At 44.5% G+C, this 503,334-nt stretch overlaps 3 protein-coding genes and 2 long non-coding RNA genes across 27 annotated transcripts; 2 read left to right on the forward strand and 3 right to left on the reverse strand.

Annotated features, from left to right (window-relative positions):
* Positions 1-38,881: 38,881 nt before the first annotated feature.
* On the reverse strand, positions 38,882-179,521 carry LOC115333495 (vascular endothelial growth factor receptor kdr-like). Of its 3 annotated transcripts, none has more exons than XM_029996482.2 (30): positions 178,663-179,521; positions 141,336-141,432; positions 137,170-137,381; positions 123,097-123,224; positions 118,579-118,738; positions 117,040-117,176; positions 115,367-115,526; positions 114,632-114,749; positions 112,622-112,797; positions 101,120-101,270; positions 98,043-98,148; positions 89,188-89,296; positions 81,841-82,134; positions 79,527-79,673; positions 77,701-77,826; positions 77,486-77,592; positions 76,098-76,233; positions 74,644-74,748; positions 72,158-72,271; positions 69,042-69,130; positions 67,648-67,813; positions 66,999-67,096; positions 65,957-66,079; positions 65,737-65,848; positions 60,209-60,308; positions 59,515-59,620; positions 57,646-57,770; positions 57,323-57,401; positions 53,926-54,020; positions 38,882-44,580 (listed from the first exon to the last, which is right to left on the reverse strand). In XM_029996482.2, exons 1-30 carry the CDS (start codon positions 178,724-178,726, stop codon positions 44,376-44,378), a joined length of 3,945 nt encoding a protein of 1,314 aa, XP_029852342.1. In that variant the 5' UTR covers positions 178,727-179,521; the 3' UTR covers positions 38,882-44,375. The 3 variants fall into 3 exon arrangements, with proteins under 3 accessions (XP_029852342.1, XP_029852341.1, XP_029852343.1); XM_029996481.2 differs by having other exon boundaries at positions 72,158-72,274; XM_029996483.2 differs by lacking the exon at positions 74,644-74,748.
* On the forward strand, positions 155,593-254,189 carry LOC115333502. Of its 3 annotated transcripts, none has more exons than XR_003920819.1 (5): positions 155,593-155,692; positions 228,820-228,956; positions 233,778-233,906; positions 251,562-251,724; positions 253,311-254,189. It is a non-coding gene; the product is annotated as an uncharacterized LOC115333502 (long non-coding RNA). The 3 variants fall into 3 exon arrangements; XR_003920820.1 differs by lacking the exon at positions 155,593-155,692 and adding an exon at positions 179,643-179,769; XR_003920818.1 differs by lacking the exon at positions 155,593-155,692 and adding an exon at positions 212,465-212,594.
* Positions 235,067-474,493, reverse strand: ARHGEF9 (Cdc42 guanine nucleotide exchange factor 9). 16 transcript variants are annotated; one of them, XM_029996469.2, is made up of 13 exons: positions 427,248-428,229; positions 418,234-418,381; positions 415,483-415,592; positions 303,265-303,444; positions 290,196-290,387; positions 282,785-282,964; positions 280,089-280,321; positions 275,530-275,659; positions 266,745-266,876; positions 250,550-250,793; positions 249,768-249,836; positions 238,850-239,009; positions 235,067-236,420 (listed from the first exon to the last, which is right to left on the reverse strand). In XM_029996469.2, exons 1-13 carry the CDS (start codon positions 428,178-428,180, stop codon positions 236,414-236,416), a joined length of 2,718 nt encoding a protein of 905 aa, XP_029852329.2. In that variant the 5' UTR covers positions 428,181-428,229; the 3' UTR covers positions 235,067-236,413. The 16 variants fall into 16 exon arrangements, with proteins under 16 accessions (XP_029852329.2, XP_029852330.2, XP_029852328.2 ...); XM_029996470.2 differs by lacking the exon at positions 238,850-239,009 and having other exon boundaries at positions 427,248-428,230; XM_029996468.2 differs by having other exon boundaries at positions 235,067-239,009; positions 427,248-428,230.
* Positions 465,566-466,577, forward strand: LOC121232491. Its single transcript, XR_005931018.1, has 2 exons — positions 465,566-466,009; positions 466,062-466,577. It is a non-coding gene; the product is annotated as an uncharacterized LOC121232491 (long non-coding RNA).
* A 15,626-nt stretch (positions 474,494-490,119) lies between the features above and the next one.
* Positions 490,120-500,542, reverse strand: AMER1 (APC membrane recruitment protein 1). 4 transcript variants are annotated; one of them, XR_005931060.1, is made up of 3 exons: positions 499,481-499,907; positions 494,948-498,501; positions 490,120-494,853 (listed from the first exon to the last, which is right to left on the reverse strand). XR_005931060.1 is itself a non-coding variant. In XM_029997166.1 (2 exons), exon 2 carries the CDS (start codon positions 498,429-498,431, stop codon positions 495,078-495,080), a length of 3,354 nt encoding a protein of 1,117 aa, XP_029853026.1. In that variant the 5' UTR covers positions 498,432-498,501; positions 500,429-500,542; the 3' UTR covers positions 490,120-495,077. The 4 variants fall into 4 exon arrangements, 3 of the variants coding, with proteins under 3 accessions (XP_029853026.1, XP_029853027.1, XP_040975038.1); XM_029997166.1 differs by lacking the exon at positions 499,481-499,907 and adding an exon at positions 500,429-500,542 and having other exon boundaries at positions 490,120-498,501; XM_029997167.2 differs by having other exon boundaries at positions 490,120-498,501.
* Positions 500,543-503,334: the final 2,792 nt, after the last annotated feature.

Genomic DNA, 503,334 nt, shown 5'->3' on the forward strand with positions numbered 1-503,334 from the left:
ACAGTGCAACTGCTCAGAAGCAGACTAGGGGGGAAGAACTATTTCAAGATGTTCCTTTATTATTTCAGCTAATACAAATGCTGCTTAGGGGATATGAGAGAGAAAATGAAACCTTTGCAGACTGCTTTTTTTTTTTGATTTTTTTTTTTTTTCCCCTTTTTTTCCTTTTTTCTTTCTACTCTGTCCTTTTTTTTTTTCTTTTCTTTCAGGGGTGGTATAAATATTAGCAAAGAAAAAAAGGCACGTTATTTTGAACTGATCTTCATTTGACAATAACTAGCAATATCTTAAGCAAACTCTAATGCCCTTTTGGAAAAAAAACCCTTCCATTCTGTGTGATTAGAGGAGCTCAACAGTAGGACAAAGAGAGAACAGAACTGCTTTCCTTGCGCATTTGCTATATCATAGAGGAGATGGGAGCTATTTTTGCTCACTTCTGGTGATACTGTAAAGAAACAGAAGCAGAGTGGCTCTTGCAGATCCCATATTGCAACACAGTATATAGAAAATACAGCTTCTATCTCAGACCGTAGTAATCCTTAAAAGGTTTGTCAAGATAGCTATAGTCTACACCAAGCTACCAGTAGCCTACTGGAAATGCAGCTTATAAAAGACTTTTTTTTTTTTTTTTTGTATAATCTAAACCAGTGCTCAAAATAGTTCCGCTGTACTGGCAAAAAATAATTTGCTATTATATTTCAAGTCATGCTATGTTTGTGTGGAGTTTTTAGGGGGGTCACTCTCCTCACAATCAGGTAGTTCAGAAAAATTTTAAGTGTGAGTCTAAGCCTCAGAGATTCGTGTTGCAGTTCTCATTGGACTGCTGTTGGGATCAGGTCCTGATATGTAGCACCATGAGATTGGAGGGAGCACGCTAATTTTGCATTATTGCTTTGCAGTAACAGGGTGGGCAGTAAGAAATGGGTACAAGGAGATCTGGTGCCTTTCCAGGTCAGAGGAAGGCTTGTTACCTGGTTTGAGTCATGACATCTTCCAAGTCAATAATGAGGGTCATTAGAGCAGTGTTCTAGAACTAGAACTAGTGAACTAGAGTTCAGAGCAGCGCTTGGGAAAGCTCGATTTAAAGGAGTAGGTACGAAAGCCCAAGAAATCGGGTTGAGGGCTGGTGTTACCTGTAACAAATACTTGCCAAAACAAGTTTCTTAGGTTGTATTTTCACATAATGGGAATGGTCCTTTAAAAAACATCATCAGACTGTTCTAAGCTTAGTAGGATTTCAACTTCAGCTGAGCTACTTGCTTTTCTCAGCTGAGTCACCTCCATCCACATCCACCCCCTCCATTTGCTGCAACTAGAGGGCAGATGGTTGTTACTGGAATTAGCCAGGCACTATACCACCTGCTGCAAGTTTCTGCATGTTCGTTGTCTTTGCAGCCATCTTTTCACAAATGAGAGGGAGGAAGGGCTAGAGATTTCTTTCATGCTGTATCACACTATGTAGTATCTCTGAGGAATGGGGTTCCCTCCACTGGGCTCAGCAGGTGCTGTGCTTCGCTCACTGAAGAATGCACCAGAAAGCAAGCAACAATGCTAGAACAGAGCATTTTAACCCCATACTGGAACACAACAGAACAGAATTCCACAGTAGCATCAATTTAGTGGAAAATAAAAGACCACCAGGCATTGCTGTGACATCAGATCCCTTTGCAGTGTCACCTCTGTTACTACCCGGGTGGAACTGACAGTCGTGGGCAGTTTTATGGGACTCATTGCTCCCCTTGTGTGGAAGCATGGTCTCCCATTCTTGCCATTAAGTGTCAAGAGTAGCCAGCAGGGATCCTGTTTGTCATCAGAGAGACACAAGTGGCAGCAGCTAACATCTGGAAGTTTCATGCTTGGATAACACCATGTCATTTCAGTGCTCATCCTATTAGATCCACCTCTGCTAGGAAATACAGATACCTGAAGTTGTCCTGATGGGGAAATGAATGCAGCAGTTTCTCCTGGTAGACTTGGGACTGTATCACTCTGTTTTGTTCATGTTTACCAACTGTGTCTCCATAACCAAGTGGACTGGGAGTGTGTTCATTTTTAAAGAAGAACTTGTGGCTGTGGTGTGATCATTTGACTTGCAGGAGTAGTTTCTAGACACTTGTTTATAGGGCAAATTTATTAATCTAGCCTATTTTTTATGTACTGAGTAGTTGTTTGCTACTCTTTACAGCAAGTCAACTTTTCTGATCTTCACATGTTACTTATCAATTAGGTTTTATTCCTATTTTTCAAGTAGTAAAAATTTAGGCACAGAAAAGCTAATTTCCTCTTTCGGAATTTAGGAACTACAAGTCCACAAGATTTCATTGCCTGGTTACACAGCTAGATGGGAACAGTGCTAATTCTAGTTGAGGTTTCTTTGAAAGGGAAGTATTAAGATGTTGCTGTTCCTTCCCTCTCTCATTTCACCTATATGGATGGTATGTGTCTTAGCTGAAAGGGATTGCTATTTTATCAAAACATAGAGATCTATCTTTGAGCAACTGCCATCATTATTCCAAAAACATATTTGACTTTCTAACTGCGGATTGTTAAGGAATAATGTACAAAGCATGTTATGACCAGTACCCCCTGCTCCCAACCCCTGGATCGAGCTGAGAAAAATAATAATTAATCTATATTATTATCATCGTCTTCTGTTCCAGTGACTTGTTAGTTTGGCACATGCAAAAAAGAATGAAACTGATTGCCTACCATCTGAATCTCTGCAGCAATTTCTTGGTAGTAAAGTGTCTTATTCTGTACTAATGGTGTGCAGAAATGCTTGGTAACACCCTTACACTGACAGACAGCAGAAGTCACAGCTTGTATTATATATTATAGCTTTTAATATTTTATCCAGTGGCTCTTGTGTAACTGGAAGTTTTACATTTGTGGTTTGTGGCTTTGGAGTTACAATTTATATGGCTTAAGCTTGCTGTAGATTGCCGAGAAGGTTGTATCTTTTGTTGTATGGAGTAGAGATTGTGCTATACATTTATTATGTAATTATGGAGGTAATTAGCTACAAGGATTCAAGTGATATTTCTCAATTTTACCTTTGTGTTTGTCTTCCTCAGCCTTTCCACAGAGGAACCAGCTTCTTTCACAGTGCTTAGCCATTACAGTGAGAGGTTAACAAATTTGCAGTTGCAGCTCAGTTGGCAGTTTTAAGTAGGGTCCCCAGTTATTCAGGGCGGGGTTTAAGTATTTGTCTGATAAAAGTGGAATTCAAAGCTGGGACAAGTTTGGGAATCCCTGACTTCAGTGTTTTCTGCCTTAACATTAATTGATCTTTTACCTTTGATATAGCTATCATAAGCATTTCTTTTTTGTATCTTAGAGTGCTGCTCACTGCACAGGCAGATGGTAACTTTCATTCCTTTTGCCAAAGAGCTTGCAGTCTAATAGATAATGCAGCCGAAAAGTGGGAGAAAAAAAAAAGGAGAGAACAGTATTTACTGAGTATTACTTATCAGTAGAGCTAGAAGAGAAGCATCACCTAAGAGTTGGGTGGGAAGGACATCACCAGCTTGAGGGTGTACAGAGAATGTGCCAGCCCAGGGCAGAACTCGGGCCTTCAAAGCTTTCAAATTAAGTCCTCTTATATCTCCACAGAAGAATCAAAGGAAAAACAATCATTTGTTTAAGGTTAAGGATACTCAGACTTTTCAATAGAAAATCAAATATAACCAGCCTCCCTTTGGAATAAGATGGACTGCTGAGTTTCTGACCTCTTGTGGTCAGTTATGACACTGTGGTATTTTTTTATTTGAGTGGAGCTTGTTATCTTACTTAAATTTGAAGTCCTGGCCTAAATTCAAGAGTAGATAACATAGGCTTTTATTTACTTATATTCAATCTCAAGACAGAAAGTTATTCCTAAATGGTTATTGAGTGCTGTGAGGTGTTTTATGTGGCTTCCTTCCTCTGTTGCCTACCTGTGCCATAAACCTTGTAAAATACTGGTACCACTCCTATAAATGCTTATACCTAACCTTCCTTTGGATTAAAAGTTTTTTTCCACCAGGACAGTAGATAATAGCCCCACTGAGTTCTCTAAGTTTGTATGTGATGAGATGGATGTTCATCTACATGGGGAGTATTATGTTTTATTCCAAGATAGTACGGGAGCATAGTTGCAGTCATCTTTCTAGCAGAATAGATGTGGTCATGAAATATTTTCAGTTTCTAGAAAAACAAATTCTGGTCTCAACACAAGGAATCTTCTGTTTTGCACAATCTTCTGCACAGTCTGATATGTTCTTCATGTGGTCTGAACTTGGTGAACATAAGTAAGCACTGATCCCAAAGTCTTGTAATCAGGAGGAATCAATGAATCTGAAGAGTCTTTAGACTGATGCTTGCCTACATCAGGCTGTCTTGGAGTTCAGGTGAAGAGAAATAAAACTGTAGAAAGGACTGTACCTGAACATTGATTTCAAGTACAAAGTAAGTTTTTTGGGGAGATTTTATAAACATACAACTAAAACTGAAGGTCTGGCTAGGTATTTTTTAATTTTACTTTTTTGGCATAACATTATAGTTGAGATGATCTGTAACAGAGAAACAATGATTAAGCAAATTCCACTACTTATTATGATGAATATCTGCTTTTTCTCTAGAGCAAGATGCTTTCTTCTTGCATACTGAAACACCTTCCCACTTTGCATCTGTTATTCTTAACACCAGTACTGTTGATGTAAAAAAAAAATGTAAAAATAATCATAAGATTTAAAAACCCCTCAATTTTCAGACATGAAATAATTCGAAATTCATGCTTTAAAATTTTTAAATAAGTATTTGATTAAATTGATATAAAGCAGTAAAGAACATCCACGAAATGCAGTTTTTCATGCAAAATCGTTCTGATCAATTCTGAGTCTTCAGGACAAAATGAAAAGTTGTGAAGTAGATGCTTCATGTTTGTTACCTTTTGCACCATTACCCACCAAAGATCTGATGTCATTCCCCAAAATCATCTCTCATACATCTCCTCTTAGAAGGTCTGCAAGGCTCTGCAGAGAGCACAGCCAGAAACGGTGTAGTGTAGCTGCGAGGTATCTACTCAGCATGCAGATATGCTTTGACTACTCAGTGTAGAGATCTGTTCAGCTGAAATGATGGAGACAGAGATAAAGAGGATCAGGAAACAAGACCTGCAGGGTTTTTTTTCCATTTAAGCAACTGTTTTCTTAGGAGGCAATACCATTTCCCTGCATTGCTCATTGGACTTGTTTCCTATGCAGAACAGCCTCAGTATTCATCTGTTCACAGCGGTGGACAATGAGATACCTCTTGTGTTGAGCTCAGTAACTCCAGAACAGGCATTCAGTAGGAGCAGCAGAGGCAAACGCTGTACCTAGTCTTAAATTAAACCTTGATTAACTTGTTAACAGGATTATATACGGGGGACTGCACTCAGTGAACCAATGATGTCCTTTTCAATCCTGTGTCCCCAAATCATGGAGCACGTGTCACCAGTAATTGCCAAGTGCTTACAGAGGGCACAAAACTGCTTGCAAAAATAAACTTGTGACGGCACACAGATTACATAATGACAATGTCTGTGTCAGGGGCTGTAAAGACCTGTGTCACTCATGACTCTGCTGCTTCAAAGTCAGATGTCATAGCAGTGTAACAGTAGTTAGAGATGCTCTGGGAGAGAGGAAACAGGAATTGCCAAGAGCATTGTGCCTGAAGAATTCACAGTTTGTATCTTTACACAGTTTGACAAGGCCCAGACTCCCTTTTTGGGGGGATTCCCCAGTGAGTTGCCTTTCTTCTCCCTTGTGCAGTACTGAACGTGAGGACCTGACTTCCCACAGCCACTTGCCACATTCACAAGGTGTTTCATTACAAGTGTAGGAAGATGTTTCAAGGGGAGTGAGTGAATGGGGAAACTCTGGCTGTGCTGCAGCCACTTTCTGGCAGTGGAGCTGACCTAATGTGGCAGCAAGGCTGCTGAAAGGCTCCCAAGAGGAATACTGTGGTTTGAGGAACATCACAGTGGGTGTATGTCAGATTAATATCTTCAGACTGCAGGAGACATGCTGATGGCACATCATACACAGAAGAACACATTAGAAATTTTCATACCTGATTTGTTTCCCAGTACTGCAATGGTGCATAGGATCACTGTAATTGGGAATGTACAAAAGCCTCTCAGTGCATCTGTGACTTGCAGTAGATGTCATCTTCCAGGTGCAGGTATACCTCTAGGATACAGATGTATAAGCCACAAACTCAGTGCTCAGCTGTCCCAATATACTGCTTGATGGAAAAGCTTGGTTCAGACAGTGATACTTAGTTAATTTTGATACCTATGAAAGGAAATGAAGGCATTCAGGAAACAAAGGTAAAGTCCTCCAACAAAGATTGGGCCTTGTTGAGTGCATATACTTCACAGTGCTACAGAAGTGCCAGAGATTTTCCAGGACTGGCACGCTGTATTGCCTCATAATTTCAAAGCAATATGCAAATGCTAAAACTGTTAAAAAACCACTTGACTCACAGCTCCTCCTCCACTTGACATTTAAATTGAAGATCAAGATTAGGAGAAGCAAATCAGAATACCTGTATTTAAAATCAGGTGACACTCTACTGATACCACTTAGAGATGGCTGAGTAACTATCAGCTGAGTAGAGAAGTCTGACCATCAAAATCTGTTTTCAACAGGTACCTTATTAAACATTTACTTATAGTCGTATTCACAGTGGATCTATGTGACATTACTATGGGTTATGAATGTTGACTGAGTTCTGTGACAAGAGAAAGGCTTTATGTCTGTGTGGAATTCCAACAGCTTTGTGGAAGAAACTTGTTTACTACTTTCTTGGTAAAAAAACCCAACCAATGGGGGAAAAAAACCCCAAACCACAAAAAACACACACACAAAACCAGCTAACTTATGGGAACATAAAAGTACATGAGAGTACATTTTGAGTAAATTTTCTCTGTTGTAGCTAGATATTAAAGAACAGGGAGGAAATAAGTTACAGATTTTTAGAAATTAAGTTATTTTGTGTTATTCAACTTATGGCTTGCTTCATTTTGTTAGCACGTATTCGTGGAGGGAGACAGCAAATTAAAATCATAGAACAGTGACATTAGATAGATTCTGTCCTCTGAAGCACATGGACAGCCTGAGACAAGCATACAGGAACTATCATTGACTTGCTAGTGTTTTGGTTTGAACCCCTACTGATAAACAGTGCGGTAATTAAATTACAGTGGAGGCTTCTGATATTTTTACTAGTTTTTTGGTTCATTGTTCATCCTGCATAAGTGCATGTCAGCTGACAGTTATAGTGTAGACTCCTGCTGTGTTCTCCTCCACCCTGATTGTCCAATCCATCTTCCCAGCATAATTTTGTTCCACATAGTCTTCCTTTCATGCTTTTCTCTGCAGAACTGGAGTCATATTCCTTCTAAAGACTTCTGCTTCCATGTAGTTTGCCAACTCTAAGCCATCTTGTCCAACAAGTCTTTGCGCTTCTTCCAATCTGTAGCTATGCTGCTGCAGAGATGAGACAGCATACCTTGTTTCCTACTTTTTCTTGACCATTCAAAAGATAGAGCTGCTCTTTGTACACAGCACAGAAAACAGCTGCCTACTTGCTTCTGTTCTGTGTTTGGCTATAGTACACGAAGGTGGATAGTGCAGAAGTCCATGCATTCAAGTCCTTTGGTAAAACCATCTATTTCCTTTCTGCTCTTCCAAGTCTTATTGTGGTAATTCCAGTTACTAGATTGTTTGGGCATTACAGAGTTCAGAACTCATTCATGGCCTGAACCATGCTTAAACACAGAACTCTGAGGAGGTCCCACTAAAAAGAACTACAGCTTCGAAAGTCACAACTAAGATCTGAGACAAAAAGAAAGGTGTTTTATTTCAGCATGTTCAATACATTTTTAACGCAAACCCCAAATTTAATCTCTATTTTTAGCTGAAAAGCATCAGCACTGCAAAATTCATGCCACTTCTAACACCAGGTACATCTTCATTATAAGACTGAAACAGACAAATCGGGTGAAGTTTTTCTTACGGTGACTGACAGGTAGTATTTTTCAGTCAAGTCTGTACCTGCCTGCTTCCCTGAGCTGAATGTATCTGGCAGACAGACATAATTGTATGAGAAACAGCATAGCTGTTGTGGGAAGTACAGGGCAAAAATATTGCTAGATGTATCTGTGCAACACAACAAAAGCTCTGAGCTAGTTTATTTTCCAGTGTTTACTTATTCCTAGTAAAATAAGTTGCTTCAGCTTATTTTGAACTAGGCCTAGTCAAATGCTGACCCTGCCTGCAAGAAATATTTTTCTCTATTAGCTACCTGAGCATTTTGAAGCTAATCTTCATCACTAATTTATGCATCTCTACACATGATGATATATACATAATGTCATTTGGAGAAACATTTGTTAAGGCTGACAATAGTAACTACCAGATATGTTGTAGGTGGAGTTGTTTGGAGTGTTTGCCATCCTTTCCAGGGAAAATAATTTATGTACTTCTCCAGACTAAGAACTTCATCAATGACCTTCATTTAGGAACTACATAGCAAGAACAGGAATACAACAGAGAACAGAATTCCCAAAGCGCAAAATCCTGATCCATTGGCCCAGCCAGCAAATCACCTTAGCAGAGTGGGGTTTGCAGAGGTCTAGAACAGTGCTTACTCCTCTCAGTAGAAGAGTAAACAAAACCACTAGGCATTACACCGGATCATTTTAGATGTGAGGACTGAATATTTGCATGACTTTTTTTTTTATCTGCTTCCTGAGGGTATCTGATTAAATTCTATTAAATTCTGACATTTCTTCCTCTCTTCCATCCTCAGTTCTTACATTTTGTTTAACAACCTTACCACGGTCAAATCTGTGTCCATTGATCTAACACTATCCCTTGTCTGCCTCCACTTCCCTTTTAATTGCTACAGAATGTCATCATTTTTTTCCATATTAAAAAAATAAACCTTTCCTTTAGAGCAATTTACAGCCTGGTACCTGGATATTGCTTGTTTACCAGGACATTCATTTGATAACTGTTTTTCTTTTGCTTTGACAGAATGTACAATCCTGGGTAATTTTATAAGGTGGCCTGTCTGTTTCAGCAGGCATGGGCCCTGCCTCACCTCTCTTTTATCAGCTGCCTCTTGGTTGCAACTAATCAGGCAGTACAAAAGCCAACAGGCTGCTCTGATTGAGAGAGATGCCAGAAAAACTCTGAATCAAAGACTCTAGGAAACAAGTGATTACCCACAGTTGGCACTGCAGAAAGGCACAGACCTTACAAGACAGGCGAGGAGAAAAGGCTGTTTGTAATGAGGATCACTCATTTAGCTTTTTCTGTGTTTAAATAAGAAACGAAGCACTGAGGTTAAAGGACTTAAGTCAGCCTTTCCTGGGACAGAGGTTCTGGCAGCTGTATTCCTATGATGTGAAGACCTAGCCTCAAAACTATTAGCTTATTTTACACAGGCTAAACAGCCATCCATACTTTTGATTTAGTCACTAATCAACTGACACTGTACTGCTCCAATGAAACAAGCTGCTGGCCAAATAGCTGCGGAAGAGAGTTAGGACTCCTGGATGAGGGAGGAAGAAATAAGGGGCTGCAGGCATTTTTTGAACTCCTGTTTCACTCTTCAGCTTGAAATCCTCTATCATTCCTCTATAGCTGAATGAGAAATGAAGCTGAACCAAGAGAACAGTTTACAAATACAAAATGAAGGGTGTGGAGGCAAAGCTTATCTGACTCTCAAACATACCATGTAGGTAAAACGCATCCCCATGTGTGACCAAATGGTGTTAACTTGAACTAAATATAGTGCTTCAGGAGCTGGCCTGCTGTACTAGTGATGCTGAATGAACAAAGGAAAAGCTGTAATATCTCCCAGGGTTATCTAAACTGCTGTGTCTAATTTTGGCCTCCCTAGGTTTCTGGAGGTTGCTGTTAGCAAAAGGCAGTAGCACAGTGGTGGGTGGAGCAATTCCCTTCTTGGCAGGTCAGCCAGAGAGGCCTGCTACAGTGCACATCATCTCCCACCTGCGGAGCAGGTGAGAGAGCTGGATGCTATGCAGGAGGAAATTACTGCAACCTTTGCTAGAGAGGACCTTTAAATAACTTTCCCTTTTCCTGTTATGTCTTCAGTGTTTAGATGATGCAAGGACAAAGCCTACTAATCCTGAAGGGTCTTCAGGTGCCATTTGGAGATATCTCAGCAGTCTTAGCCCCAGGTGACCTTTAACTTGCACAGCGCTGTGCAGTTGCTGAGCGGTAGGAGAGAGGTGAAGTTTCAACTATTCCAAATCTGGCCCTGGAAGGCAAATGTGAAACATTGAGTCTGCGTAGCCCTAAGTTCACCTCTATGTTCTCTCATTTTCCTCCCTCCTAGTTTGTGGAGGCAGGGAAAATGGGTGGGTGGGGAAAGGCAGAATTGTTAGAGCTGAAGAGACAAGGGGGACATGGCTATAGGGGTAGGTACATACAGGTCTGTGTTGACACACTTTGAAGAGTTTATTGTATCCATTGAACTGGTTTGATGGTAAATGTGATTTTGATCTCGGAGGCTATTTCATAAAATATTAAAATTGTTTCTTACTTCCAAAAGTTTCATCATCCAGATGAACAGATTCTTCCCTATTGTTTTAAAGGGGAAGGTAAGGGCTGGCTTAGAATTGTCAAGTAAGTGGTGATTTCTGGTAGTTTAAGATCCGAAATAGTTTTAGAAGTTCATAAAATAATTTACCTTTTTTTTTTTTTTTTATGTTAAAAACTTTAAAGAATCTTACCAAGTATTACAATGTGGGACTCTGCTGGGACTGTCAGAAAGTAAAAGACTTTCTACAAAAAGAAGAATGACATAAAATAGTCTCCTTTAAAATCAGTTTAGTTTTTACATCATACATTGTGGTCAAAGACACAGGTTTTAGGTATTAAAGTTATGTTGTTAATAAATGGGATTGTAATGAGTTAGCAGATGTCTTGAATTTAAACTGATGCAGTTCATTCCATGAATAACTATTTAAAAACACATTTGCCCTTACTTGAGGGAGAGTCTCTTAGGGGACTGGAGTTGGCGCAGTAGGAAGGTAAGCACAGTTACAGTCACAGAGTTTCTTTATGTCCCAAGACAGAACAAAAATATATTTCCAAACCTCAAAAGGCATTTGTGAATCAAGTTAACGTTCAAGCAGCTCTGTCATGTTCCTTTGGTCAGTATTACTTGTAAAGCCTCTTATTTTCATGGGGCATCCCTTCATCCTATGTTTCAAAGTAAACCTTGTACTGGAGTAATAAGTGGGGCCAAACTAGAGTGACTTAAATCTCTGTTTTGGTAGAAATTACCCCTGTGTCATCTGCTTTAGTATCTCCTAGATCCTTTCTGGGTGTCTGCACTTGAGAAGATTGCTTTTGTCCTTCCATCTCTCTTTGAGACTTGAATCCAAAACTCACAGGGTGCAATTCAGAGACTTGATAAACAATCATCCTTGCTTATCAGCTTAGCAACATGAGGCACAAAGCACCCCAAAGATGTTTTGATAGCCCAGCATGACTCAGTGCATTGCTAAAGTCTCTGCTATGTCAGAGCCTCAAGCTAACCTCTGGAAAATAAACTATATCTTGGAAGGAGGTTCATTTCAGAAGCTGATAGAGTCTGGGAGCATTCCAGAATTGGTTTAGTTTGCCTCTGGGAAGGCTCCAGTACCAGTAGCTAGGGAACAATTCAGTGAGAGCAAGAGCTTGTTTCTCAAAGATTTAACTCCGTATTTGTTATGCTTGCAGGGATAAGGAAATAGTTTCTCCTGATCACTTTGAATAAATGTTTCATGAAGACATAAATGGCTAATGTAAAAGGATTTTACATGTGTAATTCAGAAACAATTCACTCTTACTGAGTCTGAAATAGTAAGCAAAAAGGCAACAAAGCCACTCTGTAGTTAAACATACTGCAAGCAATGGTGTGCCTCTTTGCACAGAAGATACTACATGTGGTTGTACTGGCCAAGCAGAAACATCCATATATTAACTTTTTGTGCCATGAGCTGGCATTGGCAAATCAAAGTTAAGTTACCTTTTAAAATTACACCATTAACATTAGACTTCTGATTTATTCTCTCCTATTCACATTCTTCAGCCTCAGGTAAATGATACCTCTCATGAATCGGGCCTCTTTCTCTCCAAGATTCCAAGTACCACACCTGCTTAGGCCAGTAATACAGAGGGAACAAAGCCGAGATAAATACACTGATAATCTATTAGTATATGAATGCTGGGGTCTTTTGAGAAGGCATTTAGGACTTAAACCTGGTAATTGTATAAGCAGGTGAAATAACCACTGTTGCTTGCTGTCTCCAAGAAGGAATTTGATCTGTAATCTGGCACCGCATCTTCTAATGGAGAGCTTAAACATATTCAGTGGGAAAGGGGACCTTTTTGATTCTTATTAATTTTACCTTATATGGCAGCATTTATTTAATTTTGAGCTATATGGTAGGGTCAGGACCCCTTTGCACTTACAAGGACAGTCACTACTCTGAAATGCTGATAAATAAAAGGACATGTGGACAGAAGGGGACACAAAACTAACAGTACAGCTAAGTGATGCTAGTCATGTCAACTAGTTTAAGTATTCTGGGAGCATGAATAGAAGTCGATACCCCAAATTTAAGTTTTTCTCCCTATTATAAGACCATTCTTTCTTTGTGGACATAACCAAGAAGTGAACAATACTTGCACCCAGTATATAATAACTGCTTTTGCACCTTGCTGAATCTGAAGTAAAAATGATCCAAAGAAAGAACTGGTAGGATGTTAAATCTGCCAGGTCACTTAAAATATACGTCTTTTTAACTGGGGAAGTAATTCACATCATTAAGGGGAGTAATAGTAAAATCCTCCAGATAAAGCAGCTTTTCTCAGGAACACATCTTGAAATAGGGAAGCTGTGGAATTGGGTGAATTATATCATTCACAAAGATCTTGTTGAACTCGGTGCCTGGAAACATTTGGGAATTAACACGAGCGACCTATTTTGATTTCACCAGAGGATGAAGTAGCTGCCTAGTCAGTCACCTTTGTACAGAAGTTGCCCTGATTAACAGGCACCACAATGGGAGCAGCTGGAACTACTGCTAAACTTATTGCATACTAGTGGAACTTCTTTTTCAATGGCAGCATTTGCATTTAAATGAGGAAGTCAGACACACGTTGAAGTGCCTCGTGGTTCCAAGTACAAAGACAGCATTAATCAATGAAAAGAGAAAACAGCAATGCCTACCCAATTCTACAGCCACGTCTGGAATATTCACCTGTAGGAGATATGCCATCTTGTTTCTTGAACTGTAACGCATAAATCCTCAAAATACAACTCAATTCCTGTAGTAGAGACCTTGCCTTCCTACTCAAGCAACAACATTTTAAGCTACCCTTCTTAATTTTGTTAATCATTAAATGACAGGAGGCCCGTTTCAGACAGAAAATCTTCAATGTCTCAAAACTTTCATGAAACTAATTTGTTCAGAGCCACAGAGAGTTTAAGCACAGGCAATCATCTTCCACTTTCACCAAAAGGCATTGGTATAGTCTGAGGTATTTTGATGAAAGAAGTGATTTCTTCTTATTTTCATCCTGCTTTGTTGAAAGAATGTAATTATTCTAATACCAGTTACAAATTGTAGAGAAAAAGTGGTCCAACAAAAAAACCCTTCAAAATATTTTTAAAGTTACTCAGTACTGAAAGATACAGTGGGTGATCTTATTTTTTCATTTTTTCCTAACCAATGAATGTAATTTGAATTCTCACAGCCAAGTTGCAATTTTTCATGAACTACCAAGGTACCAAAAAATGCTTTGTGAACTGGTTGTATGCATTTGTAAATGTATTTCTGCTTTTTACCAAAAGAGATCAGAATCAGTGTTTTCAGATTCTATCTAGCAAAGTTAACAAAAGTTCTTCTTTATGTTAACTATTTGGAGTGAGATTATATCAAGTCCTGGGAGGGCACAGCATGAAGCAGTGACAAACATGACATCCCAATTAGGGAATGGGTTGCAACATCGCTAGAAGGCAAGATTTTCCCAGTAAGGAAACTTAAAAATATGATCCAGATTATTTTTAGAAGATAAATAAGCAAGTACTGATAGGCAATCAAGTAATCAGTGACCATTTAAACTGTATGTACCAGAGCATTTCCAAGTTTAATACCTGACACGTAAGGTCTGCAGAAGCACTAGCGTCTTTTGGTCTGTTTATTCAAGTGCCTTAACCACATGGAGATCGCTTAACTTGAAACTGTCAGAAGAGTGTCAGCATCAAAGTATTAAAATGCTGGTGCCACACATGCTATACTGCCTTTGCGCATACTTAAACCCTTTGACTTCCCCCTTAGGGACAAATGATGTGTAATATAATTGCATACTTGGAGAGGAAAGGCTAACCTGTGATTTATTTAACAGTCTAGATAGTACAATGAACCCAACTGTTCTTTTACCTCTAAGAACTTGGCTCAGATATAACTCCACATCACACTAATATAAAAGTTAACTCTGAGGTGATTGTGGCAGCTTTTCTAAGTAGATTAGGGATAAACTTGACAAGCATTCCTTAGTTTGTGCTCAAGAAAGCTAAACAACAAAGCTGGAATATTTCCACCTAGACAGATTAAAGTATTTTTGAACTCTAATGGGGGGTGAAGGTGAAGGGAAGAAGGCTGAGATGGCATGTGTCCATTTCCCATGACTTAAGACACGTGCCCTTAACACTAAGTCCACATTCTCCAACAGTTTTAAAGACTCTTCTTCTAATGGCTTGTGGTACTTCATATAAATCATATCTTTGAAGAGCATCAAATCTGGGATCTGCTATGGAAGTAGAAGTAGTACACTCAATACTAAAATAGCACCTGCCATCTGGATGCTGCAGGTGTATACTACGTAAGGTTTAGATGGAAATCACAGTGTTTGGTTATATGCCAAAGTAAGAACTGTGCTCAATCAGCAGGCAGGCATGTCTGAAGGAGCACAGGCTAAAAACTAGCATTCAAATCTAAACCCAGAGGAAATCAGATAGCATTAGCTTTCATGTGTTCAATGGGGCTTCATGTAACTGATGTTCCAGAAAGGAATGGAAAAAACATTGTTTGCAGAAATAATTTAACACATCTTAGACTGCATTGGCTTGTCCCAGAGATTAAAAGAAATTTTTGCAACTTCAGTAAAGAGTCTCTCCAGCAGGTAGCTTTAACACTCTAAGTCAGGAATGGATGAGGCTACAATATACACATTGTCCTCTCTAGAGGGAGGAAGTCAATTTCGAGCCTCTGAGGCCCGTTATAGCTCAAAATTCCAGATGTCCTGTATTTATCTCAGTCAACTTCAGTTTCTCTGCTTTGCTCAAAGTCTATTTTAAAGTCATTGCATCTTTGAGGAAAAATTTCCTCTTGAGTTTCACAGAGATTAGACCCAATGAACTTCCATTAGAACAACGCTACCTGTTGCATGAGTGCATTCCCTAGGATTTTAAAATCTTGTAACTTATTACAAGGACACAAAATACAAAGAGATATCATACCTACTGCCAATGCAGGTCTCATCTAAGCTAGATGATGATGACTGGAGAAAATGCTAGAATAATAGCTGAAAGAAAGCAACAGCTGTTCTGTAAAGAGAGGCACTGATTATCAGCCATATTCTTCAGGCCATTTTAGTTTAATTACATTTCATTTTACTGGCTAACATTTTTATGAAGTAAATTTAGAGGCTTCTTTATGTTTTTTTCAAAAATCCTAGAGCTCAATTAACAGGCTTTGTCGAGACTTGGACTTCAAAGCCTGGACAGAGTAGTTTAGAAACTTAAATAAAGAAGCCCATTGTAAACTACAGAAAGATGCAGTTTCCACCTGAACTTTAAGTCAGCAGTTTAGCAGGTGTTAGGGTGTAATTTTCATTACTTTGACTATGATTGTATTAAACTGTATTAGCTTAAGTTAAGAGTGCACTTTTAAATCCTAGCCCAGAACAGGAAAATAAGATTTTATACATCAGTTTTCTGCAATTCAAAAGGCAATTTTGAAAAAAAAAAAAAACCAAAACCCAAAGCCAACAAACACCTCAAAAATTATTTATTTGTCATTTCAGATAAATTTTTGCTTTCAGCCCATTTTGGACCTCACAGTTTACAGTGGTGATGCAGTTCCAACAGCTCTCCCATCTACTTATAATTTCTCTTTGAAGCTGCAGATTTCTTTTATTTTGAACTAATGTTTTAGAATTAAGTAGTAAAAATTATTTCCTCAATTATTAGATATTGAGGTAGGTCCCCGATCACAGTGACCTGGTTTTCATGAAATATAATCGCTGTTTCAAGAGCTAGGCATTTTATAATACTTTATGACAAAAACCAGACTCCCAAACATAAAGATCTTCTGAATTAAAAAATTATTTCCTACAAGCTCAAACTTTTCCTTCCTCACTACCCCTCCGTAGGGAAGTCCTAGAGGTTAACAGAAGTTCAGGCATGAAGTTGCCTTTTAGAATTTTTTGTCTGTAATAATACAAGCACCTGCAATCTTGAAGAAGGACATTTAGTCATAGATAGAAAGGAATTATTAAAGTTACTGACCTGGGTCATGCAACATTTTGTTACACTTGGAATACTACACCCACAGGGTAGTTTTGTAGAAGAAAGGCAAAGCAAGGCCCTTGACCCTGGGGAAGCTGGGTTATTGGCTTTTCCTCCTCTTAAATTCATCTTACTGGAGCATGCTCATGAAGGAAGGGAGCTGGACTTTCTAACTGATTTAGCAAAAAATGACAAAGAACGTATTTCTAAACCTATAATTTCATTCCTGCTTGTTTTCACAAAATTTTTAAAAGAAACAGGCACAAAGCTCCTTCAGTAATTAAATGGCTGGTGTCAATTTGCCTGTGCTGTGCAGAACTGTGGGAGGAGCAGGCTATAAAGCTGCTTTCTGTACTAGGTGAGTGGAATTTCTTTGAATGAGGGCTAAGGAACAGAAAGAACAGAGCTCGAGCTTGGGCTGCTTCATATCAGGATAAAATTCTTAATTCTACCTTTTTTTTTAAATTTTATTTTTACTTTTTCTATTTAGAAATAAGGTATCTCGAATAAATCAGTACTAGCAAGGGAAGTAGAATGGATAACCTGTTAGGTTTCTTGTCTTTCTCCAATTTATCAACTTCTTTTTCTTTGCTTATTTAAAACATTTCTGTCTATCAAGCAGGGCTATCATCTGTCAGTTCTTTCTTTTGAACTGCCAGACACTAATCTCAAGTCTGGATCACACTGACTCATGAAGAGAGATAAAATTATCACCTTTGAATCACTTGGCTGAGCAGTGACCTAGTGGAATAAGAATACAACTTTAAAAGGATGCTGAAGTACCAGTTGTTAAGAAGACTACATGGGGTGATGCAAACAGCATAAGTTAAATTAAACATGCAAATCTAGCCCCAACAATTGGGCAGTAGTTGTTCTAGTGGGTACAGAACATTCCTGTGTGTTCGTTCAGGCTGAGCAAGGCACCTGGAAGCCTATTATCAAAAATGCTTCTGTCCTTTTTATTTTGCTTTTTTTTGGCCCATGTGATGCTCCTATAAACTGTACCAGTTTGCAGTACTCTGTCTGCCATCTCAAAATAACAAAGCAAGTACTGTATCTAAAGGTCAGTGCTCTGAAGCTCCCCTCCTTTTGTCTTCAAGTGAGAGCTCTGCCAGGGATGCAAAAATACTTTCACTTCACTAATTTCACCATTAGATGTCTCTGACCGATCATCATTACTCCAGCCAGTCCTGCCTTCATAGTGCAGGCAGCACTGCCTCATACCTGCATTCAGGGTCATGATGGCAGCTCTGGAGAACTTCTGGGAGGTTAGGTAGAGCTTTGGAGAGGTGACCAAGATAAAGAGGATTGCTGATTTCCTTCCCTGCTGCGCAGGTGGGAAGCAAAGGGGGAATTCAGGAAAGCAGCAAGCTTGTTTGCCAGTCCCAAATGTTACCAAAATATTATCCTAGGTGTATATAGTATTTGGTCCTCTGTTTCATAAATGCTTCTTTGCTTAATGCTAATACATGTTTGTCTACTTAGTTCCCTGAACATAAGAAGTGCTGAGTGTGATTACTTTTAAAATAGTACGCAACCACCTTTTGAGTATGAGTTTGAGATGCCTGGATTATGTTTACTGCATATAGTGATTGCCCTGAATCCAGGAAGAAGTAGAACTTGCTTATCAGGGAGAAGGAAAAAAAAAGGGTTCTGGGCAGGATTACAGATTACATTTTGCAGAGATTTGCTTTGTTATCTAGAGATGGGAGCTAATGCAGGGCTGCTTCTTCCACGCCTCATGCTTCTGGGGGAGACGTCACTGTGTTGTTGGGGGACAAGGCCTCTGGTGATTCTTGCTGTTTGCTAGTTGAAAGTTGCTGGATGGCATGCTGGATGACTGTACATGCAAAGGACTTTTGAGAAAAGGAGATATTCCCTTTAAACATGTAATTACATGAACATTTACCTCTCACTGTTGAGACTGTGGCTTGTCAAAATTACTTAAGCCCTAACAGAGTCCTGTCAGGTAAATACTGTTACTCCAGTGGCAGATTTTGGAATACAGCTTCACATCCCTGAATTGCATTCATTGTCTTCTGACTGAAACAAGTCTGGTTTAACTGTTTATATGTATGTCATGAATCTGTCTGCATTTGTTTCTGTAATGCTCTATTAGCTGTGTAGTGGTATACATATTAATAACAACCCATTGGTTACAGGTCAGCATTCATTTCAATAATGACGTCAGTTATGCTCTAGGGGGCTAACAGAGTGAGTGACAATTTTGACAAATTTTTATTCTATGAGCAAACACAGAGAACAAATTCAAATTCAACTTTTAAAATGAAAGAAAATAGGAGGAAATATCTATTAAAAAGACTTAACATAAATGCACATTCTGAGTGAATGTTGCCCTTATGGTAATGTTGCTGTTTGCCTTTGTAATCAGGACTATTTTTATATAACCCACTTCATTTTTTTTGCTCTTTGGTTTTTCAAATACTGTTTAAATTTGTATGTATGAGACCATGTACATAGCTACCTACATAGTAATGTAGAATAAAAGGTAAGAAAGATTTGCTGTGCAGAAGATAAGAGATTTGCTATTATTCATCTGTTAAAATAAGGTGATAATATAGTCCTAAAGAAGGCAAATTCATTTTATTCCATATGCCTTTGAGCCATTCACCTTGGGTAAAATGAAATAGAATGCTCTTGTGATTATAAAAATAGCAGAGAAGTAGGATTACTGTGATAGAACTTAAACTTATGCCACTGTAATTTGAACCTATTCTTTTCCTTTTTCATCTAATATTTCTAATTTACAATCCAAGTAGGCTATAAATACTTGGAATTGTTTATCAGTGAAGTCATCACCAGAATGGCCACCTCATGGAATTAGTTCCTAATGAGGTTACTAGGCCTGTGTTTATTTTGTGGGCTCTGAATAGCTGACATAAACTTAGACATTGTTATTTTGCTGTCAAGATTGTGTCTGAAGCTCATTTTCTTTTCCAAGACTTTAAATCTAATATAGTAGAGCTCCCAGAAAGTAACAGGACTGTTTTAAGTTGTAGAAATCTTCATTATGCACTTGGGAAAAATGATCTTGACCAAGTTGCCAGCCAACTGCATGCTTTATAGTAATCAGACAAATAAAATACAACACAAAAATCAAGAAGAGAAGTGGGTTTTCTCTTTTTTGATGCATTTTCATAGAGCCTTGTTCTAAATGTGCTGATTTTACCTAGAAGAATAACTTACTTCACCAGTGAGGTAAAGTCTTCTATGGATGAACAAGGTTATGCAAGAATTGTGCATTATGATTTGAAAAAAATTCACAATGACACTATTCAGCAGTTTTAGATGAGGAAGTGATGAAAGATTGTGTCTCCATATAAAATCACAAGGGAAATTTTGCAAAAGCAATGTATAATTACGCGAGTAGCAATTTTCAGTGCCATTTCTCTTTAATACATTTGATTTGTCTATGGAATTTTTTAAATGCAGTTGATCAGAACACTATTTAGGCCTAATCTGAAAGATTGTATACACTCAGCGCTCTGTTATATGACACTGGGACACTGCAGGCTAGGTGGAACATAGGAATTGCCGTGCTGTATGAGACCTCTGGGTCTCACTTTCATTAAAGTGTCTTTGACAGATCAGAACTGGACACCTCAGAAATCCTAGATGTGCAAGAAAACCTTTGAACCACAAAATTGTAATTGACCAGAGAGGTTGTTTTATCAAATCAACCACCAACTGTCTGTGATTATGTTCTAGAGATTGAATATTTAGTTATCTTTTATCTTTACTAATACAATAGTTCTTGATTCCTAAGAAAGTTTGGCCCTTGGTATTGTAAAGAGACATTTTGTTCTGCAGGCTTCTGTATGAAGCTATTACCTTTTTCTCAGAGCTAAATTTACTTTGTGCTGCTCCACTGAATTGTGGAAGAGCAAGTAAATATTGGTACTACTTCTTTTACATACTTCCTACCCTGTTCCTATCATACACCTCCTTAAACCATGCAGTGTACTTTAATAAAATGCTGGTAAAGAACCATCCTTCGGAATTTCCTGTGCTAATTTTTGGAGCATGCTGTTTCAGAAGTATTTCAGTTCCTATCAGCACTGTTATGTGCTGGGTCATACCAGATGTATGGTATCATCCCTACACCCGGGTTGAGCATTAACCAGGATTGATTCGGTCCATCATGTATTAATTTGTTTTGCAGAACATTTCCTTAGTCAGGTGTCTTTGAAGGAGGTCTTAATGACAGTGCAGGATAAGCAGAGATTTTTGCCTAACCAAAAATTCCCTTGATTGTTTTATTCTGTTTTGAGGTGTGAAAGCTCTTTGAACTTGAACTTTTTTCTCAGTAGAGCTGAATTATTGGAGAATCAAATTCACATCAACAAAAAGCCATAGATTACTTTTGTTCCAGTTTTTCCACGATCCTTTCTGCTTACCTAGGCCTTGGGTATACAAAGAGCAAAGTTAAAGGAAGTCCTCAGTATAGTGTGATTGTCAAGTAATTTATTCAAGATGGGATTACATCTCTTTCCAGATATGGGTTAATGTTCATACTGGTGTAATGCCACATCCTCCAGTGAGGTTTATATTGGTGTGAAATGAGCACCTTGTTTTCAAAGGCATGCTTTTTATACCACTTGTTGATTGGTTTTGTATCATTTTGTGTTATTGTTTCATTTAAGAAGGCAGAAAAAGGAGATACCATAAGAGATAACGTGTTCACATTTATAAAATCTTTAGACAAGCTCGAGTGAGGTCTCTAATATCAGGAAGACTATATGGCTGCTGAATAAATTAGCAGAAAAAATAGAAACCATAGTTGATTAGAATGCCTGAAACCAGGTAATATGTTGTTGGTCTTGCAAAAAGTGTTCACACTGGACAAATGGTTAGGAGAACCTAAAATGAAGGTGTGATTCCTTTTTGCTTGTGTGAGTATACTATCAAGTTGAGTTACAGTGTGATTTACAGTGATGTAAGAGGAAATCAGGTCTACACTTTTTGCAAACTTAAGACAGTCCATTAACTCTATTGTAGCTCAGTAAATTTGTTCTATTTAATGTTATTTTAAGTCAGTTTTAGAAATAGAAAAAAACTCAGGGAATCACTCTTTAATGAAGGCACTATGAGAATTTTTGGAGACTGAATTACCATACTACGTGTGCTATGTTAACAGATCACTCTCTGCAAAGCACCCACATTCCCGTTTGTGGTATATAGATTTGTTGAATGACATTTATTGACCCTTTCCTCAAAATGCTGTGTACAAGACTTTATAGATATGGCAATTTCTTTAACAGCTTCTTGTCCCCTGGAAAAAAATTAAAACTTGAAACCCATCAAGAACATGATTTGTAGTGCCGTGTAGTACAATGCAGTTACATCACGCACAATTGTGGTAGTTACTGCATCAAGTGTTCCTGGAAAGCTGCCCAAATTAATACTCAGCTTCTCGGAAGAGCTGACAAAATGGCTACTATTGTCAAATGTCTCAAGATACTGCTTTCTTTGCTGGCCTTTGGATGTGGAAAACCACTTTTAGTAGGCAAATGCCCCATGAGGAAGCCCCAGTTTCTAGAAGAGGCAAGCAAATATTGAAAGAGCAGGACTGTCTGTCTGGATTGCATACCTGTATTTTGAGAGCAAATCTGAGCTGTACACTAGAGAAATATTCCTGATATGGAACCAAGCCCTAGAAATGCCACAGAGTAGATGATATTAAAATGGCTTTGTGAAGTTGAGTCTTTTATTATGTAGATGAGACTTTCTCATCACGGTGTAGCACTTCCATTCGTATGCTTGATTTCAACAGAAGGGAAGAAGTGAGTCACAGGAACATACTGTCATTAGAGGTGGGATACATATCATCAAGGATGCATATCATCATACCCTGTGCTCTACTTCTTCCATGATCAAAAAGGTGGCCTCCAGTTTTAAGAACTGTTAGTGAAGTGACTTTTGAGGCAGCATGCTTAAGAAATTGTGTATATCTCTGTGCAGTAACAGGGAAAATGGAGTGCATAATGCTGGACTTCTGAAAATGCACTTTCAGTGTTACAGAGCGGTGGGACTGGGAACACATCTGGATTATTATATGCTTTACAGATACTTCCCAGATACTGTAGAGTGGAGCACTCACAGTTGCTCCTGAGCAAGTTATTTCTTCACAACCAGTATGTATAGATGAGGAACTCTTAGTTCTCATTTCACAATGAATGTTTTTGAAGTCACTTATTACAGGAGAACACAGGGTGCCATCTCACACCCAGCTGCTGCTACATTTAGTATCCAGCATTTTGTAGAACCAGACCTTTCAGAGAAAGGTGCAAAAAGTTGCAGAGAGAATGAAAATGTAATAAGCAACTTTTGGGAAAGTTTCTCTCATGTATTCTGACTTTGAATCCCAAGGGGTTTCTGTTTCTCCTCTAATATTGTATTTCTTTGACCCCTTCTAAATGTGGATGTTCTAATTATCCACACAAATGTTCAGTTCTCTTTTGGCTCTTACTGAATTCCTGCAGGTCACCAGCTCTGGCTCATAATTTCATGAGTCACTGCTGAATATGCACAAATGTTGGTAGTTGGGACAGTCTGACCCTTAGCTTCCAGCACGACAATGTTCCATTCACTCTTTTAAGAGATTACTTCAAAGAAACCCTTTCTATTGGATATCCCATGCAGTTTTGTCATTATTTGAAATTATAAATGTATTTACCTTTCAAAAATGGTTTGGTGAGGTAGCGGGTTTACTCTTAGAGCAATGGAAATGCAGTCCACAGAACAGGCTTGCTCAGTATAAATAGCAACAAGCGATGCATCTGTATCTCATTGTCCTGCCAGTTTTCCTTTCCCCCCAGGAGCTCCTGTAAAGCTGCAGGTGTAGCTAATGTAGAGTCATTACCTTTCACAGGATCTGTGAAAACGAGGGGTTGGCTTGAAATTACTCTTCAGACATAATCAGACTGTTCTGGAAGACTGTTCTGCTCAGGTGCGTAGTTAAAGTATTAATCTCTGTTAGCATTAATGATATTATTAGTGATGGGACAGTAAGAAGCTTATAATGTTATCTATGTCATATAGGGCTATAGATAATGTAAGCCTTGCTGAATGACCAGTTACACTCTTTCATAATTCATAGCTTCCCCCAGAAGCTTCTCACTTAATTTCAAAACATTTAAAATGCTGATTAAGAGATGCTCTTGGTTATTTAGGGGGATGGAGGTTTTTTGGACAGGTTTGGATCCTGTCCCCTGGTCAAAGGACTGTCTGACCTCAGACTGCTTAATTTCTCTTTCTTTTGTTTATGACAACCAATTCCTGGAGGCAAAGCCATTGTGTGTATTATTTTGCTGAGTAGTTTTAGGAGAGACATAACTAAGCTGATATACCAGAAGTAGCTGTATATATTCAGTATATTGCTATAAGGTTTCAGTCAAACGGATTCACTTGCTGAGCAGCAATTGAAAGTGTTTCTAACTTGTGGTCTGGTAGGTATTAGAAGTATGTGGAACAAAGGTGACAGTGAATCAGGTATTGCCCTTCAAGAGTAGTTTCAATTAAGTCTTTGAAAACAATGTATTTTTCCAGTGCTTTTCAGACTGAAGCACTCATCTCTACAAAATTCCTTATAGAAAACCAGGTAATTTGCCCTGCTCTGGAATGCAGCCTCTTCTAGAATGCAATGTGGCTTGAATTACTACATGGCAGTTGTTTGAGGACAGCAGGTGAAGAAAATGGTTTTAACTAGAAATGTAGGAGGAGGGAAGGCAAAAGGATCCCTTATGATTTGTCCCTGCAGGGGCAAAAGGAAGTTCTTTGAAGTCACTCAAAGCCTATTTGCTTGTTCGTAGATCTACAAGGCCAGGAGGGACTATTGGATCATCTAGACTGGCTGGGTGTATTACAGACCCTAGAATATGCAGGTGCAGTTGACTTGCCATGTGGAGTTAATTGGACAAGCTGGGCTTCAGACAAGAAATGGCCAGGCCCCAAGATGAGTTATGATATTTAGGTAAGGAGTGTGCAAAGCAATCGCCCAAGGCAGGTCCTGTCACTGTCGTTCCTCAACAGATTTGCTGTGCAAAGCTGAATGCCCATCTTTCTGTCTTAGTCTCAGTCAGTGACAATGAAGTTTGCTGAGAACACACTGCCATTCTGTGTAGTTGCTGTGAATATTCGTAAAAGCAAATGCCACCTGGGTATTGAAGGTTTGGTGGGGCTTTTTAATCCCCTTCTGCATTGTGATGGGAATGTAGCTGGGAGTGCTGTTTGAAATTTAGTAGAGAGCTCATTTTATTCCGCATTTTATAAGCTTATAACCTTAGCAAATCTGTAGGAGCCATTTACTGTCAGAAAGAAATAAAATTACCATTCGTAGACTTAATATTTCAAAAAAGTGCTTTTTTTGGTCCCCTTTGCTACCTTTTTATAGCTCATAAAGAATGATTTGGTTTTCCTCCTTTGTTTCTGTTGTAGTTTATGAACCAGCCAGCTAATAAAATTTCAGGAAAACCTAATTCTATTGAAAAGTTCAATTCAATTTTTTTTAATAGGAATTTTATTTGAACACACTTGTTTTAACATAGCTTCCAGCAACATGAGCAGTTTTAGGGTTTGCTGGAGAACACATTTCATTTCTCATTCAAAAGATGTGCTGGATTTTAATAATTTCCAAGGGCAGGAGTTGATACTAAAATGACATACTGCTCTTGCCTGCACAAAAGCCTCTAGGCACCCTAACAAAAGCATTGCCAGCAATAAGATTGCAAGCAAGGACATTGTGCTTTTGAGTCTTTATACTGTGGAAGTGAAGAAAAATAATGGAATTCCCTTACACCCATTCTTGCTCAGTGTACACCAGCCTTCTGAGTTTATGAATAAAAGGTATTTTTCCATTGCACAAAGACCCTTATAAAAACCAGGAATCCCCAGGCACTGACTCATGTCAACATATTCTGTCATTTTGGGTGTACTGAGAAAGTCCAGAATCCATTGCATGCTTCATGCTAGCCATTCTTGGGGATTATCTGCTGCTGGCCTCTGTGTTCAGAGTGAAGCTGCAACAGCCCTAAGGCTGTTAGCTCCCAAGTAAATCAGAAATAATAGTTTTGTCTGAATTGATGGACAATGCAAATTGTGGATTACAGCTATTTTTGCCTTCCCTTTCCCTATTCTAACTGCAGTCTTGAACTGATGAGTGCTTTTTGTCAAGTTTTTCAGAGAATGCTCAGCTGAACATTTTATAAAAATATTCTTGGTTTGATATTTATGTGCTGTGGGTGATATCCTAAGACACCTGGCAGAGGACTGCACATTTCAACAGAAGATCAGAAATGATGACATAATGAACTTAACAAAATACTGCAAAATTTCAGTCAAGTTCCTCCTATTTCCAAATGCTTAAAAGAAATTAGTAGTTTTAAGATACTTTGCACTTTTAGAATATATATTGTCCCATCTATAGACTAATTAGGGTTTTGTTCACTCTTTTATGCTAGTACAGTCTTACCTCCAGTTTCCTCTACATATCCCTCTTGGCTTTCTAGAGTAGTCTGACTGGCTGGCCAAGCTGATTGCTCAATGCTTTGATAGCAAAGTCTGCATTTTGCATAAAACTTTTTGTCATTATAGTTGATAGGTAACAGAACCTGCCTTGTCCAGTGGTTGGTGGAAAAATTAACGTATACCATGTGCTGATGTCACCAGTGATTTCTACAGCATCAGTGTAAGAAGTTCAGAGTGCCATCTTCTTAGACATTGGGGAGTTGAGATGTGCAGATTCTTTTAAGGAAAGGATATGGAAAAGGTTAATCTTTTTGGATTAACCTCTGCCTTAGGAATAAAGCACAGTCAAATGGTGCTTTCTGTAGTGTTGGGTGAAAAAAAAGAGTTCTTTGTACCCCCCACCCTCAAAAAAACTCAGAAACCCCAAAATCCTACAGGCTATCTCCCAGAATCCTGTATGGTTCTTGTGTTTGCTTTTGCACGTAAGCTGTGTCTGAGTTGATAGTGACTGTTGTTTGTGTTCGCAGTCACTGTTTGTCTGGTATCATTTGCATTGTTCCTTTCAGGGTCATAGTACTTCAGACATGTATACGAACCTGGTGTCTTGCGTTATTTTGTACAGTGCCCTATGCACATGAAGTAGGAAATGAAAATTTCTTGTTTCTCTTTTTGCATCCTGATCACCCTTTTCCATCTCAAAAATCACTGAAACTTTCAACAATCGCTACTGTATTGACTCTTGGCACAATGTCAGTGTGTTCTCACAGTTGGCTGTATCGCTTTCTGGTTACCTTGGCAGTTGTGCTAGATGCACAGACATCAGTTTGTGGGGCTTCTTGGAGGGAGACTGAAATGAACCTTAGCATTGACTGGGTTGTATCCTGGAGGATGTTGCAGCACCTTAATGCAGAATCAATGATACGCTGCTTCTCAGCTGTTTCTGCCAATGCTTTCACGTCTGGGATCAGGGACTTAAGAGCTGCCAGTGAACCACTAAACCTGCGGTATCTGCCAAGATCCTTGTTCTATGCAGTCCCACAATTTGAGCCTGAGGTTGCGCTTCCTAGGCTGCTCTGTCTACTGTGCTGTCTTGCAATCTTAAACAGTATTTAAGGCCCTTTAAATAAATCTCCCTGAAAGCTTTTGGATCAGCTCCTTCTTTGTGGTCCGTGTCGCTCATGTGTTCACAGTGCAAGATCTGAAAGTACATTCTTACTCTTGATATGTCACAGATTACTGGAAGCTCATTAAATGAGAGCCCTAAGCTTTTACTGTGCGGTATGTTTTTCTGAGCCATATTACCTGTGTTTGTACAACAGGGATACGGTGCCACACTGATCAAACTTCCAGCATCCTCGTTTAATAGTGTCAAAACTAGGAATAATTTGTTGGACGGTAAATTCCTTCTTTGGCTCTTGTATGTTGTAGATAGGGGATGAATTTTTGGCATATCTACTTATGGATATTTATGATATTCCATCTCTCCTTTTTCTTAAGACAGTGGCAATGAGAACAATGATGCTGTGTTTCCTTTTATTCCTCAAGTGTGTGGGGTTTGGTTTGTTTTTGTTGTGGTGTTTTGTTGTTTTTTTGTTTTGGGTTTTTTTAATAATACATTGAGAATTAGCCTGCCTAAATATCCCTATAGGTGCAACGGCTTACATATGTGCACCAAAATAAAACAAGCTGGTATAGGAAATCTGAATAAAACCCCTTGCTATAGGGTCAGCTGGGAGTGACAGTGCTGTGCCAGTAAACATGCTTCCTCTTCACAGGAGTGTCTCATTTCTGTTCAATTTTTCCATTTGACTAGTGAAGTAGCAGCAATAGATTCAATTCAGGCCTTGAAAGGTGTTTAGGCCTGGTTCAATCAAACCAACTGTTGAAATCACAGCTATTTCTCAGAATACCTGTTCAGCACACCCTGTTCATGCTATCAGGAAATTCTTGGAGGTGAACAAATTTACACTGAGCACCTGACCTAATGCTGCATTTCCCTGTTTGTCAACACACCCTGCGTGGTTCAGCTGCTGAGCTACGGTGTTCTGTAGTCTCGTGTTAGCAGGGTTTGTATGTCAGATCTTTACATGTCACACACAGGGAAGTGAATAAAATCCAGTGCAAAATCTGTAGCTCCTGTGTGTAGGAACAAGAAAGATATATTTGCTTGAGAATAAGTGTTTTGTGGAGAAGGTCAGTTTTATTTTGTTTCCTGGTTATTTAAGCGTTCAACAATATTTGCCTAAAAGACTAGAAGTAAAAGTTAAATGGGATGAATGTCCCATGCTACTTCGTTAGTGGAACAAGTATTAGTAGTAAAATGTCTAAAACTCCAGACATGTACTTCTTCACTATAATTAACACAAAATAATTGTAATCAGGATATTATGGTGATGGTTTAGTGGAGTTTTGAAATGTTCTTTTACATTGTAGTTGACTCTTGGATTCATCTTTGCCATGGCCTTGTTGCAAAGATCAGTCAGCAAAAAGTGTTTATAAATGACCAAAATCTGTTCAAATACTAAAAAGCAAGATAATAGATCTGAGGAAAATCTGTTTTAAGGGAGGAACTTCCAGAATGGTGGCATGTCCTGTATCAATAACATTACATAGAGAGTTGATTGAATTTACCCCAGTCTGAATTGACTTCTTTAGTTCCAACTGTAAATCCGGGAAGTAATTGTCAACATCTGTGGCAGAAGCTGTGGGGAAGAAGACTAACACAAGATCACAGGGTTCTCTAATGCCTTAAAATCTTTACATCAACACTCAAATGAGTCTAACAGAAAGGGAATTGTATTTCAGCATTTCTCATCGTTTACATCTCTGTTAGTGTAATTTCTCAGCTGTTTTAAATGAAGTGGCCCAAGCTATTGCGTGGCAGATTTTTGAGTCTGTGTTGTCAGAAAGCAGATAGTTCAACTGAAGTGTATACAGAAGGACTATCTTTCCTTTTAGATGTGTATTGAAGTGGTTGAGATGAAACCTTACACATATAAAAAAAAAAAAGCCAGCTATTCAATTCTCTTTATGGATTTTCAATCCTAAAGACTTCAAGATTTTAACATCTTTTTCTCAGAAAATTCAGCATGTATTTATTTGCCTTCTGCAAGTCTTTTTTAAAGGACTTTTTCTCTTACAGACATCAACACAACTAAAACCAAACTGTCCCATCCACAGACTCCTTCATCTAAAAAACTACAGAAGTCTTGGCAGTTTAATAAATCCATAACCAAAAACTTTTCCAGTAAAGAACTATGGTCATTTTTCTGTCTTGCGAAGAGGAGTGCCTCATCTTTACAAGTAGTGTCTACTCTGAATTGATCAAACTTGATGTTTTACTAATTTTCATAGTTTCTGCACGTTTTCTCAGCTCTGTAAGACACATGAGCCAGTGATGCTAGATTGACATGGTTTTGCAAATGTATACACATTTTTATCTGTGTGGCAAACAAAAATATTGAAACATGAAGTGTCATTATTACATTTTCAGTCTTTCTGTGAGCAAATTATGTTCACCAGTAAATGCAAATATTGAAGCTGTGTTAAAATTCCATTGACTATCTTTGCAATCCCTTTCATCCCTCATTAAAATAGAGTCCTAACAAGCATTCTTTGCAGGCATATGTGACAAACTTCTTTTAGTTGCCTGGGAAATGTTTTTCTTTCAATTTCATACTAGAAATATTTCATATGATGCTTCATGTCGCTTTTTGGGACTTAGATTTTAAAATAAAAGTACAATACGAAGGAGTTATCCTTCTATGGGAGTTTTTCTTTATCTGGAATATATCTTAAGCTCATTTCCTCATAAGTATATAACCATGCTGGAAAAAGAACACTTTCCTATACGGCTTTGTCATCACATGCCAAAAATTCTAGTTTAGAGCTTTTACTTTCTATATATAAAAATTGTTTTTGCCAACCTGATTCCAATTGACTTCTTGCAATATCATTTTCGTAACTTCATTCTGGTATGACTTCATAATGACATCTTGATGATGGTGAAAAGAATTAACCAGCTGCAAAAATGCCTGAGACTTTGCTAGAAGCCTGCTAATATCCTATTATGGCCTCAGAAAAAAAAGCGAGGCAGATGGGGACCTGGATGGGCTCTGCTATGGCTCTTTGTCCTGCTTGTCTTGCTTTGAAACTGTAGCACTACTCAAGTGTGATTTTACCTTCTGTCTCTTCAACTTGGGGCTTTTAAGACTGAAAGGTTTTTTGGTGGTTCATTGCTTTTGTGATATCCCTCAGGCATTTTAACTTCTTTGCCCACGAGAAGTGACAGTGCTTTGAAAACTTGGTTTGTACCTGTTCCAAAGGCCACCTGTGCCATGGATGGTCTGTCCTTGGTCTAGATTTTACCTAACCTCCTAAACTTTTCTGTGCCTGTTTTTTTTTGTCTTTTTGGTTTGGTTTTTTTGTTTATGTTTAATACATAATCTGTATTTACACACAGTTTACTTGCTTGAGATGTCAGAACAGATCAGGAAAGAATCTTTTAGCTATTAGTAATAACCAAAAATATGCCTGATCCTTCCAGAGCAACAGCTAAGACCTAGCCCAACTCAAATGGAGTAACTGGGAATGGTGAGGTGAGGTCTGATGTGTGGGAATATAAACACCAGCAAATAGACTCCCATGAAATCCAGCCTATTCAGTATTTCTTCCCAGATTTCAGGCTCCCATTGAAGAGTCTTCAAAAACAAAGGGATGGTCTTGACTTCATCTTGGGATTTATGCTGTCCTTTGCCAGACATTTTTCACATATTTTGACATAACTTGTACTGTGTTTACAAAATGTTTTGCAGCCTTTGTCTGCCTTTAAAGCAAATCAAGTATGCTCCCTGCATAGTCATTTGGTTTGAATTTCCTAAACTCCCAAATACATGGCAGGGAACTAGAGTAATGAAGTGGTCTAATGGTCTGCTTTGTTTTGATGTTTTTAGTCTTCCTCCAGTTGTGATCTTCGCCATATACATTAGAGAAAGTGGTAACCTCTCCAGAACGAGTAACAACGCTAGCAAGAAGATCTAGGAACTGGTTTACACACTGGCCTCAGCTTGCATTTTCCATGTTTGTGCTGGTGGTTTCAAAGACAAAAATAACTGCAGAGATAGTTTTGTATTTACTTTTTGGAGGTAGATATTTACTCAGTGGGTGCTGATCAGATACTTGCCATCAGGTGCTTGGTCTTCCATTATTTGAATTTACAAAACACAGGCAGAGATGGAGTTTAAGCTTCTTTGTTATTAAGGGTTATGCTACATAACAGGGATAGTACGTACTTTGAGGACAATAGGGTCCATCCCTATCAGAGCTTTATAAATCTCACGTAAACATTTCTTTGTTGTTTTGTCTTATTAGTGGCATGCTGTGGTGGTATAATTCAGTTTTTGGGAGAACAATATTCTACAGAAAAAAACAAAACTTAGTTATTCATTATCATGATAAGAATATTTGTGTGTTGTATGTTGTAAAACAGAAAAAATAGTAGTTACCTTGTAAAGGACAGTATAATTTTCCCTTATGTGTCTCTTGTTGCACTCAGTCTGAATTGGCAGATGCCCGAGAACACTGTCAAGTGTTTATATGTAATTTAAAAAAATAAACAACAAAATCCAATGGCAACTTGATACAGTCCATGTTAAACTGCAACATATAACGATGCACCAGCAACTACCCCTTAGTAGGGATTTCACCGACCATTGCTAAGCTTACGGAGGTGGGCATGGGAGGACTTGGACTGAGGATGAAACAGAGTCTCTAGAGAAAATTACAAGGTTCTTTATGAGCTAATGGGCTTTTTTTCTTGTTTTCTGATGTATGGCAGACTAAACACTCTCATCTTGTTAATGTTGTCTTGATATTGAATACCCTATACTGTTCTGGTTTTGTACTATGTCCCTTAAACCTCTGTTGTGCTATACATTCACATACATGCACAAGTCTACAGAATTTTCCACAGAGATCCCCACAAATTAAAAAGCTTTAGTCACCACTTGCTCATAAATGTGTTCACATGAATATGTTTTTTGGTTTGTGTTTTTTTGTTGTTCTTTTTGTTTATTTGTTTTTGTAGTTTAGTTGCTGGTCTCTTACTTTCCCACAGTCCAACAGGAACACTGCTCTGGTTCTGTTTGTGTACTCTCTTTTGACTCACTCTTACAGTACTTTCCAGTATCCTTGGCAAGCACTGAGAAATTTCTGCCATCAGTTTAAGTTGAAGGCCCTATTACTGGAAAAGGAGGACCAAAACAGAAGGAATACTCAGCTGAAGAAACAGTTGGGAGATGTTTCTGGTTTTCACTTCAGATGACATCCCTTTTTCTGTAGCACTGTTGCTGAGCACTTTGCACAGAAACAGAAAAGGAGTGAATTTTCTGAAGGGCAAATTGTGGACTATATCTGAGAGAATCAAGTGGTCTGACTATACACTAATCCAGACATCAGTGCAGCTCAGTCTGTGGTGTCAGGGGGACTTAACTAAATCCTTAATGCAAGCAAAATTTATTAGTGTCACAGTACCAAGATTCTTCTGCCTTTGCATAGATTTTCAAGCTACCGTGAGTACTTACTTTCCCTTTTCAGGTCTTTTCCCATTATATCAGATTGGAATAGAGCAGCATGAACAGGGTTTGCATACTCGTTGCATTTCTCTTTTTACTTACAGACTACTCAGCAGTTAGTATTTAAGCCTATTAAAAATATTGCTCTTTACTGAATGGGGTTACAACAGAAAAAAATAAAGATGGGCATTAGTCTTGCTTAAATAAAATACTCACTGACACCTAAATACTAACTGAAGTCTTAGGAAATAGATTGTTGTTAATTGTACCACTCTTGGGAAAATGTTAGGTGGAAGGAACTACCTAGCATGGTTTAGGGCAGTATTGCATCACATTTTTTGCTTGAAGAGCTGTGGTTTGCTCAAGTCCAGAGAAAATTTCTGGCTGTACTTTGAATAGGTAAAACTTCTTCTTGGGTACATCTGGAATCTAGTTTTCTGTCTTTATCAGCTGGGGATATTCTTTCTTACCTTGACTGAAACATATGTAGTCTGAGAGACACGGAGTAGGGAACTGCAAAATTAGTGCATCTCTGTGTTTGAGTGGAAGTTCCCTTAAGGAAGTTTGATGCAGCAATGCAGGACCAAGCACCAGTAAGAAGTGGGTACTTTACTCACAAAACAGAGAGAAGCAATGCATCATGGCCAGCTCCAAAACTGTCTTTAGCATCGTTTGAAGAAGAGCGCATATTTTCTTCTCAATTCCTAGCTTTTCCTTTCTGGAAGGAAATAATGGTACAAAGGGAAGGAATGAAGACAAAGACAACTTCGGTTTTTCTTTGCAATCTGTTGGCATGTTCCATTTATTACAGATTCCTGAAGGCATCTGGGATCTCACAAATTCAAAGATGAAAAGCAGTGTTGCATCAGCACAGACAAAAACATCATTCAGCAGTGGAGGGATGCTGAGTCAATAGGTGTCAGTGCAATGGTCTGATCCATTTATGAGTCATCATGACAATAGGAGGAATTGTTGATGTAACCTCCAGTGCAGCTTGGAGTTCAGAAACAATCCATCAGACAAGAAGTCATTTGTGATATTCAGATTTTGATCTAGCTATTTTAGTGCTTTCATGGGGTTGTAAAGTCATGTTACGCTTCTGTCTTGACATCATATCACGAGGGTGGTTTGTTGTTTGTTTCAGAAGCTTTGGGGAAAGAGAGGAAAGTAATTCTGTACATCCCACATGTTTTAGTAGACATGATTAAGGAAGCTCATTACCTTGATCCACCACATTCATGATTCTCACCCCCTTCCACCTGCTCTCCTTGCCTTACCCCTGCTTGTCTTTTTAGTTCTGCTCCGTGCTAAGATGGCTTGTGACATTCTAGCTTGGGGCATAAACAGTGGAAGACAGGATTTGAAAAATATACATGAATAAAAGGTCAAAACTCTCCCAGGAAAGAATAAAGTTCTTGGTGTTTTTTTTTTTTTCTTTTAATGCATAGTTATGAAAAGCAAATTAACCTTTGGTTTTTTGAGGAATTCACTGTGACAATGGTCCAGCTTAAAAATAAACAACTGCTACTCCAGGTGGAGTGTCCAGAGATGTCCAGGTTTATTCTGTTGGCCCTGAGGATCCCCAGGTGTGTAGTCCTAGCTTTAAAAAGTCATGCTAATATTGCTCATCCACAGCAGCCTGGAAGGGCAGAAGGCACAGGCCTACATATGGGAGTTGCGTGGCTAGGTTTTTTTAGTTCAGCGGCAAAACAAGGACTTAATTATGCTATTGGTCTCTTTATCTTATCTGCTGTCAGGTTTGAATTTTTTTTTAGCAATGTTACAGTGGAAGAGAGAAAGACAAAAGAGAAAAGCTATAAATTACAGAGTTTTCACAGTAACAACTATGAAAAAAAATTTATGGAAAATGGAGAAACACTCTTATATCTGACTTAGTCAAGGAACAGTGTTCTGTTGACAGCTGCATGGTCCTCTTTCCTCCACATGACCTGGAGGAAATAAAATTCCTGCTTCATTTGCAAAGGAGAAGACTATTGTCTTAGGTTTTTAAAAACTTTCTATAATGATTTTAGAAATTTGATTTGATTTTGGAGACTTGCCCTTCCAGAGGATTATGGCAAGAATGTGGCCCCGAAAGAAGTTCAGGGAAATGGACAGTTCACAATTAATATAGTGAACATGATTAGCTAATGACTAGTATCACTGTTTAGGTGTGATAAATGGATAAATTATGATATGAGAGAACACTGAGTCCTTTTTGTTATCTGACAAGTGAAGTAGAGTGGCATTAAGAGAAAACAAAAGGCAGAAGTGTATATATGAAGCCGTAAGATAAAATTGCCTGTAAGTTTTCATAGAGCAGCCAGCTTACACTTACTTACACAAGAAGAATGCCATTGGTTTCACTTCTGTATGTGAGATCAGTGTTGCCACATCTTTTGTTTTGATGCAGACAAAAAAAGTCATTCACTATTAGCAGATGCCATTTTACATGTGATTCCCAGAGCTCTGCTGAGGCTCAAGGTGAATCACTAACCTAACTGCTAACTAATCGCTAATATTTTGAAAGGCTAGACCTGTGTGGCATGGAGGTTTTATGCTGGTAATTTGACTGCATAGACGTTAGAGTGAAACAATGAGTCAGACTTAATCGTAGGATAATTCAGTTGGAAGGGACCTCAAGAGGTCTGTAGTCAACCCTCCTGCACAGAGCAGGGTCTGGGCCTCTCTGGGCAACCTGCTCCTCTTCTTGACTGTTGTGGAGAAAAAAGTTCCTCTCTATGTCCATATCTGCACCTCTCATTTCAATTTGTCTCTCATTTTCTCTTCCTCCTGCCATGTACCACTGTGAAGAGTCTGGCTTCTCCTTCTTGACAGCCTCATCACAGGCATGTGGGGGCTGCTGTTAGGTACCCCCAAAGCTGTCCTTTCTCCAGGTTGGACAAGCCCAGCTCCCTCAGCCTCTGCTCACAGAGCAAGTGCTCTGAGTCCTGACCATTTTGGTGGCCCTCTGCTGAACTCAGTCCAGCTCTCAGCGTCTTGCTTGTGCTGGTAGGGGATGCAGTATTCTAGACGTGGTCTAATGAGTGCTAAGTAGAGAGGGATAATCACTTCCCCTGGCTGAGCTCCCTTTAATGCAGCTCAGGATGCTGCTGGCCTTCAGTTTATGTCTACCAAGACCCACAGGGCCCTTTTGGCAGAGCTGTTCCCCCAGCCAGTCAGTCCCCAGCATGTATTACTTCAAGGGTTTAGTCCTTCCCAAGTGCAGGTTTTGTCCTTGTTGAATTTCATAACATTCCTAATGTCGGTCTTAATATTTGAAAGAGGGTTTGGTGGGTTTTTTTCTTCATTTGGATGGGTCAGATCCTACTCTGAGTGAAATCACTGAACTGAGTAAACCACCTGTGTAGCTACAGTTTGCCTTAGGAAGTATGCAAATGATAGATTTAATCCTTTAGTATCGTTACCATGGATTTAGACAAGAGCACCCAGTAGACATATATTCCTACCCTTTCTAGGGTAGGTAGAATTGTGCTTTAATCACCTGCCATTAAAGGAACACAAACAGTTGCATTTGCCTACATTGGGTTACAGGTGTTACTTATTTTTCACAGAATGTTGCAAGTTCTTATTTCAACTAAAGCTACTTCTGTACGCTCACTGGCCAGTGAAGGGCTGACAGACTAACTCCGCCTCTTTTTCTCCTCTGTGATCAACCCATACTCTGAAGAAAAATCTCTGGACCTAGAAAGTGCACAGCTTAAACCACAGAGGAAATATTTCTTCTTTACTGGGTATTATTTCTTTTCAGTGAAGAATAGGCTAGATTCAGACCCAAGGGATTCTGTGTACATCACATATTCGGACTAAGTATCATCAGTGACAAACGCATAGGAAGAATATGGGAGGCTCTCCTCATTAATTTCATTACCTTGGCATTTGGCATTTGGTATTATGTCAGCTTATATTTTGATATACCCTTCAGTCCTATCACTTCCTGGGAGCAACAGCCCTATCTTAAAGGCTACTTAAAGAAATATGGAATAGGAATATTTAGAAGCCATGTTACTCTGCCCTGGTGGTTTGTGTAGATATGGAGTAAGTATTCGTTGACTCTGCAGTGAGGAAAGGAACAGACACGTCTCACTTTGCGCATTGGTGTGGATGAGGAAAGATGAAGTGAACCGCCAGAACTATAATTTCCTGCATTCTGTTTCCTAAGTCCCTGTAGAAGGAAGTAGTTCAAACAGAATAGTTTCTCCTAAGTTTTAATGAATACTAACTCATCAGGCTGTAATAACAATTGTGACTGATCATAACTGATGTAAGTACTGTTAAAAATAATGGTTATATTTATGGCCCTTGTAGGGCTTCATCTACTTTTTATGCAGAGGAAGTTCATTACAGTACAGTCAGTAGGGGGCATTCAGTGTGCCAGTTAGGCAATAGCCAGTGATAAAATATATACTGAGATCCCATGAAAGTTGTGGGCTACTTCATAGGTTTTGAGACAAAATTATTATCTACTGCTTATGGCCCTCACTGTACAGAGTGTATAAAATTAACAGTATTTTCCACTCTTTCAAAGCCTTTGCACTTTATAAACCCTCGTAAGTTAAGCCTTATTATGGGAGGAAGGAAAAAGGACCTGACTGGAAATCAGCTGGATTCTCTTCTCCGCTTTCTAATGTGACCACCACAAAATCTGTTTATCTTACTCCTAAATCTTTCTCTTGCTAGTCCCTATTTTCTTCTTGGATTTTTATGACCTCAAACCACCAAGTTTTCAATACTTTAGATTGAGATTTTCCGGTCTTGCATCTCTACATGCTGTTGCTGTAAAACCAAAAATCTTTTACATCATATATGCCAAAAGTAAGGGACAGAGAAGTTATGTATCCTGGCCAAGACCTGAGAGAAAAGCTTACATTTCTTGATTCCTAGTGTTGTACTTTTTTCCCCAAAATTCTTTTCCAAGGCATGCCATAACAGAGTACCTTCCACAAGTGTAACTCAAGCTGTATGTGATTAATAATTCACATTTTGTGCTAAAAGCAAATCAGAGTTAATTTTGTATGTTTTCCTTCCGCCATTTAATACATTAGTTTCCCCATAAAGGAGACTCTATATTGCCTAGCATGCAATGACTCATACGTTATATAAGTAACTAAAACATTTTATAGTTTACAGAGAAGAATGTTCTTGCTCATTATGTGGATGAAAGGAGATTGCTGCATTTCAGATGACATGTATAATTTAGACACTTATTTCTAGGACTGTTTGGAACAGGGAATGAAGAGAAACTAAAATGTTTGAAGTGACTTGAGTGCTTCATAGTTTTTAATGTGACTAGCAAAATACACAGACCAATAACTTTTAAGACTGTGCTAATGGAAGAATGGCTCTGAAACTCTAACACACTTTTTTTTTTTTTTCTAATAACTGTATTTATTTTAAGGCATAAGTAGAAACTAGTATTTGTCAGTCTGTAAAAATCTGCAAAGATCTCATATTTTTTCTGCCAGTAGTTACCTGCTGTGCCACACAAATGGAAAGAGGAATGGGAAATAGTATTTCAGAAAGATTAGCCAGCTGGTAAGGAAAATGGCATGCCTTCTGTACTTGACTATTGTTGGGAGATTTTTTTCCTCAGCCTTCTAAATATTAGAGCTTAACTACAAAATAAGTGCATGGAATGTTCTATGTTTCAAGAGTGCAGAGTTGATTCAAGTGAGAATTCAGTAACATCATCATGGCTGTGTATTGGGAAATATTTATTTGTCTTCCTTTTAGAATATTATGGTAAGCTAAATGAAACACAGTTTCTGGAATTTTGAATCTGAACAACCCCCAGATGCTACCATGTTCTGCAAATCATCTTCACAGACTTAAGTACTTACTATCTCAGCCCCATTTATTTATTTATTTTAAATTTAGCAAGACAGCAGTCTCTGTGTTTCATGAACTGTTCTTGGCGGCAGCTAGATTTGTGTATTTCTCCAGCAAATTGGGCCAGCATTTTGTGAGATCTGTGAATCTTTTAAGCAAATGTAGTGGTTAGATACCTCTGAGCAATGACAGTGTGGCAGGCTTACGTCCTAAGTTTTGAACCCCCTGTAGAAATTAATGAGAGATCTATGGCTTGTAAAAATCTCTCCAAACTGTTGCATTATTTATTTATATTCTGCTTCAAGCACAACGCTTTTCAAGCCAAGAGATGACACAAAGGAGCCCTGGGCTGTATAAATATAGAATCTTTTTATTTTTTTGGTTAATAGATACAGTACAATTTTTGACTACATAAGAAAGCATTGTTTTCAGTGCATACATTCTTCAGACAGACAGGAACATGGCAGACAAACATTCCTTAGTGTTTTGAGTATTACATGGCACTTAATTTATTTTCTTTAAGTCCCAAATTACTGGGTTTTCCCAGTTTTCATTAGCTGCTTTGACAACTCAAGGTCTAAGGAAAAATGAATTTGAGTAATAAGGATGTGCTGGCTCTTGTGGCACAGGATTATTAGGCAGGACAATGAATGGGACACTGCTCAGTGCATACCACACTAGTCTTCCTGTAACCATGGCCCTTATGGCATCATATTTGCTTGGGGTCCCAAATGACCCAGTCCAGCAAGTTTTCTGTGTTAACACAGTATGAAAACAACAGGTGTCAAACAAGCAAGCCAGTGCTTGGGCTCAATGCTTACATCCTATACAGTGACTGACTATTGATAGGGTCAAATCCAGAAGTCCTCCCTGAATTTTACTTGCGTGACATAGTGTTGGTGTCATTACTTTGGCAAAATTCTTTCTGGTTTTTTTGTGGTGTAGTATAAAAACAGGAAAATGGATCTCAGGGTTTGGCTACCAATATTTGCAGGGAGGGACAAAAGAATTATTGCTACCTTCTATATTTTCCATTCACTTTAGGATAAGAAAATACTTATAGGCTGATATCTGAGTATGGTACTAATCCTGGCTAAGTCCTGTGTTCAGGAAAACCCAATAATGCTTTATCTTCTTATGTAGCTATTTGCTAGTAATGTTGCCCTCCAAACATTTCCCGGTGTTGTCCAGTTGGTGCTGGTGGGAGCTAGAGACCATTGACCTAAGACCACACCCATACAGCTGGAATAGGGCCAGATCAAATTTGTAAAGCAAGGTAGGACATGACAAGGCAGTGCCAAAGCTCAGCGTGAAGGATCATTGAGTAGATAAGTCATAAACTGTTGACTGGCCAGTTAGAGGCTTACACGCTGACTAACATTCCTACAGTATACAAGAGTGTAAATAACAAGAGAGAAGTGCCTGGACACTCTAGGTTACCCTAGGCGTTTGCCAAGGAGGCTAACTGAAGAGTAGTGTTTGTATTAGCGGGATGTCTTAAGCAGAGCGGTTTATGCCTGCAGGCAGCTGTAAATGTATACATCTTCAGCATTCAGTGGGTTCAAATTTCAGTGGTTTTGTTTGAGGCTATTACTCAGACTTTAGGTTTCTATCTGACCTTCCTTGATATCCTGAGTGGATCTTGTGGGCCCAGCATCCTGGTTAGGACCCCTATCTTGTGAGGATAACTTGGAAGAACCTAAGAGAAACCTCATTGTTTGATAAAGGACTAGGAGAAGGATGAGATTCACATAGGTAGTCACCAACCTTTGTTTTGCTCCAGATACCAAGTATTGAAAAATCAATCGATTAAAAAGCTTCGCTCATTCAGGGAAGGATACAGAAAGGCTTCCAGACAAACCAATATAAACTAGTTTCCCTTGCCTATATTGGAAAATTTTAATGTGAAAAAAAGCTTGCTTTAGATTATCTAGTTCAGCTTCTGCAAGTGCAGAATATACAGGAAATAGCAGAGTGAAGTGAGTCCTATACGTGATCTTGTTCAAAAGGCAGAGAAAAGAAATCCAAAGGGACTGTGAAGAATAAATATCAAGAAATAGATGAAAAGTAGAGAAAAGAGGAAATAGGAAACCAGACTGTTAAAAACACCAGCCTGAACAATAACATGCAGGTGAAGGCACTTATCCTTGGACACATATGTGGCAGGTGACTGTTGGAGAGAAAACAACACATTTCTGTGGTGAGCTCTGAGTTCCTTTGCCCTAATTCTCTGGGGTTACAAGAGGACAAAAACAGTAGGAGTAAGCACCATTAAAGAAAACAAAGGTATGTGTTAATATCAGATACCATTGAGCTCAGTCAGGTTAGATAAAGCAGGTGGCTGAGAGGAGTCGAGTAAGAATCCCTGAGAAGTCTGAAAAAATAATAAACATCACATCATTTAAACAGTTTGGCCCCTTCTGATCCTCTAGCCAATACACCAGCCTTCAATTAAAACGGAGGCAGTGGAAATTCGTTGCCTTTACCATGAGCTGCATGGTGACACTTCCAGGAATGAGATAAACCTGCCAGATTCCTCCAGATCCCTGTTTCCTAACTGACACTAAATAACGTGGAGAATAAGTGACAGCCAGAGATACTCGCAGCCAAGAAGAGAACTGCTATGAAATGGCACTAGTAGGGTACTGTAAACGGGAGCCTGGCCTGCAAGCATTAGTGAAATGTTTAGTAACAATACTTAACTCTGTTATGTCTGGGTATCTCTTTCTCTTTTAACTAAAATGTTACAAATTTTACCATATAAATGAATCACTATATTTGTTTCTACTGGGTAAACTATATACATCATTGTAAGAAAAGAACAATAATTAAATTAAGGGAGGAGAGAAAAGGACAAACAAAATATTAGTAAATAAAATAGAAGACATATGTTCAATAATACTTTTCAGGCAATAATTTTGCTTGTTACATTTACTGTAAGGAGGAAAAAAACTTGCACTCAAAATAAACATTGGAAACACAGCTGCCCAAACATCAGTCACTTGCCATTTCCAGAACACTTGAAGGCCATTATCACGGGTTTGGAGGGTATCTTTGCTCTCTGAAGAAATGGCCATCGATACTGCTCAAGGCAGCTGTTGATTTTGCCACTGCAGAGGAGCCCTCAGTTTTCAGGGGGCTGTCAACGCAACCAGTGTTTTAAAATGTGTCTTGAGCACTTGAGCCTGCGCTCTGTTTTCACATCATCTCACGCAATGCAGAAAGGCTGATACACGTTATTGAGAGCCAGAAAGGGACCTGGCTACCAACGCTCCATTAGAGTGTCCGCTCGGGTCCCACTCAGGAAACATGCTTCGTGTTCCTCTGGTCTCAGAGAAACCTCTACAGTTCATCCTTGCTAAAGTGGAAAGATAATATACTTGGCTCTCTTAGAAGCAGACAGTTCACCCAGCAGTGTTTCCCATTCTTCTTCAAAATAGAGAGCATGCTTGCAGGTTTTTTCCCCTATATGTACTTATTTTAAAGTTTATAAGCAAAGGTTTTTAAACATTGTCATTTTCTTACCCTCCAGAAAAGGCACAGTAACAAACCATCTCACACTGATGCCATTAACAGTAGAGCCAGACAAACTGCCTGCGCCTTTTTTAATTTTTGCTATGTGAATAAATTATTTCCAAAAGAAGTGATTGATTAATTGATCAGAGCTATAGATAGTTAATTTACTGTTTGATGGAAAACCGATCCAATGAGCTTTCTGGGGCTCATCAGATGAATTCTTTCCCAGTAGTTTCTTCTGTTACATGACCAGCTCTACTTAATACATAGGTACTAAAATACAAAGAAGTGCAAATATGACCATAAAGCAACTACAGACCACAGCTATCTAACAGGTGCGCTATGAACAAGGGGCTCATGAGTTACTGCAGCTGAGTTCCTTAATACATCGAATCTGAAGTCAAGGAGAACGAGAAGCGCAGTTCCCAAGAGCCCATACTTCAGATGCTTTAGCTTTCACAGTTAACATGGTATGGGGTTTGGAGATTTGTTTCCCCATTTGATAATACCTGAGGCTTGTTTGTGTTTACTTCAATGTAACCAACTGTAACTGATCATCCAGAAATGTTTTCTTCACTGCTGCGAGGGTGTTTAGGCTGTCTTTGCCAAGGTAATATAATCGGTTTGCAGGTGTTGGATTACTTTTTTTTTTCCCTTCAGTTTGCAATCATGAAGAAAAATTCTTTTTCTCTGAAGAAGTCAAATCAGTGTCAAGTCTAAGAAGAAAAGGAAAGGGTTGTGCAGACCTTGGAGGAAACTGCACAGAGTCATTTACAGATCTGGGTTTCTAACTTAGGAGGTTATAACCTTGACTGTCAATGAACATCTTTCTCATCCTTGCTTTTTCTACTTGCAATCTAGATAGTTTTTCCCTTCCTAGATTTCTAAAGTCAACTCTGAGTGTTACATAGCACGTTTAAATGACAATTATTTGCTTATTATTTGCTTATTTTTGAAGTTGTGAGTATGCATGGGGTATGCATAGGACCTGGGTATACATACATGCAGACCAACAGTCGCTGCCACACACAGCTTTTGGGCAGGGGGCAACAAACTTTGAATTTCTCAAATGTGAGAATTTGTGATCCATTCATTCTTGTATGATTAGGCTGCACAAAAAGCTTTGAATTACCATGAAGCCGTGAAGGGTTTAGATGCAAAGGGCATTGCACATCATACCAATATTTACCTTGGCAAGACAGTCAGAGACAAATATGTGTCACATATGCTTACAGTTTAGCATGGGCTAGTATTCCCAGGATCAGACTGTTGGGCACCTGCCACAGAATCCAAAGGAAATGCCTTTTTTTTTAACTTCCTTTCTTTTTAGTAAATAGCCTGTGTGCAGAAAGGAAACATAAAAATGCTGCAACCCTGCAGGTGCCTCAAGGGGGTGTGTGCATTTATGTGTAAATCTCATGTTGTTAATGAGTATTTTATGCACACTCACATGAACATGCATGTGTGCTGGGAAATTCTGTCTGTCTAAGCTTAAGAAGGTTCTTAACGCAGTGATTTTGCCTTGCAATCATTATAGATGCATCTCCATCAAGGTTCCTTATTGCATGTATGCTGAATAAATTGCAGTTTGAACAAGGAGAAAACACAGGGAAACAGATTTAACCACATTGTATGCCCTGATGGCTCAAAAGACCATCCTGCCTCTTGATACATGAGCGCTACTGCTTTGTCTGTGCTATATCATTTTTAGGAATGTATCCTATAGGCAGTGGAAATTATTAAATCACAAATTGTAACAAAAATATTTTGGATTTCAGAATATTTCAGAAATATTTACAGAAGGTGAGATCCCAAGTTAAGAATGATGTTTCATTTTGGATTTTCTCCAAAACCAAAACATTAGTGTGTATGGCTGTTGTTTTCAACTGATCCCTTACAGCATCGTACTAAACAATCCCTGCAGGATGTGTGCAGGACCAGTAGAATGAATCTTGTTTTCACAACTAGCTTGACGTGACTCTTATGGAGTAAAATGTGAATGAAGGAACTTGTAAATCTGCAAATGCCAATGAACAGTCCCAGCTAGGGGAAGAAGGAGTGGAAGCAGTTCTGGGTTACAGCTCCTACTTACAATTCTGATAGACAGAATTTTAATTTACTGCATATGTTGCAATAGGCCTTTAAAGATAGCAAAGAAGATGCTCTTAAAATGTTTCCACTCACGTCGGAGATGTGCCAGAAGAAACATATGAACAGTTGTCCTGTCAGATTTCCCCTTTTTAACCAGCCTCTTTACCCAGGCATGGAGGCATGTAAGAATCTAGCATGGTTGAGAGGTGCAAGATGCTTTGTGTCAGGTTAGGCTGATTACACTGGAGGGGCCGAGTAGTGAATGACGGAGTTGTAATCTGGAGGTGGGCTGTGGCATTCCAGGTTTGGATCCATAGGAAGGAGAACAGAGTCTTCCAGTGTGAAGTCCATGGTGTCCTCTTCTACCTGTACTGCTGGCTGGTACTTGACAGCCTCATGATCAGATAGTATGGATTCTTTGCTCTTGGTAACAGCTCTCCGCCTGTTGAGAACAAACAGTATAATATGTTGACCCTGTCTCCATAAGCTTTTGTCTCTATGTGTAATTAATGGTCAAAATTATTAAAAAAAAATATATAAAGCATTTCAATTTACCTTTGCAGCATCCTGTAAGACAGTGACATTTTACAGATTGGGTAAGGAAACTGAATTAGGTATTTCAAATAATTCGGTGTTTTAAAAGTAGATTTAGGAGTAAATCCAGGAGTCCTACTACCCTGTCTTTTTAGCTTACCACATTTCAGTGCACTATGTATATCTTAGTTATAAAGGCACCTGTCCTATACATACAATAATATTCTCTCTCATTGTTCTGACACAGGTCAGTAAAAATTTGACTTTTCTGAAAGCAGAACTGAAGGCTATGACTTTTTTTTAAGTATAATAAAGGATGAAATAATGAATAATCTATGACAGACTCTAATCTAAAATGATACTGAAAGCAAGAGTGTGTGTTGAACACACTCTTGTAGTGTAGAGCAAAATCTCTCGTATATTCTGTAGCCCTTTAAAATTACTAGCAGTATGCTAGTGAAGGGCAGCACTTTTCAACATTACAACTGCTGGCCTGTAACTGAGGCTATTAAAGTGAGCCAGCTTTCATTTTCTGCTGTCTTCTCTTATTATAGGTGATGAAGGCAGTGGGAGAGAAGCAACTTGCATCACAGGGAGCAACCTCAATGTTAAAAGTAGAAGAACCCTGCAGAGGATTTGTATCACAAGGTGACCTTGAGGAACAGCAAGTGTTGTGGAGAGAAAAAAGGTACTTTCTGTCATAGGCTGCCTTAAAAATAATGTTTTGTTAAGCCTTAAGTTTTTCCATCTGAGGAATTCATTGGAAGAGGTCTGGAAAATTTAGGGTTGGTTCTCAAAGGATCCCAATTTGAGAATGGCTTTTGAACTTCTCCACTTTGCTTAGGGACCCTTTAACATGCATCTCTTTGGGATAAGCCTCACTCACAGACTGATTATGGTATTGCTCATGTCTCGTTTCAGAATGACTTATGAATGTGCCTGGGAGAATGTAAAATCAGGCAGTGCTAGCACTTTGTGTGTATATTTCATATGTGTTTAAAGGAGCATAAAGCTACATTCTAATGACCCTAAACCAAACCTGAATAATCAACAGTTCATCAAATAATTGTATAATTCATTACACTTATTTTATTTGTACTGCTGCAGTGCTTACAGTCCCCAGCAGTTGATCATGGATTCAGAGTGGTGCTTTAGAAAGAAAGCAAAGCCAGTTCCTGCTCCAGGAAATAAAACAAGAGCTAAGAGACAGATACAGTAATTGGAGAAAGGGGAACAAAAATAATGAATAGGAAAAGTAGCAGATCCAAGACACCAATTGTGTACACCGTCAAGTTTTTGTGATGGTACAGCAGAGAAAACCACTGCAGGCTTAAGAGCATGTTGATGCTTGGCATGACAGAATTGTAATATACAGTAGGCCCAGATCCCTTCAGCTATGAAAGGGTAAATATGTCCTGCTAGGTTATGCTACTATGGCTTTGGAAGTTATCTTGCCTCTTAATCTGGAACCTGTCAAAAGCTTCAGTTTTCCCACAAGCTGTAGATATTCTCAGTCTGGCTGACAGAACTAGTGTCAATAGTGTCAATTAAAATTTTTGCTAATTCCTCAAAGGTCATGAGTGTGCAGTGCATTGGCTAGAGTAGAACACTGGTTTATGATCTGTGCACAACCACACTGAACAGCCTGTAGGGTCCATCTGTAAATTACCTATCCCTGTAGTTCTCTTCTTGGGGGAGTGTGTGGAGTAGGTGATACTCTGTACATCATAGTCTGCAAAACCAGTCTCTAAGCCAGGAGCTGAGATATTCAGCCAAATTCAGACATAACAAACAGCTGCAACTCTAATCAGCTGCAGTGGGAGACTGGCTGCTTCATAGTTGCCTGATTTTAGTGTGCTGTGGTGGCTTCCTACAGCATGTTTGCATCTCCAGCTTTGTCTCTAGGAAGTGAACGCAGCACCCCTGAGTTGTGAGAGCCAGCCCACCACGTCTTGCACATCTAGAATAAACTTGGGTTCTGTGACTTCTAAAATGCAGAGGTTATAGATTAAAGCTGATGTTACTGTGCTTTTACAACTGTGCAAGGCATTGAAACCAAACCTGTTGAGTGGCAAAGCAGAAATTCTAAAATAAATAGTAACCCTGAGAACTTCAACAAAAACGTAGCACACTCTGCTTTCACAGTCTAAGTTTCTCCTCTTTGTCCAGAGAAAAATGTGAGTGGAAACTTCTTCTGTATACTATACATTTGGCAGCTGTCCCTTCCTGTACACACACACTTTCTCTGTAGATAAATTCTTCCCTGGCATGAGCAATGGAACCACAACTTTGCTTCACTGTTTATTTATGTATTTTTCTTTTTGTTGCTCAGTTCTATTGACTCGTGTCAGACAATTCCATGGATGCTCTGGCTTCTAATTTGCCAGGTATTAAAGTTGTCAGTGGAGACAGAGGGAAGCTTGAAAGTATGTGTTTAACTTGGCCCCCAGCCTGCATATCTCAGAGTGCTGAAGAAAAAGAAATGTTATTAGGGTTTAGTTTGGCCACACAATGGGAAATTTTCAGACCCATGTAGACTCGCAGCAAGTGTTCTTTTTAGGTTTCTGCCCCTGTAGGTCAGGAGCCTGGATATCTGGGAATGACTCTGCCTATCACTGAAATCATGCTGGTGTTTGAAGAAGGACTCTTAAATGCTGACATCTAATATTTGCTCCAAAGACAGAAAGCTGATGAGTTAGGTCAGAAGCAAGTTTTGTCATTAGCTGTCTTATGGCAGACCAAAATGCAATTAACTTTCAAAACTATTCCTTTCATCTAAATGCATTTCCTAAATTAAAGCTATCCAAGGGTCTTTGCATTTTTCCCTTTAATGCTCTATATTACTGACATTTCAATCTATTCCGTTCATCCTCAGCAACAGAGAAATGTGCATATGCTTGGACTGTATATTGGAAGAGGAGACTGCAGCATCCCTTTTCTGTCTGTCCTTGAAATCTCATTTGCTACATAGAAACTGCCACACTGAATCAGACATCAGTCTTGCTTCTGGCAGTGGTCAGTACTTGATGCTTCAGAGGAAAGCAAAAACCCCTTTATGCTCTGAGCCAATTGTACTACCTTGTATAAGATAGAAAAATTCTCCCTGAGTCCCACCGATAAACATTTTCTGACTGAAGGCATTAGATTTGATTAATCACACAATTATGCAGCTGCAGAAGTTAATAATGGTTATGTAATTAAATAATTTAATTAAAAGCTAGCCATTACTTGGTTCACTGCTTCTCCTGGGTTGGCATTACACTGCCCAAAAGGTATTTCCTTACTGATTTTTGCCTCTGCCTGACTTCTGAGTGCCACAGCTGCAGGAGGCGATAAAAGAGATGTTCAGTTTTGATAAAACTGCTCATAAATGTGAATGTCTCAGCTCAGTCCCACTTGACTGTTGGTATTCTCACCATGGCACAATACTGAAGATTAGGCGTGTGAATACCATGACATTCAACTGAAACATATTTGCTCACTGACCAAGCTGGTCACAATTTACACAATGACCAACCTGAAAACTCGTTTGTCCTTGCAAGAATGTGTACCGTTTGGGGCAGGATGAGGGGAAAGATGAGAATCTGAACACTGCCATTTCCTGACCTCAAACAGATTTTGTAATGTAAAGGACTCTCTTTCATAATGTGCACATTTCTGTGGAGTGCTGGTTGGGGAAACATGTTTCACAGAATGTGGTGAGCTGGCTTCAGCCTTGTTTCATAGGCTGAGACTAGAGTTAGCCAAGGTGCAGCACTGGACTCCTCTCTTTCAGAGAGATACCTACAAGCTAAGGAGGTTTATGGGGAAAGTACAAAAGTGGTGAAAGCACTGAAGGAACCAATACTAGAAGATTAGAAGAATGCTAATCAGTAGCAGCAAATCAACCAAGAGTGACATTCATAATTACCAGCAAATCCTGCTACTCTTCAGGCTGTATTTCTGTAGTGTCCCTGAGCCTGGTGCCAGTGTCAAGTCTGTTAGATGTAAAACCAAATGAGGCGGAGGAACCTACTGGTGTGGACCCAGTGTTGATAACTGAAAGCCTACCTGGTCTGTAAATAGGACTGCATCAAGGAGCCTGATTATCACAGAGCTTGGGCTCTGTGCTATTGCATGCACATGCAGTATGTCTGTGCAGGGCCACAATGTAGTTGGTAGGTCTCATGACCCAGACGAAAGCTTGGACAAGTGGATTTTAGTGTGGTACTGTGGGTAGTGAGAGCCGTTAACAGTTCCCATTTTTACTGTGCTATGTCAGATTTCCTGGCACAGATGAAGCTGAAAAGTCTAGGTATTAAACTAGATGAAGGAGAAGTTAGCCTGAATATTAAGTAATCTTTCACAATCTTTTTTAAGTTTTCTGGAGAGGTGTCAAAGTTGTTTAGAAGATACCACAGAGGATAATCCTGTAATAGCTAGAAGGCCTAAATGACCTAATGAGACTTTTTCATCCTACCGTATGAATCGGAGATTTTGGTTAGAGGTAGAAAAATACTGAAATCATCAAAGAGCTCGGCAATCGTTACTGGAGCTGTTTATTCTATGTGAGAAGGAGCCACTTTCTATTAGCCTAAATCTCAGCGTCAGTGACTTAGAGGAGCATGGAGAAAGAGAGATGACTGTAAGAAAATCACCCTATCCAGTGAGGGACTACAGTACCAAGCATAGCACTTATTTCCAGGCTGTGGAGCAGCTCTTATTGCTTTGCAATAAGATGCCCAAGTATCTTGCCCTTGATAGGAAAAACTAATAGCCTATTTTGTCCATGTAGAAATCCTGGCCTTGTTCAGAAGCTGTGTTTAGGGAAAGATGAGAAATTGGGCTGAGCATTGCCAAGTAGAGCAGTTTGTCTCATGACCACTTCTCATAATAACATGTAGGAGCTTCAGGGCTTTTTAACAGCTTTCATAGGTGTTTAATGAGGCACAGAGTAGGAGTGATTAATTGCAGAAAAAATTTTAAAAAATTAAAGAAATAAAAGGGTTATTTTTTCTTCTGATAGTTATGACTGATTCACGGTTTGCTTTAATACATTTTAGACAGGGTGCTGTGCAGTAAGAATTTAATCCTGGGTTCCCCTCTGGCAGTATCAGTGCATCAGTAGTCTACTGGCACGGAGAACTCAAGGGGTTAGGATCAAGAATTCATTGTTTTGAAACACTTCTAAATACAAAGTACAGCTAACAAAGTTTTAACAGGCCAGAGCCACCCACTCATTAAGTATGCATCCCCTTGCGTGTGTGGCAAAGTTGGTCAGCTGTCCCTGACGCTAGCTCCAGCACTGAAAGTGCAGCCAGATGAAAAGCACTGCAGTCAAAACCAAGCTGGGGACCACAGCCTTTCACAATTCTCCTTTTAGTCCTTGCCACTGTAAGCATATAGTGCAATCCTAGAAAAAAGTGGCTTACATAATTCCTGAGTAGCTACTCATTCAGTTACTTGTATTTTGGAAAGCTCAAGTCACGTCATAGTGCAAGGTGCTGCATGACACAACAGTAAGTACATTTGCTATCTCAGTGTGCTTATCGTAGAAGAAAAATCTTCTGAAACTAAGTTCTGCTATGGAGCAAACATATTTCCATGCATCATTTTTTTGAGATGGTGCAAAAGGATTCTAGCCCTATCAGCTGGGTTGCATTTTGGTTGGGCACCTTGCATTTGGATATGAATGCCTGATGCTCCTGAGCAAAATCAGTTTGTTTCAATATTATTGACTTGCTTTAGGCCCAGTTTGGCTTTGGCAAAGGCAGAGCCCTCAGTGATGTGATCTGGATGCAGCATCCAGAGCCCAGGAGCATATCAGCTGAGCCTCAGTCAGCTGGTGTCATGGACCTTGGCCAGAACCAGATAAGTAATTTCAGAGCAACTGAGGATAATTGGGGGCTGGGGGGGGGGCGGGGAGGGAAAGGGATGGAGGGAGGACAAGTGAGCAGATATCAAACCTATTGTAATTTTAAACAATAACTTGATTATAGAGTCTCTGGGAGAATTTTAAAGCAGTGCTTGGCAGTAGCCTGTTAATATTATGAGATGAAACCTGACACCAGAGTCATCCCATCATTAAATCCCCTCTATGTTGAATGTGCTTCCTCGAATGCTAACTCCAGTGTCATTATCCCGGTCAATCCTTCTCTTTCTCACTTCAGCTGCTGTTGTGACTTTATTCTTTAGCAGTATAAAATGCTTGGAGCTCAGAAATGGTTAGTCCAGTCTAACAGTGGTTCCACGCCCAGAGTATCAGATTAATCTTCAATAAACTCTTGACACTGACACTCCATGGTGTGTAGTGTTGCCAAATTTTAAACTTGACAGAGAAATGAATGCAAGATAAATAAACAGCAAGATTTTGGCAAAAATAATAAATGCAGCCACCCTGGTTTAGAAAACATGCTAAGCCTTTGAACAGTTTTCTTTTAGAAAAGAAAGACTGTTTGAAAAGGATCCAGGGTAAATGTTTTTGATAGAGAGAGATACATAATTAACAAGGGTGACTTTATCTCCCCTATTAAACCAGCACTCTCTTCTGACCTCTCCTAGACTATTCTATATGCTTTTGAGGCTTGTTTTTTCAAGTTAGCAGTGCAGGAGTGCCAAGGGGTGTCATGTCCTCAAATGAGAGGGCATCAGGATGCCTTGCAACTATGTTAAAAATGTTAGTTGTGCCAATGATAGTTTGCAAGATTTAAAAAAAAAAAAAAAAAAGCTGACAAAATAGCTTTCTCAGCTGGACCTCAAACACTCAGTGAAGGATGTGGCCAAGAAAAAGCACATCTCTGTCCATTCAATGGTAGCTAGGGTCCTGGTAAGGAGGAGACAACAAACACGGCTTGCTGCAGCGTTTGCCTTTATAGCAGACCTCTGTTAAGATGGTCTTTCATGGTCTGGCTGGCACAGAAGGTATCAGGTATCTTGTGATGAATGGAATCCCTGTGGAAATGTTGACTGTAAATGGGGAGAGCCCCAGATGGTGTGGGTCAGGCAGAGATTCACTGAAAGCAGCAGAGCCGTGTTACTTCACGTTCACTCCCAGTGGGTCTGATAGCAGTTCAGAAGGTTTTCCTGGAAATCTCAAAAGAACAGGCTGTTATGGAATTTTTGTGTTTCTACATCTGGCTGGATGTTGATTTTTCTGATTTTCAGCAGAAAGCCTCTAAGGGAGAGAGAGAGAACCTTCCTCTGCCAACTATTTATCCAAATGGGAGAAATGCAGTAGGGGAAACAGCAGTCAGAGGTGATTGACAGAAATCTTTAGAAGGATAAATCCTATCAGGGAGGCTGTTTGTGTGTGTGTATGTGTTGGATTTGTGTCAACATGATATCATGCAGAAAAAAAGAGGTAAATCAGCCCAGGTAAAGCATCATAGTAATGTAGTTCCTGACATTTGAGCTCCTTCTTTTAGAGCTAATGCCATTTGGTCTCCATAGCAATGCACTGTGCTGTGCAGAAATCCTCTCAGCATGCGCACAGGGTAAAAACATGGAACTGTGTGTACGTCTCTGCTAATCCCCCAACAGGTACAACACTGGGACGGTACTACAGGGGAAATACTGCTGAACAACATTATTCCTGAAGTGACACTCCTATCCAGCAGAATCCGTAGCATTTGAATGCTCCCTGTTAGTGCTCCAAGTCTCTCTGGGCTTCCTTATGTAACTTTTTCCCTTTTCCTCTTTCTCCTTCTCTCCTGCCTTCAAATACCTAGGAATTTATGGTTTTAAGGCCTGAAAAGACAAGGCAAGCTCCTTCCATCTTGTTTTTCTCACTGCGTCAGGGGGTTAGCCCCTCTGTAATATTGTTAGATTCTGACTACGCACTCTCATGTGAACTCTTCCATACTATGCAGAAATTGCACTAGTTTTTTCTCATGTATCATTTCTCTTTAATGTAGAAAAATGGTGACTTGATGTAGAACAAGCAATGGCTCTGGTGGGAAAGATCATTGAGTTTAATACAGAGGAAACTAAGAGAAATCTCATCAATAGATTTCAGAGAAAACTAGACAATTCAGTAAAAGTCTAATTAGCTTAATTAACTGAATAGGCATGGAATTCCTTGCTACAGAATTGTTTCTTTTTTAATATTTTGGATACCTATTCTTTGAAATTCTACAAGTTAATGTGTGAATCAGTAGAATGGGTTACTATTGTTATTATACTTTTCTAGGAAGGTGAGGAAGACCTATTTCACTACTAGGTCAACTCTCTGCCTGTGCCTGATTGTTACAGAAATATAGAGAACTGTGAGCTAACTGTTAGCTAAAAGCTAAATATCTGCTTTTATTCTTCTGTGATTGTCTGTACTATGAATGGATAAACATATAGCAAACACTGTCACAGCCTCTATTTGTAAACCCAGTATGAACTATGTAATTCATAGGATCACAAAGGTGGTAGGATTAAGGGACTTCTCTGTAGGACTGTCTTCATAGCTGTGATAAAGCAAATGTAGAAATCACGGTTCTGGTAAATGTACTTTCTTTGCAGTGCTTATACTACTCTTCACTATACATGCCTTTTTAACTTTTCTCACATCCATCAATTGCAAAGGTGCCAGTCCTTCTGTACATCTAAAGTTAAACATAGCTTTGTTAGATGCTGGTATAATGATAAATGTTCTTTTCTGGATTAATAAATCAAGTTCTTCTAACTTTGCTCCATCAGTAAAGGAGAACACTGGAGAGGCAGTCAAGAAACAGCTAAAGTAGATATGTATATTCTTAGCTCTTTTGCTCCTATTATTTGCCATGTGCAGAATATTCTCTGCCCCAGGAGATCAGATCACAAACAGGAGACGCCAGCTTCACTCGAGAGCACTCTCTTATTTTGTTGAATGGGATTCAGAATCACAAGGCAACCTGGCATTTTGGAAGAAGAGTTAAACTGATTGACAAGACATTACGTGCTCAAAGCTGATGAAATAAGTTTTCATTTTTATCATGCGAATCAACATGTTTCATGTTAATTAACCTTCCTGTAAATTAAATGCAACAGTGCAGCATTCCTTTCAGAGACTTGCAACTCTGTTTTATGTTCAACTTCTTTCTGGAAGCAAAGTTTACATTACAACTTTCTTGATACATTAACCATGGTCTTTCAGTTATAGGATTGAAATCCAGAGTTGCTTGTCCTTCTAGCTTTTTTAGATAGTCGAAACAGTTTTCCTTTTGGAATCAGAAACAAAATTGCAAATTTCAGAAGCATTTTTCTGAATGGGACGCTGTCTTAAAAAGAAATGCCAAAAAGTACTTACGCTAGAGCCATGATCCCGTAAGGCCAAGAACGGATTTCCAGCCTCTTCGGGCTTTTTATCTCATCTGACGTCAACACCATCCCACTGTCTGACTCCTGAGCAGCAAAAAGAAGAGAACATCAGCAGAGTGCCAAATGATCATGACAGCATGGAGCACTTTTAAATTAGAAATGGCTTCCGTGGGGAGAGTGTGGAGAAAAGTCAGACTAAACGGCTATTAAAGTCAGTAGAGAAGGAAAGCCAAGGAGCTACTTAGAATACCAAATTCCAGCTATCTTATCTTGTGATGATACTGCTCTTAGGCAAGTTGATAGAATTTCACCTTATAAAACTGTCTCCAGCTACAGAGCAGACAATGCAAGGGCAGGAGAATGCAAATTCTCCTTCACTGTGGCCTGTAGAGTTTGGGGATCCCTGTCTATGCAGTTATCAGGGAGAGACTGCCAACAAGGTGGTCGTCTGTAGGTGTTATATTGTACTGTTATATACTGATACTTGTGTACTGGAACTCATGTAGGAGCTACCAGCTATTCTATTCTATGGAATCACAATATTTCAACCAACAACCTGGAGGGCAAATGTTTGCATCAAAACTCTCAATTGTGTGCTGTGTAGTAAAGTGCTTAACACATAGATATGTCCAGTTGGTGTATGACATTAAGCCTATTCTTCAGAATATTCTCTTATCAGGGCCTATATTATCAGTTTTTATCCAACTGTTCCTGATAATGCTGCTATTTAGCCTGAGAACATTTGCCTTGTTTTTGTGATGGTAAAGTTTTGATCTGTATTTTGAAAGAGCACCCTTAAAATGAACATATCAAAAAATAATTTGACATTTTCAAGCTTGAAATTGATATTAAGCATGACATATGGATACTGTCTAGGTAGGATAGCTGAGATATGAATAGACAGAAATTCATAAACAATATATGCAATAATACTGGCTAGACTCCTCAGAGAAAAAGTACCCTAAATGCCTACTAGAAATACACTATTAGAAACATTGAAATTTTAAGGAAGTGGAAGTTCAGTATCATTTTGACAAATCCAAGTGCTTTGCAAAGATATCTAGCCTAAAAGGCTCACTGTAGTTTGGTTATGGATTATTTTGAGCTGTCCAACAAAACTGTCTTGATTAGTTTTAAAGTTGAGGTTCTGGTTCCACTGCACTTAAGGTTGAGTCACGAGGTTGCAATTAATATCAAGCTGTTATTGTGCTAAGTGCTACACAAGTTCACAGACATGCACAGTCCTTGTTTTAAGTAATTTAAAAAATATTAAATGTTCAGGGGGGTTCCTTTGCATTTGAAATATTTTGTGATGCTGGAAAGTTGCATGTCTGTCTGTCTGTCAAAGCCAAGAAAGCAAAAGACTTCAACATGGGAAGTGAAGCTTTAGTTAGCCTTATTTTACCAGTCAATCTGATTGAAACAGAAAAAATAATCCCAGCAAACAATAAATAAAAAGCAAAAGCCTTTTTATAAATGCTTTGGTAATGTATCAGTTGTTAATAAGATCAGTCTAGAAACTGGTTTTCAAAGTATAAAGTAAAATCCTAAATTAATTAGGTCTGTCAAAACCTCAGTAGAACCCAGCTTTTCTCTCTAGTTTTTATCTTGACTATTTCCCTTTAAAAATACGTGGTCTAGAAACAATTTATCTGAGTGCTGCTTTGCATTTTCCTTACAGAAGAATTGTTAAAAGAATATCAACGGAGACTACAGGTAAGTAGCACAACTGCAGGAAGGTGTGGTAGAGCACTTTTAGAGTTAGTTCCTGGGCAACTATTTGAAATAATGATCTAATCAGTATTAATGTCTTGATATGTAAGATAATTTTAGTAACGTAAGTGCACTTACATTGTCCAAAAGTAGATCACACCATAATTTTGCTTTAAAAGATCCTCATTGAAACATCACATTTATTTCTGATCTGTTAATGTATTATTACCCTTTTTTTGAAACTTTTCCCCCTTCATGTAAGGACTTACTTTAAAATGTCATGAACAGGGAGCATTTAGGAAAGTAATGCTGATGCTGGCAGCAGTAATCTCCTACTGATAACAGATCTATCTAGTAAATGTCTTTGTGTGATTCAGAGGAACAGATTTTTATCCTGCAAGAGGAAAGATGCAGGAGCCAGAGAAAATTCTAAGCTTTCTAATCCCTAAGATGCACTGATAAAGGCACAGAAATTACATCTGGCAAAATACTAGGGAATAATGGGCATCAATTCGTGCTAACAAGAGAACAGATGAGAAATACACTCCATTTGTCAAGGACGTGAAATATGTCCAGGACAGGTTGTAGCTAGAGACTTGACCCTTCCCAGGAGAGTTGGTCTGAGGAATGGCTGTCTGTCCAAGAGGGAGTCTTAGCTGGAGCTCGGGGGACAGTTCCCTGACTAGCAGAGTAGACAGACTGGCTTGTTTCTATAAAACTGTACACCTGTTTCTTTTCTTCTGCTTCTCCTAGCCATCTGATGCTTGCCCTCTTCCTCTGTTAGAAGGTTTCCTGAGGGCTTCATGCTTCCTCCCTAAACTTTGATCTGCTTCAAACACGCATGCGTTACAAAGATCCCTCCTTAGCGGTACAGGATCTGTCATCGAGGCAAGTGGTGTGGAATGCATTTGGCACTGCAGCCAATGAGTACCTGAACCATAGAGGAAATTCATGAGTTGCGTGGTTTTTTTGGTTTGTTTGTGGTTTTTTGTTGGTTTGTTTTTTTTTTTTTTTAAATAAGGAAGAAAAAATAATAAAAAACCCCACAACCCTCCACCCTTGGAACCTGTAATTTCAGAGGAAGCCAACAAGCAGAACCATCATTCTGTAACAGAACAAGCTTTTGTTTTCCACTGGAGTGAAAATGAAACCTTTCAACACTCTCCCACCCTGCAGTGCCATTAAACTAGCAATAAATATGTTCACTTAGGGTGAGGAAAATCCAGGGTTAGAGCCCTTTGTGTGAATCAAGTAGAGCAGGAACTTGAATCTTGGTCTTGTCTATCCAGAACTGAACACCCTCACCACCACCAAGTTATTGGCTGTCTCAGCCAGACAGAATGTGTTCTGGACACATTTCCTTCAAAAGGCTCCATTTCAATGAGCTGCCATTTTGTTATGGTGGAAAAAACATATTGAAATATGTAATATGAAACCCCTTAGCCTGATCAAAGCCAGGATAATCATGCATGAGCTTCTCTTTAAATTATTTGTTAAGCTAAATGCAGGTCTCTGTTGCCACACGGACCTATGTGTGAGATAGTAGGGCCAAATCTGCCTGATTTAAAGCTTTTTCTTACCAAACAGATTTCAAAAGCTCTAATAAGTGTTTCTGGTGCTGGTGACAAGTGATCTGTGAACCTGGTGGAGAAGGGTGCAATCACCTCACTTACCTCATGCATCACTTTCTCCTTTTCCACTGGCACCTCATCAAATGTCTTCACACTCAGTGGTCGCTTCTTGCTGTTGATACTGAAAGCAAGAAAGTTGAGGTGTCAGCATAAAACCCAAGCAGATGCTGCACCAGTTGGTAGCTCAATTAACATCCCTGACACAGCTCAATTTCGTAGACTGGTGTTCTTTTTTCATCTCTTGTGCCCTGACAAATTTGTCCGTCCAACTCCCTTAAAACAGCCATATTGAGAGAGGACAACAAACAGCGACCAGCTATATCAAATCTTTCTTTCCCTCCTGCCCCCTGTACTTATTTTCTTACCCAGTTTCCACTGCACTCCAGCGATTAACACAGTTGTTCAAGTTTTCTTCCACAGGGCAAGTTTTGGAGTTAGATTCTCCATCAGGACACAAGGTGATGTTCAGTGGAATATAGTCTTTACCATCCTATATAATTAATAACATAAAAGAACACAAAGCTGGTAAAGTTCATTTTGTACTACATCTCAGATGTAAAAGGTTATTGTGTTCTACAGAGCTTTACACTGAGAAAGGACTAGATTTTATTTTAACTTTACTTTATGATGTTTCTTCAAAGTGATTATGATGTTCTTCACAACATGCGGAAGTTCAAATGTATAGCTTTATCTGACATTTACTGTGTAGGAGGCTTTGTATGAGGAAAATGGTACACTTTGGGAAACCTACGATGGAGAATGGCTGAAAATGGTCTCTGATGTTCCAGTGCTCATCTGCAGTTAGTGTGTTCTCTCTTCCAGGCATCTCAGCCTGAGCTATTGCTTCACTGGTCTTTATAGCAGTTACCAGACTTCTAAATGTCCCTCACATATGGCACAGTAATGTGACGTTTGTACTGAGGGTGTCAATATATGTGCATCCAGTTTAAAAGTAGCTGGCTTTGCTGACTTTCACAGCAGCATCTTTGATGAGTTTGCAGCAATTTCTTTGTGATCATTACTACATTCCAGATGTGTGGCTGCTCTGCCTCAGTGAAGGTGAACAGAATTTCACCGATCTGCACTTCAGGAAAGCAGTCCTCTATATTGTCACTGAGCTGGCCTCTTTGGGAATTCCAAGGGACCAGTTGTCTCAGGGACACCTAAATCCATGTGTTTGGGAGAAGGGAGGGAGGGGCATGAAGTCACAAAACCCCTATGGCCGAGACAACTTTAACAGATTTTGGAATTGCTAAAAGAATATTGCCTATGTATAGACTTTTTGCTTATATTCATCTTAAGGACTTGTAGCTTAGGAAGAGCTGGTCCTTAAAATGGTAGCCTTAAAGGATTTTATTTCTTGTCCTTACAAGAAATTGATGCTGCAAGTTTAATGGAATTCAGTACACATCTTAATAAACTCTGCATTGTCATTACACCCCTGCAGTAATCTTCAGAAATTAGTCTTCCTTTAAGTCTTAAAACTATTTGTCCAAATTTCCCTTTGCTTGATTTTTTTTTTTTTTTTTTTTTTTAATTTTGAGAAGCAGTTAAGTGCCCTATTCCCTTATCATGATTTTTATGTCTCCTTAATTTACTTTGGTTATAGGATAAAACTCACAAGCTCTTCATATTGCAAACTGGGCCCTCTTCAACTTAGCTTCACTAAATTTGATTGCAAACAGGAAGGAGCTGGAGGAGAGTGTTTGGTTTCTTCTTAAATTAAATTGACAGTTACATAACTGGTCTGGTTGTTTTTACTGAAGAAGAAAACAACTGATTTAACTATTATGAAATTAATAATTATGTAATTGACTTTCTGAGCTTTAAACTGCATCATTTTAAAGCTCCTAAGAGCACTGATGAACATAAGCTCAGAAAATGAGAGAGAAAGTTCAGACCAACTACTGGCAGTTTACTATGTTAGAATCTAATTAAAATTGTTTGTGAGATAAAGCACTATTGTTCCTCTACGGGGCAACTGAGCGGTTTTTTTAATTAATGTAAGTTTCTGCTTATTATGGATGGATAAACAACTAGTTTTGAAATATAATCCCATTTGAATAGTTAACATTTTCTTTACTCATCCTAGCAGCCATTTTCCTTGTGAACTCTGTTATGAAGTCAAATCTAATATTACTGCTCAGCATAGTCTTTAGCTGTGCACATGCATACACATATCTATATACATCTATATATACACCTTTGTTGAAGAAATGTTTGTATGGCTGTACCTGCTGTACATTGGCCTGAAGAAGATCTCCTAAGCGCTCCACAAGCTCAGTGAAAGTAGGCCTCTCTGTGGGTACTCCATGCCAACAATCCAGCATTGTCTGGTAGCTAGACGAAAAACACAAGTATTAAGAAAGAAAAAGGATAGGAGCTTTGCTTCCAAACTGTTTCTTTCTGCTGCTGCTTGTTTTGGTCATTGTTTGGATAGTTTTGGATTAAGACAGGTTCAAATCTCCATGTGCTGAAATTCTATTCTAGTTTCCATGTGGGATGCTTTTTCCTTCTATATTCCTGCCTCAACTGAGCCTGAAGGCTTTTTATTTTCACCCTACTTAAAATTTGACTGATAGGCCCCACTGAAAATAAGTCCCAGTTATGGATGCCTAGTTTCTGTCATGGAATTGGAAATCAAGGCAGACGCAGTAGTCTCCTGAACTGAGATTCATGACCTCCAGCTGACATGGGGAGATGTGTTAATCTTCTTGTTGGCAAAGGTCAAGCTGACTTGGTCTGTCTTTAGCATTTGTCTGTGGTATCCGGACACCCGAGATATGCACAACTACAGTGTTTACTGAAAACAAAATACATAGCTATCATCTGATGAGGTCTCCTTACTCCTCCACACTTAAATACAGTCTCTTTTGTAATACTGAAATAACATGTATCAGCTCTCAATATAAAACCAGGAGCTCTTACACTTCTGGAGTAGAGTACTCTGGAGATCTCATCCGCGTTCCTTCTTTGAGCCGTCGGCAAAAGTCCTCATCTATCTGCACTCCAGGGTATGGTGAGGCACCTGATGGGAGAAATAAGGAGGAGGGTCCAGAACGGCACAATGCCTATTTCACAGTCCAGTGAATTAAACACATATTGGTGATTTCTGCTGCACATTCAAGATTACCTAGAGTCTGACAGTAAAAGAAGCTAGAGTAAAGAAGGGGTTGCAATCACTTACTACCTACATGTTTTGTTTGGAAACCTGTTACAAACTCACTGTCTCTAAAGAGATTTCAACCATACTGTCTCCTCTGCATTTGTGATACAGCTAGGACCACTCCAAGGTAAAATATGGCAGAAGAGAAAGAAATTTTATTAGTTTGAGTCTTTAAATGACCTCTTGGTCAGTGGTAGAAAAGTTCCAGATCATTCAATTGATTACATATGGTTTGCCAATATCCTGCACTAAGTGACTACATGTGAAGTAAGTCCTGCTCATCATTCATTGTCTTAGAATCTTCTGGCCTTACTGGCCTCTGTGAGTAAGTGCAGAGAAAGCTGTAGGTATCTGGCTCCTGCAGAAGTCTGTGAGAACCTTGCAGTTCAACCTCAGGTGTGGAATTGTAGTCTGCCTCTCCTGGTTCACCAATTTAATATTGTATATATATTATGCAGTCCTACAGGTAACATTTCCTTGGAAAATGATCTTCCAAATTTTTAGCCTTGTTTTCTTTTCTAAGTGTGAGTTCAATGCTGCTTATTTTCAGGGCCACTCAACTGTTAGTGTGAAACCAGGGACGACAGTTCATGGCAACTGAATTGCTTTTAAGAGGTAGACTTCTGTAAAAGGACTGGTAGTGTTATATTAACTTGGACAAAAGTTGGCCTAGCAATCTTCAAAATGAAGGAGTGAGACTTATTTCACTTTCCTGTCTAATTGGTTATCTTCACAGGAATTACTAGTATAAATCTATGTATGCATTGAATGCACTCTTCAACTAATGAGCGAATGGGGGCTTTTCAGAGGTCGTGATCTTTGTTGATTGACACCTGCACTTCATGATGCACCGTAAATAAGGGGAACAAATATATAATTTGAGAAAGTGCTCTGGCATCTGAGTAATCCAGACCTCATAGCTAAAATTCAAGAGATGTCTGCACTGAAATTTGAAAGGTTACTGGACCTATTGTGGATAGACCTAAAAGATCTGTAAGCTTTCCTCCCTTCCTTCTCAGCAAAGGCTTCACGTGCAGTGCAACCCTTGTCTTTCACATTTTGGCATCCTGGAGGCTGGCTGGTGAATTTGGAAAAAATTTAATCAAGTCTTAACATAGGGGATTGAATGGAATCTGGATCTGTATCCGGCCCTCGAAGAATCTGTATATGATTTACCGTCTATAACATTCCTGCCTATTTCCTGCATTTTTTTTTTTTTCCCCCATTTGGAAACAGCATCATGTGCTGTGCACTTGGGGGCACAACAAGCACAGCAAAAATCTTTTGGATAAAAGCAGTGAAGAGGGTGCCAAAATGTGGCTGTTTCCAGAATTATTCTACTCTGTGAATCTGACTGCTTAATCTGCAAAACTATGCACTGGGGAGCAAAGATCCCAGCAACTTTCTAAGAGGGCATCTCAACACAACAGATAGGCTCTGATGACATTCAAAGCTCAGGGATGCTTAGCCACAGCACATCTGAATTTCCTTGATGTGCAAGTATCAGATCACAGTATTAAGAGAGTTTCCTGGAGTTATGTGGATTGGAAATAGTCAGTAGCATCATTTCTGCTTTATATCCTGATTTTCCTTCCTAGTTTTGTCTTTGGCCTGTCATTATGGTCATAATAACCCAGTAATTAAATGTTCAGCTCACATGGCATCACCTGTTAGCCAAAGATCTCAAAACAGGCTTCTATCAACTCCATGATCTCTCTGAATAAACTGATGGATAGAAACTATAGTGTCACTTTCTCGCAGTTACAGTGTGACAGAAGGGTAAGGATAAGAACAGGCTCTGGGGGCACTGACTGTTGTCCAAGCTACTAAACTGCTGTCTGTGTACATCTCCTGAACTCTCACTGGCTTGTCTTTTCATCTGTGCAGGTTTATCTTTACAAACATTTACAAGGTACTGAGGCTTCATTAATACCTCTGCAACTTGTCCGGTTGATCCCGTATCTATTTAACAGTGGTGCAGCCTCTCCAGAGAAGTGAGCATAAGCCTCTAGTTAGCCCTAGATTGTCAATGTACTGGGGCAACACTGAAAACAACACCTCTCATTAAGAGAATAGATGGGCTGCGTGGCCTTTTTCATTCATTTCCAACTGCATTATGCAATTGTTGTGCCATCATGGCCAACCAACTTCTGTTAGGAGGAGCTGAATGGAGTCATGCCATTGATGAATGGCTGTTCTACACTGACTGTTCTGACATGCAAAAGAAACCCCTCAGTTTGATGAGTATCACTGGCCAGATCTGGCTCATGAGCACAGCAGAGATTATTGGTAAGAATTAGACTTGCATATATGTTGATTGGAACTGAGACCTTGAGGGCAACATGGTAGAACTGGGTGAGGAGGGATGGGAGAATCACACTTGATCTCACAATCTCAGTTATCTTTCTTTGATTACATCATTGATCATATCAACTGTAATATGTTGGTGAGAGCAAGTACAAGGAAGGCAAAAAAGAATAATTCTTGATTGCAAGATCTTTTGGTAGTTTATATTTTGACGGGTGCTGGCCTCCTACCAGCTGGAGGCAGCTCAGATCATAAAAGCAAGGAACTCTCCCTTTTCTACCTCCAGTCACCATTGTACTTCATCTGGACTATGTGATAAGCCTGATAACTTGGATTTGGGATGCTAAGACAGCTTGGGAGAAATGTAGGCTGAAACATATGGTGTAAGGTCTATGTATGGCATTTTCCGTAGGGGAAATCTCTTCCAAAATGCTCAAAGACATGGCATGCATTGGATATGGTAGCACTCTTTTGATCTTGATTTTATTTTAGTAGGATAATAAGATGCTGATGTTATACTACCAGGCACTGCTTGTTTACATAATTACCTTTGATTGCTTTTTGAACAGTGTACACTTAAAGTCCAGGAGACACCAACATTCTGTAATGCGCCATGTAAGTGATTTCAAGATGTATTAAACATTGCTGGCATTACCTGACATGAGGTGTGCTGACCCCATTTAAATAACGCAAAGCTCAATGCAAACTCAGCCCCAAATGAAAAGTAACAGTCTCTCAAGTCCTGATTTCCCTGCGTATCACCACAATGGATCCAGTCTGCCAGCCTTTCTGGAGGAAGCCTATCATGCTTCATTCAACTTCTGACCCTGAAAGGACCCGTGTCCAAACTAAACTGTGCATTTTACTAATCAGTATTTTTTCCTTTTTTTAGAGGGCGCTAAGTCTGTGGGACCCAGTAAAAAGCAGCAGTTGTAAATGGGAGCCAAAGCATACCCTGTAGCAACAACAAAAAACTTCCATCCCTTGACTCTCAATGATCTGTAAAACTTTTATATAAGAGAATTCAATCAGTGACACAAATCCTTAATTAAATATTTATCGTGTGAGCTGCAGATGTGAGTAGTGCCAAACCACAGACATGCCTGGATGATCTGTATAAAAAACCCTCTTAAAGAAAATGACTGCTTTTGAATCTGTGCCATGGATTGAAGAAAGTAGTTTGTGATCTACGTCATAACGAGGGCAGAGGCTGCTCTACGGATGGCAGCCCTTGGAGTAATTTAGTAGATTCCTCTGAATTCAGAAGAGAACGGTCTATTGTTCCAAGTAAGCACCTTCGTTAAGAAAAGAGGCTATCTAAAATTAAAAGAAACCAGATAAATTATTTTTAAAAGTAGTTAAAAATAGAGATGAATTTCAGTGACTATATTTTAATTTTTATTCATCTTTGGTATTAAAGGCCAAATGACCCAAAGTTCACATCTGTTAAACTCTGGCAGGACCTTTGGGAATGATATAAACAGTTTGCCTTCTGCAGTGGTCCTTGCCATTCATCAGTATTCAGCTCATTTGGTTCCTTGTAGGTGCCCGATGGAGAGACTGTCCCCTCTGAGTGTGTCTCTGCATGCTAATGCTAATACATCTTCTTGAATAATCTGTTAGAATTGGGGCGTTGATGGTGCTTCCGGAGCTTCGTCTTTCTGTGGTGTTTCAAAACACATGCAACAGGTGATGCTGTTAGAGAGCCATTGAGGTGTTACACCAAAATAACAAAACTCTAAATAAATAGGACTGAACTCTGGAGAAGGCAATAACTGCCACTTGTTTTAACCATTTGAGTGTGAACTTTCTGTTTTGCGTGCTGATGTGAACTAGAGAAAAGTCTAAATCAAAGACTTGGACTGAAATCAGGTTGTGATCTTTGCAGCCAGCCCTAAACAAAAAGATTAGGATAGAAACAGCTCCAGACTTCGCAGTGAGATCTGAACTTGGCATCTTCAGCCTGATCATTAATTTCAACTGATCCATGAACCAAAGATGGTAGGAGATTACAGAGTTTGCTTTAAAATTCAGCAGCTTAAGTTGACAATGCTTCTTGTTTTCTTTTGTCTGCAAATGCTGATTGAAAAGCCAGAGCTGACATTCCTAAATTCCCTCAGGAAAACAAAACTTGCCAGTCTGCAGGGAGAATTTGAGAGCGGCAAAGCCCAACTATCTGTAAGACTGCTTGTCTAAATTTCAGGGCTTTATCTGCTGGACAGTAACCAGATCTGAGTGAGGCTGAGATTTCTAACAGCACTGTAAGATGAAATCTATAGTACATAAAGAACACCATTACTATTCTTTCAAAAATGTTGTGGCTTGCAAATGATATGGCCAGAAGAGTAAGCATTCTACCTGTTTGCTGCCAAAATGACTTACGCAGAGTCTAGCACTGGTTCTCGTATCAACCTGATGGCAGCTGCTGCCAATACATTTTTCTTACTTAGAAAATCTTACTTAGATTTTGTGGGGAAAATAATCAATCTGGGATAAAATATCATGGGGGCAAACTCCCTTGTGTTCCATGGGCTGCCACTAGCAACGTCAGACCACTATGTCAACAGCAGTGTAATCCTCTGCAACCTTTGAGCTGTGTGGTTTCCTGAAGCAGACTGCTTAGAGGAAAATATGGTTTGACAGAGAAACTTCTTTATTGCTCTCAGAGAAATATTTCACACTCGAGCAGCAGAGGCTTGCATTATCTCTGTGCTCTGTTGGTTTCAGTTATTGCAAATGTTAGGTCAAGGGTTTTGGATTTTGTTTTGTTCCCCCCTTCCCAATATTCACTGTTTTCATGTACTTTGCCAGGTGGAGTTCTCATTGACTTCAGTCCAGTGACTTTATTTTACACCTGACCTGCACTGTGCACTTGTACTAACTGAAATGGAAACATGGCACCACGTTATCACCTTTTGTTAAAAGCTTTTCTTAACAATACAGCCATAAATTAGGAGGGAAAAGGGGTTTAAACCATTCTTACCTAGAGAAAATATTTCCCATAGTAGCACTCCAAAAGACCATACATCACTCTGGGTTGTGTAAATTTTGTCAAAAATAGCTTCTGGAGCCATCCATTTGAGTGGAAGTCTTGCCTAAGAATGCAAAAGACACAACATGTTGCAAGAACTGTTGTTCCTAATGTGCCCAAACCCTAGGGGAATAAAAACTTGAGATTAGCATTTCAAGTTTCTTCCACTTACATCTCCTTTCCGTACATAGTCAGGGTCTTTATAAATGTCCCTGGCTAGTCCGAAGTCACAGATCTTAACTACGTTGTTCTCTGAAAGAAGGATGTTCCTTGCTGCCAAATCCCGATGAATGCACTGTGAAGGAATGAGGACAAGCACAATCAGAGGTTCTGCCTGGACAATGAGCCACTGCTACGAGTTGAAAGTGTGAGACCTTCTTTGGAAATGGAAGGATAAATGAACTTTTGTTGCGAGCAGGTTAGAGAAGGAAAATGTGTGTGGGAATCTGCCGCAAATGTATTATCATATGCAAAAGAGAAAATAACTCGGGGAGCAAGCCAAGTATTTCTGTTAGTTTTCTGATTTTTCTACATGAAATAACTTTCACAAGTAGGATGAGACAAAGGGAGTGCCATTTTCCAGTTAATTGTTCTGCAGGAAATTTGGGAGAGGTCAAAAAGCAGCTGCAGCTACATTTGCAAATGCAGTCATGATTTCTGTGTGTGCTACCCTGGTAGCTACGTGGTAAGGGCAAGCTCTCAGTTTTGTGCATACTTTGGCATGCCTATTACATTCAATTTACTTGAAAAGCAGGTATTCCACAGCCTACAAACATACTTTTTTTAATATCCAAAAGAGGTCCTAACTTTGCTGATAGTCTCCAACATTGCTGACAAGCTAAATAAATAGCTGGATACTCCCTCTTCATTTTTCAGTAGTATTTTCATTGACCATACTAGAAGGATCTTTCCCTATGAGAAGCCTTTTCTGCATTTATTTATGAGACAGTTCCGTGAATTGTCTCACACTCCTTCTATCTAAACTCTCATGTTACAGATGCCAGTCCTTGTAGCCAAGAACATGATGGATATTCCTTCACAACTTCTTCAGTGCTACTTATTGCTTAACCACCAGAGCTAAAGTGGTCTCCAACACTTTAATATAAGAGCAAAAAGCAGATTACTCAGGCTCAAAATATATATTTGGATTTCTTCATATCAGATACTCATGATTCTGTGAAAGAAGTTCAGCCCTGACATTTTAATGAGCTCACTTTTCGGGAGGCGAGAAACTCCATGCCTTTTGCCACTTGGAAGCTATAGCAAATCAGATCCTCCAAAGTCAGGGGACGCTTGTACAGATCCTCAGCATCTAGGAGAGATCACAGACACAGCAAAACACTAGAGCAACAGCTCCAAACTTGTCTGGCACTCATGCCACTTGCATGCTGATGACCCCAGCCCTGCACCTGAGTATTGCTACATGAGTTCTCTACTAGGATTACAACTCTGGCTTAGGACCCGCTGACCTAGAGGCAGAAGATCAGATGATTAAAAAAATTCCATCCAACATTAATCATATCATTTAGCTATGGGGAAAACAACATTTGGGGATAAAATTGAGGGAGGCTATTTATAGCAAGCGAGTGACGAGACTAGGGACAGACTGGCCCCACAAATCTTCTGGTAAAATATTGCTATTACTCCTCTTACACAACAGGAGCAGCTTTTATATGCATACATTATTGCAAATCTCTTTTTGTGAGAAAGTTGGAGTGGGGCATAGGCAAGAGAAAGAATGTGCGATTTCAGGAACAAGTCAAGCTGTGTAAGGGCTTGTAAAGTGTGTGACTGTGTGTGGCACTAGCCAAGTAACACAAATCTTTACAAGAAAAGATCTGGGATTAGGTAGGTTTCTTTTACCTTCTTCATCATCTTCTGAATCGCTGTAACTCTTATCTTCAATAAATCCTGAGCTGGCAGAGCTTCCTGTGCTGGCTACACTCTCAAGGCGCCTCTTGATCAGTTCGGTCAAATCACTGTTGGACTCATCCAGACTTTTCTCTGCTTGGTCAGAGTTTTCCTGGGACTAGAAATGGTATAAAACTGATTTTTAGCTTTGGATGACACAACACCTGGGGATTCAAAATATGTAACAGAATGGCATATGGAGAAAGTGTCCTTTGAAGATGATCTCAAAACATGTTTGAACATGATATTCCCTGAATAGCAGAACTAATGAAGCCTGGTTTCCTATTTATTAATAGAGAACCTCCCATTTTACGCATAGCAGTATTCCACCATAAAAGTTAGTTGGAAGCTGGCTGGGTGAGACTGATAGGTGAGCAGAGAGATACTGTAATGTCCGTGATATGCACTGAAATGCGTCTGCCTCACCCTGTCCTGGGGAGTGAGACATAACCAATCCCTGCAATTCATGAAAACAATGGTGAGAAAAGAAATTTTGAGTGACTGTACCAGGAAAATCTCCTTCTCTTACACAAAGTACCTTATGTACTTTTTTGCCTGTACACAGTAGCTATAATAATAATAATAGAATCATCCGGGAAAATAATCTTGGGGAGGCTCCAGTTTCTGGCAGGGCTTAGATCAGAGACCCCTTCTGATGCTGTATTTTCACAATGAGGAGGTAGTCTCATACTCTCCCCATAGCTGATTTCTGGTCTCCTGTGTCTTCCTCCATATCCTAGCCCAATCTGTGCTAGCACAAATGTTTTTGTGGATGCCGACAACTGATTGGAAACCAAAACCATTTGGTTAGTTTTAATGCAGACCATGTTCGTGATCCAGTCCGCTGCATACAGCACAGACTTTTAGGTTGGCACAGGGGAAGGGAAAACACGGAAGATGGGAATGAGCAGATGATGGAAGGGTGAGCTGCTTTCAGTAGCTGAGGGGAGGTGGGCCTAGAAACAAAAATCCCCAAATTGGGCTTTTAGTTTGGGAGGGTTCACCTTCTCCTAGTACAGTTAATACCAGTTTTTCACTACTACTTTGTTGCCTGCCATGTGCTGGATATTATCTTGCAAGTAATTCCCTCTCTCTCTCAAATGTACTAGACAGCTTGGGTTTTTGCAACTAATTCTTTAGTAGGTGCTAGAAAAGAAGAGGATGGGAATGAGATCCTACAGGGAAAAAAGTTTCCTTTTCTTGCTCATACAAATGTGGTGAGAAAATAAAGTGCCTATATAAATACCAAACTCTCTCACTGCCAATGTGGAAAAAAATATCCAGCTTGTGGTCACTGGTTGTTAATTCTCTGCCTTGTGACTATGAGAAGCCAGTCATTTTTTTACCTTGTATGCAATGAAATCTCCTCGTTTTCCTCTTAGATAGTTGGACAGATTTCCATATTTGCAATATTCTACTATGACCATTAAAGGACCTAAAAAGACAGTGAAAGTCAAATGAGTTTTGAAGCACTGCAAAGCACTTAATACTAACTTATCCTCACAAATCCTCTTTAAAATAAGTACATTCTGTCATTCCTGTTATACAGATGAGGAAATTAGGAAACAGAGGAAAGAGAGAAGTGACACTCCAGAAGCACACAATCAGTAGTGGATATGGAGAGAAGGGAATACAGTATGGATTCTTAGTTTTCTCCATTAGATGGTAACAGTTGGTATTTATTCCTTATTTATAAACAAAGGAAAATTCAGAATGATAAATAAGAATATACAATCCCATATGCTGTTAAGGTTGTTTTACTCTATACATAGATCCATAGCATGGGGCAGTCTTCATTTTTCACTGCTGCCTTCACAATTGTTTGTTTTGGGTGGAGCTGGTGCCAGTAGAGGCAATAAAAGGATGCAGGATCATAGACGGATCTAAATCAAAAGTTGCAAAAATATTTAGTGTGAAGTTTTTGAAAGCCTGGGAAGTCCTATCAATTTTTTCCTTTCTTATTTCTGTGCAAACTACTGCAGAGTTCACTGCAATTGCTGCTTTTATACAATTATGCATATTTTTAAGATCTGCTTGAAAATGCTTTTATGTTTCAGTGTGAGCTATTAGGAAAGGGGAAAGCTACATTCTCTACCATTAGCATAATCACTGCTTTTTGTAATCACCAAATGTAAGATAAGGTGAAGTTGTGGGACTAGAATGCATGTAAACATGTATTATTATCAGTCCTAAGCAACCAGACTTTCATGTCCAGAAACCTTTTTCTGTCTAGAAGGTCCATAGTTCAGACTCAGAAGTTTGAACTTCAAAGGAAAAGTGCTGAGAGCTGTATTTGGCCATTCAGGAAGGAGGGAGGGAGTACGGCTGTAAGGGAGCTGTCAATGGTTCTATTGCTGACCACACAACACTGCTCACTTGGGCTTAAAGGCAGCAGTGCTGGGATCTGGCAGTGCCCGAGAGATATCTGGGGGACATTGTTTTGAAGAACCTAAAGGTGAATGTCCCTCATGGATGCCCTGAGGAAATGCGGATTCCAGTACAGCTTTAAAGCTCCAGTTAGTGATTTATTCATATTTTTGAAATGCTTCCTAGACATGGCATCTCCATATTTTATTTCCTCATTGTAAAGCATATACTATGCATTAGTTCTAACTGCTTAACATCAGACTCTCAGCCAAGGTGTTAAAATTTGTTATTTGTTATATTGCTAAAATAATATACGTGCATACCTAATATCAGTCTTTATCAGGAATACCGTTATACGGTTACATAAAAACTAACAAGGAGGGAGAAAGCACTGTATTCTGCAATGGCATTTTAATAGTAACTCTTATCCCAGTGTCTGTTTTGAGAGCTCAAGGCTATTTTTCTTTAGTCTGCAGTTGCATTGCTCAAAGGTAAACAAACCAGTGCCTGCCTAGAGGCTCCTCAGTGCCCTGCAAGGCCGTGCTGCGCTGCTGTGCTCTGTCCACTGCTCCCCAGAGTAATCGGTGGTTTTCCTAGGCAGTTAGCACGGAGGAGTGAGGGTTACCTCTTCACCCGGGAGGGCAATCAGGATGGAGCAGCCTGGAGAATGGGAAACTGAGGGACTCTCAGGAGAAAAAGTTCCTCAGAGATTGGACGGTCACAGTATTTGATCCGTTACTGAGATGTGTCTTACTATGCAGGTAGAACTCTGTGCCTGAATTAGTGCTTTGGTTAAAAACTATTGACCTCTTAGTAATGCTGCCATGTTTTAGGCACCTGTTTGTACTAAGCTACCTCATTGACTTGACAAGAGAGGAGAATCACCAGCTTTCATAATGTTACTTCCCCTCTACTCAGTCCCAAGCAAAGGCTACTTGCTTATGCATCTGAATCTTAAAACCCTCCAGCTAAAGCTGGCCATCCTCCCATACAAGCTTTTGGGGTCTGCAGTGCTACAACAATTCCTGCAAGTTCCCCATTGATGGCTCCCAGATTACAGCAGTATCTGTGGTTGCTGGTTGCTGACTGCTTCTTGAGGAACTGGGAGTATCTTGCTGGAGAGAAGATTTCTTTCCTGGCATCTTACCAAATCTACCTCACTGAAGTTTTCTTTTCCCCCCTGTGACTGGACAACTACACGTTCTTTGGGAAAATGATAGCTTTGGAGTCTCAGATGACAACACATGTGTGCACCATTTCTCTCACTCTTTCCCCTTCATTTATTTTACTCTGTTTTTTTTGTCCTCAGTTCTCCTAAATCTGTCCTTTGGGGATTGTTTTGAAGGTTCATTGTAAGCAGTAAAGAGGCATCTCTGAGAGTTGTTACCCTGAAGTTAAAGCACAGTAGAGTAAGAGGCAAGGGTGCTTTGTATGGCAGTATGGGATGGGAAGGGATGTTTTAGTGACAAAGGTCTAAGATTTATGGAGTCCTTTGTTTAAGTCTGCACTTTGCAACAGATCCTTTGAATGATGTACAGCCAGTTGTGCCAGCTCAGTCCCTTGGAAGTCCATGCTGTTGCTCCATTCAGCTTTGGACTGCCTCAGGCTTCCTGTATACCATGCAAGAAATGCCTGCATTTGCCTGGCAAGAGTGAAGTGCTTGGGAAAGGAGGGGGCCTCAAGTAGCTAAGTGCTCAGCCTGGTGCATCCTCCTGATAAGGCAGGGAAGAAGAGGGAGAAGAACCTTTGAAATGATCAGTAGTGCCTAAGTGGAGGAATTGGGCACCTAATTGCAATTAAGGATCCTGCCTCCCTTCAGTCCATAATCCCTTTTGTAAACAAGCTTACAAAGGACAGAGAAAAAGAAAATAGAGAAGTGACACCGCTGGCTGGGAGAGGACGTTCAGAAACCATTGATGAGATGTGGCTGTATTCTGCAGTAGCAGGAGCTGTCCTATGAGCAGAGAGGTAGAAATAGTTGTGCTTGCATTAACTGCATGCGCATGAGACTTGGACTCCACCACAGATACATCCAAACACCTTTGTATCTGAAAAGTGTTTCTTCTTTGCTCCTTATTTACTGAGGACTTCTCACCTCCAGCTTTGGTGCAGGCTCCCAGCAGGTTGACTACATTCAGGTGATGTCCTATATGGATGAGGATCTTCAGTTCAGACATTAAAGCCTTGCATTCATTAGTAGTTGCACATTCTGCTTAAGATAAACAGGAAAAAAATGATCTTTACACAACAGGATATTTTTAACAGGACACAGCAAGATCCTGTTTATACTTGGAAACAAAACCCACCCAGGTTACTTGCAGTATCTTTGCTTTTCAGACTCTTAAACAGATAATAATTCATCCGTTTCATTGTCTGTTGACCTTTATGAAGTGGAGTAACACTTTATCTTTTGGGTGACTCTTCCTTTCTCTAGCATGGGTTATGGAGGGTTACTGTCCCATAGGAGAACCCTCCCCCCAAATCAGATTCCAGAGAGCCTTTGCAAGGACTGAATTTTGCAAGCTTAGCAAAGGAACAACCAACCACTCCAAGCAACAATAGCACACAGAAGAATGTGTTCCTCCATCTATAATGGCAATGTGCAGTTTAGTAGTACTTCTTTACAATACCTCAGAATATATTTTTCCACAGTACTAAGCAACTTTCCACTGCAGGTGGAAAATCCAACACATCTCTAAGGTGGGTCCCAAAATGTACTGGAGAATTTACAGCATTAGTCAATCTCAGCCCTGTGAGATCTCATTGACCCAAGAAATATATTTTCCAGCAAAGCAGAGGGGGCCATATTTGTGTGTGAACCATGAATGTGACACCTGATGAAGCACTGGCTAGCCAGTTATACTGTAGTTTCATTCTCTTTTGCTGCCAAAGCTAAGGAAGGCACTCTCAGACCAGAATGTTGTTCGGATGCTGGCTTGTTTCCTCTGCCTTCTTTCCAAAACTTTTATGAAGTATTTTAACAAAAGGAGTTGTGTCCTGTTTCCCCTGTTTTTGCCTTTGCATCATGTAAGATTTAAATATGAAGAAACAGTTACATAACAGATCACTTGGTGTGACAAATGTAACCTCTTTATCTGTTTGTAGAATTCTCCATAAACAAATCTTTCACCAAATTGTGTCATAAAGAAGGAGCTATTCCAAGCCCAAGGTTTCTTCAGTCAACAGTGTTTGTAGATGGATGTGTACATCAGTGGTTTTACTCCTGATTTACCCTGGCATGAGCGGGAAGTGTTTCAGATAATCTTGCACATTAAGTTATAGCCTTCAACCCAGAACTGATAGCAGCCTACTTCATGGAAATGACAGATAATGCTAGAATTACAGAAATGCAGACATCTCCAGAGCCTTCCCTCCCCGCCCCCCCCGAATGGATTGACTCACACTAGAGAATCTGCTTTATTCAGGAAAGTGATGAATTATGGGCATGTTAGTTGGGGAGGGACAGGTTAGAGCAGGAGGCTGCTGCCTCTGCTTGGGGAGGAAGGTATAAAATGATGGAGGAACTGTCAAATAGTTTGCTGAATATGTGCAGGCAGGGTAGAGTTGACATGAGTATCAGCTGGGAAGCACAGTGTGGAAGTGAATGAAAACCCAGAGCTATCCGGTGCAGTAAGTTTTGGCTGGAGAAGGGAGTGTGTCTGGATCAGGGGCTTCTAGGATATTTAGGGATCTGGAGATGGGCATGGAACAGAAGAAACAACAGCAGTAGAGAAGATGATCTGAAGATCTACAGACTAATGCAGAGAAGGGAGACCAGATTTGGAGGAGGTCCAGACAGGTGATAAACAGATGTTTTTGAAACATTTCAGAGAGATGGGAAGTAGCAGAGCATCAGGAGAGGCAGCTAGCAACAGAAGCCAAATACCATGATAGAAGTTCCTGAATCATGGCATTGCAGGGGTTAATACAGTCATGCAGCAGCAATGCAGAGCAATGTGGGCTATGAAAAGCCATCAAGTGAGCATCGATTGTACCTTTGAAATAATCCTAAGTGAACAGTTAAAAACCTCCAACCCAAGTAGTCAATGTATTGGCTGATGCATTTATTCATAAGCTGTCTGCAGAGGCTTTGTATGTAAATATAATATGAAAGAATAGTCTCCAAGTTCCCCCTTTCCCCACCACTGAACGGTAAAAGCTTTCCTTAATTTCAATAATTGCAAGCAAGTTGTCTCTAATTCACTCCCTTGGCATTGCTTTTTTTTCAACCCCTTGAACTGTTCTACATCTGGAAGGGCTGTGATCGAAGGCTTAGATCCAATTTCAGACTATCTAATGTAATTACATTCTGTAATCTGCTTCCCTCCTAACCCCACAGACCTGGAAGCTGCTGTTTTCCTCCTCTAGGAATACAAGACTTAATCAGCAGCACTGCATGGAGCCCGCTTGTCATTTCCTACAGGTTAACATCCACTGTATAATGACTAATTGCTCCCATATGACAAACCCACTCCCTTCTGAAGACAATGAACTTGGGACTGGTTTGGAGCCGAGAACTGGAAACCTCATTGCCCACAGGTTCCCTGAGGAGTCTTGTGAGAATCTCAGAGGGATATGTACCTTTAAGCATTTTTACGGCAACTGTTTTGCAGGTTGAAGATTTATCAATGCCAAAAGCAGACGCCTCCACCACCTTCCCAAAAGCACCATGACCCAGTGTTTTACCTAGAGAAGCAAGAGTCAAGAATGAGCCAAAGGGGACTTACGACAGTCTGCATCAGATAAGAGGGAAACATGCATTCTCAGCTATGCAAGAAATACAAGACTCCAGTGCCCAGGCACAACGCAGATGTAGACCGATAGTCAATAGAAGCCTGTATCACATATTTGCAGCATATGGATATAAATGGTATGATTTATATCCATATGACTTTAATGCAATACAGTATGTGATAGAACAGAGTAGAATAAATAAATCTGCATTCAGCTGAAGGCAAGGCTGAATACATATATAGGGCTGAAGGGTAAAAACATTACGTATAGTTGTCCTGAATCCCAGGAAAGTCAGAGTTTGGTTTAAACACACAATTGTGGAACCCTGATCTCTCATGAATCACAGTCACAGAGATAGCCAGCTAAGGCACTCAGGCAGTCAGAACCCTTTAACCCTTCAGTTATTGACATTTATTTGAAGTAAAAGCTATACTAAATGGAATTTAGGATGATAATCTTGCTTTATTTTCCCTTTCATTTGAATTTTCATGCCTATGTTACCTAGCATGCTCTGAGAGCTCTGATCCACAATGCAGCAGAGTACACTGGGCATCATGGTCTGGCTTTTTGGTTCTGCTAGTTTGACCCTATGTCCCACCGTCATCTTATTTTTTGTTATTTTTGTCTGTCTTCCTCCTTCTATGTTTTCCAGCTAAAGCACCAAGAGCACACACAAATACAGATACATTCCCTACACTCATCATTGCACACAGATGTTACTGTTTCTCTATACAAACACAGCCTGCTTTTTACATTTTCTTGCTCCATCATCCAGTGAGCTGAGCTGTTGAATGAAATTTGGTTCATTTTTTCATGATAGCTCTTTACACCTCAACGCCAAGTTCAAATGATTAATAAAGAATTTATTATTTGATGAATTGATAAATTTCTTCAAAATAAAATTCACTGAAAGACTGTCACCTTTCAGATTGATTTCTCTTTCCCTTTTCCTCTATGGATGTGAAACCATACTTTTGGCAGGGACAGTACCTGGAGATACCTTTCTTCCCTGTCAAGAGTTTGGCTTCACTTCCCCAAGAAAGAAAAAGAGGTGGTAGCTATTTTGAGAGAGACAACATCTTTGTTTTTCTTACCAAATCCTTTGTTTTTCTTACCAAATCCTTTGTTTTACCCCCCATTAAGGATGATCCTGAATTCTGTGACTCACTGCCAATTTTCCCCAAGGATGTCAGTGCACTGGCACTAAATGAAAGGCTGCATCTTGGGTTATACAACATATCCATTGAAACCGAGGAGCATTAGAAATCATTCTTTACAGCAATAATACCCAAACCACTCACCCAGCCGCAGTCTGTCTCTTGGGAACTCCCATTTACTGCTGTCATAAGGAAGACGGTCACACTGCTCGTCAAGAGGCATTTCCTCTGGATCCATTATAATTGACAGGTATCCTGTTTTAATATCTGTGGCATCAGGCTAAAAACAGGGTGTGGAGAAATTATTCACAGTATTTACCCTGCAATTCTAATGGGAGAGAGCGAGCTGTCATCTACAAGACTGAGTGCTGTCTGGGGAGTTCCCTGAATTCCAGACTTAGCTGTGAATTTTATTCGGAACCATGAATGCATCACTTCAGCTTCCTGCCTCTCTTTTTTTTATAGCTGAGAAATAAATGTTTACGTATGCCTGCCACTCATAGGTGTTGGAAAGAGTCACTGATTAATGTTGGTAAACACTCTGAGGACACAAAATCTATCACTGTCTTCTACCTGTATCTGTTAAAGGAAATCAGTGCTTTTGTATGGGAACTCCACGAGTTGCATTTCCTGGTGCACTGCAGAGCATTTTGGCATTTTCATAGTGCTTTGTTTTGCAGTCTTGATTCTCCATAGTTATCCACTTCATGGCTATTGCTTATTTCAGTTTAAAATTGATTGAAAGCTGGTGAAAACTACTACTTCTAATGCTGCTAAGTGAGAAATTGTGATTTGGTGGGTCCTGTGAGCAGACTTGCATGGGTGTAAAATGTAATAGGAAATTCACTGTTGTCCACAACTGTTAAACTGAGGTCAGGGAGGAAAACATTAATTTAATCACTGTATTTGCAATAGGAGGGGAAATTTTACTCAAATATTGGGGATCAACTCTGGGACTGTAGTTTGGTGAGCTTCAGAGCAGAGAGCTGTGGTTGCCTTTCTGTTTGCCGTTTGGTTTAGGAAAAACAGACCTAACTTCCTTGGATCTTTACTGAAACTTTACTTTTTTGAGTCACAAAAGGGAGGTGAAAGAATAGCAAGACTTGGAGACAAAATAAGCTGTGTTGTTTGAGCTCATTTCTAGAGCAAACATCCTAGGATCTTTCTTAAAACAGGGCCCCCTTTAATACCTACATTTCAGAGAAATCTTACAGGACAAGTGCTGAAATCAAGCCCTCATTTTAGGGGATTTAGGATTTTTTTCAGTTTCCTAATCTTGCAAACCAGTTTGACTCATGAAGAGGGAGGAGCCTGATTTTATGGTACCATGGAAGTGGATAGAAATCTCACAAGTGCAAGTGATCTCCTGAGAAGTCAAAGGACTATCAGCAGAAATCTTGGACTGAAATTTTATAGGAACATTTTGCACAGTTCTTCTACCATCTGTCCTAAACATTCTGCCCTAAACTCTGATGCTACACATAAACTGGGCCCAATCCCAGACCCTTTGTGCAATAGGGAAGCTCTCTTACTTTTCTCAGTTTCCGAATGAATAGGGTCAGAAGAAGCCAGAAGAGGGTAGCGGCTAGACCAGTGCAGACCAAAATGATAACTTCAATGTTGGATTTCTCCTCAGAACCTGTAGGTTAAATGTACAACCAAATTTTAAATGTAGCCAAAGTCCATGACTGAGCAATAGTTCTCAGTCCAACACAATATATGCATTTCGCCTTAGCTTGGGCCTCACCTTGTATTTTAATGAAGGCTGATGTGCTGTCTTGGCCCATGTCGTTAGATGCTTTGCATTCATAGAGCCCTTCATCATCCTTTTTCACTCGCTCAATGACCAGGGTATTGTTTTCCATGGAAATTCCTGTTGTAAGGGATTTTGGTTAATATTATCACAATAACCTACCTGCCTACAAATGCTTTTATGAGACAAGAGAACTGAAAGTCAGCTCCCATCCACGCAGGCCTGGTACGCACTGTTGTTAGGAGGCATTTTAATAGCATGCTCCTCATTGTGGTCTGGCAACAACCTTTCCTGACATTTTTTTTCTCCTCAATACCTGTGTAAATTGCTTGGGGTTCATTTAACCAACAGCAAATGTGGCTGTTAATTTATTATGAGCAGACAGAGCCTGAGAAAACTTCTGTGAAACTTAGTGAAGTGATGGGAAGATAGGTTTTCTGATAGCAGTGAGATACATTGGGAAAAAAGGGAACTCAGTGAAATTATTGGAGAAAGCCAATGTCTCGGAGACTGTGGGAAGTGATGGGAGTTCTAACATGTGGAACATGGAAATCAGGTTATGCACATCCCTGGAAAAATCACTGTGTGGAGCATTCCTGGATTCACAGGCAGCCGGGGTAGAGGTGGAGTGGGAAGAGGTAGGTTGACTAGATATGACCTATGTGAGTCTTTTCTACATTTAATTTTCCTGATTAATTTTCCACATTTAATTTTTCCTGATTTTTGGCACAAAACTGCAAGCTCATCTGCTTCACTAAGGATATATTTGGGGCAGAAATAGGGAAACAGGTCAGGCTTTGAATCCAAAAGGGAGGGACATTTTGAGTTTCTGGGTGTTCTGCCTATGAATCCTGTTGTTAACAAGAGTGCTGCACATAACTTGCCATGCACTGTGCTGAAATATTTACCCTGAGGTGCTTTTTCTAAATAGTTTATTTATGTTTCCACTGGTTGGATGAGTTACATGCTTGTCCCTCTAAAATTATTTATAAAATTTCAGTAGCTATAAAGAGTTTCTCTCAGAACGGTCTGATCTGAATTATGGATGATCCTGGATTTCCTATCTAGTCCAAGATGCAAAATTAAAGTCACAGGACCAGCTACTGACATGGGATTCTTCATGATTTATAGGAGATCTCAGGACAGGGAGCTGAGAAGGAATTCCAGGCTCAGATAAGGGAGCCCATGCTCCCTGCCCATGGTAGCACTGCACCTGTACTGCTCTATACCAGTTGAGCTGAGAGTGCGTTCTCCTTACTGAGTTGTGGGAGGTAAAGAAAGGATGTGTAATATGCCATGGTGTGCCCTGGACCTCACTGTTAGGTGACTGCCCACAATTTGCTGCAATATATTCTGATCAGGCCCCAAGGATGTCTGACAGTTCAGGCTTGTGTTTTCAGACCCACCTGACAAGCAGATACACTCTGTCTCCGTTTTGTAGACAAACCGTTGTCTCACACAAGCAGACTGAACAGCAGCACGCTGTACTCCTTGATTTACTAATGCTATGCTAATGTATGCAGACTATCTGGCTGACTCTGCAGACACGAACACTGCCACATGTGGAAGGCAAGCTGCAAAAGCATTGGGTTGCAACCGGTTGGCAGCTTTGACCTCAAAGCTCAAGTTGGAGACTACTGCAGTGGTCTGATATATTTGGATTTGTGTGTGCATTTCCCAAAGTTGTGTACACCATCCTGACTCAGCCATGCTTGCAGTAGCCGTGGAGTTGTAGGTCCTATGTTTGTGGTGAACCTGCAAGTCCATTATCCTGTGTTACATACAATACCGCAGCATGCTCGGGAAGCAAGTACACTCACCTGATGCTGCTGAAATGGGGTAGCCGTTCTTCCTCCACGTAATCTGGGGTTCTGGCGTTCCACTGACTCTGCACTCCAGAATGATCTTGCCGCTGATGTTAACCTCCAGATCTGTGAGGTTTTGTATCACATATGGTGCTGCCTTTGCTACAGTCATGAAGGAAAACAGTACAGAGTAAGATTTCAGAAGGCACTTCCCTCAGTTCTGCCATCCTCTCTCCTTTGGCCACCTGCAGGGCCTCTCTGGGCTGGAAGTGGCAAAGATTTGGTTGATGAGTGGTAGCAAAAATCCCCCCAAAGATTATAGGGGGAGTGGATGAGTTTATTTGGCTTATTTTCAAACTGACTAAGCTTAGATTCGGCTTCAGCTCGAACGTCCTTGAGTTTCTCATCCTCTGAAGAAAACAGAGGACAGTGAGTGGGTAGAGCAAATGCAGAGTGAATATAAAAAAAGAAAGGAAGAGGCAAAGAGGAAACAGGTCTAAGGATTCTGTGTCCTCCATCATGAGTGCAGTTATCTGCTTACTACAAACCATGTTAACCTCCACTTTACGTTCATTTATGAAAGGTACAGGAAAGCGATGTATAAAACCACAAGCACAGCATAAAAAATACATAAAATCTGCAATAAGGACAGTAGCTGATGCGTGTTAGTACATTTAAAAGACCTTGTTTGTATAGGGGGAGGAGGGCTGGTTTGGAGGAGCATTTCCATGCATGTTCTCCAGAAGAATTGCCTCTCTGACATGTGCCAGACAAATAACAGAGACTAGTAATTCTCAGAAGAATATGATCAAGGTTCCAGTTCTCCAATGGATGTATTCCCAGTTTAGCTGTGTTTTTCCCATAGCCATCATGTGTAGGTGTCTGTGTAGGTGGAAATTTGACTAAATGAATAAAAATATCTGCCAGGGGAGAGAAAAGTGAATTGCCTGAATGCAGAGTGCAGAGAAGGCCCAGTGCCTCCATGGCAGATGATGCTGACAGGTGGCTCCAGTACTGGCTGTGGGGACAAGCCAAACCACTAGCACTCTGTAATACCAGGGTGAGATTCTTTCCCTTCCTCTGCACTTCAGGAAGAAGCAGGTGCTTATGCCATTTCTTAAAATAAATCACCTCCCACTCAGGTATCTGAGCAGTGCTAGCCACAGCTGTGGCGTGGGTGAGCATTTTCTCCTTGTGTGTGTGCCTGCATGGAGGGGGAAGGGACTGTGAGAGTGGTGTTGGCTGTACGGGGTAGGAGACTGCATGGGAAATGTGCTCATTCACTTAAACAAGGATGAAGCCAGCACTGCATGGCCTGTTTTTCACCTAAGTGACAAGTGCTTATGGCAGCATAGCTGTCCCTTCGATGTCTCATTAGCCATTAATGTAAGCAGAGAAGCCAATTTGAAAATCACTGTCTAATTCGGCTTCTGAAGAACTCTGTCTTCTGCACCCTGGCTTGCTGCTGTTTATTTTAATTCTACTCCATTTCTGTGCTTTGGGTTTTTCTTCACCATTGGAAGATAGCGAATAAATTCACCCATCCCAGCAGCACTTTTTCTTCTGAGAAGGCTTAGAGCCAATCACTCACTTTCTTCACTATGAAGCAGAAGAAACTTCACTAATTTTCAGTGAGTTTCTACTGAAGAAGTGTCCTGCCCTTTATATTCACATAGCCAAAGAAGCCAGGCTTCAGGATCTGTAGTGTTACTATTTTTATGAAAATAGAAGAGTTGGGGGGTTGGGTATAAGTAAGAAAATACTGTTATTACAGTGAAGTGTATCCCACTTACCCAGAATAAATGGTGCATGTCACTTGATTATATATACACTTGACCAGTGACATTTGTGATTACATCTACTGGGTCCAAATCTACTTAGGTATTAGTATCATCCTGGCAGCTGTAAGTGGGTGGAGTCTTCTACCAAAGTCATATAGATCTGGGCTGACAGTCCCAAATGATAGGGTTGTGCTGTTAGTCACATGGTGGGTGATGCCTTTTCTCCTCAGTCAACACTATATCCGTACCCAGCATGGAGTTAGGAAGATGAAATGCAGCTGAAATCACCTTTATGTGTAAGGCAAATATTTTATACAAAACCAGCAGTGGCTGGATAAGTAATATGTATGGCTACGTGTCAATCCACATACAGTAATCAAAAAAACCCCCAAACCAGAGCACAAAGTCTATATTAGGACAGTCCCTAAGAAATGCTGGGCACCTTCCTCTTTGAAAGGCTTCAAAGGGAGCAGCAGATGCACAGTGTTTCTGCTCTGGCAGCAGAACGATAGCATGTCCCACTGCCATTTTCTGTTGGCAGGACCTACCTCTGACGAGGAGCTGAGTGTGCTGTTCTAGTGTGTCGGTGCTGTTGTGCTGGTTCTGGGCTCTGCACTTGTAGAGACCACTCTGTTCCTTCGTGACATTAGTAATGACCAATGTCAAAGAAATGGAATAGTTGTCAGTTGTCTTGATCACTGAGTCACTGAGAGCCGCCTCTGAGGAGGGGTAATACCAGGCCAGGTGACTGTAGATGTACTTGGAGGCCCGGCAGGTCAGCCGGACATCATTCCCCACAATGGTTGTGACTTTTGGGTCTGTTTGCAACCCAAACGGCACATCTAGGAGGAAGAGAAAACATGTTTGCAATTAAGTCACAACTGAGAAGATCTTTGGCTGCCCGTTTGTAACTTGATGGTCAAATTTCAAAGACCAGCCATAATGGAATGAGCCAGTTTTAATGAGACCCGCATTTGCATGTGCAAACAGGCACTGGTGCTTGTGAATTAAGTAAATGAATGTACCTCTCCTGTCTCAGTGCTGACCTGTGGTAATTTGGCCCCCAGCATTCTAATCATTACATTTTCAAGTAATGAATTGAAAGTTTATATATAGAAGCAGTTAATGGACTAAGAGAGTTTAATCAAGAGAGACTGCCATCCAGGTAGACAAATGTGTTCGCGAGCTCTTCTCTTTCTATCTGCAATCAGTGCTTGAAAGCATAATTGCATAAGAATAAAGAGACCTATTCCCATTTCTCAGAAGTAACACTCTCTTTCTTCACCACTGAACAATCTTCCCAATTCTCTCTTATTTCAGCTATGCCTTGGTGGATGTTTATTTGATCACTGAATGGATTAACTGATCTAATGATGTATAAGTCCTTGAGGCCTTTATATTTAGCAGAGAAATACTTTGAGGCATGAGTCCAATCTACCACAAAAGAGTAAGCTGTTTCTTGTTCTGTTTTTAGTAAGTTTTCACTCCAGAAAAAAGATCAGTTTTCCTGAAGTGGCAAACTGAATCCATTTGAAGACAAGAAAACATGTTTCTGAGTAGAATGCCAGAGTCTGGCCTACAGACACATTCCTATTACTGCATTAGCTGCCAGAGACCTACAATTAAATTGTGTCTGAAAGATGCTCTTTTCCCTTTTTATTCTGTTAGTTTCAGTGATCTATCCACGCAGCAGACTTGAATGAAAGTGCATTGATAACCACAGTGACCTGGAATTATGCTTCTGTCTGTTAGGTCAGGATTTTAAAGCAGCTGAGAGTTACGAGGAACCCCATATAAATTTTACTAGGTGTAGTACAGGGGTGGGACACTTTAGGAGGACTTGCTCTGGATTACCTTCTGAACATGAACACTGTTTGCAATAAATCTGATAGATTGTTGCTTCAGTACCAAGCTGTTAGTAAGATGCTTTCTTGAGCTAGGATGAAATGGATGGTACTTTGAGAAGGACAGAAGTTAAAGGGGAGCAAGTACACATTGCACTTGCAATCTGACAAATTCCACATGGGAGCTGGAATTTGGCCAGGGGGTCACACTGCCGACTCTTGCAAAAAGTTCTGCTGAAGCTATAGTTGAACATAAATAGCGAGGCTGTTGAAATAACCAATCTGCCTTATAATAAACCATATATTATATAAAATACAGAGCCCTGAAGGAGCTTTCAGATATCATTAAAAGTCTCTCTTCTTCACAAGTCATCTGGAATAGAACCAATAAGCTTTGCTTCATGGTTTTTAAAGACTGGCACCAAAAATGTTTTACAAAAGATCCAAAAAGAGAAGACACCCCTCAGGCCACAGCTGTGGCAATTGTTATTTTTCTTTTCTTTCCTTTTCATGAAATTTCAGTTTACTTTATGCAGTGTTTTGTTAGGCTCAGTTGCTCTCTTTCTTGCTTGGTGCTAGCTGCACGCTCAAACTGACTTGTGTAATACATCCATTCTTCACATCTGATGTCCTGTGGTTCTAACATGTCAAGATGATGCTTATCAAAAAGGGTGAAAAGTCTGAGGCCAGCAGAACTTCTCTAAAGAGGAAGAATTAAGGTCCAGTGAAAACACTGGGCTGTGGCATGAGCAGCATCTCAGCATCTCTCCTGAATCTGTCAAACCGAAATAGGGAAAAAGTGCCCTCTTAAATTGCCTGTTTCTTAGTTTCTCTTTTAAGCATTTGCTATTTGCTCCAGCAAGAGTTACAGTACTAAGGTAGATGGATCTTTGGTTAGACTCAGTGCTTTAGTAAGCTCAATGGTCTGGGAGACCTCCTGAGATCCCCTCCAGCCTGAATTATCCCATGATCCTAAGTGCTGGGTCTCAGTGAAAGTATAAAGGGATTCCAGGTAAAGTGATGAGGTAGGAGTTCGATCACATTACCTGGGGTAAAACACAGTGAACCCCTTGTCGTGGCTTAACCTGCAGATCTGCAGGGCAAGCTAAACCTTGGCCTTAAGCGGTTAGGCTGGCAGCCCCATTTGCCCTTGCTTCTGCCTCTCAGGAAGCCTTTTCTTCAGGAGAATTTCTTCTTACAACTTGCAGCCCCGTTTGTTTTGCAGGGTGAGTTTCCTTGAATGGCTGTGGGAGAAAGCCCACCCCAAGGGAAATACTGCATCTCTTGGGATGAGGCATTGGCTTGTGTGTGGCAGTGACAGCATGGGCTGGAGCACCCAGAGATCTCTGACATTTTGGTGGAAATTCCCTGTTAATTTGATGTGTTAATTTCTAAGCCCTAAGTTGTGAAGGAAGCTTGATAGTTTCACCTTGCTGCTGGATTTCACCAGTGCAGGGTTTTTTCTACCAACTTTAACATTCTGGGAGCAGAGGCCTGGCTTGTTTTTCTTATCATTTCTTCTACTGACATTTTTTATTTAGCATTTTGAATATTTTTAGCTGGAACCTGTGCTATTCTCTTCCATCTTGTTAGCCTTTCAAGAAGCTCTTTCAGCTCCAATAGAATATTCATTGATTTTCATTACAGTGGAAGGAAAGAGAGGGAAAAAAAAGTCTTTCTTGCTCTCCTCTCTTTTCTCCTCCTACCTGGATTATCTGGGGAGTAACTGCAGCTTTGAGAGCACATTATAAGTCAGTTCATCTCTTAGACTACTTTGCTTACACAGTCTTGAACCTGAGCAGTGATTAACTTCCTCTCTCTGAACAGATACAGTGTTTTATAAGACTCCTAATAAGTTGGCTGAAAGAATGCACCATGGGGCCTTTTCTCTTTTATCAGCAGTCACCAAACATTTGTCTTTTGTATTGTATTACAGTGTAGTAGCCGCGAATTTCACTCTTGACTGTGCAGGATTCCATGGCAAAATAGGGAAATGAGCCATTGGGGGAAGGTAAAAAGTCAGCATAAATCAAAAGAAAGTCTGGCTCCATTTGTATTTACAAGGAATTAATTGGTTTTAATTTCCTGTGCTTTGCACAATAATCTGTGTAATTCAAAACTTCTGCTCTTTCCCAAATTCCATCCCCGTGCCTGTCAGGGTGGGGGGGTTGCTATCAAGCATATGCATGTAGGGAGAGTGAGAAAAAGAAAGGGTGAGCCCTACCATCTGAAACAGTGCAGAGCTTTTCATAAATCCTGTAAACATGTCAGGAATAAGCAAATTGAGAGTGGCAAGCAGTTGTAGAACAGCCCAGTTCATACATTGTTCTAGTATCTGATAGCAAATTTTTTATCTCATGTTTGAAATATAACATTTTCTTTCTGGTAGAAATCTTTAACTCCATTTTTCTGAGTTGTTTTTGCAATCAGATAAGCACTTGAAAAGGGGCTTTTGTTATTATTTGTTATTCTTATCATAATTCATTTATATTCCAAGAACATTCAGAGGTTTCATATGGGTGGGATCCCATTTTGTTGTATGTAGTACAATCATACAAAGGCTAGAATTTGATTTAATGTGGACGTACAGTAATATATAGTTGCCCTTTCCAAGGTGCAGACCAGAGATTAGAAGGTAAATAATACTTGTTCATGGTAGAGAATACCGCCAGGAGACATCAGGTCAGTTTTTCACTGCACTAGCAAGGTTGCAGTCTGCCTTGAGTGTCCTTTGGTGCGTAACCGGTGGTAGGCAATGACATGAGGCAGTTCTGATCATCTGATGGCTCGCCCACATTACCTCTGCCCATGGCAAAAAAGTCATCTGACTTAAATGGGAACACTGATGTCAAAACTGTGGTAGGCAAGATAGGCAGGAGACAGATTTTGTAACTGCAAGAAACAGTAAAAAGGATTTACACAAAACAAAAATACTGGAATAAAGAGTTAGGCTAGGGCATGATGGATAACACTGCTACTGCATTGCTAGGGGAGTTTCTGCTGCCATAAACAACTTCAGGAGAGATTCAGTGGGACATTGACAGGCAGGACATCTGCAGAAGGAGCTCAGAGAGGCTTCAGGGCTGTCACTGAATGATAACATTTCTCATCATGTTGGACCCCTTATATGGTTTGGTTTCAGCATGATCTCCAAACGCTGTTGACCCTTCACTGAAATGAATTCTGCTGGCAAAGAAATGATTTAAAAATAGATACCAGTGCTATTTCTAGTGTCCGTGGGAGTTTTTGTGGGGGCTCTGCAGTGGAAGAACAAAATGGCTGTTGACATTATTCCATTGGGATAAATACATTTTTCTGAAATTAGTATGGTGGTGATGAAAACACCAGATTGAAGTAAGGCATGTCCCCAGAAAGCAGGTGCAGCCTGGACAACACCTGATGAAGTTTCTCTGTAACACTGCCATGTCCTGACAAAACATTTCAACCCTGACCTAGTGGAAGAGGTTTTTGAGCGAAGAAGAGAGTTTAGCCTCTGTAACATCTTCAGATTTCTTGCCAGGGAGAAATTAATTAAGCTCAATTCAGCCAAAATGTTTGAAAGCAGCTCAGGATCCACCAGCTTGTTTTTCGGTAGGAGATAATGGGAGATCAGGTCTTTAAAATCCACAAATTGCTGAATTAGTTATGGAGTCCCACAACTAGCAGCTGTTTTGCAGAGAACAGAGCACTGTGAAGTGCTACAAACATTGCTAGACATTGTCCTAAAGGCCCACACATCACTTGTGTGCTCTCAGACTCTAACTCAGCCTTTATCTCAGCTTTTAGCTTCGATCTGCATAAAATTAATCAGCCTAGCAATTGTAAAGAGGCCTGCTTAAAGCCTTATGCTCTTGGACTTCCCCTGTTTGGTGCCTCACAAACTGTCCCTGAATGTCCCTCCAATACTGAGATTAGAGGCAACTCCTGGTGAGAGTAACCTGGCAGTCGCTTAGCCTCCTCCAAGTGCACCCAGTAGAAGACAGTGCTTTTTTTTCATCTGTGAGGCAGACCTTCGGCAGAAAGAAGCTCTTAGAGCAGCCTGGCCACTTGCTGCAGTAATATGCATTACTCAGCAGAGGACCATCATGTAAAGAAACCCAGCAGCAGGTCACTCTGCTGCTATTTTACCACTGCAACATGACCTACTTTTGGATCAGGATGGCCACATTTAGAAAGATTTCATTTCTTTCTAATCATAAACACCACTATTTTTAAACACAGCACTTATAAAAGTCAGTCATGCTTGTTCAGCATCTGCCTCTTCCCCAGAATGTCACAGACTCACAGTCTTTTCTTCACAGGCAAGAATATATCTGTCTTGCCAAGCCCTATTCACCTCCTGGTGTTTTGGTGGAAACATTTCCACCATAACCGCTGTCAGCAATGTCCAGTCATTCATGTCCTTCATAATTAAAATTGCGTGATTAGTCTCAAAACATTGCTAGATTGATCTTAAAATAAAAAATCTGAAATATTAGCTCACTGTGGGGGAAAAAAAACCCTACATAACTTTATTATTAAAATAAAACATAGTTGTGAAAAGTGTGTGGATTGATCTAACCCTTTGAATCTGACCTTATGCTGGTTGCTTTTTTAGTTGCTCCAGCACTGGTTTTAGTCACCAAGTATTACAAAGTACTGTGAATAGCTTGGGAACATACGGCTTTGAGTAACCCATCCAAACATAATAGCTGACAGAATTCAGAGCAGAAACAAACCCACGTGAAGACTCAGCGCTTGGAAGTGGCGAAGTGTAAAATTAATAGCTGGTCTCCAGCCTGCCTTGGACATCTTGAGGACCTCTTATGTCTGAGATGTATCTCCCAAAAGTGCACCCTGAAGGGCTTTTTCCTAAGTAAATTAGGGCTTTGAAAAATACCTTTTGGAGGCTTAAACCCTCTTCTGTCTCCATAAGGCATTGGGGTAGTACAAAGAAGCTGTAAATGGAGGTGAAATCTTTCTGCCATATGGCAGCAGCTTCATTATTGTTGGATGACATTTTTCGTATTAGCACTTCTGTGTAGTAAGAATGGTAACAATGTTTAGTAAGCCCCTTTTAGGTTAGCCTGATTTGAAATGTGCTGAATTACTTCAGAGCAATGGAGTCAAACGACACAGGACACAAGAGAGGCAGAGGAGTGCAGAGCACTGCCACAAGCGAGCTTTGCCCTCAGAACTTGCTTCATGGGGAAGAAACCAAGTAGTGAGAATCAGACATTTACCTTCCAGGACACTTCTGCACTCTTTGTTCTAAAAATTGTTATTTTGATGCAAATTCTACCAGCCAACATCCACTCATCCAGAAAGTGAGCACAGAAATCGTTCAGTTTGTTCTGGTTAAGCACTTGAACAAGGCTGTCCCTGGACTCTTCTCTTTTTTTAAACTCCCATCTTTCCTAAAAGCATTATGTAGGTCTTGATCTCACTACTGAAGAATTTCTGTGCTGAAAGGTTAAGCAGATATTTGTTTGGATTTGTGTTCTTTGGAGAAATAGCATGTCCACCTCCTCCCTCCTTAAAGGGCACTGGAAAGGCTAATTGCTCAGGCAGGGATCCAATGTCACAACAACTCCCAGCGTTATCAGCCCTGGATTAGGTCTGAATATTGGCCTAGCTCACCTTTGCTCTGTCTGCTGACTTAATTGGAGACCAACCATTCTCCTGAGTCAGGGAGAGGCTTCAGGCCTTTGGAAGACTACGGAGGACATGGCTCTTGCTAGAGGTTTCATGAGGACAGCGCTGAAATGTCATGAGTCATGTCATTGCTTTAAGACACAGGTAGCTAGACTCAGGGCCTGCATCTGCAGCTTGAGGAGGGCAAAAGGGGCATCAGGTCTGATGCTGGACATGTCAAACTCAGCTGTGCACTGACGCAGGACCCAGCCTTGCATGTGGTGAAGAACCTGGGACTGTGTGATTGGGAGTGCTCTGAAAACACGACATGCAGAGTTTCCCAGAAGTTTTAATGAGCACTCACCAGCCATATAGAACTTTAAGGTAAATCAGATCATCAGCATCTAGTTTTTGTGTAGTGTCTCTTGTGTCGTTTACCTGAGACGTAGAACTCAATGCTCCTCTCTTCTTCACCGATCTTGTTTGAAGCCACACAGTAATAGATTCCTGATGCACTGCTGTTTTCCGTAGTTAATGTGCTTACAATCTGCCAGACAAAGAGAAGAAGTAAAGGCTTTGAGTGTAGTGTAGGCTTAGCAGAGAGGCTTGAAAGTAGTGGATAACTATGTGTTTTATGGTAGAAAAACAGTTAACAAAGGAGTTTCTACTAATGAGTGAAGCTCACAGACAAGTGCTTTTATTAGGTTTTTGGTTTCTCATCTCACATCACCTCAGCCCAGTTAATTCTCTTCCCTCCTCATTCCTAAACCTTCCCCTTCTTTTCTTCCTGTCTCGCCCATGAAAAACATGGTTCCCCTTTGATAGACTGCGAAGGTCTTTGTGTGACAACATCAGCAAAAAGCTAAAGTGGAGGACCTGGGACATTAACCTAAGACACTGGAAATGAAGCCCCACATTCACCTATTTTCTTTTCCGCTTTTCAGTTATGGTTTCCTTGAGTAACAGGACACCCACATTTGCATGGAAAGCAGGTCATTCATATGAATGTGGTATAAAGAATATTGCAGGATTTTGTTTTGCTTTGTTTTGATATAACCCCAGAAAAGGGAGGGACGGACGTGGCTCCTTTGGGCCCCAGCTCACTCTTATAAATTGTGCTTGGAAGCCCTTTGATTCCATAATCCTTCCTCAGAGCCTTACCAGAACTTGTGTGGTAAGTAGGGAAGCTCTGGAGAAGCTGCCTGTGCTCAGACACTTGGCAAATGCAGAAAGAAAGGGAGGATCATGAAGGAGAAGGAAGGAACACTTGCCCTCGGCTTCATCACATAGAAAAAGGAAGTGGTTCAGTTACTCATGGGGCTGAACTCAAACACATCCTTAAGAACTTGTGTTCCTTAAACAGCCTAAGCCTGTGCTTCTGTATAGGGCCTTCTTAATGAGGAGCCAGCCATATGGCACTCCCCTGTCCCTGTCGTGATGCAACATCATAAGCTCATGGAGGACTATCCACAGGTCATGGCTTTAATTATTTCTAGTACTTCCTTTGGGCTGCTAGCAAGAAAGCAGGGTCTAACCCACCAAGACAGAGATGTTCTTGAAAGATTACTTTGCTTCCCCTGCAGCCATTCACCTGAGGAACTCTGAGCCCTCACATTTGGAACAAATATCACTTTCTTTGCCGTCCTCTCTAAGGACTTTGAGAATCAAAACTTATAACACCCTCTGGCCCTTTGTCCTTATCTCCAGAGAGTGCTTTGAAGTGCACAAAAGCATCTCTGGACTTTCTTTTTAATATCCTAAACTAAACTCACACAAGACATTCCTTTACTCCTCATAAAGCTGCACCATGAATGTGTCTATAGCTGTGTGGGATGTATTTTCAGAGAATTATTTAAGATTTTCTGAGCTTTGGCACTTTAAATCCTGTAGGGAAATGAGTTTCAAAGGTTTTGATCCCATGTGCATTTTACGTTCTAATGAGGAACATTTTCAGCAGAATAACGGGTAAGTGGAAAAGAATCTATTTTTCATAGGCACCAAACACAGAAATTAACTAAGAATAGGGACAAACCAAATTTAGGGGTGAAAACAGGAGACCGGTAAACCCAGCTCCCTCTGGTGTCCACCAAAGAAAGACCTGTGCCGTTCTGATTTATTTATGATGTGAAAATAGCTCTAACTTGGATATAAAATCACCCAGAGAAGCATTCTGCTCCTCCTCCTTTTTCTCTTGCTGTAGCAGTGGGCCTAATGCCACAGGTTATTAACAAGCACATGTTCAGAGCACCACCCCTGACTTTAAGCATTAGACACTGCCTTTTGAATTACTGCTGAATCAGGACCAAGATCTTTCTTCTCATGATTACTGGATCTTAGAATTTTATATTTGGGAATAGAAAAAGCCAATATAAATGTATGTGCTGAGGACAGAAGGGGATAAATTTGGACAGCTATTTAAGAGCTATTAGTCTTGCTAAGTGACAGCTCTAGATGGGAAGTTGAGGATAATACTGTAGAGCGAGTTAAAATCGTTAAGGGGAATGTAATTATCCATTCTGGAATATGTCCAAAGTGTTAGGGGTTACACTGTGACTCTTCTAAAAACTGAGGCAATGCCTCAAGCTGTATTTGGTGGCCCAGAGGTAAACACACACATACACTTATGGACACACACAGATGCTAACGTCTTTAACTACGTAACTCAAGAAAAGTCTGACATGGTAGTGGGGGGAAAAAAAAGAGCAAATAGCTGTACCAAGACCTCATCTGAGCTAATCTCAATTGTGTCTAGATGTGAAGGTGAAAAAGTTGTTAAAATGATGGTAGGAAGCAATCTGGGGACAAATTCTTGGGAAAAATTTACTGAGGAAAAGAGAGGAAGTAATTTTCTTGTTTGTATGCTCAAAATCACTGTAATGCACTTGGACACCAGTTTGCTACACACCTGAGCGCAAGAGATAACGCACTTGTCTTAGAACTAGCACCTCCCAGAGTCCTCAAAATGTGACTTTTAAACCAGCAGCATCCAGCAGAGAAATATATGTGATTTCAGAGCCAGAAATGAATGATTTTAAGTGATTTTCTTGTAATAAGATGAATCTCTTGAAATCATTATGCATCAGCTTTTCTCTCTAGCTGTGTGCTCCCGGGTAGGGATCCTGAGATTGGGAGTCCAATTGTCTTTCCAGCATCTTAAATAAAGTTCTCAGTTGCCAAACTAATCTGATCCAGGTTTAGTCCTCAACAGAGTGATGTTATGGAACACTAACATGCTATACCAAAGGGCATCCAAATCCTCCTTCCCTCTATAAGACCACATAGTTTTGTCCTTTACCAAAAGGAACCTGAAAGAAACATTAGGAAGCCAGCAGTGGTATCTGCTTTTTGTAGTATCTGTAGGTCAGGGATATCCCATTGAAATCAATCAAGGAGATCCCATTGAAAAGTAACCCCTATTAACCCAGATGTTAAACCCCATAGTATTCACAATGCTGATGTTTAGGCAGTTGTTCATCATCTGTTACTGTAGGCAACCCAAGTTGAACAAACTTAAAAATTTGAAAATCTGAAATTTGTCTGTACTTGGTCATAGTGGCAGGTAGGGGTAAGGATTTTGTTCTTCTAAATGCCATCCCTATATTTTCAATGCAACCATTGCAAGGAAAGTCTGCAAAAAGAAGTTGAATGAGAAAATGTTTTGAACTCAAGCAACAAAACATAGGAATCTTTTCCCATTATTAACAGTGAAAAGTGTTAGCAGACTTCTCTCTCTCTCAGTGGAGTGGCACAGTCCCAGCATTTGGGGACCTTTAGTACAGAGTGGAAAAAATTCTGAGGGGATAATCTACTTTGTGTGCTTAGTCCATGCACCTGGCAAAGTATTTTCCATTTCTGGAATCAGAGCCAGGATAGAAAAGTTTGAGGCACGTGGGCATTTACCACATCTTAGACTCATGAAATCACAGAAAGACTTTAGCTGCATGGAACCACTGGCGGTCTCCTGTCCCACCTCTTACTCAAAGCAGGGCTCACATCAAAGCTGTTTCTTATGCCTTCTAATGAGAAAACTCTGCTCCCAGACAGAGCACAGGACTTTCTGCTAAGCCTAAATAACAATGCCTATGTGAAATCTGCAATTGTCTCGAAACATTGTATCTCTTCAGTGAAATTACTATTCATGAACTATTTACAGCCTGGAAGTTTGCACTTTTTAGTTTACCTTCCATCCCATGTCCTAGTCAAGAGCAGTTCAGGCTAAATGACATGTTAACCTTTGCCAAGGTACTCCAGCCACAAGTGGTAGCACAAACTACGTGGCTGTTCAGTCCTTAGCTTCTGTGCAGACTGCGCTGGAACCATTGGTAATTAATAACAAATTATTGGCATGTAATGTCTAGACATCTTCCTAGTGGGAGCTGGACTGAGATCCTGTGAGTTCACTGCATACCAAACACTAAACATCCTTCGGACCAGTTTTGATTGCCTGTGTTGAATTTGAAAGTAAAGGGCTCCATTTCCTATTACTTAACCTAAAGGCCACCCAATACTGCGAGCCCAAAGAAGGGATTATTAGCTAATAAATAATTACTATAAAAGAATAAACTAAGTTTAAAACTCAGTAAGAAAAGAAATAAAATGACTGATCTCTGAAGAACAGCTATGACAAGTAAATAGACATTGCTGCTGGGAAAACTCATAATGGAATAGTTCAATAAAGTCCATATGTCTTGCACTGTAATGTTCCCGAACTGATAAAAACAAGCTATTTTAGAGGCAGCCAAATAACATTCCACAGCCATATACCATGAGTGTTTTAAGACATCTTGTAGTAAGGACAGAGCAGCAAGACCTTTTTTTAAGCTGGAGCCAGCATGAATTAATATATCTTGTTATTCCTTGCTTTCTTTTTCCTTTGTCTAATCCCTCCCTCCAACGGCTTTAGTTAACAATTCTTCTCTCTTTCACTTCGTTAGCTATATGTGGGTGAGGATGAGGAGTAGAAAAAGTGGGTGGAAAACTTCTCAGCTGTTAACTGGCAGAGCTGGGGTGGAGGTGGCTAGAGGAGATGAAATTATAGGAACTTCACCAAAGACCCCGCAAAGAAAATATTCAGCTAGCTCCCAATCCATCTACTTGAATGGCACAGAATAACACTTATTTTTATAGCCTGACAATTCTGATCCATGATCTTAGTTCATTCATTCAAATCATGTTAAAGGATGGACTGAGGACAAGTGATAAGAGAAGTCTGTGAGTTGACTGAAGACTTCTAGGGTTTGCTCTCATCTCTGGCAGTGGGTGTTTCTCTCCCTGTAAAGTGAGAACAACCATTGCCTTCCTCACAGAGTATGGCAGAGCTGATGGTAGTACCGTGTGATCAGGAAAGGTGCTGGACAGGGCAGGAAACTGGAGGAAACCGGAGGTTTGAGGTGTCTCTGGAGGAACTGCTATACATTTCTAGTACAGATGGACTGATCATTCTCTGGCCCTAGGGCAGGTGGGTAGGTGCTGGCTAGTCATGAGCAACTGCCACCGCCATGCTTCTTCCTTGCACCCAGTGATTTCAGCTAATGAATTTAAGAGGGCAGGTAAGACAGAGGGCCTTTTCTTATGTCCCTGCTGCTAGCCAGCTCTCTCAAGAAGACCTGGGTAGTGCCTGAAACATCTGGGCTAGTCTCCCAGAGGAGAGATTCAGTGAGGACTGAATTATGTATGGGTCTTGCTATTCTTTTCTGCTATGTCCTGTGCTCCCAAGCTGAGACCAGCACGTTCAGTTTACTAACAGGAAAGAAAATAAAACAGCAACCTAGCTCCTTGCAACTTGAAGAGGAAATTCAGGCAATTCATGCAATCACGGGTATTTCACCTGGTGTTAAAAAGCAGTGTTCAGAGGTAGCTACACATTAGTTTAAATCACAAAGTGAAAAGTTCAATATTGACTCAAAACCACTGGGAAAATTAAACTAGCATGATGCAATTGTGTCAACCACTATTTGACCAAAACTTCAGTGAAGTACATCATAATGTTAATGATAACCAAATGCTTTCCTTTAGGAATGAGACTTATCCTTTAGAAGACAGGAGGGGGTGAAATTCACTTCTCTATCTGTGGAATAATAATGGAATAATCGTTATGACGAAGATGACAAGAGATCTCAACTTTACATGCCACTTTTGTCAAATAGATGTCTAAAGATCCTGATGTGATGAAAGATCACATCAAGCATCAGTGGTCAGCTGGAAAAATCCTTGCTTGCAGCCCTGCAAGCTAGCTTTCAAGCAAGATTCTGGATCTGGTAATTTCTGGGGGGTTTGCTCCCATATTCTTAGCAGCTCAAAAATGCATTTTTTCATGTTACTGAACCAGCACATATTGCAACAGTTCTTTGAGAGTGAACTCTACAGATGCTGAGAAATCTTAGAGACGAGGTAAATTCCACCTTCTGCTCTGAGACTTCAGCTATCATTGGACAGGCTCAAATCACACAGGAAAAATAACCAATCTCAGCTAATCCCAGCTTCATAACACAGTCAATAAAAGCCGCGCTCAGTCAGACTCCAATATCTTTATTATTTCATCTGGCTAGTCTATGCAGATGAATTACTTGCTAGGACATGGTGGGAATGGATTGGGCTGTTTCCTGTCTATTCCATTTCTGGTGGGAATACCAACTGATAAAACACAAGGAAAAGTCTGAAGGCTATGAGTTTTCATCAGTGTCTTTTTTTGAATTATATTCTATTATCTAAAGACTCCACTTAACACAGATAGCCTTGGACTTCAGAAAGGGGAAAGAGAGGAATTGTCTGCTAATGTAAGCAGGGAGACAAAGTGCTGAAACCTGAGATTCATAAAATCTAGTTTTATTAATTTGAATAAATCTTAATCAGGACATAAAAATTATTAGGAAACACCTCAGAATGCATTTTCAGCCAGTGGATCAGCAGGAGATGAAGATAACGAATATAATATAAATTGAAAATTACGTAACTTGTAAAGAAGTATTTTTATGAAACTTTAATAATGAAATATGTAAAAGCTTAAGTTAAAGGGTTGTAGGCTGAGCTTTTGAACATGTCTAAAAAATGAGCACTTCAGGATGCCTGGAGTCTATAGAAAGAGCAGAGATGGCTGTGCAGGGCTGAGCGAGAAGCAGCCTCGGGGCTGTTTGTGGTACTCAAGGTGTAAGCAGCAGCAAAGCTCTTAGGTAACAAGAGGAGTCCTTTCGAGGACTGCGTGGGGTCCTTGTACTGAGGTTCCCTCGTGGTCCTCATTTCCACTAAGCAGTTGCACCTCCCTTCTCCTAGCACTGTAGTGTCCACCATGTTTTACAGGCAGGAAACTCAGGCATGTGGTGATGTCAGAACTGACCTGTGGGTAGGTGCTGTGGTGTTCTCTGTGGGAGGGGAGCACTACTTTTGCTCTGATTGCTATACCTGGAGATTGCTGCACCTTTTCTTTCTAGGGAAATTAGGTGATAAGGGAAAGCTGGGAAGTCCCTAATCATGCACCAGCATAGACTGAGGATGTGTTTGGAGTGTCCCGCTGGATCCAGGAAATCTGTGGTACTCCTAAAACACCTCATTCAGAGACTGCAAACAAATCCCATCTTAAGTCCACTAGCACACTAAAATTTCACCCAGGTGCATATTTGCCTTAGCAAAGTTGGTAAAAGAAGAAATGGGAGTGGTGTGTATATGCATAAAACAAAGAAAAATGTTTCTAATTTTGTGTTGTTGAGGTGTCTCGCTATGCCAGCATGTGGGACAATTCAGCAACCAACAGATATTTTTTGAGTCACAGCAATTGTGAAACTCTTCACTTTTATATGGGGACTAACATAACTAGATCGTATATTTAGACAGACTGTGTATATGGAGAGGAACAGGAGCCATGAGAGCTGCAAAACTCTTGTCAATCCACGCAGCAACCAGAAAGTCTAAGAAAAGGAAGGAACTTTGTAGGCACATGTCACCAACCTCCATTTTTCACAAATAATTAGCACTTTGTAAGTAGTTGCTTTTACCTAAGGTCTAAAATTCTTAGAGAATACATTAAAAACAGAGCTTAAGGGGCACTATGCCATCTAAACAAATCCAATTTATAAATATAATCCAGCAAGGGGAAAACTCAGGAATGAAATGCGAACACTGATTTTCTCCTTCCCAGCCCAACCTCCATGTTTTCAGAGCTCTGTTTTAGGTTATGTTTAGAGCTGGAAAGTCTCCATGAGAAAGAGCAGATGGCTAAGGCACTGATCCTGCCAGATGCTGATTTAGTCTGGATACAATCCAGAAGAGCACTTTAGCCTTGTGCTTAACTTTAAGCATGGGAGTAGCCCAAGAATTATCATATGCTTAAAGGTATACTAGGAGATAAACTGCAGCATTCAGCACCGTGCAGGGTTAGGCACTAAACTATCTGGAGCACCCACCTCGAAACCTGTAGCTGCAAAACCATTCCTAAAGCCACAGACCTCTGTAAGTCCAACAGGGCTAAAACAACTGTCTGAGCCAGACCACAGTATCTTCTCCAAGGCATAGCCAGAAATCTGTGAATCTATGGCAGAACAGCTGCAGCACTTTCTCAAGGATTAGCATGGACGTGCATAACCAGTATCACTCAGTATCACCACAGGTACGCGGGAGGCATTTGACAGATAATTCATGGCTGGGATCTTTGCAGTTCATGCAGAAAGTGTGCTCCCAGTGCTGTTTGGAGGGGGAAGCTGGCAGGGAAGTGTAGAAGGAAAGAGATCTTCCCATCTTCATTGGCTCGGTAACATGGTTGGCAACCCAAATGGGTAAAGAAATGTTGACAACTCCAGCCGAAACAGGCAGGTATTGCAGGCACTTACACACTCCGAAAATCAGGCCAGCTATCTCTGGCCACCGTAGGCCTCTTAAATTACACAGCTGTTTTAACTCCTGCTACTGGGAGAGTAGGCAAGGTTGGGCAGTACAAAGTGCTCTCTACGTGCTAAGCATTCTAATGAACTCAGAGTCCTTATCAGTTGTGTGCACTTCACAGGACCCCTCTTGCACTGAACCAGTCTTACACTTTCTCAAGACTAAGGGAGACAGAGAGGTTTTTGACCCAAAAGTCTTTGGAGAGTTTTAAACAGGGTATGTGACATCATTGCCAGAATCCCGGCGTTTATAAACAGCAGAGATCTGAAAATGATCCCAGGGCTGTGGAATTTAAAGCATGCTAACAACCCACAGTAGCTTGGGAACTGCGGGGAGAGAGCTCTGTGTGAGCACAGCATCCCCTCCGTAAAGCCCACTGCTATTCCATGACATCATTGCTCAGATTTTCATCAGACACATACCTTTCTTTTATCCCCATGCTTCATGGTTATGTTTTCAATGCTTCTGATCTTGTTGCCTATGAACATGTTCTCGTGAACCACAATTTTTTGCCCCTCGGGGTTGCATCTGGAGGTAGAAAAGCAAAGGTGGTGTTCAAGAACCCGACTCACTGCAGATAACCCAGGGAGGCATTATTAGAGAGAAAATGTAATTCTTAGACAATAGTCTTAGGTCTTAAAAACTCCTAAAAGCTATTGCTGCTGGAGATCATTACCTCTTCATGAAACTACTGTATTCCTTCATCGCAACGTTTCAAAATTATTTACAAAGCACCTTAACAGACGTAGACAAAGATCAGTATATAACCAGCAAGGAAACCCCACAAACTTCCTGAAGATTGAAAACAGAAAATACTGGACAACTAATTAAATCATGTGAGTTGAATCTGGCTTATATGAGTTATACCCAATGCAGCTGTGGCTTTTTAAGTGCTCTTTTAGCACTTGCAGTGCATTTCAAAATTCAAAATGCCAGTCATTCAAAACTGTGGGGAGGTGATGTTGCTGAGCATGTCTGTCTATCTGCTCAGCTTTCCGACATGAAATGCAGGCTGACGGAGTAGAATGGATAAATACTGGGATAATGATAGCAGAAGGCTCCTTTAATATTGCATATTCCCCAGAAGATAACCATATCTCTGTCAGTTATCAATCTTCATTTTTGAATTATGGGCAAAGACCAGTGTATGTAGCACATAATGCAGAAAATTATATCCGCACCATCTAAGGCAAAAGGCTTTTCTATCTTCTTTAACTACAGTCCTTGGAATAAATGAGCAGAGACCCAGGCCTTCTCATGATTAGGAGCACAAAGGCTTCAGCAAGACTGGAGCTCCAGGCGTCCTGGCTGAAGGCACTGCCAGCTGTGCAACTTGAGGAAGTCTTTAATTTTAAAGTTGCCAGTTCAGCTCCAGTCCAGCATGGCTGAGTGTCACGAATGGTGACTCCGTGATGGCAAGTTAAAGTCAGTTCAGTTCCACAACTAGCTGCAATTGCACAACTTGCACAAGTCATCACAATGCACAACAGGAAAGTGTCCTTATTGCCTCCTCTGCCTCAGCAGAGGCACTGCGCTTCCCATGGTTGGTCCCAGCGGCCTCTGAGCCCTCCCTAGCAGATTAGGGTTATAGGAGGTAAAATTAATATGGACTTCTATAGGTGATGACCAAGGGCCGATGATGCAGAAAACTAATCCATATATCAGCCGTGCCTTTGCCAAATCCACACAAGATGCATGGTAACACCCTGGGTCAAGGGAGGGTTTACAGCTCTCAAAAGAGCCTAATTAGAAGATGTCTTGAGTGACTTCCTGCAAGGCACAGTTCTGTCTTGAGGATGAAGGGAAAAAACTCAAAGGAAGCAAATCACATCACAGCTACAAGGAACAATGATAGTGTTTTGGGATTCAAAGTGCACTAGTGAGGAGGGGGGAGAGAAAGAGAGAGAGAGAGGAAGTGAGACAACAGAAGGAAATGGGGTCTGTGTCATTTCCCACAGGAATCCTCCTACAGCTTCTGCTGGAAAAAGATAAGGCTGCCCCGGAGGCCAGAAGAGGTAGACGCCACTCTGCAATTGTATTTAAATTGATAAGATCAGAGAGTCAGAGAGCTGGAACAAGGGTTATATGAGGTCTTTTGCCACCAGGTCACTGGTTTGAATCTGGCTTAATTCGGCATTCATGACCAATTCTCTCTCCCTAGACAGAAAGGTCTGGAAAAGATTTCAGGTCATCTCTGTGGCTTGCCTACAGAATGGATAACCTGTTTCCTTATGGTGTTTCCATGCTGCTCTTGTTGAACACCTCTGAAGCAGCAGCTTGTGTGCCTTCTGCTGACCTGCGATGCCAACAGCCCTACCTAAGCCTACAGATCTCTGCCATTTTATTCCTGCAGGAGCAGTGTAACTACCTAAATGAGGTAACGGGCCACTTTACTTGTGGAGGGACACAAGGTCACTTTTTAGACCCAACCCGAGACTAGATCACCCAACAGCACTGCAACTGCTGCAGCAGAGAACCTGGGAAAGGAGCTTCTCTTTGTGATTTTTCCCTGTCTCATGACTTGCCATTCACAGCATTCGGAAAAGCATTGAAACAGTGAGAAAATAAGGAACGATGCAGCAATTTTCTCTCTTGCTTCCTAGACATGTCTTCATTTTTTTATGGATGGAGAACCTGACTTCAGCCCTCTCATTGCAGGGAAGAGTTGAAGTGCAGTCAGAATTGTTATACATGGCTCCTATATGTCCCCTGGGGCTACCAGTGAAAGCATTTAGACCTCAGCCGAGACCGACCTCTATAGATCACTCTGCTCATGTAACAGCAGGAGCAAAGAAAATGTCTACTTGTATAAGGCGAATCTTGAAAGGCATCTTGTGTTTGAACTTGCCTCATTCCCCTCTGACAGTTTTGACCCAGTGACTTGCTTCTGTGTCTTTACACCTCAGGCTGCCTCCAGACTTTAGCAAAGTAGGGCCCTCAGTAAGGCGTGAAGGCTTGGCTATCTTTTCCAGCTTCTGCAACGCAGATGCTGCCACAGGAGCCCATGCTCAGTGTGCACTAGTGAAGACAGCCCTTAGGAAGTGCCATAAATTCCATCTGGCAACTAAATGAAGCCAAGCCTTTAGCAGGTTTGTCTGACAATAGCTCTTACAGGGGGAAAAAAGTGTGTTACCTCTACACAGAAAGCACCTATCTGTTTTTCCTTTGTCAACCATGTAGGCTGCATCCAAGAGGTGTAAGAAAAGGTCTTCGTAACTCAGAGAGACATTGCTGGTCAAGTTAAAGAATATTCAAGCCTGATCTTTAGTCACTTTAAACTTATTTGACACAAATCTGATAATACAGAAGGTGCTTGTAACTCCAAAAAGATCATACACAGCTAGATGTCTGCTGAGTTCATAACCCTTGAGATCTTTAGGTGGGGAATCACTGCTTGTGATTTTTTACTAAGATAAATGAGATGTACTAGAAAGAAAAAACTGACTTGAAACTACCAAACTATTTTGCAACATGTTCATCCATAGGAATGTCCACTTACAGCATGTCTGTGAGGCTGCAGGGCTGCCACTTCCACTCGATCTTCGGGTCAGGATTCCCGCTTACGGTGCACTGGATTTTGTGTTTGCTTCGTAATTCCACCCGCTCAATCTTATCAAAATCAGTTTCCTTTTCATAGATTTTGGGTCTCTCTAAAGAAAAAAAAAAAAAAAACGCAACAAAAAAATAAATGCAAATGAGCAAATTTACATCCACGGTCATGTTCCTGTTTCCGTCAAAGGTTTTGGAACTTTTTGCTGTGATCACTAAGTGATGATTTAGTGAGGCTACTGAAGTTGTAGGCAACTTACCAGCAGTACTGAAAGTATACATTCGCAGAAACATGGGTATTAGCTGTAGTGTTTCAGAAATACACTGAAATGCTACCACATTCATCCTAATTGCTTTCAAATGTTGTTGTGGACCTGCTATACTTCTGGAAAATTTATGCCATGAAACGTCTATTGGTCAGGGACTGCAGGATCAGGCTGTTAGTCTATGTACTGTTAGTCTATAATGCTATGCAAAATAGCATTTGAGTTCTGATGTCACCTCCTGAGAGGAACCTTATCGAACAGCTGCTGTTCTGCAATATTGTTACCATTGTGCAGGTTCTCCCCAGGGTTTTGGAAGAAAAGTCTTTTTGATCTGAAAACTTTGGTTTCCTTTTCTGTTTATGTGTAATGTGCGCTGGATGAAGGGGCGAAGAAAGCAAGGAAGAAGTGGTGGGGAGAAAACACTTTCGTAGAGTAATGCCAAGAAATTCTCACCAACAACAAAACCATTAAAAATGTCTCTGCATTATTCACATCTGGAGGGGTTGCAAGATCACACCCTTGGACTGGTAATCTCTCAGGACCAAACTTTTGTGTGACACTCTCAGGGCTCCTTGTTGCCAGCAGGAAAGAAATGCTTTGTCCCATCTACTTCCAGCTCCCACGGGAACATGCAAAAATGAGAAATAATGCTAAAAAATCCCCAAAGTGAACTGAACTTTTCCTAACCTCGGAGAGGGTGGGTTTGAGTTTGGGGTGAAAGCACAGGCTCTTCCCTTATGCAGACAGCTCTGCCCATCCCTAGCCATATCTCTTTGTCTGCTTCTCATAACAGGAAATCAAACAGATTTATTGGTTGGGGTCCCTCTGTGGAACACCTCTGTGCAGCCAAGTGTGGCTGCTTTACACTGAGGGCTTTTGACAAGTTGGGAAGTGAATGTAGATTAGATTTCTATTTTTCGGGTTAACTTATTTTTTCTGCTGTCAGGGAGGCCCCAGATATGTAAATATGAGCTACTGCCCACCTCATCAATCTTGAGCCCTTTCCCTCTTTTTTTTAATAGCTTTTTTTTCCCTTCCAGCCCTCTACTCTTACAAGAAGACTGACCCTGCTGATCCCGTGTCTTGGTGGGATCCTTGCTTTCCATTTCTCTTGGCTGCCAGGTCAGACTCTGAAAGATCTGACCTCATCATTGCCTGAAAATACATCAGCATTTCCTTCCCCACCACATGAAAGGAGTATTGACTGTATGGTTGGTTCAGCCATATCCTAACTCCCATGCCATAGTAAAACATTAGCTGCTTTAAAGAACCTTCATTAGGTCCTGATTAACATTTCACTTGAAAAACCCAAATGACAGGCCTTGTTTGGTTTTGCTCTTGTGTTCCCTTTTGCTTTTTTGATCACCTTTGGTTGAGTCTTGTTTCCCCGTCTGCCTGCAGGTGATGTTCTATCAGGCTGTAACTGGAGAGTTCTTCGGAGTGCGGTTAGGGTCTCTTAAGCTCACATCCTCATCTGTAACGTGGACACAGTGTTTCCTGCACCACATTGCTCTGGGTTATGCAACGTGTCGCTGATCAAGTGCTTTGAGATTTGTAAGCAATTCGCAGGACAAATTATTGGGACTAATGTTGAATTTCCTTGTAACTGGCATCTCATTTCTCATCAGTAAATTATTTCTGATCATAAAAATAATTTTGTAAAACTCCCTGGAGAGAGAGGCACATTTTTCATTATCTCAGACATTTTTCTTTTCAGTCTCAAATCCTGTGTTAGGCGTGTCCGGACTGACCTCAAAAGTGTGATTTTCACTTGGAGAAAGACACTCTAAGTTCAGTGTGAAAGGTTACTCAAGTGTTTTCGGGGCTGTAAGAACAAAGCTTTACACACTTGGGGAGGGATTTTGTGTGTGTGAAAGAGTATGGGGGGACAAGGTTTGATTACAATCTTTTAATACTAGGAGATTTTTCTGTACTCTTGGTGAAATGATAAATACGTTGACTGTCATTTAAATTATCCTTCTAAAAAGAAATAATAATTTTAACTTGATCTAATTCAAATAAGAACATACATGACTGACAAATGAATTCTTAATTCCACAATTACTTTACTGCATGTCACTATTAAATATTACTTGAAACCTAACATGACTCAAAATGATTCATCAATTGAAATTATTATTATTTATGAGGCTTAAGCAATTATTTTCTTAAAACTTGAGGGGCTGGCTAAAAATGCCTCCCCATCATTTCTTTCACAGTGCCTTATAACACAGTTAGTGTGGGGTCATAGCTAATTATGGGCATGACACTCAGAAATTGAAGCAATTTTTATAAGTGTCTCTCACTTTTTCCCTGCAAAGGTGGTAATGGTGGTGGGTGTCATTCTGCAAATGACTCCTACTGCGGCACTGCCACAGTGGGGATGAGGCTCTTCCACAATTCTGAATGTGCCTTCTTTGTGCTTGTAAGGGTGTTGGCATTGGCCCCAGCACACTGCAGGTTTGTAATGTGGGATGTGGGGTACTCCTATGAGGGATATTTCTTGGGCTGAAAACTTTCCAAACTTCTGCACGCTGCCATGGCCATTTTACCTCTTACCATGCCCGCTGAAGGCAACTGAAGCTTTCCCATTCACTTTGCTTGCTGCTGCGCCAAATCCTATTTACAGAAGTTGCCTCCATCAGTGATGGAAACAAATTAACTGGCTTCTGTGGTGGGTACTGGCCTTTTAGATTTGCTCAGACTGTAACTAGATAGTTGGCTCAGTGGGCTGGCATCTGCAGCAATCTCACCTGCGAAAAGGCTCTCCACATTAGCGTGATGAGGAGTTTTTAGCCTAAAGCCAGTGATTATCTAAGGTACACCTAGTAGTGTATTTCTCAGATAACTCTCCCTCCCCCAAACAGCACTTTGCTTTCTCTTTCATGTTTGCTTACTAAGCAGCATGGTGGCTTATGCACAAACTCTTATCTTCGCTCATGTTTAGGTGTGAGGTAAGGCTTGGGGTACGAATCCATTTGTAAGCACTGCCAAAATCCAAGTTTATTTCTGGTTGCACCTTAAATTATGCATCTGAAGTGTGGATTTCCTCAACATACATGATTTCCTCAACATTTGCAAGTGTATGGCTGTTTTTTAAACACGCGGAAAAAAAAAGCTGTTGGGAATGGAGAGCTTTAGCAAGCATTGGACTAATGGCAGTACAAAAGTTGAGTAAACAAGCAAGCTGCCTCTGCACAGAGCCTGCAGTACACCTTGCCTCCCCCAGCGAGTGCAATGCAGAGTCCTCCTTTCTCCTTGAAGCTCTGCGACGGTGCCGAGAGCCTGACCTACAGCACCCTCTGCTATCCATCCTAACCTTGGGCTCACTGAACACCTTCCTATAGAGCCTTGCCCCCAACCAGCAGTTCTGCCTGCTACAGTAGGGCTGAACTGCAAGAGGACATCTTTAAATACACTCCATTCCTGACCTGAAGTATCCTTCGCTATCCCACTTCTTGCTTCCCACTCCCCCCTGCACCGGGATCTGCCTGCTTACTTTCAGCCTCTGCCTCCCATCCCTTGGCCATTGCCCTCCCCAGGCTGAGTTTTCTCAAGCAGAAGCCAAACAAACCTTAAAAGCTTTCTCGTCTCTGGCTGCATTTGGGAAGCCGTGTTCAGATGGCTTTAAATGTATCGAAATAAATGGGTTTTCGTCTTCTCTGGCTTGAAGTGTGATTGTATCCCCAACTCACTTTGCAGAGGTGCAATTGCTGGTGTGAGAGCTGACCTGAATAACTAAAGACTTTGCTGCTGCTGCTGCACTGTGAAATGCAATCAGAAAGCAGTTCTGCTTACTGTAAATTTCAAATTGATCAGCATTATGTAAATCTCACCTTACTTTCTAGTGTTATCTTTAGTTTGTGGCATTAGGAGCAAATAATATGTGCAAGGACTGGGACATTAACCCTCTGGCATTACACCTTCTGCAAGAGACTCTTCTGTCTCTAAATTCATTGCGGATGTTATTATGGGGTTGCACACTTGTCACCCAAAGGAGCATCCAAACATAAAGGACAGCACATAGAAAGTTTCCCTGCCTTTTTTAGAGAAACTTTGCTTTACTTTCAGTGACTTCTGACTGAACTGCTGTTTACGTACCTTCCCCATTACCATTTAAACTGGGTTTCAAAAAATGTTTTCACATTAAGCACATCATTAAAATAACATAAGAGTGGTCCAGTGAAGCATTTAGTCTCAACCTTATGTACTTTGCTGGACATGGGGCTTCATTAAGACTATTGATAGAGTGGAAACTTGTTTTCTATTTATCCTTTCTGTTTCCCAAAAGCAAAAATAATTTGCACGTTAGAGTCTTTCATCGGATGTTTGTACAGTACTTAATGGAAATATAAGCTCTGCAAGTTGAGCTAGGTGAATATTCTGTAAGGTAGATACGAAACTCATTAATAGAAGTTTGAACTGGCCGAACAGTATGGGAAAAAGAGGATGAAATTTCCACCAAAGTAAAAACACTTTGTCTGTGTTCGGCTTACAAGGGATCTCTGTGGTTTGGTTTTGGTTGTTTTTTTTTTTTTTTATCTTTTTCTTTTTTGTTAAAGGGAAAGAAAGGAAAAAATGAGTTAAATGACCTGAAAACAAAACTTTTGTTTCAGGCTGAACAGAACATTGTGTTTGACCCCAGCTGATTTCGTCTGGGTGGTTTTCTTTGTTTTGTTCTGTTTGCTTTTTTGTTTTATTTTGCACTACACACAAGGCTGCTGTGAAGTGGGTGCACGGCACTGTGCCCACAGTACCTCTGAGGAAGCAGATGCCAAGATGAATTGAGTGGCCAAAATCTCTCCGTGAGTCAATACCACGGCCAGGAATAGAATTAGGGTCACCGATTATCAGTCGCCCGCCTAATCTCTAGCACACACACCCTGCTGCTCCATTGTAACCTGCTGTTATGGGCTGGGAATGCCAGCAGGGTGGAAGCAAATGGAAGAGAAACCATGCAGTTGGATACTGTATGAACAGATATTAAGAAAAATCACAGGGCACTTGACCTACTCTACAGGGAATTTTGTTATTAAAATGGTAGTGCAGCTTGGTTTTGTTTTTTCTGACCTTGTATGGTCACTTTTGGATGTGTCTGTCTTCACCTTGTAGGAAGAAAGCTGTCTTTTCCAGTCCTGTACCACCTTTCCCAGTTCATTCAACCCCAATGCAGCCAAGCTTTGGGGAAAAAAAAGGTTTTCTCTTGTCTGTCTCTCCCCATCTTATTTTTTGTGGCCAGAGTTAAAAAGCAAATGGGTAATGATGAACTGCTTAATTTTTAGCAGAACAGACAGTTTTCTAAGATTTTTGTCTCTGCCCCTTTGCCTGCTTTTCAAAAGAGAAAAACAACGGTTAATATACCTGCAGGCTTGGCTGAGAGACAGCGTGGAAACCACATGCTGCCACTTTCCGACTTCCCCCCACCACTCTGGTTTTTAAGGGCTGTCAGAGAGAGACTGCTGCTGCAAAGACGTGAGTTGAATGCTTCAGATTTTTCTGGCAAACTCCAGCAGGCCCCCACCTTCCTCTTCCTAAAATTGCTTTGGCTACTTCCAACAAAATGAAAATAGCTCATCTGCCTTTTTCATTAAGGGCTCTCCTGGGAGCGCACAGAGGCTGAGTGGAGGCTGGACTGCAGACCTGCAAGTGTGCAGGGTTTGCATGATGTCAGTGAGAAAATTCTTCATAATTTGCTGATAATTAGTGTGCCGGAAAGGCCCACTGCAGTCTGTTTGTGCTGCTACATTTTTATTTTTCTTTCATATATCTCCCAGAAAATGTCAGTTGTTTCTCTCCTGCCTGTGTCTGATAAATGAGACTTGAAGGATAGACTGGAGCACTGTATCTCTTTGCCCTTGGTCTTCTCAGCTGAGCGTCCTGCCCACCCAAAGCACTGGCCACAGCCATTGCTGCCAGTACCCAGGAGGAAAGCAAAGCAATGGGCTCGGGGAGGAAAACATTGGAACAGCAGCTGGATGGAGACAGGCTGTGTTTTATTTTGGGGTTTCCAGTTTGCTCGGCTGGACCAGGAGGTGGAAAATTGGATTTTCCATTTTGACTTTTCCTGAATGGGTCATCCTCCAAGGAGCTATGCAAGAGATGGATGTGATACACAAAGGAAAACCAGTCCTGGCAGGATACCGAAGCATGCAGGCAAGGTGAAGGTAGATAATTTTATGTAGCCCTGCTTCTCATATGTGGCTCAGTCCTTTAACATAAACATCAGTTGGGTTACACTAATAATCCAAAGAAATTTGCACAAAAGACTGTGGGAGTCTCCCCTCTGCCTTCAACTGGCTTTAATTGAGATCCATCAGTCTAAGAGTTTTTTCTCTGAACTGGCGTAGCCCAGATATATTAACCTCATCCTGAAGGCTCATTTCCCTCTTCAGACTATTTCTGGGTCTGGCTGAGGTGATGGGGTATTGTTCACATGGATCACCGCATATTTATTAACTTTTATGGAGATCACTGGGGACTCCTTTGATGTCAACTCATCCCTTGCAAGCCAAAGTAGGTCAGGCACAGAACTCCCTTTGCCTTTGATTTTAAACTAAATATGAAGAGCTGGCCTGACTACAGAGTAGGGCAACATACGCATCATTAAGTCCTCTGGAGCTAATTCTCCCCAGTAACAAATTGAGGTGTAGTTCGTCACCTCGCTGACATAACAAGGAGCACATGGCAATGCACACGTGAATTCTCCATGCACCCCTTCTATTCCAGTCCTTGCCCAGGAGAGAGGGAATTCATAAGGAGCCTGTGAATTACTACTGCTTGTGGTGGAGGCTATTTCTAGCACTTAATCCTGCATTTCTTATAGATACAACACAAGAGCTTGGGGGGTCAAGGACTCTACGAGGGAATGTAATTTCAATTGACTCGAGCAGCTGGAACCCAAAGCAATATTTGCTGGAAGAACCTTGAAGGAGCACAGGAGAGAAACTTTGGGACAAAGAAGAAAGGCAAAGTGGTGAAGGAGGTTATTCGTCCCATTTTTGAATTAACTTATGCTTCAATACAATCTTCACTCACAACATGGTGGTCAGAGCATGCTGACTGCTCTATAAGGGCTCAGCAAGAACCCTGATACAGCAGATGACTTGTACAAGGGTGAGAATGAAATGCAGCCTGCTTGCCCATAAATAGATTTGAGGGGGTTTTGTTTATGTTTTGTTCTGAAACTGCTTTGTACTCTAGCCCGGAATAACTCTTTTCTCCCACGTCTCCTTCTTGGCTGGCTCAGATGTGCAGCCACCAGCTGTTTGCTAGGATTGTTCCTTCTCCTTGCCCCCTCCCCTCCAAATTCTTCAGGACATTATTTTCTTGAAGCTTTTCTCAATAAGAATTTAATCAAACAAAACAAAAACGCAGCAACCCGCCGCTTCTTGGACAGTGTTTGATGTGTAAATATGTAAAGAAGGAGTGTTTTGAAAATGCAATCAGCTACCTCCTGGGGACTTGAGTCCTACAATGAGCCAAGGTGACTCCACAAGGGAGATATGTGCTCCCGCAAGATTAAATTCCAGCTGCAGTGGGAGCACCGGTGACCAGAGGCACAGCTAAGTCACTTCTTAAAGAGACATTTTTTGAATAGCAGCATGATTCTCCCTCTGGCCAGGCAGCATGCTCCTTCCTGCATATTGTCGACCAGGTCCTCGCCTTGGGCTGGTGTTGCTATCAGTTCCCACCCTGCAGCTCTGGGAGTTATTTGCCCATTTTGCTCCTTCTTGCCTCTGTGGAGCTGAGACGACTGATACCTCTGGACTCTGCAGCTACTCATCAGTTTTATGGCCATATCAAACTTTGGGGGGAAATAACTCCTAATATTTTACTTATTACCATGGAGTGAAATACCTTGCACATACAGTGTATGCTTTATGTCAGAACTACTGTGATTGCTACCAATTAAGTATACAGGAGGTGACTCCAAGGAAAGCCTGCAGCAGTGCTGGTCTTCTAGCAGGTCAGGAGATACACTGCATATAAGCTCCTGTCCTGCAGGGCTCAAGTAGATGACTTATTTTGTTCTCATCCTGCTTAAAGGGTTCTCTTCTGCTGCCATTATTATTGAATAACATACACTGCAAAAATTAATATAGTGCAATTTGATGACAGAGTCCTGCTGCTATTTATACTTTGTTTGTGAACAACAATTCACAACACTATAAACTTCCTCTACACCTAGTTCAAATTCACAGTTGATGGGTTTGTCACAGCATGCTGACTGCCAGTTATACTATCTGTGATGCTCAGGAACATTAACGATGTATTATTTTGAAGAGACTCACAGAAGAGGGGGCTGTATGCTTACTTATAATTTCTTCAATGCAGTGTCCCCTTGCAGCAAAAGAAAACACATTCAAATGACATTTATCTTCTCATTCAAAAGTCTATTTAAATAATTTTCTATCTTCTCTTTAATAGTACAGATCAGAACTCACTCACTTTTACAGATGCAGCTCTGAAATTTAAAAGACTGGCCCTGCCTTTTGGGGAGCAATGCTGTTACTCAAAAAGAAATGTTAGTCCTCAGTAATAGGGAGCTGGTACATGGTTATGTACTCAGCATGAGGCTTATCAGTTGCTGAATTGCTGCAGGCTCCTCCACCTTTTAGACTTGATGCAAAATTGATGCTCCTACCACTGTGTTCACTTGCAAACCCAAAAGGATTTTTCCATCAAGTCTGCTAATCCCTGTGTTCAAATTCCAGCTTCAGTAATTGCAGACTGCCTATGGTTCTAAGCAGAGACATTAATCACCCCTCCCAGCTCAGAGGTGGTTGTGTTTCAGTGGTGGGCAAGGTAATCCCTGCATAAAATGGCTAGAAAGCATGTTTTGGTCTCCTTTTCCATGTCTAAGTGTCTGCTGAAACTCCAAGCAATTTAATCTATTCAGGTGCCATACCAGTATATCAGTCATGATGACTGGAGATAAAGTGTCAGGTTATTTGTTGAGGAGTTAAGGGAAAAATTCAAATCGGCATTCAGTTTGGAGCTTCAGTATTTTTTTTTGAGAGTAAAGCAAATGATGCCCAGATCTGAAAAAGCAGTCCCTTTACTCTAACTGAAAGCACATGAAAAAAGGCAGTTTGCTGCTGTTGGATAAGCATCGAGAGCAAAATTTGCCTTTTTTGGTCTCTACCCACGTGCATCTCAGCAAAATGACCCTCTCCTTGGGCTGAGTGCTTCACATACAGCATGTCAGGTTAGTGCTGCAAAGAAGAGCCTGGCAAAGGCAAGAGAGATTTCCTAGGTGTTTTGCGTCAGTCCTCAAATATCCTCATTGTTTGCAGCCTTTAGCTTGAAAACAATGGCACTCTTTGGCAGATATTTTCCTTTGCTTGCTCTCATTTCTGGGATGACTTTCTTTTACCAGAAAAGAAACACTTGCTGTTCATTTTTCCTGTGCTTCACCACGCAACACCTTCTCCAGCGGGTAACATTCCTGCAGCTGCTGGACTTTGCAGACCCTTGAGAAACAGTGGTTTTGCAATTAAATAATTATTCCTGATTGAAGTCTTTGTTGGGCTGATCTGTCAGAAAGGCTAACAATGAGCACCATGCTAGGCATGCACTGTGTGTGAGAGACAGAATACCACATACTTGTACATACAATAAAGATGAAAGGCTTGCACTGTAGTTAAGAGCATGGGATGGTTTAATCCTGAAATAGCATCTTGCTGATACAAACAAGGTCTGTTTGTTTTTATATGCCTATTTGGGGAATGGCTGCTCTTCAAGTAAACATTCTCTTTTGCATGCAAACACCAATATTTACCTTGACAAGATAGTTTATTATCATTCTTAATTTTCTCTTCCTTTGAATGTTTCCATTCTCTTAACAAGACGGCAAAACCATTGTATGGATAAACAATCTCAAGTGAACAAATTACCACAGCTTAACACATTCCTCCTCATCAGCTGAGCTGCAGTACCTGACCATAAGCATGTTCTTAGTTCTCTCCACTCCTAAATCACATATTAGTTTATGTAATGTTTAAGGTGGATTAAGCAACCATATCTTATTTAGCATTTTTAATAGGCCAAATGTGCCTAAGTGACAAGTTCTCCATTTGTTAGGCATTATTCCTTTCTGAAAGGTGAAGGGTGAAATGAGAAAAACACAAATGCTGGAAGTTACAGGGTGCAACAGTACATAAGTATACAAAACAGGACAACTAAGACTATTTTTAGGTGTAAAGGGGATAAGGAGAAAAGAATTCACCACAGAAAAGAAAGCAAACCTATCTCAATAACTTTATCTATCTCACTGCCTGAGTGAACCTCGGGAAGTACAAAGGGAAGCAGAGCTAACTTTTGCTGAACTCCTGCCTGGCCTCATGATTCAATCTCTGTTGCCAAATTCAATGGATTAAAAGAGGCAGTGGATGTGCAAAGAGACAATGTGACTCTGTCTTCCATTATCCCAGCAAGGGAGATTAATAAATGTGATTCCAATATCTATTTTCCCTCTATGTCAAGTGAACCTGCTTCAGTGCACACCACCATTTACTTCAGTTTTCTCCAGATTCCCCTGAAAATGAACCTGTCTCTCAAGTGCTCCCAGCAGATAAATGACAATGCATAAAATACAGACTTAGAAAGTATTTCTGTAGCAGGATGATGGAGAGACATAAAAGACAGGGTAGCTTATCTAGTTCCTTCCGTCAGCCCTATTGGGACTTTTCCTGTCCCAACAGATGTTCTCCAGTGCTTTGCCCAAGCTAGTTTTTTATCTCAAGGGATAAAACTTCCATCACTTCTCTTGGGAAACTGCTCCCCTAGCTCTAAGACCTCACTACTAGATATCCTCCCAAACTCCTATTAAAATTTAAGTTCTGTTATGTTTGTTCACTTTCAAGCCATTTCTGCTTCCCTCTGCGGAGACACTGTCCTGACACCAAGGTGCTATTTCTGAGGTGCAGTATCTCAGTGGAAAGTGACTTTAGATGACCTAGTTTCAGACTAACTCCTCACACCAGCTCTCCATTCCATTGCTTCGATTTAACGTGGTGAAATGAGGTGGATCTTCAGTGCTTCCTAAGTACGGTGGTAATCTATGCACAGTGCTGTATCAGCTCATATCAGCTAAACATGGGGACATGTCACCTGTTCCTGCTGACTGGTAAAGCAGAAAATGAGAAAGAACCCAGTAGAAGTCATTGGAAACGCCAAGTCCTTACCTGTCACTACCAGCTGCATGGTGAGGTTCTTATACAGGCCATATTTTGCATTGCTCAAGACGATGGTATAGTTTCCAGCATGCTTCGGTCTCACATCTCTTATGCCCAGTCTGTACTTCATTGGATCCGGCTCATAGCAAGTGTGGTTATCCTTGATCAGTTTGCCGTCTTTGTACCTGTTTTGAAAGTCCCATCAAGGCTCATCATGTGCATGCATGCATGTTAGCCCTCAGAAAACTTAACTCTTACCCAAGTTAGGGTGGGTAAAGAGTCATCCTTTGGAAACAGCAAGGGAAACACAGATCTATAATCGCTGCTTGAATTGGACAACTATTCCTTTTTATCCTTCCACTCTAAAACTGAGTAGCATCTGCAGTGCTATGGGGTGGCTTCATCTAACAAACAGGAAAAAGACATTTTAATGGATCTGAATGAACAGTGCCTCTCGCATGCTCAACTATGATCAGAAATGTACATCTAGATGCCCCCAAATTATGCTGGATGTGCAATACTAAGTGCAGGAAATCGTGGGCTAGCCAAAATTTATGGCATCAGTTTTAAAACAATGTATTAATTACGTAGAATTTTCTTTCGATATGTGTATATGACCCTTTACTGTTTCTGAAAAAGCTAAAGTCTGTGACCTGGAGAATTGACAGTCAATAGGAAGGTCAGTGAGGAATCCACAATCTTGAATCTTTACCAGCTAAGAGTAGGAGAGCAGACTCCTCTTCACTGCTAATCCAATATGCAGATTGGGGATATGAATATGAAATAGGCCTGACTTTGCCACACACAGAGCTTTAGGCTTGGTGGAAGGAGAAGCTGGGGCATGTATCCTGCAGCCTGAGAATGCTGGAAAACTCCTTTACAGTCGTTTAAACAACTGTACTGAGAGACCTCCAACATCAACAGCTGTAGCCTCAAACATGCAGGGAAGGCAGCTCTGGTGGTCCCAGGCAGCTACCACGCAGCTCCACGCTGAGCCCCGAGAACAAAGCTTTGGCAGAGAAAAGGGAGACGGTCCCCACTTCAACTCACAAAAACATTTCCACCTCCTAAATAACAGCAACAATTAAAAATATTTCCTGGCAGCACTGATTTCACTGGTCTGACTGAATATTAGAGAATTTCATGTTATTTCACTGCTAAAAAAATGCAGCAAACCCATCCCTGACCAATACCTTTTGCTGACTGCCAGGCCCCCCTGAGCAGCACTCAGCTGGCCAAGGAAAAGTGCACTGTGCAGGTGCTAACTCACCCAAGCCACCTTCTCTGCCAGGACAGGCAAACCCATGCCAGCTGTCATACGGGATTTCATACAGTTAAAGGTGTATGAGGTGTTGGATGGGGTTGTTAAAGACCCCCTGCAGAATGAAGCACAGAAGAAGTAGCAAGAGAGAGGACACGCGATGAAAGGATAAAGAGAGAAATTAATGTCTCCTGGAGTTGCTGACATGTTGCCCCTCCTATTAAGCTGATCCATTACAGTACTGGTGGAGCCTCTAGTTTGCTCGGGAGAATTCATTGCATTGCCTGCGAGGATCTACATTGCCGGTGGTACAGGACTGGAGAAAGTTATTTAAAAGTTATGAAGAGAAACAATTTCTCATGTTGAGGATGTGTCCTGCAGCTTTCTGTTGTGCATTGCCTCCTTGCAGAGTGACCACCACTAATGGTGGTAAACTGGCAACCCTTCCCCAATAGCTTTCTACTTGAATCTTCCAAACAGTTCTGTGTCCAGGGTAATGAAACCCCCATTTTTCCTGTAGGGACCTTTTCTACAGGACTAGAAGAGAAAAATAGCATGGGAAAGAGGTATGGCTTGCTCAGCTTCACATGTCAGCACAGAAGGGAGTCACATCTTAGCTGAACTGTGAGGCCACAGCTACAAGCATTCCCAGCTCTCCTCTTTTACCTGTGTGGTAAGGAACAGTGAAAATCTGTTCTAGACAGGAGCCCGAAAGAAGGTTGTGTATTCCTGATTTTGCTCAAGATGATGGTACTCACCAGGTGACACTTGGACGAGGAAAGGCGTCAACCTTTGCAGCTAGTTTCAGTGACTTGTGTCCTGATGTAATCTCGTAGTAAGGCCCTTTCTTATGTGAAACTGTAATGAAAGGTTTGTCTGGAAAGAGAAATGAAGGGTAAGACAAATAATGGCAGATCTGCCACAGTACAGCGCTCACATCTTTGAACTGTGTTGTGTCTACCCTGGATTTTTTGCAATACAGATCTGTAGAAGCTGCAGACAACCAAATGGAATGACAAGCTGTTACTGCAGCTCCCCTGCAAAGCTCGGCCACAGCCAGTAAGGTCTATCTCCAGATGAAGGACTTTATATTTAAAGCAGAGAATACACATCTGCATTGCCCCTGGAGCAGTGTGTAAAAATGCCTGGGGTATCTCTTGTCCACGTGAATGCCAGCAGGCCAGATTTTCCAGGGCATCAGCAACCACATTTGGTGCCAGGTTTTTCAAGCCAGTTCAGCTCCCAGTTAATCCATGTCCTCAGACATGTTTCAGTCTTGAACTCTCTAAAGTTTCTTTGAAAACATAGTGCTGAGTGCTGCCTCTCTCATAGACTGATTACAGATTATAGATGATTAATGGTTGTTTTAACTAGTTGGCATGCTTCCTAATGCCATTTCAACAGACTTAATCAACAGATTTAATAATGTGGCATTATTGTTTAAGCTTAACAGTCTTGGTTCTTGGGTATTCTGGTTTAGCTGCAGAACTTACCATACACTGTAACTGTGACATTGGCCTCCAGCCTTGTTACGTTGAATGTTTTGCATACATACAGGCCTCCGTCTTGCATGGTGACATTTTCAATTGTCAGGCTACTGCCAACTTTATTCACCATGCCAGTCTGGTCTATTGTTCTTCTAGGATAAGGGTGCTGGAAGTCAGAAAAAAGGGGGTCAAAAAGCAGCATAAACTGGATTATTTTGTTCATCCTTTCAAAGCCTGCCAGTAAAGAAAAACAGTGATTCATATCAAAATTATCATATCTCCCCAACACTGAAATAAATAATATAAAAGGCAAATCAGCAGGAAGAGTTCTTGTGTGAGGTTTCATTATCAAGTCTAATAAGAGAGAGAAATGGAGTGGAACTATGGTGCTTCTCTACTGAAATCTGGGCAGGCAGGTAAATAAGGGGATGCATCACAGATCAGCCTCTCTTAGGGATCAAATCTCAGGGATCTCAGTGCAAACATGCTGTGGGCATCTGTAGGGTCAGAGTTGTGCTTTGAGTTTTGGTTTTGTTTTAGTTTTTTTTTTTGTCACAGTCAAGTTTTTTTCTGTCTTAAAACCTCCTACTTTCTAAAAGAAATATATTATGACAGAAATATAATATATTATGACAGCCAAGTGCCAATGCAAATTGCTGAAGAATTTTAGAAAGCATTATCGCTTCTGATAGGATTTTTGATCCCAGAGATTTGGCCACAAAATTTTACATTTAAAATGTTAGAAATCTAAGGAGGGTTCATAGAAAAACAACTCTATTCCATCATATGGGGTTCAAGGAACAAAATTCAGTAACTCCATATTGCTTGCACTTCTGTAAATTCTATATTATATTTTCTGTAGCTTCTTCACCAAAACAAAATCAGACATTCTTTCTTTAAGTAAACAAAATAAGTAAAAAAATAATCAATTTTTAGGAATCACATTTTACACTTTTCCAAGAGGCTTAGATGCTTCTTTGAAATGTATATTTTGCTGAACTAAAAAGAAAAAAAAGCAATCATTTTAATTCCGAGCATCAAACAGAACCATGAGTAATATCTCAGGTAAATGAACTGATTTGGAAAATACCCTTTCTTCCCGCTGTTTTTCCATAGAACTGAAAGGTTTTAGCACATCAAAGCAAATGCTCAGCCTCTTACATGTTTCTGCTTCAAATTTGGCATTTTTGTATTGCATTCCACAGAAAGCTCAAGAACCTACACTCAGAATTTAGATTTCATTCTTTGGTGGAGATTTCAGCAGATACAATTGGCTTTTGTTTCACTTTTTCCTACTTAATAAATGCCAAGATGGATGAGCAGATTGACAACTTGCAACCTTCATGGCTGCCTTTGAAACTTGCCACTGTGAGCCGGGATCAACAAACAGGCCAGAAGAAATGGGACAGCTATTCTTCCCAACAAGAAACATACACTCCTGGCTTTTCTTGCAAGCACATATTTAGCCTGAGATTCGCAGTTTAATTCACAGGTTCAAGATGGTCAGATAAGTTTTAGATTCATCCAAACTAAAAATACAATCAATTGTAGGCTTACAAGTGGTTGGATGTATTTCAGAATAAGTAGTAGTTATGGTTTACTCGGCCCTGTGAACAGATCTTTCTTTTGGGTAGGGGGAGACTGCATGAAGGCAGAATACTGAATTTTCATCAACTCACTCTCCCACTGGGACATGTCCATATGAGCTCAATGCGCCCATTGATGAAGGTTTCTGCTCTGCATTCCAAATAAAGAGTTTCTCCGACCAGCAGTTTTTTGGGAGTTGCTTTCAGAGCCAGGTTCTGTACTCTGCCCTCTGAAATGAAAAAGGAAAGGTATAACCTTGCAGCACTCTCTACATAAATGACATTTAAGATGGAGTCTGCACTCCGATTGCCTCTCCAACATCTGCTCCTTTCACAGTTTCCAGAACACCTCACCTTCTTCTGTCATTTCTATGGAAATTGTTGGAAATGCCCACACAATGGAAACATTAGGTCAGTTATATGAATGCCTGAACATCAGCTGATCAAACTAACTGATCATGTGGACAGACTAATTTATGAATTACTTTTCTTGCATTTTCCATGTTTGGCTCCAACCCTCACTCATCAGCTCCACAGCTATTCTTAGATCAAGTTTTCAGTAGTGTCTCATGAAACATGTTTCTCCTGCCATCTGATAACCAGCTACCTTTTCTTTCTGAATGGGATCCCCAAATCTTGGTCTTCTATATTTATTAATGCCTTAAAAACATCAACTCTGAAATAAGCCTGCATTATGTTTATGGTGCCCCATACCAAACACACATCTGACCACTGTACAGTAACATATTATAGAGTAAGGTATTGCCTGTGTCCTTTTGGGCTAGAGAGGGATGACCTAATGGGTTTTTTAGCTTTGCATTCATGATTCTAGTAAAAAATAATTACTCCAACAATGAAGAAAGAGAGAGAGAGAGAGAGAGAGATTTACAAGACTTTTATTTGGCTGCCATACAAATTTACAAGCCTCTTGTGTAAAGCTGAGTGCTAATTGTATAGAAGGATGCCATGATCTAATGGGAATGAAGTCACAATAAACTCTCCTCTGTCAAAATTATAATATATGAGGAGAGAAAGAACATACATTGAAAACAAAGGAAAAATAAATGCTAATTGGCTTCATATAAATCCCCAGCACTCAACAATTTAATGTTTAGTTGCTTCAAATTCAGATTTTAATTCTGAGCTGAAGCTCAACTGTAAATACAATGGAAAGGGTATAGTAAATCACCAAGAGAAACTATATAAAAAAGCAAAGATTTGAATTAGCAGTTTAATGAGATTTTTATACCATGATCTTGTGTTTTTAATGACCAAAAGCAAAAAGAAAGCTACTGTTTGGTTTACCCTAAACCAGCAGTTGTTTTAATGTAAATATAGCTCAATCCAAGCAAACAAAGCCTTGGTGGGGTTTGAATAAAATACTCCTATTTTGTACCACCTCAACACTTGGTAATTTTTCAAAACCAAGAGTGGATCAAATCCAAGTTCTGTTGAATAGGAAAAAAAGGGGAAGAGTGAGTTTGCTTTTAGCGTTCCAGCTTGGACTTGCTACAAACACATACCAATTAGATATATCAAATGTAATTGAGGCTAACCAAGAAATAATACCCAGGGGTTTAGCTATGGAATAGAAACATTGTGGTCATTCCTTGGCTCACAGTAGTCACTCACCCAGTCTCTGTGCTAGGTAATAGGAGGTGAACACACTTCCATTGACATTTGCAGTGCATGTGAGTACTCCAGAGTAAACAAAAGAATGAGAGGGGATGACAAATCCTTTTCTTGGGTCCCACACCATCCCCTTGAAGTTCATCTCTACAGAGTAAGGATACTGAAAGAGAACAGACAGATAGGAGGCTTGTGAGACATTCCCTTTCCCCCCAGACCATAGCGGCGACCAGCCAAGGCTGTTCTGCTTTAGAGGCAGGGTAGATATTTGACCTTTCAGAGTGGTTGGTGGTCTCATTCCACACATATCTTAAGCAACATCAACATAAGCAAATAGAAAAGCCCTCCCTAAGGTATGACTGTCTTTGAAATCCAAAACTTGGACACCATAACTAGGGCTTTTGATTCAGTAGCCCCTGTCCTCTCAGATCTTAGGCAAGATGCCATGCTACCCATTGTAGGTCCCATTTCCCTCATCTCTATACTGGAAATAATTATGCTTATCTTATATGGATTTTGTAGGGTAATCTTTTTGGAAATGTTTAAGGACAAAGTTTGCTTCTCCTAATGCTACATGCAGCTACCACATGTTTTCCTGGGATCTCACAGTACTTTCAAATATGTGTGAAGTTAGACCCCCCAAAATCAGAATTCTTCATGTTACTAACTCACCTGATGGCAGTCATCTGTAAGCTATGGTCTATGAATCTATATCAGATTCACTCTATATCACAGAAAGGGATGAGACATTTTCAAAGCAGCCTATTGATTTCCACTAGGCACGGAAGCAGCCTGGATAACTTAAGATCGTAAATCATAGGATGGCAGAAATAAGGGGACTTAGTAACGTAGATATTTTTTTCCCTAAATTCATAAATACTTGTAATGTTCTGAGATTCTTGAAAAAACAGTATCTATAAGTTCTGCTTATGAGGAAGAAGTGAGGATACAGAAGGCAAATGTTGAAAATAAACTAGAGCAAAAATTAATTTAATAAGAATGAACACTCTGTATACCCTTGGACAGCACCAATGTCAAGCAGGTTAGCTTTTGTTGGTGGGAATATTTAGGTTTTTTATTTATTATTATTATTATTATTATTATTATTATTATTATTATTATTATTATTATTGTTATTGTTATTATTGTTATTATTTCTTCTTCATTATTTTATTATTACCACATGGGGAAATCCTCTATTTGCTTGAGAAAATGCATTTTACTTTCCAATAATTTTGAAAATCCTGGATTATAAAGTAGAAAATAAATATGTGAAATTAAATGCAGACAATTAAATGCAGCTCAGGAGTCTGTAAAAGAGCAGATCACTGAAATTCACCCATTTCAGCCTATTTGCAGGCAGGTGAGTGGAAGCACAGGCTGTAGGTCTGACTCTTCCAGCAGGACACAGGAAAGCTCTTTAGGACTGAGGATGTGCTTTAGGAGTGTTGAGATCACTTCTGGCTGAAAAATGAAGAGTTTGGGGAAAGCTCAATGTGCCTACAGTTGCCACATGATAACTAAGTTTATTTGCACAGTGCTTCTCCCTCCAACTTATCATATACTGGCTTCTCAAAGATGAGGCAAGTTAATGTTTTCCTTTTCAGAGCTACCTTAGCTTTTGGAGCTAACCAGGGGAAGAGCTGCACTAGGGACCACAAGCGGGAATTTCCCCAATGATGTAATAGTTTTGCTCTTATTCTTGTTGTTATGCACCATGCAATTTATTTTTCTGTCTCCAAACAAACAGTAGTCTTGTATGGCAGTGCAGTTTAAATAGGATTCTGTTTAAATAATACTCCTATTGCGAAGAAATTTCAGCTCCAGGCTTTGAGAGCTGATGCTCATACCCCTCATATGAATACACAATTGATCAGGTTGGCATTGTTTTAGGTCGCTTGTTATTATATTTTCAGTAGAGACCAAAGACAAAGGAATTATGACTGTGGGGCAGTGACTGGTGATGCTGCTGTGGGGAAGGAGGCACAGCGAGGCAGTTGCTTTCTTTTGGAACAGCAGTTCTCTTCTGACAGTAGTAGGAAACATGGATTTCATGTAAATACTTTCAAAGTAATCAAGCTGTGGTATCTCTGTTCAGAACCATTAGGAAAATTCAGGAAAATTACAGAAAGAGATCTGAGACCTGAGGCTTAAATCATGCTTTAACACCCATGAAGGTCAAAGCTGTAAGTGGCAAAAGCACACTGAACCAGATCAGTGACTAAACAGATCTGACAAGACTGAAAATGCTTTTTTTTGCCCAGAATTAATATCATGTTAAGCAAAATTAGAAGTTTGAATTGTGTGTCTTAGCATGGGTTTATTAATAACAAAGATGATATGTAGAGTTAGCTGGGATCTGTTTAGTATTAGCAAGAGGTACCTTTCCCCATACATATTTAAAGGCCAGAGAGTGCAATGATTTTAAAGTATAATGGTAACATAAGGAACTTAATTTACGGTGGAAAAAAGTACATTTTCTACAAGAATAATAAAATGTGATAAAGCTGAACTTCATGGTTTGGCAGCTCTGCTCCCTGATGGCTAGGGGAAGGGGAAAGAAAAAATAACCTTACTCAGGAGGCCCTTTTCAACACTACACACATATTAAACGTCTTCATAAAATATTCAAAAAATATATACTTAAACAATCAAACAAAAAGCATCAATGCTACTTGAAGGAAATCACAGTGGCTTTCCTCCCTTTGAAGTTTGTTGTCTATTGGAGATTAAATTTGGAAGAAGAGGATGTTCTAAATTTGTCTGATCGCCTTATTCACCTCTCCTCCCCCATCCTTACCTCCACCCCTCTCCCACCCCGCTTCCTCTTCGCATGGGAAGCCGCCACCTTGGCTCCACACGGCGCTATGACATTCCCAGACAGGGCAAAACAAGCGGTGACTTTCCGTAGATGGGAGCCGGGGGCTGGCGGCTCCCGAAGCCAACACACGCCTCCCAAAGCGCGTCCCCTTGAGTAGCTTACAGCTCACAGCCTCGGGAGAGTTTCTTTGGGGAGCGGCACTCAACATCTACATCCCTGCCCCGCAGTCCAGCTGCTCTCCCTTGAAGGGGAAAAATCTTTTGGGGACAATTTTCTTTGCAATTTGAAAGGGAGATTTCAGTGGAGATTTCATTCCAGCAGCAGCCTGCAGCAAGGTAAAGGACTTCAGTTTGTGTTTGAAGAAATTACCGGGAGAGAATTCAGCTGGCAAGCAGGGAGAGCAGGGCTGCCTATAAATAAGGGGATAAATGTGGAGGTCTGCTTGGTCGAGGTTCCAAGGCCACATTTAGGCTTATGTGACTGTGCCGAAGTCAGCAGCTGTACTCCAGCAATGAATTTGGTTGAAGTAGGCTAAAATAAGATGGGGGTGTTTCATTTTTATAGCCAAGGAGGAGAAGGTGATAACACTTATCCAGGCTAAAGTGATAAGCTGTAACTGGAGAGGAGCCTTATTCCCCCCTCCTTTAATCCCTACTGACAAAATTTAAAAATAGAGATCTGCTAAAGCAATAAGGCCAGTGCTGTCCCTCTGCACGTCTACTGGAAATTTGCCATTGGTCTCAGCAGGAGCCGGAGCACGGTCTCAGGCCTCTGTGATTTCATGTGCTATCTCCCAGGAGAAGGACACATCTAACAACTAAGACATCTAACTGCTAAGAGGAGCAGAGGTCCTCAGACCCCTCTACCAGCACAGCATCAGCCCATCTGCATGCGCTCTGCTATCACGCTATAACTAACAGAACAACCTGATCTCTTACAGCCCCTCCAGAACAGGCTGTGGAAAAGGGGCAGAGGCAGAGGATGAGCTCTTGTTCCCATTAGGACAGCTCAAGCAGTCAGCCTAGCAGGGGAATGGAAAGGCACATAACCTAGTAGGTAAAAGACAGGATTGGAGTCAGGAGACCTATGTTCTGTTCCTCAGTCCATGATAGGCTTCTCTATAGAGCAGTTCTAAAGCCCTTTAAATGAGTAACTAGATCTCCATCGATTGAGGAAGCCCCAGACCTTAAATTTCCACTTTTTTAATACAAAATGGCCTTGGCCTCCACAGACCATTCCGTAACCTTGACATTCAGATGTAACTGCTGCCGAAGGGATGGATGCTGTAGCCATTTATTCCCAAGGCTGAAACTTGGTTTAAATTTATGAAATCAAGAAAAAATGGGCAAATGTTCTGAGGAGGTTCAAGGTATAAAAAGAGATAAACTTTCATGAGGATAGCTAATAGCCAGGTGTTATACAAAGAATTCTAAAGAAAAATAGCACCTTGTCATCTATCTTTGCCAATTTATGGAGGAACATGAAGCCACAAGCTGAGAAAAATATGTGATAAACGCAGCCTAATCCCCCAAACACCCTTGTACACTGCAAGAGCAGGACTGTGCTTCCGGATTTTCAGTGTCTTTGCTATTTTTTTCTGAAAGTTACCCAGTTTCATACATTTTATTTTGTATTTTTACCCATTGTGTTGGCAGCCCAGACCTCTGAATTGATTGAGTTTCTCTGAAATAGTCACTTACCTGGGTAAGCTTAGGTTTGATATCTGGCGAGGTAACTCGGCAAGGGATAACAACCGTTTTCTTAGTGTCCAAAATATAGATTATTTCAGGATGTTCCGGGTGAATGTCCACAAATGGATTTCTGTCGTCTGCAGGGAAAAGAACATTGATTTGAAAAACTGCTCCTTTACTGGTCAATGACCAGAAGGGCACTGAAGTCTGAGCGGGTAACTGCCCACAGAAGGCTCACTGTAGTGTGTGACAAGACTTCTAGTCACATCTTGCTTGTTTGCAAATGCCAGTGTCACGTAGGGTTTATAGCCAATAACCAAGAATTGGAATACCCCATTTCTAACCCTATTTTACCAGTTTGCAGTGTAATCTTGTAAAAACTCCTTTTCTTATCCATTCTCCATCTGTAAAAATGAAGTTAATAAATCAGCTCCACAGGTCTTCATGGCACTGGAGTTAGTTCTTTCCCCAGCACTCTGAATTTCTTTCATAGGTGATATTGTACGGCAGCACTCCTAAATTCCACAGCAGTTAAGTGTTAACAATAGGTTTACAGCAGTTAAGGTAAATCTACTGAAAGAAAAAAAAGCTTCTTTTTGTAAATGAGAATCTCTAGAATACTGCAGAAAGCATGCAAAAAGGGAATGTAGACCCATGATATTCAAAGCTAGGCAAGAATAATCTGTTTAACCTAACAGTGCAGTAACTTGGTCACACTCTTGGGGAACTGTGGGATTTTCTACAGACTGCCACAATAAATCAGACTGGATATACATATACAATAGAAATAAATAAAAATCTGAGGTAGTTTAAGTTAAAGCTTCTGAGTCTCATTCACTGATTTTCCCCTGTATGAATACAGTGATGGTCATCAGAAAATTAAAATAATGTTTGTGAAATCCTAAAAGCTTCAAGATTTTTTAAAAAAGCATTCTTTGACTTGATATTCTTATGGTATAAAGTTCCAAATACCATTCAGCTAATGCAATACCAACTACACCACACAGTGTAGGCAGTCAACCGCTTTTGGTTAGGATTATACTGTCGATAGGGGAGGATGTGCACCCTGTACAATAACCTCAACCTGCTTATCCTTGGCTTGGGACCTGCCTCCACACACTTAATTGTATTTTGGAAATGGCTTCACCTAAAGCATGGGAAATAGCTGACATGAAAGGTTTGTGAACAATCTAGGTTGCAAAAATGTGCTCTGAAGCATTCTGACAGTACTTTAAAAAAGGATGTGCTAGGAGGAAATTAAAATCAGTTTTCAAAAGAATGCTTAATTACTCCCAAATGACCTAAATTGGTAATGAATGCAGTCGGCCAGGGCTGACACATCCAGCGCTTTGGGTCAGTAGGAGGCCTTCAACAATGGCCAAACACTTTATGGCTTTGGAAAAGGGAAACACCTATAGTGTAGGCAACCTGTTCTCCGATGTTGTATAATGAGGAAAAGTGTCCTTCTTGATGAAGGTCATTAATGTGCTTCCTGCACTCCCCTAGTATCCTCATGCCATGTTTCCTCTCTAATTTCTGATGTAATATTAGGGGATGTTTTATAGAGATACAAAACAGTGACTTATCGCTCGGTGGATCTAGCCCCCCGGTTCATCCAGAAATCGCCCAGCACGGCACACCTCTATGCAAATCCACGAAAAAGCCCACACCCTACCAAATCAACACAACGCTCCTTCCAGATCTTGGGGAACCCTCCCGCTCTCCGCAGCCGAGAGGCCGGCGCTGGAGCCGGGCGAGGAGAGCGGAGCCGGAGGCGGCCGGCCGAGGCGGAGGAGCAGCCGCTTCAGGAGGGCCGTGCTGGACAGTTCCCGGCGGGGCAGCGCCGGGGGCAGCGCCGGGGGCAGAGCCCGCGGGGCAGAGCCCGGGGGCAGAGCCCTGTCGCAGCAGGGCCAGCGCCTCTCCTCTCTTACGGCCCCTCGGTTTAGCACGCGTTGGCCTGACTCCGCCAGCACGGCGTGAGAGTGTGTCCGGTAAAGGCTGCGTGTACCCGCGTCTGTGATCAGACGCCTCTCAAACGCAGAAATCAAAGCCACGGGCTGTGTTTAAGAGCCTGGACGGTGTGATTGTCTTGGTTTAGCACCAACGCGTCAGGCCAGCTGGCCCCGATCCTTTCACCTAAACGCATGCTCTCATTTTACATCTCAGGCTGTTGTGGCAGCTGCTCCGTGATTGAAGAAAGCCCCAGTTGAAGCGTGTTGGAGTAACGCTATCTATTCATCCCATGAATCCTTGCACTACCGTATCAGGCTGCTCTCCCTCCTTCATCTGTTGGCAAAACGGGGAATGTTCTAAAATCTCCATGAAAAGATGGCAAAATATTTCTCTAACTTTTTTAGCTAGTGAGGAAAAAGTCCCATACATGGAGTTTTAAAAATTCCAAGTATCCCTTTCTGGGTGTTGGCCATTTTGCCTACTCTCGAGAAAGAATCTAAAACCGTGACACCCTCCAGAATTTCTCCTTTCCTAGTACTCCATCCCTGGCAAACAGTCTTTTGCTTCAAATCAGTGGGGATCCATTTTTCACTTTAAAACAAATGTTCACCCTTTGGACCCTGGCAAGGAACTGTGTATTCCATACTGGAGGATCTGTAATTAAACAGTAGGTGAAGTGCTTATTTATGTTGAATTTTTCTGGGTAACAAGCGTTCTACATGTAAGTGATGTAACTATGCGTATTGGTGATCTGCAGAACAGTTTGAACATGGAGTATGAGATTTGGATTTGCACTTCCACAGCTCCACTGACAAAGGAAAACACAGAGTTGGTGTAGCTCACTCGCTTTGTCTTTTATTTCCCCATAACTGGTAACTCATCTGGGAACAGGTCATTCATCTGGGGATATCAATGTTCATTTCTTGGCTAATGACAACAGTCTTTGCTTAAGGAATGTCATGGAAATACACAAGTGCTGTCCCTTGGAATTAATCTTAGAAGAATTAGCTCGGTGCAGAGCTGGAGTTCCTTTGCTCCACAACCCAAAACAGTTTCACTCACAAAAACATGAAGGGTGAAAGGCAGAGACTGAGACAGGAGAGTGGGACTGTTGCCTTTTGTACTTTTGATTGCTTAATTTTAGCTCTGAGAACTGGAAATAGGATTCCTAGTGGACAAAATGTACCACATGTTTCATCATGATGAGAGCAAATGTTGGAGCTCCTTGTGTGTATCAGAAAGGTCACGTGTTATGATGATGTTTTACAAAAGGCACTTGGGTCACTGTGCAAGTACAAGAGATGTGTGATTAATGTGGGGAGCTATGACAAGGAGCTGATCAGTAGCACTGAACATGAGGCAGTAAAACAGAAGATAAAGACCAGAAATCTGGATGATGTCTATCATTTCTAGTAATGTCTTTTCATGTCAGCTTTTAGTCCATGCCATTGATTTATTCTGACTGGGTTGGTCTATTTAAAAGCATGTACGTGGGAGTAAGGGCATTGCAAGAAACACTATGGGAGAGAGATTAATTAGAATTTAAAAATTAGACCTGTAATGTCCTCACATTTAGGAAGTTTCAGATACACATCTGGTTAGGCAGGCACTGGTTCTAATCAAGCCTTGAGCTGAGAAACCTGATCTCCGGACCACAACTTTGTAGCTTATTAAAATCCCTAAAACTAATAGGAAATACTGATACTCAATCCAATGTTTTATGCACTTTCCCAAACAGGTCTGCTAAATTATTCTATTGAGTCACATTATGAAAATGTGTTTAGTGTTTGTCCCTGAGCATTAGTGCCGCTTAATATCTCTGCAGTCTTGCTCTCCAGCTAAACGATACTTGGAGGTATCAAATGTGATGATATTTTTATAGCCAATTTTAAGGTTTGTCCCTGAGCATTAGTGCTGCTAAATACCTCTGCAGTCTTGCTCTCCAGCTAAACCATACTTGGAGGTATCAAATGTGGTGATATTTTTATAGCCAATTTTAAAGCTTGTTCAAATGGTGAAAGGCCTTTCTACTTAAAAGAAGACCCTGGATTATTAAAAGAAGATCCGTGGATTATTTGCTATAGGAAAAAGCAGAGAAAGTAGGTTTTTCTGTATTTGCAACAAACACTGGGAGTGCAAAACGTGTCAGGGGAAGTGTATTCAGATCTATTTCTAGTCTATGGAGAAAAAAGAGAGAAAACTAATGTGCCACGTGATGGGGGATAGGACAAGAATATAGGCCAAGAGAAAACTTGCTGTGAAAAAAGGAGCTTCTTGATACCAAACTATTCACAAATCTGGATCAACTTTTGACTAATTGTTTTGACTGAAAAGATGGGAACACTGAATTCAAAAATATTTGTGCCAGTATTTTTAGAGGGAATTTCAGAATAGCACTATTTGTTTAAAAAGTAACATAAATCAAAAGAAGGCAGCTAAGCAAAAGTTAAATAATCTTAAAATGTCAGAAAATATTGAATTATGCAATGATTGAAATATCTTAATCAAAACAGAATAAAATTTCTCAAAAATATTTCCTGTTCAGGGAAAAAAAATAATTATTTAACCCCATTCTCCTCCATTATCTCTCCCTACCTCCAAGACTGACGTCTACCAAATTTTCAGATTCACAACAGACCTAAAAATAGTCTGCTTTTTAAAGCTGTAAATAGGACAGATACTCATCATGGTGATACTAAACTAGTGAAAAACACCTAAACGGGAAGCATGAATTTACAGTGTACGTAACAGAAGGTGTATTTCATTCCTAATTGATTTTTAATAGCAGCCTGCACCTGAATTGCCATATGTCTAGCCAGTAGCTAGAATTACACTATCCCAGATAATAAGCTATAATCTGAATTGGAAGCCAAAATACATAAATCTAGCCTTCTACTATCAGTATGTGAAATCTAGATAGTGTTTTAAAATCACTGTGCAATTAACAACAGCAAAAGGCAGTTTCTGGGTTATAAAGACTGCGTTGGGAAAGGAAAAGGATGGCTTGAGCTGTAATTGATTGTTAATTGCTGGTGGATATCAGGTCTCGTGGACATTATTCTCACTCTGTTTTGAAAAAAAAAGAGAGAAAAAGGGTTTATATTTTATGGGTCCTTCTCTTTCCTACAGTAAGTGAGGTTTCCTAGAGCCCTGTGCAGTAAGCAGATGGCTGTAATTTGTGTTATCTCAGTGCTTTATCCAGTTTATAGCCTTAGCCTAAAGAGAGTTCTCTGTCTGCTAAAGGCCTCCTTTCCTCCCTATTTCAATCTGCAATACTGGAGCTCTTAAACAGGGTGGGATACCTGTGTGAGTAAGTGGAGCAGCTCCTCAAGTGAAGATGCTAAGGTGGCAGGTACTTGCAGGGCTAAACCACTATGGTTTTGGCGTGAGAGCTTAAACATGAGGTTAGGTCTACACTTTGGCCATCAGTGGAAAGTGATTCCGGAATGAAAGGAAAAGGCAGTTGCAGGTGAAGGTCAAGCACTCACTAAATAACCCTGGGTATGTCAGTGAGGCCAGGGAGGCTTTTTTTCCTCCCTAACTGTGAAAGTCTGTGCAAAAGAAAAAATAATATCATCATGCACTAAAGAGTACCAGCACACAGAGCAATGGAGCAAATCTCTGTGCGTCCTGCAGTCTGCTGTGCTTCACTCCAGCTGCTCTAAAAACCCACATAAGCAGGAGCAAGCCGACCCCACTTGCATTGGGAAGGAGACGCTCTAAGCAAGAGCACTTTCCAGGCAGCCTGACTGTTCACTTAACAGATAAGCAAATATAAAGTGGCTCAGCTTTGGATCTTAACAAAATGACAAAGAATAAATACTGAATAGGGAACTAATCAGCTGCCAGCTGATACCTTTGTTATGGTTTGTGCAGACAAAAAAGTGAATCCTTCATGAAACTCCTAAGTAGTTCAGACTGATTGTGGCATGGAAAAATGATCTGCTGGAGCATCGGGAGTGTCACTGCCAGCTTTACAAACATGTTCACCACCTTAAGTTAACCAGCAATCAGTTAACTCCTTGTAAAAAAGTCTCTCAGAGACAGAACTTCTGGAAACAAAAGGGACAGGGTCACTTTTCTTTAAAAATGATAACCTTAGCCTCAAGGAAGATCTCTAATTCCAGATGGTGTAAATCAGTTGCACTCAACTGTTGCAATTTGGAGAGCTGTGGCATGGGAAATGCAGGTGTTGTCCTCTCTGCAGTTACCAGCACTGAACTCCAAGGGAAAAAACTCTCAGCAAAGAAACGCTTTGTGAAAATAGGGTATTTCCCTGTAGCTTGGCACATCTGTTCCTCCTGACTTGGGAAGGTAATACGCCCTATGAATCTCACCCATAAAGAGACACCCACCAATTCCCATAGGACGGTTGAAAAGAATAATTTACCATGGGCTGCAAAGCTCATTACATGTGAAGAAAGACAAGAGCTGTAGCACGTTAGGGACTTATCAGCTGCAGCACCAGCTCCAAGGCGAGGGAAAGGCCCCTTCCCTTCGGTCTCAGACTGGCTGTCTAGCTCTTCAGGTCAGTGGAAGTTTGCAGGAAACTGCAGCCAGGCCAGGGTGTTACTGTTTACCCAGCACAGCTCAAGAGGGAACACAAACAGCAAAGCGAAGGAAACAGAGGCAGCGGGACAGTGGAGGGGAAGGGGGCCTGCTGTCCAGCCACGGGGACAGAGCCAGGCAGAAAAATCAAGCATGCCGCACACAAAAGCAACTCAAAGGTCAAGTGCCTACAAGAACATTGTTTACCTTCAGGCAGTGAAGCCCTTCATGTTTAAATTCTCGTTCTGTCTAGAAGGAGATTAATTGCTGCTTGAGATGAGCTTAGGGAGGGTCCCTTTTAACTCAGCGGTGTAATGGCAATTGCCAGGGGAACGTACAGTTCTCTCTTCAAGCCTCCGCAGTGACAGCATGTGAACACTGGTATGGGACTCCTTTGCCTCGCAGTGACATCTGTTCTTTTGTTTAGTGTTATCTGTAATATAGGTGACTATCTACCAGGAAGTAGTGGAGGTCTGTAATTATGTCAAGCTCACTTGCCATTTGAATCCCAGTCTCCAGAGGGCTCATGGGGCCCGTCCTGCCAGCTGATGAAGCAGAGGGACTTAAAAGCCCTCAGCATTGCAGCCCAGGAACCCAGCATGTTGTAGACTCGGGCTCTCTCCTACAGCTCTTTACTCTTCAGCATTGTATCGCCTGCCTGCGTGTTCGGAACATCCTCCTGAGATGCACACACAGAATTTTGTACAGGATTTTGGGTGCTTTTCATTTCTGCTCGTGTTTCGTACACCGTGATGGCAATTTGTCTCATGATATTTGTATCATATCTAAAGCTGTGGAGATAACAGCACCTCTTCCTTCAGATACTATCCACCAGCCCACAGAGATGATAAGCACTGAATGGCCTTTGAGGACAGTCATCCATGGCTGTTCATGTCTGTGAAATTCCTGAACATTCTCATTTTGCTTCTCACTTTGTTCCTGCTAAAGATAATTCTCTCACCCTCACTATTTATTTTCTTCATTCCATCATACCTTAGCTGGGAAGCCTGGGCAGAGTTTCACAGGTTCTTTAAATTCATGTTTTGACATAATCCACATGAAGTTTGTCTTCATCAAGGTCAAAAACACTGAGGAGGTTTATAATCTGTTCTTTACATTAATGGGATTATTAGCAGTTAAGTGACACTTTGGTCAGAGTATTTTGGAAAGCTTTACAAGGAAGTTGCCTAGTCTGCTGCATTCCTCCTGGTAACCCATCAAAGCTTCTTCTAGGTACAGGAGTAACTTCTATAAAGTCACTTGTTTTGAAACTGGATCTTTGAAAATAAAGGACTTTTCAGTCTGGCAGCCCAATGAAAAGAATTGGTGGTGGAATGTTTAGATTAAACAGAAAGCAGAATATTTTCTCTTTAGACAAAACAAAAGTGACTGCAAAACCCCCAGAAGCCATTCTGAGTCAACATGAAGCATTCTGTTTTGGTCAAATGAAATACATTCTTCCCCTGGAGATTACTGTTAGAAACACAAGAATATTTGTAGAGAAAAATAACTTTAAAAAGTGTTACTTCAAAAATTGTGGAAGCAAAATGCTTCTCATTCATTGTCAAACAAATAAAAACCAACATGGAAAGATTTATTTTTTAAAAAAAACAAGTCTCCATACTTTGGCTGAAATTATATTTCAAGCATCAGGAGAATTCATAAACTCTGACTCCTAACACTAGATTTTAGGCAGACATAGACTTTGTAGAAAATATTGACCAGCTTTACCTGAAGTTGCATTATTAAGAACAGGTCTCCTACATTAGCTGCTGCCAGCTGCAGACCTTGGGTAAGGCTCAGCAATTAGCAATTACTGAGTGGATAAGAAATGGAAAGGAAGAAGTGGGAGAACTGTGTGTGTAATTTTGGCTGTCAGGCTTTCATTTAGAAATTCTTTATCAATGAGAAGGAGGGGATCATTACCTCTTCCTGCTGGGATATCAAGTGCTGTCACTGAGCGAGTGCCAGGAACTTATGCTGCTTGCTCACCATCATATCTTACAAGGCTCCTCCACTTAAAAGTGATCTTTTAGGATATGATTTGAAGATACTGAAGGTCTTGATTCAGAATGGAAAACATCTTACTTTTCCCTTGGATCCAGCCCTTAATACTTGAGGAACAACAGAGAGGGTCCTGCACAGTGACATAGCCTATATTCCCATGTCACGTGGCCCTAAACACTAGGATATGGTGCCAAACCCTTCCACCAGTCTGTGCAAGACAGCCAGCTTATCTGCTGGGCTCCACACTGAGCAGACGGGACAGCATTTGCCTATCTCAGCTTGCTGAGTGTCTGGCAGCAAGTGTAACTGTCTCGGTGTCTCCAGCGTGTAAGAAAGAAGAAATGCAGCTCCAGCTCTGTTCTCACTGGTAATATCTCCTGGAAAGCAAGCCAAAGCCCAAGTCAGGGCTGTCACCCTGGCCCTGCATTTCTGCTTCTCACATTCGGATTATCTCTGTGAACTGTCAAGAGAATTAAGGAGGCAGAAATCAGCTTCAAAGACCATCAGAACCAAAATAGGATCTCATGTGAGGGGTGCTTTCATGCACTTCCATCCTCTTTAGATTTCCCTTGGTGGGGAAGGGATGAAGAAGTTGGGGCTTCACATCTCTGGACTGTACTGTTTGATAAAGAAGAGACTGTGGTTGATGTGACACTCTACCCTGATGCAGTACTTGTACCACCTCTCCTCCTCATTCTTTGCATTAGCAAGGGAGAGCTTATACCCTTTCTTGGGAATGCCTTGCTGCTGGAGCTGACGAGCAGTGAGATGCATGCTCTGACAGGACAAGCTGATTGGATGCATCCCCCTTTTTCCTTCAGGACAGCCTTAACAGAACTTGTGCTCCCATATAAAAGTCTGTCTTGCTTCAGATTCTTGTGCTCTGGACTCCTGGCAGGACTGTACTCTGGCTCAAGCCCGCAGTGCTGGCGCTTCGTGGTGTCTGTATGAACTTTAGAAGGAGCCAGAACTCAAATTCTTCTAGTTACACTGTGTTCCCATGAACATCAGTGCTGAAAACCAAATGTATGGAAACAAATTACTCCCTCAATCCTGCCATGTTCCTAACTCACAGTAACACTGAGATGGTGAAACACCAGCAGCTGAATTGCTCTGGGTGGGGAGACATTGTTAAAATGTTCACCAATCTATGCGTTCAAAGAGTGAACCATGCTAGGCAAAAAAAGGAATTGGTGATTCTACCCCGGTGTACTTGGACCCTTGTGCAGCAACCAACACTGATGTATTGGGCTCACATACGTAATTTTGTGCCAATTACAGTATCTTGGTCAGAGGAGGTGGGAGTCATGTTTCTGAAGCGGTTATTTGAGAACTGGCTCTTATCATGGCCATAATTATTTCAAGAAACAGAGTAACAGCCCTGCTTTGCATAAAAAATAATAGAGGATGTCTGTTGCTGGCCTGCTCGCCCCATGTCTGCGATGAGGACATTGCTTCTTTTAGCCCTACAGTTCTAGCAAAGCAGTACTACTGGGGTGTGTCGACAGGAATCAAAGCATGGCTTGGAAAGTTGGTTGAACTTTTCTAGATGCTATTTGGCAAGATGTGACCAGTTCCAGTTTACACAGTAATGATGTCAGACAAGTTACTGATGGAGAGAAGCAAACCAGAATTGAGCTCATGCTCCTTCCTACTGATGCATTGACTGAGCGGTACAAAAAGGTGTAGCAAATCCCTTACTGCTACATAGAGCTAAGGAGAGCAAGGGGAAATCACTGCGAAAGCTGAGGCAGCATTTCAGCAGGTACAGAGAGCTCTTGAGCTGACCCCTGAGGACTATCTTACTTTGAGACAGTTGCTTTGCTGACAGTAACAGTATTTCAAATAGCTGAGAGCTGCAAGTCCTGACTTCTGTCTAGGCTGGGGCCTGGGATAGTCCGTTGGGAAGGTGAAGAGAATCTTTGCTTGATTTGTCTTTTTTTCCTCCTTCTCTAAGCCATGTTAAATTTTATATGTGCCCTAGGAAACATTGTAGAGAGGGCTCTCTATAGTTTAACACAAAATAGACAGCCTGCCCTTTCCTTTGGCACAGCAATCTCAAAGGTTGAAATAAATGAGTATGTTCCTCACAGGGAAGTATCCATTTGGTTGGGAAGGGTAATTGCAGGAGATAGATAGAAGCAAATGACATTGGCTAGCTGGCTTTGGCAGCATTTGCAGTGGAAATGCCATCCACATGAGACTTTCTGACGTGGGCTCCTATGTCGGCAGCTAATTTGCAGTGAAGACTTGTCTTCACTGCTACTGGTTGAGAGCTGGCTCAGCAGAGACAGCGTATTCTGTGAACTGAGGGTGGGCTTCCCCCATGCACCCTGTTCTCTGACAGCAGCCACGAGAGAGTTGCTTGGCTGCTCTTCCCGTTCAGCACTGCAATGCTGTGTTTGACCAGAAGCTGCGTTTCGCTGCAGAGATTATCCCTCAGAGTTGCAACGAAGTTAAACAACGCAGTTAAAAAACGCCCAACTATTTCTGTTCCAGCCCTAAGCTACGTTGTACTTTCAACAAGGAGATGGGCAACAGGAGAAGGGGATTACAATAAGCAAGGGGGTCTTGCTTATTAATTACGATCCTTGGGACTTGCAGCTGCAGCGGGAAGCAGAAAAGGCCTTGGGAACAATTATTCAGGATTAAGATCCTGAGTTCTCCCTCCCTCCAGACTGTCAGTGCACAGCTGAGGCATGGTGGCTGACCCTGCCGCCTTCAGGTCCCTTATGATCTGACTGATGTGCAGGGGTCACAGCTCAATTGCACCGGGGGGGAGAGCTGCTGAATGCCAGATTCTGACAGAGCTTAGAAACTCCACCAGGGAGGCTGTAAAAACAGAAGCAAGCACAGGAAATAATAGCCAATAAGCAGGGCTTCCGATACAATCATGTTCTCATTTCGGTGTCAAGCAGCAGGCCAGGAATGAAGGGAAAAAATACCATTCCCCTTCCTTTTTTGGCAATAATGGCTTGTAACCTCAGAGGAATCTCCAGCCTTCAGGGTCTGGCTCAACATTTTCTCACTCCACCTGGCTCAGTCTCATAAACACCCCGCTGAGCACTCCTCTCTCCACAGAACGTCCGGAGAGATGTTGTTTGGACCTCACCCTTGTCTGGCACTCACAGGGAACTGTGAGTTTCTTCACTTGGAGACAACTGATGGGTTTCACAGTGATGTCCAGACACCGTTGGACCAATTTCCTTAAAAAGGCATGTTTAAATATTGAAGAAAATCATAGGTACATTCTGAATGCCTTACTTAACTCCACAATTCGTACAGCCCTCACTGAAGAACAGCTTTCTTGTCCCCAAAACAGCCTGCTGGCTTTCAACAAATATACACAGAAATTGAATGGGAGGAAGAGCATGCCCTGAGGACAGCATCCATGCTGAGGTATAAATAGCTTCATTTCACTGGGGCCAAGCAGCTTCCTCAGACTGGCAGGCCAGATCCCAGCAGGCACTTGCAAGCTTATAGACTGAACTGCTGTGGCAGAGCTCTGCTTTGGGGTGGATGAGCAGCTGGCTTGCTAGGACATGGACCAGAGGGGTCCCTGCTGACTTACCTTTCTCACTATTTCACCCATGGAGTGCGTAGTACAAGCTGGTTCATTTTCTACCCACTTTTCCTTCCATAACTTTTAAAGCACAGGAGGCTGAGTAAGAGCTTGTAGAGCAGGGACAGCATATGACACAATTAAATTGCTTCTGAGAGAGGACAGGCTTGGAGGGTGCTTTAGAGGAAACAGCCATCCAGTGCTGTTTTTCAGGGGAACCTTGGCACAGCAGTCTCAGGCAAGCAAGAGGACATCCTGCGATTTTTTTTAGATTAGCACTGTTCCAAGTGCATCGCTGGCAAGCATTTCATAACTTGAGACATTTTCTTAAGAAAAATGCTCAGGCAGTCCCAAAAGATCCATAACATTTCCTGCACGTGCTCCCACCATAGAGTAATGAAGGCCTGGGTAGCCAGCCAGGGCACTGAATCAGGATAGAGAATTGAGTTTTCAGTGCACTGTTTCCTGATGCGTAGGCATTGGGCTGGGTTAACAATATTAGATGTGGGGCATCTGAGCAGTGCGTAATGAGAAAAGGAAACAGCTCAGCACAAGAAGTGGGGTGGATAAAGCAACCAGGGCTTAGAGTAACAGGGAAAAATTAAAAAAAAGGAAATAGAAAGGGAGAAAAAAATGACTGCAGGAACTAACAAGTAACACCAAAAAGCTGCTTTCCGATAAGAGGAAGAGTTGCTGGGAAAGCAGGATAAGGGTAGAAAGGGACTATTTTCAACAGGCATAAAGAGACAGGAAAATGTCATCCACATGAAGCAAACAGGTGTGTTCACCTATAGTGCAGAAGTTGAATTTAGCTGTGTGGGTATATCACAAGCCCCTTGAGATGGAAGTCATGCCTCATGATAGTTTCACCATCATGAGCAATACCATGAGACTATCAGAACTGCCCAGCAAATATATGTTTTCTGCAAGTATAAGTTTGCTGAACTATTCAAATAATATCAGACAAACTCATTGCCTCTCTAGCATTTGTTTTAGTAAGAGGATTCAAAGAATCACATTTTAGCATTTACTAGAAAAATGAAATTAATTCATTTGCATGAGTATTTGTGGGGAACTGAATAATAAGCCTATTCACCACCAATGGAGTTCATGTCATCCCCTATTCAAGACACTAAAAGTCAGCTCCTTTATCTGACTACTCACAATCTCAGCTTGGAAGATCCAAGATGATTCAGTGGTTTTGTAATGCATTTGTCAAGTAGATTTGAAAAAAAAAAAAACAAACCAGCATTTTTGGGGAATATTCTTCTAACAAAAGTTTGTATTATTGAAATGGTTGTTCAGTATGTTATATTCAGTTAATCAGAGGACTATGCTCCTCCGAAGTTTCTGCTTCCATTTATTATTGGTTCTGAACTCAATGATTCTGACACATGGGGAGAGGCAGCTCAAAGACAACAGAAATGAGCAATGGGGCATTTTTTACAATAAAATATGTATAATGCAGTCGTCCAGCTTTGCTAAGTATGTCTCACAGATGTGAAGGACAAAGCAGTATACAAATGTGTAGGAGAGAGAGGAATTACAAAGAATGTTGTGGGGGAGTTTCATGCCTGGGGAGGAAGGGAAATAGAGAGGACTTGGCTATTCAGGATGAATCTTAGGAAAAGCACTGTGATAGCAAAACCCTTTAGGATAAAAGAATTTAGTCTTAAAAGGAAAAGAGGTTTAAAGAAATCAGTGTATCAGTTATTTGGAACACAAAACTAGATGGGACAATCCAGTTTTCAAGTCCCAGAATTGAACAAGGTAGGTAATTTCTGGTTCTTACATCTGTGCACCTGTGAATTCAGCTGGCATGAAAATCCAAATATATCCAGCCTCTTCAAAATGTCAAAGCTGGTGCTTGCTGCAGTGCTGGGCCGGTGGGGAGGTGGGATTTGTGAAAGCGTCTGAATTGGATTGCTTGTTCCACCTAGCACAGATCCCACAGTTGAACACAGCTTATATTACCAAAAAGCCGTAACAAAAAACCAAAGTGAAATCCTTACCTTTAACAAACACATAGATCTTGGCTGTGAGATCCTCATTAGATGTGGAGTCATCATGAATGCAGGTGAAGTAACCGGTGTCATTAGCTATGACTTTCCTGATGACGAGCATGCTGCAGCTTTGCCTTGTGTTATTGCGACAGTTACTTATGTGCACTCGGGGGTCTTCCTTCTGGTCCCCCCTCAAAAGCCAGCTTACAGAAGGTGCTCCCCTGTCAACACAACACACCAAAATCAAAGATAGATTCATGACTTCAGACAAAATTTGGGCTTCCTTCTGGCCAACTCTTATTGATGTTCCCAGTGTTCCTACTCTTGTCATTTGCAAATGAATGATAAAGGTTGCTGGGTGTTTGCATTTCCACCCATAAGGAATTAAGGTGGATCACCCCACACTCTTCCCCAGAGCAGGGGAGATTCCTGAAATAGTCTGTGGGAACTGTAGCAAGCTAGCTCCTGGAGGAAAGTTTGATTTTTATTTTAACAGACTTCCTGAACATGAGTTTGTTTTTATAGCACTATATTTTAGCCACTACAAACATTAGAAAGCACTAGATAAAATTATATGTTTCTTCCAAGCTGAGGACTTTGCGTATTTTAACAGCTAAATTAATGTATATTTTCTTATACTAAGGCTGCATGGAGAGATAACATTTATGTAACTTCACATCACCTTTCTTGCTTAATCAGCAGTGACTCAGTCTTGATTTTTGTGAAGGGTCTGGAACTAATCAGGTTACAAATCTTAGAATATCTGCTCAAGACACATTTTTTTTCAATTCACCTTGTCACAGCAGTTTGAACATAAAGCTAGCGGGGCAGATGATACACCATTTCACCCACCTGACCCGTTCGTTGTCTTATCTATGATCATAGCTAATGCCAAGTGCAATTCTACGTAGTTCACCAGCAAAAAGTAAGGCCTTTTGATAACCTGTTACAGGACTCAAAGAGAGCTTTCAACTGATCTAGGTTAGCTCGGTAAGAGGCACTGGTTGCGCTAGTCCTGTTGTGCTGGAAACATCAGGCCACACCATGGCAGCAGGAGCTCTTGGAGCTCTCTTCTGCTTAGGCTGCACTTTGAGGGCTCTGATGATGTACTACTACATGCTATACATGCTTATGAGATGAAGATTATGGTCTTTTTGTAGCAGACTGGTTTTTGGTGGTCAATGTGGAAACTGGTGGGGTATGGGGGTCTATGGATTTTTCTGGGGAGGAAGTTAGTATTAGAGAGAGGCAGTTCTGTCTGCGTTTGCAGAGAGAAGCTGCTCTTCAAAAGGACAGGGAGTTGACTCACCCCTTCTCACTCAATGAATTCCCATTGACCCAATGGCATTTGCTGAGCTGAGGAAGGAGTAAGAACCTCTGGATTTCCCCAACTGCATGTCGCCAGGGAGAAATCCAGTCCAGACACGTCAACTCAGTGTAGAGATGCTAATACTGAACATGTCTAACAAGCAAGCTGTGTGAAGTTTCCAGTTAGCTAATAACTCTAACTTCTCTTTCTGTGCCGGTGGCTTTGTAGTGGTGCAGTAGGTGCAATAAGGGAACGTGTTTGCCAGCAAATTCAGTGACACTTAAACAAACTTCCTCTTGGCCCCCGTTTCTGCCCGTCCTTTTGTCGCCTTCCTGAAGATGATGCGGACATGGGGCTGAACTCTTGAGGTTATTCCCAGCACAGAGCTGAACAAGGGCACTGGGAAAAGTGTGAATATCCTCCCTGGTGAACAGCCTCACCCTCGTTTTTGGATGCACCGTTGACTTAGACAACCCCACCTCATCCGTCATACCAGCTTCCTGTCCCTCAGAGCACTGAATTATTTTTTGACACAGAGGTCCCTACCCAGTGCTCTTTCCCTACCTTACTAACGTTGTTAATGACGTAATGACCGCTTCTGTCAAGAAATGGGACTCCTGGCCGGAATATGGAACAATGCCACTTCACATTCAGACACCCAGCTCCCAGCATGTCCTCACATCCTTGCCCCTCTACCGTCACCCAGCCTGGTGTCCATCAGGGCTGGAAATCTGCAACAGTGGCTCTGCAGAGCAGGTCAGGGATTTCACACGCCTGTGCTTCCTTACATGTGCCCACTTTTTCCTCCTGCATATTTTATCCTGGTGGAAGATGAAGACTTTGGCTATGGCTTTGGGATTTTCACACGTCTGGCAGAGAGGAGTCACAGCAGTAGCTTTGGCCAGGCAGCCAAAAGCCAGGAAATCCTGGCCAAGAAGCTCAAATGAATGGAGTTTAAGGGAGAAGGGATGTTCACACAGAGGTACCGCAGTCTTCGGCAGTTACCTGCTCAGTCTGCTGCCTCGTGCTGTGCTCCACAGCCCTAATGCCCCCTGGAAGTACGAAGGACTTCAGAGCTCCCTTTGGGCCAGTCCGGAGCTAATCTGTGAGTGTGCAGATGCTGGTGTGTTAGAGGAGGCGGGAAGACCTGATGCAGGGAATCTTGAAGTGTAGAAATCACACTTCTAGCTTCTATTCCCAGCTCTTGCGTGACCAGAGTCAAGGAACTGAAGTGCTCCAGGCCTGTGTTCCCATGCTAGCATGGCAGCATGCTAGCATACTTTTCTGGTTCTCAGATCTGTTGTGTGGATTTATTGCTTTGCATCCATAAAGCAATTTGGGATTGAAGTGCTAATAATTTCTTCATCTATTTATTCATCTGGTGATATGAGAAAAATAGCATGGTCCTACAGATTAAAAAGGCAGTGGATGGAGAACTGCTGTAAATTATTGATTCAGTTGGCCTGGAGCACTACACCAAACTCATGTCCACATAACGTGTTTTATGAAGCACTGCATCTAGATTTTAAAGGACTGTTTAAACTTTATTGCCATCATGCTTGCTCCTTGCCAAGCTAAAAATACCACTGTAAGGTTGTTTTGACCTCATAAGCCACGCGGCTAGCTGGAGGTATTTGGAAAAAAATGCCTTACACTCCAGAAGACATCACAAATTTACACAGTATGAGTAAATTTACCTTTCACTATAACAACGAATTAAATAGAGTAGGACAAAAATCAGAAGGGACATATGTGTCAGCATAAACTGCAGCTTAGATTCACCTTCCCACTGCTTTTTCTTACTGTTTCCAGTAACTTCTGTTGCAAAAAACCATCCATGTAGTGGCTACAGTCAAGGGGACTTTGCAAGAAGGTGTAAAAATAATGTGTGTGTGAGAGAGAAACTGTGATAGTTTGTATTACCTTAAGCCTTCTCTCCTCCAACACTCTCAGAAAAAAATTAAAAACAATCTCTCACAGTAGCTTGCATATAAATCACACTCAGAACAAGCAACACCTACGTACATCTCAGTCTCAGGCCTTCTGTATGACCGAGGAAGCTAATGTATATTTGGCACAACAGAAAGGGCTCCGACTCTTTGTATTATGTATAGTTGTGTGCCAGTTGGCTGTGACCAAACACTATATCCCCCATTTTCAGAGGATCATCTCCCTGTAAACACAGGTCATTACCAGAATTTTGCTTGTTTCTTGCACGGCTAGTTTTCACACATTGTGCCAAGAACTGGAGAGCTGCTGTAATTTACAATATCAGCAGTCTGTTTTTTTATGAGTGCTGGTTATCTTTGATTTAAAGAATATGATATGTTTAAACAGGTCAGGTCTTTGAATGTATACATACTAACTGCTGTTTATTTAAATGTCATTTTATAGGCTAGATGGTATTTGAGGTTAGGAAGTTTAAGCTGATATATATATGTAAAGAGCTAATGACATGCCCTGGTGATCTTGTTTGTCATTTGCTTACGGACAGGGAGCAAAAGAGTGATTTTAGCTGCAGAGGAGATGAATCTGAACCTATTTTCAGATGAGGATTTTCCAGCCATGTCCTTAAGCATGGTACATCCCTCTCCCATAAGCTTTCCCTTGTGCTGACTCAGGATTTTGCTTGGGCCCCTTTACAGCATAAAGAATCTGGCCAAGCTGAATGCTGACCTGAGACTTTCCTCCCTGCTCTATTACAGCCCGTCAAATTCTCCTCCACACAGAAATGCATGTGAGGGTAAACAGCACTGCTTCCCAGCTGGCTGTGAAGCAGTCTTTGCTCTACCCTACCCAGAAATTGTACTGTGCCAAGGTAATCAATACAGCGAAGGAAATCCAGTGTGGCTGGAGCAATGCTTACCTGCATTTTATTTTTAGCGTGTGTCCTGCTAAGATGACAGTGTGGTTTTTTGCAGTGCTTAGCGTTGGTTTCTCAAAAAATTCTTCCACAGCGAGACCTGACCCAAATAAAGAAGAAATCATCATTAGACAGGCTATTCAGTATGGTTAGAACAGGCACAATACAGTTGAGGCAAGCTTTTTGTTTTGTAAATAGTCCCTAATTTGGGGTCCTACACAGTGCTTGCATTTATACTGATGCAATTCAGTTGAGCGTGGAGTTAGTCGTGAGATCCCCTTAGTTTGTTTTTAGTTCCCTTTATTCATCTCTTTCTTTTCTAACATTGAACACCTGCATTTCTGCTAATAGTCTTTCGCTCCTTTTATTTATAGCTAGTGTTATTACTGAATTATTGCAGTTTTAGGAGAACAGATTCATTTCAAAAGGATTTTACACATGTATAAAAGTGGAAGGAGTCAGGTCTTTGGGAAATAATTTGATGTGTGAGCTTATACGTTACATTTTAATCAGTGGGAGAAGAGAAGACAAATAATTCTGGGGAGCAATTCTTTGATTCACGACTGTGAAGCATCTGCTATATTAAAAGCAAATCAAAAAGCCTGCTGTTTTCCAAAGCACCATTCACAAATACTGCATTTGAACTAATAGCGAGCTGCTTGCTTTGTGGGCATTGTGGCTGTATACTGGTGTAATGCTCCAGGGCAAATTTGCAGTGGTGTCTGGGACACAATCATCAGTGCTAGTGTGACAAGGCTTGTCAGGTCTCTGATGACAATGGTTTTTAATGACAGTAGTGATAAAGGTCTCTCTCATCATCATCTCCTGGCTCCAGAAATGTCTTCTGAATGTGAAACTGTCCTCAGTGAGATGCATATCTGAGTGTACATCTATGACAATATAATTTTCAGAAAGTGAAACTGAGAAGGAACAGAAGTGAGGTTGGCCAAGCTGGTTTTCTTGTCCAAATTCAAAGTAACGTAATCAAGGAAAGAAGAAAACAGACTTAGATAAGTATCTCAATTTCCAAAGCTCTGACATTAAAGCTGTATGTTTTCTTTCCCCTCCTGCTCTTCAAATCTCTATCTCCTCCTTTGCCTTGAACTTGATAAGCCAGAAATCTTTAGCTGGGCTTATAACAGAGGCATTATTCTCAGCAGAATAGTGAAGATAACATATCTAGCAAAAAGAGAAACATTAGGGTTTAACTTTTCAACTGGATGAAACAGTGATTTTCTTGCCTCCCACCTCCCAACTCTCATCTCTTTTTTGCTGGATTTGAGTAAAATGCTCTTAGCCTGGCATATTCTTTCAGTGTGGAGAGTCAATCACTCCCACTTTGGAGAGTCTGGCTTCTCCCATGAGCCATTCAAATTCCCATCAGTAACTCAGCGGAGGTCAGCTAATCTCACAGCACCAGAGAATCCTTCCCAAAGGGGATCCTGCCCAGACAGCATGTTGCTGGACTCCCTTCGAAGGCATAGTGACCCTTCCTATAGACCTCTAGCTGAGACTTTAAACTACTCCTGGCCATTGCTTCAGCACCAGAGACATCCCCCCCCCCCCCCCATCCCCCCGCCTAGTTTTGCATAACCGATGACACTGTAGCTTTATCTCCAAAGTCCTTTGCAGAGTTAGAAGTTGGAGTCTGGCCAACACAAACTCCCTCCAGTGCATGTGTGTGACACTATTTAGCATGGCCCTACCTAAAAACTGCTATTGCACGTAATGCTGTGGAAGCAAAATAGCCCGTGGGTTCTAGCCCTGCAGTGCCCATTTCTTTCAAGAAGTACCATTACTCCTAAACACATTCAAGATGACATGTGCAGGGTGCAGCATCACATTTACCAACGAATCAACAGAAAAAGCCCCAAACTCTGCAGGAGGAGACACTGTCAGGCAAGTATGGCCTTGCACTTGGCTCCGAGTGCCCTCCGGTTTCTAGAAACAACCAGTTCACACTGAGCATGGGTTGAGCTTTGGCACGTGGTATTTCACGGTGCTGAGGTATTTCACGTCTCTTAAGACCATGTGCTGAGCTTTGCAAAAACAATCCAAAACATGTCCAACAGCTTTGAATATGTTTGTCAAGTGTCACATAATTTGCTAGCTGAGGGTTGTTTGGGTCCTGTGTAGCTCACCTGGGACACAGCTACTACTGGGATCTGTTCTGGGCTGTTTATGCTGTGACTTCAGGCAGGTGCTGCTTCGACTTAGAAAATCCTGGGGTTTGAAATAATCCTTTATTTCTTTCCTCTTGTGCCTTCAGTTGTTCTTAGGGCTTAAGGGGGCTTAGCTGATGTCTCGAGCTGGCCTTTTGAACAGGCCTGAATTTTACCTCTCATGAGCAAGTGTGACACTGTCAGAAGGGTCTGGAGTGCAGTGCCAGGCAGCTGGCATTAGACTTAAGCTGCTATTGTGACCAGAGAGCAATGCAGGCCTTGGGCTTTTATAATATTTGAGACTGTTTTTGCTAAAAGAAAGAAAAGTATTTTTCAATTATTCTGTTTATACTTCTGAGCTACTTCTTTCCCAAAGTTTATTTTGGCTTCGGGAGCTGAAGAAAAGAATAAGCAAAGTGTAATTTCAGTGCTTTTCTACCCCATGGAGGACAGGAGGAGAAATTCCTCTGCCACACACACATTTGATCACAGCTGCCAGGTGACAGAGGGTTTATATAAACACAGTGTGTGCCCTTTCTGGCACACCAGAGCCAAAGCTGAGTGGACTGGAAAAAAAAAAATATGAGGGCAAAACTGAGCGAGTAGTGGGGAAAAGGTTAGGCTGTGCTACATCAGGGCGCCTAAATGCCAAAACTGGCAGGATGATGCCCCACAAAATTTTTAACCTCCCATGGTCCCTTTAGAGCTGGACTTCATTTTTTGGAGACAAAGCTGGGGACAGCCCTTGGGCATGTTGGGTGAGAAGAAAGGGATCTACTCCACTTTCACATTTGTTTTATATATTTGAGGAGACTCGTGGCTTTAAGAAGGTGTTAGGATGCTGCAAGCAGCTCCCTGCAGAGAGAAGCAGGCATGTAGGCTGCATCGTGTTTGGCAGTGCATACCCTCTTTCCACAATCCTGCACCCTAACATTCGTTTAGCTTTGGAGTCTCATCCACACCAGTCAGTGGCGCCAGGGGAACTGGGATGGAGGTAGATACTGTTTAGCTTGTACAAAGACTGAGTCTTCTGGGACATGGTGTGCAGGTGTCTTACTTGCTGGTAAGCTTTTGATTCCAGGAGGTGTGAAACACAGGCAGGTGCGATCTAGTTCTGGAAAGGGCACAGTTAACCCAATGTTGGCATCCCATAGAAAAGCATTGTTTAAATACACCATGTAGCTTAGTTGCACTACTTTTCCATCTTCTTAGAATGAATGTGAATGCTCACCATTTTAATGTATTTCATTTTGGTTTTATGGCTTTAATCAATAAATGTCTCACACTTCTCAAGAAAAGTTTTTCATAGCTACTCTGCACTTTATATAAAAACTCTTTATATAAAGACTTGAGAAACATCTCTCTGAGGTAGTACTCAGTGGTATGCTATAAAACCAGGACCTACAACCTGCCCAGGGTGGGGTGAGAGCCATGCTGCTGGACCAAGTCCTGCTGAAGCTAATGTTCTCTGATTGCACAGCTCAGATTACAATGTCCAGGCCTAAAATAACATTCTCATCTTCTCTGCTAAATAATTTTGGTCCTGTTGTAGGGCTACAAGGGTCATAAAATTAAAAACAAGTACTCGTGCCAACCATTTCATTACCATAGCAAAACTCTGCAGAGGAACAAACAGCTTGGCAGGCTCTGTTCTACAGAACGATGTATAAAGGCCCAGGAAACAGCATTGGTACCATGGCTGTCCCTGCTGTTTTCTTTGTGAAGCTAACACTGCTGCCTGGTTGGGGTGAGGAACCTGGTGCAGCATCCTTTCTTAGATCCTCTGGCATGGTTTGGGATAAGATGCTAGAATGATAATACTGCAGAATTAGCAGAAAGCCCGTTGCCTCCTGCAGAGCTACAAATAGGTTTTAGCACAACATCCCCTCTGTAAACCAAGGGAGAAAGACAGGCTCCTCCTGGGAAGTGACGTGTTGCATCTGATGTTAGGTTCCTGCCCTCAATTACTTGTTGCCAACGCAAGTTGCCTACAGCAAGACTCAAGAGCATAGTGTCACCAGGCTAAAGATAGCCCCTAGCAAGAGCCATGAGTCAGGACAGACCTTCTGTCCAGAGCCTCATTGCACCGTTTCTAATTCTGAGAGTTTATTCTTACCTTCAGTTTAGACTTTAACATTCTGCTCTTGATGGTGAAAACCCCAAACACAGCACAACCACACAAATCCTTGGGATTGAAATGTGAAAGGTTGACTAATACATTAACCAGGGAAGAAAAGTGTATTGAAAACTGTTTTTCCTGGGATAATCTGATTTTGCAGCGCAGCCAACGTTGAACATGGGAGGATCCCCAGGCAGAGGGTAATGTGTGACCTCCCTCACCTCTCTGTCAGATGATTTCTAACTCTGTCTCACTTGGCTGAGGGAGATCCCTCCCACGCTAAGCGAATGCCTGATTGTTCATGCTAGGACCATCAGTGAGCATGAATAAAAACTATTTTTAATCTCTGTTTCTTACTGTAACAGCCTTCCTTCAAGCATCCTCTAGGCACTGTTACTACCCAGTAGCTAGCCCCAAAAGAGCACTCACAAATGCTTGTGAGATTGAACGTATCTAGGTATCGTACATAGTGACAGCTAACGTCAATATGATATCTGATTAAGAGATCCATGTATCCCTTTTGGGCACTGCAGCGCACAGAGGAGGGGAAGGCTGAAAGAACAGTATCAAAGAGCACCTAACCTCTGCATCAGATGACAAAGAAATAATTGCTAGGCAAACCAGAGACTGCTGCGTTGACAGCTAAATGAAGCAGGTTAGACTAAGGCCCACATTCCACAAGGACTTGGGCACACAAATAGCTTTTTGCACATGGTTGAACTCCAGGGACTATTCATGTGTGTAAAGTCACTCTTGTGCATAGATCTGGGCCCTAGGACACATCAGGTCCCATTAGAAAGGACTGGAAGTCAGAGTTCTAGAGCTGATTTTAGTGGGGGAAGGGGAGAGGCACATACACAACATTTAAAAACTGTTTTGTTCATTGCTGGCAATAGACTGGGGATACTTTTGTAAGCCGTGCTTACCTTAAAGCATTTCTGAGTCAGAGCCTGGATCGGGAGCATAATCTGTGCTCTGAAAACACTCTGGAATTAATGGGGGCTGTATGAACAGCATGCGTGGCTCTGGTCACCCGTAATATGGTGACCACCAATAATATGGATTATGCAGATGAAGAGCTGTTACCTATGCTGCCTGCCACAGTAAAACTGGTGAAGCTCAGTCTCTCCAAACGACTTTGTGTCTGCAGCAGTAAATGACATGAAGGAGAGACAACATGCTTTCCTCTGAGATGCCAGGGTACCTCATCACAAGTACACAGTGTGAGTGCATCTAAAAAATGAACAGGTACCCATTTTAAAGGGTATTTTCATGACTATATCCCCAAGGAAATCCTATTTTCACTGGAATTAGAAAGCTCAAGGATTTGTTGAAAAGCTGTGTGTGTTTAAACCAATGGCCTGTAATCATTTTAGGATTTATTTCAAGGTTACCCCCTGTGAAAAGAGAAGACACGACAGTACTGTCAGCATTATTGTATCACAAGCCTTGCAATATTTGGTGTCTTTATTAAGTCTTCAGCTGCTGGAGTCAGCTTTCACTTGTTATAATCAAGTAATTTTCTATTATTTTAAAGGCTTAAAAAGACAGCAGCAAATAACTAAAAAGACCCACCTCCTCCCTTTTTGTTGTAAATTTGGGTGGGAGAAGGACATACAATTTTTGATTCTGCTAGACTCATGCATTGACATTATGTCCTATGCTCTCTATTCAAAATGCAGAATTTTCTAAATGAAATATTATTGCCAGCATTGACTTTCCCAGCAAAGAAGGAGGGATGCTCTTGTGGTGAAGATCTTGGCTGTAAGTCAGGAACAAACCTCCCAATTTTATTCTTTCCTGTGGGCTAGTGAGTTCTGTGTCAGGCCACCTGATGGGTACCGAGCCAGTACAGAGGCCAAAGGCCTCTGTGATGGGCTGCAGCTGGGGAATGCGTAGGTCAGAAAGGGTTGTTAGAGGGTAACTTACCCTCTAGACCTAATGTGGTTTGTTTGCCTCTCTCCCATTTCATTTCTCTCTTGATTTTCTCAGGGAGTTGGTTTTGATGGGGTTATTTGCTCTCCTAAGTCTCAATTCTCCATGTGTATAGCGAGGATAATATTTTAACTTGTCTGAAAAGTTTTAAACCCTTCATCTTTTCCTATGCATTTGTACAGCACTTATTGTAGGGGGGCTGTGACTTCCTCATCAGGTGCTGCTACAGGCCAGTCCCCTTTAGGTTACTGGTTTATTCCCTGCTGAACTACTTTTCCTAGAGGAGAAGATGAGTAGGAGTTTAGACCCTATCTCAGTCCTAGTCTCACACAAGGTAGGAATGCTACTTCAACAAGTACTCCCTGTGCTGGAGTCTGGTAGCCAAGCTGTTCTCTGCATGCCCAGACTGGATATCTCAGTTACATGATACTTCCAAGATAATTGCAAAATCAAGAAAAATTACCCCAAAGCAGTGGGCAAACTAAAATAAGACAGCTCCACCACCTCTGCCAAGGAATCCAAACCATAGACACATGACAACTCTCACAATTGGAGGGTAAAACACAAAGAAAGCAGATGATTAATGGACTCAAGAAGCAGGCTCGACTGTAATTGGAAAATATAATCTCCTTGAAAAGCCTGTCCCTGGAAAGTGCATGGGAAATGGGCTGCAGATCCGTCAGGAAAGTACAGCTCGTGCTCTGTACGGAGCTTGCTTCTCCATGCCACTGCCCAGGGACCAGGACCTCACTGTCACTTGGCCATTGATCAACCCATCCTCTTTCCTGCCAGCTGGGAAACCCACCCGTGGGACTGCTGAATGCTGCGAGTGCCCAGCCCCACCAACCGAGCTCAGCAACAGGGGCATGAGCAGAGCACAGGGTTCACCTGGAAACCACTTCCAGAGTGCTAAAGCACCCAGGAGCGTGCTCCTCTCTGCTGGCTCTTGCAAGCCCGACACATCATCTAGGTGAGAAAAGCAAAGAGCCCACATGCAGCGGGCCCTTGAATACCCATCCCTATCTTTTGCCAAAATTGTCTCCCTTGCCTACACTGCCGCTATAGAAGCAGGATTATTTTTCAGGAAAATGGTTCAGCAACTTTTAAAGATTTTCTATTTTCTTTGTTTGTTTCAGGGGAATGGTTACAAGAAGCATATCTTCCTGTTGTTTTCCACCTAGAAATAACCAGGAATCCCCCAGAGTGGTCGTGCAACAGGCATGCTGTGTGTGGGCACAGAACTAGCAACCTGTAGACCAGAGCCAGAGCTTCCATTCCTACAGAAGCTGAAGAAGCTAATCCAAAATTAAATTAGCAATCACAAACTCATCAGGAGAGATGGCTAAGATTCTTTCAGGATATTCAAATGCTAGTGTTAACCCAAGAGTATCTGCTGGCAAAGCAACAGGCTTCATGTTTTTGTTGATTTTCCAAGCCAGAGAAGCTAGTATTTGTTTAGCTGACTCATGAGAAAGGGGAGTAGTTCACACCCATTCTTCTTCTCCGCCTGCTGCAAATAGTTTTGTGTAGCTCAGCCAGAGACAGTAGTTTGGGTGTAAATGTTCCTAGTGACAACAACAAAAAATTAAATCATTAGTCTCAAGCGGAGGAGACATCAACAACAGCACAGTAAAAACAACTGCTAAGTAGAGCAAGTGTTTAAAGATAAGATAAGACATTGGCCCTGCTCTTGGGATTTGTTCCTACAAGGCTTTTCCTCACCCATAGATGCATCAGCATTTCCTGATGAAGTGGCACAGGGTCACTCTGGTTTCCTTCTGTAATCAGCAGAAACTCTTCAGCAAGGCCACCTTATTGCTTTGTGTGCTGACGCTTAAAACCCCTGTGTCAATTAACAGGAACTTTTCTCTGTTTTTCTGTAATCAAAACATAACCTTTGGAGTTCGACTACACCTGCTCAAAGGCAACTCCCTGAACGTACAATGCCATGTGCTTTCTTGGCTGTCCATGATATGGATCACTGTATCAGTTGCAGATTTATGGAAAGAGGTCACAGAAAGCAACTCTAGGTCAAAATTGTTTGGTCTTTGGCAGCAGCAGCTCGTTAATCAGAGCCATTGTTTTCCCTCTGACACTGCAGAGTGTGGAGTCCTAAAGAATGACAGAGATATCACCACCCTGTGCTTATGCTGAGTTATGTAGTGAGGGGACATGTCCTTTCTTTGTAACTGGATGACAAGTCGAGAACTTAGATCTACAGCCATAAAATAAACATGAAATCTGGGAAAGGAGGTGGCAACATCTGCAATCATCTGCCAGGCACTCAAGCACAGTTTAAAGTATTTAGGAAATGCAGTAATCTCATGTCGATGGAAAAAAGGCCTGGAATGTTATTTCTTGATCAAAATTATGGCAATTCCTCTGGGAAAGTGAAGACCTGGCACATCTCCATGATTAGCAAATATGCAGACCCAGTGGGAACAAGACACACAAAAAAAGACACCATGCTATGTGCTAAAGACTTCAGAGAAAAAAAAAAATCAAAAAATGTGAGGTATGAAACTGTCTTTGCCTCTCCCCCAACATGCTCTCCTGAGAAAAGCTTTAGGGTTGCAGATGCGTGTTTCTAATGATTCCCAGACAGGATTACTTCATAGGCACTTCATAGACATAGCTTTCATTCTTCCTTGACTTGACCATCCTGAGGAGAGGACACGTTCTTTAGACAAGGCTGCAAGTGAGAGGAGGAACAAGGGCACACTTTGGTCTCTAGGATGAACTACCATGGGGAGCAGTCCCTGCGAGAAGGAGCCTGATCTACCTCTCTGCTGGTGGCTCTGGCCCCAAGGTTCACCCTTCACTCTCACTGCAGTCCACCACAGCACATGTTCTGCCTGCCCTTCACCTCCTCCCAGAGGACTCCACAAATGAGGACTTACTGCTACTCAGTCTTCAGATACAATGCAGCTTTTATCTGGAAGTGAATCTAGCCAAGATTTCTCCCCTTCCTCCAGAGCACTGGTAGGAAAATGGGCAGGTAGAAGGCCATCTAGATCTGCCTCCACTGGGTCCTTTCCAGGCTTCCCTGTGTCCCTGTGTCAACTCTGGATTGTCACCACAGGTAAACTCCTGGGAGCATATTTGTGTATTGATGGATAGATAGCTGGATATTTTTATTGCACATCAGCCCAACAGTTCCTCATAGCTACAGACAGTAACCCATGGATCAAGTTATGATTCCACCTTGTCAAAACCCTACATTCAGTTCCCTTTAATCAGTATTGCTCTATGCAGGGTAATTTGTATGCGGTGACTAGTTACTTGGAAAGTTACGGATGCTAAGGAAGGAATGTTTTAAAACTCTTAACTAAATTACTTTATTATTTTGAGTAGCTATCAGAAGATTAGCTCATTTATCAAAGGTGACATGTAAGGCTGAAAAGTCAACAGCAGTAATTCACAGACTTCGTGTGTGTCACAGCGCAGCACTAAACACTGTGTTCACTCACACATCAATGGGATTGAATTTGGCACCTCTCTATATTTCTCTCAAACTTATTTGTTTTGTACAGCTGCAAATAGTGAAAGCAATTGTGCTGACTCTATTCCAAGAACTATTCCCCAACCTGCTCATGTGCACAGAAAGAATCAGTCACTATTGAAATCTGTCTTGATATGAGCCAGGACCTGTCATGAAAAAACAAGTAGTAAATCTCTATTGATGCAAGCAGTGATTTCTCTCTTGTTCCTACCCAATTTTAACATTTATACTGGACTTTTAACCTGGAATAAAGGGGCTACCTATACTCAGGATAAGAGTAAAGCTCTCATGCTAGATAATTCATTAAAGAGAATGGACTTTTTTAAAGTTAGAGCAGTAGCAGAAAAGTTTTCAATAGGTCTTATATACAGTTTTATACCTTTCTCATCTTTTTCTATTGAAGTGACAATAGCCATCAGATTAAAAAAATAAAAAACAACAAACCGTATTATTTTCTTTTCTGTGTGGATATGGTATGGTAATTTTTTTTTTTTTTTTACATGTTAATCGCAATATTATTGCACACTTCTTGGCAGACTGGAAATAGATATAGTGGTTCCTATACTATAGTGGCACTTTCTGTGGGGGGAACATGGTGCATCAAGGCAATATTAAACCTGGACGCAGGTCAGTCTGTTCACAAGGCAGGAGACGGGGAGAATGCAGTGGAGTTTATTTTTCTGAAGGCAAGAAGTTGCCTTTAGTTCAGTGTTTAGGGGGGCAATGCAATAACCCATACGTGCATCAGTTTATAATTCATCCCGACTGCCAGTAGAGGTCAGATTTTAAGCTGGCGACATGAATTATTAAGGAGGGATTTCTCCCAAGTTTCCATAAAAGTTGCTGTCAGGAGCAACCACCAGTGGTGAAATGAAATTTTTGCCAGAATTCAATAAAATAATACTGGTTTCACACATGTTGAAAATCTGTTCTGGTATCTGGTTGTACAGGCACCCAGAGCAAACAGCTAGAGCCATAGATCTAATCTAGTCCCCATCGTCTTTAAAGTAAAATCATGAAACAACTTTCAATAATAATTTAGAGCTGTCAGACTTGTTTCTGAAGGAGAGCTTTGGTACCATGGGGGCTTGGAAAATAACACTCACATAAATTAAAAGCAAACAGATGAAAATGAAAGATCCTCAAGTTAAAGAGGATGGTAAATTAAATTTCACACAAATTAAAGCACTGGCCAGTATCAACCCAAAATACAACCCCACTTGCCATATATACATACATTTGCATAGCTGCTGAGGGATGATAACTTTGAAATTCACCTAGCCTGGCTATTTAAGTTCTTAGCTAGAACATGCATTAACAGAGAAATTTTGCATGTAACACAAGGTAATATTAACAAGCGACACAGTATTTCAAACTACTGAGTCAATTAAATTATTGTACTGTAGGTCAGCTTACTCCTTTGACAATAAAATATGATGATAATTCATCCTAAGTAAAAGACTTTGGAAAAGTATAAGATGGATACCCTAGAGAGACATTAAAATTACCAAAGAAGAAAAGAGAGAAGTTACAAAATCCCTGCAACTCTGATTTAGCAAAAAGTATGTTCTTTGAAAGCATTGTATGGTCTCTGCCAGCATTCACCCTCTGCCTGTATATATTAAATGAGAGGAGGATGCTCACTCATGTCCCTTCTCTACCATCTGCAGACAAATCAGTGACTCCCAAGTCTGTCTTCTTGTTTCGTCAGGCACTTGCGCATGAGACTGTTCAGAAACCCCCCCAAACTAGCTGTACCATATCCTTAAGCACTGTACAGTACAGAATGACCTTTATAAGATCTGAAGAAAGATGTTTTGAGCCCAACTGATGGGAATTACCAGGATATGCCCTGTGGATCTGCTCTGGGTCCTGTCTTTCCTTCGGGAAATCTTTGTACACAGAAATGATTTGTTTGCAGTGATTTGAGTCAGTAGAGCCGGATGAGGCTTAAGAGGGAGACTTAACACAGCCCTTCATTTGTTTTGGTTTGGTGAAAACTGTCTAGATGAGACGGACACATTCCTGCACACACTAGCGTGGGCCTTCAATGCAACAGAGTTCAGTAAGGAAACCTGTTTAGTGGCTTGCAAGCCAAAGAATAAAGAAACTTGTCCCTACATCTAAGCTGGTGTCTTAACTCCACTGAATACAAAAATATTTCAGTGCCACAGAGCTGTTTGTTGTTACGAAAGCATGTGTTTACTTGCATGTTGCAAGTTATTATTTTAGAGTATCATTTTCTCTGTGTTCTTTGATATTCAGTCAACGATCAGTAGCCCAAATCTAAGGAAGGGAACAATTAAGATACTAAATACATGCAATCAGATCTCAGTTTTGTAGCTTGACTCTGACATCTCAGGTGTCAAGGATGCTTGTATAGACAATTTTGCCTCAATATCGTTAAGTGTTCTGCCAGTTTTCCATATCTCAAGCAAAATGTCAGTATGGTTTAAACCCCCACCCCTTTTGCTGCTAATCCGGTTATTTGCCACATTGTTTAACCTGAAGACCAAGAGCCCTTTTGGTAGATTTGATACTACTTTCTTGCACAGCACACTGTAACAGGGCCTTTAGATGCTACAATAATCAAATTTTTGTAAATTGGAGTGCTTAACAGAAGAGGTTGGAATCATGGGAAATCTGATACCAAGAGCAGCTATTTATCTGCTTTTTCTGTTGCAACTGGTAAGAGTCTAGGGAGAGAAAAGAAAATCTTCCCAAGGTTGAGTTATATCAGCCTGTGTAATTCATCTCCCGAAGGAAGCAATGATGCCAGCCCTATCTTTAGGAATATTTAAAATTAGACGAGATAAAGCGCTAGGAGATGTCCTTCAGAAAACATTTGCTGGTGACCTACATGAAGTAATTTCTGAGAGCTTCAGCTGGCACTTTTAGGCAGTATTAGGGCCATGATGTTCTTCTGAGATGGCCTACCAGGGCCTGAGCTGGGGTACAGGTCTTTTCCCTTTCCAAACTTCCTTGGCACTACCTCAGCACTGCTGAGATTCAAAGGCAGAGTGGGCGTTCTCAGCTTTGGACTCAAAAGTGTCCATAAACCAGACCTCAAAAGAGAGCTATGGCTGTTTTCTAAGAAGTGCAAGAGCTGACAGAGATATTTGGATGAGGTTATACTGAATGATGAGAGGGTGGCTTGCAAAACAACCTCTGCCCATGCTCCATAGCTAAATCCTAGTATAGCCATCAGGAAAGATGACTGCCCACTGACCACCAAATACTTATGTATTAGCTGCTCAGAGAGACCGCCTCTTTTCTCAGGCCACATGCCCCAAGGTTTCCTACTTGAAGCCCTTGCCGGTGTGGATCCGGCAGTCAGCCCTGCTCTCTTGGGGGTGTCATGTAGGCAGCATCATACAAACTCTGGTGGAAGCTGGGCAATACGTATTCTCAGGCCTTTTGCACAGTGGTGAATTCCTTCTCCCCATCTCATTCCTCATCCCCAACCCACTTTTCTAGGAAAAATATCAGCTTGCACGGAAACACTTCTTTGTAAAGAACATCTGTGTCCTCCTGTGTGATGAATCACTGACCTGCAGAAGGAGCAGGCCAAGGGAAGGCCACGAGAGGGATGGAGTTGAAATCAGAATGAGGAAGGTGGATGGCCAGAGTAAAGCAGAACAAAGGCCCACCCCAGTTAGCATGACTTTATCATTTTTCCTTGAGCTATAAATCTAGAAGCAAATGAGCCAGAGCCTCCTGAGATCAACTCAATTGATGCGCCACACTAAACAGAGATGGATTTGATCAAATCGCAGGGATTGTATGTGTCAGAAATGTGTAAATGCTTAGTGTCAGTAAAATCTGCTTGGTGGGTAATTACTTTGTTTTCTCAGTGTCTTAACTTTACCCATTAAGAAGAAATGGGCTGAAACCGTCTTTGGACTTGACGCTGGAATCTGTTTTCGATCAGCTCTATGTTCCACTTCTGTCGACTTTGTCTGTGTGCCTGTCTCAAGAGGTTTTCGGGTTTTTTTGGTTTGTTTTGAAGGATGGGAGGTTGCTATTTTGGGAGACAAGATAAAAGCTGTTTGCTTGAGATGGGAAGAGAGAACCTAACGATCTCCTTAAAAACCAGTCCCAGTTTCAGTTACATTTCTGCAGCCCCAGGCGATGTTATGTTATCTCTTGCTCGCAACCTCCCTGGATAGTTTGGCCTAACTAGGTCTGGAAGCTAGTTTCCTCACTGGTTTGCATTAAGCTGGAAAGTACCAATCGGACCCAGGGAATTGGCTGCAAATCATTTGTGAAATCCTTCTTAATGACAAACTCCATCAGGCCGTGGAACAGGGCTTCAATCACTTCCTTACAGCCTCCACCACACTGTTACCCTGACATGACCCCAACTTCTCCCCTGTTTGTTAGGCTTCTCCGCAGCTGTGACATAATGTTTTTGATGGCAGGGTTTGGAGGAATTCTGCTTGTGGCAAAGCAGGAATCTGCTTCGAATTAGCACTGCACATATTTATCAAGTCTACATAGCATGGCTGCCTGTTGACAAAAGTCCCTTCTTCTATCCCCTGCAGGTTTCCAGAATAGCTCACTTGACCTGCGAAAGTTTGGAAGAAAAGCAGTTGCTGGTGTCTGGGTGCAGCCTCCCGCAAGCCCAGAGGAGGGGCAGCAGGTGGGTGATACACCAGGTGTGATGCCCAGACCTAAACTTGCTTCTTTAGTGCCAGATCCTGACTTTTGGGTTTACTTTGAGGGACTTTGCAGGGGGTCAGACACTTAAAGGACTCCTTCGCCTTGCTGCCCTGCTGCTGGCTATATCCTCTGTGCTGCTGCAGCTCCTTAGCTAGAGCAATTCCTTCTCTAGCAGGTTGGTTGGGTTGCAGCAGATAAGTTCATCATCCAAAAAAACTGGGGCATAGGGGAGATGATTGCACAGGGACCTTGGAAACAGCAGATTTGCGTTGTGGGATCCTGCTTTTAAAGGTGCTTTACCGCGGTCACTTCCAAGAAAAGAAAACATTGCCAGGTACCCAGGAGCAGAGCCGGTTTGCGTTAAAGCCACCTACGCCGCTTAGCAAAAGCTGGGCAGGAAATTCTTCTCTCTTCATGTCTAAATATTTAAGATCTATTTATTTATTTTAATTCCTGTTGTGCATAGGGATAAAACACAAAACCTTCAAAGGTTTTTCTTATTATGAAAAGCAGCAACAGAAAAAGACTCGTCTAAAAATAGCCAGATATTTAGGGCAGCCCTGGGTAGTGGGAGACACGATTCAGAGGCTTGATTCCACCAAGGAACATGGTGTCTCCAGCATCCTACGCATGCATCTCAATGACAAGGTCATGGCATTGTTGGGTCGTGACCAGAAACACCATCCTGGCTGGAGAACCTTTCCTGGAAAACTGCATCTAACCCAGCCACTTTCTACACAAAATGTTACCACAGTGTAATTTCCTAATGAAAAGCCATTTTTTTATGAAACCCCTAACTGGTTCTATTTTTACTGTTGATTTCAAACAGAGCAGAAACAAGCACACCACTGTTTTCTTTTCCTAAAAATCTCACCTCTTCAGCCCAAGAGTTTACTGAAGTTCCTATAGACAGATGAAACTTGCAGTTGCCTTTTGAATAATAAAATCAGTTCTTGTGCTGGATAGTTAAGAAAATCAACAAATATGACTGTAAAAGTAATTAAACGAGGAAAGCAGCTCCTTTATTTGGAGCTCTCTCCTGAGTACCTCTTGCAGAGTATCAGAAGCCCTGGTAAGAAATACAGAACTATATGAAAATGCCTAAGAGAAAAGAGAATCATGAAAGTTAAGTGAGCACTGAATGAAAGCAAAGTGAAAACTTTATGTCACCAAGAAAGAAAAATGTCACCATTTGAATTCAGGAGGAGAAAAGTACCAAGGTGAGAGATGAAAGAATAATGCAAATGCATGCAGGCAATTATTAAGGTTCCTTCCCATCCTGAATCCACACATACAGCCTTGATTTGCTGCACTAAGATTTCAGAGAACTAATCCCAGTAATGAAATCCAGATCTGAGACACTGCAGAATAAGCAAACAGCGTATCAAGGTAGAGCAAGCATTTGCTGGGGTCCTTATTTACTTCTTTCAGAGTTCTGTTCCCTTTCGTCTTGATTAGTCAGTAAAATTTTTAGTACGGCATATGAATTTTGGTCTGGCAGATGTGAACTATGTTAATGAGGGATTTCTCCACATGCTGAAGAAAATCAACAGGCTCCTAGCGTCTCTTGCTGATTATTGTGGTATATGTGCATGATATATATCGGGAAGATGGGGAAGCAACGCCCACTACAGAGAAACAGATACATTGAAGAAGCAAGTATTGCACAGTCAAGTAAAGGTGGAATTTAATTTTTTTCTGGATGTGCCATAAGGTTACGCAGATGCCTGGAACTGCATGACCAAGCCAAGATGAGACCAGCCACTAGTCTAGCCAACAATATGCAATACTTTGACTTTGGCTTGTTTTCCAGCTGGAAAAGGAGGCTGACCATTTTGTTGCACTCTTAAGCTATCGAAATGTTTATATCAATTTAAAACAGACTCTTGGGGAGAGTATAAAAACAAAGATGAATTTTCAGGCTGAGACCTCAGATGCCAAATTGTAAACCCTTGGCTAAAAGGTCTTAGGGTAGAAACAACTGCACAGCATTAACTGCATAGCAGTGGTTCATACAGGAGCCATAAGAATAAAGATAGTATTTAGGAAAATTGTGAGGCATTTCATTTGGGCTTTAGTGCAAGGTCATAGAATGTAAGCAGCTTTGGGAGAAAAAAAAAAAGTACTGTTTGAGAGTAAAAAGAGCTGTATGTCAAGCACCAATCCTGGAAAACTTATTTACAAGAGCTGTTGTGTTGATATGAACATCTATCGAGTGGGAACAGTCCTCTGAGCCCAGGTTGACTCCACCTTGCAGGCCAAGATAAAGAGATCATGACAATGGGCAATGGCACTATAACTAAGGGGCAGTTTCCACTGCGAGGAAATAGAAACTCTCATGTGTTCACACCACCACTGGGAAGAAGGATCAGTTTTGGTATTCTTAATTTATTTGAGCTATTTTAAAATTACAAGTCCCTAAAACAAGTATTAGATCTTTTAAAAAATTCTTCTAGAAGGATTCTGTTTGTTTATTTTTCAAAGAGTTTTGTTTGTTTGGCTTTTGGCCATGAAAATATAGTTCATCTTAAGGGATTTAATGTGATTGTACCAGGATATCAAAAAAGCATGATTCAGTAGTCTGTTATGGGGCTCAGAAAACGTGATCCAATTCATACAAGTACATGGTACTCTCATGATGTGTGACTGCCATACAGCCCCATACCCACACACTAGAAGTGCTAATGTTTGAGTGCAATCCCAGGGCCTGATTCAGATCAGTTTTACTGCTGTGCACCAACTGATTTTCTCCTGATCTCCTCAAATACACCCAAGCAGCAATGTGGACTGTACAGCCTGGCATGCTTGCGAGTTAACAATGCTAAGCATGACCTGTTTACTCTTTGAAAAGGTGTATGTATGAGTAATTCTCTCTGTATGATTCATTTAGCTGTCTTTGTTGTTCCTTAGACCAGCCATACAGTTGTTTTAGAAGATGTGTTATATTATTGCTGCAGTGAAAAAGGGAACTTTCTCTTTTTCCCGGTTTTCAGAAAAAATGTGGGATGTTAGGAAGGGGTCAAAGAGAAAGAAGGAAAATTTGTCATTTTTCCTTTGAAGTCTCCAGTTCTGAACTTGGTTAGAATCTTCCATGTGTCCTGTATGGACTTAGACCCTCTTGACACAATCTCTTAAGCCAATGAGTTGCAGTAGGGACTGAATGCAGCTATGACTTCAATCTCTCTAGGCTTTCGTGCGCATCTTATTCACTAGAGAAACAAGATCCTTTGCAGCAGATCCAAACTGACTCTTGTACTGGAAGCAGCAGTGCAACCTCTTAGACGTTTCCACTTTGCATGAAGTTTACAAGCTGAATTTTTAGAATTTTATCATGTGCCTCCCTATACTCACATGAGATCTCGTTGTAGTTTAAAGGGAAAATAAATCTGCAGGTGTGTTGTTACATGGTAGAAGGATTATAGACTTGTAATTCAGGTATCTAGCAATAAAATAGAAAGCAATAAGGAGGTTCATGTAGGTACCTTCCGTTTGTGAACTTCTACAATATGCTGATTTATCTGTTCCACTGATGAATCCTTAAATTAACATTTGTTATTGAAGGCCTGAATCCTGAGGATCTGGAGAATAGTAACATGCAAATCTTCTTTCCCCTTCTCATTAAGCCCTGCTTTAACTGTGAGGTTTAGGACCTGCCGTCTTTGCTGACCCTACAGGACAGCCGCAGGAAGAGAGAGGAAAGGAAATCGTTTTGTATTCAGATCCAAATATAAAATCAGCTTGATGTTCTTTTCTCCCTCATCAAGCAATTCACGTTCCTCCCCCCTTCTGACTTCTCCCAACACTGCAAAATCAGTGCACTTTGGCGAGTCCTTAATGCAAAGTCCAACAGAAGAAGTAATCCAAGTACAAAGTTGAACATTTTTCTATTTAAAATGCAAGCAGGATAAAATCTGCAGCTTTAGCTCTTCTGTTTTCTTAAAAGAAAAGGCTGCTAGCCTCAATCCTGTGCAGGATTCAGCAAAAAAGAGAAAGGTGCTTTCAGTTACAAAAGACCTGACTGTCTGATTCTTGTTCCAAAACATGGTGAGGCTCCTCCTGAAGCTCACAGCTATGGTATCCCACCCTTGCCACCCTCTCTGTTCCCACGCCAGGCCAGGACTGGCAGTCAGTGTCCCACAGGGCACAAGGAGAGACCGTCTGGCTTTGAGAGATCTGTTTCCCCACAACTTCCATCTATGTCCCACAGATCTAGGAGGAACATGTAAGGTGCTGACAAGCCCCGAGGTTTTGGCTCCCTCTTAAGAGTTAAATCTATTTTGCTGTGACGTGACCTAGTCTTCCCAAAGCAGAGATCAGCTGGTAGCACCTCTAAACCATGGGAAGCTTATGAGGGCAAAGCTTTGAGCTGGTGCTTTGGGTGGGGGTGAATCTGCACCCCTCACCCCCATTCACAGGGGTTCATTATACACATGTATCCAGCCTTTCTTTCTTCTCATAATGTGCTTTCATCTCTCCCCGTTTTGAAGAAACCAGTGATCACCCCACCCTGGCGTACAACAACTGTAGGGCTATTTACCACTTTGAAAGGAAATCCCATGTCACAACCCCTAGGAGCACAAGGAATAATGTCCGGAATTCCTTTATCTGTGACTAGGCCTGGCGCACAGTCTCTTTTCCGTCTCTTAAGTATACACAAATATATTCTTTTCTTTTGTCAAGGCAGTGGGCCCAGATTTTAATGATGGTTTATTAAAAAAAAAAAAAAAAAAAGGCTTTGACAAGATTCAAGAACAAACATTCTCTGACTTTAGGCCCTTTTGTTCTTCAAGGTGAAAAGTGACTATAAAGAATAAGGAAAAATGAATCACTGGTCTTTGCCCTCCATAGTAAATTTAACCTCCACTGTTTTTACAGTACCTAAAATTGGTGTCCTGCGCTAATCAGGGAAGTAGTGTGATAAGTCTCCATGGCTGCTCTGCACGATGATTTTGTTTAACGTGATCGGGATGACTCTTTGGGCATTGCAATTTTTTTAACCCTCAGCTCCAAGGCTTCCGTTCCTGCCTCCATGCCAAATTTTGCCCAACTAAAGCTCGTGCTTATCTTACCAGTTTGCAGGGCAATGAAGTAAAAGGCGCTAATGGACACTATCACTTCTGAGGGCAGCGCTCCCTTTGGATGAGAGGCTGGAAAGGAGTGAGACGCGGCATGTACTTAAGTGCCCCCCATGCACATGGGTCCAGAGCTCTGGCCGTTACCTGCACCCGCCACGCCTTGCAGCACTGTAATGTGTTCTGCTCATACTATAAAGAAGAAGATTAGGGGCTCACGTGGCTATCTGAGACATCCTCCCAGGGCTGGTAGGTACAGGGCATCTCTGTGATGCTTGTGCCCTTCCACAGTATGAGCTGGAAGCCTACAGGGTTACCCGCCGACATCGCGAGCAGCACTGATTGTCTCTGCATAGGCAGCTGAATCAGGCACTGACATTTGCCTCCTTCCAGGCCAGCAGAACAATGCAGGGTGCAACCTGGACCATCAGCTCCAGGAGAGAGGGGAGGGAAATCTATAGTAGGAAATGGCCGGGAGCAAGGAAGTTGCAACAGAAATATTGGCACCAGCAATCTGAGGGAGGTGGGGGAGACAGGCAGGAGAAGGAATCTTTCCAGGAAAAGAACATTTGTATCAGATACTTCCAAAAATAAAATACCATCATGTTGTAAATATTGGCAGCACTGCTGGCTTGGCCCGCCACTCTCCTCGGCACTCTTGCAAATCATTTTCAAAAACGTGTTTATGATCCTTCGCTTTTGAGTCCTCTCATGCAAAAAGAAAGACACATGCCAACAGGGGACCACAGAGCAGCCCCAAGTGATTCATGGCACCCTCTTCTCACTGGGTGGTGGTATTAGAAAGCTGACAGCTTTGTTGCAGTACAAATAACTCACCAGCTGGAGTTTACTGGCTCTTTTATTTATATTCCTACAGCACACAGGCAATGCCAGATGTGCTGTCCCTGATTCATGGATATTGTGTTTGATGTCTCTCATCAGAATCAACCCTGGGCTCAATCCAGAAACTAAACTGTTTTTAGCAGAGATAAATATTTAGGCAAGTCTGTGATTGGCAAGAACCTTTTGCTCCCTTTGCATCCCCTTTAAAACTGAAATAAAGGTAGCAGCTCAGAGTGTGAGCACATCAAAGATCTTGTCTACACAGGAGGAACACTATGTGCTCTCACTGCTGACTGAGCAACTGCCATTTAAAAAGTCTCCAAAGAAGAGGAGAATTTGGCAAGAGAGGACCTTCTGGAGGCTGAAACTGGAGCATTTACACAGCATTGTGTCTATGTGCTGGACCATGGCATCAAATTAGCACCTGCTCTTATCTGTGTACTGTCAGGCTTTCTCCTGTCTCTAGGGCATGACAAACAGTTGTTGATAGTAGACGCTATCATGGATTCTGACAACAGGGGGAGAATAAATTACACTGCTTGCCCTGCCTTTTGTCAGGTGTGGATGTGTGTGTAATAAGCTGACTTTGGATGCCTGTAAGTCTTGATTTTCCTTTGCCCTCTGTGTTCTGGTCCACAAAGTAGGCATATAACACAAAGGTTTCAGTTGTAGGATAGTGTGTGGAGAGGCTGTGGAGGTATACATGGGTTTTTCCTTGCTTGTTGACAAGGTCACTTATTTCTCCACTCACTGAGTGCCTACACTATGTGAATAAATCCAGCACATCTCCCTGAGCTTTGTTGCAAGGTCTCCTGAGAATGGCCTCTCTTTCCTATGCTGGGATCTTCCACAATTCCCACAGCTCTGGCTTGCCTGTCCTGACAAGAAGCCTTTTCAGAGCAGGAAAGATGGTCTGGTTGTGCAAGGCTCAAGCGAAGGGACTGAAGGAGAAATTCAGGGTGGCTCTTCTCTTGTTCAAGTCAGCGATTTCATTATGGCACAGCCCATATGCCAGTTAACCTCTAGTACTATCCTGCCTACAACAAAAGTACATGATACTCTGAACTCCTAAGGGAAATGATGAGCTGTGTGAATTCAATTAATGCAAATCAAAGTAAACTAGTACCTTCCATTTCCCTGCACTGTCCCTTTGCAGTCAGTGACAGTGATTTAAGGCCACCTTACTCATGACTGGGCTTTTATTTCACAGCTCACTTTGCTTGACCTTAGTTTTCCAGACTGTCCAATGCAATGAGGAGATGAGCCCATATATTAAAAATCATCTAGGCTAATGTTGACTGTAATGGATCACAAATATACCTACCCCCCATGTCAAAAAGACTCACGACTTTTTGTCCCAGAAGGGCAAACACACTTCTATAAGCAGATATGTTCTCATTATAAAGTTGCTGCATCACTCTGTTTCAAAGAGGTGAGACAGCTGTGCACAAAACTAGAAGGCAGTTTGTAGTTTCACCAACTCAGTGTTTCTGACTGCATGCATGACTATTCTGAGAAATGCTGATTTTGGATGCAGGTACTATGGGGAATACACAACCTGACAGTGTTGATATCACTTATAAAGGCAGGCAAGCATCACAAACTTAGCACACAGTACCCAAAGTCCTGGGCAGAAGAGTTCAGGAATACCTCCCTATTCTGTATCCTGCCTGATATCTGCTTTTGAACGAGGTCAGAAAGATTGTTATTCCCATCAGAGTGTTGCTGTGTTGAAATGTGGAATTTTTCAGGAATTTTTCATTAACGTTGGCTCTGGCAGATAAAATATTGGCCATGCCAAAGACAACATGCTTGGGAATATGTTGCTCTTGAGCACAAAGATACCGTACCCTTAGCACTGCAGTTCACACAGCAAATGGATTGCCCCAGCTGACAAATAGAATAATAGCCATGAAAACTGATAATGCCCAGGTATTTTGTTTTACCTATATATTTTCATCTTAATTAAAATGCCAGGATAGCATATTCCAGTGAAAACTCATTTATGCTCTTCCCTTTTAAGTGAGAGAAACTGCTTGGTAAGAGATTAAGCAATTGTAATTCTAGTTTAGCCTGGAGGTAAAGATTAACTTTCTACCTCTTCAGTAATTTGATCTTTTTTAGATGGCTTAACTACACATGAAAAAGAGTCAGATTATTGGTTACGTATATCCAAAGCAATGGCTGAAGGAGTGCTAAGTGTTTAGTAGCCTTTCTGGGCTGGCTTCACAAACGTATTTTTTTCCAGCGTAAGTGAGGAATTCATGACAACCATCATCCATACCAGTCCCATGTCTTTCGGCACCGAGAGGTGTCTGTGACAGTCATTCTGTGAGGCAGGCTTCTCCCTCACCAGCTAGGCATGGCCAGCACACCTTGATACCTCCCTCACCCTCCAGAAACCACCACACAGAGCTTCAGTGAGGCATTTGGGTTCCTGGAGCATCTTTCTGCACTATAGGCTTCTGTCTTCACTGCCTCTTGCTCACTTCATTCCCAGAGACTTGCAGCCCCCTTCTTCCTTTGGCAGCCCCTTCACAACCCCACTCACACTCAGGCTGTGCGCTTCTCTCTTCTAACCCTAACCCTAACCCTGACCCTGACCCTAACCCTAACCCTACACAGTGCCCAGGTCCAACACTGACCCCACCTGGGCTCCTTTTGTCCTGTTGGCCTCTGTCCTACCAAGATGCCCCAGCAGAGATGTCTTTGTACCTGCTGGAGACTGAAATGTGTACTTAAAGTAAATACTTAAAGCTCTGCCTGGTCAGCTGCTTGGGAAAAACAAAACACTTTCCGAAGAGGACCAATGTCTCTTTTTGTCCTTCTTCCCACCATTCCTCAAGACAAAATCTTAACAAATATTAAAATAAGAATTAGAGGTTTGGTCTCCAGGTATGAGAAGAGAAGATGCATGAAATGGGTTTTGTTGTTTGTATATGTGTGTCCCATTCATCTTTTGTTTTCTGCATGGCTACGCCCACCCTCTAAGGGCCTTTGGGGGTGAAGATCCAATATACTGTGTCCAAAAAAGAGAAAATCTTTTGTGGAAACTGATACTTAAGCATCGGTTGTAGGTTTGGGTAGGTGCAGATGTCATAGCAAAACATCCATGGCTGAGAAAGGGCAGTGCCAAAATGGCAATAATAATAATAATCATAATCATAACAACAACAACAGTCTGCATTTCTAAGATTAGTTGCAAGATGGCTTACAAAGGGATTTAACCTTGCAACATGTTTGTGAGGTTGGTAAGTAATTGCTGTTATATACTGCTGGAAACTGAAGACAGATAAGATAAGTATCTTAAGGTTGTACAGGAAGCCTGCAGCACGGCAGGAATTAGAGCTCAAGTAAATTGGCTCCAAGTTCTGTGCTGAGCTGCAGGATCATCCAGGGAAAGGCTCTCTTCGGTTTCTACAGGAGCTGGAAGGAGCTGGCACTAGTGAATATCTGGTGTGGGTGGCAGTGCCCTCTCCTCTGAGGGTGGCCAGTGGGGCAAGCACAGGGGGCAAGGAGGAAATAGAGTGCAACAGTGTCTTTTGAACCTTGCTGCATGCTGCTCAACTGCAGCTCTTTCCTCCTCCCAAAAAGCATGCAAGCTCCAGAACAAATGAGCTCCTAGCAAGGGGGATTTCTCCTTTTGCTTCTCAACTTTGATAAATCCAATATTCTCTTGCACAGTCTGATACCTATAATCACCTTATTTCTACTGGGGTGAAAGCAGTAAGAAAACAAATGGGCTATAAGGGTGTGAGGGCTACCTTCCTCCAAGGAGGAGGGGAATGTCAGCACAAACACTCAGTCACACTCCAGGCTTATTAACCAGCTCCCCAAGAAGTACCTCCAACATAGATGTGCACAGGGGAGGCGAGAACAAACTCTCAATCTGGAATACTTTAACTGTAAAAGACACTCAGCAGGGGAATCCATTAGATGGGAGCTGAAAATTAGCTTTGCAAATTTCTCTGTGCCAGAAGACACAGTCAGAATGAAAACCAAGAGGCTTTTTGGAATATAGTTGCAATTGGAGTGACACTGCATCCGTTTGCACCTATGCATGTGTGCGTGTGTGTGCGTGTGCGTGCGCACTTCATTATTCCTCCGAGGAAACTAGCAATCTACCACATATGTGTGGGCCAAGAGGCTGAGGGAGGTCCTGCGTTAAAAGAAATTGGAGAAAAACTGTAGCCTTGCAACCAAGCCCTGTGCCTCACTGCCATGCACCTGGTGGTACCCAGGATGTGTAAGCAGGCTCTGCAAGCCAGCATTAGCAGGGAGTGATGTGTTAGACACACCTTTTGGGTGGGACAGGCAGCATTTCAGAAGCAGTCACACTCTTCAGACTGTGCAAAGCTGTTTACAGAAGGCAGGGTAACAATGACTGGTCTAGTCTCTAACCTTTTTCATCTGCTTGGCTCTGTCCCCATGCAAAGTAAGTGAGAGCATGACATGTCAGTGCAAAAGAGCAACAGCCAAACCCAAGTTCTGTAGCCGTCTGTCTTGAGGACAGGAGAGAGATTCACTTCTGACAGTTCAGGCCAGGCCTATCACGGTATCCCGGTCCTAATCCTTACAACCTTAAATGCCTTGGTATCTTTGTAGCTTCAGATGGCTTTTTCTCTGGTGATGGAAGTGAAAGATGAAGCAAATCTACTGCAGTTCCTGAGCTGCTTTTTCTCTTCAAAACATTTATCGCTCCATCCCTCCAGGGAGGAAGGGAAGTGCTAATCTCCCCAATTTACAGAAGAAGAGCAGAGGCACAAAAGCAGAAAACATACCTGTGCCACAGTGAGGAATGCAATGCCAGAGTGCCCAAAGCACTAGAGGTCTGAGTGGGTACCTACTGAAGGGTGCAGTTCATGCAGCAGCTGAGCTGTGGTCCTGAGCAAAGTGTCCACGCTAATTAGTGCGGTGAACACAGCTGTAATTGCGTCAGCGATTTCCCATCCAGAGATTCTGGGTGTTCCTGTATCATACCCTGCTGCAGCCCCAGTGCTGGAGTTAGTGCAGCCAAAGCCATTGCAGATGTGCCCCAAGTGAGCTCCCCTAAGGTGTTTGTCAAAGGACAAGGGACCAAAGTTGAGCTACTTAAACATCATGGTTTATGTCCAACCTACCTGACATCCTTGTTGGTTTGGAGCATGGCATTTGGCCAGCAGCCGCCCCAGCATCCCCCACCCGTTGAGCCGAAACCCCGCAGACCTGGCCTGGTGTCCTCTGCTCCTGGCCCTCCCACTCACTCCGAAAGCGTTCCTCAGTGCACCACCACGTCTGCCTGAAGCACTTCCACTTCAGGCCTCTGCTGCAGAGAGGCTGCCTGACGTGCAGTACATCTAACAAGACAGCAGTTCAAGGCAGAGGAAGACATCAAACCAAATTATGCCTGAATTCATGTTCCTAAGAATGTAAAGGAAATGCAACCAAAATGAACTATACAACCACAGAAAGTTAATGTATGCTCGTTTGTATATCAGACCATTGTCCAGGGGAACTCTCAGTTTCCTCTCGGGATCTATAATGAATAGACCTATAAGAGAATGTTATGGTGGCAGAGTTTTCTCTTTTCCTACTATTTAACTTAGAACAATATAGAATCAAAACAAACAAAAAATGCAGGCGTTCAAAGGCTAGCAGTATAATACACACTAAAAGACATCACTTCGACCATTAAATGAAAGAGCACAAGAGAGAGACCTTTGCCCTATGTATGCTGTGAATTCCTCTCAATTCCTTTATCGTATACACTGCAAGAAGATCAGCGTATGAGATACCCTCCTTACATCCCACCACGCCCAACTGTCACTACTTTGCTTTCACTACTAGCAGATGTCAAGACCAGAACTGAGATAAGCAGAAAGATTTTAAAACAGGGAAGATGACTAAAGGAATTAGGCTGTTCTGGGCTCTCCTAATGATGCTCTTTAACCCCTTTTACCGTCTCTTTTTAAGTCTGGTTAGCCTAGCGCTAAATTTAAGGAGACTGCGTATGATGACACCAGACAAGACCAGATATATTGGTCAGTCTGGGAATTAAAGAATCAGCAGCCCAAAGCAATGGCTCTGCAAAGCATTAGCTACCTGATTCATCAAGGTGAAGTGTTTATCCTGAACCATAATGGTGGTGGCTTTAATGGTGTCAATATTAACTATCATTGCTGCTCCAGGGATGCAAAAGAAATGCATATATCAGAAATGTCCAGAACCTGTAATAGCAATCTCAGAGTTGTAAAATAAACCCTTCAGTATTTTCCTCATACAGATTGTCATGCACTGGACTCTGGATTAAAGATTACACTTGGCCGCTTGTTCAGGAAAAGGGCTAGTTCATCGATAAGGTGATTTCTACCTTATTAATTATGAAGTGTGGTCACACAAGTTGTGAAGCCACCTGAGGAGAAGGAGTAGTGACAGCACCGTTGCTATTTGAATGCACATCCCTCTGTCCCCTCTCTGCACAAGAAAATCTTTAGTGGCTTTCGTTACGCAGCAAACTAGCCCCTAAAGGACATTCTGCAGTACTGCACAGGCAATGCGAGCTATCCAGGGCACTTGCAGACCCTGGACCAACTAGTTGTGTTTACAAATGGATCTGATTTATGCTGGTAAGAGATTCATGCTGTCAGCTTTGTGTCTCATATTTCTGGCCAAACTGATTCTACCCAGTCATTTATCTTACAATGATTATTTCTGTTTTCCCAAGCAATAGCTGCCTGTTTCTGAAATACACCTTTATCTTTTTAATGAAAACTATCTTGAAAACAAAATTTTTGTATAAAACTTTCAGTTAAATTGGGAAGATGTTGAGACCAAAATTTTTAGGTCAAGTGGTCAGACTGAGGGACGTCCCAGGCATAGGTAGACAGAAAGGCAGAGCGTCAAAGTTGCATTGCTCCGTGCCAGACACAAATCCATGTAGTATTTAAAAGTCTACATTAATGTTTTAAAGTACAGTGGTACTGTGATACTGTACAGTGGAATAGCAAATGGCCTTGAATGGCAGCTATGCAAACTCTACTCCATGGAAATCAAAACTAGCTCAGTTTTAGCTTTTCCACTAATCCCACTGTGAGCACAGAATTTTCAGCTTTACTGCCCCGATTTTCTCAAAAGTGCAGGACAGGTTTGGCAAATGAAAACTGAGATTTATACCCGGACAAAACTGTCTCCTTTCCTCTTCTTTTGTCCTTCTGCCAGAAACTCTCCAGAAAGCTGAAGATACTGTCATGAAGAATGTTAAAAAAAATTGTGCACGTATTCTTGGGATGGGAAAAGGAGAGCCTTTCTCTTGGGAGCATTAGTCTGTGCTTGTAGACTTATGGGATGTCATAGTGCCTGTTTGTGGATGCCTGCCCTAGATGATATTGTATACCAGCTCTGACATGCTGGATAGTACATTAGGAAAAGAACGGTAGTAAGTTATTTTTAATAACAATATAACAACCATAGTTATGCACAAAATTCAATAGAGATCAACTTCAGTAACCAGAAGGCACACTACTTCATGATTTATTAAATTAAATTAATAATGGCGTTTCACCATGTAGATTTGAACATTACATTTCAAATGCAAAGTAGACAACAATAAAAAAGGCAAAGTACATGGCTAATTTATACCAAATATTTTTATCCTTGGTATAAAGATCACAGTCCAATTAATATATTGTGAAACCCCATATTTCTTTTAGGGGTCTTTCTAGCTCCTCTTTCTGGTCTAACGATGCTCTTCTGATATAAGCCATAGCATATAAACAACCAACTCTGCCGGTCTTTCTGTTTGAAAAGTCTATAGGTCAGAGTAATCCCATGTCTCCATAATACTAAGAAGAAGAAATCAGCCTTGTATACATCCTCCTTCAAATGTAATGACAAAATTTCCTGATGGGAATTGCAGTGTACAATACTGTCTGGAGCCAGATGGGGGGAACATTTGACATACCCCGCTCAGTGGCCTGCTGTCTTCCTGAATTCACCTTGCCCAGACAGTTCCTTCATCCCAGGAGTCGCACCATACTGGGTTTTCTGTTTTGACCTGCACTTCTCTTTCATTAGGGCAGGGTGATATTGCCCAAATTGACCCAGAGAACAAAGCTACCCATGTTTATTTGACTTGGTGAGAAAGCCATGAGAAAACAGTCCAAATGTGAGCACAGCCTAGAAACCCCGGAGCAGTTCCAAACCTATAAACACTGAAGACTTGGGTTTATCTCCTTTCTGGACAAAGTCAGAACCTGATGTATCAGTGGATTAAGTAATAAAACTGTTAACGGGATCATTAGCAGCTTCATGGTAACAACTGGGCCTTACTTTCCCAGAGACCCATGGTATCATTGTATTTGGAAAAGTCATCACTGAGTGGGATGATGAGCTGTGAGAAACACACGGGCTCTTTCAAAGTGAGATGGGCCAACTGCATTGAGATCACAGCCAGAGGAGGCTCTGCCCCAGGGAATCCCTCCCCATTGCAAGCTCTGCTTGGTTCATGCTGACATAGGATTCTGGGGATTAATTACTCTCTCTGGTAATTCCTATTGGGCCAAACCCTGTTCTCTTGCTGTTGCTCTGTCCTTACTCAATAGAAGATTTGCCAAGACTGAAGGAAAGTTGGTTTAAGCATGAGAGCCTCCAGGAGGCTTAGCAGAGTGAGATCTTTAAAGCCAAAAGAATTGTGAAGTGAGAGCGTACACTGGAGCGTTCAGGAGTAGCAGTAGGGGTTGTTGTGCTGCCTCACACAACGGGATGTTGCTGCAGTCTTGGTGCAGGGGCCACACACTGGCTTTCCTTCATCACAGGAAAGTAAGCAGGTTACTTAGCTTTCTCACAGTGAATTTTCACTTCCAAAACAAATTGGGATTTTCCAGCAAGATCTACCTCTATAAAGCATGCAGTGAGAGAGCAGCTTTCAGGCAGTTCTTTTCTCACTCAGATTCTACCAGAAAATGTATAAACAACCATAATAAAATAAATGTTCTTAGTCACACAAAGGAAAATTCAAAGACAGGCTATTGTCTTCAGCCAAGCTACAGCTTTAAACCTGTGTAACTGAAAGGAAAGCTTGTCCCAAGTGCATTAACATGAAATGAAAATAATCCAGACATCATCCATTTGTAGAGAAAAAAATGTGGCAGGCCAAAAGGTTAGCTGATTCTCTCTGCTTCACACCATGTAATAACTTAAATTGTGTTTAAAAGGTTCTCAGGGTGACATCATTGTTTACATTCACTTGAATCATCCTTTAATTGTAACAGTACAAAACCCTTTTAACTAGCCAAATTTGCTGTTTAGCTCCGTCCTGCTGTGTCATGCAGCAGGAGCTGATACAACTTCCTTGCCTCATCTACATCCAGAAAGAGATCTGGGAAAAACGTTTCTCCCCACACCTGGGCACTGCATTCTTGTTTCTTCTGCTATTCCTCATGGGTTATGGAGCAAAGTAGTACCTGTGCTTTTAAGTACTGGATGCTCATTAAGTCCTTTCCCTTATCTTTGCAAATTAGCAATGATAGTATTCATTCAGGAGTGAAGCGGCAGTGAGTGGAGTGGGTACCCTTCCCTAAGTGGAGGTGGGGGATGGACCTAGTGACCCAGTGCTGGACAACACGGCACCTGTGGGATTTATTTTTCTGCAAGGAAAGACAGAGACCTTGAGGTTTGCAACTGATAATCCGCAGTGCTTTACTTCCCTCCTTTCAAACACAGTCGTATGCGTCTTCCTGTTAAGGGTTCTGGGCAATCTCTTCCAACAGCCATTTCCTGTATGAAGGCGTATTGTAATTAGGATTGCCCACAAGAAGGGCTTCCAAGTGCCACTGTGTGGGCAAGTGTTACAGCCCCTCGGGGAGGCAGCTTCAGGCAGCTGGAAGAACAAGTGAAGAAGCAGAGGGGAAAAACACATTTTATAACTCCTGGAGGACATACTGTAGTAGGCATCTGCACATTAAAATCTGCAACCCAACCCAAAAGCTAGGGAAGTCCAGGCTCAGTATCAGCTTTCAGGGATGATCTGTATGGCTACAAAGGGCCAAAGTGAGCCTTTCTCAGTAGCTGTGAGGGAATCGAGGATCAGGACTGGGATTCTGGGAGGGCCCACGCTCACATCACCCGCTGCAGGCTTCTGGGGACATGGAGAAAACTGCTTTAACTCTTAAATTATTGTGTCCAGCACTGCTTTCAGTTAATGAGATACGAGTTAACAGCAAACAGGATGAATGCCTTACAGAATAGCTACTTCTGTGTATTTGTGTGGACTACCCCTATGAGCAGTCCCATTTTACTCACAGCTATAGAGGAACAGGTAAAGAAAGTAGCCCCATGGTGGTTGGTGCTTTTCCTGCAAACTGACCTTAGTGTATCTGTAAGGAAGAATTTAAGGTGTGCAATTTCTGAGCTGTGGGCTCTAAGGAAGCAAACATTTTGGCTGAGGTGGTTTAGATTCATGGAGATTTTATAAAAAATGGAACAGGTAATGACTAGGTCAAGCTTCCTTGACCCTCAAATCAAGAACAATCCCAGCAGGGCTGAAAACTCCCCTCTCTACTTCCTTGGCAATCATGTTCCCACAGTTCAGAAAAACACAGGAAGATCTAAGGAAACCTATGTGGAAACGCAGAAGACAAAGGCAAGTGATCTGAAAATAGAAGGCTGGTCCCTATATTTCCTTTACATTCTGGGCCTGAGTTTAGTTTTTGGCTGAATTTTGAAATCTTGGGGACCATATGCTTTTGCCATTCCCTGCAGGGCACAAAGGAAAACTGGCGTGTTCAGCCTTTCATCATTTGAAGGGTTAGATGAGGTTCTTTCGTTATTACTCTGTAATGTCAAGGACTCCTCAGTTCTAAAAGCTTTACTGCTTAGAGACACAACAAAAGCCCTGAACACTGGTTACATACACACCACACACTAGCTGTGACTCCTGCATTTCTAGATATTGAGGGGGGAAGACTTGCAAAAATTGCTTCTTGTAAAATTCGCTACAGCAGGAAGACTTAGGGCATCTGCTTGCAGAAACCAAGAGATTCAGCTGCAGGTCTTGGGCAATCCCACCTCAGCTTGCCAAAATCTGTGCACCATGCACAATTTTAAAGGCAAAATTCATTTTGGTACAGGGAAGAAAGACTGTGCAGACTGCTGTTATGGAAAGGCTGAGCAATTCCTCTTGGCTTTTTCTAGTGTAAAAATTCAAGGAATCCAGAGCCCTGAGGGGAGTTTAGGAGACATCCAGGAAAGGGGGGGGGGGGGGGGGGGGGGGGGGAGAGCAGGAGAGGGATGTAGGATGTAGTGAGGACAAAAAGTATGTGCTGTAAAGACAGACTAATCCAAGGACTTGGAGATGAGGGTATTGGACTGCCTCAAAAGCAGTCCACAGACTTACGCTCCATCAGAGTGCGTAGCTGTGTTACACTGTTAGTAACAGCCTAGTACAAAAGTTAACAACATTTGCACAGGGCAGTAGCTCAGCTGCCCTTAGTATGTGAATTCACTGCTTACATTTCCAAAGCCTTTGAAAGCACAGAGCTGAGACAGTCACTCGGGTATATAAAGTGTAATGCCATTGATGGCTGCGTGTGCTGCAAGCCCTGTCTCAGCTACTGCAAAGAAAAGCATCATCACACCAGATTCAGCTCTTTGAAGTGGGGACTGGACTTGATGCAAGAGATTCTTTCCTGTTTTGTATTCTAGTTATTGGCAAATGTGGGAGATACAACCAGCTTATAAAAGCAGTCACAAGATTGGCCTAGTTCAGTTCTGAATTTATGTTAATACCTGGTTTCAGGTGGGGTGGGATTCCCCACGCAAGTGTGTTCAGCACTCAGGCAGTGAGGAATTTGCACAAAATGGGCAGCCATCAGTTTTGCTCATCACAGCCTCATGAGATCAGAGTCCCTACCTTCTCTGAACCTTCCTCCTTCCCCACTTGAGGAAGTGGCTTATGGACAAGTCTCTAAGGTCACACCTCTCATACAGAAAACCTTGCTTCACATGATTTGTTCTAATCTTGCCTTGCTTCTGATGATTGCAAGCTCTCTGCTGCTGAAGTTCTGCTCCCTGGGGCAAGCTTCAAGCATGCGCTTATATTAAATGCCATTTCCAGATAATAACCTTGGCTGGTTGATTTTGGCAGCTTCTACTCTTTTCCCTGTGGCCTTAAAAAGAAAAATTAAAGAAGTGCCTAACTTGGTGAGGAGATCAGTTCTCTATTACACACATTTTATGCCAGCTTATTTAGGTAGCCAGGTTTTTTTGGTTGTTGTGACTGAGTACATTTAGATGCTCTGCCCAGAGGTGGGGACTGGAGGAACAGGAATGCCTTGATCGGCACTCAGAAGCCTTCGTGTCCTGTCAGTCATCTGAGCTGGTTTCTGAAGGAAAACACTAGGGACAAATCTATTTTGTTCCTAGCCGTTGTTTAGATATTCCAAACATCTTCTAATTACTTCCACTTGTAATTCCCATTCCAGTGACATCAGTCTGGTTTAGAGAAAAAAAGGGAAGTTGGAGTAAGGCTGATCAGAGGAAATACCAAACTAAGCACGTGAAGTTTGGTAGGGCTAAGCTTCAGTGTCCTTCTCATACTCACTTTGAAAGTCAAACGCTGCCTCCTGGAAATTTCCTGTGTAGTTTTATAAAATGCAGGTTGCTGTTGCAGCCCCAAAAACTGTTTTGCAATGTAAACTGAAAGCAGCTTCTTTGTTCATCCTGTCCTTTGCTGATGATCAAGTGACCCTTGCTGCCTATACTTTGCAGATGTCTTTGGAAGGAAAAGACGAGTGTCATCTCTGAATGTATATGGCATAGGGCAGATTTTCACCCTCCTTCAAACGGTGCTGGCAATCTGGAAGACAAACTTATGAAAAAAGCAGATCACCTACCACTGACTGTACCTAAGAAATCTCCTGCTGTGGTTGGAAACCTTTTGCCCTTGTGCATAAACCTACTAGCATCATAAATATTATATAACTAGCCCAACTTGATATATTACTTCAAAAATGAAGTCGATTGAGCTATTGCTTTGTACAAATACTTCATCATAAAATGAACAATTCAGAGAATGTATGAAAGGACAGAGATAACTCAAATGTACCTCGTTGCTTTTATTTAGATTGATACGTATTAGCAGACCAATGGGGAAATGTGCGCATATAAATATTTTTTAAAATTTTTAAAGAAAATATTGTAAGTTCTTGTAACTGAAACCTTCAACAAACAATCTGGTTTGTATTTTCAGTATTCTTTTGGGTATGATGCTGTTATTAAGAAGTTCGGGGAGTATTCAGTAATACTTTACATTTTTTTCCTTGCCTTAAATGGATGAATTAGTGTAAAGAGATTTCCAGTTGGTTTTGAATGTGGCAGCTTCAGGCAGGAGGCTCATATATCACAATCTCAAAAAAAGTCTTCTCTGCTTTTTATAACATTTTCCCACAGTAAAGCAAATGTTTAGGAATAACACCAATTAAGAGACACATTTTTGGTTTACTAGAACCGATCAACAGCCTGTATTGTCAGCTCTCCAATCCCCAACTTTCCAGCACTGACTGCCTCAGAGAAAGGCAAAAGCATACCCTTAATGCCTCTGAATTTGCAACAGTGCACTGCTGAGCCCGAAGTCTTCCCAGCTATACGCAGTGAGCATCCTAGTTGGCAAACCAGGAGTCTGAGCTCCTGAAGCTTTTGACTTAGCTACTGCTACGTGGTATAATTGAAATGTATATGTTAGCAAGCTAAATTGCCCACCCTACTATATTCTATTTGTAGAAGAGGTTGCAAAATGAAACAAAAATTTTTCGATTTCAAACTTGCTTTAATTTCAAAGGGATCAGGCAGGACCTAATTTTTGTTCTTGAATCTTGTTAGTTTTCCAGTATTAAATCACTGAAATTACTGAGTTTATTCCAATACCTGAAAAGTACTTTGGATTGCTTATATATTAAAAACTTTTTGATGATAATCTCAGGGGGTAAAAGATAGTAAATTTTTCATGCAAGATAGAAGGTGTTGCTAGTGTAAAAAATTATTTTCAGATTATTTTTAAAGGGCTGTTTTTCAACCAACCCACTCCATACCTAAACCATGTGCCAGCTGTTGGCATCTGCACAATAATTACTACAACAAAAGTTTTGAGCAGAAAGACCCCAACTAGTACTCTAAGGAGTTGAACATAAGCTGTGTGATAAGCAAAAAGAAAGTGGAAATTTAATGATACTCATAGAACTGTCTGAGGAAATTTAAAGATGCATAAAATATTTTGAAGCTGTGTTTTATAATAAGGGAGGAAATTATTGGGATGATGTTTGCATGGTCTCTTCCCCCCCGGTAAACACCCACAAAGGACTGAAAGTGCCAAATAAGTTAGGAGTTCTCTAGAGGAGACCATTCTTTGATCTGGATGAACTATACGGCTACGGTTATCTTCTGTCCTCTGGCATCCACAGCACACCTAGACAGCCTTGGCAAGCTGCTGAGCAGAAGATAAGGACACAGTGGTTGCGATCAGCTACTAATAGAGAAGGAGAGGGCACTCAGACTCCTTTGCTGAGGTTTGGTATGAGCTGAGAGAGCTTCTTTTCACTCGGGCACCTGGGAAGTCCTGACTGGGGAGGTATCCCTCGGCAGGGCAGCTGCACTGCCCTCACTCAGCACCTCAGGTACTGAATGTCTTTCACAGTTGTAAAATCTTCTATCTGCATTGCAGATGAAATTGTTTGGGTTTGAATCAGAGTCAGCGTCTTCAGCGCAAATGTGCCTAATTTTGACCACAGAGATCCCAGAGAAGGTTTAACCTACAGCCTGCAGAATAGATGTGTGCATCTTGTGCCTTGGGAGGTCAAACAAAGTTTCACTGAATTCATTGCTGGAGATGAACTTTGAGGGAAAGGTAGCCGAGGAGTTAATACCTCAATAACATCAGTGCTATCCAGAATCCTCCGACTTCCTGGCCCTGTTGCAGTTTGGCTTCCAGCCTAATTAGGGCACACAGAGACTGTGCTAACATACCATCTTTTCCTAATGATGGGCAAAGGTCTGACATCCATAATGCTGCTTCCAAATCCATCATCAGTCTTTGCCTACAGGGACAGTTAGCGATGTGCCTGCCTTCCTTTCTTTGTCACAGGATGCGGACATTGCCTTCTCTCTGCCTTCTCTGTGCCTGGCACTAATGGGAAAGTGTATCTGGACCAAATGCCAAAGTTATTAGGACCAAAATTATTAGGGAAGTAACCTGGTAAGTAAGGACCCAAGTCAGCCCTGAAACGTGGGTAGCGTCTCTAGCCAGGCTTCTCACCCACCTCCTCAGTAACAACCGCACTGTGCTCCACTTCATCCTGGAGCCTCAGAAACACTTGTGGCAAGACACGCTTTCTCCCTTCTGCCAAATACTTGTTATTATCTCTCTCTGATCCATGAAAGTCAGCGGTGATTTATGCCTTTGTGAAAATCACACTGGATTTCTGGTAATATGCCTTCTATGGGCAACCTTTCCAGACTATTCAGACGTTAAAACTAACATAGCATGCAGCTGGCTGCTCGCGCACGTGTCAGCCAGATGGAGCACATTACGGGAATTCTCCGAGGGCTGCATGAGCTTCCTATGCCGGGCCAGGTGCAACTCAAGGTGTGGGTACTGGTGTCCGGCGTGGAGCGGGACTGCCGGCTCTGGGGTTAACTTGGGCACTGCTAGGGCTTCTGTGGTGGAGGGGCTCCTTTCTACCTGTAAGCTTTGCTGCTTCAGTTTTTTCAGGAAGAGCCCTTTGGAGCGCAGTCTCAGGCTTAGCTATTTACTGTGTAGGCAACTGTGGGGAAGGTGCTGTAGGGGATGTGTGAAATTCACTGGGGCTAGCGCTTGCCAATCAGTTCCTTTCTGCAGAAGGAATACATTAAATCCCTGAATGAATCCAAGAAAATCAAGGACAGTGGTGCTTCATAGTGTTTCCAGAAGCTATGCTCTTGATATTAAACTACAAAAAGATTATAATATGCTAAAGAAGCGACAGTCTTGTGCTGTGAAATATGTTCAGTATCAAAAAAAATAAATCATCATTACTGTCAGAAGGAATTCCCCAGAAAATAACAGACCGTCTCCCTTACACAATTTGCAGTGTCATGAATGAATAGCACGGTAATCCAGCAAAATCCTTACGCTTAATGAGATAATGAAAAGTCACACGGCAGATGGAAAAGCTCTTCTAAATCTCATTAACCTGCCTCTTGGCTTTTCCGATATCGGCGAAAATCAGGAGTAACTCCAGGGGGGCGAGCGCCTTCGCAGCAGGGTAAAATGAGCGCTGGAGAACGGGGAACCTAACCGAGCATCTGGGCTGAGAAGGGGGACGCAGTGGAGAAACGCCACATGAATAAGAACTGAAATATCAAAGAGAAGGTAGGCGTTTGCCTGCGATATCTGCACCCACGCAGCTCCGAGAGGAGCGCCGATCCCTCCCGAAGAAAGCGAGGTGGCCCACGCGCCCTGCCCGCGCCGCGTGGAGCGTTCCCAGACACGCCACCGTTCCTCCTCCTTTTGAAGCCTTTTCTTCCTCGGGTCTGCTCCCAACCATCAAATGCGAGGCGTCGGGGAGGGAGAGGCGCAAAGACGCCAGGCCCCGCAAGGTGGTATTTTTAACCAAGCGCCGAACCCTCGAGGGGATCAGGAGCGGGAAAAAAAAAAAACAAACCAACAACAAAAACCCAAAAAACCCAACAAAACAACCCCCAAACGGTGTCCTTTAAGTGCAACACTTCAAGGAGATTTTTTGTCTTTTATTATTATTATTTTCCCTGTAGGTACGCCACCTAGCGCCCGCCGCGCGCGCTCGCCTGAGGTAACAGCGCGGGAAGAGCGGGGAGAGCGGGGCGGGCGGGGGGACGCGGACACACGGACGGTGCCGGCGGTCTTCGGGCAAGGGGCAGCGGCGTGCCGCCTGCCTCGACCCCTTCCCCACCCCGCCACCCTCTGCTCGGCCCCGCCGCCCTCCGCTGCTCAGCCGCCCTGGGAGGCGAGCGGGGGAGAAGGAGAAACCCAGGTGTGAGCGGGTCTTACCGTGCATCAGGAGCAGCCCCTGAAGGGCGTAGACGGCCAGGGCGGTGCTGGGCCTGGGGACCATCGCCGGTGCCGGTGACTGCTATATCCCTTGCGAGGAGCGGGAGGAGAGGTCCGCGAACCGGGGATAAGTTTTCTTTCCAGCAACAAGTTTCTGAAAGCCTGCGGGGCTGGAGCGGGAAGGGAGGGGAAGAGCACGGCGTGCAGAAGTTCCCACTTGTTGATTCCAGTTAAATTGTTCTTTCCATTCACTGCTTCATCCTTGGGCTGCGGATTTTGTTTTCCTTCCTTTCTTCTCGAGGTGCAAGTTTTTAGGCTTCCCCCCCCCCCCCCCCCCCGGCTTTTCACAATAACTTTATTCCTTGTTTCCCCCTGCTTCTCTCATTCGCGGGGTGCCTGGGGGGGGAGCGTTAGTCTGCCCGAGAAGAGAAGGCTCCCCAGCCCGCCTCAGTGGTGCAAAGCAACTCAAGGGGTTAAATAGCAGAGCGAAGCACCAGAAAAGTTTGGCAAAAAGTTTCCTCCAGTCAGTGAGTCGCTGCTCCGAGCAGTCCTTTGCCTGGAGTTTGGGATAAGGTGGCTGAACGGAAAAGCCTCCTCTTAGATTTATTTATCCAGGGAGGTGCAGGTGCTGCAGAGATGAGGAAGAAGAGCAAATCTCTCAACTTCAGTGAGTTTCACAAGGCAGGACGAGAGGGAGCTTCCAGGTCCCCCAGCCTGGCTACCTGCCGGGGGGCACCCCGCAGCGCCCGGGGCAGGCAGCCGGCAGGCAGCGGAGCTTGGGCATGGCCAGATCCCGCCTTAGGTGTTTCCCTTTTCCCCCACGCCTCTGGGTTTGGTTTGCTTTCACTGGGAAGTTTGATGCGAGCCCGAGATACTTTATAGGGACAGGAAAAAAAAAAAAAAAAGAGGAAGGAGAGACGTCACCAGCCGAGGCAAAGGGACTTCATGCTCTCTCTCCCTCCTTGTGATTTCACAGAGCTCCTGGATTTCCTGTTGCTGCTGCTGCTGCCTGAGATGGGGCAAAGAAATGAACTGGGTTGTCCCCTGCTGCCTCCCAGCATCCCAGCATCGCCTGTACCTGCAAAGCCAGAGCTGCGTGAGCATCAGGTGGCAACATCTTCCCCCAGTCCTGCCCCCGCTTCCCCCAAAGGCAGAAAGGTGGTCAGGGTGTCAACATCTCCCTCCCGGCTCCGGGGCTCTCGGGACTCCAGGGCACGGAGAAGGGGAGCGCAGAGGGACACCACCCGAGAAACAAGCTCTCTTGCAGGAGTGCTGTCTTTGCCCCCGTTCCCCTGGTTATTTAGCAGTTTGGGGGTCCCTTTATGCTGCTCAGTGTATCCTGCTGGAATGCCACCTCCGTCCTCCCTGCCCTGCTGCCTCCCTTCTTGCGGCAGCCACTGCTGTGTGTCCCATGCTCTTGGGGCACAGAGAAAGTTTCTTGTTTGAATAGGATATTTCAGGCAACCCGTAATGGTGTTATTATTTATACGGCACAGCTGCCTCCCTGATCTCTCATGGGTTTCTCATAGCAGCTGCTTCTGTGTCACCTGAGCATTATCTCCAGGCGCTTGGGTGTAGACAGATCCTCCCACATGTCGAGGCTTCCAGCCTGTCCACATGCCTTTGCTCTTGCCATGCCAGACAGGATTTCAGCAGGGGCGAGCACTCCTGCGATGGTAGGGGACACCTTGGTTTTGGCAGGGGATGCACAGATGCTTCCCCTTTCGCCTCCACCCTGGGAGAGCAGTCTTTTCCTGGTTCAGGGCTGCTCCTTCAGCCACAGGTGCCTCTTGGGCCAGCGCAGCCTCAGCTGCAAGGATTAGAAACTGTGCTTAGCTAGTGCCAGGCATCCTGGGAGATGTCCTGGTGCACATAAGGGGCACTTCTGGAAATGCAGCCGGTGCTCAGGTGATAGGGAGGGAGCTATTCTGTGCTATTGCAATACACGTACCAGTTATATGGCTTTTAATGTACACAAACGGCTACACTATGCTGATAATGAGAGAGTGGTGGAAGCTCTACAGCTGCCCACACAGATTGTCATTCCCAATAATGCCATAAATGAGGCACTGGGGTTACATGACCTATTACAGACTTACAGTAAAGCACTGTCAGTCCCCATGGCTGAATGGTGGGGTTTGTTTGTATCTCTTTGTTACTCTTGCTCAGTTCGTTTTCAAAAGAAGAGAAAGATAGCAGGTGCATTAAACCTTATACTATATGTATATTAAGGGGTTTAGTGAAACTGAACTGTGATCGGAGTATTATCAAGTTTTTCTGGCCTTTTTTTAGTATACTTCTAAATTCTTAATGCACGTAACAAGTATGTATGCTACATGAAAATGCACTAGAGCAAAGGGAGACATAGGTAAGTTCTGTGAGTTACAAATCCGTATGTTATCCTGCAAGGAAAATGGGCACTTCAGAAGATCAGAATTGATACCCAGTCTAGAAAAGTCCCAAATTCAAGCAATGAATTGAACACAGAATAGCCTCAGATATTTCCAGTTTTATGAACAAGAAGCATCATTTCTCATGCACAGTGTTAAATCAGGAACGCTTTTCTCAACATCACATGATGTCACCAGTTAATACTAATTTTCTTATAAATGCCCAGATCACTCTTAAGATGACAAATGCATTTTCTATGCCTAAAATTAATTTTTAGAACATACAACTTCTCCCAGGTCTGTGTTGTAGTAACAGACTTCTAAATAGTTATGGACAATAGTAAAGACCAATCTTTTAGGAAGCTTAACTGAAGATTGAAAATTCTAGCTTAATTATAGAACCGTAGTTTATTTTTTATTTACAGGGATGTGTTTAAGAATTCATTGGAGGTTACTGACCAGCTGCTAGCAAATCACGTTGTATTTGTGTAATGCCCCAAATAATCTTTTATCTGTTGATAAACTTAATTGACCTTTTAATTGAGATTAAATGCCTACAGTGTGTAGTTTCACAAGGATTTTGGTGTGAGAACCTGGCCAAGTGGTCCTGGGAACTATTTTTAATTCTTTATTTTCTCCCTCAAAATATGCAAAATAAAAAAGACCGTTTTAAGAATGGTATGGTTTGTTCCTGAGCATCTTCATATGCCTGTAGCAACCTGTTAGAGCTTTTCCAAAGCATAGCAGACTTCCCTAACACAACAGCATGTTCTGTTTGTACAGATGGGAAAAGCCATTTGCTAACTGGACTAGAACCTCTTCATAATAGTACAACTTGTTTTGCCGTGACAGCTAGTCCATCTGAGGAACTCAAAGCTCCTTACTAATATTAACAAATATCTTAGTCTCACAATACTCGTGGGAGTTGAAGTAGGGCTAGAAAAGGTCATTTCACTTCCTAATGAAATGCTTTTAGCTTTGTAAAGGCACCTGGCAGTTGTATCAGTATGACCATAACTAAATAAAATAATAATAACAAGGAAGTGAAGATTGCTGCGTCTGGTGGAAATACTAGACAACTGGGATGGATAGCAATAACCTGTAAGAATTTGGCCAGAATATCAGGGCTATGGCCTCGTGCACCATGAAGCGCTAGGACCAAGGAGTGCAGTTTTGCAGGACCAAGGCAGTGTAGTCTATGAGACCTGCACTAACTAGAGACTGACTATGCAGCTTGCCTGGCCATCCCTTGGAGTATCTTCCATCCTTTATGGCACTGGCCTGACATAGAGGATTACATGACTTATTAAAAGGGAATAGCTTGGCAGGGGACGATACCAGAGCTGGGAACTCCTTTGCTTTGTCTTGCTCCCCTGTTGGTGTTCATCCTAAGTAAGCATGTATCTAGGAAGTGCAGCAGAGGGAATGGCTGTTGATCAGAGCCGGGCCTGGAATTGCATCCTCCACTGCGCGCTGTGTTTAGCCTTAGTCAAAGGTAAAATGTATCTAACCTAAATGTAGCTGTCCAAATGTTAGGTGCCTAATCCGGGCCAGTTATCTAGGCTGCCCTGCTTAGTGACTGCAGAGATAGGCTCTTCTGACTCATCCCATGATGCAAACCTCTGCTTTACAAACCTTTGGCAGGTGCCTGTTTGCGTCCCTGAACAATAGCAGAGGGAAGAGACAAGTTTAACCTATACGCCTAAATTTTAGGTGGCTAATTCTACCCTGTGTCTTCAGCTAGAGGCACTTCGACACAAAGACAGCCTTTCCTATCAGCTTGAGGGAGACGGTCCTGACCAGAGGCATGCTCTGCAAAATGGAGTTATTCTCCAAAGCAAGCACTTGCCCCTTCAGTTGGAGAGAGCTGATACGCACAGCTGTGTGCTATGCTAGTGAGTGCTGGCTTAGGCTTCCAGAGCTGAGCTTTGCCTGCAGAAAGAGAAGCAAGCAGAACATCACAATGGATTGAAAGTCACTTTTCTGTGTTAGTGATCTTTGGAAGGAGAGGAGAAGGGTAGTGACTGCCTTTAAGGACACTGAGTTGTCAGGCCCGTAGATTTTCATTGCAGTATGCTGTATCAAGGAGCTCTTTATCATTTTCCTGAGAGGACCTAGAGGGCTTTTTGGATGGACAGCTTTCCAAGTCCTGTAAATTCAAGCCCCCAGAAGAGGTGGTGGAAACAGGCAGGACATTGCAAATATGCCTTGTACTTTACTGTGTTGTGCTGGGATAAAACAGTGTGTGTCGCATGAATTCAGTTATTATTTATTTGATGTATATGGTGCCTTGGAGGCATACGCTGATGTCCAAGACAGGCAAGGTGCTGGCTACATATGGGTCCCTAAGCCAGTAAACAGAAGTAAAGCCATCACTTCCTAGGGTACATAGTCCAACCTCAGTACCACATCCCCTCACACAGTCAGTAGCATTGCTAGCGGTAGCTGCCTTAATCCTGAGGGGAGCTGCAAAGTCATTGCTGGGTGTGCCTCTCTCCACAATCTGGTCAGGCTGTCTTTTATGTACCCACAGTCTCTAGTCCCTTGGGGATCGAAAGACAAGTTAACATTGGCAGTCTGTGAGAAAACAGGGTGGGGAACTTTTTGATGAAAATATTTTTCATTGGAAAATGGCATGTTATCAAAAAAGAAACCTTCTGTGGGAAGTCTTAGGTTGGAATAACTTCTGCTAGGGATGCACTTTCTAGGGAAGGAAAGCACCATCCCAGCCTTGCCTGCAACTTGGTGATCTCGTGTGTGTGCAAGGTCTGGTTTCAAGACACTAGCCTGAATTAGGTCAGAAAACTGTACTCTCACCTCTTGCAGGGGTCCTCTGCTCAACAAGTCCATTGGCTGTCCTCTGGCTGTTTCATTCACCTTCTTGCAAACATGTTTGCTTACTTATTCCTCTATTTTGAAAAAAATAGAAAAAAAGGCCTCAAGAAAACCCCATTTGGCTCAACCACAGAATGGGAACAAAATGTTTCTCTAGCTGGGAGAAACATTTCCTGCACAGCTTTGCTGAAATACACAGTAGTACACGGGTGATTAGAAGCCTAATAGCAAGAGTTGTGGGGCCAGCAGAGCCATGGGCACGTTTCTGATGACTTGCTGCTCCTCTGTGGGATGGCAGCTTCAGAGGGAAGGACAGGAAGCATGCATAGTCATTAACAGAGTTTCTGTGCAACTTTCTTCTTTATACAAGAAGGGAAAACAAGACAAAGAAGGGTTTAATGAATCATCTGAAACCACAAAGCAAAACTGGAAGAGGCCTGTCAGTCACTTTTAACAACAACAAAGCAGAAGTATAAGTAAAGTAATATACTGCAAGCAATTTTATTTTTGTTTAAGAACTGTCAAGAATGAGGAGTTTTCCTCTGGTGTGACCTTTTATCCATCCCTGCCTACCATCCTGGCAGGCTTTTTCCTTGCTGTCCAGTTGAGGCTTGTCACTGCTTGCATCCGTGGCTGTCCAAACCCCAGTCCTGGCCTGCCCTGCTGCTCTTCTCTCACACAATCTTTCTTGCCCTTGCACTGGGGCAAAAATGTGGGCACCTGCCTCAAAAACTTCTCGAACACACGTGTTCAGACACCAGAGGAAAGCAGAACATTTCATCCTTTTGCTGGAAACATGGGAGATTAAAGGATAAAGATTACCTACCTCCCATTATATGTCACTTTGAACTGTAGTCAGTTTTTTTAAACTTTAACATGGGGGAAATGTGTGATGTTCCATCTCTTTGTGTTTCCTCTCTGAGGTTGTTTTTGAGTATCTCCTTGTAGCTGTTTGCCTCAAATCCTTTATAACTGAGGCTGCCTGGGGAGATCTTGCAGCTTATAAATATAATCTAGGCCTTGGGGCCATACAGCTCTTAGGAAGAATTAACTGGTTTGGAGCAGTAGACAGACTTCCAAGAGCCAAGAGTACAAAACAAGAGAAATGTTAAGGAAAATAAATAGCCATCAACAAAAGGAGACAGGCATGGGATTTGATTGCTATTTTGTTCTGCTAGAGTCTGTGGCAGAAAGACAAAGATATCTACCTAATGAGGAAGAAATTAATGAGCCGGGTTTCATCCATACACAGCATTTGAGGTAAGAAAAATATTCCATCCCTTTGAGGTACCTTCATCCAGATCTTCTCCCTGCAGTGACCTTCCTCAGTCAGAGGCCAGATTTCATGTAAAAGGTTTTCCTTCACCAGAATATGAACTTCAAAGTGTGAGAAAAATGGGTTTCATCCAGCTGTACGTCTCAGATTGAGCAACCAAGAATGCTTGTTTTATTTATTTTTCTTTGGATTCTAATTCCCTCTTTCTCTCTCTTTGGGGATAAAGCAGGATTTTCTTACCACTAAGACTGAGAATGAGAAACATGGTTCACATCCATGGTAGTCTGCAGACGTTCCCTTTGTGCTGAAGGTTTCTGCTCACATCACCAAAGCACGATCACCAATTAGAACTGTCTGATTCAAATAACTGGAGTGGAGGGAGAGAAGCCTTAGAGGAAGAAAAAGCACAGACAGGCCTTGACAGTGGCAAGACAGAAAAACACTAGTGATTCCAGAGCACTCACATTAATCAAGACACTAGCCACATGGATCACAAAAGTGTTAGGGTTAATTCAACTGATAGCACAAGACTGGAATCCTATACTGTGGGCTTTTTAACTTGGTACCAGAGGGGTACTGTGCCCCAGTTTATCACTTAACTCTTAACACATACTGATGCTTAGTCCAAAGATTTTATGGTATGTTATAAATGCTACACCCCACTCCAGCCTTCCCCTTCTCATGCTGCCTAGTGCAAACTGTGGTGGGAGTTTTGGATCAGCCTGTACTGGCCTATTTTCTCACCCTATTTGCTACCTCTTAGTGATTGCAGTAACCATGGAGCAGCATCTGGAACAATGTAAGGTGTTCTCTTCAGCACTGACCTGGAAGGCCAGTGGGGAGAGACCAGGACAGCCCCAGATGTCCCACTCACCAGCAAGGCCATCCAGCAAAGCTACACAATCCAGCCATCAGCTGGAGAGCGTGTGATAATCTTGCAGTCATGTGAATGTCATTAATCATGACTCTTTTTTTTCTTCCTGTTGCATATGCTACAAGAATATGCTCAGCACTCCTTTCATTGAGCTGCCATCTTTCTGTTAGATTTCACAAGTAAATGCTTCTTGTCTCCATAGGATGAGCACTGAGATTATCACTGGTTACACTAGCTCCAAAGTAAACCAGAGAGAGCTACATGATTCAGTGCAGCCAAGCCTGTGAGGCAAAAATAGCAGGCTGGTGTGCTGAGATGATGGAGAGAATCAAAGAGACACTGTCTACCAAAATTAAAATGTCTGCAAATGAGCTTTCAGCCAATGCAGAGCCAAAAGAAATGTTTCTTCCATGGACTTACTTATTTTTGAAATCTGAAAGGGAGCAGTTGCTAAAGACAAATGGACATTGTGCTGAAGGTTTTAGAAATGAGACATGGTGGCACAAAGACACTGATAGTGAAACTGCCATCACTGATCTTCATTGTCCAAGCCAAGAGGGACTGAATAACAGCTTGAGCTAAAGCCAATAGAAGTGAATAGAAGTGAGTGGGAAGATTCCCACTGCCTTTAATGAGTTTTGGCTCTGAACCGAGATGAAGAAACGTAATGAGCAATGAATAAACTAGATTCTCAAAATCCTTTCACCTTTAACAGAACAGAGTGGTATTAGTAAAATGACAAAGGGAATCTGTTTACGATACAGTTTTTTTCAAAAGGTGGTTGTGTCCCACACTGAATAAAAATTCTAAGCTTCACGCGTTGTCCTTGCATAGGTCAGCAGCAGCAGCCGTCAGGCTGGAATCTCAAAGCAGAAAAGCCAAACCTGTCCTGGCTCCCCTAGCAGAAGGCCTCTCTTCCACCAGCCACCATGCTAGCAGCTTTGGCATCCTCTCACCAAGGCCAGCCACTGCTACCTGGAAAGGATGAGGTGTCACACTGAAGAGAACACAGGGCAGCTATGAACAGCCATGAATATGAACAGAAAGCGCTTCAAGAAAATAAGCACCTGCCTCAAGTCTGCGGTGTGTCCTTCTTATGATAAAAGAACTTGGTGCAGCCCTGGGGCACTGCAAAAACAAGACTCATTGGCACAGTTAATTGTAAAATTAAGGAAGGAGGTGCAGAGAGACCTTATAGGAGGATAGCAGGACAATTTCATCTGTCTGTCCAGTTCCTGTTCACCCCGGGGGGTGGGTGTTGAAGGAAAGCAGAAGAAATATTTCATATTTGTTCATCGTCTATGCTTTGACTACAATTCAATCTTAGGATGGCTTTTACAGGCAGGCAGACTTGGATGTAAGAGTCTTTCTCAGGAAGGTCGCCGAGTGAGTCAGCACAAGGCCAGGAATAGCGCTCAGGACCAGCACGTCTGAGCGGCTGTGTGGAGCTGGAGACAACAGGCTCTCCTTTGTCTTCTGGGAGTCACTGCCCCAGCCAGGGAGCTCTGCTCAGGCCCTTGTTTCAGCACAGTCCATGCCATGAATTTCAGAGATAAAGTATACACTTTTTGGATGCTGTTTCCTGTAAAAAAAAAGCTAGCAAGACCTTGCCATTCTCGGCGACTGCATTCTGCTATTTTGCCTATAATGAAGTGAGATATGTTCTTCCTGTTTGGTGCTCTTCCTTCCCCAAGTTTCTCCATTAGCAGTCTCTTAAACTCAGTGGGATGTCAGATATTAGATGAGAGGAATGATCTAGTTGTCAGGGCATTAGCCTCTGGTTCAATAGCATGATTTAAACTGCTCCTCTGCCAAAGCCCACCTGTATGTTCCTGGAAAAGTCACTTGATGTCTCTGTCCTTCCGTTCCTCATCTGTAAAGCTGGGTTAAGTATATATCCCAAAGACACAGAGTTCTCATAAAAGTTGTGCTCCAGACTCTGCAGTAACACCAGCTATCGAGTACCATAGTTGCCCTGAACAAGGAGTCTCAGCCTGACAAGATACGAGATTTACTCGCAAGGTAAGAATGCGCTTCAGGGTTAAATGGGAGAAGGACGTCACAACAGCCTCCCATGGTACCAAGGCATGAGGATGAGACTGACTGGTCCTGGCAAGCTGAATTGAAACTGTAGTACTGTAAAGCCTGTATTCTGTGGCAGGGGAGTTTTGCTTGTTTCTGCCCACAATGTTCTGTAACAGGTGAAGCTCACAAGCGAAAAAAAATAAATGCTGCTCCTCCTTTTTGAAAAAAACCCAAACCTGTGTTTTCTGGAGGCCAGACACCTGCCACCTCACAGCCTGTTTACTAACATTTAAAGAACAAAGCAGTTATTTGTTAAAAGCCTTAATATCCCTAGCAATTAGCAATGCCACGAGGCTTTTTTGTACAGAGGTTCTTTGTCTTCTGGGCATCAGGAAGAATGAAAAATACTGCAGGGATTTCATACACTAAATGACAGAGGTGGGAGTAGCAAGGGCTTTCAATAGGAAAAACAAGGATTTAAAAATCAGCAAGGTGGGCTCTGAAGACTGACTGGTGCATTTCTCATCTCTGCTTCTCTCTCTTAGCATTTCTTTGTACAAGTATTTGTCTTAGTCTCTTGGCTGGTGTGTTTGGCAATTAGGATCGAGATCTCTAATCATAGCAACATTTTTAGTGGTGTGTAAGGTAGTACTTTATTCAGATGAGGGTTAAACTCAGTCTGTTTTAAAAATGCAACCAAAACATGAAACTGCTGCTTAATCTTTTTTCCCTTGGCTGCAAGCTCCTTGAGTCAGTCTTGCTCCATTTCTCCATGCAGCGCAGAGTCCACACTGACTGGTGGAGAAATTGCCATCTGCAACTAACTGCACATTTGCTCTGAAGCTGTGTGTCTCTTGTTACTGATAGGTTTGTGGCAACAGTTAGTAGGTCACAGAAAACTTTCTCTTCTTCTCCAGAGTCCAGGGACATCCTCAGGTTTATTGCCCCTTGCTACTGGCTTAATCCAAGATGGGAGCGTTTGGCATGAAGGCAGGTTGTGCTGCCGCAGCAGCAGCAATGCTGTGCGGAGGAGCACACCTGGGAGGCTTTGGCCATTTTGCAGGAAGGGACCAAAGAAGAGCACCACTGGGACTGCTTTGGGTTTGTCTCAGTCCTGACTCAGATTTCAAAAAAAAGGACCAAGAAAAGTTGGGAAGGAGGGGAGGAATTGCACTTCTCTCTGTCCACACAGTGTGTCACCCTTACTCCATGCCATTGTGCGCTCATACAACATTCCTACAGGATCATAAATGACTTTTAAAGGGGCAAACTTCACTGACTTACAGTCCATAAATTGACACTGTGCAGGTGAAATGGGGATTTTACTGGTGACATCTTTAGCCTGCAGAAGGATTAAACTAGCAGCTTCTTTTGAAGGAAGAGGCAGCCTTGGGAAATGAGCCATTGAGGTATCCTGCAAGCACCAGTGGGTTGATGGGGGTGTTGCAAGGCCAAGAGCTGCCTCTTCCTTCCCAGCATTATCCCAGAGCACTAAGGAAAGCAGTTGTCTTTTCAGTGTTTCCTTCAGGATTCATAACCAAGCTTCCTATTTCCACCTGCCGAATGCTGCTTGCTGAAGCCAACAGGCATGAACACCAACACTGACAGTGGAGTTTTAGAAAGATTTGACCTTTGCTTTCATATCAGCCAAAGGAAAAAAGACTTTCTAACTCACGTTCCTCCTGCAGCTCCCCATGGCCTTGTCACATGTTTTCAGATCTTCCCCTCAGCTCTTCAGCATCTCATTCAGCCATACCATTTTGTCTTCCTTCATCTGCTTTTGCATGATGAAGCCCTTCATGTCCTCCCAGCTCTTTTTGAGTCATGCTGGCCTCTCACAGCAACCCTTCTGCTCCCCCTTGTCACCAGCCTGTGCACCCCCCCACCCCACCAGCTCCTCTGCTGTTTGCTGCTTCAGCATGGCCCTGATCTGTCTTCACACCCTGTCCTACCCCGTCAGCCTTTCTCATAGTGTTACCACTAGTGCTGTACTTTCACCCTCCTTGCTTGTTTGGACAGTTATGCTGCACGTCCATGCCTAGCTAGTGTGCTGTCCCAAACACTGTGTCCCCCCGCACAGTGCCACTATTGCTCTGTGCTCCTTGAGTTTCATTGCAAGCAAGTAAAAGCCATTGCGTTATTCTGTGTTTGACATGTACTGCAACACCCCGCTCCAGGGAGTAGGTTTTACTTGGGGCAAAGTGGAGGGAACGTACTTCTTTTGATAATAATATCACTCCCACTTTCCTTGATGAAGTAGTGATGATAGTTCGTGTGGAAAGAGGCAAGGTGCAGGATTTGAAAATTGCAACGTGTCTGCTTTCCAAGGAGACATGTAATTGTATTGGAGGTGTACCTGTGGGGGTACAATTCAGCACATCTTTCTATCCCCCAGCTATGTTGGCTTTATTACTCCATTATTAGAGATACATTGCAGTGGTCTCAGAAAACCCATCACTTTCAGTGGGACTATTTCAGGAGTAAGGCACTATTCAAAATGCATAAAGGTAGCAGAATCTGGCAGATGGAAACTGCTACAGAGATGTAACAGAGAGCGTTTCAGAAGGTACTTTCTGCCAATTTTATGCACTGTATTAAAATTTAATAGGCATGAAACCACCAAGGTTGTGTAGAAATCTAATGTGTTTTATAGAAATTGTTTAAAAATATATAAGCTACATCTTCTGTTAGTGTATATTGGCAAAATCAGTAGAGCAATGCTGCTATACACTGTCTGTCTTTCTGTGCCATATAATTGAGTAACAAATGAGTTGTCTGCCATAGATTGTTGGAGTATGGTCACGAATTGTAGACTAAAATTATTAGCCTGTGTTAAAGCATATAGCATTCTTGTAGAAGAGTTTTTCTTTTAGCCCCATAAACACCAAAATAATGCTACAGCTTGATGGCTGAATAATAGCATCCTTCAAATCCCTTCTCCTAGCCCCGGAAACCCGAGCTGAAGTAATGTCACAACATTCTTACAGCTCTGATTTTAACTCAATTCTGTGTGATTTGACTGTTCTTTGTCCTCTTCCTTGAGTCAAGAAACCATTGCCCCTGAATGACAAGGAAAATGTTCCAGGGTCAGCTGCTAATTCTTGCTTTTTGCCATCCTGTTTGGCAGTAGCTTATTACGAGTCCTGGCCTGGATAGCAACAGAGATTTTGCAATGGTTTGCAATGTTATGGTGATAATTATTTACTGCTTCAATCTCATACCAATGTTGATGTCACTCCTCCACCCCCGCCAAACAAAAAGCAAGATAGGGAAAATGGTCTAGAAAAGGAGAGAAAGCGTGGATCTAATTTAATAGTGAGTGTCCACTGAACACTTCCCTTCCCCTGGGTGAGTATCTTGGCTTCCTCCTTTCCACAGGCCACATCCCTCTGGCAACTATGGCAGTTGCTTACCCTGAAAAGTCATGTTATTCAGTTACAGTCCTAGCTTCTTTTAAGGCAATTTAGCAGCTGGAAATCAGGAGGATAGCCAACAGCATGGGAGCAGCCAACTCCCTGTATGCCTCCAGCAGCCGGCCCGCACACCATAGTGTGAGGCTGCTGCCATGGCTGCAAAGACTATGCTGCTCTGAGCAGAAAGACAGCAAACCTTTTCTTTGGTCTTTGACATTCCTTCTGCATTTTGCACAGGAGGGGGAAGAGAGGCAGGTTTAAGACCTGTGGGATGCTTGCCTGCAGATGCTTGCAGAGAGGCAGCACGTATCTAAGGATGCTAGTAAGAAATAAGACTTGGTTGGGAACAGCACGAAGGAATGTGAGGTGAGGGAGAAGCAGCTTCCTGTTATGTTCTCCATTTAGCACAAAAGCATTTAAAAACATAAGACCATCCATAGTATATCACATCAAAGATTCATCTACTCCATCATCCTGTCTGACAGTGGCTCAAATTGGAGGCATTTAAGAAGGCAGTGAGGAAGTAGTCTTTTCCAGGATTAGTTTCCCAGCCTGCAACCATCTGGGCACGTGCTGACTGAGGAGTGGTGTCATTCTGCTTAATAACTCTTGGTGTCTCTGCTATGACCTTAACCACTCTCTTCTTGAGGGCATGTATGCTTTTAATATGCACAGCAAGGTTTTCCATAGCCTGCCTGCAAGGTGCATGCAGAAACATCTTATTTGGCTTCTTTTTAGCATGCCACCTGCTAGTTTCATTTACTGCTCCCCAAGTTTCTCAGTGCAGCTCTTGTTGCATCTTCACCCTCCTCGTGCCCCTCCCATGATTTTATAAACCTACATCATTCCCTCCCTCCCTCAGTTACCTATTTTTCAGACTGGAAACTCCCAGTTTTCTTCACCAGTCCTGGCATTGAAGCTGGTTCGTATCACCTTGGGTTTTTTTAACCTTGTCCGATGGGGATCAGTCTCTAACTTGATGCTAATAAAAGAAGCAATAACTTCCTCTGCACCTATGGAATAAAAAGCCCCAAGGAGAGATGGAGCAGGCCAAGTCTGCAGAAATGGGAGTCAGTTGAGGTGAGGAAGGTTTTGGCCCCCATAAACCCATAATACATTCTAGGACAACTGTAGAGAGTTTCCCATCAGCCAAGAAAAAAAGAGAAGCAAAGCAGAAAGCACAGGGAGCCTTTCTGAGACAAATTTCCCAAGTGTCTGAGTCTGTTTATTTCTGTGCTTAGTTCAGGTTTTGTTTTCACCCACACTCACATTTTGTGCTGGGTTCTTACCAGAATGCTTTAAGAAGCCACCTGTGCATGACACCCCTAAACGAAGACCATAAACCCCTCATTCAGAAACACCATCTCCCCTAGCCACAGCCCTGCAGAATTTCATTCTCTCTTTCCCTTCTTACAACTGACCTGTGCAACTTTCCCCCAAATGGCAGTGATTTTAGGGTCCCTCCATGCTCAGAAGCTCAACCTGAGGTGCCTTAGAGGGGAGTTAATCATAAAGAAGATGATTATCTCTTTCTCATTCTTTTAAAAATCTCAAGATGAGCATGTAAATTCACACAAATAATTCCCAGCCACAGACTGGGAAAAGACCACAATCTTCATATGGAAATCACGATGGACATCTGATAGTGCACTCGACTATGTATTCACTCTGATTTATCTGGGACAGACCACTGTTACCAAGGGCTATCTTGCCCTCTATTCTTGCATGATATGGTAGTTAAAAGCAATGCTACAGATGATTTGATCGTTTCTCTCTTCAGCTGCCTGTGGTCTATTGCCACGTGTTGTCTTTGGTGTGACAGAGGCCCTGAGAGCCATTATATGGGAAACTCCAGGGAAAATGGGAAAGCTGCTTATTTTTCTTGGCATACGAATGATTGTTCTGGCCAAACGGAGTCCAGCTTTGTGTGTGTTTATGTCACACTTTATTTGCATGGCTAGTCCTGGTATGGGTTTCAGGGGCTGGTGGTTTTGTAATTTGTACAAGCCTTCATCTGTCTGCCTTTGCTGTCCTGCGTTGTAGTTGTGGCAGTTGCCTTTTTTATTACCATTTCCTCCTGAGGGAGCAGTAATTTATGGTCAGAGGTTAACCTCATTTGCTGAAGCATCCAACTTCTATGCCAATAGATCTATAAAAATGGAGAATGGGGACGAAGAGATGGGAAATAAATAAAATAGATGTTCTTCAAATGACATACACAGCCATTCCTGTTGAGACAGAGAAAACAAAGGAATATCTGTAATGGCTGAGATCAATATAAAATCCAGTGTTCTGCCTTTGTCGGTATATTGTAGCAATACTTTGGAGGAAAAGGACAACTCCATTAAGTAAAAATTGTGGAGCCATCTGCTTGTAACGGGCTTTGCTCTCTGAGCCAATTTGCTTCCTGAGCCAAATGCTAATTGGTGGACACCTTACAGCATAACATTGCCTTATCGCTACAGGTTTTTATGTAGTTCTGTGCAACTGTGGGTCCTCCCCTTGTGCATACAGCACTGCTAAGCTCTTGACTTGGATGACATGTTGTGGTAACGAGTCCTGCAGATTAGCTGGGCATAAAGATGTTTCTTTCCTTTGCATAGCGATGGCAAGTGGCTGCAACTCAAACTTTCATATCGCCCTCTCTACCTACAGCTTTAGAAGCAGGTGGAAAAATGCATTGTGTGACAGAAGCTGCTGTGAGGCTTCACACCAGCGTGAGGGAAAGGACAGAGTTGGATGCATTTGTATTATGAGACCTCGAGTATCCTAGATTTGTCTGGGCAACTCACTCTAGTGTGTGAGAGCTGAAGTTCAGGGGTTAGTGACTCTGGCAACTATAGTGCATTTGTCTTAAAGTCCAAATGCTTGAAATTAAGTGAATGTGCCAGTTGGGAGGCTTTGGGTTTTTTTTCAAGGTAGATTCTAGCCTTTGTATGTATGTGTGTGTCTGTATGTCTGTGTGGGACTACAGAGCACAAAACCAGAGGGCAAGTAAGGAGATCTGGGGAATGCGATTCCTTTTCCTTCAAAAACATACTAGAATTTTATCACTGATGTGGAAGAAGGAGAAGGAATAAACACTTATTCTTCAGGCTCTGATAGCAGCCACAGACTTTCTGGCTTTCCTTAAAATGAGATTTTGGTCTGTTGTACACAATACTCTCTCTCCTAGTTGCAAGAGAGACTGCTTCAAAGTATGTCCTCTGTGCAGTATCTTTATTACTAAAGGTGGACAGAGAGACCCATTAGTACTGTACCAGCCGTAGGATTGGTCCTGCAAAACTACAGCACACCTCTCGAGACCATAGAGTGGTACTTGATCTATTTAGTATTTAGTATTTTTATATATTTCTGTATTATGTTTCTATTATATTTCTATAGTATTTATCTTTTTTCTGCTTGTGAGTAGACATGGAACATGTCTGTAATGCTCTCTCAGTGCACACGTGACTTCCAAGGCCTATATGGAGGAAAAACTAAGACAGGATTCATTTCCACTTATGTGTTTCATCGTCCCCTTCCTGCCCCACAAGTATTTTTCATGACGTTCCAGATTAATCATAAACGTGCGCTGTTGGTGATCAAGCAGTTATCCAAGTAATCATCAAGCTCAGTTGCTGGTTCTAGGGCAAGGTCTGCGGTTTGATTGACAGCTGTCAGCAATGGTCTGTTCTTAGAGATCACTCACATCTCACCCACCAACCCGCTCTGCTATTTGACCACACATTGAGATCTGTTTTCTAGTGTCCATCCGGTATTGTCCTTTCAGCCAATGTCTTCTGGTCTTCTCCCCAGTAGGCACCAAGAGCAAACGATCACCATCCCTGCTGTTGCTTACTGATTAGTAGATCAGTTCCAGGAATTAACGATGACTCAGATGCACTAAACTATTAGAAGGCTGTTCAGGCAGTGTGAGCAGAGCAGTAATAATCCAGCTCCTTCACAGAACTGCGGGACTTGTATTTCTCACTGAACCTCCTTCCATTTTCCCATGGGGTGGGGGTTAATAGGACAACCTCTCTGGTTCGCAGCCATGGGTGGGCGTCCTGTGTGTCTCAGCCAGCCCCAGGCTTCAGCTGTCCTGGGTGTAATGAAGCTACTTCTGTTTCCTTCGCAGAGCTCTGTCCTAATTTTGGCTTCAGCATAGATGATTCTGTTAGCACTTGCTGGACAGAGCAGCTTATCAACCTTGGCTGATAGCTGGCTAGCTCTGCATAAATCAGTCGATATGTTCCTAATTCAGTCCCCCAGAAATGTGTCGAGGCAATAATTTTAGGTTGCAGGAGTCATGTTTGGCTGAGTTGGCAGCTTCCCTGAGACTGAAAGAAAATATTCTAAATACAATAAAGAGCACTATAAAGCCTAGCTTTAAATAAATATTAGACTTTGACACTAACTGGAAGAAGCCGAATTTCCAGCTGCCGATAGGATGCCCAGCACCCAGGAATGTAATCTGAGATTCTTGGCTCACTTTGTGTCAACAATGTAATAATCTTTTGGGCTGAAAAAGCCCCACAGTGTTGTCCATCAAAGTGATTTTGAAAATAAGTTAAAATTGTGCAGGGAACTCCTCTAATTAGCAACAGACCCCTGACATGGGGTCTATTACTTGCTGCAGAGCCTGCAAATACCCTCATCCAAGCACCTTAGCTGTTCTCCATCCTGCTCCAAACACGGCCCTGCCCTGTCTCAAATAGGCTAACCAGAACTTGTAATGCAGAGGTAATACCAGACCATGAACACCAGTCCTGTGCAAAATTCCCATGAAAAACGTATTTTGAGGTTACTCATCCCTGTGGTTATTTTTTGGCAGGTCCTGTTTGGTAAACTGCCCTGTGTTGTGTTTACTGATGGGAACAGGGTGGGGATCACTGTTGCACTGAGTGATTATAAATATATGCGGCATCCTTTCAGCAACAGAAAAAGCAACTCCCCTGGTTTGAACCAAGTGACTCCAGCTCAACTTTCAGAGCACCCAAACTGCGTGCAGTCCGCAAGATTCCCTGGTGGCAGACAGAACATCCTGGCAAAAAACAACAAAGCCTAAACAAAAAAGCCTCCTGTGAGCTAAATACAGGGATATACAGGAAAAGCTTTTAATCTTGGATAGACAGTCATAATTGTCCTGTCTTCCTCTCCCCTAAAGGAAAAAAGAGAATCCTATAAAACATGTTTTACTACCCAAGACATTGTCTGATAAATGAGAATGAGAGGGGAAGTGGGAGAGGAGGGAGCACTTTGTGAAAGAACGAAATCCTAGGTTCAGACCTAGGACATTAATACAAAACACACTTCATGCTCACAGAATAAATAGGTGCAATTCCTCCAGGAAAATGTAGATGAGCAGTATCAATGTTGCATTTAATTTTCTTTCCTCTGTTCTGGACAGTTGTTTTCCTAGGGATCAATGAACACTTTAACTGCTAGAAATCCCACCTCTGGCAGGAGAACAATGACAGTATTAAAAATGTAAATTCCACTGAACTAAATGCACCTAGAAACACCAGTTCAGCTCTATAGAAGCCAGCAGGTGAAGATTTGGGGCCCGTGTCCACATGGAAGTTGTCCTCAGGCTACAGGTTATCTCTGGGGCATTCAGAAGAGGAGGTTTGGTCCTTTTGCTTCTCCGTTCAGACCCCATGCTGAGCAGAGCTTGGCCAACTCTGAGCCCTGGAGACATGCATCCAGGATCCCGCTGCATTCAACCATATGTCCCAAATTTTCATGTCATCCTCATGCACCCAGGCTTGTCCCGAGTCTCTTTCTCTGGCCACTTTGTTCAAGTCAGCTAATGAAAATAAGTAAAAATCTCTTTATCCTGAATCCTTCCCTGCTTAAGAAACAAGCAGGGGATTTAGTGGGGAGCGTGGAGAGATTGTGCAGAGAGGGGAGCAGTGAGAAGACAGACCCCAAATAAAAGCCCGTTACCATATTACTCTGCTCTGTTCCAAAAGAGAGTGAGTGTACCAATGACAGGAGCCCCACACCACATACTGGGAGAGAGCCCCAGGAAAAGTCAGGGCTGTTGTAGGAATATGCAGAAGGACACATCCTCAACCTGCAGCCTAGCGTGAGGGAGCCTTCTTGGAGCTGACCTGACCCACCATGCTGTGTCTGGGGAACTGAAACAGCGGGTCAGTGGTTGAGTTTGCCAAGCAGGTTGGTTCATGCCAGATGCAAGGTGTGGTACCAGGGTGGTCAGGGTTGAATATTAGGTGTATTTGAAGAGTCAACAAAAACGTCCTGTAAACTTTCCTCTGGTTGGCATTCCTCTCCATGCTGATGGTATGTGTTGGACTCTGAGCTACAAGTCTGACCCATGTGTAAGAACTGTAGCTGCTGTGTGCAGTAACAGCAAAATCCCCACTGATGTCTACAGGAGCAAACTCCGTATCTTAGGGCTGGCTTTTTCGCCCTGTGAAATGCTTCCAGAACAGCTTCACCAAGTCTCTCTGCGTTACATTTCTTTTCAGGGCCTGCAGTAAATATTTGTGTGGCCTCTGATCCTGAATTTCAGGGTCTTTATTTGAACAAACAAGATTTCATTTCATTCTCAGGTTAAAATCTGGCTCTTGGGGTTGCTTCTCTCAGCTTCCTCAAGTTACAAATTCCTACCAGCTCTTCCATACACACAAGGCAATCAATGATCTGGTGTCACACCCAGACCCTGATCTTAGTAGCACTCACAGATTCCTAAATTATTTTCTAGCCATAACAGTAATGCCTCATTCTAAGATAAATGGAGGCAGATGTGACTGGACCTGAAGGAGAGCAATAGGTGCCCCTTTTCTCAGCATGGCTGTGGTGCCTGCATGATGGAGCAGCCGATCCACCCTGTAAAGGAAATGCGTGTGAACTCTGCTCTGATGTCTGAAAGCTGAATTACATCCTCTGTGCCTCAAGACTGCTTTTTCGTCACCACCCTTCTCTCTTGAAGTATTAATAGCTTTACAGTGAAATAGTCTCATTGTAACAGGAAAAGCAAATAGAAAAAGCAGAACAAGGACTGGAGCCAGATCCTCACCTGATGTAGCCTTCATAAAAGGAACCAAACCTACAAGTGTGTGTGTGTCTGTTTATCACTAAGGCAAAAGCTGTTATCGCAGTGTTAAAACTTCTACAAGCAAAGAGACAGGCAACTGCTTTTTTGTCAGCTCGATTGCTTCTTCATCCTAAATATGTGTAGCATGTTCAGGACAGTTCTCACATCTGAATCTGAAGGCAGAGCATTAACCTTTATAAGCTTCAGGAGGGATTTAAGCTTTCCCTTGATTTCATATTTTACCTCTTGTTATGTGTTACATGGCAGTGTGGCAGGAACAATGCATTGTCCTTTTGTAATGCCTTTTATTTAATGACATCAAAATGCTTTGAAACCGTTTGACATTTGAAATAAGAACTGGGTCAGTTCTGCCTTCCTCATTTTAGAGATGAGGACAAACAGGTAGAGAGGTTAAATGATTTGCCCTGCAAAAAGGAAGTGTATGTATAGTGCAATTTGGAAGAGTACCTAGAACTTTTGGCTTTGTTACCTCTGTACTTATCACAGGAATGAATTTCCTCCTTCTATGGAAATTACTTCTCTGTGGTCATTGACAGCGAGGCTGCAAGCCAGAAAGTTATAACTAAAGAGACCCCAAAGAAGATCAGCAGCCCAAAGGTGAGCTTGCTTTCTCTACAACAAACTGGAAGGATGATTTAGAGGGAGCTTTTAGAAGAGAATGGGACTGACTCATGTGTGTTCAGCTGATGGGTGAAGTAGCTGTAAAAAGTGTCAGGGCGTCCCAAACCAGCCTTGCACCTGCTGCCAATAGCCCAGCCCAGCACCCTGTGAATGTGGGGCAGACTGGAGCAAGAAATCAAATTGCAGGGTATTTGCCCAATCACATGCTTCTAGGAAACTGCAGCGCACCAGTGAAGAAACCTGGCTAGCCAAAAGACATAATAAGGATTTCTTCTCTCCATTTCTGTTTGCTTTCATTGCTAATCAAACCCTGAATGTGGAATTCACTGGGAAGTACATGGCTCTTGATGATCTCGTTTATTGTAGGGCCTCGTGATAATTTGTGTTTTTCTGGTAGTGACAGTTTCTGCAGAGATGAGGTTGCATGAGAGTCTCAGTTTTCATTTAATGGTAAGATGAAGTTTCTAGCCATCATAGTCACAGAGAAAAGCCTAGGTGACAGCTCAGAGGATCCACAAGCTTGAAATGTTGCACGCCAGGCCATCTACATCAAATCACCCTGCTACAAAATTAACATGGATTTCAGTGTGTTGTTTTATCACCTGGCAGAGAAATTGCAGGCTTAGGAAGCAGAAGCTGTTCTGAAGCATTTTAAGTATGTCAGATTTATTCCCAATTTATGTGACAATACAGTGACAATAGGTCAAATGAAACTGAATAGCATTTCAATAAAGTCTTACCAAAGTACCTCAGGAAGCTTAAAAAGAGAAAATCAAATGCATGATTGTGCTACACCATCTTAGAATTACAAAAAGAATAATCTGCATTTATACCCGCTTCCTATCCAAGAATGATGCAGTCCCATGCAAACTGTAATGCACTCTGCAACCCCTATTCTCAGTTGCAAAGTACCTGAGGATTTCCTGAGTGGAAAAGTTGCTTACTAAAAACAACTCTGTGGCAGTTCCTTCAGTGACCTTCACCTTTGGCTTGAAATCTGCCTGTATTTGACCTTCACCTTTGGCTTGAAATCTGCCTGTATTTACTTCCAGTTGTGTCTGTATCATGTTTGCTTTTCATAATCAGGTTTTGACTTAGGAAGGAAAGTTTCTCAATCTTGTGATTCCTGTGGGACCATCTCAGTACTACTGCAATCAGCATGAAGTGCTTTTGACTGCAATATAAAATGTGCCATATAGGCCTTTGAGGAGAGTCCTCTGACAGCTAAAGCGCTCTTAGATTGAAGATGAGGAAATCCAGCCCCCGAATATACTGATTCTGTTTCTGCAGTTTTCCTCCTTGCATACATAAACACTGCCAAAGTACCTAGTCTGATGACATGATCTTGTCAAGCAAGTTGTGTAGAGCGAGGGATACATGAGCAGAAGCAGTTGTTTTAGCCAGCACTGCTGGTCCTGGGGACCGTGAAGTTTTCCTAGATGGTAGCCAAGCTCCATCGTGTTACCACATGTGACCTAAAGCAAGGGGATGTCCCCTGCTCCGATTGCATCTGTGCATCTTGATGCAGCCCACCTGGGTTATGTGCACCTGGCGCTCCTCAAAGCAGTACCGCTATTCATCTTGGTAGGAAACATCCATGTCATTATCTTTGTTCTGCAGCATGGCACAAAATCCTCAACAGATCTGACTCAAGGCTGTTGTCTGAATTTTAAAGTATAGCCCCTACATGAATGAAAACCCGATTTCATTATCCTGACAACTTTTCCTTCCTTCTTGGTGGATCCTTGGAGAGGAAGGGAGAAGACGAGGTCTCCAAAGACACGACAGGATTTGCAGCAGGAAGGGCAGCATGTTCTTATCTAAGACACTTACTGGAAGGGGAAGGATGGGAAGTGTTGATTCATTAGTAACTGTTGTAGAACAAATATTTAAAAAATGGCTACATTTGCGTGTTGTTTATAAATAATTGTATTTTTAAATGCCATGTCAAGAGTAAGATTATGCTGGGAATCACTGATCTGATCCTGGACAATCTGGCGACTTTGTGCGAAAACCAGCACCTTTTTTTAGTTATCTACGGGAATAAAGAGGGTGTGGGGGTCCCTGGAGCCAAATGGATGAGGGACCCAGGAGTTATTTAGAGAAACAGACTGGAACATTCATGCTTGAACAGGGACCATGAGGTGAACAGGGGCTAGAAGAGCCAGCATGACCAGCTGAAAGCAACGACAGTCCCTTCTCATTCACTTGAAATATGGCAGGAGCTGATAACAACTGCAGGAATGATCTTTTTAGACAGAAATTGATTTTCACAAGATTGCCAGTAGAGAAAAAGAGTGCATTGGCATTAGCAGAGCACGTACAAAATCCAATGTTTGCTTCTACCCCTCCAAACAGACAAAACATCAAGAATTTTGACAGTGAAGGACCTGACCCTCTGAAAAGTAATTTTCAGTGGACCTGCAGATTCTCTTCCTGCAGGCTGAAGGACAAAAATAAGTATTCTTTGCCACGTGACAGTTTACTGCAGTCTACCTGCCATTTTGGCCTGTGAGCACAGCATGTCTGAGCTGGCTGGGCTTGGACAGCCAATAGATAAGTGCCTGGCCAACAGCTAGGGATGAATGCATTTCTCTCTGTGTTCAATCTCTAAATGTGCCCTGCACTTTTCTGTAGCTTTATTTTGTGCCAGACATAAAAAAGGAGATAATGATTATTTAAGGACGATAACAATGTTTATTTAAAACTATTGCATCTAAAACAGCAGCAAAAAATAGATTATACCTTTATATTCCAATACAGACAATAATATTTTTGAATTAGCTCAATATATGTCAACAGGACATAGCTTGTTGCATCTTCCCCTTCTTTTCCTGTTATCAGCCACACCGGTGATGTCAGAGGACACTTTGCCTTTGCTCCCTGAGGCAAGTCCTTACGCAGCGTTGCTTTTAAGCTGTTGATGATTTTCATGTCAAAAGCAACGAGATTTCAGGAGTCAAGCAGGGCTTGTCAAATGGTTTAGGATCCTGGGTATTGAGAGACTGAATGCAAAATAATCATTCACTTTAGGGGAGGTGGAAAGCAATGGGAATAAGACAGAGCCCAAAATGATGTATTTCTCTGTTGACACATGCATCTGAGAGAGCCCTGAAATGTTAAAATCACAGAAAATTGTCCCAAAAGCTCTTAAAATTATGGCAAGTATTACAGCCAAGCACCCTGTGATGCTTGAGCACCATGTAAGCAACAGGTGGAGCTAGGCAGGATGCAGCCAGCACTATGGGAGATGGTGTTTGTCCCACAGAGACAGAGGGCCTTTCCGGAGTGGGACTGACGATCGTTGAATCACAGTGTAATTTAGGCTGGAAGAGAGCTCAGGCCTGGAGGTCATCTGGTTCAACCACCACTCAGGGCCAGGCCAGCTCCATCTGAAATGTAATAATTTCTCTTATAGGAAATTTGATGAGTCCTCTTCTGGCAACTAGGCAAAATCTGTTCCGCTGCACATCACCTGAGCACTATCTGGTTGGGGTGGGTTGGTTTGTTTGTTTGTTTGTTTGAAAAATACTTTCTCCCTCCTTTTTGTAAACAAACAAGAAATATTTTCTGGTTCAAAATATGGAGGTAGGTGGGGGGAGAGAAGCATGGGGAAGAGGAGGAAACCAGGAGCAAGGAGAGCAGGAAATATTCTCCCCATCTGTGGAGACAAGGCAGAGAAGGTGGGGAGGCCATCAACATGCAAGTTATTAACAGGGCTGAGGATGTGTTATTTTACTTGCAATAACTGATGAAACCAGCTAATAAAGGAAAATCATCATTTTTAAGGCAGATGAAAGGTAGTCAAGGAAACCCAGTATCTTCCCTTCTCTACTCTCTAGCCTCAGGAAAAACACATTCTCTGATACTGATGCCATCATGATAAAATAATTTTTAAAAAATATCTATACCTGTGCTGCTAGTAGTGCTAGATTATTAAAATGATGAGAACTGTTCCCATTTGTCTGGCAATTTCCATCAATGTGCCACCATTAACTAGTGCAGCCCCGGCCGCCACCGGGAAGAAACTTCCAGGGACAGCCTTGTCTGAGTGAACTGCATGCTTAAGGACCATGGGTTTCATTTAACAGATGAGGAAATGATTTGAAGCGCCATCAGAGATGGAAATAAATGGCAGCATCTGTGCTGCTTTCGGAGGAGGGACCTGAATGTGTGCTGAGGTTCAGCTCCTGTTGTGAGAGAGGAGAGGTAGGGGGTAAAAGCAGGAGCCTGGCGTGGGCCTCCTCTCGCTTTGGTGTCCCTCACTGCTCCTCTTCACAGCAGCGATATGGGCTCCTTCCCAGATGGACCTGGCATTACATGCTGGGGCATATGACGGTGGCTACAGCTGGCTAAGCTACTGCCAAGAGCTGCCAGCAAAAAACTTCCCATCCCCTCGTGCACAGGCTCTAGGTATGAATTTAAGATCTAGCTCATCTTTGTTTCATCAGCCAACATTTTCCCTGTTTCTTCATGGCTGGTGAAAGTAACTAGGCAGGGGTGCATTGTTAGTCTCGTGCCTTACACTCAATTTTGGCTTGTTTGTTAGGGAAAGTGCCCCTTTGGGTGGCTGACGGACCCAAAATCGCCTCTGGATTGACTTAGAGGAAGAGTGTGAGGCAGTGCGGTCCCAAGCGGCATGGTGTGGGAACAGACATCAGGTCACATTTTATGAGAAATATTTACACGTCCCGGTCTGATAAAGCTTCATTGTGAAGCTGCCAGTTTCCTTCCAAGGGCTGCGAGGACGGCTCCATTGCGGCTCTGAAGGAAACGAGGACGGGGTGGAGACTCACCCAAAAAACACATGAAATATTTTAGAGATGAACTATGGAGAATCCGGAGGGAAGCAAGGGCAGGGCAGGGTGGGAAGGGGAGTCTGCTGCACGCAGACAGTAGGCTACAGTCGGGGCTGACGCTACAGGGTGTTTGGCATTCCTAGGGAAGGGTAAATGCAGAGATAACTGGGCAGGAATATGGGTGTATAGCACTTAGCTCTAAAAGGCCAAGTTTCCTGTGGCCTTTAACACTCCTATGCAGTTCTTGAGCTCTTAAACAGGAACAGAAAGGTCATCGCCGCCTTCCCCCTGTGTTGGGACTGTTCTTTGATACTTTGCTGCCTGGGGCTGCCCTAACTCACCCCATGCCTGCGGTGAGCTGCAGGGGTCTGGCAGCACCATCTTCTGAAACAGCACCTCCTCCCACAGCCAGAGCAGTCAAAAGAAGCTAAAGGGCAGGGTGTGTTCCCCTTATCCCGTGGAAATCCTGAGGGTTACAGGAGTTGCAATGTGGTCATGTTTCCACTGATAATGCACTTAGGTAAAAACAGAGGCTTTGATGCAGTTTTGTGCTTTTCCATCACATTTATTTATTAATGATTTTCTTCTGATTGAAGAATAGTGTGAATTTCCACCTAGATGATGACGACAATAATGTGGGAACTTGGAGTAAGATAGCAATAATAAGTAATTATAAGTAATAATCAATTAGTCACGCTGAACTCTCTAGACAGAGTGCTTTTCATTCCAAGTGATTCCCATGCATTTGCACGCACTGGCCAAGATTGCACCCATTAATTTGCTGCAGAAGCTGGAACTGTAAGCATTGCCAGGCAGTAGCAGAATTGATCCCTTCACTGTACTTGCATCTTGGTCTTACACAGATATTCTGTGCTACAGAGGACACAGATCATTAGGAAACTGCTTTTAGCTCATCTTTTACTCTTCAGCATCTGCCCTGCTTTCTCCTAACTGATGTTGGCAATTGATAGTCCATCATGTTGCCTCAAAAGAGACAGTAGGACATGGCGCATGGAAAGGACAGCCTGAGCAGCTGCATGATTTAAGCCTTGTGTGCCTCAGTTTTCCCACCCGGGGGGGTGGAACACCATGAAGTACCCTGGCACAGGAAATGCTATAGGGAAGCTAAGGTTTACTGAGCACCAGCTAAAAATGTGTTCACCCACCAGTGGGACGCAGCACTCTGGGGTGGAGTTGAGCAGCTGGTGAGTAAATCCCAGCACCTTCCTGTGCCGTGTGGTTCCTCGAACCATCTGGTCCCACCTGCAAACCAAGCCCTGCTCGAGAGGAGCAAATCAGACTAGAAATAATTGCTCTCTCTGAGTGAGTAATGTGGGATTGCTGGCCTGTCCCCTAGCATTTCATGTTAATGATCTCTCCTGAGGAGCAGAGAGGAGAGGGGGAAGAAAAATTGCAGTGCAAAAATGAGTTGCTGGAGGCAGGTCCCTGGCATTCTTTTTTGGTTAATTTTTCCAACTTAAATAAACAGAGGTAAAAAATGAGATAAATAGAGAAAATGTTTTTTCTCCATTCTTTTTATTTTAAATACTTATAGCATCAATCAAATCAGGGTTGATCGTAAGCCATGTAGCACTGAATCTATAACACAGAAATTATATTCCCAGTAATTCCAGGTGGGCAGTTTACAGTGAGCATTTTAAATTTAATAGGGATTTTACTGGGGAATGCATATATATATACATACATATATATATATATATAAAAAGTCAGATCAACCACAAGACCACTAGTCCCACCAGTGGCACAAGTAGACACTGTGTTTTTCCAGAGATCATGGAAATGCAAGCATGACTTGGGGGCTTTGAAGCCAGGTTGATATCAATTAATGTAGGAGCAACAGTTTCCCATCTTTCAATGAATTAGGGTGTTGTTCATAAGTGTGACGCCCCATACAGACACTCAGCGTGCATCTGATTTGGGTACCAGTCCTTTGGCACATAGACCCTGAAGATAAATACATTTTGATGGCATGCATGGACACTGGCAAAAAAGATAAACCATTTTTTTCTCTGCACTCAAAGATTTTTGCAGGGGAGAGATGTTTCATATGCTGTTGCTTGATTGAAAAAAAATCAAGTAAACTAGAAGCTGAGAAACTTTAGGACTGATTTCTGACAACAGTTACAAGAGGCTTAGTGGGATGAACTTTCAGTGTTCCAATAAGATAAAGTGGAATAGAAAATTGATGTGATAAAAGAAGAGATTGGTGAAATAGACGTTTTTGATGTGACACCCTAAAATATACTGTATTTCATTAAATTATTCTTTCAGTTGAAGGAATAACATTTAAGTGCAATAAGATTAGGAATTTAAAAGACTTCAAGAGAGCTTCATTTCTCAGAGAGCACATTCAGGGACATTCTGACATTTAATTTCTTAGCAAAATGTAAAGTGAAGCTAGAAAATGGGACATAATTAACATTTACTTAAAACTTGGATACAGTTTTGCATCGGTTCAAACAATGCAATCAGAGTTGAGTGAATAATTTGCTCAGTGACTTTGCCTCTTTATTTCTGCTTACAAATGTTTTGTGAACAGCTTGCAGTTTTCTCAAATACACCCATTTTTTTCTGGGAGGTACTAGTTATTCATCAGATAAGTTTTATGAGTAATTCTCAGTCTTCCCTTGCTCGGTTCTATATTTAGGTTTTCTGCTGTGGTGGCTAATATTGAGTCAAGGCTTAGGTCACCCATTACTATTTCTATTGTCTGAGTGCAAATACATACGGTTCTGAGCACCAGACTTAACTTCAAATGTCCTCTAATTTCTGTTAATATAATCATCCTCTCCAACACTGGTCAGCAATGGATTTAAAAGAAAGGTGTACAAATATTAATTGACCTCAGCACCATTTTGTGCTCCTGTGGCAGATATTTGATGTACTACTTTCTCAGTTCTAATTTTAAAAACACTGAATACAAAAATCTGAAGCAACATTTAGTAGAGGTGGTTGGAAACTGCCTTTCAACCTAGGACTTTTCTTTGCCATTGCCCTCTCTAGAGAGCAAGCTTAGATGACCAGTCTAGACTGAAAACCTCATTTTTAGGTATCCAAATCTACATGAAATGAATCCTGTTTGAAGTAAAAAAATACTCCAAAAATCTCAGACAACATTTTGTTGAAAAACAGCTTCCTATCAGAAAAAAAAAAAACATTTTAGCAGACACATTTCAATCGCTGCTATCTGGTTTTGTATACGTGCAAAAGCTGACCCTCTAGATTTGCTACCATTCTTCCTCTTTCAGCATGGGTCAGACTGATAGGCACAAATATCCGTTTATATTCTGATGAACCCAAGTTAGACCCTCAGTGCATCATTGCCTTTCTGTGGACTACTGAAGAGCAACACTGCTGTATCTCCATGCTGATACCCCCTGCCATTTAAAGCCATTTTTTGCTATAAACTATTAGGAGATGAATGATGCATCATTTGAAATGGAGATGTGACTGCGCAGGAGGTTTCCTGATATTATTCAGGGCTCCATGTGGAATTCCAGATCCATTCACATTGCCAGCCACTGCACTGGAAATGTCAGGTGCTGTGTGCACTTGCTGTATGTCTCCACAGGGGTTTCTCTGAATGCACGCTTTCTGTTACCCAATTTAGATGCTGAACATTGAAGCCTTAAGTGTTTGATTCAAAATTCTACAAATAACGAGCGCTAAGGGTACAGTTCTACATTGCATTAAAAAAGGAAATCTCCTTTGAGCTGTGAAAAACGAAGTATTCTACAATTTTACCTTGAATTCTCCACCTGAAGGAAGTTTTGGGAGAAGGAGCCGGGCTGGCATGGTGCTATGGCACCTGCCTAAGCAATGAGAAGGGCTGAGGTCTGCTCCTGCTTCTGCTCCGTTGTAGGCTGCCCCGTGTCACTTCACTGCAGGGGGAGGTTCAGAAACTCAAACATCACAGACACGACGAAGGAGGTACATGGACATTGGCTTGAGGCTTGGAGGTCCATGAGAGGAACCATGGCTGTCCTGTGTGACCTGAGGGTTTTCCTACTGAGCCTTGTTTCCTCACCTCCGAAATGTGGCCGACCCTACCTTGAGAGGGTGCAGTGAGGTGGTGTACACTGAAGCAGTGAGGCATTTTGGTACGTGGTGATGTGTGTGAGCAGTGGAGTGGAGAAAAATCTACACTGGGTTTAATCCAACTAGCTCCAGGGTTGGTAGTTGTCTCTGCTGCAACAGGCCAGGCTGGTATAGTAAAGGTGTAATTCCTACAGGAATGACTTTCAAGACCTATGGCTATTTTTTTCTGCAAGATAGTTGTGAGCAGACATCTTTTTTTAACTGTTCTTGGTGGCTGGTTGTTTTACTAAGGTCCAGATTACTCCTACCTCGGTTTAGATACTTAACTGAGGCACCTGAGAGAGATGTGCACTTGCAAAGGGGATTCAGGTATTTGATGGACTAAGGTTCTGTTTCCTGATGTCCCTTTCTTCACTGACAGCATTGGGGTGGAGGGCACCCACATTCATAATTTAGTTGACTGTTTTAGTAGTTTGCAGCATGTATTTTCAGCTGGCTTCTGCCGAATTTTTCTACACAACTTAAAAGAGTTGAGACTCATGGCTACCTGTGTGCTAAGGCTCAAAATCCCAGTGGAGTTTTTTTCCAGCTCACTTCATCTACACTGTGCTCACTGCCATGCTGTTAGTCTTTCCTTTTATTTTTTCCTCTTTCATGTAGTTTCCTCCAGTAGACCAAATCAGAGATTTATGCAAAAACTGTTTAAAAATGGCTGTGCTGCTCAGTGGCTGTGTCAGAAAACCTGTGCAGATGTTCCTGCAAAACAGCTTTTTTAGGTTGATGGACTGCCTGGCTGCTACATTTATCATTGGGTTTTAAGTTATTCACTGTTTTCAAGGAAGTTTCTTGACTGCCTACTAGAAAAAGACATGGAAATGGGAAAAAATATCAGAGCATATCACAAAATCTGTTAGTAATCAGTAGGTTGAACTGGTCTGGACCATCTACTTTTATCATGCTTATATGCTGGAAACTTGCAGAACAGACCACGGTTATATGTTTAAGAATTTTTCTAAGTAATCTCATTTAGTAAAGACAGTGAGATGAGTTAAAAAAAGACTAACAGCTCTGAGATTCATGGGTGGGTTTAAAGAATGAATAGGAGAATTAGTGGTCATGACTCACTGGCCAGGCCTGCTGTTGCAGAGTATTTCTAAATCCAAGATGTGCAAGCTCAAGAAACCTGATAACCAGATCTGACTCTGAACCACGCTGTTAAATGGAGAAACGTTAGAATCCCCAGAGTGATCTTGTGAATGCTCTTGATCGCAACAGGAGAACTGAACCTCACTGCTGCTTTCAGGTGCTTCTGCTCAATCCAGATTCAAATCCAGAGCTTGGTCCATCTTTGTTTTCCAAGCTTTTTAGAAAAGAACAGTTGATGATGAAAAAGATGCAGTGGCACAGAACATGATGCTGTTTGTCAGTGGTGGATCAGAGCAAAGGCCAAAGAGAAGAAAGTAGTTTTCTATGCTGTGTCTTTCATTAAACAGCAAAGTAAGAGAAGTGCTGTTGAAATGAGAAAGCTGTGATGTTTTGGAGGAAGGGGAATTGCAGCTAGCAGTCATAACCTGAAATGACCATTACCATACAACTGTAACCATAGCTACCCTCTTTGAAAAGAAGTGCAGTGAGATGTGTAAAACCATCTTTATTAATGACAAACTGAATGACTGTCATACCCAGTTGGAGCAAAACAAACCATCCTTTAATACAGCTTTCGGTACAGCTTTGTTCCTGGTGTGTTTTGCCGAGAAAATGGAAGAGGAAAGGTGAGGGCATGATAAAAATGAAAACACCTGCCATGATTCTAAATTTATATTTTAAGTTAATCCATATAAGAGGGACATATTCCAAGAAAATGTGGCCAACAGTAAAAAAAAATACAATCTGTTGCTACACTAGATAAACTGCAGAGTGGCCTGTGTATAAACACATGTAGGCAGCATGTGACCAAAAAAAATCTCTATTAGTAGACGAGATTGCATGACAGGCCACTTAGGTGTTCCTAGAAGAATGCAGTATTACCATTTTAAATCAACTAGTTTCTGCTCATAATTAAGCCACTGTGAGTCAGAAACAACTTCACTGACCACAGCAGGGTGATTGCTCTTCACATGGTCAGCTCAGCACAGAATTTCATGCAGGAGCAGGAGGAGCACGGCTTTTATTCCTGCAAAATGGCCAACAGGAATAAAAATTCTGAGAAGACTTACTTTCAGCCAGCAACAGTTTAAGACTTTTGGGTCAGAATTAAGAAAATCTTCCAACTCCAGCCAAAAGACAGCAGACCGGGTGTTTACCAGTCACCCTTGGAAAAAAAGAAAGAAAAATTCATCTGTTTAGCAGTCTATGAGTGACTTTGAAAAAATCCTCGTGTCCTGTTCTGGAAAATAAAGCGTGCTGAGAGCTCAATTCCCAAGGCAATAAGCAATATATGCTCATAAAAAGGAAGGTATAGCAATAAGATAAGTAAACCATTGTAAACTGCAAATAGATGTGGATAGAACAAAAAGGATTAAGTAGAAAGAAGGGGTTCTGTCAAGAGCACAATTAAATATTTATCTTTTGTGCTCTGTCCTTAAGGAACTGCAGGGCAAACTGAACTTAACATTTTTCAGAGGACGTGTTTAAAGAGATTTTTTTCTCCGCTGCTTTTGAGTCGTATATATATATTTGCTACAGGAGATTCATTGTTTCAGTGACTGATTTGTATAATCTAGTTGTTATGGTAGGCAACCAAGGATGAAGAAAATAGTTAATAGTGCTTGCTATTTTAATAGAGAGTTGCAGATTTGTGGTGTGTATCAGGGTGCTGAGGTTTTTCACAGCCTTTGTTTTTTTAATGCAGTATTGTCCACCCCAAGCTTTCCCAGACCAGCTGTTTCACTGCTTGCTCCTCTCCAAAAATCATGATATTGGCTTAAAAAAACAGAATGAGATCTTCACTAACAGGGCAATGAGCTGAAGGGCTCCATGCTTTGTAGTTGATACTTGAAGGGAAGCTGTCTGCCTCAAATGTGCGTGAAAGGCTGGAGACCAAAACCTGGCTTTACATCCATCTCCCTAAGAAAATGTGTCCCTTGCAGGGACAGGAGGGGATGGCCCCTCCGTCTTGGGGGCCACCGCGCTCTGCTGCAAACAGCAGGTAATGCCCAGGGAGGGCCTGAGCAGACTGTGCTGCATGTTACGGGACCTACCAGGGATTGCCCTTTGCAGGCATTGCCTTCTGTTTTTATACAGCTTCATGCATCATTTCTTCATGCTTTGGCCTTCAAATTCAGTTGTCCCCAGGTCCAGCTTGCTGTGATAAATCCTACTAGCTACTAGGTGACCATTCAGGCAGCTCATGTACCTCTCAGGTCTTCTTTTTGTTTTTCAGAAGTCAGTACAGCTTTCCTCAGAAACTGTCCAGGGCCAGTCTTCAGGCAAGGTTCAACCTTTCGGTATACGTCAGAACACCACCTTTTTTCTTTCTTTCTTTCTTTCTTTTTTTTCCCCCCCCTTTCCTTTTCCTCCCTGTGGAAGTGATTGAACCTGGGTTATGGCAGGTAGTTGAGAGCCAATCTGCGCCACCAAACTGAATTCCTGTTCAGTTTTTCTCCTTTGCCCTGTGCACTTTTCAGTACTTAAACAAGTGATCAAAAACTTGTCACGTGTTGCTCTGGGTTGCTTTCTAGTGTATGACTTTTCTTGCGATCCATGTGTTGTTCTACACTTTGGCATAAACTGTATGGCACAGCTCTTCTTTCATGGTCCAGAAGCTTTTTTGGATAGCTAGGAAGAATCGGGGCTCCCTACCTTCTCCCCTTCTGTCATCCTTACTGCAATTAGACATTGCATCTGGGAATAGTCATCCCCCCCTATGGTGGTCTTTAGGAGTCTGGGAAACCTCCTGTGAGTCGTTCTTTTAACAGAAGGGCACAGAGATAGCTGTCAGGTGGGACCGTGCCATCTGGTTTCCCCCAAAGCAAAGGCTGACCAGCAGCTGCTGGTGAGGATGTCCTGCGTAAACCCAGCCCCCACGGAGGGGCTTCGTTTGCAGCTTGGCAGATCCTTGTAGTTCCACACACTCAGGAGCCTCGTGGGAGACAATGCATTATTTCTTTCAGCTGTGTGGTACCAACCACTTATTGGAAACACTTTGCCATTTCTATTGTTGGAGGCATTGGTGACCACAGAGAAAAATATGTCCTTTCAACCAGATCTGTAATTACTTACTGTGCTGAAAGAAAAGTAAGTAAATTCTTTTTAATGCATTAACCTTTGTCCTAATAATAGGTATCACTTTAGCTGTCACTGATTCTTGGAAAACAGCACTATTACATTACAAAATTAATTTAGTATCTTTTGCTTTCACAATTGAGTGTCTTTTGCTTGTATTACATTCCACTTACTTTCTCTAGTAGATACATTGTCATTTTTTATATTTTCTCAGTACTTAACAGTGAAAAAATTGAAGATCTTTCTTCAGAGAAGTTATGCTAGAAATACTTTCATAATCCATGCTGTTTCCTGTCTTATGCCTGACATGCACTATGAGTAATTTTGGAAATTCTTCTGCACCAATGACAGTAAATATTGGTGTCCGTTTATTTCCACAGAAAATTATTTCTGTGCTTGTTCCAGAAACTGAAATGACTCTTGTTTCTTTGAAAGGAATTATCTTAAATTGTTGATATATTTCCACCACTGTTGTTGTCAGGTTCACATTCAAGGACAGGATGTGATTTTTTTTTTTAACAATTTAAAAATACAGAATCGTTTGGATTCAATCTGCCATAAAAATTGCGTGAACTGTTCTGCAGTGCATTTGATCACAAATAAGATGGCTTGGGGAAGCTAAACAGTCTTCAGCAAATTTAGTTCTTTTGCAGCCACTCATAATCCTTCTCGCAGTCATTCCCAGTTCACTGCTTTACTTTGATTCACAAGTACTGCAGCAGCGAATATTGCATGGGCTCAGGATGAGAAGGCTCTATCGCAGCTCTCCGCTGCAGTGCTCAGGGGATCCTTTCCTGAAGGTCACTGTCTGGTTTTATTTCTATCCCAGACCCACAGCTGAGGCCTGTCTCTAGCCCATGGGGACACTGCAGGTGCTGCTGCAGTGTGGGCTGGATGGGGCAGATTGCTTGGGCTGCTCTGTCAGGAGCCTGGCTGTGGGGGTTGCATCGTTCATTTTCCATGTGTCTTGGTAAACTTGGTTAAAACATCTCTGAAGGGCAGTAATGCAGCACTTCCATCTCCCTCTGATGGCTGGGACACCTCCTCCCACAAATGGGAGAATAAGCAGATAAACTGCTTGGAAACAACACTCCAGACTTCTTGGTATTATCATTCAGGCAGAGACAGAAGAAACAGAAGAACATGGAGCAAGCACAACATTTTAAAATAGCAAAAGACCAAGTTTCTAAAGCCTCACCAGATAACTGAGTGTTGTCAGGTTGGAAGGGACCTCCGAAGCTTGCCTCATCTACCCTGCTGTTCAAAGCAGGACCAACTTTAGCCATAGACTGGGTTGCTCTGGGACATGAAGCCTCTGTGTGCCTCAGTCTCCACTGCTGACTACTATTTTGAGTAGATGCAAGCTGGTGGGAAATTTGAACTGTGGGTGGACATGTTGAAGTTGACGTGCATTTTTTGCTTTCATAAATGCTCCTCTGAATTGGATGCTTTGAGGAAACGCTTCTTACTGACAGATGTTTTAAAATTACAAAATTAGGGCATCTGCTACTGTTGTGGCTGGTGTTAGTCTGCAGTTTCTATGCTGTGCCTTTGCATTTTGCATTTCACTTACTGTGGTCAATAAAAATAGAGGCTTGTTGTATTTTCATTCAACTTCTTCCTGTTCATATCCATGTTCTCCATCTGACTCCCTCAATGGCTCCCTGCAAAGTCTGAGACCACAAGCTTTTCCTGCCTGCCTCCATGGCGTAGTTCATCTGGTTTTAGTGTTTCCACCAAAAGTACATACATTGTTAGTGAAATTTTACGTGCTGCAATGCTCTTTTAAAAGAAAGTTTATCACCAGTCTTCGGCCAAACTTTAAATATTAACAGCCAGTATAAGGAATATTGTCTGCATGGCAGCTCATCTCTTGAAGAGCAGATTAAATGAAAGACCTGAAAATTCCTATTAGGGAGGTCTTTGGTTTGCTGAGAGATGGGTATTGGGTGGACAGGGTGAACCCTACAGTGGGGAGTAAGGGTTGTCTATAGCTCTTTATTTAGGTGTGTGTCCTGGGTGTAGCCATACACTACCCACCTCTGCTGAGTACAAAGCATGGAAAGAAAGAAACACATTTCTTCAGACATAGTGTGAGCCTCAGCTTATCCCTAATGGAGCTACAAGGATGCATGGGAACTCTGCCTTACAGGAGAAGATAGAAAGCCAAGTCTCTAAGAAGAAAACAGTGGGAACAAAACTCAGCTTCTGGTGTGGAGAATAGCACAGGGTGCTGTACCCAGACCTGCATGTGCTGGAAATGCCGGAGGAAGGTTCCCCCCCGACTGAATGGCTTGATCTTGCTAAAGTGGTGCTCCACAGCAGGTCTGGTCCTAAAGAAAATACTGCAGGCTAAAACCATCAGAATCTAGACAGCAAAGTGAGAGCAGCTTGTTGGAGCCGAGAACCACATCTTCTAAATGTCAAGGGGCATGTTGCAGGAGATGCTTAACAGACGCAAAAGGTCATCACTGCCCAAGCTTTCAGTAAAACAAAGGCCAACTATTTTTAACTTAATTTCAAGTGGGAAGCCTAAAGCCATAAGCTGGCCTGATTGCAGAAGGCCTAGACTTCTGTGATAATCAGAGCTGTATGCATAATGTGAGCTCATGACTGCATACGCTGCAAGCTGCGTCCAAAATCTGTTCTGACCTCTGCTAATGCTGTGACACCTGCAGTTGCAGATGGGGCCTGACCTCATGAAGTCCTGCAAGCACTGCACTAAAAATCCGTTCCTGTCTTGGAGAGTTACTGTAAGAGACAGCAAGTTCATGAACCAAAGGTGGGGGTTAACAGAGAGAGACATAAATAATTTGCATTACTTAGTAGTGCCCCCATCTTCAGCTGTCCACTACAAATGAGTGAAAAAGCAAGAGATTGATTGCCAGGCAAATGGGACAGACACCATAAGATCCATAGCAAAAAGATCTTGTGTTCTGCTTGGAGAATCCAGGACTACTCGGATGTGTCCTCTACAGGACACAAAGATTTGACTCCAAGGCTATTTTAAAAAATAAATATATGTATTTTCTTTTAAAGACAGATCTGCAGAGATCTTGTTAATGTACCTGCTGGCAGAAGTAGAAGCATTGACAGGAGAAAGTCTGCATCTCTGTTTTGTATGGCTTTCTTCACCCTGGCGTTAGAGCCAAGAGAAGCTAAGTTCTGGGCCCAGATCATTTCCCAACATTTCTCAGTGCTGCTGTAGAAGGTGGGACTGCAGATGTAGGTCTCTGTTCTTACTTGTTTCTAGGATTGAATAAAAGCTACTGTGACTTTTTGGTGAACTTTATGAACCCAGCAGGATCTGAACATAATCTTGGATGGGTAAACAGCGCCAAAGTTGCACCGCACTTCCTGAAAGTTCAGCTTGTCATCTTTCTGGTGTGACAAAGCTGTGTCAAGAAGAAAAAAAATGCAAGTTTGGGCCAGCCTTATTCTTCCTGAAATAGTAGTTGCAGCAGGGCTTTTCTCAAATTTATGGAGGGCATATGGAATATTTTTCTGATTTTTTAACAGTCTGGGAGTGCAGGCCTAATGTTCTCAGCAAGGCACGCTTTTTCCATTGCAGTGATAGGCCTGAGCGCTCAGCTGTTTTTCTGTGCAGTTATGAAACTGGATCACTTTCTGATTATGGCACTCTAGGGGGCCTGGGGAATGGGACGACTTTTTTCTTAAGAATAAGCTTGGAAGGCTTTTAAGCAGAGGAGCCATTTGTTTCATTGACGGTTGCTAAGAGCTCAGGACGGAGCGTAGGTCTGATCCTGGAGCGCCCGAGCGCATCGTTTCACTTGGATTGACAGTTTGCAAACGAAGCTGATCTGTCCCCTTGGGTGGCTGCCAAGTACGCCATGAGGTCACTGCCTGCAGCAGTGATGTAGGCGAGATGGGAAGGGTTTTGTATCCAAATTAATAAATTCGATGCAGCCTGGGCCTGTTCTTGGCTGGCTTTCCACCCACTCTGGTAGGAAGCAGTCATCAGTCTGACAGACCCGTCTGCAGCTTACAGACCGCTGCAGCATGTTGTCCTCAGAGCAAATGGTGCCAGTTACCCAAACAGATGACCCCACAGTTAGAATCACTGTTTGATCCTATGGCTCCCATTCCTCAGCCATTGATCAGACCGACGTCTGCCTCTGTGCTCGTGCAGGTGATCCTATGGCTCAGCTCCCCAGTCATAAACTTTGTATTTCAAAGGGAAATTCTGCTATTGCCACAGTGGCTATTTTCAACAAGCAGGTTTTTCCTCCCCTGAGCACAGGCAGGGAACATGCATGGCTGCTGCTATTTCTAGATGTTATGATACTGTCAGCCTGTTCCCTTTTTGCAAGCAGCACAAAATGTTTTTCCGTAGTACGGTGAGAGCCTTGGAGCTATGCTCAGTATAAAGCCCAGCTACCTCGCTGGTGTTTGTCATCCCTTTGGATCTCATGAGTGACCCAGACCTCCTGAACTCCTCCAGCATAGTTCTCACTTTAGCCTTCTGCATTACTGCCACATGCTTCTGAGGAAACCAGCATGTCCCCAGGTTGCCAAAGTGTACTGAGAATACAGATACACATTTTCATCTTATTTGTAGGACTCCTCTTTCCCCAGCTGTGCCAGGTGCTGTGGAGGTCAATGAGTAGGTAATGTTTACACTTGCCTAGAAATTCCTGTTGAAAAACAGTGATACTTTGGGAATGTCGTTACAGGCCAGCTGTTTGGGGATCCCAAACTGCATCACACTTGAGGTATTGCCCTCATTTTTCTATCAAGGCACAGAGCTGTTATGTGGTTTGTTAGAGGTCATTATAAAGCGCTCAGCATGGGATGCTTCTGGTCTTACTGGGTTCAGTGAGAAGCTTAGATCTGCAGTGAGGTATTTCTGATAAGGCCCTCTGACAAATTGCTGAGAACAAGATCCAGCCAATAATCAGTTTTAGTAGTTTCCCAGGCTGAATTACATACATACTTGTTTTATGTGCACACACACAGAAACCCTGATACATTTGATGTTGTACTTGTGGTTGCCTTGTAGTAAAGACTCAACATTTTCCATATTCAACACAGATTAAATCTTTTTTCATTTTTCTTCAAAATTTTGCAGTGAGGGTGAAATTCATATTTCTCACCTAAACTTCACTCTCAGGGTCCATATCCCAGTGTGTGCAGATTAGCCTAACCACAGCAATGGCAGTGGAGTTGCAAGAGTCATGGGGTCCTTGCTTTTTCCACCAAGTCCACAAGAAATGACAGACCGAAGACTTCCTCTTCTGGTTTGCAAGGACCGAGACTTATATATGGCTATACCCTTGTGTGGAGTGTTTCCCATATTTCACCCTGTCCATCATAAAGCACCACACTAGGTGTTTGTACCTAGCAACCTCCCTCTGCTCTTTGGAAGAACAGCCTCACAAACCAAAACCAAGTTGCATTTCCATAGTGTCCTGCAATGCACCCTCACTGGGCACTTTCCAGGGTTGGCCATTACAAATAATAATAATTAAAAGCAGTTCAGAGCAGCAAGGGGATAAATGCCTATCATCTTGGTTAGTTTCAAAGCTGTTGCAGATTGTACGCTCCAAATCACAGAAGGGAGCTGATGCCACGGGTGAGGAGCAATGGTTAAAAAAGCCCTGGCTGCTTCCCAGAGAGCTGAGGTACTAATTAGGGCCATGGACAGTCAGCTAATTCAGACCTTAATGAGCCCTAAGGGACGGCGAGATAACAAAAGCTCAGATGGGTACAGCACTGCGCAGCCTTGAAGCAGTGCTATTTTATTAATAAGAGCCTTGACAATAGATGTGTCGTACATGCAACTGGGAGGAAACTGTGGAAAAGGAGCCTATGAAATCTGGACAGTGGAGGCAGGTCTAGCCTTCTCTAATGGCAGATTTCACCTATTAAAAAGCCAGATGCACATCAGCAAGATTTGAGGTCTCTGTAGTGAAAGCCCAGAGAGCTGCAAAATTGGCTTGTTAGTCCTTGGGTTGCAAATTAAACCTGTCCAAAGGCGAGACCAAAGTCTTCCTCTTGTTTTGAGGACTTTGGAGTGGGTCTTAAATTTCTTCTCTAGGTGCTTACTTTTTGGTTTTATTTTGAAAAAAAAGAAAAAGCCATGGTGCCTTTCCTATCCTTCATTTTCTTGGAAACATCTTTTGTACAGGCACAGCAAGGATCTTCGTGTGTGCACAAGCAGGCCTGTGATCTGCCCTTGTCCCCTTATCACCCATGTGGAACCATGGCTAACATCTAACACAGGGTGCTTCCGTGCCTCTAGAATATAAACCAGATGTAAGGCAAAAAAGAAAAACAAAAAAAACCTCACAGCTGTCCTTGCAACCTGCTCCCAGAGAGCCCCAGGAACCTTTTTATCATCTTCAGTTAGCTTTATCTGATGCACTACGGACCTTTTGTGGTCATGTCTGTGGCCCTTTCCAGCAGAGCCTTCCTCATTTGGGTATTTGCTCTTTTGAAGCACAACTCACTAAATGCTTTTGAACACAAACAATGAGATTACCTTTTTGGGGGTATCCTGGCAAACATGGGGCACCCCAGCCAGCCCATTTGCTCCCCGCTGGCTGCCAGGGCTGTGGGGCCCCAAACCCTGCAAGAGAGAGGTGTTTGCTCCAGAGCAGAAAGAATAAGCATTGCTGCTGTCCTGCACCTGCTGTACCTGTGTGTGCACAAAGGCATTCCTACCGCAGTCTTCCTTCTTGGGAGTGAAGGGCAGGATCTGGCCTTTCATCACAGGTTTTCACAAGGGTTTGTGCCTGTCTGGCTGTAGCACCAATTATCTCTGCATTTAGCCTGCCGAGAAGTTAGGGGTAATTGACACAATTTTGCTTCAGAGCTCATTTTGAATGAATTAAATTTAAATTTAATTAACTATTTTTTCACATTTTTATACCTTTTGCCTCCTCCTTAAGCTAAATTGCTAATTGTGGAGCAGAGGAGCATAATGTTAAGCTAGTTTTCAAAGAGGGTAATGGAGAGGAGGAAGTCTCTGCACACGCGATGGGTCCTCCACACGAAAGGAGCATCTAGGTTCCTTTCCCTCCCCATTGGTCCTATTTTTATATACATGTATTACATTATATGTATATGGGAATCCTCCTGGGGTTGCAATTCTTTCTGTTAAAAAAAAAGAGGCCTTTTTTGCAGACTGCTTCAAACCCAATCTTGCTGGGAGCCTGGGAACCCCTTCCCTGACATGTAACTGTTGCTCCCTGGTTGCTGCGGTGCTGAGTCCATCCCATTCATCACTAATCCTTTCAAAACACTGTATACAATTTCCTTTTTATTTTCTATTACATGTATCAAAGTAGGTCTGTGCTAAACTTCTGAATATCAAGCCCCTCCGAGAAAGAGAGAAGTCAGGTGTTAGCTCACCTGGAAAGTTCAAGATGGCCAATGGTAAGAAAGATTAATTTTATTTCCCCGCTAAAATAAAGGACAGTGCCTTGCTCCTTACTCTTGTTTACACAGTTCAGGAACAGTTCCTTGCTCTGTAAGTCAGGATCACACCCTTCCTCTCATTGCTGAAGTGTTTCCTGAGAAAGTACAACCTGTCTCCTCCATCTGCCGCTGCAATCGAAATAGCTGGGGGGGAGCTCTCCTCCCCCTACCCCATGCGGGAAGTGTTACTCAAAAAACCAAGCTGCGTGCAGCACCTGCTAACTGGCCCCTGTGCACCAGGCTCGGCGTTTCCCAAAGCGGGTCAGGCAGTGCTGCCGGTGGGGGATAATTATCTCCTGCGGCACGTGGCTGTAAAGAGCTGGCAATTGGTGTGCTACATGTTATGTTAGATGCTGCGTGGAGGTACCTAGGCAGCTTCAAAAGCTGATGCACGCCGGGTGCAGGAGTCCAAAGCACTCAGCACGGTCCTGCTGTGTCCGCAGGTGGTCAACAGATTCCCCCTGTCCGTATGACAGCCTTCCTATCTTTTGCAACTTGACTGTATGAGATGTTTATTTTATTATATCTATATTTTGCTATTTATAGCCATCTTTGTAACTATGTTCTGTCTTTTGCATCACATCTGTATTAACAGCTTGCACCCTTTAAATATCCCAGCCAGGCAATTGCGTTGTTTTGTTACCCTCTCCTCTGCTTCTGTCCTCTTCCTGTGCTGCAGAGGACAATGTGTCCCTCCACTCACATCTAACCTCTAGTGTTTGTTTCTTTCTGATGCTCTGGCTTTTCATACTACTGCAAGTAGAAATGGCTGCAGCATGGATAGGAAAAAAGTGCTTATTTTTGGCCTACTGAACTTAGTACCACAAAATAATAGGCTATGTTGCAAATTGTGACCTTTTAATCATTATTTCTGGCATGATATCCTGAAGTTCTTTTTGCTAATATTCTTGATATATGAACCTTTGAAATTTCATTTTGCAATCTAAGATCCTAAGAAGAACATAAAATAGTACAAGGTTGGTAAGAGTTGGGGGACCTGCAAGACAAATGCAGGTGTTTTCCTTGTCATGTAGTGAGTCTATCATCTCATTTGCAAAGCTTTTGCCTTAGGAAGCATTTTTAGACCAGATGTGTGCTTGCTCACTAACCTGTTTGCTACAATAACATAAGGATATTTGGTTTTCTTCTTGTTATTTTGAAATAACAATTTCAACAAAATAATCTGCTATGTCATGCAGATTTTTCAATCAAAATCCCCCAGTGACAGTTCTTCTGAGTCATCATCTTTTAGGAAGTAGCTATTGGAAGTCTCTTCTCCCCCATTCCTAGTTTCCAAACCATTTAAAAGAAGAGCTGTAATAGAAACTAGAAGACTCTTAATCAGAGTTGAAGAAATTAAACACCACTGAACACCACTCTCCCTCCCCCCTTTTCCCCTCCCCACAATCACCCACACATCTTTCTGTTACACCTCCTACCTCTCCCACATCAGCTCCTGGCTCCCTCTGAGTTTGGCTCTCAGCAAAAATGAGGACCTAAGGGTAATGCCTGGCTGGAGAAGGGAATTCATACACTTTTATGCCTGTGTATATTCTGATCCTTGACTCTGGGATGGACAAAGGTATTGTGTTACTGCTGTAAGAGAGTTATGTGCTTATTCTGGAGGTCTCTGCAGCTGCTTGGCCATTGACTCTTGGAAGTATCATCTTACTCGGTGTCATAGAGAGAATGATACTTGTATCTGTATGATAGATATGATGCATGTGTCCACTGAAATGAAAATATTATTATGATGTGGTGAAATCCCTATGGATTCTCTGCATCTTACTTCCAGCTGAAATACATTTGTGGATGCTCCACTGGATGAGTTTGATGAGAGTATCTAGGTGGAAACAACTCTATTCTAAGCATTTAAATAGTTTTTATTTATTTATTTAAAATCCTAAATATGAGAAGACAACCCCCACACCCCCCCACCACCCCCAAACCCACATGTCTGTAAGAATCATGGAGCAATAACCTTCTGTTTAAGTCTGGTTTCCTGGCACCACTGCTCACCCCTAGCAGTGAAATACATGGAGGGAGGCTGTAGAGTAAAAGGGAAAGTGAAGGGAAATATGATTCACTGTATATTTTGCAGCCTTGTCATTAGAAAACTGAGTAGGTGGAAGAGCTGGGTTTGGATTAGGAATTCCTCATTCCTCCCTGTGCTTAGCTCCCTTCTCCCTTTTCACCTCTGACTTACTTACTCAATGTAGAATTCATTAATATGACAATGATATATTAGGCAAGCGCTGGACAGATATTTTGCCTCTCCTCCCAAATCAATCCTCCTTCCTTCCCTCCTGCTCCTCAGCTGCTTTCTTCGGCAGCATCCATGTTCCTACATTTGGGGCAATAACAGGACCCAGAAGGGCTTTGGTATATTGGTTCCCATCTGGAACCCCTTTTCCCTGGGTTTTACCAAGTGTCTCACACATGTGGTGAATAAGCCCTACTTTGTATTTTTCTCTCCTCACCACTGTTTGATGGCCATTTCCTGGGACAACAACATAAGAAAAAATAATTAGCAAAGCTCACAGCAATAACAAACCATGAAAATCTTTGCCTTCCAATTCAACTGTTTGGCATTATCAAGGAGAAGAAATGTGAAATGGTAACACTTTAATTCATTAATGTGCTAATTGATTTCACAAAATTTGTTTGCAGCCACTTAAAGCACTCTCTCTTCTCTGCTTTTTATGAACTGCAAGTACAAAGCATAAGTATGGAAGACAAGGCTGCCACTTGCACACATAAATGAAAATACTGATATAGCCTAAGTAAGTTGCCTGAAAGCAAAAAAAATCAGATTCTTTCCTGTTCTGCTGAATTTGGTACGCATTAAAAGTACAAACTTTCTGCATTTCTAGGACTCTGTGAAAAAGAAAAGGGCAACTTTTTTCCCCATCAATAACAAACACCTAGGGGGCAATTAGAACAGAATAACAGGGAGCAGCCCAAGTCAGTGAATTTATATTTTTTTGTCAAAAAAACCCTCATCAATCTATTGTCATAGATGAATGCTAGTGAGAGAATTGGGACTTAGAAATGAAATGGAGTTGTTGTCATACAAAGTGTGTCTCCTTTCAAAAACACTTCCAATGGTATTTATTTTTTGTATTGATTTCAAGAAGCTCTGGCTACAATACAGGCCCTCTTTTGGCATGAATGCTTCCCTTGAGAATATTTTCCAGGTGTTTTTTTGAACACAGCTGTATAGTTGAGAAATCAAATCAGCAGTGCAGCATACAAAGGGAATGGCTTCAAAGGTTAACCCATTGTAATGGTTTGGCATTACTTTCTTGGCATCTTTGCCTGGACATCTTAAGCCAAAGATGCTATTGCCCCTGCTTTCTCTCTAAAACTCTAATGCAAATCCAGAAGATAAGAATGACGCTCCTAGAGAGAGAGGAAAAAAACAGTGCAGATTGCTCAATTTGAAAGAAAACAATTTTTTTCTCCCGTTTTATTTTAAGTGGAGATGGGCTTTAATAAAAAAGGGTTGCTGTGTGGGAAGGAATGTGTCCTTCCTTACTTCTGATGGAAACAAGGCTCGATGAGCAGGCACAGCACTGGCAGGCAATGGGTGTTTCCCTCACTGAAATGAAATCTAAATTTAACTTTCATGGGTGTTCTCCCCATGCCGCATCCACCAGGTATTTTTTGCTGGGCAGCTGTCAACTAGTTGGCCGGTTTGGGTCATCTCCATGTAAAGCTTTGATTTTGAAAAGCAGTTTGATGCTGAAAATGCGGCTCCATTGAGGGTCTTTCTAACTGAGCACAATGGAAATGGCAACCATGAGCCATGGACCAAGGTTGTTTCTTCCCGTCGCTTTTCAACATGTGTTTCTCTGAGCGGTGTGAGAGAACAACCTTCATTTATGAGGATGGACAGAGTACTGACACTTGTGATTATTGCTACTGTGAAGCTTCCAACTATTTGGGGTTTAGGAAGAGTTGAAGCATCTGAAAATGCATTATCTTAACATTTGGCAAGATGAAAATCTGGAGGAAAGAGCATTAAAAATTTGCTTTTCATTAACACAAGCTAATTAAATCATTTAGCTAGCACTTTCAGTACTGAGAGCATGCAGCCACATACTATTTTGAGGTTTCACTTGTTTTTCTGCCAAGTTCTAGTCTCCAGACCAGCTTTATATTTGAGTGGGAACTAAGGACTTTTGCACAATGTCAAGCATCATCCACTGGATCTGCTAATTTGTGGCTAGATTGTGCAACTCTTAACCAGCCAATGTGACTAATTTTAGATGTGCCTCGCAGGGCAAGTACGAGACAGCTTTGCTTAAGTACAGACCAGAGGAACAGCCCCAAGCATAAGGATTAATTGTCTAAGAATTTAGTACAATCATGAGTCAGGCTCATGTGATGTAACCCCTTCTTTTAATTCTGTGTTGTTAATGTGAACTTTGCTGTAGTCAAGGGTTTCCTGAGAATATTATTTATAATACACTCAGTTCCTAAACCCCTTTTATTTCTCAGTAGCAGAACCTCACTCTTTCTGTGGTTTCAGCATACAGTCTAGGAAAAGGGGCTTTCTCCTGTTTCGTTGTGGATTCATCTCTTTGCCATTATCCTTCTCACATCTTTGTTGGATGTAGACTTTGTTTTCCTTTAATAAACTTATTTTTAGCTCAGTGAAGTACACTTGAGATACCAGCCTTCCCAGGCAGCCATGCTGCTGCCTAAGCAACCATATTCTTTCTGGAGCATTTCAGGTAGGGTGGGGTTTTCTTCCCCAGTAAGTAGTAAAGCTGCCCCGAAATACATGCGGTGCTTGGACTGGAGTTTTATTTCCCAAGAAAGGCTGAAATCCTGCAAGCCAACAGTAAAACCCTGACTGACTCTAGAGAAGTGAGGCTGAAGGGGGAGTAGCTGGTATACAGCCTCAATAAAACTGGGAATATGTGGGTACATCACACCCAGAAAGAACAAACACCTGACCCAGCTTCTCACTCGGCAGACTGCAAAAGCCTAATGATTAATCCAGAGGAAAATTCCCCATAGACTTCAGTACACTTTGAAGGAGCCTCTTCCTGTGCTGCTGCTGCCAGATTTGGTTCAGTTTATCTTCAGTGGGGCTTTGCCTGGGGAGAATAAAGCTCTAGCACCTTTCCTGGGAGCAGTGTGAGTGCCCTTACCATTATGGCCAGCAAGGCATACTGTTGAATACATGGTATTTCTCTCTAGGATGCTAGAGCTGGCAGTGCAGTATTGGTAACAGAAACTTTTGCATGGAAGAAATGTGGGGGGAAACCATTGCTGCAGCCCAGGGAATGAGGAGAGATGGGCCAGGGCCATGGATTTGATCTTAAAGGTCTTCTCCAACCTAAATGACTCTATGATTTGTGTCTGGCTGGTTCTTAGCAGCTCATAAGAGGAGGTTTGCTCAGTATCATTGCTTCCATTAAAATGGTTGTCCTTAGGGAGTTCTGCTTGCTATCTAGTTGAGATACATTTTTTTTCCCCTCACTGCTGTCATTTTGTTGTCATAGCTCCTAACTGATTGCTCAGTGCTGTTCACTCATAGCAGCGGAGCTCAGGTTTTATTCCTACGATCAAGAGCTTACAAATGTCTTTCACAAAGTGCCACGTGCATCAGCAGCTCAGTACCACTGGGTACGGCCACGTCCATCACTCCTGGAAACGATGCCTTTTCCCACCACCAGCAATAGCAGTTTTAACCTCTATGCCTGGCTCACTGCTGATATACAGCACTCATAACACATCTATGCCTGCCTGGGACTGCTTAATGGAAACTTAGCCACAGTAAGAGGCAGAGGAAGAGTGAGAGAAAATGCTCAGGAGGAAAAGCAGGAGAGATAACAGCCTCTTACCATAGCAAGAGACAGTTTTTAAGGAGGGAGCTTTGCAGATGTTTGTGGAAACCTGCCCCAGGTCTGGAAGCATGTGCACAGACAAATGCTTGAGAACTGGATGCGGGGAGGCACCATGGTCCAGTTGGAAGTGGAGAATGACAATGATTAATGCAGGATATGAGACGATAGCTAGCAGGGAGTGGGCTGGAATGGAGTTTGCAAATGAAAGCCAAGAGCCCTGCAAACCAAAGGGCCCCTTATCTCACTGCTTTCTCCAGCGAGAGAAGGTGAAATGAGGAGGCTGTGGAGCAGAGCTGGCACTGCCTGGCCAGGATGATACAGTCCTCTCTGCACCTGCACTGGCTGCTGGCACGAAAACAAAAAAAATGGAAAGCAAAAAGAGAAATCATTACATGCAAAGAGAAATTATTAAAACGTTAGGAAAGGGCTGCTGTGCTCCTGCCTTGGCCATTGCTCCCAAAACATTCCAGAGATGTCCTATCTAGCTGGGATCCAGGCTCCATCAGACTAATTTTGAATTCAAAAGAGCTCTAATTATGCTATTTACTGCTTCTCAATTGCATTTGAATCAAGCCATGGGACCCAAACAACTGAAGTTAGGGATGTCCTTAATGCAGGCTTCAGGTGCAATCTTAACTGCTTCTACTCTAGCACCTGGGCAGTGGGGTAAGGTGAGAAGAGATATGGGGGGAAATAAGAGGTGAAATAAAGAGTTGCAGTGTGCCCCCCATGCTGAGCAGTGTCAGGACCCCCCTCACATCTTGGTGCGCCGGTGTGCTGATTTTTCTCATTACTAAAATGAATGGGGCAGGGAGTGTGGGTGTGCGCACAGCGCCCAAGCACAGTGCTTTCCTAATCTGTGCTAGGCTTCTAGGCACCATTACACGAATAACAAGAAATAATGTCACTGGAAGAAATGCTGCGGTTTAAATGACTTGCTCATGGCTTTGTTTCAGCCGTTACAACATTGCAGAACTAATGGCCAATCACTAACATTACAGCAACGTCCTTGTCACAAATGAATGCACACACTGAGCTTTATTTCTGTAATGTCATCGGGCTGGCAGATAACAAGAAAGAAGAAATTTTGCCCGTAAATTGCAGCACATGTTAAAAATCACAAGTAGAAAGCAGAGGAGCTTGTGAATCACCTCACCAATCAAGGCTTTACAATGCTCAGCGCTGGTCAGATCAGGGAAACATAGGGCGATGACAGAAGTCTACATTTTCTGAACAGGCTGTACTAGGAAGATGTGTCTGGAAAGTGAGAAGGCAATGAATTAAATACAAAAGGAAAACAAAAAAAAGCAAAGAGGAAAGGAAAGAAAGGAAGGAGAGGAAGGAAAACAAGAAAGAGGGAGGGAAAAAAGAAAATAAGAAGGGAAGAAATACATCAATTTGTAAGTGTAAAGCTATCCAGAAGGATGGGAGCAGGACCCCTCCGAGCTGCTGCCCAGGCCAGCCCTGGCTGAAGGCTCTGCAGAAACCCTGGTGCTGGGGTTGGCAGTGGCTGCAGCCGGGGCTCGGTTCGGTTCGGATGGACACGTGGCAGGTTGGCCAGTCCGGCGGTCCCTTATGGCCAGCTCTGGGAAAAGGGGCTGCGATGGCGGGCTTGGCTGGGACTATTTAGACACGTTGCACAGGGTGACCGGCAAGAGGGGAGCAGGTGGATGGGCTATAGAACAAGGAAGTAAAACAGGAAAGCAGGTGGAGGACATGGCTTCTGGCATCTCCCCAGGCTGCGGGGCCAGGAGGCAGTGAGCTGGCTGGCCAAGGGACGGGGCTGGCCACGGGGTCACCGAGGATGGGCTGGGAACACACGGTGTTGGGCAGCTGCCCCAGGCCTGGGCTGCTCTTTGGGGCCAGCTGTGTGTCAGTCTCTCCAGGACCATCCGGCTAGAAATGCTTACTGCTTCTTCAGAGAGGGGTGGTGGTGTTACCAATGTCCCCTGCGGCAGTTTGGGGTGGCCCTTAGGAGCATCCAGCCAGGCGGTAAGAGGCAGGTGTTCACTAGGCATAAAGAGGCTTTCGCCTGTGCTGCGCAGGGTCCCCGGCGCCTGCAGACACTGTGGTCTCTGCACGGGATTCCCTTTGATCAGTACCAGCTTTGTTCATTTTGTAAGCCCTCAACTTTTTTGTTCCTTTCAAATACTGCTGAAATGTCTTACACTGGCATGCTTGAAATGATGTCCCCTAATACAGCACCCTCTTCCCACCACCTTAGTCTTCCAGTCTAATCATTCACTAGCTTTAGCACTGAACTCTATTCTTGGGAGCCAAATCATAACAATGCTTCTTCGAGCAGCTTTAAGTTGATATGAGCCATAAGTCAAGAGGAACAATTTAAAAATTTAAAAAAAAAAAAAATCAATATATTTTACTTAGGCAAGCGTTACTATGTCATTAATATTGCCTTCATTTGCTAAGTCTTTTTACAGTCCACTTAGCCTGCAATCTGCCTGCTGTTTGCTCTGAGCGCTCTGCTAGACCGGACAGGGACAGTAACTGCAATCGGCTTTGCTAGCTGGTTTTTTTATGCTTAGTTTCACTTGAAGGGGCTCCACTGCAGTGTTTGGATAGAAACACTGCAGAGACATGGTTATTTATTTAAACCATCTGTTTCCATTGGCACAAGGATAGCCCATCATAATATTTCTGTTGGTCTTCAAACTCTTTGCACACCTGGCAGTGGCCGTACAGCAGATCCAAGTGAACAGATCCTGGCAGGTATATATAATGCCTATAATAATATAAATATAATATAAATAATGCCTATCACTGAAAGCAATGCCCTTTTTCTGCTGCCCTCCTTGAATTTCTCATCCTCTAGCCTGGGAATAGCACAGGAATTATAACCGGAGGGGAGTGGAATTCAAACTGGCATTTCTACAGCAGTTTATATCAGCCTTTCTCTTCCAGCAAAAGCTTTTTGTTTGTGTTTGGTGCAGGATAAGTATGGCCTTTAACCCTCTACATGACTGGGTATTACTAACATGCCTTTTCATGAAAAGCCAAAAGAATTACAGAGTCAGGGCAAAAACCAGGGCTGAGCAGTCTCCACAATGCTCTCCCCCAAGGTTGTTATCTCTGGCTTTTTGGGGACCTGTTATTCCCGAACTGTAAAACATCCCCGTTAGGTCCTGATCCTGCTTCTAGTCTCTAACTCAAAATGGGTCTGTCTGGGGAGTGTGAAGGAACACTTTAACAATGAACGTGGGCTTTGGTGGGTGCTGCCTCTTGGGTATGTGCTCTGATTTCTTTTTCACCCCCCCAGGAGACAACATGAACACAGTCTCTGCTACCTCAAATTCTGCAGTCCGGTTTCGCATGTCTTGGTAAATCTGCAGGGTCAGCATGCCCAAGGTGCAAGAAGTGGATGGGAAAACCCAACTGCCTCTTTCCTTTTGCCAGGTAAGTGTTGTTACCACCCGCTCCAGCATAAAACCACATCGTATCCGCACACAACAAACAACTTCTCCCTCTCGAGGGATGTCATTAATGGAGCCCCTGGGTAGCACTAAATTATGTGCGAGGCTGAAACCACTCATCTGTAATCAGGCAACAAAATCAAACTTTTGTTTAATGGTACATCCAGGCAGTAAAAATAAGGCCAGTGTAACTGCGCTAGCAACACCGATAACAACAGCATGACACATCCTTGAGCAATTTGGCTGCGCGCTCGCCTCCGCAGCCAGCCGGCAGCACGCACAGCCGGCGCTGCCTGCAGCAGGCAGGCCACATGCCGTTAGTCAGCCCCTTCCCTGCGGCATACAAAAATTTCTTGCTTTTCTCCATCCGTTTCCTTTTGCCCCCGGCGATCCTGCCCGCACCTGACAAGCAGGCTGCGAGTACCGCAGCCGGAATCCAGGCTGGGGCAGGTGCTGCAGGCAGGATACGTACCTTGTATGTCAAAGGCCATTTAGCATCACCTTTGCAGTCACCTTTACTGTCACCGGCAAACAGCAGATGCCTTCAGGTGGCGATTCGGCAGGACCAAACGCGGTGGCTTTCTGGGGAGCCTGCACACTCACAGTCCTTAGAGAACGGGCACAAACCGTCCTGGGAGCAGAACCAGAGACCATGTCACCCGTCTTGGCTCTCACCACAGCTACGAGTATTTATTGTATTTGCTCCTATTTTCTTTTCCTGGTCCAAAGACTCTGGATTTCCTTTGTATAGCGTGAAACCACCGCAGCAGCAGGGCTGGCCAGGGACTCCTCTCTCGCTGCCCTGTATCTGTGGGGGAGTGAAACTTTGAGGAAATCAGTGCGTTGGTCACATATGCCCTCAAAAACCAGCCTGTAGGATAAGGGCTTTGTTAAGGCAGGTGGCAGCATGGTTACAGCTCCCCTTGACAGGACGAGAGAACCCTCCCTCTTCCTGACCCACCTTGTGCGTACACACAGCACCCACCCACGTAACGGGCACCAGTGCTTTTGCCTGTTGGAGTAGGGCTCTTGGTGGCTGCCACAGGCTTTTGTGTCATTTGGGTGTCCCCTGGGAGTGTGAGGGCTCTCCGCAGCTGGCCATGGACACCAACACAACAGAGCTTGGCTCCAGCCAAACTGAAAAATAAATTGTGAAATACAAATGGTGTGTTTTCGGTCAGATAAGACAGCAAGTGACAGATTTTTTTTACAATTGCACTATTAGTGCAATTTGCCTGTCTTGTCCTTTGCTGGATTTGGGCCTGTGAGGCTCTAAAAACTGCACACTTTCATGTCAGCTGAGGTTTGGATGGGGACCAGAGCGTGCTGGAAGGCTGTGCATTTATGGCACAGGAAAAGCACTGGTCTGGCTGCTGGGGAGTTAAAATACAGCAAATGGCACTTTGCATTTATCCAGATTCCAAACAGAAAACAAGGAACTAGTGTGATAGCACAAATACATGGAAAGCAATTCCACTTTAAGACGTGCTAAAATACCTTTGACTCAAAAAAACCCTGCGGCCTGGGCTGCACAGGAGTGACTGATGGTGGAAAAGCTATCAAATGTCCAGGTCAGCCAGCGTCAAGTTGACATTAGAACGACCTGGGCAATACGGCTCAACAAAGCTCTGCTCAGACCATTCATCTAGACAGACCAGCTCTTGCTCAGGATGAAGAAACAGCCAGTGACAAAGGACGTTCTGAGATAACGACAGCAGTGACTTCCACCTCTGTAAATGACTTATTTGTTCAAACCTGCTGCTCTCTTCACACTTCTGCAGTGTTTGCAGTGAATGTGATACAGTATCAACCCAGCCAATATAAAACCTGCCTTAAAAATCACTGTCTTTAGGAGGAAGAGGTACTTCCTCTTAAGTGGCTGAGCTAAACTATTTCCAAGCATTTCCAGTCTGGATCAATCCAGTCACTAAACCCTTGGATCAAGTACTGCTTTCGGTTACACCTGTAATAAGCCTGTGGTGGGTCACTGGGGTTGTTCCAATTTATACCAGTTCAGAAAACAGTCTGGAATGTTTTTGGTTTGGTTTTTTTTTTTTTTTTTTTTTTTAGCCTCAGTTACACAGTTCTAGGGAAAAATCCCACTGATTCAAAGGAGATGCTGGGTGGCTGTTGTATAGGTAAGAGGAGCCCTGGCCCTGCTGGCATGGATGATGGCTGTTACTTGTTCGGCATCACCGCCCAGGGCAACCCGTGCTGTGGGCAAGGGCCACCTACTTTCTGATTTCCTATGAACTTGCAAAGGCTTGAATGCACACATACACACCCTCTGAGTAGCTGCTTCATGAATAAAAGCTTCACAGCTTTTGTAAAAGTGAGCTAAAAAGAGAAGCAATCATACCAATATATCCTCTTAATGCTTCTTCAGATGAAAAAAAGAGACTAAAACTTCTTTTCTGAAGTTAACTTCCACTGACTTCCAGGGCCAGCCAGGAAGATACCACTGAGTCTCTTGGAGCCTGAATTCTTAGAGGTTATTTATAAGACAATTTAGTACCATGGTTTATTCTGAAAAACCTAGATCCTAGCAAAAATGTGTGTCTGTTCCCCTTCAGCTGTACAATGGGTACAAAAGCCAGATAGGCTCTAACTGCATACTTTACAGCTTTTTGCTATTATAGCAACAGGGCAAGAAAGCGCATGTGTACGAAGCCCTGTGTGCGCACAGCCCTCATCTCAGCTCAAAATGCGATTACCAACTCTTCTCCCCAGCTGTGAGCTGCAGAGGTAGGCAGCGGTGACACATGCTTGTCAAGATGCCCCAGACCAGAGCACTTTTTCAAGCACTGATGTTTTCTTTATGAAGCAAGTGCTTCTGCAAGGGTTTAACTTTTTTATATGTGCTCCTAAATGAAAAATAAAAGAACCACAGTGTTCCTGTCTTGAAGATTTTTTTTGTTGCTGCTGTAACCAGTACTGAAAGAAAAGGAAAGTGCTCCATGTCCCTCAGAAAACACACATGCCACCAGACTGGCTTTGGCTGGTGTGTCGACAGGGAGGTGCTGGAGGAAGGTTTGGAAATGGGCACTGGGGGGAGGTCTTGGAACGGGGAAACATTTTTGAGCCATTGCTGCTGCCCTGCCCAGCCTGTGGAAAGGGCTGAGCACAGAGACCCTGGCAAACCTGCAAGAGGTAACAAATTACTGTGGCTCTGAAATGAGAAGGTGCAAATCTTCACCAGGATGCATTTTTGCCTTGAGAGAGCTGGAAAAAAAAGGAGGTGAACATTAAAAGCATTTAAGAAATACCATGTCTCTCATTTCCATAGCAAAGGTAAGAGATTCAGACAAATAAACACAGTTTTACAATTTGTACCTGCAGTTTTGGGGAGATCGTATTTGCAGTAAAACAGCTAGCGTCCTTCCCTAGCAGCGAAGGATTGCGAAACCCTCGGTGGACAGTGCTTAGAAACGCTCTCGAAAATGCCAGTTATTCCCGCTGCATCCCCAGCAACATGCAATTCCAGTTTGTTCTTTATAAACCCAGCACAGATGGTGCATTACATGCTTTGGAGGATGCTGACCCGCTACTGTACTTAGTGCAAAGCCTGGTGCTGCTTCTTAGCTACAGAATAACAAGAAAATTTATTGTTTGGAGTAGATTGGGATCTGTAATCCCACACCATCAGTCAGATTGAAAGTCTGATTCCTTAAAAAGCAAAAGCTTGGCTGTAATACCATGGATATATACATGGATAAAACAGAGATGGCTTTGACATACGAAGTCGTTCATACAACATTCCTGTCACGTCACAAACATATCATCAGCCTAAAAGCTTTACTCATTCTATTACAGTTCCCAAGCGGAGCCGGGGCCTGACCGTGCCCCTGGAGGCAGCTGGCTCTACATAGCATTCCCACGTATTTTGCACAGGAACGTGCCCTCAGCCACACAGCTCGGTAGCTGCGCAGGCAGGTGAAGTAGCATGACAGAGCATCAAACCAGGCAGAATCAATGTAGATGTTCATTTTGTCATTTCCCTACTAATCATCATTCATTCTGAGACTGAATTCTGTACTTTGACATGTAGGTAATAAAAGCTTTGGTGCAAAATGGTGGACTTTTAAGCATGCATTTCCGTGAATTTCTGCATCAAGGTCTCAGAGATCAGCTGGTCACATCTGTCCTGGTGTGCCCCTGCTGCCGCCTCCGAGGGTCGGTTTGGTCTGCTACCCAGAAATACAGCCTAATGTACCTAGCACCCCGCAAGACAAATGAATTTTTAACTGGGTTTCTTTGGTTTTTGTTTTTGTTTTATGCAACCACAGCTCCATAGTAGCTGGCTGAATGCTGAGTGGCTGGAGAAAGCTAAAAACAAATGAATACTGTCACTAAATGACATACGTAAGCTAGCTATCAACTACAGGCTGCAGCGGCATTCCCGGCCACGGAATGCTCTTCTCTCTGCCCACCACCAGGAAAGCAAGCTGGAGTGGGAGCGCGTTGCAGGGGCATGGAGGTTATTTATTGCTTCTGAGTAAGCTGTGGTGGTGCTCTTGCTCCCAACACACATGCTGGGTGATCGGGTTTCTTCCCCATTCCCTCTTTGTCAGGGCTTTTTTTTGGTATGTTACACATCTTGGGCAATGCGTATAGCTCGTGCTCTCCCTGACCAACCCCCCCCCCCTTCTTCCCCACAGCTCACATTTGCAAACTTGGAGGGGAGTGCGTGAAATTCTGGCAAACAACTTTTTTGGCCTGCAAAGATGGCAGTGTGGATAGGAGAGGTATTCTTTAATGGGAGGTTTTATATGTAACTGCATTTTGCGTCTGCTCTCCCCAACAGCATGCTTTGGAAACAGTGCTCTGCCAATCCTCCCAAGCGACTTCAATTACGCGCTACCAGAGAAACAGGATCATTTGGACAGGTGAACCCTGGCACGGCACCAACGTCCTCTTCATTGCAAGCAATAAAGTAAGCAAGAGAAAAAAGCTTGGCTTGGGGTATTGCTGAAGCAGTAGGCAAATGTGAAGCTGTGATGTTTGAGGGCTGGGTGAGCCTGCTCCTGAATCTGCTCAAACTCTGGCCCTGGAGAAGCCTTCGTGCCCGCAGCTTTGCCTCTGTCCTGTCTCCCTCTCTTTCTACCACAGCAGAGCTGCTTCAATTTTGCATTTTTTTATTGCCTTGTCTGACTGGTTTCCTAATATGTGTGGGCTGAAGATAGGGTCAGTCCGGGTGCCAGCAAACTGGCTGTCACTCACCCAGACAGGCACCCGCAGGACAGACAGGAAAGAGCAGAAAGTCAGTGTCATTACTGAAAACGCACCTCTTTGGCTGCAATTATTTATGGCAACTTGGTACGTGTGCCTCTGTGTTTCTCCACGTGACAACAGGCATTGCTCCCGACCGCTGCCGGGTCTAGATGCCATGGTGCGGTAACCCCAGTTCTCCTGGTTGTAACTGTATTTTTTGGGCTATCTCGAAATACATGACTCAACTGTCTTACCTGCGAAATGCCGCTGGGTTTCTGGAGAGAGCGCTTTGCCTTTCAGGGTTCCTTCTGTCTGTGGGCACTTGCTCCCTCCACGCCAAGGGAAAACCGGGGCAGGAACCTGCTCCTCTCCTCGGGTTCAGCCCTCTGCAGCGGAGCAGCACGTGGCCAGGCTCCCTCCCCTCGAAAACCCACCCCCTGCTCTACTTCCACATGCTCTGAAATGCTCCTTACGTTGCTCACAACGTATTTGTGATTAGATGTCTGTTTGGAGAGTTCGGTTGTCTTCAAGTTTGGGTTGGAGCTGAGCAAAGTTCAGTAACAGAAAGCATTTTAAAACCATGTTTCGCAGAAGACTTGATCCGAGCTCCACTTAGAGCAACCCCAGCCAGCACTTGCAAGGTGGTATTTTGTCAGCGTTGAACCTCCAGTTACTCATTAATCATGTCACTCAGTTCAGATGGAGGACACAAAGCAAGGGGGAGGTGGGATATTTCCAGAACAAACCTATTTTTTGGTTACATAGGAATGTCTTAGTGTCTGTGTTGCTGACAAGCTGGAGCCCCACCCCAGCGATTTGTGCTCAGCCTTTGGGAAAAAGAGTGAGACCGCTCTGAGGAAAATGATTTAAAATGCCTTCAGATGCCTTTTCACTTCTTTTTATTTAATTCCATAAATATTTTCATAAGGCTCAGTGTCTTTACAACACTTTTTTAAACACTTTTTTTGTTTTATACACACAACTTTGACACTTGTTTGACAGGGTCAAACAGTCCAATATAAACAAAATAATAAAACTGGCAAGTGCGGATCAGCTGGGTTACCAAAATCCTTTTTTTTTTTTTTTTTTTTTTTTTGCTCTTACTGTTAAAACCCCAAAAGCACTAAAATATCAGTATTTGGCTTCAAACTAGAATTTTAAAAACCTTTTTTTTTTTTTTTTAAATTCTCTGCTACAAGTCCCTGTCGTCATAGTGCCTTTAAACTCCTACAGACTCTTCTTTTCTTCTTAAGGAAAAATAAGCTTGGTGATGCCATGCAGAACTTACAATAGCTACTAAATATACATGTTCCCTGAAATGTAGCTGCAATGAAAAGATGACAGAGCATAAAGAGAACAAAACCAGAAACCCAAAGCACCACAGTGTACTATCAATAACATTGCAACGGATGGCCAGTGACCATCCAGAAACTGAAACAAATTTCAAATATATTTCTCTATGTATTATTTTCTATTTACAACTGTTAGATGCACCTAGGTTGGTTCTTGTTTGATCTTTTTGGAGAGGGTGGGGAGGCGAAAGTCTTGAATTTAGATCCTCTGTTCTAGTGTCTAGGTCAAGGGGTAATGCATGTCATTTACCTAGGGAAGAGGGTATTTTTATTTTTTTATATATATATATAGATTCAGACAGAGAAATACCGTAAACATGTAAGTTTGTTACAACTCTCTTGTTTCTGCATATGGAATGGTAAGTGGGTTCCTCCTGTCTGGCATTGAAATGAAAGTCTGTATCAGATGCTCGGTCAAAATCACCCCAGTCTGATTGCATCTACGCTGCTTCCAGCGCGTTCAGACACATGAGGCAGCCCAACCCTGCTCCCTATTGGGAAAGCCACAGTAGGTAGTGAAAGTGGGACCCAGTGCTGGTTCTTCTTTGTGATAATGCTCCATCTCGTGCAGCACCTTGGCAATTTATGGAGGGGAAGAGCTTTCTTGAATGCCATTGCCTGAGAGCCAGCCCCTCTTCCCTCTGGAACAAACGCCTGCATCTGCTTTGCCTGCCGCCTGGCTTCGGCAAGCACGAGCAATGCTAGTTTGTTTTGGCTTTCCGTTTAAGAAAGAAGCTGCGAGTCCAACAAGTGGCCTTGTCAGATCAAGCGAGTCTTGATTTATGATGCAAATAATGGTGTGGCGGTGGTGTTTCTTTTTTCCTAGTGCTGAATATTTAGGAAGCATCTTCTCATAAAAATTATGGATGTCTCATTCTCACTCTCTGAGGCACAAAACAGTAAATGAACAGGCTTAACTAATGTGCTTGTTACTTTTTTCCCCTAAGCAATTAAAAAGGCAAAGGAATAAGTGAAATTTTCATCATGTTGACAACAGTCCGTAATCTCTCTCTTTCTCTCTCTCTCTCTCTCTGCATCTCTCCAGCCATTCAGAAATAGTAAAACATTTCAGTTAACTTCTGAGAACCCATCTCATTCACTTCTTTAAATACCCATTCTGTTAAAGAAACAAAATAATATTTGCTACATATTTAATATTAAAATCTGACCATAAAAATGCAAAGATACAAAAGAGCATAAAAATAATTTCTGATATAAAATTGGGTTGCTTCCTATTTGGGATTCCCGGTGTTTCGCAGCTGCTTATCACAGAGGGGCCACTCTTCCTCTCCAAAACACTCATCCGGCTTTGCTGTTTATTGATCATTTCTAGATTACTAAAAAGTGCTGACATTATTTTTGTACTTCAGTAAAAAATATAGCCACTGCCTTGCAATATGCCCTGAAATAAAACAGGCTCCATCAAAATAATGAAATCACACTCTCTGCTCTTCCCATTCACTTGTATTTCCTAGGGGAGAAAAAAACATGTTGGCCTGGGGTGCTTCTGTGGTGTATCAGATTCAAAAGAAAATGATAAATACCGTGATCAATCACTTCATCCCACATTTTCAAAGGAGCTTGCAGAATAGCTCTGCGAAGTTTTTAAGTTCATCTTCTAAAACTGGTTAAACAGTCTCATTTGCCCTAGGAAAAAAAAAATCATCCTAGTGCACAATGATTTGTTTTACAAGCTTAAACATAAGCTTTCGCGCTTGCAAACAAACGTACTTAAGGCTGAAATTGTAGGAAGTGTCTTTGAAAATAGAGCTATGAATCTCCAGAGGGAGAAAAAGAGAGAGAAAGAGACCTGGAGAGCTTAGCTAATCACTCCAGAGCCCACTGACACTGATACACCTCTGCCCAACCATTGATGCCGTTTAGATTGAACTGATCACCGATTTAGATTAGGTCACGCAATCACGGTCATACGGCTAAACTTCTCAGGGTCACATCCCTATCTTTCCTGAAAGGCAGTTCTCAACTCCTCTGCAGCTCGGGTGCATTACATATCAGGTAAATACTTCCAATTACTTAGGCAATGATCCTTCCGCTAAGGGGTCACTACCGGCAGCTCACGTTCTGCTTGGGAGGTCAGTCCCAAGCGAGGCTGGGGATCTGGTATGCAATAGAGCAGGCAGTGAGTGTAGTCATGGTCCTCACTTTTGGGATCATTGCTCCTGTAAATGGCAATTAGTGGTTCATTAACGCAGTACTGTGCAGGCGTGAGTGTGGCCAACAGGATGGGACCTTAGTTCCTGAAGAAGGAAAACTGGCCATTTGTTGGAGCCTAATAGCCAATTTTCCTCTAGCTGGAATGGAGGGCATGAAGCCGTCAGTTTTTAAGCTTTTATCTTTGCATGGAAAACAAAGATAGGAGTGGGCTTTTCAGAGTCGTGTCTCAGCTTAAAAAGAAAATAAATCAAAGATAATCCCACAGAAATAAAACTAAATGCAAAAGAAATCAAAGCCCCTGATATTCTTTTCTCAGTCTTACTCCGAGTGTGAACAAATCACACTGAATTGAGAAAAAGACAGTGCTTAAAAAACTGCAAAAAATTAACTGAGGAAAACCCATCTCTCACTTCCTAAAGAGCTGATACCCCTTCTGCTTGTTTTTACCTGCCCACAACAAAACAGTTAAAGCCAGAGAAATACTGCGCAGCAGAGCATGGTGCACAAGGGAGCACATCCAGACAGGCACGAGTCAGACCAGAGAATGCAGGACGGGGACGGGGAAAGGGTCGATGCTCTTCGTTGAAATGGTAACTCCGGGGACAGCCAAGGAAGGGACGGAGATGGAGGGAGAGGGAGCAGAGATCTCCCGGCACTCCAAAAAACAAACAACCCCCCCCATAAATAAAATCAAATAAAATATACACCAATGTAGTCCATGAGGAACTTCGATGACGAATTCACACAAGCGAGAAAGCATTCTGGGATGCCAATGATGACTTGAATGAAAATGAAGAAGAAAAGGAAAAAAAAGATGTCCGACCAATGGAATAAAATAAAATAGGTCACATGGTTAGAAATCATTGGTGCTTCCTAGTATCTAGTAGCAGATTGCTTCCCAAAAACAACAAAAAAAGTTTTTGGTCCTTCTATATATATACATATATGTATATATATTATTATTTTTAAAATGTTTGTGTGTATATATATATATGTATATATATTTAGTTGCAACAGTGCTTCTCCGAAAAAAGGTCCATCTATAAATATAATTTTATTTATTTTTATTTTTAAATTTTAGTTCTTTTAAGTTAAAATTCTCCATCTCTCTAGGTATTATTTTTTGAATGGTGTTAACCTGCTGAAGTTTTGCCAGAATGGTGCCTGGCTGCGTCTGGGTTCGGTGAACTCGAAGACCTGGGACTGGGATATGCCATCTGTCACCATGTATTGTCCCTGATTTAATGGATCCTGGGGTGGTGGGTAGGCTGGAGGAACCGACTTGGAGTAGCTCACACCTGCATCGATGATTGGGGGGAAAAAGAAACAGATCAGTCAAAGTGCAATTGGGTCAATAGTCTTTCTTCGTCATGCTATCGCTTCTTATCACTTAATAACCAGGGTCCCAAAGAACAGGGAGACGTGCTAGAGGTGGCAAATCTATGGAGGAACGCAGCAGCTGCCTAAACTTTCAGCTCAGAGTCTACCTACACTAGACCACGAGTTGAAGATTTGGAAAAGATCCATTACTTTGGTACTGGCAGAGTTTTGCCTGCCCTCATGGAAAAGTCCTGCGTGACCTAACGAGGCACAAGCACGGCCAGGCCATATGCAGTATCAATCTGGTCAGACGCAGGCAGACAACCGCATCATTCAACCCACTCACGAATTTAACGCTTGCTGTTGCCAAGCTCGTTTTCACCCTCCCTCCCAGCTACGCTCGGAAAGCGGTTTTGCCCCAACATGCCCCGGTGACCAGCCCCGAGCAGCGTGACCCCGAGGACCACTTGTCACCGGTTCCTGCGCCAGAATGGAGCAGAGCTGCTTTGGAGGAAGCGCTACGCTGCAGGGACCCGCGCTGCTTCAGCGCTATTCTGCCTATACAAAGGGCAACTCATTATTTTCTTTAGGAAAGTTTGTAGGACTTTTCCATAGGGTTCGTTTTAAATCTACCAGTCTGGTTTCAGCCAAAAACGGCTGCACACAACGCAGGAAAGGCTGATTCTGCTCAATCCAAACTGGTAGCAATAGGTGGAACTGGCAAGGCTACGCTTTCAGGTTCTAGACGCATAATTCCCACATACGTGAGTCACAGCTCCTGTGCAGGAATGGGGTGAGAGATGCTGGCCTTACAGCTTTCCCAGGGAAAGGGGGAGCTTCAGCAAGCTGGGACCTACGCAACCTGTTGTAAAGGACGGTGTAGAAAGGGCAGCTCTGGGTGAATGGAGGTGGAACAGAAGGGAGGCAAGTCACCAACCACCGAAGCGTAGACTACAGGGAAGAGTAATATAGCTACTTCTGTATTTCCTTCCCCACAACACCACTGACGAGGGATAATCCCTCCTTCAGCCTCAGGGTAGCGTGATCGGCTGGAAACCACAACTCCAGAGAAGGGCAGGAAGGAGAGAGGAGCAGGGCTCTGAAGCAGGTTGCTGTAAGCTCTGGCCAGCTCTGGATCCCCTCTGCTGCATGCAGAACTGCTCTTCCTTCTGCGGGGAGGGCAGCCCCGGCTGCATGACGGGTGGCAGGCTTCGCAAGGGCCATCTCGAGGCCATTGCCTCCCCTGGTTTTAATCGCAGGAGCGAGGCGACTCTACCCAAGTAGATCAGTGTCCTCATCTGGAAAGCGGGATGGCATCACCCACCTACCTCACAGGAGGGTTGTGAAGCTAAATTAATTAATGTTTGTAAAACACTTTGAGATCCTCGGCTGGGAAGGTGCTAGAGAAGGCAAAATACGGTGATTAGCACCCAGGTACCACAGCAACGTGTGTAAAAGAAATGCGACTCTTTGCATTCAGTTAGCGGTTCCTACCCACACACAAACACATGCTTTGTGGGACCAGCGCTGGCCGGCCGGGGCACAGGAAGGCTGTACACAGTCGGGTACTTACAGACAAAGGAAAAAGCCTTGCAAAGTGCACTCACGGAGCTCATCAGACAACTTTTATATGTTGCCGCATTATAATTCAGGACCTCTTTTAGATACAAAGCTAAGGCTTTAGTATGGCTTTAGAAAAGAGAATTAATTCGCTTCCCCTTGCTATAGAATTTACCAATCAAGGGTTGTTAAAATCCTCAAAAGGTTCAAACCAAATGGAGATATCATCTTGACTATGTCTAACTGATTTCTCCTTCTTTACAGCAAATACCATCAAATCATGCAGCTCTCTGTCCACCGTAGGGAGTAACCAACATCTTTCCTTACGGTGGACAAAAACCGCTCCGTGATTCATACTTCTTAACCTTTAACAAATTCATCATAGTTAATATTTCAAACTTATTTGAAAAGAACAACCTGGACAGTATAACCAGCTGCAGAGTCTGCTCTGGAGGGCAAACTCTAGCCCTGAACCCATACAAGAGTGTAGACATTCTCTTGGAGGCGACCAGCCTTTAGTGCCTTGGCCACTTCTCCCAGCAGACACTGGTGAGGAATTTTAGGATCTGTGGGAAGGTTACGATCTGGTACAGGTACCTTACGTGGCTAGCGTTGGGAAATAGATCTTCTTCTGTCTGGTACGTGGTTTGGATCTTTGACTGACCCAAAGGACCAGGAATTACTTCAACGGCAAATAGTCCTTGTGCCACCAAGATTACTAACGTTCTACAACACAAAAGAGCCGTGAATCTAAAGCTCCTACTAAGGGACATACAGCAATTGTTTCTAGCTTTGGAAGACCTTAAAACCACATTGCTTTAATGACATGGCCCAATGTCTTTTGCATCCTGTGGCTGCACAGTAGCAGTCAGCCTTATGATGCATCTGGTCCGCCATGCTGAGCTGGGCTGAGGTCTTTATTGTCTCTAAACCAATTTGTGAAGGGTAAACTAATGTATTTTAATCATGATACAGAAATGCTAAGAAATCTCCTGCATCAGCAAATTGTTATCCACTTGGAAGGCTGAAGAAGTAGAGAAAAGACAGTCTGGCTGAAGTCCACTGACATTGATGGAGTTACACTGCAAAGAATGTAATCCATAGTCTGTCTTCTCCAAAAGAGAAAAAGGCAGACTCCCCTGGCCAGATCACTAGCAAACCCCATTCAGTTCTCTCCCAAAATAGCCTTTTTTGGCCCAAACTCCTGAAAAATGTCTATCCTTGCTTGAAACATACCCATGCACACACTGCCACTTCCCTCAGTAAAGAAGCTTAGACCCATATTCTCAAAGTTGTACGCATGGCCCTGCTTGAGGATCTAGGCTATGGGCATTAACATCTAAGCTGGATGAACGTCAAAAGCTCCTGGCTGGTTCTACTTGAATAAGCAGCCGAAGGTTTGCATATTTATCAGATTTATCAAATGGCCTCCATGGCCTAAATGATCAAAACTGCAGATCTCAATGGCATGCATAATTACTGTGTGTTTGTGGGCATGCAAATAAAAATATTTGTGCTCTGGCAAGTCAGGCTGATAATTCCATAAGAATACATTTTCTTGTGAAACTGTGATACAGCACTTTGCAATAGCTTGAGGTGCCCCAAGAATGGCTTTTTTTGTTTTTTGAACATACCCATGTTCTTGACAAGGTGGAACACAGGAATTGGGGGCGGGGAGGGAGATTCACCTAATCTGCACATCTTCAAATCCTGAGAAAGAGCAATTTTGGGAAAAAGTATGACAGGTTGGTTTTTTTCTATTCTGCACTGAAGAGGTTTGCTCCCTTACCAGAACTCGGGGCTGTTGTGCAGAATTGTCTCGAGGGAATTTTTTTTTTATATGCAAAGCCATAACTCCACTGCAATTCAACAGAAAGAAATGAGCAAAGCTCTTTTCCAATGCAATTTTGGGCTGCTTGGCGAACAGCATTCATAGCGCAAAGGGAAAGAATCGATAGGTACGTAATGATTTCTAGACACAGCTGCTGCGCTGCCTTTCCAAGGCGTAAGAAAGCAGCTATGCACCAATGACCAGACTTGGAGCTCCTTCTGCTGGTTCATGCATAATTCTGCACTGTAGCAGAATATAAAGGCTGCAGCTGCATAGCAAGATCGTTCGGCAGGGTGGGGGTTGTGGAAATCTGTTCAGAATGAGAAAAAGAAAACTCCGGGGTTTATAATTTGGCTAGACAAAACTGGTAAAGAGAGATGCTGCGCTGTGGGTTGAAATCATGTCTTTTTTTAGTACTGGGCAACGTCACTTGGAATCTTTTGGATTTCTCAGCTCAGAAGAAAACACAAAGATTTAAAACTGTCTCTTTTTTCCCTTATCGTTCTTTTTTTCAAAGCCTCTCTTCTATTTGAGGTTATAACACAACTTCGGTAGCACTTGAAGATTTAGGAGCATGCTATTAACTCACAAGCAATCCACATGGACACGTGCAGACAGACCCAGTTGTAATATAGCAGGACAGCTACATTAACACTGCACCTTTCCAGAGTTAATACAAAACATACACAGAATACACTGAGAGTTGCCTATATATAACCATGGAAACTTGCCTTACAAGCTGTTTATTCCATCCTCAACATCTAAGATTTTAGCTTTTACTTTGACCAGGAGCTATTTCATAGGCTTTTCTTCTACCTAGCTGTCTAGATACCATGCTGTTCATTAGCCAGAGTTGAGTGGGAGACAATAAAATATCAACACCTGCTTTCTCTACTGGCTGAGTGGAGGCTGCTGGTAGGAGAAGAAGCAGTGCTCTGCGCTAAGGAGCCTTTCATCTACCTGTGATCTCAATAGCAGCTGAGCCAACTTGCATCCTTCAGGAGCCATGCTCAAAAATCCCATAAATTCAGTTTCCTTCTGAATATTGTAACCCATACACAATGTGGGGTAGCTGGGAACATACCTCAAGAATGCTAATTGTTGTACGGTTAATTACTCCTGCAATAGCAACAAGTTTAAGTTAAAGAAATAAGAAGCAGTAATGGCTGAACAGGTACAGCGCTTTGCCTTTCTTCAGCACATTTCAACAGAGGATCTCAAAGCACTTCACCACTATTCCCTTGGTTGCTCTTTCGTTTAGAGTTGGCAAACTATGCTGTGTCTGGTATTAGTTCTGCTCCCTGACTGCAGACCTAGTTTTTACGGCAAGAGGTGTGGATGGCAGCTGTGAACAGGAAACGTCTGCCTCCGAAGGCAGTCCTGGGCAGCTGCGGACTTCACTGATTTACACTTCCATGCTAAAGTACCCGACTCCAATTTTGTCATACTCGCCCAACTCAAGAGGAATTTAAGTGGTCCATTAGCCATGGCTCTTTACGCAGCCGGGGATTTTACTCGATGGCCTGGCAGAGGTAGGTATTACCAGGGATGGTACCGGTGAGGAGAACATGCCTTAGCTCCCTTTTCTAACCACTAGCCTAACTTCTCTGTTTTGGAGGAAGAGGGCAGGAAAAGAGCTAACTGCAGCTTGAGAAATGCAACAGAAGAAAACAGTCATCTTCTGTCCTGACTATTCCACAGCCAGCCACACTATCTACAAATACTGAGGGAACTTGACCTTCCTGAGTCTATTTATCAAGTCTGTTACTGCAACCTGATGTCATTAGACTAGACATTAAGATAACGACTCCTCATGTGATAAGCAAAAGCTAGATGGAATAAATGATACTAGGGCTTTATCAAAGCCAGGTGAAAACTAATTTATCCCATCTTGTATTTATATAGCCCCCCTCTCCTCCAGCATTCTGTACACAGATAGCAAAGACCACTCCGTCGGTTTCATGGGTAGGAAGAGATCAGTTCATCCATCACTGCCCTGAAATGCAGCCTCTTCTGGGTAGCAACACTGCCGCTTACCTAAAATACCTCACCAAACTGAAAGTGCAGGAGTATCTCGGCTGACAAACTTATTTCAGTTGGAATCTCAGTATGACACTGATGTCAACATCTTGGCTCTTCACATGAGGGCCAGTGGAAAACCCAAGAGGTCCATTTCACATCTCACCCCAAAAATCCCCTGGAGAATTTGCTCAGAAGCACGTGCCCATTGCCGAGTCACCGGTACCATCCTTAGAGGTCTCCCAGCCAAGAATTTATTCATGATTTGCCTTAGCTTGTATATCTGACCGCATCTCAGATGATACTACTGACTCCAGCTGGGTTACTAAGGCCTTGAGTGAGAAGCCATCTATCCACACCATCATCAATGAGACCAGTGCTTGCGCACCCAAAGCACAAAGTGCTTGGGCGAGCCGCAGACGGGCACTGCCCGACACCTGCATTTTGGAGGTTTTGGGTAGGGTCTGTATTTTACAAGCAATGGGATAAGCTCTGTGATTTCTCTGAATCTGTGGGGAAATACCACCGAGAACATGATTAGCTCCATTCTTTCACCTACACTGGGGGAAGCTCTGTGAAAAAAGGGAAGTGACCCTGATTATCTGAAAATGCAAATGCCCCTCTGTTTAAAGTGGTTAGTCTATGTGTTGCTCGGTCTCCTTCAATCCCCCCGAGGCTGTGCCTACATGTGTGAGTAGGATAGGGAAACATGTCAGGGCCACGTCAATCTTGTTAGCAACAAAGATGCAATAAAATAGGCTTAAACACTCAGGAGAACGACAGGAGGTACCTACAGACTCTGTTACCTGGTAAGACCTGTCCGCGCCAGCTGGATGAAGCCAGCACAAGTATGCTAACATTGCAGTCATCTCGTTTTGCTATGCAGACTTGCTGGGGGAGAACTTGAAGTCCAGAAGTGTGAGAAGTCAGAGAAAAGCTGTTGGGTGTTTGGGTCAGGGTTTTTATGACATAGTTCGCCGTGAGCTCCAGTGATCAGAAAGGAAGAAATTAGCAGCAAAATTCAGTGATTCAGAGGGTGCTTTACTGCAGGCCAAAGCAGTTCATGCCAGCTGTTGATTTAACCCCTGCTGGGTTTGCCTAGCTGAGTATTTAGGGGCAGATTTAATGACAGCATCCTTCTAAGCTCAGGGTGTGATGTGATTGAATACAGGTTTCCCTCCTTCCGCAAGTCCCAGACCACCAGGCTAAAGACTTGTCTGGGCAGAGGGCATCTGCTTTGGTGAAGCTGTGGCACAGTGCAGAGGAGAATACACAGGACAGAGAGAAGGGCACGAAGGAGCTGGCTCATAGCATGGGTCTGAAGAGCTCTCCTGGGGTGGGAAACCCTAAGGTCACTTCTTTAAATTTGAACAGACATTTCATTTTCCAAAATGGAAACATTAGTGGGAAAGGGTGCGTTAAGAATGGGGTCCCCTTCCCAAGCACTGGAACCTCTAATCCCCCTGACTGACAGCTTCTAGGAACATAAGCAAAAATCCCTTACATGTACACGCTGTCCTGCATGGGGACAGATGTGGACAAAGCTGGGGATCAGAAAAGTAACTGAATGTTTCCGAAAGCTGCAAACACTAATCTTTAGAGGGGAGATTAAAAGCGGCCAGCAGAACAGAGGCCCTCGATGGATAGAGGCACTAAAGGAGCCTTCTGTTTTCAGACACTTGGAAAAAGTACCCTGGATAATCCTGTGTCTATGTTAAGGATGGACTGGAGATCCACAAAGGATCCATTTTTAAGGGAACTTTAGACTTGTTTCCACTGCTTTAGTCAACAACGAGCACAATTTTGGAAGTGCAACTGGATGCTATCTTAATGTTGCGGTGTCAGTGCAGGCAGCGAAAGTCCTCAGTGGCACCTGGACGTACCTGCAGAAAAGTTGCACACTTGATTGGCTGTAGCTTAAAAAGGGCTGTGGGGTTTTTTGTTGTTTTTGTAAGTCAAGACAAATAAATTTCTCTGTTACTTTACTATTTCTAGGAGACACCACACTGAATTCTATTCCCAGTTACCACACTGACATCGAAAGAAGCTAAAGGGCAGTAACCAAGAGGAAAAATCTTGAACAATCAATGCAAAAAGAAAAAAAAACCAACAACAAACAGCCCTTTTCTCTATCTGTTGGTAAAGTGCAGAGCCAACACTACCCATTTACTTTATGTCTAATGGACTTAAAGAAGGCCAAAAATTGGTTTAATGCTGTCTTAAGGCACCTGGTCTAATATCATTACGTTTTGCCCAATCCAATAAGTAGTGCAAATCCTAGTATATTGCTGAAATCTGACCTTGCGCATCATTAAATCGATTTGGAAGGAAGCCTAGCACTGCATGTGTGCATGCATTTCTGCACAGATGTGAGCATTAGGAAGGGGGTGCTTCCAGAGGGGGCTGACTTCTACCCCACGGAGGACCCTCATTTTGGGATCAAAAACTTCTCAAAACACTGAGAGTTGTGTTCTCTCTTAATAACCTGGATAAAATTTCCACTAGTTTAAAAAGCTGAGTTTTAAGGTTTCTTCCCCTGCTATCAGCTGATCTCTCAGCGTCTCTCCCTTGTCTGCTGCAGCGAGCAGTGGCTTAAATGCTTCCTTTTCAAATGCACACCAGCCAGCTCCAGAGTAATACTTCTGGGAGGTGTGGTACAACACCGCACGAAATAAGCGGTGGTTTATACTATTTGAAAAATGTTTTTCTGCTTCACCTCTAACAAAGTTGATTGCATTTTCCATTTCACTTCCTTCACGGCTTTTCTCTCTTCCTTAAGTATTCTGTGACAGGGAAATTACCATGGTTTCCCATTTAAGAGGTGGAGGGAACAACTGAGATAATCTAGAAACAAGTCTGTAATAGGCATCCAGTGACCGGGGAGCGGGACTCTCGACATGTCAGGTCGCGGAGTTGAGCCGTCAAGCCCTGTTGTAGCCACTGAGACCTGTCCTGCAAAGTCCATAAATTTAAATGAATAAATAGTTCACTTGAATGCAGTGGAACTATTCCCACTCCTAAAGGGCTTCACTGCTTTCCACATACAAATGATGCTCCAGAACCAACTTAAAGCCCCTTCCAATTCTACTGTCGTGCTGTGGGAGGCTGCGCAGGGAGGGCAAAGGCAGCGCACGGTGCCTGCAGGAGGCAACCTCCTGGCACTGGCACACCTGTCTGCCTGCTCCCAGCCTCGACGGCTGCACCTCAGCCTCAGCAACACAGCCCCAGGTGCCTGCCAAGGTCTTTGGCAAAAAATTTGTTGGCAATATATGTAAAATGCACATGGCAAGATTCAAAAAATCAGTCACTTTTAGTTAGCCAACTCTCAGGAATTTTCTCCTACCTCCCCCTTCTGAGCAATGCCACCAGCTCCCTGCTCCGGCAGCCTCACGCATCTCTTTGGGTCTTGGGCACAAGACAAACCACAGAGTAAGAAAACTAAAGAGTTTTCAGCAAAACATTCAGTGCCGGTACTTAATTTAATTAATCTGAGACTGGGCTATGATTACTGCAATGTAGGACAACAGAAGCAGAGCTACTAATTTAATGACCCTATTTGTTGTTTTTCAGATTTCATGTCTTAAGTAAAACAACCAGGCTTCGCTTAACTTGATGCTTGGGGTCTGACTGAATTTCTGTCTGACTCGAGGACTTCATCTCATAAAAAGAACTGCCATTGTTATAGCATAAGCTCATTCTTCATAAAAGAAATGCTGACTGGTGTTTTAGGAGCTGATTAATTTTATAGTCAGAGAAGTCTAAGATAATAGCCCCTCCTTTTTCATCTCAGAGAGAAAGAGAGAGAAAGAGAAAGAGAGAAAACAAGAGAGCAATTGCTGTGTAAGAAATAAGTATGGTTAGGCATATTGTATTTGTCAGGATGCAAGTCCAGTGATTTAAGTGGGAATACTGGTAGGCATGCTCAGGCACCTTTGAACTGTCACTTAATAACTGAACAGTACAATTATTAATTAATTAACACCTTAATTAATTAATAATATAATTAGCTGAACAGCAAACAATAATTTAAACTGTTTTTGTCATGGCCATCATGCAAGTCAGATTCTCTAATTTTCCACTTGCCATAATCTCCGTGGTTGCTTCCGTGCTGAGGGACAAGCATGCTGGTGGTGAGGGGTGAATCTGCAAAACCGAGCTCGTGATAGCGTCCGCTACTGCCTGAACTACACGTACATTGTGTAAGATACACGTCCTTGGGCCCAATTTTGGGTGTGTGCCTACTTTGAGCTTAGAAAATCTGGCCAGGAGAGTTTTTAGAGAACATCTCAGAAGACAACATAGGAAGTTAGTAGAGAGGAGAAGACTAATGACAATGGAGAGACACAGCAAACCAAGGAGTTTACAGTTGGCCTAGCAAACCACTACTGGACCAGCAAAGGCAGTAGACAACAAACAGGTGAGGCAGAAAGCAAAGAGCTCCTTCAATTTTTGCAAAAAACACCCCAATGTCTGTACAGAGCAGGGACAAATCTGCCTGGAACTGACTATAGCCAAGAAATGATGAGTTCTCTCAAAACCCATTTATAGGCCTAGTTGTGCCGTCGTACTTTGGTAACGAATTGATATGTCTACGACTTTGTGAAGCTTTGGAAAACTTGAAAAATGACCCCTCTGACTTTCCCTCTGTATTTAGTATTTCAAAACCTGTAGCTGCAAGAGTTATTGCGAGAGATAATTAACGCTGGCTGTTTCACCAGTTGAGACTCTGTATAATATCTAGCATGGCATTTATTAGTTGGCTGTAGCCTACCTGGGTGGGAAAATGAATCTGACATTAGAGAGATAGAATGTCTTTACTAAGATACTTTATGTCCTACCAGCTGATACTACTGTGCTGTCCTTAAAAAGTTATAGGTAGTGCCAGGAAACATGAGTGTCCCCTTTCCAAAAGGAGGAAAGGGGTAGATCCCTCACCATCTCCAGTATTTTAGCCACCTATCTTTCTTTGCTAACGGGAGACTTTGGGAATCAGCAGAAACCCTACATACCTCCGCACTCACTCCCATTTCAGCCTGAGATAAACAACTGAGATTTCTGCCCCCAGGGACAGCTTCTGGACATCAGACTGGAGACACGAGATCAAATTCATCTCTGGTGAAATTCCACTGGCTTCAACCACATTAGACCAGAGATTAATTTGGCCCACAGATACATTAAGAAAGGATACAAAGCACAAACGGTATTTTATAAAAAAAGAGAAAGGGGAGGGGGAAATTCAAGGGGGATGCTGGATCCTAACCCAGCAGGATTCAGCCCAGCCCACTCCACCCTCACATCACCAGGCACAGTGCATGTTGCCGGTTACCTTTTTGCTTACTGACTTTCTTTACTGTCATTGCCGCTTGCCGCTTTTGATTTTCAGAAATTTCAAAGCCTGAAAAAGGGAACACGGCAAACACAATTCAGAAGATTGCTTACAAAGCCTCTTTTTCTTTTGGGGAGGGGGGAATGTTCTGCACTGTTTGGCAAACACAGAACGCCCTAGGTGGCAAAGCATCACCCAGTAAGCTGTGTGTACAGGCAGGTATTTTACTGAAAAGCAAATCTTCCTTGAAAGGACAGGCCTCTTTATAATCTCACTTGTGCAGGGGCTGTATGAAAAGTAAGATTAGACCCATTATTATTTATACAGTATCATAAATATGCCCAGTGCTTTACAGCTGAGCAACACAAACTGAGCCTGAACGGACATTGGTTACAGTCAATTTATGGGCTGATGCTGAGGGAAGGGCACGGCTGGTAAGTCATTGACTTTGCTGCCCTCCTACCCTGCACGAGACATGCTTAACCAGAGCAGAAATGATGCGGCCAGGAGACTCTGAAGTCAGATGGCCAAAGACTGCCTTCTCCCACAATACCCACAGAGGTCCAGGCTTGAAGCTATGGGCAGAATTTGTTTATTGAGGGCCAAAAATAACAGTAACTGAATTGGAAAGAGACCTATTTATGACTATGAGAGCAACCAAGGACATTTGAACAAGGTAGAACTGTAATTCTACTACAAAAAAAACGTGGGCTTCTCCAACAGTTGGGGCTAAATTAAGGATTACCAACAATCTCCTTTCAGATTCATTTCATATTCCTCACCTATCTTTTCATCTTCTTTTACCATCTTCCTTTCTTCTCTGAAAGCTCTAAGCCATCGTAACTTCTCCTCCAGTTTCTTGGCAAAGAATAAGTGCATTTCCTCAGTTTCCTTGTTATGAAGTTTGAAGGCATTCTTCATGCTGACATTGAAGTCATCATCTCTCCCGTCTTCTATATCCACCACTTCATATTTATCCATGTCTATGCGACCTTTGTAATACAGAATATCTCTTCGTATCAGATCCTACAGAGAGAATGGGAGAGATGGGTTGATCGTAACATACTTACAGAGCTTGAACTCAGCAGGGAATTCATGGGAGGACTGAAGAGAAGTAAGAAGTAATGGTGAAACCTGGTCAGATTCTTCAAGCCTCATCTGCTGTGAATATGTTTGTTGCTGACTAAACAAATAGGGTAGATCATAGGCATAAAAGAACGAAATACAAATCCGCATGCTGCAAAATTTTGCTTGTAGGCATGAAGAAATGCCTTTGAGTAGGTAACATACTTCCATCATTTTCCATGATGGGAAGCTCTGTTCTGTAAGATGAGAAACTGGAAAATACGGGCCACTGGCCTGATGGGATTCCTGTGCTGCAAACGTGGCTGTGTAGAAGCATAAATCTTGAGAAATCAGCTCGGGCATGTTTGGCAGTGCAGACTGGGTAGTGCAGACCTCTGTTTTTAAAACACATTCTCAGAGTCAGAGGAGATGGGTCCCTGCCCCTTCTTGGAACCCATTTCCCATTCATACACAACTCATTGCTGAGAAAATCACCCTGATTCTCAGTTCAAAGAACTCCTCACCTATCTCTGTCCCATTATGCCCTGGATTTAACCTCTTGATCCAGCTTAAATTTTTTCTTTTTCCCTCCTTGATGTTTACAACCAAACCTGTTCATCCTCATCTCCTTTCTAAGCCGATTATTCCCGCCCCTTGTTTTTCAGCAACAGCTCATTCCTCTACATTGGGAAGGAAAAAGTAAAATAGTCTTCATTATTAATTTTTCAGAACTCATATGGGAACACCCGCAGCTCTGTGGCTGTTTGACATGCCCAGCGCAACCTCTGCTCCGTGCCGGCAGCAGCCATGCAGCAGTGCTGCGTATCGGCTACCATGATCCCCCCCTGCCAAACCACAGAGGTCGCGCGTTCACAGCAGCTGGGAGACAGCGGTAGGTGGAGCTGGCACTAAAAAAAAGTGGTTTGAGATCTATTGTGTCAACTGCTCAATCATAGATGTGAACTGATAAACTGTAGTAAAAAACAGGTAATTTCCTGTTTTCCTCCTTACCCTCTTCATACTTATTTTGGCTTTGCCCATCAAATTTTGTACTGCTTTTACTAGAACTATTCCTGATTTATACTGGTGTAAGAGGAACATTGGCCCCACATCTCTGTGTCTTCATAGGAACAGATAACAAAAAATGATAATCAGAAAACAGAATGTTAATTATATAGTCATGACCACATAAGGTGATTCAAGTTACGAGGCATACATATTTAAAAAGCCAAATTTAGCAACACACAATCAAGATTTCCTTCCTCTACCCACTCTCAAAAGCCAATATTTAGGTATATTAAATTAACTTAAATATTTTTTTATTTTTGAAGGTGCCCTAAAGATAAATGCTATGTCAAAGGATTCATTTAAGAGGAAAAATAAAATCAATGTACTGCATTTATTTACTCAAATAAGATTTAGTAGTGAGGTTTTTTAAAGAGAAGCAGTAGGTATTTAAACAAATCATTAATCTCAGAAAATAATCATAATTTTTTAGCAAACTTGCTCATGGATATGTCAGACAGTATTAACGATCGTGAGACAGGGCACTGTCCGGAAGCTCATAGTCTGTAAAACCTGGCTCCTTCCTCTGGAATGCTCCGGGGGCGGGGGGGGATCCACTAACTAATGTATTGTACAAACATCTTCGTCTAGTATGTAGGCTTTGAGTAGTGATGCTGTCCAAAACGTAAGAGAAGGATATTTCAGGCTGAATATGCAATAGAACATCTTTTCTGTTTTGTCCTAACTTGGAAAATTGCTTCTTTCCTCTCCCTCTGCGCCCAGAGAAGTGCTGAGAAAAGGCTGTAAGCATCACACTAAACTTGTTCAATTAAATCAATACTGTGCACTGTGTTTAAATTTGAGTCTTGGACTAGTTCTTAGAAATAGCATTTATCTTCACCACATTCTCAAAAAAACTTGATTACAAACCTCACAGGAAAAAAGATGTGCTCCTTAAATTAGCTATACCAGCAACTATTCTTCTTCCCAGAGAGAACCAACTCACTGCTGATGAAAACTTCCAAAACACAACACTGAACAGACTGTCCTTGTGAGCGAGATGGGTGAAGTGGGATCAAACGTACTTTTCTATGCAATATTCATGATTATGTAGAGATTTGTTCACAAAAGGTATTACAAGAATAAATAATCACAATCCTCCTTCTCACCCGGCTCTGAAAATCCAAGGTTCTGTGCATTGGCTTTTTTCTTACACATACTCAATACAATTTTTCCCCTTTTATCTCTCCAATTTTGATTTAGAAAACATTATGAGCTATTTTTAATAGCTAATGCTCAGTGAATGTTTTAACAGCTTTGTGCTGTCATTATACTTCCAGAGGACAATATATCGGGTTTGGACATGTCTGACTGAACTGCTCCATACATTTCCCCTCCGAGGCTGCAGCAAGAACAATTGCTGCCTCCCGCGAGGCTTCTGCAGTGCGTTTTAGAGGCTCCCATGTTTTGCAGGTGTTGCTGAGTATTGGATGTGAAGATAACGGTGTTGCCTAGGAGTTACTGAAGGAGCAATGAGGAGATAATGGAATCATACAAGTGCTTTTGGAAATAAATGGCCCCACAGAATATTACTGTTGGTGAGAATGCAATAGCGGGAAAGAACAAGCTCAGCTATTGAGACTGTTTGCAGAAAACACACGGAGAAGAAATGCTGTGTTTTTGTCCTTGAGCGTTAAGCAAGCTCATGGGCAAATGAGGGAAAGACAATAAGCGCAAAGCTCCTGCCTGCCCCTTTTACTTTCATTTTGAGAAGAAACTTCAGTAACGAATCTTGAAGAAATGAATCACCTTTTCTCCCATTGCCCTCCCCAGAGCTCTCAGCTGCCAGCTTGGCAGGAACTTTCTGGTGGAGAAACAGCCCCTGGAGTGGGGGGAGGCCCAGAGGAGAGAAAGGTGCCAACACAGCGGAAGACGAAACCATTCGAAGAAGGACAGAGAAGTAAAGAGCTCCGACCAAGTCTGTGCCTGACGTTAGCCGAGTGTGGGTCGCTGCCCTGTGCCAGCAGTGCATTTCCTTCGTACTTCCACAAGAGAAGGACCACTCCCCACTTGCTGACCACAAACTCCAGCACTGGTACCCTGAGTTTTTAAGAGACCCTTTATTTTTCACAGAATGATAGAGCACATAAACACCTCAGTGAATAGCACGTGTCTGCACATGGAAGACACTTTGTACACACCTGGTTTCAATAAAGTTCAGTCCATATAGCAGATTAATAACTGTAACTGGATAATGTAATTTTTAATGGGCTAGGCACTTCCTACTACCACTTCTCCTTTCTTCCCCTCTTCTTGCCAGCACTCAATAAATGGATATTATTTCCCAACTGACTAAATTTTAACACCCATAGTATGGGAAGCATAATAATTATTTGATCCGTGGATATTTTATCACATATGTTCCTACAGCTCTTAAAGAATAACATATGTTACTTAGCTCCTTGGTGAAGCATGGGCATCTTCAAATGCACTTGGCTTACGCTGTAATTGATTTCAATAAAATTTAGGAATTCATCTGGGCTACATGAGAGACGTACAGCAAACAAGGCCAAACCCCTATTTTTAGGAGCTTTTTATGCATGTGGAAAAGAGAATAAAAATTCAGGGAACATGCAGGCAATGAAAGCAATGCTGCTTTGTGTGATTTCTGCCAGATGCAGACAGAAAGCCTGTAGCAGCGTTGAGAAATGAACCTTGTTGTTCTGTACACCACTTTTGTTGAGCGCGGGACTATCTTCCCTTTCTTTGAGCACGTAAGCTGAATCAAACAAGCACACGCAAGATAAAGGAGAGCAGATGTGTGGCTGAGGATGAAAATGGATTGTTTAAACAGACTGGTTTAAGTACTACATGTCAGAAGGACAAAGCAAATACGTATACACAAAATGGAGATTTAACAGCTATCTAAGTAGCCACACTGTTGAAAGGAGCTCAGGCTTAGCAGAGGGCAGAAATGGCAGCTGGGACAGGCTGCTGCTATTACTCCTGATTATCCCAGGGATAACATACGAGAGAATTAGGAAGAAATTATTAAGCTACAGAATTTACTTTCATTTATATGCTGGCTATATTAGTATAGTATTATATGTTATCCTGTCCACAGTTAAGCCAGGATGACGACTAGCTGGTTTACACTGTCCAGTTTTGAATGTCATACAAAATTATTTTTTGTAGTTAAATCAGATAAGAGCAAGAAAATATAAAAAGACAAAAAAAGACTCTCAAAACCTGATCAGTGGGGAAAGGTCAAAGAAATGGAGTTGTTTAATCTGGAAAGGACATAAATAAAAAGGAATGTGCTATTGGTATTCCAATATGTGAAAGCTGTTTCTCTTCTAAGGAGGCTGGTGATCAATTATTCTCCATTTTGATTGTGGCTTGGCTTAATTTACCGCAAGGGAGAATAGGATTAGATACTCAGAAAAAAAGTCTTTCTAGCTATAAGAGTAGTTAAACACTAGAACAGACAATATAGGGAAGTCTTGGGACAGCATTCCTTGGAGATTTTCAAAAATAAGGTTAGACAAACATCTATCAGAGATGATCTGAGTATACTTAATCCTGCGAAGGGAATAGCTAATCTCCTGGGGTCCTTCCCAGCTCTGCATTTTGATGATGTCTAAGAGAAAGGTGACAGATGGAGGAGAAAATGGGATGAGAGCAGGTAGGATTAGTACGGACTTCAGGGGTGGTGTGGGAGAAGCCCCAAGGCGCAGACTGGGACAGCAAGCATGAGGAGCAGTGACATAAACCTGCAGTCTCTGCAGACAGCATCCAGATTGCCTTGCATGGCTCTTAAGGAAATTGATGCATCTAGGTCATTTGCACTTATTTGTCTAAATATGATCTTTTTTTACCCTACAGCTTCTATGATTTCCCTTTCTTTCCCTAGCTGAGGTTAATTAAGCTCTTCTGAAAAATGCTCTGCAGTCTGTTCACGTAATATGTACTGAGGATTCACAAGGAAAAGATGAAGCCAAAAAAAGTAATATTTGATGGGAGCACAAAACAAAGTTTTGACACATTACGTAAACCTACCACAATTCTGCTCTCTGCATTTGCTTTGTCGGAGGTTTACAGCTGAAGTGCTTGTGCCTGAGGTAGCGGCTGCGCTCAGGGGGATGTACCTGACTGCGTGACCTGCTTGGGCCATTTTCTCCTGCTCTCACTCTGACTTAAATATCCCCATTTCACTGTCCCCTGTCTGAAGGGGGGAGGTGACTTTTTCTAGCTGTGCTTGAAAGAAAAAAATCTCATTTGTGACCATCGTAAGGAAACCAAGGCTGAACTTTTATTGGAAAACCTGAAGATCTGAAGTTGGGATGTGGCTTCCACAATGAATTATGCACTTACCCCCAAATTATTGCACTGGATATAGATATCTGTAGAACAGATTGCACCTGTAAATCAGATTGTTCAATAACTCTTACTATTAAATTGACTTCTACTTGTCTTTAGTACTGCTTTCTCCTCCTGCTCTCTAGCTTTAATCAATCACTTTTTTTGTGCCACAAGTACCCCAGGCCATAGCTACATGTGCCAGACACTGCCTTTGCACACTGTGATTGTGCAAGACCCTGTAAGAGTCAAATCCTCCGATGGTGCTGCAGAGGAAATATAATACGAATCACAAGGAGGGCTATCTGCCTGTGCAGACAATTGCTAGTGCAAAATAGCATTAGGATTAAAAGCTCTTCAATGGCTTAACCAGCACGCAGCACATAAGGAGGAAATTTTCCCCTCTATTAGAGGGCACAGGTAAGCACTTGAGAGGACCTGGCCTGCTATGTCCCCCAGGTAACTTGTTCCTGCTAGCTTTGCGTGCAGCCAGCTTCATGCATTTCAGAAACTCCTCCTATTTATTAGGATGGATGGGGAGGTCTTAAGCAAGGGTTATGATTTTTGGATGGCACATTTTTTTCCAAGTGCTATGGTTTACTCCATGCTAGGTCACACTCTACTTCTCATGCGTAAAACAAATCATCTGTAAAACACAAGTGGAGAAAGAGCCATTTTCAGCCATGAGTCATTAGATCCCTCTTATGAGCTGACAATATAAAAGATGCCAACCACAGAATAATCCGTTACAAGTTTCTCACTGCATATGTAGGTTATTCATCCTCCTGGTTATCTAAAACCTGCATATTCCAATGGCAAAGTAGTTTCAAAATGACTTGGGGAGGAATTATGCACTCCGAGTACATGGATGCAGTCAGGTCTTCTGAGCGCACCTCCCCAAGGCTGGCAGGGACTGGCTGCCGGCCTTTGGGTGAAAGGCAATTTCTCCTTCAGTCCTTCCCCATCTCTATAATGGCATAATGGTATTTGCTTATTTTACAGGGCAGGAGGGAGCTGTAAATAAGTAATCAGTTAAAGACACATTGAAAGCCTTTGATGGTGGATCTTTAACAGCTCAAAGCCTTGTAAGAATAGCTTAGCGTTACACATGCTTCGGGATTCGGAGCTGGCAGACTAAAGGGAGGCAGAGAGGAGGCTCTGCAGGCGGCAGATGCAGCCCGCGGGTGGCAGACGCAGCATGCCACAGATCCCTCCGTCCCTCCTGCGAGGCAAAGGGCAGCCTGAGTAACATGCAACAGGGTGGCTCTTCCGCTGGGGATCATCACTCCATCCCCACCACAGCTTTACAGAAGATCATCCCCGTAGAGGTCTTCTGAGGTATTTTCCTCTTGCACTGAGCATGGGTGACAGCGCAAAGTCACATGAGGGGTTTCTCCCCTCACTCCTCCCTACCCGAGATCATGGCTTGGAGTGAGGAGTGTTGCTGGTGAAGCAACAGCCCTTGCAAGTTCTCATGGGGCTGGAAGGCTGAGAGTATTACACTGTGCATGCACAGGTAAAGCAAAGCCAGGGCTTGCCTGAAATGACTAATAATTGAAATGTAACACAGACAAGGCAGCAAGATAGCAGCGTGCTCAGTATAGAAAGCAGCAATCCCTGCAAGCCAGAAGATGGTATGTTCTTCAGGTATCAAAAGAGAAGGGGGATCCATGGGTGAGGCTGAAGAGAGACCCACCTACAGGCAAGCTCTGCAACTTGGTGAATAGTTGATGTTGAAACATTTGACGAATAGTGAATAGTTGATGGTGAAATTGGAAAAAGACTCAACCAGGGTCCGTAATAACTGCACCCAAACATGAACCCACAATTCGGAAAAGGCTGAGTTATCTTTTGCACTAAGGTGTGGGTCTCAGACCATCTCTGACAATTTCTTGTTGACCTGGGCAGTGACTGCGGAGCAGAATGGAAGAAGCAGAGGGAACGAGCAGAGTTTTTCAATTTACTCCCGAAATTTGTCCTGATTTTCTTGCCTGCCTGCTCTCTATCTTCACTCTGCCCAGCCTGCCGTGAGCAATGAGAGCATGGCACACTGCCACTCTGCCATGTCTTTGGGTATCTTTAGTCATAAGGGCTTTCAACGTTCTTTGGCTTTTTAAAAAAAGATTCAGAGCCTACATTTTTAAAATCTAATCTACCTTAAAGCGACCCTTTGAAGAAAGCAGCCCAGCCTGCTTTTCGTGAACACCAAGGACACAGTTTTCTGTAGCATTTGTTCATTTAACTTAACCCTACTGAGGGGTGATTTTTAAGATGGGACATTTATGCACCATTCTCATTGATCTCCCTGGAGCCGAGTGCATTGCAAAACTGGGCCTCTCTTCTGTCCAAATGAGACCCTAAAACTCAATGAACCTTTTTGAATGTTTTTGTCCTAAATATTCTTTATATCAGAAAATAAAACTAAGCCCTGCTAAGTGGTTGGATGCCTGTGACTGTGAGCTTTGCTGTCACCCTGTCGGACACAGCAGTTTGGGCTAAGCCAGCCTTTAGGAGCAGGCAAATGGGGCCTGCACAGCACAACCTGAAAATGCGATAAGGGATGGATCGTATTAGAAACAGGGGGATGTAACACCACCTCCCCGACACAACCTCGGCCACTCGCTTCCTACCACAAACGTCCTAGGATGGGCCAAATTGTTACAAGTTTCCCCAGGGGGGAAGATGGGAGCCGAAATCTCTGCGGTATAGGTTTACGTAACTCCTCTTTGCACAAGGACAGCTGTGCTGGGGGGGGGGGGGTCGGCAGATTCCTGCCAAATTATTCAGCAGTGTCTGTCTCCTGAGTTTGGAAAGAGACATTTGATTCATCCTTGCCAGCTCCATGAAGCTGCAGTGTGGGATCTGAGTGGGGGAGGACTGGAGCTGAAAGCATTTATGTGGAAATGCTATTTTTGTTCAATGTATTTAGTGGAACATCAGTGGCATTTTGATGCCTTGTTCCACCTCAAGCCCAGTCACATTGGCTGCAAAGCAGTGAGCCGAGGGCGAGTGCATTTCCAAAGAACTAATAACAGGAAGAGACGGGAAACCCTTCTGCAGACACGTCACTCGGCTTTTCTGGTCTCTCCAGTTCGCTCCTAGGGGCTTAAAATTGTGCTGCTGAAAGGCCACAGCAGGAGGAGGGTTAGATTTTCAGCTCTGGAGGTTTTGCTTTTGGGCCAAATTTACACCCACTTCAATTACAGGAGTGATAAATTAGGCACAGAGTATATTGTATAGCATCTTGCATATCTGTATGGCTATATGAGTAGGCTAAACCTGTTCCCTATCCAGAAAAGAAAACAGACTGTGAAGGACTCTAAATTCAGAAAGCCTTCTCCCGCCCTCCTCCAGCTGGCTCCTCTGGCTGACCCTGATGTTCTTCTCCCTACACGTCCTGCATCCCAGTGACCTCCCGGAGTCCGCTCTTCCCTCTCTGCTGTTGCACACCAAGCAGCAAAAAGGCAGCACCTGCAGCCCCAAGTCAGCACAACGCCAGCAGGTTGCTGCAGGTTGCTGGCTCCGGTCAGTGCAGCCTGCTAGCGCGAGCCCTCCTGCAAAACTGCGCTCAGGGCACATAATTGGCACGTGCACATCCCTGCGAGAGGGTCACCGAGCACATGCATTCGGGGCTATTTTGACTATTAAAAGGAATGTTTTCTTTTCTTGAATATGCCATAACTCAAAGCTAAAGTACTTTTTCATAACTGTTTTTAACATATATCCTGTCAGTTGCTGGAATTCATCTTTTGTTTTCAGGTATCTGCTAGCCAAGGAGACTGACAGGAGGATCAAACTTCCTTGCCATGCTCTACAGTCTGGATCCACAGAAACCTCTTGTCTGCAGACAGCACCGACTGATCAGCTGGGCATGAACGTGGGGCTACGTCAGTGGCGCTGACTGTTCTCTGAAAACTTCATTTTATACTTTGCTTTGGGGCTGTGACCAAGCCAGTGTGTTTTCTTTGGTTGTCTTCATGTGTATCTCAAGCTACCTCACTAGCTGAAGTAGCAGCATGCCTTGCCTGTCAGCGCAGCACACCACCAAGTCTCTGCCGAGCTGCTGTTTGAAAACAGTGAAACACAGCCTGACCCATTTTCCCACCCTGCTGCAGGCTGGACCCAGGCCTGACCCAAAACATGGCATTTCATGGAGATCTGTGTTACTGGGAGGAAAAGAGAAGGGGTGGGAGGCACTGCAAAAGTCAAACAGTGTTCCTCGTGGGTCAAAAAACCACTTGAAGTAGTAAGAATTGTCCCAGTGTTGCTCTGTGTTTGCAAACAAGATTTTCGGCTAGCCCTGTGAGACCTATTTAGCCTGTAATAAAAGCAGGGCCGTTGTTTTAGTGCAAAGCTTACCTCAATGTTTTTAACAGAACTGATATGGGAACTAGACCTTCTTACACTAAAAGGGCTCAGAAATGTCTCTTTTGTCTTCCCATTTGGAAACCTGAACTGCAATGGAGTTTGACAGGATTATTTTATTTACTCCATCTCCTATAGCACAGCTATTTCTGGCTGACTGTCTGGCTATTGCTATTAAACTGGTCTCATTTTGCTTCTCATCCAACCTGCTTTGCTCTGAGAGCTCAAGGGAAGACAGCAATAGCAATAAACCACAAGCTGGAGTTTGCATTGCCTCTTGATTACAAGAGATGCATAAAAAGTGCAAATGAAAACTAAATGTGTTTCATGCAGTCACTGATCTTTCTGCGCTGTCAGAGAACACCAAACACCGAGCCCCATCAAGGACTGTTCGACTACTGGTGAACGAAAAGCATAATTTGGTGCAGAAACTCTGTTAACCCTTCATACTGTCATTTCCAGCCTAATGCCACAGCACTCTCGAGCCCATTGGGGAAATCCAAACTATTACCCAGAACAGAAAAAAGAAGATCCTCATCTATTACGTGATAAGCACCTCGAGCATCCCCCAACACAACAAGCTATGATCATAATTAATGCTGTGTGTCACAGTCCTGGATGTTAAGTACTATGATTTGCAAATTTAAAGCATCTCTGTGTCAAACTCTCTCAACTTCAGGGTGATAAGAAAAGTAGACCCTGTGCCTTTAAGGCAACATCTTTTAATGCTACCATCATCAAGGATTGACTTCATTTCTTGGTAATTACGGTTAGCATACTGGAATATGTATTCTTCTTTCCTGATTATAGACATATGGTAAGTCAAACTGAGGCCAGTGCTTGCTTCCCACGCAGTTTATTCCCTTCTTACTTTCCAAAAGGCATTTTTGCATTAGGGTAACCAACTGAGAGTCTCTTCTGAAGAAAGCACTGCTTTGTCCTCATGCACACTGCCATGTCCCAACCTCTGGTTCAGGAAACACAGGCAGAAAATTCATTAGGAGAGTTTGATATTAATCCAATAGGTGAAAGTTACCCAGCTTTGCAAAGAAAATCTAAATCATGAGCTCTCCCAGTGGCTCTTTATCAGGAACTGTAGACATCCAAACTAACTCAGTGCTCCCCTTTTGACACAGGTTCTGGAAATGTTCTGCAGTACCCACCTACATCCACTAGCATTTCAGTATTCAGTTTATTGAACACTGAAATGGCTGACCTGGCCATTTCATCTGATTAAACTTCTCACTTTCTAGCACCAGAAAATAATTCAGTGGTGCTATTAGGAAGCGTCCAGTGCTGTCTCTGATGGCAAAATCTAAGCCAAAGAGATTTAACTGTAAAGCTCGGAAACCAATTTTATTTGTGAAAATTTTCCCACACAAGTTGCTTTGCAAGATGTTTGCCAGAAATGAAAGCTGGCTGCCATAGTGTCAGCTTCTCCACCTGCTGCTACTGCTCTTACTCATGCAGCCCTCGTAAATCTTAGTGCAAGTTTCCTGCTTGGAAGAAAGACCTAAATATACTCATACTGACGGAGATAACATCTGTCAAGCACATTTGAATGCAGCCCTTTATAATTACTCATTTTCACAACTAGGTCCCTGTCTGAAGTCCCATCAGTTCTCCAAGACATGGTGGTCATGGAAATGCATTTGGGATTTCTCAGTCTGAGGCAGTGGAACTTACACTGGCAACCAGGGAAGGGTCTGAGCTTTGCTGCTGGATCCAACGAGTGCCATCACTCCTTTCCTGACAGCTGAACTATATTAATGACTAGTTCATTATAGTCCTATTAATATAGTCATATAATTCAATATAGTCATATTAATGATGATACTAATATCTGGTTCTTTGCACGCAAACAAACCATCAACCAGGTAATCACCCAGCTGCCCACATGCAAAGACAGACCCTGAGAGTTATCCTACCTCATAGAAATGTCTTGGCCAGTTGTCCAACAAAAAAAGGCCCTGTAACCTTGAAACATTTTCAGACATCAACAGAAAGGGATGGCAAAGCTTCTGGAAAGCAGGCTATATTCAAAGCAGACAGGGCTTTATTTGGAGATACATTAACTGCTGCTGAAAGCAGATAGCTGGATACTAGAAATACCTCCATAGCCAATAGACCTTATTGCTCAGGAGCAGGCAACACTGGACAGATCAGTAGGAAAAAGAAACATGGTAATTCTTGGTAGCATACGATAGGAGCCCTGCTGAAATCTTCCTAGGCCGTCTGCCTGTAAAGCTGATGGACCAAACCTGATCCAACAGATGAATGGTAGAAACAAAGATGGTTTTTGAGAATGTGGACTGTGCCTTGTCTTTAGTGCCACAAAAAGGACACAGAGCAGTTGAACTGGAGCAGTCCTCACTGCTTACTAGCTGATAGCAAAACTGCTATGAAGAAACCCAAACTTACATGGGGGTGGGGGGGCATGTTACTTTGCACACAGCTCTCACCTTGAATAAGGGATACAAAATGAGTTGTTACCTTGGCTAAAGATAGAATTTTTAATACTCCATCTGGATTCAGCAGCAATACAGCCAGCCCAAAGGATCAGCTGCTTGCAATACAGACACGAACAAGAGTCGCGGGCATGTCTGTAGCAGTGTGCTCTCTTGGGACTAATGTATCCAGCACATTGGTTGGCTGGAAGCAGAATGCTGCGGAAATTTTTGCAGAAAAAGAAAAACTGGCTTTCAGTAACTCTTTTCCAGATATTGTAGGAATTCATTTACCACCTTCCTGGACCTAACATGCATCTGCCGGCATCAGTGAATGCCACTGACACCTCACCTTAGCCTACAGGAGTGAAGCTGATTCCAGCCAGTTTTGCCACACAGAAATTATTTCATCTTCCACTGCACAAGCTAGTGAGCAGGAATCTGACAGTCTTTGCAATGTGAGCCCACTGCGGAACAAGTTTTGCAGACAATGGTGTTCAAAGGGAATGACAGAGAATACCAACATCCAAAACTGTCACAGAGTTTATGATACCGAACCGTATCTGTTCCATCAGAAACTCATTTATCAGTATCTGTCAAAACACAGATTCCATATGCATTACCAGGGGATTCAAGACCACAGAGCTGTTGCAGCTGCAAACATCTACCAGGGAGACAACAGGCAACAAAGGTGAGGATGATGTGCAGATAACAGCAATGAAGATCTGGAGTGGGACAGCCTGTCTGAAATACATGCTTGTCTTCTAGAGCCTCTCGGGATATCTAGCATGCTTTTATCAAACTGAAGTATCTGTGATATATTTAAATAAGGAATTGGTTCTAGTTCCTTTTTTCTATTAAAAATCTCTTTTGACCAATAAAGAGGTAAAATTTAACCATTATAATTAAAAAATAAATGTATTCTCAAATTGACTGCGTCATGATTAAGAATGTATCATACCTACTAATTTATTACATCTGAAGAAAACCCACATATGCAGAAGATTTTCTGAAGAGGAAGATTCACTGAGATGTGCCATCTTAAGTGGAACCAAAACTGAACTAAACAAACCTCATGTAAAACATAGGTCAGGTTGTCCATGAATTTTCTCATTGCCTGTCTCTGGAATAAGAGGGGTGCTGTTCAATCTTCTGCTTTGGAAACCTTTAAAGGACTTAATTCTCCCTGTACACAAGGCAGAGGAGCTGGCAGCCCCGGACCAGTCTGAACTCCGAGACCTTCTGGAAATCTGAAACTTTCCCTTCTGGACTCAGACAACTCCAATTCCCTGAGGGTTTGTTGAAGTGGGACAAGAAAGTATATTGCAAGCTCACACCACTCTCAAGCACTTTAATTCCCATGACTGGCACCAGGCTGTGCTGCAGATGACCCCAGGACATGGTGCTCTGCCCACCCCTGGCCAGGCAGAGCTGGAGCACCAGCACCCCTGCAGTCCTGCTGTATTTTTCCTGCTCTTGGGGATGTGTGGGTCCTATTTCATATCCCTCAGAGAATAATTTTAAAGCATGGGGTAAGGTAAGGAAGGCTGGCCCCAGCCTCCTGCACCATGATATAAATGGTGCTTCCCTAAGAAAGCTCCAGGATATAGCGCTCTGGCTCTAAAGCAGAGGTTATCCTGCTAGATGGTTGCCTGTTGGGATCTGTAACAGCAAAGCCTGACACAAGGGTCAAGACAACAGAGGCTATAAGTCATTCAGATTTATTTTATATAGGATGTGTGATCCCAAAATGTGAGCTAACACTTCTCTGAATTCCATACTCAGACAATCTTTCTTAATAATGTTCAAGGAAAACATTATCAAGATGGGAGAGTCCAGCTGTAACCCCATCTCCCCTCCTACCCCAACACTGAAAAATAACAACTGCAGTTCGATGCTGGAAAAAGAGATGCAAAAGAGGAACCTGCAGCGCAGTACAAACCCTGTGCCCGTGATATTGGGCTCACCAGATCAGTTACCACCCTCTGCTGTGTGATCCTAAAGCTCAGTGGGGACACTGTCCCACAAGGCCTCAGCTAGTGGCAGAAGAGCCTGCCAGATCCTGACATGGAGCCAGTCTCTCTGCCAGGAAGACCCAGACCACTGTGCTGTCCCTGAGACAACTAAAATCTGCAGGGCGTTTTCCCGTGAAGGCCCCTCTTGTGCAGCATTGCCACACACACACTGCAAAATGCCTTTTGAATACATAAGGGAAGAGGACAGCATCACACGAACGCTTTGCACACTGATACAACCTCCCGAGCCCCCAGCAGCCTGCTGTGAATTGCTGAATGCTCTCTGCTCATACTGATGACCATGGAAATCTCAGCTCTGATTTTCCCGGGAGTTAAGGGAACGCTCCATACCTCCCTGGATCAGATCCAGTGCAAGCCAAACTGGATGCTGTCTTATGAATCGGAAAATCAGGGTCACAATCAAAGTGTAGGAGGTCAAGATTAAAAATTAAACCCAGCTGCGTACTTCCAGAATAATTTTGACAGTTCTCTAAACATCTGACTTTGTTATTGTTGCTCTGTGGTTATTTTTTTTGGCAGAGCCAGGAAAGAAGTAAAAGGCACAGAAACGAGGAGGGGAAAAATAAGCTCACGCATTCCAGAAGGCAAAATTTCAGTCAACCATGACTCAGGAGAAGAAAGTGCCACCCACTGAACTGCACAGGCCACAGCTCCGCATACCGCGGCAGCGGGCAGTGATGCCGCGGTGAGTCAGGAGCCACCCACGCCCCCACCCACGCCGCTTCCTGCGGCGGCAGGGCACTCCTCGGAGGGCTGCCACACGGCGCGGGTCTCGCTCAACCTTTCCTTAGCAGATGAGATGTGACAGGAACACAACCCGGGTGTGTTTGGCCAGAGACATCTGCAGCTTGCCCTTGCTCCCCACTTGAAGCCCATCCAGGGGACTCCCTCTACACAGTTATCTGTATAGCTGCAGTGAAAATGTCAACAAATCCCGGTCTGTCAGAAGACAGAGGCACCCAGGACTTATGAGCTCTGTCACTTCACTTTGAACAGTTGTGATGGTAATGAGCTGGGATCACCTTAGCGGGACTACAGCAATACAGCTATGATGCTGCTGCTTAACACAGGTGCTCTGAAGCACAGTTCACCTGCTGCTATTAATACTACAACACCTTAGCATCAGTATTCTTCACTACCTTTCTCTACCTTTGTGATGGGTTTCACGGCAGAGATATGCCCTATAAATTCCAGCACAGCAGCTACATGAAGATGAGGCTTAAAATGCATTTCACCAAGTGACAGCACATACACCCTGCTACAGAGCAGGCTGCTGCCTGATATTTCTTTGAGAGGCAGTGAACATCATTTTAATGCAGTAATTGAGTTGTCTGCCCAAGTGCCAGGCTGGATAGTTCATATAGAAATTCCAGAGCTATCTAATCCCAGATCATATGCTGCAGCCAAAATCCAAAAGCAGAAGTGAGGCAATGAGCCAAACAAGGGGCACATGAGAAAAGGCATGAAATGAACAAGTGGAGGCTGGATTTGCTATGAGCATAAAAATCCCTCTATCATGGTGTACTCACCATCCTGTAATTCAGTATTTCTAGCATGTGGATTGCCCTTCCTCAGTGCTATCCATATCCTCTTCTGCATGTGCAGCAAACAAGCCACCTTGCCCTAAAAACCACTTTGGACTGGAAAGCCTGTCCGCAGCATGTCCTTAGCCGTGCTGCTTTCTCCCTGGATGTCCTTACCTTCTTGCAGAGAACCATCTGGTGATCAAAGAGAAAGAAAACACGCTGCTGGTTCCGTCCATAAGGCTGGTAAATCCAGGACATCTCTCCCGTGTAGATCAACTCTGAGCTGCGGTCCAAGATATCGTCTCCCTAGAGGGCACAGAGAACGAGGCCGAGTGAACCGCCACTCCCAGCCAGGGCAGTGGATACATTTCTCTTTGCAGGTTGGGGAGAAGCACTAATTAAATAAGATTTTGGCCCTTCCGCAGCTCTGAAAGCCGCCCCATCTGACTTCAGACCAGGAACTGGAGATAGGGGAAAATTCTGAAGGAAGGCAAATAAATGAAGTAAATGTGGACAGTCGAGGCACGGTCATTATGGTTCACATTGCAATGAGGAAAGAGCTGCTCCAGACACTGTCCCCGTCCCCCCCTCTCCAGGTACCCCCAGACCCTGGATCTCACTGCAGGTGCTGGTGGCATCCTGAGAGCCAAGCCCCTTCCTCCTGACCAAGACAGAGCCACTTTGTATTCAGGGCAACAAATTCCCTGGCACCCCCTCCCTTTAAAATAGCACCCCAAAGCACGTCCGATCCTGAAATCTCAGGCCAGCTACCAAAGTCATCTACGCCGGGATATCAATTCCCCCACCCGTGAGGCTGACAAAACTCACTCCTCCAGATTGTTGCCTCTCTTCCCACTCATTCAGGCAATTACAATCCCTTCTCCCATAGCTCATTAGAGCTCCCCATCTCCAAAAAACTGTCAGGACCACCCCGGCTCCTCTGGCAGCCTCCGGCCCCCCCGGCTGGCAAGGCCTCCCCGGCCGGCTGCCAGAATGCCCTCACCCTTTCTCTGCCTCCGGCTAACACTTGTTTTCCTCTATGATTTTTTTTAAGGATTCATGAGCAGATGGTCTTGAAAACACAGCGCTCGCTCTCCCACTCTCCGAGAGAACAAATGCAGTCACCCTCCACTAATTGGGATGAGCTGGACTTTTTAAAAAGTTAATTAAAATCTATTTATTAAAAATGGGTGAATTCACCACCACCTGCCCTGTGGGCATCTCAGGGTATCTCTCACTCTGAAACACCACAGAAGGAATCAGGATGACTTCAGCTAAAAGGTAAGGAGCAGGATTCAGGAGCAAGTGAGAGAAAAGGGTTTTTTTTTTTTCTTTTTGGCTCTGAAACTAGTGCAGTTCTGGCTTTGATGCCAAACTAGAACCAATTTCTGGGACGAGACCATCCCAAAATCTCAGCAAACAGCTTGTAAAGGTTCAGCCAGCTATGGGGGGCATCTAGATAGACACGCTTTTCTGGTACTGCTTACACTTGTAGGTGCCAAAGCAACCCAGAGTCATCCTCACTCCTAATTTCTTGGTGAGGATTTCAGACTGCTGTTCAGGTAAATGTGTAATTAACCTCTCAGCATTGATTGGAAGCGACTGCCTGAGTCCCTGGGCCCTGTGACAACAGCAACTTCATTAAGTCACTGCATCATCATGCTGCAGCAAAGACTTTCAAATCGCCTTAGTGAGGTATTTATCCACCTCTCTATCTCACTTCTGTGGCTGTGGTATCTGAAGGCCTAATTAGGGATAACTTCCCGGGAGCACAGAGGGTCTGTCCCAGAAGGGATGGGCTGTGCATCATGCCATGTCCCAGGAGTGCGGGGTCAGGGTCTCACTTCAGCCATGGTACCTCCTGGCCAGAAACCAGGGACCTGTGCGCTGCTGTGACAGCTCAGGTATACGCAAGCCCTTGAACAAGAAGCCTCTGAAGAAAACACAACGGCTCCAGAAATGGGGGGCTTTCCTGGCTAAACATGAGCTTATATGAAGAAGATTCATACAAGCCTATGGATGGGAGCCTTTATGAGAGGGGGCGAGCCTAGAAGAGGCTGGCTGCTAAAAATAGAAAGCCAGTTTTGTCTTTTACTCCTGTGGTAGCATCTCAAGCCTGAGGACACACAGAGGACTCTGTAAACACTTCTACTTGATTAGCTGAATCCAAACTGTGTAGTCCCTGCAAGCAATATAAAACAAAAAAATTCAGATCTGAAACGATAGGATTTGTATTGCATTTTTTATGTTGGGAAAACAATTTATATATACAGTCTATAGGCTAGAAATAGATGATTTCCAATGCTGGGTTAGCAAATTTTGAAATATATATTGCAAATAGTTTTGGACTAGCACACGGCTGGCCAGCCTTTAGCTCCCAAAAGCAGCATCTCCATGGCCCTGCCTGTTCCTCAAGCCCTTGGCTGCTATAGCAATACACCAGCGTGGTTGCGCCGCTAGAGCCTCCTAGAGCGGATGCAATGAACCTTGAAAGGCATTTTTTTTCCGACGCAGTTGTACCACCTCTTTGAACAACATGAACTGTCTTCTGCTAGTGCACTGTCCCTACCGGGGGGGCTCACGGGGTCAGATGCAGGGTGGCGGGTGAGGAGGGAAGCATTTGCTTTTCTGCTCCACTGCTACCATGACTACCCCAGCATGCCTCAATACTTGGTCCTGACTTGAGGCAGGCTTTCTGCAATGCCTCTCCTAATCCTTCTCTAAAGCCAGTCCTAGCCCTGGATCCCTCCAATCCTATACAAAACTAGGAAAAAAAAAATATTTTCCTTTTCCATTTTTTTCCAAGCAACTCCTAGAGAGGCTGGATCACCTATATCCTTCTGTAAAAGGAGATATATCCATCTATATCCTTTCTGCTAAAAAAGGAAGAGGCTGAACTTTTAGTTACTCTGAACTGGCAGATGTCCTACTGACTTCAGCAGAGCACAGCAGCAAAATGGCCAAGAGAAGACTAGATATCCTCCTGAGGTCTCTTCCAACCTGAGTTATCCTATAAGTCTATAAAAAAAAATCTCCGTGCTCCCCAGCCTGCACCAAGGGTTTTCACTGTGCATCCTACTACATACAACAGGCAGCAAAAAGAAAGCTGACTCCTCTATTCTTCATGGAGTCACAGGCAGAGTCCAACTACTTAGTGTGCAGTAATGGGAGCAGAAGGTCACCCAGATCTAGGTTAGATGTGTGCTTCATGCTCCCTCAAGCTTGCCAGCACTAGAATGACATATAAAGTCCTAGGGCTAATTCCCGACTGTTGCAGCAGAGGGTCAGCTCTTCTGCTGCTGCTACAGAAAGATATCAATCATCAGCTCCCCCATCATGCTATAGGTGACCACCACTTTCTATAACAAGGACCTGGGAGGAACCAAAGGGTTTTTACTAGTGTCATGAAAGAAATGCAGTTGGAAGCACCAACATAACAAGGAAGGGCATGGCACTGCAAGCTGCAGCATGTTACACCTCCCAGTCTGTCCCGCTCCTTCTTCCCATGAGCAATCCCTGAGCAGACACTGTCCCAGGCTTAGAAATGCTCAACAGCCCATCGGACCCGCTCCCCTTCGCCCGAGTCCACCTCCTGACATGGCTCTTTGCTGTCACTGCTGGGCACAAAATCCCCTTTACTAGTTAACATTCAGGGAGCAGGGCTCTCTTCTGCCTGACACTGCTGTTCTTTAATTAGAGATTGACAGGCTGATTAGCACTCTGGGCTACAGAAAGATCAGAAAAAGGAAAGCGAGAGAAATGTTGTCCTTTTCATCAGGCTCATTTTTTGATACCTTCTGTTGCTGGGGGAAAAAAAAAAAGAAGAAAAAAAAGAAGGATCTGTTTCAGTCCCTGATGCGATTTTTTTCCCGGGAGGATTTTTCATCAGGCTGTCCTCACTTTGAAAACAGTACATTGGTTGCATGCATCTTTTTTTTCATGTGATTCTTGGATTCAATAACGTAATATTAGGCTGAGGCCAACTATTATATATTACATAATTAAGGGCACCAAGTCTTGATTTAAAGGACCCGTAAATAACAAGAATGGGAAGAAACTTAAAAGTACAGTGTTCATTATATTTCTCAATTATATATATTTTTCCCTTCATGTAAATTTAATACTCTTGAAACCCGCCAAAGTGGCAACCCATGGGAATCTTTGGTAGAAATATCTAGGTATCTACATAAACCAAAGTAATCTGTTTAAATAGCAAGTTAAAACTAATCCAGGCTGACGAGCAAGGCTCTCTCCTGTGCCAAACATCCTGCCACAGGGACCTCCACGGATCCCCTCCCAGGGAATGGGTACCACATCATCTCCCTCCTCTGAGAAAAACCTGAGCTGAAAGGGAGGAAAGCATTGCTGGCAGCTGCCACGAGGGCTGGAGAGGGAGCCTGAAATGCTGCAGGGATCGCCGCTTCATTTTGTTTTGACATGGTTCAAGAGCTGTATGAAAAAGCATAAAATAGAGCGATTCTGAGGCGTGCCAATGCGCGGATCTGTTTTCCATCTCCACATCATCTGTAACGGGCACTCAGCAAGGGTGCAGTTGCACTCAAGGCTGCGGTGGGCACCGCAGTCATGCCCAAGCAAATGGCAAGCTTGCAAATCCTGCCCAGGAGCAGCGCCGCAGCGAGCTGGGCACTGCAGCACGCTCGCCAGCATGCCTCCATGGGCTTGCAGGAGCCATAAGGAGGGCAGGAGAGCTGTGAACATGCTCCTCCGGTGGCTATCCAGCCAAGACTGCACAGGAGCAGATATAGGGAGGAAGGCAGGGACGTACTGCTCCTTCACTCCCACTGCCTCATTTGTGCGCCTGTAAATACAGCACTGCCCAAACCCGGCCTTTCAAGGACTTAGAAATGATGATGGGCTTTGTAGAAATGATCTCTTTATAGTACTGTTGTGTGTGTGTATATATCTAGATATTACCCACTAACCTTTAAGATCTGTAACTCTCAAAGGACAAGAGCACAAGAAGGGACTGAGCATGTAAAGGCTGCCCAGGATGGGCTGTCTGGCCTGTTTGAAGTCTGGTCCGGAAGAGACTTCGCAGACTGTTCTGAACCTGCTCCAGCTAACTTTGTGTGCTGATTTTGCCTGCCTGCCTGCCTTTAAATGTCACTGTTTTGATCTGAGGGTATTTAACTACAAGTAAGGGGATGACGCTGAGCGAAGGGGAATAGAGGTTGAACATCAGGAAACACTTCATAACAAGGAGAGCTCTCAGACATTGAAAGGTCTCAGCAGGAGGTGGTGGAAGCCCTACATTCTGTGCCATTAAGAACTGAAAGGACAAAAGGCACTAGAGAATTTGGTGTAGGCAGGGGCAGCACCTCTCTAGGTCTGTTTATATATTGGAAATTCAGGTTACAAAATAAAGAAGTGAGTCATACATGGCAACAGTCCAATCCAGGCTTTTTGGTCAAGACCATGTTCCTACAAATTATACAGGAACACATTTCAAAGTGATTGGGATTATTTCTAATTTACAGCAGTCAGTGAGATCAGAATCTTCCCTTAAGATTCCGCTCAGTCATTACTTGTATAAAGCTGCTAAAGCTGCCAATAATTCCTTAAGACTTCACACCCTGGCTGCCACAGCATGCTTATCAGCTGCCACTAGAGTCAGGCCACCCTTGCTTGGTCCCATTCGCAGTTTAAACCATCAGACCCTGCTTATGTGACTTCTTGGTAAAAAAAAAAAAAAAAAAATCTGGCCTTGGTTAACTCAAGGATATTTGCAGTTTTCAAATGCTGACCCTGAAATTCACCTTCACAAGGCCATGCAGAAAATCTTGAGGGATAAAAATGATTCTTGAAACACACAAGCACAACTCCATGGGATTCAGTAAAATCCCTTCTGCTTAAATTAGCTAGGACATACCCCCTACTTTTTCTATTTGTTTTAGGATCAGTAATATGTATACATACCCAGTAACATCCTCTCCTTACAAGAAAACATGTACACACACTTTTTATACAAGAGCATTTCAAATATTCACCCACAAAATATTTTTTGTTTGGTTTGGATTTCTTCTTCTTCTTTAAAAATCTTTTTCCAACATCTCATCACAAAACATGGGTAAATTTAGAAACAAAAATGCAATTTCCAATCAGAGTCAACATCGTTAGTCTAGAGATGTTGAGGAAAAACAGACATTTCTCCAAATGAAAGATTTCAATGTGCTTAAACATTTAGCCTTGGTTGCTGCTGAAATAATTCACCAAGTGCAACATACAGTGGAAATTAGGTATTATCTCTATCTTGTGCCCTGGCTGGTTTTCTGGTGAAAAAAAATCTGAACTGGTAATTTTTTCTCCTAGTTCCTGCTTTCTTGTACTTAGTGGTTTTTGCAGATCGTCTCAAGGAAGACTGTGCTGTCCACCCCGGGTCCATGCTGCTATTGCTCGTTTGCACTGCTGTGCCGGCTGGAGAGATCAGGAAGCCACTGTGACACACAGAGAGGCAGAAAGGGAGTGCTTTTAGGTACAGACTCTAATTAGAGCAGGAATAGGGCCACATAGAGATGGGAGAGTAATGCTGTGGGTTCCTCACTCTGTTTCAGTGAGCACTTAATATAAAGTGGGTAAACATTTGTAGAAGCACAAAGTTGACAGCAGGTTACTCTCTCAGCTGGGAGTCCTCCAGCAAAAACGCCCTGGGAGTTGTGGTCTTCTGCTCTCTGACCCATATGACAAATGCATGTTCCCCACAGACTGGAAGAGGCTAGGGAGACATACCAGGAAATCCCTCTTCTACTCCGTAACTGCCTATATGTAGAAGATGAGGGCCTGAACCCCTACAGGCTGGGTAAGAAATCAACCCCTGATGGCCTATGTCCTGGGAGACATGCCCTATAGATAGACATCAACTGAGTGGGGTTTTTGGAGGTTAGCAGCTTGGGTTTGCAATGCCTAAAGAGAGCATCTGCACAGATCTAGGACAGATCTAAGCACCTGGCACTGCTTTTGATTTCTCCTGCTCTCTTCCTGCATGATACTATAGTTCTGAGTATTTTGCATGTTTGTGCATCCTTCTAGCCATTACCTGGACATCTGTGAAGTGGGGGCTGGATCTGATGATTCAGAAGTTACTTTAGAGTAAAGAATCAAGCAGTGAAGTCCTCTGCTGGATCTAGCTCTCATCCTCTAATGTTCTCATCACAACTCTATGACTCTTCTTGATCCAAAATACAGAATAAAAATGGCAAAAAGGGTGTCTTCCTTTGAATGGGGGCAGTAGCTGTATTCCCATTGGATCTCTGAGCAGTAGCAATGGCAGGTTTTGCTATATTATGAGAAGCTGAAGGATGTTGCTGCAATATCGTGCTGAAAATTTGGAATAGTTGAAAAAAGCCAGGAAGAATGATTTGGCAAGTTCCTGAGGATAGGATGGAGATAAAGAATGGGTACTGCTAAGCAGGAATTAATTATAAAGGATATGGCAAAAGCTAAGCAGCAATGAATTATCAAGGATATGGCTAAATAAAAATGAATTATCAACTGAGCTAATGGAAGAGAAAAAGAAACTGCTATTCCATAGATCCTATGTGGAGGTCACCTTGGCTTTCGACTCACACATGAATATTCACTGACTTGGAATTGATCTGTCCTTAATCTAGATTTATTTACAGTGAGGGTCTCAGCATTTCTTACAAATGACACACATTAGCACATCACATAGAATGCTCATCACACTGAAGGCTGAAGATATCTGATGGTCCTGTGCCTCCTTGAGAGCAGTTTTCTAGTTCTGAAAATGAATCTGCGTGTCAGCGAGAGAGAGGTTTCTTCACAGTAAACAACAATAAAACAATCAAGCAAATAATCTGCATTCTCTGCTCTCACAGCCAGTCATAATTTAAGAACCAGCTATAATTGCTGCATTTCTATGTTTTATCAAGAGATCCAGGGTTGAATCCAACCTTCATTATAGCAATGAAACTAATTCAGTCAAGGAAGATACACAATCAGAAGGTGATGCACCTGTATTTCTCTCCCTCTTCTTCCAGCCTTCCTAGGTCTTTTTCAGAAAAAATAATTAAAGGATTAATGCATCTTTCCCATATACTAATTTACATAGTATGATCCCATTGACTTGAATGTGGAGTTATTCCAGATCTTCACGACTGTGAGGAAGAAGAAAGGCTGTTCTATCACTCTAAGTATCTACTTGCTAAACACATGGACTGATGACAACATAGACAGGGATTTACAAAAACATTTGTCCTAGGTCTGCTTCAAAAACCCTATTTACAGATTACATTCATACAATGATTTAAAAAAAATCAGGGACGAAAAGGAGAACATACTTTTAGTATGGGGTTTTTTTTTAAACACATGGCAAAAATTAGGAGACTGCAGGCCTGCTAGGGAGGAATCCCTCTGCTGACTTTGCCTTGCCTGTGTTTCTCGGCTCCTTAATTATGTGATCAGTACACATAAGGTTGGTTCAGAAATATCTTTAAGTGGGTACTCATTTAAAATGTGCAAATAGCATCTCTAACTTCAGCTTAATGTTTTGGCTTCTAATCATAAAGCAGCCACCAGAAGAATTTTCTTGATTTTCTTAACCTGTCACAATTTTTAGGACTTTTGCTACCTCTTTCCCTACTTCTTCCCTAATGACAAAGCACAGAGCCAGAACGCACACAGAGTTTGACCCAAATCTCACTTACTCCTGGGACAACAGCATTGCAATTGCCAAAGTTACTCCAGATTTCTGTTGATGAAATCGGAACTGGACCCTAGATTTTCTTTCAGAGTATCATTAATGTTTTACAACTTCAGTACCATCTCTGAAGCCTGTAAATATGTATTCTCTGTCCCTAGCTTAATCACAAGACTAGGTTGCGTGAAATGAACTATATGGTCTTGGATAATTCAACAACTGTATGGAATTTACTTTTTCCAGGTTTATAGCACCTAAATTAGGGCCAAGCATTTACTGTACCTCCCAGTCCAGAACGGAGGCCTGCCACTGAGCTATCTTGTCAATGTTCTCCAATCTCCTCTTCCGCTCGTTGATTTGTAGAGTCACATTCCTCATGACAGCGAGAGCAGCAGCCACATACCTGTAGTCACTGTCAAACACAAAAGAGAAGTCCATGAAATGGAGCCTGATGTGCAGTGGAAATGCACAGGAGTCTACCATTAGCAGCAGCATAATCTCACCATTCTTTTAGAAAGAAAAGCAGGTAGGATTTGCCACTCATTACTACGATACTGTATTTTTTCCATCAGCAATGTCTTTCTGGATCATCACAAAAAAGCAGCTTGCTTGAAACTGAAATTGCATGTGTATGAGACAGAGAAGCCAGCCAGCTCCTCAGTTGGTTTGCATCCGTACAATGAGTACGGTCTAGCCTCTACCAACCCAAGGTACAACAGTTGTGAATATTGTCTTTAAAGTCTTACGGTGCTCAGCTAAAAAGCATCCTAAAAGAAAGTCTGAACACTTTTATAGCCTGTGTCTTTGGGCCTGGATTTTTCCATTTTTAAAATGGACATTAGAAAATATTTTTCGATTAGACACAAGGCCAGAGCACCTTCCAAGCCATAAGGTGACTCCAAGAGTGCCACAGAGCATTTATGCCATGGCATTCACTCTTACTGCAGACTTCAGCTGAGCAAATCAAAGCAATTCTTTTTTTTTTACTGGATGGGCCTGTGAGTGTAATAACAAAGAGTGAAAATAGCCTCCCGCCAGGGCTAGCAAAGATGATGATCAGTCTTTTCAAAAAGTGATGCTGGAATCGATGCTATTGATTTCAACCCTGTGCCTTCTTTTCCATTCCAAGGAACCTTAACATTCATTTCAATTGGAAAGACAGACAAGGCCAGCTGCCATAATGCCACCATAATATATTATTAACTTAAGGGTTGATATTGATTGCTGACTAATGAGAAAAACTGTGATCTTGGGCAGCTACAGGGGGAATGGCTTTATTGATTATTGCTAAGAATTGCACTGGTGACAGCTAAAATAGGGGTGAATGCTGTGAATTAGATCTATTTCCCCATGTGATCCAAACAGGATAAATACTAAGAAACAATCACAATATGATATACGACAGCATATTATTTGATATTTTGCCATCCTTTCTTGGATGAAATCTTGAGATGCATTTTCAATTTTTATTCAATTCTTGTGTCAAAATTCTAGCTGAGGTTAAAAAAAAATCCTACAAACATCAGGACTGGTCCTTCAACAAAGTAAAGGAGAACAGCGGATGGGCTGTCTGACATATCCATCATGATACACAATGAAGAATTTCTTGTGCCTTCCTTTGTGGGGCCATCTGTATGAAGTGAGCGCCTAGTTGTGTAAGGGAGAAATGGAGCTATGCCAGAGAGACATTAGTCTGGTCTTCAAAATGTCCATGAGTTCTTGTAGGGAAATAGTTAAGTCACTATGGCCAGAAAGAATCTGTAGAGGCAGGGAGAGGCATAGGATTTAGAGACAGTCACTAATAATCTCCTAGCAATTATGCTCATGCAAAGAAGGGAGGCTAATGTCAGGCCACCCGTTAGCAGAGTCTCCTCTTTCTCACGTAACATGTTCATACACTTTTAACTCCAGCTCAGTTCTGCAGCAGGAACACTCAGGACACCAGCAAGCTGCACGTAGTACCTTCATATATTTAATTCATATTAAGCTGGAGTAAATCTTTAAGAGGTAAACAGATGTGGCTTTGTGAAAAATTCAAATGAACTAGTCTCAAAACAATGAGCAATTGAAGGGAGCCAGGCTCTGAAAACACCCCCAATGCCTGCCTCCATGTGGAGTGGGCCGGTGCCAATCAAGCTGGGTTTTATCTTGGTAATGCTAATTCACTAATTCTAATGTTCTGTTTGAAGAGAAAACCCCATGCACATTTTTCTTTCACGCAGTAATGAAGAAAGAGTCATGACTGAACTTTTTGGGCTCCTAGCCCATGTCTGTGGCAGAGCTGGCAAAAACTTAGGAGAAAAAATAACAGAAGCAAAGCATTTGGCCAGTGAAATAATAATAGGATAGCATTAGCTATGAAATTAAGGTAAATAAATTGTTTGTCAATTATATTGGCGCTGCAGTGACCACTTTCCAGTGCTCAGTCAGAATGTAAGTCTTGCCAAATATCACATGCTAACTTGGGGGAGAGTGGTCAGGTTTCTGGCTTCAGCTCTGTTGTCCTGACCTGGTACAGGGAAGATCCATAGCTCTACAAGTACAATATTAGTAAAGAGGAAGAAAAAAAAGAAAAAGAATATAATGTCCCACTGTTAAATGAAGCTAACACCTTTGCTTTCATTGGGACTCCTGGTCCTTTCTGAGTTTTGCCTACTCCATAAATGGTTCAACTGATTTAAACAGTATTTTCTACATGTTAAATTCTAATCAGAGTGCTTAAGAGACTCCTAATTCAGCCAATGATGAGCCTGATGTCATTGTATTAGTCCACCCTGTAATTTTCTAGCTTCTGTTTCAGACTCATAATCTAATTGCAAGCACTGTCAAACTGCAAGTGCATGAGGACAACTCATTGCCTGATTAATGGGCCCAGGTGAAGCTCCCCAGTTGGCTTCTCAGTTTCTCTGGTTCATAGCTGACCCTGACAGTATCCCAACCTGCAGGTATCTGGCTTTTCCCTGTGTCTGATATTGTCACAACATGACATTCCCCAAAGATTATTTGCTCTTCTGATCTCAGGCTTTGCTCATCTCAGCCTCGATCCCAAAACCAGAACTACAAGAGCAGAAAATATTTGTATTTCAAGCAGGCAACCATGGCAGCCTGGGTTTTCTGCATAGCCCCAGTGCAGAATCATCTGGTGGCAAGTAAGACACACTCTGTGCCTCACTTTCCCTACTCATGGCATTAAGCTTGTCTGGGATGTGAGCTGGGTTGCCTGGAGGAGCGGTCTCTCTCAGGCTCTTTGAACACTTAAATCAGAGGAGCTAGACCACAGGGAAGTGCGGTATAACCCACCCCATCTCTGCATTATAATGCCATTCCTCCTTGTGTCAATAAACTCTCCAGGGCATGCCCACACTAACGGAAGTACGCCACGCTCCAGGGCTGAGATAAGGCACAGGTCTTGCTGACATGAGTTTCACATATGCACTGTGTTACAGCTTCAGGGGTCTCACTCTTTACTAATGCAAGGCAAGCAAATATAATCCTGCTTTCCCTTTTCAGAAAGTGAAGAAACAAGAAAAATGAAGTGTCTATGGCTGTGTCGTATCACTGATACAATCCAGTAGAAAAGAGCACTCAGTCTGAATCAACTAATTGTTGCTTAACCACAGGAAAGGTCCAAATCTCCTCAGAATATGACTATATCTGATTACTTAACAACATGTTGATTTTAAAACATCCCAAAGGAAAAAGGAATGTACTCCCAAAATAATTCAACCGTTATGTAATCACACTGTCCACATCCTCTTCCCATTGTAAAGCCGCATCTGAATTCACACTGCAAGTACTGTGGGGACATCACATGGTTGGTAAGGAAAAAAAAGCCACAACATTTGGGATCCTAGAGCTGGTTTCTGATACCCTAATGTTCCCATGAGTCCACTCCAAGTTTGATTTGGTCTCGTTATGAAGAGAAAAACAGAAATTGGATCGGGAGCCAAACGCATGTCCAAATTGGTGATTTTGAACTGGGCATTCAGCTAGTATGAAATCAAACTTGTGAATCAGGTCAAAGCAAATCAATGCATCTCTTTGCTCATACCACATGTCTCTGCACTTTTAGAGCTGGGTTTGGGGAAAAACAAAAAAAATCAAACACTTGCAGAAGTTTCTGAAACATCTGTGGTCTTTTTTGTTCTCTGAAGCACTTCCTTTTAAATGGGTTTTGGAAAAAGAAAGAAAATTGGCAAGGCAGGAGAAAATCTACTCTTAGGGGGCCTGATGCTTCTTTCACCTTAGTTTTCTAACAGTGTATCACAAGTGATATCATAGGTACTATTCTTGATTTACATTAGATCAGGGAGTCAGGCTGATTGCCTCAGCAGCAGCAGCAAGAGATCCTGGAAATTTTGGGAAGTAATCAAACTGCTGGGTGCTCCTCTGAACCTAAACCCAATGGCAAAATCAGAGATGGAATCAGGCTGAAAAGCAGAGCAGGTTCTGAATTCTCCCCAAATCTGAGCATATTCAGGTTTACGTTGTGGATCCTGGCCCTCTACTTGCTATGTCCTCTTCAGGGTAAAGCAATGAGCCTTTCTGACCACTGAATGCTAATTAGGTAATTTTTCTAGTATAACTGGTAGCATCAGAAAGTACATCCAAGGGTAATTAGTTCACAAGTCTGATTATAACAGAGAGAGTTTGACTCCATTGAGAATCAGTGCTTTGAGAAGCTTTCTAACTGTCTGTTGAACATTTGCCCTGCTTCAATTTATACAAGATGTCACGAAGAGAAGAGCTGGACAGAAAAAAACCCAACCCCTGTGTGTGTGCAGAGGCCATGTAAAGAAGCAGTGAGCAAAACCCTTCCATGTAACAAGAGACTGGCGTACCTGTGATCCTGCGCGGTGTACTTCAGTAGCTCTGCAAGCTGCAGGGGGTATTTGCAGATCTTCTGCACTGGCGTCAGAAGAAAACCGTCTATGGCAATATCAATCATCTGCTGCAATAGACGACATGCTTCGAAGAAATGCTGGTACCTGCTATCTTTCATCAGCTTGGAAAGCTCCATGCATGCATCCAAATGATTGTTACAGTACTCTGAATAGATCCAGAAGCCATCTTGCTGTGAGAGGCAGGAGAAAAGGGATGCACACAGAGGCGAGCACGTCAGACAAGTGCTGCAAGCAACCACCCAACTTGCCAACAAGAAGGCATTACAACAAAAGAAGAAAGAATACCCCAAGCAGGAGGAGGAAGGACTGATCCTAGAGTACTTTTCCTGCTTGCAGGAGGTACTGCATGGTCGCTCTGGGGGAAAAGGGAGGCAGAGAGGGACCTGCATACTGACGCATTGCTGAGGTCTCTGTAGGTACAGGATGTGTTAAAGTGAACCCCTGTGCAGCGCTGTGGGTGTTCTCAGTTTCAAGTTGTGCGGTGGAGTTTTCTTTATAAAAGGTAAAGGTAGAACCAAGCAGAGCTCTGGCCTTTGGTAATACAAGATGACAACCTTGTTATTTCTAGAGACCTTTCCCTGAAAGATCATGAAACACCTGGCAAGTGTTTAGGAGCTGGGTATATCTGCAATTCCCTTTGCCAACAAGGAACCCAAGACACCAACCACTGTGTGGATTTTCCCAGGACCAGAGAACCAGAAAACACCAAAGACTGGAAAAACAAACAAAGAAACAAACCCACTCATACATGTGCCCACCCACCCTTTGCACTGGTCTAACAAGTCTTTTTGTGCTATTTTGGTTGGAATCTCTTTTTGCTGCCTTCCCTGACCACAGATGGGGCCATGGCAGTTCGTCACCCTTAACTCAGGCTTGATTCATCTGGGCCACATGGGCAAGGCAGACAAAAGGTCAAATAAAGATTACACTGGAACGGACAGCCAGACACAAACTGACTGCCCAGTATCACGTGTTAAGACTCTAGCTGAGACAGCCCAGATATAAGCCCAGGTGTTGTAGGTCAACAGCCTGAGATGCTCCATTAGGTTGCAGCCAATGCCTTACAAACTACAGACAGGACAGATTCTTTTTTTAAAAAATACATTTGACGAGCAATTCTTATTTCTCAGTCCCATAAGGGCCCAAATAACGTGCCTTTGTGGGAGCAGGGAGGCTGGTTTCTTCCCCATTCCCACAGCTGACCAAGAGCCAAGTGCTAACACCTCTCTCTTCCTGAAGCAGATGAGAACAAGATGCTTTGCAGATCCATAACAGGATCTTAATGTCCTCATCCCTCAGTTTCCCCAAATGGCTAAACAGGGATAATTTATCAGGACTTTATTAGGCAGCTTTCAGCCCCTATCTTATGACAGATAAGTGTCAGATATTGCGCTGAATAACAGTAGTAATTCTTACTATTGTCACTATAAATGAATTGACAGCACAGCCTCAAGACATGAAGTTTCAGCTACTGATTCTCACCAAGATTTCTTACATTTTTTTAGCAAACAGGTGGAATATGATGCTACTTTGGAAGTAAGCAGCAGAAATTGCAGGCTCTGATAAAAATAAGCAAGGTTAATGCCATCATGCAACTTCTCAAAAAGAAACCTGCTTTTCAATTAGAAGACCAGTGATGCTTAAGAGATGCTGTGAACCTTTTCAGGGATGCCGTGCTGAAGTTTCATGGATGTCTATCAGAAATTTCTCTAATAAGAACTGAACTGTTGCCAGTTCAGCCCTGACTGTAAGTAACGAGGTAACACAGTACAGGATCTGCACCCCAGCTTGGAGCACCTCATACATAAGCTCTGATATAGCACTTCATTCTCCCTAAAGGAAAGCCTAGAACTGCAGGACTGTAATTTTCTTGACATTTTCTGACATATTTACAACACCGGCCAATTTATCAGCTCCAGTAGTACGTGGCTTATATAACAGTACGATGGGCTGGGCAAAAGCCTCCAGGACTGTATCATCAGCTAAAACGTCCTGTTCAGTGTGCACTTAGCGTGAGCAAGAATCTGCTGCCCTGCTGCGACCCGGGCAGCAAGAAGCACAGCCTGGCACCTCCCCACCTGGCCCAACAGCTCCGCAGGGGAAGGCAACTGAAACTGCATGGGTTTTTTATCCTCTGCAAATGCATTTTGGTGCCACAGTGAACAGCCTCAGCATTTGCTCTCCTCTGCTTTTTTTGTGTAATGCACAACTAAGGCTTCTTTTTACTTCTCCGGACTCTCTTACTCTTCCAACCTGCTGGTCATCCATGACCTGATTGGGATGGCCTGTGAGTGGGTTTAAGTCATATTCTGAAGAGCAAAATAAGGTGCGGAGTAGGTGGGGAACATTGTATGACATAACGTGAGTAAGGGTGGATGTGAAAAGGTGTTGGGATTCAAATGTACTGGGGGAGTTATCTAACTACATGCTTCACTTTTAATCTCCCTGCACCTGTATCTCATGAAGTAAACAGAAGGCCGTGGAGTATTCTGTGATATGTAACTAGAACAGTACTGATGCACAACAGTTATGCTGAGGGGTTCCTGCCTCCTGACTTTCTCTGCTATTCCCCTCCTGTCCAACCCCCAAAACCAACCCCAAAACTCCCAAACAAAAATGCCAAATGAACTTACGTGTTCAAGGAAACACGGTCCGATTTCACTGAGATGGGGGTCCTCGTTGTTGTACTGTTTCTCCAAGTCCCGGACAAAACCCATCTGAAATCTGTAGATATCTTCGATGTTACCAAAGATGATCTTTAGCTGTTCGTCACTAAACATATCCCTCCTCTTCCGGCACTGCTTTAAGTAACCCTGTAAGGAGTGAGACAGAACAATCCATAAAATAACCCAAACACTTATACTGAGGCTGCTCCCAGATTTTTCTTGAGGAAGGAGCAAGTAAAAACAAAATCAGAAAATGGCTCTGAAAACAAAATCCACTTGTTATGACATGACAGTCTCCATTAACTCCTGTCTATGAGTAAGCATGCAATATGCAAAACATGCCGTGAAACGCTACAAGTCCTTTTTTGATAGATAACATCTCATTTGCAACTGTTGTTCCCACTGCAACCTACAGCTGACCCACAGCACTACTCTTGCTCAGGACACACCAGACCCAGTATGCACAGGGCTTCACAGCCTGCGTCAGGAGATGCTGAAGACAGCGTGTGTACAGTGCGTTGGGAGGACAGTGCTGGGTTCTGCCTCAATGTCCTTCAGCATTTTGCTTGAATCAGTTTTGGAGAGGAAAGGTTCCCCAGAGATCTCAACCAGCATAGCCTGAAACGGCTCCGTCCCTACCTGTGCTGCAGAGAACAGCAACATTTGGCTGATAGCTCCAGAGAGGTGTGTTACGGTATTGTATGCCTGTTCCTTCAAAAATCACTGCCTTGCAATACCCATTATCCTGGGTAGCACCTACAAACATTGCTGTTTCCATGTCCTCTTCAGTGGCACATGGCATTACAGAGAAAGCTGTGAGGGGCTGTTTGATCATCTGCCCACTCTGATTTCTCCTTTTAGCCACGGTAATCAGGACAAGGAAGCTGATAATTGTGCTGAGAAATACTCTATTAATGTGTGGTTGCATGCCCTTGGTGTAGGAAGAGGGTATGGAGAGCGTAACCATCCTAGTTATTTCAGCACCAAGTGAAATGTTGAAGGAAAACACTCTTCAAGCATTCCCTGACTTGGGAGGCAACATGGTTTATCCCCCCCATTATTATCTTCCTGAGTCTAAGATAAAAGCTGGAGGGCTGTTGTCCTGTGAGTGTCACGGCAGGGAAACCCAAAGGTGATGCAGTAGGTTGGGTAGGTCTTTTGGCTTGCCCGAGCAAGGGAGCCACAGTGGGAGCAGCCCGAGCTGCTGATCAATGCCATCTAGAGGAAAGCACCATTATTTCAACTTTGTTTTCTATACCCTCCATTCCATTAGCCCAAATATGCTATTCTAAACAGTGTAAAACGAGTGAGACTTTTTCTTCTGCTTTCTCAACTATCGTCTTTCATTGCTTTTCTTCCTTTTTTAAGAGGTACCAGAGGAAACAGCTTTGTACCCTTCTCTGTACAAACATCAGGCTCCCTTACTGTGTCTATAGACATTAAAGTCAAATGGAGAAAGAGAGAGGAAGAACTAGGACGTAGAGATTTTAAGGAAATTCTCCAAAATCACAGAATGTATCTGCAGTAGATTGGGAAACAATTCAGATCTCCTGTGTCTCGGTCCAGCACAATAATAGAAAGATCCTCCTTGCTTATTCTTCAGCTGCCCATGATACCCGTTGATACTGAGCCTGAGCTTAGCTGGACATCATACAAACACAAGTCGGTAGGCAAGCACTGCTCTGAAGACCTCCTGACCTAAAAAGGCTGAGTGGATCAATATTCTGGCAAAAAGCATAACACACCAAGTTCTGCCTGCCTCCCTGTTTCGCTGACCCTGCCTTATCCATGAACTCGCCAACCTGGTTTCAGCTGAATCATGAGGACTTCTTCAAACACGTTTGCCTGAAGCAGATGTGATCCAGCGGATGGGGTGACACACGGAGACTCTGTATGCCTGGGCTGAATTTCTAGCTCTGCCACCAACCTGTGTGACATTGAGCAAATCACTTCATCCCCCCCTGTGCTTTGCCTGTCTGGAAGATTTAGGCTAGAAACTTTGCAAGGCCAAATATCAGATGCTATGCTGGCCTGGTCTGGACTGCAGCCTCTTGACTGAAAAGAAGTAACATAGAGGTCATCATGAGATGACTTTGCCTGCCTTTATTATATAGGAAAAAGAAAAAAAATGAAGGGGAAAAAAATGCCAACAGTTCCAGTTGAATGGCTATATTTGGGAACTCTAGATGCTTAGTCACACAGACGAACCGCCAGCTGGTGACACACAGCTGCTGGTCCACAATGCGAACTATTGGAACGCTATAATAAACTGTCCTTCAGCCTCACCATGTGGTTCTTGGGAGGGAGAACTTCGAACAGATGAATGATAAATGCAACTTTGGCCGACCTGGCAAAGAACCAACTTCTGTGATGTCCAGCTTAGCTAGAAGGATGCCGTTACCCTGAATTTGCTGGCTTTTTCAGCTGGGAAGCTTGGGTTATGGAATACCTTCTGCATTTACTAAATCTTCTTCCAGGAGCTCCTTGATGATTCATTTCCCTGGGTTTCCCTCTCCCATTTTTCAAGGCCAGAAGGAATGGGAGCAGGCCAGTTCCCACATAGCAGGACAGTTGCAGGACAAATAAAAATTCAAACTAGCAAGGAATAATGCAGAACATCTTTCCATGCTGCTTTTCATGTTTACCTGCTTATCTCAGAACAGCTTTCAAAAAAAAAAAAAAAAAAGATGTGCACCTGCCCACGAGGCCAGGCTCTTTGACACTGCCTTTTGTGCTAGCAGCACTGAATGACTGCCGCAAGCCGTTTGTGTTAGGACCTTTGCCCCGCTGCAGGCTGCCTGCAAGCCAGCCTCCCCTCTCACATACTGTTCTGTGAAATCACTCACTGGATGATTTATGTGAACATCTTTCAGCCCTGGGGTTGCTATTGGCTGTGACTACCGTCTTTAATATTCCCCGTCCTCCCTGTGCTGGTTCATCACTTTGCCTGAGTCACGTGTTTCACGAGAAGCTGAAGCAGCACATTTCTGTACAGGCACCTATAAAACCACAGGGAAAATAAAAGAATGCATGGAGTTCCCAAGCCTTATCCTCTATCCAGCTTGTGTCTTTGGATGGTTGGTTTCCAGCACAAGCCAGCAAAGGGGAGACTGAAGATTTATACATAACACGCAGCAAGAGCCAGCTAGAAGGCTGCTGCATAGTTTTTCCAGTAAATTTACTTCTGTTACATAAAACAATGTCATCTTCCTTCTGCTCATCCCATCAGGTTTGCTCAGAGAAGGGATAGCTGACTGATGAGCAGATGTTGGAGAGTGTTTTGCTCAATGAATACCTAAAAATAGCCGTCAAACTGTGTCTCTTTAAAGTACTTTTCCATGTAGTCCCTGAAGTATAGGCCAAAGTTGGAAAGTATTTGCAGGAGGTTAAGTGCTAAGTTTTCTCCACCTCAGAGTAGGTTTAGAGACAGTCAGGAGAGGTGGCCAATCCATCCATTCTTCTTCTTGTCTTGCTGAGAACAAGATGAAGGAGAGAATGAGAAGATGATAGCCACTGCAGGCTATAATTTCAAAGGCAGTTGCAATGATATTCCAGTTTCTTTTCATCTCTGAGCCAGTTTGGGGGCTGTCTACACCGTCCTGCATACCATCCCTCAGTTTGGACCAGCACCACTTGGGCTATAAAAATACAGTTCTCTAGACCAGTGCTCACAGCATCCAGGTGAGCGTTGTGCTGATATGCACATATGGAGAATAAGCACAAAACCAAAGTTGAGACTGTTTGAACTGAAAAGGCAAACTAGAGCCATGACTGGTCCCAGGAGGTCAGAACTCTAAAGCACTTACTCAAATACCCTGAATGTCAGGCACTGTGATTGCACTGGGGCCACTTAAAATATAAAAGAAAGTCCTGCAGGAACACAAGCCTGTTCCTCAAAAGGGAGAGAAACAGCCAGCTCCAAAACAGAAAAACAACGTGTGCACAAGCAGGCTGTGAAAGACAGCTACAAATTGCACACTGGGGAATACATATATATCCCCATTGATCCAAAGAGCTTTCTGCAGAGTTGCCCTGCAGTCTGGCATCCATGGATGAGAACCTGGTCATACAAAGGGGCCAGCAGCTCCTCAGATGTGGTCCTCTGAAGGACGGCCACATTCCTGCCAAGAAGGTTTTATGCTGCTTTGCTCTGAGGCAGCACAAAAAAGTGTTTTTTATCCATCTCTGAGAGTGAGTCAGGCTAATGCCATCCAGACCACGTGAAAGCTTGTCCCATCAGCTCTGCACAACGGACTCAGCTTGACATGCTAAGATGCAATGAGGATGTTTTCCACACAGCATTCAGAGCTGTCCTGGCACCAAAGCAAAGCTTAGGTAGAATCCAATCAACATTATTAAAAAATAAATTCAAAGTGAAATTACTTGGAAAAGAGCAAAACGCAGCACTGAAAGTTGGCTGGCCTTCCTAACCTCCCACCCCCAAATTACTCATAATACGGAGGTTTCCTTTGATCTCCCAATTGCCTCACTGTTCCCATCCAAGCTCTGTCACTTCTCCCTCTAACACCTCCTTAAATTTAGCCATGTCTTCCTAATCCATATGCTGGTCCAAATCCTGCTCATTTCTCAAAGCATGGCACCCTGCTCTTTGTAGCGCTCCTGCGCCTCGTTCTTGCACCCGCACTCCCCACTGCATGCTGCAGCTCAAACCACCTTCTTGGCCCTCTGCTCTCATCAAGGTAGCTATTCTGACCAAGCATCTCGGCTGCTCTGCTGGTGTCACTGCTGCCATGTCACAGACAGACCCTGTGCCCTCCTGCATCCTCCCAGGATCAAACCCCAGGAGCAGGGGGATATCTTTTCAAGCCTGGAGATGGCCATGTGTATATGTGGTGCTTTACAGGACAGTGAGTGAGCAGCACTGCCTGCCAGTAAGGGTGGCTATTGCTACCCATTATAAAAGCCTAGTTTTCAGTACATTATTATTTTTCTAAGCTCTAACGGTTAAGCCTGAAATTCCTATTGCTGCATATTCCCTTAAGGCTAAATTCTTTTTTCTTTCTTTTCCCCTTGGTGATATTTCAGAATGATCCATCCACTCCTGATAATGCAGTCCAGGGAAAACTCCACATTTTACCCCCAATAAAAATCTTCACAAAACTGTTTCACCAAGCAGCACTCAGTCCTTCATACTCTAAGCAAGGGCACAACAGCAGCAGTCAGGGCAGTATGGCTTTGCTGTGATAGGGAATTCCCCTCCAAGCCAACTGCTGCACACAGGTCTTGGCTTGCGCAGGTAATTTTCATTCTGGTGCTGGCTAGCTTGTGAGCTCCTGACTTGGCAGGACTAGTACCGTGGGTATTATGAATAATAACATGGTGTATAATAATATAGTAGCAGGTAGTGGAAATACATTCTGAAGCAGAAAAGAGCAATTGGAGGGCTCTTAATCACCTAGCAGGGGCTACGGTCCTCCGATAACAACCACACGTCTTAAGGTGCCTCACTGGTATTAGGATTTGTTATTCATTATAGCTCAACAACAAGAGTATAACTACACACTGCTAAACTCAGTACTAAATCAGGCTCAACCTTCACCACCCAGCCAGAACTCCTTTCATCCCCTCCAATACCTCACATCACTGCTGTTTGTCCTGACACCTTAAAATAAAGAGCGAAGGGAAGAGGGGAATTTGCCACGGTCAACAGCACTTCTGCATCTCATCAGCAGTTGTCTGGTGTCTACTCATTCTTCAGCACAAATAACACCTCTGTACAAATTCATCCAGTAGCACTGGGAGGAGCTCAAGCCAGCCCACATCTCTCCATCTCTAGCCCCCCTCCTCTTGTGCACAAACAGAAACAGTCACGTCATTCTATACCGAAATGCCTGGCATTACTGAGCTGTCTCTGAGCCTTCTCAAGGCAAATGGATTGCTCTGATTTAACTGAGCACAATGAGGCTCTCTCCAGAAAGGGGCAGCCCATCATTTTGCAGATGAGAATGCCCATTTCAGTCCTCCTCCTTCTTTAAGAGAGGCAGCTGAATCATTTCCTGTGCTCCACCTGAAGGTAAGATTTATCCCCTCAATACCATTTTGCATCATACAGAGCAAAGAAAGAGCCTTAGAGATCTCTTTCCTATCTGGGACATATCATTAGGTGCTGTAAATCAGTGTTACCCCACAGATGTCACTGAAGCTATACCTATCTGTATCTCCTGAGAATCTGATTTGGCAAAAGCATGGTGACATGGCTGGGAAATGCAAGTTAGGGTTTATTTAGTTTTTCAAAAGAAGAGTGCAAATGCAGGAAAAGAAACAATATGTGGAAAAGTTCCTGCAGTTCTTCCCTTCTTCAATGCAAAGCCCTCTGACTGAAATAGCACAGTGAAATTAAGCTCATTTGTTTCCAAATTGAAATCCCAAGACTCTTCCATATTTGAAAAGCATCATAGATGCTTTTTGGATGGCTGCTTCGCCTTGTCAATAGAAAAGTAGCAAGTATGAAGGGAGGAAGACATTTTTCTAAGCAGAATTCACAAGGGGCTTCACCACATTGACTCTGCAAAGACTGGGCATAGGCTCACTAAATCCTAAACATTCAGAGGGATGAGCTGAAAGCCATGGGCTTTGATTTTAGTGCTAACAAACTTCTGCCTCTTAGTGATAAGTATATGCTCTACACACAATGCCCAAGCTGTCCTGCAACACTCTCCGGCGCAGCCATGCACACCCCTTCCTAAACACCCAGCACCACATGCACTGCACTTTGGGCTTAGCTCATGGCACTAATTCTGCATGCCGCTGGACAGTAAGGGGTTGTGGAGGTTAATTGTAACATAATGAAGAAGAACCAACTTGAAGATGCATGGGGTCAGTCACCAAAGTTCATTTGCTTGCTGGTGCCCTTACACTGGATAAAGGTAACATACTTCATTTCCCATGGTGAAAACATTTTGCTCTCAGTCCCACCATAAGAAAAGGCAAATGGGGCCCATCCTGAGCCAGGGGAAATTGTGAACCCAATATGAAAGACACAGATAAAATGGGTAACCGATTGGTTTAATTACAACCTAATTTCCTCAATCACAAGTTCAAAAGTAGTTGGCATTGGCTTTTAATTAAGAGGATTGCTTGAAGGATCTCAACCTCATCATTTTTTAGTCAAAGTGGTATGGAAAAAAGGTCAGAAAATTGTACTTTTAGTTAATACAAGCTAGAGGTAATTATCAGATCCAGCAGAAAATTCTCAGAAGTATCAATAATTATTGACAGATGCTGCTCCTCTATTAGACACAGTACTCAAACACACTGCATCTTTTCCCCCATCACCCACGGACAAACCCAGTCCTTAGCTCTCAACAGCCCATCCCATGTCCTGCTGCAGTACCCCAGTGTCACAGCTCCCACGTACCTCGCAAATGTCCTTGAGGTGCTTGATGTAGTGGCGCTCCGTGCTCATGATTTCATTGATGACATTGGCTCTCATCTGGTCCCGGTTCTGAACGGTCCTGCCGAGACAGAGGCAGTCGGCGCTTGGATCCAAATGGCCATTCTGCACATCGCTGGTTCCCTCCTCCACTCCATCTTCTTGGTTTACCCATAGCTGCGAGGAGGAGAGAGGAGAGCAACAGGCTCATTCATAAAAGCATCAGAAAGCCAACGAGTGAAAGAAGCCTGGGTCTTGGGTTGCATGACTCTGGGAGACACTGGATCGACCCCCTCCTTACAGCAATGGTGATGCTCTTGCCAGCGATGCACCGTGGTGTCCACAACAGCTTACAGCCCAGACAGTCCATTTTTATACCGGTGCAACCAGCCCCAAAAGGTTCCCCACACACTGCTGTAAGCAAAGCGATTTCAAGTGTTGACAGTTTTGATCCCAAATATAAAATAATCATGTGAAAGGGTAACTGGACTGTTGAATGCTGTCAAGTGCTCTGAACCAAGATGAACATATGTAAAACAGACCAACCTAAAGAAAACTGCAGTTACGAGTGTAAAGCACCGCTTGTTCCACCATCAGCTGGGGTCTGTCCAAACAGGAAGAAACCTCTGGGAGGAGGGATAAGCTCTTTACAGGTGACTGATTTACGAAGGTTAAGATACATTCATTCAGATTTCTGAACCAGATGTAAACATCAGCCCAGGCTAACCAGGTTGTGGCACTGAGTTTTCAGTAAACTTCCCCGGCCAGGATTTGTGAATGAGCATTGATGTTCATTTCACAGCAGCTTTCCTCATCATTTCACATGAAGAGCCTTTCTCACTCAGGCAAACACCCTCTCTCAGCACCCTGAGATTGTGATCCATAAACCACACTGAGACCAGACTGGCTGAATAAAGTCTCCTAAAACCTGGGGGGGCTGAGGGCAGCTTTGGACGGAGTACCAAGCACCCCTGGGCACTGAATACTCTAAATTGGAACAAACTGCAAAAAGCGATGAAAAAGGATCACTGCATTTTCAGCACACTGAATTTTCTTTCCATTACCAAATAAAAAACATACATTGAGCCTGTAAACTAAAAGATAACGCTGCCTCCTAGTTTCTGTGTCTTTGAACAAGACTGTGCTCTGCACATGACATACGGATCAAGTGCCTCCTTTTGTTACCTTTCACCCCAAGTAAAACCTGCTTAAAATAACTCTGATCAACTAAAATTGGGCTCAGCATAGTCTGTAAACAAACATTAAATAAAGCTTAAACCAGACAGAAATACTGCTATCTTACAGAGATTACTTAAGCTGTCATGTAAATGAAGCAATTTTTCTCCTCAGCATTTAAAGCCCCAAATACTGGAGGCTTTCAAACATAAAAATACATCTATCTGTAAACAGTGAAACTGTCCACACAAACTGCATCATTAACCTGGTCTTTCAGTCTTCTTTTCAGTGTTAATAGTTTCAAATACTTTCCCATTATTCAGCTTAAATTTGGTTTTAACAGATTGTAAAGGGCTGTGTTCCTACAAATTAGTAAAGTAAAAAAACCTAAACCTGCCCATGTTCCTTCCCTGCTTTCCTAACCAGTATCATGTTTTGCTAAACCACTTCTTACAGCTCCCACGTTTTGTCATCCTACAGTGAGTTACAAAGGCCAAGATGTTGAGAGACGTTTGAAGAAAACCCATCTCTTCTCTAGCAGAATGTTAATGATGCCTCAAACTTAGGGGATAAAAAAAACCCAAAGCAATAAAAAGCCGGACTTTTCACCCTGCTCACGACTGTGCCCTGTGTCTGGGAGCTATCAGGGACTTTACACGAGGGTGCGTAGGGCAGCAGTGCCTGTTTAAACGACAAGATGCCCTCTTTGCCAGTAGTGGAGCAGGACCCGCTGGAGGCATCAACCCTGTGCTGAGCGTAGCAGAGAGCTGCTGACCCCAGGCTGTGCTCACGCCATGTCCTGGCAGTGCCAGGCACTTTCCAGGGCAGGAAACCCAGTGTAGCCCATTTGCCTAATTGAGCGAGTGGCAGAGCCAGGATGGATCCGGGCGTCCTGCCTGCTCTGCCCACACAATCTCCTACCTGTTCCCCACCCTGCATTGCCAACATGGGACCTCCTTTTGCACATCAGGAGACCAGAGAGATGTGCCAAAGCCTGCCAAGGAGGTGAAATAACCCCTCCTGCCACCTCAGCACTGCTCCCCTTGCATGAAGGAGCCTCCCTCGAAGTACAAAGGCTTGATACCTTTCCCCAAGACACCACAGCCAAGAGTCAATTTAGTGTCTTGTGTGACAGAGCAGAAGTGAAAGCCACTGAATACGGCTGTCAATTCTCATTTCTTATGTCCCGATGAACCCCAGGGGGAAGGGGTGCATCCAGGAACAGAATGGCCCTGTGGTCCTGCAGCACTGGCAGCACCCAGGGTGGCTCGGCTGCAGTCAAAGCAGGGCTGGTCCTAAGGGCAAGCAGGCCTTGGTGCTGCAGAAGGGCATTTCAGTGACCCCAGCCAGTCCAGCTATGCCAGTTTGGACACAGGGAAATCCCTTGGAGATGCAGCATGCCTGGGAGCAGCTCTGCATGCCTTTCCCCAGGTCCTTCCCAGAGGATGGGGTTCTCCATCGTGGCATCTGCTGTAAAGATGGACCAGGTCATGTTGTCTCCCAATTGTGGGGCTGCACATGGATCTCTGAAAGGCTTTTTTGTAGGACTCCCATCAGCACTGGAAGGCCTGGTTGAGCCCTGGGTCACTGCAAGGGGAGGCAGTGAGCTAGTGATCTAATCGCACCCAAAGATACCTGGGAATCCAGCATGCAAAACCTCTCCTGGTACACTAAACAAACTTCAGAAGAATGTCACTTGTTCAGAGAAACAACCCATGTTAGAAAACATGCCTCCTCCCAGCAAACCCCACTCTCTGCTCTGGAAGAAGTTTCAGTTACATTGAGATAGAGCAATGCTTCACATACATGAGCAGTGTTTTATGCTGAAAAATAAACGTCCAAGTGCTGCTTCTGAGTAACTGCCATGCCAGTGTAAGACTGCCAAAGCGACCTCAGGGGCCAATTTACTTACACCAGTGACACTGATTTTAGTGGGGGCTCTGCTGTGAAAACCTGGGGCCATCCACAGAAGAGAAAATGGGCTAGACCTGGGAAGGACAGAATTGCATGGGGAGTCCTTTGAGGGATATGTCCTCATGACAGCTTTACTGGCATTCCAAACCAAATATACATTGAAAATCGAGCAGGACCAATGTCGGTATTAAACCCCGTTGGCTGAAGTTGAAAATAACTTCCCATCCTGCCTTCTTGCTACTATGAAAAGGTGTTTTGCAGCTCTCCCAAACCCAACTGGAACAGCTTGTTACCAAGTTTCATGACACTCCTGCCAGTTTGGCAACAGAGGATGTTTTTAAAGTTCTACCTCCTGGAGTCAAATGATCATGAGAAAAAATTCAATTTTCATTTAAAAAATGAAGCAGGAAAGATCTAATCATAATAGTGGGGGGTGGGGGAAGCTTGAAAGCATCAATCCTAAAGGCTTTGAAACTCTAAGGCAAATAGCAAGCTTGCAAACTTTCATTTCTGAAAACCTCAGAATTTGGTCTGCCTTTTGTGCACTGCAGGAACACTCCCTGCTTCCACATCTGGGAATCTCAGGAGTCCTACTTTTTTCCTTAATGAAATTTTTGCTCCTTCCTGCTAGGATCCATGTTCCCAAAAGGAAAAAAACCTACAGTTCTAGTCTAGATGACTTCTGCTTTAGGTTAAAAACAAATGCAACATTTTTATCGGTAACAGAGGAAGCTGAATGTGCCTTCCACCCCATGCTCTCCAGCCTCAGCTGCTGAAAGGATTAATCCCACTGCGCTGTTCAAACACTCCTGCTTTCTGTCTTAACCTCTAATGTTCTCTGTAATTCAAGCAAAGATCATTCTTCCAGGGAATCATTTGAAATTTGGACCATGACTCACAAAAGATGAGCTACATTGGCAGCTCTGCTGCTGACCCTGGGCCAATCAAACTGGTGAAGGCTTTCCCCATCTATAAACTGGGGCAATCTACCTTACCAATGACATTTTTCATGAATACTTTTGAGGTTGACAGACTTTACGTTGAAGCAGAGGGCATAGAAACGCTCGTGCATACTTCGAAATATGGACTTAAATGCATCACTGTGGGCTCGCCACACACTTGTACTCATCCATGAGCAACAATTTGGCTAGATGGACCTTTGGTCTGATGCAGTATGGCTGGTTTTGAAACTTCAGCTCTCAAATCTTCCTGTGCCTGTGCTGAGAAGGAGCTGGGCTGTGCTGGGGCAAGGGAAGGTTTCACTTAAAGTGTTAATTGTGTCCTCTGACCCAACACCACCACCCCAAGCCAGATCCTCTCTGCTTCACTGACCTGCTCACTCAAACCGCAACGATGGTGTGCTGCAGGCGACAGTAAGGTGGAAGAGGCAAACTGGGGGTGACACTGTTTTTTCCCAGTAACTTATGTCATATTTAGTTGATTTAGACAATGCTCCAAAGGTTTCTATTTTAGCCCAGTCCACAGTCACCTGTATGTAAGGTGTTCACTACGTTTTAGACACACACGACTCTCCCAAAAATGCTCTCCTGCCTGAAATGCTTGACCTTCATTGCTGCGGATAACAGCTGAGGTGCCACTAATGGAAAAGGGGCTCTCTCTTCCCCAGCTTTTCCAACGTACACACTGGACACACAAGCACAGATGTACCTCCCTCCCAGTGCAAATCTCTCTCTTTTTTTACAAAAGAAACTTCAAAACTCTAGTTTTCTCCCAGTTTTACCTCATCTCCCCAGTCTTCCCTGCTCAGGATGGGTGGCTGCCACCTCTGTGAAGCTCCTGTGGGGCTTTCCACAGAGCAGAGATGGGACTTCAGTTCCCTGGCAGCTTGTCAGGTCTGCTGCTCACTTGGATTTCAGGAAGACTCTCCCAGCTCCTGTCCTGTCCTCCTCAGCAATTAGGGGCTGTGGCTTGGCAAAGACGGGGGGTTGGGGTACCAGACTAAATTACTGCATCCAATGCCACCTTTTTGTTTTGTTTTTTTTTTTTTTTTAAGAATAAATAATAACAGCTGTTCAGCAATCATCAACAACCCTACTGTAATGTATCAGCCTACAGTGCCTTTTTAAACACCTCTGCAATGCAAAAAATCATGGGCTCTGAAATAATACGGCACTGTGTGGGTCTCAGCCACACCATTAAAAAGGTCCAGCATGCCAAACAATGAAGCTTGCCCTAAGAACCATTTTAAATGCTTTGTGTTAAGAATTAATTAAAAGAAACCAACAAAAACTACAGAGAGAAAAAATTCAAGTTGCATAATGCTAGTCCTAAGTGATGTTTCACATTGAAAGGCCACTCTACATGTGGAGAACAGGCTTATCATGAGGCTCACAGTCCTATTTCAAAATTCAACCCTAATTAGGAAGTCATGACCAGCTCCTGCATAACGTAATAATTTGCAGAGGCAGATAAAAGTAAAATAGTCAAATAAAAAAAGCCCCTTTTGCCTAAGGACCCAGTTCTGGGAGCCAGAGAGAGCTGATCATTTAATTGTGCTAGTTAATATTAACATGTGATTTATATAAAATCTGTAGAAATGTGATTTATCAATTTGCAGCTATACCCAAATGGTGCATAAAATCACCAAATGGCACCAATCCAACATTAGCTGACCTGTAATTATTATATATTTAGACTGCTGAATGCATACACTGTATATAGAGGACATTTTACTTGAATAGGCACTGAGGGCTGATAGTCTCATAATAATCAGAAAGCATGATAAAACAAACATTTTACCAGCCATCTGGATTATTAATCTCCTTCCACTGGATATTCACAAGGACAAAACTAGCAGATAATGTGGCATCGTGGATTCTAGCTAACAATTAAATAATGTGGCAGATTAATGATACAGGCAGATCCTTCCAGAGAGCTGTTGCCATTCCACTGAATCTCTGCTCACCAGTGACTTTATAACAAATACCAGTGTGAGCAGCCCAACCTTCACCAAAACCTGGTACCAAATAGTGGTATTACGGTGTCATTAGCCCTACAACAACTGGAAGGGAGTGTACGGGACTCTGTTAACCCTACAGAAATAAGCTGCAGCACAGAGCCTCAGGACTATTTTACCCACCTAGCCAGGCTGCCCTGCTCAGCAGAGCTGCTCCATAACCCGCAGGGTTTGCCTCCTCTCACTTCTTCCATAAGCTGGTGGTTAGCTAGTGCTGTGCCCTTGTTTTCAGCCACATGCACTGTATCATATGCATGCTCTGTTGGACTCTATACTGGATTAAAAAGATCGCTTGCTTATTTGCAATCAAGTAGGGCTCATGGTGCAGAGCTTTGCATAAGTAAAACATCATCAGTCTTCACGTATCCCTCCAGTGATCCGGGAACAGCCTCTCTTTGTCCTCAGCAGGAGGCACGGACCATCCTGGGCTCTGCAAATGCCCTGGGGCAGATGCTTCTCCCTTCCCTGCCTTCAGAGAGGAGGTGACGACCTGGCAGGTGGCAAGAGGCACAGGGATGCTGCCTGTCCTCCCAACAGCTGCTCTGGCCGGTCCCAGCTGTGGGCAGGCTGCAGGCATAGGGATAGTGTGGGACTGTGGCTGGGATGCTGTTTACTGGGAAACACAGACTGTCTTCTCCCCGTATCCTCTTCCAGGACGAGGAATAGGACATTTGGCAGTAGAAGGAAAGGCAGTTGAAGCAAGTTGATTTTCTCTCCTGTGGTCCTACCACTATTTTCCCCCACAGCCTGAATTTTTCCCTCTGCAATCTGGCTCCAGCCTTGCCATCCTTCACTTCCCTCCAGTTCACAGATGCTTTGATACCTTCTCTTTCCCTTCTGCAACTCCCCAGCTTCAGTAAATCCACTTCCAGCTCTTCCTCTCCCCTCTAAAACTCTTCATTCCCAGCCTCAGAAGTTCTCTTTACCCAAGGTGAAAAATACCCTTCACTCATTTCTGGAAAATGAGAAAAAAGTGGACCCCACAGGGACAGCTTCAGACTCTGTATCCGTGAAAGGTGAATAAAAATGGTTCCAAAGAACTTGCCCTGTGCTTACTCCCTCTGTTTCCTGCAGTCTAAATGCACAGACTCCCATGGGCTGGAGCTCCTCCACGTAGCATGTAGCAAAAGTTGCTTAGGCACTGCAATAAACTGGATGTGCTACACTATATCCACTAAAATACTGTAAGTTAGGGCTCAGCCTTCCCCATTTCCTAAAAATCAAAAGCCCCTGCTGTGTGATGCTATACGTAATGCACAACAGGGAAGAGCAAAAGCTCAGCTGCTCCAGCAGCTCATGGCAGAAACCTTGCCAGGCTGAGGAAGCCACTGCTTCATTCAGGGGAAGGATCTTTCTTCACGATCAGTTTGGCAGAGGACAGGGAAGGGGCTGCAAAGATTTATGCCTAGTCTGCCTGATTCAACGAATGGCCTCAAAACACTGGTTTTGCACCTGCAAGATAGCTTGTACAGGGAAGGGCCCAAGTGCCGGCATTTGAACCTTTGAGGATCTGATGGATGTTGAGCTGTCTGAGTGGCATGAGTTGTCACGATAATGGCAGCTGCAATTACCACAGGCAGCGTTTGGATGCTAAAATGCTGCTTGACTTTAAAAAAAAAAAACAACAGAAAAACCCCAAAAACAAAAAATGAAAAACCCCACAATTTGTCTGCAGTGCATCCTGTCGCTGTGGAGTGCTGCTTGCACTGTGTGTGATACCTCTACCAGAAGCTATTTTTATGCTGGATTTGCCACGGGAGAATAAAATCTCCTTTAGAAGGCACCGACTGCAGCAGACACTGCAGCACATACCGTTTTGTTTGTCCAACAGGTGAATGCTACTTCAGCACCATCCTCTTTTTCTCTGGAAAATCTCACCTTGATGCCGCTGCCATTGGCGCTAAGTAAATGCTAATGCAATGACTGCAGCGGATGGAAAAGCAGGTGAGTGATGTGCTGTTGTATCAAGATCCCTACACATACAATGAGATTTTAAAGGCAAAAAAAAAGCAGACAGGGCACCAAGATATGGCTGGCTCTTGGAACTATGCCTACAATACAGAGCATTCACAACTCCTACGAATAAAAGCTAAACTCACCTACCCAATAGTGTACGAGCTGCTAGGCACAAAGACAAGATTCCAGGTTTAGAGTCTCCTTCTAAACAGTGCCTTAAAAGCTTACACCAATTTATCTAGCACTTCTCCTTCAGCAGCAGAAAATAAAGTGGGTCAAAGGCAGCTTTTTAGCAGGAAAATCAATCTAAAATTACAACACTTGGGGAAACCTAGGCAATGATGAGAGAGAACAAGAAGCATTGCTGCACTGATCCACCCCTACATTTTCTCCTATGTAAGAGGTACAGACCACAAAGAATTTATACACCATCTTTGCTCAAGCCTTTGGAGGACCATTACCCTTCATTTCTGCACAACAACTCAACAGTCACCAGGCTCTACAAGAAGTTGTAGTAAAACCTCCTTAACCCCAGATTTGCTCTTTAGCATAGCTTCATAAATACAACAAAGGAAGAGTCCCTGCTGTTGAGGTGAGAAGAAATGTATTCTGGAAACTCAGTCTGCCTCTTGGTATCCAAAGAGATTAAGGAGAGCTTTGTAACAAAATAAATCCCCTTCTCTGCCCAGGATGGGTGCATTCTGCCATGTCTCTACAGAAAGGTTTAACAGAACTAAACATCCATAAGCTTTCATTTTTTTATTTCTTTTTCAGTGAAAATATGTCAGAGCCCAAACATGATGGCATTTGATTTCCTGAGTTTGGAGTGTCTGAATCGCACCCTGGCTATTTTGGATTCTTGATGCTGGGCTCTGTAATTAAAACTTTGTTTTGAGACTTACTGTATTTTCTAAAGGAGACCATAAGGTACGACAATTGATCCATTTGCAGTACTGGACTATTATTGTGTGCTGTACATTACTCCTTACAAACACTAAGCCTATTTTTTTTAGCAGATGTGAAAGCTGGATGTGCTGGTATGCAAAACCTCATTTGTACCGCATCATGTAAAGACAGCCCAAGGCTATGCCATCCACAAAGGAGAGAAGAGCAACAAGTAGCATCGCCACTAAAAGAATACGAAATCCTGTTTAAAATTCCTGCTGTTTTTTTCCAATTGTACCTCCCACCCTCTCAGGCTCCTAAAAGTTGACAGGACATTCAAAGACACTGTGCAGCTAATCACAAGATTGATGGTTGTACCCTGTGGTTGTCCAGTACGCTCATTTGATAACATGCACTAAAATACAACATGGATACATTCATCTGTCCTAAACTCAGCTCATTATTCAGCCTTAAATCTAGTTCTGGAGTTCTCATCCTCCTCTCTAATGACTTACAGGTTTTCATAACTTTCTCCCTGAGTGCAGTGGCTTCCTGCAGGAAACCATTCACCATTGCTTAGTAGCTCCAAATTTTACTTCTCCTTTGTTGTGCCTTTTCTCTTCCCCAAAAAGCATTGCTTTATCATCCAGTTTCTCCCTGAAAGTTCCTGTGCTCCTAAAACTCTATGGTTTTCCTCTCTCCCCCTTTCTTCTAGCCATGTCTCAAGCTGTTAAGAGGATAACTGCAGGTGTTATGCATGGAGACAATTCCTGTACGTGCAGGCAATTCAAGTGTGTTTTTTGTTTGCAACCCCCCCTACTATGTGTGTAAAAGGGGCCAAGGGAATCAGCAGGTTACTGTTTTCCTCTGCACTTGCAAATGTGAATTATTCCTGCTATGAGATTTTGTGAGTGCCAAACGCTTTGCCAAAGATTTTCATATGATCTGGCTGGAGAGCAAGAAGCGTCAGACATCTCATTGCAAACTAGGTTTCCAGCCCAGTTTTGTCCTCAGAAGTGATCCAAATGTCTTTTAGAGGAATCTAACTTTGCAGTGATCTTCTGCTGCACCCTCTGTTAGTACCTACAAGAGATCTGCAGTCTGAAATATCCTGAAATTGATCCTATTTGGTTTTATACCTGTCTGGTCTGTCCTGTCATCCCTTGAACTGCTTTTGATTCTCTGCTATGCAACATGTTGTTCCCTTTTCCTGTACTTGCATAAGAGAAATATAGATATAAAGGAAAGCAATTAGTTTTCAAGTAAAACTAGAACCACCCAGGCTAAATCAGGCAGTTTTCTGGCATCATCTTAAAAAAGCAGGGCTCAAAGTACAACAGAGAAAAAACCCAGCCACCTCATTGTGAAAGAGTGATCAGCTTAATAAGAAATACAAGAAAAAAACGGAGAGAAGAGCAAAGTGAAAAGGGTTCAGGTTAAATGGTCCTTGACAGGACCCTGAAGGAGCATAAACCTGCCGCAATGGTCCTGCAAGCAGAAGCGGGGTTACAGGCACCTTCCCTAAAGGCCCCAGAGGCTTTGCAGGCATCTGGTTCAAATTACTTACCAAGAAAGACAGAGAGAGTGAAGGGAGGGGGGAATATGCAAGAATAGAAATGAAGAGGCAAGCAAGCGACCTCAGCCAACAGAGGAGAGGAGAACATGACAGCCCAAATGGCAGTTGTTTTCTCAGCACAGGACAACCAGCGAGTGGGCTGCCTCGTGGCAGCACACCGAGAAGTGCTGCGTGGAGAAGGCAGCTCTGTTTTGTAAACCCGAGTGGCAAATTTTCCCCTTCAGCCCGCCCTTGCAGAGCTGTGGACAAACTGTGCCTGAACTCCGCCTGCTTGTATATTTTTTGAAATACTTGGTACTCATTTTTAAATATTAATTACCATTCATGGCAGCAAAACCATGCAGTTCCCCGCCTTTGGGAGCACAGCAGTTGGTCCCAGGGCAGGTGTCTGGTCCCAGCCCGTGCTGAACAAGTGTATCTCAGATGTATTAACCAAGCCAGCCTCTTGCAGAGCTGATGGAAGGATTGATGTGGCTGGAGTAAAGTCAAGCCGCGGGGTTGTGACATTAGACAGAATGGGCAAGAAACTTGCCTGGTAAGGCCATCATGATCCTAAGCACAAAGTTTTGTTCCAGGATGTTGTTCGGATATCTCTGTACAACAGCCTGAGAGTCATTGATTCCTCTCCTTTGTTTTTCCCAGTTTCTAAAATCATCCTCCAGGCCTTTGAAAAGTGTAGGGAGAGATGGAAAGTTCAGCAAGCCGAATGATCCACAGTTTGGGGGCCTTAGAGTAAATAGGCTTGTTTGTTTAGTTGTTTGGTGTGGTTTTTTAGAAAACAGAAGAGTGCAAAACAAGACTGTTATTAAACCTACCGTGAACAGTACATTTACGACATCACACAAAAAAAGGACATTAAATCTTTTCCCCAGAATCAAAAAGAAAACAGCACTGATCAATGCACTGAAAAGTTAAACTGGCCCAGAATATTTCAGTCGCTAAATCAAGCAAAAATAATAAGACAGATTTTTCTAATTCAGCCTTCCCAGCCAGGAACACAGATGAGATGTGCTAGTGACACAGGTGAGAGTATTTTCTGCAATAAGTTTATCACCTTGCTCACAGCTGATACAAATCCATTTTCCAAACTTGTTACCTCCACTGGCTGCAGGGTCAGACTCACAGTGTCCTATTCAACAAAATACCAAACACTATTTGTTATTCTGGGCCAGAACAACAGCATAAACTTTTTCACGCAGGCAGCCCAGGCTCCAGTTCCAGTCACTGATCTCTCACTCTTAGCACTGGCCAGACCTAGGAGAGACACAAGAGCTGTATCATGAGTACAACAGGGGAAAACAAAAATTGGGCACTGTGGAGGCAGAAGTGAGCAAAGGTCTGGATTCCCTCGGTGGTGGTCATTGTACTTCGCTAGGAAACACCAGCTTATAGATTTTAACCCAACTTTCCTAATCCATGCGGCTATTTCCCAGATTAAATGATGTAATCAAACAGGGATCCTGATGATGCGCAGTTGCCCAAAAGAGGGAGGGTAAGACAGGCAGAGAACCAAAGCAAACTTGGCATCTCCTTGGGATACGGCATGGTCTTCAGTGCGCGTTTCAGAGAGAACAGTCTTCCCTTTGACGCTATGGAGCTTGTCAAATTGCCTGGAAGGCTCAGAGGAAAGAGTCATCTTTCACACAATTTTACAAGGCAAAAGAAAACTTCATTTTTTGAACCATATCCCCTAAGCTTCTAAAGGAATTAAATCTCTGATCCCACCTATCGAACCCTGCACAGAAGGGAGAGCAGAAGGAAGTGCACAAGGTCAAAGCCGACATCTTGACTCCCCAAGGAAGGCTCAAGAGCACCCAAATAATGTGGCAGGAGCTGACGACAGCAAAAAGGGCATCTTCTTGCCCCTTTGCTTTTTTAACACATACTGAGCAAAAAAAAAAAAAAAAAAAAAAAAAGCTCAAATCCTTCTTATTTGTGAAAGGCTGGATCGCCACTGGAGGTGGCTGGGTACAGCAAAATCTGCTTCAGCAGAAAAACAGAGACAAGTGTCCTGGTTTCAGTTAAACCACAATGACAAGCAAAATGGTTCCTCGTCTCCTTAAAAAAATAACCAGAACTGGTCACAGACTAATTAGTGAAGTAATTTTACATCCAAAACTGCTGAAGAGTCAAAATGCAGCACTACTTTTGGAAAGGGGGGGGCTGACACACCCCTGTGCTACAGGCAGACCAGAAAGCTCTTCCAAATGCGGGTCACCTGTAGCTGGTGTGAACTTTTAGGCCCCATCAAATCATTTACTCATAGCCCGCACAATACTTAACTGGTTTTCCAAAGAATTGCTTAAGGAGAGATGCTACAACAGACACACAGAAAAGGCCACTCCATATCCCAAGAGCATAAAAAGCAGAGCCAACACCTATTCCAGCCTCCCTCTACCCAACTCATTTCTTTTGAAACTTTCTTTGCCCCCCATTTTTCAGACAGAAAACAGACACACTGGAAATAAGCATCAATGATAACAAACACAGCAACCAGTTCAGTTCATTGACTGTTCGGAGCAGCTTCAGCAGTGATTCATTGTAGCGGTAAAAAGAAAAAAGTCACTCACCCTCACAAAGCTGGCGGGAAACCATCCTTCTTCATCATCGATCTGACCCCACCACCAGTCCTTGTTGGAAGCATCCAGGACCTTGATAACGTCTCCTGCTTTAAACGCCAACTCCCGGTTGGCCATGGTGACGTGATCCCATACTGCCTCAGCACTTACAATAGAACCACCACTGATCAGCTTTGAAAACAGAAAACCAGCAGTCAATAAAAGCTCAGTTCCCCAATGCAAGCACATGCACAGCAGCAGCACAGAAAAAAGCGCTCAGCCAAAGTAGAACAATCTTCCCCCATTCCAATCCATAACAATTTCACCCTCATATGATGTAATCCAGTCTGCGAGCATTTCTACAGACCGCCATTCTGTTCCTAACCATGCCACGCAAGCGAGTACCATGTGTGGATGTTCAGTGCCTCTCAGATCCTGCCCCTATGCAGGGGAAAAGCAACACCTTCCCTCTCGCTGCCACCGCCACGCCGTCTTTATGAACATGCACATCTATCTAGGCACATGGCTTTCAGGTACAATTCGGTTAGCATAATGTATAGCTGAGAGTTCCCCAAAGTGGCAAAACCAAGCGATGGTGTCCTGCAAAGGAATTTTTGTTCCAGAGCAAGTCTGCTCAGTTAAAGGATCAAATGTTAGCTTGATGCTCAGAAGGCTTTCCATGCAAATCCAACAAAGTTTTCAAACATATTTAGAACAATTTTTTTTAAAACTGGAAGTTCTGTATTTGTTTAGTGCTGGTAAGGTACTGACATCCCTTGCTTTTGAAATCTTCAAGCTACACAGCAGATAAGAGTGCTGTGGCACCCTGTTGACCTGTTTCAGACCCGACCTGGAGCACAGCCCAGCTCCACAGCATGTTCAAACCTTGCTCTGCCCACAAGAAACCTGCCGGCACTGGCTGTCGTGACAGTCTTCAAGGTGCAGATACCTGCCCACTAGAAACTGGACTGAGGACAGACTTGTGTCTGACAGGACCTACTGAACGTCTCTCCACGTGGAGCCTATGGTCACCTTAGAGCTGAGCCAGCACCATGGCAAGGACCTAACGGGTTCTCGTTTTCATTGTGAGCCACCTAGTTTTATATATACAAAACTCCTGCTTAATGCTTGCAGGAAGGACTCATCTGAACACTGATGCTTGTACATCCATGAGACAAATCATCCATGCATGCCTGGGACACCCACTGCTCCTCAGAATGATAGTTAGGTATTTTTTAACAGAATAATAAATTGTGTTTATGTTTCGTCCACTGCAGGGATTCTGCACTGAACAGTAAGACTGCCCTAGCAAATATAGACTTTACTAGCTTGTCAGAGCCATCCTGAACCTTGTTCATTAATTCTGCCATCTGAGACGCACTGAATATGTACTTGGGCTCGCCTCCAAATCAGATTTTCAGTTCACAAAGAAAGAGCTCAGCGCTGCAGCCATTACAGACCTTCCACATAGCAAGACTTTTAACAGCCACAGATATCCTTTCAATTTAGGCAAGCAATACAAAGCATAAAGACAATAACCCATTGCAGTGGTTATGCAAGTGTAGAAGTACTAGGAATGGTTAGAGAGCTCTTAAGAGCTCTTTTGTAAGTTGGGTTTACCAAAATGCCTGCTAATAACTACCTGCACAGTAAGAACTTGCAGGAAACCTTCTAGCACTGCTGCAGGGTTCTCAGCATAAACATCTAAGAGCATTCAAGTCCCCACAGGCAATTCAGTCAACAGATCAAAGGACCTGATTTACAGTTTTCCTTGAACTGACTTTCCTTTAAGAAATCAAGCTCCTTCAGTTTGTGACAATTACAGTGGCAGTTTCAGCTGTTCAATTATTAGGATCAGTTGTCCATAAACCAGCAAGATCTACGAGAGCCTAACTTGACACTTAGTGCCTTTCATCCTCAAAGCCAAGACGTATCTAGTCAGCAGACATCTCTTGTTCCTACAGTAGATAAAGTAAAACAATGTTCTTTCTACTTCCATTTTGACAAATTGACCCTTCTAATTCAAAATCAGCTGTAAAAGAAACATGGCTTCTTCATATATCATATAGGGGCCTTCTATGCACAAGCCTCACAAGATCACTTGATAGCAGACAGAAAACAAAAGGCACAGGTTAATAACAAGCTCTCATTGAAGAGTCATGCAATGGACCTAATCGATATGCTGCACTTATCACAGAGGGCATCTACTGTATTAGTGTGGGTTTATCTCATGTTTGGGCTTTTGATACAGAGCTGCAAGGAGCTGGGCACCAGAGGATCCATCCAAACTAGTGGCAGCTGAAGTCAGATGGTGTAGGACCCTCAGTTCACCCCAGCTCTGGGCCCTCACTTAGCAAAGTAGGGTAGCTATATCTGGAAAAATAACAGTTATAAAGACTGATTTCTGATTCCACTGCAACAAGTGAATGCTCAACCCAGGTAGTGATATGTTTCAGTGCTTCCTCACAACACCTCGCGTCACTCTCAATCAAGGTTTCTAGATGCTTTCATAAATCTGAATCAGTTCAAACCACAAAGAACCCCAAGACAGATCTGGAAGGAATGAAGACTTCACAGCTTAAGACCCCCCCCCCCCCCAATATATTCAAGACCAGTTAACAGTCATCTGTTCTTCTGCCAGGACTGAGCTCTTCTCCTTCACTAGTGTTTCCCCTTTGCCGTATTTATGGACACTGCCCACCCTGTGGTTTCCCAGCTTAAGCAAGCTCTGCTCTTTCAGCTTGTCTTGGCAGATGGCTCTTCCTTCCCCTGAGCATTTCACCAGGCCTTTTAGGCATCTAGATTATTTTGCTTGCATCTTTCTTGAACATAGATGACCAGAACTGTAAATACTATTCCCAGAGAGACCTTACCAGAGATTTGTGAAACAGCAGGAAATATTTATTACAGTGTCACAGAAATCTTGCAGTAATACCTAACATCTCCCCCTTTTTCCCATGGCTACCTCCCACCAGTGGCTCACTGTGATCTTGCATTTAGCTTATCTAAATAAATGAGGTAGAGTACACTCTCTCTGTCTAGAAAATCAGTTTTCTTGTCAAAAAACAAATCAGGTTGGCCTGACACTCATTCCTTTTGTTAATGCCATTGGGTATTTTAGTCCATTTTTCACTGATGATGAACCAGGAACAGAGCTATTACGCAAAAGCTGTGTTTCTGCTTTTTCTGCTTCAGCTGACATAGACTTTGCTGTCACTTCACACACAGGCAGTTCTGGGCACAAACTGCCACAGAAACGTCACTGAAACCAAACTTCAGAGGGATTGTGTTTTAGAGCCTCCTAGCCTACTTTGCAAAAGCGCATTTCCGAGCCTGAGGCACAAAATCCCAGCTCCGAGGAGCAAGGCTTGGCCAGTGGCAAGGGCTGGCAGGGAATGGCAGAGGGCCAGAAAAGCAGAGGGGTGTGCTCAGCCTTGTTCTGTTGTTAACGCAGGGATCTGGAAGATGCTTTCAGTGGATGTCAGGAGCTGAGGTGGCTTTGCAAGGTGCTTCTTGATACTCAAGGAGAAAGGCTGTAAGTTCTTGGTTTTCACTGCCTAGTGCCAGCAGACAGGAGAAAAGCCCCTTTAGCTGGTCCTTTCCAGCCCCGGTCCATATCGCTAGCCCAAGAAAGGGATCCACATGCCAGGAAGCCTGAAAGCAAGCCTTGGCCTTCCAAAATACAAATACAGTTCAGCCTGTGAAAAAAGGATGGCAGTGGGATGGCAGAATTCGAGTTCCAGCCATTGCATGTGCTGGGTCCGTTGAAAGAACGTCAGAGCCTAAAATTAAAAGATCCAGTTTAATTTATTTTGCAAGACATCTTGCTGCATCTGTGGAGCCATCTGACTCTTTCAGGGCAGGGTTACAGAGACAGAACCTGACATCTGCAGCAGCAAGAGATGATGAACTAGAGAAAGGTCAGGATAAAATATTATTTTTTAAGAGAATTCAACGCAGGAGCTCTTCACTCCAGAAAGTTCATGTCTCTTGGTTTCAAATCTCGGTCTTAGCACTGTAGTCAGACATACTCAGCCAAAGACCTCGAAGGGGAGTTATCTCCCATAATTTTAGATGTCTACCACACAGCATCTGAGACAGTCATCTAGACTGCTTTACAATCAGTGAAGAGAAAGAGACACATCCGGAGTGTGATTCATCTTGGCTATTTCAGTTGTCTACCTTCAAGTGAGGTGAATCATGCCCTAGAAATTACTATTTCTCTGTGTTTAATTGGGTGATGCAGGAGTTTACATTTCCAACACCTTGCATTCATCCCATCTACAATTCGGCCATCACTAAAAAGGGGTAACAAAGACCTGGATTTAACAATAATAATCACAATAAGAATAGTCAAATATTAAATCACACTCTCCCAGACACAGCAGTTTCTCAGTATGCAAAGGTTGTTGTAACTAAAATTATGTTCTCCATGCCCACCAGAATTCCCAAAATCTCAGCCTTGTAAATTTACAATAATGAGGACTTAGATATTTGGGAAAAGTGTCCTACTCATAAGACGAGGGAGGCAGCTAGAAGAAATGCAATAGGTGACAATGTACATTTGGTTTTGACATACCCTGAATACTGCTTGTCTTCCAGGTGAAAGTCCTAGTTCCCATTAAAATCAATTATTCTTGTCAGTTGGTTGTTCAAACTAAAGAGCCCAAAGAGAAAAGTTCCTCAATGCTCCCACCATGTAACATCAGTGCAGGAGAAATGCCCAAGAGCATTTCTTAACAACAGACCTGAGAATAATTTTTACTGTTTTACAGGAGACTTCAGGGCACTGCCAACCACTTTCTGTCTGGGGTGAAGAAAAAACTTTCCTAGTGGGCAGAAGAGCAGATTAACTACTGGGATGTTGTGCAGAGTCTAGGGACCAGTCACTGTTCGTCATGGGTCCTTCTTCACCTCCTAGCAAACACCTGGTCATGGCCAAAGATAAGTATCAGGATAGACAGGTAAGGGGCCACTTCTGTGTCCCAGCACACAAATAAATTGACTTAATGAGGAAAAGAAAAAGGGAAGAAAGACAATGTTCTCTCTAATTATATGCACAGCTGACACATTTCTGGAACACACACTAAGTACATGGTGTATTATCACTGTATCACCAGGATCACACGCATCAACCTTTCCAGGGATTTTCACTACAGGTTTCCAAAGCACTCTCTAAAGCTCCAATAATTCAGTCACAAACCCTCACTCTAAAGACGCTTATTTAAGACACTCCTAACACTCATGTACAACAGGTGAATGCTTTCACAATAGCAAGTAAAGTCAGTGGAAAGGAATTAAATCATTCCTACTTAAGGTCCGTATGGATTTCCCTTTCCCTTCTAGACTGGTATAATTTCCAGGATGGAACGTGGCCACTGGAAATACTGAATTACATTAGAGGTGCTGCCAAAATAACACGACAACAACAACAAACAGTAAAAAAGGGTTTCAGAGGACTCTGCAAGTCACAACCTCCGGGATACAGTGCCATCAGCATGTGCCAGCCAAGAGCTCCTGACCCTGGCACACCACAGCATGCCATGGCAGGGATGCTGAAGGCTGTACCACAGCAAGCACATTGTGGTACATCATTGCAAAACCTCTGCTGAGCTCACCTAGCTGTGATTGTCCTCACCAGTGTTGGGAAAGCTCAGAAATGCTCATCTGGTGAATGATCCTGACTGTTGTCTTCTTCCCTTAGACCTCAGCCAAAGGGGAGGGATTGTCATTAATGCCATGGGGGGAGCAGCTTCCAAGGAATATAAGAGGACCTCAAAAGTGGTAGTTCGGCTCTGGAATTCGCAATTTTTTTTTTCTGGCCATGGCTTTGTGGCACTGCTATCAAGATAAAACTACTCTCCTCATCAAAGTAAGTGGCAAGATAAAAATAGAAGGAATAACAGGAACAACACCCTGTTACATGACATGGTGGAATCACTCTGCCTAACCCTTGCTGACTAGAGCAAGTCTGGAGCAAACTTATATGACCCAAAGGAGAGGAGGGGAAGGGGGATGCCATGAAAGACCCTCCTGCAGCAGCAGGTCTCACACACCTTGTCACCTCCTATCTTGCGGTCTGTATCTATAGCACATCCTGATCAAAAAAGCCCAGGATCACCACCTAGGATGTTTTTCTAAAGTACATTTCAGAAAGTGACCTCTAAATCAAGGTTTACAACTTCTTCCAGGCTACTGCAGGGTTTATATCTACCAGCCATGAACCAGCTGTGTCACTGCAAAGGGACTTTGCTCCAGCTCTACAAGATGCGGCCTCTTGGAACAAGAGTTTGGGGAATGGGTGAGCCTCTGCCTCTGATGCATCTGGTGCATTTTCCCTGACTTCGCTCACTTCCAAAGCCACAATGCACAGCTGGAGGCTAACATCTGCTCTTTCTCAACAACTGCCTGCAGTGAGGCAGCCAAGTACGAAACATGTTTTAGTGAAATCAGCCACTATTACAAAATTTTGCTAAGTATTCCCAACTAATCAATACTTACTGGCTTCTTATGGGCCAACTTGAAAACAGAAATCAGGGACTTGCTGGTCCCTGGAGACTGAAATGGGCAAAATATAGCAGAAATCTTTTCGGGGGGGTGATTCATTTTGAGGCTAAGCCACAAAAACCACTATTACCTACCCGTACCTCTTCCAGGGATAAACAATCATTGTTAGTCCACAAGATTCTTCATTGAGTTTCCAGCACAGAGTTTCTCACTAGTCCAAAATTCACTTAATGAATAGCCACCTTCCCCAAAAACCCCAAAGAAATCTACCATAGATCACCATCTCCTTAGAAAATTCTAAGTACCTACAAAGTTTCCAGGGCCATGGCCTCCAGGTAATATGAATAATCTTAAGGCAGGGAAATATTTCTATTAGATCATTTATTAATGTGTCAATAGAGTTATAACAGTAAAAAAAAAAAGCTCTAGGTAGTTCCCTTTCAAATCAGCATTACATAAACTACGTACTCCTTCACAGGAGCAGGACGGCAGGAATAGGGAGCAGGCTGTGAAGGGGAGACGGAAGAACGTGGTGAGACTATGCCGTTTGTTCAAATTGTTCTTGTATAGACATGCCCTTTATTCAGACAACATAAAAGCACTGTAAAATAACAATAGCATTTCCCATTGTATTCAACAGGCCCTTCTATAATGGCAGCAGCCAAAACATCTTCAAACAAGAAAATACAGAGAGCTGGCATTCAGAGTAAAGAAATCGATGCTCAAAGTAAGCCCAGCAGAACAGGAGACACAAACGATCTGCAAACCTCCAGCCAAATGAGAATACCACTTTGCTTCCCGTGTTCCCAGAAGAAAGGCACCTCATGCTGCTTTACCCTCTTGTGTTTTAATTGCATTGCTCCCTCACGAGCAGTAACGCTTACAACACAGATTGATAGGGCTGTTAATCATGGGGCCATTTACTGCAACAGCAATGCCGTCATCTTAAAGATTTCCCAAGGAAAGCATTCATAGCTCTGCTGAGATCCACTCGTATGTCTCCTCCATGAAAAACATGCATTCGGTATGAGCATGAGAATGGTTTGATAGGGTGTTCACCTGAGCCGCACAGACAACAGAAGCTGCAACCTGTGTTTCCATCCAACATTTCACTGGTTTTCACAACTAGGGCAGGTTCACTCAGTTGACGGAGCAGACAAAAAGGAAGCATACAAGAAGATGCCATCCACCCCATCATGTTGTACTTTTGCTCTTGCATAATCTCCCAACAGTCCCTTTGATTGTGTATTTATTTTTAAACCTCTCGTCAGAAATTATACAAACTGAATAATGCCAAATCATAGTGGATTCGCCACACAGCTCATTCACAAAACAAATGGGAGGGCATTTCCACTTGATTTGCTTATTCTCTGAAGAGGTGCAATCACACAAAGGTTAAGCACGAGGCAAAGAATTTCCCTTTCTGCTTTCAAGCCCTTTGATGAATTTGACTAATGGCTGGATTTCAGCTGAAAGAGGCTGATTGGAGTGAGAGTGCCTCAGATATCCCAATATTCTGGAAAGACTGTCACACTTGGTTCAAAGCTTTATATATATCTAAAGGTGGAGAATCAGTACACACTTAAAGGTTCATTAGGACTCGGTTGTTGTATTTTTCATTGACTTAAATTTTCTTGAAAAGGTATCGCCTGGCACACATGAAATGACCTGGCCTCATGTAAAGTACAGCAGTAGACTCCAGGGTATGATATTAGTCTTATTCTCCACCTTACTATAGTTATTGTCCATGTCATTCCTGCTATATAATAATAGCTGCAACACAGAGCTGTGTACAGTAACTGGAGAGCTGGGAGTGCCTATAAAACCAAGGCAGCAATGAGGAAAAGGACTAGTAACAACACAGAGTTACCCCAATAAAGCACTGCCCATCCATTTTTTAACTGGCTCTGGGCACCAGCAAGCCCTCAGCTTTGATGGTGCATATGTCACTGTAATTGCTTTCCAATCCCTTTTGCGTACTGGGCACATTAAGCCTCCCCTTGCCTGATGACATATCTTTCATGTAGAGTAATTACAAATAACCACTAACCATAATCTTTTAACTCAGATAAATTATGAGATTGGTTCCGAGACTCAAAGTTTAAACTGCTCCGGGGAAAACAGCACCTTTCGTCAAACAGCCAGAGCAGCTCGTGGCGCCTTACTGACTCAGGGCCAACACAGGCTGTCAGCATCAATCCCTCATTACAGCACACGGAAAACAAATATCTAAATACCCTTCAAGATCTAAACCTAAAATACGTGTGCAAATCCCAGTCTTCTGACCCCAGAAGGGACTCCCCACATTCCTAAAAAAAGGCCATAACTGCCTCAAAGACCTAGAGTGGTACTGGAAATCCTTCCCGTGATCAGAGGGCCAAAGCTGGGCTTTGATTTATGCCCAGTTTAATCTTACTGGGCTGAGCCTGCAATATGCTGTATGGGTGGGGGAAGCCACCAGGATTTCCAAGCAATGTTTCCAGCGTTAATAAAGCATCAGCCCAGCCCCGTTGCTCGCTGCAGTAGCAAACATTGTGCCAGATAACATCGAAGCATTGTGTACAGACCACTGCAGGACTTGGGAAAAGATTGATACAGTTATCTCTCAATTACCCAAGGTGCAGAATAACGCAGATAAGCAAAACGGATATTACAAAATATATATAAATTAGGCTCTGGGAACGTACAGTGAGGGGCAAGAGGCTGCTGTGGAGCGCTGGGCCCCAAGCTAAGGGACCCAGTGAGGAGGTACAGCACAGAGCACTCAGCTGCACAGAGATCATCCTAAGCATCCCTATGCCCACGTTGTAGCTAATCCGCAACCTCGAAACCCATTCATGGATAACCAAGACTTGACAGGAAATGTCAGAAATGCCAAATCTAGACTCATTTTACCCAAGAAGCTTGTCCTTATTGAAACCGGAAAGCAAAAGACTTCTCATGGAGCAGACTGGCTGACTGCATGCAAACTGAGTTCATCTGAGCAACTGAATAGTTTTTGCAGGGAGGGAAGATAAAATTGTAATTGCTCTGAGGAAGGCAAGAGCACTTGATGGTTTAGAGATTATTTATTTTAAAACGTACATCACCTGTTACTCTGGGGCATGGGAATTTCCAAAGCAAAAAGGAATTAAGGACCAAATTACACAAATTACTCCCAGTGGATTGCATTATTGAACGCAACACAGCTACTCACTACGGCAACAGCACACAGATCTGCTCATCCCAGACGTGGGGTCTTTGCCCCTAAATCTGCAGGAGAACTGCCACCAGCCACCACAAAGCTGGTGACACACAGCTAAGTCATCTCAGCTCTACTTAGCAGGAGGCAATGGCACACAGACACACAGCTGCACACGCACAGGCACATACACCAGGACTACCGAGTGTAGCAACTTCACTTATCTAGAATCAGGCATTCATAGCGAAATGAATCAAGTGACAGGACCAGAACTAATGAAAGTGTAAGTAGATACTTTGTCCTATAAAAGCTGACACAGTTGGCCAGGGTCTAAAAATCGTGAAAGGAAATTAATTCAAATGTAGGGCTGTTAATACAAAACAGAAACATTATTCCTGGATGGCGAAGTACAAGGAACAAGCAGCAAGAGCCCCTTCATGATATCAATCACTGCAATGTGTTTAAAAACACCTTTTAAAAATGAAGCAGATGCCTGGATTATGTCACGTTAGACCACAATGTATTAAAACACATCTTCAGTAATAGACTTAGTAATGCATAATTCCCATACATTGGTATTGTAGTATGAGGCCAATATGATAACATTAAAAAAAAAAAAAAGAGATTTTTAGTAAGTGATGAGAATTTGGAACTTAAAAAGTGGTGGCTGTTGTTAGTGCAAATCAGTGCCCAGGCTGGATTAAAGTCCAGATGAATGTATTACACTGATTACATTCACTGCTCAGAATTTGCTCTTCTGATCTCTTGATTTCTTAGGGTAAGTCACTGCAGCTCACATCTAATACAGTCAAGGAGTGGCTTGTTGGCAGATGAGTACAGAGGGGAATGCCATCTACAAATTGTTTTGCAGACCCTGAGCTTACAAGAAAGTTTAATTAAATGCAAGCACAAAGTGAGCAATGGCTGGAGAAACAACACGTGACCCCCAGAAACCACCCCTGGCTTCGGGTGACTTTGCAGGGCGAGTAACAGCCCCGGCTCAGCCAGCTGACTGCCAGCCAAGCCAGTGGAAAGCAGACCCTGTCTGGCTGCTCTTGGGCAAACCAAGAGCCATCCAGTGAAAATCCCATTGCTTCTGTCTCAGGCAGCAAGAGGAAAAACCGGGATGAGCACCCAGAATAAGAAATGGCCAGACAAAGCTTCTGGCTCCTAAATTATGATCTTCAAGAGAACTATTCCAGTAAAAACGCAAGTCTTCCTCACACCTTTCAGTATTACAGCAGTTGGACCAAAAAGCAGCGAGAGGCATCCTGAACTCAAAGGAAACACCCAGGCGACCAGCCTCTGCTAGCCACCACCCCACGCGCGCAATCAACACCACAACACAACAAACCCAGCAAGACAGAGCTCAAGTTGTTATGCAACCACATCTTGCATTTACATCTCACCTTCCATCCGTGTCAACTCCCGAGAAGGCAAACAGGCAGGACTTAAAAGTAAGCAATGTAAAGCAGCTTCTCCCCTTGAGATACTTGTTGAGCCAAACCCCGTGGTGTCCTCTTGCTCCCAAGCCCTGATCTCGCAGCTAGTGGGGCCCGGGGTCAGCATAGCACCCTGGCTTGGCCTCACCTCCGCAGCCCAAGAATATCTTGCTATATGCACTGTATCATTCACAGATCTTGAAAGCATTTAACATAGTGCAAACCCCGCTGTGACCACTGCTTTTGGGGAAGTAGCACGTGGGGCAATGGAAGGAAGAGGGGTGGCACAGCGGGGTGTATATCCCAGCACGTACCTTTGCTCCCTTGGTTTCAACAGCAAGATACCAGGTATCTGGCATGATATTCTTATTCCCATCTAATTCACTTTGCATTACCATAGTTTTTTCCTACTAAAAGCTCAATAGACAATCCTGGATGTAAAAGGCTGTCTCGTCAGTAAGGTAATAAATTGATGCTAGTTAAATGCACGTAACTCTCTTGCAGATTGTCATCAGCCCCTGTAAGCCTATTACACGGATTGGCCAGATCAGTAAGGGGATATGCAGCCTTCCACGTCTAAGCTGCTTTTCTCAATTCAGGTTAGGAATGAATGAAAGTCACTGTCTGATGGCTTCTCAGATTTTATGGAAAATTGCCACAGCCAAAATGACCTCTTTAACTGGAGTAATTCAAAGTAGACACTTTCCACAACCCTCTCCCTCAACTGGACTGCAGCTTGGATCTACACTTCTCAGCCTCTAATTAAAACAGGGTGGAAAGCCCATAATACTAGGTCTTTTTTCAAGTCATCAACACCCGTTCTGAAACATGAGTTATCACCACAGCCTCCTGGGCTGCTCAGAGAGACAGCAGCTATCTCTGTGGCACAGCGAGAGAGCAGCCGCGAGCATCAGCGCGCTCCTGCACTCCCTCAGCGCCCACCTCCCGTCGCCGCAGCTGCCTTGCAGCCACGCAAGCCCAAAGCGCCCTGCACTGCACCCAACCCCTGTGCAGCTCAGAGTCAAGGCAGGAGCTACAAAAGCCCTGGAGCAGGTAACATGAGCTTCGCCCAAGCACCTGTTAAGAGTGAGTCAAGCCATTGCCGTGGTGTTTCTTATTTTAGTTTGTGCAGAACGCTGTTGCCAAAGCACAGCGGAGAGCAGGGCCTGATGTGCAGTCAGCTCCACCATGCCAAACCGGTGTCACCTCGTTTGTTGTATAACCGGCCCCTTGACCTCTCTCCAGGTCACACTGCACAAGACACGTGCAAGTCCTGTCCCTCTCTGTTCCACCTATCCTACTCCTAAGAGGCCACATTTGCTGTCTAAGTGCAACAAAATTATCACCTGGATGGTGCTGAAGAAAACAGTTACGTACCAAGATAATTCTATTCAAAGTCTAGAGGGCAAAGTTGTCACAGATGAAATATCATTGTCTATTATCTGTTGGCAAACACAGTACATAATGGCAGCCACTCAACTTAATGCCTTACATTCCAGCTCCTTCAAATGAGCCCATCACTGCTGTATGTAATCACAGTATATATTTAAAAGTATAATTTCCATCCAAAAAGACCATAGCTGGAGCAATATGACTCATACAGTTCCCTGTGCATCAGAAAGCATGTCATGAAGGCTGGGAATTTGTGAGCCAGTTACCATCTGTGTACAAATTAGACCGTGGACATGATTCTTCAAACCGGTCAACAGCAAACTCCCTCTGACATAAATGGCAGTTTTGAGGCTGCCAAGACCCGAAAGCCAGGCCCTTTGCCTCTGCACCCAAGAGAACAGAAACATTTTCTGAAGCTGTATGTGAAGTAAAGGGATACCAATATTAAAGAGAAATACAATGGAATTAAAAGGCATCACTCCCCATATACCTATTCCAGCACTTCATAGCTGAATAGTTATAGCCGCAAACTCAGTTTCATTTCTGCCATAACAAAATCATCTCCACAGCATAATTAGTGTGTTCATGTTAAAACGGGTCCAAATGCATGGGAAGAGGCATCCAAATATGATTTGTTTTTCAAGACAACGTGATGTTTTCCCTGGTTAATAGATTCGATTCATTAAGGAACAACAAGAGCCAAGCAAACTATTTGCAGCAAACGTTTGCTGATTTTAGCAGCCTTTCCTCCTTGGTGAATTATCCATGAACAGACTGGTTTTCACATAATTATTTTTTACCTGTTATAATTTGACAACCTTTTTTAGTGTACCTTGGTTATGCATTGCTTACAAACTATCTGTTCTGTAACTACTGCTTCAAATAGTGACTATTCCTAATTTCCTTAATGCATCAATTATGTGACCTGGCACTATTCTGTTCCTAGACTGGATGACTATCCCATTCACACACAATTTTCAAGATAGCTGGATTGAACATTCATGTGAGCAGGTATTTGCACTAGGATTTGCAACACTATCTTAAGGCAAACATCTGAGTTTTCTGAAGGGGTTTTGAATGAATAATTTTCTGCATTATTCACCTACCTCTAGAAATAACACTCCATCTGTTCATGGAACAGTTCCTTTTTCTTACTTAGGTAAAGTGAAGGTCATGCAAAGTGAAAGAAAAATTTGCACATCCCCAACGCCCTACAACCATACACATCTACACAAATGCATGCATACCTGGTCAAGGTCATTAACCAGTCAAAGAAAGAAATACAGCTGTCAGGTTAAGGGTAGTGAGTAATCACCCAGTGCATCATTGCTGCGACAAGCACCCCAGGACACAGGCTGGAGTCAGAACATGTCCTTTGCAATTAATCATTAATCAGGACGCCTTACGACAAAGAAGTCAAATGGCAACTCTAAAGGTGAACCAGAATGTTACTTTTAAAACACCTACGCTTAAAAAAAGAAAAAAGTCAACTCTCAAATCTGAGGGGAAAGGCAAATGGAGTGCATATAAAATCCATACCAGCCTCTGGGTGGAAAACATCCAACTCATACTGGGACAGGATTCACCCCAGAAGAACTGGCAGCAGTACAGCTCATGTGAAGCTAATCCCTGGCTGTGTGGGCTTTGCTGGTATGGAAGATCTTTCCTTTCCCTGGCCTGTCCCATGCCATTGACCTACAGAGGCCTGGAGTGAGCCCTGGTTGCTTCGTATGAAAATAACAGGGCACTGCTTGTGCCAGTCCTCCCTGGTTCCCCGCACAGAGCTCCTGCTTGGGCTGGACTCTCTATCCCCTGCATGCTTGGGATAACTGTTAGAAATACAGTCATTTATAGTAGTCAGATAACCCTAAACCCATATGCTGAGCACTTACGGTCATGGTTAGTACTTGAAGGAGCATGCTAAATGCAAGTCCTGCTCTGGCTTCAGAATTCAGAAATGGTATTCAAGAGCACAGGAGGATCACAGATACCTCGGCTCATACTCTGAAGAAAAGCAAACAACTCCTCAGTGCAGATCTTCAAAGCAACCTAAACTTTTCTTATTCCCCTATAATACTAGTCTGCTTAATTGTGTGTTGAGCACAGCCAGCCTCGTTTGTACTGTAAGCCTCTGTCCTTACTCAAGTGAACAGTGACACCAAAGTCAATGGGAACATCTGCAAGCCCACGTTCATCAAATACGTTGGGTTCTTCCTTCAAGGAATATATAACCGTTAGTGTCTGATATCTTAGCCAATTTCCATGCTGCTTTCCATTTTTAGAGGAAAATTTTTAGAGCAAAACTAGTGTAAAATATGAATGACAGTCCAGGGAGGTTGCTACACACAGGTACAGACAGATTTGAAGGTGCACGATGACAGCCCAACTTGGATTTGGATTGAAACTTGCCCAAATGGAGCTGTCGTGGTTGAGCTTGTCAGAGTTCATTAGCCCAGATGAATTCTCATCCAAGGATCTGCCCAGGCTCAGCTTCAGCTATGCTATCTATTATTTGCCTGGTAAGCAATCTACACTCAATTATATCCAGTATATAATTATTATTCATTTCAGAAACAGGTTTTCCTGACTCAGAACACTTAAAGGATGCCTTAAAGGATTGTTACTTCTAGAATAGAAATTTTCAGAAAAGAGACCATATAATGAAGGTGGGAGATTCTGACCTAATGGAAAATCTCCAACCCTTCTCACAGTAATTTTTTATTCAGCTTAAGAAACAGAAGTTGAGTGCATGGACTTCCCCCAGACATACTGCATGGTGGGTGTTGTCTAAGCCTATGCCAAATGCGATGACACTGCTCCTAGAAATGTGGTAAGCAAACAGAGGCAAAATGTAAATGCACAGGCATTGGCTACAAGGGCTCTGGGATCCACCCAGGGAATTCACAGGGTTTTTGCAATGAACAGTGCCATGTGAGATAACATTAATTGATAGTGAAATATGCTCAAATCTCTGAAATAAAAAACTTTAGCTAGAGCTATTCTGACTAATTGCTGAAAATAAGAGCATGTACCCCTCGCTGCTCTGCAGCCCATTTAACTTCTCTTTCCATCACTGGAGCAACTTCCCAATATTCCCAAGGCTTTAAAAAATGCTATTGCAAGCCCTGTCCACACTATCTAATCTAGCATCATTAACAATTGATACTGTTTTTTGAAGGCATCCAAGATGTTCTGTTTAGGAAAGTACATGGTGAGTACCCTCCTGAAGACATCTGGTAAGGAATTTTTACTACTGGCCTAGATATGTACTCCACCTAGAATAATTAAGTGGCTCTAAGGACCTTTTAGTCTAAGTAAATCCTCACTTAAACAAGCCCTATGAAAATGGATAGGAGCTCCAACAGGAGCCTGATTTGTTTTTGCTTTATGGTCCACTCAGAGAAAAAGAAACAGGAAAAATTTAATGTGATCTCTCTCTCTCAGGTTTCCATTGCTACTGCATACCTCACATGTCATTACTTTTCCCTCCTACAGCACTGGCATGGAAATAATAAATTATCCTACTCTCACAAATTTTCACATTATTTTTTATGGCCAGCGTTGCTCAAGATGGTAGCTGCCTTCATTCAAAACTGCACAGCTGGAACAGCCAGGAAGTGTATCCAAAGGGAAGAAGCATGAAAAAGAGCTGATGTGGCGGAGAAATTTGACCATGGTGGCAATATATGTGGCCAAGGGGTGCAATGTGAAACAGTGCAACTGGCACAGTGGTCAAGTACGATCAAGTATTTCCTCCATCATAGGTGGAATCAGGGAGAACCTGAACATCTCAAAACCATGGAGAGATTTTTCCTTGGGTTTGTGTCTGGACAAGGAGAGACTTTGAGACAAAGTTCAGCTCCAGCTCAGAGGAGTTTGGCTTTGAGGCTGTGGTTCAGGTGAACACAGAGACAGAGACCATCTCTCAGCAGCTCCCCACTCAAGGGACTTTGCCATTTCCTTGCCTGTGAAGCACCTTGGCTGGTGGGAGCCCAAACAGTAACGGTACGAACGTACAACAACGAATTCAGGTTGAGAGATTTACGAATGAGCAGGAGGTGGCTGGTTCAAACCCAACTCTAGAGGTCAGAAATCTCAAAGGTGTGCTGCATGGTTTCACAGCTCAAGTCCTGTTTTTTTCAGACCTAATACTTGATAGAAGAGGCTGTCCAAAGTCTGCTACAGTCTCATAGGAGAGTATGTCATTTCTACAGTAGCATGATGGAAAAAAAGAATAATTTCTCATCCAGTTCAGTTGCAGTCTTTGATAACCTGGACAGATTGAGTTTGCTGTCACACAGGCTTAGGGATCCTGCGATGTAGTGCAAAGTAAGAAGAAACAAGTGCAAGAAACTAGAAACAGGATCCAACATTTGTTGCAGTCTTTGATACCTTTACATCTTCATTGCAATGTGGAAGAGGTGATATCATTCACTAACATTCTCTGATGATATCAAACAGGAAAACCTTGCGAATATATCTGAGAACTGAGAAATAAAGCTAATAAACAGGAGGCAAACTCATTCCAAACCCATATTCAATGGGAGAGATGCTCACAGGGCTAAGAATCACAGAAGCAACAGTGGCAGGAAATCAGAGAGGAATTTGAAATACACTGAAATGAGAGCAAGATCTGCAAGACGCTGTAACAGTCCCTCCTCCCATGGCTTGTTCTGCACAAAGCAACTCATTTCAGACAGATATTGACAGCGTGGGAGGGATTCGGAGAAAAGCAACAAATTTTATCAGAGGTTCTGGAAGGATTAATACCCAGAAAGAGATTAAACCTGTTAAAAGCTCAGCTAAACTACCATTTCAGAGACTGTGCTAACACAGTTTAAACCGTTTCAGGAGAGGTGTTATTTATGTATAATGGGGAGAGTTAGGAGTTTGAAATGGAGAAAGGCTCCATTTTAACTATCTAAAATGAAAATACCAACAAAGGATTTAAAACAAATGATCTACAAGGTGAGAAAGCCTTTGAACAAAAAAAATAAATGAAACAACTCTACCCAAAAGGAGAAAGCAGCACAAGAGCTGTAGCAGCCCAGGAAAGGCAGGAGGGCAGCACAGAAGGCCAAGCACAAGCACAGCAGTGCAAGTGTGCAGCTGTAGCCAAAGAGCCTGGTAGGATGGAAGAAAGCCTCTCTCTTTGCTGTCGCCTCTACAGCAGGTAGGAGACCTGAATCTCTCCAAATCATGAAGAGCTTTGGGTATGGATGTCTAACTATCTAGGAAACGTTTCTCAAATGCAAGATTCTCAGGAGGAAACTGTGGATGTAGCCCGACAGTGCCAGCAGATATGCCCAGGTGAGAGCTATTGTGCAACGGGCTGAGCAGATCAATGGGCTCTTTTATGACTTTGCAGTCCAAGGATAGACCACTGAAAGTCTCCTTGGTGATGTAAGGCAAGGACCAAAACCATCCCTGATGTTTACAGTGGGTCCCATGATGGCCTAAATAATACACTGATATACTTGATACTGTCTCTATTGCACAGGCGCTGCCATTAACTGGGCTGTGACAGTAAGAGGATAGTGTTACTGCAGCACAACAGCAGTGCTGTCAGAGCAGTAATATTTTTTCAAATAAGAAAACACTCTCAGAGTGCCTAGCTCTTCAGATCTGCTCTCAAACACGTCTCATTTTGGAGAACCCAAATGTTCTTCCCTTCTAAACCGCAGCACGCAGAGCAAGGCACGAGGTCTCACTCCTCTGATCCCAGCACATGCCACTGACTCCCCAGGGCAACGTCTGCCTCGCTGCAGCGGCAGTGGAGATGCCACCATCCCAGAGACCCGCACCACTCTCACTGCAGTCCCAGCCTCCTTGCTGGAAGTAACATGGTGCTGCTGAAAGCTCAAGGTGGTTTGCCACAGTAACTCCCTCGAATTCTTCCACCTTGCTGTGCTGAAGGGCCTGCAGCTTTCTAGGTGTGCAGCCTCACCTTTTCCACCCTTCTGAGAACTTACTTGTCCTAAAAGCTATGTAAGTACTCAGACACATTCTCTTTCTCTCCTTAAAAAGTCAAAAATAATCCCATCTCCATTATTATTTATACTCCTTGGAAATGCAGCTCCTCGAGCAACTTCTAACAACTCAAGTCAGCAGCCAATTAAGTCCACAGGAGATTTGTGAAGGTTTCGAAGCAGGTCATTTCAGTGCTTGAAACAGCCTTAATTAAATAAGAGTATATATAAATACTACAGAATATCTCAATAAAGGTGTCTGCACTACCACTAGTGGCAACTCACAGCATTGTTTACACTGTATAAAGCCCCCCAAGTCCTTACTCCTTGGGTCACTCAGCATTAGAGGGGGAACTGTGAATATTTTTGGCATTTAAATTGAGCCGGGGGAATTAAAACACAGATTGTGTGCTGGTATCAGGTTTTGGCATGTTTGTTTTCAGATAGCAGTAGCTATCCACGGGGAAAGGAAAGTGTTCCTTGATGCAACATGCCTGTTTCACAGGGGCAATCACGTAAAGAGAAAACAAATGCGCTTACTTTTCTGCTAGCTTTGGACACTGGGAACACATTTTCAAGAAGCTCACATGTCCATGCAAAGCCACTGGCACAGCTGTGCATGGGCTTGGGGGACTTGTAGATACCAAACGGAGACCTGAGCATGTTGTCATCTGTGCAAAGGTATGTAAGGACAGTTTTCCCAGGGGAGCACAGATTTGTCACCAAGAAAGGCACAACCTTGCAGTTCCCAGGCACTGACAGAGATCAGGAGAGGCTGAAATCTCATGAGAGAATCTCTTTCAATCTTTCACCCTGTCTGCCGTTCTGCAAAAAGAGGGGAAAGGCGAATGCCTCTGGGCTGCTCGTGATGGCAGGATCCCATGGCACCCTGGCCGCTGCCCCTGCTCAGTTCGCTGCTCTCCAGCCAGGGGTATGCAACACAGCAGCCAAAGCTGCAATTACCCCCAAAACTGCACCCACTGATAACCCCAGCAGCTGAGTGACACCCCAAGTACTCCTGCCAATAGCCCCGGCTGCGTGGCTCCAGCAAGACAACTGCTTTGTCCTGAAGCCATGTGCTCCATACAACCCTGGCTGCTGCTGGCCACGGGGAAAAAAAAACCCTCGTTCCCCAGCTGTAAATGGTTTAAAACCCCCAAGCGGCATCAGTCAGAGACCCCAGGAACTCTCGGTGATGAAGGCAGCAGTGTTTGGATGGGACTGGGCAGAGGACAAGCCCAGCAGTACCACACAGCAGACAAATTCTCCGGACCGTGCACCCGCCTCCATCCCAGGGCTGCTCCCGAGCGGCCACAGACCAAGAGCAGTAAGACTGCACAACCGTCCACCCCTCAGCTCCCTTCTCCACCAACACAGCCACTACAGCGACTTTTAACCGCTCCCCTAGCCCTGCAGAGCCAGGGAGGTGCGATCCAGCAAAATCAAGACCCTGCCCGTTTGCAGGCTCTGGCCGAGGGTACAGCAGATTCACAGGGCACTTGCTGGCAGTTTTGCAAAGCACCAGTTAGCAGCATGGTGCCCTCACTTCCGAAAGTGAAATCTCATTAAACAGCAGCTACAATACACTCATTATTTCCCTAACACTACTTTTCCGTGTAAGTAATTGCTGCAGTCACAACAGGATGGAAGGTAGTCACAAGATCGCTAGTAGGATGACAAGTCTCTACCAAACTCCCTGTTAGGTTGTGGTCCACGCAACACAGAAGTTAGTGAGCCACAGCTCTATCTAATTAAAACTGCAGGAGGGGAGGATTCAGGAGGGCTGAGTACAATTATCAAAGTAAGAATTTAGCCAGGACACTGTGACTTAACCCATTGCCTTGTGCACAAAATGCTAAAGGAGTTTAATTGCTACTACTGATGGGAATCTACATTCATGACTCATCTCCAACACACATCAGAAAGTTGCTGTTTTTCTCACTCCTGATTTACTTTTGCTAATGTGCTTCCAAGGCCACCGCTTCGGTGGTCAGGACCACGCTGTGAGTTGCATTTGGTTCTCTTTTGAATTTCAAAACAACAGACTCAATCTACAGTTTCATTTGGGCCCATCTCTTAACAGCTACTGCCGATTTCCCACGTGCGCTGCTGGGGGAATTAGAGCAAGAAAGAGCAGGGTGCGCTGAAATTTGGGAGGATTCATGAGTAACTGGGTTTTTTTCTGAGATAAAATAATGTAGTTTCTAAATGTGAATTTTCTGATTCTTTCATGCTTTTAACTTCTTAAATTCACTTAGCTTTTATTTAATCTTTTAAAACACCAAAAAATAAGTTAAAATGTCTTACCAAAAAAAAGGAACAAAAAAGCATAACCATTTGAGTTATGCTCTTAGACATTTTTCAGGATATTTTTTTTTCCTTCTGAAATGCAAACCCTTTCCAAATTGTAAGAAAGATTTGAGTTTGAATGCTGCAAGGTCAGAATAACATAGACATATTTTTCTTTTTCCCAGTTATTCTTCTTATAAGCAATGAGCGTGCTCACATCCCCGTTATACACCTTCAGAGTGTCTATTCAGAACTCTTCTTACCATACAAACTTGTCAAATTAATTCATCATTAAGGACAGATTTTTTTTTCCCCCGTCACTACTGTGCGTTAATTAGCGAAAGGGTTGCCATGGAAACCCAGCAACATGAGTTAACTCCACAAAATTTACCATGTTGGTAAAATGTGGACTAGAGCCCTGCAACAGGTGCAACAACAGGCACCAATGCCTGGGGTACATGTTGAAGCCAGATCTGCTCCTTTGATGAAGGCTTTGACCTCTCTTTACTAAATAAAAGTTGGAAATATTTCTAAAGACCTGGACATGAGGACTAGTTATTCTGTGTACAAGTCTGAGGGCAGGCTCCCATTTTCCTGACATTTTAGCAAATACAATTTTAGGACACTGGTAGGAACCAAAGTGAACCAAAAGAGGTTGAGCTGAGCATGTATGAAAAAAGTTAAGGCATGTGAGCAGACCCAGGCACTCAGTTGCAATAATTATCAATAAACCATGGCCAGCTTAAAGCCTGCAGCCACTAACTGCTCACAACAGCCGCGTGCCCTGTGGAGGCTGCACTGGAGGGGTCCTGAACACACCCTCCTGCTGTCATGACTATACCTGGAGGGATCACAGCTCTTGAGCCTCCATCCTTCTGGGGTTTTACCCCTATAATGCCTTAAGGGAGGCTTCTCCACCACCACACTCCTGCCTGATGATCAGAACCTGCCTTCTAACTAAGAGCCTATATTTTGCGGTGATCATCCAATACCTTCTCATTCTTTCACCTTAAGCAGTTCTTCTGCTCAGCCAGTCTTCATCCTCAGAGCATGTGTAGAGAGCTGCTATGCTCCTGCTCAGTCACCACTTCGCCAGACTAGACAAGGCACTCTGCAGCTTACCCTTCGCAGACAGATTCTCCATTCCCCCAATTGTCCTTGTCCCTGTTCCAGTTCAAATACATTTTTGTTGAATATTGGCAATCAAACAGTCTACTCTAGTCCAAGTGAGGTTGCACCACTGTCTGGTAGAGCGGCATTAATCTCTACTGGAAATTCATCTTCTAATACATCCTTGGATCATACCTTGCTTTTTTACGGCCATATCACACTGTCAGCTCATCGCCAGTCTTTGATCACCATGATACAGCTCAGTCTTCTTCCTGCATGCACGATAGAAGGCTGCAGCAGGCACTGCTCTCCCTGTGAGCCACATACTGCTCTCTGCTGTTGTGTGCTGCTAGTAACCTCAAAACTGCTGTCTGGTTATTTGGTTACCCTGGTAATATTCCATATCCTTCTTTGCTAATACAAGAAGCAGAAAAATTCAAGGCTTAAACCACCTCTTTAAATAGTCAGTTTTCACTATCTGGGTAAAATTAGACCAAAATCTCAGCACCAGACTAATGAAGGTATTTCAGAAGCAGAACAAAATCACAGCTTCCCCCAGCAAACAAAACCTGAAATAAAAGCAGGGATTTGTCTGCACCTTGCTGAGCCAGCTCCTGAAGAATGCAAGACCAGGCGCTTACCAGCAAGTCACCTCAGTGTGTCAAACTAAAGCAAATTCCCCCCTCCCACACTTAGTGGAAGAGAAACAATTTTGGCTATTCCAACCTGTGAAACACCAGAGACCACAGGCAGAGCCCAGCCACTCAGAGCCACCCCGATGAATGCACCATGCGGCGTGCAGCCACCCTCCCACTGCACGTACAAAAGCTTCACTAGGAAGGAATTAGCCAGATATGACTTTTTTTAACCCTTTTCACCTTCTTTCACTCCAGAGGGATGCACATGGCTCATGTCAAAGCTGCCTGAACAGGAAACAGGGAACCGGCCCTGAACCTGCTTCTGCAGAAGGTCCTCTTACTTCACACAGAAGCAGTAAGAGGTGTACCAGAGCGGTGGTTTCCCACTAGCGATGCACAACAATCCCACCTCAAAACACCTCCTCCTACTCCAGGACAGGATTTCTTCCCACACCAGTAGACCCTCCTCTACTCAAACCTCAGCTTGAACTGTTGCTACAGCTCAGCACACCTGTGTAATGAGTACTAACCTACAAGACCTCTGTATTTTAAGAAAAAGGGTTGTTCAGGTTCACAAGAGCAGGATATGTAGGGAAGTTCAACCTCTCCATGAGTATCCACATTAAGAAAATTGAATGTGACAAAACCATTGAAGAAATCAAGCTGAAAAAGATACCTGCTGCCAAGTTTCTCCATCCCTTCACATCATTCTAGCAATCCACCCGCAGAATTTTTTTCTCATCTTGAATAAATAGTTATTTTTGCACTTAAGGAAAGATGGAAACATTTTCCACGCTTTCAAACTTTCTCTGGCATCCCCATCAAGCCCAAATCCCTCCTCAGAATACCCTTTAAACTCTGGGGAGAAACATTTGTGGCTTGTGCTAAGAGCTCCAGAAACTTTCTTTCACAGGCTGATGTTTCTTCAGCAACTTGCTTTCCTGTTAAATAATTCAAGGGCCTGAAAAAGGCATAAACAGTGAGTAACAGAAATGCTAAACCAAGGTTGGTCTCCAAAGCCCAAGTGAATGGACAACCTGAAACAAGAGAGACTCAGCTTCTGGAAAGACAATCTTTTGTCAGAAGAGACAGTCAACAGGATCTCCCAAGCCCCAGTGCCAGTGCACGTTGCTCTACCTCAGGTCAGAAAAACACGAAGCTTTCATGTCACATAGTCAAAGAAGACAGAGCTTTCCTCAAACCAAGGGCACTAGGCTGATTTTATATTAACGAAGGCTTAAGGTCAATACATCCCCATCAAGCTCAAATTGCTGTTTCCTGAATGAATAGTTCTCAGTCCAGTTTCAGGTAGACAGGAATCCAGAAACCACCAGCAGAGTTAGAAAATCAATATCAATATGCTACATTCCCCAATTTCCAATAGATTTTATTTTTGGTTTATATCAGTGTGAATGAGATCAGGACTGGGTCTTCTTGTCCGAGGGTAGGATTGGGCTACCTACTCCTGCAAGACTTCTCGTAAAGGGAAGAATATTAGAGGGAGACCAAGAATTCAGGGAAACTAAGAAGGTAGGTCATTCAAATTTCAGAAAACGTATGATTATACTTGGATAATTCCCAGACATTTCTGTGAGTATCCAAGCCAAATTTTATTCTCCCCTTACCAATAATAAAAGAATAAAAGCCATGTGCAGTATTTCACACTGAAAAAATAGCAATAAATAATAAACATGCATACACACCAAGATCCACATACATGCACTACAAATCCTATACACTCCCATGCAAATGTATAGGTGCACACCCACACACATAGACACACACTTATGCAATAGGCTGTATCCAGATGTTTCAGATCATGTAATTTCCTTATACAAAGCAGCACTTATGGACTTTCTAATATGTCTTTTGTACAGAGAGTACCAACAAACTTTTATATAATTGCTTAGTGGTTTGTGCAGGTGTGTGGTTCTGCCTCTCAAAGCCAACACTGGATTAACCCAGGGGCTGCCAGTATCCACGAGCAAAACTTTGCTCTAGACATACTCCACTGTCATCTTTGGAGCCGGTTCTTTGTCTCATCCACAGAGCAGTTACCCCAGATTTCACTGGTGTGATTGAGGCCAGGACCCAGCCCAAAGGAAGGGACAGGGAAAGACTGGCAAAGGTTAAAGCAGAGAAACAAAATGTGAAGAGGAAAGCAGAAGCTAGAGGGGCCTTCAATTGCAATTCAACAGTCGCTGGGGTCAAGTGACCTGACACAACACAGCTGTTTTGGTTTCTCAGGAGGGATTTGAGGATCTGCATCCAAAGAGAAATTCTCTTCCCTTGTGTAACCCACTGAAAAGCTGGTTAGTCGATGAACACTTCTGTTTTCAGACCAGCTTGGGCTACTGCAGCTTTGGAACACATTTAAATGGGGGAAAGACCTACAGCCTGTCACTTTCTTCTAGAGGAGTGATTTTTGCTCATGTGTCTAACTTGAAAACATTAAATACCACCAAAACTAACCAGCCCTAGGAGACAAGGAACATGCTTGGGGAGAGAGCACCAAAACACAGATGAAGGTAACACAGTACAGCAAAAACAGCCATGTGCCCCAGATAACTTCCCTTCAGCCCTCCTCAGCACTGCCTTAATGATTACTTCTGTTTCTGTGTCTTTTTCAGAGTTATTGAGCGTGTCTATCAACTTCCAGGTGCCTCCACTGCAAACCTCCTGGATAAGAGGTGAAAAATCCTCCTGATTCTTCCCTCCAGGATTTAATCCCCCTCTATTTTGGCCAGATTGGATGCTCTGCCAGTTTATTCTCCCCTCAAAGCCTCCAGTCTTGAGCAGGCACAGGCAGAGCACAGACATGATACCACCCAAGCTCGGAGCTGCAGATCAGCTGTGTGCCGACAGCTCTGCAGCTCAGACACTCTCCTTATCTCCCCTCTCCGCTTAGTGCTCTTCCTACGAGTCTTTTCTCTAGCAGCTTTAATTTAAGCATTGCCTTGCACTAGAAGATGCAGTACTCTTATTGACAGAGCTTTACCGGGAAATGCAGATTTATACTTATGCATGCAAATGATTCAAGCATGCAGAAACTTGCTTCAGACATAGCTTGGAGTTTGCTTTGTGAGGCTGCTCTGAAAATGTCATTGTAGAGGATCTAAACTGGCTAACTCCACCAGCTCCTCACTCCCTAGCACTACCAAGGTTTGTGCAATGCTACGTTCACCTTGATGAAAAATACTCACAAAATAGTACATCCAACCCAAATATCTTACAGTCTCAAGGTGAATGCCCCACGACTAAGCCATGAGGCAGCAGCACCGTGGCTGCGTCTGGCCTCCCTAGGGCAGCTCCGAGCAGGGCTGCAAAGCATCACTCTGCATCACTTGTCTATGAATTCCCCACTCCAAAAAACCAAATTTCTCTGTGGTGCCTAAAAGGTGACGCAGGGGTCTGTACACAGCTCACCAGGTCTCAGACATACGAACAGCTACTGACCTTGCATTTTAAGCTTCTAAGCACTTTACAGCATCTCATCCCAAATTCCTTGCTTCAACCAGGACAGAAACTCCTTTTCTCTAACAGCATGGATTTTTAACAGAAATTAAGCTCAACACAATATAACCCCCCCCCCCCTTTGCTTTTTTCATACTGCAAATCCAGTACAGCAGGGCTTAAGAGAACAGAATAATCCCAAGAATGCTAAAGAAAAATAAAGAAAACTGAAGAAAAACTAAAGAAACTAAAGAAACATGAAAATGAAAACTGGATTCCCCCAGCTGGACAACAAGGAAAGCACCTGCTCTCCATGGGGAAAACTGTTATGCACGTGCAATTCCTTCCACTGCAGCGCCTGAGGCAGTAACGGGAGTTTTTAAATTACTGTTGTATCAACCATCCTCTTTTTATTTGTGCCTTGTAGAAGGGAGATTTCTTTCTGTTATTTTTAAACTCTGCTGCTTGATACCTTAAAGATTACAACCTTTGCAAACAAGCTGGCAGACCTATCAGCTCCCCACCAGCTGGATGTTGCTCACTGGGAAGGCACAGGAGCTGTGCCTGACGCTAGCTCCCAGAGCCGCCAGGCTGCTGGTTCTCCTGCAGCAAAGCTCAATGGCTCCTGCTGAAAAGGTGCTTTATTTGCTGCATCTCCACTTCCCATCCTCAGTGCTGGAAATAATACCAGACTGAGAGGGACCCAAGGGATATTTTGCAGAGAAAACCATGGGCAGCTGATACATCAGGGTAATTCTTGAACTGAAACCTGGAGGGACTTTCCTCCTTTGCTTTTTTGAGTGGTTTTTTTAGTGTCCTGCATGAAATTCTCTTTCGGTGGTGTTTCTGGACAATCAGCAACAGAGCTTTGCTCTGAGCTTTTAAGCTTCTGTTGATTTCATTAATTTGCAAACAGTGATACGAAGAATTTTTTTGCATGTGTGTGCGTACATGGACACCAGTGTGCATGCCTTGCTTCTGAAAGACCGCAAGCGGGATGAAGGTACCACAACAGTAATTACTCAGTCATCATCCATTCACTATTTAAGAGTTTTACATAGAATATAATGAAGGCCCCAGAGAAACACTGCACACCTCCAAAATCTCTCTGCCATTGAAATCAAACACCTCAGTTGCTTTCTTTCTGTGTTAATGACACACAGAAAGGCAATCACCTTTTTCCTGCAGCAACTGCAGATATTAGCCACGAGCCTGGCGAGTGGGGACTAGTGCAGCCTAGCGGGAGGATTAGCATATTAATGAACCCAGAGCAAACCAAGCTCAAACTCAGCTGGGGGAGGACGAAGGACAAGGAGACAGTTGGGTTGGACAGTCGGCTTGGTTGCCTGCCAAAAATGTTAGTATTGCGGTGGCTCTGGCGAGTGACATGCCAGCCTGCGAGCACACATCCTCGGTGAGAGAGGAACAGAAAGCATCTTGACTAGGACTAACTGCAGTTTAAGATTATCTTTCCCATTCTCCATCACCCACAAGATCTCACAGTGTGGTTTCCTACACTCTGACGGGAAGAGCAGCTCTCCTGGCTGCTCAGTCCCCTTTACCCTCCAAACAACCTGGCCAGTAGATTTTGTTTGGTTGTTTGGGTTTTTTAAAAACGTAATTAATCCCTGCTTTCATACAAAGATAATCATGCAGGAAGGAGCACAGCTCCCTGGGACAATCTGGGATTGTGCTGCTGACTCCAGAGCACGCAGATAAATCCCATGGCCAGCGCAGACAAGCTAACCTAATGGTAAGGAAAGACACTGGGCTTTGCAACAGTGCCAGCATCCTCTCCTAGCCTGACAGATCCTTTTCTCCCAGGAAAGCATTTCTGCCCTAAACAAGCTTCAGACCAAGCCACTTCTTTTGACGCTGTCTTCCAAACACCTTGACATAAAGGATCATGGATGTCAGGAGAGGATGTTAACTTACTGGTAATGTGAGAGGTTCCACTGCATTTCCTACCTATGTCCTTCTGCGGGCAGTCTCACGGTGTTACTGAGAATACCACTACCCATCCAAGCAGTTGCGGATTCAAGATAACCACATGCCAGACCTGAGGTGGAAATCACTCCCCCTTCTTACATATATCAAGATACCTCTTGAATTTCTTTGGTTTAAACGTGCACCAGTCCTGAGTCGTCATTACTAGAGGTTGAGGGCTGCCCACTCTCTGGCTTTGCAAGGGACCAGCCTCAGGGATGGAGGGTTTGGGGGAAGTATTACAGTCACTAATTCTCAGTTCAGACTCAACTCATGAGTAAGGCAATATTAAAAAGAAGGAAGTGCTATGTGACCCCTAAATAAACTCACCTTTCTGCATTGAACAGCAAATAATTATTTGCCAATTAGAAATGTTAAAAGACTGAAAACTGTAGCACACTACTCTCCAGCCTCTCTAAAAGCTCACTTGAGCTTCTTCCAGGAGAAAGGCAGCCACATTCTTGTTTCACCTTAGGAAATACTATGTATTAAAGAAATGCAATAATATTTATTCTGGCTGCTCTTCCAAAGTGCCACTGACATACGTATGTACAAGGACTGGTGCTAATCCTGCAAACACACAGAGCTTTAGCAGCAAAATTCACAAAACAGGAAAAAGTGCAAGAAACAGTATTCCACTGGCAGATGCCATAGTACCAGCATCCTCTGCCTGGTGCAGCAAACTGGGCAAATTCAATTTAGAAACAAAGAGAAAACAAGATAAAAGACAAACCTGGCATCCTGGAGGAGGCAAAAAATCACAGTGCCACAGAATTCTGATGTGCACCATTTCTTATCTTAAATTGGTTTTCTGATTTTCAGACATATAGCATTCAAAATTCCAGCTATAGAAAAACATCTCTGTTGATGGATTTCAGGCTTGCAGCTGACATACTTTGGACTTGGGTCTTCATTTTAGGTCTGGTGCAAACACACTGCTACCCCTGAGATGTCAGGTAACATCAGCTGGCAAATGACTGCTATGCCTCATCTTTATCCACAGGGTTTTGTATTCCCTGAAACTCAGAAATAACACTGTATTTTGTTATAATGGCCAAAAATAACCTTGAAAATATGCAAAGACTGACAATTTCTGACCTTCTTCAAAATATTGTAGTTAGGACATTCACTCTGTTATTCCAGCCATGGACAAACGGTTCTGATAAAATGTCTGTCACAAACTAGTCCCTTAAGCCCGGCCTACAACAATCTCTTTTTTAGTGACTAAAAGGTTCAGTTAGACCATTATGAACTTAACTCTAGCCAGAAAAGAAATGGAAGAGCTGGAGCACCAAGGTGGCAGCTATTCTTGTTAAATTGGTGTCAATTTTTCAAGTATCCTGTTGAACATTATAGAGGTCATACCCCTACGCTGCTATGAAAACGTAAGAAGTCTCTAAAACCCATAGAGTTTAATAAGGAATGCTATATTCCCAAATCGCCTCAAATGTTTTACAGGGTATTATGACTTTCAGTTTTATAGGTCCAAAACACTAACCAAATAAAAAGTCTATTTCTTCCAGATTTTCAAGCTTCAATTTTTAAAAGGCCAGAAGCACAAACACAGTTCCTGTGAACCAGGGAAGCCTCAGCCATTAGCTTTTATCAAAGATCCAGCCGTCTTTCCCAGCTGTCAGGTTTTGTGCTTTCTATGTGCGAGAGTTCACCATTTCCCATATTAACTTGGTGCCATTTACTTTTTTTTGCTCTCCTAATGTTCTAAGCTCTTTGCATTCTTGAGATAAAACTTTTCCTGAAAAGCTAAAATAACCTGTCACAGGACCCTTCACACTTAACAGCATCAGATGACAAACCTTAGCATCATGCGTGATCATGCTGCCCACTTTTCCTTTTCTTTACATTTTCTGTAAATCTCCTACGGGCATGTAGGTTTGCATTTCCTGTAAAACATGCTCTGAATTGATCAAAGTGGTTCATCCTTTCCTTTTTCTCCCTCTTCCTGCCTTTACGGATATGCTGTTGTTTTGCTGAGAGATTTAAGTCCGGCAATACACACACAACATACCATAGCCACAGTAGCCCAAGGTTGTGCCACATCAATTTATTGATAGATACAACAGGCAATCTCTTGGGCTCAAGGCAGTTCAGTCTTTGGCCTTGACAACTATATCTTCAAACAGAGACATGAATTATGGCAATGGTGGTGATGTAGGTATCTGTCCAGTTGGACTGAAGCTGCAACATTACATGGGGTCAAACAGTAATACTTTCCAGACACGACCAGCCAGGGCTGGATTTATACTTCTCATCTAAAGTATGTTAGGGATGTAAAATTTCATCTTTCTTTCCGTGCTGCCTTCCCTTCCAGATTAATTTTATTAACAGCTCTTTTTAGGGGCACTATAAAACACCATCCCACATTTGGGTCCCTTTTAAGAGGACAAATTTCTACATAGATCTTCTGTTTTCTGACGGCAACTCTTCAAGCACACTCCTAATTTCCCTTGGTTTTTCTCACTGCGCACGCATCCTCTCTTTGTACCCTTCAAAGGAGGTCGAACCAATTAAACAACTAGGCAAGTATTGAACTATCGTGGCTAGTTTCTCTGAGGTGCACATATTGCACATTATTACTCCCAAAATGTAAGCAAGGATGCTGAGGACTCATGGCCTTCAGGTCCCTTGAGTTAGCTCAAATGCTGGAAAACCTAAGTGAATGCTGCTTTTTTGTGATTTATACTTTACTTTCCCCACTCGTGTTTCACAAATAAAAACCAATGTCTTATTTTCCACTGAATGACAGCACTGCAGTTCAGCAAATTAATAAAATCACTTACCGGCTCTGTACATTGGTTATTCCCTCTCTTTTATTATAAAAGAAAATGTCAAATCCTCAGACCTTTAATTCAAAACTTTCAGAAACATTTGAGCAGTTTAGGAGCAATTTCTTACCTCTGAAACAACCGGCTCACATGGGCTCCTCCATGCACAACCCCAGATCTAATTTCCGATTTCATCATAGCTGCAAACCAAATCCTACCAGGCTGACTCCCAGCACAGCCCAAGTTCAAGCAGCAAGGCCAAATTCCACTGTCTGGGACTGAAATTGCTGGAGAACATGCTATCAGATACAGAGACTTTAGGCTTGATTTTAATCTTGATACCAAACCGCACACACCAGCCTTAGCTAAACCTGAGCACCGAGCCCTCAATTCGCACAGTGCTATCTAGTAGCCAACCAGCTAAGGTGTTTAGGAGGTATCAATCACTGCAGTGCCTAGGTGCCAAATACTGCGGTTAAAATTAAGATGTCAACGCAGGTCAGCCCTAAGCCCCCGCACCACTACCTGTGTTCTCCTCTGCAGCTATTTCTCCACTAATAGCAAAGGCACTATACATTTTTTGCTCTCTTTGATCTAGTCTGATCCATTATGTTCCTCTCCCTAGTGTTTGCTAGCAGGCTGTATGCAGCCGTGTGTCTCTAACTGAACATATTAATGAACTTTTGATGGAGCGCTTGAATCCTGCCAAGTCAAAGAGGATGCTTTACAGAAAGCAAGCGAGACCATGCTGGTGGCTAGGGGCTGTGCAACACAATCCTGGTGCACAGCCCTGCCGCTCAGCAGCAGTGCCAAGAAATCAGAGCCAGCAGCACAGTCCTGACAACACCGCTGCCTCGATCCACCCTGTGCCACAGCTCCTCCAGAGAAGCCCATTCTCTAGTGATAATTTTATATTAATAAAATGCTTCTCTTTGTGCTTTCCAAGCGCTCAGTTTCGCTAAGGCATTGTACATTTTCCCCAAACTGCATACATGCACACTGCTAAATGTTTAGCGCCTCACTCCCTCCTCCTCTTCCCCTCCCTCTGAATTTTTCCTACCTTGTTTTAGCCAATCATACAGGGGAAAATTCTAGCCTGAGCTTCATTAGTATAAGATACAAAAATAGAAGTACATTATCTTTTGTAGTTCTCTCAGTTGATTCATCAGCAGCATGAAGGTAAAATAATTAAATGTTTGTTTAGTGAAAAAAAAACACCCCACCACCATAAGAGAGACTGGTTTTCTGCTTTTCTTAAACCTGAGCATGGAGATTTAGGGTCTCTTGTGGTACACAGACTTTGCCCTCCCCACTCCCCATAGCTATAAAGATGCCTGATGATGATACCTCCCCTCCTTCCCTCCTCCTCGGTTCAAAAATAAACACGAGAGAGACTTTAATTCAGAAGAAGCTGGCAAAATGTCTCTGCTGCAAAGCACAAACCTGCAGCAAATCCCCTTCAAAACTTTTACCCAAATCTCCCCAAATCCTGCCTGGCAATTCTCTCAGCGACTCCAAAAGCTCTTCCAGAGACAAGAGAGCCAGAGGAGCAGGCGTGTGTCTGCATGGACCAAGGTCAACACAGGAGATGTTCAAAAAACATTAGTGAGTTGACTTGATCCTTCATCAAAAGACTTTTTGCTTTTCCTTCCTAACACTTCACTGCCCACGACATGGCAGGCTGAGCCGATGTGACAAACTGTCGAAACACATTTTTTTTAACAGAAAAAATTAAACCTAGACTTTAAAGGTAAAACTGGCCCCTTTGAGTCCCTCTATCATATGTGACATTCCTGCTGGAAAAACCAGAGGCTCTGAGAGCAACTTCCTGGGAAAAGGCTCCAACGAACTGGTTAGTTCTGCAGTTCTGCAGGACTGCAGACTCCAGTCTGCAGCAACAGGACTAGCAGCAGTGATCTCCTGGGTTTCACCTTGTCTTTTAAGCTCACATTAGTTAATAAAAGTAACCACAGAGGTACAAAAGCACCTGAGCATTTGTCAATCCCCAGACATAAACCTATGATAAGATGCTGTTCATTGATTCCATAAAGTAACAAGCAAATATTACCTAAATCATTCTGCTGGCACTAGAAATAATATCTGCTACCAAAGAAAAAGGACCACAAACACCATCATTTCTAACTCTCCAAATTCATACATTGTGGTTTATTACTGCTATTGTATTAGTAATGACCTATTTACCACAAGGCTATTGAGGGTGTCAAATCCAAAATGCCTTTGCGTTCCCTGCTGGAGTCTGAGATTGCTATTGATGAGCTTCGTGATTTGATGTAAAGGAAGGGAGTTGAGTTTAAGGCTACTGGCACTCTTTTTGGACAAATGCCAGGGAATTTTTAGAGAGTCTTCAAAGCAACAATAAAATACCATGGATCTAAGTCAGAGTGGGCAGGCATCTCCATCTAAATCAGTGAGCAGCAGAGGTCTGTCTCTGTACGTGCAATAACCATACGCATAAGAAAGTATGTAAGAATCCCATGTGTCCAAATTCATATGCAGTAATGTGTATATATTTGGTTCTCTGAAGCTGCACAGAACTCAAGATTTCTTGCACACACAGAGGGTCACCTTTACATTGCTCTGTAGATGCACGATTACACGTCCACACACCCGCACCACCTGTGCAGGTGTGCGCAGGTAATTTCTGACGTGTGTAGCTGCAAATCAGTGTCTTGTTGCACACTATGTGTTTGTGAGCATGCAACAGCCAATAAAGCATTTTATATTCTTCACTTTTAATTACATCAGGTAGTAAAAAATAGCTTTTCTTGAGGTTGGATGGGTAGTGAATATGTGTAGAAAGCACCTTACAAATGCCCTGGGAATAGGTAAATGCCTGGCTATATTCACCAATACATACTCCAAAGAGACTAAACCTTTATGTTTTTCTCCAGAAACTGGTTGCTTATTTACTATTATTTCAAAATTATTCTCCTGAAAGTGGAGTGGATAGGTTTAAATTATTGATATCTTATTTCAGTACACAGTATTCTAAGATGATAAATTACAATCTGATAGCTATAAGAATCTTGTGACTTCCTAACAAATTAGGAAAGTTCAGAAGCCTTAGTTGACCAAGAATCTGGTTCATGGTTTCAAAGGTCTTGGGCTCATTTCCAGGTTCTCAGAATCCCTCCCCAGTGTTCTCCCCCATTAGGTCCACCAGGATTAGCAAGAACCCTAGAGTTTCAGCTCACAGTTTTAAAATGGCTGGTGCTAATGCAGGGGAAGAAGATGGGGGAAAAAAAGTCTGTTCTGTATTTATGCATCAGCATACAGTACAGAGAATTTATGAATAAGTAGCACAGGATGGGACAGAATTATTTAAGAATTAAGGCTTTTTTTGTGTTAGAAGAAGAACCCAATGCTCTTGGTAATGAATATAGGAGCCTTTTTAAAAATAAGATATTGAAGCTGCTGGACACAGATAAGACTCCGTAGCCTTGTCTCTCTAGCACCCTGGCTGACCAAATACTGCCTGTGCTTTCTAAGGTCATCCATAAATCCAGGGGACTTCTGACTACACTATAGAGATCAGGAAGGTTTGGAATAGGCTATTGAACTGCCAAGATAAATCCTTTTCTCACAGCCAAATCCACCTCTATCAATCTTTCAAAAGCAGTAATCAAAACACTGATTCCAGTGTATGAAACCTCTCACTTATTTTGTTTCTTCTTCTTTAGGACCAGTGCCAAAACCAAGACTTATTTGCAGCATAGGCTCCTAGCACCTACAACCACAGTCTGCACTGGCATCACCACCAAACCAAACCTTGACCTTTTACTTAAACAGTCTTTTCAGATTCACAACGCACTGTTGGACACAGGACCCTGTAGCCTGAGTGATGGATGGGGCTGACTGGCTTGCAAGTCTCCAACGCCCAGCTTTCCAGCACAGTCAACTGGCAAATCCTACCATCTGTTTAAGGCTTGAATCCACTCCAGGTAATAATAATAAAATATTCCCTTCCTCTCTGCTCCAGTGTTACCAACAGCCCATTTCCAGAGCGCATCTACTCGTGAATCCATCTGTCCTTGGGAGGTCTGTTGCTCCTCTCTGCAGTTATCATTAGAATAAACTCTATTTGTGCAAATCCTGCTGGTGCTGCCCCTTCATTAAGCTGTGCTGCCCAGAGGTGCCTGCCTGAGAGGAAATGCAGTGCTCCTCGCAATTCAGGGGCCTCTGTGCTCGAAAAAACATATTTGTATCATCTGTTCTGCTCAAAGCCAAAGGAAGACTGTCCCCTTGAGTACCTGTTCTGGTATTTTCTCCAATCTCATGAGAACTGTCCCACGTGAAGGTACTTCAGTTATTTTCCAGAAATACAAATCCATGGCCTAGTGGATTACATTTTCTGCATGTTCTCATTTGTCCTGATCTCCAGCCCCAGTTTTCTCTTTATAAAACCACTCCTCTATACTTAGCTTTACCTCCTGCATCATATCCTTCTCCCTCTTTCACCTGCACTCTCTCAATTTGGAAAAGCCTGCATCTCCCCTTTCCTCACCTCCTTCCCAGACTACGGACAGTTTCTCTGCAATACAATCTCTTCAGATTCATCCCAACTTGGTAAACCTACTGCAAACTCTCTTTCCATTTCTGTCTGTTGCTCTAACCCAGTAATTTAAATGTGAATGCATTTAATACCCTGTCAGCAGAAACAAGGACTAGAGACCGCATCTATCACTAATGTGAAAAGACTTATCAGCCAAACCACACTGTGCTGTCCCACAAGGGAGATTTTCTCCTTGCTCAAGCAGGGAGATCAGCGTAGCTCCCACTAAGTAACAGCATGTAGCACCATCATTCTCCAGATGGGACGGAGCAGTGACAGATACGTTTCCGCTGGGCATGTAAGGACAGTCTGAGAGAGACAAGGTGAGGAGGGGGACACGTGGAAGTGAGGAGGGAGGTCAGAGGAGATATTGCATATCTGGAGTCAACTGCTTATGTTTTGGGCCATTCTGCTGGGAAATCTTTCTAAGTGTCTGGCTGTCAGGAAAGTCTCCCGTTTCCTTGGATTCCTATCTCAAACCTGTCTGTAAACCTGATTTCCAAACAGATGTCTGATCTTTCAGGAGCCTGGTTTGCCTCCTGGGTTTTTTTGCTTCTTGCGTCACTGCTTGAGTCCAGCTCCCAGGACTGCACCCCATGCAGTACAAGAGGCAGGAGGAGACCAAGTCTAAAGGGACATTCTGGAAGCAGCCAGCGAGTGGTTAGGTCCTTGAGTCCCCAACGCACAAAGCAGAGGCACTTATTTAGCAATCGGCACAACCCAAACCCAGATTGCGAGCTTCGGTAAGCAACAGCTCATAGAAGCCCATGACAAGCAGAGTGAAGCAGAGCCCAGGAGGAGAAGGATGCTTGTCCCATGTGGCAGGGTGGCTTGGCAGCAGAGCTGAGCTCTGCCTGGACACATTGCTGCTTTAGTCTCTGCAAGGTGCTTGCCAAGAACTGGATTCAATGCAAATCACCGTCAGCAGCCCTGAATGCTCAAGATGGACAAGAAACAAGGTAACACATTCTTCACAAATGCCACCAAATACAAAAGAAATGTCAGGTGCACCACGCTGGTCTTTCAGGAGACTGCTGGAAATGACACCGATGACATCTGTTAGATTCAGGACTTAATTCTGCCAAGACAAAAGTACCATACCCTGCCAGACACCAGAAGCCTTTAACATTGATGGACTTCAACCAGTCTCTTAAGCAGACTGAGAATATATATGGTGAAAGATAAATACCAGATGATAAGGCAGCTATAATGCCTATGTTGCACGATCTGATCTAATGTATTTAAAGAGGTGATCAGAGTAAATAGCACAGTATGGCCCCAGCTCTACCACTCATACAGAAGTATTGTCTAGGGAAAACAAGAGCTCCCTGTGTGTGGGCAATAGTCCATACTGACCACCTCAGTCTAGCCTGGAAGACTTAGCGTGGTCCTCTCCAAAGCAGGGTTATCCTATAGAAACCCTGGGGCTTCCACCTTCGAACCCCCCATGCTCACCAGTACAACCATCTCATGCTGTTTCTCAAGAGATGGCAAGAGGAAAAGTTCAGAGCAGAAAGCCCCAGGACACTCCACTTACTGCCTGATCTGCAATGCAACCAGGGGGGAGTCTTTCCATGGCCACTGCAAGGAAGAAGGGATTCAAATAAACTGTGGATGGAAGCTGAAAATAACAATCCAGAAAGCTGCAAACATCTGGAAGACCAATGCTTTGCTCTACAATTCTGAATTGATTTCTTGCCTCGAATAGATTTCTAGATGGATTGCAATTAAAATGAGTTATACAATGCTGTAAAAATGTTACTCATTTCCGTTTCAGATTTTATTTTTGCATCTTTGCTTTCTAGATCCTTTTGCATTTCAACAGACACTCCTTGGATTTTAACTGTTTTTCTTTCTGCTCTTCTTCTGGCCAAATTGCTCTGCATCCATTTTTATGTTTTAATACTACAAGGATTATGCTGTTGGTGGCTTACACAGCCTTGTAACATTTCCCTATGAATAGCTGGTCAGTGGTGAAAATACCCACTGTGAGCACCGACTACAGCTGCTGAGAAAACTCATGGAAACCTCTGAGCATTTATCAGAGGCAATTGTTCTGCGAGCTGCCCTGAACCTGTAGGATACCCTTGTCACATGCCTCCAGGACATAAATTTCCATCTATTGTCCTGATTCCTGCTCATAAGCCACAGGGAGGGAGGAAAATGGTCAGAAGGATGGACTACAGGAAAACAGCTTTACTTTTCTGAAAAGCTTGTAAAGCAAGTCCAGCTACCACTGAAAAGGGCAGTGCTACCGTTAGCCCCACTCCCGCCAGTTGCTGGCCACTGTTGCACAGGCATGGACATGAAAACAAGATGATAAAACATGGGATTTCCAGCCAGGCCAGCAGTAGGAATGTCAGACACCAAGGCCAGTCCTCAAGTGCATCACAGTTGAGTTTTATAGATACATTGGGCTCATATCAGCATAGCAATCCCTTTGCACTTAGCCTATACAACCTTAGTCTTGAGCTCCCATGGATAATACAGAAGACTGCTAGTAGTCCCAAGTCTTCGATCTTCATTTGACTTCTGAGGGTTTTCAGGCACCCATTTCCATTTTAAAATAGAAGTAGTACTCGAGTATTTATATAGCACAAAGGCTTTTAAGTAACCCAACTTCAGAAAATATTTTTAAGATGCTGGAATGAAGAACGTCAAGTATTATTGTTATTATTATTGCTTGAATTTCAACCTGAGTTGGAAAAAAACCTGCAAAGGTAAAACTGCCTGCAGTAGAAACAGAAAGGAAAAAAAGGCAATAAAAGAAACCTAAAACCACTGAGATGTTTTCAGCTGTGGGAGAACTGTTCAAAGGAACGAGCGGAAGTCTTTCATGACCATCTGAGACTAACCACTACAGACGTTTCCTGCCAGGTTTGACAAAACAGGAGGGAACGTGCCCCAGGGAACAACCTTCCTTTTAGGGAGAGGATGGCCAAACACAGAAGCTCTAAAAGGAAAGATTTGGGAAGTAAGATGTGAGCTCATGTCACTCAGTCAGAGAGACAGCGTATCTCTAGGAGACAGCACTTCCAGGGGGATCCCACCAACCAGAGCAGGGCCGGGCTGCCTTGGGTAGCTTTTGTGCCATTCCTTTGTGCTCTGTGAGCCTCTCTTGTATCTTATTACTGGCTATAAGGGGAGGATTATTGGTTACCCTGAATGGTTCTGCCCTGGAGCTTACGCCATGAAAGACTGAAAAGTTACTACTCCAAAGCTACTATTTTTACTTAGGTATTTCTACTTAATGCAGATTAATTTCTTAACTGCACAGAAATACAACAAAAGGCTTAGAGAAACAAAAAAGCCTAATTTGGATCAATTAATAACAGAGAGCAACTGTATTATTAATGAGTAACGATTGAAGGCTCTAAAGAGGTATAGAGACCTTATCTAGCTGAATGCTGTTTAAAACAAGTGAAAGTAATAAGGATGCAATCTGACATTGCATATGCAAAATATTTGAGGCCAAATTAATCTTTGGTGGAACCCTGCTGACATCATTTGGCATCTCGTCTCTGTTGGGATCTCAGGTAGAATTCAAGACATTGCTTTTAACTAAAGGCGGGAGCAGCCTGGGTGGGAGCTCTGGTCTGCCAGAGGCCCCCTGCAAAGCCTATCTCCCTCTCTACCCTTTGCCTGTGAAGGGCAGAGTAGCATTTTTCAGCAAGCCTCAGTCTGCTATAATCCCATCTGCCTTGAATACAGTACTTTTCATCCTCAGCTGTCAAACCATTTAACAGGAAAGGGCAATTTCCTTCTGCACATTTTACAGAAAGAGAAACAAAGATGTAGAAAGATGAAATGGCCTCTGCAGCATCACCCATGGTGCTGCAGAGAGGCTGGAAATGGGGCGCAGCTCCCCTAAACCTCAGGCCCAGGAGCACCCTCGCGTTCCCCAACTGCTCCAAATACTGTGCAGATGCACGCAACTCAAACCGGGCTTCTGAATAAAATATGGAGAGCCCTGATGGATGTTGGACTGAGGAGCACATCCCCTCTGCTGAGCTCATGAGAATTTCCCGGTTATAGCAGAGATTTTTGTGGTTTTAAAAATACAGAAGATTTAGATTCTCTTGTCTGCAAGCATCACAAACTCACCAGCTAATGGGGGTGAAGACAGAGCGCTCTGGATAAACAGGTTATTCCGTCACCATCAATTATTGTGTCTCTCTCAATTTTCTCTACAGCATGTGTCTCAGACACTGTCCCAGACAGGGCACGGAGCTACTTGCACTCCTGGTTTCAGCCAGCATGGCAATTTACTGCCTCCTTGGGAAGGCTTTGATATTTTAAAACCACAACAGAGCTTTCTCTTTGCTTGAAAGGCAACCACTAGCTTAGCCACAGCGGAAGTATTTGCAGTGCCCTGGGAGATGAAAGCAGTTCAAAACCTTTTGTTTTTATTGGGCAAATTAAAAATAAAGAAACAAGTCCTTTTCTTTATTTCCTTTAACTCTGTTAGTGCCCATTCCCCTCCTAGGCTTTCGAAGCATCCTTCAGAAAAGCAGGGATTCGACTGAACAGCCTGAAATTAAGCCTGACATTAGAGATGGAGAAACTGAGATAGAGGAGAGGCACTGTCGAGAGGACAAGAGCTCCCAACCACCGCGCTCCACTCGGTACCTCACTGCTTCCCGTCCCCCCGTGTGTGCTGCGACTCACAACACCTGTTGTAACCCAGGATGTAGGATTCAAACTCCTGACGTTACTGCTGTCTGACTCGAGCCAGATCCATCTTCCTTGGTTTTTTGTTTGTGCTCCTCTGTCTCTCCATAATTCATGACGCTCCCCACTCCCTGTGATGCTTAGCGAACAAGAAGCAAACTGCGTGTCCTCTCTCATCCCCTTATGTTAAGGCATATGATAGCACGACCGCCAATGGGACCAGACAAGTGCTCTTATGGCTGCAGAAGCCGTTAAAATGGTGTTCAACCCCCTCTGAATTTCACCCTCTGCATGTACGGCAGGCACAGCTACTGCGCTCTGCAAGGCGTTGGAAATGAGCTCGCGGGGAGAGCCTTGCAAGAGCAGGAGACGAGGGCTAAAAGTGGATGTTGACTTCACTCTCCCATTTGGGTGTAGGCGGTGGAGGTGGGTGGCCGCAAGCAGAGGGGAGGCGGAGGGGGCAACATTTATTTCCAGCTGCACTCATATGCGATTTCTCTCAGCGCTGAGATTTTATAGAAAACAGCAGGAGGTGGGGAGTGGGGGGAACCAAAAAGGAAAATCGCAGTCTTTGCAGGAAAACATGTTAAGGAAGAGGAGAAAAGTCGTTATCATCATCACAGCCCTGAGACTCTGCTATTGTTACTGTGGGGTTTAAAAATATAACAAAAGCCAAGGCTACTGGGACTACATTTCTGTATTGGACACAACTGTGTTCGATGGAAATAAGGCCACTTGACCGAGAGGCACACACCAATGTGTGGTAACGAAATGATGTTAAAAAATGCTGCTTGCAGAAAGCCTGCCTCCTAATAAATTGTAAGGTTTTCTTCACTCCCAGAGATTATGTAATATGTTCCTGCTTGCTGCTGACTCATATTTTCCAAAATATATCTGGGAAGGAAAACATATGCACATGTGTTTTAATCTATATGTTTCCCTGTATATGTAAAAAGAAATATATACGAAGACGCACAAATGCTTGCCTGCACACGCATGCACACACAGGCATATTGCTGTGTGCGAGGATGAGAGAGGGGGACAGCCTGGCATCTGTTCTAAAAACACACTGGAGATAGATTAAACCATCACCATTTTCTGGGGCAAAACACAGCAACTGTTTAACACAGGGAGTGTAGGAGGAGAACGAGAAACCGGGAAGCTACGGGAGGAGACAGCAAAATAAGAAGCACCGGGAATGTGCTGCCTACAACCTCCAGCCAAACCTGGGCTCTGGGGACTAGACACAGTCTTATGCTGAGCTTAAAATCGAGCTGGAAAAATGGCTTTTGTGACATTTGGGGCCACTGCAACAATTTGCAAATGGCAGTGGGGTGAGAGTGCCATCCCGTCTCAGGGGGGATGGCACCAGCACCTGGCTTGTCAGCACCTGGCTTGTCAGCACCCACTCCTGCAGCGGGGTGCTGGGTGCAGCGGGGGAAGAGAGGTCAGTGCTTTCTAAATTCCAGAAGTCTAGGGTCTTGATCCTGTTAACGCCTGTTAATACAGTTCCCAGACTCCAGGTATGCACCGAAGAAGCCAGGCTCCTCCTGGATGAAGATTTATAATTCTAAGGCAGCCGGTTAGTCTTAAGCATATTTGTTCCCAGCCTGCAGGTTTGTGAGGTTTAGTTTCTTTGCTCTGCATGTGTGTGTACTTTTAATTCTTTAGGAAAGACTTTTAGATGCTTCTGCGAAACCCTTGGTGTCCAGGAGATGGGATCGATCTGCTGCTGGGCATCGGACGAGAGATTCATCTACCCTGGACCAGAGGAGACTGAAAATCTATCCAGATGTCAACTCCTGATCACAAAATCAAGGCAGATGCTCTCCACCGATGACAGCTGAGTTTCATTGCCACCCCGGCACGGGTGCCACTGCTCACAGTGCCTGGCAGGGGTGGGAGCTGCCTGCAACGACACCACGGCCCCAGCAAGTCCCCTCCTTGCCGAGAGTGAGATGGCTGCACCAAACAGACAACCCTCTTCTTGCACCGTGTCCTCCTCTTGCCTGTGCATTTCGGCAAAAGCAGGAGGCGGTTCCCCAGTACGGCACTCTGTGCCCCCACAGCCCTTCTCAATGGCATAAGGCAGAGATAAGTGAAGCTGCCCCTCACACTCCTTACCTTATACATGCCTATGGAGAGGGAATAGTCCCTTTCCTTCATCCCTGCATCAGATAGGTACACAGATATACACATTCCTATATATGCGCACCATTAGTATTCTCTCTTTTATGCATCCAGCTTTGCATATGTGCAACACTGGAGTAATACAATTCCAATTTAATACCTAAAACTACATCAGAGTCAACTGCCATTTAAAGGATGCTCTTTCTTTTTTTACAGAAACTTTAAAACATTTCATCTGAATTCAAAACCTGTTCTATAGTTGTTACTTTTTAACTTAATTCTCATAGAACGTCACAAAAGAGCAAACATCCAGCGTGCATAAAAGCCTTTGGAATAAACCTCAAAAACAAACATTAAAGATTGATCACACTTTTCCAAGATTATACTAAAACTGACTGAAGCGCAACTAGATAAGGAAAGAGAGTTGCTTAAAATTAATCAGCACCTTATCAAGCCAGGAAGAAAGAATTTTAGATAACAAGCCTTCCCTAAATTTGGTATCAAAACAGAAACTTCAGTGCACAACCTATTATGAAAATCTTGTCAGATATACTGAATACAATAGAGGAGACTGGAAGCATCAGAAATAGCACGGGGAATATGGTCCACAGAAACCCTTTCAAAAAAACTGTTTTCTGATAATGCCAGCAAGAGCCTGATGGTTTTTTTCAAACAGAACAATTTTACTTGACAAAACTTTTCTACAGGTATGCCCAGCAAATTAGCCTACTGATTATCAGGGTAAAAGATTGATTCTTAGGGTATTTCTCTAAATTTATATTTGGGTAGCTGAGGCCATATTGCATTTTTTCAATTATAAGGAACACCCCACACACAGTTCGGATCTTTGCTACTTTCAAAATCCTCGTAGTTTGGCCGATTCCTCTCCCGGCATCTTCTGAGTGCGAGCTGCAACCACTCTCACAGCCAGGAGCTCTGAGCTCCCTTATAGCAGCTTAAAGACCCAAGAATTGGCACCAGGAGAAGCTTAACCCTTTAGAAACAGACACTCTCGGGGCAAACATCTTGAGTATTGAGAGGGAACTGATGCAAACAAAGCCTATCAGCAACATCCAGGGATTTTTACTAGATGTCTGGCAAGGCTGAGTCGGCTCTCTCGTGGCACAGGGCATGTCCAGGATGCTCAGATGCATCCCTGCCCATGTTGGAAACCCGATGACAACTACCCTCATTATTCCAGGCAGGACATGCTCCGCAAAGGTCACCACAGGAGGCAGGCGGGGGAGCAGAGCTGGGGACAAGGGCCACAGTCTTGAGGCAATAGGATAGTTGGGCATGCTGCTTTCCCCACCAGAAACAAAGTGGGAAGGACCACTCCATCTACAGTCCCCCACTAGCCCTGCAGCAAAAACGCAGACCTCTCTGGGGCGCACTGTGGCACGGCAGTAATGTGGCACATTAGCTTAGCTCGAGAAGGAAAGGATGCCGGAGCACACACCTGCCCGTGCTTGTGGTGGGGCAGTAAGACAATCTATTAACAATAAATGACCTAGAAATTAACTTTGAGTTTTATTAAAAAAAAAAAAAAAAAAAAAAAAGGGACAGGCTGCCAGGTTGGGCTGCCTTGCCCCATGCTGTGGCAATGAGGTGATGCCACCTATTGAGACCATTTTACCTCTGTGGCAATAGTGCTGCCATGGCAGGGCTGCCTGCTCTCACCCGAGCACCCATCGGGGCTACGACTGTCTGCCTTGCAAGTCCTGTTCAGGTCCTAGAGGAAGGCAACGGGGCTAGAGAAACAGTTCATCCCTCAGAGACTTAAACAAGATCACAGAGCAAAGCAGCTTGCAGTGTAGCCCCTGCTTTACTTAGCCAGAGATGCTGCCTAAAATAGAAACACAATCCTTGCCAGCAGTCTATACGTTATGTTATATATGTCTCAGCTGATGCAAAAGAAGGGGCAGGCACTAAACCACATGGGACCTTCCACATGGGCACGGACAGACTTTTCTGTTCCTGAAGTCTGCTATGCCGGGAGCTCCGAAATCCCCTGAAAGAGATCCTCCACCAGACTGCAAGCAGCTCACTCCATGGCTCCCCAGCGCAAGCCTGTCGCTCTGACACTTCCGAATGGCAAAGTCCAGATAAAAACGTACAAGCCAGAAACCAAGCGACATGCCTGCCCGCCCTGCTTCACTGAGGATTAAGAGGAGGTAGCACAGCCAAGCGGGCAGAGCAACCGATGGACCCCTGAGCTTTGCTTCTGCTCTGAGCTCTGCTACTAACCCCCAGCCCACCACACACTGCTCTCCGACCACCACATGCCTCAGTTTCCCTGCCTCTGTGATGGGAGCAGGGGTTGCTCCCCAAAGTAGCGATTTTCTGTATGAATAAACCAGAGTCAGTTGAAATCCAGACCTACTTCTTTAAATACCTTCATGTGGGTGCTCCTTCACCCTCTAAGGCCCTCTTTAATTTGTATGGTAAAACTTTCAGGCCTGCCCAACACATTCATCAACAGGAGAGCTCTGAGGGCTTCTTGCCCTGAGCTCAGAGGTCCTAGTGAACATACCGTCAGTGTGGTGTTTCTGACAACGCAGGAGTAATACTCTACAAAAACTGGAAATAAGGAGTTCAGGCTGCATGGTCTTTTGCTGGTGAGGAGGACAGCAGGATTAGAGACGACCTGGCCATCTACGAGGCTCTTTCAGATTAAGACTCATTTCCACTGAGGAAAGAAATTCAACCATAATCAATAAAATAAAATAAAAAAATCATGGTTCCTCTAGCAGCTCTTTCTCCAGGAGCATCTATTTTTAGTGAGAAGCATAAATCACTACAGCTTGCCATCTACAACAGTTCCAACAGGCAAAATCCAGCTACGCATAGTTGGGCCAACACGGGCATGCACATGTCGTCCACCCATACCGCCATACCCTGCCACCTGACCAGAACAACAACGCTTTGCAGCTACAGGACAGTGCAGAAAGGGAAGAAATAGGAGTCAATCGGTCTTGGCTATGCCTTGGTAATGGGTGATGTTCCTCTTCTACAACTGGGAAAGAGGACTTACAAAGCAGAGAAGGAACATGCCCAAGGCCATATAGTAAATCAGTGGCAAAACCAGGACCCAGCAGAACTAAACCCTGCCACCCGCTGTAACCCCCAAACAAACATCCTCTTCACAACAGGACAATTATTACACAATTACTAACATTAGGGAGTTTTACTCAAGCTTCCTAACTTCTGATCATTGGAGATTCCGCATATAAGAGACAAATCCCTGCATTTTATCAAAATAGCTCTCATAACATTTCACTGGGAGATACACATTGAACACGATTATCACACCCAGTTGAGAAAGGTACACATTGCGAATGCAAAGTATAGAAACCCCCCCTCCTCACCGACACAGATGCATTATTAACAACATATAGCACATACAGATACAATACAGGCATAATACATACATACATGCAAGCAAGCAAGCACTGGTCACAAAGAGCACCGGATCTCCCATCACAACCAGCATTCATTAAATACAGAAATCAAAGAACGACAACATAATGAAATGAACAATACAGAAGAGGGGTTCTATTCACAAATTAAAACAAAACAAAACAAAAAAAACTTACATGGATTTTTGGCAATTTTCCTTCAGACATTATACACAGCAGTTGGGCTGTGTACTGAATACCTGATCCAAAAAGAAATATAACCACATTATGCAAACAGATGGGGGCAGGAGTCAGGTGAACATGCAGCTCTTAAGAACATTCATCTACGGGATGAGAAAGCACCTCTGCATTCCCACAGAAGGGCTCGAATCTGGGCAGATCTTCATTCACTACAAAGCATAAGCAAGTGCTGTGCTGCTGCCATCCCGGGGGAAAATCCAAATGGCAGGACAGAAAAGAGCCATCACGTCAGAGACCTCTGAGCTGTCCCGTCCCCCTTTTAACTTGTCATGTGAGGTTTAAAACAGAGGTGGGAAATATCCAGAGTGGGGGAGGAAGCCTTTAAAAAATGAAAGGAAGCCCTCTTATTAGCCTTAAAGAAAGAGCACTAAAATCACAGTGAACGCAGGACTAGCAGGGATCATCCTGACACGTATGCTTTTTCTGAAGCATCCAGAGGGAGAAATGCACCCTTTCCCCATGACAAGAAGGGTGCCTGAATCTTTAAGACGGCGGATTGCCGCTCAGGAGGAATGGACTTTTTATGGACTGTGTGAAACAGGGTTGCTATGATACAGTCAGAGGCATTTTCATGAATCCTGTGGCAAATAACATTGAATCCTGCTTAAGCAGACAAACAGCAAGGCAGGTCTCCCATCACCCAGCCTTAGCAAATACATAGGAGCAATCACTGAAAGAGATTTTATGCATTATAAATATGCTATTTGCATACAAATGAATATTTTTTCTTTGGGGCTGTAGTTTCCAGAGGGTCAGTGCTTTGATTTATTTAAAAGAATGATCCCTCTTCCCTGTCCCTGGGCTTGAGCATCCCCACAAACATGAAGAACTCAACATCCACAAACAGTGGGGGGAGTTACGGGGCTGAACTACCCCCAGGAACCCGACCGCGACCAGCCACACACATGACCCGAATCATCCCATGGAGCTTAGGGAGAAGGAAAGCTCCACCACACGTAGATATTTTACAGCGTGCAAATTACACCCCGAATTTTGCAAGCACAGTCACTTACGAGTACAGGGGTCTACTGCAAGCGACTAGGAACGCTGTCGCCCCAAAAAGCTGCTAATGCAGACTGTCATGGATTGAGCCGCTCCTGGAAAGTATGGCAAGACGGAGTTGTTTAACTAGCTAATTGCTCCTGCAAACCAGGCAGTTCGAGGCTCCACTGCAGGCTTCGAAAATGCAAAATTGCAGGTGCAAAACTACAAAAATGGGGTTGGGGCAGGTGGCTCAAGGCCCGTTTGAAAAGGTGGCCACTGAGGACTGGGGGTGGGAAACAGGGATCAAACTAAACAAGCAGAAACCCCAGTCCTTGCTCACTTTTTAAGCTTATTTCCTCTCTCTCCCCGAAAAGTCCAAGGGGAAGCCTGATATAACACGAACAGTGTTGCTACAATAACAAAGTTATCTGCTCCCAACTTTCACATTCATATTCGTCTGCATAAAACTGCGTTCTTTAACTCCACCAGCCTTTGGGAGAATAACAGGCAAGAAAGTTGTAATAAAATTACATTAGTTCTCTCAAGCATGTTCCATGATGGAAAAAAATAAGCTCCAAGTGATCACTCCCCCCGTAGCTGAACGTGCACGACACCCTCGTCCTCCCCATGCACCCCACCAGTCGGAGATGCCCCAGCAACACACAACTCCACTGATGGAACCAGAAGGGGCTCACAGGAATTAGCAATCAGACATGGCAGCTCCCAACACATGCGATAACATACGCCGTCGTGTACACGCACACCTCCTAAATACCACCCGAGAAGTACAAGCTCCGGATCAAGGAATGCACTTTGCACGCACTAGAAAACGATGTTAGGTACACCAAGCATTCCTCGTAGAAATCTTATTGAAAGGTAAACCTTCACACCAGAGAGCTAACCTTGAGGAAAATAAACATTCAGACACAGTTGCATTCCATTTTTAACTCGCTGTTTCGTTTTGGGTTTTTTTTCCCATTTTTCCACCCTTAACTCCTCCAAATCACTATGTCACTTAAAACTGTTTCACTGAAAGGATTATTTTGGCTGCTGTTTGATTGATTCCCTTTCCATGGTGATCTTTGCTCATTTATTATATTTCCAGGAGATTCTGCAACCTATAAAACTAATGACATATGATAGCTAACAGGAAAATAAAGCAAATTTGAGCTGTTTAGCAACCCAAACCATCCTCAGCATCCTTTTTTTTTTTTTTTTTTTTATTAATAAAAAGAAGATTCACTCAGTCTCTTCAGAAGTGAAGCTGATACCTCTTGCACAGATAGCTACAAGTGAACAGGGGGAAACAGAGCCAGCAGGCACCAGAGCATCTTTGCTGGACTTGTATCACTGGGTCTTGGCTTTTCTCTACCCATTAAAATAGGGTACTGCCACTAAACACTTCCTGTCAGCTTTGGGGGCCGACTGTTACCAGCCCGCGACTCAGGGAAAATTTTTTTTTTTCCTCTTTTATTTACAGCTAAAGCCACTTTGAAAGTGGCAGATTTGCAGCATTTAACTCAATTTCCAATCATGCCACCAGCCGAAAAGAAATCAGCTCCTAAGCCCAGCTATGCATTTAACTTGCAGCAGACAGACTCTCACATGGAAATAACTATACGTCTCCATCTATAAGCTCCAGCTATGTCTTTATGAATCAGTTACATGATTTTTCCTTTTCCCGATTAGTAGAGGACATCAGATAAATAACAGCTGGAATTAGCACAAACTAGTTAAATTATCAAGGCGATATAATTCCAGTGAACATTAGCAAGAGATGTAAACATTTTCAAACTGTGATTTCTTTTTTTTGTTGTTTTGAGCAATTCTGATTTTTCCGGAGGGGAAAATAACATACAAAAAATCCTTAAGATTTCTAACAGAAACACAGTACAGAGATATATTTTCAAGAGGAAAAGACATCACTCTTTTCAGACATTCCCTTCATATTCTCTCTAAACTTCATGCACTGACACTCGAACCCCCCAGCCAGCTCTGCTTCCAAGCTGTAAACATTGCAATTTTGGTCTAGACATCTTTCAACAGAAGGACGTCTAACTAGTGGACACCTTTTCAGCAAGTCTATAATATACAACTTAGCACTTCATTTTCAAGAAAATCAATGTAAATAAAGTCACGCAAAACAACCCATCTCAAAATCTTTGTTATCCTTGAGGTGGGCAAAGATTTTTCTTACATACATTACCAAAAATTATATATATATATATATATACACACACACACACACACATGAAAGAAAGCCAAAATAAAATTTCTAGAGAAATCAAAGCAAAACCCAACCCCTCCGTATCTGTTGCTTTAGCAAAGAAAAACAAAGCATGCATTCCCCTTTTTCTCTTTGATCCCTCCTTCCCAATTTGCAGAGATATAAACCACATACAAACAGGAAAAAAAAGCCCAGCAGGTTATGTTTTGGTCCCTCTCACATCTTTAAAGAAAGGAGCTAGGCTACATCAGTGTGGACGTAGAATTTGGAGGCTTTTGGGCTGAATATTGAGAAATCAAGTCAGATCATCAAGGCAACACAGATAAATAAAGTAAGTAGAATTTCTCTCCCTTTTTTTGTGGCTGAATGTTATTTTAGCAAAGATTTAATCCTTTAATAGGATTTCTCATCCCCCCTTAAAAATGTCCAGAGCTCGATTCAATTGCACACACCACCACCTCTCACCTGGCAGCTACATGGTTACTCTCACAGACATTGCACATTAACTGCTTGCTAGAAATTTCACACAAAATGACTTATTATTAACTTGAGTCTCTATTTTAAAGGAAGCAAAATAACACAGCCAGTGCTTACCACAGAAAGATACTTTCCCTCTGCTTCTAACTAAATATGTATAGCTCTATCTCGCTAGCACAGAACGATATATGAATGGATTACTATTATTTATCACATTTAAAACCCAGGCAAAAGCAGCTACACTTACAGGCATACTTAAAAGACAAGACATGACAAAAGATTTAGGGAGAGATAATATACCAACGTCATACATATCACAGCGAGGCCATGTTGAAGCTCAACGCGTTTCCCCCCTCAGTAAGAAATCTCTCTCTCTCTCTTTCTCTCTCTCTCTCTCGCCTTTCTCTCTCTCTCTCTCTCTCGCTCGTGCTCTCTTGTTGAATTGCTAGTGGTAGTAGTAGCCCCCAACAGCTCAGGAGAAAAAATCCATTTAACGAGTGCCCAGGAAGAACATGAGTATGACATTCACAAGCAATAGCACCACAATCACTGCAAAAACGACCACCGTTTGAACATCCAAGGTCATGGTGCAATGCAGAACACTGTAGTGTTCAAGATGTGGGGCTGGTAGATTTGGAGAAGTCAACCTCTGCTCTGTAAGACTGTCCATACATCCACCATGCTAGAATAGAGGAGAAAACTGTTCCTGGTTTTGGTTTTGTTCGTAATGCTTTGTGGTCTGCTTTTAGTTTATCCCCCTATCTGCTGTCTCTAGCTCATTCTGGAGCCCGCTAAGTGAAGCATCATCACAACCAGTGAGCACTTAAGATGCAAAATCCTTCCTTTAGGAAAAGAAAGCGAGCGCTGTCTGCAAGCTTCTCTCTCTCTCTCTTCCCCCCTCTCTCTCCCGGTCTCTCTCTTGCTGGCTGGCTTGCTTTTTAATTCGTCAAGCCAGTGCAGATAAGAAGCCTGTGTGAGTGTGACAGCTCTGCAAGCTGCTGCGGCTGCATCTCTCGGTGCGAGGCGGACCCCTTTCGCATACTAATCAGCTCCAGTGACCAGGCAGCGAAGGGATCCTGGCTGTCAGTCAAACGCAAAAGGAAGCGCTGGCTCCATAAATACGCGAGTCTTCCGCCCGCCGTGACAGGGAGCGCCATGCAGGCATGTTTTTCCCCTCTACTTTTGCGGCAGTTCAGAAAACAGAGCTGTGCGGCGGGCCGGGAAGCTGGCGTCGTGGTCGGATGCCAATGCTGAGCTCCAGGAAGGCGTCTCCAGGCTTTCTGTGCAACGCAGATCCCGTTCCTCACTGCCTTTGTACGGCGGGGACACGTCTGCCCCGTCTGTACCGCCTGCGCTAAGCTTCGGATGGAGAATATTAAACGCCAGCAAAAAGAGCCAGTGCTGCTAGGAGCCTGCTCAGACCAGGTAGGGGAGCAGGAGAAAGAGCGGGAAAGAAAAGCAGCCAAAATAACAGAAAGGGAACCCTTGGTAACTTGGAAATGCATTGTGAGCCTGTAACGTGGGAATTTTGTAGGGGGAATCACTCTTTAGCTCTGTACAATAGTATGCACATCATCCCATCATAAATCTATCGCATAGCCTCTCTCCTCAGCACTGCACTGGGTTTCTCCATGCTAAGAGTTAAATTGAATTCTGATTCTACAGATAGAGATGTATAAAAGGGGGGTGGGGGGGAAGATAGGATGGGGGATCTTTATTCCTTCTACAGCAGCCAGAAAAGCTCATTCCTACGTTAAATTCACATACACACTCAGGGTTTATGGTCCAGGTGCCAATTTTGCTACCCCAAATCTCATTCAGATCCCAGAACCAGCAGTTACCTTAAAGAGGCATCACACACACACACAAAAAGATGTGCTCGGCTGGAAAAAGCAAATGATTTTACAGACAAAGACAAATATAGAAATGTTGCCAATGCATATTCATTATGCAATAAAATGTGCATACGGGGACTGATCATCAACACCTTCCAGGAAACGTGCTCCTTTGAACGTACCTGGGACATTTGCACACAAATACTAAGGCCAACATGCACCAAACAAGCGCTTATTTTGTTCTCCAGTAGCAAACAACAAGAGTTCAGGAGGACTTTAATGTTTAAACCTGAACAGACAGGGCATGGAGTGGGCTTGCACCAACGAGAGGCCTTTCTTCCCATCGCTGCATCCTTCCAGGGCAGATATTTTTTGTCACCAGCATTTGGGGAAGGGACAGGTAGGATTATGCTCCTACCCCACCTTACCATTCAAACCAATACTAAACCCAGCTGTTTACTGCAAGGCTTATTTTATTTTTCTTCCTTTGCTATTGGGTTTCCAGAAAGCTCCCTCAAAATGAGCAGGCTTTTTCTATATCCACCCCCAAACACCATCAAAGGAGAGAGCACCTTGGGTGGGTGAGGACCGAGTCTTCACAGTGTCCTCCCTCCTCGGCCTCCACTGAGACCCAGTGGTTTGTGCAAGATCAACACTCATCCAGCACACCATCCTCCTCATTTCTGACCAGCTTTCTAGAACGTGTGGGCCGTGATGTGTTTGCAGACGCAGAGGGTGGGTTGTGTTGAGCAGCGTTAGAAATAAGAACGGTCTGGGTTAATCAGGTGGTTTCTTTTCCTCTCATTTTTCTTTTGTGTGATAACTAAAAGCCAGAGGCTGTTTCCAGCAACTGAGACCCCCTGCTCTATTCAAGCAGAGAATTTCTCATTCAGGAGGACAGTGAAAGGCAATTTTTCACCTGCATATTTACAAGAAGCTGCTTTAAACCTGCCCCAGGCAGGCAGCCCGGCTGCCCCATTAGCACACACGCCAGGCTCTGCCCAGGTGATGGATCTGCCTGATCACCAGCTTCCAGACCTGCATTTCCTGTCAAGTACACATTTTTAGGATAGTCAGTCTGTCTGATGCAATTTTAGACTAATCAGAATAGCAGACATGTAATAGATATGGAGTATTTATTATTGTTACCATTCTGTCCCAAAACAATACAGGCAATTTTCTAAAACCCAGGCCTGAACTCCCACAAATATCCAGGAAATTCCAGTTTTGGTCTCAGTAATAACAGTGACCTCTCCAAAACATAAAATGGGCACAAATTTAGAGGCATCCTTATGGCCAGTTAATCTTTTCCTCTAAACTGCAGTGAGCACAGAGGGAGCCTGGGTCTAGACCCCAGCCTCAGATTCAGCTTTACTTTTACAGAAATCACAGTGGAGATTTTCTACCTCTGCACAGCAGCCCCAAGGGCCTGCAGACACCTCCACAGGCACAGCCCATCCCTCGCCTTGTCCTGTGCTGTTTGTGTCCTCTCAATGCCAAGAACAGGAAGCAACCAGCAAGGTTTCAAGGCAGACTCCTCCATGCCTTTGCATATAGGTGGGGGAGCAAAAATTGGGCAGGTAGAAGCAGCAGAGGCCTAAGAAATATCCAGAAAAAAAGGTGCAGTAGCTATCACACATGCTCAATAGCTACTTCCGTAGTTGAAAAAGAGGATTTCATTACGAGCAATGTGCCTGGCAGGTCTCAGGCAGTCATTCTTCAAGAGCTGAGCCAGTCACAGCACAGGGGAGGGCAGAGATTATAAATAGAGACAATGAAGCCAGCCCCCTGCCTGTAACTGCCTGTCAGCTGCAGGCAGGAGGTCCCCCACTATCCTGCTCACCACGTACAGCTTGTGCGTCACGAGCAGCTGCAGACCGCAGGGCGATAGCTGTGGAGACCTCTCTGCTGTCCTCTCTGGCTGGAGATGCTGGGAGAGAGGCGTGCAGTGCTGCTGCAGCCTGGGAGGCTCCAGCCACAGCATCCATCCTCCCCAGGTCACGGTCTAGAGCAAATGCCCCAAAAGATCAGACAGGAAAGCACCGGGTGCCTCACCGCATACAGATGCAAGTATTAGGCTCCAGTGAAAGTTGTGTGTAACAACTACCAAGAGTGATCAGCACAAACAGATTGACTGCGCAGAAGCTTCTATTAAAATTATATTCACAGCATTCCCAATAGTACTTGCTGCTTTATATAATTTCCCATGCCTTCTGCGTGTACTAAATGTTATTTTTACTACCAAAATGGATGATACTTTCTCTTAGAAGCCTTACTGAAAAAGAATACCTAACACATTAGGGGTTTATATAAAACCACCACAAAGTTTAACTTCATGTAATGCTTTCTGGAAAGTTTAGTCTAACCTTCTGTATAGAGCTAAACTGAGGAACAGGAAGAAAAGATTTGTAGTAGTTATATAAAATACCACCTCCCCTCACAGCACAGTACATGCCCTGACACTACGGTAGCTTTCACGAGCACAACTTGTAATGCAAGATCAGCGATGGCTTCTTCTGTATGAGAAAGCAGTTTTGAACTTCAGCACCTCTCCACCAGGCATATCAATTAAGGAACAACCCAGGGCTTCCACTAATACATCACATGCATATACCTATATGTATACATAAATCTGTATATATACATAGAGAGAGAGAGAGTGTATTTCGGACTCCCAAATAACAGACAAATCAGAAGGGTCCCTATAATAACATTAATTACAATATGGTAATTTTGAGGCAAGCCTCTGAAGCAGATGATGCCAAGTCTTCCTTCCCTATGTGAGTAATACATTGGGCTCAGCCATGTGACCACGACTCCCTCCAATGGATGTCTCTAGCAATTAGCACAACCCACTACTTCCAGCTAAACAAATACAGCTCTAACTCAGCAGTGAGGATTTCTAATTTGAATGCTTAAAGGCCCTATATTCCCCTCCCACTGACAGGTACACTGTCTCCGCATGAGCTGGCAGCATGGTCCAGGGGCATGCGGCAGTACAGGGTTTCAGCTCCAATTCCCTGTTCTGATGTAGATCCCCTGTGCAGATTAACAACCTCCACCACAGCAATCTCTTGGACACGCAGACACATCTATGTTTTCCTAACACATCAGCTCCATCTTCCATTAACTGCAAAAATGAAGCACTCAAACTCATAACCTCAACGCAGACCCAGTGAATTCTCTTAATGCCGCTGTAGGAAGCAGTGTGGCTGAGCTCTGGGATTTGGCTTGAGCACCCCAACTCTGCCAGGCCAGGAAAACCTGCTCATCGGCTGGCCGAAGGAGATAAATCTTTTGGTGAATTTGGGAAAGTTTCAAACAAATCCCGAGGTGGCTCATGATTCTGAGTGGGAATAAAACTATGGTTGTGTTGGACTGGACTGGATGAGACCCATGGCCTAGGGGAAAATGGCTGCTGGCAATTGTCAGTCCTGAACTGCTTCGGTTCTTTTGTATTCCCTCTTTGAGCACAAGCCCCATCTCTGACTGATATGGCACCATGAGAGAAGTTTAAATTGAATTAATAGTGCCCCCAAAAAGGAATAAACAGGAACACTACCCAGGGATGTGTGGGCAGGAGACAGGCAACTGCTCTTCCATTCACAGTCTCCTCTGCTGGGCACTTACTGACTGCTGCCTGCAACATCAGGCACCGATGTGGGGTTTGAGTCATGGACTCCATTACAGATTATGAGAAGACCATGAAATTAATTATTTTTTTCTAAATCTAGCTGGGAATTAAACTCAGGGTTTCAGAGATTAAAAGGCCAGTGGGATTATGATTTGCTCAGCTTCCAAAAAGGATGATTTTCTTAAACCGGGAGTTGCTTCTTTTTCCTTTCTTTTCACAGTAAGTCTGACACAGAGCCCTCTTCTCCCATCCTTTGGCCAGATGGGAGGCACCAGCCTACGAGCTGCGGAGCTGCTGCAAAGGATAGTTTTTTCCTCAAGAATCTCCATAATCTTGTATATTTATGGACTGGCTTCATGGGAAGCTTTGAAAATCCCCAAATGCCTAACATTCCTTACCCGAACTGAGGAGCATGCAAAATGGAGGAATATCTGTAAAGACGCAGACTCGGGGGGCTGATTTTGGCAGTTGAAAATTATCTTTCCAGTCACACACTCTTCCTTGCCTGTCCACTCCATCCTTCAGATGCAAAGCTTCCTCACTGTCCACATGAACTTGGGACTTTCTTCCACTAACTTCCTCTACTTCTTTCTTTTGTCCTTCCTCCTTTTCCTTGCTCTACACATCTCCCTTAGAAGCTTTTATTTCACTCTCTGCCCCAGCCCTCCCTCCCACAGCAGCTCAAGTGTCCTCTACCAGAGAGACAAACAAGAAAACAAAGCGGTGGGGTGGCTGGAACAAGCACAGCTTCCTCCAGCATCTTCCACATTAACTGCATAACACGTTTTAGCAAATTCACAGCACAGCTAGACAAGCAAATGATTCATTTACAGAACTAATATAAAAAACAATTACAGAAAGACAAAGGGGAGAGGAGAGGTGGGCAAGGATAAGATGATGATCTCAAAAGCTGGTGAGGCATAAATAGACTTCAGAGGAAGAACTGCATAAGAAAAGGCTGAGTTGAGAGCCTGCAAAGCAGTGAAATGGGAGAGAAGGTAGATGGGGAAGAGAGCAGAGCAAAGACCCCATGAAGCAAGCTGCTCTTGCAGCAAGGCCAAGAGTGCTGGAGAAGAGAGTAAGTTAAGTTTGTAAGCCCGCTTTTGCAATGTTTAGAGAACAGAGGGCACTGCTGGAGGTTGGGTTGCTGCGCTGTTTAACCCGCATGACCAACTGGCCAAGAGCATTATACAAAGCTCAGAGGCTACGGGAACACAACTGAGCACCTCTGGGTCACTGCTCTAAGTATTTAATGAAAAAGAAAAATGAGATTTCACCAAAAGATAGGAAACATCACATTGACCACCACAGCTTGACCCCTGGTAGACGTACTATATACAAAGACACACAGAGCTCAGGCAAGCTGTAGTAAGTGAACTCTTTCCCATTCTTCACCAGTTCTAATTTTATTTCAGAAAACAAGAAGTGATACACGACAGAATTATGTCCCCTGTGTCAAGATTGATTTATTTATAACCATTTCATTTAATACTAACAGCCAGACAACAATCAAAGGCAGGCCAGGGATGTTGCGATATACTCGTGCACCAGCCCTAGTTAACCACCCTCTTGAGAACTAACCATGCTCCAGATGAACAGGTTAACCCCTTGAGCAAAGGGCAGCAGTGGCATGTCAGATACTAACCAAGGCTGGTCTTGGACCACATCTGGAGTCCTCAGTTAATCCTAGTTCCTTCCACAAACAGAGCTAGCATCTCAGCAGATGGTGCTCTTTCCTCTGTCGAAGAATGAAAGCACTTGCATGATGCTGTGAGGGGGGGAAATAAAGCCAAAGCTTTGTCACTGTTGCCTTACAAGATGCCCAGATGCTTCTTCCAGAGCACCCTGACCAGGTGTCATCTGCATCCTAGCACGGCTTAGTGCATCCCTGCTAACATCCTGCCCTCAGCTGCTGTGCTGTGCCATACATACGCAACTGCAAGGCTCTACCCCAGCACTGGCTGCGCTACAACAAGGAGTGATGTACTGATCTAATCAGTTTTCATAGCTTTTGTAACACTATACAAATCATGCTGAAATGGCATGGAGTGCGAGCCTGTCTGGGTGGCTGATTCCATTGTGCTTGTCTGGAATTGCAGTGAGAACAACAAAACTACTATTTTTAAGTTCATTTGAACTTAAAGCATTAAGACAGACTAAAATCTCATGCCCCTGGCAATCATGTTGCAAGTGCTTTCTCTTCTCCTTGCATCTGCTCCACACCCCAGCCTGTACTCTAGAAGCAGTCTCAGACTTCCACTTTTGAAAAAGAAAAGAAAAAACCCTCAAATCCAGCAGAAATCAGATGTGGTAACACCAATTACCCTGGTCACAGAGAAAGACTTCAGGGACCAAGAAAGTTCACTTTAAAAGGACCCCTCAAATTCAGATGTTCATTTCAACCTTACATAAGCTCTCTTTTCTCTAAAAAAAAAAAAACTGGCCTAAAAGAATACATAGACATTTACTTCTTAATTTTACTTCTCTGGCTTGAGAGGGCTTGCAGTTGAGCCCGGGACAAGGTAATAGACATTTACATAGAGGTAACAGACATTTACATAGACATTTCCATAGACATTTACTACTTAATTTTACTTCTCAGGGCTTACAGTTGAGCCTGGAAACAAGGTAAAAAAACCAAAGCCCAAACTGCAGAAAAATCCAAGACAAGTCCTTTCCTTCCACTGCTCCCTCCAGGCACTCTTACAGGAACTCTGGTGATTCTGCCTTCATTTCTGACATTAAATTGCAGAGATCTTCACATCAACACATTCCTGGACAAAGTGGTAAGTGAGAAAAAAATTATCACCTGCTAGAAACTACCTTAGTAAATCCAGGGTCAATGTCCCCAGTGTGGTCCCTGAGAAATACAGCTGCACAGACATAAAGAAGAGAAAGCTCTTCACCATGAAAATCCAAGGGTGTATTTCAGCTTTGCCACAACACAGGAAGGTCCTTTGAAATCCAACGCATTACATTTCCTATGCAGTTAAAAAGCAAATCTAATAGAGTATTTTCATCTGCCTAAGCCTGCGGAGGTCCAGCAATTAGCAGTGCAGGAGTGAGATGCCAGGCAGAATGGAAACAGCATGATCCATGATGCACATACTAAACGGCAATGTCAGAAACTACACAGAGGAAAAAGCAGAAAAGAAGAAAAAGTTTCTTGTTCTGCTTTGTGCTTTATTGACTGACCTTGCAAAAAGCGTGGGTTTAATGAGCAGCTCTCCTGCACGAGGACTCTCCCCTCTCCACTGAACCGATTATAATCAGCTCTGCTTATGGGCATGGTCAAATCAGGCCCTGCCCTGGTGCACCAGGAGAAATACAAAGGCTTATGTATTTGAAAGTCCTGATGCAGTACACTCCTCAGGACTTGTTACTTCTTACTGCTGCTCTATCAGCCTGAGCTTACTCTGAGGGAAATAGGAAATTATCCACCGTGTCTATATTGGGAAAGCAGAGCCTAGGCACAGTCCCATGACTTACTGAGAGTCATGACACAACGCTGTGGCAGATGGGAGCAGAAGCCACAGCTCTGCTTCGTGCAAGAGGATGAGGATGGAAAGAAATCACCTGCAGCTTCTTGCAGCCCTCCTGATGCCCCTTCTGCGACACTGTTGGCTTTGGCTTCCCTGGATTTCTCCTTGTTAAGATATTGAGTAAAGATAAAAACATCTTATTAAAAAGCTGACCCATGGGTCTCATGTTCTTCACACAAATTAACCTAGAGAATTAGATGTATTTCATACAAATCATTTTCTCTCCCTCTCTCTGCCTCCCAGAAAAAGGAGAGGGAACAGCCTATTGAATCTGGCACTCTTAATGAAGAAAACAATGCAAGACAACCTAATGAAGTAGGAATTCCAGCTGGATATCAGTAGATGTATGAATAGAACATAAACCACTCATTTTTATCAGCAACAATATCAGCATTAAAAAGCAAAAAGAAGTTTATAGCTTTTTTCTTTCTTTTTTTCTTTCTCCAAATGAGGCAAATGAATGCCAGTAGGCTTTCATTTCCTATTCCACCCCAACTCAGTGGGATCACTTGCAGTGAGAGCTAGCACAGGCTGCGGTCCCCATCTGATGCTATACAACAGCCTTCCAGGAACGACCAGCGCTGCCCTCCTGCCGACTGCTCATGACAATGTGCGACTGCAGTGAGCCAAAGGGACCCTCGCTGTGCCGGATCACACGGATAAACCTGCCTGCTGGAGGACACAGGTTAAACACAACAGGCACAGAAAAGAACCTGGTGTTGCACTGGCTTCCTCAAGAAGCACAAATTGCACTTCTGCATCATTAATCAGCAACACCAGCATAGAAATTCAATGGGATAGAGCTGAGGTTTGCTGTGCTATCCAAAACACAGCATTTCAGGAGTTCTAAGCGCTTCAGCCTGCCACCTGAAAACAACTATGGCAGAGAAGGTGCGGTGTAATTTACTGCATGCCCAACAATATCTTGGGTTAAATCCAAGGAATTCCGTAGCATGGCAGAGCTGGGGAGACAGAAGTTGGGATCCCCTCTGAACAGAGCACTTTGCACATGAATACACTTCTTTGGGTTCAGTGGGAGTTCACCAGAGCTCCGGACCAGCAACTGGATTTTACTTCTCACCCACACCCTCCTACTAGACCCAAGTTAGAGATTTCACAGCCTGAAATTGGCTCCCAGATATGACACTCCTGCCATTCTCTAACAATACTCATCTTTCCTTTCCCTGCCCACATTACATAATAGACACCTTTATTTATTTATTTTTTCATAAGACGTCTTTTCATAACAATAGAAACTATGGGAGACCGAGATAACTTGATGAATTTTTCCTATTATCTAAAAGCTTAGTCACTCAGGGAATTAGTCATGTTCAAAATAACAGCCAGGCTCAAAGAGATTCAGAGCAACCGTTCTGGAGAAGAAGCAGCTAATGTCATAAATACATTAAGATGTTAGCTTGAAGCATTTCAGAGATTTTTCAAGAAGTGTTTAAAAAAAGAAAAACCCTTTGACTAGATACAAGGAAATCAGGTTCTTAGCAGTTAAAAAAACACTGCAGTTTACAAAGCCTGCTGTGCTCAAACACCAAAACCCTGAACACAGGAGGGACAGATGGACTTTGTGACCACACGGCGCGTGTGGTTTCCCAGCAAGTGCATCCTGCTTGACGCTCTACAAAGTATTGCTTCATATTTCTATGGCACCCTCCAAGCAATGGTCTCAAAGGGTTTTCCAGACTTCCCTGATGAATCATCAGGACGTATCTCAGGAGACAGAGAAGTTATTGGCATGTCTGTTATCCAGCAGGTAGGAACCAGGGCACAGAGCCATGCCTCCTCCCAGCCACTCTTGGGACTGACACCAGGGCAATCATCAGCATACATCAGCTATTTATGCAAACAACATCAACTCTTTCTTAACCTGGACGTTTATTGTGTACTCTTATAGCAACATTAGTAGGAGGCTATAATTGAAAGATTAAAGAAGCCCCAAACTGGGACTGAAATGGAAAACAGAACAGAAACTTTGCGGGTGAGAAAAATCCCACCAAAAAATGCATTTGGTGGGACTGACTTAAGGCTTTGGGAGCTCTACGACATTGCACCAGACACAAAACTCTCCAGTGTGTGCAGAGCTTGTTCAACCCAAGCATCAGCCTCCACTGACAACAGATCCCAGGATGAACAGGAACAAACTTGCAACAAGGCACTCCTGTGGAAAATGGCCCTCCTTGCTGAGGCTGCAGGGCACAGAGATGACTGACCAAACAGCATCCTCCGCAGGACACCCAAACCATTCAGCAGGTCACTGCGGCTTCCCTGGGTGCTTCATTGCGACGTGCTCGATCAGCAGTGAGTCGAGTGCTCTCTGTTCCTTTTGATCTCTCCAGGAGTTCAGGGTGCTCTGGGCCTCTTAAGTCCCATTTTTCCCTAATGCCTGGATACTGCAAGATTCTTTCTCCATCCCATCCTGGCCTGGCTTCTCTCCACCAAATGCATTTGCTTATCCGAACTTTCAAAAACGAAAATCGGACCAAAACTGCTTTCTTCCACTTCTCTTTTCCTGACTTCACATTGAGCCTTTTAGGATTATGGAGTGCAAAGAGTCTTTGTACTTCAAATATCCCATGATTTGCAGATTGACAAGTGGAGAAGAATCAGTAAGGATCTCTGCCACTTGCAGTATTTGGCCCTTTATTCACTGAATTACTTTCCAACACATTTTAAGTTGTGATGATTTACAATAGCTTACTTTTTGTTTATGACAGAAATGTAAAATATCAACAACAGATTGATTTTAAATATTTGAACAACATGCACTGTACAAATATGGCTATATATGCCAGTAAAAAAAAAAAAAAAAAAAGACTGGGACTCTGTACCTATTGAAACTAATGGCTGCACTCTGACTTTCACAGGCACATTAAGCCCAGAATTAGAGCCTATGTGAGGAATTACCGAGGAAGATGCATGCTTGTCTTTCCTGTAATACAGCTAAAGGCTTGAGGAAAAACTCTGCCTTTGTCAGATAAAAAACTATTCCAGAAAAGGCTGTATTATGGTGTGATTTAAACAAACTCATTTGATTATCATACCGGATCAATATTCTCTGTGAAGAATGCCTAACCAAATAATCATTGTACTTACAATGCCGATCAGATGTGTAGATTATTCTCATCACTACCAATGACAATTAGTTTCATCTTTCTGGGTTAGAAACAGATACTAGCAGAGTTTAGCAACTTAGTGCCAATGAAGCATGTAAAATACCCTCATGGGATGCTAGCATAATTGGCAAAAGATTAATTGTTTAAAAAACGGAAAGCAGCACATGCAAAGGAGAAAAAAAAGAAGCCCCGACAGCTTAATATTATGGAATAATAGCTAGGTTTAAGGGGCTGATTTAGAAATAAAGAGCCACCTGCCATGAGAACAAAAGGTACTATCACTTGTAAAATATTACTGACATGCTTCTTAGAGATGACTAACTCTGAAAGAGAGCAGGTCTGATTCTTTAACCCAACCCAGCGCTGAGAACAACAGAAAACATCACTTTCAATAAATCAGTGCTGTGCAGGACTTTTGAGAAATCAGTCTCAAATCCAGGTTTAGACCAATGTGCCTGAGCAGAACAAAATCCAAGGATGCTATCCAAAATAAATTTGTATTGCTGTTCTTTAGTAGATACACAGAAAATAATATCAGAGTAAAAAAAGACAGCTGAAAATCCATAATGGAGGCTCAGTGTTCATGAAAACTGGTCCAGTGTTGCTCTAGATGAAAGTCTAAGGTTCTTCACCGTATGGTAGGCAGCTTAATGTGTGTGAATGGATCAGCCAACCTTCACTTAGGAGTAAACTGAGCCATTTTATATTTCTGTAGCACATTTTAGCCAATGGAGTGAGATAATAATATTCACGCTGACTTGCTGAAATGCAGCTACTTTTGGTGTGGAGTAACTCATTTGTTCAGCAAAGTACACCAATATGATCCAACATTTTAAATACTAAAAATTAAAGTAACTTACCAAGGGAACAGCAGGCAAAATCTGCATTAGATGGAATATAGCTATCTGCATTGGCATTTGGCCAGGACATCTGGACCAATACGCCTTGTCTTGCAAAAAGAGAGTAGAATTTGTACGGATCGAGTGTCACCAGGACCTTGGCTTTGCAGCGTGGCCGTAAGAGTGCTCCCAGCAGCCCAGCGCCTTCAAGCGCAGGAGCGCTGTTCGCCCGTCAAATCCCTTGGACCACAGCCACCCATCCCCAGGCACCAGGCTCCTCGCTTGCAAGCGATTGCAAAGATCACTGCTGGATTTATCTTATTTGGTTCAGTTTTGCTTTGTTGTTTTATAATCCTTTTCTACTTTATTTTCAGATGATCTAGAGATACATGGAGTATCTTCAAATACTGCTGAGGTTGTGAAACTGCTGTATAAAATACAGAAACCACAGCCCTCTTTCATTTTTCCTTTATTAGAAGGAGCAATATTGGGAAATTCCTGGGTAGAACCTGCTTCAAAATCAATCACTGGAGTTTCACTTTCCCCCTCAAATATTTTAAATTACAGGCTATTCAGCAACCACTATTTCTCTCCAAGAGAAGGCAAAGATTAGACTAATCAGAACAAAATAACAAAGTCTCCCTTATTGCCAGCAGCAAGAAAGGAAGCTGGAAAGATAAGAGGGCAAGAAAGTGTCAAGTCTTGTGCTATGTCAATTAGAAAAGCAGTTTGCCCTGCACCACAACCCCTCCCCTCCCCACCAGAACTCAGCAGTCACCCGGGGCGAAAGGAAAAAGGATGAAAGACCCACATCCAGCTTTCCATCACCACTTTTCTTTCAGCATAGTAATCTCTGAAAATGTAAATCGGCGAATGGGTGAAAGGCGATTTGTGTTGCTTAGACACCGGCAGGGAGGGGAAAAGTGCTACGCTGGCGTGCATGCGGGGAGGTGCAGGGACAGGGTGGCAGAGGGGAAGGAAAAGCCTGGATGCTCAGAGGGTGGGAGGAGGCTGCAAAACCCCCAAACTGTTGCTGGGTGGTAGACAAGCCTTAAACAGGACCCTAAACAAATTTGCTATCTGCCGCAGGCTGCCGTCTACTCCCGCACATTATGCTTCCAGCACTAGATTCAGAGTCTTTCAGAAGCATAAACCACTAAGCTCCTGTTTGTATAAGTATCTTAGAGGGGATGGAGGGCAGGACCAAGTTGCGCAGGGCATCACGGAGCTGGCAGCTGGGCATCGGGAGAGAACAGGCAGTGATTTCTGCACTGGCTCCAAAATCATCCCCGCTGCCAGTAACATCTGTCGGGTGCCCCCAATGGAGCGGAGACACAGGGGCTGAGCCAGGTGATGCCAACCACCCAGAGCAGGTCCATGCCACGGGACCAGCCAGTAGGGATGCCCTGAGGCTCCCCGCAGAATGGAAAAAGCCCAGAGAAGGGCAAAACAAACAAAAAACCCCTGCAAAACCCAGCCCAGCACAGAGAGGGGAAGGCAGAGGGAAATGCCATTGCAAAGCAAAGCTGTAGGAGGAGGGAGAGCTGGGGAGGAGGAGTATCTCAATAACAACCGCATCTCTTCGCGGGGAAGTTTCTGAATGAGAAACAGGGATCCTTGCTGAGATGGGGGAACTTCCCCGCTTTCCCTCCTAGCAGATACAGCCTCTCAGAGCTGTACTCCAGGCACAGTGAGGGCATCTGCAAATTGGCAGTATTTTTTTTTTTTTTATTAAGCAGAGCTGTCACTGTTTAAACTGCTTTCCTGAAGCCTCTACACTTCAGAGGAGTGTTTTACAGTCTGATGCAAGCAAAGGCAGGGATGCTCCAGCTCAGCAGCAAATTCAGGCTCCCCCCGCACCGCAACTCATCATCCACAGAAGGGGCAGATCTGACAGGTCCCAGTGGCGGCAACGCTGCCGACAACCAGCATCCCCGTTTCGGTACTCTTCTCCTTCCAGTCCTCTCCCCCAGCTGTTACACCACACACCCCACATGCGAGCACCTGGAAAATCCTTTGCTTTCCCCCACAAACCCCCCCAGTTCACCCTATCGAAACCCACCTCCCCAGCTCCTGCCAAGCGCCGCTCCCCCCCTCCCACACCCCAACGCATGCACACCCTCCTTCCTTTCTTTTAATTTCTTCTTTTGCTCAGCAGTTTGGGAATGCAGAGTCCATAAAATGGCTACAGAGTGATCAATGGTTTCAAGGACAGGGAGTAAAGGAGGAGTCAGGAGATAGGACGGAGGCTTATTTCCCCATCAAAGTACTGCAATAAGAGGAAAAGAGAAAGACATAGCTACCTGAACTCACCATTCCTGATCCATCCCTTAGCCACTGCATCTTGCTTCTGATGATGTCCTTATTATCAGGGAGGGGAAAAAAAAAAAATCCCTACTGCCTGGCGAGAGCTGGCAGGAAAAAAAAAGAAGCCCCCCACCCCCACCCTAGCCTAGAGCTTTCAGTCAGACATCCCTCAGCCCGGCAATCCCGTGCCTGTCAAGAGCACGTTATTAGCAGCCTCCTCACTACCTGGGATTGTAGTTATTTATTTTAGTCACAGACTGAGGGATTTGAGGGGAGGGGGATGTCCTTTTTTTCCCTTGCCATGCTTTGAAACTCTGCAAGAGGGAAGGGGAGGGGAGGGATGGGGGACCTACAAGAACTTTGGGAGGGTCCCCACAGGCACTCAGCACCCCTGCCCTCCTGGCAGTGGCTGGTCACTCTCGCCCCCGGCACTACGGGACTTCCAAATCTGCAGAGCCAGCACATGCCTCCACGCTCAGCAAGGGGCTGGGGATTTTGCTGACGTTTGAAGGGCAGTAAGTTCTCACTCTGCTCTCCGCATGCAGGATAAGTCCCCTTCCCAGCAAAACAAAACCTCCCAGCTCAGAAAAGTGCTGCACCTGCCCATGGTTATCCTCCCCCCCACCAGCACCTGCACTCTGCTCCCCGCTAAAGATTTTAATCCCCCTGCCCATTCCCCTTGTTTTTTCCTGACTTTCTGGTCAGAGCAAGGAAACGACACCCCCCTGCACAGTTGGAAAAGACAAGACACTCGTTAAGCGTTCATCATCAATACGGCCACCCACCACGCCGGGGTAGATGAGATCAGTCAGTCTGGCACTGGTTAGGAGAGGCGGTGATAGCATATGGGATGTCCACAGCCAACTGGAAACAGGATTGAATCTTCCCGATTCCTCCAGCTGGGACACATATGTCAACATGGTTCTCCCCATGTTATGAAGGAGACATGGGAGATTGAAAGGAGTTGGCCAAGGCCCTTCAAAGACACTGCTGCGCTGCCACTGCAGCCCTCTGCCCATGCTTCTGGAGATGACTGCCCGCAGGAAGGGGCAGCTGGTCACAAGGACTGACACACACCTGAATACAGTCCAAATACCCCACCAATGTTCCCAATATCTCCTCTTCAGCAGCAGATGAAGTCTGCAGCTAGCTTCAGAAGCAGGAGAGGGCGGGTACAAATCGCAGAGGCAATGTGGGAAATGGCTGACGACCTGCTCTGGGCAGAGAAGCCCACAGCTAGGAAATACATACACTGGGTATGCTGGATATACTGGATCCATATACAAGGTATACAGCAAAACCTGTAGAATAGCTACAATCTCCTTTTATTACATTTGCAGAGGATTTAGTGTTGTGCTTGAATAGGTTTTTTTTCCATGCACTCCTGCCTCAAGGGCAGAAGGGCATTTGAATATCCTGCTCCTGACCTCCAGAGGAGTCAACATTTTTCCTGCAGCTGGAGATTTTGAGTCAGGAAACAACGCGCAGCTCCTCGTGACTGCCACTTTCTGCTAGTCCTGTGCCATTCAGCAGGATGCGCGAGGGATCAGAGCCTAGGTGTCTTCACTTATTTATTTAAATAGGACAGAACAAAAGTACAGGCAAGAGCAAAGGGATGCTGCCCAGCATCTTTGCATCACTTGGGCCCTTCGTAGCCTGCTCTAGTTACATCAAGCCATATTCCATCACCTTTTATATAGGCACTGACAGCCATCATTATTCCCTGAGATGGCCAACAAAAGAAAGAATCAGGAGGCAAATGCTTATAGATGTCTAGACTCTGGAATTCTGCCTAAGTTTCCAATGCTAAGTGACAGAAATGCCAGATAAGTTACTCACATCCAAAGGAGGACCCTGTTCTGAAAATCCCATCTCTGAAAACTGTTCTGGAATGCATGTATTGTCAATCTGGGTCTGCTCCCCACCTTCCCCACCAGGGAGAGCCCAATCTCCTACCACATGACATAGTGATGGACATGCCTTTGTGCAGCCTTGGTTTTCACAGAACTCGTAGGTACATCATCTGTTTGGGATGTCAGTCAGATCCAGTGCAACTTCAACTGATTCAGAAGCTGTAGGAGTTCAGAGAGCTGGGATGGAAAAACTGACAGACAGACATCCTGAATGCACGGGCATTGTTCCCTTCAGAAAACTGGACTAAAATTAAAAGAAGTGATCAGGTTATCTGTAATTGAAGGGTAAATGTTTTTCCTGTAAGGAAATATGACAGTTCTGCATTATTGTCAAGCACACACACAAATAACAGAAGAAACACCCTCTTAAGCACAAGATCATCTTTAAAACACTGCATCATTCCAGTAACTCCACTAACTTCAGTCAAAGTTAAACCCATCTTAACCTTGGCAGTGCAAATGGAGGGAGAAGTTGTCTGGCGCATCCCACCCCATTGCTCTAATTGGTAAAGTGGATCTGGAGGAGGAGGAGGACAGTTTTTGTTGAGGCTTGTTACGCACAAGCAGAAATTATACCGATTTCTCTCCTCCTGCTGTCAGCTGTTGATTAGGCCTGTCAATAAGGCTAATATTTCACTGTTTCACTTCCTATCCCTTGTTTACACTAAGCTGATTTGAGAAGTAAACCAAAGGTTGCCATGATAATTCTTGCTCCCTGCAAAGGCGACAAAAGGCAGCAAGGACCAGAGATTAGCCAAATCCCTGAATCGGCATCAGTCTGCACACAAATCCAATCTTGCCCAGATCAGTGGGGCAGTGATTCTCTCTGGCACATGCAGTCTCAGAAAGAACCCAGCTGCATTTCCCCTGCCAAGAAAATGCACCTCTGTTGCCTCACTCTCTATGCAAAGCATTTTGCAGCCAGCCAGTGGGCAGGGGACCAAACCCAGAGCCCCTGCCAGAGCACAATAAGAAGAGCCACCTGCGAGCTTCTCCACTGGAGCAACCCCACAATGGAGGAAAGTACCTGCCTTTCAGGAAAGGGCACTGTCTCTTGGCTCCTCTGCCACTGAATGGGGATGTTGCAACAAAGCGCGCATGAATGCACAGTGGGTAGCACTACCAGCACACACTGGCCACGTAGTATTTCAAAGGAGGCACTGGAGCTGCGAGTCATGCGTCACAGTACGGAGTAGTGCTATGGGCACTGCGCTGGTAGTAAAATCCATATTGTCTAAAGGGAAACAGAGGCAACTTTAAGTGTGTGGTATTTGGGTGCAGAGTTTGCACTGTAGGGTCCTGCCCTGTGATTTCGCTTACAAAAAATGTGATTTCTACTACCAATGATAGTGAATAATTCAATCTTCCTTGAAATAATTTGAGGAAATCCCTCTATTTCTAGAAAGGCACTGAAGACGTAGGCAACAGAAGAAGGTCCTTTTAGCTATCCCTTCCCTATCACTCCACTGGCTATGGAAGGTGAGGATGCGTCACAGCCGTGCATCAGCACATTTGGCATACTTCTGCAGGGGTGCACATCAGCTGGAGGTCTGCCAGAGTGGCCACGGAGTCCCTAGGGGTAACTCGCACACCTGAGACACCACAAAGCAGTGCCAAGTCCCGCTAGGGAGGCAGGGAATAGATTTTGCTTAGGTGAGCAGAGTTGGTCCTTGGTTTGTCTGGGGGATTGCTCCAGAATAAGTCCCCTGTAAGAACTCATATATTTCTCATAAATATCACAACATCCCATTCATTCTCAGCAGAGCTGTGGTCTGGTCACATTTTACCTGTCACATTCTAAAAGTCTCTTTCGCTACAGAATAAGGACCAAAACCAGCTGGTGTGTTTCAGCTTCAGATAGCTGCTTCTGGATCCCTGTTGCCTGCACAATCCCTTTTACCACACTTTTGGTCTGGATCAACCAACTTTGGGGATAATCCAGCCACTTGGTCTAAATCTGTACTGACTAATAAAACCTCTTGCAGTGTGGAGCATCCTTCCAACCCCTGAGGACTGGGGGGAAACTGTTCCCAGCTCACCACTGGATCATGCTTTCCCACTCAGCTCTGAAAGTCTCCACAGCCAAGCCCTTGACCTGCATTTGTGCTGCAGCAGCAGGCAGATCGCAGCCCCAGACTGCACACCCTGTGCCTGAAGCCTGAGAGGACCATCCCATGCATCTTCATATGCAGCAGCTGGGTACAGACAACATAATGCCAAATCACAGGTACATCTTCTCTTTGACAGTCCAGTCCAGTTTGGAGTCTACTGCTGACTGCCAAGTGACTGATATTCGTAATGTGTAATAACCTCGCAGGTGAGTAGAGATGGGAAGGAAGGGACAAAGTTTACCTGGAAACTGCTCTGTAGTAGCAGTTGTGACTGATATAAGGACTGTAGTTATTAGATTAATGCCACTTTTCCATGTGTATTTTTTTTCTCCTAATTACCTGCAGCTGGAGAGTGATTCAAAAGCAAAGCGAATGGATAGGAGCAGGACACTTACTACCTATCACATTGCACTGCTGAAAAAGCAAAAAGTAATCTCCATCCTTGTACCTCATCCAATACATTTGGAGTCATGTAAGTAACACACATGAGACTGTAACAAAACTCCCACTGCAATCTGCTGTCCGATCCAATATATGCAGACACCCACTCTGCTCTCCCACTGTTATTTACTATTATGCTGCAGTATCGCAGCGAAGCTTTTGGGTGCAGATCCCTAGTTTGAGACAGATCCAAAACACAACACTGAGATCCCAAACTTGATGGTTAATTTTCTTGCAACCTGTGAGAACAGTAAAGGAAGCACAGCAGCATTACAAGATTTTACCTGCTTCTAATCTCTTTTCTTCACTATATTACCACATCACCACTGAAATCTCCTTTAGATCTTCAAGGCCTCCTTTCTTTAATCCCACAACAAGAACACTGCTATGAACCACTCTCTGAATGTGGAAACTTTTTCCAAGATGCTTCTCTCCCTCCCCTGCTGCTGCCTTCACATGGGGATTTCTCTTCTTTTGGTTTTCACCCACTCTCTGTTTCCTCCCCAACTACGATGTTGACTGCAGGCATTGGAGAACAACCCCCAGTGAACGCCTCCCCATCGAAATTCCAGCCCTGAATTGCCTCATTCAAGTGAGAGCCTGCCAGTGCTCTTTGGAGAGCCCTGTCACACAATGGTTATTTCATTGCTGCAGAAGGCAGATGTTCTTCATTACATATTAGAGAGCACAAATATGTTCTTGTCTCTATTGAACTGCAAAGAAAAGGCACCAAATCCTACAGGTTAATTAATGAGAAAGGAGGGGAATTTGTCTAACCTCTACTAGGAATTATCCAGCCGGCTTTATAAACCAATCAGCCACACTACACAGCTACCTTCCTTCAGGAAAAAAACCCAAACCCTATGGAATACTTTCATAATGGCCCAGTGCCTCTCAGATTAACACAGCAATAATGCAGTGCTTCGGGCTCTTGCAAAGTATTATTATTATTTATGGTACATTACAAGATAGTTTGTTTGTTCTTTAATAGGAGATGACATATTCAGAAGCCCCAGATACAAATGTCCTCCTGAACTAACTCTGACACAAAGACAGTTTTAGTCATAAATTATAGGACTTGAACAAGTGCATAAAAATCATTTGCTCTGATGTAAGCGATCGGGATCTTGCTGCTTACAACAGAAAGGGAAAAAGATTACTGTCTCCCTCTTGCAGCTTCAAACCAAGGGCATAAGGTCTTCCCCTGACTTGCCCAAGGTTACACATCAAAACAGCGGCAGGGACAGACAGGGGAGCCCAAACTTGTCTCTCTCTGCTCCAAACCACTTCTCCAGTCCAGATCAGCTACATGTATGTACACTCTATATACTGGCACATTTTTCTAATTTAATATTCTAATTTAATTATGTATATTTGGCATTATTAATTATCTGGTATGTTTATATTTAGCAGTCACAGTGCAAACAGACACCAGTCTAGCTCCAGGCAGAGGTGCATATCACACACAGCTTGCTCCTATGGTAAAGGAGGTAAATGATGGAATGGGCCACAGCCATGCTGTGCACAGACTGTCCTTAAAAGACTTTTTGTTTGATTTTACTAACAAAATGACAGCTTCAATTTTTGAAAGGATGAAAACAAACTATAACTTTTATGAAAGCCCTGGTGGAAAACCACAGTTTGGAAACCTGTTTTTAAAAAGCAATATTTTTATTAAGTAAACTATTCAGTTCACAGCACAAGATCTCCCAGACACACAGACATTCCTCCCACCCCTCCATGCTGTCCTGCGGGATGGCCAGGGCAAGCCATAGCCTGGCCCCTGGGAAGGCAGCAAAACATCCAGTCCTGTACTTGCCTCCCTTACAGAACCTTTGCCAAGTTGCTTGGCTCCTTTGTCAAGTTGCCTCCATGGTTTGCATCTTGTTTACTATTCCTTTTTCCTTGTCACCCCTGTCTGACTGACAAGACGACGCATGCCTCAGCCCATTCGATTTGCTAATATCTTTCAACTTTTTCCAACAGTGGCATTTTTAAAACTCCCACACCTGCTTTAATTAAATCACGGCAGTCTGTTGCCAAGGAACATGCTCTGTTGCTAAGACCTCTGCTTTAGAGGCAAAAATTAATAACCTGCAGTCAAATTAAACTCTTGGGGTGATGAGGAAAGCACCCCAGTTCAGATCCCCAAGCCCGTTAAAAGTTTCTCCAGCATCCAAGTCTTCTTTATGTCTATCTGTAACTAGCACTGCCCTAGTTCTGCTTATTCAGGGAAAATCCTATGGAGATTAAAAAAAGGAGTAAACCTAAATTTGAAAAAGAAAGGGCTTTACAAGTAGCACAATGCTCATATATAAATTAATTTTGTTTGTGTACTTAGAGAGAGGTCTGCAGCCAAAAAAGAAATTTTTTAAGAAAAACTAAAGCTTAATGTTACTATTCACAAGCTGGGTGCCTTCAGACAAGGTATCCCAACCTGGTCCTACACCCACAAATATATACGCTAAACCCTGGAACAGAAATGCTTTTCCTTCCATTGAGACATCAAGACCAGCAGAAACCACAGCGGTGAGACGGCATGGTGTGATCCAGCCAAGGCAGAGCTCCCACTGAAGTCCATGGGATTACTGCTTGAATAACAATTTTACAGCTTGGCTCTCAATAAACAAAGCTACTGTACAGAAAGCGAGTAGATTTGTCTCCCAAGACCTCGCATCTCCATCAGGAAGGTGAAGGCTTAACGAGCAGGTCATATTTATAAGGTTATGGCCACAGTTCATCAAAATGCAGAGAGTGATGTGGAGAAGTCTTTCATATTCACTCGTCGCTCCTCTAGCTCTATTATTTAATACAAGCTGTGACCTGTGGCCCTGGATGCTGAGCTTAAGCAACTCAGTTCACAGCCATGTTTTCATGGCTTCAGGTAGTCTGAGTTACAAGTACGTGGTAAGACACCCTTAGCCAAGCAAGGTGCACAGAGAGGAGCACACACTGGAGTAGGGAGGGCTCCTGGAGCAGCCAAACCTCAGCCCTGCAAGTATGGGATGTCCAGTGACGGACACCCAGGACAAGGAGCGTTTTGACCATCTTCCCTAGGATGATGTATATGTATTCCTTACATGCACATTTTTCTAACGTGCCTGGGTCAGGCCAATCTCAAGGTTTCTTGTGCCTTCCTGCACATCTCCCTCTCTGCTTTCTCATGCCTGCCATCAGCTGTGCCAGCCAGGGCGCAGCTGGGCAAGTGAAACAGGCAGGGAAAGAAACAGCTGGGACCAGCCCCAACCTCACCAGGAGTACTTCTTGTCCTGGGCATCATCTGCAGCTAATATCAGCGTAAGGAAACCTCTTTGCTGAGTCCATTAACTGGAACTATTGACTTTCAGAGTCATGAAAACTACTCCTTCAATACTTCAGGCTGCTAAAGCATCATGAGGTTTCCCTTCTGAAAGAGTACTGCCTTAAGTCAACCACTGGAGTCAAAAGAAAGGCACAGAGACTCTCTCTTCGCCACCCACCATCCACAGAGGGATGTAAATTCACGTGATAAATAGTACTGCAGACCAAAGGTTGCAGCTCTTCAAACACACTGAGCGTGCAGCTTTCATCCCAGACTACTTTTCAAGACTCCTCCAAGTCCCACAGTCCCCTCATCAGACTATCATTGACACAGCCAGTCCACAGGTCTTCCCCACTGAACTCAATCTGCAAAGCAAAGTTTCAATCTTGTTTCATTTCAAAAGTATAGAAAATTCACTTTCTGACACTGCGCTTCTTAAAACTTCTATTCCTGTTCCCCTCCCTAAACCTACAACTCCTTGCTGGTATCCTTTGAAATTGTTAAAACTCATCTGCCTACAATAATTACTAACTCAGTGGTTTAATTCCAAATGAAATGAGATCCCTCTTGGGCTTGTTTTATTATTGCAGAGGAAACAGGCCATAGGCTCAAAGAGTCTCTGGCTTGCTAGGAAGAAAGCAGTAGGAAGGGGTATTGCTCTCCCGCTGCTCCCATGTCTTTCATTTCTGCATTGCCACACTGTATGTTATGCTGTATCAGTGCAGCGGGGTGTGCAGTACATGAGGAGACAGGCAGATCCAGGAGGAGCCAAAGGTTTCCCCATGGAAGCCATTTCACAGCAGGGATGCTCGACAGCAAATACAGGGTGTAAAACATGGACAAGGATCATCTAACACCTTCCATAGCATTTACAATTTTAGGTCATAAACCAACAGAAGTCTACAGAGGTCAAATCTCAGGAGCAGTTATAAAACTGTGGTCAAATAAATAAAGGGGTTAAAACCAGCTATAGTACTGCCTGGAAAGCCTTTCAGTAGAAAAGCAATTCCTTTATTAAACGCACATCCCCACATGCATATGAAGCCATAAATATGTAGCATTCTCTCCCTCTAGTGGCTGGAGGCTTAGAAATTAAGAGGATGGAAAATGACCCTGCAGTTCCTGGAAACAAAGGGAGTTGTCCCCGTCTGTCTGTCCCCCAAAACCCCCAGGGAGCCAGCAATCACCCCAGCAGGTACTAAGGCCAGAAAAGGTATTACGTCCTTTGCAACAGTCACTCCCCATCAGCACTACGCAGAATAGGATGCAACGAGCTGGTATCTAAAATTCAGCCTGCTTTCACTAGATGCCTACGGGTTATTGCGCCCGAGTCACTTACCTACATGCTTTGCCTGTGTGCATTTTTCTTCTCCACAATGTTCCACTTAATGAGACTAGTACTTGTTAATGCACCATTGCCAAGAACATACAAGAGCGACTCCATACTTATTCTCACTGTGTCATCCCACACCAGTCAGTCTGCCAGGTCTGCTCACACCTTACAATGTCAGCGTGCTTGTAGTAAAGCACGAGGCATAAAAAAAAAGTCATCCTGAGATGGTCTGACTGCACAAAGAGAGCACTAGTGAGACAAACCAAATCTATAACTTGAGATGATATAATACGAGAGCTCCACAATAAACTGTTTCTGTTTATTGTTAGTTATACTAACACTATCTTAGTGTTAGTATTGCTCAAGATTTTTAAAGATCACAAAATACCAAGCTTTGTACCACACTTCAGGTTCCCAGATCTGGTTACATGGTTTCTCTATTTATAGTAGTGCTGGGACTTGTTTTCACATAAGCTTTCTGCCACTTAACCCATCCTCTAAGGATAACTAGCATGGTATATGACCTTCATTTTAAATAAATGTAGCATTGTTTAGAAGGACAGCATTCTTGGAAGTAAGACAACACAGCAATACCAGCTCAAGACAGCTCCTTTGAATAACTGCAATACAACTCTACCATTTAATTTATTTTAGCTAAAAAAAAAAAAAAAAAAGTCACACTCATTAATGGGCATCATTACAACAGCACAAATTATATGTGTGTGGGTACGAATGCTGGATGAATATTTTCAACAACAGCAAAAATGTTCTTATAAAAGGCTAGAGAAAAAGGAATAAAGAGGTGAGGCATGCTATCGAATTGAGTTGGTGTTTTGATTCAAAGATAACAGTTGCAAATACTCTTTGTAGTTTTCCAGGCTTGCATGCCAATCAGAAGCATATCTGAGTCTTTTCAACAGCCTTGGGAAAAGAGGGTGAGTTTGAAGTGGGAAGGTCTCAAGCTTTGCACACATTTGCACAACCAGGAAAAAAACATCCAGAAGGAAAACCTGTTTTGAACTCGCCTAGGAAAGGTTCATAGAGCTCCCCAAAACCCCTCTGGTTCTCTGACCATTATCTCAGCCACTTCTCTCCCATTGCCCTTAAGGAGATGTACTGTGACAAGCCTGGCAGAGGCTTTTGCGAGATCAGTCTCGTTGTATGACCATAATCATTTAAGTGTTGATTTTTGAAGAAGTGGATGCAAACCAGAATACATTCATCCAAGGAGATGCCCATAAGAACCAATGAGGCAGGCAGATGTTAAGAACCACATTTATGCCAAAATCCCATTAAACCATATTTAATCCAAATCCCATTAAACTGCCCCAGCTTTTTCCTGCCTGTCCTTCCCAGCTACTCATGATTCATGAGAGTCAGGTCCACCCTTTGCCGTCCAAAACTGTCCTTTGCCATTTGGTACTTTGATTGGCAGTGAAGCTTATAATCAGGTCCCAAATGTGCCACAACATCACTGCTGAGTACAAGGGATTATACAGAGGTAAAGACTTTAAGAGCCCATGTGATATGAAGTCAGAACACCACCTATCGCCTTCTGGAGTGCTAAATATACCCGTATTTTACTATATACTTGTCTGCTTAGCTATCTCAAGAGCAGTCTGTATCAGTCCCTAAAGAAGGCAGTTTGCTATTTATATGTAATGTGCTTAGCAATTTTTGTCACTAAAGTTGCATAGATATATTCTACATGGGGCTTTTCATCCTTATAAACTTCAACATGGGAAAAAATCTATGCTACAAACTAATCTTCACAGGTTCTTAGAAAGGGATGTTGTCAGGCGGGATGAGTGTCCTAACGCCTCTGAGAGTGTAATTCCTGTACACTGACAATTTTAACAATGTTTAGAATATGGCATGAGAATTAAGGTATACAGGCAGCCATTGAAAATTTTCCTGTATTGCCCCTACAAGAATGGTAGATTTTTGTGTTTTACCCTAGATTTTCACAAAATAAAGATGTACATAGAGTCCCTCAAGAAAGAAATATGCAAGATTACTTGCATAAGCCAGGTGAGACTGCAAGACCATCTTTTCAAATTTTTCCCCAAATCTAAAGCTTCTGGAAACACAGCAAGCAGACACATTGACTCAGATGGCTAGAGACAATCACTGAGACTCCTTAAAATCTCAACTGTGAAAAAACAAGATAGAATCAAAGGCACAGTGCTAAAATAAATGCTGGGTGTGTGGCCCTTGCTTGCTTAAACTCTCTGCCAGATGGGACCTATAATGGCATTTGAAATACATGAAATGCACAACATGGTTCAACCAAGCTGCACCGGAGGCTATAAATGCAGCCAGAAAATTCCTCTTGAGTGTGCTGAACCAAGCAGTCTGCTTGCCATTTACCACCTGGATCTTGCTGGGGTATTTTTTTTGAAGGGGGTGGGTCTGAAATGTACAGGATTGTTTATAAAGCATAATTTTTCTTAATTAAACCATGTTGTGAAAATATAAAAATAGCCTTTTGGGCATAGCAGTCTAACTACGGAGGCATCACAAAAATATTCCTGTGTGAAGTGAAAAGGTGTGAAATATATGTTCTTAAAAAGAAACGTGTGGCTTATGTTTTACTCTGCTTCCACTATGCAGCCATATGTTGGCTGCTGTGTTGTATTAATAAACTCAGTGCTCTGCCATTATCCTACTTTGTGTCTGGATAAGCACGACTGGTGCACAGTTTTGGGTACATAAATACTTAATGCTGATACCTTCAGTGGATAGTAACGCTCAGGTGTCAGCTCTGCCATAAAGGGAATTTGATTAAGTCTCCCGCAAACCGCTCTATTAAGAACATACTGATCCCACGCAATTCACAAATAGGAAGAAGGGAGGGGCTTCCTCTGTGTCTCTAAATGGCTCTAATCTCTCACTGATATATGGGCCTTTTCATTATAAAGACACATAAAAACCATACAGAATTTCCTCCAGCTTTGAATCCAGCCACATCTTGGGTACAACGTCCCCGTCCCAGCTCCCAGTTGGCATAAAGCAACACGAACATGGAAAGCAACCTGAGAGGTGCATCTCACTGGCAAACAGCAGCTAATGACTCACATACTAGGCACTGCATAATTACTTAAGCAATTTCTTCTTTCAAAGTAAAATGTCCATGTTACATGGTAGCTCACTGCTAAAGTTTCTGGCACAAAGATGCTTTCACTTGCAGCTGCATAACCTTAGTTACTCTGGTCGTACATCAAAAATGTCAGCCAGTGGATCAATATTACACATGAACTCAGTAGGCAAATAGGTTTTGCAACATTTTCGTACCTTCTTTGGGACTAACTATATTTAAAAGAGGTCTTCACAGCACTCTGACATACCTAGTCTAGTTACAAACTTGCCAAATGGGAAGCGGAGATGCATCAGCGAGGAGTTCTTCCTTGCCTGCCCACAGAAGTGGATCAGATTTTCAGGCAATAACTTCTCAAAAACACTGACCACAGTGATTTAAAGCTAGTTTGAGCGCATGATGCAGTCCTGGCGCATGTACTCTCCCAAGGATGGCAAAACCTTGTGTCACTGGGCGTACTGTTACCTATTTACCCAAAGTCTGGGGCTGTGACCTAGTTTTACCTAAATATATATACTCTTTACATGGAGATAAAATGCATATTGCTTGAAGTCATTACAGGATGATATAAATTGCTAGGTTTTGGTTAAGAATCTTTCCTTGGTGGTAAAACAATCAGCCTCTTCTTCATGTCCAGTCACTACACATGTTGGAGAGAATATGACTTATTACAAAAGGTGGGGAATTTAACAGAGATATTGATATGCCATGAGAGCCCTGTGTGCATGCTTAGTGTCTGGGGGGCACAAGAGATGTTTGATCCTTTCTTGGATGAAGTATACTGAATAACTTCAATTTCCCTCCTGTTCTCTCTGAAAATGACAACGCATTTGTCCCAGCTGGACCAGCAAGGACAGAATGCTGTCGTAACATCCTTCTAATCACATTTCTTGTGACCAAGTGACATGAATTTGTCCTAGACTAGAAACAAAATTGTTATCTTCTACAAGGAGAGAAATTCTGCTCAGGTTTATTTGGTTGCATTTCCTCCAAAACATTTCCCGAGTTTTTTGAGCCTGCAAAACTTTACTGGAAACCAAAGAAAAATTGGATTTCGGCACAGATTCCCAGAATTGCTGCTCATTACAGAACTTTTTTGTTAAATGATTTGCTTTGATACCTACAGATCCAGCTGGAAACCAGAAAACCATTTCGCTGGGTACTTCAACAACAGGAAGGCCGCATTTTCAGGAGGGACCAGCACTGAGTGATTATTCATCAGGAGACTTATCTTTTCTCTGAATCCCCAGCAGTAACCTAGACTTTGCCCTCTGACTTTGAGGATTTAAAAGAAAAACAATGGGAAACCTCTTTAAAAAAATCAATTAACTCCACTAAAAAACACCAACAAAAAATGGAATAAGCACTTCTTGCCTTGTATGCATCACATTAAGAATAGCAAGCCTGGATTTGACATATTTAGGCACCACAGTATATCTGCTCGATCTTTCTGGTCTGCCAGTTGTTATTCCATTCATAGCTTGCACTCTTTCATTTCTTACATGATGCTCAGGCTCTATTTTCTGATGATACATAAACCTCCTAGTATCATTTTGGCCCTGGTGGCTATGAAAATTGCATGAAGACAGAAAATGGCTCATTATGATCTCCCCCCGCCCCGCCCCAAGTTTTTTCTTTTTCTTCCTCCCACCCATGCCCCCATTTTTCTTGTATTTCAATGTTATTTTTAACATTTAATAACAGCTCTGGTCCCCCATCCCAGATGGGGCCAACTCCTGTGATACCCCAGGCATTCTCTGCTGCTCCTATTGACTTCAAGCCTACATAAAACAGACCGAGCAATAGGGCTGAGCTCTAGTGACTCTTAAGTATTCACTTTTTTGTAATATTCTTAATGCTGAATCTTGTAAGACCTCAAATTATTTTACACTCATTTACAGGAATTATATACAATATTCACTGTCTCTTTCACTGAAATGGAGCTAGTTGTTGAAGGCAGCCATTATTTGACAGCCCACAGAAATACCGTACAATAGATTAAGCCCCAAAGTAAAGAACACTCAAATGCACGTTGTACCATAGCCATCGTAGAGCTGATCAGAAGATTGTGGCTTCTGCACAGAATGCTCACAGATATTAAAACAGGCTTAGGTTGTGGAGGGTTTATACTTGGTTTGGGTTTTTTTTTTTAAACAAGTTTTCTGAAGAAAATTTTCAGTTTCAGCTAAAACCTAAAAGCTAAGTGTCTCGACAGAGACACTTGATTACAGTTCACAGCCTTAAAACTTTCTGATTTTTCTTATTGAGCCTTCACCCTCAAAAAGAAGGGAAAAACTTCCAGGTAGCAGAATGAACACATAAATTGGTTGTAAATCTAGTTTTCTGACCAAAACCCACAGTCTCAATGGAAAATATTCAAACAGCCCTTAACGAAACTGTTCAGCATAAGCCTAGATGCACACTGGTCCATCACTGCTGTGTTAGTCATTATGAATAAACAGGAGAAAATGGGGAAATGTGTTATTGGACATTGCAGTCCTACTGGCTCCAACAGGAGTTTTACATTTGGATTTATTGCAAAACCCCAAAATGTTACATTGCTGTTGTGCTCATTCAGTGGCTCTTGGCTTAATGATACAGGATGGGCAATGGTGCCAGCAGGGACATTCCCCAGGGGAATACACACGAGCAGGACTCAAAAAATCCCTGGTAATCTCACACAGCTCTGCAGTTAGCATGTGGGAGCTTCATGCTGGCCCCATTTCTCTTGGAGGTCTCAAGTAACTCGACCAAGCCTAGGTGCACCACAGGAGTGCAAGGGAAATTGAAAACTAGTCCCTTCTCGACCATCCTGGATGCAATGAGCAATCCTGGTTCATTCCTGTCTACTGCTCCACCAGGGACAAGGCAGTGCCCTGCAGTGCTGCCACTGGGGAGCTGCTATTCGCTGCAAACACCCTTAATTTCAAAACCTTTCCCCAAGCATGAGGATGAGAGCACACCAGGCTGATAAACAACGAAGTGCAGCAAGCTCTGGCAGCCCTGCAGTTCCCTCAGCAGGAAGCAGCTCCTCCTGCAAGCTTTCCCTATAAAGCATACAGGGTTTAGTAATACCTTCAAATATCTACAGAGCTCATTGACAAGGAGTTATCCTTGGTGATCACAGGAGGACTGTGGGTCTGACCTGCCTGGGGAAGCCAAGGTACACTGCAATAACTCCATAAGAAACAGCTAATGCTCTATGACTAGAGCTGTTTCTGAGTATGTTGATAGGAACAACAGGGCAATTTATCCTTGATGAAATTACTTTTTTTTTTTGTCCACTTGCTTTATTTGTTCCCTCAAGGAGATTAGTGCTTTCTTGAGTTTAGGAAGTCTATTGAACCCTGAAAAATCAGTGTATGTGAAGCTTGCTGGAAAACTACCTCTGGTATGTTCATACAGTACACTACATTGATTATGTTGCATACACAGTCTTTCAGCACATTAAATTGCTTCTCCCTGAAAGCTCTTCTCCCACTGAGTCTGCTAATTGTTTCTGCTTTTAAAAGTTATTAGTGACTTTAGAGTTGGGTATAGATGCTGGTTTAACAACCCCCAAGACTTCAAAACAGGTATCAGATAAGTATAGGCAACAAAAGCCTTGCTGCACCAGTCATTAAAAATTACTTAGAGAGACCACCCCACAAAAAAAAGGAAAGCATTGGTCCATTCCTTATCCTCCCATGACACTGCCATAATAAGGCCAACTTCTGCCCCAAGGTAGGACCTCATCCAGCTCCTCCTGAGAGCAAACCAGCTCCTCGCTGACACAAGGACACCATGTACAGTGCTCCTGGACATGGAGATGGACAAGTCTGTGCCCTCAGAGCACTTTCAGTTGCCATCTGTGCACAGATATTGGTACCTGGGCAATTGGACAGGAGGCACTAACACTGCCCATGACAGAGGAGTTGCTAAAAAGGCACAATTCCCTGTCAGCCTTCCCTCCTCACCAGCAAGCTGGGCAGGACAGACAGTAATTTAGAATGAACTCATTTCTCAGTGCAAGCCCCCTGAGCCATCTGTCCCACCCCCAGTTATCATTTCCAAGAATAAATCACCATTTCTTTACCCTTTTAGAAGCACACTTTTCTTTAGCAGCGTGCTGACCAACACACCCCATTCCCCACCTGCCCAAGCTGCAGCAATTGTGTGACACCAAGCTGAAAGCTACTGCTTCCTTTCCTTTACAGTGTACAGTGGGAAGACCTCACTTTCATTCCTCGTCTAGACCCCCTGCTCTCTCTCCAAAGCCATTCAGCAAAAGCTGAACATTTAGTGTCAAGCTTCAATGTTACAGAAGTACTTTCAGGCTGAAAACATGTCCCGCAGTATCACTTCCAGACTCTGAGCCAAGCTTTGGGAATCCCAAACCATCCCTGATTCTCCCTGCTTCTCCCACTCTTACCTGTCTCTTCAAGCTGCACTTTCAGAGATGAGAGATGCTGTTCCATTTAACAAGGCACATTCTAAGAAATCAACAAATACTTTTCCTTCAACAAGACTCTTGCTCTTATTCCCAGATGCGCATTCATGTACATCTACCATCTGCTTTGGAAATCCCATTTGAAACTGCACACCACAACATTTTTAAGACTCATGAACTGATATACTGGGAGGGAGAGAAGAAAAAAGAAAGGTGCCTGAATGCCTTTGAGATGATGAAACAGCAGGACAAATACCCCCAAATGCAAAAATTTCTCCAGTTCAAACAGTAATTGAAAAATATTTAATATTTCCTTCGTGTCTGTTCTAAAATAAGAAGTGCCCTGGGAAGGCATGACCATGAAAAATGTTTCCCCCCACAGTTCTCTGAAGCATCCTCTCTAAAAAGCTAACACCACGCAAATCTGAATGCAGCCTCTATGCCGTGGGCGATGCCAACTGCTACTGCGCACCAGACTGGGCTGTCCCCACGCAGTGACTCAAAGCAGCGGTTCTCAGTTGGGTTAGCTGAGAAACCTCAGGCAGATGAACAAAGAGGTGCTCCAACCACCCAGACCTCCAGAGAGCTGGCAGCAAGGTCAAGAGCCAGAAAAGGATATGTACGCTCACACTTCTATGCTAACCTTCAGCTCTTCTGTATGAGGATGTAAGCCAACATGAAAAGCATTTCATCCCACATACACCTCCATGTAAGCACCTGGCACAAGGCACTGTCAGCAAAAGGGCACTGGGGGAAGGTGGCTGTGGTTTGCCTGTTTTGCTCACACAGTAAATGACAGCATTTCTGAAAAGGAAGGCTTTAACTTTTAAAACCAGCCTCCACTTTTTATAGAAGTAATTGAATTTAAATACAGCTGCAGTGTCCTTCTATTCCAGAAAGCCAAACATAGGCCAAGCTCAGCCCGAAATGCCATGTCAACACAATGAAAACCCAAACAAGTTTGAAGCATCAGCAGCCTGTGGTTTATCAGGTGAACATGAGGAGGACAGGAAAAGCTATCCACCAGTTTTCTGCTGAGTACAAAGCTCAGATATCTCTTGAATGAGAATCCCACATTGCAAAGAAAATACCTTCATTTCAAACCAAAGGGGCTCTAAAAGGTGTCACATCTTTCACTTCAAATTATTTTTCCAGACATCAGTGATTTCTAAAGATCTGCATTGCTAAAGAGTGAACTCATTTCATTTTTAACCCTGAAACTGGAGCACTGGCTATCTGCACGCTGTGCTCCCTCCAAGCGGTGCCTCAGGACAAGGTGCAGGCACTCTCTCACACTGCTGAGCGCCCAAAGCAATGGCAGCAAACAGCAGGTTTCTTGGCAAGACCGGGTGCATGCCAGAGAAAGGAGCCTCCAACTGGCAAACATCAGCAAATCTCCTAATCTGTGCAGTAAGAGGAGAAGAATCATTCTCAGATGTTTGCACACACACCCCAAGATGATTACAAATGTGTAAAATACCTCATTTTTCAGGGGGAAAAGGCAAGAGAAGAAGGGTTTACTGAATCAGGCCCTTGGGGGTGTATTGTACTGATGCTTCCTTCACGCATAATATTAGCAGCCATCGTCCTAAAAATCAAAGCACTGATACATTCTTACACAGAAAGGAAAGCAGGTAAACAAAGGAACATGTGCGGGCATTTTCCTCTGCTAGTCATGTCTTTCATCTGCCCACCCTGAGCTAAGTTCAATTACTTTTTTTTAATATCAAATAATTAATTCAACTGAACTGACTAAAAGTTAAAATGACACATAAAACATAAAAGCCATTAAATGCTTTCCAGATACAGTTTAGCTCTCTCATTTTGCTTTTCATTAGTCTCTTATGCATCGATTAAGCCCATCTCACTGTGTTTGCTATTGAAATCAGGCTGCCAGATCCTTGGAGCAAGAGCAGGGGCTCTTTTAAACAGCCAAAGATTTTGTGGCATTTAGCTAGATGGTTTTGGTATTCATGGCATTATGACCAACCCAGTAAAGCAGACTTCAAAGTATTCAACACTTAAAATCAAACACACATTTTAGAACTTTTGGGTTTGGGGCCTGTGTAGTAAATGTAATATTAATAATACACTTCAGTTACTGATATGCGAAGATATATTGCTAACATCAAGAGAACTGATGCCAGCACAACAAGTGCAAGGAAATAATTAGCATTTAATATTTCATCAAAATGTTTAATTTTTAAACACTGAAGTTGTCAGAGGTTTTTTTTTTTTTATTATTAGTTTTAATTATTTAGCTGGTTTTACAGCATCTTTGAGAATTTCTTTCAGTGCCTCAGATGGCTCCGATGCCAACTGCTCACCAAATGATGCCACACACGTTGTTTTTCAAGATGGCTGCTATCAGCAAGCTTTTTAATTAAAAACTCTGGTCCTGACTGTCACTCGTGTTTTATTCATGAGGAGAACCATCTTCCCCTGAGCTTACACACTCCTGGGAGAGACCAAGCCCTTCTTCCAGGTGTCTCAAGGCAGTGATGAGGCAAACGTGGCTCTTCCACACCTGACCTCGACTTCACTGACACTTTGGGTTTGATGCCTCTCTGCAAATAGGCAGCAGTTACCTAAACATTCAAGCACTGCTCCCAGTAAAGAATCATCCTTATGGACCACACAGCCAGCCCCGGTGGAGAGACATGCCCACCCTATCTCCCTCACAGCCCTAGTGTTCCAGTCCCACCAGTCCCTCTGCAACCAAGGGCAGCCCCAGTCACATCCCATCAGCTCTGGGAAAAGTAAGTCCAACATCATGCCTTGCTTTCCTTCCCTTAACCCAAGGACAACCCATCCTTCCTTCCACACAGAGGTTGCCATGTCTTTCTCCACCTCACCAATGGCCAGAGGAAGGCAGACGCAAAGCACTGCTTGCTCCTCTCTTTCCCCAGCAACATCACAGCTTTGGGAGAACAAAGCAGAGTTGATTTTGACCTGTGTCTCACTGACAAAATCACCAGCTAAAGGCTTTTTTTAACTGGTGATGTTAAAATGTAGAAGGAGCATGCTTGTCTGCCAGGTCCCAGGTGGAGTTGCAGAGTGGCAGCTAGAAGGATCATCCGTTCCCTGTAATCAGAGCAACATTGCTATGGATGTCACTCAGGGAATAAACATGAACCTCTGCAATCCATTTTTATACTCGCTTCCCCGTCTCTAATCTAGCTTTAAGCATCCTGAATACAATGGGATGCAAAGCGTTAGGACAAGACACACTGTCAAATCCTGGATAAATATCCTGCCAAAATTCTGACTTGTAGAATTGAGCCTCTACTGAAACCATCTCAGGATCTGCTTTTTTACATGACTATCTGTATCATGCCCAGGGAAGGCATGGAAAGTAACTCCCAAACAGTCTGTCACTAAGATTAAATACATAGCTGAATATTTTTAATCCCTCTCATGCTGCCACTTCCATAACCACCTATTTCAATGCCTCCCCACACCAAGGGCTGGTGATGCAAGAGCTCATCAGGGTTTTCAGAGCCAGCTGTACAGACCAGTCATCAGTTCAGCTGGAAACAAGGACATTCAATCGGATTTTTGTTTTCCCAGCTTCTAAGAAATAGATGGGGGGAGCTAATATTAGCTCTTCCAGGAATAGTTAGGTGGCTAAAAAGAGAAGAAAGGTGATAAAATAGACTGTCTGCAGCAGCTGCAGGAGAGGTTTTATTCCTCCAGCCCGTCTGTTGTTATCCCCAACAGCCTCTGCCTTTTGTTGTCACTTGACGGAAGACCTGAATAAAACCCTTGGGTCAGCTCTGTGACACCTACTGTCCAAGGGCAATAGGATTAAACGTGTGTCAGCTAAAACTGATCACACTGGTAGGTTTGGGCCTTCTGCAAATATATGTCAGTTGATAAGGAAGGAAGAACCTCCGGTCAGCTCAAGCAGCTCTTCCTATCCACTTTAATAAAGACAATACATCACTGCATGCCCAGGTGGTGAACAAGAATGTGAAACACTTTGCATTCCCATGAAAGCCCTCACTGTAAAAACCCAAGGGGCTTTAGAGAACTGAACATGTATTTTGCAGATGCCTGCTGGGGAGATGCTACCCAAAGAGACAAAGGTGGTTTTGACCCAAATCACAGCAGCCCACACATAGCTGGAGTAGGACCCTGAGCTCCAGTGTCGTCTCTGTGCAACCAGGGTGTGTTTATCACACATTCAGGCTCCTGCCTGAAGTCCCCTTTTCCTCATTTCTGATCCCAACACACAGTATTGAACATGGGATCCCTGGGATCAAATGAATGCTACCCTTTCTGTGCATCAATATTCCAAATCTCTTTCAAATAAAACTTTTTAAATGCTAAATCACCTGATGGCTCAGCGTTCACTCTTTGTTCACCCTGCCCAGGAGAGAGAAAGACCCTACTCTGCAACTAATGGAAATGAAGTGGGTTAAGTCCTGCCTTGCAAAAGCCCTGCTACAACTAAGTTAGAGGATCAAAAGCCATGAGTTAAAATTCCTCCTGGATGTTTCACTTTCAGCAAGTTGGATAACAGTGGGGAACTGCATAATTTGTTTCCATTTTCATGACTGCATTCTGCCTTTTTTGGGTCACCACCAGGCCTGGCTTTAATGGCTTGCAAATTACACACAGAAACAGTCATAAACTATACTGAAGTACTAAAGGACTTTTCTCCACCCTTCTCAGAAACAAAGACTTGACATGTTGCTGCCTTATTAAGCCTATCGTGAATGTGGCTGCTTGGATGACTATGATTACAGGAATTTAGTAGGGTCTTTTCTTTTGTTTTATAAGCTAAAAAAATAGGGAACTGGAAGAAATGGAAAATAAAAGACCACTAGACACAAAAAAGGTTTCCAGGAACCACATGAGAGAGTATGAAGAATTGCTGTTTGTGGAATCACATGTTCTGGATAGGGTTAACAGTGCTGGACAGTTATTAAGCAAAGAACATCCAACAAGCAACAGGGCTACAAGGAAGATGCGTGGGAACCACATTATATCCTGTAGCCTCTTGAATGGTGTAACTTGCTTTGAGCTGAAGGGAAGGTAAGGTACTGACAGTTCCCAGAAACAGACCCAGACCACCCCTGTCCTGGGCTCCAACACACCTAGAGCATGATTTTCCCAGCAATGCACCCCAGAGTCATCTTTGACTCCCATCGAGTAACATCCTTCCAGTGCTCTGTGAGCCAAGAACAAACCTCCCAAATCCATGCTGGGTGAAGGTGGCAGCCGAATTGAATTTTGCCTTTAGAAGCACTCCACTGACCGCTGTGCAAATCTCAGCTTAGAGGTGTGCTCTGGGGGCTGTGCATCTTGGCCCAGGGCACAATCCATCCACTCGTTTGTAGAGACAGCCCAGCAGTGGACATGCTCTATCCTATATATGTGCTCACACAGGATACCATGAGAGGAACGTCTACAATGCTCTGAACAAGGTGGACTTACTCCATAGCATAGACTGAACTTCTGAAGGTCCTCAACAGGAGACCTCAACGCTGTGTCCCTCATTCCCCCAAAAGTGACCAAGGAAGGCAACACCCCAGAGCGGAACACGGACACCACCTTCCAAAAAACATACCAACAACCACAGAAGCAGCTTCCAGTGCCTCACCATTAATTTATTTAGTGTAACCAGAACATCAGCTATGTGATGCAGTCCTGATGTCAGCCATAAGAACAGCAGAGAGGCTATGGCAGACAATCCTGACATTTGGGGAAAGGCAGATTTGTTACATGAACAGAAGCTTGGTTTCACTCATTTTTGTATTCCTGAAAACTGCACAATTCTGCAATGGAAGGACACAGATTTTGCCAGCTGAGCCCCAAAATCCAAAGCCAGCTTCTGCCCCAATTTCTGCATAATCATCATATGTAGACAGGGAATGTCTGCCTGCACAGGTATAAAAGCTAAAAGCTATTATAGAGTTAAACAGCTTCTTGAGTTGTACTTTTTCATTGCCAATTTGGGCAGCTGAGAACAAATAATGGCTCATCACTGCTGTATTTTCCCTGCAATGGGAGAAGGCCTGGGAATCCCACAAGGAATGTGTGGATCTGATCCTGTGATGAGTGTCTGTTTTGGATCAGCAACCAGCAAGGTACCTTGGTGCCCTGTGTGCACACCGCTCCTCCAGACAACCCTCTGCATCTATTAGCAGCAGATGCTGCTAATAAACAAGGAGAAGCCAAGCTACCAGCTCGCTGCTATTTTTGGATTAGAAGCCTGTTTTGAAAGCAAAGGAAATTTCCAGCTTTCACAAAGGCCTTTAACCTTCTTTATGTGGGAAACTACCTGCTGTATATTCCCACCAGGCATATACTCACATACAGATTCTTTAAATTACCTGAAATGCTATTAGCTTAATTTCCAAATCAGAAGCTAAAGCACGCTGCCAGAAGAGAGAAAAGAGGTTATAAATTAACATTAGCCACAAGTGTAACATAAACCCAACCCTATGCTGCTGAGCTGGTGAGAGACAGATGAGCCATCAGTTGTTCATACAGAAGGGCACTGAGCAGTGAAGGAAAATCCATTTTCCTGTGCCACTGGAGGCTCTCAGAGCTAAGCCACACACTCTTGAGATCTGGGCAAGGAGCATTCACACAGTCCATGCCATGACAGTCCTGTGGAAGCAATAAGCTCAGGAAAGCAGCAGTGCTAAGGGTCAAAAAACCCAAAATCTTGCGTCTTTACAGACAGATTTGCAAGAAAACAGTGAGCTCCCTTTCCACTGCAAGATATCACATAGTGTAACACCAAAATAAGCACTTCTGTCGCAATCCTCAGGGTCAAAAAAAAAAAAGTCACCGCAGATTGAAGTTGAAGGAAGACAGTGGGATTATTCCTGTGACAAATACAGCACCTTGTCTTGTATTGCAACTAGCCCTGACACTTTTCTCTGACTAATCCGTATAATAGATATAAAGGGGCCTCAAGCAAAACCACAGATCCTTAGTAACTCTTTGCTTCAAAATCGAGGTCTCAGTTTGGTTACTCAAGACTTTTATTAGCACTGGGTGCTCCCAGCAGAATTCTGCCAGCACTCAAATCTCTGCATGTGGATCTCAAGGTATGAAGGGTTTTGAAGCCTGGCTCAAGTCACCGATCACCTACAAGTCATAGATTCATCAAATGTTAGCTTTTAATTCCTTTGTATCAAGTGTCAGCAGTCTGCATGTGTCCAACATGAGCAAAACTGGAGGCAGAGGAGCACGGGACTGAGATACACGAGCCAAATGCAACACAAAAGCTCCAGCTCAAAGGCCAGTTTAAACAAAGAACGCAAAACTAACATGTTCCTTTTATTTCTATTTGAAACAAAGATGCAATTTTTCCCATCAGCGTTATAATTTGGGGGTAGGTGGTGAGGACTGACTCAGGACTTGTGAATGCTTTGGGCTGGCAGTGCCGCAGGGATGGGGGAAACCACCATTAAATGTCCTTTCTTCTCAACCCTGGGGAAAATTATTGCAACCAGAGAATCAAAGGGCTGCAATAGCAGCAAGGGACCAACCTAGAGGGGTTCTCCAGTGACATTTTGCTGCTTCCCCTCAGACACATAAACCCGAACTCTCCTGCCTGCTCCAATGCCACCCTTGCCCTCCCTCCTCCCCGTGTCTTTGCCGCATTGTGTACAATCTGGATATTCACCTTATTCCAAAACTATCCAGGCTCTGATTAGGGAATGAAACATGCGTCACTGTATCTGCACATCAAAGACCTCACAGCCACAGCATCTGCAGGGATGGGAAAGGGAAGAAGCAGAACAGAGGTGACGGTAGGAACTGATTTTGCATAGGGGGAGCTCCCCATTGAGATTTTTGTCAGAGTGTATTTAAAGATCTGGGAGGCTGCAGTTCCTCTGAGCTTCCATAATCCCTGCTCAGCACAAACCCAGCTCCACTAACCCTCCTCCCCCACCTTGCAACCCTTCTCAGTATCCAAACAAAGTGTCAGCTAGAGACTGATATCAGATTGAAATCTGCTGGTGGAAGGTTGTTGTTTTTGCATTTTTGTTTTTCCACTTAAGTCTGCATTATCCACAGCAACTTGAATATTCAGATAGCTCAGATAACAGAAACCAATGTCTCCAGTATGTCCTAAAAGGAGACTGTCAGAAAAGAGAAGCCATTCTCTTTCAAATGCCCTGAGATGCTCAAATCTTTTCTGCTTTTCCTGAACAGCCAAGTGCCTTTTCTTCTCCCTCTTCCCTCTTCTTTGATATAATTACCAAAAAAAATATATTGGTCTTCAGATACTAATTTCACCGCCAGACCCTCTCAGTCTGACACATCCTTGCAGTCACTTAAGCATTTTATGCATTACCCCCAGAAAAGGTGCTGGAGTTGTCTCTTTCCTGATCCTGATGAAAATCCCCCCAAAGCTCAACATTGCCAAAGGAGTGCAGCTGTTAGTTTAATTTTGTCCAGATCTTTACAGCTGACGGACTGCTCCATAATGGCCATGCCTGAGCAGTCAGCTCAATTGTAAGTGCTTAACCTTGTGGTATCCAGCCGAATCGGCTTGTAGAGCACCAACAAATTTCCAGGGAGAGAAGCACAGGGCAATAGATCACTCCAAGATTCATTTAAGCTGCCCATTATTTACACCCACTTTTCTTGGTTATTGTTTAGAGATCCCTTCAAAGCAGCACATGGAGCACAGCTCAGAAACCATTGCTTGAACTAAGACACCAGTTATTGGAGCTTGGCAAGTTTCCACAGCTTGCGGGCTGCCCAGCAATCCTCAAATTCACTAGAGAAAGAAAGATGCATGGATGACAGAGAAGGGTAAAGTTTTACGCTCTGACCTCTGAGATGATACTCTAATTCTCAAATCAGTTATCTAGTAGTGCTCTGAACATGTAAGTGAAGAAGCCACTTACTTCAGATGTACGTGAAGAAGATTGTCCTCCTTCTGTGCAAACCAGCACAGAATTTGCAAATACTGAGATGCTACAACTCCATGATGACCAATTAATCCCACCTTCTTTATACTTCTGCAGAAAACTTTCAACCACTCATCTCAGCGGATCTGATAGCACATGGATTTCTGCAGAAGCAGTACAGAAGGTAGGGTGCAGAGAGGTGATGGGACTACCTCTGCCCTGCCTAAGCAGCCAGCAGCACATCTCCAGCCTCCTAATGCCATGTCAAAGCCTTCAGACCATGTCACAAGAGTGTGCTCTCTAATTAGATGGCTTACACGACTAACCAACACAGTATGAATTGTACATGTCAGCTAGTGCAGTCGAAACCATGGTTCAGATTTCCCTTTGGGAGAATCCTCCTGCTTTAGAAATTGAAATTTATTTTTTAATGAACACACGACTATGGGTATTCAGGTGGATACAGGAACAGATCAGAGAAGGAGTGTGCACACACCTTAATCATCACTTCAATCTGGTTTCTAATATTTTGTAGATTTTTCCTATCCTTTTCACAGTTCCAACAAAGAATAACTCATTAGCTGAACTTAAAAATAAACCCCAACAGCTTCAAGCTATAAATAACCAAGTTAGACATGCAGGATTCTGTAAACTCCTATTTTCACCATGCAAGGGCAAACAAAGAGGAAAGGCAAGGAAAAGGGTGGAGTTAGAGCCTTTTTTTTTTTTTTAATAGCATATTGCTCTAACAAGAGATAATGCTTATATACAAATGCTGTGCAGATTGTCAGAGCCAAAGACACATGCGTGAGCTGTAGAATCATAAACCAACACACTGGCTGAGTCTGTAAAGATGTCTCTGACCAGGCCACAGCCATGGGACAGAGAAAGGTATGAACTCAAGGCTTACAGCAGGAAAGCCACTGCACATGTAGAGCTGTGTGACAGGAAGCTTGACCCTGCCAGCTCCTTTCTTGCATTAGAAAGGCCTAATTTCCCCCAACCATCTTTTTCAGGACTTGAAGAGGGTTGTGAAAGTGCAAAGTGCTGTGACTGGAGCAATGGCAGGAAGAGGAGGGAAAGAGAGGCAATTTAAAAAGAAAATCCATGCACTGCAACACTGACATGATCACCTGTCTCCGAAAACCCGAGAATGATCTGCCCCACTAAGTTTTCCAAGTCTGCAAAGATAGAGGATTACTTCCTGTCTACCTAAACTCTTCCTGTAATTTCTAACAGGCTGGCAAACACCGTAAGCCAGTGACTGCAGCCACCGCACAGCCGCACCACTCCATCCCCTCAGAAAGAGGTCATGGAAGCCCCTTGGGGATGTTTAGGTGTCCCACTCACAGGAAAACCTCTCCATGACCAATCTGGATGGACCCATTTGGATGGGCGGAATTTGGTCAACCCCAGCACCATTGAGGCATCTAGATGAAGTGAGTTTCTAGATGCTGAGGATGCCGCAGAGGTCAGTGATGCTCAGCACCTCTCTTCAGCCAAGAGGGCTACAGGCTTTCTGTCCTGGCATCTTAGCAGTAGTTCTCCATGCTCAGACACCCTGCAGGATACCTTAAAAAACTCAGTACCTTTCTCCCAGTTCACTCCTATCCCTGTTTCTTAATAAGAGCTTGCAAACCTCATTTTTCAAATGATGGTTCTCATCGTATTCAGGCATAATTATTTTTGTTTAGGAATGGAGCAAAGAAATGGTATAAATTATGCTTAAGAAAACCCTTTGGCATTTTAACAGGCATTGGAAAGAAACAATTTCAGAACAGTGTCTTATAATGGATGTCTCCATGGATACCTCTTTGTCAGCACCTCATTAGATAAGAGCTGAGACGTGTAAGAGTATCTTCTCCTGTATTTCAGAAGGTACCTCAAAAACACTAATTATGCAAATCTCCATCCTCTAACTGATGGATACTTGTAAGTTCAGGTGACAAAATGGATAAGCTGAGCCATGCTAGGAAAGGAAGGCAAGAGATTTCATTTAGACTCTCTTTACAATTGCTGACACTTCGACAATTACGAGAGACTGGGGAACCCCTTCAGGCCACAAAACTGCTTCCCCCCACGCCCCTTTTCTTTCTAACAGCAAGAAGACAGAAAGGAAGAAACAAATGGAGAGGCAGAATTCAGAGAGCAGCATCTGGGACACCTGTGGGTTTGAAAGAAAGCAGAGTCTGTGGTGGCAGAACCATCACCAGGACTAGTCAGGACCTGGTAGCTGGAGAGACACAGCCCAGAGGAGTTAAGATGAGCACTCTTTCTAGATGCTTCACAGCTTAGTGACTAGTTAGTCTCCATAAGGACAAATACTTCAATTAAAACGAAAATCCAACTCTGGTAGAAACACAGGAACCACAAAGCCAGCTTGACTTTTAGGACAGTATCAATGGCACTAGAAAGACAAAGACAGCATTGAGAGACCCATGTTACCTGTAAGCTAGACACAGTTAACAAAAACCTCAGAAACAAGGTGACTGGTGGGAGATGGGTCCCATTAGGACCTCCAATTTGTTCTTCCATTGCTGAGCGCAGCAGAGGTTATAAATGCTGCAATCTCCTACTCCTGAAGCAGCTGGGAGCCCACTCAGATCCCAGCATGGCTTAGAGGCGCTGCAGGGAAGGTTTTTTCTCTATCCCTGAGCAGTCACTGTAAGTCAGTCTAATTCACAGGAGAAATCCTTTGGACTGCTCTCAATTATGCTGATGTGCAACAGCCCCATGGGACTATCTAGCCGCTGGGGATTGCTGCATGCTGCTTCTTGGCTGCACTGTCTTCCTTGCTTCTCAGGTGGGAGCAGAGAAACAGGGAGCTCCTTAACAGGGGAAAAATCTCCCACCACCAGCCAGCTGGGTGTTTGAGCCCCTTCCTGTGGCACCATGACAAGGCTCAGGACTGAACCTGCAGGGATGACCTCCAAGTAGAACAAAATCTTACTGAATCCTTAGAGGGATAATCCAAGACGAGAGTTGCCTATTGGAAATAATTTTTACTGGAGACCTTCCTGTGTGGTGTTTCTATTTCAGGCATGCTACTTTGAAAGCTCAGGAACAAAGTGGAGCCCTGCCAGGTTTCTCACATCCAGAACAGAGATAGCTCACCTGAGAAGCTGCTACTAAAATGCTTTAAACAGAAATCGGGGTTCAGTCTTAGGACTGGGAAGTTTGGATAAGGCAGAAAGTTGGATCTGCACAGCAGGTTTGTACAGGTAAAAAGTCAGAGCCTGGGAGCACTGCTGTGTCCCCAGCACAGCTCTGTCTGGCACCGGCTCAGACCCAGCATAAAACTGGGTTCAGATTAAGATAGGTGGATAGGAACATCAAGAGCTGCCCAGAAAGTATAAAAAGCTGTCTGCAATTAAAGCTGAGGGATACACAGAGATATGGTTTATTGAGAAGGGATGCTGAGGTAGAAATAGTTACCCTCCAAGCATCATCTTGCTGGCAATTCACACTCAGATAAATGGCTTGCTCACAGCCTTCTCCAAAGTTCATACAAAGTCCAGCTTACATGTCTCAACATAAAAATTAAAGGTCAGTTCTGAGTGTCCCCATTATCCATGTCTACGATGAGGATACCGGCACTTCACCATTCCCACAGGAAAGGTGCGGCAGCCTGTATCAGGCAGACACAACACCAGGAGACACTGCACACATGTTACATCACCAACTTATTTCACTTTGTTCCTTGGTGGCTGTTTCATCAAAATTCCTCTGCTGCTCATTTGCAAAAACCTTCTTCAATCCCTGGGAAATTCAGAGTGTTGATGGGAGAGATGCACCAAAGCAGGTCAGCCTCCCTGTTTTCTTTAATCAGTCAACACCAGTGCTCTCCACCACTGAGATCACTGCAGCCACCTTATCCACGGCCCTCCTGCCTTCCACACCTGGCTGAAGCCAACCTCAGCTCCCACTGCAGCACCCTTTCACCCTAAGACACGCCAACACTGGGCACAGTAATTGCAAACACTTCTTTCTCTTCCTGCCACATGATTTTTGACTGAGCAGTGATGGTACCCCCACTGACCAAACCAAATATTTCTGTTTCATCTGTCACACAAACACCAGTGGATTTAATTATGCAAGAATTGGCTCCCTTGTGGCCCATCTTCATTATTAGTCCTTTACCTGAGGCTGTATGAGCAGAAATATTCTGAGTTTTTCTAATGACAATTACTTGTATTTATATAGTGCCTGTCATCCCAAAGAATCCCCCAGCACTGTAAAAGCAGGGAAGCACTTTACTTATCCCTGAACTGTAACTACCGCAGCAGTGCAACACGGCACCTGTAAAGCACACAGTGATCTGGGCATGAAAGGACGAAAGTTGCCCCAACCTGTGACAAGAAGGCAAAAGAAAAAAAACTTTACACAGCAAGTTTCTCAGTACCAAGACCTTTAGCACAGTCCTACCAACTCAGTCAGTCCCTTCGGGACACTGCCATGCAGGCACAGGGGCAACTCCTCAGATGCACAAAGAGTACAGAAGCTTTCGTGCTCTGATTGTGTTGAAAATAGATTTTTTTTTGGTTAGACCTTCAGGCTGGAGACAGTGCTGTGAGACACAGATAATGCCATTAAGTCAGGTACCCTAAAGTAAACATCAACGTCCTGCAGCTTGTGGAGAGCTCAGAGGAGGTTCAGGCACGTCTCAAACACAGGAAGGAAACAGTGCAATTTAGAGAGATAACGAGAGCACTTCAGAGTCTCAAATGCCACTAATTTTTTAAAGGGCAGACTTATGCAAACCTGAATTTTGAGCATTTTTTCTCCCAACTGTTTTCTCTAGGAATGCCTCTCATAGAACAAAGCCTTGCTGTGCATAAGAAAGATGATATATCCATTCCTGACAAACACCTTCCTTATATAAGGAAAATTCAGTAAAAGATTCCTGGCTTTCACCTCTGCTCCACTCTCCCAAGAGTGGCAAGCCAGGGCTTCCAGCTACCAATGAGCACCATTAAACTGTGATTTCCTGAAGATTTGATTTTATGCCCATGATAGGTGTGGTAGCAATTTTCATCTAAACATCTCCTTTACAGCAGATGTGAAGAAAGTGAACGCTAAGGTTAACCAAAGCTACATTCTCGATATTGAATACAACATTAGGAAGTTCGGGAGCTGAATAAAAAGGATCATAACCTATACAAAGTTCAGGGAGTCAAGAGCAGTTTATTCATTTCTACCATAGCCATCCTCCATGACCCAGAGGAAATCATATGGCTTTCCTGAGTTTCATTTTCCTATTCAGCCACACATGCTCAGAATCGTCACGGTGATTGGAGGAAAGCACTCTGATAGCAGACGTGCCAGCTACCTTCCATGTATACTTCTGTGATATGACATCCTTTTTGACTTCTTTTTAGTCTTCATTAATTTCCTCAATAACTACAGCTTTCAGAACACATTTTAAGACAAAGACATGCTTGAATATTAATGTTATGGAAAAATAATGGGAATTGAAAGTATGTCCTTGATCATGTCTAGACAGAACCAGATATAATGGATTTCTAGTACCTAGGTAGTAGATATAAATAGATTAATATTACTCAAAGACCTGGAACATCTCTATGCATTATCCAGAGAGCAGTGATCCTATAGCACAAGCCCTTACTGAATATCTATTGTCTAATGAAGAGTGCACCATTCAGCTCCTGAATTGCTACCTGCAAAGTACCTGGAGGAAAATGGTCAAGGGGTGCTGAGGAGTTGCTCAGAGTCCACTTGCCAATTTCTTCTCTTCTGGCAAAAGGAGTGACAAACACCATCAGGACCAACAACAAAACTGAAGCTCAGGAAACTGCATCCAAAGACTGCAGGCAAAGTGCCCTACCAACCTCTGACTTCAGATAGGAATGTCAGTGTTCAAGTCAAACAACTAGCCAAGAAAACACAAACACAGATGTGAGCTCAAACCCAGGTCTGAACTCCATGACTGTGTTTCAGAATCCTCAAAGACAGCAGATGAATTCCCAACTCTGAGCTCCTAAGAAATTCACACTCCTTTCCTGTTACAGCCAGCAGCCCAGAAAAGGTATGAACTGAATTCCTCCAACATCTTGCACAGTCATAGTGGAGGCTCTTGTGATCAGATGCCCAGGCCCCTCTGACTGTTCAGTATAGGTGTATTGGCAGCACAGTGCCAAAGAGGGATTTGGCCTCAGGTGCATCAAAGCTAGTAAAGGCTGAGACAGCATCAAAACTTTGTCTGTTCACTGTCTCTTACGCTCTTCCACAGATAGGTGTATTTTTGGTTGCAAGACTCGTACAGCACAGTGTGACCGTAATGCTATCCCTGCAGACTACCCCCACTTCTTCCTTTTGGAAGGAATAACGTGACTCCCATGAACGTGTCCCAAATTTCTCCTGCATCCACTCTTCACCAGCAGTTAGCTGTGATCCTTGGCAGCCTTGCATCAAGCTCACTATGCTAAGCTTCCAATTTCTTCTTTCACTGAGAAAAAGCCACCATCAGGAACTGGCAGACTTTTTGGGGAGGCTTAGCTGGCTTTGAGCCATGGGCCAAAGGAGCAGTTGCTCCCCACCAAGGTTTGAGTCTTGGTACTGTTGAGTACCCCAAATGTTAGCAGTTGCAGTAGCTAACAGGGAATCTCACATAGACCTAGCTGTTGAAGAGGAGAAACATGCAGGAGTCCAGGATCCCTGCCTGTGTTTCAGACAAGCCCTATTCTCATTGCTTATGTGCACAAATTTGTTTCCCCAAGGGTAGCACAGAAATACTTATTTGGACCCAGAGCTGGTTTGGTAAAAGCAGCAGAGTGTTGGCATAAGAAGCATTCACACTTAGCCAGGAGTTCAGCAACATGAAGACCTTTGTCAAGAAAGGGGAAAAAATGAGAAAGGGGAGAAAAAAAAGAAAAAAAGAAAAAAAAAAAGAGAGAGCAGGAGTGGGTTCATCTGTGAGTTAAGGCTGTTTTAGGTGTAAGCCTGGGGGAATTAACTTTAACACTCCATTTCAGCTTCTTTTTCCCTTTCTCTTTTGCACAAACTTGCATCTATCTCCTGTCAGACTTTGATGGCTTTATGTAACTGTTTAAAAATTGAACAAGCTTCTTAACTTAGGTTTAGCAGAACACACTTTTTTGAGTCTCTCTCTCTCGAATGCACATTAAGAATAAAGATTTCCGGAGAAAACAAGACCTTTTCCATCCTCTGACATCAGCCACTGTAGTACACAAAGCCACGTCCTTGAGGACTGTATTTTTTGTACATTCTGTTCCCATACAAGCCGACGCATCTGCAGCCCCAGTGGGCTTTCCAACTGGTAGCTGGAAAGAAAGACTCATCCCAGAGAAAATACACAGGTTAACCACCGCAACAGCACGCACAGTGCAACGCTTCAACAGGGGGGGAGAGTCCTAGAAAGCAGTAATGAGGAAAGAAACCCAAAAACCTTGGCAGTAAGGTATAGCAGCGAAAGCCCCGAGTGGCAAGGAGGGGTTTGCCCCATATTGCAGCCCGAGAAACAGTCTGTGACCTGCTGCTATCATGAGAATAATTTTTCTTTTTTATTTTTTTTTAAATACAAGCTGAAAAAGTTTGTGCTCTGTGTGAGATAAAAAAGCTTGAGAAGAGACTCCCTCAAGGCTCAAAAAACAGAGGCAAATAACTCCCGCCCTTTTCTGTGTGTTTGTATTTCTTAATTACATCAGTTTCTAAGCCAGAACCGTATTTGTTGATGCTTCAGGTTGGCATTGCTGGTGGAAGAGGCTTTCGGGAAAGCCAGTGAAAATATTCAACAGCAAGATTTGTAATTAAAGCCCTTCTCTTCTTTTGCTTTGTCTATTAGAAAGTGTCTGTCTGTGTTTGCATTGTGAGCTCTTTAGGGCAAACACTGCTTCTTACTGTTTGCACAAGCTCAGAACAACAGACTCAGTCCCGACCGGGGGCCAAGAGCTATATTCAACAACAAACACACAGCACAGGCATCTCTCGCTCCAGCAGTTTTGCTCCCAACTTGGAGCTAAACCGCAGGGCTTGCAGCAGTGGGCTAGGCCTGTGAAAGGCACCAGCCGCGGACTTTGCCCAGCTCCAGTTTTGGGAGACAATGAGCAAAGCGCACCCAGTTCTGTTCCTGGTCGTCACTGCACCACCCCAGGCAGCCCGCTGCCATCTGGCATGCAGTGTTCATCCTCTTCTCCCAGGCGCTGAGCAACTCCACGGGCCATCCTGCAGCAGCCTCTTTCTGCTCATTAACCCTGAGCATCCCTGGACACAGCAATCCCAGCCAGCAAATCCAGAGTTCGTGCTGCACACCAACACTACTGGCCTTCCCCCAACGCGACAGTGCTGTACTTCCCCCAAGTCGCAAAAAAATCCTAAGGGACACAACTGCACTGAGCACTGCAATCCCAGCAGCATAAAACCAAATTAAACATTTTGATACCCAACATCTCTTGCACCCAAAAAAGGGGGATGTGATAGTCTCACAATACTGCCAGCACTATGCTCCTCCCCCTTCTAGGGATGGGGATGCCAAAGCACAGCAAAGCTATGAGTTTTCCAGTATCCCACACTGAGTCAGGAAGATGATATTAAAGACTAGGACAATTTACTGTCATTATCTCTGTTTATCTCATGGCTGTATAGAAGAGCTAACCCCCCCTGCCCACACCACCCTGGCAGCATGTGGGGTGGGCTGTTAAAGACCACAAAGGAGCTATTAAAAAGCCTGGCAGTCATGAGCACTGTGGTTTTTTTCTCCTCTACTGCTTTTGCCTGCCACATCCTCACACCACGTTTCACAGCATACCGAAGGAGGTACCCTCAACACCCAGGTAACCCCATACGTTGCTGGTTACAGGATGTCGTATCCATGCATCCCAAGTCAGTTCTTGATGCATGTTGACAGTCATGCTGGTGTGTCAGTCTCCTGCAGTGGGCAGGGACATGCTTTGGGGGTGCAGCCCAGCCCACAGGCCATACGTGGTAAAGGTTTGCTTTAGGGACTGTCTAGGCACAGAACAGAAAGTCCAAAGTATAGACCCAAGGCTTGCAGTGCAGTGGAACCTTACAGTCAAAAGCTGGATGGAGGAGCCAGCAAACTAAGGGTCCAGAAGACAGAGCAGCATCCCAAAGAAAATCAGAACATTTTTAGAGCCCTGACCAAAAGACTGCAGCTTCAGGGGGTTTTTGAATGTGGCCTGCTTAGGCATCTGCACCATGCATCCAGAGTTTAGCATGTGGATCTAACCAGACAGCAGAAGCGTCATCAGCAAAAGAACGCCTAATGCAGATTTGCAGAACAGTGCCACGTGTTGCAGCCACATCAGGCAAAAAAGCAAATAATGAAATAATAATTGGAAGAATATCCTGACCCTGCCTCAGAAGCTGCAGAGGCGTTGCTGACAGCACAAGAGCTGTGGCTCTACGGAGCAAGTGGAGGGGCTGACAGGGTGCAAAGGAAGTACACATTGCCTGCAAGGCCCAGAACTCATCCTTGCAAGGACACTGCTCCCCAGCATGTCGCAGGCGGCTGCAAAACGGAGCGCAATACCTGCCTTCCTGACTAGAGCTTAAAATTGCATGAAGCCTGCCCCCAAACCAGGCTGAACTGCTCTCAACCACCCCCGTTTCCTTACCCATTCTGTACAAAGCCACGAGGGATCACCGCCCGCCTTACAACTCCCACAGAGGCGGCTGTACCATGCTCCGCACCATGGAGACGACCTGGACCTGCACTGGCCTATATGCGGCACATTATATAAGCTATATGGGAGGCAACTCCTTTCGCACCACCACCAATTACCTGGTTAACCCCAAAATCACAGCAGACCCACAGCTGGCTACAACAGCGCCGCTCAGCTCAACTGCTCAGTGTCAAGCAAGAGTTATCCACCGCCAAACTTCTGACCTACTTCTGTGTTGTGTTTCTCCCCCTCCCTGCTCCTGCCCTCAGTCCCCAATTAAATCTGTGTGAGATTTCCTCAATTATCCTCTTCCTGCTAATAGATGTGGAAAGAGGATGCCATAACAATGTATTCCCCTGGCAATGGTTCAAAATAAATCTCAGAATTAATGTTGAAGAGTGCAGGATGTAGGAATATTTTAATTAAACATAAATGTATAGAAACGAGCAGTTACATTTAAAAAAGCTGATCTTTTGCTGTCACCACAATACTTAACCTCTCAGCCATGCAGTGAGAATCCTAGTGCTCTTATTTAATTGACACACCAATAAATCAGCACTAATCTCCCCTTTCTGTGTAGCTGTGCATGCTGATGTTCAGCTGAGGTCAGCTGTTTCAGAATACAGCAATACTTAACAGGCACAACCTAAACAGCAACATGTATGGGAATCCTGTTTGGAAAACACTCAAGTTTGGAAGAGGCAAAGCATCCTAATGCCTGAAACAGACACATACCTATAACAAAACTTGGAGGGGGGACCTAAACAATAAAAATCTGTGTTTGGAAGTTTTTGCAGAAGAAGAAGTTTATATATATCTTTGGAAAGAGAGTAAGTAGTAACAGAGAACTCCTATTTGAACACATTAAGTAAGATATTCTGATAGGCATTCGCAATTCTGGATGAATATAGAGGTAATTTGAACAAGATTTCTAATTGAGACAAAAAACGTCTGTGAGGAATAGGTAATGAACAGTGCCTGGGAATCGTTTAGCCCATTACAGAAGATGGCAAGCTTTTGTTCAACTTTATAGGCCCCTTTCGACTCATCCCAGAAAAGTATTGTGAGATAAGAAATTGCAAGTCTTCATAAAAAGGAGGCTTTAATCCAATGGAAACTACATCGGCACAACTACAAGCTGCATTTTCCATACCTGAGTTCCTACTTTATCTCCTCTATTTATCCAAAACTGTATCTTGGGCCAGAAACGTTATATGATCTCCTAACAGCTAGATAACAAACTGCAATTAAACACATCGCTGCAAAGGGAGCTCAGTGTAGCAGTATTACAGAAGAAAGAAAAAAGTTTATTTTAAGCCTGGTGGAGAGTAACATGCAGCATACTAAAGGAAGCCGGACCACATCCCTGCTGCAAATACCCAGTAAATTTAACAGGCAGCATGTCCATAAGTACACAGCAAATAGCTGGTAGGGTGATCTCAAAATTATTTAGGGCACTGCAGTGCTTAATGAGGCTGAAATGAAAACAGATGAAGACTTAAGCCAAGGTAGCAAAGGAAACATCTCCACAATGAGATGTGAAACCATCTCCCACAGCAAGGAACAGACAGGCTATCTAAGAATCACACAAAACTGCAGAAATGAACAGGCTTTCACTGTGCTAGAGATGGACTGAGGAAGAAAAGGGAAGAAAACATTTTTTAACTATTCTCCGGTATTTCTTCATGCTCTGTGTGGGACCTGGATGGTAAAAATTATTAATACCCCTTTAATAATATATTAATACCCCTAATAATAAAAATTAATGGAACAGAGTGCCATCTCTCAAAATCCTTGTCCCCTTTTTATATAAGAAAGGCAGTAACTCCTATCCCACTGAAATTATAAGCAGCAATACTCTGCTCATCTCTGGAAAACACACTATCTCCTGAGAGGCTCTAAACAAAAATCTGCAGCTTCCCCTCTCACCTCCCTCCCATCGCTGTTTGCTGTATGTACACCAAAGGCCTTCATTTCCACCTTAATGCACATGTACTGAAGCTATTTTTGGCCAAGAATGACGTGGCTTTGTTTGCATAACTGGGTTCCCACCTCATGATCTGCCGCTCTAATAGTTTGCAAAATAATAGCTGGAAAATGTCCGATTCGCAAAGAAGTGCCTGTAAAGTTTGGCTTGCCTTTATCTTAAGGCCAAAAAAAAAAAAAAAAAAAGGAGGAAAAAAGTCTTTCTGCAGAGGCACTTATAAGATGCTTCAGCAAGATGTAAACCAAATTAGTTAGTCACAACCAGCTGGGATGCGGGGATTTGATTCTGCTCTGTTTTGGGTGAAAGAGTATTGAAACAGAAAAGACAGAACAAAACTCACACAGGAAGATAACCATTTTACACAGTGGAGTTTTAAACACTGCAGCCAGATCCACCGCAGACCTGATTTGTAACAACTCACGTCAACCCAAAATATCATTCATAGGAAATGCAAACTTATCACTGATGGTTAAAAACAAAAGCAGAGCTCAAAATAGCAGCATTTCAGATGAAGCAAATATGTCAGTTGGACTATTCTCAACTGTCAAAACTGAGCTGTAATCACAGATCTCTCTTGAGGAATATTTGATATTTGTCCAGTGTTAAAAATAAAAGTGAGGTATCTTAGAAGAGAAAGAGATGGCTCTAATAAAGAATGTAGGGAAATAAATCGTGTGTACAAAAAGATCCAACCACTGGTTCTTCTTGTCCAGTCCCCAACTACTGGCGAAAGATGGACAAAATCCATTTCTATAACAACTTTGTCACTGCAAAATGCTGTAGAGGTGGGACTGAACATTTTCCTGATCTGCACAGTTGACTGAGCCAGCAGAATTGACAATTTTTGTTTCGGCACATCCTTGTTTTGAAAGTACCAGTGCTTCAGGTTCTTACTTCACTCCCAACCAAAGCTTTGCCTCCCAGGATGACGTTGCCTGAGCAAGAACTTCATATTTGGGCAGAATTATTGCTCGGTTTATACTTGAGACATCTCCCTTTACTATCTTTCTCCCTCATCCATCACCCTTACCCACCCCTGCACCCAACATTAAAAGGGCTTGAGGCATATCACTTTACATACTCCTTGGCTCCAGTGAAGTCACATGGATAAATAACACAAGACCACGAGCAGCTCAATCCCTTACAAACCCTGGCCACAGTAAAGAGAAGGGACAGAGACTGTGGTGGGGAATAGCTCTCCCTCCTCATCTCTAGGAAGAAATTTCTCACCTGCACAAATCACTGAGCTGCCAGAGATGGGAGGAGAGTCTAGAAACATCTTTCTTACCCTGCACTGAAACAACACATCCTGGGAGCTTTGCTTATGGCGTTGGCTGGCCGATTGTGCTGTGTTGTATTTCAGCGGGGGACTTACACAGCAAGCACCACACAGTGCAATTACAGGGAAAACACCTAACAGTACACTGTTCAGCAGGCTTGATGGAGGCAAAATAACATACCTGTTTGCAAAAGACTGCATTAGCTTCTTAACCATTTCATGGAATCACTGTGGAACTGAAAGCCTCACAGTGCAGAGCCCAGGTCTGTCGTACTGCAAAGACAGTGGAAATTTCCCAGAGGTGCTCAAGTCAGTAGCGGCCCACGCAGCTGAACATCTGGGAGTCAACACTCACAAGACAAAGGCAATCCCACAAGACAGCTTCTGTCAGCATTGCCCTGTGCAATTCCAGGAACACAGACATCATTGCCAAGACACCCGAGTGCATCACTGCTATGGTGAAGTCTTGCAAAGCTTTAATTTACCTTCCTCTCTTTGTTTTCCCGCTTTCTAGAGCATATCACCTGACTGCAGCCCATTTAAGTGCCCGAGAGACAACTGCAACAAGGCAGCCCTGTCACTGCTTGGCAACATGCTGCTCGCTATTCTGCTCAGTCCCTTCCACAGCATTATGCGGATGCTGATTTGACATACCACTTCCACATCTAAATATCTCAGAGACACCAAGTACCCCTTCAGCATAGTAAGTCCCCTTTAAAAGGCAGTCACAAATCATTGCCTGGCTGCAGTGGGACCTGTTTGTTTCTCCAGGCAAGGCTAAACTCACCTAAAAATTTGGAAGCATGTCAAGAGGCAGAGAGCTAAGGAGCACCCCTCATACAAAGGACAGTGGTGGAGTTATTTCTGCTTTTAGATATGCAAGTTCTTGTATGAGGAGGAGTGTAAAGGGGAATCATTCAGTACTGACTCATCTCTCTTGGAGGATTCTGCTTCTTGGGCATCCCACTACAGCTGCGGTTTACAGCAGGCCTTTTCTGGCTTGCAGCAATTATTTTGCTTTCCTTTCTCTCACTTACCAAATCATATATAGCATCACTGGGAAGAAACCCTACATTTGACACCACCACACAAAGAAAGAGCAGACAAGCAGAACTGCAAAAGACAACATTTTGTTAGCATGTAGATTTGCAGGAAAACACATCTTCATCTGTGAAGCGACCAATGCCCAAGCAGCTCTCCACTCAGTGTAACTTAAATCCACTGCTGAAGGCGAGAGTGGTTCAAGGCCAGTGGCCAAAGACCCCTCCGAAGGTGGTCCCCAATGGCCACAGTCTGTGCTGTGTCCCTGACAAGGGGGTGGTTTCTCTGATGCCAGCTCATGGTAGTTCAGGCTCTGCAGCCTCCCCCACTCTTCAAAGGATACTGCAATGCATCCTGCTGATGCAGTCTTTCTTGGTATTATGATAGCAAACGGTATTTAACACTGGTAACAGCAGCACTGCAACCAGCTGTTATTCCATCTTTTTTCCAGTTGCACAGGAATGCAACCGCTGACCCTATCACACCAGACAGAGCTAACATGAAATGTCTATTCTTGTTCAGATAAGACTGATCTCTCAAGGTTTTTGGACAACAGGATAATATATTTCCCTAGATATTAGAGACTGAAAGAGATTTATTAGGGGAATTATTCTCTATATTCTGTGCAGTCCATTAAGAGATGAAGTTCTCCCTGATTCATTGAGGAGCTCATTGCAGGCCATGTGATTTCACTAATATAATACCCAAGTTCCCTTTGCAGCTTCTCATCCTGTTAATTTTACACTCCTCATTCTCCAAGTACAAGCACAGTGCTGGGTTAATGTCTCCAGTTTAATTCAGGTATGAAAACCACTATAATTCCGTAGGAAAAAAACAGGGACAAAATTAGACCTCTATTCCTACCTGTGGTATTAGGTAGCGGCAGCTTGTCACCCAAACCCTACTTCAGCTTCCTAATTTCAAAACACAGAGCAAAATCCAGCCAAAGCAACAGCACCTTCCTTGTAACCCCAGATTTTCACATGCCAGTCAAAGCATCACAGCAGTGTGGCTAGGTGCACTGTATTTGTTTTTTATTAATGTATCCCCTCCACATTACATGAGTATCATCAGATTAGAACAGGTCGGGGAAAGGAGCAGAGGGGATGGTCCCAGATCTTCTTTCCAGGGCATCAACGGAAACAGATCAAGAGCTTTGGACACAGCATGGAATTGCACACAGCTCACAACACCACAGGAGGAGAAGGACAGCCCTCCCACCTCCACACTGCAGCTCTCCATCACAGGAGCCGAAAGGGAATTGCCCTTGGCTATGTCAGTCTGATGATGCAGTGAAGCGCTTCGGACCTCATCTCTGAGATTACAGGGAGCCACACACATGGTAACCGCTTCCCCTTCATCCCTTGATGAGTTTCTGGATGTATTCACCTAGCCAGTCACTTCAGCAGCACTTTTGTATGGAAGATGCATCTCAGAATCACATCTTAGCAGCTACAGAAGAGATTTTGAAGCTATGACCTCTGCTTTCGCCTTTCCTTCCCAAATTTAGCTCCTTTTCAGCTAAATACTGGTGACACTGCAGTGGCCTTGAATCACAAATGCAGCCAGAGCTTAGGAAGCACTACAAAAGCATTTGTTCCAATATTTACTCAGAGATTTTTCATGCTACACCTACCATGGACTTTAGTTTATTGAGAACATAGTGCACTAGGGAAGGGCAAACCACACAGAGTATATACTGCTGCCAAGCAAAATGTCATTAAGGTTTTAGCAATGCAACACAAATTGAGTTTACATTAAAGCTTCTTTTGTATAAACCATATCCCAGAGTGAAACACAGTGACAGAGCTGAGTAATGAGTTGAAGCAGAGCAATCAAGGTAGAACTACCGAGCAACAGGGAAAAGGATCCATTCTAAACTGATATTTAAGATGAGGATAGAGAGCTTAATTTGAACTATAGAAGAGGTGATTATGTACAGTCACCATTATACATGCATTTAATACTATGTAGGATGCAGTACCTACCACCTGCAGTTGCACAGAAAACACCCCAAGGTCCAATTGCACTATAAAGACCATAATGAACTGGAAGCTGAGATTCTTCTTAATATACACTTACATGTAACCTCTAAACAGCTCAGAACCTCTTCTAAGTCTGGAACTTCAAATCTCTCTCTTGTGCTTCCCAGAACAGAAACCCACAACTCAAAGATCACCATTTTGTCATTTCAAGCTTCTCCTTCCTGTAAGGATTCACACTCACTGAAGCCCTGTCTGTCCCCAGGTGTGGTGGAGCAACACTCGTGCTATGGTACTGTTAGTGAAACACCAAAGTAATCAAGGCTTACGTCCCCCCAGCACGACTCTGTACAAAAACACAGCACTCTTAAATGTTATTTCCAAGCAAGACAAAATAACCCAAGGATGGTAAGTTTGTAAGTACTGCTCACTTCTGGTACTAGGAATCCTGAAGTGTATTTTGCACTAATATTCATCACAGTCACTGGGGAGCAAGTTTAAAGCACGGTCCATTCATGCGAAATGGATGCAAATGGTTTTGGGGATGACCTAGAGTTCACCGGAGACTATACACATTCATTCAATGTTCTCCGTGCTCTGACCAGTTGATAAACTAAACCAGATTAGACACATCAGACCTCAGGTGCTTAAAAGGCTGCCCACCCCACTAATTCAGAGGTCCTTGCTGAGCACTCTTCACACAGACAGATGGGGACCATATAACAGCATTAGAGTTACGAGGCTCTGAGACAGGGGCATCAGGATCTGTCAGCCTGGACTGAATTGCTGTTTCCTTCTTGAATGAGCAAGCCAATTTTTATTCTTTTTTTTTTAACAATACTGCACAGAGAGAGTTTTTCAGAACTTGCAAAAAACATTTTTAAATGGCTAAGAGTGGATTCATGGAAGAAAACAATGGAAAAAACTCTATAAAGATTTCAGAGCACTGCTAAGTAGAGCAGCATAATAGGTTTACCAACAAAAAACAACCCCCCCAAAAATATACAGATCAGACATACCCTGCCAGCAGAAGTACTGAATGTTTAAAATGAGGGAAGAGAGATTCAAAGAGGATGTATTTTCCTGGCAGCCCTCCATATGTGCATATAAACCTCTCGTAACCAGCACACTGATATTTAAACTAATTAGCACCAGGAAAGCCACAGGAGTATGCTTTTCTATCAGCCTATTCACATGGACAGGAGGACTAAAAAATGACTACGATTACATACAGCTCACGTATCAGAATGCAGCAGTCCACAATCTCTGCCACACCCCCTTCCTCCCCTAAGTAGCAAGGCAAGAGAAACATGGTGCAGGACACATTTCAAATAGGAAAAAAAATAACCCCACTAAACAAAATGCTCACTCAGCATTATGCTAGAAGATAAAAATAGAAAGCAGAAGAGCTGGTACTGAATATCAAGCAGCATTCCCTATTCATTGCAGCACAGTGTGAGCGAGAGAGGACCCAAATCAACTTTCCCTTCACTCTGTTCTCTCAGAGGCTGCACGTTGTTTGAATTTCCTATTCCTCATAAACACGCCAGTGGGGAATTAGCTTTGGGGAGCTGTGGACTTGCACATCCACCGTCATTGCAATGACAACCCCCCACCAGCCTCTGAAAACAGCTCATGACTTAAGAGAAGAGAAAAGACAGGCTGGGTTGGTGGGGTTTTTGTGAATATTCAACACCTTTGCACAGCAGTACTGCCTATTATTAGTATAAGGGGATGTCAAAGAAGCTGGCCCTCATGCAAAGTGTCCATTCTAACTAATTAGACAGTGGCTCCCTCCAGCATATACATCTGGGCTTTAGTCCCTTGTACAAGAGCACACAAGACAGGAAGGGGGAAAAGGAGCAGAGAACAGGAATGTTTGCAGTCATCTTTGCTAAGTTAAAAGGCTAAAAATTAAATCTCTAGTCACAGGTAGGCTAGAGAGAACCAACACACACATGCCTCCACACATTGAGAGGATGGTTTCGATTTTAACATGGGCTGAATCTCCTTCTGGAGTATATCACCACAGCATTTGTCTCTGGAAAGAGCTGAGACGACTTAGACTGGACAGCTAACTAGATGCAACAAGTCCCTTCATAAATAGCAGCAGAGGCCAGTGATTGGGGTCAGAATGAAGCCAGTCCAGGATGGGACTATCACCCTCTGCTTCTGCCATCCAGACCATAAAACATCTCCCAGAATTGCTCTGGGGCTGGAGAAAGTAACACATTTCTCCCCTTGTTCATTGTCCCCAGGGATCAGCCACGTCCCAGCTGGCAGGACCTGCCTGAAGGTAAATCACAGAGGCATGATAGATGCTGAGGGCCCCATCAGAGCTAGGGCAGCCTTTCAGGTTACTCTTTGGCATTTCAGCTGCATGCTGCAGCAAAGCCTGCAGTTGTTTTGGGCACCTTGAGGTCCCATGCAAGTTGGTCTTGATTGTGCCAAACTGTTCCCATAAAAGCAAAGGCTCTAAGTGGCCTAAGTGCTAAAACAAAATGCTTTGCACATAAACTGTTTCAATTCAGAGTTTTTTCCAGGCTAAGTGTACTTCTGGAAAAAAACAAACAAACAAACAAACCCCAAAACACTGAAAGCTTTTAAAAGTTGACTTAGTTTAACCCTATTTACTTTTTTCCCTGCTTCTTGAAATTAGGACAGAAATAACAAAAATTATTGCATGTTTCTACATGTACCACCCTCTAGTGCTTCAGTTTTCTTATTCCCACCTACATAGTGGGAACAATAAACCTTACCTACTCCATAGAAGATTTCTAAAGCTTGTGTCCAGACTTGCAGACACTCACTTGTCAGGACAGCTTGGGCATGACTGATAGGAGAAGAGAGCCACAAGCAGTAAGAAAAAACACAGGTTTGTGCATGCACATGTGCACTCCTAGGATGAAGATGAGATAGACCACAGGATTGGACGCTTGCCCTTCTCTCCTTTCCTGCTACCACCACTTACTTCTGCAACTGCATTTTGCCATCCCTGCTGTCTAGACAGATGGATTAAGATGCAACCAGCTGCAAAATGATGGACACTGTTACCAGATGTGACAAACAACAGTGACAAACAGTGGTCTTAAAAAGGGGATTCCTCCTTGGGCTTAGGATCAGCCTCTCAGCCCAGAGAAGCCCTCAGACTGCTGGGTTAGTCGGTAGTTAAGAGATGCCATTTCTAAATCACACATACAACTCTACCAAGGAAAAAAGGAAAAAAAGGAAAGAGAGAAAGAGAAGAAGAGAAAAAGAGAAAAAGAGAGGAAGGGAAGGGGAAGGGAATGCTTTTTGCCAAAATCTGCACATTGCACAGAGCAACAAATGAGCAGCCTCTGAGGGTTCACAAGGCAGTTGCCCATCAACAGCTCCACATTTTTGAACGACGTGCAGTGATACCAATGTTCTTTTTGCACAACCACCCACATCTCTCCAAGGGCCAAGATGGCACCAATGCCACTAAGACAAGCCCAATGCTTTGTCAGTCTCCTCTTGCCCTCTCCACCTCACACATTCTCATTCAAGATGGAAATCAGGCATTGTTTCTGCAGAAGCCCGGCATCTGGTTTGGAAGTATCACTCACTCCTTTCCCTGCTAGCTCTGCCCTCTGACTGGTCATCAGTAGTCAATGAATGCACCTGACAAGAGATACCCAAGCCCACAAATCTTACCTCAAATTTATAAATCTTGCCAAAGAAGAAATTCCTTTCTGGCAAAGAGGTGATTTACAGATCTGTAGATCTTCACTCAGCTTGGGGCAGAGGCGACAGATGAATTTTCCAGCACTGCTATTGTAAGCCACATTTATACATCCTACTCTTGCAGCACTTAACACAATACCTCTGATTTATAAACCTCAGCACAGGTTTCACACCTGTCTGTTCACCATAATTCAGGCTGAGCAACAAGCTGCCTAATGGCAGGGCTGAACAAGTCTCTGAGGGCATCTTGATCAGCACCCAAACCCCATTCTCTGTCCCAATAATGCACAGGTCTTTGGCATACCTGTGTCTGAGCCAAACGTCACACACAGGTCTTTGTGCTCATGAGAAGCTTATTTCACTTTCCGGTTCCACATCCTTCCTAGATATCACCACCGGAGAAGCAAAGTTTCTTAACTAACCCTTCCCAAACTTCAGCAGTATTTTTGGTTTGCTGAAGTCTCAGTTTTCCGCTGCCTTTGTAAGGGTGCTCTATAATGTCAGGCTCTATTTGCAATCAGAAACAGGTCCGGTTTTATTGAGATGACTCAGGACACAGACCATTTTGTTTCTCATGCATTCAGTACTGTGTCAAAACAGAATAGCACCCTGGTTTCCAAGCAGGGCCTGAAGGACAGCTACGAAGGCTGCAAAACATATGGCTCCTCTTAAGAGATTAAGAAAGTGTTTAATTAAGGTAGACCAAACATATCCATGCACTGGTCAGCACCAGATCCTGAACATGGAAACAGTTTATATGAATAACACACCTGATGATATTCCGAGGTAGGGCTTGCATACTGTGCAACAGGATACTTCACTGCTGTAACAGCAACTCTTCAGTTGCCTGCCTTTATTCTGGCCCTGAGGACAAACAGCTCTATTGAATTTGGATGATTTTATCTTCCAGGAGCTTAGATGTTCAGCATGCCTATAACCAAAACAGCCTTCCTGAGTTGAAAGAAGCAGTTTATGTCTGGGAAACAAGGTAGGACCCAAAGGGAAGGGAGAGAAAAGGAAGGGCTGAACTCCTTGTCTATCTATCCTCTGGCTTGTATCTCAGCCCCCCAAAAAATCAGGAAAGAAAACAGAAGTGATGCAAGATGGTATTCCAGAAATCACAAGTGACTGAAATACCAGTGGTCCATCCCTACACGTGTTCCCTGGAAGCCAACACCCAACGCAAGCAGGCTGGAGAAGTCAGTCTCAGTGCCAACTTACTGCTTCCATGATGGAAAAACAGACACAGAGGCCAGGTCCTCCCTGGAAATCACATCTCAGGAAGGCAGTTCATCAAATATCAAAGGGAAAATGAATACAATAACGGACTGGTAAGGAAGGACATTAACGGGGAGGGAAAGAGCCACAGAGACACAACTGCAGAAGGTCAGTTCCCCCTCTTGATTCCAGCAGGGAAATTCCTGGCTCCCAGATCATCCTTTGTTTGTCTGCCCTAGAGGAACAAGGGCTAAACCTCTTCTGCCCTATTCACTAGAAAACTCTCCTTGTATCACGTTAGTTGCCAGCTAGCAAATCTGTTGGTTTTTTGACAACTCAGAGTCTTATATGCTGGGTACCTGTGAAACAAGACTCACAAGTAATACAAATCCAAAGCAAGACCATGGAATAACCAAAGTCTCCTGACTTCAAATGCACAGCATAGCATAGACGAAAAACAACCCCCTACCCAAGCAAGGAAACATATCAAATGAATGCTACAATTTTTGCCATCTTTTCTGAATTTTTCCCAGAGAAAGACATGGACATCCCCAGGCCCACAACAGCTTTAACTTCCCCCGCTAGAAGCATCACTCACAAAAAAAAACCAAAGTGGATTGTGCCTATATTTGCAAAACACTTTGGGGAAGAATCAGTGACATGAATTTGTCACAGGGACGGTGCTGGTAGCAGTACCAAACCCAAAGGACACATGGTTAAAAAGGGAAAGAAAAAAAATAAAATCATCAAAACCACAGAGCAAATCTATAGGCGATCTGAAATATCACACAGTTTCCTCCACCTGCAAGGAACACTCAGCCAAAGAAATGGGAGGCCCAATGCCTCCATTACACCATAAAGCCTTCTATATACATTGAAGGGAAACTAATCCAGGGGGGAAGGATAACGCACCCATTCTTTTATTGCTACAAAATAACTCTAATAACAAAAAAATCCCCATCTGTGGCTGAAGGAACCACAGATTCAGGAAGCTGTTAGTAAAGCATATTGTTAGTTTCTGAGGCTAAACATGCGGGAGGTAAATACTACCCCTGAAGCAGGCAGAGGCATATTTCAAACAACACCTTACCCTACTGATTTGCAGCTTCTCAGCTCCAGGCTTGAAGAGGTTCCATCGACGTCCACCGTTCCTGCAGTTCCCGCGCACCTTCAGAGTCTTTGAAGACTGTTCGTTCTCAGCTGCCAGGATAAAATCCACAGGAAAAAAAAGGAATGACAAAAGATAAATGCTGTGCTTTAGCTCAGGCTGGGGGCGGAGGCTGTTCTTTTAAATGAAAGAAACAAAATTGTTTGCAAGAGACTCATTCAACCTCTTCTTTAGAAAAAGAGAGCAGAGAGTATATTTAGGTGCTTTTATTCAGTGCTCTTGGGATACAAGAAAAATAGTGCAGCTTGGATACTACAAAAACGCAGGCACAAACTAAGAGCCGAGAGCCAAATTCAGAGGTGGTGTAAGCAGGTGGGGTCAGACAAGCTGGGTGTGAAGCCAGAATGCTCTCCCAGGAGCACTAGGTAGCACAAAAGCCTCATCTGCATGCACCAGAATTAAAAGTGCAATAGCTCCTTGGGTCATAACTGCCAACAACACCTCTGCAGTTTGGACCTGCAGAAATCCCAGCTTTACAGTTGCTGTGGTCCATATAATGCAATGCCTTGAAAAAGAAACAGCTCCTCGAATTTATGCAGAAAACAAAAATGGAAAAGTCCATAAAAGCTGTTTTTCAAAGAAACTGGGCTACTTCTCACCCCAAGCATTTCAGGCCAATCCCTCACAGATGCAATTCTGATCTAGCTTTAAGCGAGCTATACCATTTACACCAAATCTCAGCCTGGCCTTACAGATGGTACATACCCAAGCACAAAACAGCTTGTAAAGAAGCAGCAAATGGTGGAGGAGGGCTGGCAACTCACCTTTCAAAATTAAGGTCTGCTTTTCTAATCAACCCACATTTTCAGCTCCCCATCCTATCCCTCTGTTTTTGGGATGAAGTTGCCATTCTGTGTGAGACCAGGGTTTTTCCCTCCCACATTTGGCAAGGTTAGATTTTAATCCCTTCTTCTGTCAGACTCTTCATGTCCCCCTAGCCTGGAGTGACAGCCACTGGGAGGAAGGAAACAGAGCTGAGCACCACCCGTGCCCCCACAGCAGCTGCCAGCACAGGCTCCTGTCAGCAGGTGCACATGGTCCAGGCAGCGCACATATATGTGCCCGTGTATGTATACACACACACCTATGTGTGTTCCCATCCCCTGGAGGCTTGTCATCCCATTCACGGAGAAAGGCATCTACAGAAAACAGCCAAATTTTGGAATTCTTCCCTGAAAGATGCACAACGCTAATTTTCTTTTTCCTGACCCAGGCAGAGGTTTCAGACTGTGTCAGTCCTGAGGGGTTTGAAACCAGATAACGAAGGGTAAGTGGTCCCAGGCTTTGGGAGAGCGGAGATCCACACCCCCGCTCCTGGGGTTCAGGTCACCTTTACCTTACAGGGGCAAAACGCACATACATTAAATGCTCCTTGCCCCCAAATCAAATAGGTGGGGGCTCTGCTCTGCCCAGGACAGCAGCACAGAGTGCAGCAGAGCTGGGACCCTGCTGCAGCCCTGGCATGGCTGGGTGGGCAGAAATCCTGATTTTCTTCCAGTGTTGCTGGGAGAGAGATTGCACTGAGACCTATTTCCTAAACGCGATGCTGACGCAGGCAGCCTGCTGTTATTTTTAGCAACACGCGTTTCACTTTCTAGACTCGCAGAAAATCAAGCTGCAGTGCAAGTGCCGATTATAGCAAGAGGCTGCTATCAGGCTCCAGAGGCAACGTGCCGATATAGTAGCACTCAGGAGCAATGTGCAAACACAGTAATGCTCACATTGAGAGATGCGTGTGTTACTCCCCATGCGTTTGAAATGTGTGCACCCCGACAGAAGAGTCATCAATTAAAGGGGCAGCCACTTTGGCTTTTCCTCCCTAGTTCTTCTTAACCCTGATGTGCTGCCACCATCCATTAACCATCCCCTGTGTGCTCCTGAGCAATGCCAGCAGTCTGGCAGCAGTCCCGTACTTGCCCATTGCTAAATCACAAGATTCTTGGTGTTAGCAGCATCCCTTCAGGAAATAATTTCCTTACTCTAATTATCAATCTTCTTAATTAGAGGTTCAAAAAATGATGTCATCTATTCAACCATCAGCCTTTTTACCTGCCAACACAAGACCCTTCCAACAAATACATTCTGTAGTGCTTTCTCTAGCGTCGTTTTGAGCAGGACAAATGCAGAGGATAGCTCATCATAGTCTTTGGCTCATGAGATTCTCTTCTTGATCAGGAAGAGTACCCAAGCATAGAAGAAAACAAACCTCACTTCTTGCTGTGTTTCCAAACAAACATCAGACTTGAGTTGTGATCTCAGTATCCATCACCACTTGCCACCTCCAAATGGCAAGCACTCACAACAGAGGCTGGTAAGAGGACAGAAAGCCAAGAGGAAACTACCAAATGAAAACTCGCACAGAAGTTGCTGAACAGCTTTTACACCTTATGTGCCTATCTTTTCATCTTCTCATAACCAAATTACACGAACTTTATAGGGACTGTGTTCAGAGACATTAAAGAGAGAAAATAACATTATTTCATAAATACACTGGATACAAAAAGATCTTATTAGCTAGCAAGAAACTCCTTAGCATGTGGCTAACAGAGCTCCCTCACCTGGCTCCAGGGTTGTAACAAGCATGGAAGCAAGCCACATTTCTGACTTTTCAACCCATACTGCCCCTCACTTGCTGTGCAGGATGAGACCAAAAAACACCTCAAAGCTACTCACCACGTCTCCTGAGCAAGTGCTGCATGCGTCCTCCCACCTGGTCCAGCCCCATCGGGGTGCTCTGGGAGAGGGGTTCGGAGCGACATCTCTCCACAAGGACCTTGAAGGGTGGTGCTTGTGGGGATGGTTGAGAAGGATGAGACATCGGCTGGCAAGAAAAGGGTCAGAGAAGAATTTTACCATCATGTGTCAAACCTCAGACAAAGCAATCACAGAACATATAATAATACATATAGTTTTCTGGACAGTGCAACACACCTTAGACTTTCTCACTGCAATCTGCACCTGCTTCATTTTTTTTGACTGAAAGATTAAGACTTGACGGCTCTGGTGTTGGAGTACCCTAACTGCCATTGCATGGGGCTCATACTTAAACACAGCTCACAGTGTTTAAGTCCAACAACTTGCAGTGGCACTTAGCCTCTGAGGCACTTCTTAGAGTAACATGTGATGAAGATGTCTGCTTTCTGTGCAGCATTTTGTCTGCTCTCACATTACCAAGTCCCAGCAGGAGCACACACAGGGAGTGAATTAGCTGGTGCTGAGGAGCCAGTACTAGCTAAAACATTTTGAGTTGGCTTCACAACGTGCAGTGAAGGATGGCTGCTTTCTGAGACAGCAAACCAGCAGCCAAAGAGATAACCTGGTTGGCAGGATGGGGCCTCATCCGCCAGCCCCATGCCACAGTGCCCAAGCAAGGGACCAGGCCAGGTCTGGATATGGCAGCCAAGGTCAGCTAGACTTCAGATCATTAGGCACATTCAGGTGATGAAGCAGGTCCACGGTAAAGCAGGTGAGTCAGTTTACCGATCAAGGTCAGGCAAAGCCCCGTGATCCTTGGGCAGGTCCATGGTGGTGAGGCAGCTCCAAGGTCAAGCCAGGAAATCGGGCCCGAGGTTGATGTTTAGCATGTTTAGCAGGGCCCATGGCCAAGCAAAGGCACAGCTGTGGCTGAGCTGGAGACCAGCACTCCTCCCATGTTGCTCAAGGAAGGACTGAGCACCCAGGGCAGAGCTTAAATGGGCTGCCAGGCCCATGGGTATTGTGTGGAGGCCCCAGGTGAGACTGCTTAGGGTCATCAAGAGCAATTAATGCATTCAAAGCACACTGAGGCCAGAGAGCTGGGAGGTCTGCTTCAATAGGCACTCCCAAACTGAACTAGGAGATGCATCCTTTGGTGGCCTACAGGAAACGGAAGACTGTTAATGTCTGGATATTTTGCCAGGTTACAGCTATCAGTCACCACTGGTCTCCATGTATGGTCATGCTCAAGAGACATGTAAGAAGTGGAAAATGGAACAAAAGGATTTTTCAGAAAGATCTCCAGCACTTGAAAGACATAGTCATGGAGTCGAGCAATGAGTTTGCAATGGTGAGGTTTAGGAGAACAGTCTGCTTATGTGTGTGCTCATCCAGCAGTGTTGTAATAGGACCTGCCCATACTGTTATAAAAATAAAAGTTACAAGTTCTTAGAATAAAGCTGGAATACCCATCAAGAACAATTCCTGCAAAACTCAACAGTCTTCCTGATAATAAGATCCATGTAAAAGTTAGTTAAATTAGTAACAGGATGTCATTTTCCTCATTCCCAAAAATCTTAACAAAACACTCCCTTCCAGGTATTTCCAGAGGTCATATAAGGTCTCTTCCAACTCCATAAACAGAAGCCTACAGATGGTCTACAAAGAGGACAGGAGGTGAATAAACATATCAGCATTGCTATTATTGCCGTGCTGCTGGAGTCATTGGGAAGGTACAGAGAGCCTTCTGGGAAGAGACAGGACTCTTCACATGTAGATGGACTTGAATCACTTTGGTGGAATACACAACTGCAAAAGAACATACCAGACCCATGGACTGTCCTCCTTCAAAAGCCGAGTCTTACATCACATAGCTGCTAACAAAGGTCTAATACAAATGCACCAACCCTCCTGCAACCCATTATCTGTAAAATCAAGTCTCTTTATAAGCACAGCTGCTTTTCTTTCAAGATACTTCCTACCCACCCTACATCTTCTCCTGGTAGCTTCTGGTGTGACTGAGAAGATGTACTTAGCTGCTTACAGATGGCCTGGCCTTGCTCCGTACCAAATCCACCAAGCACCATCGGCTTTGGACCGTGCTTCAGCCCTTTGTGTTACCTTTATGAATTTTTCTAGGTCTTTTCCCAAAATATTGGGGTTTAGCTTATTGTAGGACATAAAACACAGGTAATAATCCCTGCTGATCAAAACAGGTCCAAAGTCCTGCTACTGTTGCTAAAAGGTTAGCTCATAATCGCACTGCCCAGCATTTCTAACACTTGCTCTCTACAGCATCACTCTTTGGACCAGAACAGGGTCCCAAAGCACCCAGTGCACACACATCCCCAGCTGGGCACAATGCACCAAACAGGGTTGGTCTGCACCTTCTTCTGAACATCTGTTACAGGGGGCCACCGACAACACAGCCCTCTACACCATTTTCTCCCTAATGTATGTAGCACCTATCACCACAATTGGGTTTTTTTAGTTATTATAGTGTGCCTCATCTCCAGGGAGAACACAAGTTACAGCCCTTGCCAGGTTTTAGATGGTCCAAATGCAAGGACGGGCAAACCACAGCACTTAAAAGAAAACTGGGACCTCATTCTCTGACAATGACCAGGTACATTTTTAGCAAAACAAGAACAATTATTTTTCCTGAAAGATTCACAGAGGAAAGCAGAAATTATGACAGCAGTTTCTCTGGAAGCTGACTGATAACAGCCGCGAACGTCCTCTATATCAATAGCCTACAAAATATGACTTGAAACAGTAAGATACTTGCAGTTGATTGAAGCACCCATAAAGTGGTCAAATACCCCAGTTATACCTTAACATTTGGTAACATTAATCCAGAGAATGAATTAGCATTTACAGCTAACTGGAGAAAAATGTTGGAGTTTCCCTCACTTTGGGGTGACTCCAACTTTTATTCTGTTTCAGGAGGAAAAGATCCTGAAAGAGACAACTTGTACAGCAATGTTTTGCAGAATGGAATTTTATTTTTTTAAAAAATCACAATTCAAACTCCTACTTTTCATTTTATTCTCTGTGACATGTGACACCGAGGAAGTCTTGTGTATAATCTTAAGAGTGAAGAAATCAGCAGAAAAATCAGTTTACAAAGGTCAGGAGAAGAAAACAGGAGGTGCTCGTCACTGGGAGGCTTCTAGACTCAATTAGGGACAGATTTGTCAGACTTCCACGGCCCTGCTAATAACTGAGTGCCTCATATGGTTTAGTGTATTTGTCCTCAAGACTCCAGCAGCCCCAGTTTTTACTGACATGCTACTATCTTTATTTACAGATTAAGAACAAAGTGGACAGGCTGTAATTACCCCAAAGGCACAGTGGGAGTCTGTGGATGAATTAAGGCTTGATCTCCCATTCCCTAATCCCACTACTGGGACTGTGTCCAGTGTCCTAGTACACTTCTCTTGACTGGATAACACCTGGGAGAAGGTAAAAGCCAAAGAAAACCTTCCACCCAGAGAAGTTTTGGACATATAGTCCTTTTAGCATATAGGCCAGCAATGCCCAGAGGTCCCCATTCATATCACTATTCTGACAGCACCAAGGATGGCAGGAGGTGGCCTGGTGTAAATTTTGAGGCTGGGAACTAGATGAAGGCAAGACCCAACAAGTATTTTAAGAAAACATGTGGAAATCCGAATAACCCATGTGTTCAGTGGATGGTTATATATACATGTAAAGCCTATCAGCTTTGTAAACCCAACTGCCTTTCCCTGACAATGCTAAAAATATGTTTTAAAAAAAACCCCTACCCCACTATAGATAGCACTAAATATAGGCTTTAATTCAAGATTTTGCTAGCACCTCGTGGTTATTAAAAATACAAAAATCTGAACAGCTTGGAGATAGAGGTTTTGTCTCCTCTAAAAATAAGATGATTGTCAGACATAACCATATTAAAAGCCATAAATACACAGAATCTTCATTCTGCAACTAAATCATACCTCGCTACAGACAGGATTATAGTGCTCTTTTGGCAACGGCAGGATTTAGAAAGTAAAGTACTATTCCTTAATTTGCAAGGACTATGAAGTCTTTTGTAAGCACAACTACCAGCAGTAGGCTGAGACACAATCCAGTTTACTGCCAGTAACCAGGTGATGAAGGGAGCTGTGAAGATCAACTCTCAGAAATACCCATTTCCTGGATAATGTCATTCAACAGAACGGAGAGAGAAAAGACAAATCGACTCAGCAGTCCCATTTCTGCAGCTGCTCCCAAAATGTTCTGTAGCAGAGAGACAATAAAACCATCTCAAGCTAAAGGTCACTATGAGAACTTGTTGCACATCACTTGCAATTTCTCATCAAACACAGAAAAAGAAAGTTGCTGTATCTTCCTCTCGTGAAAAGGCACTTGCAGCTGCTGCACTGAAGTAAAACTCCAAACCTGTGGGAGGATCTGAGATATGCCCCAGCTATCAGATAACAAATCTGCAAACGAATCCTCTGGCATGCACACACTCAGGCAAGTCAGTAATCCTGTGCTTCCAGTCAGACCCACTGCACAGGGAGAATCTCTGATTTTCCCACACACAGCAACACAGTGTGCAGCTATTGCACAGAAATCACAAAACCTAATAACGCCGTGAAAGCACCGATCCTGCGCCATCAGTATGGGCCACTCATGGCATTATCACGCTCTGCAACAGGGAGCGCCTTTATGGAGGACTCAGAGGAACAAACTCAATGGCTGCTCAAGAGAAACATCTGCAACCATCCGCTGTGATGCCGAGAAGGGAGTTTCATCAGAGAGCCCTTTACAAAGCTCTGAAACCAAACTGGCTGGGAAACCTGGGGCACCCCACATCAGTCAGCCTGGCACCTCATCCTATGGGACGCATACCCTTTGCCCAGGTTGACAAGCCTGTGGAAATTTCATTTTCACACTTCTGGCAATCATAATTCCCCCAGAAAATGGCATCACAAAGCCAAGTGGTGCCTATGTGCAGCCACAACGGCCAGCAGCAAGCTCCAGTCTGTAAGCCTTTTGGAGATAAAATTCAAAATCCTAAAGGAAAAGATAAGGTTTTCTGTTCCATAAACTCTTATTTCACAAATAAGCCAGCAGAGGGCATAGAAAGACTGCAGTGAAAACCCTCTGCTCCTTCACTGCAAGAGTGACACAAGCCGAAATGCTCTGCAGTGCCCAGTCCCTGTGCGTGACCCCGAGATGAACAGGGAGGATCTCTCTGCCAGCAATAAGCCTGAATCAAGTTTCTGGGTCCTAAAAACTCTAAACTGATGCCTGAAATATGAAGTCAAATGCATATTTTGCAACCTTTCCTCATGTCATTCCCAAAAGGTGGTATCGAATCCCCCCCAAAACCCTGTCCAAGGACACATCAGGTGGTTTGAAACTCCAATGGAAATGCTGGAACCACAAAGTAGTCTATGTGGTATCAACGCTTCCTTCCACCTAAGCATCATCTCAAGCTACCGGAAGTGGTCAAATACAAATTCTGAGGTTATGCCTAACTCCCTGCAGCAGCATTCTCCCTGTTGGGATGCTGTGGTGTTTTCAGAGGTGGGATGAGGATAACTCACTTCAGTGGGGACATGGAAAACGGAGACTTTTATAGTTTGCAAGTGAGAGCCTTAAACTGGCCAAAATCTAGTAAAACTTCCATGTCATCTTTCAGTTAATTTCTCATATCTACTTCTTAAATTAAGGAAGGCACTTTCACTCCAGAGTTGCAGCAGCGTGAAAGGTGCAATCAGTAATTCATTTCCAAATGACGATCTGTTTTGACCTTTACTGTTCAATGCTCCAAGATGTTTTTATCTCCACTGTTTCACAAGTTCCTGGAACAAATGAGAAGTTGGGATGGGGTCTGAAAGCAACTAGGCAGGAGGACAGTTTGAGAAGTGGTTTTCTAACTTTCTACAGCTGCTCTTCTTATTAAATGCTGCTGTAATGCTATTTCCTTTACAGCATTAAGATCAAATCCTATTGAGCTGTTACTTGTCTATAACATCACTCAGCTCCTGCCCAAAGACATGAAAATTTTAAAAGGCAAGACTAGGAAAGCAAGAAACAGGGGCATTAATTGCAGGAGAATACAGCCAAACAGGTTTGCTATACTGCTAGGACCAATGCACAGGTCCCCTAAATCCCACTCCAGCACCCTTTGTGCTACACCAGCCTCAATCTCTTATACCATCTCCTAACACATTCAGGCAGGGAGCCTCAGTGAGAACCAGTGCTTTTTTGCTTTTTGTGGGATGTGTAGGTTGTTTTGAAAATATGTGCTTGAGCTACTTCTGCGCTACGCTGCTAGTACACTTTAAAACTGCCAGAGCGCTGGCTTAGAGCTGCTGACCATGCCAAGCCACCCCATCCTGGCAGCACCTTCTCCCTACTTGTGGTTGAGCATTTCACTTGAAATACAAATCCTTCAATTAATGCAGAGCAGCCTGGAGTGGAGGCAGGAGGGCCAACAACTGTACTGGTGAACAGGTGCCAGCAAAGAGCTGGATTTAGCCCTAAAACAATAAGAGGCTGGAGTTTGCTGCTACTGTCACGCTCAGGCTGAAGTTATTCCTCTTGCATGTTTATTTTTGGTAAAACGTTTCCGAGTGCCACTCCCTGATGGGAGATAGGCAAGCAAATCCCTCGGGTATCTCAGGACATTTGTTACTGGAGTTGCTGGCAGACTCTCTAGGTCCGTTCCTATCGAAGGGTGTCCTTTCTTTAGCCTCAATCTTAACTGCTCTGGGTTTGATGCTGCCAGCAGATCACTGTGCATTTCTAAATCTCTAGACCGAGTTTCTGGGATGCAGAAGGTGTTTACCACCAACCAGGGTGAGCTGTATGCTTTCCCTTCCATCCTGCTGCTGCTTCTGCCTAGTAAGGTAGCAGGCCTTTTGTGAAGCCGGAAGCCACGGCAGTCCGGAGGTTGTACTGCTATCGCCACACTCGACGGGAACTCGGGGGAGGTTTCCTGTCCAGTTATCTCAAGCACCATATTTAAGTTTCTTGGTAATGTTTGTAAGCTGCAACAGCTGAGCTGGGGCTTACTGCATCTCCTGTTCACACAGCTGACCTGGGAAATTGCTCAGATTTTGCCCTAAGAGCTCTGCGATTAGGCATGCAGCTAGTGCCCTCAGCTAGCAGAGATGTGGCTGATCTAGGAAAAGAGTGCCAATATTTTCCTCTGCTCCACTCAACCCTTTCGTGCCTCTGTTATCTTGCTCCTGCCCAGAATACTTTCAGCTTGGTCCCTGTGAAGGGATATCAAACCACAGCCCTCTCATTCAAGCTCCTCCTAAAAACATTTCTTCAGAGACCACAAGAAGTGACTAACCACTATTCACCCCACTTCATAAGTGCCTGGAATTACACAGCGAGCTGTCTTTATTTTTTTGTATTACACAAAATGGAGCAGAAAAACAAATCCAGGAATAACTAACAGTGGTACTGCCCATTTTAGCTGGGAGTCAGAAGTTCAGATTTTTTTCCCCCGGCATTTCTAATCTGCTGCCAATTTTCAAACACTTCCCCTCTTGGCTCAGAAGTTACAGTGACCCCTATTCCAACAGGGAACAATGTCATCACCTCTGTAACATCTCTGGTCACTCCAAGCCCAAAAGGAAAGGAGAAAGTTTCTTCACAAATTGACCCAATTTCCCTACCTGGCATCTTAAAAAAAAAAGTCATCATTTCAGTCTCAGCTAATCAGCAGGGATCCAAAAGAAAACAGCTGGGCTTCACACTGGGTCCTACCATGGTTTCTTCACAAACCTGTACTGATTCCACAACTGGCACAGAGCAACACGAGCCTTGCACAGCTGATATGACTGCTACTGCTCACAGATTTCTGCTCCACACACAGAGATACATGCGCAGGTGCTACAGTGATAGGCTGAGAGTTAACGGGGGAGTCTATTGGTTTCGGGAGGCCTTTTCTCAACCTGCATGTATGATTCCCTTGTACATGGGACTTCTGAGGTTTCCTAGTGTTAAGCTGGACAAGACAGATTTGTAATACCCAGAACCTAGTGCAAAATGCAATGTCCACTCAAATGTTTTGACAATCTTAAGGGCTTGAAAGACTTGCTTGTAACAAACAGGAATGCACTGCCATCATTAGAGCCACCACCATTGCCCACTTTTCACCTAGGGATGGATATTTAACCTCCCAAAAGGCTATGTCATTTTGTGTAGAAACAGATGCAAGGCAGCTCTGACCAGACCCCCACTCAGCGTGTAGTCACATTAAGAAGGCATTTTGCTCACATTATGCACCCAGCCCCTTGGCAAGGCTTTCTGCTACAGGCTCAGCACCAAACGATCGAGGCCACACAACTTCTGACAGGTTTGGAGCAGGGAGAGAGCTCATTTAGATCTGCCAGAGAAATGATCTGATGAGCTATACAGGACATGGGCCTTCTTTTTATTTCTCTGTTCTTACACTGTGTGCCAGGACTCTGGTATTCTAGATGCTGTGTTGTAACCAGCACCAGCTAACAAAAATCAACAACCACCACCCCTACTACTTTTTTAGGTAAGAAAACCCAAGGGCCACAGGGAAATTGCTGAATGCCGTTTGTCCACATCACACTTCAAAACTCTAAATTTGTCGAAAGCATTCTTCTTACAAGTTTCTACTTCAAATTAACTAAATGCAGAGAGGAAAAAAATTAACGGTAGTGCCTACAAATATATAAATTTCTGCTACAGCCTTCTTCTAGAGGCACTGATAGAAACAAATGGCCAAAGGGCCATAGGAAGAGCAGCTCTGGAAGTTTACACTAATAGCTTAGGGATATGCCAGTTAACTGGCTCCTCTCAAACTGATATAAAAGCTGTATCTACTGCCATCATTCATATGACAGTCTACTTAACTGAAAACCCCAATGAGGGATACATAAAAACGCTTGCAAGTGCAAAGCATCTTCATAAGATGTATAACAGCATGGTCTTATTGAAAATATTATAGTAAAAGTTACTCATACCTTTCCGTTTTTGAGCCGTCCAGAGGAGACAATTCTAGAGATGTGCACTTGGAACGGATGGCACTCGTCGTTACAGTTAAATTGTTCCCCGCTGTCTGTTATCTCCACAGAGTTTTGCTCTACAAATGAAGTGGTTCCACGCTTTTTAATGCGGCAATCAGTCTGCTCTAAAACCTGTCCTTTAACTGTGGCACATTTTAAAAAAGTCACTACAGAAAAGTCAACATCAGCAACTGGAGAGCAGCCCAGGTCTGCAGCATCCAGATTATTCACAGGAAGGTCTTGAGAACGTGGCAGGTCCCTGCCCATGACCTGTGTCTTCTCCAGAGTACTATCAGTGTCTTGAATCTCTTTAGTCAGGGTCATCTGTGTACAGTGGATCAGAGCCTCAGTCACTGCAGAAGAGTCACCATCTGCAGCTGGAGAACAGCCCAAGTCCACAGTATCCAGATTATTCACAGGAAGACCTTGAGAACACGGCAGGTCCCTGCCCATGGCCTGTGTCTTCTCCAGTGTTCTCCCAGAGTCTCGAATCCCCAGCTCACCTCTAGACAAGTCTTGCCAAGGCAGCTCAGGATTTCTCAAGTCCTGCATATCCAGTTCTGTCTTTGAAAGCTCCTGAGCCACTGCTGGAGATGGATCCATGTCTTTAGCAACCACTGGAGCACACGCCATGTCCTCAGTATCAAGTTTAGTCAGCGATGTCTGTGGAAGTTGGATCAAAGCCTCGGTCACTGCAGAAGAGTCACCATCTGCAGCTGGAGAACAGCCCAAGTCCACAGTATCCAGATTATTCACAGGAAGACCTTGAGAACACGGCAGGTCCCTGCCCACAACCTGTGTCTTCTCCAGTGTTCTCCCAGAGTCTCGAATCCCCAGCTCACCTCTAGACAAGTCTTGCCAAGGCAGCTCAGGATTTCTCAAGTCCTGCATATCCAGTTCTGTCTTTGAAAGCTCCTGAGCCACTGCTGAAGATGAATCCATGTCTTTAGCAACCACTGGAGCACACGCCATGTCCTCGGTGTCAAGTTTAGTCAGCAATGTCTGTGGAAGGTGGATCAGAGCCTCGGTTACTGCAGAAAAGTCACCATCTGCAGCTGAAGAATGGCCCAGGTCTGCAGTATCCAGATTATTCACACGAAGACCTTGAGAACATGGCAGGTCCCCACCCACAACCTGTGTCTTCTCTGGAATACTGCCCGAATCCTGAATCTGTTTAGTCGGAGTTGTCTGTGAAATGTCAATCAGATCCTCGGAGGGGTCTTTAGTATTTAGCTCAGTGAAACAGTCATCTGCAAGCTCTGGCAGGTGGGAGATGGATGGTTCTGGCCCAAAGGGAGAAAGTGATGTTTCATTAAATCTATCATTCTCACTGCCCAGGGCAGAGGAACCAATGTCTTGTGACACTCCTGTGGTTTTGCAGTGCTGCATGGGCTCCTTCCCTACCAAACTCTCAAAGCTCAGATTGTCCCATGTGCCTGAATCTGGGGACTGCAGACATGCTCCCACCGTGCAGAAGGCCCTTGCACTCTCGTTCTCGATAACCAAGTCCTCCTTGTGGGAGGTAACATCCTGCCTCCAGCTTCGGAAACTCCGCTGAGGCCTTTTCTCATCAGGTGAAAATGCCCTTGAGGAGCCTCGCAGCCTCCGAGCTGCCTCGGCCACACTGGTGAAGAACCTCACAACACCCCCAAAGTGAGTGGCTTTGGTTGCACTGTTTGATTTTTTCCGCTGGCTGAGATTCTCCTCACATCTCATATCAAAGTCGAAATAAGGAGTAGAATGATCAGTTATATTTTCTAAGTTCTGGAAATTGGTTTCAGCCCTTTGATCTGGAAGCTTTGAATTATCTTTGCTAGTTAATGAAATTCCTTTCAGATAGCTCCAGACATCAGAGCTTCTTCCTCTTCTGCTCTCCTGTGGGAGCACAGTACACCTCTTTTGATTGTCCCCTTCTGTAATTGCAGGACTCCTGAAGTTTTCAAAATTCAAAGACTCGCTCTTTCTAGCTGGTATTCTATGGCAGTTACTATCATTACCTTCACTGTGTAATCTGACACTAATATCCCTGAGACATTTACTTTCATTGGCATCAGTTTCAGGAATGCTGATATTCAGTTCTATGTCTTCAAAAGAAGAATCCAAATCGTCAATGTACCCCGCATATGAGTGGCGGGAGGGCCTCCGACTGTCACCCAATTTCTTAACCCTGTAGACAGCTCTTTGCCCACTGGCTTGATGGTCCTCCTCAGGGTCACAAGCAACCTGAACTCTGGATGCTCTCAAATCCACATTCTTAGGCATCCTGGAGGTTCTTCCCTTTTTTAATGGCCTTACCCTGTCCAAGAAGGATGTTTTTTTTAATTCTGAGACCTCAGAGGTAACTCCCAGTAGGATCATGGACTGGGGTCTTCCTTTATTCGTAGAGAGTCCTTTCCTTCGTCTAACAAAATTCCAGATCCGGTTGCCCTTGGTCACCTTCTTATACCTGGGTGCTTCCTCCCGTTCATTCGAGATCGCATCACTGGAGGTGCAGCGCTCAGCACCACAGACCTCCAGTGTGTCAGTACTACCTTCCTCCATGTTTGCGTGGAAAATCCTGCTTGCATATCCATTTGGAGCTATCACAGGACCAGTATGCTGGCGACCCTCTATAACTTCCATCGCCCCAACTCACAAGCTGGTATCAGGGGTCACAGATGCATTGTCTTCAGATTGTTGTCTTCACAAGACTTAAGGAAAAAAGAACAAAGGAATGCAATTAAGAGCAGAAAGGTTTTTTTGAAGACATTTTTGTTAAAGCATCACAGGTCAAATCTTATCCCAGTGGCAGTGGTGGTTTTGCCATTGATTTCAGTGAGGCTGAAATTTTGCTCCCAAACCATATAAATTTTAAAGCAACTTAAAGCTGATTTAAATGACTGAAGATTTAGTGACCGCAAATAAACTTCCTGCATTAATAAAGTTACCACAAAGTATACACAGAATATCATAAATCACATCTTCGTTTTGCAAATCACTAGGACTCTAAATACGTCAGAGTACATGACAGAGAGGAAAAGAGGAAATTACAGTAAAGCGTCCCTGCGCATGTCACTGTCATCTTCACCAGCCCCATCTGCCAGGAACTGGCAAGGCACTCCCAATGAATTCAGTCTCTTCAGGCAGGCATTCAAAGAAAAGTCAGGATGAGCCTTTTCCTGGAACCAATGCAATTCTGAAATACTACAATATCAGAAAACTCACGGAATATCCAAGCCAGGTTTTTCCTACTATAGCTATGGCACCAGCAAGGAAATCCCTTGCTGGAACTGCACTGCTAAATGAAAGCTGCTTGGCCACCACTCAATGCTACACAAAACACATGTGTTCCCCTCAAGTGAGTTCCACCCTAAGTGAACAGAATTAAAACTACAAATACCCTATATGCAACAGCAATGGAAACCACTCCAAACCCTTTGTGGGAATACATTTGAACTCCTGCTCGTACAGATCCTAAAGCTTCCCTTCCACTGGTGTACCTCTGCCCTGTCTCCCTGCTACACCTTCATAAGGTGGTCCTGGGTTTGCTATCTACCTTTGTGACATGCAGAACTACATGCCAGGCACTAAACGGGGTTAAATTCCCCCAATTCCCAATCCTACTCTCAGGTGGAAGAAGGATGCAAGAGCAGGAGCAAGAAGGGGTACAGCCCATGAGACACAGGTTTGACAATAGAAAAACTCCATTTTCCCCCGAGCAGAGGGAGAACAGGCAGTCACACTGCAGCGCTCTGACACAACGTCATGAAGCTCACTCTCTGCTCTCATCCATTTTACTCTTACTGCTCTTGAACAGTCCCTGTATCTATAAAAAACCCCATTACACTCACTATTTCTATTAAAACGAAGGTTATTAATGCAGCTGCTACTGCCCTGGACACCTCATGGACAAGGAAAGGCTCACCCTTGCATTCAGTCAAGTAAGCCTCTCTTTCTACCTTGCCACCACATGTCTATCTTCAATAAGCAATGACCCGTGAGACCTCCATGGGCGGCAGAGGCACCAAGGAACCAAAGCACAGCCAAGTGAGGTCGAAAACCTTAACAGAAACAACTACTATCGTGCTTTTTTATGATCAACAGTCATCTGGCTTTCACTACAGGCGACACAGGGGTTGTGCCAAGCATTTTTGGCACCAACTGTACTTAGGGTAGCAAAAATGAATGTTTGCTACTGTGGTGGGTTGACTGTGGCCAGCTCCCAGATGTCCACTCCACCAAACTATTACTCCCCCTTCCCAAACAGGACAGGGGGAAAAAGTAAGATGAAAAAGCTCATGGGTTGATATAAAGATATGGAGATCCCTTACCAATTACTGTCACAGGCAAAACAGACTTGACTTGGGGAAAATTAATTTGATTTATTGCCAATTAAAATGATTTGGATAATGAGAAACAAAGATAAAACTAACACACCACCTTAACCCCACCCACCCCGCTTTTCCCATGGCTCAACTTCCCTCCTTCACTCCTGATGGCTCTACCTCCCACCCCAAGGGGCACAGGGGAATGGGGAATTGGGAGAGATACGGTCAGGACATAACAGTTCCTCTCTACCACTCCCTCCTCCTCATGCTTTTTCCATGCTGCTGCATGGGGCCTCCACAGGCCACAATTCCTGTCAGGAGAACCTTCTCCTGCATGCGGCCTCCACAGGCCACAATTCCTGTCAGGAGAACCTTCTCCTGCATGGGGCCTCCACAGGCCACAATTCCTGTCAGGAGAACCTTCTCCTGCATGGGGACCTCCACAGGCCACAATTCCTGTCAGGAGAACCTTCTCCTGCATGGGGACCTCCACAGGCCACAATTCCTGTCAGGAGAACCTTCTCCTGCATGGGGACCTCCACAGACCACAATTCCTGTCAGGAGAACCTTCTCCTGCATGGGGACCTCCACAGGCCACAATTCCTGTCAGGAGAACCTTCTCCTGCATGGGGCCTCCACAGGCCACAATTCCTGTCAGGAGAACCTTCTCCTGCATGGGGACCTCCACAGGCCACAATTCCTGTCAGGAGAACCTTCTCCTGCATGGGGACCTCCACAGGCCACAATTCCTGTCAGGAGAACCTTCTCCTGCATGGGGACCTCCACAGACCACAATTCCTGTCAGGAGAACCTTCTCCTGCATGGGGACCTCCACAGGCCACAATTCCTGTCAGGAGAACCTTCTCCTGCATGGGGCCTCCACAGGCCACAATTCCTGTCAGGAGAACCTTCTCCTGCATGGGGACCTCCACAGGCCACAATTCCTGTCAGGAGAACCTTCTCCTGCATGGGGACCTCCACAGGCCACAATTCCTGTCAGGAGAACCTTCTCCTGCATGGGGACCTCCACAGGCCACAATTCCTGTCAGGAGAACCTTCTCCTGCATGGGGACCTCCACAAGCCACAATTCCTGTCAGGAGAACCTTCTCCTGCATGGGGACCTCCACAGGCCACAATTCCTGTCAGGAGAACCTTCTCCTGCATGGGGACCTCCACAAGCCACAATTCCTGTCAGGAGAACCTTCTCCTGCATGGGGACCTCCACAAGCCACAATTCCTGTCAGGAGAACCTTCTCCTGCATGGGGACCTCCACAGGCCACAATTCCTGTCAGGAGAACCTTCTCCTGCATGGGGACCTCCACAGGCCACAATTCCTGTCAGGAGAACCTTCTCCTGCATGGGGACCTCCACAGACCACAATTCCTGTCAGGAGAACCTTCTCCTGCATGGGGACCTCCACAGGCCACAATTCCTGTCAGGAGAACCTTCTCCTGCATGGGGCCTCCACAGGCCACAATTCCTGTCAGGAGAACCTTCTCCTGCATGGGGACCTCCACAGGCCACAATTCCTGTCAGGAGAACCTTCTCCTGCATGGGGACCTCCACAGGCCACAATTCCTGTCAGGAGAACCTTCTCCTGCATGGGGACCTCCACAGGCCACAATTCCTGTCAGGAGAACCTTCTCCTGCATGGGGACCTCCACAAGCCACAATTCCTGTCAGGAGAACCTTCTCCTGCATGGGGACCTCCACAGGCCACAATTCCTGTCAGGAGAACCTTCTCCTGCATGGGGACCTCCACAAGCCACAATTCCTGTCAGGAGAACCTTCTCCTGCATGGGGACCTCCACAGGCCACAATTCCTGTCAGGAGAACCTTCTCCTGCATGGGGCCTCCACAGGCCACAATTCCTGTCAGGAGAACCTTCTCCTGCATGGGGCCTCCACAGGCCACAATTCCTGTCAGGAGAACCTTCTCCTGCATGGGGCCTCCACAGGCCACAATTCCTGTCAGGAGAACCTTCTCCTGCATGGGGCCTCCAGAGGCCACAATTCCTGTCAGGAGAACCTTCCCCTGCATGGGGCCTCCACAGACCGTGATTCCCATCAAGGAACATCCCCCTGCTCCAGCACCTCCTCCCTCCCATCTTCACTGACCTCAGGGTTCACAGTGCTCTTTCTCACTGCTCTTTTATCCCCCCTCACTCCTCTCTGGTGTTTTTGCCCTTTCTTAAACATGTCTCCAGAGAAGCACTGCCAGCGCCACTGACGGGCTCCGCTCTGGGCTGTGGTGCGGCCGCTGTGGAGCCGGCCATGCCCAGCACTGGGCAGCCCCCGCCTTTCCTCACAGTGGCCCCCGCAGCCCCCGCTACCAACACCTCGCCAAACACACCCCACACAGTTACACAGCCTGACTGTACAGCAATTAACTTCCACACACGCCTCCTCGCTTTGCTTTGGCCATCTATTTACTCAGCCTGCTGCCTTTTGTACTCTTTTAAAATCTCGATGGAGATTTTAAAAGAGAACCTCCTTCCCCAGGCAAAGGCCTGTTTTGGGGCCTCGGCGCTGCCTGCCACCACTTAAACCCCGTAGCATAAATTCACACAGGAGCTGTGTTGCCCTGGGTCCATATGGAGATCACGGGAAGCTTTTGTTCCCTAAAAAACAAGGCTTTAGCGGGACTGGTGCCCAAGGAGGAGACCAGCTCCTCATTCCCTGGGCTCTCACCCCGGGTCTGCAAGTTATTCACAGACATCCCTGCTGCAATTTAAAGAGTAACACATTTGAATGGATTTGAAGGAGCGGAAGAAAAAAGACCATTTGAGTAGTTTCAAGTTGTGCAGCCAACTGGCAGCAAAAGACAAAAATCACAAAAGGTCCCTATTTTTTTTGTTTTCTCTTTCCAGTTTTATGTTTTATTGTTTTTGGCTGGGTGGATCCTGCATGAGGAAAGAAGATTCAAAGGAAACAGGCTTGTCTGCAAAGGCTTTGGAGGGATGCTAGCAGAGAGGAAAGAGAGGCTGCTTCTCATGTGTCAAGCAAAAGAGAGCCTGTAACAGGAGACAGATCCTGCACAGCCTTCCCCAAAGAAGCAACACAACCCAGAAACGCAGGGCGCAAGGGTGGCTTTAAAATTAAAAAATATATATATTTAATTTTTTTAAAAGCAGCTTTAAACCGGACGTAAACTAGAGCTGCCACCACGAAGCCAGACCTGAGTGCTCTAAATAATAGGGGACCAGTGCTTGGTGGCTCCTCTAGGCCTTCCCTTCCACCACAGCCTCACCTGTACATCTCCTAATCTTGGAAACCATCACCGTTGCTTTGACAAAGCTCTCCCTGAGGGATAAGCGGAATTGCAGGACACGGGTGTGGTGCTCAAAACGCCTTTTGACCAGCTGCTAGCAAATACTCAGAGTGAGAAAAGCACCTTGTTGTTGTCTAATTCACACCAATTAAGCCTGCAGGACTGCACGCACTGAAATCACTAGCTAACCTTGGCAGGAACCAACTCACAGCAGGGCAACTTTGTTAGCACCCACAATCCCAGCACTCTCACCTGAACCAGATCCAGCCGAGGACTGGCATTGCCTCACCCAGAGCAAAGCCTCCCAGCACCGAGGCAAACTCTCTTCATTTCAACAAATTTCAGCCAGCTTTGCTCAGTCTTCCCCAACTGGGTGCCAAAATCTGCTATGCTCTGTCAACTGATACAGCCACCAAAATTAGCGTCTGCCACTGTACAAACACACAACAGCAGCATGCTTGAGGGAGACCTATGCTTTAAATAAGCCAAAGAGAAAAAAGGTGGCCTTATCAACCAAACTACACAGGCTCAGGGGCATTAAGGCCCATAATGACAAAATAAAATTTAAGTATGGAGGAGAACAGCCGTGAAAGTATCTGATGAGCCATTACTCATCTTTCTGGGGCGCACGAGAAGGAGGTTTTGAAGAAACGCTTTGAACATATTTTTGAGAACACCTATTAGCCAGAAAACTACAACAGTTAGTTAATTACAGGAGCTATGCGGGTCCCTACCCTGCCCGCTGCACAAGACCCTGTTGTTCTTCTTGTCACACAAGCAGTAGCCCTTCATTCTGAAAATTGACCTTCCTTTTCCAGGTCACTGAGGTGGACAAGTAAGTTAGGATTGCATAAAATCCCAAGCTAATGGCACCAGGTGTGTTACACAAACATCTGTATCTATGGCCATGATTCCCCCTCCAAATTCTTTCCATTATTTTTGTATTATCCAAATCTTTTAAGAAACAACCAGGTACTTTGTATCTCACTCAGGATTGCATAACATTTCCTTGGCAACAAGGCTTTTCTTGCATGATACAGGTGGGAGTAATAGCAATTTTGCTCCTTTTAAGTGTTATTTAGCAGACGGATACAAGAGCAGAAATAACACCACGGGCCCAGGTAACGACCAGCGAAGTCAACAGTTCTCAGAGACTTAAAGGACACAGAATCAGGCCCAAGCAATCAGTGCTGTCACAAGCCACCATTCAGGGACTGACACTTTTCTTGGGCAATCTCGTTCTTCTGCGCTGGCCCTTAGTAAATTTACAGGAGTTATCCACAACCATAGCAAAATAAGGGTGTCCACATGCCTACCAAAGGCAACAGGGTAGGGAGACCAGCTAGCCAGGAAGCATCAATTAGGAAAGGTCTGATCCAGGCTGAGATGAGTTTTCTCAAGAGATCCCAACGAAGGAAAGAAACTGCCCATTTAACACCGCACAGTTCAGGCTGTTTGCAAGGCTGGCAGCGCACAATTCCTGAAATCTACTTCAGATCACTGCAGTTTTCAGGCAACTAGCAGAAGTATGTGGGGGTTTTTTAATATTTCGTGCAGTAAAGCTGCCCCCTACCTAGAAAAAACACCAAAAATGCTGGACAGTTGGGACCTCTGTCAGGAAAAGGGACCTACAATGGAGTTTCAGGCTTTAGTACTTTATAAGGACTCTCTCAGCCATGAGACCATTAAAACTCAACTGAACCACAACCCCTCAGAGGAAAATATAAGGGAACGCAGCAGATGTTTTGGGAAACATCTTTGCAAAGGATTAATTTCGCCCGCACTCAGACCTGTCACACGACTGTAAATCCAAGCTTGTGTTGCACTGCCTCGGCATGAGGCCTCTGAGCGGGAGGCAATTTCACTTACCAGAGCAGACTGACAAGGGAGTGCTCCAGCCTCCACCCAGGCAGGCAGCGAGGTCGGGGAGATGCCATGTCCCAACCTAGCACAGCTCCCTACTCCCACCAGCCGCTCCTGTCACTGTGGCCGGAGGTTTGCTCGCCTGCCCTTGCACTAAGGGGAGCATTTATGGGTGCAAGTAGAGCTAGACGGGCAAACAACCAAACAGAAGATACGTTGGCTTTGGTTTTCACCCAAAGAGCCACAGGAACACACAAGCCACATGGCAGGAGGAAAGGGCTTGGGTGGTGTCCTGGGTTCAGCTGGGATAGAGTTAATTTTCACAAGAACCTGGGAGGGGGCACAGCTGGGACAGCTGACCTGAACTAGCCAAGGAGCCATTCTATACCATGTGACATCATACCCAGTATGTAAATGGGGAGCGGGCTGGGGGGAGCTCTTGGCTTTTGGTGGGGGAAGTGGTGGAGCATTGGGTTCCAGGTGGTAAGCAGTTGCACTGTGCATCAGTCGTTTTGTATATTCTTTTATTAGTACCGTTGTTGTTGTAACTTCTCTTTTTTTTGTATTGTCCCAGTAAATTGTCCTTATCTCAACCCACGAGGTTCCGGGGTTTTTTTTTCTTTTCTCCTTTCTGATTCTCCTCCCCATCCCACCAGAGGGTTGCGGGGAGGAGTGAGTGAGTGAGCCGCTGTGTGGTGCTTTGTTACCGGCTGGGCTGAAACCACAACAGTCATTTTTGGCACCCAACGTGGGGCACGAAGGGTTGAGATAACGACAAATCTGGCCAGACCGTGTTAAAACAGATTTTTTTATACACTTTTCTTATATTAGTTAAATAGTCGCTAGTCACAATGTTGTTTCATTTGTTCACATGGTGGCATTGTGTCAGTTCTTATATGCTCTGTGTATTCCCTGCAGTTAAGTTTCTCACCTCTGGGAGAGGGATCAGGATTCTCAGTTTGCTATACAGGGTAATGTCGACTTATGAAATTATTACATCACTGATCATGAGGTTAAGCTGGTATCTGTATGCGGCAGTGATATCATTTCCATACTTCGGGCGCCTTCTATGGGAATTTATTGGTAATCGCACCCAATCTATGGGGAAGTCGGGGGGGACACTTTCACCCGTTCATTCACCTCCCTTTTCTCCTTCTGGCTAATTACAACAGCTTTTGAGAATTTTGAATATCCTTGGGATGTGCAAGGCAGCATGCTGTTAGTGCTATGTCTCCTGAATGTGTTTCAGGGCTTGTTTAGGGCTACAAAAAAGTTTCTTAAGAATACCAGCCAGAGATCTGCCCCAAGGCTGGATACTTACCACACTGGTGGTGGTGGGCCCTGGCCAGTATCTACCAAACACTGCCTGATGTTAGGCAGCACCCTCAGGGATAACGGAAGGAAAACCACAGCGACACGCACTGCGGCTGAACCAGAGAACCAACCTGTGCCAGTATCAGTCGCCCTTACACAGAAGAAGAAATACACAAAGAAATTAGTTTGCTTAGTGAGGGATGAAAGTGAACCAGGGTCATCATGAGAACAGGAGGAAGAGGCAGAACCCAAAATAATCATCCGATCTCTATCCCTGAGTGCGTTGCACAACATGCAAAAAGATTTTGGCCACCACGCAGGTAAGCGCATTGTTACCTGGCTGCTCCAATGCTGGGATAATGGGGCCAGTAGTTTGGAATTAGAGGGTAGGGAAGCCAAGCAGTTGGGATCCCTGTCTAGGGAAGGGGGCAACTGGGAGAAAAACACAAGTCTTCAGCCTCTGGAGGCGACTTCTGTCAGGTGTGAAGGAAAGATACCCCTTCAAGGATGATGTTACATGTCACCAAGGCAAGTGGACCACCACGGAGAGAGGTATCCAGTACCTGAGGGAATTAGCCATGCTGGAGGTGATTTATAATGATCTGGAAAATGAGCAGTCACGTACAGATCCAGATGAGGTCCAATGCACACAACCCATGCGGCAGAAGTTTCTATGAAGTGCACCACCAACCTATGCCAACTCATTGGCAGTAATGTCCTGGAAAGAAGGCTATGGACAAATGATGGACAAACTGGCTGTCCAACTCCAGCAATACAAAGGACGTCTCTCTTCCTTCCTACGGGCCTGTGTCTCAGCTGTAGAGGAATTGTCCCAGGAGTTCCAGCAATTCAAAGTGGATATTAACTTCTCCCCACCTGTACAGGCCCACATCGCAGCTATTAGGAGTAAGCTTTCCTCTGCTCAAGAAAGAGGAGGTAGAAGGTACACATGATGGGCTAACCTGTGGTTTTACCTGTGTGACCATGGAGAGGACATGAGAAAGTGGGATGGAGAACATAACTCAATCCTAAATGCATGGGTACATGAGTTGCGAGAAAAAGCAATCAGAAAAGAGGATTCTTCTTGGAAAAATGCTGCTCCAGTTTCCCATGAGCAGTCCCCCAGACAGAGTAGAAAGGCTGATCTCATTTCTGATCCTCTTGAAGGGATTTCTGATTCATGTTTGCGAAAAGTGAGTAACGGATACTCTGACCAGGATTAGAGGGGCCCTGCCTCCAGCCAGATGGAGGAAAGGGACAACCGGGTCTACTGGACGGTGTGGATTCAATGGCGTGGCACATCAGACCTACAGGAATATAAGGCTCTAGTGGACACTGGTGCACAATGTACCCTAATGCCATCAAGCTATAAAAGGGCAGACCCCCCCTGCATTTCTGGTGTGACAGGGGGATCCCAAGAGCTAACTGCACTGGAAGCTGAAGTGAGTCTAACTGGGAATGAGTGGCATATACACCCCATTGTGACTAGCCCAGAGGCCCTGTGCGTCCTTGGCATAGACTATCTCAGGAGAGGGTATTTCAAGGACCCAAAGGGGTACCGGTGGGCCTTTGATATAGCTGCATTGGAGACAGAGGAAATTGAACAGCTGTCCGCCTTGCCCAGCCTCTCTGAGGACCCTTCGGTTGTGGGTTGCTGAGGGCTGAAGAACAACAGGTGCCAACTACTACCACAATGGTGCGCCGGCGGCAATATCACACAAACCAAGACTCCCCGATTCCCATCCATAAGCTGATTTGTTGATTGGAGAGCTAAGGAGTCATCAGCAAGACTCGCTCACCCTTTAATAGTCCCATATGGCCCGTGCAGAAATCTAATGGGGAGTGGAGACTAACAGTAGACTATCGTGGCGTGAATGAAGTCAGGCCACCGCTGAGTGCTGCTGTGCCGGATATGTTAGAACTTCAATACGAACTGGAATCAAAGGCAGCCAAGTGGTATGCCACACTTGACATTGCTAACGCATTCTTCTCAATCCCTTTGGCAGCGGAGTGCAGGCCACAGTTTGCTTTCCCTTGGAGGGGCATCCAGTACACTTGGAATCAACTGCACCAGGGGTGGAAACACAGCCCCATCATTTGCCATGGACTGATCCAGGCTGCACTGGAACAGGGTGAAGCTCCTGAACACCTGCAATACATTGATGACATCATCGTATGGGGCAACACAGTAGAAGAAGTTTTTGAGAAAGGGAAGAAAATAATCCAAATCCTTTTGAAGGCTGGTTTTGCCATAAAACAAAGTAAGGTCAAGGGACCTGCACAGGAGATCCAATTTTTAGGAATAAAATGTCAAGACAGGCATCGTCAGATCCCCATGGATGTGATCAACAAAATAGCAGCTATGTCCCCACCGACTAATAAAAAGGAAACACAGGCTTTCTTAGGTGTTGCAGGCTTTTGGAGAATGCATATTCCAAATTACAGTCTAATTGTAAGCCCTCTCCATCAAGTTACCCGGAAGAAAAACGATTTTAAATGGGGCCCTGAACAACGACAAGCCTTTGAACAAATCAAGCGGGAGATTGTTCATGCAGTAGCCCTTGGGCCAGTCCAGGCAGGACAAGATGTTAAAAATGTGCTCTATACTGCAGCCGGAGAGAATGGTCCTACCTGGAGCCTCTGGCAGAAAGCACCTGGGGAGACCCGAGGCCGACCCCTGGGGTTTTGGAGTCGGGGATACGGAGGATCCAAGGCCCACTATACTCCAACTGAAAAAGAGATATTGGCAGCATCTGAAGGAGTTCGAGCTGCCTCAGAAGTGGCTGGTACTGAAACACAGCTCCTCTTAGCACCCCTACTGCCAGTGCTGGGCTGGATGTTCAAAGGGAGGGTCTCCTCTACACATCACGCGACTGATGCCACGTGGAGTAAGTGGATTGCACTGATCACACAATGGGCTCGCATCAGAAACCCCAATCGCCCAGGAATTTTGGAACTGATCACGGACTGGCCAGAAGGCAAAGATTTTGGAATGTCGCCAGAGGAGGAGGTGACGCGTGCTGAAGAGGCCCCACTGTATAATAAACTGTCAGAAAATGAGAGGCAATATGCCCTGTTCACTGACAGGTCCTGTCACACTATGGGAAAATATCGGACGTGGAAGGCTGCTGTATGGAGTCCTATACGACAAGTAGCAGAAACTGCTGAAGGAGAAGGTGAATCAAGTCGATTTGCAGAAGTGAAAGCCATCCAGCTAGCTTTAGACATTGCTGAAAGAGAAAAGTGGCCAGTGCTCTATCTCTATACTGACTCATGGATGGTGGCAAATGCCCTGTGGGGGTGGTTACAGCAATGGAAGCAGAGCAACTGGCAGCGCAGAGGTAAACTCATCTGGGCTGCCGCACTGTGGCAAGATATTGCGTCCCGGCTAGAGAATCTGGTTGTAAAAGTACATCATGTAGGTGCTCGCGTACCCAAGAGTCGGGCCACTGACGAACATCAAAATAACCAACAGGTGGATCAGGCCACCAAGACTGAAGTGTCTCAGGTGGATCTGGACTGGCAACATAAGGGTGAGCTGTTTACGGCTCGGTGGGCCCATGATACCTCAGGCCGGCAGGGTAAAGATGCAACATATACACAGGCTCGTGATCGAGGGGTGGACTTGACCATGGACATTGTCGCGCAGGTTATCCATGAATGTGAAATATGTGCTGCAATTAAGCAAGCCAAGCTGCTAAAACCCCTTTGGTATGGAGGGCGATGGATGAAATATAAATATGGGGAGGCCTGGCAGATTGACTATATCGCACTCCCACAAACCCACCAAGGCAAGTGCCATGTGCTTACAATGGTGGAAACCACCACCGGATGGCTGGAAACATAACCTGTGCCCCATGTCACTGCCTGGAACGCTATCCTGGGCCTTGAAGAACAAGTTTTATGGCAACACGACACCCCAGAAAGAATCGAGTCAGACAACGGGACTCACTTCCAAAACAACCTCATAGACACCTGGGCCAAAGAGCATGGCATTGAGTGGGTGTATCACATCCCCTGTCATTGCACCGGCCTCCGCAAAAATCGAACGATACAATGGACTGCTGAAAACTACACTGGAAGCAATGGGGGGTGGGACTTTTAAACACTGGGATACACATTTAGCAAAATCCACCTGGTTAGTTAATACTAGAGGATCTGCCAATCCGGCTGGCCCCCCCCAGCCAAGACTGGAGGTTGGTTACCAGCTGGGCTGAAACCACGACAGGTGGGCAGGACATGGTTTAGTGGGCATGGTGGTGCTGGGTTGATGGTTGAACTCGATCTTAAAGGTCTTTTCCAACCTAAACAATTCTATGATTCTACCTCCTTCCCAGTGTACTGGGTCTGGCTGGGATGGAGTTCATTTTCTTCATAGCAGCTTGTATGGTGCTGTGTTTTCAATCTGTGACCAAACCAGTGCTGAAAACACACTAATGTTTTAGCTGTTGCTGAACAGTGCTTGCACAATCTCAAAGTCTTCTCTGTTTCTCACTCTGTCCCCTCAGTGAATAGACTGGGGGGTGCGCAACAGGTTGGGAGGGGACACAACCAGGCAGATGCCCTGAACTAACCAAAGAGATATTCCATGTCATGTAATGTCACGCTCAGCAATAAAAAGGGAAAAGAGGGGGTTTAGAGAGGGTAGCCATCTTTTGCTCAGGAGCTAGCCAGGCACCAGTCTACCCATGGGAGGGTAGGGAAGGATTGCCTTTGCATTGCTTGTTTTGTTTTCTTTCCCTCTTCTTCCACTTCTTTGTTTATTAAACAATTTTTATCCCAACCCACAAGCTGTCTTGCTTTTATTCTTCCTTTTCTCTTCCCCCATCCCACTGGGGGCTGGGGGGGGGCAGTGAGCAAGCAGCCATGTGGTGCTTAGGAGCCTGCCAGGGTTAACCCATAACCTTTCTGGCACCCACCGAGGGGCTCAAGAGTTTCAAGATAATAACAGATGCGATTGTTGTGTGCTAGATTAAACTTCTAGCTGTTATACCTGTTCAGTTATTTGATTGGCTGCTGTGGATTGCGAGGCTGGTGTATTTACTTCAGGAGCCGACATATGCATTTCCTCACACGTTCCAGTGCTTGATCCATTTTTTGCTCTACAATAAACTCCAAGAATTGTTAATGACTGTTTTCAATTTTTGCTGTTTGCTGTGTTGTCTATCACTTTGTTTTGCTTTGCCTGGGAGAGCTATGATAAAAGCACTGGCCTTGAGCCTGATCTAGTATTTGGGTCCTACCTTGCTGCTGTCCCAGTACTCTGAGAACCATCTCATAGAGAAAATCAGCAATTACCCCCTTTTCTCCTGAGACATACTTTGTGGAGAGAGGAAAGAACAGCACCTACCCCTTCCTCTCCTCCAGGACAGGTCTTTATAGCTTTGCTGTAACCTTGCTGGGCCTTTCAGTTCCTTCCATATCCTTGTGTAATCATATTGTTCGTACCACTGCATGTTGTGAGTCTGATTTTGATTATTGTCTGTAAGGTTAAACAACGAATTGGGAATGCCACATGGGAGCATGCTCCAAGGTGATCAGTCTCTGGGTGGCAGGGTGTACATCCCAATAGATGTGCTCAATAAGGTAACACCCACGTCCCCATCAGTCAACAAAAGGAAACCCAGGCATGCCTAGGCATTGTGGGATTCTGGAGAATGCATATTCCAGGTTACAGTCAACTTATAAATTCCCTCTACCAAGTAACCCGAAAGAACTATTTTGACTGGGGCCCTGAGGAGCAAGAAGGCTTTGAAGAGATCAAAGAGGAAATTGGTGGTGTGGTAGCCCTTGGGCCAGTCCAGATAGATCACACGTGAGAAATGTGCTCTCCTCCTCAGAGGCTCTGGCAGAAAGCACCTGGAGAGAACCAAGGTCGACCTCTAGGGTTTTGGAGGCAAAGTACAGAGGGTCTGAGGCTCACTACACCCCAACTGCAAAGGAGATACTAGCAGCACACGAGAAGGTTCAAGCCACGTCAGAAATAGTTGGTACAAAACCCCAGCTCCTCCTGGCACCACGACTACCTGTGCTGCGTTGGATGTTCAAAGGACAGGATCTGCTCTTGCTGTGGAGCAATGATTCAGGACACCCCTCCGAGGCTCTCCATCCCCTTCTCCCACCTTCCAGCAGCGCTAAATTTGCTTCGAAACCCACTGGCCGCCCCCAGCATCGCACAGCGCTGCCGATTTGCACTGACGGCCTGGAGACGGCACAGCAAAGGCACCGGCAGCCTTGCAAGGCAGCAGCCGGAGCTGGAATGCACCGAGGGCCCCCGGGGACACGATCTTCCACTCGGCTCTTCCTCTGCGGGATCCAAAATAACAAACAAGAAGGAGCCTTTGGCCATTGTTTTTCGGGGAAGGGGGGTGACGGGGAGAGGGCACGCGGCGCAGCCTGCCAGAAGGCATGGCTGAGCTAAGGAAGTCCTGCCTGGGCTTCGGTGTATCCGCTCCTCTCCAGGAGGGGCGGGGGGAGGCAGGAAGGAGAGAAAATAGAGAACAAATGATCATATAACCCTTGAGAGAAACCTGTCTGCTCTCAGAGAGCGTATTTAGCCCAAGCATGCAGCGCCTCTTGCTATACAAAAGAAAAAGAGGAAAGAAAACCCCGCCAGTTCTTCCGTTACCATGTTCTACCAACAAAAAAAAATGGGAGGAAACAGATGTTAAGCTCTCCAGCGTCAGGAAATTATCTCTTTCATGAGGGTACAGTTACTTCAGTGTATTTAGGTCAAATAAATAGGGAGAGAATCGTGACTTCACCCCCTTTCTGTTATGTCTCTGCAGACGTTTCGGCCTCTCTCGGTGCCGCTCCAAAGACCAACTGCAAAGCCGCTTTTTCACGCTTTTGCAGCACGCTCCCAGAGGATGCAGGCAGGAGCCAGCCACGCTCGAGCCCCTGCCCGCCTGGCAGATCCCCACCGGCAGATCCCCAGCTCGCAGCCACCCGCACCACAAACTGCTGCAGCCCCTACAAAAATTCAGCACCTCTTGTTTACGGGACGAGAAGGACGGTTTGCTGCTGAGCTTCGGCCAGGCATGGCAGTACTGCAGCTTGCATATTAATTTTTTTAAGTAGAGGTAGAAGGAGCACGGAGAAGAGACTTGGGTGAAACATCTGCAAAAGGGATCTCCAGGCCATTAGCAAGCGCAGTTACGGCTTTCCGGTGCTGGGCTCCCTGAGGAGCGCTGAGCAAGTGCCCATAGGAAGCGACCATAGAATTTAACCAGCATTTTACATGCTCTGCAAAATAGGTTACACAGGAAGTTAAACCCCCTCATTAGGAGCAGGAGGCAGACAGGAGAGCAGTTTGAATCCTTTTCCAGTCGGGTGTCCACAGACCTTATTGAAACACTGAGTTTTCAGTGGCAGAAGGGAATGTGCAGCAATGCTTTCACTCCATCACTGAGGGCAACCTACCAGACAAGTTAACACTAGGCAAACACGCCACTTACCCTGTGGCAGCATGCATCTGCTGGACACGGTTTTCACTGGTTTAAGCCAAAGCTTTTACAGTACTGGATCTGCGTTTGTGCTTCTGCTGATTCAATAGTCACCAGGCAGACGGATGGATGCACAGACAGATAGCTCCATCCCTGTATTCATAAGGACGGAACTCAAAACTTCGGTTTGAGTAAATCAGTTCACTCATGTATAATTTAAACATTACTTCCTTCCCATTTTTGGAAGCTTTAGAGTTTGTGTGATGGCTAAACACAATGAAATTAGAGCAGGGGAATCATTTTGCCTGCAGCCAAGGGAGAGACAGAGTTGCTCAACTGCATCTGTCAGATAAACTGGACTTGTGCTGGTACTGCCAGAGGAGAGACCAGCTCACTGCAAACATGAGCGGCTCCACACGCGGAGCTTGGTGGGCCTGATGAAATGGTGTGACGGTGCAGAGAGGTGCCAGGCAGCTCACCAGGGTACCAGTACTTGGCTCTGCATCACACTGAGCCCTAAAATCGTCCGCTGAGTCAGCAACAGCAATATATGCAGTGCCTGCACAGAAAAGGGGAGAGAGCCATCATCTAGCTCCTCATGCAAAGCTGAGCAGGAGAAACTCAAAAAGAAAACACAGAGGTATAAAAGCACATGTTAATTGCAATCAAAAGATGAAGATGTAACTTCTAACTACTGAAGCTGAATTTCAGAGCAAGGCTCTGCACAGAGCCCTGAAGGCTTTGGCATTGTACCTGTTGCTAAATGTTTCTCCAGACTCATGCAGCTGACCCATGAATTGCAGATGAGAATACACCCTTTGCCCATTTAACCAGCATTGTGTTTGTGGTAGCATTAGCCCTTGCACGCTCCTTCACATTTTCATAAGCCCTTTTTTGCAACTCTAAATTATTTTGCTATACAGAAAATAAAACTAAAGTGAGTATCAAACAGATCCAAAAGGATACTTTTGCTACTGATACCCAGGATGCACAGGGACCCCCAATAAAATGAGGGAGCCTGAAAAAGTAGTCATCTTCCAGAACAAGGTTATGTTTTGATGCACAATAGCTGTCTTCCCAATCTTCTTAGGTATTTGGTACCAACTGACGCCATTATAATATAGAAATATCTGCCGTTACATGTAGATTATTTAAGCTGTTCAGTAGTCAGTTGAAAGTAGTTAATTATATATAAGAACATTTAATTACTATCCAGTAGCAGATGAAGGTACTCTAATACCACAGTGATGAGCTAAAATGCAACAGTACAGGCAGATTCAGGGGTCTACACCCATACACGCCCCATTAACGTCAGTTGAACAACATCGAGCCGCTGGCTGCCATCCTTCGTGAGGATGCTAGGAGGCAACGACTTTATGATGCTTGTGACATTACTTTGCATTCCCAATTAGTCAATTTAGTAGAGATGCCTCAGGAACTTTACAGCTATGACATTTCTCTGCACTGAACCCCTTAAAAATCCCTTCCTTTTCCAAAAATCCTTGAGTAAAAAAGCATGGCTGCCCGTAGTCTGAACATATGAACAGAAATCAGTAGCCAGCATTTAATTGTTTATATCTTGAGACAAAGATAGTGTCTAAATAATTGTCTATTGTATCCCAGAGACAGTACAGGAAAGCTCTTCCCCTAGCAGGGAGCCTACAGGTCACACATGCTTCTGCCATAACATTTGCTATAAATAATCTTTGGTTGAGCAAAGGTTTGTGCTAGTTACAAAGCAGAGAAAGGCAGGCACTGTGCTCCTATCGGTTTCAGCCATTAGCTCTCCCCAGAGAGTGCATATCCTACCCTATTGTTCCTGCTCAAATGTTTGAAAGAATTATTTTTTCCTTGCTTCTTTTGTTTGGGGAGTTTATTTATATTTCCTCTTTGACATGGAATTACTACTAGAAAAAATAAGTGCCATCTTACAAGGCAGCTCACCAATGCCAATATTGAAATTAGGTGCAGAGGGTCACATTTGTAGATATATTGCTATAGTTACAGACCTTGCAATCTGTGTTTCTGTGTTAATGTATGTTCAGCACATTCAGCTCAGGATCAGAAACAAAGAGCTGAGTGCCAACGACGGCCCCAAATTCACATGCAAAGACTGGAAGCACATGCAGCAACAGGTTCTGCTCAAACATTTCCAAGAATTATTTCAGCATATTACTCAGCAACTCCCTTACATTGCCCTGGTGATGTCAAAGGGTATCTCACACTTACTTAACTGCCTCCCTCAAAGTCCTAGTCTATCTCCAGACAGGTATCAAGTGACCTATTCTTTTTAGGAAGTTATATGGGTGGCATTTCCCCTGTACTTCTTTCCCCCGTGCCCTTTTTCCTTATAGCAGTGTGAACAGGAACCATCATGTCTTTCAGGTTTCTCCATCAAACAGGCCAAACGCATCACCGTGCCAAAAGAGGGAAATGGGAAGGCAACGACGCAGGCTGGAGGGCTGCTCCCAGCTCTCATAAACAGGCTGCTAGGAACAAACTTGCCACATAGCCTTGCTTTATAGCACAGCAAACCGCAATGACCAACACCTCCTTTAAGCACAGACACAACAGCATAGGACTCAACAGTTGGTTGCTGGTTTGCTCTCAACTCCCCAAGCACCACGTTACAGAAAACCTAATTGATCAAGCAAAGCCTTTTGACTAAAAGGTGAGGTATAGCCTTACTGTGCTCTGAAATTGGTGGCAAGTCTCAGATTGCTGCCCAGGGTGTACAAGCGCCTTTGCCTTCAACAGCAAACAATTGCTTCAGGAGTCTTCTGCACTGCTTTTGAGTACCATCAACCCCATTTCTGGATATTTGGAGATGCACCTGCTGTGCATTTGGCCACTGCTGTGTTCCGGGGGTATCCAACTTGGGAAGGCAGGTGGCGTTGCTTTTAGGCAAGTGAAAAACCTAGTCTTGTGTTTCTAGAAAAGCACTGTGACTGCTGGGTGCCTGGCCTGCTCTCTGGCTGGGGCTTTTCATCCCAGAGAGGCACAGAGCTTTTAGGGGTCTGACACCCACCTGCACCTTACTTCTCCCTCACAAGGTAGGTGTATCACCAAATCCAGGCATGCCCACCCCATGCCCAGAACCCTCAAAAGTCACAAGGTGCCTCCTCGACATGCAGACACCTTTCTCCTGCCTTCCACCCTCAATAGCAACAGTGAAAAATAATCCTTATTTGCATCCAGAGCCATTACACATGGGCTGTGACCACACAGTTAGCCCAGGCTGACGCACACAGTGGTTGCTTTGCAGGAGCTGTCAGTGGGTGCGTGATGTTTGGAGCCCAGTTCTGGTGACAACGCTGCCATTGCTGTAGGTGTTATCCTGCATTCATGCAGTCCAGCTTGGCCAGAGCTGGCCCTCACATGCACGTCTTATAACCCAAGACTTCAAAACCTCGGTTTGTCGATGCAAGCCTGCCCTGCTGACCCGAAACAGATACTAAACCAAACAAGCAGCTTTTAAGCAGGCACCATGAGCGCATCCCCTGTCTGGACCGCTGCACGGTCTCACCAGCATGGCTTTTCCCCGCAAAAGGGGCTGTCAGCTCACATTCCTCACGCACCAGGGCCCCGCTCGAGCCAGCCACACTCCGCTGGGCGACAGCGGCAGCAGCCGGCTCTGAACATAGGGAAGCAACATCGGATTCAATTAGCATCATTACCAATGAGCTTTTTCATCTTCCGGCTGTGCCCCCGCCGTGCACCCCGGCTGCCGGGATGGGGCTGTGCACACACAAGTGGCCACACGGTCATGTCTCCTCTGCCTTCCCACCCTGCCCTCCTCAAGGATACACTTATCCCTTTTTTAGGGTTAAAAACCCAGCTGAGCAGGAGCAGCTAAAGGCTCCCCTTATCACCATTTACGGAACAAAGCCTGAATCTTTTTACAAGGAGCTGGGGATTTTGTGCCAAGTATTAGGCATCTTTTTATTTCACCCTCTTCTATATTCTGTTAAGTCGCTGTAGTAACTCCTTTTCAACAGCAAGTGAATTTATTGCTACGGGTGGTAAGGGACTAAGCAAAATCCATAAGCAGGAAAGGACAGGACCAGTCACCCTGAAAGTGCCCATCACATCCCCTCTGAAGATGCATCTCCCCATCTCCAAGGGTGAGCCCAGCACTCTTACATCTTCACCCGTGCTTTAAAAGCACAAACGGTTTAGGAACAGATGCCGACAACATCCAGTTTGTGCAGGAAATTGCACGGCATGGATATATGAACATTGCTATCATGCGAAAAACTGACACGCTGATTTGCCAGCTCATGTCACACAAACCTGAATTCTTTATACACTACAGCATTTAGCAAACACCGAGCAGCAGTGATACCCTTGCCACAGCTCTGGAAAGCCCTGGACCTTCACAGCAGCAGGCCACAGCAAGCCGGGCATCAGACTGCAAATGCAGTAACACATCTTGGAAAAGACAAGCATATATGTTTCTGCAAGGACATGCACCCTGTTGGAGGCACAGGACCAGCCCACAGAGAGTCGAGGTGCACTAGCTCCTGTTTTCTCAATGATTAGGTTCAAACCCGGCTCAGCTGGCGCAAGAGCTACAGAAACTCCCACGCTGGCACTCGACCTGCCCGCACAGGCAGGGCAGGGCTGGCCCTGGCTCCAGCTCACCGGCACTGCCAGGGTTTGCAAAATCTGCTGAGTTTTCTGGATGTTATTCCAGCGTTGCATCTTTTATTTGGCTGGAGCTAGCACTCGGTACCGAGGCAAAATCACCTTGGCTTACAGGCCATATGCTGGATCTTTGTTACGCGCTGACACATTTCCTTCCTGTAGTAAAATGAGCAGGCTTTCCCATACATAGGCTATATCACTCCCATGAAATAAAAATTCTTTAAGGAGTCAATCCTTCCTGTCCATCCCACTCGAGAAGTATCAAAAAAGCACTCTGAACTGTGGTCATACCCAACCATTTGGCACGCGGGCTGCAGAACACCTGAGGACATCAGGATGAAGATGGCAAATATTTTGACAGGTTACTGGTCCCAGTAACAGCACCTTCCCACAACAGCTGTGATTCACCGTTCACGTCAGCAGTGTGGAAAAAGTGACCCCTTCTTCCTTCAGAGGAGACAAAACAAGTGCTTAAGAAAAAGTGTTTAAGAGTGTGGGCTTGTCCAGCAGAAAACCGGAGCAAAACTCAATTCCCACAGAAGCCAGAGGGATCTTCCACTGACTTCAATTCCTCTTGGGCTTTTTCTTGTCTGTCTTCAAATACATGCTCCCTCCTCCCCACAGCAGCGTGCAAACGAGACCGAGGGCCCCAGGGGATGGCAGGAAAGCCATCGCTGGCATTAGCTGAACAGCTGCTCTTTCACAACTACTCGCAGCAAGAAAATCGAGAAACCCGACGTAGTCAGCGTGGCAAAAATAATCTCCCTCAAAGACGTGGCAATTGGGAAGGGCTGCAAAGAGCTTCCCCCTGCACACGGGCAGGCAGATGCTTCGATCCTGACAGCATCGGCTGAGGGCGTAGGTACAGAAATGCACGCTGGGCAGCGACTGCTCTGCCCCGCGGCCCCCAGCGGGTGAGGAAAACAGGTCCAGGGAAGCCAGGAATGAGGCAGCAAGAGGAGCGCCAGTGTACCCAATTAAAACCAAACTTTTTGATCCTCACGTCAAAGGCATACGCCCATGTTCAGTTTGTTTTCAACCCCAAAAAGAAAACTGCGCTGAACTTTCCTCCCAAGCCGCACCTCTTCTGACACCCTGCTTCAACAGCAGCTTCAATGGCTGTTGGATGCAATAGCAGAAAAGGGGCAAAGGAAGAGATAAATGAATTAAGCATCTCATTTGGGAGCTGGGCTATATGCTGAATATGAAGTTCTGACCCATCACTACAGCAATGCAGCTCCACAGCCTCCAGGCCAAATCTGGCTGTCGTTCACCCAGCTCAAAACATGGTCTCCTCATACCCTCATAGCTAGAAATCACAGTTTAAGCTGCATGAGGCTGAACCCCAGCTTGTTACCACCAGCAGAAGGAAACAGCACATTAGCACAGGGCTCCAAAGAGTACTTCACTGGACTCTCTGCAGAAGATCTTGTCCCAGATTGCTACCTCTCTAGAAACCCTCCTGCACGCTCAGGAAATGCTCACAGCCCGTCCATCTCGCAGACACCCCTAACCACAGCTCCTACCCAGCCGTGTCCCAGCCGCCAGGGAGGAAAGCTGCACCTTTAGCATAAAAATCAGATTTCCCACTTACATGCTCAAACATGTATTTAGGTGCCTAAACTAAACCTGAATTAGGGATCTCAGTATTCATTCTTGCAATAGATTTATCCTCGTGCAGCAGAGGGTATATAAAGAACCAGGGAAATGCAGCACCAGAGGGGTTTCTCCAACCCCACCATTCAGGCAGACCTGGTCTCCAAAGACAACTTTGTACCTAAATCCATGGCTCCTTCCTGCTCCCAGCAAAAGTTGCACCTCCTTTTGTGAGTGTGCTTGAAGGAAGACAGGCAATGCTTTTGCTTTTCTGAACAGTGCCCCAAGGAGGATCTAGCAATTGAGTCTGTGTCCACTGGCCATAGCACTGCGCACATCCATGGAGTTGTCCTGCAGCACCCTCCAGTAAAGCTCTTCCCCCAAAAAATCTTCCTTGTGTTTTCAACTCTGTCTTATCAAACATGTTTATGCTGTAGCTGTAAATAAAGGTGAAACTCTCCAGGAATGAAAGCAAGGTGCCTGGAAAGATTATAGAGTAATTATCACTCAGAAAGTTCAAGCCTGAAACCATATGAATAGACTCCCTATATTTATTATAGACAGTTTACATGGCATTGCCCTAATTCTTTATGGGTGCAAAACCCACTGATTACAATCAGAGGAGTATTAAGGAGTAGAAACACATCAGCCTGGATCACGGGTTCTATACAACCCACTGCTTCCTCCTATGCTCTGGACAAGGGCAAATGCTTCAGAGGAAGGAGGCAAGAACTTCATTAACGAGCAATTATGGAATAATCCGTGCCTTGGAGAAAATTGCTTCTAGCTGTGTCAAACATGAGTTGCCTTATACCCTGAAATGCATTTATTTACTTCCCTTTTATACAAATATTTCTACCTAATGCAACTCATTATCTTCATAAAAGTTTATTAAAACACTTGGCTTTAACTTACTATGGCAAGAAGTCAGAGGGACCAATTATAGACCAGAGAGAGGCCAGAAAGGCATTGCCTGCCCTTGGGGGTTATTACAGGCACTGCTGTAGTATCCCAGAGCGAGAAAACACCAACCACTGAAGAGTCAGAAGCAAAGATTTGGCTATTGCTCCAGCAGATCCCTTCTGCAGGACCCTTGTTTGCAAGCACCAACTTACTTTACGCAGTTCACAGCATTAGACCTGGGCAGAAGGTCCCGCTGGGTAGCCCAGCTGAGGAATTCAGCTCCCTTCCTGCTTGCAAAATAACCCGCACGCTCAGGTGTTTGCCCATTTACATCAGCCTTTTGTGGCACCCTTTTCTCTTGCCTCCCCAACGTGCTGCCTTTGCTGCCGGCGGTGGGAAGCACTCTGCATGATCTGTGTACCACCAGGCATGATGCATCGCTCACGGCAGAAGTTGCGGCTGGGCTAACGAGGCAATGGGAAGAGCAGGAGACTGGCAACGTCGTCGTCGTGCACCGTAATCAGACAACAAAGCTGCTCTGCAGCCAAACGCTTCTTACACAAGCCCCAAACGCGGGGCGGTTTGCAGCATCGCCTTTTTTTGCTCCCCTTGCAGCCACATCGCGGGGTAACCGCACCAGAGACACCGTTCCAGGCACACATCCACCCCAAACCTTGCTCTCCATAGGTGAAGTGGGGACCTGCAGCACCCCAGGACTGCCCTGCCACTCTTACGCAGAAGGGCAGCACCTCAGCCTAGCGACTAACTGAATTTTTTCCTGTTTTTCCTTCCTCTCAGCAGCCTGCTCTTAGGAACGGGAGTGGAGCCTATTCAGTTCAGTCAAATTGTTAAGCGGTGGCAAGAGCCCTCCCGGCTCTGGCACTGTGTTTGCAGTCGGGAAACCTGAAACAATTCCTTTCTCATAAGCAATTGCGGCTGATCCGGCACCGCCTGCCATGGGCCCACGCTGGAACCCAGCAAACCTTCTTGTGGTTCTGCTTTAGGTTCAGTTCGTTCACTCAAAAGAATTAAAAACCAAGCAGAAGGGGGTTTAAGATCCATCTTCACTCCCCTTAGAATATTTAAGGCTTGGCCTTAAACATCTTCCTTTGCAGGAGTGGAAACCCACATAATGCAGCATTTCTGTAGCAAGGGTGTTTCCTTGCTATGAAGCTGACAAAGCTTTCCATGCAAATCGCTCCCCCAGCCTATAGAGCTTTCCAGCTGTTGAAACTCCATGCCATCTTCCTAATTCTGCCAGAATTAGGTGGGAAAAATAAGGTGCTTTACTTTCCAGGGAGCCTGAGGTATCCATGCAGCCCTCCGGCTGGAAATAAAACCTGCCACCGTCACTGCAGCATGCAGCAGCCCTGAGAGCAGAGCACCCATTCAGCTGGACCCCATTCAGCGTCAGGAAACAAAACGGTGCGGCAACACGAAACATCAGCTGAAGCTACCAGGTCTGAGCCGGGGAAGTGACGAGACTTGTGGTGCTCTCCGAGCTCCAGCCCAGGTCCAAGCAAAGCCCCATGTCGTCTCAGCTTCCACTTCAATATATGTTAACACAAGCCTTGTCTTCAAGGCCAAGGTCTTTGCCATCCGTAACTACCTCCTTGGGCAACTGAAGAGATAATTCATGGGAAATATCACCTAAAAAAAACCCGATCCATTTGGTTGTGGAGAGACCCTTCACAGACTATACTCACATATTCCTTTTATCATTTAACTAAATGTAACTTTGAAATTTAGCTAAAGGACCGAGGAAAAGTCACCCTGGGAACTGCTGCTCAAAGCTCCCGGCTCAGAGCAGGAGAGCCCCTGGGAGAAACCAGCTCCCTACAAAAGGCTCTTATCGCTCCCCTAAGACTGAAGGAGCAATAACAGGAAGAAATTGTTTTGGCAGGACTTACACCATATAAAGTAAACTCACCGGCCGCTGTTGTATAAAATCTCACTGGAAAACACAGGCAGCCATCATCCCCTGTGGCTGCAGACAGCATCCCCCGGGCTGCGGTGGGCTCCCATGCATCCGCCCCGGCCGCGCTCAGCCCGCCGGCATTGCCCGCGCCGTGGAGCCACGCACAGCGAGGTGTGAAAATTCTTAGAGGCCACCACCTTGAGCCCTGCTTCTTCTCCCGGTTTTCCCCATTACTGATAAGCGGATGGTCCGAGCGTGATCGCAGTGGGTCACCGAGGGACGCAGTGTGTTGCTCGCCTGCTCTCGCTGCTGCCGGTGTCTTTTTCAGCTCCAGTCTAGGGTGTGGAAATCAGAGAGCGGAGCAGAAGCCTAGGACGTGGTCTACACCCAGGAACGCTGTCGAACTCCCTACAGCAGAAGGGAGGGATGGAAAGATGGTAATGGGCTCTGGGGCTGGTGTCTTTGCTCGCTGGGCAAACCTTCCAGTGCAAACCCAACTCCTTGTGCTGCTCAGAAACCCGGTGGATGCTCTCCTCCTCCTCCTCGCTCTCCGCTGCGCTGCCCGAGCTCAGGCAGGACCCCGGTGCCGCGCTCCAGCCGACAGCATCCTCTACACCAGCGTGGGCGAAGGAGGTCAGGCACTGCCGTGGTCCGGCGGTGAAGCCCAACACCAACTGCTTGGCCGAAACCGAGAGTCCGGAGGCTCCGCGACCACACCGCTCCAGCTAGACGCGCGACTTCATACCACTTCAGCTAAACAATTCCAGCACTGAGGGCAGACGCTTACATCGGTGGCATTGTTTTTACACACAATAGGCATTTTCTATACCCGCAAGTGAAACGGGGCAGTTTTAAACCAATTAATGGTTCTCTCAAACAAGTCTCTGAGTGTACGGGAGGCCTCTGGCAGACAATGTCAACCCAGTTTCAGGGGGACGGCGTCAGCTGCTACCCCGCAGCAGCCCAGCATAAGAGGAACAGCAAGAGCAAACGAGCTACAACCGCTCCCAGTGTGGCTTGCTCAGATAAGGGACACAGGACCGCTACTGCCAGGCTCCTCATCCCTCTGCCAGGCACGTGCTTTGCTGCGCTCGTCACCGTAGCATCAGAGAAGCCTTTTGGGTCACTTTCTCTTGCCAGCGCACAGCAGCAGCAGCCACCCTATTTCCACGAATCCAGCAGAGCCCTCAAACTGAAGCCGGTGTCTTTTGAAGCAAAGATACCAACAGCTTGCTGTAGCAGCGAAGGGGCCAGCGTGCATCTCCTGCTGCCTCGCCAGCCGGGTGATAACACCCTCACCGGCCAGCGTTAGATCCAAGGGGGTTCAACCCCTCACCTACGCACACTGAAGCACGGCAGCTGGACCGAGACAAGCCTCCAGCAGCAAATTCACTCCCAGCGCAGGGCAGGTTGCTGGCAGCACCGCGCAGCCCACGCACGGAGGGGCTGGCTGCCTGCGCAGACTCTCCGGGGCTTTACTGGGGCAGCAAAAGCTCAGCTCTTGGGATGCAGAGTTTGCAAGAGCCCTGGGAACTTCCACACTTAATTCTGCCCTGACGTGCAGTGGCAGAGGAATGTCATGCATGCAGCTTCGCTCTTTACACCTGCCCTGGTTTGGTGTTTTCCCTCTTTTGGGATGGCAGCCAAAAGCGAATGAAAAACCCAGCGAGGGGGAGCTGAGAGCCCAGGCAGGCAACCCGAGGGGTGAGCAACCGTCCTGGCAGCAAGGGAGAGCACAATTCGGACAGAAAAGCTTTCAAATCCTCTTGCTTCTGCCGGCGGGCGAGTCATAGCCAAAACATTACGCGTAACCCTGCGCGAGAGGACCTGTGGTTCGCACGGGTGAGGAACGGTGTTTTGCAACTTGGATAGCACAGCCTGGGAAATACAGCTATCGCTGCCAACCATCTAAGCCACAAAGATTAGTTAAGGGGAAAAAAACAAAGTGAAAGCAAACACAGGCAGCGCAGCGTTCACTCCACCGCTCAGATAAGAAACTGAGGCACGGACAGGTTAACAGGCATCCTCGGTCACGCCACGAGACTGCGGCAGATGAAAACAGAGCCTGCCACGTGCTGTACCTGCCTATTTACACCTGTGCGATCCAGGCCACATTTTTTGGCATCTCAAAGGCAGCGTTTTGATGGGTTTCCCCACACACCCGCATACGCTGATTTTGCATCACTCAACGCGTCTGCTATGCAGCACCCACAAGCAGGAGCGGGCTAAGCAGCAAGAAGCTGCAAACTGCGATGAGGCACCATGCCCTGACTCCTGGTGCACTCCACGTTTTCCTTAACCCTGAGGATTCCTGCGAAAAACCTGAGCAGTAGGTTTGAGCAGAAACACAGGGATCCAGGCTAAGTGTGAACTCTGCGCAAAACCAGCTTTGAGCTCTGCCGTTCTGCCAGCAGCCCTGGATACTCTGCAACATCCTTTTAAACACAGCGAGACATTTTAGGATGTGAGCAAGACCAAATCCTGCTCTTGCCCCAAACAATAGGCTCTGCAATAATGGTGCAACCAGAATTTCCTGTGCGGCGGCGCGCGCCAGCTCCCGGGAGAAAATACCATGGGAAAGCGCTGCCACAAGACAAGCCGCTTTGCAGTGCACCAGGGCAACTCCTCCAGGCTCCCAGGCCGCTGTTTTTGCAACAAGCAAAGCACCGCAACCAAGTCCAGGCCAGGAAGCAGGCAAAACCACACCAGCAGCTCGAAACAGAAGCCATCCAGCCTGGGAATGGCTGTGGATAATTCATTATCGCACCAAGCTTTTTGCAACATCTGGACGCGGCTTTCTCTCACGGATATTTCACTACCATGCAGTCCTTGTGAAAACATCACGTCAGAGCAGGTTATGATTTGGAAGGCTTCAATCTTACCCTGGCTGGGCTGAACCTGAACATCACCGCTCTCGCAGTGCGGGAAGCTCGGGAGCGGGGCTGGCCCCGTGCATCTCGCAGTAAGGCAACCGGTCCACAGACGGCACAGGTCCTGGCGAGAAAAGAGCAACCGCTGGCACCGCATCGGACACCAGGAGGTAGCAATTGTGTTCAAAATGCTCCATTGTTGACCTGTTGGATCTTCTACTGAGAATGAGGGATCAAAACGGATTGCAATCCCAAACACAAAGAAAAGCAAATGAAAAAATCCTACAGCAAAACAGCAACTGGGTATTCCACAGCTCTGCTGGGCTCAAGGATTTGAGGACAGATGGGGAGAATTACTAGCAAAACAGGAACGGACTAAACCAGCATGCTTGACACAGATGCCACTGGCGCCCTGCTCTAAGCTCAAGAGCTTTTTGTCTTTCCACCTGACAGCACGACACAAGAGCTACGGGCTTGAAGCTGCAAACATCATGCACCTGGGCTCTGCTGCCATCCCCTCCCTGGTCCAGGGACCTCTGACCCTTCTCAGCTGCAGGAGATGCAATGTTCAGCATGCAACACAGGGTGGAGGATCACCCTTACATACTCAACATCTTTCTAACATCTCATCATTACCATCTCTCTAGCTCCACTTGTGACACTTGTCATCAAATATTGGTGTCTTTTATTTTTCTATAATCTTTTTCAAAGGGTGGCAGAAACCATTTCTACGAGTTTTTTTGGCCCTGAAGTTACATATCTGCCTAGAAGTATTGTATTGGGTCTGCGTGGCAAGGATTTGGTAGCAGGGGGGCTACAGGGGTGGCTTCTGCGAGAAGCTGCCAGAAGCTTCCCCCACATCCAACAGAGCCAATGCCAGCCGGCTCCTAGACAGACCCGGCGCCAGCCAAGGCTGAGCCCATCAGCAACGGTGGTAGCACCTCTGGGAAAACAGATCTAAGAAGGGAGGAAAGTTGCTGCGTGACAGCAGCTGGGAGAGAGGAGTGAGAATACGGGAGAGAAACAACCCTGCAGACCCCCAGGTCAGTGCAGAAGGAGGGGGAGGAGGTTCTCCAGGCACCGGAGCAGAGATTCCCCTGCTAGTGCCCACCTTCACGTGGTGAAGACCATGGTGAGGCAGGCTGTCCCCCTGCAGCCCAGGGAGGTCCACGGTGGAGCAGATCTCCACCTGCAGCCCAGGGAAGACCCCACGCCAGAGCAGGGGGATGCTCAAAGGAGGCTGGGACCCAGTGCAAAGCCCACACTGGAGCAGGCTGTGCCTGAAGGACTGCAGCCCGTGCAAAGGACCCCATGCCAGAGCAGGGGAAGAGTGAGGAGTCCTCCCCCCAAGGATGAAGGAGCAGCAGAGACAACGTGTGATGAACTGACCTCAACCCCCATTCCCCATCCCCCTGCACTGCTCAGAGGAGGAGGTAGAGAAATCAGGAGTAAAGTTAAGCCCAGAAAGAAGGGAGGGCTGGCAGGAATGTGTTTTTAAGATTTGGTTTTATTTCTCATTACCCTACTCTGATTTGACTGGCAATAAAGTTATTTCTCCCTAAATTGAGTCTGTTTTGCCCATGACAGTAATTGCTGAGTGATCTCTCTCTGTCCTTTTCTCGACCCAAGAGCCTTTTGTTCTATTTTCTCTCCCCTGTCCAGCTGAGGAGGAGGAGTGATGGAGCAGCTTGGTGGGCACCTGGCATCCAGCCGGGGTCAACCCACCACAAGTATCCATAGTAAAATATGGAAAATACAAGTATCTTCTTTTACATCCAGCAGCGCTTGCCCTTACGCTGCACAGCAGTCCCTTCCCCATCAGCCCAGGAAGCCCCTTGCCATGGATGTGCAGAAAGCTCAGCATTTATTTCACGAGGAAAAAGGTCAGAAAACAGGTGATGGCACCCAAACCTGGCTGAGCAGTGATCCCAAACAATTCGGGATGCTTCAGGACCTCTAATGAGATCTCCTGGAACTAACACAACTGGCCAAATTTAGTCCCTTACTGCTGGATTTATACATATAAAGCATAAATTGTTGCAAAGCACATTGCTACGAGCTGTTTAGAGACCCAGCGCTTGGGGCCTTTGCTCCAGAGGTATGCCGATACACAATAAAAAGGCCAGTTTTTGAGGAAAAACTGTACACCCAGCAGTTCGCATGTTGAACAGGCGACTGGTAAATAAATGTTTCATTAAACTTCACAGCAGATAACTGTTTAAAAAAAGCAAACCCTTGATCCCAAGATTAAGGAGGACCTCTGGGTTTAGGATGTGGACAGAAGAGATGAGGACAGAGATGGTGTGGCCGGAGAGCACGTGCTGGCTGGGACCCGAAATCCAACAAACACCCCACGCAAGAAAACCAACTCCCAGAGCCCCAGCAAAGCTCCTTGGTGTTTCCACAGTGAAGGACTGGCTTTACTGCCCGTGTGTGTCTGGCTTGGGTCAGGACAAGCAACGGGCAGCTCAGCAACGTGTTCAAAGGAAGGGAGACGCAGAGCTGTGGGCTCCAGCTGGGATGATGCCCTTTTTCCAGAGAGGAAAAGTGGAGAAACCACATGCAAGAACATCAGAGCAGTGTGAAGCTCTCAGAGCTCAACCTACAGCAAAAAAGCCATTTACAGGGAGATAGCTGGAAAATGCATTTTTAAGTGGCTTCATTGAAAAAAAAAAAAAAAAAATCCAACACTACTCTGTGATTTCTTATTTTAACGACCACTCAGTGCCCTGCAGGCTGCAGGGAGACAGGTAACTGGTCTCCCTGCACTCAGCCCTCTGCACACGACGCCCCAAAATTCCTTCGCTAGCGTGTAGGTGCACAATATTTTGTTATACCATTTAGGCACCGGGGAACCCTTCCCCAAGAGGCTGCGGTTTCCAGACGTGCATCGTTGCCTGCTTTAATTATCAAGCCGAGCTCACCCTGCCCATCTCCTGTGCTACCGAAATCCTTTCTGATGTTTGCAAAAAATGCCCCCTTCTGGCAAATTATAACTCAGGTTTTCAGGTCATATTGTGTAGATGAAGAAAACTCCAATAAATCTGTCATTTAACGGAAAATTAATGCTGCGTCCCAATGTCAGCACCGAACACAGAAATAACCACTTTTCCACAGGCAGCTGTTGCCTGTTTGACGCAAGAAGGCCAGATACAACAAACCTTAAATAAAAAAAGCCCCACGAAAATCAAAGTTGCTGATGCTTATGACCTGAAACACGGCTTGCAAGAGGCCACTGGGGCAAGACACGTGTTCAGATCCCTGGCTCGTGGTGCTGGCAGGAACCTGGCCCATGGAGGAGGCAGGGTGGGAGCAGCACCCACCTGTCCTGGGGCAGAAGCAGTGCTCCTTGTGCATTTTGTTTGCTCCTTCTATTTCTCCTCTGTTTTACCCACGTTATTTACGGGCTTTTTTTTTTTTTTTTTTTTTTTTTTTTTAAGTGAGGCAGAGCGATTTTATTAAATCAGCTAATATTACTGCAAAAATTGGGGAAGTCTTTGAGATCACGAGACACAAACAAACAGCCGGGTAAACACAGGCAGAAATAACTGCTCCAAGCGTAAGCAGGTTGCAGTAATTAGCTGGGTGGTTTTCAGCTCCCAGCCTCAGATCCTCTGGATTCCTGAGACTATTTCTGAGAGGTCTTAGTAAGGTAAGTCCAAAAGCAAACCCATTCTCACACTTCACCTGCAAGTTTCACAGAAGCCTGCAAGCTGAAAAGAATAAAAAAAGCCCTGAACAGGGTGGTTGAGAGCAATTAGTGCTCAGGAAAACAAGCGGTAACAGCAGCAGGAGAGGGCAAGAGACTCCGGTGCTTGGGGAACCAGGATGGAAAGAGGTAACGTTTGCAACAGGTATGGGATGAACCAAAAATGGAGCAAAGAGCCAGAAAATGAACCTGTTGCACCCATGACTTTTAGTACCCAGGATCAGGAGCTGTAGTTTCCAGACTCATCCTTTCAAGGCAGACCTTTCCCCAGTGCCTGACTCATCAGGAGGCTCCCCCGAAGGAGACGACGCATTTTCCCTTCCCTCGCTCGCACACGTACACGCGATGCACCTGCTTCTTCCTCCTCCCACGAACAGCTTCTCCCCGCGGACCACCGGCTCCTCGGGCCAAAGGGCTCACGTCCCACCTGGGAGCGATGACCACCACCCAGCGCTCCGGTTTGAGAACCCCACCAGCAACCGGCTGAGCTCTGGGCCCTGGGACGGGTCATCTTTTGCAGGAGGAAAGCATGGCAGCGCGGTCGCCACAACCGCTCTGAACGACAGAGCCCACCCTGAGGCCGCACAGCCGCCCGTCCTGCCCTGCATCCCCACCGCAGCCGGCACCTCGGTGATACAGGACTTTTGCTGTATCGAGGTTTTGCTCCGAGCGGCTCTCGTCGCATAACCTCCGCGGGTAACGCGGATGCCGGGCAGCACAGCACACCCCTCTCCCGCCCCGACACGACCACCCAGTTGGTTCTCCTTACAGGAACGCGTAGAAATCAAATTAATTAATTCCAGCTGTGCACGAGGGCGTGAACAGCATTCACACCGCAGCAGGGAAACGAGATGGCACAGCAGAAATTGGGCACTCCCAGTCCCGCTCTGGTCACTTGTTCAATCGGGGACGGAATGCCGCTCGCGTGAGCCGTCCTGCCGGCACCGGGCACCCTCGGCACACGAACAGGGCAGTGCAAACACCTCTGTGCAGGGTCTCCAGCAAAGCACCCACGCGGACCGGGACAAGTTCACTCACTTTAATAGACGTAAAATTGGCACTTTTATTTACCCCAAAGCCAATCAGTGAAGATACCGTGGAGGGAGTGAGCAGCATTCCACAAATACTTGATTTGAACAGTTACAGTACGTTTAGATCCAGCTCGCTGCATCACAGACTGAGGTTTTAGTAACCTGTAACCAACACAGCCGCTAAGTCCTGTGCAACACGACTTTTGCACCGCAGCCCGGCCCGATTTAAAAATGGAGCTGGTGCTGGCTTTGCCGTGAGCTGTCGTCACTTGGGGGAAAGTGTCGTGCCTCGTTTTATAATAAAATGCGAGGGAGGAGCAGGGAGGTTATATCAGCTATTAATCCCTGTATTTTGAAATATCTAATAAATGTTAAGATGTAAAGCAAAACCAGAGGTGGAGATCTGAACACGGCATCTAACAGGAACCCTCCAGCCAGGCTCCGTAAACACATGACTAAGACTTTCTCACTGAGGTTGCCCCATCGGCTTCCCTGGGACTACTAAAACCAGTAAGGACTGAACCCTCCCAACCAAAAACCATTCGCCACAGCCAACAGAAACACTCTCCTGGACTCAAACATACTTTAAATCAGCCTGGGTGAGTAATGACCCAGTTCTTAGGCAGTTCACGCGAGCGTAAACCAGGCATAAACTACCGAAATCTGACACATACTGTGGAAAATACAAACAGGCTGCGATCAGAATTGGGCCCACAGTAGTAACTGCCCAGCTCAACTTCCAAGTTGGTACTTCCTCAGTAGCTCGAACAAAAACAAAACCAAGAAAAAGATTTCCATTTGACGTTAGACAGCGGGTTTTTTTCCAAAACTAATCTGAACTTCGCAGCTCTGAGCTCACACTGGGGGGGGGGGGGGGGGGGTGTCTGTCCCGCAGGTACCTGCGCGGGGAGGGGGGCTGACACGTATTTATCGGGTCAGAATACAAAAAGAACTGATGCCACCCTCTCCCCCGAGGGTCCCGGCTCCCAGGGCGAAGCCGCCGCCGCCCCTGCCCGCCCCCAGCCCCGCACCGGGGTCCCCCTCCCGGGGCCGGCCCCGCTCTTACCTCTCACCGCATGGCCTCGCCGCCGCACGCTAACGCCGTCCCGGGAAATAACTGCAAGTCTTGAAGTCGAAATGTTTAAAAAAAAAAAAAAAAAAAAAAAGGAAAAAAATACCCAAACTTTTTTTTTTTCCCCCCAAAAAGCGACTAATGGCGCGAGCTCCTCCGAGAAAAATAAAAATTAAAAAAAAAAAAAGCTAGAAAAGGGGGTGCCCGTGCCATGCACGGCCCCCTCCGCCGGGCCGCCCCCGGGACCTGCCTCCCGCCGCCGGCCCCGGGACCGGCCCGGGACCCCCCCCCCCCGGCCCCGGCAGAGCGCTCAGAGAGCGGCGGCGAGGGCCGCCCCGGGCCGGGCGAGGGCCCCCCCGGGGGCCGGCGGCCTCCCGCGGGCAGCGGGGCGCGGGGGGCGCCCGCCGAGGCCCGGCGCGGGCCGCGCTGCTGCTGCTGCTCCTCCGCCGCCGCGCATCCCCCGCAGCCCCGGCCCGTCGGGGGCCCGCCCGGTGCTCGCCGCTGCCCGACCAGAAGAAGAATAAATAATAAAAAGTTAAAAAAAAAAAAAAAAATTTTTTTTAAAAATTTTTTTTTTTTTTTCTTCAGAAGGTCCCGGGCCTGGATGCGAGCGGGAGCCCGGAGGGAAACTTTCTGCAGCCGGTGCGGCGAGGAGCCGGTGTCCCGTCCCCGTTTCTTCCTCCCCGCCGCCCCGGCCGCGCTGCGCTCCGCGGGAAAAGCGCGGAGGAGGCTCCGCGCCCGCCCGCAGCGCCCCGGGGTGAGGGAGGCTGCGCCCGGGCGGCGATGCCCACAGGGGAAATTTGGGGGCTGGGGGGGGGGGAAGATGCTGACCCCGCTCACCGCAGCCCACGGGGTTGTGTGTCGTCCCGTCCCCCGTCCCCCCCCCCCGCCATAAGAACAATCGGAGGAAGCGTGGCCGCATCTGCTCCCGCCACCGGCGTGGTGGGGTCACTGGGGATACAGCCCCCCCCCCACCCCGGCACCCAGCAGCCCTGGTGCATGGGGAAACTGAGGCACGGGGACTTGGCCTTGAGGAGCTGCGGGGTGCGGCGGGCCTGGGCACAAGCCCGGCCACGGCACTGCTGTGCAAAAAGGGGTCTGGGCTCTTCTGCGGGGGGGCCAACACCCCAGCTTTGCAGGTGCCGACGGCAAAAAAAGGCACTTCACCTCGGGCACGTGTCAGACCACCCAACGCCAGGTTTCACCGCACCTTCTCCACCACTACTGAACAGCCCGCATGGGGAGATTTTAAAAACTACCTCGGTTTTATCCAGGCTCCTTATTCCTGAACGGAGCTGCCATCGTGGGCTGGGCGCACTGTTAACTTCTTCCCAGCTTCTTTTGTCTTCCTCTCTGGGAGGAAGGCTACTTCTTTCTCCACCTTTGTCTTCCTCCTCCTCCTCCCGCAGAAGGCCACCTGGGCAAACCCTGATCATTTGGCTTTGGCCAGGTGCTTCAAACTACTCATTTGACAACCCACAGACACCTGGTGAAACAGCACTAAGCTTTATCAGCCCATTCCCCAGCCAGGACACGACACAAGTAGGAGCCCAGCTTCCTATTTCCACCCCAGAAAAACACCCCCAGAGAAAACAAACTTTCCGAGCAGCGCTGCCTGAAAGCTTATAACAACGAGGCAGGGCTCTCCCAGCCCCAGCCGCTCTCTGTAGAGCCCCTGCAAACCCAGCAGTGCTTTCCATCAGCGCCCGGTCTGGAAGCGTTCCTGCACAGATAAATAGGAGGTCACACAACTGAAGGAATTGCTTTTGTTTTAAGAAACAGCCTCTATAATGTTAAAAATACTGGAGGGAAGTGAAATCATTTTTTAAGCAAGGCTTAGTGGATTTAATTGCTGCTTTTCCATTGGATGTAACTGGTGTTTTAAGGTATAGTAGTAGTGTTTCCCATGGAGAGGCAGGTGTGTGCTACAGAAAGAGGGTGTCATTAATAGGATAACCACAATTAGGTGTAATTGGGATCATCATATCAATCATTCCATGGAGCAGCCCAAGCTCAGACTTTTCCACTTGGTTTTCCGATTGTTTCAGTGATGCATCAAACTGCAAATGCTTTCTTTGGCTTTGGGCATAGGCAGCAAAGCACCCCTTAACTTTTTACACCATCGGCCCGTTCACAGAGAGTTAACCTGAGCACCAAAAATCCACCCCAGTTGCTCCAGTGCTTCTCCAAACATTCCTGTCCATCCCTACCTGGCTTGGGGTGGAGCTGCGATACCTCTGTGCCACAGAGCTCATGCAGTCTGGTGTTTTACTTTCTTTTTTACTAAAGAGATTTATCAATATACCTGAGAGCAGGGTGGATCTGCCAGGAAAAAAAAATTAGTGGGCAAAAGTGTGGCTGCCTTAGTCTTGGAGAGGTGGAGAATAACGCCTTTTCCATAGGAAGAGTGAGATTTTGAGAGTGTTCATTAAGCTACAGAGGAGGACAAGAGATGGGGGGCTCTTGATAGTCCAGAAGGATGCTGTGGTGGGTACAAGAGGCAATACCTTGCAGTTGTCGTCCTGGTACCCTTCAGTCCTGATCTGCAAAGTCGCACGAATACTGCAAGAGGGAGCAACGCCCTAGTGCAAAGCTGTCCATGGCTGCATTGCCTTCATCTCCCTTTCCTCAGTATCAGCAGCACTGTCCCTGCTGCACCCCAAAACGGGCCAGGCCTGGGTAGCTCATGCTCCTTCCACGCTGCGGTTCCCATCAGAGGGATTTAAGCTCACACTTAAGCGCGCAGCGTAACCGAGAGCCACCGCAGCCGGAGGTATTCGGCTGCGTCACCGGCAGCTTGCGCTGCCGGCAGTGCCTGCTTCGAGTGCCACCGCACCAGGCAAGGACCACGTTGTCTTTCTGCTCCGAGGAGGAGGAGATGGGTCATCCCCGATGTTTGGCGGAGCAAACAGCATCGCAGCACGGCGGCATTTGAGGCTGTTTTCATCTTGCTGGCAGGCTGATGCTTCTCCCAAGGAAAAGCTCAGCCATGCTGGTGCCTCACACAGAGGTCGCATCCAGCCCCCTCCCCGTCCCATAACAGCCAGCACAAAGGGAAAAACCCATGGGCAGCCCCAGCGCACGCAGCACTGCCTGCCTTGGGTAGTCAAACACATGAGGCTGGGGGGGTTGGCTGTGAAAATGAGGGCTCTTCTCCGGATTGCATTTTCTATTTGCACTCAGAGCATTGAGCAGTGTTGTCTCCTGTTCTCCTCTTTGCAGGAAGCAGCTAAAAGCTCATTTTTCCAGAAAAGAAAGGTGAAAGTCTGAGGAAATCATGCAGCTTCATAAGGTGGGCTTGAAGAAAACCTTCAGATGCATAAAAAAAAAAACAAACCACACAATAACCACAAAATCCAGGGGCAGCAATGCTGACATGCTTGTCTGTGTATCTCCCAGGAACGAGGGTAACACCGCACAACCCTCAGCCCTTCTTCCCCCCAAACCCAGCTTTTATGATGTAACAGCCCTTAAATCTTAACAAACAGCAGGGCTTTTTCTTCCCTCTGCTAAATCAGCACCTGCCAACAGCCACCTTAGCTAGCCTAAGGTGCATCGCATCAATTCCTTTCCCCTCCCTCCCACTAATATTATTTCCACTTTCTTCACCTAAAGCTGCCCGTGGCCCAAAAATCACTGGAGTGGGCCCCGAATTTGTGACTGATCAGAAACACCTCGTGCACTTACCTGCTGTATAGCAAGTGCTCCAGACCTCCTTGGCTGCTTCTGTAGAGATAACCATGCTATAAGAAAACCAGTAAACCACGAACTATTGAATGACCCGTAGAGAACTTTCCTTAAAGATACTGAGATTTTTGTTTTGTTTTTTTCCTATGGACTAGAATGAAATCTAGACCAGGGCCACACATCACCAGCTGACCAACAGCAGTTACTAAGACAGCATGGTTCTGTCCTGCCTTCAGGATGGTGTCTAGCTCTGGCCCTTTCTGACCTACTGACTTTTGAAACTGGATTTTGGTGTTTGATTGTCAGGGGTGTCATTGCAGAGCCCTGAGCAGTGATGCTCCCAGGAGGTTGGCTACATGCCCACGAGAGAAGAAACCTATAGCTATGTGGACACAGCAGCTGCTTCAGCATCCATCCTTCCAGAGATATCCTCAGCTTCAGCATCCCAGCATCTCCCTACCTTGCCTGGGGGTGAGGAGGCCAAGCCACACCATCTCTCCAGCCCCCCCAGCACCATCACCCTAGCAGCTCTAGGCTGCCCTTTACAAAGACCCTCCAAAGAAAAAAAAAAAAAACCTCTTACCCAGCACAGGAGCACTACAGCTGCTCATCCCCAAGTCAGAGCCATCATCCTGTACCTCCTTCTGGGCCTCATTAATAACCCTTCCCCTAATTAGGCACAGGAGCAGCCCAGCAGCAATCTCTTCCAGCTCAGGTGCAGGAGCAGACCTTCACCACCCCTGTTAACCAAGGGGGATGGCACCAGTTCACACACCTCAGCAAGGTTTGCAGGATCAGACCTGATGAGCACACACTGGCTCGAGAAGCACCCTGTGCGGTGCTCCAATGCTACTTCTTTTTTTCCATGAACCGCAGTCGCTGAGCTCCGGGCAGCCCTTGGCCGTGCTCCCCGCTGGCTCCTGCTCCCAGGCTTTGCTCGGAGGCAGAAGGAGCAGAACCATAACTAGGTTCATTTGAGTAGAAACCTAAAACCTGCAGAAAACACTGAGGATACTAAAATCAGCAGAAAGACCTTAAATCCTGCTTATACCGGGGAAATTCCAAGGTACTTGCTTAGAGTGCTCTGCAGAGAACTAAATGATTGAAACAGCAGGTGGTGAAGATGGGCAATTCTTGCCTCAAACAGGAGGTGATGGAGCCCAGGCGAGAAATAAATAACAGGAGCAAATGGACTTTCCTTTGAATATTACCTTAGGCCCATCAAGAGATTAACAAACTTAAGGGACCACAAGGGCTGATGAAGGTGAAGGCAAGCCCAGGAAATGCTGAGCTGGCTTATTGATTTATTTTTCTGGGTCTAGCAAAAATTGGCAGCTTAAGGCGGCTCAGCTGGGGCTATAGGCAATGTGGCAGCCCCCCCCAGTCGCCATCCTTTCCCTCCCTCCTCACCTCTCCAGCAGATGCCTCACTTCAAATACCATCAAGGACGTAACTGCCCTGGGACCCCCTAAACATGACTCCATCAACATCCCTGAAGTCAGAAAAAAAAACCCAAACCAAAAGCGATAAGGAATTAACAGCTTCTTGGAAACCCAAACAAAGTTTCTGTAGTGACGCAGGTGTCAGAAGTTGTGCTTCTATAATTAAGAGAGCACAACTGCTTCCTGCTGGGGTGCCTATAGGGAGTTCAACCCTATAGCAATGCAAAAGCAGCTTGGGAACCGCTGCAGCTGCCTTGTAAAGGAGACCTCAAGCCTCTGCAGGGGTTCAGATTTACAGCTGGGTCTTATGGACTGGGTTGGGTCGGGGTTGAGCTGCAAAAGCCCCTGTTTGAAAAGAAATAGGTCGTATCAGCAGTCTCTTCTAGTAGATGCTCAGTGGAGGGATGCCCAGTCACTGCGGTGTTACCCCATCCCATAAACTAAAGTCCTTTCTGCTCTCTGTAGCCAACCCGCTATTGGTCTCATACCTCTTCATACATGATGTGTGCCCTGAAATCAATGAAAACACGAGATCATAGAATCGTAGATCCTCATTTTTTAATTCAGACACCTTGACCAGGTGTTACAGGCTCCTTCCCCCTCCCAGAAGGGTTAAGTGCTTCCATACTCCTAATTTATTCCTTATATTTTACCTTTATAAAGATCCAACAGCATCTGGTTCATTGTCTCCTTTCATTTTCTATTACATTTAGTTCAAATAGTCTCAGCTGAGGTAGGACATCTGGCCCCATCATCCTTCCACCAAAGCTGGGCATCAAATTAGACTGCCCTCAGGCAGGGGATGGGTTGCAGTTTTGCCTGGATAGCACCTTGTGCCCTGCGCTGACCCAGGATGGGAAATCCCAGGCACTGCCCAACTACCCAAACCACCCCCCCGAGCCCCCCTGCCACGGCGTGTGGGGCTGCTCGGCTGCGCCAGCTTCTCTTCCGCTCTCTTTTCCCTAATCCCCTGTACTGCAGCCGGATATACACACACGTTTGTTTGGGGGGAGAAACACCAACCACTCCACGCTTGGGAGTCAAATCCAAATATAGAGCCTCCTAAAAACAGGCAATTTTCCCACAACCCTGTTGTTTCTCTGGTGCTCCCTCTGGCTTAGACCTGGTTAGATCTGGCGTGGGGTCAGGAAAACACCCGTAACAAGGCAGGGGGAGGATTAAACTCGCGTGATCTTGGTTTGCAGTCTCAGAGGAGACAGGCACTGGGTGGCTTAGTCCAACACCCAATTTTATAGCCTACAATTAATTCAAGTGACCCATAGGCCAGGCAAGATGGCCTGAAGAGCTCAGGGGCACGGATAGGGACAGCTTCCACTTAGCCACCGCCGGCATGATGCTGAGTTAAAGACGGTGGGCTGGAAGATGCAGCCTGGTGCCCCTCGGCAGCATTTATTCTACCTTTTAAATAAAGCACAGCCCTGGAGCTTCGGCCACACCAGAGTGGGGTGCAGCAGCAGGAGGTGACCCCTCTGCCCCGCCAGGCAGGGCAATGAATGCCCTCACCCTGGAGTTAGCACCCCATCGCCAGAGGGTTCGGTTTTCCTTCAGGTTCCAGCTGCACATCCAAGATAAGGCAGTCCACCCAGAGCAGGAGATCAGAGACTTCTCCCCGCAGCTTAAAGTTTTAATGGCTGGAGGATGGGGCAGAGAAACGTTCTGCTCTTGAGCACATCACCAAACCACACTCATTAACTCCTGATTCGCGCTATAATGAGGGTTCATTTGTGCTCCTAGTCCCCCTTTCACCAACCCTGGGTTTATTCACGGGTGATTCCTATTCTTGCCCCGGGCCTTGCTTATTCCTCATCTACAAGTGTTATTTTTTAGGGAGGGGAAAAAGAGCCTAGGAGTATGTTCCTGGAGTAGCACAGGAGCCCTCACAGCAATACCTGCACCCCGAGAGCCGGGGGTGGCAAACCACAGTGGGAAACAAATTAAGGATGGGAAACCTGGAGGAAAGGATGAAATCCCCAAGGCGAGGGCTGAGCACGGCGCACATCACTGGAGTGGCTCTTCTTCTGCCAGAGCTCAGATGGTTGTCACAAATTCTTGCCTGCTGCAATCCCCGGCTGATTCTCCGTAACTCAGCAGAAAGTTTGCAACACGTATTTCTTGCCATCTCCACTCCACTGGCAGGTGCTTCGCGGGGAAGGTCTCGCTGTCTTGCAACACCGCTGATTTGCTGCTCCGTTTGTAGAGGTTTGTATATATGGCGCTTGCTCGAGCATCCGCCGTGCGGGTCTCCTTGCAGCCCCGTTTCTGCTCCCCCCAGAGCACGGCGTAGACTTCAGCTCCCTACGTTATGGCTCTGCCCTGCAGCAGGCTCAGCTCCACCCAGGAACATGTTAAGAAGGATCTTGTCTTAACAAGAAACCAACTGGCAGAGGAGCAAACAACAAACAACAATAAGAGTTAGCACATACCCCAGCCGCCGCTGCTCGGCGCCCCAAAGCCGCCCCACGGAGACGCCGTCGCTTCCCTCGCCCTCACGTGAAGGCAGGCGGGCACTTTTGACAGCGGCCGGCGACGTGCCCCTTAGCAGGGTTTGGGATTTGCAGGCGAAGCTGCTCTTTGCTGAGCTCAAGCATTGCGCTCGTGGGCAGAGCCAAGGCTCCTGCCCCAAGCCCCCAGGAAAGCATCCCCACCGGCAGCCTCCCCGGCTACCAGCGGCCACGGGGCCACCTGGAGAATGGTAGGGGTGCTCAGAAATAACGCAGGCGAGGTGGTAAGGGGAGGCTGAGGGTGGTTTTGCGGTTGCACCCGAGGACCACGAGTGCCCAAAGCGGGCAGAGCCCGCACGCTGCCTGCCCTCGGCGGCTGCACGAAGGGACTTGCCAGCAGAGCCGCGGCGTGGGAAGCGTGGCCGGGCTGAGTCACGCCGTGTCGTCCCGGCCCCGCAGAGCCTGTCCTTTGTGCACAAGCTGGTTTTCCAGTCTCCAGCTACTGCAGAGCTCTCGCACGGGACTGGCAAGCAGCAATGCTGTCTCAAAATCCACAAGCAAAGGTGCCCTTTCTCCCCTTCACCCTGAAGGAAGAGTCCCCTAAACAATTCTCCATCCTCCTAAGCAGCTCAGACACGCCTTAACAGTGCTTTGGTCTCTGCTTGCCATCCCCAGAAACCCTATTCTTCCACACTTTTCCCCAAACTGGGCTCTCCCAGAGCTACCGTCCAGCCCCTGAGCCCAACCGCAGCCTGGGCTGGGCGAGACGGGCAGGGACCAACAGGCAGGCCCCTGAGCACCAAGTGGGAAAACAAGGAAACATTTCCACATATTAACTTCATTTCCTTTGTTTCCTCCAGCCCGGCAGCCTCGCTGGTGGGTTATTAATAGCACGCTGCAGACGAGCGCCGGGGCTGGCCCAGGCTCCAGCCTCCCAGCGCCCGCCCCGATGGCCACCGCTCCCAGCACCCCTCCGTGCCCGGGAGGGGACGATGCCGGTGGGATCCACTCACTAAACGTGCAGAAAAGCCATGTCCCTTGCAGCTGCACTGCAAATACCTGGCAGGTGAATAACATTGAAGAAAGATCTGGGAAATAGCCAAGTTTTTGCTGCTTCCCCAACTTGGGATGCTGAAAAATCACGTTTTTAACATCAAACCTCCTGTAGTCTCATTATTTTCTATTTGTGGAAGAGGAAACCACGGTCTCCTGCAATTGCAAAGCAAATGCTGCCAGGATCCAGTGCAGCAGAAGGAGCAGAGGGGAGGCAGCCAAAGGCAAGGCTGCTGCCCAAGTCAGGAGCATGCCCCAGCAGCACCCACAAAAGCAAAAAAACCCCAATAGCTCCAGCACTCACAGCACAGACACGAGCATTTGCAGGTTTCTTAAAGCACATTACTTTCTTTTAACTTGGGAGGCGGCCTTTTGAGCAAGCAGTGGATGAGGTAGAGCAAAGCTGGATGCTTGCAAGTCAGGCAGGGAGGTTTTGGGTCCTGTCTCACGGGTGCTTCGCCCCGGCAGCACCTTTGGGATCGATCTGCCTTGACGTGCTGCCCAGGATGTGCTGACAAGGGGAGGGGGGACCCCTCTGGGACCCCTCGGCAACATGACTGGGACCGAAAGCCCTGTTTCCCCACCAGCTCCCTGCCAAACCGCCTTGTGGTCCATCCTTTGCTGTTCCCATCGCCATGGCCCGCAAGGAGACATTTCTTCAGCAGCATCCTCCCCTGCTCCCGACGCTCAGCCCACAGCCGGGCACCTCCAGCGAGGGGGAAGGCGTTTGTGAGACCACCACCTTCATCCATGCTGGGGATTAGAGCCAAAACCAGGAGGGAGAGCCTGAGCGGGCAGGAGGGAGGTGGGCAGGAACCTCCGGGTCTCTCCCCGGGGAGAGGAGCGATACTTTTGCCCCAGCCCGGCTCCCCCCATCACGGGGATGCCAAGCCACTAACCCAGTTAAGCAGCTCTGCTTGAACCAGTCCAAACGTGCATGCTGGAGATGGGCATGATCTCCGAACGCAGAAGCCAGGAGCAGCCCCGGGGAGATTTCTGCAGCGTGACTCACGCTCGCCCGGCCCCGGAGCAGCTCGGGGACCGAGCAAAGCCACCTGCAGCTCAGAGGGGCTGGAGCCCAGCAGAGCTGCCAGCCTGCCCCGGGTCCTGCTCGGCAGCGGTCCCGCCGGTGGGCTTGGGGCAAGGGCACGGCCAAGCTTCAGCGAAGCTGCAGAAGAGGTAGAAAATGGGGGAGTGCTGGCAGAGATGCCTTTTCATCTCTGGATTCTCCAGAAATAACCCCCAAGGACCCATCTGCTTGGTAGGCTCTGCAGTATTGCTGCTTCAGCAGGGAAATGTGAACAAGCACAAGTGGAGGAGAATGGAGGGCCCCAGCGCAAGGGCAAAATATTGCAATTGATTTTAAGCCTGGAAGAAGTAGTTTTATCCACCCAGCCTGCCCCAAGTCCCCTGGGCCATGGAGTTTCACCTACTGACAGCTGCTGACCTGGAGATGTTGCTGGAGGGAAAACCCACATTGCAGAAAACATCTCTTTTGAAAAAAAAGCCTTCAGAGCAATGGAGAGTTCCCCACCTGCCTTGCAAAGTTCCCCCAGATGCCAGATACCCTCTGAAAATCCCAGACGTCCTGTTTTGTGGGAGGTTACCGACCCGCAGCTTCCAGCCCCGTGTCTCCCCGGAGCATGCTTTTGAACATGGGAGGTTCCTAAACCCAACCGTTCGGACCCCAGCACCGACTCCACCACCTCGTCTCCATCGTATATGGTGCTGGCCTCCCCTGACATCGCATCCCCGCTCGTTTCTACAAACCAGCATTTAATGGTTGAATACCACCACAGTGGCAGCGCGACCCCCCAGCTCAGATGGGTCTCAGAAGGGTTTTCTGGAGACCTGCCAGCTCCTCCTGGGATGTGAAGACGGAGCCGGCGTTCCCCGGGGACGGCTTGTTAAGGAAGCAAACTGCTGAGCTGCCGCCTGGGACCATGCGGGGCCCCGGACGAGATGGACGGGAGCTCCTTCACCCGGCACCGCTGGCCGAATGCTGGTGCAGCATCTCAGCGAGATGGTTTCTGCTGTCCCATCCCTCCAGCTTCTCTCTCAAACCCCAGCCAGAGGGGATATCCAGAACCTCCAGTGTGGAGCTTCGGCGACTAATGCGCTCCAGCTGCTGTGACACAAATAACACCCTTGGAAACATCAGCTTCATGATTTGCCGCTTTGGTGTAATTTCTAATAGTAGATAGGGAGGAGGAATGTGTGGGACAGATCAATACAGGATTAAAATGACAGGCAGCGTATAAACATGGGGGTCTGCTGCCAGCATAGCTCAGTGGGTGAAAAAAACCCAATATGTATGATTTTGGCTTATGTTTTGTTATTTATGTATATTTGTCCAGTTACACACTTCTGTAAATAAACCCCAGTGTGTCATCCCCCCACCTGCATACCCTGGGGTATATTTTGAGCCGATTGAAAGCCCTTGTTCCTGGCTGTTCATAACAGAGCTTTCAATATCAAAGCTGATCAGTCTTTTCAAACACCTTGCTCCGGTGCTCACGCCCAGCCATGCCTTACCCTGACAGCCTTTCAAAGCCACTGCTGCCATCCCTTGCTGTTCAGACCGACATTTGGGTTTGCCCTGGCTTCAGGTACCTAAGCAAAACCACCAACAATAATGTAAAAGCATGTGTGCCTGAATGCATTTTGCACCAGAAAAAGGAAAAAAAAATAAAATTACTTTTTATCCTTGGCATAGGAGGTGCAGGCAGGTTTGACCCCAGTGGGCTGTTTGCAGCCCTTGCAAGCAGCTCCCATGGGTGCCGTGCTCCTGGCTGGGATGGCACAGGCAGGGAGATGATATTATGCATCATTAGTGGCACCATTGCCCTCCTGATCACCCCGTTGGAAAAGGAGTTCAGAAGAGAGGGGCTGGAGAAAGCCAAGGTGTGGAGAGCCAGCCTTGCAATGAGAGAAAGACACGCAGGGCTGTGGAGTCATCCCGGCAAAGGCTAAAACGTACCTTGGTTGCAGGCAAGTGCTTAAGCAGGGAGAGTAGCCAGCGAAGGATCCTGCAGGAAAAGTGCGCCAGGGCTGTTAGTCCTTGTCCTGGAAAACCAGGACTTGAATTCACGGTCGCGGGAGGGTCAGTAAAATGGCATTACAGCTCCCGGGGCTGGCTCGGGGCGAGAGCACTGCCCTCCTCCCCAGTCAGCCGGAGACCATCGTAGCCCAAAACCAGCCGGCTGTTGACTCTGAAAAGCTGCATGTGTAACCAGGCAAGTCATATGCAATGATATCAGCCTCACTTCAAACAAGCATTAATTCTGGGGCCGAAAGTTGGTGATTTATTTGTCAGGCTATATTAATTTACCTGTCTCACCACAGAAGCACTCAGCCAGCTCCGTTTCCTACAGGCTCCTGCTCAGCTGCCAAATCCATTGCCTCTGATGAAATCACTATTATTTGCTTTTTTAAAAAATTTAAACAATTCTTCTGTACACCTGATTGCACCAGCAATCAGATCGTGCTCCTTTCTGGGGGAGGTCGGGCGATGGCCGGAGCGGCTGCCGCAGACCAGCACCCCTGCGCATCCGCACGGCGCTGACAAAGTCGGCTCAGCCCTGTGTGAGAAACAGCTCCGCCAGCGGCTGCAGCAAAACCAGAAGCAGCTTCAGTGGTTTCAACTGGAAAAAAATTCTCTGCTGATTCCTCTGTGGGGAAAAAGCAGTGGCTTCGCACAGGCCCCTCTGGGGTGGGCTGTCAAGTGTGCGACGCTGTGGCCATGGTACACATGCTGAGGTCACTTTATCCCAGGTTTAAAGCCAGTCCCCAAAAATGGCTGTTCATGGCCAGTTTTGCCTCTTAAATGGTGCCTTGTTCACCACAGGTCTCCTACTTTGAGGAGCTAGGCATCTCTCCTAGATCCAGATGCCAGCATCTTTCCTAGATACTGGAAGATTGTAGGACTGGCTTTGTTCTGTTTAATGGAAAAAGAGGTGAACCTCCCCCTGGGTGAGCCTGAGCTAACGAATCTACTGGATTCTGGGGGGGTCTCATTGCATCCCCCTTTCCTTCTTGGCACAGGTCTCTCATTAGCCTCAAAACCCCCAAAACAAGGAGCTGAGGATGCTGTGTGGCAACCAAAAATATTCCCAGGGGGGTCAGTGTTAGAGGATTCAAGAAGAGGAAAAAAAGCCCCTAAGTAAGGGCTGACAGTTGATGGGTCACCATAAAACACCAAGTGCACAGTGCCCGAACCCACCCTGCTCCCTAACGCATCGTTACTCACCGCTCGTCACCAAAGGGAGATCGCCTGCAGACCAGCAGCTTGCTCCAACGTCAAGAAGCACCTGAGCTTACGCTGCTTTGGGTCAATATTGGGGGATTTTCTAAAACAGAGCACAGCAAAACGGAACAACCACATCCCCGAAGGAGACTCCGAACTGCGACGGGTGGAAGCCTGGAGGAACCATGCTGTGCCACCGTCCCCGAGGCGACCGAGCAAGCAGTCACCGAGCAAAAATAACATGCTGCGAGGCCAGGGGAGACATTCTGGGTGTAGAATAGGAGCAGCAAGACCCAGCTTCGCTCCGGGCACTCAAACCTTGGCGTTTCCCCGCAGCTGGTAATGTCATGCTAATGAAAGATCTATAGGCACACGCCAGGGAGTTTTCTTTTTTAGACTGGTTCGTGGGGTTTTTTTGGAAGAAACAATAGCAGAAAACAGCACTCCTCCCTCTCTTGATCTGGCTCAGTTCCAGATTTCACTTTTTTCCCCCTAGTTTCACACCAAGAGGCACTTTATTATTGCAAACAAATTATTTATCCAAAAAGGAATAGGAGCCTGTAGAAGGTAACAGCACATCCTTGGTGTGATGTTAATACGACATGGAATTTGACTTCCCCACGTTGCAAAAAAACACATGGAAAAACGTAGCAGAGCGCAACGGGGAGGCAGGAGATCAGATCAAACAGATCAGATCAAACAGAGCAAACCTCCCGATCAAAGCCAACACGACTTTGCGTGTTGCCGTTCAACGGCAACTACCCGGGGCGGAGGAGGGAGGTCCTCAGACATGCTGGAAACGCATGCGGGCACCGACATGTGAGTTCCTGCCTTCTCTCGCCTGGCCTTGTGCAAGAAAGCGCCATTTCTTCCCACCGCCAAGCCCTCCGCACGGACACACAAGGCAGGATTCGCCCCGGGAGGAAGGCAGGGCACAGCGCCCGGCGGGGCTGGAAAAGCATCTACCAAGGCTCGCAGGAGGAGGTGTTATTACAAAGCCCCATTGTGCTGGGTGGGATATTCTCGAGGAAAAAAAAAAAAATCAGGGTGGAGCCAAGCACATGAAAATCGAATGAAGGAGGAATCACCCAGGGAACAGAGGCGAGCAAGCAAAGGGAAGCAGCAAATCCCCACTTCTTGTGTCGCTGGAAGGGAATTAACCAAAGGCGCAAGCAGAAGATAGAGCACAAACCGCAGTGCCCTGAGCTGGAGCCTGCCCAGGCTGTATTACGTGGTGGGGTAGCACGCAGCCCCGACGGTCAAGGTGGAGCCGAGCTCACCACCCTCCAGCAACAGGAGAAACCTTCTTTGCAGGTCCGGTTGAAGCAGCACAGCCTCCCTCCCCCGTCTGCACCCACCCACCCTTTGGAGATGCTAAGTAATGCCCTGGAAACCTTCCCGTGCATTTCCGAAGCAGGAGGAAGAGAAGGGAGTCTTCCTCAGGCAGCCCTTGGCGTGAGAACAAACACAGCCAGCCTCGTGTGGCTTTATAAAGGATCGGTTTATTTATATGTTGGCGGGTCTCTGGCATCCTGCCCTTTTGACATCCCTCCTCCAAACACGGCAGCTCTTGTTGGCCCCAGAGCACCCTTTAGGGACATTTGAGGTCAGCAGCGATGACACCAACTGCGCTGGCCAAGGGCCAGGAGCGATAACCCAGCTGGCAGGGCAGGGGCTGGCCCCACGGTACCTGAGCAAGGCGAGCAGGACAAGGATGGTGGCCAAAGCCAAACAAGGCACATTCACAGTGATGAGGCAGCTCCACGGTCAGGCTGGGAAGTCAACGCATGCATCGGGGTCTGGATCAGCGGGGTCCATGGCCAGGGGTAGGCTGGGCTGGGGCTGGAACCCTGCACGACAGCCCAAGGAGGGCTAGGGAGTCAAAGCTGAGCTTAAATGGGCTCCTGGGCCCATGAGTGTGGGTCCCAGGTGAGGTTGCTCAGGGCCATTAAGGTCTGGTAGTGCCCTCAGGGCCCCGACAGCCTGGCTCCAAAGCTGTCCTGCGGGAAAGCAGGAAGAAAGAGATGCCATGGCCAAAAAGGATGAGTTGATGCAACGGGAGTTGGGGCTCAGGGAGAGCCCAGCCAGCGTTGGGGAATTCGTGGTTCTCAGCAGCCCCTATGGGGATGATACAAGGGGAGAACAAGCCATCACCACCTTTGCTCTGCCCTGTTGGGCTGAACCCATGCACAGCATCCATGGAGCAGCAAGCGAAGCCCAGGCACAGCAAGAAATGAAAGATCTGACCCAAAAGGTCCAAATGTGTCCCATCCAGCATGAGTGCAAATCATGGAGAAATCCTCCCAGCTGGTCCCCGGGCTGGCAGAAGCCAAGCTGTTGGGACCAGAGTGTTTCAGTCCCCAGCTATATAGTTTTTAGCACGGTCTGGTCACTGCAACAAATAGAAAAAACACATACAAAACCCCCACAAAATTAATAAACAACATCTGTGAGGTCTGAGCTGTGTCAGACAGACTCGGGCTCTGTGGCTTTCCTTTAGCTCAAGCCATGTCACCACGCTGAGCATGCAGTGAAATCCCTCTATTTATGTCGTAGGATTTCTTTCCTCAAGTCCTGTTTTTCAGTCAGCCTTAATCACTTTTTAGTTGTATTTGAGTCTTCCTTGCCTTCAGCATTCCTTAATTTTGGAGATGCTTCCCATAAAAGAGTTGTGCCTGTCATCCTCCTGGGGCTCCCAAACGGAGGCTACAAGTCTCATTTGAACAAACATGCCCTTCACGTTAGCAGCTTCTCCAGCCCTGGAAAGCAAGGGGAGAAGTTCATCACTGCCTCCAGCTCTGGTACCATTACTCAAAAGCCAGAGCAGCCAGCTGGGGAGTCTTGACTGGCACGAAATGCAGCTTGGCTTCTCTCGCCCAAGTGACTTCTCTCCCACAGTGGCTATAGTTGCAGTTTCTTGAGGAACTCAGACCCACATTTATTGGGGTGGGTTTTCTGATTAAATCTGTCTCTCATTAACCATGGGCAGTGCATGGGCATCTAATCATTATTCTTCAGTTATTCTTCCATCTGTGAGAGCTGCCTTTGACTAATAAAACCATAACTACTATTTCTCATGTGCCATCAAGTAGCCATGTCACACCAGCATCATGGTTCCTTGGCTTTTGTTGTCCCATGCCTGTAGCAAGCCAAGCAACTTTGTGCTGTTGTCCTACCATGAAACCCCGACAGGCATATGGTGACATTCAGCTATCGCAATCACATTTCTGGCCATTTATCTACCTGGGACCTGAGGAGAGGAGCAGCCCCAAGCCTGGTTGGCAGTGAAGGCTGGGGACAGCCAGGGCTGGACCCGGCAGAGCCCAGCCCTGCCCTTTGCAATTGCTGGCAATGGCTATGTGGGAAAAGTGATGCTATCTAGATGCAATTTTCCTTGTTGGTTTTACAGAAGGTCCAACTCAGATCTAGAGAGGCAACCAATACCCCAGCTTAGAGAGAAAACCCTCAAAAAGCTCAAAAGAATCTTAAAGTCAGTGGGAGCTGGCAGCTAAGGTCATCTTTTGCCCTCTGAAAGTCTTCCCCTGTGGTTTTGGGATGCAGATGGCAAAAATGAACTCACGTTCACTTCATCTTCACATATGCTCATGGCAAGGTCCGATGACTGATGTTTGAGGCGCAGGAACTCCTCATGACGTGCTAAGGGTGCCTACACATTCACACTGGGCATCCCTAGCTTGTTGGCATCTGTAGATAACCTTACACTTCGGTGTCCTTTGCCGAAGTGTTTCCATCAGCTGGAAAAGATCTCAGCTGGAAGGGATCCCACAGCCATGCCGGCCAGCCTGTCCCACCATGAGGCTGCTCAACGCAGCACTAAGTGCATTATCCTGCCCGTGACGTACGGCCACCCTTCAGCCCTGTTCCCTTCTTGGCCGGTGTTTATGGGGACGGTCCATTTATGCCGAAGAACGGGAAGCAAGTGAGTGCCATGAAGACCACGAGCGACTGCTTGCTCCTGACGCTTTCCAGACAGCCGATGAGCGGAGCGATAACACAGTGGTGGCAGACGTGGCCGCTCACAAACCCCCAGGAGGGAGGAGTGAGCTTGGTGAGGATGGGTGAGGGGGAGCAGGGCAGGGAGGTGTCCCCCCCAGGGAGTATGTGCCTCGTCTAACTGACCCCCAAAACCCACTGGGGAGAAGCATTGCTGGCCTCAGCGAGGGCTTTCCTGCCCACGACCTGGCAGTTTCCACCACGGTTTTGATGCTAGTGATGGGTAGATCCACGGCTTCCCAACGACAGCTCCGCTTCCCAGCCAGACCTGGGTCAGACGGCGCTGCCTTGGGTTGATCGGGACCTTCTTGGTGGCTTCTTCTGGTTCCCTCTCCTTTGAGCTCAGGTGGAGAGCAGAGCCATGCTTGGGGCTCTTCTCGCCTTACTCATAAGGGGACAACGAAGGGGCAGTTGGGTCTCCTCCATCCCCCAGAGATCCCACCAAGGAGGGGACAGGATGGAGACATCCCTGCCCCCAAGAACCCCCCGGCATCCGGGCTGAGCCCATCCTGCTGCAGGCGCTTTGCGTCCCAGCCCTCCCTGCTTCGGAAGATACACCTTTTTTTTTTTTTTTTTTTTTTTTTTTTGGCAACACGGAAACAGGAGGAAATAGATGAAAAGCTGGTGCCTGGGAGACGGCAACCTCTGTCCTCCTTCCACTCCGCTTGCCAGTGGCATCTCCCTCCAGCTCCTGCGGGAAAGGCATCCCAGCAGCCAGCCGCCCCGGTGTCTCCCGCTCCCCAGGCTATCCAGGCTCAGCCGGGGAAACCAAACGCTCCCGGGTAAAAGTTGTTTTATTTCCACATACACACACACCCCCTCCCAGTTACAAGCTGGTGGGACTGGCAGGAGGGAAAGGGGGTTCAGCGAGGCTGAAGCTGGTCCCCCGGGGCTGTGGCAGGGCTTGGGCTCGTCAGTCCTTGGCCGAAAAAAACCTCCTAGGAAGGAGAAGGATGCAGGGAGGGAGGAAATCCGGCTGCTTGGCACTGGCAGCTCCCGGCGAGTGAAACGAGGTGATAATTGGATTTATAATATAACACGATCCTTCAGGCTTCACCTTATGGTCTCGAGGAAGCCCTTGTTCATACCTACCCTCCGAAAGCGCGGCCGGGGAGGCAGTTTGCAGGGCAGTGTCCTGCACACACCTGGACGGGGGGGTCAGAGCAGAGAGGGACGGCATCCCGCGTCCTTGGACCCCGCGCTCGCTGGCAGGCGATGCGACCAGCTCCACCGAGTGCAGCGCATAGGAGGTCCTTCGCTTCTAACCTTGAGTGTAAAACTCAAAAAAAGAAAAAAAAGAAAAAAGCCAAACCAACTGTTATACAGGACAGATAGCTAAAATAATAATATTGTGAACATCTTGCTGACACGAAGCTGGCTTTTAAAAACAGGACAGGTTTTTCAGGCTCTCTGAACAAAGGGGATGACTGAAAGCTGCCACCTACCCAGTCCCAGGGGCAGAACCCACTGGTCTCACTGGTGGCACTGGGCTGAGCGTGTCCCTGATGCCCTCTGGTGCCTGAGCACACCACGATGGTGGCTTTGCCCACCTGGGTCCTGCTCAGCTGCGAAGCCACCAAGATTTGGACCCAGGGCCCCCGCACAGTGGGTGGTATGACCATGCAAACCCTCTGCTGCACCCAGTGCCTGTAAGCCACCTCTCACACAGTCGTCCCACAAATTCGGATGGCACCAAAGCCACCAAACCCCTCTGCGGTCCCCGGTCTCCTCCCCAGCCCTCCTGTAAAACAAGGCATAAACAGCCAAGAAGCTCCCAGGGCCCTTGGTGTTTTGGGTTTTTTTCTCCTCTTTTTTTGTGGTTTTGATGAGGGACAGTGAAAATGCCGACACATGTGGCTTTGGGTTGAAAACAGCTTTTCACCAGCAGTGCATGCCGCTGGTGCGTCCATCCCACGCGCGCGACGCCCGGCCACCGCCGCATCCCCACGAGAGCAGCGCTCGTGATCTAAACCAGGTATCTCGGTGCCCAAAACCTCCCTGCTCTCTCATCTGCTCACTGGGTGGAAAAACAGGGTTGCGAAAAATAGGGAAAAAATGGAGAAACCCACAAGGAAGCCCAGGTGGGGTGGAACAGACCCACGCAGAGGTGGGCATCCAGCTGACAGCGCTGCAAAGCCGACACGTTTGTGCTCTTCCAGCACGATGGAGCCCGGCTCGGAGCTGCTGATGCTGAAGGCTCAGGGGACCGAGGGAGGCCAGACCCACAGAAGTGGAAAGCTCCGGCTCATCTCCGCGTTTTCCCCCCACTGCTATGTCCCCAGAAAGTGCTCCAAGGCCCTGAGCTGCCTTTGCGGCTTTTGGGAGGATTTTGGGGGAGGCCTGACTCAGCATCGCTCCAGGCCAATAACTGCAATAACTGAGCTCTCCCTTAGAGGTCAGCCCAGCATCAAAACTGGTCCAAAAATCCCCACAGAGGATGCAGTTCCCCAAAAGAGCGGGAATTTGGTTAAAAAGGCCATTCAGGCAGGGCAGGGGATGGTCCCCAATACCTGCAGCCCCTCGCCTTGCTGTTGCCAATGAGTATTCCCAAAAGTCAAGCTCTCCCACCCGCGCTCTGGCTCCTTCCCACGCGCTGGCTCCTCTGAACCCCATGTCTACCCCGGTCAGGGGGAACTCGTTGCTAGGGGAAAGTCTGCCTGGCTCCAGGGGATGGTTTTTGGGGAACAGGAGGACCAGAGGCTGGTCTTGCTGCTGCTGCTGTGATGTTTTCTGTGCCCAAACTGGCCAGGACACCCACCCGGCAGCCTTTTCTTTTGGCTTAATTCCCCCTTCCCATCTTCTCCTTTCTAACAGACAAATACGACTCAACAAAAATACCCTCCCCATCCCAAAAAAAGTCTTCACTGACAGCTCATGTGTCAGAAAGAAAATAACTTTTTTTTTTTCTTTTTCTTTCCCCCAATCCCTCCAGCATAAAACAGATTTCAGCTTTGTACTAAAAATAGAGAGATTATAAATAAACCTCCGGCACGGAGCCCCCATTAGCAAGCGGTACCTGGGGCCGGCAGCCGCCCTGGAAGTGGCAGCAGGACCTCGGAGCTGAGCCACGGGGGGACCCAGAGCCCCGTGGCGATGCCAGAAACCCCAAACCTGGTTGCTGTGGCAATGGTGGAGCATCGCTCTGTACCTGTAGCAGGACAGGTACCCCGGGACTGTCCCCGGCTGTGCTGACCCAGCAGGAACCACCGGCTGGGGACCGCTGGCTCTGCAACATCAGGCAGGACAGGATGGGATGTGATAAGCTCCACTTGAGCTGGATGGGGGAAGAGGCCATGGGCATAGGGAAGAAATTAAATCAGGTGTGCCAGGGATGATAGCAAACCACTTGCAGGACCTTAGGTGGAGCAGAAGATGGAGACGGGTGCTGCCACCAAGCTGTGGGTGACACAAAGGCCACCCCACCGCTCCTTTTCGGACCAGAGGGATGATGAGCATCGTTGTGTCACTCGTGGGATGCTGCAAGGAACTGCTTCAGGCTTTCTGGGGGCATTCGCAGCCCCACACTGGCAGCCCCATGCCGTGGCCCATCTGCCCGTGGCAAATGGTGCCGCATCCCTCCGGCCAACCCACAGCTTGTCCCCCCTTTTTCTTACTTATGGGAGCTTAAGTAAAGCCTGAAAATGCAAAATGAGGGTAATCTAAAAGAGGTGCCAATAGAAAGTAATTAAAAACACCCCACTTTTCCCCTCATTTAAAAAAAAAAAAAACAACGAAAAACCCCCAACAAAACTCACAGAGCACTGGTGGTTTGGAGGGTTTGGCAGCTCATTTTCAGATCCCTCACTTGGCAGCGCCCATCACCAGGGAAGGGAATTTAGAAAGAAAGCAAACATGATGCTGCTGCCCGCTGCTCAGCCCAGGAGGGAGTTAAGGACCAGATTATCCTGTCGGGATGTCAGAGGAGTGGATGCTCATCCAGGCTGGCAGAGAGCGAAAGCTCAGCCTTAGGATCTCTTGAGGGAGATAAGAGCCGGCCGGAGACTCGGGACCTGTCCCCAGCCCTCGGATCCAGGCTTGGGTCAGCAGCTCTGCCCGATACCTTTCCAAACTGGGGCAGTTCCAGGGAGAAAAGCCTGGTCGAAGGGAGTGATGCGCAGAGCAGCTCTATACCATGCCAAGCGGTGCTCAGGGATGCGATCCAGCCCTCCACGATAAGGTGGCAATTACACAGCAACCACTCATTCCCTGCAACGAGCCTGAAATTTCCCGAAGCGCCCAGCCCCGCTTCTCTTCAGTGTTGCCTGTTTCCGAGGCAAAATATTATTTTCAATTATTTTTTTCCATCTCTGCGGACTTCAGGGGGGCACAAAGGGTTTTTCCTGCCTGAAATATTTTCTCCTGTGGTACTAATCACATTAAGTAGGTCCTGGCTGAGCCACGGATCCCTCCTCTGCCTGACCCCACCAGCTTTGTATGCCTTTGAAAAGGGATTTACCTCGACCAGTGCTCGTCCGTGCTTTCACACCCCCGAGAGAAGAGAGTTCTGCTTAAAGTGAGGATTTAGAGAAATAAAGATGAAATTAAATATACAGCGAAGCTTGCCGGAGCAGGTTGCACAGCAGAAGCAGAGTCAGAAGAGCTTCATGGCCACAAATCCCCAACAACTGCCTTGATTAATGGGCTGGCTGCTAATTATCACACCTGGCTTAAGAAACAGGGCCAGGCTGTGCTTTGCCTGGTCCTAGCTGGGATCTCAGCAGGATCCAGGGATTCCAGACCCTGGGGAGCGCCTCGGCACTGCTACGTCCCCACGGGTCCCCCCAGCACCCACGTTATTGCTGAGCTGCGTCCCTGAGCTCAAAGCCCTGGAGCCCCACAGCTGCCATACATATCCCACCCCTTCCTCCTCCAAGGTAAAGCTCACAATCTCTTTTTTGTTTTTTTTAATTAGTATCCTCAGCTGAGACTACATCAGAGTCAGGTTCAGCCCCAGAAAGAGCCGTTTTGCTCCAGCCTCTGGGAAACAAGAGTCATGAGGAAGCCAGCAAGTATCACAGATGCCTGTGTCTTCCTTCGTGGAGCGATGTTGTTGTGTCAGGGCTTTTAAAATTACTTTGGAGAAAAAAGGGAAAAAAAAAAAAAAACACTTCAAAGTGTGAAATACGTTTGCATGATGACAACTGACTTCCAGTGTGTTTTTTCAGCAGGGCCTTTTTTGCAGTGAACAAGTCGATTTGTATTTACTAGCAGGCAATTAAAGCTGAAGGTTTGAAGCATCCCTGGTGGGATGGGCCACCCCAAGCGTCAGTCGCACCATCCTCATCAGCAATGATCCACTGCCACGGTCAAATGCTTCTCCTGCCACGTGTGCAGAAGGAAAGCGGTGGGAGAAGGAGAAAGCAACACAGGGACAAGGTGAAAACCATCTCCTGCAGCATCCATCTGCCAATCTGTGCCCTGGTGGCTTCTAGCATCCCCTCCGGTACCCGGTTACCTGTATCCATCGCTCTGCCAGTAAGCCGTTACTCGCTGTGGGTGAAGCCAAGGGGAATACGCCCCAGGCACCACTGACAACGTGGTATTAAACACTTGCAGGCATGAGTGTTGCCAGCAGTCCCCCAGATAACCCCAGCCCCTGCCAGGGACACCCGGCCAGCACAACAAGCTTTGCCATTGCCCTCGGGAGGAAATGCAGCTTTAGCAGTCCTAGACCTCAGAAATGGGGTCTGGAAAGGCAACCTGAGTGCTTTGGGGAATGAATTTTAAGCCAAGAGGCGTGTAGGGTGCAGGAAGGATGCTTAGAATAACAGCCCGGCAGGCTGCAAAGAGGTTAGACGGGATCCCAACTCCAGAGGGAGAATTTGGACTAAGATGAGATTTGAGCTCATGACCCAGGAACCATCAAGTACCACCAGGCACACAACCCTCACCACTGCCCATCCTTTCAACAGCTTTTTTTTTTCCTTTCTGGATGAGGTTTCCATCCTCAGCAGGGGAGAGCCCTTGGCAGCACTGACCCAGCTCCACACTTCATTTTTCCCAGCTGATTACCTTCCAGACTTCTGCCTGTGTTTAAAATTAAGGAAAATAATTGGAGCTCATCAATCAGTGGCAGTCAGTGCCTGCCCTCTGCCCTTTCCCCTGCCTGTGTATTTTTTTTTTCCCTCCCTAAATTCAATTAGGGATTGTCCTGGTTTTGGCTGGGATAGAGTTAATTTTCTTTCTAGTAGCTGGTATAGTGTTATGTTTTGGATTTACTATGAGAAGAATATTGCTAACACACTGATGTTTTCAGCTGTTGCTAAGTAGTGTTTAGACTAAGTCAAGGATTTTTCAGCTTCTCGTGCCCAGCCAGCAAGAAGGCTGGAGGGGCACAAGAAGTTGGGAGGGGACACAGGCAGGACAGCTGACCCAAACTGGCCAAAGGGGTATTCCATACCATGTGACGTCATGCCCAGTATATAAACTGGGGGGAGTTGGCCTGGGGGGGCGAATCGCTGCTTGGGAACTAACTGGGCATCGGTCAGTGAGTGGTGAGAAATTGCATTGTGCATTATTTGTTTTGTGTATTCCAATTCTTTTATTATTATTATTATTGTCCTTTTAAAATTATTATTATTGTCATTCTTATTTTCTTCCTTTCTGTCCTAATAAACTGTTCTTAACTCAACCCACGAGTTTTACTTTTTCTTCCCGATTCTGTCCCCCATCCCACTGGGTGGGGGGGAAGTGAGCGAGCGGCTGCGCGGTGCTGAGCTGCGGCTGGGGTTAAACCACGACAGGGATGATCAGGAGCTTCTCCCCCGGAGAAGTGCTGGGCTGGTGGCCTCTCCCTCGCGACGGTCCCGCTCTGCTCGTTGTCAGAGGTGGCCTCAGCTGCTTCCTCTGTCCCTCACGGTCCCCACGATGGGGAGGTCACACGAGTGCGCGGTTCCGTGGGATGGCTCTCGGGGATGGAGCCACCCGTACCCCCGGCTCAACCCCCCCCCCCCCCTTCACCTTCTCCCCCAGCTCCTATTTTGGGCAAAACCCACCGAAGCTGCAACCGACCTCAGCCCTCCCTGGTGATGTGGTCCAACCTCCTCCCTGGAGCAAAGCAACCAAAAGGCCCTTGTTTAAACCCAAAGGGAAAGGCGCTGCCTCACCCCGCTGCACCGTGGCTTCAGGCGCTGCTGGAGGCTGCGCTCCGGCTCCATCCGACCTGGGGAAAGCCTTTCCCTGTGGGCTAGGGGGTATTCCCAGCTGAAATGCAGCAGCTAGCCACAAAAAAAAGCTATGAGTGCAGCCCATGGTCCTCCCCTGCCCCGCTCATCTCTGTGACAGCCCCCAGCATCTCCTCCAAGTCCGACAGCAAACAGCCCTTGAGCACATATTTCCCTCTCTCTAGCAGGCTTGGGGAAAAAAAAAAAAGCTTCGAGTAGGAAAACATATTAATTCCATTAAAATCTGCCCTTTGCTGTGGACTGTGTGCGCCATAGATGTGTTCACAGCACGAGGGGGGAACGCAGCTGTGGGGCAGCCCCGAGCCGTCTCTGCTGTGCCCAAAGCGAGAAGATATTTGCTCTCGTCTGTTGAGAAAGCTCTTTAGATACCTGAGCTCTAGCTACCTCCTCAAGAGCCTCTCCGCCACCTTTTCTACGCCTTTATTACAATAAACGGTGGGTTTTAACACCCACCCATCGCACTGCTAGTTCCCAGCTGCCTCCCATTAAAGGCAGCAAGCGTAAACACGGGTGACCGGTGCAAAGCTGTGCGTGGTCTGGTGGTGAGGTGCCCTGAAGCTTTTCATCAGCTACAGGTGACTACGGCGAGGTGAGATGGTGGATGGTGGCTGTGCCGAGCCTGGCAGGGAGCAGTTTCCCCGATAGCTGATGCTCAGCCGCATCTGGTGGTCCACAAGCAAAATCGGTGGCCACGATACAGCCTGTTTGCATCTAAAAGTAAAACACTGAAGGATTCAGGCTTGGTACGGGAAAGTCCTCCGTGGTGCAACATCGGGGAAAGCACAAGCAGCAGAAAGGGAGCTTTGAGTGGAGTGTTAGAAGAAAAGTCACAATTTTCAGAGAGGATGATCCCGTCTAAGGAGGTTTGGGGCAGCGAAAGGGCAGCGCAAGGAGGAGGAGAGGTGAAGAGGTGATACGCACTCCTGGTTGCTCGCAAACCCCAAAGTTTGCCCTTCCCTCCAGCATGATGGATGGCCAGGAATCTCTGACGGATGGAGTCAGAAAGGACATCCACCTTGCATCCAAGGCTCCCTCCGCAGCCGCTCCAGATTCATTAACGTAGCAGCTCACCAGGCACTACAGATAATTACAGCTTTTTACAAATTCAGTTTTTGCCCGAGAAAGGGGGGGAAGGGGAAGCAGGACTCTTCTTCTGGGCCTTTCAGTGCAGTTTGAAACCTTGGGAGGTACCCAAGGAATGTGTAAAGCAGCATCCAAGCTACTGCTGGGATCGAAGGTGAGCTCTCCGGTGGTGCTCGGAGCAGGCTGGGTGGGAAGGATGCTCCTGGTACCTGCAGCAACCTTATGGAGATACCCACCATCACCACCCCGGCAATGCTGCAGCAGGACCCCATGGCAAACACACGGCAAACGGAAAAGGTGCCATCGTCAATAAAAGTGTTTGGCCAGGGCAAAAGCCTCGTTTCCCCCCAGCCGCCTCATGTAAGCTGCTTTAAAGGCCGCTGAGCCCCAAGCCAGCCTCTTGCATTGCTGCCTGCCCCTCACCCTGCCTCTGGCCTGCACCTCATTGCACCTCGGGCTTTGCAGATTTTCAGAAAAAAGCCCGTTTGTGGTGCATTGTGTCTGCTGTGAGCCTCTTCGCTGCCCCATTAACAGCAGGAAAGGTCCCATACCCCCACACAAACATGAGGTGACACATCCCCATCGCTCCCGGGTCATCGTTTCTATTCACTCAGAGCTATCGCTTGGCTCAGGGAGTTTTAGCAAATCTTATTTCAGCTTTCCTTCTGAAATTCAGCAATGGAATCACCCCGGCTCAGCACTGAAGAGCAAGAAGAGGAAGGTGAAGCAGGAGCAATGCAGAAAGATGGGCTTCTTTCAAACAGCCACGGGAGCACAGGGAAGAGCAGATGCCTCGGCTCGCATCGCACCCTGCCCCATCCCTCACTCGGCCACGCGCTTTTGAGTGCCTCATCACCCAAAGCGATGCTGGAGAGGCCATTAATTAAAACCGATCGGAGGGATAAGCTATTTATCAGCTGTTAGCTGGGGGGAGATGCAGCTCTCAGCGGTGCCCACGAGCACATGCCTTCACCCAAAGCCCCGGGAAGCGGCATACAGGGCTGCAGCAGAGACACAGCCCAGAGAAACTAACAGACCAGGAAGCTAAGACTACTAAATAATGATGCTGATAAATTCCCTTAGAAACGCTTATTGCGCAATAAACCCCCAAATTAAAACCATGTCTTCAACCCCTTCTCTTCTATACTAAAGAACCTACCGGTGAGGCCAGCCGGGTAGCACGGGGCAGGGTGGGGAGGTGAAGCGGTCGCTGGCTTTCCTGCTCCCGTGGATGCCACTGAAATTCCTCCATTATAATAAATTTTGCTGAAAAGGAAGGAGCCCGGCAAGCCCCAGCCTGGCTCACTGCTGTGTGCTGGCTCACCTGCAGCCCCCGGCACCCCCACCAGCGATGCTTCGTTAACTCAGAGCAATGCCGTCTCTGCTCCCCGTCACCCACATCAGCCCTGGCCACTGCTCGAGTCCAGCGACAGCAGAGGACAAGAAATGAAGAGGGGAAAATTTGACTCCAAGGGCTGGTGCCTTAAATGACGGATATTTTGCAGGGTTCATTTAATGGCATGGAGTTTGGCCGAGGAGTGCGTGTTACAGACCAGCAGCGCGCTGTGCTCTGTAAAGCATCTCTTCTGTTGCCTTCTCCCATTGAAAAGCCACTTCACTGGCAAATAATCAAGAGATAGGAGGTGAGGGAAAAGAAAAAGATCAAATCAAGCACAAAATAAGCAGAAAAAAAAAACAAAGCACAAGTAAAATCCAATGTTCTCTAAAAATCTGAAGTTTATTCATCAGAATTCAGTGAAAGGAACATTCATTTTAAAACACAATCAATACATTAAAAAGTTTAAAGGACTAGTAAGCGATGAGACCAGAAAGAAAAAGAAAAAAGCCCAAAAATTCAGACAAGTCGGTCACCTGTGAGGAGCTGCCTCAGCTCCCAGGGCACCTGCAGCCCAGCTCTGCAGCCTGCCCGCAGCAGGATGGCAGAGGGGAAGCATGGGGTGACCTGGGACAAGGGCTACTTTTTTTTTTTTCTTTAGAACCAAGAGGCTTTTCTAGATTTTAATTTATCACTTCACCCAAGCGTAGCTTCTAGGATGACTCAATACCAGTGAGAAGAGCAGGTAGCCACAGCTGGAGAGGAGTGAGCCGCAAAATTAAGGGGCAGAGGGAATGTGAAATGCGGCGCGGGTCCAAGCACCCCAGGAATGTTTGCCGAGCGACCTGCCCATCCAGGCCCCGTGGCGGGAACAGCGGCAAACCCATTTAAGAAAAACAAAAAAAAGCACCGTTAGGTGAAGAGCTATTTAATTAAAAGACACAAAAATCTATGCAGAGCCAAATATCTCAGCGGCAATTGCCATCTCTGCTGGCATTGGCAGGGGAGAAAGAAGGGGAAAAAATTTGCTTTTGGCTGGAATCTTTTAGCTTTTCGGCATTTAATTTTCTTTTTTGCATGTCACTGCTTGACATTGTTCTTGTCTGCTCAATTAATCACCGTGGCCTTCTGCATAGAAGTTATTTCAGCCCTTACACCCCGCGCAGGGTTGCAAACTCTGCGGGGGCACAACTCCTACAGAGCCAAGCAAACAAAGCAGCATATTCATTCAACTAAATGAAAAACAAAAGCAAGAAGAGCCACATTAACTAGTGTTGGGTCTTAGCTTACCAGAAGGTCTCCTTGCATTTCTGATCCCAAAATTCAAGGCAGTATTATTCCAGGAAGATGCTTTACTGATGTTGGCAACGCAGGCGGCACAGGGCTGGAGCTCCCCAGGCTCCAGCCTAGCGCAGCAGGAGAGGAGGAGAAGGCGGAAAGCCCTGCTAATCCCACAGGGACCCCAGGATTATCTAAAGAGCAATTTTCAGACACGGAGCAGGCGACGCTGCCTGCGCAAGGGCGAAAGCCGAGCTCCCAGCCCGGCCAGGGAGCACCAAGGGGAGAGGAAATTTGTCACCGGTTTCAAGAGCATCGCCACGCACCAACCAACAGCATCTCCTTCCCGGGGATTTAAGAAAAGCCCCAGTTTTGGATAAAATAATTTAAGCATACAGAAGGGAAAGCCCCAACTGAAATCTGCGGTTTTCTAGATTAAAAGACGGTCAACAATACTTTCAGGGAGAAATCACCAAGGTCCACAAATTCAGATTAAAAACAAAGCCTAAAAAACAGAAATAACAGTTGACGAGTGTGACAAAGCAGTATTAAAACAAAGACGTCTCAGCGGTGTGTGCAAAGAGAGAACGTGTGTATTGGTAACGGACCGGCTGCTGGGTTTCAGAGCTGGCCCTGTATATAAAGTGGAACAGCACGTTACGGGAGGATACGAGGAGCGAGGTGGTTTCTTTGCATTGCACGGGCAGTGGCAGCAGCAGCAATAATTGCCTTTTCTCCATCAGAGCGGTAAACCACACCACTTTAAAGGACAACGCACACAAGTAAAAGAACAGTCCATAAAATTTCCCCATGAATATAAAATGCAAAACTATACAAAAATAGATAAAATTAACCATTTTCTTATGTGTATAAAAAAAAAAACAAAACAAAAAAACCCCAAAGTCCCCAAAATGCAATACAGAATTACTTGGTAGACTGACCCGAACGTCAGCGGTTTCATCACAAGTTAACAGCCAGAATTCATCACTTGGAGGCAAGACCTTCCCTAGAAGGGACGTATTCCGGCAAGTTCCTCGAGGGGAGTTTTTCTTTAATATCTTGGCAAGACAATCTGCTGTTCCTGACTTTTATGACTTATTTCTGGTTCAGAAGCCCTTTTTCACAAAAAGCCTCAATTACCACTCTCAAATTTGAGTTCCTTGGGTAAGGCAGTATTTGACTAACAGCTTGATCCAGATCAAGACCAGAAGATCTGTTCCTATTTATCTCGGGGCAGACAGGTATTTTAGGAAGAGCAGTACATTAGGCAGTGAAATCCAATCTCTCTACAGCAGTGATAATTTACAGGTGGGGTTAGTGCACTGAAAATTCTTATTTCTTTGGGTTAATGGGGCAGAATACACCAAAAATCCAGCAAATTAGCTCCAGAAATGCTTTTAGAAAACTCATTTTAAAATCAAGAGATATTTGCTTCATTTAGTTCACATCAAATTAAGAGGAGAAACCTTTGGTATAAAGTCAGATTATCAAGTCTTGGCTGTATTGCTTTCACACATTCGAGTCTAGAAGCTGTTTTCACTAAGCCCTTCCATTACGTACCTACAACCAAAAGAATTATTCCTAGAGACATGCATTTGCAACTGAACATTCATTTTAGCACCGAGACGCTTTCACACCTCACCAAGACTTTGGCAAAGGCTGCACCATGTCTAAATGAAGCGCTACGCAAAACCCCCTTAATCCGCAAGATGCCTTTGGTGACACGCTAAAATAAAATAGTAAATAAAAAAACCCAGTAAGGGGCTGCTGCTCAGGCCAAGCAATTACTGTGAACGCCTGTCTGCGTGACAACATCTCCGGTGTCACCATAACTATTTGCTTGTGGTTTTTACTTTGTGAGTGGCGGTGAGATGTGCAGTGCCGAGACCTGACCCTGTCCTTAGTCCAAGCAAGACCGAAGCCTGTTCCAGTTAGGCAATATTTGTCAGCAGACGCTCGCGCGCTGTGCTAACGAGGGAAGACTGCACTCACAAACTCGGAGGCGGATGGGACCTTTTGCTGGCCAACTGCGTTCTCCTCTTCAGGTGGGGGATGCGGAGCAGGAGCAGCATCATGAGCTGGGTTTGTCCCACGAAATCCTCTCCGGTTGCACGGAGGAATGGGAGAAAAAACAAACGTGGCACGGCAGGTTCCTCTGGTAACTCCCTGCAGCAGTACTGGTAGGAAAATACTGAAAAATTAAGGTTTAAGCCCATGGATACACAGATGGGTCTACTCTAGCCTCAGCAGTCTGTTCAGGAAAGAAAAAAACCACATATATAAGTCAAACCGTGGGCAAGCGAAGCCTGACTTTGCCTCTCCCTGCTCCTTCACAGATACACAAGGACAGGGCAGTAAGGAGTCTCTTCTCAAAAAGACGTATCGGGACCTCATTTTGCTTGGGGGTAAAAAAAAACGAACCCAAACCAGCTGCTTGTGCCTGTAAAATACAGCGATGCAGAGAGCTGCTGACGTTTCCAACCGGAGCCACGTCCATACGGGGCTGCAGGTCGAGAGAGCAGCAGGGGGGTTACCTGCCACGAGCAGGAATTGGCAGGAAAATCGGGTTAGGGCTGGGCAGAGCTGCCCCTCGCCCCGCACCTTGCTCTGGACATGGGAGAAAACTCTATTTCCAGTTCATGATTATTTCTTTTTTTTTTTTAAATGCTACAAACTCTGCTGCAAAGAAAAGAAGAAAAGGGGCAACTCGGGGTGGGGGGGACACAAAAATCATCGTCAGTAACTGAATTAAAATCGTAATATAGAGCTTGGACAGAAGGAGGAAGAAGCTTTGTAAGTCACGGACACGGAGGTTTGGTTCAGAGACAAGTGTGTTTGAGATCACGGAGGACGTGGGAGACACCTCGAGGACCAATGGCCTGAAATAGATGTTTCCAGGAGCTCGTACGACCTCCTCAGACAAAGTGTCTCCTTAGCTCGTGTCCCTCCTCCACGCTCCTTCAAAGAGGAAAAAGAAATCCAAAACCTGCAGCAACCTCCAGCTTTTTTGTTCCCTCCAGTTAGGAGGAAGAAGTTGTGAAGCCTAATTTAGGCTGCCTTACATCCTGTATTCTAATTAGCAGAATACTTTCCTCATAGGAGTTTATGCAAAAAAACCAACTGTAAAATAATAATAAAAAAACCCACAAAACTTCCTTTTGAAGAAAGTAACAGCATCTGCAACTTCGCAGCTACAGGCACGATGCAAATTTAGCTTATTTCAAAGACCTCGTCCATGTGCCCATGGCCCGGGAGAGGCGAGGGACGTGGGACAAAGCACGGGAAACATTTCAACAGGGAATTACACACTGTGAAGACAGACCACGACAAAGAAGGGACTGACACTTTGTTCTTTAAAGGGACACCATCGACAGCACATCTCTCCGAGCGCGTTATCTTTGAGCAAATTAAAACTAGACCTAGAAAACGTTATCGGCACGCACACAAAAGCTCCTGCTTTCCTTTGAGGCAAGGGAAAAAAAAATAATAAATAAAAATGTTACTGCAAAGTTCCCCTTTCAGCTGACTTGCCTCCCGTCCTTGCCCTGGAAATAACCAGTGTCCTTCCTCCCAGCCTCCCCAAATCGAGACCGAGATGGAAGACATTCAAAGTGAGTCTGAACCAAAACTTTTCACCGAGAAGAGGAAGAAAAAACCTGGTTTCTCTCAAGTTTCCCCAAGGCTTGCTCCCCCAGCTCCAGTCCTGCAGAAAAAAAACCCCAAACCTGCCACGCTAGCAACGGATCCGTTCCCAGCTTTTATTCTAGCAGCAACGTGAGTGCGTGCCGGGGGCTGCTACTGCACTTGGCATTCGAGAGCGTGGTGGCTGGTGCTGGAAAACGAGAAAGTGCCTCAGCGTTAACGTACGAATCCCAGAGGCAGCTCTGAACCCCGGCCGGAGCATCCGCAGCGGCAAGACCCCGTACCACGGCTGCGGGAGAGGAGCTCATCCTTATCAGCCCAGGTCTAAATTCAAGTCACTCACAAATTGCTCGTTAACGTTCATTTTCTCCCTCCCCGCCCTTCACAACCCTTTCCGCTCCCTCCCCGGAGCAGCTATTCGGCTTCGGTGACGTTCACTGCAGCGCTCCGGCAGCCGGCAGGCAGCGTGTGGCCGGGGGTGGCTCTGCCTTTCAGGGGCTCTCCGCAGCGCTCCGGGCTTTTTACGGTGTCGGTGCTGCCGTCGGGATGCTGAGGCATGCCCTGGGCGATGCCGACGGGTTTGCACTTGGCACGTTTCTCCGGGGAGCAAGCGAAACTAAAGCTGCTGGGGGGCAGCTCGGGCTCTGTTTCTCCCAAGGGTAACAACCGGGCCAGCTTTTTGGCGGTGGCTTCTCCGTGGGACCTGTAGGAACCGGCCGCCTCCCGGGACCGCCTCGCGTCGGTCTGCAGAGGTAAATTGGAGGGCCTGAGCGGGTGCCTGTTCAGCTCCGGCTCTTGGGGCCGCCTGTCCGGAGCCTCTCCGGCAACGCTCCGGGAAAGAGACAGGAAAGGGGACACGGTGCCCGGCTGCTCCGACGGCTCCCAGGCGCTCTCCGTTGCGGTGGCCGGAGCGAAACCCCAGTGCTTCACCCCCCCGGCAGCCGCGTCGGTGTCGTGCTGGAGGTGCTGCAAGCCCGGCCAGCTCAACCCGCCGTCGGGAGCCGACAGCTCGCCCTCCTCCTTGCTCCTGCTCCTCCTCGCTCCGCCCGAGTCCTTTTTGCCACCCTCCCACTTCGACCAGAGCCGGCAGGGCTGAGGGCCGCTCTTGGCAACCTGCGAGTCGGCAAGCTCAAACTCCAGGCTCTCCGTGTCAAGCGACCGGCTCCTCCGGTCGACGGAGAGCGGCGCTGGCATGGAGGGGCTCAGCCCGTGGAGGCGCAGGTGGCGGGGCAGGCTGGCAACACCCCAGTTGCAGCTCTGGAAGGAGCCCGGGGGGTACCCCGGGGACATTCTCTCGTCACATTCTGCCAACGACTCTTTCCGTCCGTAGCCGTCGTCAAAGGCCTCGGCAATGTCCTCGCCGGCGTTCATCTCGGGATGCCGCTCGCACTCCCCTTCTCCTTCCTGCTCCACGTCGACGACGTCGAAGGTGACCATGGTGGGGAGCGCAGGGAGGTTCTGGGTGAAGGAAGAGCCGGAGGCAGAGCTCCCCAGACTTTCGGAGAGGCTGGAGAAGAGGGTCCCGCTGCTGGCGAACTCCACCAGCGCTTGCGAGAAGCTCACAGCATGCTCGGGCTCACGTTCGCTGCCCACCTGAGGCTTGCCGGCGGCGGTCTCCGCTCCGCCGCCACGCTCATGCTCTGGGAGCCTGTAGCCGGGGAACATCCCTGCTTTGGCTGGGGCTATGCCGCTGTGGATAGAGCCCCCAAACAACCCACGATCCGGGTCCGAATCGAACGCCGGGTTGTTCTTCGTGAGCTGAATAAGGCAACTTCCTTGAGCTTTTTGGCTGTTGTAACAGTTTTCTGGACACAGAGTTCCCGGAAAATCTTTCCACTCTGGATTTTCAGCTCTAGCCACTGAAACCCCACCGTTCACACCCCTGTTTGGGGCGTGCGAGGCCACCTGCTCACTACCAAGGCCACTCTGATTCTTGCCGACTGAGTTGGCTGCTCTGGTTTTACATTCAACACACTGCTTTTCCCGGGGACACTTCTCCTTGCTGGGAACATCAAGTCGTTTCAAGACCGGTTCCCTCTGCAGCTCCCAGTAGAGCAGCTCTTTCTGTATGGCTGCTAGCCGCTCTTCTTCCGTCTCCATCAGCCCTCTTTTCTGATCCATCATCTGGATCAGGTTCTTCTCAGCAGGGAGGCAGAAGTCCAAGAAGTAGCTGAAGATCCCCGGACGTGAGACTTTGCTCTCAAACAGGGATTCCTCCCCGTGAGAGGGACTCATCAGCGCGTCAAACTCATAAAGTGCATCACCGCTGTAACTGTCTCTGGGAAGCCGGTCCTTCTTGATCTCACTGAGCCCATCTCCGGCTTCGTCCTCTGGCCCCGGCGTGGTGGAGTCATAATAACCCTCGTCGCTATTAGGGGCGGACTCTTGCTGGTCACTCTGCGGCGTCAGGAGGTCAACGCCGTCCATCGCATCCCCCATGTAGGGGTGGGCTTCCACCTCGTGCGAGGCATGTGTCTCTAAACTGCTGCTCGACACCTGGGCTCCATAGCTCCTGTCCCCTGCCGTGTTGCCGTTCCATATCTGGTGGAGGTACTCCTCCGCTTCCTCGGGTATGGCCATCTCCTCCCCACCGCCCTGGTAGGTGACCAGGCAGGAGCTCCGTTTAGCAGCATCTCTGCTGCGCTCCACAGAGATAGTGCTCTCAGCAATGTCGGGCTCAGCAATGTCATCTCCGCACCCCGTCAAGGAATCAAAGCTCTTCAGGGATGTGACGTCTCCTAAGATGAGGCTTAACAGGTCCCCAGAGTGTAGGCAGGGAGGGTCGTTGTCCATGAAGTCCGGATGAAAGGCCAGCAGCAGATTGCCATGGTCAAACTCTGTGCAGACAACAGCGTCAGCCTCTGATTTCGTATCCAGAACGTCCCTCTTCCCTGGCATCGCCACCGCGTCGCCCTCAGAGTTGCCTTCATCAGCCACGAGACAGCCGGGCTCGGCAGCCTCACCACAGTTGGCAGCTGTGCCTACCGAGCGGTCATCCTCCGAGCTCCCCGGGCAGGCTGCGGCAAGAGGGACAGGTCCCAGTCCCCTTCCCTCCGCGGCCCCTCGGCTCTCTGCGGCCACACCAGGAGCTTTGCTGGCCTCCTCCGAATCCCCGGTCCACTCGGGGAGCTCTGCTTTCTCACACTCAGCAACCTTGCTCTTGCGGTGACGCCGGATGCTGTTAAAAAACCCTTTCAGGCCTTTTTTGGGTCTGGGAAAGGAGGACTTCTCTCCGTTGGGCTTTTTCTCACAGCCTTCGATGCTCCCGGGTGGAGAGCTGTCCTGCTGGCCGAAATCAAACTTGGCGCTGGTGTCTATGGCCAAGTGAGCGCTTTGGGAGCTCGGCAAAGGGCAAGGATGCGAGTCCCTGCTCCCCTCTGAAGGGCTTTCCAGCTGCGCCCCATCGCCCTTGTCGTATGCAGCACCGCTGAGCCCGTCGTGGGTCTTACATTTACTGAGGCCCTTTTTAGAGGCTACTTTCCCCTGGCCTTTGCTTCTGCCCCCAAAGAAACTGGGCAGCGTACAGATGCTCCTCTTCCCTCCGAACAGTTTGAAAGCCGTTTTCTTCAGCTTGCCGGGGGGCGGCTGAGGCTGCTGCGGCTCCGCAGCCGCGATGGAGGCATTGCCCCGCTCGGGCAGCCGGTCCCCGTTCTCCTCCTGCCGCTGGTCGCTTCCCTCCTGCTGCCCACAGATCACCGATGGCGACCTGGTCCGGGCAGGCTCCTCCGTGCAGCCCGTTTCCATGGCAGCTGGTCGGTTCGGGTGCATCTAGCTGGAAACGATGACTTTGGTAGCGGAGTCCTCTTCTGGGTGCAGAGATCGAAGCATGACAGCTGATCTAAAGCAAAAAGAAAGAGGAGAGAGGTGAGGAGACGGTAGCGGATGCTGCAAAGCCAGAGGCATAGGTGTCATGAGGCAAAGAGCTTCGTCGCCAGCTGGAACTGGAGCTGCAAAAGCCTCCGACAGCCGCTCGACTCCCTCCGCTCCTTAAAGCCAGGCACGAAAACGTCGCGATGCTTACGTTTACCAGTTTGCAAGCGCAGGAAAACCGCATGTCTCCACTCAGCAGCATCCCCGCTGCACAGGGACAGGCAGGTCTGACCCCTGAGCCACCTTGCACCAACCCCTTCGGCTTCCCGGCCTTTTTGCCACCGGGGCGATCAGGTTCAGTTACCAGCTGCCTTTGAGTGGGGAAACACAGGCTGCCCCGGCGGGGAGAGGGACTGACACTTGCCAAAGCCCACTTCCAGCTCGCCCAGACCTAGCGCCAAGCTACAGGGAGCATTTTGACGGAGAGCCAAACCAGGACACAGCCCTTGTACTAAGCACGTATTCAGGAAGAAAGCTGCTTACTGTACCTTTTTTTTTTTTCCTTTTTTAAGGAGATTTCAGTTGTTTTTAAAATCATCTGTCCAGCGAGAAAGAATTGCATTAAAAACATCCGCTATAAGCCACCCTGATCAGATTATCTCAGAAGCAGGGAGGTAGGTTTTATATTTGATCCCGGATCAATGTCAGTAACAGGAGAACTAAAATAATAATGTTTCTTTTGCGAGGGTGAGGTTGGAGAAAGTAAACGCGATAAAAATTGTAACGCGTTGCTAGGCTGTAATGCCCCACGCTTAGCTCTTACTGGTGTGAGGCCGGTGAAGCTTTCCATAGTGTTTAGCCACAGATCCTGAATTAAAAACACACCCAAATGATGGCCTGTAGCTCCTGCAACCTGACAGCGAACCTGCAATTTAAGATTTTTTTTTTCCCCCCCCCTCAAGTGTGGGGAACATCGCAGTCTTGTTTTGATAACCCCTGGCGTTCACCTGCCCCGCTCGGATCAGCAGCTGGGGCGTAGCTGGCAGGCAAACCCTCCTTCCCACCAACAAACAGGGCTTTTCCAGGTCTGCCCAAGAGCCCTTCCAGAGTCCTGGATGTCTCCGAAGCCTCTCTGGGGCACCGCTGGGCTTTCTCCGGAGCCTCTCTGCAGAGATGTGGTTAGATAGGCCTGGAAGAAAATCAGACGCGTGCATCTGTCCGCACAGACAGCTCAAAAAGTAGAGGGGGGTGTGCGCGTGCGAGATGAAACGCAAACGAGATTTCAAAAATTCAATTTGAAAATCATTTCGCTCTGGCTCCACGTCAGCACCGGCCCCGACGGACACCGCTGCGGCTGGAAAAATAAAGCCACCCAGGGCAAACGCCGCTGCAGAATCGGAAAAGCGGGGTTTTAGCCCCCGGAGACCGGACGGGCCGGGCTCCCTCCGCGCTCAGCTCCGCGGGGGGGTGAGGTCTCCCCCGGGAAGAGGACGGATCGTCCCGCCGGCCCTCGAACCGGGCACCGGCGGGGCACGGCCGGCCGGCCCGGAGGAGACAGAGGGGAGCTGCCGGCCCCCTCAGGAGACACCCCCCCCCCGGCTCGGCTCGGCTCCCTGCGAGCCGCCGCCGTCCCCGCGGGGTGGGCGAAGGCAGCGCAGGGGGGGGCAGAGCTCTCCCCTCCGCCCGGCTCCCCCCACGCCGGAGCGCACCCACGAAGAACGCCCGCCCGGCCGCCTCAGCCTCACCGCGGGGGACGGGGGACGAGGACGAGGAGGAGGAGGAGGAGGAGGAGGAGGAGGAGGAGGAAGGCCCCAGCCCGCAGCCGAAAGCCTGCGGAACGCCGCACCTAAGGCGCCTCGACCGCCAGCAAAGGCGGCGGCTCCGCCGGGGCCGGGGCCCGCTCGCCGGCCGCAGGGAAGGCGCGCACCGGCCCCCTCCGCCCCGCCGGTACTCACCGGCCGCGCGGGGCGGCGGCAGCCCCCGTGTCGGTGTCGGTGTCGGTGTGCGCGGTGCGGCCCGGCCCGGGCCAGCCCAGGCCGCCGCCGGCGAGTGGCCGCCGGGTCAGCGGGTCCGCCCGGCGCGGCGAGGAGGGGCGGGGTCTGCGTGACGGAACGGGGAGGGGTGGGGTGGGGTGGGGGCGTGGCCGCGGCGGGGCCTGGGTGACGGGAGGGGGGGCGTGGCCTCCGCGGGGAGGAGGGAGGAGGGGGGGCGGGTGCGTGACGCAGCGCAGCGGCGGGTGGCGCGTGCCGCGGGTGCCGGTGACGGGCGAGGTGACGCCGCCGTGACGCGTGCGCGCCCGCCCCCCACCCGTCGCGATAGTGCGGCGCCGTGACACTGCCGCTGCCACGCGGGGGTCGCTGGTACCGTGGGTCACACACACACACCCCCCCCCCCCCGGCTGAGCATCCACGGGTCCCCGCGGCCGCGCAGGGGCCCCACGCGGGGCCCTGGAAATCCACACCAGTGACGTCAAAATGTCACTGCAGGGGGAGCCTCTCCCCCCCCCACCCCCCCCTCCCTTTGGCTGACCAGCGCCGGGCGGGGAGACAGACCCCGGTACTGGTACCAGCACCAGCGCCGTCCCGCCGCGTCGCCGGACCGCGGACTGGTTGGGGTGGGAAGGGACGGCGGGAGATGACCCGGTCCGAGCCCTGCCCGACCGGCACCACCGCCCGGCACCGCCGGCACCGGGCAACTTGGGAGTATCTCCGAGGATGGAGACCCCACCACAGTCCGACAGCAGTTCCCCGTGTTCGGAGGGAAACGCCTGGGGCTGAGCCCGCGCCCATTGCCTCCAGTCCTGGGGCTGGGCACCACTGGGAAGAGCCCGGCTCCATCTTCTCCAGTCCTGGGGCTGGGCACCACTGGGAAGAGCCCGGCTCCATCTTCTCCAGTCCTGGGGCTGGGCACCACTGGGAAGAGCTCGGCTCCATCTTCTCCCCCCACCACGTACTTATAGACACTGATGAGATCTCCCTGAGCCTTCCCCGCTGCACCATCCCAGCTCCCTCGGTCCTTCCTCCCGGAGAGATGCTCCAGACCCTTCCTCATCTTCACGGACCCTCTCCAGTATGTCCGTGTCTCTCTTCTGTGGGTCGAAGCCCACAACTGGACCCAGCACTTCTGCTTGGTGAACTTCAAGAGGGACATCCAGCCTGTGCTTCAGGGCCAGGCGTTAACGGGGGGTCCCCGCACGTCCCACCCTTGCCACGCTCTTTGGTAGCACCTGAGGACAAACGGAAGCCAATATGTCACAGCACGTTGGGTTTTTAACAATCTGCCACGTGGGATTAGAAACGTGCGTGCCAGGGTGAGAGCTGGGCTGGCCGGCGGCTCCCCGGTCACATCTCGGGTCCGTGCTCCAACGGGCGAGCCGAGGCGGTGATGTTCGGGGGCTTAACGAAACGTGCAGCCGAGGAGCCGAGCATCGCTCCTGGCCGCTCACAACAGGCACAGCCTCCAGTGACTGCATGTAGGCAAAGCATCCCACTGATGCAAGCCAGAAATTCAAGGAAACGCCTTAAAACAGGGGAAACAATGGAGGACTCGTTTAAGGTCATTCCTCCCAAAGTGAGATTTTTTTTCATCCCTTCCCAGGCAGGGTGCTCCCAGCCCCATCGCCACCCCGAGCCAGGGGGGCTCCAGGTTGGAGAGATTATTTTGGGGAGATGCCGGCACAAACCAGAGCACGAGCCAACCTCAGGTGCTTTGGAGGAAGACCTTGTGCTTCTCTGGTGGACTAGATACAGTCTGCGTTTGTCATCGCTTTATAAAGCCCCCAGAAAATTAAGCTTCCCAGCATGACGGAGCATTTCAGATAGAAATCATCAAGTTTCTAGCACTGGTGTAGTGCCCCGACACAGCTCTACCAGCACTCCCCAGCAGAAGACAGCTACAGAATTGCTGCTGTGGAGGTCGAGGGCATCCACCCTCCTGCTGCCCTGATTCCTCGTGCCTTTAATCCACCTCCCCCCGGAGAAGGGGCTGCTTTGGGTGGGCTGAAGAGCAAGACCTGTTAGATCCACCGGCCCCATTTCCCAGCCACCATGCCATCGTTCCCCACAGAGTAATTCCCAATGCTTTGTCCAGGCTAATTTAAAGCCCTAACGCTCCCCTCAAGAGGTGCCCCTCAGCTTAATTAATAGATGCTGATTAACAGATTCCACAACATTTGAAACAAGCCAATAAATAATGCAAAAATGCACCTGTGTTCCGCAAAGAGCAATCCTCAAAGCTCCCCGGCAGCACTTGCCTTTGAGATGCAAGTAGGGTAGGGTGGACTAAACCATAGGGGACGTATTCTGCTGCATCCCAAAAGCGGTCCAGAGCGTCACCGGCAGGCGTGCGCCGAGCTGCCGAGGAGCAGTGTGGTTTATCCATCAGCTCCTGGCTGCGGGAAGAGCCAGCAAGGCTCCTCCAGCTGCCACCAGCAAGGGCAATGCCCAAAGTCCAAGGCTGGCGCGTGTCGTCCCCATCGCTGGTCACGAGAGCCGGAGAGATGGAGAGACGCGCCGAAGGCAGGAGCGACCGGCGGGCAGCACCGCTGCCGGGATGCCCCGCTCCAGGCTCAGCCTGAAATTCCCCGGCTGCAGTGTTTCCCTGCATCCCTTCCAAACGATGCCGGCTGGGCTGCCGGGCTCTTCTGATTAAAGGATATTTCACCAAAAGGGTCACGATAGTTTAATAAGAATAGTAGCATCATTTTAATTTAAAAAAAAATCCCAAAAAACCCCCAAACCTGCCCAATCACAACAGACCCCTCGGCCATAACATGAACCACTTTTGAGGCAAGTAAGACAACATTTAAGGACAGAGCTGGGGCGGAGAGACAAGAGTCGGGGAGTCTGGGAACTCTGGCTTC

The sequence above is a fragment of the Aquila chrysaetos genome, chromosome 21, assembly GCF_900496995.4.
Source record: "Aquila chrysaetos chrysaetos chromosome 21, bAquChr1.4, whole genome shotgun sequence".
NCBI classification, from domain to species: Eukaryota; Metazoa; Chordata; class Aves; order Accipitriformes; family Accipitridae; genus Aquila; species Aquila chrysaetos.

Coding starts and splice junctions, on each gene's coding strand:
- LOC115333495 (XM_029996481.2), bottom strand. CDS start 178,726: ATGGTCCCCAGGCCCAGCACCGCCCTGGCCGTCTACGCCCTTCAGGGG. Junction 79,674..81,840: donor CACTCAGCTCCTCGTCAGAG/GTAGGTCCTGCC, acceptor TCATGACTGTAG/CAAAGGCAGCACCATATGTG. Junction 54,021..57,322: donor AGGAGAAAGTGATGCATGAG/GTAAGTGAGGTG, acceptor TTTGCTGCTCAG/GAGTCAGACAGTGGGATGGT.
- ARHGEF9 (XM_041118918.1), bottom strand. CDS start 429,911: ATGGAAGTTATAGAGGGTCGCCAGCATACTGGTCCTGTGATAGCTCCA. Junction 418,382..427,247: donor GACGGCTCAAAAACGGAAAG/GTATGAGTAACT, acceptor TTTTCTTGCCAG/CCGATGTCTCATCCTTCTCA. Junction 415,593..418,233: donor GCACTTGCTCAGGAGACGTG/GTGAGTAGCTTT, acceptor TTATCCTGGCAG/CTGAGAACGAACAGTCTTCA.
- AMER1 (XM_029997166.1), bottom strand. CDS start 498,431: ATGCACCCGAACCGACCAGCTGCCATGGAAACGGGCTGCACGGAGGAG.